Here is a 557,687-nt window from a genome sequence, read left to right on the forward strand (position 1 = left end):
CTTGTCGCTCACGCAGCCTTTCGTTCCTTGGGAAACATTGATTCGTGCCTCCCCTGTGGCAGGCACTGGGAGGGCTTCTGGAGTCGCTGGTGAACAAGACAGACTCCTGGCCCCCACGTAGCACCCCCACAAGGCCCAGGTCAGGGAAGCTGAGCCACGGAGCAGAGCCTAACACAAGTTAGGGGAGCTGTGCACACAAGTTAGCACAATTGCGGGTGCTGGGTGCTGCCCGCAAAGCAGGAGCCGCAGCACCAGGCCATGGGACCAGGGCAGGGATGAGGCCCAGCAGCTAGGGAGGCCTGGTCCCATGACAAGTCAGAGGTGGGCAAAGATATGAAGGTGATGGGGGAAGGAGAAGGCACCTGTCTGGGCAATATTGGGGTGTACCTGGGTGCTTGGGAGGCAGCAGGGAGGTGGGGGAGGGCTGGCAGGTGGCACAGGTGGTGACTGGAACAACTGCAGGGGCATCAGGAGAGCTGGGCCAGTAGCCAGGGCCACTGTTTTGCCGGAGAAAGGTGGTGGCAGGGGTGGCCTGGCCCTGGGGCAGCAGGGACAATGACCAGGGCGAGAGTTCCACTCCTAGTGAAGAGCCTGAGGTTTGCATGTGGACACGGGGTTGTGGAGGGTGATCGAGGCTCGTGTGGTTGCCTTAGTACAGGCACACACGACAACGACACCCAAAGGAGTCTGCTCCTGATCCTCTGGGGAAGGTACTGGTTTCTTGGCACTGCCCAAACAAAGCAGCCCCAGCCCCACAGCTCAGAACCATGGGACACGCTCTCTTCATGGCCTGGAGACAGGATCCTTCCCCCCCCTTCCAGTCTCTCAGCCTCTGCTCAGTCTTCCCCTGGCTTTGTCCTCTGGGTCCCAACGTCCCTTTCTTATTAGGACACTAGTCATGTTAGATTGGGGACCCCCTACTCCATCTTATTACATCTTCCATGATTCTTTTTTTTTTTAATTTTTATGTAAATCCTACACTGAATACGGGGCTCGAACCCACAACCCTGAATCAAGAGTGGACTGTTCCACCAACTGAGCCATCTGGGGGTCCCTCCCATGACCCTGTTTCATAATAGGGTCACCTTCTGAGTCACTGAGGCCTAGGCTTCAACACAGCTCCTATGAGAGGACACAGGTGGCCCATGACCGAGAGCTTTCTCATGATGCCCGGACAGGATTCTCCAGTCCTTGCAGGTGTGCTGCATGAACCTAAGGCAGCTAATAATGTGAAACGTGCTGCCTGTGACACACGCTGAGATCTTGTCCTAATGTGATGCCTTCCCCGGCCTCACAGGGGTGCCCTGCTCTGTCATTTCAGGAAATAGGAGCATTTCAGACAGACTCCAGCTGCTGAATATACTACATGATAAAGAAACACAATATACTAACATCAGGGACACCGTCATGGCAACAGGCAACAAGACATGAAATGTCCAAATGGGCTCCAGTCTGGGAATGTGAACTTGCCAATAGTCTATGCCCCTCTGCTGCTGGAACCCTGTGTGGCTCCTTGCCTGACCCAGAGTAAAAGCCAAGTCCTCTGTAGGCCTTCTAGACACATCGTCCCTCCGCTGTTCCCTGACCACCTATGTCTCTGCCACTCCCCCCCCATCACTCTACCCTTCAGATACCACTGACTTCGCTGTTCCTAGCACACCACACTCACCCCAGGGCCTTGGTACCTGCCACTCCTCCCCTGGGATGGTCAGGCCTAGAGACCCCCAGGCCGCTTCCCTCTCCTCCTCTGACCCCCCTCTTTGAGGCAACCCTGGTCATCTCACTTCAAAGTGCAGCCTCTCCCCAGCACCCCAAATACCCCTTAACCCGCCTGACCTTTCTATGGCATGTGTCCCCTCCCTCACACCATCTAACTTATTTTTTATCTTTTCTTTCTTTGTCTCTCTTTGGTACAAAGTAAACTCCATGAAGACCCAAATTGGGTTCATGACGTATCCTAAAGAGTGTCCCCAGATTTGGGCCGACTCGGTTTCGGCTCAGGTCATGATCTCAGGGTTGTGGGATCGAGCCCCACGTCAGGCTCCACACTCAGTGGGGAGACTGCTTCAGGATTCTCTACCTCCTCCCCCACCTCATGGGCTTCCTCTCTCTCTGCCTGTCTGTCTCTCTCTCTCAAATAAATAAATAGAATAATAAAAAAAAGAGTGTCCTCGGTGTGGGTGAGGGGTGGGTGCATCCCAGGAGCAGATGAAAAAGCTTTCTGAAGATTCCTGGTCAGGTGGGTATCAAGAAGGAGCCTTGAGTCAGGAGATACACATTAGAGTTTAAATGTCTGGGACGTTAGGGCACCTCCCTGGGAGCCTCGAGAAGAGAACTCGGACACAGAGAAGGGACTCAGAGGGGAATTAGGAAGGAGCCCATGCCTACCAGCCTCAGGCACTGGCTCTGCCACCACCCAGCCCCGGCCTGCTTGGTTCTCTCCAGGCCCCAGGTGTTCATCCCTGAAATGGGCCAAATACAATCCAACCAGAAGCACTTTCATGGTAAACGAACGAGATGAAGTGTAACCTGGCACATGCTAAGGACAACAAACCCGGCAGTCACTTCCCAGAGCACGAGGAAGGTGGCCAAAGAAAGCCAGCAGGAAAGCACACCCGAAAACAGAATGCCTTCCCCTTCATCTGGTTCTTGAGGCTAGACATCTCCTTCTGCACCTGCCGTGTGTGCTTTCATGGGGCACATTCAAGTACGTCACACACTTGGCATTTCCCATTCTGTGCGTGTCCTTGTGGAGCTCAAGGTCATGCCAAGAGGAGTACCCCACCACAGAGTTCAGGACTGATCATGAAAAGAATGTCTCCGGCACAAGGAATCCTCCTAGGTCAAAACATTCTGCATCTCGATTAGGGTAAAGGCTCCGAGGTTGTCCCAAGTCATCCCCTGTGACACTCAAAATGTGTGAATTATATTGTATATAAATCACAATTCAATAAAGTTGATTAAATATGTGATTTCTTAAGTAATAAAATATAATATGTCCCTGTCCTCCTCTACATCCCAGGTGATCCTTCTAAGATCTACACGGACAGCCTAACTATGAAGAAATAAGACTATGAAGAAATAAGAAATAACCACATGCAAGCGTGAAACCCAGTTTCATTACTGGGATTGCGGAGTCAAGAGAGGGACAATTTCAGATTGTGTCGTACACAGTCTGTTGCCACAGAAAATTTAGAATTGTATTTGAGGATCATATTTATCCCTTTCACTTAATCTGGAAAAACCACATGTCTCGGTCAGGAAGCATGTGGGAGAAATCAGGTGAAGACATAGATTTCTCTCGATCGCCATGGAGCAGCCGTGTACTCTCATTGGGAGCAAAGTGGAAGGAAAACCTTGAAGATAAGTCCACTTTCCAAAATTCAGACACACGTTTTCTTCCCTAAGAGTTGGTAGGCTGCAGACTTCATACAAAACTCAACTGTCGATCCACTGAGCACAGGAATGCTCCTCTCCAGAAGAGAAATACTTTGCCTTAGGTCTAAAACCACTTTGTAAATCTTTTTCACGGTTGGGGAATATCACTGTTATTTAAATCAAAATAAATGATGTGAAAGGGGCCAAATGTGTAGCTACACTTTAAATTCCTACTGCTTTTGCTCTTTTTACTCCTTTCACTTTAGAGGAAATTATGCTCAGTGGAGTTTCCTTCTCTTAAAATTAGGACATTGGTTAACCAGTTCCATGAACCACGGTGAGAATCTTCCTCGAAGGGCACAAGCAAACTAAAACATGATGCGTGTATGCAGGTGATGCATGTAACTCACTCCCAAATCTACAACTTTTAGCGAAGGGAACAGATCTCAGGTTCCTCACTGGGAGCGGCCCCCAGACTTAGCACCACGTGTGTAGAGGTCTAGGATAGCACCAGCTGCCACCAGCCGCCTTCTTCAGGCACTTGAGGTTCACCTTCTGACATTCAGATCTCTGAAGCTTTGAAATTCATCCTGGGCATACTATGGGGTGTGGATCCAATTCTATCTTTTCCCAAATAATGATCCACTTGTCTCAATGTCATTTAGTCAAGAGCCCGTCTTTTCTCCCACTGATCTGAGATGCTGCATCAACCACTTTAACTTTCCACATGCACTTAGTCCATGTCTTGATTTTCTGTTTTGTCCCAATGATGTATTAATACCACTTTGTTCGACTTACAGACTTTTAATATGTTTTAAATTCTGGAAGCCTTAGTCCTGTCCCCTAAATTTTTTCCTTTTCAAGACTTTCCTGGTTATTCTTGTTAATTTTTTCACATAAACTTTATAATCATTTTGTCTAGCTCCAGGAAAAAAATTGCTGATTTCCACTTGGGATTACGTAATATTTTGAAAATTAACTAGGGACAATTGACATCTCCATGTAAATCTTCCTATACAAGAATCTTGTATATCTTCCCATTTGCATAGGTCTGATCCGGTGTCTTTCAGGAGTGTTTTATAGCATTTCATATACATATTTGCACACAAACCATACATAATTTGTGCATATATAATGTATATATTTACACATGTATAATTTATTCTCTGATTAAACTTTATATTCTGAGATTTTTGTAGGATCACACATGGCTGTAAGAAATGATGCAAAGAGGGATCCCTGTGTGGCTCAGTGGTTTAGCGCCTGCCTTAGGCCCAGGGCGTGATCCTGGAGTCCCAGGATCAAATCCCATATCGGACTCCTTGCATGGAGCCCTGCTTCTCCCTCTGCCTGTGTCTCCGCTTCTCTCCCTCTCTCTGTGTCTCTCATAAATAAATAAATAAATAAATAAATAAATAAATAAATAAATAAATAAATATTTAAAAAAAAGAAATGATGCAGAGATCTGTGTATCCTTTATCTGATTTCACCCAGTGATAGCATCTTTCAAAACTAGAGTCCAATATCACAACCAGGCTATAGACATTGATAAAATCAAGATTCAGAATATTTCCACCTCTACAAGAATTCCTCATGCTTCCCTTTTACAGCTTCACCTATGTTTCACCTGCCCCAACCCCCTCTGTAACCCTTGGCAGCCATAAATCTGTTCTCCATTTCTATCATTTTGTCATTTCAAGAAAGTTGAAGTGGAATCACACAGTATGCAACATCTGTGGGCTTGATTTTTCACACTTAGTGTAATTCTCTGGAGATTCATGCAGATTATTGTGTATATCCGTAGTTCACGGCTTTTCATTGCTGAGAGGTGTTCCCTGATAGTGTTGTTTAACCACTTACCAATAAAGGACAATCCTGCTCGTTTCCATTTGTCAGTGATTATAAAGAAAGCCATGATGAACATTCCTGTACAAATTTTTGTGTGGATAAGTCTTCCTTTCTCTGGGATAAATGCCTGGAGTGCAGGGGCAGGGTCCTGTGGTAGTTGCCTGCACAGCTGTTAGGAAACCACCGAACTGTTTTCAGAGTAATGCACCATTTTAGACACCAAGCAGCAAGATATGTGTAATCCGGTTTCTTCACATCCTCATCAGCATTTGCTGTCGCCACTGTTTTTTTATTTTAGCCATTCTGATTGGTGCGTGGTATGACGTGGTTTTAGCTTGCGTTAACTTAATGGCTAGTAGCATTGAACATCTTCTCATGTACTTACTTGGCATCTGCATATCTTCTTTGGGGAAATGTCTCTTCATGTCTTCTGCTCATGTTCTAATTGGATTCTATGCTTTTTACTGCTGAATTTTGAGACATTTTTAGACATTCTGGAAATTAGTCCTTTGTCGGTAGGGATCTGCAGATACTTTCACTCTGTAGCTTGTCTTTTTATCCTCTTAGTGGGCCTTTTACAGATTAAAGGGTTTTAATTTTGATTAAGTTCAATTTGCTAATTTTTCTCTTCATGGATTGTGTCTTGGTATCAAGCCTAAGAAATCTCTATATTTTGAAATTTTTCTCCCTACGTTTTCTGCTAAAAGTCTACGGTTTTATAGTTTATTCTTAAGTCTGTGTCTATTTGAGTTAATTTTTGTATAAGGGATGAGGCTGAGGTTGAGTTCCACTGATTTTGCCTGTGAGTGTCGTATTTCTTCAGCATCATTGCCATCTTCCTCCATGGAGTTGGTTTTGCACTTTTGTTAAAATCAGCTGGGGAATTTTGTGTGGGTCTATCTCTGAGTTCTTTAGTGTGTACCATTCTAGTGTCCAACCCGCAGAGTCTGGATTACTGTAGTTTTATAGTAAATTTTGAAATCAGGTAGAATGATTTGTCCTCGCTCATTCTTTTTTAAAAAACTTCTTTTAGCTATACTAGTCTCTTTGCCTTTCCATAGAAATTTTAGAATGATCATTTTCTATCCACAAAAAAAATTTTGCTGGAACTTTAATAGAAATTGCACTACACCTGTCTATCAATCTGGGAACTAACACCTAAAATAAGCTAAGTCTTCCAGTCCTTAAACATGGCATGTCTCCCCATTTGTTTACATCTTCTTCAATTTCATGTATTGGCATCATGTAGTTTCAGCACATGGATCCTGTAAGTCTTTCGTTAAAAGTACTTTTTTTTTGGCATGTTTGTAAATGGCAAATAGAGACATTTTTGTTCCTTCCACCCCAATCTGTATACCTTTTATTTCCTCTTCTTGTTTTATTGAACTGGTTATATGCTGAATTAAGAGTGGTGAGGATGGGTGCTCTTCCCTTGTTTCCAGGCTTCAGGAGAAAGCATTCAGTTTTTCACCATAAAGTATAATGCTAATGATGTGGTCCTTGTAGAGATTCTTAGAAGTTCCCTCTATTCCTATTTGACACCTTTTTTTAAGATTTTATTTATTTATTTATTTAGATTTTTATTTATTTGTTCATGAGAGACACACACAGAGAGAGAGAGGCAGAGACATAGGCAGAGGGAGAAGCAGGCTCCACGCAGGGAGCCCGACATGGGACTCGATCCCAGGTCTCCAGGATCATGCCCCGGGTCAAAGGTGGCACTAAACCGCTGAGCCACCTGGGCTGCGCAACACCTTTTTTTTTTTTTAAAGATTTTACTTAAAAAAAAAAAGATTTTACTTATTCATTTTGAGAGGAAGGGGGAAGGGGCAGAGAGGGAGGGAAAGGGACGAGCATGGAACCTGATGTGGGGCTCGATCTCATGACCCTGAGACTATGACCTGAACTGAAATCAAGAGTCAGATCTTCAACCAAGTGAGCCACCCTGGCACCCCTTCTCAGACACCTTTTATCATGAATGGGTGTTGAATGAATGGTGTTTATCTGCATTGATTGATATGATCATTTGAGCTTTAGCTGGCCAACATAGTGGCCATATTTAGGCTATTTATGCTTAATGGAAATAATTGCTATATCAGAGCTGAGGTCTACAATTTTACTTTTGTTTTATCTATGGTTTCCCTGTTTTCTGTTTCTCTGGTTCCTTTTCCCTGCCTTCCTGTGGGTTTATTTGAACCTTTTTAGATTTCCATTTTAAATCTAATGTTGTTGAGTGAATTAATTTACACAGCTTTTTTAGTGGTTGTTCTAGGTCTTACGTTACATATACACAACTGGTCTCTATTCTAGTTCTGAGTGAAGTGTAGACAGCTTACCTCCTTGTCATTTTTCACCATTAAGCATGACATAGTAATCAAGTTAATATTCTTTTATTCCTATTTTATGTAGAGTTTCTTTTAATCAAGGATAAAATTGAATCTTGGTAATTTCCTTTCCAATATCTATTGAAATCATATATGATGTTCTCAATTCAACTAATAATATAATAAATTATAGCTATATTTAATTATATTGAGCTACTTTTTTCCTAAGTAAAAATCCAGTTTGGTCACATATTGCTTTTATGCTCTTTCTATATTTTAAGGGATTTTAATAGAATTTTTAAAGGATTTTTAAATCTATATTCATAAGTAAGATCAGTTCTTTATTTTTGATTTTTAGGTAAACTATCTCTTCCAAAATCAACACTTTTCTAATTTCAAAAAAAAATGGATAGCTTCACTCATTAGAGTTTTCAATTTTAGGAATTTTTTTCCTGTTAATGATAGAATTACTTGGTGAAGTTCAAGGAGGATTAGAGGCTGAAGGGCTGAAATCTCCCTTTTGCATGAAGCTTGCTCTTCCCCACATGGCCCAAATAGGTGACCATCTAAACACAACTTTTCTGTTTCTTTTGGTGCATATATATACATGCCTGTATTCTTACTTCTCACTTGTAATATATGAAATGCAACATTTCCTTTATTCTATTCTGATTCTTGCTTTTTTTCACCCAATGTGATGTTTCAGAACTCTTATGTGTCATGCACAGAGATCCTCCTTCTTTCTGTAGGCTCACCTCAAGCCCTCTACTCAGGGAGACTTCAGGCGCTCCCAGCCTTGTGCTATGCCAGACGAGGCTGCAGTGAGTAATGTTGTGCACAATGATTTTTGTGCTCCTGCAGTTTTTGCCTTTGTGATAGACAGTCAGAAGTGGGGTTGCTGGGCTGATGGTAAATGCAGCTATTTTGTTCCTATTGCTCTTTAGAAAAAAAATAGTGTTGGGGCACCTGCGTGGCTCAGTGATTGAGCATCTGCCTTTGGCTCAGGTTGTGATCTCGGGGTCCTGGGATTGAGTCCCACATCAGGCTCCCCACAGGGAGCCTGCTTCTTCCTCTGCCTGTGTCTCTGCCTCTCTCTCTGTTTCTCATGAAGAAAGGAAGGAAGGAAGGAAGGAAGGAAGGAAGGAAGGAAGGAAGGAAGGAAGGAAGGAAGGAAGGAAGGAAGGAAGGAAAAAAAGAAAGAAAGAAAGAAAGAAAGAAAGAAAGAAAGAAAGAAAGAAAGAAAGTTAGTTTTAATCTGAAAGCAATCTTTGCTGATCTCACTTGTATTCAATGAGGTAATCTCTCAAACCTGTTTGAGTCTATGGATTAGGCCTTTAGTTTTTCCTCCTATGTGAAAAAGTAAATTTGTTTTTTATGATACTATTCATTCTGAAGCCTCAGAATGACTCCCCTGTTCTCTACCACTGAGTCTTTGTTGTGTCTGCTCACTGGTTTTCACTATCTTCTTATTCTTCAAATGTAGATGTGCATGCTCCCGTGTGTATTCTGTATATGTGCCTGTGTGTGTGTGTGCATGCTCCTGTGTATGTGCATGTCTGTGTGTGCCCATGTGTGTCCATGTGCATTCTCGTGCATGTGCATCTGTGTGTGTCCATGTGTCTGTGTACATGCTGGTGCATGTGCATCTGTGAAAGGAAGTTTCATGATTTCACCCTCATGCGGGTGAGGAGTGCATTGTGCTAAAGGGTAGCAGGGCCTATACTTTTTCCAGTATTGATACTTTGGGTTTTTATCTTTTTAAGAAATGAGTGCATCTCCCATGAGTATCCAGTATTGATACTTTGAGTTTTTATCTTTTTAAGAAATGAGTGCCTCTCCCATGAGTATCTCTCAATTTATGAACAAAAATGGGGAAATGTTATTTATTTTGCTTAACTGGGGAGCCAGCTGACTGGAGATTTGGAAAGAATCTATGAATTAGCAGCTTTGCCCAGGCTTCTTTCCAGCTGCTTCAGGTGAGGACAGAGGCGGATGGGCCTGGATTCCGCGGTGTGATTCACTCTGACGGGTCCACCAGCCCCCCCCCCCCCCCCCCCCCCCGGCTGCACTGGCTCCGACATCATCATCATCACCTTCTTCCTCGGCCTTCCCTCCTGGTGGGAGTCAGTGTGCTGAGCGCAGCCACAGCTCTGTTTTATACGGCCTGGGATGTGGGTATGAGTATTAGCCTAACTTAGAGATGTCTAAACCTTAGACAGAAGGAGTTAAGTGATGCCGCTGGGGCCAAACCTTCGCGTTCTAGCTGACCCGCAGCCTCACCTGCGCCTGGCTGCTGCTGGTTCGGATGGTTCGCTTACTTACTCTCTGCAGCAGATTTTTTTCTTTTTAAGATTGTCTTTATTTATTCATGAGAGACACACAGAGAGAGGCAGAGACACAGGCAGAGGGAGAGGCAGGCTCCTCGCAGGAGCCCGATGGTGGGACTTGATCTCGGGACCTCGGGGACCACCTGAGCCGAAGGCAGCCACTCAGCCACTGAGTCACCCAGGTGTCCCTCTGCCACAGATGTTGTGAATGTTCTCAAACTACCCCCACTCCTCCACTGCAGACCCCACCCTTCCTCCGTAAACAACGCGGGAAGCTTTGGGATGGCCTCAAACCCAATCCACCAAATCCTGGGGGCCCAACTGCTGCGCCCTGATGTCCTTCCAGCTCAGGTGGTCGCGAGGGGAGGGTCACTAGAGTCTCCCTCCTCCGGGGTCCTGGCGTCAGAGGACCAGGGTTGGACACAGCTTCTTTTCTCTGCATTCGAGCTTCTCCGCTTTAAATTCGAAGAGTGGACGTAGAGGCCCCCGGAGCGTTGGAACAGGCTGAAATGAATCTGGGGCGCATGTGGGGCCCGCCTGGTTTTCAGGGGAGCGCACCTGCTGGCAGCTGTTGGCACCTGGAGACCCTCGGCCCGCGCCGCTGCCCCTGTCGGCCCCTAGAGGGCGCCGCAGGACAGGAAGCCGCGGGCACCCACCTGCCGGTGCCCAACTCGGGGAGCCGGGGAGCATCTCCCACAGGCCCACCATGTCCTCGGGGTTCCGTGTTATTGGTTGATTTCGATTTGTCGTGTTCTCTTTCGTGATGGACCAAAAGCTGTGCGAATTTGTCATATCCATTATGTAAAAGAAAGTGACCTTTTTCTAAAAGCTTCGTTAGCAACGGCCATGTGATGCCCTCAAAGAAAAGCTTTGATCTTGCCAGACTACAGACTTTTAGGAGAGCTGCACTGTGATGCGTCCCGCCACTGACAGTGGCCCCGTCGTCGGAGTACGAACAGAGGGCACCAGATAGAGAAATAGCAAAGACCACAAATTCAACTTAACACACGTGCAAATAGGTGCAAAGAGTTCCACCAAGCTGTTACATCGCCTTGTCAGCAAGATGACAATGTTTATCGCGGGGCTTCTCTCCAGTAGCTTTTGCAGATGACCTTTGAAGATTTGTGACATCATCTACCTACTTACCTACCTATGTGTGTGTATATATATATTTCTCAGCCATAAAAAATGAGACATTGCCATTTGCAACAGCATGGGTAGAACCAGAGCGAATGCTAAGTGAATTAAGTCAGAGAAAGACAAATACCATATGGTTTCACTCATATGTGCAATTTAAGAAAGAAAAGAAAGAAAAAAAGAGACAAAGGCAGACTTTTTTTTTTTTTAGAGAGAAGGAGAGTGTAAGTAGGCGGGAAGAGCAGAGGGAGAGAACCCCAAGCAGACTCCCCGCTGAGCACAGAGTCAGACATGGGGCTCCATCTCACCGCCCCGATATCATGACCTGAGCCAAAATCCAGAGCTGGACGCTCAACCGACTGAACCATCCAGGCTTCCCCTGGAACAGACTTAATAATAGAGACCAAACAAGGAGACCAGAGGGGAGCTGGGGGGACGGGGATGAAGCCTGCCCTTAGGATGACGCTGTGTCATGTGTAGAACTGTTGAATCACTACATTGTACACCTGAAACTAATATGACATTGTGTGTGTGTGTGTCAGTTACACCTGAATAAAAATAAATAGTAAAAGCCTTTAAGATTTGTGACATCCCAAGTCACACATCTTCTTAAGATGTGCATCATCTGGATGTGGCTTTTACTCCAAGACACGCTTTGCCTTGTGTTTTCCCCACCACTGGCTGGAGAGAGGCCGGGGTCCCGAGTGTGTCTGTGCGCTCCCTCAGGCCTGGGGCACGAACAGGCAGAGAGAAGGCCCAGCAGGTGCGCGCCTGCCCCATGGGGGTCCTGCAAGCAGGGAGCGGCTCTGCGCACGGGCCCCCCTTTCCCGGGCTCCGTGGGCTCCGGCTCAGAACAGGAACAGGACTTGTAGACTTGTATGAGAGAGGAAGGTTGTGTTGAGACAGGGAGTGACGGAGAACCAGGTGAGGGAATCACTGGTCTCCGAGCACGCGGCACCCAGGCTGCTCTGTGCCACCCACAGAAGCCACAAGCCGCACAGGGCCAGTCCTCAGCCACCACAAAGCCCTGGTTCCTCTCTTGGCTTTCCCTCCTTCCTGGATTTGGGAGCCTGGCAACAGGAGGGGGGACGGAGGGGGGCGCAGTGGCGCCCAGGGAGCAGGAGGGAGTCCTGAGCAGGTGGCTGTCCCAGGCAGCCAAGAGCCAAGGGGGTCCAGAGAGCTAAGGAAGACACTTGTTCCTGGATTTTGTCCCTCTTTCTCCCGTCTTTCCCCCACAGAAGCCTGCTTTCATCTCTCCCTAGGGTCCCAGCAGAGTATTGATTTACATGCCCCCCGCCCCACAACGTATGGGGGTTCCATCCTACATATCCTTGTCAGCGCTCTTTATTGTCTTTTTAATTATAGCCATTCTGGCGACGGCAAAGTGATGCCTTGCTGTGGTGACGATATTCTTTTAGGTCAAGAATGGTTAACGTAGGGCAGCCCGGCTGGCTCAGTGGTTTAGCGCCTGCCTTCAGTCCCGGGCATGATCCCAGAGGCCCGGGATCAAGTCCCGCATCGGGCTCCCTGCATGGAGCCTGCTTCTCCCTCTCCCTGTGTCTCTGCCTCTGTGTGTGTGTGTGTGTGTGTGTGTGTGTGTCTCATGAATAAATAAATAAAATCTTAAAAATAAAAGAATGGGTAACGTAGCATAGATTCTTTCCATGCCTCACCTCCCAAGACCTGTCCTTTCACAAACAGCAGAAACATACGCACTGCTTGTGCAGCCCACTACCGAATCCTAGGATTGGTTCGTACCATCCATGTTGGCATCGTTGAACCGTCTAGGCATGCATACGTGTGTGCATGTGCATGTGCGTGTGCATGCGGCTTCTCCCATGTAAAATTTGTCTTAGTCCCCAGCACCTAGAATGTGACCTCACTGGGAGATAGGATCGCTGAGATCGGCTTAATTAGGACGAAGCCATACTGGAGCAGGGTAGGCCTCTGTCTCGATGTCACTAGTGTCCCTAGGAATGGGGAGATTTGGACACAGACATACACAGGGTGGGGGGACGCTTTGTGAAGTGGACACAGAGATGGGGATGATGGTGCTGCAAGCCCAGGAGCGTCAGAGGTGCCAGCAGAGTGGGAGACGCTGGCTGGAGGCCTGGAAACGATTCAGCCTCTGAAGGAACCAACCTGTCCACACCTGGACCTCCGATGTGTGGCCTCCAGAACAGTGAGACGGTGCATTTCTGTCGTTTATGCCTCAGAGTCTAGGGGATGTGGTTATGGCAGCCCCGGGAAACTAATATAATTCCCAGCTTGGAAATACAGGCATTTTTACAATGTCACTGGGGAAAATAATTTAAAATCAAAGAATAGGGACACCTGGGTGGCTCAGCGGTTGAGTGTCTGCCTTTGGCTCAGGGTGTGATCCCGGAGTCCTGGGATCAAATCCCACATCAGGCTCCCAGCATGGAGCCTGCTTCTCCCTCTGCCTGTGTCTCTCCCTTTCTCTCTCTGTGTTTCTCATGAATAAATAAATAAAATCTTTTAAAAAAATAAATAAAAGTATTCTGAGTATTTTCTGTAGCCTGATTAAAGATCTGCCTCATTTGTTTGTTGCTCGTTTCTGTGAGGCTATTATACAGGTCACCGTCCCTTGTGGTGCTTCTTTTATGTAAAAAAAAAAAAAAAATTAGAATCATGTTAAATTTTCTTTGTCTTCTTTGCTATAATATAGGACAAACTTTTTATTAGTGTTTTCTATTCTTTTTTTAAATAATTTTATTTCTTTTTATTTCTTTAAGAACCTCTATGCCCACCACGGGCCTCAATCCCTGACCCCAAGATCAAGAGTCACATATGCTACTGATTGAGCCTGCCAGGCACCCCTAGTGGGTTTTTTAAATCCTCACTTTTTTTTTTTTTAGTTTAAAAAATCTATTTTATTTGAGTGTAGTTGACACACAATGTCACATAAGTTTCGGGTGCACAGTGATTTGACAAGTCCCCACATTCTGCGGTGCTTGACACAAGTGCAGCCACCCTGTCACCACACAGCCCTGTTAAAATGACATTCACTATATTCCCTAGTCTCTCATTCCCGTGACTTGCCCAGAAACATTCTAAGTATTATGCTATGTTTCCATGTAACTGGATACTGAATACTCTCTTTTTTCCTCTAATTATTAACTTCCCTGCGAAAAAAATTTGAGTATGTAGTTTATAAATTTTAAGCTGTAGGAGCTAAGTCTGTGAAATAGTAGAGCCATCTTTTTACAAGAGAAGTTATTGTGCTTGGAAGTGTGTGTGTGTGTGTGTGTGTGACCCTTAAAAGCTGCAATCTAAGAGAGTTTCAGTTCTCACTTCACTACTTTCTCTTCTCAGGCATCTGGCTGTGACTCTGAGTTGGGGGAATGCCACGCACTTGCAAACTCCCTGGGGGTTTCCGTGGCAGCGAGTCCAGAGCTCCGAGTCCAGGGTTTCAGAAACTGAGCTGGGGCTTCGAAGGAGCGCGCATGCAACTCTGTGTGCCAATACCCCACTTTCCAAAAAGCTCTGCAAGGCTCATCTCCTGCACACGGCACTGCCCACGGGACACAAGCCTCCAGCAGGAGGAGACCGCACCACCTAGGCCACTTTGCATCAAAGGACATCACAAACTGCAGATCCGGTTCCTGCCTGCAGCAGGCTATTCTCAAAACTCAGGGAGAGGCGTGGTGCCTTCTGTGTGCATGGGTGTGTGTGTGGGGGGGGGTGTGAGAATGTGCAAGAGCATGTGGGAAAGTGTGTGTGACAGCGAGTGTGTATGAGAGTGTGAGAGTGCATGAGAGTATGTGAATGAGAGTGTGCAAGCGTGTTGTGTGTGTGTGTGTGTGTGTGTGTGTGTGTGTGTGGCAGAGAGAAGAGGGAGAGTGGAGGGCGAAGGGACGAGGACAGGGGACTGCGAGTGCCGTGTGGGGCACATCATGGTGCAGGAGCAGCAGACACTTGTACCCTCTTGCCCTGGGGGATCCTTAGGTGCTGACTTTTCATGACATTCTAGGTTCTCCCGTAGCAGCTGATGACATGACACGTTCTGGGGCAGCCCCATGGCTCTGGGGTTCCAGGGCTCTGTGGCTCCGTTTTAGGCCATGTTCACTTCCCACCAGCGGCGGGCACGGCCAGTTGGCAGGGGGTGTGGCTGGCGGGTGACCTGGGAGGGTCACCTCTCCCTCCTAACCCCCTCACTGAAAAGTGAGGTCAGTGCCATGCAGCTGCTGCTCGACCTCATTGAACAGCCTTGTTCTCCCGAAGAAAGCAGGCATTGTTAGGGATGGTGTGTGCTACACTCATCTTCGCGCTCTTGCGAAGCGGCCCAACCTTCTGTGTTTTCATTTTAAAGGGAATCTTCATAATGATGCCGCCCATCTCGGAGGATTTCTTAGTCTAGGCAGGGAGACGCCAGACCTGCCCAGACAGATGGTCCCCTACCCCTGGCAGGGCATGAGCGCAGAAAGGAGGACAGACACGTGGACGCCCGGCATTTAATCATGTGTCCTATAAGGGACTGAAGAGAGAGGCTTTTGAAATCTGGAATAAATCTTATGCTCTTTTACAACAGTTATGTTTCTTTGCAGAGGTTTTTTTCCCCAGTAAGTAATTATACAGTGGCCGTGGGCCCATCCTAATTCACCATGCTGGGTATTACCTATTACTGACAGCTCAAAAGTCTGTGGCACCAAAGTATAAACATGGAAAAAAAATATTTAAATTCTATAAACTCAGTTTTGAAAACAAAAATAAAGAGAAATTTAAAGGCATTTTGAGAGAAAATTGCTTTTTTTAAAAAGATTGATTTATTTATTTTAGAGACAGAGTGTGAGTGGGGGAGGGGCGGAGAGAGAAGCAGACTCCCCACGGGAGCAGGGAGCCTGACGTGGGACTCGATCCCAGGACCCAGAGATCAGGACCTGAGCTGAAACCAGGATTGACACCCCCCGCTGGGGTGCCCCTAGAGACAAATGTTTCAATGATGTACATAAACTTTCCAAATGGAAAGAAATCATCCTAGAAATTTTTCCAAATTTTGAGGTCAATTGCTTTGGGTTATTCTGAAATCCTATTAACTCTTAGGATTATTAACTCTTATCCCTGAAATGTTTGATTTTTTAAAAAGATTTTATTTATTTATTTATTTATTTATTTATTTATTTATTTATTTATGAGAGACATACAGAGAGAGGTAGAGACATAGGCAGAGGGAGAAGCAGGCTCCACACAGGAAGCCCAACGTGGGACTTGATCCCAGGACCCCGGGATCACAACCTGAGCCAAAGGCAGACGTTCAACCACTGAGCCAACCCAGTTGCCCCATCTGAAATGTATTTTAAACATAAAAGGAAAGGAAGAAAGGGTATTCTAGGGCCATCCCCTATCAGATCCTTTGAGGAGTGACCATGGCCCTTCCGGGTTAACATTACCAACATGGTTTGGAAAGCAAAGTGCTTGCCGGCAGTCGGAGTTGCCTCTGTCCCTCCGTGAGACCAGAAGCTGTGGATGTCAGGACCGACCCAAGCTGGCTGGCTGGGCCCTGCGGACCCCCTCTGTGTCACTGCAGGGACCTTCACGAGTTGGCCCTCTGTGTCCTTACAGACCATGCCTCTGACCATATCTAGACTTACTCCCCAAAACCAGATAGACCCTGCAGACCTGCACTTGGGATTCTCAGGCCTCAGTCAGGAAGCTGGCTGGGGTGATGCAGACCACACAGAGGAAGCAGAGAGACTGAAACCACCCCTTCCCGACAGGCGTGTGGTGATTTGGCCGCGTCTTCCAAACCTTGAGACTGCAACCATTAGTGGTTCGCATATTCAATCTGGTGGGCACGGCCAGCATTTTTTAATGGGGACATAGTCTGTGTAGCATCAGGGAAATAGAGTAGAAGAGATGACATTTCACACAGTGAGGGGAAGAAGGAAGGTTTCGTTAAATGTTTTGTTTCAAATACACACACAAATTGAAGTATGCGTATTTCTCACCTTGGTCACGGTGGGGTCTGAAAGCCACAGTCATAGAGGAAGGAAAAGGAAAAGGAAAAGGAAAGGCACTGGGTCCAGGGTCCAGGGATGAGGGTGAGGGAGGAGGAAGCAGGCCACCAGCCCCAAGAGGTCCAGAGAAGGCTGGGCCCTCCCCTGCCTCGGGGCAGTCTGAGCTCTGTCTCCAGGCTGGCTGCCTGGGCCCTGCAGACCCCCCCCCCCCGTGTCACTGCAGGAAGCCTTCCCTCCCTGCTTGTCAGCCCAGGACCCGGAGCCGGTTCCCCAGGGTGACCAAAGCGGCTCTAGCAATCACCTGGCCGGAAGAAGACGTGCTCTACCAACACAGTGCAGGCCAAATGCAGATGTCACTTTTGTGGCTGAAACCAGGGGCGTGTGCAGAGCCGGCCCCACGCTGAGTCGCTATGGTAACCTGCTAGTGCTTCCACCTGCCACACTTTTGTGGCCCTGCCTGCAAGAACCTGCCACTCAGGGCGCTGTGTGTGCCTCGTCCCTGATGCCACCGAGGCTGGGGAAACAGAAGTGCACTGGGGAGCCCCCCAGGCCTGCCACAGCGCTCACAGCACCCACTCCCCATCCCAGGGTGGGTGCTTCGGTCTCCAGCAGGCAGACCTCAGCACCCGTCTTGTTTGCTGGTATGTGACGCTGCTGCCTGGAGGGAGCAGGACGGGCCAGACAGACAGCTGTTCCTGTTCTCTCCTTGACAGCCAGGACCTCCGCTTCAGGAGTGGGCAGCCGACTTGGGAGTGGCAAGACCCACGGGGCAGCACGCTCACAAAAAAGATGGGGTTTCCATTCAGATCCTGCTTTATCTCCACTGTGTGTCCGGGTGTGATCTCTGGTCACTGAAGGAAGTAAACACTGAAGGAAGAAATCCGTAGGGACAGAGATGGCAAAGGTAGAGCGAAGTCTTTAAAGAAAACCACATCCTACAGCAAAACCTAACCTTCTTTAAATCCATTCTGGTTTTTTTTTTCATCAAATATTTAACCCTTTTTCAGTGAGTTCGGGGGACCCTTTTAGACTAGGATGAGGATAATAATTAGGAAACAACCAATCTTAAAAATGGGCAAAGATGGGGGACACCTGGGTGATTCAGTGGCTGAGTGTCTGTCTTTGGCTCAGGGCATGATCCAGGGACCTGGGATCGAGTCCCACATCGGGCTCCCCACAGGGAGCCTGCTTCTCCTTCTGCCTATGTCTCTGCCTCTCTTTCTGTGTCTCTCATGAATAAACAAATAAAATCTTTATAAAAAATGGGTAAAGACATTCCGCCAGAGGCAGTACAGGGACAAAGATGGTGCTTGACAGTACCCGTCACTGGAGGGAAAAAAGTCAAAACCCCGATGAGATGCTCCCATGGACCTGCAGAAATCGCTCAAATTCAACGCATGACCACATTGAGTGTGGGTCAGGGTGGGGGGCAACTAGACTGCTCCTCTTCTCCTGGTGGTGAGGCTAGGAAACAGCGTGCCCACGTTGGAAGCCACTTTCACAGTTCCTTAAACCATTAAACATGCACTTACCAAAGATCCCCATTTCCATTCCTAGGGCTTTACCCCAGAGCAATTATATGTGCTCACACAGACTTACACAGATGTGTGTACAGCAGCTTCTTTCGTAGTAGCCCGAAGCTGGGTCTACGGAGTGGGGAACGGGCAGTGAAGTGTTGTGGAGGCATCGACGCCACACAGCCCAGCAGCAGAAAGGGGTAAACGCTGGATACACGCTGCACCTGCCACGAAGCTGATTGTCTCAGAGGAAGAGAAAGCAGACATGGGCATGCGTCGTGGAAGACTTGCCTGCAAAGAATTCTAGGAAACACAACCTAACCATCAGTGGTCACTTTCAGATGATGAACGGAGGGAGGCAGGAAAGGGCAGGGGTTGGAGGGGACACATTTCTAAGGGACACAAGGACATTGGGGGCAGATGGCACGTCCGCTATTTTGAACATGGTGTAACACACTTCACAGGTGTGTGCACAGGCCAAACTTACCAACGTCTATGGGTTTGCAGTTGTGCGGTTCATTGTGGGTCAAGGGCGCCTCAGAAAGCTCTAAAGCCAACAGAATCCTCCTTGGCGTCCACAGGCCCCTGGCCACTGTCAACCAACTTATTCTTTCTAAAGATTTCATTTGTCCCCTCCGCCTTGCTGCCGCTGTGACCCGACTTCCACCATCCCAGTTTCATCGAAGCCGCTCCTGTGAGGGTCCCTGATCACCTGCAGAGCGTCAGCCCATTGGCCCCTCGCGAGCCTCATCCCCCCCACCCCCCGTGCCCCTCAGCACCCACCCATGGCCACTCCTCTCCCTTTTTCTCTGCCTACTTATGAGCTGGCCTGTCAGGGCTTGCTGGTGCCCTTTTGTTCCCCTTCCATGCCTTCCTCGGGGGTCGCAGCAACTCCATCCGAAGCTGCCCCGGGATGGCGATGGCTCCGTGTCCCTGTGCCATGAGCTCTGTCTCAACTCTACATCCTATGCACCAAGAGGCCCCCGCAGCCCCCAAAATCCCAGGGCCAAAAATCTGGTCATTCTCTTCTCCCGAGAGTCACCTCCCTACTTGCCGTATCTTGGGCAGTGTCACACCATCCTGCTAACCCCAGAGCCAGGGGGCTGCTAACCCCAGAGTCAGGGGGCCTCTGACACGTCTCCCCTGCATCGACAACCAGTCACCAGGCTTGCAAGGCCAGCCCACAGCCGGTCCTCGACCCTGGCCCTGCCCCACCCTGTGCGGCTGCCTGCACCCCACCGCCCTTGGCCTGTCCACCCGGCCTCCCCCGGCTCCTGCTCCCGCACCTCCACCGGGCAGGCTCTGGCTCTGAAAGATCTGAGATCTCTTCACTCTCCACCCTTCACAGATCCTCCCCAAGGAGCCAGGCCTCACCGGGTATGGGAAGCATCAACCGTCAAACCTCACATGCCAGAGCGCCAGTTGCAGCTGCTTGGACATGCGCTCAGGAAAGGATAATTTAACCAAAGCCTGGGTGCAGATAGTTTTGACTTGGGGATGCCACCCCCTAGGGCATGCTACCCGCAGCTTGCAGGTGGGGGGGGCGCTGCTTAACCCCCTGCCACGCCCAGGACAGCCCACCACAGAGCCTCTCCAGCCAGCGGTGTCTGTATCCTGGGGGATGAGAGGCCCTGCCGGCGGAGGAGGAGGCCCCGTCTCCCTCCAGGATGCACAGAGCCGTGTAGGACTGGCCCTCCCTGCCTCCCAATGTGATGTCCCCAAAGAGAAAACACCCAGTGGGTCCCAAGAGCACGCAGCTCTGCGCACTCACCTGCTCTGGTACCGCCCTGCTGCCTCCCAAACGCTGGGTCCCCAGCAGCTTTCACCTGGTGCAGGACCCACGCTTGCTTCTGCTCAGACACGATTTCTGCGTGGGCGACTGAGAGCACACAGTGGCCTCGACGGGGCTGGGCAGCGAGCCGCCCTGTGGGGCCGCAGTAGTGGCGGCGTTAGGCGGCTCCCCATCCTGACTTTGGCCACACCTGGTCCCTCAATCCTGCTCACCTCTCCACACCCCGCGCTCTAGACCCTTCACGGGGCTGTGTGCTATTTAATATTCTTCCTAGCAGTTTTTTGGATTTGGGTTTTGTTTTGTTTTGCTTTGTTTTGCTTAAGTTATTCACGAGTCTAACTGGCTCCATCTCTACTATGTGGCTAGCAAGAAAGAACTCAAAAAATATTTGTTGGAACAAATATGGTGAGTCAGAGGGAGAGTAAAGAGGACATATGATAACATAAGACCAGGGAAACCAGGGGACAGCCCGGGTGGCTCAGTGGCTCAGTGGTTTGGCACCGCCTTCAGCCCAGGGTGTGATCCTAGAGACCCAAGATCGAGTCCCACATCAGGCTCCTTACAGGGAGCCTGCTTCTCCCTCTGCCTGTGTCTCTGCCTCTCTCTCTCTCTGTGTCTTCCATGAATAAATAAATAAAAATAAAAAACAAAAAACAGGGAAACCTGAATGCTTCAAACAGCCAAGAAGGTATTCACCTTTCCAGAGGACACCACAGTGTCCTGCACGGGCAGGACGTGTGTAGGCAGATAATATACAATATCTGCCTCTGTGCTACCACAGGGCCTTATCCACGAAGGCCCGGATATCTTCCAAAGCAGTCAGAAAACAGGGACGTGACGTCATGAGTGGTAGATGGTGTGGCACTTCCCACCCAGCTCTGGGCCAAAGCCCTCAAGCCCACACTTGTTACACACGTGAACACCTCATCTACCGAGCCAGAGAACACGAGCCAGTGCTATGGAAAGCTAATCATGTTAATCTAAAACAGCAAAGAAGAAAGATGAGTTAGGTTTATTATTTTTAATATAAATTTATTTTTTATTGGTGTTCAATTTGATGAGTTAGGTTTCATGAAAGAAATCAAGCGAAGCCTGGACAGAAGGTTCGGTGAGATATGTGCTGTGCAAGCAGCATCCTTGGGCCGGTTCTCTCTCCCAACCAGTCAGGATGTAAGCCAATCTCCTAATCATTAAAAGGTGAATGTGGAAGATTGTAAGCATCACACGCGTGTGCAAAAACACAGAGACAACCCCTGAAAGGCAAACCTCTGTGTAGAAGCATGACACTCAGCGTGAGCACAAGACCAGGGCAGAACTAGATCCTCATCGGATCTAGAACGTTCATAGCAAAGCGAACAGAGTGACTTAAGACCTGTTGGACCTATTAAGTGAAAAATTTGGCTTGGGTTTTGGATGTCTATTTTATTTCATTGAAAATGTGATTGCAAACAGAAAAAGCAAACAAACATGATCCTTAACTGCAGATCATTTGAGAAGCAAAGAAAATACATAAAATACATAGAATAATGGGCTGGTCTATGGAAGCGATAAGAAGCCCCCTGGGACTTCTACCCCAGATCCAAGGCTTAGAGCCTGGTGGGACTTTGGAGGGTCTCCCTTGGGGAGGGAGGAGTAGATTTTGCATGTGGAAGGAGGAGAGGAGACCCTGTGATCAGAAGGGAAAAACTGTGGGACTGTTGTATTTATTCCAAGTGTTCACTTCCCAGCCTGGCACTTGGGAGACCTGCCCCCCCACCCTCTGGTGTCAGGCCCAGGCTGGGCCAGCAGGTGCCCCACAGAACTGTTAGGAGCCTCCACCTGGTTTCTCCATAGAGCCTTTCCCTCTGCCCTAAGACACAAGGTGAGGGCTGCTCTGCCGGCCTGAGGCCCTGTGTGGAGGGACCCAGACAGGAAACCTGGCCTAGAGCCGACAAGGCATGCAAGCCACGGGATGGGGGAGGGGGGGAGTCCCCGCAGCACAAGCGCACCCCGTGGACACTCTGCACCATGGGAAGAAAGGTCTAATTCTCTTTGCTGTTGCTGTTTGCAGATCTATGCCCACTGAGCCCATCAAAAACAAGAAGGCAAACATTGTGCTACGTTTTGGCTACTATTATGATGTAGAAACAGGAGTAACACGAAAGCCTTGTGTCTGGTACGTCCAAGAGACAGCCTGGCAGTAGAGTTGGGGTTCATTGTTCCAACCAGACTGCCCAGGCCCAGGCTCTCCTGCAGGAGACTGACAACACCATGTCAGGACCCCACACAGGAAGACACCCAAGCTGCCTGGACTGACAGGGACCAAGGTAGAACCAGACGGCAGGAACTAGAGGCTGAGCCAGACGAGAGTCTCCAGCTTCAGTCCACCAGGTAGGCCAAGGTGTGTGGAGGTGGAGAGGGGAGGAGGTGGCGGGCAGCCGCAGGAGGCAAGGGAGGTGTGCAAGGGCACCCGCTCCTACCTGCCAGGCTAGCAATGCACACACTAGGTTGCCAGCTCCAAGGTGGCTTTTCACTCCTGAGCAGAAATGAGTTTGCAGCAGATCCAGGTTATTGCCTGGGTGGGTTCTGAGCCCCAGCCGGAGGGACCGGGTCTCCTGGAACAGAGCGGCCTGGCTGCTGCTGCCTCCACCCCTGCAGCCTCCGGGGCAAGGCTGCAGGTGTGGGCACACTCGTGTGAGTGGAGGGCAGGGGCCAGGTGGCTGGAAGGTTGCCACTCGCACAGGGTCCCCACTCATTGTCAGAGCTGCAGACTCAGGTTGTCCCACTTTCCAGGAATTCATACACACACACACACACACACACACACACACACACAATATAACCTAGCAAGTGCTGTCATGGACACCGCTGGAAGAGCCCTGGAAGCCTGGAGGTACCAGGTCCCCAGCTGCAGCACGCTCACAGACCAGATGTCCCTCTTGCTGGTGATGACTAGGGGAAGGAGGAAGAGAGTGGGAAGGACAAACCAAAGGATTCTGGACTGCATGTTCAGAGCTCTGCTTCAGGGGCGCTGGGGTGGCTCAGTGGGTAAGCATCTGCCTTTGGCTCAGGTCGTGATCCCAGGGTCCTGAGATTGAGTCCTACATCGGGCTCCCCGTAGGGAGCCTGCTTCCCCCTCTGCCAATGTCTCTGCCTCTCTCCCTGTGTCTCTCATGAATAAATAAATAAATCTTTAAAAAAAAAAAGCTTTGCTTCATTGAGAGGAATCCCAGAGGCCCACGATACGTGTCAGTCACTTTCAATGTTGGGATGTGCCATGGGGGACTGGGCTCTGGGTCTGGAGAGAGAGACTGAGCCTCCCAGCTGGCCAGGGAATCTGGCTGACTGCCCTGCACCAGCCTTCCTGCGCGGTCCTGTGGGTCTCCCTGCAAGCAAGAAGGCAGACGGGACGCTGGAGGGCATCCCAAATGGGGCATCCCCAATGGGGCATCCCTGATGGATGGGTATGCGTTTTACTGTGTGAGGCTCCACACAGCTGGGGTTTAATGGGAATGAGGGAGACCAGAGGCTCCCGAAACCCTTTTACTGAAGCACAGTTTCCTCTGCAGGTGTGAGGAGCTGTGTAACGAAGGTGGGGCAATCCTATCCCATGCACCAGAGGTGCCCGTGCGTTGGTGCATGGTTCAGGGCTGTGCCTGGGCCTCGCAGGGAGTTTGTGGGACACATTCCCGACCCCACACCAGCGACTCTGCTTGAGCAGGTTTGGGGTGGCGTCGGTGCTGCTGACATGGAGCAGACTTTGAACAGGATGGAGCACTTGCCATCAGCTCTGGCTGCAGATGGGGAGCACCCAGGAGTGTTATTAAAAACACCCAAGTAAAAAAATAACAAACAAAAACACCCAAGTCAGAGGCCCTGCTTCCCCCCGCTTTCCCCTGCTCCCACTCTCTGAGTTACTTGGTCAAAGTGGGACCCATCCCACCCTAATGATTTTCAAAGCTAACACCTGAGGCTGAGCCACCTGAGCAGGATGGACCAGGCAAGAGCAGGCGTGGGAGCTGACCGAAGCACTGAGGGTGAGACCCTGGGAGGAGGGAAAAATTTGGTAGCAAACTGACAAGAGCATCAACGTGACTCTCTCACCCACAGGAATCAGCACCAAGTGGTCCAGGACCACCACTGGGTTCCAGGTGTAGACACGGAGGGACTGGCCACACAAAGTCACTTATGACACAGGTGGGGTGGGTTTGTGGCTGAAATCGAGGAGTCGTATGTATGCCTTCAGAGTCGCTGCCCCTGCTGGCCTGGGTCCCGGGGTGCCTGTCGCACGACTTCATGGCCTGGCCGAGGAGCCCCCATCCTCGCCCAGAGCCTCGGAACGCATCCCTTCTCCCAGTATGGAACCAGGTCTGGGCTCACATGGCACACGGGACCTGGTTACCCCCTGAACTCCACCTTCCAGGGTTCAAGGCTGGCCTCTCTCCCCTCTTCAAGGGTGAATTCCAACAGGACCAGGACGAGTCTTGCTCATCTTTGGTCACTGGGTCTCAACTCAGCATCAGGTGCACGAGGGCCTCTGCGTCTGTCACATGTTGAAGGCACTGATTCCTGTTTCAAGGGTCTTGGAATCTAAGAGTCACTGAAGCACCAAGGATGGTTAGAAGTTTAAACCAGACGAGGAAGTGATAGATGTGGATCAGGTGCTCAGAGGGAGCAGGCGGGCGAAGGAAAGGAGGCTGAGCTGGCCCTGGACCACCTGGCTGGTGGAGGACAAGAGGAAGAGCTGCTCCAGCCTGGAATATTGGAAGGACAGGAGGCCGAGTGCTCGCTGGGACGAGGAGTGCTGAGGGGCGCTGGCAGGCTGGCCCGGCCAGGGGCTCCAGGGAACAGACACAAGGTCACCTGGGCATGACCTGGGGTAGTGAAAGGGCCTCCGCACCATTGGAGCTTGTCGAGCAAGGCACCAGGCACTTCCTTCCCCTTGCACGCACGGCAGCCTCCAGCTCACCCTGGTGTGATCACCAGCAGCCAAGTGCCAAGTGCTGGGCAGGAGGGGAAGCCCAGTGGGGCCAGCTGCGGCCCAGATACTCGGGACTGGGCCCCTCTGCTCCCTGGGACTGTAAGCATGGCTCCATCTTGCCTCTGTCCCTATCCAGAGATGAACCTTCTTCCCACGGCCTCCCCAACTGGCTCTAGAGGTGGCAGGAACGCAGGCTGGGGGGCCAGCCGACCCCTTCACTGCCATCCTCCCCTCCCCAGAGAAACTGCTCTCTTTCTTGGCTCCAGGTGCAGGCTGAGGGCTCCTGCCCACCCACAGGGCTGACCCTCGCTTGGGGCCTCTGAGGGACCTCCGGTGACCTCCCTGCCCTGGTCTTGTGGCACCTTCCAGGCCATGGGAGCCAATTCCCTCCTGACAGCTGCATCCATGCCCAGCCCTGCCTCTGGCTGCCCACCTTGCACACAGGCCACGGGAGCCGTCACCCAGCAGCTCTGCAGCACAGGGTCTTCAGTCCACCCAGGGCCCCGCTGAGTCTCGCCCCTTGGGTTTTCAGGCAGGAGCTGGGCTGGCAGGGCATCTACCCAGAGGAGCTTGGGAAGCTCCCTCCCCAAACTTATAATCAGGATCAGCTCCATCCTGGAGCTCCAACAACGGGACACCGAGAGGCACCCCCAGTGATCCTCCCAGTCACCACCCGACTCAGCCTTAGACCTTCGTCTTGGGGGGTAGATCAAGAACCACTCAATGGTGTTCAGTCATCCTCCTGGAAAGTTCTGTCTTCCAGAATAGGATAGCTAGTGTCCCTGGGGGGCCTTGGTGGAACTTTATAACTGCCAGCTCACAGGCCAAGGGCAGGCTCTAGGGGGAACCCCGTGCTATGTGACCAGCGGCTCCACAGATCCCAAGCGTCTACACACACTTACACACAAACATTTCAGGTCATCTGGCTTGGGGGTAGGTGGTTCCTGGCCCCCATCCTCAGGAGCACCTACAATCTCCCAGAGGGCTGGGGCCCAGGGTCACGGCGGGAAGGCAGTGAGAGGGTTAGCACTGAAAGGGCTTGAGGTCAACCAGTCTTCCTACAGATTACGAACCTGACCTACCCGAGTTCACAGTTAGGGACACTTAGGTCACTGAGGCCACATCTTCTGACAAGGGCCAATTCCAGGACCCCAAAGACAGCAGTCACTGCTCAAGGGCACTCTTCTATCTTCTCCCCACGCCCCTGACTTTTACACTTCCACGCCCCAACCCTTCATTCTCACCTAATGCCTACTAACTCCCCCACTTATCACCAGCTTGGGAGGGTTGTCACCAAAGTGTCACCGGAGCTCTGGGTTGCTCACTTTGGGCAGGATATTCACAGATTCGCAGGCGCTGCATGGTTACATTCGGTATTTCACAAACACACAAATCATATTTGTAACAAGTGTGGCAGCCGTAATTGTATTAAAATAAACATTAACATTTTATCTCTCTAAGCCCAGCAGCTTGGGAAGCGGAAACCCTCGGATGCACCATCGGGCTTTAGGTCTCCTAGTTCTCATCGACAACTCCTGATGTGCCCTGGACTCCCGTGCACCTGCTTCCCAGCCCACATCTGACCCGATTAGAGACCTGTCATGAAGACAGTCCCCAGCAAACGAAGAGGGAAAGAAAGGTATGAAGTCATTTCCTCTATTGCGGAGCCCCGGTCCGACCTGCTGGTGCAGAGCTACTCGGGACAGAAGGCCCCGTGCTCTTTCCGCGCGGGGGAAGCCAGCGGCCAGGATCCAGAAGAGGCTCGTCACCTGTTGTGGAGACAGAGGGCAAAACCAGGATGGGTGTCTGCCGGGGATGACTCCCAAGAGTGACGACGCTGAGTGCGGGCGGCCACCCCAGCACCCATCGGAAGCCGCCCTGTCCTGTCTTCCTTGCTGCCGTCCAAGCTGAGACCACCTCGGAGGGGGGGGGTGGTCAGAACCCACGTCTTTTATGCTGCAGACCTGGTTCGTCCGTAGGCAGTCTCCTGGAGAGAGGACGTCAGAAAGTCTGATGTGACATCGTGTTTGTCAGAAGGTCTGATGTGACATCGTGTTTGAGTGCTGACTCTTCTCCCGCGTGCCGGGGAAACATCCACAGAGCGCACCTGCCGTTGATACTGCAGGAGACAGCGTGGTCCTGGAGGGACCTGGAGAACGGGGAGCCTATGCAGGTGCTCCTCCAGCGGGGGTGAGGGGGTCCCCTCCTGGTCACACAGCCCAGCCTGCTGGGCCTGCGGCCTTGGAGCCCAATGGGACATGAGCCAAGTGTGGGGTGGTAGGAGGGCCCCTGGCCGTGTCTACCACGGTCCCCACAACTGTGTCACTCTGGGCCTGTGACTCCAGGCTGGTGGCTGAGAAGTAGAAGAGCAAGATCCGCCCACCATGTGTCCACTCTGACCTTGGTCAACAGGCCGCGCTCTTGGGGGGCCGCTCTTGGCCTGGCCCTGGACACCAGGGACCTCACTTGTAAATGGAACCAGGAAGACGTCACCTGCCTGAGGCAGGAGCTCCAGTTAGCAGCTGGGGCCCCTGGCTACAAACTCTTAGGGGCTCCTCCTTTTACACCCGGAACCAGCCGGGGGCACCTTGGCTCTGTCTGGTTCAGTAAAGCGCGGGGTGCTGAATCCCCAGCGTCTGAGAAGTCTCATGTTAGGAGGCAGTCTGCTCGGATATCCGTGTCGGGACTGAACCTGTCCCTGGAGCTCCTGCCATCCCTCCATCCCGGGGAAGATGTGCTGCTCTCTTGGGACCTGTCTTTGCAAGGCTTTTTCCCTATAAACGACAAAGAGGAAAGAAACAAAACTCACGGATTTTAAGTTACTGCACTTGTGATATATTTAAACAACTGGTCCATGAGGCTGGGGGAGGGGGCCGGGGGTGCAGGAAGTAAAGTTTCAGTCAGATGGTCCTGGCTCTAACCGCAGAGCTGTGTGTTGGCTTTGTTTTGTTTTTAACTATTCAGGGGCAGCCAGGGAAGGACACAGGAGGGCTCCTAATTCAGCTGAGAGGGAAAAAACATCATTCAATGGTACTGCTATTTGAAAGCCAATTTCATGACCAAAAAACTCTACTGTTACCAGCAAGAGTATTTAATAATGTAATAAATTTGAGATCCCTGGGTGGCTCAGCGGTTTGGCGCCCGACTTCAGCCCAGGGCATGATCTTGGGGTTCTGGGATCGAGTCCCACGTCGGGCTCCCTGCATGGAGCCTGCTTCTCCCTCTGCCTGTGTCTCTGCCTCTCTCTCTGTCTGTGTCTCTCATGAATAAATGAATAAAATCTTTTTTAAAAATGTAATAAATTTCCTTTCTTCTTGAAAGAAGAAAGTTTCATTTTCATGAAAACTGGAGGGGTCCAACAATCCACTCTTGTTGCTAGCTTTGTTCTTACAAAAAGATAAAAAAAAAAAATCCAAAAGCCACCAAACACTGTAATGTTTGTTTTTATCCCCAGTGGTTTTTAAAATACAGTGGCTTATGGGCCTGCCAGGCCTTTTTAGGTGACTTTAATCTCTGTTAATTCCATAGAGAAACAATCAGGCCTGCGTCCTGCCTGGGCCAAGGCAGAGCCCAGGTGGCCTCACTGTGAGGCTGGTCCTCCCCTCCTCTGGCCCCTCTGCGGCCTCCACTGCCCCAGTGGTCACTGTCTCTACTCACCCCGCCAACCTTGCCCCCCACCACCACCCTCCTCGAGCCCTGGCTCTGGTGCAGCTCCAGCTGGCGGGGGCCTGGGTGCTGGCACGTCAGGCCCAGGACTTACCACTGCCCTGCATCTCCAGCCGGTTGTCACAACAGAAGCAACTGCCCTTGGTGACTGACACACACTCAGTGCCCCATGCCCAGTGCCCTCGTCATTCTCCTTCACCATCCTACTCCACAGCCACCAGGCGCAGGTCGCAGCTGATCGCTGCTGGTCCTTGCTGCCTAATTTTTTCTTGCTCTGTTTTAGGTTGGATTCTTTCCTCCCAGAAAGCTCTAAGTTTTCGGATCCTCACTCTTGGATATTAGTAGGCACTCAGGAGCACCTTATGTGGGTGCTGCACACAATGGGATACTTGGAATTGTACTAAATACATAGGCTGAAAATACCTAATTAGGCTAAATAACTATGGAAATAGGAGTCATCTTCTATGTTTATTATTCAATCCAGTTACAGCATTTCCAACCTTCCATGCTTTTTCCTGGCACCCAGGAGAGTGGGAAGCGTGGCCTGGGCAACCTCAAGAGATATCACACATCACCTCACTCCCTTAGCGGATTAAACCCCTTGACACATCTCTGGGCCAGGCAGAAAATCGAGAGGTGGCCTTTATGAGAGTCCGCCTTTTCCCCAGGTGGTGGCCTCCTGAGTCAAGCTCAATTTCCCTTTCCAATCAGAACTCTTCTCTTCTTTCTGCAAAGGTGGGCAAGGGTTATAAGATGCCCAAGGGGATGTCAGTAATGTCATGCGTCTGACCTGGGAGGTCAGTAACCTCATGTGTGTGACCTTACAAAAGGAAAACATTTTGCTAACAGATTGCTGGGCTGATCAGAAAGCCCAGGCAGCTTCAAACAGGCTTCTGGCCTCTGTGGCCTGGAGATGTTCTGGTCCTTCATTCCTCAAGGTCAGTGGTCTACAAATCTCAAAGAGGGATCCCTGGGTGGCGCAGCGGTTTAGCACCCGCCTTTGGCCCAGGGCGCGATCCTGGAGACCCAGGATTGAATCCCACGTCGGGCTCCCGGTGCATGGAGCCTGCTTCTCCCTCTGCCTGTGTCTCTGCCTCTCTCTCTCTCTCTCATTCTGTGTGACTATCATAAAAAAAAAAAATTTTTTTTAAATTTACAAATCTCAAAGAAAGAAAATTAGTTATGTGAGAGATCAAAGGCCTTAAGTCAGCAAGCAAGGAGCCTGTTACCTTGTAGCACGGTAATGCTTCAGACCAACTGGGCTGCAACAAATCCCCGCTGTTGGTTTCATCATTCCATAACCATAGAATCAGGGGCAAAGATCTGTCTTCTGTAGCCACTTCCTGATGATCAGGGAAGACGTGGGGATTTTGGAGTGGAAGAGTTTTGCAGAGTGAGAGAATCTTGTTTCCAGCATTTGCACCGTGGGCAACCATGAGGGCAACTCCAAATTCCTGTTCTTGAAGTCCCGAAAGTACCCTGACGTTTCCTGCACCTGCCAGAAAGTGACATTCTTTACTAACCAGGTAAGGCTGCCGGGAAGTCTGTAAGCAAGGTATCCAGCCAACACTTCTAAGGAGCTCCATTGGCTTCATGCTTCATAAAATCAACCTTAGTTCCTTAAAGCTGTCTGGTCACATCCAGTGGTGATCTGTCGCTAGATGAGATTCTTAGAGAAGCTAGGAGACAATCATAACTGCTGTGAAAGAAAGAATACTCATTGAGAGCTTCTGAATTTTGAAGGGTTCTGGTAGGGATGAAACTTGAATGTTTCAATTTTTTCATAAAAGAACATCTTATATTTCTATAAAGTCATAGGTATCGTAAGAGAAAGTTCTCTTAAATCTAGAAAAGCAAACATTAGAGAACCAGTAACAAGAGTCATAAAATCTATCATCTTCCTCGATTCATTTGGTCCCATGTTACGAATTCTTGCTCTGTTTGAATGCAGTTGTTCATTAATTCTGGACATTTTTACTCAGCTTATTTTATAATCTTAAAGATATCAGAATTATATTTGTCAATTTTGTCAATTTTGACAAATTATATTTGTCAAAAGCTCTTTTCATGAATCTCCTTTAAGACAAAACGCATTTTACAAGAGCATCAGACCACTTACTATAAATAACCAAAGACTCAGAAATAGCCATGGTTAAAGATCTGAGAGCTCATTCTAATGCAGTGACAAAGAAATCTGATTGGTTCTGTGAAACACAACATTTCAACAATTCAAGTGATGACCTTATACCAGGACATACACTTTCAGAATTTCATGTAATTTCTGAAACAGTTATCATATTTATCCATACAATATAACCCAAGGTTTATCATCACTGGTTTGACAAAGCTTCCCATGGAATTTAACAACCCAAATAAACAAGTTTAATTAGTCAAAAATATGTCATTTACAGTTTGAATCTTGGGGATTTTATTTAAAAAGGCCTCAGAAAAGAAGTGGGGGTGATCTGGCTGCCTTTCTTTAAACAAACAAACAAATAATTAATTAAAACAAAACTCAGTTATAAAACACAAGCATAAGTAGGATTACAGATCATCACAAAACTTAAAACTTAATGATTTATTTAACGGTGGCAATAAGAGATTCCAAAGGCAAAAAGTAGGGTTATATCATTGTTAGCAAAACTTAGCCATGTAATACTGAGCTGTTTAGCTCTCTTTAGTAACAAAAACCCAATTAAAACAAAGTATAGAAACTTTGGTTTCCCAGGCAAAGAAAAGAAAAAACTTTGTTTACAATTTCTTATCAAGTGTGAACCAACAATCCAAGAAAATTTTGTCTTTTTAACAGAGAGAAAAGCAGAATTTCAGTATTATACTAGTGTGCTTTTAAAATCCATTCATTTCAGGGGCACCTGGGTGGCTCAGTTGGTTAAGCTTCCAACTCTTGGTTTCAGCTCAGGTCCTGATCTCAGGGTCGTCATCTCAGGGTGGTGAGATCCAGCCACTTGTCGGGCTCTGCCCTGGGCATGGAGCCGTCTCAGGACTCCTTCTCCCTCTACCCTCCCCCCACAAATTTAACACACCCCACACACACCCCAAGACACATCTGCTCCAATTCTAAGTACAGAGATCATTACTTAAGGCCTTCGTTTCTCCGCAAAGCCATCCCTAAGCCCCCAAGAGCCTCCCAAACGAGACACTTGGGTCGGTGTGCCCTCCCACCCCGTTGGACTTAGCAGGTCCAGAAGCTCATCAGCTTCCCCAAAGGTGCCTTTCATTTCCACTCAGCCCAAAAAGTGAAACGTGGTTGGTGTTGGTTGGGAATCAGCAAGGAGTTTCCACTGAAATGAAAACAGTCTTGGGGCTGCAGGGTTGGGCCCCCCAGGCTCTCCTCCAAGGCCAGTCCCCCTGGAGCAGCTTGTCCCCCATCGCAGTCCCAGTGACCATCCTAGAAGCATGCCGTGGGGCCCCCTGGCTCCCCTGCCCAGGCGTGAGGCTGCCACTCTCCCCACCGCTCCCCAAGTTTGTTATAGAAACCCATGTTCTGTTGCCCAAGCCTCTGGACAGGTCGCTGCTCAGGAGAGAGTTCTGCTTGGAAGGGGATGAGAGCTTGACTCAGGAGGCTGCCACTGGGGAGAAGGCGGACTCTTGTCCAAAGGCCACCTTCCAGTTTTCTGCCCGGCCCCGAGATGTGTCAGGGGTTTAACCCGCTAAGGGGGTGCGGTGATTGGTGACATCTCTTGACGACGTGCAGACTAACCCTTCCAGCTGCAGAGTTCTCTCAGGACTCCCAGGTTGTGCAAGATGTCCTAGTTCCTTGGCACCACTCTTAGTTGACTACCTAATACTTTAGGTAAAGATGAATATAAAAGGTAACTGAAGGGTAAACAGGGCAAAGGTTCCATTATGAACTGGATGGCTAACGTCTCTAGGTGATGGATGATCCCACCCTACTTCGAACTCCACCAGACAAGAGGGATGGTCAGAACAAGTGGGTAGAAAACTGGGTGGCCACCGGAGCACGTTTTCACCCGATTCACCTGAAATCTTTGCTTGCTCATCCCACCTGCCTGTAGATCTCTCCACGTGCTGAGAAAACGGAACCCAAGTCCCCTTTTATGGGCAAGAATAGCTCCCACTCAGGTGGAATATTGCCCAAGTCGGGGAGAGTGGGAAAGGAAGCTGGGGGTGGAGGGTTGGTTCTGGGAAGGAGGTGATGACACCTGAGCTTTCAGGTGTGACAGTGACTTCTGCTTCTATCAAGCCTGTGTACAAACACCAACCAGCAGGGAGGGCCGTTAGTGGCTGCAAGTCTGGAGTTTGTGCAGGATTCGGTAGCTGGAGATGACAATGACCTGGAGGGAGGGGTGAGGACCCTCAGGTGTGGAGCCAGACACTTGTGCGAGCAGACTCCCAGCATGAGTGCCTGGATCGTCGCGTTTCCTTTAAAGTCAGCAGACAACACCAACACTCCAAAGTATGAGTTAACTATGAGTAACAGTGTGAATAAATGATTTTGCAAGAGTGATAAAGCCCCCCCCCCTTCACTGGGGGACGTCAGTAACAGTTCACTGAGTCCTTCCATGACTCGAAGGCCAGGAGGAGCCGAACCGAACTGTTTCATCCTTAGAATTAAGTATCACATCCACATTCAAGTCCTAACCGATATTTAATTCCAGGTGCATAAGACATGAAAAGTACTTTTGAGTAAATCTTCTTTGCCTGTTTAAAGAAACCCAGCGAATGGCAGACAAGAGAAAATCGATCTTTTTTTTTTTTTTTGAAAATTGATCTTTTTGATCACGATTATGGTCAATCACAGGGAGCCTACCCTTTTCATTTGCCCTTAGGTGACCTTTTACTTTTTAAATTTCCATTTAAATGTTAAATAATTCTAAATAGTAATTTAAATTTTACTGTTATACAGCCATGAGGTCGTTAAAATGTCACTAGGGATGTAGTGCTTCTAACTATTATGATTTTTATGAAATTTGTTCTTGATTGTAAGCTTCTATAAGATACTAAGTTTTTTGAGAATGGAAAAATAAATGAGTAATGAGGGATCCCTGGGTGGCGCAGCGGTTTGGCGCCTGCCTTTGGCCCAGGGCGCGATCCTGGAGACCCGGGATCGAATCCCACGTCGGGCTCCCGGTGTATGGAGCCTGCTTCTCCCTCCGCCTGTGTCTCTGCCTCTCTCTCTCTCTGTGACTATCATAAATAAATAAAAAATTTAAAAAAAAAAAATAAATGAGTAATGACTTGCAGCCTAACTAGTAGATATAAAAAATAGAACAGACTCCTTTTTTAAAAAAAGATTTTATTTATTTATTCATGAGAGATAGAGATTGAGAGAGGGGCAGAGACAAGGCAGAGACAGAAGCAGGCTCCATGCAGGGAGCCCGATGTGGGACTCGATCCCGGGCCTTGGGGCAAAGGCAGCGTTAAACTGCTGAGCCACCAGGGCTGCCCCTAGAACAGACTTCTTAAGAATTCAAAAGATGCTGTGGAAGCCATGTGAGAGTTTTCTTATTCATTCATTCATTCATAAGATTTTATTTATTTATTCATGAGAGACATATAGAGAGAGGTAGACAAAAGCAAAGAGAGAAGCAGGCTCCCTGCAGGGAGCCCGATGCAAGACTCAATCCCAGGACCCCGGGATCATGCCCTGAGCCAAAGGCAGATGCTTAACCACTGAGCCACCCAGGTGCCCGGTTTTCTTATTTAGTTAACAGTCTCTCATGTGTTGGTTTTGACAGTGGCCTTAAGCTGGAGAGCAGAGGTGGATACCTTGCCCTGGGCTTATTTTTGTGCGTGGTGTTTTGTTATTTTAAGCAATTATTATTTGGCCAAGAAACAGAGAATTCTGAATAAAGGGGATCACTTTTTCACTTTGGGTTCAGGGTGCACAGAAGCGCCCCTTATTAATTCTAAAGGAGCCGGAAGAGGATATTATGGAAGACCCCAGAAAGGGGCTTTAAATACTTACAGCCGGCCGAGGAGAGCTACCCACCCCAGCCACACACTGCCATGTGTGTGGGATGACCATCTGTTTCCCCCAGCAGGACAATAAAGTCGACATGGGGAAAGAGTCTTAGTGAACCAGAATGTCCCTGGAAAATCCAGAACCCGTAGTTAATGATGAAGGTGTAACTTTGCATTTCCCTCTGTCCAGAAATGAGAGAGATCATCAAGGGATGTTGGGAAGGTGCCTCCAGCCTGGGTGATGCTCCACCTACCGCTGGGTGCAGAGCGGGGTAGGCGGGCATGCCCATCCTAATACTTTGACCCCAGAGGCTGGAAACACAACCCCGAGGCAGGGTGCTCAAACAGCCTGTTGTCAACAACAGTTGTGTCTGCTGTGTCTCCTCAAGGAAACAATGGGCGGGTCCACCTTCGGGGCTCGGGCTTGACAACCACCAGCTTGTTTGTCTCCTCCTTGGTGACCGCTGGGTGTGAGGCCTGGGGCCCCTTTACTCACACTGATAAAGTCAACCTCTTTTGCTGGACAGGTGCACAAGACTTTTGTTTAACATCAGATGAATATTTTCTTAAATAAACTTAAAAAAATAATTTCATTTGTCTTTTTTTTTTTTAATTGCAAGATGCATAGCATAGCATCGCAACCAGCAAGGATATTAGTAAACCTAATGCTGACTGGAGAAGGTTGGAGGAACCCACTCCAGATCTACCTTGCCTATGTAGTGAGGTGGGCCACCCTGGGCACTGGGGACAGCAACTCCTTTTTTTTTTTTTAAGATTTTATTTATTTATTTATGAGAGACACACACAGAGAGAGAGAGGCAGAGACACAGGCAGAGGGAGAAGCAGGCTCCACGCAGGGAGCCCGATGTGGGACTCGATCCCGGGTCTCCAGGATCATGCCCTGGGCCAAAGACAGCCCCAACCCACTGAGCCACCCAGGCTGCCCGCGACTCCTTTTTCTCTGTGTATCTGGTATCTTGGGTCACGCTGAGCATGTGGAATTTTATAATGAAAAAAAAATCTGATAAAGAAAACTTTAACTGAAAAGCATTTTGCTATGTGATGCCTCAGTTCCACATGGCACAATTTTCTGTTTCAGTCTGTTGAGTATCTGGGATTGCAGAAATTACAGGAGACAGCTTCTGGGTGCTTCCAGCACAACTGGTAAACAAACGTGGGCCATGTCAACACCAGCACTTAAAAACACCTCGCTCATTGTTCAGTGATATCAAAGAACGGATCTTGGGAATGCAGCCCATGTGAGGTTCCTGAAGGACATCTGGAGGTGTCCTCCTGGCAGCAGGCACCAGCATCCCGGTCCTGGGACGTGCCTGGGAGGGTGTTCTCCAGACCCAGCACGGGGAAGTCTGGGGCTTTGATTTGCTGAATAAGCCAACACCACCAACACGTCAGACCAGAGACCAGAGTCGGTTAGTCACGTCGTGGAAGCTGGAGGAGCTGAAGCAACAAGTCTCACTCTCTGCAGGTGCTCGTGGAGATAGATGTGAGTGGTTCTATCCGAGCTAAAGACATCGGCGTATCACACATGGTGGGGGCTCCGAGACAGGCTGCACAGAGCGACTCTGGAAGTTTCGAGAAACCCAGTGGGCTCCAGCACACTGCCAGGGATGCCTCTGCTCACACGTCCTGGGAACAGGGGCCAAAATCCATCAAGTGTATATTTGAACAATGATGTGATGATATTGATTTGGGTTTGATTCCTTAAAAAACAGGCTCTGAAAGTGTTTCCCACTTTAAGCTCTGGAGCTTGTTCAGACCTTCAGGACAGGGTGGGGGTTACAGGCGGGGCTGGGCTGTGTCCTGCCACCCGGGAGAGTGAGGCCTGGGAGGGTGAGCCTTGGGCAACCCACCTGGATGGGCCCTCCGCCTCCCTCCCTGCCCTCCCCTTCCCTAGGGCGACAGACAGAACAGTGTCGGTGTGACAGCTGCGCCCCAGCCAATGCTGTCCCTTCCATTCACATCTCCCCTATCTGCTACCACCCCCCACCCTCCACCCCTCCAAATGCCCCATGCCTTCCCCTCTCCCCTGAAAAAAAAAAGAATCCCAACAACTTACTCTGGAGCAAATGGGCCTCTCCAGCTGCCTTGCAGGCCTAAGCTTAGAAACATCTACGCTTTAGGGCAAAGTTAGAGTCTCCAGGCCACTGACTAGTAGGTGCCTGCTGATCTGATGATGATGGGGCGGGGGTGGGGGGGGTGGGCGGGGCGGGAGGTACAGGGATCAGGGAGTCGGGCCATGTCCAGCCCCCTCCCCACTCCCCAGCACAGCTGGAAAACAGCCCTATTCCTGTTCCGAAAGCCCAGGGCTCTTTCTTAGCCAGAAGGTCTTCACAAAATTCAAAATTCAAAGCTCTCCATACCTCCCCCCTCCCTCCCCCCCCCTCCGACCCTGTGCCCTGCTCCTTGCCGCCTATTTTCCTAATGAGGTGTCATGGCAATTCTAGAACACGGAGGCAAGTGTGACTAAAATGCTGCTCAGGGGGAAACATCACCGATGTGCTCAGCTCAGCCTCGCCTGGACGTCATCACCTTTTCCCATTCTTCAGGGGTGGGGTCCCTTCATTCTGTGCCATGTTTATAATATCTTGACATTTTTTTAAAGATTTTATTTATTTGAGAGAGAGCAAGCACGAGAAGAGGGAGGGTCAGGGGGAGAAGCAGGACCCCTGCCCCCACCGCCCGCTGAGCAGGGAGCCCGATGCGGGACTCGATCCCGGCTCCCTGGGACTAGGACCTGAGCCGAAGGCAGATGCTTCACCGACTGAGCCAACCAGGTGCCCTTAACCACATTTTTCTAAAATTCCGGCAAATGTTCCACTGTTTATGGGAGAGTGGGTGTAATTTCTTCTAGGAGTCGTTAGGCCCTTTGCACAGGCAGGTGTCCCTAGAAAAGGTGCGTGGGCTTGGACACACTCGGGTGGGGATGGAAAGCAGAGCCCGCAGGTGAGGTCAGGCCAGCGCCGTGGCCCGGACAGTGGGCCGTGCTTCCCCCAAGGACTGGGGACCTGAGCCACCGTCCCGCTGGCTGGTTGGGGAAGTGTGGGGCTCACGCTCCGGGGCCTGTGGGTCCAGGGTCTGTGCCCCACAGCCCCACGAAAACACACCGGGGATGCCCATGCCACCCACCAGCTGCCACCGCCACCGTGGGCCAGGCTGGCCTCCGCTTGGGCCACCTCAACCGACCTTGGGCAGCGCCCCCTGCCTCCGACCAGAGAGGCCCCCCCAGAACCTGCTAGGCCCCGGGCCCGGGCAGCAGGGGGCACCACCGGGAGTGGACGCCTGGGCCCCACATCTGTCTCTCTGTTTGCATCTGCCAGGTGCTCCGTTTCATCTCAGTGTCTTCTCGGCGACGGCCTGGGATGAGTTTTTCACGCTTTTGTCACAGGGACCACAGGAGCCTGTTCACACCCCTCCATATGTGACAAATTACTAAAACACACGTGGCTTCTGAACTTCCCACATGATCATCTCAGCCTGAAGGGTGCTGGCCCTCTGCTCCCAGCGCTGCAAAGCTACCAGTGCAAGACCAGATGCTGCCCTGCCTAAGTCTACAGACCTGTTGCCCCTGCACATGAATGGCACACAGGACAGGGGAGTGGGGAGGCCGCGTGTCCCCTGCCAACCCAGGACCGCGGGCACTAACCACCAGGCATTGCCTGTGAGTGCTGGCGTCACTTGTACCTGAGTGGTTGGGGACACATCACACAGAGTCTCCCCCTTTATTTACAAAATTGGCCAAGGAGTGTCATCCAAACTGGGGGTGAATGTAAGGCCTCAGAAATGAAGATAAGTCCCCTCACTGATGCGCTGAAAAGGCAAAACAGGGCTGATCCATAGCATAGATCCCCGGGCCACTCAGACCCAGCCCACAGCCGGGCAGGGGAAAGGGGCAAACCTATGGGCCATGGGGGACATGATGGGCTATGGCGGGACACGATGGGCTATTGTGGATGGCACTGGATACTGTGGGGAATTGGGGGCACTGTGGGACATTGGGGATGCCATAAGACATTGGGGACACCATGGGACATTAGGGGACACTGTGGGACATTGAGGGGACACCATGGGATTTCCCAGACACCATGGGACATTGGGAGCACTGTGAGACATTGGGGGACACCATAGGACATTGGGGACACCATGGGACATTAGGGGACTCTGTGGGACATTAAGGGCACCAGCAGTGGGGCTTATGAGACAGACACCTATTCCTCACAGCTCTGGAGGCTGGAAGTCCCCAATCCAGATGCTGGCAGAGTCGGTGTCTGGTGAGAACTTGCTTCCTGACTTGTAGACACAGTCTTCCCTTGTGTCCCCGCATAGGGGAAGAGGTAAGGGGGCTCTCTGGGGTCTCTAAAAGGGCACAAACCTCTCCTAGGAAGACCCCATCCCATGACCTAATCAATTCTCTATAGGTCCTAATACCATTGCATTGGGGGTTAAGTTTCCACACAGGAATTCTGGGGAGACAGACATTCAGCACTCTCTCCACCATTTATCTATCATCTGTGCGTCTACCTATCACCTACCTACAGAGCTGAGCTGTCCGTGTGTCCTCATTCCTGTTCTACTCACTGTTGCTTGTAGGTGTAATGACAGGCTTCTTGGATTTCCTAATATGTCACAGGCAAATCAATTCATAATACGAGTATCAGTCTTCACTCATTTCTTCTACAAACTCTTACCCCTTCATCCTTCAACACATGGGAATTTTAATTCTTTCATGGCTCCAGAGTTTTGAATTTTGACACTTGTCATCTATGACGTAAACACAAAGAAATGAAACCTAGGTGCTTCGCCAACAGCACGGGGGAGCATGTGGGGAACGGACAAGGTTTCCTGTTAAACATCCGGCACCATCCAAGGGAAACCATGCAGGATTTCTCAAGGTGACCACTCGTAGGTGCTCAGCACTCCTAGACACACTGTTGGATGTGATCTGAAATGTGTCTTAGAATTGAGTCCCGGGATCCCTGGGTGGCGCAGCGGTTTAGCGCCTGCCTTTGGCCCAGGGCGCGATCCTGGAGACCCGGGATCGAATCCCACATCGGGCTTCCGGTGCATGGAGCCTGCTTCTCCCTCTGCCTGTGTCTCTGCCTCTCTTTCTCTCATTCTATGTGACTATCATAAATAAATAAAAATTTAAAAAAAAAAAAAGAAAGTAGCTCTTTTTAAAAAAAAAAAAAAAAAAAAGAATTGAGTCCCATCATTGCAAGTGCAACTGCTTCACATAATTGCTTCTGTAGCGGCGTGTGTGTGCGCATGTGTCTGGGCGCATGTCCATGTGCAACCCAAGCCTCTCCCTGTGCACCCCTCCCACCAGCAGGCTCCCACGGCTGAAGACCTCACCAGGGACTTCGGGGCAAGAGTTAACCCTGAAACAAACACAAACAAGGAAAAAAAGAGGGGTGGAGGGCAAAGAAAATCTTTAAAACGTTAGGTTATAGCCCAGCTGGGCAAATCTCTCCACTTCCATGTCCTTGCGTATAGAAATACAAAAGTGGAATGAGTTATTTTTTTTTCAGATTTCAGTAAAAATTTCTTTTCTCACATCTTCATGCTTCCCAAAGTTGTGTGTGTGTGTGTGTGTGTGTGTGTGTGTGCGCGCGTGTGCACCTTGGTAGGAGGGAGCTGATAATCCTATCCTGCTGTAACATATAAATGGATCTTCAAAAGCACCGGAAATCATAGACCATATTACGGACTGAATGATGTCACCCCAATATTCACATGTTGAAGCCCTAACCCCCAGCATGACTGTATTTGGAGCTGAAGCCTGTAGAGAAGTGATCAGGGTGGGTCCTGATGCAGTAGGACTGGTGTCCTTGTAAGAAAGGAGGGGACTCCGGAGCCCTCCCTGCCTGTGCACAGAGGACAGGCCATGTGGGCACACACTGAGGACGCGGCTGTGCACCAGCCCCAAAGGGAGCTGTCACCAGATGCCGAATTTGCTAGTACATTGATTTTGGACTTAGAGCCTCCGGATCTGTGAGAACATAAATATCTGTTGTCTGAGCCCCTTGTCTGTCTACGGCAACCTGAGCTGGCTGACACAGACCCACTGTGGTCCTAAAAAGCAGCTCAGTGGTAAGTGTGGTCCGACCAGTGATTGCTCCTGGCAGGCAGTCTCCTAAATGACACCTTTCAACAGGTGGATTCATTCATTCATTCAGTTCTACAGGGAACGGCGCCTACCTAGTTTTGCATCCCAGGTACCCCTTGTCGAGTAGAAACAGGGTAGAGATGCGCTGATGGATTAATGAATTATTCTGGACCTACTGTAATACTATCCTGCTTAGAGTAAAATATCCTGTAAATGTTTATTGGAGTCAGTACGTAAAATCAGGAAATAGTGAGCAACGTACACCACCTGGAGATGGTTTTCATACCTAAGTTGGGAGGTCTGCAGTCCTCACAGGACACCCCTACGCCTCTGGTAACATCATGGGGTACAGCTGTGGAATGCGATACGTTTTGTAAGCATGTCTCTGGGAAGCATTTGTGATTATGATGACAGAGGTGGGATCAGGGAAGGTCTGGAGCATCAGTCATCGGGGGACGGCAGGGACTCTGGGATAGGAGGTGGGAGCAAGTGGGACGTCCAGCGCGGCCAGTGCCATGGCCCCCATGAACACCCTGAGCCCAGTGGCCACACTGACCTGTGAGAACTTTCATTATTTCGGTGACCATGTTACACTCTCCATGCCATGACTACCATGCAGTCGGGAAAGCGGTTTGGCCCCTAGAAAAGGAGAATCTGTTATTGACATTCGGGGTCTTCTATGACAAAACCCAATTGTAAGACCCTCGAGGACTTCCCTGTATTTCTGGCTTAAGAACACTGGTTCCCGAACCCAGGTGCGCAGCAGCTCCTGCCGGCCTTTCTCAGATCCCCTGAATTAGGGACTCTAGGTCAGGGGGCTGGAACATCTGTATCTTGAAATGTTCCCCCACTATGTCAGACGTAGCCCCCATGACAAAGACGACAGGCACTAGCAACTGACACAAATGGTAAAAATCAGTGTTTCTCACAGTGCGGCCCTAAGATTTTGGGGGTCCCCAGGCCATTTTAGGATCTTGGTTTTTATTTCTAATGCAGGAACTGTTGGAAGACATAATCCACATAAACAAAAGTTATCTTGACCTCCCTCAGTAACTTTTAAGTGTATAAAGGAGGCTTTGAGACCAAAAAGTCCAGGAATTCATATATGATTTTCTAGAGTTTTCAGCCTGTGATCTAAAACTACTTTCTAAAAATTCTCTACCGTTTTTGCAGGTTCCTATATAACCCACATCCACAAGACTGGACGATCCGATGAGGGAGAGGATGCAACTGGATATTTTCCCACTGGCTTTTATCAAGAACAAATATTGATACGAGGGACATCTGTGCATCATCCAAAAACTGCACTCAAGGATTCTGTCCATTGTATTGTATACAAATCTATACATAACACAAAAATAATTTTCTCCAAGAAGAAATTTGTCTCTTATAATGGGTTAGTGTTCTCGTTATAGGATGTTGAACTTATTTTTAATTTTGTGTTTGCTGTCAGCTCAGAGGGAAATTTTACATTCAGGGCATAAATAATAATTTTGAAATAAGAAGGGAAAGCACAATAGACACTTTTATGTTTAAACTCCTCGGGGAAATAAAATTTTAGACCTCACCACAGGTATGCATGAAACTGTGAGGGGGGGACAAAAAACTCAGAATATTGCAGCCAAGATGGGTCTTGATTTTGCACAGTAAGTGCCAGAGAATAATGTTTTATAATGAGTAGTGAGCGTTTTTTTGTTTTTTTGAATTTTTTTTTTTTTTTTTTTTTAGGTAGCAATAATTACAGCTGACTTGGAGCGGGCGACATGCAGGTGCTGTCCCAAATGCTTGACACGCACCTCATCATAATCCTTCCCAGGATCTGCTATATCATCTTATCCTCATTATATGGAAGAGGACATGAAGCAGTTTAATGAGACACAGCTGACTGACACAGGACAGCGTCAGTATGAAAATTCTGTCTTCGACCTGTAGCCACGGTGAGGGACCCTCTCCTGGAACATACTGGGCAGGTACTCAGTCTAATTTGGGAATGAGGCTACATCCCGGACCACGGGAGCAGCAGTCTTTTTTTTTAACATAAATTAATTTTTTATTGGTGTTCAATTTACCAAAATATAGAATAACACCCAGTGCTCATCCCATCAAGTGCCCCCCTCAGTGCCCGTCACCCATTCACCCCCACCCCCCGCCCACCTCCCCTTCCACCACCCCTAGTTCGTTTCCCAGAGTTAGGAGTCTTTCATGTTCTGTCTCCCTTTCTGATATTTCCCACTCATTTTCTCTCCTTTCCCCTTTATTCCCTTTCACTATTTTTATATTCCCCAAATGAATGAGACCATATAATGTTTGTCCTCCAAATGACTTACTTCACTCAGCATAATACCCTCCAGTTCCATCCACGTCGAAGCAAATGGTGGGTATTTGTCGTTTCTAATGGCTGAGTAATATTCCATTGTATACATAAACCACATCTTCTTTATCCATTCATCTGGGAGCAGCAGTCTTTATTTTAATTTTTTTTTTATCTATGATAGTCACACAGAGAGAGAGAGAGAGAGAGGCAGAGACATAGGCAGAGGGAGTAGCAGGCTCCATGCACCGGGAGCCCGACGTGGGATTCGATCCCGGGTCTCCAGGATCGCGCCCTGGGCCAAAGGCAGGCACCAAACCGCTGCGCCACCCAGGGATGCCTGGGAGCAGCAGTCTTAACCAGACAAGGGGACAATGATCTGAACTGGGCCACCCCAATCTCCCCACAGGTTACAAAGACATGTGCGTGCATTACTGGCAATTGCTCTTCTTGCTTATTCTGCAGAGACATCGTTCAGGACTAACCTTGGCTGAAATTTCCAAGCTAAAAAATACAGGTACGAACATATAGTTTCAGAATAAGTTAAATATAAGCAGATCCCACAGATTATTCAACCAGTGGAATTGGGTACTTTCTAGGGGAACCACAAAACTAAAGGTTTTGATTTTTGCCATCTCCTTTTTCCAGAAATAAAGATCAATGTAAAAATCTATCTTGAAGAGCTAGGGTATTCGCTACGTATATGGACTTAGGTCATATATGCTTGGTCTCCCCCACAACACAGAAGGCTTAGCCTCCGGGCAGAGTGGTGATGGGGGAATTTGCTAATAATACCACAACTTCTACAGAGAACACGTTCCCAACTGTCTTACTTCCATGGATAGATAACTTTTAGTACTTTTTTCTCTGTGTCCCCAAATATTCTAAAGACAAACCACATTTATTAGGTGATATCACCCTTTTTAGAAATCAAATAGTCCTCGCTGTCTTTGAAACTGACACTTCAACTTCTGGTTCGTGTGACCTACCAGTGTGAAATTACTTCCAGCAAATAAGAAGTGGCCCAGCAGGTGTGCATAGGGGTTCTCAGTCTGGGGCCCGTGGGCCTCCTTATGTACACGCAGATTTTTGTTGTCATGTGGTACGTCTTGGGAACCTATTTGGAATAGAGCTTGCACGGGGCTTGTGACCTGAAGCAAGGTTAGGAATCACTGCCAAGCAGCTTTATTACAATAATATTTGACCATCATTAGAATTCTTAAAATCTCAGTCATTGCTGGTAGGAACTACAGCCAATGAACCTCTGCCAAGCCCTGGATCCAGGCCCTTGGGTGGGGCAGCCACACAGGGGACCACCTCACTCCAACTCCAAAAACCTCAGGAATCTTTCCTGAACAGTTTTAAAAATCTCCCTCCAAAAGAAAACAAGAGGCATTGAATTTTTCTCTTTTATTTCAACATGAAGAAGCTGCAGCGCAGTGACTCAGAGAAAACTCTCAAAATGTCAGCAACAACACGAAGAGACCTCGTGTGTCGTGCGTAGAACCTTTTTGTTTTTATTGAGGGTCATCCACCCGAGCAACATAAACATTCCACTCATCTGCTTTGACAGTGAGGAACAAGGCACCAAAAACTCCGTTCGACAAATGCCATCGGAGAAAAAAGAGCTCAGTGTCCCAGGGAACCCAGTTAAGACAGATGGGGACGGTGAGAAGGAGACCAAGAAGTGACAAGGACACACAGACCCACGCACTGTGACAGCAACGGGACCAGGGACACACACACACACACACACACACACACACACACACACACGGGCAGGCACAGAAAGAGGTCTGGAAAAGTCGATTACTTTAGGACGGTCTTTACAATGTTACTGGAAGGAGCAGAGGCTCGGTGCCTCTCGGTGGCCGCTGGTCGCTGCTCTGAGTGCACGGAGCGCGTTACCGCCCTGCCCGGCTGAGCTTTCGGTCCGCTCCGAGCCAGGCCCGTCCAGAACCAGCGCTCTGCTCTGCCTCCCGCCAGCATCCACGCAGACTCGCCTCCACCTCACCTGTCACCTCTGTCACCTCGCAAGATCGCACCTGCGCTGGGCCGCCTGCTATCAATACACCCCTCTAACATAAAGGACACCCGAGCTCTTCTTTGCATTCGAACAGGAGTCAAGAAAACACAAGCTATTCAGTGGGTAGGGGTTTTGTTTTGGCAACTCATCTGGTGGCTGACCTAGCTCCTGCTGAATTAAATGCTCCACGTTTGTCTAGATTTGTGCTGAGACAGAGAGAGAGAGAGACAGAGAGAGAGAGGAACTAGAGCAAAGAGCACAAGGAAAATAAAAAATCGGTTTTTTAAAAATGTAAGGTTTCAAAGTAAAATGTAATGAAGACCTACCACAGCAAAGTCCAACAAGATGAACATTCAGCTACTTACTGACTTTTACAAAGTAAGTCAAAGTTGAGGGAATACATTACTCTTCTATGACCGCCTTATCTGATGATGACATTTTTTTTTCCTTCTCAACTAAATATAATCAGATGCATGCAGGAAATATCAAGAGATCAGCCTGGAGTTTAACAGGAAAGGTATGGCTGGCTCCTAGAAGGCCGAGGAGTTTTTACCCTCTATTCAAATGAGTAGAAATTTTGTTCTTTAAAATCACTATACACAACTGAGAGAAGCCACCATGTTACTGATTTTTACACAGTGATTAAAAATGCTGAAAACATACACAGCTACCCCACACCCGCCCAGCAATTCCCACCTCCTCCCTTGCTCCTCTGGCCGGGAACATTTTGTTCTACATCTGCAGACAGCTTTTTGCGTTTTCCCCAAGTCCCTGTGGTTGGCCATTCTTTCTGGAGCACAGAAGTTACTCCGTGAGCAGCGCTTCAAATAAAAACAGTGAATTTTAGCAGAAGCTGACCCCTTGCTCCTGCTCACGTCTTGGCCCAGCCTCTAAAAACGATTCCTGCAGCCGAGCTCCACGGAGACGCACATGTGTCCATGTGTGTGTGCGCGTGTGTGACAGCACTGAGTGTGAGGCTGCGGGAGTGTGCCAGTGTGTGAGTGCAGCGATCAGTGAGAGTGTGAGCCAGAGTGGAAGTGTTCCTGAGCGAGCCCGCCTGTGGCTGCGTGGGCAGGTGTGCGCAGGCTTGCACGGGGTTAGAGGCCCCGACGAGTCCTCCGTGGGCACAGAGCCCCTGCCATTCCAGCCTCACTCACCAGGTGGACGGAGGAGTGACAACAGCTGGAGGTCCTACGCTTCCCATTTGGAGTTGGAGAGTCAGGTTCACGTGAATCGCCAAGCTTTCCAGTCTCCCGACAGGTGTTCCATTTCGGAGAAACAAAATCATAAATGCAGCGCCGGGTCCAGTTCTGCAGCAGACAAGCCACCCCGGTGGCTGCCCTCCTGGCGGCGGCCACCTGCTGCTCAGAGCAGGGCACCCGGTGCCCAGCGCCCTCCCACCGTGACACGGACAACGGCGAGCCAGAGGGTGCCTGGGACCTCCCAGAACCTCCGGGGGGCTTCGTCCTCAACAGCTGAGCCCTTAGGCCTCCCGGGGCGCGAACAGGAGGCAAAGTCGTTGGGGGAGCCCCAGAGGAGTGGGGGGAGGGAGAGGGGGGTGCTGTCTGCGGGTGGGGGTGCAGGGGTCCCAGCAGCCTGGGTCGCAGGCGGGCCCTCAGGCTCCCGGAGCGCGGGAGGTGGGGCGGGAGGTGGGGTGTGCGGTGCCCCTGGGGGCGGCGGGCAGCAGGGGCGCTGGTCCTGCCCCCGCCCCCGCCCCGGGGCTCACAGCGTGCTCAGGTGCGGCAGCGCGTCCAGGGGCCCCGCGCGGTCGCGCGCCCGGGCGGCGGCCTCCACGCCGCGCAGCCACTCGGTGCACCTGCGGACCAGGCCGTCGTCCCGCGGCGGGGCCGCCTCGTCCTCGTCCTCCACGTCGTCGTACCTGTGCAGGGACACGGGCAGCGCGGCGCGCGGCGGCGGGGCCTGCGGGCGGCGGGGGCGGGGGCCGGGGCCGCGTTGGGGGCCGGGTTGGGGGCCGGGGGGCGCGCGGGGCCGGGGGCCGGGCGGGCGCCGGGCCGGGGCGGGGGCGGGGGCCGCGGGCGAGGGCGGGGGCGGGGGCCGCGGGCGGGCGGGCGGCGCCAGCAGCGGCTTCTGCAGGTGGCGCCCCTGGAGCAGCAGGACGGCCTCGGGGGTCAGGCTCAGCGGGAGGCGCAGGGCGGCGGGCGCGGGGGCTCCCGCGGAGCCGGGGGGCGCGCGGCGGGCGGGCGGCCGCCCCAGGCTGCTGGAGGGCCAGGAGCTGGACCGCGGCGCCTCGGGGGGCCTCCTCCGGGCGGCGGGCGCGGGCGGGGGCGCGGGCGCGGGCGGGGCGCGGGGCGGCCTCCGCGACGGGGGGCGCGCGGCGGGGGGCGCGGGGGCGGGCGGCACGGGCGGGAGAGGCATGGGGCCGCCCGAGGCTCACGGCGCGCTGGACGGACTCGCGCGGCGGTCAGTGGGCGCCCCCGCCCCGCCCCCGCCCCGCCCCCGCCCCGCCCCCGCCCCCGCCCCCGCCCCCGCCCCGGCCCCCGCCCCCGCCCCGGCCAGCAGCACCCCCGGGCGGAGCGGGACGCGCCCGCGGGAGGAGGAGCGCGCGGCCGCGGGTGTCCCGGCGGGTGTCGCGGCGGCTGTTGCTGCGACCACACCCGGAGCCCGACCGCGCGGGGCGGGGCGGGGCGGCCGCGGACTCTGCCCGCCTCCCGCCGCCCGCCGCCCGCCTCGGGGCCGGTTTTCATCCGGGGGGGCGGGGAGAGGCCCGGGAGGGCCGGGGGTGTCCTGAGCCCGAGGCGGGTCCTCGCCCGTGGGAGGGAAAGTCCTTGACACCCGCCCGGTGCCCTTAGGATGGTGGGAAGCCCGGGCGGAGGGCGGGGACCGGGGACCGGGGACTGGGAGCTGGGGACGGCGGGGGCCTGGGGACTGGTCCGGGACCGCCCGGTGTCAGGGGACCCTGGTAATCAAGCCGCTGTTTGTCATGTTAACGCCACCGCGGAGAGAGTCATCTGAGATTAAAGACCTAGTTTTATGTATAGGTAAAAAAAAATTGTCCAGTTTCAATTATATCATGATAAGGACAGGAGATAGGACACATTGAGTTCTTGTCATGGGGGATCACTGAGAGCAAAGCAGTGTATTTACTGCTCCAACGAGGGGTTCAGAAAGAATGAAGCATCTTCACTGTCAACTTCTATTCCAGTTGTAGAGACGCAAAAACATCCCTGTGCTCCGCAGGTGAGTAGCTGAAGGGTTACACAGCAGTGCATCAAGTCAGTTTCCGGTGCCTGGTGGCTCAGCCTTTGGCTCAGGTCGTGGTCCCGGGGTCCTGGGATCCAGTTCAGCATCAGGCTCCCAGCAGGGAACCTGCTTCTCCCTCTGCCGGTGTCTCTGCCTTTATGTCTCATGAATGAATAAATAAAGTCTTTTTTTTTTTTTAAGTTTCATAAAGGAAGCTCCTGCATTACTTGAGAATTATCAAATTGTTTAGATCCCCCAAGAAATAGTTTTCCATACATAACACATGCTTTTCAGGCCTAACCCAAACATGACCAGGTTGTACTGGTTATGGTCCCCAGTTAGCTAAAGCCTCCATCCATGTGTGGGTGAACTCCAATGCGCCCTGTGCCAACAGCACCCGCCCCCTCCCACCCCCAGCTGCGGCACCTCCCAGTGTGAGGAGGGCGCAGGCCACTCTCCCCTCCTGCTCCCACATATTCCAGTGGAGGTGGTTGCTGGCTCAGGGTACCAGGGAGATCAGAACTTGATAGGTGGCCAGAAGCATGTCTCACCACAGCTGGGGGCAGAGGCAGGATTAGGTCCCATAATCTCCACCAGCACCCAAACCCACCCCACATCTACATACACATTCTCCATAAAATGTGCAAAAACACTTCAAGACAAGTGTCCCAGCGGTCACTCTCTCACTCTTCTCTTCCCTTGAGGGCCGCAAAGTGGCCTGTCACTGCCCACAGCTCAGGTGCAAAGATGTCTGAGACAGTTCAGCTCATAGAATCTCTGCCGTGGGTACTGAAAGCACATGTGCATTTTCAAATTACTGTGCTTCCGGTGGGTGTGGGGCTGGGTGTGGCAGCGGTGGCAGCAGGTGGGCAGTTTCCTGCTGAGGAGGGCTAGGAGGGGAAGCCAGCACACACTACACCTGTCACCCAGCCCTAGAGGTAAACTACTGCGGGAAACTGACCCCAGGGGGATGCCTTGAGACTTGAGTACGTACAGACCCCAGCCATTCAAATGTGCAGTAGTGTCAGCAATGGGGTTCCCTCCCCCTCTGAGCTCCTAGGGTGCTGCATAAGGTCAGTGGGAGGCGGGGATGGGCTGGCTAGCACACACTGGGTGCAGGGCGCCAGGCACTCTCCGGGGCAGCCTGGGTGGCTCAGCGGTTTAGTGCCGCCTTCCGCCCAGAGCGAAGAGACCCGGGATCAAGTCCCGCGTCGGGCTCCCTGTAGGGAGCCTGCTTCTCCCTCTGCCTGTCTCTGCCTCTCTCTTTCTCTCTGTGTCTCTCATGAATAAAATAAAAATTTTTTAAATGCTATGCCTTAAGTTTATAGTATACCTTTTCCTCCCAAAGCTCAGACTTCGGTATGTGAGGTGGACTCAGCATCTCCCACGCGGCAGGGAGCCCACGTGCTAGGGGACGCTTGTGGAAGTGAGGCCCAGGGCAGGGTGTCAGGCACCCAAGCTGTCGCCCGGCCCTGACCCCCACTGCCCAGATGCCAGCGGCGCACCCAGCCACCTCACGCGGGCCCGAGGCGGCCTGTGGCAGCCACAGTGAGTTCAGCTGGTGAACCCCCATGACACCCCGTTCCCTGCAGTGGGGGTACCTGACCCCATGATACACGACACACAGATGCTGAGCCCCTGTCCGGCGAGTGGCCGCAGCGTGGCTCCCTCACCTTGCAGAAGCATCTTGCCCTCCAGTGAGGTTAGCTGTCCTGGCCTGGGGCCCCTAAGAGCGAGGTGGCCCATGTGGACGGCATAGGTGGCACAGACACCCCACAGGTGCTCGGGCGGGGAGCCCGTATTCAGTGGAGCCCTGAAAATGCAGCCCCCACTTCACAGCAGCTCTGTGAAAGCAGCGTCATGATAAATGACCCCCCAACGTCTCACGGCGGGCTGATATGTCAAGAGGCGACTTAGCGTTTAAAGGCACGAATAGAATGAACTGTGTGCCTTTGCCACGACCTCTGGGGATAGCCCTTTCCCAAGATCCCCAAAGATCCCCCTGGTCACTGTCATTACCTCCAGATGCGCAGTTCTGGGTACACCTGCCACTGCCAGACCCAGGAGGCGATCCTGAGGCCCTGTCCCTCCCACCAGCCTCCCACCGGCCTCCGGGGGCGGCTCACAGACGAACCCTGGCTCGCACCCCGACTCTGGGGGCACTACGGCGGGGCGTCAGCGTGCCCAAGGTCTTGCAGAGCCGTGTGAAGCAGCAGCCGTCCAAACAGATGCCCGGGGCCTCTGCTTGGTCCAGGGACAGTGGCTGGCACCAGGCACACCTCCCTTCACTCCTCCCCCTCCCCCACCTCCCAGAGCAGAGCAGAACCTCATTTTTTACGCTTTTTCTTCAGAGAGAAAGTGGGAGCTTACAGGGGTAAGGACCTCGCCTGAGCGTGATGGTGAGACCGACGCGGAGCCCCCCCCAAGCTCTATCTGGTGACCACGCTGCCAACAGTCCTGGCCGGGGTGACCAGGAGACAGGTGGTGATGTGCACAGTAACAAGACAGGGGGTCGGGTAGGGGCAGACCAGGATGGTCCTGCTAAGGAAGGACCCCCGACGGGCAGGACCTCTCCCACAGACCCCCTCCTGAGGACATAAGTGGGCAGGAACCAGTGTGACCTGAACTCTCTCATGTGATTGGTGAGACTCCCCTGGAACTTCCACACCCCAGCCGGGGCCTGGCACGTGCCCCTGGCTGACCCATTCCCACTCACTTCCACAGGCTCTGAAGCCCACCATGATGTCCCTCCTGCCCCTGCTGAGGGGGATGGTTAGGGCCAGGCTGCTCCCCTCAAGAGACGAGCTCCCTGCTCATCATCTGTGGGCATAATGGGTTGGGCAAGTGGGAAACCTAACCAGGTGCACACACACCACGCCAGGCACAGAACACAAGCTCACCAGTCCTCAGATCTCTCCAAACCGCACCCCCCCCAACCCAAGGCCCCGGCCCGAGAACACTTGCCACTGCTGACACCTGGGCTGGGATGGAGGGCCACCTGGGAAGCAGAGAGCCGCAGGCAAGGCCTGGCCTGTCTCAGGGCTCCTATGCGCCATCTTCGCGGATGTGATGGCTTTCTCCTCTGTCCCAGGGCTGCACCTCCACCCCCGCAGCAGGGAAACACCTTGACCGAGGCTCTGCTCTTGGCCCTGGGATGCCTGGCACTGCTGGAGAGGCAGCGTGCTCCCAGTGAGAGCACGGCTCTACTGCGTCCATCTGTCCCTGCTAAGCTGTCAGGCCGGGTCCCTGGCCGGCTCCTGCTCAGGGCTCGCATGGTGGCGCTGGCCCAGCAGGCCACCGGATGGACCCCACTCTCTGACCCTGAGAGGACCTCACTGTAGTCCCGCTGACCCCTGTGCAGACAGGATGCGGGATGGGGGTAGGCAAGTAACACCAGTCCGCTTCAGAAAACAAAGTCTATGGGGAGCAGAGAAAGCGAAGGGACCTCACTCAGGAAGACCCCATGCTCCTTGACCTCAGGGCCAGGCCTGAGGTGTGATGACAAACATGGAACAAAACGAAGGCTGAGGAGGCAGCCAGTCGGGGCCTGGCCTCCAGGTGAAGACAAGCCCCTCACACAGGCCTCGGCCTCACCGCCTGCCACTTGGGACAGGCATTCGGCCCACCTGGAGGACACCATCCCCGGCTATGCTCATGTACGCACATCTAAGATAACCTTTGTCAAGCTCCACACGACTTCCAGGTCACGCTGCAGCCCCTCGGCGCGTCCCCTGCACATGGTTTCCCTAGTGGTTCGCCCCATGTCCTCATGGCCTGCTTGGCCTCCCCCTCTCGCCAGCTGCTGTGCACACTGCCTCTGCCTGCAGTGCAGGGAGCTGCCCTCTCCACTCCCCCAGGACACCCCAGGGCTCTGCAGCCATGGTCAGGTCGTGACCCCTCCAGGGCGGGGGCGGGGGCAGGTGTGACGCTGGGACCTCTCACTGCCCCCGGCGTGGTGTGCCCATCCTCACTCCCACCGCCCTGCAGGGGTTAGGCCTGGGCCTGCCTTGGCTCTCCAGCACCCCACCCCCACCTTTCCCCAGCTCCTCAGGATGCTGAGATTCTGATGCACCCTGTTCAAGCAACCTCGTCTCCAGGCCGGCCGCTCTGCACAGCCACTGAAGAACGAATTCTCCATTACCTGCCCTGAGCCCACTTCTTTATCAATGCTACGACAGCATGGCCAAGCAGGGGCACCTTCCCTGCACCACGGGGCTGTGGTGGTCCTGTCCCAGCAGAGCACAGTGCTGTTCGCTGCAGATCTGACCAGGGCCAGCCCACGGTGTTGGGGGACCTGAGAGCAGGAGGGGGGCTGGGCTACCCTGCCAGGCACCTCCTCCCCACCACTCCTCCAGCGCAGGGGTGACACTCACCTACCCTCATCTACCTGATTTGGCCCATCGGGGCCTACCTCTAGAGCCAGTTCCCCGCGTCCCACCCCTGTTCCTGCTATTTTTTTGGGTCTACACTCTGAATGACACCCTTCTAAGTGCTTTCACCGTGATACTCCTATGATCTTTTGCAAATGTGTCCTTTAGGAAACATGTGAGCTTTAGGACAAAGACTGTATCTTACCCATTTTTCTACAGAAAAACTGCATACTGCCAGGACTAAATGTGCCACTCACCAAACACATTATAAATTTGACCCAGCAAATCTTATTTTTCCAAGTGTGGGTTTATTTCAAAATTGTAAAGATTTATATATTATTTATTACATATAATAAGCAATTTTTTAGCTTAAAGTAAAAACTTTCACATTTAAAGTTTTTTTTAAAAAAAGTAAAACTTGACATTTTTAAAGAGCCAAAAAAGCCTGCAGCATAGATTTATCCTTAAATATTCACATCTTAAATGCTGTTTAGAAAAGGTTAAAAAACAATCATTTACAGTTGGCAATGATTAAAAACTCCTTATTTTGGGGAAGAACACGTTAATGACACATAATGAATTTCATGTTACAAGTATTTAACAGTTTAATCAAACATGTAGTTTCCACCAGTACACAAAATGGTCTTAACCTGTCACAGCAGTTGTTTGGGGAGTGATTATTACATCAGGAAAACCATATTTCACAAAAAACAGAACGCTGAAGTTCCAATGCTCTTTTCAAAGTTTCTGATTTTCAATTTAAGAGAGAAGAACAGCATTTAATTACTGCATCCCTGGTGGGGGGAAAAAAAGGAGAAAAAACAATGTAATAATCTGCCTCATATACAGTAATGCCAGAGGAAACACTGCTGCCTGCCAAGAGACAAATGCATGATCACTTGTTTATGTCAGAACTCAGATGCAATCACCAAAACACTCCCTAAGGAAACTCTGCTATCACTTGAAATCAAGAACTGAGATTTGGAAATCAGGTTTTAATGCCTGAAATGGCATTTAAGAAATCTTTTCTAGTATGTATGCTAATCTTGAGAAAGAAATGTAAATACCAAAAATAACCTAACGAAAGAATTGTAAAAAAAAAAAAAGTAATTGGATTTTTATTTATTTTTTTTATTTTTTTATTTTTTTAATTTTTATTTATTTATGATAGTCAGAGAGAGAGAAAGAGAGAGAGGCAGAGACATAGGCAGAGGGAGAAGCAGGCTCCATGCACGGGGAGCCCGATGTGGGATTCGATCCAGGGTCTCCAGGATCGCGCTCTGGGCCAAAGGCAGGCGCCAAACCGCTGCGCCACCCAGGGATCCCTGTAATTGGATTTTTAAAAACAAAATGCGGCAGCCCAGTGGCTCAGCAGTTTAGCACCGCCTCCAGCCCAGGCCCTAATCCTGGAGACCCAGGATGGAGTCCCACCAACGGGCTCTCTGCATGGAGCCTGCTTCTCCCTCTGCCTGTGTCTCTGCCTCTCTCCCTCTCTCTGTGTCTCTCATGAATAAAGAGAAATTGTTCTGGAAATAAAATCTTCAAAAAAAATAGTTAAAAAAACACAAAATGTTGGGATGCCTGGGTGGCTCAGTGGTTGAGCATCTGCCTTTGGCTCAGGGCATGATCCCGGAGTATGGGATTGAGTCTCACATTGGGCTCCCTGCAAGGATCCTGCTTCTCCTGCTGCCTATGTCTCTGCCAGTCTCTGTATCTCATGCATAAATAAATAAAATCTTTAAAAAAATAAAAAACAAAAAACTAAATGTTTATAACATTCTCAGAATTCCAAAGAAATATTCACGTGACTTCCTTCGCCTTTCATTTTCTCCACAAGACAGTTTAAACTATTACATAACATTGTTGTGCATTTAAAGTTACTGTTTGTATGTGGATTGTCAGAAGCATGCACCAATGAACTGGAGCATCTGAGCATATCCCTGGCGCCACCCTCAAAGGCAGGGGATGGGCATGGCTTCGAGCTCAGGCTTATGGGGCTGGACATCATTTCAAGGTGCTGAGAAACGGCACGAGACCTCCCTACTAAGGTCCTGAGGACTGGCCGATTACCTGTAGCTCTCTTATTCTACGGCCTGCCCACCTGCAGGTGACCCTGGTCTGCTTTCATGCTCATTAGCACTTGTCAAAAAAGAACCATTCATTTGAAGTGGAATTAAAATAGGATTTCTACAATTTCCTTCACTGTTCACATTAGGCATACAAATTTGCTGTGTTTCATACATAAGCTATGTTTCCAGACTTCACAAAGAAGCAAAGCTGTGCCTAACAGAGTACTCGTCTGAACTGGTTTAAGATTACAACTAGTTTTGGTTTTCCCTCCACAGCTAAATTAGTGCATTTCTCAAAAAAAATAAAAATAAAAATGGCATTTACTCTTTTTTTTTTATTAGTATTTTATTTTTTTTAATTTTTTTTATTTTTTATTTATTTATGATAGTCACAGAGAGAGAGAGAGAGAGGGAGAGGCAGAGACACAGGCAGAGGGAGAAGCAGGCTCCATGCGCCGGGAGCCCGACGTGGGACTCGATCCCGGGTCTCCAGGATCGCGCCCTGGGCCAAAGGCAGGCGCTAAACTGCTGCGCCACCCAGGGATCCCTGGCATTTACTCTTGACATAGAAAATAAACATGTTTCTACTGGCTTCAAAGTAACACTTATGTATTACATGTCACATTTTCACTAACTTGTTTTTTCTTTAATGTAGAACTTCTTTTGCTGGCTTCTCTACATCCCATTTCCTGAATATTTGCAGTCATGGAAGGATCAGGAATCTCCTGTCAAAATTTCTTAACTGCAAACATCCAGGTGGTAAAAGCAGAAGTATGCTCCCAACCTAACTGCTTACATACGTTCAAAATGGCTTCACTTTATATTGGCAGACTCCTACTCATCTTATGTAAAAAATAATTTCTTTGGGGGAAGAAAAAGTCCTCAAAGAACAGCCTTTTATATCACATTTTAATTTGCATATGCTAAAATTCATGTAGTTGTGTAAAGATGATTAGAGGACTGGAAACAAGAGTCTCACCTTGCATATGGGATATATGACAGGCTGTACCTGCAAGAAAAGTTCAAAGATATTGAGACCATCTAAATACTGTTTGTCCGTATGCCAAGTGGCCTTCCATGAACACCACAGAAAATACAGCTGCACGATATTGTACAGTAATCCTCAAAATAAGGCCCCAGACCAGTAATAACAGTATCAGCCAGGAATTGGTTAAAAATGCAGATGACTGTGCCCCACCCCCTACTTCCTGACCAAGAAACTCTGTGTTTTACAAACTCTTTATGTGCCCCTGACATGTGATGAAGTCTAGGCTAGGGATACTAGAAATGACCCTTTGGGTTTTTTAAATAAAAATTGTAAAGTAAAAAAAAAAAAAAAAAAAAAAATTGTAAAGTAACTGAGAATAAATTGCATTCTCTTTTAGCAGGTAAGCCAATCATTAAGTACAGATGATGCAATAGAAAAAGCAACATATTATAGAAAAAAGCCAAGGAATTTGATTCTAATCGCCCCACAGGTCACTGACACAGAGCCAAACAACACGCAGAGGAGCGCACGCAGCACCCAGCAGTGTTCCAGCCATCAGTGGATAGAGAGCCAGGGCCAAGGCAAAGGCTGATCTCTGGACGGGCCACGCCAGAGACAATGGATTGGGGGGTAGGGGGGGTGGGGACTGGGTCTTAGAGGGAGCAAAGCAACTGTAGCTCTGAAGAGAAAAGGAAACACCCCTGAAAATATTGCATGTGCAAAAACAAGGAAGTGTGGGAAGTGGAGCTCATCTAATCCAATCCGATGCCCACTGGGTCTTTCTCGCAGCTGAACTAGATGCAGTCCACAGCAGGAAAGGGCTTCCTGGAGGGGAGCACGTGGTCAGGGAATATTGGGAAGGAGGGACAGGGGAAGTGAGGCAGAGGGAGGGACAGGGGAGCTATTTACATCCACAAGCGGCTGACTCTGGCACAACAGGGCTTTGACTTTCTCTGGTCCACTTAAACGTGGATTTTTTTTAATAAATACTTTGGGAGGTTTTTTGCTGGAGATCTGTGACAATTTGAAAAAATTCACAAATGAACCCCTTGGCCTAGGAATACCAAAAAGAATTAAGAAATGGGTACTATTGTAAGAATACAGTATATACGACGTATCGATCAGCTGTTTATGTAAGTAGTCGGGCTTCTGGTCAACAGCAGGCCTTTAGGAGGTGAGTTTTGGGGCAGTCCAAGGATATACACAGGTGTTCGACTAGGTGGGGGCTAGTGCCCCTAATCCCCGAGGTGTTGAACAGTGAACCACATTCACTGATGATTCAGATGAGGCAGCGCCAGATATCACAGGGCCACACGCAGCAGAAAGAATTCTACTCTGTAATTATCCAGCAATACAGTACAAAGGGAATAGCAAACCAACATTCTCTGGGGCTTCCCCTGTGATATTGCCTCACTTTTATGGCTTCACGGGGTATCACCTATATTTCTCGTCATTTCTCTTTCACGTACCAAGAAAGCAGGAAGTGTGTCACTGAGCTGGCACAGCACCTCCCACTGCCATAACCCCTACCTCCCCGAGCCCTCCCTCTGGTCACCACGGAGCTATGTGCCAGTCTCACGGGACACACTGCAGATCTCACTCCTCTGACCTCCCAGGAGGCCCGGCCCCCTCCAGGGCAGTCTTCATCACGCAGAAGCCTAACGTTGTTCCCAGGCTGCAAACAACACACTTATCACTGCTGAGGGAATTTTAACCTTCTCATCAATGTGAGACTTACCAGGTCATGGACAAGAACTGCAATATGCAGAATAATAAGGCCAGTCCCTTCTTGTGCCACTGACAACAGCAAAAACAGAAATAACAAGTTAAGAATTTTTAAAAATGTTTTTCACAAGTTCCATTTTTTTCCCTTCCAAACATGGACAATGGTTTCATTTACTTTAAGTATGACAGATTCAAGATTCAGTAGATCTGAAGTTTAACTGAAACACTGCTCCATGTACGGCATTGGCTTGGTGGTCCCAAGATATAGAGCCATGCTCCTACAGTCTCATGTCCAAGTCCACATCCTCTCTGCTGCACTCAACACTCAAACCACACTCAGCTGTCCCTGTCTGTCCTCTGTGGGACTCCACTCACTCCTTCTCTCTTGCTCCTTGAGTTAGGTTTTGAAGGAAAACTATTTCTATTGTGATCTTCTAGGATAATGTAAAATGAACAGTTCCTGTTAAAATGGGCTATTTTCAGGATTCCTTGTCCATGTTTATTTATATTTGTTCACTTCCTTTATCATTTTTAGTCTACTACCTACAAATAAATAGGTGGTTAGACCATCCCAGCACCAGAAATCAATATTCCACACAAACATACAGGTACTGTTTAAGAATATTCTTTTTTTTTTTTTTTTTTAAACTATTCTGAGAGTACAGTCCTTATACTTTTGGGGTATTAAAGTTACCTTTTATGAGATAGTTTTCAAATCTTTTTTTTTTAATTTTATTTATTTATGATAGTCAGAGAGAGAGAGAGAGAGAGAGGCAGAGACACAGGCAGAGGGAGAAGCAGGCTCCATGCCCCGGGAGCCTGACGTGGGATTCGATCCCAGGTCTCCAGGATCGCGCCCTGGGCCAAAGGCAGGCGCTAAACCGCTGCGCCACCCAGGGATCCCAAGAATATTCTTTTTAAGTTATCAGTGGGAAATTAGGTTTAAGACCGGTCACATAATTAAAGCTCAATCCTTACATGATCAAAATTAAAAAGACTGGAACTTTTTTGATAGAGTATTTCTAAAACATATTATGTACTACTCTTCCTTTTTCTAAGAGTGCAGTTTTCTTGATAGCTCACATCCCTTTGGAAGCAGATGGTGCAATAAACACATATACTAAAGACTCAGGAGTCCCGAAAAGTGAGCTGAACTGCAATATTATAGTTTCCGGTAGGCGAATGAGCCATTCACCCTCACAGAAGACGTACAAAATTAATTTCTCTTCCCCTTTTTTTTAGTGATTTTACATCTTTTTTACAATTAAAGCAAGTAAGCTCTACACCCAGCATGGAGCTCCAACTCCGACTTTGAGATCCAAATGCCCGGTCTTCCAACTGAGCAAGCCAAGCAGCCCCGTTTGCCTCTTTTGGTTAATTTGTTTTGCTTTGTTTTCTTGCCCTTTCTCCTTATTAGTTTCAACATCCTGTGATTCTCCCATTGCCTGAGGGGACAGCAAAGCAGACAGAGGAAGCAGAGCTGCTGCAGGAGCCTCTTGGAGCTGCAGGAGCCTCTTGGAGCCTGGGAGGTAGGAGGGGGCCGTGAGAGGGGCAGCTCAGTCCACCCTGAGAGCGAGTAAGAACTTACCTCTCTGTTCCAAATGGCAGAGTCTATCACAAGCCTAGACACTAACTTGATGTTCACACACACAATCTTAGGAACACCTGACCTTTGGGGGTTTTAAGAAGCCAGACTTTGAGCTCCTTTGGGATGGCATGTGACACCGGGGATGGGCCACCGTTAGTAGAAAGCAGGCACCGCTGACGTCACTTACCCAAAGAGCAGCACACAAGGTAAATATCAAACACAACTATAGAAAAGGAAAGAAAAAATTGCAAATGTGAGTCTTTCCAAAAGCTTAAAAAAATTCATAAAATCAATGATGCGGCCGACTCTTGATATACTTATGTACTCCAGGCCAAGCTTACCCTAAGCTTACCCTACCTTCACATCTAGGACTGCAGTGTTCCTTGGCAAACTGCAAGCATCTAGTAAACAATCCTCTGATTACATCAACAGGAAAGATGTTTGAGGAAGGATCGTATCAGCTGCTTTTTAAAAAATTCTTATATAAGTAATGCTCAGTGTCCTATCACCCTCAGGTGTACAGTACAGGGATTCAACACCTCCACACACCGCTCATTGCTCATCATGGCACCTGGACGCTTAACCCCCTGACCACAGCTGTTATGAGGGCTCCTGCTAATGTTTCATAACAGAATACTGCAACAGATATTATTAGCAAGACAGGGAACACCCTTACTTGACACAAGGAATCTACTGTCATGATTTTCACACCAAAGAGGACATCATCACTCCATGTCCCGGTGTCCCGGGAGGAGGCAGGGGAGTGATCATGAGGGGCAGGCGACAGCAAAAGTGAGAAGCAGGAGGCTGGCAGGCAGAGCCCTGCATGAGACCCAAGCTCTGACGCCCTGAGTGGTAAGTCAGTTGTCTGCTCTCGCCTTAAGTTCTCTTCTCTTTGAAATGAGGATGGTATCTACTGACCTGCTCTAAAGGGCAATGGTGGCAAATGAATTAGAACTTGTCTGTAATGGGCCTCCGGTAGGGGCTGGCACTCAGAAGACTACGTAAGTGGCAGTACTGCTTCCCTGTCATTATTAGGCATCAATTATGTTAGCAAATCTGACCACGCTCACTCAAATGGAAACATCGTGACTCAAGTCATCACCAGAGTTACATGCTATAAATACTTCATGGTCTCTCCTGGGAAACACATTTCTGAATGTTCTAAATGTTTGATGAACAGCCTTCTCGACTTTACATTTAATGCATAGAGTGCATTAGTAAGATGAGGTCCAGGATATCCTAAGTAAAGTCAATCTACGTAAAATCTTAGAAAAGTATAAAACTTCTCACAGTTTAAGCATAAGCTAACTTTTAGGTAACCCACACAAAGTTGAATATTAATACACTGCCGTACATGCTAATATAGGAAATACAAAATAACTGGAAAAATTAGAAAAATGGCAATAAATTATGATGAAGCTAAATAAGGACATAAATAAAAAGTTAGGCTAAAAAGGGTTTTCTTCTCTGATAAGACTCACACAGATTATGTGGGAACATTTCCTTCCTACAAATCCACCAAGCTTAACTGTGTTAAAAAGCTTCCTAGCATTACAAGGATACACTAGCTGATGCTGGTCCTTAGATTTGACAACATGCTTGAAGGCAAGAGAACTCTGCAAGAGACACAGACAAGCCCACAAGGAACCAGAGACTCCGTGGAGAGAGGGACACTTGAGTTCCTTGGCCCACGACACTCAAAACAGCAGCCAAGAACCCAAAACACACAAAGTACAAACTTTCTAACCACAAGCCCAACCCTGTCTGATTTAAAGATAAAGAGACGGGAAATTTAAGAGTGATGACCTGACAGCCATGCACAAAATCCATAAAGTGATAATAGATGGCACCTGAAAGACATGGCTATAGAAGCCATGCTGCTGGGAGTACAAACAGTCACACAGGGAAGGGACAAAAGCCAGGTGACAGGCTACTTAAATGAAGCCAAGCGTTCCTGAGAAAAGATGCGAACAACCTCAGAGAAGAGACCTGTATTCCAGCCACCACCCCGCTGCCCCCCCCCCCCCCACAAAAAGCACATAGCCATTTGTTACAAGGCGCTCTACAGGGCTGGGAAATGACATATGTCCACTTTAAATACACAGCGCCAACGGTAGGTCTAGACAACAAAAGGCAGGATTTAGCAAGTCAGTCAGTTGAAATAATGCTGTATCATCTAAATTCTCTAAACACACAGCCTTAAGGATATGATTACATGCAGCACAAGATATAATAGCACGTACATAAGAGCGGGCAATTATCTGTAAGATAATAATGCAAAAACACTGCTCTAAGTTTTAATTTTCATTATTTACTTACAAGCATAATAACTGTTGCAAGCAATCTTGTTGTTTCAAACATTTTCTTCAGTTGCTTCATAGGTCCCATTAAAAAGCACGTACTTAAAAAAAAAAGCAAGTACTATTTGAAACAAACAGAAGGAAGAGATGAATCTACTAATTGGCTATCTAAACATAAATGCTTTTACAAAAAAAATCTGATTTACGAATAAAAATCTCTCACTAAATCAGTTCTATTTTTCCTTAATATTAAAAGCAAACTTTTTTTTAAAGACCTTGTTATTTTATTTTTTTTTCTTAACTAAGCTCTAGGCCCAACATGGGGCTTGAACTCATGACCCTGAAATCAAGAGTCAAGTGTTTTACCGACTGAGAGAGCCAGGAGCCCTTAGTGTTCTAGGACACACAAATGCCTTTTCACAAATTATTCATAGTGTTATTTCAAAGCTACAGGTGATCAGGATGGTCGAAGCCGTCCTGAACTCACAGGTGACTCGCTCCCCATCTGTGCCAGTCCAATCACTACCACTCCTCACCTCTGCACGCTACAGACCAGAGCAATGATAAACGACTCCCACGTAACAGTGTGAAGCCCCCAACAGTGACACAACATAAAACTGCCGGGTTGGGCTTTGTTCGGACTGTAGCCCCAAGGAGCAGCACTATAGGGACGAGCACAGAAAAGCCCACTGAGCTTGGCCTTGGCTCACGAAGGTTCACTTGACTACCTTGATCCAGAAAATTCCAGAGACAGAAGGTCACCTCTGAAAGCTCAATGTATACAAATGCAAAACTCATACATATGACAACTACTTAACAGAAACCAACAGGCTCAAATGTGCACCAAGATCCTCAGAGGAATTCCGGGGCACCAACCCAAAATGCTACTGGGCTCACTGGTGCTCCTCACCCCCGACTTCTCTGCTCAGCACCACTACCGTGGGGGCTCCTAGCTGGTGGGCAGCAGTCGACTCCTCTCCCTGAGACGGGCTTCCCAAGTAGGGAGCAGAGCACAGCAGCCATGAGCCATGGCTCCAGAGGACTATCTGGTGGAAAGCCTGCCGGTCACCTAATGGGGCTCATCCCAGGGTAGTGACTCACCCTCTCTGTGCTACTCCGCTCGGCCACAGGGTGGGGGTGATCACAGTGCCCACCTCTTATACTGGAGTGACAGGAGCACTTAGCAACCCCTACCCTCCCCGCGACAGTGCGCCCCAGCACTCAGCGTAAGTCGATGCACACTTACTGAATGAACAGAAATGTGGCTCTAGAAGCCTTGCTATTGGGGAGGTGTTTATGGCAAGGACGGCTGCTGACGGTGCCAGCAAACCTAACACCCCGAGGAGCCAGACTGGTATACACACCTGGCTAATGCAGAGAGATTCCCAAGAGTATAAAACACTGCAAAAAGCTTTATGCCACCAGGAAGCCACAGTAATCCAGTCCCCTGAGTGAAGATATATTTTGAAATAATTTTACCATTGTGATAGCTTAAAATATAAAAATGCTACAAAGGGAATATGATTATATAACAATGTACAGTTTAAGTATCAATATGCTAGTACATAGTCTTTAATTATATCGTTTTGTAAAACAGTTTTCATTGTTATTTGCTAATTGAACTCTTCTGCCTATTCTGTGTATATCTAACTGAGCCATAACACATGTGTAAATCATCTCACTCTCCTTAAATCAATGCTCTTTACAAATGACAAGTTACATAAGGTAGTTAACGTATCTCAGTTCCTGTCTCTGAAGCTTTCTATACACACTGATTTTTCTTAAATATATATATATTTTCACAATCCATAAACTCCCCTCAAATACTAATTTCTGCATCTCTGCATTGATCTCCGTGTTCCATGGAAACAGGGAACAGTCTTGCGGGTGGTCTAGACTGCAGGCTGCTTGTTGTAACTAAATGACGTTAGCCTGGCCTAAAATAAAAATCATTAGGCAGCAGAAACCCGTAACTCACAAGGATGGAGAAGAAAATGCCGCAGACGAAGCAGATGACGAACCACTTCAGCCTGGTGTTGAAGCTGAGGGACGAGGCGTCCAGGACCTTAGGAAGGAAGGGGAAGCAGAACATGTCCTTCGGCTGCTTAGTGCAGCCTGACTCTTCACAGTGAAGGAGGCAAAGCCTCCCCAGACCCTGGACGCGGGGCCCGTTGGCTCGTGCCTGCTGCAGGTCAGTGAGAAGGGCAAGACCCCGGGGACCATGAAGGGAAACTTAAGGCGGGGGGCGGATGGGTGCACCCATGGCACTGTGCGCTTGGTTTTTACAGCCCTTAGCAGGATAGCAGACGTATCCCGACACCCATGAAATGACAGAACATATGTTACACATTATAAAACACTCAATAACTAAAATAAAAAAAAATAGGGGAAAGATGAAACAAGACAAGCAAGATGTGGACCAACGCTGAAGCTGGGTTCTGGGCACAGGAGAGGTCTCCAAGTGCAGAGCCCGAAACAGGGGTTCTGATGCACTTGCTGTTCTCAGCAGAAACCCTGAGGGAAGTGACGGGAGCTGCCAGGGAAGGGAGAGGATGATGTGGTTTCAGCCGGCATTCAGCTTGGGCCTGGGAAGGCCACTGTCTGGAACCCACCTCCCATCGGCTGGCCACAGGCTGTAGGCAAAGTGGGGGTGACCGCAGGACCGCCAAGGTGTGCTGGAGGGCACAGCTGTGAGTCGCTGGGGGACGCATACACCCGCTTCACAGCGGGGACCTGGGCAGCCACCAGTAGTGTCTGCCACTGGATACGTAACTTCCATTCATTATAAAAGGTTCATTTAAAACCAACTCAGGAGAGCCCTAGGTACCTCTCCACCATTATTAAAAACACATTTTTTTAAATGATCATTTATGCTAGAGCAACGGCACTCCTATATGCAAACTGTAACCAACTTAGGTGGGGGAAGAGTGGTAATCACCAGGCATGCCTTACACAGTAACCCAGACTGAGCAATGGACACATGCAGATTCCTAAGGATACTCATTTCCCAACAAAGCTGAAAAAGTATCAACAACGCTATTTTGGGAAACTAGAGATATATATTAGGAATTTATATATCACAATTTAATTTCTAACTTACATTACCATAGATACTTAAAAATAAGTTCACATGCTTATAATGTATTTTCAAGAATAATAAAGCAAAAGCAGAAAATTCCTATGCAAAAGCTCAAAAATACCTCTTGCTACATTCCTTACCTCAACTGATTAACCTGGGAATCCTTATGCGGCATGAAAAGTAGATAAAGACAAGATAAGGTTGTAAATGCAACATATATCACTTAACACATTTTAAATGTTTTAAATTTGCTTTAACTCACATTCTGATTTCCAGCAATGTCACCTGTTTATAGCAAAACCACAGCTCCATTTAAACCAAGAATGGACTTGTCTTTGAAAACACCCAAGTACCATCCTTTCTGAGTAGGAAGTGTGGCCAGGAAGTGTGTTTCAACTACACAGAGCAGCATGAACCCCAAAGACCACTCACTGCATGGGAGATGGGCTACAGAGCAGCATCCACGGAAGCCTCTTCTAACCTGCAGCCAGAGGACACGGGGGTGTGGGGACAGGTCACTTCTGCTTTCCATTCACAAGTTTAAACCACCCCACCATTCCTAAGTTCAGATGCTGGTTTTCAACAGCCAGTTCACTCTTAGCACGATTATTTACATATTAGGTATTTTCCCCTTATTACCATCTTCCAAGTGACGATCTTTAAAATGAAACAAGTTATTTGCATTTGAAAATATAGAATATTCAACCCACAAGCAAATGACTTGTCTTCAGCTTTGCCAACTGTCCAGACTACAGAAACAAATTACGGATTCCCTGGTGCCTTATCTGGAAAACATGCAAGAAAACTTGGCGCTGCATTCCCCACAAAGGAGCCAGAAGGGGCCCTGATCCTCCAGACTCGCTTCAGAAGCACTCAGGTGCTACTTTCTGGTCCAAGCGCGATCAGGAACAAGCCCAGCAGAACCAGCAACCATACTGATTTCTTAAAGATAGTCTCTGAAAAGAAATACACAGGGACATGGGTACCAATTACTTGACATATTTGTTATCAAAGGAAGAGGAACCCGGGCACTTGGCTGGCTCAGTGGATTAAGCATCGGACTCTTGATTTTGGCTCCAGTCATGATCTCGGGATCATGACATCCAGCCCCACATTGGTCTCCATTCAGCAGGGGGCCTGCTTGTGATTCTCTCTCTGCCTCTGCTTCCATCCCTCCCCCAGAGCACTCTCTCTCTCCAAATAAATAAAAATCTGTAAAAATAATTAGAGAAACCAAACAAAGGAAGAGGAAGCAAAGAGAAAGCATCTCATGAGCAGGAGACTCTTCCACCACAGCAAACCACTACCCGGAACCCGGATTTTGCTGATTTAGAGAAAGTAGTCGGAAAACATCTCCCAGCGGCAGCAGCATTACAGGTCAAAGAATGAAGTCGAGGCCCTGGGGACACTCGCCTCTCTCCTAGTGATGGAGAAGCCAGGAGCAGAGCCACACGATCACGAAGGGGCCGGCTGTCTTGGCCTGAGCCCTGCTCCAGGGTGACTACCACCTGAACGAGCACCCTGAGTGCGGGACTCCCACCAGTCCTCCTTCAAATGATGGTGGGCAGGAGGAGGGCCACCAGAGCGACAGCAAGCATGGGGAACAGGTGTCCACAGACGCTCTCAAGGGAGGTCAGCATTGCCTTCTCGGGTCCCGGCTCCTGACTCAGTCTCCTCCGTGACTAGCAGGCCCACCTTACTCCTGGCACCGACAGCTCCCCCTGTCCTTCTCTCTCACTAGGGGCCCCTGACCACAGGTCCTGCATGGGATCCCAGGGGAGCCTTGGATAATCATATATTGCCCGGACTTTCTGTTCCTCAACCCCTAATCTCAGTGGCCCGTGCCCTCCACTCCACCAAGTGACCCAGGACGCTCTCATGGCCCAAAATCTCTCCATATCCAAACTTCAAGTCGCTGCTCTTGAACCCCAAAGTCCTCCAGGTGGCACGCTCGTCCAGCCCACCAGCTCAGTAAGACAGTTAAAATTCCCTTTCTGCTGCTTCCATCTGGCAAAATGCCACCATCAAGCCTGCTTCCTCTTCCTCTGAGCAGTCATGTGGCAAGGCGGGGGGATCGCACCCAGGCCATCAGCACCTCCCAGTGGGCCCCGATGCCGCCCGCCTGGCCACCTGACATGGCGGACTGACAGGCACTGTGAAGTCAATGTGCCTTCGCACTCTACTGACCACAGATGATTTCAACCCTGCAAGTGTTGCTGTGACACTTCTACCGTACAGATAACTTCCCCTCTTTCACAGAGAAAACAGAAACCATCAACATGCCCTCCCTCCACTGCTTGCTGCTACCGAGCCCCCAAGGCTCCCTCAAGAATACCTTCTCTTCCTTCTCAGATGACCACAGAAGGGCTGAGGTCAACCCACTGTGCTTCAGAGCCCCACCCCTCAGCCTTCTCAGGAAACCTGCAGTATCAGCTTCTGACCCTTCTCGAAAGTGACCCATGTTCTGTCCCTGAGACCACTCCCATCAACCTGAACACATGAGTATGCCTCTTTCAGCTTGAAGCAGCAGCTCACTTATTTCACTCTCCAGCCTCTGCTCATTCATTCATTCAGCAAATACTGCTGAGCAATCTTTAATGCCTGTTCTATGTGCTGCCTGAGGCGTCTGGCCCTCCACACACCCTCCTCCCTGACATCAGGCTCTGTAAAACTGCCCAAGCCTCTGGTTTGGGGTTCCCTGGACAAGGAGCAGACCACCAACGAGCGCCCAGTCCATGGCGTGAAAACAGCACAGAGGGAAGCCGGCCCTTCCTGGCTTCCAGCCTCTTGCTGCTACTGCCACAGAAAGTGATTTTTTTTTTTTTTAAAGCCACAGAAAGTGATCTGAGGCACAATTTGCCCTGCCAGTTTGGCCTACTGCCCCTTCCTTTTTTTTTTTAAGATTTTACTTACTTATTTACTTGAAAGAAAGAGAGTGAGCGCACGAGTGGGGGGAAGAGCAGGGATCATTACACAGGGCTCCATCCCAACTTAAGCCAAAGTCAGACGCTTAGTGGACTAGGCCACCTAGGCACCCCAGCCTATTGCTTCAATGGGCCACTCTGACCCTGACTGCTCAGCACCTGAGCTCAATACTGGTGACACAGCTGTCAACGCGATAAGGTGGCTGCCCACAAATCAGTAAATGCCCACATGCTAGAACATCAGGCGTAGGGTGTGCTCTAGGGAGGAATCAAGCAGATCCAAGGATGGAGGGCAAGAAGGGCAGTGCTACTTCAGCTGGGTTGGGAGTCTTGCTAAACGCCTGTGAGGAGGTGCCTCAGAGACCAGGAGAAAATGAGGAGAAACATCAGAGGAAGAAAGCCCCTCTCATCCCCATTACACCAACCTCCCTCCTGATCCACGTCCTCATCTCACGTACCAGAAATGGTCTTGTCACCCTTGCGGGTCCCAGAGAGAAAGGGCCCACGCAGGTTAAGGCTATGTGGGCAAACCCTGGGAGCCAGGTTAGAGCATCCCAGAAAAAAAGAAATGGCAGAGGCAGAGGAAGCTGAGCAGAGCACAGTGGTCCTGGGGGACAGGTGAGGTGGGGAGGTGTGCAGAGAACTGAGGCGCCTGGGGAAGAGTCTGGATCTTACACCAGCCCTACAAGAAGCTGTGTGATTGATCTGGACCCTCTCACACCTGGTTCCATCTTGCCCTCCTTCCATTTTCCCAGACACCTCGCAAGGAGGGACCCTACAACTCTGGCTACTCTGCCTCTTCCCTGGCCTCCAAACCCCCTCAGCAGGGTGACAGAGCAGTCCCGGATCTCAGATGCACCCCCAACACCACCACACTGCTCGTCACCCCCCTGCCCAGGGGGGACAGGAAGTGGGCCAGGTGAAGGCCGCTCCTCACTGCGGTTCCCCATCTTCTCAGCCCCAGAAACACCTGCCTGCAAGATCCTGCCCTCACACTAGGCCACCTGCTGCTCCTCCTCACTGCTGTCACTATCATCTCCTGGGTCACCCCATCACTGCCCCCCGCCCCCACATCACAACTCTTGCTCTTCTAAGGATTGTGCAAGGGGCTCACTATCATGCCTCCACTCCCCTCTTAACTGTTGGGGATTTCATCACTGGAGTAAGCAAGCCTTCCAGAGCTCTATGATTCCTGCTTCTTCATCCTCTCTCCTCCAATGGTCTCTGCACCCTACGTCAGCCACCAAGCCCCTTATCTGCGGTAATAAGGGCACCATAATCTCAATACTCTCCATGGTCTCAATTTTAAGTATCCCCCTTTTCGACCACCCCTTCCTACCCTCCACCATCCCTAGTTACCCATCCCTCTACACCCCCCACTCCTGCCGCCCTCCTACAAGCACTCCTACGTACATCCCCCACTTCTCTGCACTGTGTCCCTCTAATGCATTCACTGGGCAACATCCAAACCCCGCTTAAATCCAGCTCCCAGCCCTGCCCTGCCCTCCTGCTGCTGCTGCTGCTCAGGACTCCCACCTCAAATCCAGGACCATCAGGGCCTTGGTGCTGCCAACAATCCCACTGTTGCCCCCCATCCATTCACTCGCCTGTTCTCTTAAACAACCTCCACATCTTCTTCTGGAACGTCAACACTCACTCCCCCTCCAACTTCCAACTGGCAACCCTATTTCCCATTTCTGTGAGGACGGCTAAGGAGTCATGGGAGAATCCTCCTGTGCTCCAACGGCACCTGGAGCCCACACGAGCTGGCCATCCATGTGCCCAAGCCAGGCTGGTCCCTTCTCTTGTGCACCATATCCCACCTCCTGGGATCTTCCCAACCACGCCTGGATGGCACCCCAGCAATGATCCTGTCTCTTGCCTGTATCATCAGCTTCGCCCTTTTCTGGACTATTCTCAACATCTTTCCCCCCTGTAGTCTGTGGGCTCAAGAAAAGTGACACTATCACCTTCATGTACCCAAGGTTCAGAGAAGCTCAGTACCACTGAACTGCCTGCCATGAAATGTCCCATTCATATACTGTCCTATGCAGCAACCACTAACACCTGCGCCCACCTGGGGTGCCTAGGTGGCTCAATCCGGTCAAGTGTCTACCTTTGGCTCATGTCATGCTGTCCAGATCCTGGGATCAAGCCCCACATCGGGCTTCCAGCTCAGCAGAGAGTCAGCTACTCCCCCTCTCTCTCCCTCTGCCCCTTCCCACCGCTGGTTTCTGTCAAGTAAATAAAATCCTTAAAAACACAACACGTGTGCCTACTAAGCACCTGAAATGTGGCTGGTGTGACTGAGAAACGATTTTTAAATAGTATTTAATTTCTTAAAAAGATTTTGTTTATTTGAAAAGATTTTATTTACTATTTGAGGGAAGGAGGGAGAGAGCATGCACCAGCCGGGGGGAGGGAGAAGCACACTCCCTGCTAAGTGTGGAGCCTGATGGGGGGGAGCTCGATCCCAGGACCCTGAGACCATGATCTGCACTGAAGTCAGCCACTTAACCGACAGCTACCCAGGTGCCCAAATCTTATTTAATTTTTAATACTTTAAATGTAAGTAGCCACATGTGGCTATGAATCCCGCAGGGTACAGCACAGCGCTGGAGCATGGAGTGGAGCACAGCAGAATGACTCTGGGTGGGGGGAGCCTGTACTGCCCTCCTGACATCTCTCACACTCCTCTATTTGTGGATTTTTTTTTTTAAGATTTTATTTATTTATTCATGAGAGGCACAGAGAGAGAAAGGCAGAGGCACAGGCAGAGGGAGAAGCAGGCTCCATGCGGAACGCGATCCTGGGACCCCAGGATCACACCCTGGACCAAAGGCAGGTGCTACACCCCTGAGCCACCCAGGGATCCCCTATTTGTGGATTTCTATATTACGATCTGCCAAACTGCTTATGGCGTCCCCTGAGAGCAGATGCTTGTCTTGTAGACTCTGGATCCTCACACACTAGCCTAGACTCTTGCCCCCAAAAAGGGCCGAACAAACAGAACAAGGGAGGGAGTCAGGTAGAAAAGGGTCAAACAAAAGACCCTTCTGCGGCACTCTGGGCGCTAGGCGCTGCACTCCTGGGCCCGCAGAAAAGAACTAGTCCGCAGGCACACACCGGAAACACCGCAGTTCCCGCGCGGGGGATATTTCTGATTCTTCCACTAGAGAGAGTAACCTTCACCAGGCCTCCGGGTAAAGCACAGAGGCAAAAAGATGCTTTTGTTTGGCTGTGAATCTTTTACCAGGGACTCAATGCCTTAATAGGCGACTTTTAACTCCGTTTCTTTCACTTCCCAGTGACCTGCCCCGCCCCCGCTCCGGTCTCCCTACTTCCAAAGGACCAATGCGCACTCACAGCACCTCGTCCACCTCGGGGGGACAAACCCCTGAACGCGCCTCGTCCGCCTCCCGGGGCAAGCCTCCGCAACCAAGCTAGACCTCGGCCTCGGCTCTCCCCGCAGCTCGCAGGACAGAGCCGCCGCCCACCCCCCGGGCGCTGCCCCCTGCAGGCCTGCCCCCGCCCCACCCCCCTCAGCCCCCGCTGCCCCCTGCAGGCCTGCCCCCGCCCCAGCCCCGGGGCGCCTCCCCCCCTGCAGGCCTGCCCCCGCCCCACCCCCCTCAGCCCCCGCTGCCCCCTGCAGGCCTGCCCCCGCCCCAGCCCCGGGGCGCCTCCCCCCCTGCAGGCCTGCCCCCGCCCCACCCCCCTCAGCCCCCGCTGCCCCCCGCCCGTGTTGCCCCCGCCCCGGGTGCAGAGCCCCGCGCAGAACACCCGGGAGAGCTCGGCGGTCCCCGAGGGTCGGCAGGCCCAAGCGAGCCGTGAGGCGGACTCAAGGCTTCGGAGACCCCACGAAAACCCGGGAAGCTCCTCCAGATTCTCCCCGCGAGGCGGGGAGCCCTCCCTCCGCCCCCGAGGTGACAGGTGGGCGCCCGCCCGGCCCCCGCGGCCCCCCCGGCCCGCCGCGGACCGCTACCTGCGCGGTCAGGCCCTGCTCCTCGTCGTCCTGGCCGCTCAGGACCCGCCGCAGCTTCTCCATGGCCCCGCTTCCCGCCGCACTGGCGGCCCCGCTCGCCGGACCCCCGCGGCCTCCCGGAACCCCGAACCCGGAACCCCACGCGACCGGACATCCGGCCCGCCGCTTCCGGCGCGTCCCCGCAGCTCGCGCCTGCGCGCTGGGCCCCTCGGGCCCGGGTCTGCGCCGGCGGGCGCTGTGCTTCCAGTCCCGGGGCTCCCGCTGCGGCGGGCGCTGCCTCCTGTCTCCTGGAGTCGGGGCTCGGCGGTGGCTCGGCCAGGGACGTCGGATGAATACACCCACCGACCCAGGTCCTCCCGCGTGTACCCCACGCTCTGTGCCGCAGACCCACGGCCGGTGCTCCAGACCCGACCCCACACCGCAGCCCGGGGCCGCCAGGACTGCCGCACCCAGCACCCAGGACTGCAGGTCCGGCACCCAGCACTGCAGACATGAGCCCCTCCCTGCAGCCCCAGCTCCCAGACTGCAGACATGAGCACCTCCCTGCAGCCCCAGCACCCAGACTACAGCCCTGGCATCTGGTACTGCAGATCCAGCACCTAGTACTGCAGACTGGAGCCCCACACTGCAGACCTGAGCCCCTCCCTGCAGCTCCCACACCCAGTGCTGTCAGACCTGAGCCCCTCCCTGCAGCCACAGCACCCAGTGCTGTCAGACCTGAGCCCCTCCCTGCAGCCCCAGCACCCAGACTGCCGCCCTGGCATCTAGTACTGCAGATCCTGCCCCCAGCACTGCAGACCTGAGCCCCACACTGCAGTCCCAGCACCCAGACTACAGCCCTGGCATCTGGTACTGCAGATCCAGCACCTAGTACTGCAGACTGGAGCCCCACACTGCAGACCTGAGCCCCTCCCTGCAGCTCCCACACCCAGTGCTGTCAGACCTGAGCCCCTCCCTGCAGCCACAGCACCCAGTGCTGTCAGACCTGAGCCCCTCCCTGCAGCCCCAGCACCCAGACTGCCGCCCTGGCATCTAGTACTGCAGATCCTGCCCCCAGCACTGCAGACCTGAGCCCCACACTGCAGTCCCAGCACCCAGACTACAGCCCTGGCACCTAGTACTGCAGATCCAGCACCTAGTACTGCAGACCGGAGCCCCACACTGCAGCCCCAGCACCCAGACTACAGCCCTGGCACCTAGTACTGCAGATCCAGCACCTAGTACTGCAGACCTGAGCCCCTCCCTGCAGCCCCAGCACCCAGACTGCAGCCCTGGCATCTAGTACTACAGATCCCGCACCTAGTACTGCAGACCGGAGCCCCACACTGCAGCCCCAGCACCCAGACTACAGCCCTGGCACCTATTACTGCAGATCCAGCACCTAGTACTGCAGACCTGAGCCCCTCCCTGCAGCCCCAGCACCCAGACTGCAGCCCTGGCATCTAGTACTACAGATCCCGCACCTAGTACTGCAGACTGGAGCCCCACACTGCAGCCCCAGCACCCAGACTGCAGCCCTGGCATCTAGTACTGTAGATCCTGCACCCAGCACTGCAGACCAGAGCCCCACACTGCAGCCCCAGCACCCAGACTACAGCCCTGGCATCTGGTACTGCAGATCCAGCACCTAGTACTGCAGATCTGAGCCCCACACTGCAGACCTGAGCCCCTCCCTGCAGCCCCGATACCCAGTACTGCAGACCTGAGCCTCTCCCTGCAGCCCCAGCACCCAGACTGCAGCCCTGGCATCTAGTACTGCAGACCCGGCACCTAGTACTGCAGACCTGAGCCCCACACTGCCTCCCGGACATCTAGTACTGCAGACCCAGGGTCCACTACTTCAGACCAAAAACCAGTGCTACAGCCCTGACATCCAGGGCAACAAATGCATCAGGCCTGTTGCCAGGAGTAGAATACTGGGGCTGATTTAGGAATCTTAACAGGTAGTGAAGGTTTCAGTTCTAAACTGGACATCTCCTTCCTAAGAGTGAAGTTCTCAAAATACCTTCACCTACAAGGAGTCAGGAAAGAGAAGGACAGGCTTTGGGGCAGACAGTTCTGTGCTCTGATTTCAGGCTTGCCACTCACCATGTGGCACTAAGAAACAGCTCTCTCCCAGTCTGATATCATTAAGGCATAACACCTACTTAAATGGTTAAATGAGACTAGATATACCTCAAATGATCTCAAGTGGGATAGCAGAGGCTATTTACTTGTGAGCACACTTATTTACTCAGTTTATCTTCCAACCGAGAATCTGAAAGAGTGAAACCCTACTTACAGGAGGAATAGCTAATCCAACTCATCTTTCCAGTTTTGCATAAACACTGCAAACTTTGAACAACTGTTTACTATTCTCTGGTTGGTTCTTAGTGAATGGATGCTAGCACATGGGGAAGTAGTGTGGGGGTTTTTTGTTATCCACCATGGATCTTTTAAAGAGAGATTAAAAATTAGTGCTACCTATACAATACGAATTTCAGAGTATCTTGGAGCTTTCCATAATCATACTATACTAAGGTCAAGTGATAGGTTTTGCTTTTGAGTTTGGCAAGATCATAATGAAAATGTCTGTTATTTTGCTTCATTATATCACCTGGATTACTAAAATCTGGCAATTAAAAGGTGAATCTCAAGGACTTTTATTATCCGTTGTACTGCCTTTGGTAGAGATTTTATCTAATCTCAGTTAGATAAATACAGATATGATAAGAACCCTTAAAAAGCAAATCATATACTTGCTCAGATAAAACTGTCCAATGCTCAGCATGTTTTGGGCAGAAAATACTTACATTTGGCCTATTTATACTAAGGTGTGAGATCTTTGTGTCCTTAATTTTAAAAGATCAGAAAATAGATGATAAATATCTCCTATAAGATGAATCTCTATGCTTCTATTTAATAACAGAGTAAGTACATCTATACATTCTGTAAAGACTTTCTTTTGAAGTATATAGTACTTTTAGCTTTCCACATGCAAAAAGAGGTAACAGATTGATCTCTCTGGTAATGGACAGAAAGCTTCCCAAGAATATATGAAGCTGAACCATATAAATCTGACAATTTCTAACTACTTTTAACCTAAAAAGGACAATTTCCTATATTTCAGCCTTTACTTAGGTGTAAGAAATTTACTTGGAGGGATGCCTGGGTAGTTCAGCGGTTGAGCATCTGCCTTTGGCTAAGGGCGTGATCCAGGTTCCCAGGATCAAGTCCGCCATCAGCTCCCTGCGGGGAGCCTGCTTTTCCCTCTGCCTGTGTCTCTGCCTCTCTCTCTGTCTCTCATGAATGAATAAATAAAATCTTTTTAAAAATAGAAATTTTACTTGGAAATGTATACCAAACGTTTAAGAATGTGGTTTGGGCTTTTTCACTACTTGTACCTTCTGAGCCAAGCTTAGGTTCTTAAAAAATACTGCACAAAGTGTATTGAAGGTGTGAACCCCCCCACACACAATGCAAAGAGTAAAATGGAATCTAGTAAAATAATGCTATGGTGAATCCTCATTCTTCATGGGTTCTATATTTGCAAATTCATCTACTTGCCAAAGTTCATTTGTAACCCCAAAATTAATACTTTGAAGTGTTTTCATGGTCACTGAATGGCAGGTACAGAACAGTATAAAATTTGACTTATTTGGCGTCATGGTCCCATCTAATAGAGAGCAAGGGGACGCTCTGCCTCCCTGTTTCAGCTTATACCATGAATGAGTACCATTTTTGTGGTCTATTTAGTGCTGTTTCTCATGTTTTTGTGTTTTGTTGATGATTTCTTTTTTTATACTTTTTTATAAAGATATTTATTTATTTATTTATTTATTTATTTATTTATTTATTTATGTGAGAGAGGGCGCGTGCAGAAGGAGAGATGATCTCAGCAGGCTCCACACCCAGCTGGGAGCCCCATGTAGGGCTCCATCCCTCGACCCTGAGATCATGACCTGAGCTGAAATCAAGAGCCGGATGCTCACCAACAGAGCCACCCAGGCACCCCATTGGTTGATGATTTCACTGTATTAGGTGGCCCCCAAGCCTAGTGCTAAGTGCTGTCTGGTGTTCTTGTGCATCAGGAGGCCATGGCTCCCAGGCTGCTTCCCCAGGAACGGTGGTCTCCACACCTGAAGTCAGCCCCTGCCTCCTCCCCCACCTCCTCCTCTTCACCCAACCACAGGAAATTGAAAGTAAATGAAGCAAAGACAGGCCAGAGAGAAGAGCCTGTCTGGGTCAGAGAGACAGAGGTCTCGCTGTCGGGGGAGTGGGCCACAGGAGCTGGAGACTGGTCCTTTCTGCAGGCCCAGCCCACCCTCCAGATGGGACCCTCCATCCCATGCCAGGAACTCTGCCCCCAAGGGAGCCCATGCACAAACCACCACCCCTTTTCCCTGCTGACTTTGGAGAATGCAGCTTGCTTGCCAGAGAGCTTCTTAGGAGAAGAACATCATACAGGGGTGTGGGGGCCCTTCCAGCATTTTAAAAGAAGATACTTTAGAACTTATAAAATGTCCTACTCTGATCTCTAAGATTTCATATAACACTTGGTAGGAAGTATTGAATGTGTCCAACACTCTTAAGTGTTCAGGTAGGAAATGACACTTGAAATTGAAATTCTAAGCCCTCAGCAGTTAGAAGTACCTTGGAGAGAGTGCAGAACCCACATGTTTGGGACAGATGGTGTCATGTTTAATCATTGGTCTTTTACTCTCTCTCATGGCTTGTCTCAACCACTTCTCTGGACATGGTAGCAAGTCTTGATACAAGTAATAACATGGCATCTGCCTTAAGGACTGAGGCCCCAGAATGCTTTGTGAAGGAAGAGAGTCCATTACCAGTCATCCGTCTGTGGCCACAGTTACCGGAGTGCCTCACTGCGAAGGGGTCTGGGTCAGGGGGAGCCCAGGGGGGCCTCTCAAGGTGTGGGTGGGAAAGCAGATATTCCTGTAGTTGCTCAGAAGTTATCGGACTGAGCTGAGAAAGAACAAAACAGGCCTCAGGGAAAACAGCCCAAGTTCCGATCAGGCTTCCTGTTTTGCCAAAGAGAACTTAATTCTCGCTGTCGCATTTCCTGATTCTGTTCTTGACATCCCCCCAGATACAGAGAGAGCTGCTCTGACCACCGCTGCCAGGAAGGCGATCAGAGGAAGGTGACCCTTGACAGCGGAGTATTACCCCCATCCCCACGCTTCTACATGCTTCCACTGAGTCAGCAGCAGTAGTGAGCTGATCCAGAGACACGCCCACCCCCAAAGGAAGGCAGACACAGAGGCGAGAAGTTCCAGGGTTTAAGAAGGCCAGTGATCCCAGTGGATACAAGGCACTCAGGCCACTGTCACCTCTGCTACTTCCAGTCTGGCCCCACCTGCTGTCACCCTCCATGCACTGGCCTGGGAGGCCCTTTTATTTTTTCACTTATTTTTAAATGCTTTTGGTGTGGAAGTCCTTTTAAATCTGTTCATCTCATTCCTCTACTTCCTTCCACTCCCCCGCTCACATGTTTTTAGAATAAAGGCCATGGTGATAACCGTAACAGAGGAAGTTAGCATTATATACAGAGCCGGTCAGTCTTTCCAGCCTCGTGCATTACCATATCCTTTCCACAATGGGTGTCACATGTGTGTCCATGCACACACACACACATACACTGTATACACACTCAGAAGCTCATATGTTTTAGCCAGACCATCCACTCTGAGTCTGTGAGATCCATGCCCCACCTATAAGCCTTTCTCTATTCTCCTTGCAGAAATCTTGCTCCCCCCAAATGCCTTGCCCCCTTCCCCAACTCCTCCAAGCTTCTTTTCTTGTCCAGTTCTACCTTGACCTGTGGGTCTCCTTCTTGGAGAGCCTTCCTGGACTTCCAAAGACATGGCCAGGTGCCCCTCCCTGTGCCCTCACAGCTGCTCTCTCCATCAGAGCAGAGTCAGCAGCTACTCTGCTGCCTGCCTGCCCCTGGTCAGCTGCCCTGCTGGACTGCCCTGGTCATGTCCAGGCGCCACCCCACAGCAAAGAGCCCGGCACTTGATGGAAACTCAGCATATGTTCCTCCAATGAATCAATGAGTAACAGTAACTGGAGCATATTAAAGAATCTGAGGTGTAAATTCCTCCCATATGACATCTAGGGTTGACTATAGGGGAGAAAATAAATCTAGATGTTAATTAATGAACAATCATTCCTTGGGTGTGTCCTGTGGCTGTGCTGCCTGGAGGGGAGGGCAGCATCGGTATGTGGATGAGTGTCCCTGCCTAGTGATGAAACCGACTAGACGAGGAGAGTCTTTAGAAGCCACTATAATGGGTAAACAGGCTGTGGTTCGGCCAGGCATCAGAATGTTCCTCAGCCCTAGAAAGAGATAAACTATCAAGCCATGAAAAGACATGGACGAACCTTAAATGCACATTCCTAAGTGAAAGCAGCCAGCCTAAAAAGGCTACATGCTGTGTGATTCCAAATCTATGACGTTCTGGAAAAGGCAACAGTACAGAGACAGTGAAAAGACCGGTGGCTGCCGGGGGCTGGGGAGAGGGATGAGCAGGTGGCGCCCTAGCGGCCTTCAGGGCAGTGAAACTGTTCTGTGACTGTCGTGGGGGACATGTCATGGTACTTTTGTCAAGACCCATAGAATGTACAACACGAGGAAGGAACCCTGGTAAAGAAGGTGAACTTCGGTTAGTAACCATGTATGGGTTGGCTCATCAATTGCCACAAACCAAGTACAAAGAAGATGTTAACAGTATGGAAACAGGACGGGGAGAAGCAAGAACACACCGGAACACTGTGCTTTCTGCCCATTTTCCAGGAAATCTAAAACTGCTCCAGAAAGGGTGCATTAACCCTGAGTGTGTTGTATCTGTGAGCATGGTTCTGTAAGACCTGCAGGTTTCCTCCCAGAGCGGTGCCCGGAGCTCTGCGGCTCACAGCGCGCAGTGGGGGCACGGACGGTGGGACTGGCTCCTCCCGGAGGAGGGACCCGCTCAGAGGGGAGGGACCCCGGGAGGAGGGACCCGCTCGGAGGGGAGGGACCCCGGGAGGAGGGACCCGCTCGGAGGGGAGGGACCCCGGGAGGAGGGACCCGGGAGGAGGGGAGGGACCCCGGGAGGAGGGACCCGGGAGGAGGGACCCGCTCGGAGGGGAGGGACCCCGGGAGGAGGGACGCGCTCGGAGGGGAGGGACCCCGGGAGGACCCGGGAGGAGGGACCCCGGGAGGGACCCGGAGGGGGAGGGACCCCGGGAGGAGGGACCCGAGAGGAGGGGAGGGACCCCGGAGGAGGACCCGAGAGGAGGGAGGGACCCCGGGAGGAGGGACCCGAGAGGAGGGGAGGGACCCCGGGAGGAGGGACCCGCTCGGAGGGGAGGGACTCCGGGAGGAGGGACCCGGGAGGAGGGGAGGGACCCCGGGAGGAGGGACCCGCTCGGAGGGGAGGGACCCCGGGAGGAGGGACCCGCTCGGAGCGGAGGGACCCCGGGAGGAGGGACCCGCTCGGAAGGGAGGGACCCCGGGAGGAGGGACCCGGGAGGAGGGGAGGGACCCCGGGAGGAGGGACCCCGGAGGGAGGACTCGGGCGAGGGACCCGGGAGGAGGGAGGGACCCCGGGAGAGGGACCCGGAGGAAGGGACCCGGGAGGAGGGGAGGGACCCGCTGGGAGGGCCGGCGGCGGAGGGGTGGCGGGTGGTGGCGGCCGCCGGGAGGAGGGGAGGAGCTCCGCGTATCTGAAACAGGAAGCCAGTGTCAAGAAGTGCCAGTTGTTTGGCTCGACGTGCACCAGAAGAGAGAGGAGCGGGGAGCGGGGGGCTGGCCCGGGAAGCCTCGCAGACCGTTACCTGGTGGGTCGGGGCTACGGCCACAAATACCACCGACCGACCGTGCAGCTTCGCGCAATTCCTCTCCCACAGTCTGCGGGCCTTAGTCCAGGATGCAGGCCGGGATCCTCCGGCCGATCCGCCATCTGGCGAGGCCCACGTCCTGGCCTGCAGGCGGCCACCGCTCCGGGTCCTCGCGCTGCCGAGAAGGGAAGCTCAGAGGCCTCCCTCTCTGGAAGGCCTGGATTCCATCATAAGGGAACCACTCCCGCGGCCTAACCTAACCTGATCTCCCCCCACCAGACCCACTCCAAATACTACCCGTGCTGAAAATTAGGGCTTCAACATCGACAGGCGGATTTGGAGGGACATGAACATCCAGCGCATAGCATTCATGTTAAAGATCTGGGGTTGTCGCCTCTGAAAGATGGGAAACCACTGAATCTGTCACATTGAATGCGAATGTGAATGCGACAGAGCGGATTTGCGTGTTGGAAAGTTTTCACTCCTGCCAGACAAGTGGGTCTCAGGGGGCAGGCGTGGGTGCACATGGTCTCTTAGGGTCTGTGTGCTTCGCCAGAGGAGGGGCGCAGGGCCTTAGACCTGTGTGGTGTGCACATGGGTGGGGAACAGCCCGCTGACCAGAAGTGGGATCCACGGGCCTCGATACAGTGCAGGGGGGTGGGCAAAGGAAGGGGCTCCCGGGGCAGCCACAGAGTGTGGGGCAGGGATGGACCAGAGATAGAAATTCAGAGGGCATCTGGGTGGAGCCCAGGAAACCCCCCAGGAAGAGTGGGGGCAGAAGAGACGTCTGCACAAAGGAGAGGCTGTGAGCAGAGGGCGAGGAAGCAGCCTGATGAGGTCCAGTGCTGCCCTCTGTCTCAGATAAGCAAGGTGATTGGATTCATGTGGGTCACCGCCTGGTTCTGTAGCTCTCCCTTCAGGAGGCCAGTGAGTATTCCAATGGCCCAACTAAACCAGGCATCTCCTCTGCAGTGGGTGTTCCTAGAACATCACCCCATTATGGAGAAAAAAGATCCAGGGTCGTTGTTGAGTGCACATCAAGGATGTCCAGAGATGCCCGACTCACCTTGACACTCAGGTTCTCATTTCCTAAGCCATGTAAATCACCAAATGGTGAACGAGTGGAACATTTCCCCAAGGATCTGCTCTTTGTAGAAAATATCCTGCTCCTACATTTTGCCCATATGTGTTATTATTTTAAAAAAAACCACAAAGGTGACGTTTTTAAGATTTTACTCATTTATTCATGAGAGACACAGAAGCGGCAGAGACACAGGCAGAGGGAGAAGCAGGCTCCATGCAGGGAGCCCGATGTGGGACTCGATTCCCAGACCCAGGATCACGCCCTGAGCTGAAGGCAGACACTCAACCGCTGAGCCACCCAGGCGTCCCCAAAGGTGACTTTTTAATGGCTATCAGGCATTCTGTCTTTCCAAGAGGGAAGTTTTTACAGCTTGACCTCTCATGAGAATAATCTGCCTTCCCCAGATCCTGTCTCCTACAAGGCAGCAGAGGGAACCAGTAGCTTTAGAACAGGACACTGCTCTTCGCTTTATCTTTCTGACAACAGCCGGTGGTGTCAGCCATGGAATCCGTGCTGTGGTCACAACTCTGCTGTAAGTGGAGCTGCAAGTCACTGTGCTAATGTCCTGTGAAGCCTTTGTGAAACTCCTTTGGTAGCCGATGGAAACAAGTCAGCCTTCCATGACCAAGGCTTGGAATTAGCCAGAAATAAACAGGTTTTGGATATGGATTGCTTAAAAGCAAAAGTAAACTTTGCATTTTGATCTTTTACTTCTCCTGATCCGTTTGCTAATATCCTGATTAGTTGATGGTAATGTGACTTTAATATGACACAATGGGGGATAAAACATGTTTCCCTGATGACCGTGCTAATGGCCAGGACGCAATTTATAGAAGAAAAGTGTGTATCAGCACGAGTAAGTTATGGCCTAGTTGAAAATAACCTCATCTTGCCTTTAGGGGATTCACAGATTAACCTGTGGTTTACTGGGTAAACTTGATACTTTATTCAGAGAAGAAAAAGATACCACCTCATTCTCAGAGAAATTTGCAAATTATCTTTTGTGGGAAGATTTAATAGAGGTGAATAAAAACATGATGGCATACAGTGGACTCGAACTCCCACATCAGACCCTTACTACTCAAGTCGTGGTCCCCGACGGCAGCACCAGCCGCACCTGGACGCTTGTGGGAATGCAGAGTCTCGGGCCCCTGGGTGGCCTTATGCGGGAAAGCCTCCTGCTCGCAGGACCCCCAGGTGGGAGATACACCCAGGCGTCTCCACGGAGGCTCACAGAGAGGGAGAGGCAAGGCTGTCTTATTCAGGAAGTGGATTCTTGTACAAAAACAAGAATTTGCTGCCAAATTTCAGAGACTTTACTTTCAAAATCTGTTGAGTTCCCTCTCTGCAGAGCCCAGGCCACATCCCTCTTAGCAGCCAGAGCGTCCTTGCCTCTCGGTGGCCTGGCTCTTCTGCTCTAACCCGTGTCCTATGATGGTGCCCAGGTGATCTGTGGGAGGCAGGCGATGCCCCTCCCTGGCCTTCACACCTGCGTGGATCTCCCTTAAAAACAGGTCAGGCCTTTCCTGCCTGGCCCAGCTGGGCTCCACGGGAAACAGAAAAAGCAGATATCTGCATGTAGGACACAGGACGAACACATAGGGGACATGCCAGGGCAGGATGGGCAGATGGACGCAAGCATACAGATGGTCACATCAGAGTGTTCAAGCCTACAGAGGCAACCTACATGTAGGGGAGGGTCCCAGCCCTCCTCTTTGTAGCCCCCCCACCCCCATCGTGGGCTGGGAGCTGCCTCTGGCAGGCCCCAAGGAGGGACTCAACCCTCACGCAGGTGGCTCATCTGAGATTACAGGTGAAAGGAGTCAGCCTTGTGACCGAGGGGGGCGGTGGGGAGAGAGGCCAGTGCTGAGGTAGAGCCAGAAAGACTTATCCACTGCCTGGGGGACTTGGGAGGGGACCTGGAGGTTCTGCGGCAGGTGCTGAGGACAAGGAGCTCGAGTTATACCAGCAACCCGCACTTTCCTGACGCTGACTTGGCTGATGAGCAGGAAGTTACTTTAGGGACAGCTTGGCTTATCGCAACATTGGCAACTGTCTGTGTTTGAATCCCGACTCTCATTTAGCATGACCAATTCATTTCATGTTTTCCTGTTTTCTTCTCCATAAATTGAGAATCATACTAGAACAGATGTCAAAGGGATGCCGTAAGGATTAAATGAGATTATACAGGTGGGGAACTTAGAATGGCACCTGCTACATGTTACGTGCTTCATCAGTGAATGAGGGATTATAGCATCGTTTGTTTGGGAAAACCATTACTTGTGTTCCAGCTTGGTCACTTATTTGCCATAATCTTGTACAGATTGTTCTGTTTAGGAAAAAAAAACATTATTACATGCACCTTTTTTTTTGTTGATTGCATCTTCTGGAAATGCTATTCTCTGGAGAAGAAAATGAAGTGCAATTTTTTTATATAAATTTATTTTTTATTGGTGTTCAATTTGCCAACATATAGAATAACACCCAGTGCTCATCCCACCAAGTGCCCACCTCAGTGCCTGTCACCCAGTCACCCCCACCCCCACCCACCTCCCTTTCCACCACCCCTAATTCGTTTTCCAGAGTTAGGAGTCTCTCATGTTCTGTCTCCCTTTCTGATATTTCCCACTCATTTTCTCTCCTTTCCCCTTTATTCCCTTTCACTATTTTTTATATTCCCTGAATGAATGAGACCATATAATGTTTGTCCTTCTCCAATTGACTTACTTCACTCAGCATAATACCCTCCAGTTCCATCCACATCGAAGCAAATGGTGGGTATTTGTCGTTTCTAATGGCTGAGGAATATTCCATTGTATACATAGACCACAGCTTCTTTATCCATTCATCTTTCGATGGACACCGAGGCTCCTTCCACAGTTTGGCTATTGTGCACATTGCTGCTAGAAACATCGGGGAGCAGGTGTCCTGCTGTTTCACTGCATCTGTATCTTTGGGGTAAATCCCCAGCAGTGCAATTGCTGGGTCGTAGGGCAGGTCTAGTTTTAACTCTTTGAGGAATCTCCACACAGTTTTCCAGAGTGGCTGCACCAGGTCACATTCCCACCAACAGTGCAAGAGAGTTCCCCTTTCTCCACATGTTCTCCAACATTTGTTGTTTCCTGCCTTGTTAATTTTCCCCATTCTCACGGGTGTGAGGTGGTATCTCATTGTGGTTTATGATTTTGAACTGCAATTTTGTGTTAAACAATCTGTTGGGATCATCACAGAAAAAAAAAAAAGGAAAGAACAGTTTTGTGCTCCTGCAAGGAATATTCTCATGCAACATGCATGGACATGCATGGACTGGGTGGCTCAGTCGGTTAAGGATCTGCCTTGGGCTCAGGTTATGATCTCAGGGTCCTAGGATCGAGCCCCAAGTGGGGCTCCCTGCTTAGTGGGGAATCTGCTTCTCCCTCTCCCTCTGCCTGCCGCTCTGCCTACTTGTGCTCTCTGTCAAATAAATGAATAAAATCTTAAAAAAAAAAAAAGGATGCACGGACTGGGGTCTTACTTTGCATGCAGTGCTCTGTTACATTTGCTGCCATGTTGCAATGCCGTTTTCACTCCAGAACAATTCATATTTGAATGTCAGAAGATATATTGAAATCTATCACAGTTCTCAAGCCTGCTTTGTTTTGTGAGTGTATTTTACAAAATTTCTGACAGGGACTTTCCATTTGCTGGATACAAATCCTGGTCAAGTGCAATCAATATAATTGATGCTGAAAAAATTTCCTGAAAGGCTTAGTGGAAAACTGTTTGTCCTGGGTGCTGATGTGAGTTTCATATTTCTGCTAATATTGATGACATGATTTGTGACAATTATTGCAAAAGCCAGAGTAATCTGAGAATTGTGCACACCAGTTTTCCAACCAGCTCAGCAATGATCCATCTTGAAGCTTTGTAATTGGAGCACAGGTGATGAGTTTACCTGATTCAGTAAGCTCTCCAGCTTCACCTGAGGCTGGTGCATAGCAGTACATAGGGCTCACTTTTCCAAATGCCATATGCTAGTTTGACTGGGTTCAAGGTCTTTCAGCCCTTTACATGGTTTTCCCAGGATCGGAGTCTGGACTTTTCCCTTGGTAATAAGTAATGTTGTGTTATCCCTGCCCTTGTCACAGTCCATTTTCCGGGTGAGAAGGATGAGTATCTCCCTGCAGTATAAGCTTCTCAAATTCAGGTAACAGATCTTTGTTACTCTGGGGTTTTTTTTCTCTCTTTCTTCATGTATTCTCAGAGTGCAACAGAGTCACGTAACAAAGTAGATTCTCCGCTAATATTTTTTTACACGAACGAATGAGCAAAAGTTATAACTCTAAAAGTTCACTTAGTCCGTTAAGCATTTGACTCTTGATTTCAGGTCATGCATGATCCCAGGGTCGCAGATTGAGCCCCACATCAGGCTCTGCATTTGTCTTGGAGCCCGCTTAAGATTCTCTCTGCCCCTTCTCTCTCTCTCTCTCTCTCTCTCTCTAACACAAAACAAATCCCCCACATATTTAAAAGTTCACTTAGAATTTATGCTGTTTTGTTTTTTTCTTTTTGTGTTTTTTTTTGTCTTTTAACTGGTTAGGAGGGCAGCAAATGGCACCCAAATTTACAAACTCTTGGGGTCCAGAGCTCATCTTGTGGACAGGGTGGGAGATGGTGAGGATGAGCTCTCAGGCATCCTCCCCGATGGGGAAAGCCTCCTATGCTCACCAGCCGTCTTTCCCATTCAGACATGTTTATGCAGGCAAAAGTCAGTTAAGGGGTAGACTTTTGTTTTTGCATCAGGGTCACTTGCTAACCAGTCTTGCAGAAGGGCTGGCTACAAACAAAATGTGCAGGTTGTACAATCCAAGCACTTGTGTCAATCTTCACCCCTGCCTCCCTTGGCCCAGATGCCACACCTGATACGTCTGCAAGCACTTTGTCCTAGGTTTACATGTATGTGTTAGCAGGTAGAGGGCATATTCCAATAAGGTGGATGCTTGCATTTGGAGAGGTGTTTTTATATTTCTTACAACAAATATGAGCTGAACAGAATAATCCTAGTGTATCACCCATGACCTCAGCTTTTGAATCTTGTGAGGCCACAAGGTGGCGGAATATTGCCACAAAATAGTCTCAGACCTTGGAGAAAGGGTAAATCTACCCTTTGGGGCGCTGTGGCATTCTGGAGGCAAGTGTTTGCCTGATTCTGGGTTCCCGTCCAAGTGCTGCCTACTGCTCCGAAGGCCACGGAAGTCCCCTTCCGTTTGGCCCAGCGACCGTATCCCTAAGAGACCTCAGCTGACAGAGGGGGGAGCAGTCACCCTTGCACACAGGTGGAGGTGGAAGGCATAGATTTTATCTCTCCCTCCCTCCCTCCCTCCTTCCCTTCCTTCTTCTGCTGCAAGGTCGTGCAGCATGAAGGGCAGGAAAGAATTCCTGAGATGTTTTACGGTGCAACTGAGTAAATTTATTTAAGTAGCAGGAGGACTGGCCCGGAGGGCAGATGGAGCTGCACTTGCGCCGTATGGAGCTCGTGGTTCTCGGTGTCGTGCTCCAGCAGGAGGGCATGTGCAGGGAGCATTAGATCACGGATGTCTTCCAGTTTCTACTCGTAGGACTCCTTTCACGAGATTTTTCAGGTGCTTCTCTTTCATTTCAGTATCAGCTGTTGGTGATACTTACAGGCAGTCACGGGAGGGACCCAGTAAGGATGTAGCAACCTCTCCCTCCCGCTCTTCTCCTCCTCCCTCTCCACTCCCCCTCTCTCCTTCTCCACGCCCCCCTCACATTCAGGAGCTCCCATCTCCCTCCTCACTCCTGGCCTTGACCTTGCAGCTCTGCCTGTGAAGCAGGAGAAAGAGCAGAGAGGGTCCAGAGCCACCCCTGGGAAACAAGTTCTGGGTCTAGGACTTTCTGGAAGGACTCCTCAGTCCTGGCTGTGCTGCTTCCACAGGATGACAACTGTGTGCCTTGACTGGTCATGTGTCCTCTGAGTTCTGGTTGGGGACACCAGCTGGACGACCGAGCTCACACTATTCTCACGAAACTTGAGCTGAGAGCAGGTGAATGAGACAAGCATCACAGCAAGCATGGCTGTGGCCATGACCACATCCCAGATCGTCCTTTTAGGTGAATGGTCCATCATGAACGGGCACTGCTTAGAGGTCAGTGGTGGGTTCTGGTCCTAAAGAGCCGATCCAGACTCTGACCCCTGCTGTGTGATTGATCTGACCGGCTAGTTCACCTCTGTGCATCCAGGCTCTTTATGTGGAAGGGAGATACAGGGCATGGGAAGTGCTTGGAGCATCTGAAAGCGCTTCACACACGCTAGTTAGGATAGTGTCATAATGTTCGCCGTAGCTCATCTTTGTCCTGCAAGATGTCTCCTTTCAAAATAATTTTAGACTCCCAAAAATGTTGCAAACATAAGTAGAGTTTGCTTCTACCCTTCCCCTAATTTCCCAACGTTAACATCTTGCATAACCAGACCACAGGGTCCGAAACCCGGGAGTCAGCCCTGGTGCAATACTGTTCTCTAACCTGCAGACCTCATTCTGTCTCTCCAGCAGCCCCGCCAACGCGCTGCTCCCGGCGCAGGATCCGATTCCACCTTGGGTTTGGATGCTGCGTCTCCAGCCTGCGGCAGCTCTACGCTCTTTGTTTTTCGTGACCTTAACATTTTTGAAGATTAGTAGCCAGTTATTTCATAAATGTCCCTTGCTTTGGGGCTAATCTGGTATTTCCTCATGATTAGATGCAGGTTGGGAGAATTTCTTTTTTAAGGTTTTTATTTCTTGGGGCCACCTGCATGGCTAAGTGGTTTGAGCGTCTGCCTTTGGCTCAGGGTGTGGTCCCGGGGTCCTGGGATCCAGTCTCACATTCAGCTCCCCACAGGGAGCCTGCTTCTCCCTCTGCCTGTATGTCTGCCTCTCTCTGTGTGTCTCTCATGAATAAATAAAATCTTAAAAAAAGATTTGTATTTTTTTATCAGAGAGAGAGAGAGCGCACGCGCGCGCGCACAAGCTGGGGGGAGGGGCAGAGGGGGAGGGAGAAGCAGACTCCCCACTAAGCAGGAGCCCCACTCAGGACTTGATCCCAGGATTCTGGGATCATGACCCGGGCCGAAGGCAGATGCTTCACTGACTGAACCGCCCAGGTGCCCCAAGGTTATGAGAATCCTTACTGCCTCCTCACAGGAAGGGCACGGTGTGTGTGTATCTTCTTACAAACACTGCTAACGTCGAGGCCTTGGGCGGGATGCCACCCGCCAGATGCCTTCACTGTAGAATTGCTGTTTTCCCCTGTGTGATCAGTGTGTACCTGGGAGGAGATATGTTGACCGTGCAACTATCATTTCCCCTTATACTTCCACCCACTGAGTTTAGCATCAGTGACATTCTGGCCCGCACCCACTATTCCTGTGGTGTTGGCCCAAGTGGAACGTTCATCACCCATTCGATATTTAGCGAATTCTATCATATGGCAGAGCTGCCCCTCCTTCCCCGTGAACGCATGTATGTCTGCATGTGTGTATGCACGTGTGCGTGTGTGTATTCATTTATTCCTTCATTCATTTAATTATCCAATTGTATGACTGTGGACATCCGGGTATTTATTTTACCCTTGCTATCATTGTTTGTTTTCTTTTTCTTTTTTTCAAGATTTTATTTATTTATTCATGAGAGACACAGAGAGAGAGGCAGAGACACAGGCAGAGGGAGAAGGAGGCTCCATGCAGGGAGCCCGACATGGGACTCCATCCCTGGTCTCCAGGATCACATCCCAGGCTGAAGGCGGCGCTAACCCGCTGGGCCCCCTGGGCTGCCCCCATTGTTTGTTTTATTGCTTACATTTATCTCTGATCAGAGCTCTGCAAGCTGGCTCTTGTGTCCTTTCAATATGCCCTCGTCATTTCTTGAGCGCTTAATTGCTGGCACCGTACAGTGTGCCAGACTATTGATGTGTTTCCGCAGCCCACCCTGGAGCCCACCATTTCCCAGGGAGCCTGGGTTCCCAGGATCAGAAATCCATATTTATAAACAGGTATCTGGCCTAGCTCTAGGTGTGCGTGTGGCTCCTGGGGGGTCATCAGCCCTCGGCTGCCCGAGCAGACAGTGCTGGGGAATCACTTACACGCACGAGTTCAGTCTTTGGATGCCTGGGAGGCTCAGCGGTTGAGCATCTGCCTTCGTCTCAGGGCGTGATCCTGGGGTCCTGGGATCGAGTCCCACATCGGGCTCCCTGCATGGAGCCTGCCTCTCTCTCTGCCTGTGTCTCTGCCTCTCTGTGTGTGTGTGTCTCTCATGAATAAATAAATAAAATCTTAAAAAAAATGAGTTCCCTCTCATACTGCCTGCTTTGCCTTACTTGTATCATCTGTTTCTGACAGTGAGCAGTCAGGCTGTGGTCACCCACAGTATATTTCTGTATGCGCTCCGTCCTAGACAGAACTAACATGTTGTTCAGAGCTTCTTGCCCACACTGTTGTGGAAAACACATGTCCTAATGAGAGTATAACCTTTGTGTGTCTCCAGCTTCACAATGTGCAGTCGATACACTGTTTTCCAAACCAATACAGATTATTTTCTTCTCCACCCTTCATGTGGTTATGTGTTCATTCAGAATACCTGTAGGGCCATTGCCTGCTGCTGCATTCCATTTGGGCTCCCCCACAGTCCGGCTGGTCTTAAGAACTTATTTTTGGCAGAATTGTCCTAAGAGAACTATGCCCAAACACACTCAGCCTCTTTTCCTCCTTCCCTTATCGTCCTCCTGTCCATCCCCCATCCCCACCCACCCTGTGTTGGCAGGTAACTCATTAATTCCTGGTTTATGCTTCCGATGCTTTTTTTTTTCTAAGATTTTCATTTATTTATTCATGAAGGACACAGAGAGAGGAAGAGACACAGGCAGAGGGAGAAGCAGTTTCCAAGCAGGGAGCCTGATGTGGGACTCAATCCCGACACCGAGATCAAAGGAAGACACTCAACCGCTGAGCCACCCAGGTATCCTTTATTTTGTTTTTAATTTTATTTATGTATTTGAGAGAGAGAGCACGAGCAGGCGTGGAGGGACAGAGGAAGGAGAAATAGGCTCCCCCCTAAGCAGGGAATCCAACACAGGACTACGATCCCAGGACCTCGGGATCATGACCTGAGCTGAAGGCAAATGCTTCACCAGCTGAGCCCCCCAGGTGCACCCCTATGCTTCTTTTGCACAAAAGATCAGATACGTGTGTACTTGCCTCCACCCTTTCTTTCTTACGTGAAATGGTACGCATGAAAAAAAAAAGAAATGGTACGTATGCTTTTTTCACTTTATTCTGAAATCAGTTCGTATCAGTTCTTAGCGCGCTCACGCTCTCTCTGTCTGTTCCAACAGCGTACTACTACATTGTGTTCCATAGTTTTCTCAAGGACTACTTAGGTTCTTTCTATAACTTTCCAGTAGAACACAATGCTGCAATAAGTAACCTAAGGCAGGGTGCCTGGGTGGCTCAGTGGGTGAAGTGTCTGCCTTCAGCTCAGGTCATGATCCCAAGGTCCTGGGATTGAGCCCCACGTCGGGCTCCCTGCTCAGCGGTGAGTCTGCTTCTCCCTCTCCCGCTGCCCCCTCCACACCCCCAGCTCATGCTCTCTTTCTCTATCTCTCAAATAAATAAATAAATCTTAAAAAAAAGTAACCTAATGCATATACAAACATATTTTTTTAAATTGTTGAATTATAAGTTGTGTACTGCTGTATAACAAACTGCTTCTGAGTGTAATAGCTTCAAACGGCAAACATTTATCCCCCCATAGCATCTGTGGGATGGGAGTCTGTGAGTGGCTTGGCTGGGTCTTGGGCTCAGGGGCTCCCCTGCAAGGATGTGATCAGGCTGCAGTCAGGCCAGAGGGCAGGGCTGCAGTCTCACCCGATGGCTCTAATGATGGAGGACCACTCGCAGGCTCATACGTGGTACTGCTGGCAGGAGGTGATCCCTCCAGGTGGTTGGACTACAAGCCGCAGGCCCTTGCCGGCTGGAGGCCAAGGTTCTCTCCTTCCGCTCCTAGGTTGTCTGTCCATAGAGCCGTTGCTGTGTGTACAGTCTGTTTCTACGATGGACTCCCCATGGGTATTTGATCTCCCTGAATTCCGTGATTCTTGTAACAATCCCCAAGATTTGTTTCTCTCCTTATCTGAATCCTTCCTTCAAGAGCATTTCTACTGTGCGACAAATTTTTGAGGCTTTATATGAGTACGAATATTTATATTACATTCTCACATCCAAATGGCAATTTGAATAAAATTTTAACATTCAGGGCACTAGGGTGACTCAGCAATGGAACATCTACCTTTGGCTCAGGTTGTGATCCTGGGTCCTGGGATCAAGTCCTGCATCAGGCTCTCCACAAGGAGCCTGTTTCTCCCTCTATGTCTCTGCCTCTCTCTCTGTATCTCTCATGAATAAATAAATAAATACAATCTTTAAAAAAATTTTTTTAACATTCAGAGTTCTTCTCTTTTAATATATTAAAAACATTCTACCATTATCCTCCCATACCATTTTGCTTTTGAGAAGTCTTTTATCAATCTGTCTTTTATTCCTTGGTAGGTAGGTGAAGAAATAATTTGTCCTTCAACCAGGACAGTTTTGAGAGTGAAAGGGACGCTACTAATAATTAAGCTGGGACCAGGAAGCTGTAAACCAGGAAGGTGGTAGCCAAACAAAGACACATGGTTTATTTATTTATAGGTTGTGTGGTCATCCTATTTATAGGTGATTTATTCTTTTTCTCTGGAATCTTTTAGAATGTTCTTTCTGCATTTGACATTCTTTGGTTTTGCTAGAACACTCCTGCATGTCGTTTTCTGTTGGTCCTGCTTGACCTTCTCTGAATTCTTTATGTTTGAACTTCTCTCTGTCCCTCTTCTCTCCTTCCTCTCCTCATCTATGTTTCCGCGACTTCCGCTTGAATCTCCCTCAGACTTATTGTCGTCAAATGTAGAGATGTACTCATCCTGCCAATAGGAGCTGTTCAATCCATTTGAGATTTAGATTTATTGCTGCAAATTGTGAGAAGTCATTCTCCATTGTGCCTTATACTTCTGTCTCCAGGGCATTTTAATTTTCAAGTGCCTGCAGGGCCTGGTGACAGTGTCCTGGCCTGATCCTCTGGTCTTCCCTAGGAAATCGCTGCATTCTAAAAATTATAGAAGATATTTCCAGATGTACATGGCCTCTCCCGATTTCTCATCAGGAGCTGTGGGCACGAGAACTTAGAAGTCGTGTTCCTGTGTGAGGTCAGTTAGAATCCTTAATTGCCAACAGAATGTACTCTGACCCGTGTAAGCAGAAGAGGCATTTACTACAGGCTGTGAGGTCACTCCCAGGATCTTGCAGGGTGGGAAGAGCTCTGAGCCTGTGCTTCCAGGACCAGCACCCTACCCACGCCGTGGGCCAGGGCAGATGAGCAAGCTGCCACCACTGTGCCACGCCACCGGCTCACTCCTCGCCTCCGCCACCAGAGCCCCTTGGGAGCTGTGGTGCAGGCCAGCAGGACATCTGTTCTGCACAGGGCCTGCCTCCTGGGACGCCCGCCTCCACAGGGAACCGTGGCGTGGGGGCGCCTCGCTGGCACCAGGGCAGGTGCTTTGGGAGTCAAAGCTGATAAACAGGGAGTTTGATCCTCTTCAAACCAAGATGACACTATATGTTAACTTGAATTTATTTATTTATTTATTTATTTATTTATTTATTTATTTATTCATTCATTCATTCATTCATTCATTCATTCATTCATTCATGAGACACACACACACACACAGAGAGAGAGAGAGAGAGAGAGAGAGAGAGAGAGGTGCAGACACAGGTAGAGGGAGAAGCAGGCTCCATGCAGGGAGCCCGACGTGGGACTTGATCCTGGGACTCCAGGATCACACCCCAGGCCAAAGGCTAAACCACTGAGCCACCTGGGCTGCCCTGTTAACTTGAATTTAAATTAAAAAAGAAAAATGAAAAAAAAAAACCCACAGAGTTTGGGGACTTTCTAAAATCCATAACGGCTGTTTAAATCATTATGGGCTGGGCTTACGACACGTGTTCATTCACCACGGATGCCCTAGGGAGCTTGCAGTCTACCGCAGTTTCCAGAACTGCCTGCTGGCCAAGTGACCCAGATCTACCCACGATGCCACGTCTACCCTGACACAGCTGATACCAACACGGAAAACCGGACAATTCCTTTGAGGGCTTGTCTAGGTGTCCTTTCTAGAGGAAAAGGAAGCCTTTTAAGTTTTATTTTTATTTTTTGATTTTTTTTTAAAACATGGGGCTGTACTACCCCTTTATTTTTATTATTAATTCTTAAAAGATTTTATTTATTCATGAGAGAGGCAGAGAGAGAGGCAGAGACATACAGGCAGAGGGAGAAGCAGGCTCCCCTAGGGGATGTGGGACTCGATCCCAGGACACCAGGATCCTGACCTAAGCCAAAGGCAGACACTCAACCACTGAGCCACCCAGGTGCCCGACTTTTAAGTTTTAAATAAAATGTTCAGAGTCCTCCCTCATGTGTCCAGAATTTTTCAGGCCATTTTTACAAACACCGTAAGCTCGTCAATTCGACTGAGACGTTGCCTCATTGATCCAGAGGGCTCTAGAAGCATCTGTCTAGAAGTGGCGGCTAAGATGCCTCCCAGACCCCTCAGCTGGCTGACCTCTCCCAAGTGCTTTTAAAGACTTTGCTCTGTGCTCTGTGTAGCAACTTCTGAACACTTATAACAAAGAAATCATGAAGATTCCATTCTTAATGAGAAAGACTTTTAGGGGTGTCAGGCTGGCTTAATCGGGGAACATGTGACTTTTGATCTCGGTGTTGTGAGTTCGAGTTCCATGTCGGGTGTAGACATTACTTAAAAAAAAATAAGATCTTAAAAAAAAAGGCTTTTGGAAGGAAGCGGAGTGGGGTTGGATTTAAATGCAGTAAAACTTGAAGGACTGGATCTGCTGAGCTCTCTCTGCGTGTGAAGTGCTCCCTCTTCTCTGTTACATGCAAAGCGCACTAGCCACGTGGCGAGGAAGGGGCCTGGGCATGCCCTGGGCGTGCTCCCCGAGTCCCTGTGCTCTCATTTCTCTCTCTGGGCCGATATTGCAGATATTGCAGTGAAGCTCGCTGCTGCACACGAGCCTTCCAGCTGCCCTGCACTGACCCTTGTCCCGACTCACAGCAAAGTCTGGCCATGAGTGGTGTCGCTGTGACTTTTTACAGTCAGAAAGGGAACAGGACAAAACTTCCACATCAGGACAAGATTAAAAAGTCAATAAAGGGGCGCCTGGGTGGCTCAGTTGGTGTCCGCTTCATTCAGCTCAGGTCATGATTGCAGAGTCCTGGGATCGAGTCCTGCGTGGGGCTCCCTGCTTAGTGGGGAGTCTACTTCTCCCTCTCCCTCTCCAGCTTCCCCTGCTCAGTGCTCTCTCTCTCTCTCTCTCTAATCAATAAATAAAATCTAAAAAAAAAAAAAAAGGCCAAACTATGTGGGTACATGACACTACTTAGAAATGAAATAGAAAAATGTAGAATTGGCTAAGGAACTCCTCAGTTCTGAGCTGACGCACCGGCAGAGATGGATTGCTCAGATGAGCATGTCCCCTGGAGGCACATGGGCTCACCAACCCCCAAATTCCTGCACTGAGAAAACTGGCCAAAGCCTCAGTCCTCAGGAAGATCAGCTGCTGGAATGCAAATGTCTTCAGCTCCAAAACAAACAGAAACGATTGTAGTGAACTCTGCACCAAATATGCGCCTACGTAACACACAGTGAGAGATTGTTCTAAGTGGATTTACAACCATTACCTGGCACTTACAGACTGAGGACGTGCGCTCTAAAGACAAACTCTAAGGAAAATTTTGAGCTTCTATATAGTAGTTTCATTGTTTACGGTAATAATGGTGTGACTGTGAGACAATTTTTATCTAGTTGGGTAATGACATGTCCGAGTTGTTAGAAATAGTCCAAGTTGGGAAGCCTGGGTGGCTCAGTGGTTGAGCGTCTGCCTTAGGCCCAGGGTGTGATCCCGGGGTCCTGGGATCTAGTCCTGCATCGGGCTCCCTGCATGGAGCCTGCTTCTCCTCTGCCTGTGTCTCTGCGCCTTTCTCTCTCTCTGTGTGTCTCTCATAAATAAATAAAATCTTAAAAAAAAAAAAAAAAGAACCCTGAAGCCATCCCTTCCTTGTACAACCGGGTGGAAGAGGAAAGAACTGGGTAGGTATCCTGCCTTCCTCTTGGGGCCGCGTCTGTGCACTAAGTGAGCAGCCCTGGTGAGTGGGGGCATCTTCCTCCTCCCAGGGGGCTGGCTGGTCATCGGGGACAGAGATGCCACCGTCCCCACCACTGCTGGTTCCGGCTGGAGGGGCCGATTGGGGCTGCAGTGGGGTCGTGTCTGCTGCAGACAGAGGACCTTCAGGGTTAGGGAAGCAATTAGGGCCGGTTAGTAGGAATATGGTGAGTGTTCTGGGCCTGCTGCCTAATGAATGGGACCCAGGCCGTGCTCTCGATGCTTGCTTCTCCTCTAGACCGACAGAGGTCCTCTGTGAGGCCCGGAGGTGACTTCTAAGCAGTGTGATGTCACGTGGAGGTGGGGGGACCCTTAAACCTGTGGAGGGAGGTCCTCTGAGGCCCTCAGGTGACTTCAAAGCAGTGAGGTCACGTGGAGGTGAGGGGGATCCTCAGACCTGCGGAGGGAGGTCCTCTGAGGCCCTCAGGTGACTTCTAAGTAGTGTGAGGTCACGTGGAGGTGGGGGACCCTCAGACCTGCGGAGGAGGTCCTCTGAGGCCCTCAGGTGACTTCTAAGCAGTGTGAGGTCACGTGAGAGGACAGGTGGTGACGGCGTGCAGGCAGCATGTCCCTCCGGCAGGCGCGTGGACTCGGGGCCTGTGCAGCCGGAGCCGGGAGCAGGCCCGAGGGGAGGATTAGGAAACAGGCCGTTGACTCTCTGGCTTCCCCACTCTGGCCCTTGTGCCAAGGCTCCCGCTGTCCGCGGCCGACAGTCCCCGCTGAGCAGGAAACACTTGCCGATGGTCCCCGCCGCCCCACGGAGCTGGCAGCAGCAGCGGGGCCCTGTGTGGCTGCAACCGCACAGCGGCGTCCCCACCGTGGAAGCTGGCGTCCCCACCATCTCTCTGCGTCTCGTTATCGGAAATGAGCGCTACTTTGAACCCTGCGTGCTATCTTCAGGGAGGGCGTGACAGGCGGGAATGAAACACTTGGAAGAGGTCTTCCTGGCTTCTTGGGGTCACCCAGTTTTGCCTCGACCCCATCCTGTGTCTGCAGCTGGGCTGTGGCGCGAGGACTCCGAGGGCCGACCTTGTCACGGTTCCTGCGTTCGTGTCACCAGCAGGTTGTGAACTGCACACCACAGTGCCAGGGACGCACCCGCTGAGTGCTGATGAACGGCACCGAGCAAACGCCAGCTCGGGTGGCCACACACCGCCAGTGTCCCCAGGGGACCGAGCCGTGCCAGCTCCCAGGACAGCAGCAGTAAGGGCAGGCGGCCCAGGCCCCGGAGTCCGGGGGACCCGCCAGGCTCCCGGTGCAGTGAGGGGCATGCAGCTGACCCCGGCTTCTCTAGACAGGGCTGTCACTTCTGAGCCGAACACCCTGCTGTCAGAAGTGCCCTTTTTGCTAATGAGAAAACTGCACTGAGAAAACTAGCCCAAGGCTCTGTCCTCAGGAAGATCAGCTGAGGGGTCATTTTAAAGCAACCGAGAACCTTTAGAATGAAACCCACAAAGGAATCCCGCCTTGGAGGGACTGTCCCATGGTGGTGTTGACGCCGGGGGAGATGGGGAACCCAATGCCAGCAGCAGAAGGCTTCACACCTTCTGGGGGCTTGCCTTCCTTTGCAAACCCTTCCCACCTTTCCTTGCTGCTTCTCAGGTCACCCGGACCCTGGCCTGCACCCCTGCAAGTTCTTGGCTCTGTGCGGAGAAGGTGGCCTGTTGGGAATTCTGGGCCCTTGGAGGGATCCAGGGACAAGATCAGAGTCCTGTCTGGGCGCCCCTCCTTTCCACAGGGTGTGACCTCCCGGCTCCCACGGGGCACTTGGCGTGCCTTCCTCTGCATGCACCTTCCTTGCAAGCGCTTGTCTGGGTCCCCCTGCAGGTTTCTTGCTCCCGTTGGAAGCACCCACTGGATAAGTGACCTTGCTGGCCTCTCCATATTGTCTGGTGAGGTGTAGGGACAAGGCCCACTGAGGCAGCCTGCAGCCCCGATACCAGAGGGGCCTCTCTTGCTCTAAGGTCAGCAGCACCTGAATCAGGGTTCCTGGGGCTCTGGGGGCTTCTGAGAGGTGGCAAAAGGCCCTGGCTCCTCACCAGCACGCAGACAGGCCAGGTGACACAGAAGGAAGATCCCAAACCACAAAACCTGCGCTGCTGGTGTGGGAGAGGGCACGAGAGCAAAGGCCCGGGAGGTTTCAGCCAGTACTCTGCGCCCCTGCAGCTTGGGTCTCTCACAAGCAATGTTATTTGCGTGATCAGAGTAGAAGGCGCTGGCTAACTTCACGAAGCCCGTCCAGCCTCTCATCACTGGGTCCTCTTGTCCACCCACCCAGCCCTCGGCAGTCTGCACCCTGCTCCCAGCCACGCGCCCACCCACAGAGGGGACGGAACGCCAGTCCTGCTTCCCCAGCCACGGGAAGCTCATAGGAGACAGATGAAAATGGTTTGGGTCTCACACCTTTGAAGTCGCAGCAGAGACAAGATTCAGAGGGCACACTCCCTGCCCGTGTCCATGGCGGCAGTTTCACAGCCTGAACTTCGCTGTACGATGTGAGCTGACCAGCCAGGGAAGCCTGCTGTCCTTGTCGACTCCCCGGAGCCAGTCCTGGTGGATGGGCTTCCCCACCTCCAGACAGGCGCCCCCAGAGCTGGCGACAGGGCCATGACCTCCACAGCCCTTTGCAGGATGCTGCTGGTTCTCATGTCAGCTTCTTGGGGCATGTTTCAGGTGGCACACCTGGGAGGTTGTCTAATGTTTACCCGGAACAAAGAACGCATCCTGAGCAACCGTCTGCGCTTCCCAGAGGCTGGCCTTCTCGCCCATCACCCCTGCAGCCCACCACCACCCCCAGCCCACCAGCCCCCAGTTGTCACAATACTTTTCAGAGCTCCACGTTTTACCCACATCAATCTTTCCAAGGATATGATATCAAATTGTAGTTTCTTTTTTTTTAATTTAATTTTTATTTATGATAGTCACACAGAGAGAGAGAGAGAGAGAGAGAGAGAGAGAGAGAGAGAGAGAGGCAGAGACACAGGCAGAGGGAGAAGCAGGCTCCATGCACTGGGAGCCAGACGTGGGACTCGATCCAGGGTCTCCAAGATCGCGCCCCGGGCCAAAGGCAGGTGCCAAACCGCTGCGCCACCCAGGGATCCCCCAAATTGTAGTTTCTTAATCAAGAAACTTAATCATAATCAGCAAGATAATCATACCCATTTGACAAATATTTAAGTCATTTATTGCCATTTAAGTTACAGCACTTTAATATACACGCTGCATGGAAGCACACTTTCTCTAACACTGGCGATGACAGTGTAAGTATGGCTGGCTGTCGGTGGTCTCATGGTCATTAAAGAGTTAAAGATTCTGAGTATTTAAGTGCTAATAATTACAATTTTTATCCAATTTTTTATTAAGTAAATTCTAGCAAGTAATATACATATTACTGCAGATAAAACCATCATTGGGAATTATTAAATTGATTGCATATTTTGAGCTATCTTTATGAAGAGAAGTAAAATACTTGGTATGTGTAAGGCAGCAGAGAGTTGGCTTAGGGACTCTCAGCTATTTCTAGAAAAATTGGTTAGTAAAAATAGCATTCAGCTTATTTTCCTTAGCAAGACTATTCTGAGGATGGAATCTGTGACTCAGCAGCAGCGCTGACGCTGTCCCTTCAAACACCTGGTTGCTCATTTTCCACTGTTATGCTGATGCCTTTTTACTCATCCTGGAAATAAACACAAAGAAAAATTCAATGAAAAACAAACTTGGATGGCGTTAAGACACCTTTACATTTATTTCAACCTAATAATTTTATTAAAAACAGTAATATCCTATTTCATGTTAATTTGCATGTTTCAGTAAGCAAATCTGTATTGCATTTGCAGACCAATCATTGTTTTAAAATCAGCAACATATTTTTTTCCAACAGCACATTTTTGCTCTGAATCTAGTTTCCCCAACTGCTGACACATTATCTCTGTGCACACACACACACAATCACACCTAGTCCCCCAAGGCCTCCAGATTGGAGCTTCTGTCTCCCCAATTCCTCAAAACAAAAACGATTAAATCAGGATCTGCTTACTCATGTTTGATAAGGCGTCCTCCCTGAATGAGCTGGGCTACTTCATTTGTGGCATGGCATGCAAACAGAAGCCAGTTTCGAGGCTGGACCTTGTAGGCAAATCTCATGAATGTCAAGGAGTAACAACAGAGGGCTGTCGGAAACATCAAAGCAAAGCAATGGCTTATGGTCTAGCAGACTGAGAGCTGGTGTGATCAGAGATCAGCGGCTTGATCGCCTTCATCAGAAAAAGAATCTCTTCTGCTAAAACTTTTCACAGACGATAAAAGTTGTTGCTTAAATTCTCCCACGAATGGGAAGCTCATTCCATATTTTACTCTACTGTTAGGTATTTTTACTTATTAAACATTTCAGGGACGTTTGCTTGCTAGAGTGGGCTATTAGTTCTAGCACTGTCTGAAAGAATTGCTACTTAATCCCCGCAACAAGACTTTTATGGTCAAATATCAGATTTCAAATAAAATTCAAGGCACTTCATCTAAATAAAGTCCAAGAGGACCCATTCTTCACTTGTGTGTACTAGATCTGAAAGGCACACAGGACCTTAACACTTCCTGGGTAAATATTTCAAAACAACCCTGTTTTTTTTTTCCTCCCCGTGGACAAACACCCTTCCATGCCATCATATTTCTTTATGTTACTTTCAAATCGTGACTGTAGTAGCTGGAGCTACAAACCTGAAATGTAAACAGAAGCCATATTATGCTATAATTATATGTATCAAAGTCCTCCCAATTATTCAAATGTGTGTCCTTACCAAATGTCATCCGCCCACTGATAATCTCTGGAGACTTTTTCATGTCATTGATGGCAGCAATGGGAAGACCCCAGTTGGCTACAGGGCCCCAGAAATGCTACAAAAATGAGAGGAAGGGAAAAGGAGAGGAAAGGATAAGGAGGGGCTGTGAAAAGCTGCAGTTTCTTCCTTTAAATGACAATGGAAACATGTGAAAATGAACCTTCATGTTTACATCTTGCAGGTTTACTTGCAGATGGCCGGTTAACATTTAGGCACTGTCTGGTCAAGGTTTGGCCTGTACATCAGTGGCTCTTCCAGGGTGAGCCCCGAGTCGGGAAGAATTTGGCCATTTACCAAGATCCCCACCAACTTCCAGATTACTGCTAGGTAATCTCTGTCCCACTGAGAGAACTTTAAATCAGATTAACTTCTTACCCAATTCCCTCCTGCCGTAACTTAAACCTCATTACAACTATTCTCCAAATGGACTGTTTAAATCTCTCAAAACCTCTTTTTCAAATTTACATTAAGATATTTGTCAGTAACTCTTAGAATGCCTATCCTAAATTGGAGATTTTTTTCTGAAGAAAGCAACTTAAAACAGGAGAACTTGCTTTCTTGCTTTTCAGCTCCTATGAGCTATATTTAGATCAGAGAACATGGAAATCTCTACTCAGAACCCCAGAGATACTAAGAAATTAAGACTGGAAGATACTTTTGAAGTCATAGCAACAACCAATGTTTAAAAAAGGCTCAACAGTTTTTCATCCTAGGACAGGAGCATCCCAGGACAGCAAAATGACATTGTCTGTGTTCAACAGCAGTAATATCCAATTGATTTAGTTTCTGAGGCTGAACGAAGTTCAGTAGCTTTTCCCATCAAATTAAAAATTGTTTATTAATGTACAATTTACAGTAAGGTATGAAAGAAACCACACATCGTTGACTAAACACCCTTTTTCGTTATCAGACTATTAATCAGTGATCAACTTCTGCCTATCAGAGCATTTAAGATAAATTCAGGCTGCTGAGCACATTTCTAACATTGACCAGGAGTCTTTAAAATCCCTAATTCCATTAAGAAGTAGGAAACAAAGGAACTACAAGAAAAGTATGTGGATTATGTTTGGGATGATAGAATATTTTGAAATGCTTACTTAACATGCTTAAGTGGGAGGCCCAGGCCGCCCAGGCCTTAACCAGCTGTAAAGAGCCAGAGCTCCTCTGGGGCCAGCACGCTAGGCATGGGGGCATCTACAGCTGACTTTCAAACCCCGTAATTGGACACAGCTGGTGTAAAGAATCTCAGAGGTTCTGTGGTGGCGGGTTAGTGTTCTCATCTTCAGACTGGATGTTATCTGAGTTACACTCTGCTGGAACTTGAATTTCTTGTACCTGGATGCTGAGTGGCCAATCCTCTCCCCACTACCTACTGGAGCTCTGGAGAGGGAGGGTGGCCAGCCTTCACTTACTGGCTTCCCCCCATCCCCGTCCTTCTCCGGGGGGTGGGGGAGGCACTTCTTTTCTCAGCTCCCTGCCATACTGGTGTCTCCCTTTCCTCATCTACTGACCGGGCCTTTCTCCACCTTAGTTTAGTTTTATCTTTTTCTAGTTAATCTCTTCCCACAGCTCTGCTTTGCATGTTGGTCCCCATGTCTACCTTCTCATACATAGACACGGGGCTGGAATAGAGCCTGGAGAGGTTCTCCACCACCAGGCCCAAAGGCATCTCCCCCTGCGGCTGGGGTCAAGGAACAGGACCCTGGCATAAACCTGACACCTCAAGCAGCCCTGGAGGACTTGCGCTCACATGGTGGCATTACGAGTTCTAGGTTGAGGACTGTCATGCATGAACAGAGTTCTGCAAATTAGCGGCGATCAACACTCTTATGATGATAAACATTAAGATACGCTTACAACCGGTTTCTTAAAAAGAATATGAAAGGTAAAAATGATCTCATCACTAGTTTACTAAAAGATCTAACCTCAGAAGGTTAACAATGCAGCCTTTCTGCCTAGTGCAAGCTTCTAGTTCCACTTCCCTGTTTGTAAACACGTTTGGTCCAGGTTCCTTCTGCTCAGCAGTCAATGCACTGGTCCTGCCTGAAGTTAGTGCCCAGAGCAGATCAGAACCGCCACCAGATGTGGTGGCCAGATCGGCCAGCTCAAGCAGAGGAGGCCAGGGCTGGGCCAAGGCTGCTGTCTGTAACTCTGTTAATGCACAAAGTCTGCAAAGGCCTGAAATAAAGTAGAACAATTTTCTTACCGTACTATTTTGTGAGGAGGCCCCAAGGTTCAGACAGGAGAGATGTAGGGAACAAAAAAAAAAAAAAAAAAAAAAGATCAGATGCTTTGAAAGATTTCAGTTCTATTAGGTGACTTCAACCTCACACGTGTGCTCAAGTTTCAGCGACAGAACTACCAGGTGAGCAGCACATGTTCTTTTCTTAAGAAGATACAGTTTTATTCCTAACAACAACTTTGACCCAATGAAACTAAAATTTCGTAAATCTTACGAAAATAAACTTACGCCTTAGAGTGAAGCTGTCCAACAGAAATATAATGCAAGTCACTACCAGAAGCCACATATGTAATTTAAAAATTTCTAGAAGCCACATTAGAAGTAAAATGAAACTAGGGAATTTTATTAAGTTTATTCTAATGTATCAGAAATATTTCAATTTGAACATGTAATCAACAAAAACTTAACAATGTGACATTTTACATTTTTTTGTACTAAGTTTCTGTGATATTATGTGTGTTGACATTCGTGGCACATGTCATTTGGACTGGCCACAGGTAAAATGCTCCATTGTCATCTGAGGCTCACAGCTGCTGGATGGCATAGTGCAGGCTGAGGGGGCATTTCTCTGGAAATGAAGAGGTGGAGAAACACAGTGCTACAGAATTCCGGCAGTGATGAGCTCACCATTTTTACGAACAGGTTATTACCAGAACAAAAGCACCTAAAAATAGGCATGTAACTTTACATTTTGTTCACTTCTAAAACTCTGGAACCTCAAATGGTGTCAAGCATTTACAAGGCACCCAAAAAAGTCTTTGTTGAATGAACGAATGAATGAATAGTAAAAACTTTCAACATTAAGTGTTTTTCCAAATGTTAAACTTAGTATGGTTTAAAAATACATAAAAAGTTTTAGAACGAATTCCTTTTATTTCTGAAATGGCAATTCTTTTTGCAGGATATAGATTAATCTTCTGTATGGCAAAATCTTAAAGTTTATGTATTGAAAGAGTTAAGGAAGTAAAATGATAAAATCCTTTATAAACACATTGACATCCAAATAGCTCTTCTCACCATTTTGATTTAGAGGTCAAGAAGGTTCTAATTTCCACTGTGAAAGTATTTGTTGACGGTGCTAATAATATTCAAATAGGCTTTATTATGAAATTCAAGAAGCCTAAAAAGAGTCTTTCGACACTAAATGAATTGTTTGAAGAAATTATGTTTCACTATATTTGCCTTACCAAGACTATTTCACAGGAAGTCCAAATTGAGCACAGTGTTTTGCCTCAGAAGGGGTGGGTTTTCTTACCAGGCCAGCCTGACCTAGGAGATTATGGACTATGCTCATCTGCAGTGTCACTATTCTGTTTGTTTCAGAAGTAGAATTTAGGGATTCCTCAGTTGCATATAACACCCAGTGCTCATCTCATCATGTGCCCTCCTTAATGCCATCCCCCAGTTACCCCATCCTCATCCCCTCCAGCAACCCTCAGAGTTCAGTGTCTCTTATGGTTCACCCCCCAGATTCATTGTCTTTTATTTTTCCTTCCCTCCATCTACATTCATCTGTTTTGTTTCTTAAACTCCTCACATGACTGAAATCATACAGCATTTGTCTTTTCTCTGATTGACTCATTTCACTTAGCATAATACACTCTAGTTCTAATCACATTGTTGCAAATAGCAAGATTTCATTCTTTTTGGATGGCTAATAGTCCAACTCTCTCTCTCACACACACACATACTCTCTTTCTCTCTCTCTCTCTCTCTCTCTCTCTCTCTCTCTCACACACACACACACACACACACACACACACAATCTTCTTTATCCATTCGTCTACTGAGGGACATCATCTGGGCTCAATCCACAGTCTGGCAATTGTGGACACAGCCACTATAAACACTGGGGTGCAGGTGCCCCTTCGGATCACCATATTTGTATCCTTTGGATAAATACCTAGTAGCACAATTGCTGGGTCATAGAGTAGTTCTATTTTTAACTTTTTGAGGAACCTCTGTATTGTTTTCCAGAGTGGCTGCACCAGCTTGCATTCCTACCAATACTGTGGGAGGGTTCCCCTTTCTCTGAATCCTCACCAACATCTGTTGTTCCCAGAGTTAATTTTAGACATTCTGACCAGTGTGAGGTGGTATCTCATTGTGGTTTTGATTTATATTTCCCCAATGCTGAATGAAGCTGAGTATATTTTTATGTGTCTGTGGCCATTTGTATGTCTTCTTTGGAGAAATGCCTGTTCATGTCTTCTCCCCATTTCTTGAGTGGATATTTTGTTTTTTGTAGTGTTTACTATTCTTAAAGCACCTTTGTTCAGGATCTGAACAAAGAACCATATTTAATTAGCTGTAAGTTACCAGTGGTACGTTTTCCCATCAAAAATATTTTAAGAGATGTAGTTTTTAAAACCTAAAAGATCAACTTGGGGAGTTTTCAATTCAGGACTCTTCCTGAACCGTACAATAGTTCAAATTCTACCCTATTCTACAGCATGAAAATCATCACACAAAGAATGCTGATCTTCCAACCAAGAATACCCTACCCAGCAAAGTTATTCAGAATTGAAGGAGAGAGAAATAATTTTCCAGAAAGCAAAAGTTAAAAAAGTTCACCGCCATTAAACTTGCCTTACATGAAATGGGGTTAATTAGTAACAAGAGCACACATGAAAGAGTAAATCTCACTGTTAAAGTAAATATATAGTAAAGTTAAGTGGATTAATTACTTATAAAGCTAGTATGAAGGTTAAAAGACAAAGTAGTAAAAATAAAATAATTAGCTAAGGGACAGACAAGATAAAAGGATGTAAAGTATATCAAAAACAAAATAAGGGGAGGAACATTGAAGTTTAGAATGAGATCAAACTTAGAGTTGTTACCAACTGAAAACTATTACAGATACAAGTTGTTATATATAAGCCTCAAGGGAACCACAGAGCAAAAAACTATAATAAATAACAAAAAATAAAGATCATCAAACCACAAGACAGTAAGAGAACAATGTAACAGAGAACTACAAAAACATCCAGAAAATAAACAAAATGGCAGTAAGCACATACCCACCATTGGGCTACCTGTTCAGTTGGTAATCTGCTTCTCCCTCCCCTTCCAGCTCGTGCCCTCTGTCACTATCTCTGTCTCTCTCTCAAATAAATAAAATCTTAAAAAAATGAAAGAGATATTAAAACTGATACCACAGAAATAAAAAGGACTGTAAAATACCATTATGAACAATTTTACACCAATAAACTGGACAACCTAGAAGAATGGACAAATTCCTAGAAACATACAATCTACCAAGACTACATCATGATAAAATAGAAAATCTCAAGAGATTGATTACTAATGAAGTGATTGAATCTGTAATTGAAAACCTGCCAACAAAACGAAGTCCAGGCCCATACAACTTCCCTGTTGAATTCCACAAAACACCCAAAGAAGAATGAATACCAATCCCTCTCAAACACTTCTAAAAGATAGAAGAGGGAAGAATTCTTACCAAAATATTTTACAAGTCCAACATACCAAAACCAAACAAGGATGCCATACAAAAAAGAAAGTTACAGGTCAATATCCCCGATGAAAACAGATGCAAAAATCCTCAATAAAATATTAGCAAACCAAATTCAATAGTACATCGAAAGGATCATACACTATGATCAAGCAAGATTTATTCTAGGGAGTCAAGGATGGTTTAATATCCACAAATCAGGATGCCTGGGTGACTCAGCAGTTGAGTGTCTGCTTTCAGTTCAAGGTCAAGAGATCAAGCCCTGGGTCAGGCTCTGCAATCAGGGAGGATTCTGTTTGAGATTCTCTCTCCCTCTTCCTCTGTCCTGTGCCCTGCTTGTGTACTTGCTCTCTCTCAAATAAATAAATCTTAAAAAAAAAAAAAAAAGAACTTAGGAAAAAAAACCTGTTACTATTTGCAGTTGACATGATATTACATAGAGAGAACACCAAAGACTCCATCAAAAACTGTTAAAAAAAAAAAAAACTGTTAAACAGGGACATCTGAGTGGTTCAGTGGTTGAGTGTCTGCCTTTGGCTCAGGGTGTGATCCCAGAATCCTGGGATCCAGACCCACATCAGGCTCTCTGCATGGAGCCTGCTTCTCCTCCCTCTGCCTATGTTTCTGCCTTTCTCTGTGTCTCTTGCAAATAAATAAATAAAATCTTTAAAAAAAAAAAACCTGGTTAAACAAATTCAGTAAAGTTGCAGATTATAAAATCAGAATACCAAAATCTGTTGTTCTTTATTAATGAGCTATCAGAAAGAAATTAAGAAAACAATCTCATTTACAATTGCATCAAAATAAAGTACGTAGGTATAAATTTAATCAAGGATGTTGTATGTTGAAAACTGTAAGATATGAAAGAAACTAAAGAAGACTAATAAATGGAAAGCTATTTCATGCTTAGGGACCAGAAGAATATTATTAAACTGTTCATACTATCCAAAGCAATATACATATTCAATGAAATCCCTATCAAAATTCCAATGGCATTTTCTTTTCTTTTAAGATTTTATTTATTTATTAGAGACAGAGAGAGAGGCAGAGACACAGCAGAGGGAGAAGCAGGCTCCATGCAGGGAGCCCGACGTGGGACTGGATCCAGGGTCTCCAGGATTAAGCCCTGGGCCCAAGGCGGTGCTAAACCGCTAAGCGCCACCCCACCCCCCCGCCCCGGGCTGCCCCAATGGCATTTTCCATAGAAATACAGCAATCCTAAAATTTGCATGGCATCATAAAAGACCTTGAATAGGCAAGGCAATCTTGGAAAAACAAAACTGGAAGCATTAAGTTCCCTAATTTCAAACTATTACAAAGATGTAGTAATTAAAACTACATCTGTGTGGTATTGACATAAAAGAGATATAGATCAATAGAGCAGAGCCCAGAAATAAACCTACACAGGAGTCAAAAAATTTGACAGAGGAGTCAAGAACATAAAATGGGGAAAAGACAGTCTCTTCAATAAATGATATTGGGAAAATTGCACAGCCACATGCAAAAGAGTGAAACTGGACCATTACCTTACACCAAACACAAAAATAGATTAAAGATGTGAATGTAAGACTTGAAATCATAAAACTCCTAGAAGAAAACTAGGTGGCAAGTGGTTTGACACTGGTTTTGGCAAAGATTTTCTGAATCTGACAGCAAAAGCAAAAATAAGTGGGAGTATGTCAAACTAAAAAGCTTTTGCAAGTAAAAGAAAAATGAAAAGGCAACATATCGAATGGGAGAAAATATTTGCAAACTATATATCTGAAAAAGGGCTAATATTCAAAATACATTAACTCACACAACTCAATAGCAAAACAACAACAACAAAAAAACCAAAAAAACAGTATGATAAAAAAAAAATAGGCAGACCTGAATAGACTTTCCCCAAAAAAGACATACAGATGGCCAACAGGTACATGAAAACATACTTGAAATTGACTAATCAGAAAAATGCAAATCAAAGTCACTAGGTTATCACCTCACACCTCTCAGATTATCATTGGGCATAATGGCACCCAATGGCACCTGAATGGCTGTGGTTGAGTGTCTGCCTTTGACTCAGGTTATGATTCTGGGGTCCTGGGATTGAGTCCAGCATCAGGCTCCCCAGAGGGAGCCTGCTTTCCCCTCTGTCTATGCCTCTGCCTCTCTGTGTGTTTCATGAATGAATGAATGAATGAATGAATAAATAAATAAATAAATAAAATCTTTAAAAAAATTACTGCTATCAAAAATATAAAAAAATAACTTGGCAAAGATGTGGAGAACATACACTGGTTGTGCAGTGTTGGTGGGAATGCAAACTGGTGTGGCCACCATGGAAAACAGTATGGAAGTCCCTCAAAAATTAAAACCAAATTAAATACGATCCAGCAATTCCACTTCTGGGTATTTGAAGAAAACAAAAACACTAATTTGAAAAGACATATACATCCCTATGTTCACTGAAGGATTATTTACAATACCCAAGATATGAAAAAACCTAAGTGTCCACTGATGGATGAATAACCTGTAGTACATATACACAGTGAAATATTACTCAGCCATAACAAAGAATAAGTTTTACCATTTGCTACAACATGGATTGACTTCAAGGGCATTATGCCAAGTGAAATAAGTCAGAGAAAGACAAATACCATGTGACTTCTTATAGGAATGATCTTAAAAAACAAAACCAAAAAACCAAGCTCATAGATACAGAGAACAGATTGGTGACTGCCAGGGGCAGAGGATGAGAAATGGGTGAACTGTTTTGTCTGAGTTTAAGTAAGTTGAATAAAATTCAAAAAAATGTAATAATGTTGATTACTTAAATAATGGTTTAATGATCATAAAACAGAGAATAAAATCATTCTAAACAATACTAGTAAATATAAAAATCCACAACTCAACATTTCTTAATTTTATGTTAGTTATTTAAAACATGAATCATCTACTAAGTCAGAAAATCTGAATGCATATTTTTGCAGAGTCAAGCTAATGGAAAGAAAATCTTTTTAGTGTATGAATATCTGTTTGAAAGAATAAATTTAAAAGCAACACACAAACTTCAATTTGGGGAGAGTAAGGTAAAACTGTGTAGAAAATACCCTTGATTTTGGGGCACCTGGGTGGCTCAGTCTTGATTTCAACTCAGGTCATGATCTCGGGGTTGTGAAACTGAGCCCCAGTCAGGCTCTGTGCTCAGTGCACAGTCTGCCTGAGACTCTCTCCCTCTCCCCTTACCCACAACCCTCCCCACCAGTGCACACTCCCTCGCCCAAGTAATTAAATCTTAAAAAAAAAAAAAAAAAGACCTTGATTTTTCTCTTTATTTGGTATGTTGCCATTATTTCCATTAAGGTAAAAAAAAACAACAACTTTAAAGTCTTTCTTGTGTTCACTTACAATCTGGAACTCTCAGGAGGAAACTCCACCTTCCTGGCTAAGGACGATGTGGAGGTGATGAAGGACAATCACTGTATAGTTGACAACAAAACAAAATGAAACGAAACTCCATAAAACCTTATCTTCTTTTTTTCTTTAATTTGGAAGTGATTGGTGGGTTCATTTCTTCTAAGCTCATTTTTATTTTCATAATGTCTCCTGAACACTGCCAATCTCAGTTTCTTATTTTCCTAAAATTACGGACAGTTAATTGTTAGCTTGCTCTGAAAGCACTGTTAGTTTGCGTAACTGGTAACTCGTTTCGATAGTGCTGAAAGGATCCAACGGTCTTATTTACGCCACTACTTGAAGCGGGTAAGAGTTTAAGCTGCTCTAAGTTGCAGTTCTCTTGCAGCCTGAAAATGCTAACCTACATTTTTTATTTGTCGTCACCAAACTCACCATATTTTCTAACTCAAGTTAAAACGAGGGCATTTTCACAACTAGAATGTGTGATACTCAATTGTATCTAGCTGGTCAAAACTGACTGGACATCAGAAAAGACCTCTGGCAACTGGACTGTACAGACAACGGCTCTCCTGTGGCCAGTTCTGCTTCACCACCATCGGCTTCATGAAACGTTTGAGGATCAGTTGTATGGTACATATACACAGGGAAATATCACTGTGGGCAGGGTACAGGAAGCAGCATGGCGGAGAGGAGAGGCACAAAGTACCTTATGCCTTTTTTTTTTTAAGATTTATTTGGGGGGGGGAGGAGAGGGAACTAGCAGGGGGAGGAGCAGACAGAGACGACAAGCACAAGCAGACTCTGTGCTGAGCACAGAGCCCGACCTGGGGCTCAATCCCAGGACCCTGAGAGCATGACCTGAGCTGAAACCAAGAGTTGAATGCTTACCTGACTGAGCCCCCCGGACGCCCTGACCTTACTTCTTTTTGAAACCATTCTTTTGCATTACTTTCCTCAAATCCTAACCTGGCATACCCACTGTGGCTCTGCAAACCTGTTGTCCGTAGGTCTCAAGTTTAGTCTAGATAAAAGTTTTTCATGTGGCCAGTGAGGCACTGGATCAGACTCTTAAGCCTGTTCCAGCCCCCATAATCTATCTATCATTGGGCAAGGGGTCCCTGTTGTTCTACTGCAACTTCTCACCTGGATAGTAAGTAGAAATCTTTAAAGCTTTCCTGAAAACAAGGAGTTAAAATTAGAATAGCATACCTTTTGAACTAAAGAGTATTCATGGCAAACACTCCATTAATTTCTGATTTGTAAGCGTGCTAGCAGACAAACAGATTTAAAAACTCTCCATGATCTAGGTTCTGCTTAAGAAAACATCTTTTGCACATATATCCAATTATATACACACATATACATATATCCATTCACCTCTCAGGAAGGGGGTAAATCTGTAGAATAAATCTGTATAGACTGCTCCTGATGCAATCATTAAAGCATGTGTCCTACACCTCAGGACATTTTGTTCCATCTCATTTATTCTTTTTAACCAAAATTCATGACAGAGGAATGCAAGGGAACAAGGAATGAGGACACAATGAGCAAGAGCAAAGAAAGCTCTCTTATCTTACTCCATCAACAAGGTATATGAGGAAATAATTAAAAAAAAATATAGGGGTGCCTGGTTGGCTCAGTCAGTTAGTAAAGCACAGGACTCTTGATCTCAGGGTTGTGAGTTCAAGCCCCATGCTGGGAGTGGAGATTACTGAAAAAATAGTAATAATAAATAAAAAAGATAATAGAAACCCAGAAAGTTCTTGATTCAAGATCTTTTTTTAAAAAAAAGATTTTATTTCTTCATGGGAGAGAGAGAGAGAGAGAGAGAGAGAGAGAGAGAGAGGCCGAGACATAGGCAGAGGGAGAAGCAGGCTCCATGCAGGGAGCCCGATGCAGGACTCGATCCCAGGACCCCGGGATCACCACCTGAGCCAAAGGCAGAGGCTCAAACGCTGAGCCACCCAGGCGTCCCTTGATTCAAGATCCTCATTAAGGTAAGAAATTGGTGAGAGGAGAGATGAAAGGTGCCAAGTAGGAGAGTACCAGAACCCAGGGAAGAAACATGCAATATTACTTTCATCAAGCACTATGCTATGCTGTCCAACAGCTACCAAAGCACAATATGTAAGCAATTGCCCAGGACCACACAGCTAAAAATCACCAGGGCTAGGGTTCTAGCTCATCATTTGGTCTTAATAATACTATAAATCAATCAGTTCTAATAAAAATTTTGAGTAATAACTTAATATTATTTAATATTAAGACCCAATTTAAATGTCCCGGGTTGTCCTAGAAATGCCTTTATGGTGGTTCTCTTCCATGCAAGATCCAATCTAAGTCTACACACTACTTATGGTTAGAATCTATTTCCTTAACTCCTGTTTCTCAGTGAAAAAAATCAACATTTTAAAATATACTCGGATGGGCGCCTGGCTAGCTCAGTCCATAGAGCATGCTATTCTTGATCTCCAGGATTATGAATTGGAGCCACACATTGGGTGTAGAGATTATTTGAAAATAAAATCTTTTAAAAGAATACATTTGGAAGCCCACTTTAGCAAGAAAGACATTTCAATCTTACTCATAAAATGTGACTGAGAGAACTTTAAATATCTGTATGAAACACACTCAAGTGTTACTAAATGATTTTTAAAATTCTGGAATAGCATTAGTTTAGAAAAATCTCTGTATCCCTTCAACAGGCTGTAAAAAGAATCCAGATATTCAGTTAATAGGGAGTGCAAAGTAGGTAGAACGGTTATTCTACCTGAGGAGGTGAGAAGGTACAGAACCTCATTTCTGATCGGAAGAGGGAGCCACTAAAATTTTCTTCCTTATGCTTTATTCTCCTTTGCAAAAGCACAGCAGTGGGATATCTGAGTGGCTCAGGTAGTGATTCTGGGCCCAGGGATCGGGTCCCACATCAGTCTCCTTGCGAGGAGCCTGCTTCTCTATGTCTCTGCCTCTGTGTGTGTCTCTCATGAATAAATAAATGAAAATCTAAAAAAAAAAAAAAAAAAAGAAAAGAAAAAGAGAAAGAAAGAAAGAAAGAAAGAAAGAAAGAAAGAAAGAAGAAAGGAAAAAAAGCACAGCAGAGGCTGTGAGCAAGAAGTTTGCAAGAACACAAGGAAAACTTTCCTCTGATCAGTTCTAGGAGGAAGGGTTTCTCTTTCTAGGAGAAAAAGCTTAAATAAAGATCTTCTGGTGAGAATTTGGATACCAGCCCTCAAACAGCCCTCCATAGCTGGCAGTGCTGGCAGGAAATCCCACTGTTCCAAGAATGGCAGGGAAAATAAGCCTGGCATATCACTCTATCGACTCAGTTCATAAAAGTAATTCCAGGTCAAAAAAAAAAATCACAGAAATCACAGAGCTTTTTATGCCTCACACTTAAGATTTTAACTTTTTCCAGACAGTATGCAACGTTTCCACTGGGGGAAAAAAAAAAGGCAGAATATAAGTTGTACAGTGATTTGGAGTTTCTGAGTATTTTCACATCCCTTATCCAGTTTTATGTTCTCAAGAACCCGACCAGATAGGGCATGATCATTAAACCCATCTCATAGAAACCGAGGTCCACTGGGGTTGGACGTCTTGGGATCCCTTGGTTAGAAAGCCTCCTTCTGCTGATGCCCTAGCAGGGCAGCACTCTTCCTGGACACTGCAATTCTCTTCTTTTCCCCATTTAGTCAAAGCTTAACTCAAAGTAACACTGGAAAAAGTATAGGATGCTCATCTTAGGAACAAAGGTTAAGCCGCCGTATATCAAAGTATTTGATGGGAAAGGCTGGCTCTCAGAAACCTATCTACTAAAGAAAAAAGAAATGTAAAATAATAGTAAAAATAAAAATAGAAATAAGAAATAGAAAAGTAGGCTCTCTTCCTGGAAAATCCACTTAACAAACCATTCCTATTACTACATAATGCAATTCCTATTATTACATAATGTAACACTATAATGAACGTTAGGTAATCATCAGTATTTTTAAAAATATGAATGAGTGTAATCGCTTTATTCTTAATTATTCTATAGAATTTTATCTTAGCTGTATCTAAGGATTAGGAAGGCTCGTTATCCAAAGCAGAAAACATTAGTTAAAAAAGGTAACCTTCAAAGCCAGAGAAACTTAACTGCAGGGACTAAGAACAGATCCTCAAATTACTATTTGCTCAGATTTTCCCAACACATTAATCTGATAAGTCAGTCCACATTACTGAACCATCTACTTGATTAATCACAATCCTAGTTAAGTACGAGAAACTTCCTATTTGGAAAAAATCAGGAGCCAAGATTCTTTCCAAATTTACTGTATCACGTGAGAGACTGAATTACATTTCTCACGGTATATTACTCTGTAAAATTAGAAGTAAACAGTATTGGCAACAAAGTCCAGGCCTTAAAAGTCAGTCCTTTTTATACTGGCAAAAACTCAGTTGCCTTCACGCAGTTTCCTTTGGATGGTTAAAGGACTGATTTTCTCCTTAGCTGTCATCACTTTGCCTCTTTTCCACTTTACTGGGGAGGAAAAAACAAACAAACAAACAAACAAACAAACAAACAAAAAACAACAATCGCAGCCCTACACCTATCTAGCCTTTAAACCCGCAACACAGAAAAATTACAAAAAAATTATTGAAAACGGCTTCGAAGTCATACTAAAAAACATTCTGAAATACAAGCAGGCGTCTCAAGATTCGAGGTGAAGAGGAAACACAGGTAGCGTGTCTTCAGGCCTTTCGCCCGCCAACGCTCTTTTGTTTGTAACTGGAAGGGAGGTGGAACAGGAGGCGGTACGGCCCCAGGAACGCACGCCTCTACTCTGGCTGGCAGGATGCTCGTATACTAAAAACATGGGAGGTTTGATGCCCTTCCCGCTGGGGCTGAAGGTCCTCAGCACGAGACCCCCAAAAGGCGAGGGGGCCCGCGCGAGGGGCGGCGAGGGGCAGCGGCGCGCACCTGCAGCGCACCTGCGGCGCACCTGCGCTCCCACAGCGCCTCCCGCTGGCGCCTCCGAGGCCCGCAGCCGGCCCGCCACCGCACAGCTGGGCGCACAGCTGCAGGGCAGGTGCAGCGAGCCCCGCCCGACCCCGCGCACCTGGCGGGGTACAGCCCGGAAGCCCCGCGGGGGCGAGGGTCCTCCCGCCGCCCCGGGGTCCCCCGCCCCGCCGTCCTCTGCCCCGCCGCCCCGGGGTCCCCCGCCCCGCCGTCCGCCCCGCCGTCCTCTGCCCCGCCGCCCCGCGGTCCCCCGCCGCCCCGCGACTCCCCGCCGCGCCCTTGTGGCTCCGCGCCCCGGGCGCACGGCCGCGACCTCCGGGAGCCCTCGGTGGTTCCGGGGGTCCGGCCCGGGGTCTCGTCACCTCATGAGGTAGTCCCGAAAGTCCTTGCTCCGGACATAGTCCGCCGCCTTCCGCACCAGCGCGCCCGCCATGGCCGTGCCCGCCGCCAGGCCGCCCCAGCGCCCTCGCCTCCGCTCCCCGGAACCCAATGACACCCAGCGCAGCGGACGGCGCGGACACCGCTCCCGCCCGCGGGCCCGCCTCACGACAGCCGGCTCCGCCTTACGGCCGCGCCGGCCTTCGGCCTATGGGAGGACGCGGGAGGGCAGGCGGCGGCGCGGATTGGCTGGCGCGAGCCGCACACCTCCTCCCCGCCCCTCTGCGGCGCTCGGGGGCGGGGCCTGCTGCCGTAAACCGTCCGGGGCCCGGCGGGGATTGGCTGGCGGTCTCCCGGCGCGGGTGACGGTCCCGGGCTCGGCGGGCAAGCGGTCGGGTGAGTTCGTGCGGCCCCCGGGGCGCGCGGGAGCGTCCCCGCAAGGGCACCTTGGCCGGGCCGCGAGCGCACCCGCAGTGCCGGCGTGGGCGGCCCGCGGTGCCCCCGGTGCGCACCGGGAGGGCGGCCGGGGGGCTTGGGTGGTCGACGGGCACCGTGCACACTCCCCGACCCGGCCCGTCCTGCTGGGGTAGCCGCAGGTGCCCAGCTCGGGTAGCCGCAGGTGCCCAGCTCGGGTAGCCGCAGGTGCACAGCTCGGGTAGCCGCAGGTGCCCAGCTCGGGTAGCCGCAGGTGCACAGCGCTAACGCGTCCACCCCAGGGAGGGTTAGATCACGCCGCGTGCATCGCACCGGAGCCGGGAGGGGGCCCTGCGTGTGCTGCCGGGGAAAGCTCTTTAGAATGGGGAGGAAGAATCCAGGTGCGGGCCGCCTGCGTGTCCCCGCCGGCTAACCCTCTGACACCGGGAGTTGGGCTCAGGTCACGATGGGGGCTCCTGAGGTCAAGCCCAAGGTGGGGCCTCGCTGCGCAGCTGGACTTGCTGGAGATTCTCGCCCTCTGCCCTTGCGTGTCCGTGCGTTCTCTTGCAAATATAAATAAGCCTTTAAAAAAAGAAAAATTAAGGTGCAGAGTCGTGTGTGCTACTCGTTTGTGCACAGGGACAGGAAAAGTCTATCAGTTTGTTTCCAAAGATAAAAGGGAAGTGTTAGCAGTGGCTGCCTCCAAAGACGGCTAAGTGCAGAGGGGTGGAGGGAAGCGGACCTTTTCACCGTATGCTTTATTTGTTCCCGTTGACATTTGTACAACGAAAATAGGCTATCTATCCGAAATAAATAAAAATGCCTTTGAGAAGTAAAATAGCAAATCTTTGAATCATTTTCTGTTAAGGACCTCCATGGGTCACACCTGACTTGGATCTCATTTGAAAGACTGACTAGGGGACATTGCAATCCCATAGTAACACAGGGAAGTGGGCTGTGTTAACCTGGTGCTTCATGGTGCAGGTAGGAGCTTAGAAAAAACAAGGGGGGGTAGGCATCCCTGGTGGCTCAGCGGTTTTGTGGCTGCCTTTGGCCCAGGGCCTGATCCTAGAGACCTGGGATCCCAGGTCGGGCTCCCTGCATGGAGCCTGCTTCTCTCTCTACCTCTCTCTCTCTATCTCTCATGAATAAGTAAATAAAAAATCTTAAAAAAAAAAAAAAAGAGGGGCAGCCCCCGTGGCTCAGTGGCTTAGCACCGCCTACAGCCTAGGGTGTGATCCTGGAGACCCAGGATCGAGTCCCACGTAGGGCTCCCTGCGTGGAGCCTGCTTCTCCCTCTGCCTGTGTCTCTGCCCCCCCCCCCTGTGTCTCTCATGAATAAATAAATAAAATCTTTAAAAAAATAGAGAGAGAGAAAAAACAAGGGGGTCTTCATGATTAATAGTTTATCATTAATAGTGCTAAAAACCACAAGCTCACGGTGGAGTTACCTGCCTTCAGTCCTGCAAACCAAGACTTAATGGTGGTTTCAAACTTGGCAGGAGCGGAACTTTAAGCCAGTCAATCTGGAATTTTCCAATCTATATCCATGAGGTAATCTGTCACTAGGGCCCTCTCCATCCACCTCCACCCCCAAAGGAGATGAGGTCATCTGCATGATGAGACCCCTTCCCCTTCCTGAAACAAATCTTTTCTTTTGCTGATAACTGCTTGACCCACCATTGTTCCTATCAAAACCTTCCATTTTGTACGACTCCTTGGAGAATCTCTACTTGCTAGGTGGAATGCTACCCCATTCACAAATCCCTCCAATTAGGGCTTTAAAATTTACTGGTTGAATTTTATTTCTTGGGGATAGCTACCATTTGTTAACCAGTAGGCACTTTTTGTACAATAATTCTCATAACCCAGAAGGGGTGTTTTTAAAGAAACTGAATGTCTCCTTGAATAGAACCAAACTGCCTCTGCAAGATTGATGGGGAAGGGAGCCTCCCCAACATCCATTGTGAGAAGGGGCTCCCGGATCTCATGGCGGATCAGCCTTATCCCCTGGTATTTTCCTTTTCCTCATGAACAGTGATCAGAGGAAGTGTCTGCGGATTCCCAGACTGCTAACCTTAGAGCTTCAAGACACTGGAAGCTGGTTAGTGACAGCACTTGGAGAAACTCTCCTGAGGGCTGCCCCCAGTTACTGGTGTCACCACCAGACCAGCTTCTGATGATTCTGCTTTCCACATCTGGCCTTGGTTGGACCTTAAACCTTTCTGTTAGTTCCTACTGCATGGAGAAGTATGAGCTAGAGAAAAGGAACATATAAAGGGAAAATTGTCTGGTTAAGCAGCTAACCTGGGATGTGAATCTGGTTCTCTTTTAATCTGAGAGCCATGCTTTCCCCACTATTTCATGTTAGCACAATTAGAAGGACTTCTTCCATGTTAATATGTATATTTGCTACTTTAAATATGGAGCAGGTGTGCCTGGCTGTCCTCAGCATCTGACTTCAACTCAGGTCATGAGCTCAGGGTCCTGGGATCCTGCCCTGGAGTGTGTGTGTGGGGGGCTTCCTCCTCAGCAGGGAGCCTGCTCCTCCTTCTGCCCTTTCCCCAACTTGTGCTCTTGTTTTTTCTCAAATAAATGAATAAAGCCTTTAAGTATGAAGCAGGCTATGTGATCTCATGTATAAGAGAATATAAAACCTTAGAAAGACCTAAAAACCCAACATGACCCCTATGCGGACAAAGTATAGAAGGTAAAAATGCAAACATTGCTGGCTACCTTGAGTCCCAGGTGTGTGGAAGAAAGAATCTCACACGTCCATCCAAGTTCGGAAATGACAATCACACACAGGGGTGTACTCTGCTTCCCTGTTGACTGTTAGGAGCAGGATCTGTGAGCTCAGATTGCTGAAGTCAGAGTGGGGGAAGCTGGCCCTGCTGCAGAGCACCCATATGCACCAACGTTTTGTAGGCACTGACATACACTGTGTGTCCAGGCAGTGCTTGTGTTTGTAGGATGGTCAGCGATCCACAAGTTGGGTGTCCCGTGGAGGGGCTCATGGCAGGCAGGTCTGTGATGCCTCACATGCATGGCTGAAGAAATCTATGTGGCAGTAAACTAGCTATATTTTTTCACCTATCAAAATAGCAAAAAAAAAAAAAAAAAAAAAAAAAAAAGGAAAAGAGGAAACAGTAGTTGTGCTTATGAACTAACACACTTAATTCCACAGGGTTTCTTCTGAACATGGGGATAATATTGATCATTTTGTCCATGTGGGAGGGCTACTGTGATGAGAAGAGGCAACTTTTGAGGAGTACTTAATGGATGAGGAAGTGTTTTATAGACATAGATGTGTTGTTTTGTCCTGCTACCTACTTTTATTCCAGCCCAACACCTGCCTTTCTTTGGTTCCAGTTAGGTAGGCACATGTTAGTGTGACTGCATTAGTAATTTAAAGAATGTAGTAAATAAGTAAGCTGAGAAACTCTGGAATTTTGTGAGAGGCAGGACACTTGCGGTCAGAGGCCAGGGATATGAATTGTACCATCTTGCCATGGTAGCTAGTTCTTCAGTCCTACTTGTCATTAATCCGTTGTGCTGCTCCCAAGGCTTGGTGAATGCTTTCAGATTGGCAGCCCCTGCCCCCATCTACTTTTTTCCTGGCTTGCTGTTTTCATACAGTTCCCACAGAAGTCACAAAGAAACCGTTTCACAAGCAAGGGCAATTCACTTTGCCTGGCAATTCAGAAATCTCCTAGCAAATTATGGTGAAGGATAAAGGAAACCAAGGCATCACAATTTTGCAAAGGAAACCAAGGCATCAGTATTTTGCATTCCCTGTGGGCTTACCTGCCAGCCTCTTCCTTTTGCTACAGCTCACTTGGTTTGTTTTTTAATCAGGGGGTGTGTAAATGTTGCGCCACCTTTAATCCTCCAAGCATTATTTACTCTGAGGAGGAAGGGCTGAGATGTTATCCTGTTCATCTCTGCCCTTGGAGGAAGGTCAGAGGTATCCCAGCTCTTTCCACGGCCTCATCTCAACTTCTACACAATTTTCTGCTGAAAACCAAGTTGGGAGGGATCCTTGGGTGGCACAGCGGTTTAGCGCCTGCCTTTGGCCCAGGGTGCGATCCTGGAGACCCGGGATCGAATCCCACATCGGGCTCCCTGCATGGAGCCTGCTTCTCCCTCTGCCTATGTCTCTGCCTCTCTCTCTCTCTCTCTCTGTGTGACTATCATGAATAAATAAATAAAATCTTTAAAAAAAAAAAAAAGAAAACCAAGTTGGGGGAGCATATGACAGGGGACTTAGGCTGCCTCCATCTTGACCTCAAACTCTCCAGCTGGGCTCTTCTTTCCAGCTGGTGTCTTGGCTCAGGGGGAAGACCTTATGGGCAAAGCATCCCCTCAAGGGAACAAAACTACCCCCCAAGCAACAAGGATTGCCCTGAGCCAGCAAGACCCCACTGGCGATGGACTCCGAGACAATGATCAGTTTGACCTTTACCGCACACCTGCACACAACCACCTACTTTTGCCCCACATTTTCCTTATATAAACCTGGAAATTTTTTTGAAATATTTTATTTATTTATTCATGAGAGATACACACAGAGAGAGGCAGAGACATAGGCAGAGGGAGAAACAGGCTCCATGCAGGGAGCCCAATGCGGAACTCGATTCTGGGACTCCAGGATCACGCCCTGGGCCGAAGGCAGGCACTCAACCGCTGAGCCACCCAGGAGTCCCTAAACCTGGAAATGTTTTCAGCACTTTGAAGATAGCCTTTGAGACACTAGTTTGCTGTCTTCCAGTGTTGGCCCTCACTGGAATATATTCCTGTCTTCTTCCACAGCCAATTGTGTCTCTGCTTTGGGTTTTGTCAGCAGTGACAGCAGACCTGGTCTGTTTGGGCCCCCCAGAGCCAGGTGCTTGTGCACCCCTGCACCTCAGTGACAACTACATCAACAGAAATGGTAGCTCATATCTCTGACTACAGACTTAGTCCGTGGTGGGAGCCAGACTGTCTTCTCTGCTGCAACAGGACAGAACTGGGATGAGCTCTTGTGACTGCAGGAGCCTAGAAAGCCCTCTGATCTGCCCTGACACTGGCTGAAATTCTACCTTTGTGGGATTAAGGGGTTTGGTAGAAAAGTGAAGCAGGAGAGCCAGGTGCTTGTCTCACAGAGTCGAAGAATGAAATCTCGTAGACAAAGGAGATGAGCAAAGTGGTAGAGTTTTATTAAGCAAGAATACAGAAAAGGCTGTCGGGAGTGAGAGGGGTCCCCACTGGGTTGCCAGTGAGGGCTTTTCATTGGCAGTCTTTTATTTAGAACTGACCAGGAAACTTGCCAGTGGTCAGGTCAGTGGTCTAGAACTAGACATGATGCTTATACGTTATGCAAGAGTCTTCATTTCTTGTGACATCTCTGATCTATAGATATGTCTTCCTAGGTTTGGTTAATCTTTTTTTTTTAAGATTTTATTTATTTATTCATGAGAGACAGAGAGAGGTAGAGACAGAGGCAGAGGGAGAAGCAGGCCTCCCTGTGGGGAGCCTGATGCAGGACTTGATCCCAGAACTCTGGGGTCTCGGCCTGAGCTGAAGGCAGACACTTAAGCACTGAACCACCCAGGCATCCCTAGGCCTGATCACTTTTTGTGGTTATTTTCTATGTTCCATAGCTATAGTGCAATTATTAGAAAAACATTTTAACTCTGGTTTTTCTTCCTTATCTCTATTTTTGTTCTGTCCCAGTTTCTGTATACCTGAAATACCCTCAGAGCTTAGTTGGGGCCGCTATTCTTTCCCTGCCTAAATTCCCATCCATTCCCTATTAAAAAAGGAGTCATGGGGTAAACCCAGGACAATTTGACTATCAGAAAGCACAATGACTGCAAGCAATGGAGACATTTCTTCACCAGGATGCTCAAGGGAGAACAAAAAGATGTAGAGAAAGACCACAGAATGGAAGAACATGTTTGCAAGTCATATCTGATAAGGGACTTGCACCTAAGATATTTAAAGAATGCTTGCAACCTAGTAATACAAAGACAGCCCAATTAAAGAACAAGCAAAGGACTGAATAGAGAATCCTCCAAAGAAGGTACACAAATGGTCACATGCTCATGAAAAGATGCTCAACGTTATCCGCCATCAGAGAGATGATAAAGCCATGGTGAGATACCGGTTCACGCTCTCCAGAACCACAGAAAACGGACAACAGGCGGTGTCAGTAAGGATATAGAGGAGGAGGAACCATCGTACACTGCTGGTAGGGATGCAGAGCTGTGCAGCTGCTCTGGAGAACAGTCTGGCAGTTCTTCCAATGAGTAAAACGCAGGGCTGCCACATGACTCAGCAATCCCACTCCCAGATACCCACCCAGGAGAACTGGAAACATGTTCACACAGCCCTTGTATCCAATGCTCATAGCAGCATTGTAAATAACAGCCAAAACGTGAAAACAACGCAAATGTTGGACCAACTGACAAATAGATAATCAAGACGTGGAATGCTGACAAATAGATAAGCAAGACAATGGGATATTACTCAGTGATAAATAGAAATGAAGTTTTGGTACATGCCATGACATGGATAGATCCCGCAAGCACTATGCTTATGAAGACACCAGGCACATAGGACCACATATAGTATGATCCCTCTCATGAGATGTCCAGAGTAGGCACATCCAGGGAGGTAGTAAATAGACAGGTGGCAGCCTAGGGTAGCAAGGGGTTAGGGCACAGGTACACACTCTCCTTCCAGGTGATGGAAATGGTCCAACACGGGTTGTGGTGGTGCTGGTACAACTCTGAATGTGCTTAAAACCATTGAATTGTACATTTTAAAAGGGGGAATTGCATGATATGCAAATTGTATCCCAGTAAAGTTAATTTTAATTTATTTTTATAGACTTTATTCATTTATTCATGAGAGACACACAGAGAGAGGTGGAGACACAGGCAGAGGGAGAAGCAGGCTCCCTGCGGGAAGCCCCGTGCAGGACTTTGACCCCAGGACCCAGGGATCACTCCCTGAGCTGAAAGCCGACACTCAACCACTGAGCCACCCAGGCTTCCCAAAGTTATTTTTAAAAACAGTAAAACAAACAAACAAACAAAAAACCCCAAAAACTTTAAAAAATGCACAGGAAAAAAAACCAAACACAATAAAAACTTGAAACTCCTTTGTCATAATTAGTGCACCAACTCTTGTGGTTAAAGGGAAAGAAGCATTTACCCCTAGGAACTATTTTAGATAGTCCTAGTGAAGAAGGAAAGCTTTTCTCAGAATAAGTTCAGCTGGGCAGCCCTGGTGGCGCAGCCGTTTGGCACCGCCGCAGCCTGGGGTGTGATCCTGGAGACCCGGGAACAAGTCCCACATCGAGCTCCCTGCATGGAGCCTGCTTCTCCCTCTCCCTGTGTCTCTGCCTCTCTCTCTCTGTGTCTATGAATAAATAAATTTTTAAAAATCTTTAAAAAAAAATAAGTTCAGCTCATAAATATGAAAGAACGGTAGGATTGAAAGAACACCAGTTTGCAATCCCTAGTGAAATGATGGATGAGAAGAAAATCAGCAAAGAATGCTAAAACCATTCTGTAAATAAATGGGAGCTGGATCCTCACAGGGATTATTTGCTGTCTGAAAGGAGAAATGCAAATTTACAAGGAGGGACCTAGGGGATCCTACTTATTAGCATCAGGATCAGAAGGACAGAACTCTAGTACCCCCTGGTGTGATGCTTCAGCAAGGAAACCGCCCCCCGCTGGTGGAGCCCACCCACATCTTGAACCTGAATCCACTCAGGCCTGCGCACAGGAAATGCAAGGATTGGAAGTAACCCAAGGAAACGGTGGGGAAGTAATCAAACCTGTCCCATAAGTGGACCGCTTAATAGGACAGCAGGGCAACTGAACTGTCTCCCACAAGGCCCTGGCAAGAAGAAAAAGGAACTAGAAACAGAACAAGAGCCACATGCAGAACTTTACGTTTTTAGTAACCACATTGACTTAAAAGGAAATAGGTGACTTAAAAGAAATTTTAATGATATTGTCTAGCCCAATATATCCAAAATATTATTTCAATATATAATCAGCATAAAAGTTATTGAAATGTTTTATTTTCTTTTTTCCACGTTAAGTCTTCAAAATTTCGTATTTTACACGTACAATTCATCTCCATTCAGATGCCAGATTTTCTTTTCTTTTTTCTTTTCTTTTTCTTTTCTTCTTTTCTTTTCTTTTTTTCTCTTTTCTTTTCTTTTTTTCTCTTTTCTTTTCTTCTTTTCTTTTCTTTTTTTTTTTAAAGTTGATTTATTATTGGGACACCTGGGTGGCTCAGCGGTTGGGCGTCTGCCTTTGGCTCAGGCGTGATCCCGGAGTCCTGGGATCAAGTCCCACATCCGGCTCCCTGCATGGAGCCTGCTTCTCCCTCTGCCTGTGTCTCCTCCTCTCTCTCTTTCTCTCTCTGTGTGTCTCTCATGAATAAATGAATAAAATCTTTAAAAAAATGAAATTCCGTTGTTCATTTTATACCTGGTTCCACACTGGATTGCACAGGTACGTTTTAGATCAATTCATTAGGTGTCACTTTTTTTTTTTCAATCAAAATGAGGTTTCAAGTAGTGGAAGAATAAATTTGTGTATATTCTGCATGTATAACGTCGGCTTAACATACTTGTCGTGAATATGAATTTTCTGCATCATGAACTGTGGTTCCTCCTCTCTTCCCCACCTGCAGTCAGTTGCGAGTTTCCTCAAGATCCAAGATCCATCACGGGTTCTTTTGTGCTCCATGAAGGTTTCCTCCTGGTTGCGGCAATGGTCACCTCTTATTTTACCTAAATAACCCCTAGCAAGAACCCCCCCTCCCCTGGCTCTCCACCATGGTGCCCCTTGTCAGTATGAAGCCCATGATGAATCTGGAACTTGAATTCTCAGGGCTTTGTCTCGACTTCAGTTACACCTTCGCCAAACATGATTTAAGGGACGGAGATTGGAACAGCCAGGTGAATTGGGGCACCTGTGACGTGAGCACCCTAAGGAGTGTGATGCCGTCGCACAGAACAAGTTTGGTTCCGTGCTTCGGAAATCTTTCCCCCACAAAATGCATTGACCTCTGCCCAGGGGACGTTTGTTTATGTGACCTCGAGGAACTTCCACGTGGGCCGGGGTGCTCAGATTGGGAGCATCGGGAGCGGTGTATCTGAAAGCTAATATTTGGTTGTCCTTGTCTGTTACCCTGGCCTAGTTCTACACTTAAAAAGAGAAGATGCAGCTTTTCCGAACTCCCTGTTGCTCAAGCAAACTCCAGCATCGCCAAATCATTAACCTTGAGGGGACACTGCCTGTGGTGGCAGTAGGTTACTCTGGATGTTTCCGCCAAGGGAGGATGAGGCCTCCTGAGACCCGTGTGCTTGCATGAGTCCCCTCTCAAGGAGCAAGCAGCATGCCCACACGTGAGTGCAGGAGGCCCCTGACACTTCTGTGAGGTCCCCCAATTAAAGGACCGCCTGATAGGCCCTCACACAGCTCGCAGTGGCCCAGGCTAGAATTTGAACACTGCCTTCCAGCAGCTGAAGTATTCGTGCTTCTCTGCTTTCATACACTCCTGGTACCACGTGTTGAAGTTGTTTCCCAGTGACTTTTGGGGTGGCTGGGGAGCCGGAGGATGGGGATGTGTTTTCTACAGGGAAACCCAGCCCAGATCTCCATGGGGTACCGTTCCCCACTTTTGTGCTGTGAGCACTGCTGAGTGCCGACGAGTGTGCCTGGGGTTCAAGTGAAAACAGGCAAAGACTCTGCCATGGTTACAGTCCAGCGAGAGAGAGAGAGAGAGGGAGAGAGAGAGAGAGGAGAGAGAGAGAGAGGGAGAGAGAGAGAGAGAGAGAGAGAGAGAGAGAGAGAGAGAGAGAGAGAGCGAGCATCAATGCAGGTCGTGCTAGGGCCAGGAGGGAGTCCCGTGGGGGGATGAGCCGGAGCAGAACCGCACAGGGCGGGCTGCTCTTCGCGTGGGGCCATCAGACAAAACTCTCATGGAGGCGGTGGACACAGTCTTGCACGGCAGGGGATGGGTGTTCCCAGCAGAGGACACAGCGAAGCAGAGCAGGGCTCCGTCCGTCCGTCTGTCCGAGGAGCAGCTGGGGGTTGGTGTGAGCAGCGTGCTTGGGCACAGGTGTGCTGGCCCAGCCCCCTGCCCCTTCCTTCGTCCTCGGGGCGTCCTCCCTGCCCCGCTGGGTGGGAGCGAGGAGTAAGCACCCTTCCTAGACTGCGTGGTGAGACGGGACCCTCGTCCTGCTCCCGCCTGTGCTACCACGGATGGGCCACCTCCAACCGATGACATCGGAAACTCAGAGCCAAGGAGGCACAGCGGGCTGCGGGTTTGTGTCCTCAGCTTCATACTTGAAGCTCTGCCCCTGCTGTGATGGTGTGTGCAGGGGCCTTTGGGGGTGATCAGGTTGAGGTGAGGTCATGAAGGTGGGGGGCCCCTTACATGATGATACCAGAGCCTCCTGTGAGCCAGGAAGCAGGTCCCCACCGGATCCAGAGGCACCAGCACCCTCATCTCGGACTCCCAGCCTCCTGAACCCGGAGGAATGAAGTCCCCTTGCTTCAGCCCCTGCTCAGCTGTGTTGCCTGCGACCTGAGCTGATCGGGACCGGAGGGAGGGGACCAAGTACCCTGGGGTTCCTGAGTCCTGCCACGTGGTCTTGTTAGGACAAGGTTGTGGGCGACTGAGGAATGGTCGCCTATTGGGGGACCAGGGTGCATCTTGGCCTTGGCAGTGGACACCTCACCAAAAAGCAGCTGGGGGCTTTTCTCTCCTCCACGGCCTGGAGATTGAGCGAGGGGGTAGGAGCCCCCAGAGCTGCTTCTGGTCACACCCTGTGACTCATCAGCAAAGTTTTCCTTTCTCTGGGCTTTTGGGCTTTGCCCAAGGATGTTTCTCAAGAGGACACAAATGTGGCTCCTTCCAGCTGCCTTGTCAGATGCCACGTAGCCCCCAGGCCAGAAGTGTCACCGTCTAGTGGTCTCAGCTCATGAAGGAGGGCTCTTGCTACCTGGGGGCAGGAGGGGGACACCACCCCCCACACATATAACCATCCCCTGGGAGATGTGAGCTAGTGAAGGCACAGACCTCGAGGTATGCAGAACGAGATGAAAATGAAGAGCGAAGCTCCCAGCCAGCTCAGATGCTGCTTAGGGGACAAGGAAGGTGGAATCAGATGTGCAGGAGGTAGCTGGGAATTCTGGGGGTGTCACCAGTACCCTGCCACCTGCCTCAGCGCTGCAGGCCCTAGTGGCTCTGTTGTCTGCATGGGCTGCTGTGACAAACTACCACACCGGGAGGCTTCAACACCAGGCACTTATCTCTCACAGTTCTGGAGGCTGGATGTCCGAAATCGAGGTGTCGGCAGGGTTGGTTTCTCCTGGGGCATCGCTGCTTGGCCACAAGGCGAGCATCTTCTCATACATCCACACGGTCGTCCCCTTGTGTGTGTCTACCTCCAAATCCCCCCCTTAGGTACGCCTGGGTAGCTCAGCGGTTAAGCACCTGACTTCAGCTCAGGGTGTGATCCTGGAGTCCCGGGATCGAGTCCCACATCAGGCTCCCTGCATGGAGCCTGCTCTTCCCTCTGCCTGTGTCTCTGCCTCTCTCTTGGTGTCTCTCGTGAATAAATAAATAAAATCTTAAAAACAAAGTATTAAAAAATCCCCCCCTTAGAAGGACATCTGTCATATTGGATGAAAGACTATCCCAATGGTCTCATCTTGGTTGCCTCCCTCACAGTGTCATGCTCCGAGGTCCTGCGGTTCTCCAACATGAGAATTTGGGGGGGGGGGAGGACACAATTTAGCCCATAACAGTAACTCCCCACAATTTCTCTTGGGTTTTATCATAACTCATTTTCTTGCTCTCCCCTTCCCATTTTCCTGTCACTGAGAATGGTCACCTCGAATAGTGTGGAGGGTCTCTCTGGAGAGAGTGTGTGCCTTCCCATCATTTATGAAGAGCAGCTGCCTGTTAAACGGGCATGTGGCTGCTGCCATGGCTGGCCCCAGGACAGGGAGAAGGCTGCAAGGACGCGCAGTGGCCACGGACTGTGGTGTGGATAATGCAGGGGATTGGCTTTCTTGTGCTGCAGATATTTGAAAACTCGAGAACCTGTACTCCTGAGACTTTCCCACTGCAATAACTTCATCTCTTGACCTGGGCTGAGGTCGGAGCCAGGTGGGAGGGCGTTGTCATTGCGAGGTGTGGAGCAGAGATGAGTCTTGTGCAGGGCAACGGGCTCCAGCAAGCTAAGCTGGGAGGCAGGGGCGTCTCTGCGCCATGGGGACACCATCTCTGGCTACATTATCTCTGGCTTGCTCTCCTGACAGCTTTTTACATTACTTAATATTCTTTAATAATAATCTTTCTGCTTCAACTGGTTAGAGTAGATGCTTTCGTCTCTAAGACTCCTGACATATACACTAGAATGCCAGCATCTAGTAGAACTTTCTGTGATCATGGGAATGTTCTAGAGTTTCTGCTGTCCAACCTGGGAGCCCCGGCCTCGCGTGGCTGTGGGATACTTGCCACAGAACTGAAGCTTGAATTTTATTTAATTCTAAGTTTAAATTTTAATAGCCAAACGTGGGTTAGTGGCCACTCTGTTGGACAGCACAGCATAAACTTCAGGTGGGATGTGCCTGGAGACTGATGGATGAAACACAGTGGCCAAGGTCATGGGGGGAGGGGTGCTCGTGTGCCAGATCAAAGTGCCAGACCTGATCTAGAAGAGTCACCGTGGGGGAATCCCTGGGTGGCTCAGAGGTTTAGCACCTGCCTTCAGCTCAGGGCATGATTCTGGGGTCTGGGGATCGAATCCCACATCGGGCTCCCTGCAGGGACCCTGCTTCTCCCTCTGCCTGTGTCTCTGCCCCCCACCCATGTGTCTCATGAATAAATGAATAAAACCTTTAAAAAAATAGAAGAATCACAGGATTGGAGGTTTTGACACAGTAAAGTGATAGGAGCATAATTGTGTGGTTTTTTTTTTTTTTCATGAGAGACACACACAGAGAGGCAGAGACACAGGCAAAGGGAGAAACAGGCTCCCCATAGGGAGCCCAATGTGGGGATTTGATCCCCAGACCCCAGGATCACGCCCTGAGCTGAAGGCACCCGCTCAACCACTGAGCCACTCAGACGGCCCCCCTCCCCATTAATTGTCTTTTGATGGAATTTTGAGCTGCAGTGTGGATAGTGGGTTTGAGAAGCGATGTTGCAGCAGGGAGGCCAGGCAGGAGGTGACCACAGTGGCTCAGGTGAGAGCAGGGATGAGCGGAAGGTAGCGCAGACTCCAGCACCGTCAGGATGTGATGCCTGCTGACGGTGAGGGGCGGGAGAGGCTTCAGACCAAAGGCTCTCTGGGTATATTCTTTGGAAATGGTGTGTTTCAGGAAGTGTTTCGACTGAGTTCAGGAGTCTGGGAGGAGACGCATGTTTGGTCTGCAGGGAGCTGATATGCACCCTCTGCTGGCGGTCTGTGACCACTGCAAACACACGATGGCCCGTGGCCTGTGCTGGGCTCAGTAGTGAAGTTTTGGGAAGAAGAAAGGAACTTATGTGACCGACCTGCCACGTCACTGAGGCCGCCTAACCCCACCTGAGGATGCCAAAGCCCTATTTAGAATGTCATATGGCCTCCTATTCAATACCTTATCTGGTTATTCATTAACATAATTTTTTTGTGCAAGGCATTGTGCTGAGCTGGGAATAGGAAGAGCGCACTCGGGATCCCTGGGTGGCGCAGCGGTTTGGCGCCTGCCTTTGGCCCAGGGCGCGATCCTGGAGACCCGGGATCAAATCCCACGTCGGGCTCCCGGTGCATGGAGCCTGCTTCTCCCTCTGCCTGTGTCTCTGCCTCTCTCTCTCTCTCTCTGTGTGACTATCATTAAAAAAAAAAAAAAGGTTAAGAGCACATTCTCAGGCATGTCCCAGGCAGGGGGGACATGGGTGCACCAAAGCCAAGTACCCTGCAATGCTTACTGGCTATAGTACAGGCTCTTTGAGGAGCGACAGGGTCTGGAGGAGGTTTTATGGACATATTGCCTGAGCCGGCATGAAAAGGACAGGCTGGAAGTGCCCCGATAATGGTAAGAAACACCTGTGACCAACATCACACCCAAACCTGCCTAGAGCACTTGGCACCAAGGAGCTGAGCAGGAGACGACTGTTTCTCTTTCTGCCTGCGTCTCTGCCTCTCTCTCTCTGTCTCTCATGAATAAATAAATAAGATCTTTGAAAAAAAAATCTCTTCCTCAGTCTGAATATTTACCTTTTCCACTGCATTTAAGACTAACCCCAATACCTGATGGGTGGAGTTTCTTTGTCCATAGTTTGAAATGATAGAGGAGCCAAGTTTGAGCACAGCAGAGGGGAGCGTAAATAGTGCTGGCGGCGCATGTGGTGAGCGCAGCAAAGCAAACACACGTGTCCAGTCACCTGTTGTACACCCGAAACCGACATGACACCGTGTGTCAGCTGCGCTGCAGTAAAACTGAAGCCAAGTTCCAAGCCTGCGGTTTTGACTCAGCTCTGTGTGATCCAGGCCTCCAATTTCACCATCTCAACCTCGGTCCAGAGCAGAACCGCAGGAGAGCTGAGCTCAGGCAGTGAACTGGTGGTGTCCCCATTCCTGCAGGAAAGAAAAATGTATGGATACATTTCACGGGAAAACACTGCAACTAATGGAACGCACTGCCAACAGTGATGCTTCTGAGGTGAAACCACTGTTATCATTGAGAAAATGAGGCTTTCTTGCCAAAGAAGCTCAGGTGTGATTAAAAACAACACATGGGAAATTGTTTCTGTGCCAGATACTTGTTTGATGTTTGTCCTCATCACAGCAAAGTGACAAACATACCCAAATGGGACACATGTCATCTCTGAGTGCTTTTGATTCTAGATCCTGAATTATAGCCATTAATGGGGAATAAATTAAATCAACCTCAAAGTTCATAAGCTCTGCATTGAGAGACTGGTAATACCTGTTGCTGAGAAGAACCAGTAAATCCCTTTTTTTTTTTAACAAAACAAAACAAAAAAAGTAGATTCCATGCCCAGCATAGAGCCCAACATAGAACTCGAACTCATGACCCTGAAATCAAGACCTGAGCTGAGATCAGGAGTCTGACATTTAACATGCTGAGATACCCAGGTGCCCCCCAAACTGGCAAATCTTCAGGATTGGTTTGTGCTTTGACTGCCCTTCCTGAATAGGGCAGCAACTCCCTTGCTGTGCTCTGCTCTTGCACAGTGCTGGTGTGTGGAGCCTACCACGTGTCTTACTGATCTCTCTCCCTCTGCCTGGAGATTGCCTTCACCAGGGGAGGGCTCTGCTTTGCTGCAGCCACATCTCTAACTCCTGGGCGTGGGGTCTGTGCTCAGCAAATGTTTTTTGATTTACTGAATCTTTGCCCTGAGGGATCATCTGATTTGGTCTGATTTTTCATGCATCGACTACGAATTTATGTGACTCTGTAGAAACACTGGCAAACTGAAAACACATGAGGTTGCACTTACGTGAAGGAAGCTCTGGACCTAAGTGAGGCCAAGCAAGGTGAGTGGTGGGATGGGGGAGGTGCGGGAGTGGGGGCGGGGATGGAGACAGGGTGGGAGGTGGGGCGCACATCCACACACCCGAGAGGCAGAGCTGCACCTGACCCAGGGCCTCTGACCCTGGTTCACAAGTCAGAGGTACTTCGGGATCCACTTTTGCAATGAAGTTTGTTCGGTTTACCTAGAAGGTTGCAGGCCAGACAAAACCTCAGGGTTTGCTGGGGCGGAGATGCAGGTGGCCCTGGGGCGACGCTGAGAGCCAGGAGCCAGGCCTGTGGCTCCTGCGTGTCACTTGGTTCCAGCACCTGGGAAGTACATGTGGCTATTGGCCTGGGTTGGCCGAATTTGAGAATATATGCACAGTATTTTGCACAAAAAGTGTCTGGAGGACCATTTTAAGCCCTACAAAAGATGGATATTTATACCCTTAGATGCATTTGTGATTGCGAGGTAGGAGGACGTCCCCAGGAGATAAAAGCAGCAGAAGATACACAAACCTAGCTCTTCCGCCTGTTGGTAGGCTCCTGGATGACCCCTGTTCAGCATTTCAGGGCGACAGGGAATGGAGCCACCAGGGGTGGGAGGTGAATCTCCACAGGACTTGCATTTCTGTGCATGTGTGAGCAGTCACTGGACGGTTTTCTCAAGGACGTTTGCCTGGGTGATGGCCCAGGAAGATAGAGATGGTGTCCCCCTCGGGGGCAAAGGGTGGCCAGCCCTTGTACAAGTGACTGGGGTTTCTCAAGCCGGGTGCCCCACTGTGACCCAGCTGGCTCTACGTGTCAGTCTCTGTCACCAAGGGAGACCTGAGGGCGAGGGGAACCGGCGTGCACCAGGGGCCGTGCTGTTTGCTGCAGGCTCTGACCCCAAGTGTCATGTTTATCTGCACCCACGAGACTGTGCCAGGCTGATTTGTTAGCAAAGCATCTGAATCTTCCTCCACCGAAACACACACGCAAGCTGAAGACTGCCAGTAGATCTAGGCTTGCCCTATGTGGTGTATAGACAGAAGAATGGGCCCTTAAAAGATGCCATGTCCTGGTCCCCAGAACCCGTGAGTGTGTCAGGTGACGTAGAGGCAGAGTTCAGGCTGCTTATCAGCTGACCCCGAAATAGGAAGAGTATCCTGGAGTATCTAGGGGCACCAATGTCACCTCAAGGGTCCTGGAAGTAGGAAAGGAGGAGAGGAGGTGGGTGGGGTGAGAATATGGGGCTCGATCTCCTGTGGCTGACTCTGAGGATGGAGGAAGGGCCAGGAGCTCAGGAATGTAGGGCTCAGACTGTCCTTGAAGCCCCGGAAAAATGCAGTCCTAGTATATGTGCTGCCGAAGCTAGCACACCGAAAAATGCAGTCCTGCTGACACCTTGACTTTAGTCCCCAGACCTACCTGGGACTTCCGACCTCCTGAGCTGTGACTTGAGGGATTGCCATCTCACCACCAGGTGTGTGCCATGGGGTCTGTAACATGGGATGGGGGCGCTGCTGGCTGTAGGCATTCCCCCCTGTAGCTGGAGGCAGCATGCATTTCCTGTTGGCTCTGGGAGCTTTCGACACCCCCACCTGTGCAGTGAGCCTGAAGGGTTTCTGGAAGAAATTTCCCACACTCTGCTGGGGGAGCAGCCCAGAAATTGGTGGCAGAAAGGTGAATGTGTGTCTCTCACTTGTGGCCACTCAGGAACTGACCAAATGGGAAGAAATTAGGTTGGAGAGCTGAAGACCAAGTGTAGCTTCTTGTTTTATTTCTGTATAAAGAGGAGATGGGCATGAGGACGTCAGGTGGCCGTGCACAGAACGAGATACGGCAGGGACAGCCTCCAGCAGCCCACCCTGGGTCACCTGCTTCGCTGCCGACACACCATCCTGTCTCCTGCCAGCGCCCATCCCATCACGTGGCCTGGCTCCATGCAGAGTGCACACACATACACAGGAACATGCATGTACACCACACACACGTGCACATATGGAACCACACATAAGCATACACACATGCGTGTACAAAGCACACACAAACACATAATACACACAGGTGCATGTACACATGTGCACACACACTCTACACAGGCCACATAAGATACACGATATACCACACATACACGTGTACATGTGTAACCACTCACATCCCACACATGCAGGTACACATAGGCACACAACACGCACCACAGAGATGCACGCATATGCTCACACCACTCATGTACACAGGAATATCCACATACTGCACAGGCATGCACATGTGCACACACATGTTCATACGCTACACAGTGCACATGTGCATGCATTCACACGCAAGCCACACATGCATGCAAAGCCCCACCATGCCCACGCACACGCACACAGCTCTCGATGTGGAGTGGAGGCCGTGCTGTCCCAGCTTCCCTATGACGATGCCACCTTCCAGCAGCCCGAGGACAGAGCGAGGGACGGGGGAGGGAAGTAAGATGCTTGTCTGCAGACTATCATTGGCAACAACACAGAAAGTCCAAAAATTATTGTTATCCTAGAAAAATATTACACTTCATAAAACCCATGTTTATTCCAAAAAAATCTATTCAGAAAGTCTGGAAAGCGTAATAAATATCTGTATAGTGGCCGCCCATCTCAAACATAAAATACAAAGCGTGAACATAAGAATGACCTGTAAACACAAATGCGGGCTTGTAAACAAAGTGCTGAGTCGGGGTCTGGGTGGAAAGCGGGCTCCCCGTGGGCGACGGCGGTGGCGAGTTCGAGTCTCCCACGTTCTTCCGAGCTCTGCGAAGCCGCGCTGACGCTCCTCCAGTCTCCTCACCACCCAGGGGCCTGCGGTGTCCTTCTCCATTCTTGAATTTTAAGGACTCTTGGAGAGGTGAAGGGCGACAAAACCATCGGGAAAGAACAACAGAGTGCAAATCAAGTTCGTCATGTGCTTGAGAGGATCAGTCAGGCGTGAGGCAGAAGTCCCAACGTGCGGCTTTAGGGGTAACACCATTTATGAACAATACTGGCTAACATTAAGTACTATTATCACTGAAAATGCTGGACAGTCTTCCAAGCATCAACACACACGGAGTTAAAGTCACGGACAACCTGACCTAAGGACACAGGTGAAGTCTCACTCTTGCCCAAATTTGACTTGGGGGCGGCATGTGTGGGGGGCTCACCCGGATGGGGCGAGCCAGGTGTTTCCATCAAACAGGGGGGCTGGCGGGTGGGGAGGAGACCGCAGGGGGTTCCTTGGGGGGAGCTCCCGGGCTCGGTTTTCTAATGACAAAGTCCGTGGACTATGATCCAGAGGAGGGTGGTTCCCCGTGTTTCCAGGGGCAGCGATCTGACTTTCCGGGTGCTCTGGCTGCTTGTGCGAAGCCCCCGGGGTGCTCCGGGCCGGGGTAAGGGGTTGGGGTGGGGGGCGCCCTGCACTGGGGAAGCGAAACGAGAATAGCCCCTTCCTTCACCCAGGACTGCTGCTGAGGACACACAACCAGGCCGTGCCACTCAGGAATGGGCAGCTCAGTTTCAACTGTGATACTGACTTCTCTAGGCTGACTTTCTGGAAGGGTTTCAAGTATCACTGTGTTCTGGATCAGGTGAGAGAGCAGAGGTATTGTACAGACATTCAAGTAGACTTGGTTCAGCAGGGCAGGTGCCAGCGGTGTCTCTGCCGCCGCCACTGCATGCCGGCCCTTCGCCAAGGGCACAGCGTGGTGCCAGGTGAGCCCCAGGCGGCTCTGTGGCTCTCGGAGTATGCAAGGTGGGGCTGCGTGCATGGGGGCACTGCAAAAGGTGACGAGCAGAAGCCGTGGCGGAGAGCACAGGCTGGCCCCTCTCCCTGCCTGCTCCTGGGCTCCTTCCCTGGGGCCTGCAATACTCTGCACTCAGACTCTCCACAAACAAACCACCTGCCGGGTGGCACACCTGGGCCCCATGAGCGCGGGGCAGAGCAGTGGCCCCATGGCAGACAGAAGGTACAATGACCTCTGTTGGTTCCCAGGAGGGCAAACCCGCGACCTAAGGGCTATCCAGTTTTCCCTAAGCTTCTACTAAGAGATAAAATAATTCAGACCTAAAGCAAAACTATTGTGAACCAAGGCTTTGTGTCTTTGGGGAGAAGCATTTTCTATTGAGAAAGTGTGAGAGATGCCTACGGAAGCTTTGTAGGAAACCGGCTCATGAACCTGCCTCCACCTTTACGTCTGGGGGGAGAAAGGCTCACAGAATAATGAAAGCTTCTGAAATAAGTTTACATTTTAAGGTCTGGAAACAACTGGACCCAGCTAAGGAGTTTTAACAGAATGTGGCATGTTGCTTTTTTGTCTTTTTGAAGTGGTGCGGTTGGTTGAGATGGGGGATGAAGGGAACAAGGACTTATGTCTTCTTAGTGAGACCTGGCTGAGGACCACAGGTGCCCCGCACCCAACCGAGGGCAGTGGGGCATCCTGGGCTGGCTTGGGGGCACCGGCGATGGGGCAGGCAGGAGGACATGGGGGTGGGGGGCACACACACTCTCCCCTCTGGCCTGGGCAGCAGCACTGAGGCTGTCCCGGTTTTATTTAAGGAGGAACGCACAGGCCCCCCCACCTCGGCACTGCACCCACTGCTGTGCACGTGTCCCCTCCCCTATGCACGCACCCCCTCCCGTGGGCACGCGTCCCTCCTGCGTGCACACACGCACCCCAAGGGAAACATTAAATGTCACTGCAACATCAGGTGAAAAACAGAAACACAAATGTAACACAAAAGCACAGCTTCTACAAAGTGCATCCCACCCTGGGGAACCCATCTTTCAGCTCCCCTCTGGGCCCCAGGGGCAGCCGGGCCTCCCGGCCCCCTCCTGGCTCCAGCAGGACCGAGCACGCCTAGAAGGGAGGAACAGAGCTCCGGGTGCCAATGTTCACGGATCTCCCGTGGGACAGAGAGGGAAGGCAAGCACAGCGAATCCACTGCTTTGGGAGAGCACAGAGCCTGACCTGGGGTCGCGGAGCCGGCGTCAGGCCCAGTGCATGTTCTTGCACTTGCTCTCTCTCTCTCTCTCTCTCTCTCTCTCTCTCTCTCTCAGAAGCTGGGGCGACCTTTCTTGGCTGGAGCCAGGGCAGGAGCCTGGACCCCCAGCCCCGCAGCCCCAGCCATGGAGGGACAAGGACACAGGGCGGGGGACACAGGCCGTGGCTGGCTTGTCCCCAGGGGCATGCGGATCTTATGAGAGGTTCCCACGGCAAAGGTGACACCTGCTAGTCCTGGGCTCTTCCCTCATTCGGGTCTGCGACCCTGAGAGAACACCCAGCACCTCAATCAGAGAGGAAGGGCGATGGATGAGGGCTCTTTGGATCATTTGGAGGGGACCTGGCATCTACTCCTGGGTGCCATCCGCAGACCCCATCATTCTGGCCACCCCAGAACCGCAGAGGCCAGCCCCTCCTGGGAGGCTGTGCCATGAAGGGTCAGTGCGCCGCCCACCCTAATAACTAGGACGCGTGTGCGGAAATCTGACCCAGTTACTGGCTTTATCATTGGAAAAAATATCTCTCTATATAAATATAAGCCATGATCGTAAAAGACCTCCAGAGTCTGAAGGAACCCTACAGGCCTTGGGCATGGTGGTGTGCGCTGCAATGAGCCCGTCTGGCTTTGCTCGGGGTAAGGAGGCGGCGAGGTTGGCACAGCGAGGCGTTGGGAGGTCACCGGTCTGGATCCGATCCAGGCTGAACAAGAAAACGTGGAATGAGCGGAGGCAGCCGAGCCTTGCGGTCGGGCAGTGGTCACCCCGGCGGTGCCCGAGACGGGGGCCCAGGCTGGCACCGAGGACCCAGGATGCTCTGCGGGGCCTGCTCCACTATAGCCTGGTGGATGTGAGTCTCTTCATGCCCCTGCGCTGAGCCAGGTTGGACGACAGCACCGGCTCCAGCCGCGGGGCCTGCGGAGTTCTGTTCAGAGCAAAGTAGGTGGCGGCCATGGCACCCTGCAGAGGGAAGGGAGAGGGCAGGTGACCGGGGCGCCCACCCAGTCCTGAGCGGGGACCTCTCCCAGCCATAGTCTCTGGCGCACAGCGGGGAGGTACCTCGTCCTGCAGGCCCCAGGGCGAGGAGTGCCATGAGCTCACCATGTCCAGAATGCTCTGGGGCCTCATAAATGACAGTACTTTCATTCTACTACCGTGTCCCTCTACATCCCACACCAGCCTTCAGTTGTGCTTATAACTTGGGGTATTTCAGATCCGCATGGAGCCTCAGGATGAGGTCGCAGGACCCGTGCCCTATGGTGCGTTGCCACACTAGCTGGATTTTAGAGGACCGGTTTTACCCTCAAAGGACTGACCCTAAGACCTGGGAGTGGTGCAGCTTCAGTCCTTCCACACAAAGCTCCAAGCAGCCTCCACCAAGCATGTGAGGCAAAACCCACTTGTTCCCACGGTGTAGACCCCCCAGTCTGCGGGATGTCTGTCAATCTGTCTGGATTGTATAGTAGGGTGTCAGTGTATCATGACTGAGGTGGCCAGAAACCATCACCTTGCCATCGTTAGGTCTGATGACACCTGGCTTCAGCGACTCTATTAATACTTGTACTGCAAGGTCAGAAATTGCAAAGCTGGGATCACCAGATGGCAAGGGTCTACCCAGAGATCCATTAAGGTAATGAGCAGCTCTTCTGTAGGTTAAGACCTATTGATCCCTGGGATCATCAATGCTGCTGCGTCCTGATCTTTGTTCCCTCTGCAGGGTCCCAGGGTGTCAGGATGCACTAGTTTAAGAGGTGTCGCTGGATGGTACATTGCCTGAGCTCTGGGACACGTCTCAGGAAAACTAAGTAAGGCAGTGGTGGCTTAGGGTAGGGGATGGCAGACCGGAGCCCTCAGCCCAGCCCAGTGCCCCCGCTCCTGGAGATACCCTTTTACTGTGTCACAGCAGCACCTGGCCACTTGCATATTATCTGGAGGTGTTTCTGTGCTACAGGAGGAGATTCAAGGAGCAGTGACCAAGATCACTGCTCGGGAAGCCCGCAGCGTTTACAGTCTGGCTTTTACAGAGACGTCTGTAGACCTCTGCTCTAGAACGGAGGGCTTTGGATCCCTGACACATGCAGGACTCCCTCCACCTCTCTCTCTCTCCCTCTCTCACTGCCTCCCTCTCTGCCACTCTCCAACCCCATCTGTCTGTCTGTCTCTGTCTTCTTCTATGTCTGTCTCTGTTCCACACGCATGCATGTGCGCACACACACACACACACACACACACACAAAGCTTCAATTGTTAACAGATGTTGTAACTCATTCAGGGTTTTGTGTGTGATTGCTTGCATGGGAAGAAATGTGTAAAAGCAAATAAATTAGGGGGATACCCATTCCTGCCTCTTACTGGTTCCCTATCTGGTTCCTACACTGTGATTTCTTTAGGTTAATTGGAAAGAGATCACGGCAACTTTCCTGCCCACCCCCCCCCCCCCGCACCATCTTGCTCTCATGATGACATGTCCGCACCTTCACCAGGTGGACGTCTTGTCGGCTGAGCTGGTTTTGCGACAGGTACTCTCTGTTCACAATCCACGGGTGTTTTAGGACTTGAACTGCCGTCAGTCGCTGATGAGGATCCACATGGAGCATCTTGGACACGACGTCCTATGAGGGAAGACAACAGAAGCTGGTTCAAAGAGTCTCCTGAATAACATTCCTTCATTCCCTCTCATGGCAAAACCTCACCACTCTTCTGACTGATTCTCTGCATTTTGGGGTCAAATGTTTACTTTCAGCTTTAAAAGTAAGTGAATGATTTTTGAATTTTAATTATCATCGCCTTGGTGGCTCACTCCAGGCTTTTATTGTATTAAAGATCTTACATGTAAAGAGAAATTGAATATAGAAATGTTGAATGGTGCATGTAATTTACTGAACTGCTACTTTAGTAAAAATGCTATCCTTCCAAACAGAGAAACTAAGTAACGACTGTCCCACAGACACAAAGCAGTATGACAATGGATGTAGTGACATTTTTGTTAGCACTGCCCACAAACATTTGCTACGTATCATCATCAGCCACAGAGTTGTCCATCTGTAACCACTACGTGGGTCAAATGGCTAACGTCCAACAAGGTGATTTTCTTTTTTTTTTTTTCAAGATTCTTTTTTTTTTTTTTTTTTAGGTTTTATTTATTCATTCATGAGAGACACAACACACACAGAGAGACAGAAACACAGAGGGAGAGGCAGGCTCTTTGGAGGGACCCCATATGGGACTCAATCCCAGGACCCTGGGATCACACCCTGAGCCTAAGGCAGACGCTCAAACACTGAGCCAGCCACCTAGGTGCCCCAGGGTGATTTTCTTATTTGAGTCTAACATAATAACAGTAAAGATTCCTACAACTGGCTCAAAGACAAAGCTCCACCTCACATATTCACACATTGCACTACATGTATTTGCATGTGCGCGCGCACACACACACACACACACATGCGTGATGCACCTGTTTTCAAGAGCCATCGGGCTTGTCCCTGAAGGAAAGAGAGCCAATATCACTGTCCCTGTTTTGCAGAAGACGTTGACATTGATAGTGATCAAACGAGTGGCCAAGGAAGAGCCATGATGAGAATCCATGCCTTCCTGCTCACTTGCTCACCTTTCCCTGGTATTCCCACAACATTTCACAGGGAAATAAGGGAGTTAGTAGTATGACGATGGTGGACTCGACAGAATTTCTGGTCATAAACCACAACAGAGAAATACTATAGACTAATCCAATATCCTTTTTAAAATAAAGAAATCCGGGACGCCTGGGTGGCTCAGCGGTTGAGCATCTGTCTTCAGCTCAGGGTGTGATCCCGGGATCCAGGATCGAGTCCCATGTCGGGCTCCCTGCATGGAGCCTACTCCTCCCTCTGCCTGTGTCTCTGCCTCTCTCTCTGTGCCTCTCAACAATAAATAAATAAAATCTTAAAAAAATAAAATAAAGAAATCCAATGCCTTTTAATGTTTGGTAGCACTGATCTTAGTAACCTCTTGAAACAAATACCCCCTGGAAGCAGTATGGTTCCCATTTTCCCATTTCCAGGTGTAAAGCTGAAAGCAGAGAGACCTGTATTGTTTGCTCAAGATCTCACAGTAAAGCAATGTTTCTAGGCGGCACATGCAGGATGTGCAGTGACAACCCCACTGATCCACAGGCTGTGTCTGATTTTGGAGGACTGGAGGTTTTGTCATATGTTTGGTGAACACAGAGAGGGGAAAAGGCACGGGGCAGGTGAGGCTGAAGATATGGTGCTGACGGGGAAGGAAGAAGTCGTCAAGGTACCAGGAGGCAGTGAAGCCCTCTGCCGGCAGCAGCAATCCTGATACTTGACTACTTTCCTGACACCTTCCTCCTGGCCCCCACTCCCACTTCTAAGGTCACCTCACAAAGAAATGTAGTTTATGACCAGAAAATTGGATGGTGGGTCTCATCCAATCCAGCACCTGAGTCTTGGTCTATACTCATTTGAGACTGAGCGGGTGGATGGCAACACTGGGAGTGTCAGGGTCTGACACATGGGAAGTGCTCACTACATGCCAGCTGTCTTCTCTGCCATCACCTCTGTCATGACCTCCATCATCACCTCTGCACCTCCTTCACCAACCCCTCTGTTATCTCTTCCACCATCTCTTCTACTATCATCTCTATCTTCTCCGTCATGCCCTCTGTCATCTCCTCCATCATTTTCTCCACTATCTCTTCCATATTTCTTCTATCATTTTCTCTACCATACCCTCTGATATCTCCTCCACCATCTTCTCCACCAACACCTCTAACATGATCTCCATTATCACTTCCACCATCACCTCTGCCACCTCCTCCACCATCCCCTGCCTTCTCCTCCATCATCTTCTCCATCATCACTTCCACCATCACCTCCAGGGTCATCTCCACTATCTCTACCATCACCTCAACTATCATGTCTATCATCTTCTCCCTCATTCCCTCTGCCACCTCCTACACCATCTTGTACAGCATCCCCTCCACCATCACCTCCATTAACACTTTTACCATCACCTCCACCATCTCCTCCACCATCTCTTCTACCATCACCTCCACCATCATCTCTATCATCTCCCTTTGCCATCTGCTCCATCATCTTCTCTACCATCTCTTCCACCATCCCCTCTGCTATTTCTGTATGAGGTCACACAGTGATGATGATGGCGGCACTAGATTCAGAACCCTAGATGGTCTACTTCTCTGTCACATTTTATAGTAACACAGGAAATAGACTGTTGATGCTGCTTCATACTAGTGGTTATGTTATCATTTACTATTTAACTAGAGAGGAATTGATGATCTCAACTGAAAAAGATTAAGTCTGATGTTTCTTTAAACAAAGTTTGTCACAAATAGTGAAGCACCCATTGCCAAGTGTTTTTTTTTTTTAAGATTTTACTTATATATTCATGAGAAATGCACACACACAGAGGTAGAGACATAGACAGAGGGAGAAGCATGCTCCTCGCAGGGAGCCCAATGTGGGACTTGATCCCTCGACCCAGGATCATGCCTTGAGCCAAAGGCAGACACTCAACTGCTGAGCCACCTGGGCATCCCACAAAGTGTTTTAAAGTAACATAAATACACCTCTGTTCCAGAGTTCTCCTTGATCCATCTGTGATCATTCAGGGCACTCAGTTTGCAAGATCACTAAAAGTGTGATGGTTAATTTTATGTGTCAACTTGGCGAAGCCACAGTCTCCAGTGTGTGGCCAAACACCAGTCCAGATGTGGCTGTGAAAGTCTTATTTAGAGGAGATTCACGTTGAAATCAGTCAACTTGGAGGAAAGCAGATGACCCTCCATGATGTTGGTGGTCTCATCCAATCAGTTGGAAGCCTTTTTATCTTAAGATAAAAAAGACTGAGGTTTCCCGAGGAAAAGGGAAGTCTGCCAGCAATGGGCTTTGAACTCAAGCTACAATGCCACTCTTCCCTGAGTTTGCCACCCACTGACCTATTCTGTAGATGTTACACTCATCAGCCTCCACAGTCTCGTGAACTGATTCTTTTAGTTTTTTTTTTTTTTTTAGATTTCATTTATTTATTCATGAGAGACACAGAGAGAGAGGGGGGCAGAGACACAGGCAGAGGGAGAAGCAGGCTCCATACAGGGAGCCTGACGTGGGACTCGATCCAGGTCTCCAGGATCAGGCCCTGGGCTGAAGGCGGTGCTAAATCACCAGGCTGCCCTCGTGAACTGATTCTTAAAAATAAATCTTTCTCTCTCTGTATCTATCCACATTCTATTGGTTCTGTTTCTCTGGGGAACCCCAGTATATCAAGACTGTAGAAAATGTGAAAAGTGCTATAAGAATAGTTTTGCAAAAAAAAAATTTTTTTTAAATTGAGAAACTAAAAAAAAAAAAAAATCTATGAGATAAAATACCCGAGTTATTTATATGAAAGGGATCCTCTAGCTTCCTCACAAATACAGTGGTTAATACTGAATCTCCACACCTGAGAAGCAAAAGTGCTTGGAAACACTCACCTTTGCAGCATCGGAGATTGAGTCCCAGTTCCCCCCAGAAAGGGCATACTTCCCACTGCCAATCCGAGCCAAAATCTCCTCAGGAGTATCATCTGGTCCATTTGCAAACGGGGTAAATCTGCACAATGAGAGAATGCATGGTTACGAGCTCTCATTTTATGACCTACAGTAAAGTTTACAGCTTGATATTACCTCTCTTTTTGTTGTTTGTTTTTTTCTTTTAAGTAGGCTCTGTGCTTAATGTGGAGCCCAATGTGGGGCTTGAACTCAAACCTGAGATCAAAACCTGAGCAAGATCAAGAGCTGGACACTCAACCAACCGAGCAACCCAGGTCCCCCTGCCTCTTTGCTGTTAAAAATAATAGTTCTTTCTTTGCCACTGTGCTCCAAATCCAGGATTTATGGGAAAGTGTCACTTATTTCTTATTCTTTGTCCATCTTCTTTACTTGGTCAATGCTGTATGTCAATAAGGCAAGTGTACAAAACTCTGGGGACCCAAACATGAACATCCTTGGACTGTTTCTGGCTTCCCTGGGACAGTGTATGATAGTGGTTTGCCCAGTCATCTGGTTTCCACAGTGAGACTGTGGTATAATGGAGGAGAGCCTAAGATTTGAAGTCTGAGAGACCCACCAATAATTGGTTGATCTATTACCAACTCTGGTTCTCTGACAAATTAATTTTTTAAGACTCAATTGCAAAATGGATGGAATAATGCACCCACAGGGATCTATACGGAGACATATAAGATGCCATCTGCATTTGCCCTACTGTGAGTTATCCTTTCACCTCCCAACATAAACCAGGGCATGTCGATACATGCCTTCCTAGAAAAGGAATTCTATGCGATCCTCACGGCACTTCTTTAGTGGCAAAATTTGTGATCTGAGGTTTCTGCACAGACAACGTGAGTATCAGAAGAATCACAGGGCAATCTAATGGTGTGACGTCCGGAAGGGCCGAGATGCCTTCCTTGCTACTGTGTCCTCAAGGCCCAGCCCCAGGCTCACGTGTCTGTGTTCTTTCACTACAGACACTGATCCTCACTTATTACAAGATGCCTCATTACAGCCATAGAGAAAGCTGGCTTCTCCCATTAATTCTTGTGAGAGCATTTGCCCATTTTGCTCCAGTGAGCAGTACTGGATGGTCTAGAACTCCTTTTTCCTTCTATGCAAGTCCTTAATAAACTTAAAAACATAGGTCCCTGTGGGTTTCATAGGATCCTAGACCTTTAAGGCTGGAAGCCACAAAGTGTCTTCTCCTCCTTCAAAAGTGAGGAAAGTGAGCCAATAAAGGTCAAGAAGTCCAGCCCAGAAGCGGAGCTGGGGAGGAGCAGACCTCAGATTGGGAGCAGATGTGCACACAGCACACCCAACCCTCCAGCTGTGCCACCACTGGCCATCTCGTCTGATGGCCACAGAAGACAGTCACCTGCCTTCACCTGGCTGCCTTCCTTGAGGTGCTGTTTGACCAGGAAGCTTTCATGAGTGCATCTTAACGCAAGAGGATGTTTTTAAGAGATATCTTAAGGGGGTGGCATGATGCCAGGGAGAATGTGGACATGTGCTCAGAGGCTTGGGTTTTTTGTGGATGAGCTAAAGTCTGTGTTCCAGTTTCCTAATTCTGGAGACACATTTTGAAGAAAGCACATGGCCAACTTTCTTAATCCTGGTCCCTAGCTGTCCTGAAAGGGCTAAGGAAGTGTTTACCCAAGACCTGGGGGGGGGGGTCCCCACCCTTGCACCAGGGCAGGGCTGAGATGCCTGTCCGATGATGTCTCGGGCAACCATGCCTTCGTGTGCTGACACCTACGGGACGGTGTGCATTACCCCGCCAGCATGGTGTATAAAAGGGTCCCCAAACTCCAGATGTCACATGCTGCATCGTAGCCTTGCCGCTTCAGGACCTGGAGGGAGGAAAGCAGACAACAGATGAGCAACAGATGAGCACTTGGTGAAGAAAGTTCGAGTTCACCATGTGTTGTTCTGATGAGACCATGAGCCGGGCCAGTGGGAACGGGGGACAATGTTTATTAACACAAAGTCAACTGTGATGCCCTATAGTAGGATTCCCCAAAGATCAGTGCACACGTGGGAACCACAGCTTTTGCTAGATAAGTGACAGATAGCTTGGAATCACTTAATTTTCAAGGCAGAATTTAAAAAAAATTATGGCAAAGTCTACATAGCATAAAATTTACCAACTTAATCAGTTTTAGGAGCACAGTTCAGTTACTCAACCATCCCCACTATCCATCTCCAGAACTCTTTCCTCTTGCAAAATAAAACTGCCCCATTACATGGTCACTCCCCACGTCCCTCCTGCAGCCTCTGGCTTCCACCCCCTCCTTCCATCTCTATGGATTTGACTGCTTTAGGGACCTCACATGAATTAATCATATAGTAATCACGCTTCTCTGTCTTGCTTATCAAACATAACATAATGTTCTCAAGGCTCAACCATGTTGTACGTGGGACATAATTTCTTTCCTTTGTAAGGCTAACTAACACTCCATTGTATGAATGCACCACATTTTGTTCTTCCATTCAGCTGTTGACAGACACGTGGGTTGCTTCCACCTTTTGGCTGTTGTGAATAATGCTGCTTTGCACGTGGGTGGGCAAATGTTTGTTCTTGTCTCTGCTTTCAATTCCATTGGGTATTGGCATTACTGCATCACATGGTAATCCCATGTTTAGCTTTCTGAGGAATAGAAGAATTTTCATGTGTCCCAGGATTACATACTTCAAGGGAGAGCAATCCTCTGATATATTTACAGTTGAATAACAATAAAGAAAGCAGCATAAAGACTCCTGGATACTGGATTTAGCTTTACTGGATTTAGGCAGGAGAGCTGTGTTTAATTTTCTGAGACACAAGGACAAGGATCCCAGCATACTGTCTTTGTATCACTGACGCTGATGCTGTGCACTGTGGTGGCAGCGTGGTAGGTGGTCTGTCAACACAGGAAAATTAGCTGAATGTCCACTGTTGAAGCCCATGTGTCACTAGAGGAGTGACCTTCAAAAGTCACTTGAACACATTGAACCTGTTTGTTTTTGTAAATGATAAAGTAATGTACTGATTTATTTTATAATTGCTAAAATAATATTATTAATATTACTAATGATCAAATAAGGCAATAACAGAGGCCTATAAGCAGCTTATTTTAAAGGGGGCCACAGGTAGCATCTGGGTAACCTAAAAGTGGCCTCACAGCTTACCTGTGTAGGCTCCATGCCCAGCTGTATCTCGTTTCAGCACCCTGCTGTCTTCCTCACGACCACTGGCGGGGGCTACCTCACAGCTTGCAGACCCACCATGCTGTACTAGCGTGCTTTTTTTTCTTCTTTCTTTTCTTTCTTTCTTTTTTTTTTTTTTAAAGCAGGCACAAGAGACGCCTGGGTGGCTCAGTGGTTGAACATCTGCCTTTGGCTCAGGGTGTGATCCTGGATCAAGTCCCACATTGGGCTCCCTGCATGGAGCCTGATTCTCCCTCTGCCTGTGTCTCTGCCTCTATCTCTATGTATCTCATGAATAAATACATAAAATCTTAAAAAAAATAAAGTAGGCTCCATGCTGAGCATGGAGCCCAACGTGGGGCTCGAACTCATGACCCTGAGATCACGATCTAAGCTGAGATCAAGAGTTGAACACCTTTCTCTTAGGACTTGCTGTGTGATTATTGGGCCCTCACCAGGGTGGTTGTGGTCCAGTTACACTAATAGCTAGAAGGATCCACACAGAGTCCAATGTCTGTTTTCCTTTCTGACCCCTCATCTCACCAGCCACGAGCCTGTCCAGTCCTACGAGCCTCTTGGATTTTGTTGCTTACTTAAGACATGAAATTGGGTTTGTCTTCATAAATGTATCAGTGACTTTAGAACCTAACAAAACCATCCCCAGGGAGCCTGGGACAAGTGTACAAGATTCTTGGAGTCTTGGGATGTGGGCTGAGAACCCTCACCTGCAGATCACTATGGGGCTTCTTATTAAATCCCATAGCATTTGGGGAGCCTGGGTGGCTTAGTCAGTGAAGCGTCTGCCTTTGGCTCAGGTCATGATCTCAGGATCCTGGGATGGAGCCCCACATCGGGCTCCCTGCTCAGTGGGGAGTCTGCTTCTCTCACTCTCTCTGCCTTCTGCTCCCCCTGCTTCTCTCTCTCTCTCTCTCTCTCTATCTCTCTCAAATAAATAAATAAATAAATAAATAAATAAATAAATAAATAAATAAAAATCTAAAAAAAATCAATCCCACAGTACTGGCTTGCTTCTACAGTGGAAATCAGTGTGGAGCAGAACTCTGGTACAAGAAGGATCCACAAACACAGTCCCCCCATCTGTGCAACTGTAGGTAGATTTCTAATCACAAGTGACACAGGTAACCTGTTAGCTCCCCTCTGGGTGGCATGAAAGACTACCTGCGTTATTTCTCAGTAACTCCTGGCAAATACGGGGATCTGACCCAAATGGTCTACAATTTTATTTAAAAACATCACCATCAACAATTTTACAAATAGGAAAATAAAATGAGAAAATAACTGTGTTTGAGCAAGTTCAGTGGCTGGTTCTTTTCGGACTCATTTCTATGCGCTAACATCACTGCTGAACTAAATCAAGGCGACTCCAATGAACTAAACAATCCACCCCTTCCCTTGAGGTAGGAGAGGGCTTATCTGCCGCCTCAGACGCTGTCTTACCTCTGGGGCAACAAAGTTTGCCGTGTAGCAGGGTGTCATCAACAGTCCGTTCTCAGCTCGGAGCTGCTTGGCAAACCCAAAGTCACAGATTCGGATGGATTCAGGGTTTCCAGACTCATCCATATACAGTATATTACTCGGCTTCAGGTCTCGATGAACCACCTGGAAAGGCAGCAGGTCCAGGTTGGAGCAGGGAAGGGAGAGGGGGATGCTTTCAGAAGATAAAGGTGGTTTTGTTGGAACAGCGCTTCTGAGCATGTCCTGCAGCTGGAAGCCAGTCAGCCTGGATGCTATATCCTTTAGGGGCCAGTCTTCCCTTCTCTCTTTCTCTCGCACTGACACTCACATAAGTGAGTAAGCAGCTACCCCAAGTGAAATAATTACATACAGGGAAACGGTGCACTGAGTTCAGGTGATGAGCATAAAAAGATTTCTAGAAATGAGTGTTTACGGAGTGCCTACGATGCTCCAGCACGGTGAGGGGCTGGACTCAGCACACAGCGAGGCAGACACGGAGCCTCCATCGTGGGGCATGTGACCAGTGCACAGGGCTCAAGCGATCCCTGGGAGCCCTATAATTGCATGCACCTGGACTGATGGAGGTGCAGGGTGCTCCACGCATGAGGGACAGGGTCAGAGAAAGCTGTCCTGACACCTCAAGGTAAAGCAGCTATTGGGGGCACACAGCAATTTCTTCTGAAGGGGACAGAGGTCGATTGTAAGCACACACATGTGCCCTCCCACATCCTGGAACCTGCTCGTCTCCACTGTCCTGTTAAAACCCACGGAGAGGAGGGAAGGTGAGCGGATGCACGTGGGCACCCAGCTTGGTTTACAGAGGCCTCTAAGGCAGGGGAGCAGGAGAGTTTTGGGGCCAGGTCCATTACCTCTTTCATTAAATAGAAGCCAATCTAGAAAAACCATCATCATCCAAAAGGTTTTCCCTAGGGACGCCTGGGTGATTTAGCAGTTGAGCGTCTGCCTTCAGCCCAGTGCAAGATCCCGGGGTCCTGGGATCGAGTCCCACATGGGGCTCCCTCCATGGAGCCTGCTTCTCCCTCTGCCTGTGTCTCTGCCTCTCTTTGTGTCTCTCATGAATAAATAAATAAAAAACAAAACAGGGATCCCTGGGTGGCGCAGCGGTTTGGCGCCTGCCTTTGGCCCAGGGCGCGATCCTGGAGACCTGGGATCGAATCCCACATCGGGCTCCCGGTGCATGGAGCACGCTTCTCCCACTGCCTGTGTCTCTGCCTCTCTCTCTCTCTCTGTGACTATCATAAATAAATAAATAAATAAATAAATAAATAAATAAATAAATAAATATTAAAAAAAAACAAAACAAAAGGTTTCTCCTAAAGTGACTGTTGTGGGAAGGTACTTCACACTCACAGACCACTGGGTGGCCACAGAAAGGGCCTGTGGTGCGGCCCTGCAGGGACATCGTCCGGTTGGAGCCGACTGCATCTTAACCCTGATGGACCACACATGCAGAGCTGCCCAGGGAAGCACCGCCTGCTTCACAGGAGGTGCTGAGAGACTGGGACCAGAGACACGGCATGGGACCTCATGGCCTGCTCCCTGTGGGCCACCTGGGGCCGAGAGCATCAGGTCTGGGAGCAGAGAGCCAGGCTGGAGCCCGGGCTGTGTCACACACTTGTGTGCAATCAGCCCTGGGCGAGATCCCTAACCTTTCTCGGCTCTAGTCTCCCAGTCTGTAAATGAGTCTCCCAGAGCCTAGGACTACGTAAAGGACGGCACGGAGCAGCACCTGGAACCTGGTGAGGACCGTGGGAAAGCCAGCTCTCTCCGCCACTGCCATCTGCAGCATTCCTCTGTGTTGGTTAAGGAGTTCGGTCTTAAATAGAGCAGGTGCTAAAAACTACAACACTTCCCTTATCGAGCCCAAATATTTTCTCTCTAGACCTGGTCCAGGTAAACCTAATTTCTGTAGCTAGCTCCTGGGCACACTATGGGGGTGATGATCTCAGCCATGGGAGGGGCAGTTGTGATATGGAGGGAAGCCGGGGACAACTGGGGTTCCCGGCTCTGGAGCGCATGAACGCAGCCCGTGGGCCACAGGCTGCTCTGGGGGTGTGGCGGGCTCACCCCCTGGGAGTGGAGGTAGTCCATGGTCTTGGTAATGGTGCGCAGCACGTCGCTGGCCTCCCGCTCCGAGAAGTAGCGCTGCCGGAGGATGCGGTCCAGGAGCTCTCCGCCGCGCATCAGCTCCATCACCAGGTACACGAACTTCCCATCGTCGTAGACCTGGTGGGGGGAGAGGGACACGCAGTCACCGTGGCCGCCCCCCTGCCCGCCGTGGGGGCAGAAGGGCAGCCCTGGGAGGGACACAGGCCGGTGCAGAGGCCTGGGGCTCAGTGCCCCCTCCCGGTGTAAAAACAAGGCTCCGGGTGAAAAGAAGTGAATGAGTGTGGATGGCCGTCCCAGTCACAACCCGACGGGGCTCTTAGGGAAAACCAGCTTGCATAATCTGCTGCAAAGCAGGGGATGAGTCAGCGAGGCCAGGAGCTTGCAAGGGTGGGATTTTAGCTGAAACAAATCATCCCGATTTGGCCCCCTCTTGGCCGTGGAGACACTTAGAGGTGGGGCTGGGCTGTGCGCAGAGCACCGTGCTGCCACCGTGGTTTCTCCAGAGCGGGGCGCTTCAGCCTTCGGCATGCTCCCCCCTGGAGGGGGTCTCGTTAGCAGGCAGTGACCTGTCCAGCAGCCCCCAGGGGCCCTCCCTGCCGTGGCACGGTGGACGAGACTCGGAGCATCCGGAGCCCAGTCCAGGCAGGGAGGGGAGGCAGGGGCAGGCAGGACCTGCCACATTGCAGCCAAGCTTTTGTTTCAGAGAAGCAATGGAACTAAGAGCTTTGTTACACCACCTTCACTCTCATGAACTTAAAAAAAAAAAAACAAAAAACCAACAGCCCCAACCCCTCTGCTCTGGCTCTTTTCATGACATGCTTATGTGGGCACCTGTCACCCTGCCCGCCAGTGCCCAGGCTCCAGAAGGACCTCGTGGACATGGGGCAGAGCACCCAAACACGAGTGATTTTTAGCTTACGAATCGGTGAGTTTCCAGAACAAATCACTAAAATCATTTGTCTGACCCTGAGCTGCAAGATGTAAAGTTGGTTTTGGTGTATTCATTTCCAGTTTATGAACTCAAAAAAAAAAAAAAAAAACCAACGCTCTCTGCTGTTGAGAATGTACGTACGATGGCATCCTTGCCTCAGAACCACTCACCCCAACATGATAAATGTGGTTTGAAAAGCTTAGGAAGTTTTCAAATTAGCTGATTTCTGCTTGTGGATCTTAACATAGAAATCAACACCAAAATGGGCGGAGGTGCCCGAGACCCACGGGGGAAAGCTGGGTTCACTTGATGCACGTTACCCTCGGCACTTGTTTCACATTTTCATTCATGTTGTGCTAGTATTTTGCAGTCCCCTTGCTCCAGAAATGACGAGGCCCAAGGGGAAGTCGAGGTGGCCTCAACATCTTGAGGTTTTGGGTTTGTGACACTGGAGTCATTCTGGAGTGTGAGGGTGAAGTTGCTGAGGTGAAAACTGTCTTCCCTGTGGCCCCGACACCACAGCCCCGTCCTCTGTGCCTCCGATGGGGTGGATTCCTGCTCCCGCCCCTCTCCTAGGCCGGGACCCCTCATTGCCCAGCAGAGAAGAAGGAAGCTGAGAGGACCCCCACGGCCAGAGCCAGGATCTGGGGTCTCAGGTCTGACCCCGCCCCGTCTCATCCACTCCACGCTCTCCATTTCTGTAACGTTTACGAATGGCACCGAAAAATAATAACACATCTGGATTAGAATTTGACCAGCGTTCTCTTCCTCCCTTATATTCCACATTATCTGACTTGGGAGGAGTGGGGGTGGTGCTGTCAGAGGGATGGGGGTGAGCAGTCCCACGACTCGGGTGATTTTGAGATGCACGTGGCCGGAGCCAGAGTTGGGGGGCCCTTGGGGGGCAGCCACCGTGGTGGAACCACGAAGAGAGCCTGCACCAGACCAACGCGAGCTTTGGTGCCAGGTGAAAAACGCGAAGCACAAACAGCATCGCTGCTGCGTGACGACCACTTACGTCTTTGAGGGTGATGATGTTTGGGTGCTGCCCGTACCTCAGGAGAATCTCGATCTCTTCCGAGGGGTCTCTTTTACTCTTATCGATTATCTGGAACAAGCAGAGCATGTGACGTGAGGCTTTGGGACGGTGTCAGCCGGCGCGGACCCCTCCCACCCCTCCTCCCCTCCAGCTCGTGCTCAAGGGGGACCCGGGACAGCGGCCTAGACGTTCACAGCAATCCTCTTGCCCAACTCTTGCATGAGAGAGACATTTATAAAAAGCAGGCATAAGCCTCAGACGTGAATTCTAAGCTATTACAGGGTTGGGTAGAGGAGGGTGGGTTTGAGGAGCTCACATAGGCACTGCCAAATAACACAAGGTGCTCTCAGCCCCCACGGTGGGCTCGGAGTCGGTGGCCTGAGCTCTTTGGTCAAAATGAGCCTCCAGCTGCTGCTTGCATCTCTCCTTGCTCTGTGGCTACACACCAGCAACAGAGGGTGAGCAAGTGCAAGGTTCTCCCCCAAGAGACACCACGGCTGGCAGGGATGCCGAGTTGACTGCTGGGCCTTAGACACACAAACGTTCCCTCCCCTCGGCCACCCAGCGTCTGTATCCCACATTGTAGGATGACACATAAAATCCCTCCACCCATGAAAACAGATGGTTTCCAATGACAGGATGAGGTGTCAGCGAAGAGAAGCCTACTTCGAGCAGGGGGTCATCTGTTGGCTGCTATCTCTGGTTTACTTACGCCCTCGCTGCCACTTTTATGTGGACGGAACTGGTGGTGATAGAGGACCCCATCCAAGAGAATCCCAAGCACATGTGTTAGAAACAACACTCAGAATGGAAGTCCTTCATACTGTTCTTGAATATTAGTTTCCCCTGATTTAAAACTATTTGCTATTTGGAGAATGTGCAAGCATTTGACTACCAGAGTAGGAAGGAGAATTGCTTTTACTTTCTCTCATGTCAAAGACTCTAAGCAGAGCTTGGCGTGAAACTCAGTCTTTTGTTTAGATGAACACAGAGAGTGCTTGGCAGCAACTGACTCACTGTTGGAACACTGCCCCTGGACACCCCTCGTCCCTTCCCTCCCCTGTCAGGAAAGATCACCCCAGTGCCGGTGCCCACGCTCCTCTCCCCATCTCTCCAGCTGAGCTCCAATGACACCGGCGCCCCAAAACCGCAAGCCCAGTGATGCGTGTTGTTAACAGCAAAAAGTAAAGCTCCTTTTCTTGACACATTTTTCTCCTTTTGTTGTATTTAACTCCAATAAAGTTCTCACGTGGGCACCAGGATTGCTAACGGATAATATATTGTTCTAAGGGAGAGACTCTTAAAAATTTTTTTAAAAAAGATTTTGAGGGATCCCTGGGTGGCGCAGCGGTTTGGCGCCTGCCTTTGGCCCAGGGCGCGATCCTGGAGACCCCGGATCGAATCCCATGTCGGGCTCCCGGTGCATGGAGCCTGCTTCTCCCTCTGCCTGTGTCTCTGCCTCTCTCTCTCTGTGTGTGTGTGACTATCATAAATAAATAAACATTTAAAAAAATAAAAAAGATTTTGAGAGACAGAGAGCACATGAACCGGGTGGAGAGGGGCAGAGGGAGAAGCAGAGTCCCCGCTGAGCAGGAAGCCTGACGCAGGACTCGATCCCAGGACTGGGGGCTCATGACCTGAGCCAAAGGCAGATGCTTAACTGACTGAGCCACCCAGATGCCTTTTTGAAGGCTTATTCAGCAGAGTGGGGGTTCCTTAATATCCTGCTTGGACTGAGTGCTGGTCAGTGGGGTTCTAGGACCACTTTTACTCCAATGGCCCATGGGATCGTTTAATCTCTCTGGGCTGTAACTGTCTCTTTGAAATTTGAGAAGGTTAAAATACATTAGTGGATTTAAAAAAATTAGTGGTAGATTCATTGTTTTTTTTCAAATAAAATTTCATGATAAAAAAGGTGTATTCGTAGCATAAATCTGTTTTGTCACCCTCACAATGGAGGTGGAAGTAGGAAGCGTTTCCTCCATTGCCAGTGGCCCAGCAGGCAGTTACGGGGCCAGATGGAGTGGCTGTGCACACAGCGCGTCCAACAGGAGCTGAACCTTCCTCCTTCCTCCTGTGGTGTCTTCCTGTGGCCGAGCTGACCGGAAGCCAGAGAAAAGGCAAGGCAGGGTACTGTGATGAGGTCTCTGGGCACAGGGCAGGGGGGAGGTGGGTGTACAGGGGGGTTGGGGCACCCAGCCTGGCAGGGAAGTCCTCTGGTAGAGCCTCGGCTGGCACAGGTTCCTACAGCTGCCCCCTGGCTTGCCACCCTCCCCCTGGTCTGGGCAGGACGGACAGGGGCCCACACAGCTGCATGCTCTGGGCAGACCCAGAGTTTGGATCCTGACCGTTGTCAGCAAGTGCTGGCTGCTTTTACCCACAAGTCTTTCTGGGAATTCTGTTTTCAAAAGGTAAGAAGAGTCCTCACAGAGATGCTGAGCCATGAGGCATGATTACTGGTCCCCGAGCCCAAGCTGGTCTGTACCAGGGCCCAGACGGCAGGGCCCAGAGAGAGGTCCTGAGCAGACTATTTAGACATGTCAAGGAATGAAGTTCCCCTCCATGGGCTCGGTCTTCTGGGATTGCCATCATTAGACTTGCTTCTAGATCAAGAAAGCACTGGTGGTGGATCAACTTCCTTATTCTGAGAAGAATACTGCATTGTATATAATCTTTCTGCAGCAACATAACCAGGAAAGAAATTCTCAGCAAACGTGTTTCTGAGCAAGGCCGGCTCTCTCCCATGCTGGTGCTCAGATGACCCTGGCGGGCCACAAAGAAGGAGTCGGGAGGAACGGCGTCTGTCCTTCTCACCAGCAGTGGTGGCAGACAGCAGGCAGGATGCTGCCCGGGCTCAGCCCCCAACCACGGCTGGTCAACCAGCCTTCCACGGTGTCGCTCTCCAGCCAGCTGCACATCTACGGGGCTCAGTGAGCACACCTGTGACACAAGGGATGGCACACAGACTGTCTCTGCAGGTGAAGCATATACAGAAGCATCAGGTGCACTTCTTGTGTCGTTTCCCTTCCTTCCTTTTCTTTTTTCTTCCTTTCTTTCTCTTTCTCTCCCTTCCTTTCTATTTAATTATCTATGTGAGCTCTATGCCCAACGTGGGGTTTGAACTCACAACCCTGAGATCAAGAGCCTCATGCTCTACTGACTGAAGCCTCTCATTTTGGAAGAAATTAAGATTTCCATGCTGATCAGTTTTCCTTCTAAAAATAAGCTCTATTCATCACAAACATTTGTCTCCATCCTATTGCATTTTTGGAGAACTTACCTACACATAAAAGAAATGAGCACAGGAACGCTAATGCTATTGTGAACAGTCTGTTGAGAGCACAAGGCGGGCTCCATGTCAGGACAGCCTGCCCAGCTCCCGGAGGACGTGGGTTTGCCCCACGTCCTCCCTAGAATTAAGGACTGGGTGACACAGACTCTCATAGTTGTAAGGATCTTACTTCACTTTCACCTGAGTGTTTTGCTAAAGCAAACTAGAGTTCTTCTAATAACAGAACAAGATGCTCCTGAAGAGGAGACTTGTAGGTCCCTCCAGGAGGAGCTGGCTGTGGCTCACGAGGGGCATCCATCCATCCCTCGAATGCACCTTCCAGCCCGCAGGACTCGGATGAAGAGGTGTCCGCTTGTCTGTCTGCAGATGACAAGGGCCAGCAGGAAACAATGATGCCCAAAGCACATTCGGCTTCAGACTCTTCAGCCACAAGGCACTTTTTATGGCAGCTTCTGGTTCCTTGATCGGTAAAACACCTCAGTGGCCAGGTTGTGAGATCCCTGAGGACAGGTCTGTGTTCTCAACCACAACCTACCCGTGTGTCTGCCGCCAATAAATGGTTAATAACAAAATCATGAAAAGGAATGAATGCAACTGGCTTAGTGAACAAGGGATTCTGTGCAGAATAAAATGTGTTCCATGGACAAGAAATGCTCTACTGAGCACCTGTGTTGTCAACGCTGACAATACAAAAGCCAAAGAAAGGCATGAAATGACTTGGAATGTGAAGGAAAGCTCCTGACTGATATTTCCCTCTTTTTAGTCACCCTGGTCCTTGACACCACCAAGTATCTCAGTGGGGGTGGACAGATGGGAAACAAGGTATGCAGTATGTCAGGTTAAACATGGGGGCCATGGAGCATGGAGTGACAGGACAGGAGCCACAGGGGGTCGGGGTGCAGTGGGGAGGCCCCGATGGAGAGCAGGGACCCCTGGAGATAAGGTGGCTGGCTCTGGGTCTCGGGGAGGAGAGTGCTGGCCCAGGGAAGGCAAGCCTGTCGCCCAGGTGGGAGCGTCAGGTGTTCTGGGAATGGCTTGGGGAGCTGAGTCCAGCTGGAGAGGGGGCTCGAGAGGGGGACAGGTAACAGGCCTTGCTGGTGGCTGCTGCCCGCCTAAACCCCCCGGCAGTGGGATGGAAGACCACAGGAGGGATCTTGAGCAGAGAGAGGAGACGGCATGTACCTTGTGAAGACTGGATTTTGGCCGCTGTGTGGAAGAGGCTGAAGCAGGCAAAGGTGGGCCTGGGGGCTGCAGGGTGTCTTGGGGCCCCAAAGACGTCACGTCCTAACACCTGGAGCTGACAGATAAGTTGCTGTGCTTCCAGGAGGAACCTGACTGAGTAACTGGAGATGCTGGGATCGCCTAGATTACCAGGTGGAATCAACCCCGTCACAAAGGCAGGGGAATGAGAGCCAGCAGGTGGAGAACAGCAGGGAACACACAAGAAAAGGCCCCTGGATCCAGGGTCACGGGGACCCCCACTTTCTCCAGTTCCACCTTCGCTGTAATGTTTAGGGAGCTTAGAGGCTCATTCAAACCATGCAATTTCCTTGCAGACCCCGTGACTTGGGCTTTACATTTACTACCGCTGCACCCCATCTGCCCTGCGTAGCTGTCTCATTCTCTCATGACCTGGGTGACCTCTCATGCTTCCCTGAATTCACGAAAGTGAGCTGGAGTGGAGGCTTCGGGCTTCGCCCCTTGGAAGTGAGAGGCAGCTCGCTTGGATGGACCACGGCTGTGCCCCTTACAGGCTGCGCGTCCCTGCGTGTGCTGTTAGGCTGTCAGCCTCTGTGCCCTCGAGGGGATGTCATCATGGTGCCGTGAACATCGGCTGGCTTAACCCACAGAGCGTCTCGGGTTCAGTGAGTTTGGCACACGGCGAGTGCCATCCCTGTCATCATCATGGTCGCCCTAACAGAACTTGCACTAAGTCTGAATTCTATCGGGCAGCCCCGTGGCTCAGCGGTTTGGCACCTGCCTTCAGCCCAGGGTGTGATCCTGGAGTCCCGGGATTGAGTCCCACGTCGGGCTCCCTGCATGGAGCCTGCTTCTCCCCCTGCCTGTGTCTCTGCCTCTCTCTCTCTCTGTGTCTTTCATAAATAAATAATCTTAAAAAAATCTGAATTTTATCTAGGGCTTGCTGTTCTTGGTCTCACGAACTTGAGGTGTTGCATCATGACTGATGTTTGTATTTCGAAACTGAGGATCCAGGTGGCAGGAGCGGTTCCTCGAGTGTGCGTGTTGGTTCTTTGTCCTGCAATCGGTACACACCCCAGTTGTTCGCAGACACCATCTGGAACTCCCTCTCGGTTGCACCTACGTGGGCTCCTGAGAAGTTGGGACATTGACGGACGCAAGGCAGCTTCTCCACAGTGAATGAGCCCCGATATATTCCCATGGCTCTCCCCACAACACACGGCCAGGAGCCCTTCCTTTTACACAAATTGGCTTCCTAGGCTGTCTAGAACGCAAGCCAGATCATGCTGAGCCACAAAGACTCCAAAACATAAAAACCAGCGACCCTCTTCAGCAATTTGTGTAAGGTGCATACAGCACCTTTGATGGAATGAGAGAACACTAATGATTTTTTTTTTCGATTCAAATAAACCTCTCCCCTTCACCTGCGGCTCAATCCGAGTTACCTTCTGCACATCACAAGTGATTCCCTGTTAACCTCAAATTAAAAGAAAGGTGCACTCGTGCCCGGCCATCTGTGCAGTTTTGTGTCATGTCATTTCAGAGTCCTGTACAAGCGCATCTCCTCTCCTCGCTTTCTGGGGCTGGCTGTGAACGCGAAGGTGAACTTGGATCGTGCATTGGACTGTTGAGCTGCGTGCCCCACGGAAACAGCCCGGGTGCTGAGAAAGTGGGGCACATCTGTTCCCCCATAATGTGCCTGACACAGAGGAGAGGAAGAGAGGATGTAAGGATTTTCCCATCTGCTCCATCAGCATGAGGCGGGTGCACTGGTGGGATGTCCTACGCGTTAGCCCCAGGTGGTGCCCTCGAGCAGGATGAGGGGCAGCACCTGCCTGACCGCCTGAGGCCAGGCTCTCCCACTGGGAGATGCTGGGCAATCCAGCCTTGTCTATCTCGGCAGGGAGGGAGGGACCGAGCCTCGGATTCAGACTCCAAACCAGCATGCACTGAGTCCCTACTGTGCGCATGCTGCGCTAAAGGTTTTGTTAAGTGGTTGCTAGACCTGGCCTCACTAATCCTTTTTTATTTTTTTTAATTTCTTTCTTCATTCAGGAGAGACACACAGAGAGAGGCAGAGACATAGGCAGAGGGAGAAGCAGGCTCCATGCAGGGAGCCCGATGTGGGACTCGATCCCAGGACTCTGGGATCATGCCCCGAGCCAAAGGCAGATGCTCATCCACGGAGCCACCCAGGTGCCCCTGCTCTCACTCATTCTAAGAGCTGCACAGAAAAACAGCTGAGAATAAATGCAAAACCAACAATCTTGTTGACTGGGAATATACTTGGGTAGAGAGGTTGAAATATGGCCTTAAATGTATTTAAAGTGATGACAGAGTAATTACAGTGGCAAAATTAGGCGCCTATAAGACAGAAAAATACGCTTAAAGCAAAACAGGATGATATTTCCGGGAATGTGAGAACGACCATATCCCGCCGGCGCTCCCTGGCTGGAGGCTGCAGGCCTGGTCTCTGCAGCGCTGGCAGTTCCTGCTCCGTCCGCCAGGGGTCCTGCCCTGCCCCTGAGTACAGCTCTTCCAGATTGTCCCCCTGCTACTCGACGCCTGCCAGACAGGCCACCCTCATCTCCCAAATATCAGTCTGCTGGAATTTATCTGCGTGAGATATCCGCCCCACATCCCCGAAGGAGGCTTTAGGTTGAAGGTCTCTATGACATCATGGCTGGGTAACTGGAGGACGGTGGGAGGGAGCCGCCCGGTGTAGGACGCTATAAGCAGCATCCCCGGCCTCTGTCCACCAGGCCCCGGTGGCACCTCCCATCCCAGTGTGAAAACCAGGATGTCGGGAGCAAAACCAGCCCCACCGATTACAACTGCCCCAGACAGAAGCCCCTGCCCTCTGGCTGCATCCCACTGTTCTTCAAAGTTGCTGTTCATTACGTCGTACGTTTTTCTGCTCATTACGCAGAGGGGAGGTTTCTGAATCCCCTATGCAGTGGGGTGTGGGGGCCCCGACTGGCTCTGACTAGGCCGTGTCTCAAAATGAAACACACCCTTTTCCGTGCACGCGAGAACGTGCATGGCTGGGTCTGCCCCTGCTCACGTGCTGGCGGGATGCCAGGGCCCAAGTTCGGCCGCCAAGGCTCAACAGGACGTCTGCGGAGCTGAGGTCCAACTGCACACCAAGCATCAGAGGCCACGCTCTCAGCACTGCGCTGTTGCGAGGCCTACTCAGCTTTGCTGCTAAGTTCCTCCCTCAGTGGGGACACTGCTACTCATCCACCACTCAGCTGACCCAGTAAGAGGCCACAGACTATTTCAATTATGTTCTACCCGGAAAATACTGAAAACGAGACGGAGGAGCGATCTGCAGGATGTGAAAACATTTTGGTAACAAATGGGCCCATCCTGAATGTGGAGCTCTTTGCCTTGAAACTCCTGCCACTTCCTTTGCCCTTGAAGGAGATCCAAACTAAGAGCAATGACGCTGTGATTCCAACCAGGAGCGCGCATGGGCTCCTGACCCAGCTCTGGGTCCCAGGGCCTGTACGGCGGAGGGTTGACGCTCCTGCCTGCGTTTGGCGAATTTAAACACCTTCCAGATGACCCACTGTGGTCTCAGTGCTGATGAGGGAATCCTGCAAGGTCCAGCAGCTCAGTTTGTCCAGGGAACTTCAAGGCTTGGAAAAAAAGCAAGGGAAAGGATGGAGCAGGACCTGGCTTTCTGCTACACGAAGCTGTAGCTACGCATCTGGCTCATGGGCCCCGGGGTGAGATGCCTCGGATGTTCCCAGCACGGTGTGGCCTCAACGAGAGACTCGGGGACCAAGGTAGAGACATGAAACAAAGCCGAATTCAGACGGTGTTTTTATAGGAGAGCTGGATATGGGGACAGTACGGGGAAACACACCACTGCCTCTGTCAATGCGAGGTTTCTTTTCAGAGGCACAAAACATAGCTGATAAGCCTCACAGAGGCAGGCTGTTTTCTAGAAGGGCATCGTGGTCACTGAGCCAGCCGAACAATAGATACATTTCTTCGTGCTCACTGGAAGCGGTGATTGTTTCTGGGATTGCTGCCGGTCACCCGATAAGCTGCCTAAAGGAATTCTGTGAGAAATGACCCAGGCAGAAAAAATTCTTGGAAGCCCACGCAGGCATGTGGAGCATGTGTGACGTAGGTTCTGAAGCACGGATGAGATCCTCTCATCCAGGGCAGAGTGCAGGTGCACGCCCCACATTGGGCTCACCTGCCCACGGGAGTTGCACCTGAGCGGGGAAACAGGGGCGTCCACGCACACACTCCGCTGGACTCTCCCAAGGAAGAGGAGAAATTAAACTCCTCATCACCCCACGCTTGGAAATACATGGAGCCGCACACGCCCGGGCCACAGAGGTGACCGCTGGCGACACCATGCCGCACCTGCTGTAGGACGCTGGGACCTGTCGGCGGTACGTGTGCACTCTGGACCCACTGCTCCCGGGAATCGTGCCGCACTCCTTTCTTTGGCTCCCAGTAACGTGCTCCTGACTCCTGGGCTCCTGGGCAGGTGGGGTGCCAGGAGTCTGTCCGTGCAATGCACAAACTGTTCCCCCGTATTTCAAACATTCTTTCTTGCTTGAGGAATTCAAGATACATTTTTTTTTACAGGTTTTTTTTCTTCTTCTTCTTTTTAAAGATTTTATTTATTTATTCATGAAAGACACAAAAAGAGAGGCAGAGACACAGGCAGAGGGACGAGAAGCAGCCTCCCTGCAAGGAGCCCCATGTGGGACTCGATCTTGGGAATCTGGGATCACGCCCTGAGCCAAAGGCAGACGTTCAATCACTGAGCCACCCAGGTGTCCCTCAAGATACAATTGTCAAAGTCATCAATTTTCAAACCAAACTAGACCAAAGGGCCTAGGTTTTTTGTTTTGTTTTGTTTTATTTTTCCTGTTTTTGGCGGGTGTCTTTTTCTTTTCTTTCTTTTTTTTTGACAGAGTGGAATATTTTCTCAGTGCAAGAAACACAGAGTGTGGGCTACCTGCGAAGGAAGGGGGGTCATCTCCCTGTAGGCAACACTTCGAACAATGTCTTCTGAGCTTAGGAAAATCACGATGGAAGGAATTGCTCCTTTTACACCACTGCCTGCTGGACAGGTTCTGTGTGTCCCCACCTATTTGGTGTAGGCCAGGTGCAGTACCACGAGCTGCAGACACGTTCAGGTCTGGTCATGATGACACCACAGGCTGGACCTGGTGTCTCCAGGGTCTCGAGGTCAGTTCAGTGGGGGAAGCAGTGGTGTTAGAGCATCTCTGGCTCTCTTGTGGAGAGAATGCACGGTGGATGCTTTTTACATAAGTTAGGTTATGCTTTTAGCCGGAAGCTTTAGCTTTCATCCACATTTCACCAACCAGAAAACTCAAGAAACTGGTATTTGGGATTTCCAGATCAAATACCAAATCTAGCAACAATTACAGGGTCTAAAGGTAATATGTAGAGATCGGATTCTAGATAATCTTAGATAATTCTTACTATTTACTTTTCTCGATGGTTGAGAGTAAAAGTACCGGCCCTCTGCTTAAGTTTGCCCAGATATTACCAGTTTATGCCTCTATTCCTTTCTTTGATTTAATTTTTGGTGACTGTAGCTTCCTCCTCTCCCCCCTCCTCTCCCCTCCTCCCTCAAACACTGTGCCCATACCCCAGTTGTATTTTCCAAAACCCTGGGCACCCAAAGCTTTTATTTGAGGGTATTCTGTATACAAAAGTGCTAAAGTTGGTCAGTACTTACATGTTGAAAAAAACTGAAAATATTTATGATTTGCAAAATAAGTTTTGAATGGGTGACCTCATATCAAAGCAAAGCCAACTGTGTAGTGTTAGGGCTCGTGAGATGGTGCAGGGGGCGAGGCTGGCCAGCTCAGCCATGCCAGCTGGGGGCAGGGCAGTGGTGCATGGTGCCCACCCACAGCAAAGCCCACGTGCACACACGGTCTTACCTTCACGGCATACTCTGCCTCAGTAGCTTTGTGCACACAGCGCTTGCACACGGAGTAGGAGCCCACCCCGATGTCCTCTTTGATCTCATAGCCATCGGTGAAGTGGATGTTGTTTCCATGTAGCTGCTGCAGAGAGAGACCCAAGGCAGAGATTGCTGGCAGCACTCTCTCAGGCAAAGACACAACCACAGGCACACAGGGGCAGCCAGGGAGGTTCCAGATGGTCATTCGAGGTCACTGAGGCCAGGGGTTAATGGAATCGTGAAGGTCATGCTGCTGGTCAGCAATGATTCCAGATCTAAATCCCCACTGCCCTCATCTCTCCAGTATGAGCTTAACTTTTTAGACCACAATACTCAGTGTCAGCTGACCGGCCACATTTCCCCCCAAGGATCGAAGAGTATGTGAATCCAGAGTCAGGAGCACAGAAGCCCCTGTGGATAATGGGTGTGTGGTTCTGACACTTGAGGCCAGAGTGGTGTCTGGGTGTCAACATCTAATGGGAACTCACACCCCGGGGTGTCGCAGTCACAGCCCACGTCTGCCCATATGCGCAAGCCTCCCCCCTCTGTACTGAGCACAGACAAAAAGCCACTAATATCAGTATACACCATCACAGCAAGTGTCCCCATTGGAAATCGTCAGTTCCCAGAGGGCCCTGGAGAGAGAAATAGGGAAATCTAATGCTCTCTAATTTTCCCTGACATTGTCCTTAAATAAAACGTAATCACAATTTCTTTTTAGAATTCTCTGTATCTGGTTACTTAAAATGTGGAAAACTCCTTCTAAAAAAATATCCTCCGAATTGATCCCCCAAATAGCACATTTCATAACAGGGAAGTGGCACCTGCAAACCGAACCACTCTCCTAGGGTGCCAGTCCTATCCATACCATGACCCCTGCAGGGCTCCAGCCACAGGCTGACCCCGGGGACATTCTGATCAGAACTCTTCTCCCTTTGTTAGGATGACTGTGGCGCAGGGGTGAGAGCCACAGCTCAGATCACCTTGGGACTCGGTAACACCCAGGAGACTGGGAAGAGTTGGTGGCAGAAAGTACACGTGGCACCAGCACCTCAGCACCCAGGCTGGCTCTCAGTCCACGTGCGACACGGGTGCAGGCATCTCCCCACCCACACCTGCTGGAGGCGGGGGCAGCCGTGCAGGACGGGGTTACCTGCACGATGGGATGGACCGTGGCTTTGTGCAGATCTTGTTGCGAGGGCTCCTGGACCAGACTAGAGGCGACAAAACTGAATCCTCTAAACAGATGATGTGCGTTGGCGCTGGGGGGGACGCCGGGTGAGTCTGCAGGTAACAACGAGAGCATTCAACCTTCCAGGAGGGGCTTACTATTTTGCATTCTCCAATCTCTTTTGCTTAATTTATGACACCATACAGCTTGGGTTGTGCTAGGGAGTAACTGAAGTGCTAAGGACACCGAGAAATCATTCTCTCCGCATTTATGCATTAATAAGAGGTAGAATTTTCTAAGCACATGAGCTCAGCGCATGGTCGTGTTAAAGGGTAGCTATAGCAAGGTGATTCTGAAAGAGTGGCTAATCCACATCCTGTAGGTTAGATTTCTGGATGCAGAGTCGGAACATCTTGTGGTAGGCTTATGGTCTTTTTTTTTTTTTTTTAAACTTAAGCCAACAGGAAAGCTAGTTTGGTCACGCACAAACCAGCTGCCTACTGGATTGCACGGATTGGTGAGAGATGCCAGACCAAGATCTAAAAACCCCTCAAACATACTAGTCAGAAACTAGTCATGAGATCATCAAAGTTTTAAATTTTCTTTTATCCAGCTCATGTGCCTGCATTTTATTAATTAATTAATTAATTAATTAATTTTTGCATTTTAAATACTGTACCAGCATCCCCTGGATGATTCTAAAGCACGCTAAGTTCTACTTATGCCGCCTATGGTTCAGGCACACCAGCCACACCAACCAAATGTTAGGGGTGATGACTTCCACAAGGATCCATCTGAACTTGAGCTGATTGCCCTGAGCCTGCCCGCCAGCTCTGCGGGTCCCTGCAGGGCGAGGCAGCCTTGGCGATAGAAGGTGATAGAAGGTACGGCTGTGTACTTCGTGCCCCACTGCCAGTTCAGAGACAAAGCTTGTTTGATCTGCAAATTCTCCACTTACTAACAAAAGTGCATCAGTGCAAGGTAAACGAGCTGTTCTTCCCCCAAAGCACACACACTCTTCAGCGGCTGTAAATGAGCCTCTTGAGCTATATGCTCTGCCTTTACCATTTGCAGGGCTCTGGCTAATTCTTTGGGCTGAGCTCAAAGTCTTAAATCTAAAGCCTTAAGGAGGACGCCAAAGCGCCCTGGGGGTTGAAGATCATTCAACGTGGATGTATCCGTTGTGCTCTGTAGAGACCTCCAGGGCAGCAGGTGTAGCATGGGGGCTTTTCAGGAGCAGAAAGACCTCAAAGCTGCAATTCTGTGCAGGAGAAAGGCAGAGAGTGGGAAGCAAGCCGGGGAGCCGGAGCCCCGGGTCTGGAGCAGCTTGGCGCCCACCGCGCTTCCGTCTCTGCTGTCTGGAGGCACATGGTTTTCAGATTCTAAAAACTACTCTGTGCTGCAGCCTTCTGGGTTTTAATGAAGCTTTTCCAGTCTAGCATGGTGGGAATTTATCTCCCAGCGCCAACCGCCTAACTTAAAGGGAATAAAGTGGATTCTCTGTTCCAAGTTTCTCCACATAGTATATTGTATTTGACCATCTCTGTTTCACGATTATCCATAAAAATCATAGAAAGTTTCAGATTCAAAAGTTAAGAAGAATCCCCATAGACAAGGGATTTCTTCCTTTTTTTTTTCTTTTCCACGTAACACCATTATGTAACAGATACGCCACTGTGTGGACTGGACCATGTTCCCCCAAAATTCATAGTTTGAAGCCCTAACCTTCCATGTGACTGTCTTTGGAGATGGGGTCTTTCGGGAAGTAATTAAGGTGAAATGAGGTCATGAGATCTGCTCCAAGAGCGTTGGTGTCCTTATAAGAAGAGAGAGCGAGCAGGGATCTCTCTTTTCCTCCTCGTGAGTAGAATGAGGCCGGGTGAGGACACACAGAAGGTGGCCGTCTGCAAGCCACGAAGAAAGCTCTCACCAGGAATCAAAATAAATGTCTGTTGATCAAGGTGCCCATCAGGGCAGCCTGGGCAGACCAAGACAATCCCCATACCTCAAAAAAATTAATATTAACTCATTAATGTCACAAAATGAGAACTTCTAGAGGGACTGACGAGCTCTGACTCTTCAAGTCAAGAGTGACTGTTGATCTTCATGAAAGGGTTGTATACGTGTCGTGTGCTGTGGGGATGTCCAGTAGCTGACACAGCTTTTCTGACAGGTGTGTGGGGTTTGCATGAATAAGATCTATGGTTCACACAGCTATGGGCTTTGCCTTCCTCCTCCCACAGAACCCTCTAGATACATGAGAGATTTTCATTGTCTTGAGGTTCTCTTCTGTGCCTGCCTGAAAGAAGCGGTCCCTGGATTGGCAGCTCAGAATGAGAGGCAGCCGGCGAGGGGGACTCTACGGAACTCCTAGATAATTTCCAAACCAGATGCTGCTGGGGTGGCAGCGAGGGAGGAGGGATGACCGATAACTGGTTCTATCACTTAAACCTCCATGGTGGACCAGAAAACAAGAAAGTCAAACAGAACCAACCAGTTTTCTCCAAGGAAGCTTTCCTGAACCTGAGATCTGCTGGCTCCTAAGTCACTCTCCCTAACTGACCCAGGAGGAGGACCCACAACTGGCCAGCACTCTGGGTCTGCATGCACTCACGAGGGCACACACCTGTGGGCGTCCGTGCTGTGAACTCGGGGTCGAAGTGGAAGGTGTCCTCTGGCCTGCCCACTGCTGGCTTGAACGGCGGCTTGATCTCCTTCCTGTACAGCTTCTGCAGGGAAAGCAGGACGGGACAGTGAGGAGCTATAGACACCTTGAAACATGCCATAGAGCAGCAGACCCTGATGTTGGGGAGGGGAAGACATGCTTCAAACGCTCCGCCCCGGTTTTCACCTGCTGCCAGCCCCTCTGCACACTCTGACGTATACGTGAATACGAGTGGAATCCAGCAAGTCACGTGTTGATATTATGTACAATATATGATATAATTACATCCTATAAGGGCCGCAATTGAAGGTATGAGGGTCTGGACACATGCTAAGTAATCTCCATTTAGGGGAACGTGAAGTTTTAAGCCTTTTTTGGGGGGGCACAACTTTTCTTTTTGAATTTTTCTCTTCAAGTCCAATCTGGCTGGACAGTAATGTCTTAGCCCACCCCAGGTAACAGCAGGGAGGGGCCCCTGCTGCTTGGCACCCTCCCCTGCCCTGGCCACTGTGGGCCTGGCACGTGGGGAACGCTGGGAAAGCCCCCTGCTAGAATCGAACCAGGTCCCTCCTGTGCACACGCATCCCAGAGCCTGTGACCAGGGACCGCGGTACTTTCCTTGGGCACCCCAGATTTGATATCCCCAGATCCCTCTGCTCAAGTGGGCAGAGTTGGGCTTTTGTGTTCCTTTACATGCATTTGTGTGCCTTGATGGGCTGCTGAGAATGCCTGAATCCCGAGGAGGATCGGCCCTTCTCCAGAATGGCCACATCTGGCCCTGACCTTGAGTCACGGAGCCAGAAAATCCACGCCCCTTACTGCTTCACTCTGACGCTGGCTTCCTTGAAAATGTGGTCTAAACCTGATCGCGTGGTCTTCAGTGCTCTCAGGCAAATCAATAATTTGTTTTTTTTGGGAGATTCAACTATGGGAACGATGCAGTCTGGAATCCGGCCTGGGTAAAGCTGCCGATGGGGAAGAAGCAAGCGGGGGGAGGAGGGGAAAGTGGGGCCAGCCTGGGAGGTGAGCCCTGGGATGGAGAGGCATCGGGGGGCTTCAAGGCAGCTGCTCCTGGCTGAGGCTGAGGGGGCATCTGCGGGGTAGACTTCAGAACGTCCCAGTCCTGGTCAGTCGGCGTGCCCTGGGAGCGGAGTCACGGCACTGGCCGGCGTGCTGAGAACCTGGCAGGTCGGCACACCCAGGGCCTGGACACCAGGAGGGGAGTCTGGCTGCAACCATGTAGCACGAGTTTTCCCAGTTTTGCCCAGGCCCTTTCTTGACTCTTCTATGTCTGTAGGTCTGCAGCCAGGGACCCTCGTGGCTCAGAAAACAAACGCAGTGACCTCCGTCCGGATCTGCTCTAAATCTCTCCATGACACAGAAAAGCAGATTTTATCACCTTGACTTTACAGATGAGGGAACCCAGGCAAAGGCAGGTTGGGTGAGTGGTGCAAGGTCAGGAGCGAGTGAGGGTCAGCAGGAAGAGGACCTGCTTTTCCCCTTACAGCAGCACTCACGGGGTGGGAGGGCGCGGTGCCCTATCCCTGCCCAGAGCACACCCTTCCAGAAGCCACGGCAGCCACAGAAACTGCCAGGCGCGGCTGATAGAACAACCACTGTGTCTGGGATCAGGGAGGCGGGGGGCAGAGGCCGGCATGGCTGCTGACCACCAGGCGCCCCCGGTTTGCGAGCAGGAGCTGGGCCAGCACAGGGCAGAGCAGAGCTCGGGATGTGCATCTGGGAGCCGCCGGAGGAAAACGAACGCGTTGACTCCGCCCTGGATTATCTGGTCATTTCCTGCCCTGGGTGAATAGATTTCATTAGGAATTGATTTACTTCGTAAGCTCTTTCCAGAAATAGAAGGATGTTACTTTCCGCGGTGACGCACTCTGGGGTGGGAATAAACTTCCGTGATGTGTGCACTTGTCGGAGGAAATCTAATAAGGCCAAGCAAAGTGTGCTTCCTTATTAAAATGTTAGCGGTTACTGAGACCGATGGCCGAGGCGCAGCCCTGCAGGGCTCAGACCCTTTCTGCTCGCAACAGGGATTCTCCGGCGGTATTTGAGCTGGGTTATTAAATCAATACCTGTCCTGCTCAAGGAAAACTCACATCCTCTCCCTGGTCAGGCATGTGTTCTCTTGCAGGTGGGCGACAGGTTAGGGAGGAAGCTAGTGGGGAGGGGAGGGAGCCGGAGGGAGAGGAGAAGGGGAATCCCAACTAAGCCAGGCTCCTGCTTTAGGAACAGGGGGGTTTATTTACAGGCACACAGAACTGGCTGTCACTTAACCCACATGAGCAGTGAGAGGCGAGCCGTTTGCATGTGGGGCTGGAGGTCATACATTTCAGCTGCTCTTCTCCCTGCAGCTCCCCTGACACAGGGACCCCTGGAAGCAGGAGGCCGAGACCTGCTCCCAGCCTCAAACCTGCAGATAAAACATCCCCAGAACCCAGGGCTTTTCAACAGAAGCGGTTTTGCTCTACGATGGAACACCAAGCAGCACCTGGAGGCGCCTGCGGTCAGGACCGTGTGCATGTGCGGGCCCCCAGGGGGTAGATTCCAGGCTGCTGGGGACACCCTGCAGGCTCACTTCCGACCGACCACCAACAGTGTAACCACACCAGCTCCAATGAGAAGCAGGGCTGTGTCGTCAAGGCCACTGGCACTTTTTCAAACCCCCTTCCCATCCCTGCAGAAACCTGCACAGCTCTGCTGCTCGTCCTGCCATCCCCCCCACCCCCCTGCCATGGTGGGAGGATACCAAGGCTTTTGAGAATCCAAGTGGACCAAGAAAGCACAGGCGCCTCCTCGGACCACACTGACTCTCAGGACCACGTGCTTTACCCCAGTCTTTCGCCTGCCTCACCCCCAATAGCCACACAGCGGCCCAGGCCCGAAGGCTGACCTTGTGGGGAGACAAGGCTCCCATTTTCCAAGTCTTTATACGTAAGGGAAAGGAATTCATCAGAATGGCATCTGTCACCTAGCAGGGGTGCTGCTGTGCACATCATTTGGGTGGAGAGGACTGCCGCCCTTTAGCTCCAGTATTTAGCAATAACTCAGGGAGCAGAGGATGTGGTACCTCCTGGCTTCCTCCACCCCAGGACCCCCAGGCTGGCCTGCCTGGTTCAGATTCCCAATTCCTCCCTCCTAATGCACACCCAGCCCAGTGTGTGCCCCCAAAACTGGTCACAGAACCCAGCCATTGCTCAGCAGCACAATTATAGCATGTATGTCTAGTTTTCCTTAGGCCTTCGAACCTCCTCTGTAAGCCTGTGCTTCATTAAGGAAATCCTAACTGACCAGAAGGGAGAGCATGGGAGAGAGAGCCCACCGAGGGCTGGCTGGTGGGCAGGCTCCCTCGAGGGCACCTCAGCCCCCGGAACACTCATCCCTGTTCTCGGTCCACCTGTGAGCATAGCCTGTGCAAGGGCAGCCCCAGAACACCACCGTTCCTCCCGGTCCCCGAGGAGGCTGTGGTTTCATTCTGGTTCCGAGCAGGTAGCAAAGGGCTGCGTAAGGTCCCAGGTGCCCTCTGTGCTCTGGATGGTTCCTGATGCAGTCTTAAAGGTCGGTCAGTTTCTTCCTATAACTGGGTAAACTTTGGGCTAATGTGTGCTAATATGTGTTACTATTACACATGCTTTTCTTTCCCTGTGTTCAAACCTAGGAGTGGGTTTGGGGTTTCAGGGCAAAGATACTCGTGCTTCTCATTTTGGAATGTAAGCGGCAGTACACAGGGTTAAATTGAGAGTGATTGGCAGCCACGTTCTGTGTAGGTCTTAAGCTTGACGAGATGCATTATAATCCTGACCTAGATTCCCCTCTCTGAACCTCTGGAACAGTCCATCCCACACTGACAGAAAGGGAATGGGGGTCTCATGATCAAATTCACCGGGCATCGCTTTAAATCACCTCAGCCGTCCCGGGATCTTAGGATGACACAACAAGTCGCAGCCACATGGGAATGGATTCGCACGTCATGCCGGGAGGCTCTGGGCAGGTGCACCAGGGCTATTTATACCTAAACGACCTTCCGGTGATGAAGGGGAGAACCGGGGGGCACAGTGAGAGTGGTGACGGGGTAATGTGATAGGAAGCTGCTTCTAGCCTGGGGTCACAGACCTAACATCTGCTTTCTGCAGGCAGCTCTGGCTCCAGGCATCTCAAAATTAACATTCTCCAATTAGGAAAGGGCACACAGCGAGTTATAGATTATTCCTGAAATAGCAACACAGAAATAATGTGGAATTGATGCCAGCCTGGCAGGGGTAACAGGGAGAAATCAAATGGCTCCAGGTTCCCCCACCCCACCCCTGGGGGATCTGATGGGTCCATGGTCCACGCAGCAGGACTCTGTCTACACAGCTTAGCCCTCGCTGAAAGCAGTTCCAGCCAAAGTATCTGTATTTATAAAACTGCTGAACTGAGAGGCGGTTATTCATTGAACAAAGAGTCCTATCGGGCTCCTTGAAAGGAGAAGCTCTGCTGGTGTATTTAATGTGGGAATAAACTGATAGAAATCTTTCTAGCAGGCAGTGGGAGGAGCCCCCTCACCCTCTGACACAGGCCCCGAGATGCTGGCCAGTAGCCAACCGCTCCTGGGAACCGAACCCCTAAACTCCCCTCTGCACAGTCTTGTGGGCGAGAAGACTTCCGTCTGCAACTTCTGGTCACATGTCCGGCAAGGTGGGGACTTTGGGTCACGCTGCCAGTTAGCCCAAGGGCCCTGGGCTCTCTTCTTCCTGCCCCATGCCTTGGTTTCTCACGGGAGACCCTCTCACCGCAGAGTGACCACTGCTGGTACCCTTGGAAGGGTCACAAATGCAAACAAAGCGACACCAGCACAAGCTGCCAGCATTCATAAAAGTAGTCGCGATATCGGGTTCCGAACAGCTACGGTGAGGGCCCCAGGCTCAGCCAGGAAACCGGAGGCTGGTCAGCAGGTGTCGGAGGGCAGTGGGGTGCCAGGCCACGCTGCGTGTCTTCCTCGGGGCCTGCGGTGTGGAACTTCCATGCAGCAATGGGGCAGTTTGCGTGGTGTAGGTGCAGGACTTGGGGGCTGTCATGTTTCATTTGTCTCGTGAGACAGAGCAGCTTTCATGAAGTCCGCTCCGCAGCAGAAGTTCACCTGTTCGGCTTTGCAGACAGGTGAACAGTAGAGCAGGACGGTCTGGGGCAGTGGCCCCACCTGCACCGTGGGTGGACTTCTTCCGCTCCAGCAGGTCACCTGAAAATTGCTTCTGGCAGTTTCAGATCACAGAGAGAAGCAGAAAGTGGAATAAATACCCTTGCACTTTCCAGGGCGGATCCTGAGGCAGGCCCTGGGTTCAGGCGGGTCAGGGAAGTGGCTCCGCGTCGTCCTCACGAGCCTCTGCCGGGCAGAGGGAATGCCTCCTGGTAGTCAGAGTTTTTGCAAACGCTGCCCTGCTGTGGTTTGCTTATCTAAGCTGCCGAAACAGAACGGGCACGTCTGGACACAGACTTAGTAACATTACTCCCCAGATGCCTCGCATGTTCGTGTCTGCTTTCTCAGACTGCCACTTGCCAGGTGGGCGACTGGGAGCCACGCTGGACACCAAGACTCAAGGCTCGAGGGTGGGGAGGGAGGGTGGCGATGGGGGCCGCTCATCTCGCTCCCCGGGAGGCCCCTGGCAGCTGCGAGATGGCTGTGGTCCCCAGGAGGGCTTGGCTAGTTGCATCTCCCCCCCAGATGTCAGGGCCTGCCCGCGTTCTCTGCGGCGGTCCTCTCTCCGACGGGACGCCTCCACGGTACACCTCTTCTGTGGCTGGACGGGACACGATCGTGCAGCCGTCGGATGATGAGCAGCTTGGGGACAACTGTGTCTTTCCATTGCTATAGTGCAGACACCCTGCTCGCTCACCTGGACACGGCCAAGAGCCAAGTATCATTTATGAAATACATGAATTTGCACAAAAGTGGTGACTCAGAGCTCCTCTCCCTTAACGACTGACTGGCTGCTTTCATTCAGGGCCTGGGATGGAGTGCGATCCATCCATCCCTCTGTCCCTCCCTCGTCAGCCTAGGGCAAATACGGAAGTGACAGCACATATGCTTGGTCCCCATGAATCCGAAGGGCCTCGCTCAGAAGCAAAATGAAACAAAATGCTAAAAGCAACAAGAGAAACTTCCCATCCTCCGTTTTAGTCCCAATCACTTTGAAATAAAGCAGAACGCCACATTCTTGGTGCAGAAATCCCACGACCACGTTTGCCCTGCAGGGACCTGGCCCCATGTGTGGAGACAAGATGAGCCGTACGCACCGGGGCCGGTATCGTGGCTGGACTCTCACCGGGCGCGGCTCCTAACGCTGCAGAAAGAAGCCGGCCTCTGCTCAGAGCTCACGCGGACCTGGGCTTTCTGGGATGCACACGAGCTCAACCTGCATAGCACACTCAAGGTCATCATCGTGCTATGAAAGTTCGAGGCGTTTCATAAAGTTGTCTTGGCTCCCCTGTGCACGGCCACTCCTTCAGGGGTGCCCTGTCTTGGCTGAGAGAAGCATCTGTCTGCAGCACTTGCCAGCAGCTCCTCTTGCTCCAGGTGGCTGTGTCGAGAGGTCCCTGGAGCCGTGTGGCCGGGCCTCCCTCCCTCTCAGCTGCAGCCCTCAGATCTCCCACACCACGCGGCCAGCTCCCCTACTCTGCCCCAGCGATGCAGTTCTCCTGTTTTCATGTCGGTGTAGGCAGGGGCTGTGGTGTTCCTGCCTCGAAAGCCTCTCCCGCCTGCTCCCTGCTCCCTCGCTCACCCACTATTCATTGAGTGCCTCCTCTGCCTTGGCCTGTCTCAGAGGCAACATTGGCAGTGACTCCTGAGCTTTTGGGGCTTCCATCCGGGGCGGGAGGGACTGAGCGACATGATGCACTGGGAGGTGATGAGGAGCCAGGGATGGAGGAAGGTCAGGGGGCCAGGGCACTGGGTGAGGAGCGGCAGTATTGGAAGGGTGGCTTGGTGGACAGGCTTTTCAGAGAAGACCTCAGGAGTGCTTAGGGACATGTGGGCCGATGTGCTCCGCAGAAGGGCCCTGAGAGGCTGGCGTGGAGGGCACAGCTCCGGTTCCCTGCCTCCTCCCCTCCGTGGTGCTCTTCACAGTGCAGCCTTCTCTCCATGACTCCGTGCATGTCCTCCCCTTCCTGCCTCTCTCTCTGGACCCCGTGGCAAAGCCCGGGGTGTCACGGCCAGCTCTGTCCCCACATCCTGGGTGTCTGAAACGTGGTCAACAGCGTGGCCAAGTCTGTGCAACAGTGCATAATAAGAGAAGGGGGTATGCAGCTCTGCTCTGGTGCCTGTGCCCGGAAGGGACAACATCTGGCAGAGGGGACTGTGCCCCAGCTTGTGGGGCTCCTGCCCTTGGTGTGGCGCTGGCCTCTGGGGCTAGCACACAGCCTGAAGCCTCATCACCACACACAAACAGCAGAGCTTCTGTGCTGGGTGGGACTCGTGAATGATCCACCGACAAAGATCTTTAGGGGCCTGTGTGCGAGTTGAGGGTGACCGGGCTCCTTATAAGCTCACATCTCAGTAAGCGAAGGGAGAAGAGATTTCACAGGCAGGTCGTGGCTTTGATGTCTTTGTTTCCACTTTTCTAAATGCAAGCTGATGTCGACTGGGCCCTTTAACGAGGACTGTGTACCTGGCGGGGAGGTCACAGGTGTGCCAGCATCTCGAGGGCTTCTCTCGTCTCGCCGTTGAAAAGAAACCAAACCTCATAAAAGCTCCATAATCGGAATGGCAGAAGGGGGTTTTAAGGAAGCTCGTGCTCTCCCTGCTGGTCCACTTTCACAGGAGGAGAAGGGAGGTCGGGAAAGGTCAGAAGGTCCGGGAACAGCTGGTCCCCTACCGCACTGATGTCAGCACCTTCTCGGAGGTAACAACCGCGGGGGGCCGGGGGCGGTTGGCCACGGAGCCACCTGCTGCTGGAACTTGCTCAGGTGACAGAAAATAACAGAAGCCGATGGCCTCTGTTCTGCAGGGGACATTCATATATAAATATATGTATTTCATATACTGTTAAGATCCCCCGAGGTTAATTTGTGAGCTCCAGAAAAGAAACCTCGGAATGTGCCTGCCGAAGGAAAGGACCAGAAGACACTGGCATCCACGGGGGACGCCTTTGTTACACACAAAGCACAGCCGTGGCCGCTCAGAGGCACCGTCCCCAAGCCGACCGGTTAGGAGGCGGCTCCGAGAGGCTGGTCGGGGTGAGGGTCCGGAACTCCTCTGCCAGCATCCAGCTCCAAGCGGCATCGTGGCAACCACCTGGAGAACTGGAGCCAGAGGCCTATGTCTGATGGGCCCCTCCCTCCAGGTGGCATCTGGGCATCAGGCCTGTGTACAGCAGAAGTCCGGGGGGGTCGGTTCAGCCAGAGCCCCTCCCCACTGTGTTTCCTCCCGGTGGCCTTCCATCCATGGCCCCCCATCTGCCCCCTGGCTATAAATCCCACCGCCCCAGCTAGCCAGAGTTGAGCCCCATCTCTCTCCCACTGCAGACCCTGTCCCCATGGTCCCTGAACTCATCCCGACATAAGTCTTCCTTATGTCACTAACAAGTGTCACCAATAACTTTGTCTTTAACAGTTGGATTTTTTTTCTTTAATGACTCTGCAAGAAGGGGTAGCTGTGTGGGCCTGAGCCCCAAAAGAGAGACTGCGAAAGCAGTACGGAATTCGAGATGCCAGAGGTTCAGCACTAAAGAGCACTGTGCAGTGGGGCCCGGTGGCCTGAAGATCCAGTGACCCAGCAGCCTGGTGATCCACAGGGGCCCAGAGACCCAGAGACCCAGCAGCTTGGAGACCCACAGGGACTCAGAGACTCAAAGACCCAGAGACCCAGCAGCTCAGCAGCCTGGAGACTCACAGGGGCCCAGAAGCCCAGAGACCCAGAGACCCAGCAACCTGGAGACCCGCAGGGGCCCAGAGACCCAGAAACCCAGCAGCCTGGACACCCACAGGGGCCCAGGGACTCAGAGATCCAGAGACCCAGCAGCCTGGAGAGCCACAGGGACTCAGAGACCCAGAGACCCAGCAGCTCAGCAGCCTGGAGAACCACAGGGACTCAGAGACCCAGAGACCCAGCAGCTCAGCAGCCTGGAGAGCCAGAGTGGCCCAGGGGCCCAGAGACCCAGAGCCCAGAAACCCAGCAGCCCAGCAGCCTGGAGACCCACAGGGACTCAGAGACCCAGAAACCCAGCAGCCTGGCAACCTGGAGACCCACAGGGACTCAGAGACGCAGAGACCCAGCAGCTTGGAGACCCACAGGGACTCAGAGACCCAGCAGCCCAGCAGCCTGGAGACTCATAGGGCCCAGGAACCTAGAGACCCCAAGACCCAGCAGCTCCCCAGTCTGGAGACCCACAGGGGCCCAAGGGCCCAGAGACCCAGCAGCTCAGCAGCCTGGAGACTCACAGGGGCCCAAGAGCCCAGAGACCCAGCAACCTGTAGACACAGGGGCCCAGGGGCCCAGGGGCCCAGAGACCCAGAGAACCGGCAGCCCAGTGACCCGGTGCCCTGAGGGCTCCTGCAGCCTGTTACTGGGTGGAAGGTGATATCTGCTCTGTCCTCAGCAGGTGGGAGTAGCGGCAGGGTCATCTCAACCTGTCTCCAAAGGGCCAAGTGCTAAAGGGATTTTCGGCCTGGCACTGCAGGAAGGGGGTCCCTGGTCTGTGCCTATAAAATACCAGCCTGTTCAGAGGGCTCCCGAGGCAGGCCCCCACTCCAGGTGACAGGGCTGCGGTCACCTCTGGTCTGTACCAAGCTGGTGCACCCTCCACCTCACGTCCCCATCATGCAGGGCAGTGGGCACTGTGCAACTCACATTCCAGTCTATGGTCACAAAGAAAGGATGCCGCTTGATCTCTTCCACCCCGTCGATGCCAGCACCTGTCAGAGGATGAAGCAGAGGTGAGCATCAGAACAAACTCCTGGTTTCCTGACCTCTGATAGCTTCTGGCACAGCAGTGCGAGGGGCTGGGGGGGGGGTGCCCGGAGCGGCTCCCAATGCTTTCTTCCTGAGGGAAGGGGCCCCTCTTCCCCTGCTTCCCTGCTTCCACAGCTCTGTAGGGCTGTGACAGGGCCAGGGCAGGGGTGGGGGCAGGCTGGAAGCTTCCTGCTGCAGGTGTGGAGGTGCCTGGAAACTCGGAGGGGGAGCTGAGGCCCATCACAGCCTGGCTGCATGTGTGCATGTGTGCATCGGTCTATCTGTCTATGTATGTAGCTATGTATATATCTATGTATCTTTTTTTAAAAAAATTATTTATTCATTTGAGACAGAGAGAAAGTATGAGCAAGAGGAGATGAAGAGGGAGGAGAAGCAGACTCCCCACTGAGCCTGGAGCCAAACATGGGACTCGATTCCAGGACCTGGAGATCATGACCTGAGCTAAAGGCAGATGCCCAACTATCTGAGTCACCCAGGTGCCCTTCCATCTATCTATCTATCTATCTATCTATCTATCTATCTATCTATCTATCTATCCATCCCATCCATCCATCCATCCATCCATCCATCCATCCATCCATCCATCCAAGTAGGCTCCGTGTCTGAACTGGGGCTCAAGCTCACAACCCTGAGATCAAGAGTCACATGCTCTCCCTACTGAGCCCTACAGCTCCTGCCCCCTGGCTGCACTCTTGTACCCACTAATCCTAGCTCAGCCTGGCCTTCCAGAAGGATGAGAACGTGCAGAAGCAGCAGGAGGGCAGGCCGCAGTGCAGAGTGCCGTGTTAGATGGCTCTGGGTTTACAGGGAGAGGAAGAGAGCCAGGACCTGGAGAGGCTGCTTCCAGCGGGACAAAACCCAGAGAGAGACTGGCATCCACCCCCGGGGCCGCCAGGGGCCCTGGAGACTGCTTATAAATAGTTCTGCTGGGTTTGTTAGTTCTCTTTTCACTTTGCTGCTTACATTAAATCCCAAGGCCGGGTGGGGGGGGCGGTTGGGGGGGAGGTCGAATCTGCAGAAAACAGAGGACTCAGGCAGGGAAATGTTTTGCCCCACATGGTGACGTCATTATACATTTGCCTGAAGCACACAGGCCAGTGCTGGTGCATCCATTGTCAAAGTGCACGGCACTGACACCACTTCAGGGCTTGGGGAAACTGTCTAGGGGGTGGGGGGCATACATGGGAACTTGCTGTACTTGCTGTTCTGTTTTCTCTCAATGCTGCTCTAAAAATAAGTCTATTAGTCCAGAGAAACCAAAATCCCGAGGCCCTAAGAGCTCCGTGTTTTCTCCAGGATGGGAGGCTGGAGAGGAGCCTCAGTGGGTGGTGGAGGGCACTGGGGGCTTGGGGAGGTGGGAAGGGGAAGCAGGCTGTGGGGGCTGGGCTGTCTCCAGCCAGCTCTTGTCCCAAGCCTGGGGAAGGGGGTTTTGTGTCACTCGGTTTGTGAGACATAGACTTCCCGATTCTGCACCCCACCCTGAGCTCTGCAGGTCAGTGCCTGGTTCAGGGGTTCCCTGTTCAGCCAGCACCCCAGAAAGGTGGCTGGTGGTGGCTGCTGGCTGCTATGGGAAGGAGCAGGAGCAGGAAGGTGTGTAGAGGACCAGGGAGCCACCCCAAGCTGTGGCCACCCTGGCACTGCCCATCCAGCCACACTGTCAGGGCCTGGGAAGTCGGGTGGAGTCCTCCATCCAGGGTGCTGGGATCCCAGGAGCTGAAGTCTTCCTGGATTGGGCTGGATGCTTTCACATCCTAATCCCCTGACTGCCCTTTCCTGGTCTTTCCGTGGTCGTGGGCACCACTCACGTGAACAGAAGGTGGGACAGATCAGCCCCACCTCTGACCTCCAGGGAGGGGAGACGGCTGGCGGTGGAGCCCATCACCAACCCCCCGTGATTTCATGGAGCACGCCTAAGTAGTGGAACCCTTGTGAAAGCCCCATATATCAGGGTTTGGAGAGTTTCTGAGCTGAAGAACAAAAATGCATCCATGTGTTGCTGGGGTGGTGGTGGCGCATCCCAAATTCCAAGGGGACTCCCCTCAGACCTCACCCTAGGTACCTCTTTATCTGTATCCTTTAAAACATCCTTTGTAATAAACTGGTAATAGAAAGTGAAATGATTTCCTGAGTTCTGTGAGCTGTTTCAGCATATCATCAGACCCACAGAAGGGGTCTCGGAAACTCCTGATGTATAGCTGGTTGGTGGGGAGCACAGGTGACGCCCCGGGCGGGGGACTGGCATCTGAAGTGGGGCATCTTGTGGGACTGTGCCACCTCCGGGTGGTTAGAGCCAGAGCTGAAGTGAATCGTAGGACACGGAGCTGGTGTCTCCTGGGAAGTGAAGACTTCGCTGGTGTGGAAACCCCACAGGTCTGGTGTCACAAGTATTGGCGCGAGTAGAGGGAAATGGGTTCTATATTCGAGGACCTCCCCCTGAAGACCTCTCTGGATTTTCGAGTCTGGCTCCCTTGTTCCCGGATCTGATCCCAGCAGCCAGCAGCCTGTGACGGTACCCAGACGGCTGCTGTAGAAAACCGTGCACAACAAATCAGCGCTCTGACTCCCAGCACTGGCTCCCATCAGCCCATCGCTGATCCCCTTTGATGAAGACCAGAACTCTGAACTCAAAAATCCTCCCGGTCCTGAGGATTAAAGTGGAAGGAAACCCCACCCCGGATCTGCACTGCTTCCCAGCTCTTTCTTTGGTGAGTGCTGCCGGGCTGCCAGAAGCCCTATGGGTCTGTTGGCAGGGGGCACTTCGAGCACACACGTCCGAGCCCAAGGGTGCAGGCACCTGCAGGGGGACTCATCGCTACATTTCTTTGAAGAATCTGCTTTGCATCTTGCACCCGTTGCATTTCACCCTCATCCGTCATTTGCAAATACACGGTCTGCAGGGATTTGAACCAAGTGAGACACAAACGGAAATACAGATTTGGGTGTGACTCCGAGTTCTGTGCTGGGTTTTCTCGGATACCCAATCAGCACATTTTTATCTGCACCTTCTTTCTTCTGCTGCAGTGAGATTTTTATCCCATGTTTGTGCTTTGAAGCCTCAGCAAACAGTCGACAGTGAATTAATTAACACTTGGGTTATTGCTAAAAATTATAGGTGTTCGTTCCAAAAGGAGGAAAATGTGAAACGGAAGGAAAAGTTTTTCTGCACACGGTTCTTCGGGGCTACCTCACCGTCCCCTGTGTGCACACCACGCACGGTCATTGTTTTGGATCTAGTCTTATTTATCCTCTCCCGAGACGTGTCAAGCAGGCCGCTTTGTATCCATGACCCCTTCTTACGTCAACTGAACAGCAGAGCCAGTCGGGCAGGGTTGAGCAGGGTTGGGGGTCGGGAAAGTCAGGAAAGGTTTGTGCAGATGCCTGGGTCACACCTGGGTGCTGTGGGCTCTGACCCGATGCCATGGAGATCTCCCTCTGCCCCACGTGGAGGGCTGCGATTGGTCCCCATCACACAGAGCTGGTGAGGGCACATCCTTACCGGTGGAGATGTTGGGAACAGAGGGGGGTACTTCTCTCTTTTTAGGCAGGTGACTCACACGACGTCCTCCACGCCAGGTAAAGATGAGTTGAGAAGTTCAATGGAGCAGTAGCTCTGGGAGCTCACAGTCGACTCTCGGGAGTAGGAACATGTAGTCACCAGTGGCCTGTCAGCAAATGGGCGTATCACGGAGCGTGTTCACGTGGACCTGAGTCTCAGACTCCTGCATGCAGGGTGAGGGTGTAATCTCTCATCCAGGCGGCCCGTCCTTACGTCCACGGGTCACGGTGAGTGTGCCCTCCTCTAGTGCTCAGTGCCGGGTGCGTCCAGCCCTCCGCTGCTCACAGCGTTGACAAGGCGAACACTTTCACCGTGGGGTTCATCAGCACTGGGCTTCCACCTTCTCAGTAACGTACTCTCAAAAGGTTTCGGTATCTGACCCTAATATTTCTACTGTTTCTTCAGTTCCACAGACAGTGTTGGGAACGTTTCATCCCTGGGGCCCCTGAGATGCCTCTGAAGTAGTCACTCTGTTGTTTTGGTGCCACACGGCATCCATCTAGAATTCTTTTCTTTTTAAATTTTTATTATCATTTGTTTTTTAAATTCTATTTAAAGATTTTATTTATTTATTCATGAGAGACACAAAGAGAGAGGCAGAGACACAGAGGGAGAAGCAGGCTCCCTTTGGGGAGCCCGATGCAGGACTCGATCCCAGGACCCCAGGATTACGACCTGAGCCGAAGGCAGACGCTCAACCACTGAGCCACCCAGGTGCCCCCCTTTTTTTTAATTTTAAATTTTAATTTTTTAAGTGACCTCTACCCCCAACGTGGGGCTCGAACTCACAACCCTGAGATCAAGAGTCACATGCTTCCCCAACTGAGCCGTCCAGGTGACCCTTATGTCCACTTCCCGGCATGTGTTCAGAACACGCTTACTTTTGGTTACTATCCTTGCTTCCTCGAACTCCACCTACTGGCACACCTGTAATATCCAGGCTATCCTGTCGGGCAGGTGAACATGAGGTCTGTTTTTTATGTCTTATTCACTCACATGCAATCTATACATTATTTTTCATAGTCCCGAAACTATTTTGCTGTCCCTTTGAAATTTCATTTGTTCGGTGTTTAAAACATTTGCTGGGCTGTGTCTCGGAGGACACTGGTGTGAACTGACCGCGCCTTGTTCTTGACCAAGCTGTCAGAGGTTGGCCAGCTGCTGATGGGACCCAGGATGGGACCTCGGAGACCAGCCTGTAAAGCATGTCTTGGGGAGACCAACGTTGGGGAGTAGAACAGAAACAAGAAACTCAGAAAATCCCCTGCTAGTGGGCAGCTCCGTGCCGACAGGTGTGCCTGAGATGGGATCTGACGTGGTCTACACAGCTGTGCTATTTTATATGGACCAGTGCACCTCATTCCTTTCTCTGCCACATACTCCTCTGGGCATCTGAGAATCTCGTAGAAGGTCCTCTAGGAAGACACAGAGGCTCACGAGGGATGACGAGGTAGAGAGCTGTCAGCTTTGAAAAACCCTAGAGAATGGGTTTCCTCCCTTTTAGCACCCATCCTAATCTTCCAATCCCTCGGGAAGGTCTGGAAAGCAGGCCAACTTCGCTGGAGAGGCGTTTACTCTCTGCCCTGCTCTGCAAACCCATTCACAAGAACAGCCACCACAGGTGGCCTTCCTGAGCCCAGAGGCGCACCCTGAGGTTCTGGAGGGCTGGCCTGGACCTCACCAGGGCGCCACCCTGGCCTGAGCACACAGATGCCGGTGTGGGGGCGGGGCTTGTCCTTGACCTCCTGGACTTGCGAATCTTTCAGAGTGAGGAGTGTCACACCTGGAAGGCACCTCGAGGGCGGAGATGAGGACACGGAGGCCCAGCCCAGGGACTCATCTCCCCAGGCCTCCCTCTCAGAGCAAGCCTGACCCCCTCCTCCATCTCCCCGTTGGCCCCTGTGGACCAACCAGCCAGTGACACCAGCCCCGAGGGGCTTTCTCTAGAGCACAGTGAGACCGTCCCCTGGCCGCGCCCTTCAGGGGGACCCCTCCAGGGATGCCCTGGCAGCCCCTGCTTGGCCTGCACCACCTCCTTCAGCGCCCCCCTCAGACACAGAGATCACGCATGCCCCTCGCCCGTCTTCTGCAACTTTGCCCTCTGACCCCCTCCCGGGAACAGCAGCTGTTTGGGGGCCACCGACATACTTAGCACAGGGTCGCATCGTACAGTAAGTTGTACCTTCGCCCAATTCAGAGTCGTCAGCTGTCGTGCCTCCGCACAAAGTCACAGTGGGAATGAACACAAGTGGCACTCCAAGACTCCCGAGGTCCGTGAAGTGTGGAAGCTCGCTGCTCACCATGCAGGAAACAGCCTGCTTCCCCCACGCACCCCGCCCTCCGAGACTGCCAGCTCCGATGGCTCTGTCCCTCCTGCCTTCTGCCGGCAGCACCCTGCCCTTGCACACCTGCAGTGACTGGCTTTTCCGGTTTGCAGGTTTGCCTGTTAGGCCCGAGGCTGAGGACCGGAGCTCCCCTTGGAGGCTGCCAGCACCATCTGCCCGCGTCACCGGCACCTGCTCAGGTGTACACAGCTCGGTTGCCAAGCAGGGAATACCTTTAGTCAGCAGCAGGTTAGAGACCTAGATTCAGAGTCTTGAGTGAGGACATTCGGGGGGATACTGAGGCAGAAGTGCCACTGGCTTTAGACCTGGTGGCCGTGGGGATCCCTGGGTGGCGCAGCGGTTTGGCACCTGCCTTTGGCCCAGGGTGCGATCCTGGAGACCCGGGATCGAATCCCACATCGGGCTCCCGGTGCATGGAGCCTGCTTCTCCCTCTGCCTGTGTCTCTGCCTCTCTCTCTCTCTCTCGCTCTCTCTGTGACTATCATAAATAAATAAAAAAAAAATTAAAAAAAAAAAAAGACCTTGTGGCCGTGGCGGGGCCTTCCTGCAAGCCATGGTGGAGGAGGGGCCTCGGCATCTTCATCTGCAAAGTGTCAGAGGTCAAGCAGAGGCACCTTTGCTCTTCCAGGTGTACACTTCTGTGCACCTGCCCTTGGAGGGTGTCCCTCTGAAATTCTTGTACTGGTGTTCTGACCCCTCAGAACCTTAGAACGTGACCTTATCTGTAAGTGGGGACACCGCAGATATGGCTAGTTATGATGAAGGCATCCTGGGCGGGGGAGGAGGGGACCCCCACCCAATCTGACCGGCATCCTTGTGGAAAGGGGGCAACTTGGGATGCAGACACAGACACAGGAGAATGCCAGTGAAGGTAAAGGCAGAGAGGAGGCTGGTGCTTCTGGAAGCCTGTGAGCAGCAAGGATCCTGCAGCCCCCAGGAGCTGGGAGAGAGGCCCGGGATTTTCCTTCCCACCCTGCCCATGCCCTGATGCAGGACTCGGGCCTCCAGAGCTGGAGACATTACGTCCCTGGGGTAAGTGCATGGTCTGTGGCACTTTGTTCTGTGGGCTCAGGAAGCTCATCAGTGGGATGGGACAGCCACTGAGTGTCTCACCCTTCCCTGCAGTCACCCTTATCTGTCTGCCCCTCATTGTTTCCAGCTTATTGTTTTACCCCCAGCATGCAAGTGGGCTTGGCTGAACCCGCTGGGAACTCCACTCCTGCGTGAGGGGCAGAGGCAGTGGGGCAATGGGGACGTGGGGCCGGTGTGAGGCCTGGGAGTGGGCCTCCCGGGGGGGCTCAGTGGGAGGGGAGGCGCCAGGAAGGGTGCAGGGGGACGTGCAGGGGGTTTGTTGTTTCCCAGCACCAACGCGGGCCGGCCATGGGGTGGGGTGCCTGGGGTGGGCTGGGGGCCCAGGTTGCTTCGACAGGGTAGGATTCAAGAGACAGAGGTTCTGGCTTACGTGTGAGGATCAGCAACAGTGGGGGGCGGGAAGGGGGATGCCCTCTGAGCCCCCTGAACGGCCGGGGGCTATTTGATGGCCAAGGGTAAGGTTCTCAGCAAATGGAAAGGACAGAAGGACCTAACTGCCTGTGCAGACCAAGACACATCTATGCAATGTGATTTCCCTCCTTACGGCAGAGGATTTGGGGACAATTAGATTCAGTTACGTCCCCAGGGAAAGTCGTATGACTAATAATAACCCAACTACAGTTTCTTCTTTATGCTGAGTCTGGACATCTTCTGTTGTGTATCTTCCGAGGGCGGGCCAACTGCTCCTGGAGGCTGCAGGACCCCCTTTGGGGATGATCTGAGGGGCAGTTTTTGGCCGCAGATGGGCCGACAGTCATGCCTCCTGGGGGCTCCACTGGGCCAGGCTCTTCTAAGATGACATAAGCCCATACACTTAATGAGAGAAGCCCAGCTTCCTCTCTCATCAGTGATTTAAACTAAATAACAAAATGATACTTTGGGTTGGAGAACTGTGACTTTTGTGACATTAAATTCTAAGACAAAAGAATAAATTATTTAGAAAATCATTTCCTTCTTCCAGGCAGAGGGAGAGGAAACACAGCTCCTCCCCAAGTGCCATTCACCAGGCGGCGCGTGGTGACAAATCCTCTCCAGCTAATGCACCAGTGTTTGAAAGGACAGTGACTTCCAGGCACAAGTCTTCAGCCGCCTCAGGAGACCAGTGTGACTCGCTTCTGGTCTCGTGTGTGTTTCAGCGAACGGATGGGTCCGATGTCTTCATTCCTCCGTTCTGAGTCTGGGTCCCCGTGGGGATGTCTGGTGGGGTAGGACCCACAGCCAGGCTCCCCCGGGCGGGAACGGGTGGCGGCCGGGGCTCTGCTGAGAGGGAACTGGGGAAGGGGAGGAGGTGCCATGTCTGCTCCCCTCGCCAGCCTGTGATTTTCACACGTGCTCGCACAGTCACAATTCACCACGTGCCCAGATCTCCATCCGAGAACGACAGGGCAGGGACTACACAGACCTTTGCAGCACAAACTCGGCACCGAAAGAGAAGTTTCAGCTGTGGGCAAGGTTCCTGGTGGAGCACCCTGGACAGGGCCTCGGAGGGCGACTGCACTGGTGTCCCCCTTCCCCGTGGGTGGAGGGGCCCTGCGCTCCCTCCCGTTGAGTTCAGGACCCGACAGGCCACCTTGATGCTTTCCTGTCAGGGAACGTAGGGCTCTCCAGACACAGGTCAAACACGGACTCTTCTTTTTTGCAATGATCTCAGGAGAAGGTTTAACAATGTCTATTAAAATGCATCCCATAAAACGATAGTCTGTTTCGTTTTTCCCAGAGTCGCAGGGTATCGGTACTTGTGCATCAGATAACTTTTCTCTGTTCTGTCCCACAGCCAAGCAGGAGAGAACGACAATGGTCCAGTTAGTAGGAAGCAGTGCAGCCAAGAGGTGTAGACACGATCCCCCACCACGGATCTTGGGGCTCCGGTGATCTCTGCTTTTCATGGATTTGTCAGACACAGGAAAGCATGTCCTGTGTGTCAGGCACTGTTCTAGCTCTTTAGGTTTTTCCAACCACACTTGAAGGAGGTATTGCCATCACCCTCAATCCACGGATAGGGAAAGTGGCCCAGAGAGGTGCAGACATCTGCTCCAGGTCACTTTAGCAAGTAAGTGCCAGGCGGGATACGGTCCTGGCATTGCAACCCTCTGCCCTCTGCCCGGTGCTGCCACCTGGGGCTCCTCACAAGCTCCCCTTCCCCGGTGCACACTTGCCAGTGTCCACATTCCTGCAAAGCTCTCTCTCCTTCTGGTGAGCTCCACCTTATACCTCTCTCTCTCCATTTGCTGCTTCCTTGGCTAACGCTAGCATCTTCTGCTGTGCTAAAGGCCCTGTGAGAGCGAGGACCATGGTTTTGCTCCACTGTGTCACCAGAGCCAGAGCCTAGGAAGCACTGGGGAGCCCCATATGCATGTGTATTATTTCTAGATTACATACCATATAGTCCCTCTCCTTCCTAACTAATGGGTCCCTAAGATCTGCTGAAAGGAGTGAGAAATAGGGTTTGAGGAGTTGGGGAAAGGTCGGCCAGGCACAGACCCTCCCTCAGGTCGGCTCACCCTTTATCGAATACCTCCCGCAGCCGACCCTGGAGGTTGGCTAATAAGACAACCATTCCCAATCTCCTATTCCTTCTATCCTAATACTTATTTTCCCATGTTCCTTTTAGTTAGAAGTGCCAAGTGACAGTTTCTACTTAGCAAGAAGTAAGGAGAAGTCCCAGCGTTCTGGGAAAGCTTTGCCTTCCTGATAAAAGGGACAGATGCAGCTGTCCTCATCCATTTCCTCCTTTCAACTGAATGTGATGCCTGGAGCTGTGGCAGCCACTTTGTGATCACAAGGCACCACTCATGAAGATGAAAAGGCAATGTACTAAGGGTGGTAATAAAAAGATAAGCAGACCTGGGCTTTTGATAACTATAGTTCGGTTGCCGAGCCAATGCTTACAACCCTCTACGGCCATATGACTTGTTACTGCAAGAAAAATAAACTGCACTTTGAAGAATTAAATCACTGGGTAAAATCATTTTAAGTTGCTTAAGCGTTCTGTACTTTGCAACTACGAGTAATTCTTATGGACACACCTCTCTCATAAGCAAATCTAAGTGTCTCCTTTTCCCTACCTTGAAGCACTGTTGTGCAGATTTCAATGAGATAATGATTTTCTTAGTGCAGTGCTCCATGCACACTACCGTCCTCCCCAGGAGGACCGAGGCCCGGGAAGAGAAGTGAGCTGTTCAGCTGGTTGGTTAAAGAACCGATGGGGCAGAGGAGTGGGAGAGCTGACCTCCCGCCTGCCTCCCGGGCTGTGCAGAGAGGCTGTGCCCATGCTGGCTGGGGGTAGAGCACTTGGGAAGGAGTCACAGAATGAAATACAGGGGCGTCCAGGTGTTGGAACCCGGCATCTGGAAGACTGACAAAACAAGACAGGGACTCTGCCTGTGTGGGCTTGGTGGGGGATGGGGGAGAAGGGGAGGGGTCTCGTAAAGGAGTAGAAATGACCTGCAGTGATGTTTCTGTGCACTCCAGGCTCTGAGGCAGGTGCTCTGTGGGTTAAGACCTGCCAAGCCACGCTACAGGCTGGCCTTGGACAGGGAGGGATTATTTCGGGGCTACTTCCACAGAGATGGAGACATTAATGAAAGGTCATCAATTAATTCATGATGAGAGTCAGATCAGAAATAGAAAAACAGTTATGGTCTTTGTGACTCTTAGAGATAAATTCAAGGGAGGGACGTTGAACACACTGAGCTGAGGGACATGTTTACCGGTTGGTTCCAGATCTTAAAATGCGCTGTAAAAGTTAAGAAGTCTGTGCACCTTGTTCCCAGAAAGCACAGTGACCAAGGAGAGGCCCCCAGGCCAGGTGACAGGGGATTGACAAAATCACAAGACAATTCCAGGATGGGGGTCAGATGTGGGGCCCTTTACTCCCTGTCTGTGTTCCTGGGGTCGAGTGCTCCCACTGTCCCTGTGACCCTCCCCATCGCAGGACAGGTGACATGAGGGCCTTGCCTGTGGGAGCCCCGGGATGAATATGGGGAGGCCACCGATTCGAGGAGGCTCTCCCAAGCTGGTATTTGTGTGTGGAGGTGCACACGGTGTACACGGTGCACAGGGCCAGGGAACATGCAAGCGGCGTTCCTAACGCAGGGGTGTGGTGCAGGCATCTATAGGAACAGTGCCTCTCTGATGGAGCCAGGACAACGAGGGCCCATCATGATTCCTGGCTGGTGTCTTTGGGGCCCATCTGGGACTTCACTCTGGTGCCCAGTGACAACAAGGTGGAGGGAATTCTGTGAGGCCCTCAAGGTTCCTCAAGACTGAGAACCAGACCTATACACCCACCCCAGCCCCTGCATGTCAGCATGGTGTAAACCCAGCTTTGGAGCCTGGCATGCACCCTCTCCCAGACCTCCAGGCTCTCTGCCGTCCCCACTGGCACCTGCCGGCTCAGCAGCCCAGTGACCAGAGCTGCTGTCCTGAGAGGGCCTTTGGCAGAGTGAGGAGTGCCTGCCCTTAGCATCTGACCTCTGGGGCTCTGTTAGGGGCGCCCCTTAAGATGTGTGTAATTATCATGCTGGCGGGTCTTTAATCAAAGTCATTTGATGATGGTCATTTTGGCAGTCACCATCTGGGGGCCTGTGTCAGGGTGTCAGGCGCTGGGTGTCAGGGGCTGGGTCCATGTGGGGCTCCGCACACTTGCTTGCAGACACCTACTGTGTTTTAAAATGGGTACAGGTGCCCCCACAGGATGCGTTTAGACTCTGCAGCGACCCATCTATGCAACTAGATAGATCCTAGGCAACTTTCCAGCCAGGGTTGACAGAGCAGTGGGTCTAGTAGGGGTGAGCGGTGGGGGGGAACTGTTCTCAGGGGCAACTCTAGACATAGCTCGGCTTGCTATGGCTTGGGGAGGGAAGCATCTAGGGAGAGGGCAGGGTTGCTGCCAAACATCCTATGGCATGAGACAGTCTTCTGCAAGAAAGAATTCCCAGCCGAGATGTCCCCTGTGCCCTGGTGGAGACACCTGGTGACAGCTTGTCCCATTTATTTATTTCTATTTCTTAAAATATTTATTTATTTATTTATTTATTTGAGAGAACGTGTATGAGACAGAGTGAGCATGAATGGGCGATTGGGTGGGGAGGAGCAGAGGAAGAAGCAAACTCTCTGCTGAGCAGGGAGCCCGACCTTGGGACTCCATCCCAGGACCCCGGGATCATGACCTGAGCCAAAGGCAGATGCTTCAATGACTAAGCCACCCAGGTGCTCCCGCCCCATTTACCCCCATCTAAATGGCTGCCCTTAGGCCTGGTACGGATGTGCCATATTTTACCTAATGGTGTCCTTACTGATCGACATTTACCTTATTTCCAGGTCTTCGCAAAAAAGAGAGATTATCAATAAGCATTTTTTATACGTGTAACTTATGCACTGGATAGCCTTCTGGAAGTAAAATTTCTTGGTAGAGAGTTGTATACAGTTTAAAGTGTTGATGGGTTTTGCCAAAGTGTTAAAATGTTGCACCATCTGCTCTCTGGAGGACGGCAGGGAATAGGAGGGCCCCCCTATTCCACTCTGCTCTCTAGTGTTTGCTGCCATGTGGGCAGAAGGACAGAGCCTTATCTCATTGCTCTCCAGCTCCGCACACAGCTGGCATCATGTGGGGCACCTGCTCCCGCCCTGAGGGATCTACCTCAGCAGTGGTCTTGCGTCACTACACTGGGCATGCACACCAGCACCCGTGACGATGAGGAATGAAAACCCACGCATGGACAAGGGCGATTCAGCAGCTGTGTGACCTGGAGGAGGTCTATACAACACTTCATTTGTGGGAGAAGCACCACTGAAAAGCATCTAGGGGAAACCTTTTGTAAAGAATTATTCTGAAAATGGGTTAGTACTTAAGTTAACATTCATGTAAATCTTGATTTTAAAACAGGTTGACATTTATTAACTAAAGAGGGATTAAATACGAAGCAGCTTTCAGCTGTTTTGTCCTTAGTTTATGGGGTTCTAAAAGGCAAGTCAAATGAGTAGAAAAAAATGTTACCATTTTGTGTAAAAATAGTGACTTTCAGAAAATAGCTTACAATATCTGCCAGGGACTGTGTTTTGGGGATCCATATATCTGGGACATGGGAGAGTGTTTGCACCCCTGGCAAGACCTTTGCTTTCAGTGAACTTGGACAAACGTGTAGCCAGACAAAAGCATAGCGGGGTGGGGAAGCAGCGCCTGCAGTCCCTGGGGTGTGCGGGCTCTTACCAAGTCGGTTGCACGGGTTCCGTTTGAAGAGGGCTCTCAGCAGACCCTGGGCTTCCATGCTGAGGAACTGCGGCATGCCCAGCTTGGCTCTGAAAAAGCACAGTTGTAGTGTGAAATGACAAGGATGACCAGAGTTTTCTCTGGCATTTGGGGATCCTGCTTGGTCAACATTGACAGACAGATCGAATCAATGTGACCCAGGGCAGCAGCACCCAAGCTTTTTGGTCTTAGGGCTCTTTGGCACTTTAGAAATTATTTAGGCCATCAAAGAGCTTCTGTTTATGTGGGTTATATGGCAGACATTTTTATAATAGCTTTTTAACAATTTGCTAAAAAATAACACAAACATTAAAAATGAATAATAAAAATCCCATTAATAGAAGTAACATTTTTAATGCAACTGAACTCTGTTTTCCAAAATAACAACCAAAGCTTTGGCTTGAAGAGTGCTACTGTTTACATTTTGGGAATCTCTTCTGGGTTAGATGAAAGCCAGCCAGATGTCTTTTTTTTTTTTTTAAGACTGATTTATTTATCAAAGAGAGAGAGAGAGAGAGAGAGAGAGAGAGAGAGAGAGAGAGAGAGAGAGAACACACGCAGGGGTTGGGGAGAGGGAGAGAGAAACTTCAGTATACTCTATGCTGAATGTGGAGCCCAATATGGGACTTGATCCCAGGGCCCTGAGATCATGACCTGAGTTGAAACCAAGAGTCCATCACTCAACTGATGGAGCCACCGGGCACCCCAATAGCCAGATACTCTTACTCACCTCTGTGTTCAATCTGTTGCAATACTATGAAGAAAATATGGGACTTCAGAGAACTAGAACAAATAAGCCTAAATTTGTGTGGAACCACAAAAGACCTCAAATTGCCAAAGCAATCTTGAAAAAGAACAAAGCTGGAGGCATCACAATTCCAGATTTCAAGTTATATTACAAAGTGGTAGTGATCAAGATAGTCTGGTACTGTCACAAAAACAGACACACAGATCAATGTAACAGAATAGAAAACCCACAAATAAACCCGCAATTATATGGTCAATTAATCTTCAACAAAGCAGGAAAGAGTATCCAATGGGAAAAAGACGGTCTCTGCAACAAATGGTGTTGGGAAAACTGGGCAGCCACATGCAGAAGATTGAGGCTGGATCATTTTTTTATACCATATGCAAAAATAAACTCAGAATGGATGAAAGACCTAAATGTGAGACCTGAAACCATCAAAACCCTTGAAGAGAGCATCTATATCAGCCCTAGCAACATTTTTCTAGATACATCTACTCAGGCAAGGAAAATAAAAGCAAAAGTAAACTATTGAGACTTCATCAGAATAAAAGTCTTCTGCACAGTGAAGGAAAAAACCAACAAAACTGAAAGGCAACCTACTGAATTGGAGAAGATATCTGTGACTGACTCTCTGATAAAGGGTTAGTATCCAAAATATATAAAGAACAGATACAAATCACCATCCCCAAACAAATAATCCAATGAAAAAAATGGGCAGAAAACATGAACAGACATGTCTCCAAAGAAGACACCAAGATGTGGACAGACACATAAAAAGATGCTCAACAGCACTCATCATCAAGGAAAGAAACCAAAACTATAATGAGATGTCACCTCACACTTGTCAGAAAGACTAAACCCCAAAACATAAGAAACAACAAGTGTTGGCAAGGATGTGGAGGATGTGTAGAAAGAGGAACCCTTACACTGTTGGTGGGAATGCAAACTGGTGTAGCCACCTTAGTAAACAGTATGGAGTCCTCAGAAAGTTGAAAATAGAGCTACCCTATGATCCAGCAATGATACTAACAGGTATTTGCCCAAAGAATACAAAAACAGTCATTCAAAGGGATATATGCACCCCAATGTTTATAGCAGCAATGTCCACAACAGACAAACTATGGAAGGGGCCCAAGTGTTCATTGACTGATAAATGGCTGACAAAGATGTAGTGTATACATATATGTACATATATAGTGGAATATTATTTAGCCATAAAAAGAATGAAATCTTGTCATTTGCAAAGGCTTGAATGGAGCTAGAGAGTATTATGCTGAGTGAGATAAGTCAATTAGAGAAAGACAAATACTATATGATCTCACTCATACGTAGAATTTAAGAAATGAAACAGATGAGCAAAGAAAAAACAGAGAGAGAGACAAACCAAGAAACGGACTCTTAACTCTAGAGAACAAACTGATGTTGCCAGAGGGGAGGTAGGGAGGGAGATGGGGGAAATAAGCAAAGGGGATTAAAGAGGACACTTATCATGATGAAAAAAAATATCCAGTAATCTAACTTCTTCAAATAACTGCAAAAAAAAAATCTGGTAAAGGAGGAGCTTCCAAGCCCCCAGGAGGGTCTTAGGTCTCCAGGGGTCCTCAGATCATGCTTTAGGATCCATGGGGCAACAGTTTTGTGCTGCTCCTTCAGAAATATTCAGTCACTCCTGGAACAAGTAAAGATCTTGTTCCCCCTTAAAATTAAGAGAAAGAGGGGTAACCAAGGCAAAAATAACAGACTGTAGCCATAGATATGTCACCCACAATGAAGGTAATCTGATACCAGAAGACACTGAGCAAATTCTATGAGGCTTCCTCCACTAATTTCTCTCCTTTCATTTATACAATGGTGTAATCTACAAAAACGTAAGCTTTTTAGAAGACTCTCACTTTCATAAAAGTGACCCGTCCATCTGCAGCATTTGAGAGAGCTGATTGTGAGGACCAGCAGCTTTATGGCTTGTCCTTCAGGTGCAGGAAGTCCATGCCCTCGTCTAGCAGGGGACTTCAATATGGAGCTGGGATCCACCTGTTCCACAGCCACTTCCCCATTCCCAGCAATGCTCCTGCTTTCTCCTCCCAGATGTCTCCCTTCTGACATTGTGCTTAGATGGAGCCTGCTCACATTTAAGGGCTTATAGCAAGATGCTGGGTGTAGACTTATTTCTAGGATCCTAAGAGCAAAATCCATTTGCATGGTAAATGATTCTTCGTGAGAACTGAACAGAAAATTTGTATTCAGTCACATGGGTAACTTTGATTCCTGCCAAGGTCAGGCAGAAGAGCATGGGTACCCACATGAACGGGGGTCAAGAGATAGAAAAAGAAAGGGAACTCCCACTCTAGTGTTCTCTCTGCAGTCCCTCAAATCTGTAGTTTGAAGGTCATCATCAATCATCACATCGAAAATCCCTGTCATTGGACAACATATGCAATTTTCACTGATGGAAAATGTTATCTGTGGTGCAAGACTTGTCAGGATCACCTGGCGATCCCATTCACTCTCCATTGTAATTAAAATGCCCAGAATGTTTATTATGGTTATTGCTAATGCCTACTTAATGATCTAGGTTTCCAGGACTGAAGGTATTGATATCAGAAGGTGCTAACGAGTATTGGATGGATTTCCAAGGGTAGGTGTTTTGTACTCACTTGAGGATGAGGGCCATGGTCTCCTTTCTGTCCTTCCCCTGGAACGGCAGAGATCCCGTGAGCATCTCAAACTGCGGAATAACAAAGAACAGGGAGAGCAAGTGTTCAGACCTACCGGATCTAATAGCAGAGAGTCCCAGATGGGCAAAATGCAACCACAGTTCATTCATCCATTCAAAATCCTGATCCATCAAGCACAGGTGCTGGCCAACATGCTTTGCGTACATCAGTGAGCAGAATGGCCTCATGGAGCTCCAAGTTCACTGGGGAGGTGGACAAGTGATAAACACAGGAAGTATTGGATTGCAGCAAGAGGTGCTGCATTCGTGGACACACAAAGAGGGGCGCGAAGGGAATGGTGATTGGGCTGGACACCTTCTACGAGGTTATTTGAGGACCCCATCCTTCTCTGGGTGGGTGCTATGGAGGGGGCCAGGGCAGAATGACTTCATTCCATCTACAACATCTGGTAAAAACACTGTGGCGCCAATAACATCTCCAATACAGGCTTCCTCACATTGAAATAATAAGTGGACCTTTGCCAGGATGGCCTCTGTGATAAAGACAGGATTGAGTGTCAGCCTTCCCTGAGCATGGATTTCTCTCATGCAAAAGCCCTGAGGACACAGGCTCTGGAGGCAGTGGCCTGAAATCCCAGGGTATTACCACAAAATCATGCACACCCAACCCCTTCTGAAGAAAGGTACTAGGGCAGCAGTGCCACCAAACCCTGTCCTTGAAAATAGGATACTGAATCTAGCTGACATGGGCCATAGCATCGATCCCAGTCTGTGTCTTTGTGTCATTTCAGGTTACTGTTGAACCTTGAACGACACAGGTGTGAACACCATGGGTGTGAAATACCCACTTACATGTGGATCTTTTTCCAATAAATATGGTACTATACTGTAAATGTATTTTCTCTTATGATTTTAACAACACTTTCTTTTCTCTAGCTTACTTTATTGTAAGAATACAGTTTGGAATACATATAATGTACAAAATGTGGGTTAATCTACTGTTTATGATATCCTAAGGCTTCTGGTCGACACCAGGCTATTATTAGTTAATTTTGAGGGGAGTCAAAAGTTATATATGGATTTTTTGATGACCTTCAGGGGTCAGCGCTCCTTATCCCTGTATTGGTCAAGGATCAACTGTCTAAGAAAACAGCCTTGGTGCAGGACTTTGTATGATCTTATTAAATTTGACTTAGTTTTGATTTTGACTTTACTGTCTCTATCCCTTTAAAATTTATCCTACAGTATTTTTCCTCTGCATTATGAAAATATTGGGAAATACATCAAAGTAGAAAGACCAAAATAATGATCCATAATCCCATTATCCAAAGAAAGCCACAATTAACATTTGTGATTTTCTTCTACTATATTCTTGAAGCTGTTTTTTTTTAAAAACACAGATAATGGTTTTATATACTCACCATTCACAGAATAATATAAAAACTTCCCATGCTGATTATAAACTCTTCATAATATCACTTTATATATGGATTTACCAAAATATGTTTATTTGTTGTTGGACACTTAGAACATTTCCAATTTTCTGCTATTATAAGTAATATTGAAATGCACAAAAAAGCTTTCCTAAGAGTGGCTGTACCAGTTCACATTCGCACTAACAGTGCAAGAGGGTTTCCCTTTCTCCACATCCTCTCCAACATTTGTTGTTTCCTGTCTTGTTAATTTTCACCATTCTCACTGGTGTGAGGTGGTATCTCATTGTGGTTTTGATTTGTATTTCCCTGATGGCCAGTGATGCGGAGCATTTTCTCATGTGCTTGTTGGCCATGTCTATGTATTCTTTGGTGAAATTTCTGTTCATGTCTTTTGCTCATTTTATGATTGGATTGTTTGTTTCTTGGGTGTTGAGTTTAATAAGTTCTTTCTAGATCTTGGATACTAGCCCTTTATCTGATATGTAACTTGCAAACATCTTCTCCCATTCTGTAGGTTGTCTTTTAGTTTTGTTGACTGTTTCTTTTGCTGTGCAGAAGCTTTTTATACTATACGTTGGCAAATAGAACTCTAATAAAAATATAAAATATGCAAAAAAAAAAAAGCTTTCCTAAGATTTGGAGTTATCCTTATGATGCACTCACTACCAGGAGTGAAATTACAAACTTAAAGAAATGAATGTAGTTAAGCCTTTATTAATATTCTTGGTTTGCTTTCTGAAAGTAAAATTTTAAAAGGATTTTAACAATTCCAGCCGGTCGAGGTGTTTGAAGGCTGCGCTACTACACTCGCACGGTAAGGGCTCACAGAACAGACTGCCTGTGATCAATTAAGACATGAGTCATAAACACCAGGAGTAAGAGAGTCCCTAAGAGAATCTGAAAGTAGACAAACATAGCTAAATTGAAAAGTAGAATGCTCTGAAATATGAGCTGTTTATCTGACAGAACAAGATGAAAGTTTATAATTATGGAAACTAAAATATCTCTTAAGATAGAATCATATTGGCAAAGACCATTCTCTCCCTATTTTGGTTCTATCCTCTTTACCCTCTCTCCTTTCTTTCTTGAGTCCACTATAAATGAAATTCCATTTCAAGGAAAAACATTTTAGGCCATGTGAAAAAGAAAGCTATTAATCATTGCTATAAAGGTGGTGACCATCCTAAAGTCTGTGCATCATGTAACTATTGATTATGGATCAACCAGCAACTGGCACACATTTGCTTAGTGATTACATCTTAGCCTTGACTATGACTCCCCGGATCCACGTCATTTGTGTTTCTCTCCCTCCAGCCTGCTCTTCTTCCTTCTACATTGTCCTTCTCCATGCAACACAGTAGGAAGAGCTGAACCATTTATGAACACCCAACACTGGCGTACACGAGTGTTCAATAAATGCTGCTTGGTAATGAAGATGATGGTGGTGGTGGTGATGATGGTGAGGCTATGTATTTCCTCAACCCATACGTGTCTCTCCATTTTGTTTGGTTTCACTTCCCGCCCCTTTAAGGGTTCCCTTTCTATCACCCGTGGACAAAGGAGATCATTTTAGCATTACTGTTCTCAAAATGAAATTTCTCAGTACTTAAGTATCTCATTAAATCAGGGCATTACTGGTGAGCTTTCCTGGGACATTATACATAGTAAGAGTTTTGGTCTGGTGTTGAACAATACCGAGACTGACCAAGGTTTCCAGGGAAAACTAATATAAGCCATGGTTTGCCTTGGGTTCTCATACTCTGGCACATGGGCTGGGGGTACCCCAACCGATGCATTCACAAGTCAGCACCAAGGTAGGCTGTGGAAATGTACAGAGGGAACCCAAAGAGACTCAGGTTAGCTTCACTGGGAGCAGTTATGAAATTTCCAGAAAGATAAATATTTTGATGTGTCTAAAGCAGTGGTTCTCAACTGGGGCATCTTTGTCCCCTAGGGGATATCTCCTGATGTCTGGGACAGTTTTGATGGTCAGGAGAGATGGGAAGTGTTGGTGCCAGTGACGTCTACTGAGTAGAGGCCAGTGATGCTACTTCCCACCCTACAATGCACAGGACAACCTCCATCCAAAGAATTGTCCAGCCTCAAACCTCAACAGTGCTGGGGTTGAAAGACCTGTCTGACGGGACATCTAATGAACCCAAAGAGAGTGGCCAGCCCTGGGGCACAGACATGACACCACCACTGAAGGAGCCTGAATGGTGCTGTGAGCAGTGGAACCGGAAGGTTCTCCATAAGGGAGACACTTCACAGCAGGGAACCTACGATTCAGGTTCATCTGGTTGATCAATATTCTTAAAGAAGAACTCAAGAGCAAGTTACTTTTTTTTTTTTTTTAGCAAGTTACATCTTAATCTGAAAAGAGACAAGCACAAATCCTACAATGAAATAGACTATATGACCTGGTAGCAGTACCTGGGGCCGGGCACACAAGGCTGGGTTTTGCTCAGCAGGTGCATGTATGTTTGTGTGTAGGCGTGTCAAGGTGCATGGGGCATGGACCAGTCCACATCTCCCGGTGCACCACCCCTGCTCTGAGCATGTGAAGCTACGCTGATCTGCTTCCCTCAGCAGCCTCAGGGGGAAGGTGTGGGTCTCCCTGTCCTTTCCCAGTGTGGCGACTGGGCCCTGAGCTGGCTACATGTGCTGCAGCAGTGTCTAAGCAATTTACACAGACACCTGCATATGAGCCCCCACACATGCTCAGTGCTGGTGAAGAACAGGAAAAGCATCTCCCATAGTCTCACATATGATACCAGAGCATTCCGAAAATGTTTACAAAGCCCTCAACTTTAACGTCCTCCTAGAGCCTGAGTTCCAGACAAGAGTGGAGATAGCGATCTACCATTGCTATGGAGACCGTCACTACTGAGACCATTCTATTCCCGTGACAAGTGCTTGACTTCAGACACATGACTTTGCTCCAGGACAAGGATCTCCACCATCGGTGTGGGTGTCTTCATCTGAGCTCTCAGGGGGGCCTTCTTGCATCATCAGAGGACACGGGTGTAGTTCCTCGGTGGAGAAATGCCAGGGACGGGCAGTGGCCCCTCCAGTGTGCAGACCGTTTCTCCAGGTGCTCCCTCCACGGACCTACACCCTCTTTAACAAAGCTGGTGGGGGGCACCTTGTAAACACAACATGCCTTCAACTGACCCCTTCCTGAGGCCAAGCTCAGACACGACACTCAATGCCACGGTAGACCTGAATTTCTATTGCAAATGGCAGTTTGGAACGCACTCCTGGGGTTGCCCGTGGAAGTGCCGAATGCAGGAGTCCTGACATCTGGCTGCAAGCTGGTTCGGTGGGCAGGACGAAATGGGAATGTGGTTTTGAGAACAATGGTGTGATCTCAAACCAATCACTGAAGATTCTGGAGCCTTATTTCCACATCTAATACCAGAAAGAATGGTATCTTTGCTGCGTAAAGATTTTTTGGTTCAGGTGAGTTGCGAAGGTGCCTCATGAACGCTGAGAGCCAAGAGACTCACTCTATTATCAAAGTGACCCCCCCCTCCCGCTTCCTGCTGCTGAACAAAACAGAACTGGAACCAGCACCATGTGCTTCTCCAGCTGCTGTCAGACACTGAATGTGGAATCCTTTCGACTAAAGTGATCCCGCCGGTTCAGTAAGAAATGCCCAGCACCCGGGGCCCACGGCTCCTGGTGTGTCAGCGATGCCAGCCAGCGCTGGGACCAGGTCTCCTTTAGAAAAGCCAAGAACCATCCTCTGTGTGATATTCTCCAAACCCCAGAGCATTCCTACAGCTTTGGGACCAGGCAGCGCAGGGGACCCCAGGTGGTTAGACTGGGGAGCCCACAGGCATGTCGTCCCCGGGGGACACAGAGCTCGCTGAGCATGGGGGCGCCTGTCTGTGATGGGAGTCCATGCGGAAGGTCACGGTGGTGCTTAGGAAATGCCTCGTGCTGGGGAGACACCCCGAGGTGGGGATTCACACCATAAGATGACAGATTTATAACAGCAGCTTGTCAAAGTGCCAAGAAGACACAAGACAGAGCCAAGCTACGGTTCCCCAGGCAACGCCTCTGAACCCCGCTGCCGGACACAGCCCAGCGGTCCTGCAGCCAGGAAGCAAGGCACGTGGTGTGGTGTCAAGACAGGTGGCCTGGACGCATGGAAGCCACACAGGCTGAGTGACCCTCCACAGCGTCAGAAGTCCAGTCTGGGCAGAGGGCATGGGGAGCATGGAGGGCCACGGGCACAGAGCCTGCTGGAAGGACGGGCAGAGTGACAGGGCGAGGAAGGAGAGGAAGGACCACATGTCCCCTCTGGGTACAGGTGGAGGGAGCCAACACCACTTCTATAACGACTACAGGATCCCCCGGGCTAGGCGGTGTCTGGGTATGGGTTCGGTCTGTGAACACGCAAGCTAAGAAAATTCAAGTTTCTAGATGTAGATGTAAAAATGTCTCACTCCATGTATATTTTGGCTCATGTTAATTTTTGTGACTAAGTAGAAGGATTTTGTGTTTGACATAAGAAAATGTCTTTAATGTGAAAATCACCACATCCCTTAAACTCTTCATGCCCAGACCGTAGAAATGTTAAGTAGCAAGAGGGTTTGACGCTTAATACATGTGTGTCCTTATCTGAATCCCAGTTCTGTTTCTTGGCGGTGGGAATTTGGGACGGGCGGAGAAGTGGTAGGGTCAGGAATCTGGAGGCTTCCTTGTCCCCGGGGCACACAGGACACTGCCTGCATACACTGCAAGCACAGTTTTCCTTGGCCATTCCCGGACCTCTGAGCCGACGTGGGGATGGGCACGGGTGCTGGGGACCCGCAACAAGGGAGGCTGACGTGGACCGGGGAAGACCATTACCATGAGCACGCCGAAGGACCACCAGTCGGCGCTTTGCGTGTGTCCCCGCCGGTTCACCACCTCGGGGGCCATGTACTCTATCGTCCCGCAGAACGAATATGCTCTCTTGTCGTGGTCGATGGCCTCCTTACTCAGCCCGAAATCTGCAAGTGGAACAACACACAGCACCGCCTCAGTCTGAGGCACCAGAACTGTTTCTATGCTGAGTCCTAACCTGCGAGCTTCTGTGTCACATATGTGCATTGTGCTCGGCTGGGCGTCACTTCTCCCACCCGCTCTGTCCTGGCCACAGAACCCGCCTTGGATGCAAGCGTCATCATGCCCCCGCATGGTCAGTTCCCCAAGTCAAGGCCTCCCAGGGATCTACAGAGCCTGGAGTGCCTGGTAACAGGATCAAGAAGCTGTATTTCTTAGAGATTGACAAGGAGTCCCAGGAGTGTGCCCCCATTGAAGGGGCACAGCAGGTGGACGGGCACTCCGGTGTGCAGGTCCGCAGGCCAGGATGCAGGAGCGTGTGATGCTGTTCGGAGGAGATGGGACGGAAGTGGTAGCTCTGAAAGAAAGGGCTGGAAGGGAGTTAGAGGCAGAAGGCTACCGGGGAAGGAGATCCCTGTGGTGAGGCACGTCTGATAAAGGTTGTGGAGCATTTGCCGTGGGAATGCAGTGAGCGCTTCCCGTCTCCCTCCTCCAAGAAATCCTCAATGTGTTCTATCTTTTTCCAAAGCCTGTGCATTAATGCACTTGGTGGGTGAGGGATACAGGGGACACATTGGCTCCAAGATGATGGCACCCTCAGTTTCAGCATGTTTGGGAAGAAGGATGATATCCATCAGTTCCTTCCAGGACCTCATGAGGGTGGAGTAAGGTCGCATGCTGAGCGAGAACATTAAACACCCACGGGTGGGTTTGCTCACTCACAGCGTAGTGGCTTGCTTTGCACATTAGAGTGTGGGAAGGGTTGTTTGTAAACTGTGCCTGGTCAAAATGTCAAATTATCACATATTATTACCTTGGGGTCATGAATAATAATAATAATAATAATAATAATGATTATTGAACCAGAGAAAGCTGAAATGCTGTAATAGAAAAATTTGACATTATAGCTCAAAATGCCTTCCAGCTACCAGGCACAAGTGTGACTTTTGTATGATATGTGCAATTCGTCGTTTGGCAGAGAAAACTTTGAAAGTATTAACAGAATCTTAAATCTCTACCACATGCTGCAAAACTCCGATGGCATGACATTTTAGGCTCCCTAGGACTCTGTGCCAGGAGTGGGTGGCCTGAAGTTTCGATTAAATGGATAATCAGCTTCTGGTATATAAATTCATGAAACATTTCAAAACTCTAACTTTGAACATTAACAAGCACGTAAAACTATTTAGTCGATGTTTATTGCCGGTTACTACGTGCACTCCACCAAGTACTGGGGATCCGTGAAGACTGGGTAAACCCACCCTTGAGAAGACAGGGTGGGGGGGGTATGCAGGCCAGCAACAGAGGGGCAGTGTGACCTCATGGGGGCCACAGAGCAGGGAAGAGAGGTCTCAGGAAGAAGGGGTGCTCTGAGGAAAGAGCAGGGGTCGACCAGGCCCCCTGAGCAGGGACACGCTTCCAGGGGAAGAGAGGAGAGCGTTAGTTCAGGAACAGCAAATCGGTGGACATGCAGGAGTGGGCATGTTTGCACAGGAGGCAGAACCAGGTCAGCAGGGCAGCTCACGGGAGGATGGCCCCCAGAGAGCACCGCAGCCAAAGCCCCAGAACCTGTGAGCAGGTCACCTCCCAGGAAGTGGGGTCCTGCAGAGCTGCTGACGCCAAGGATCTTGACATGGGCTGGTGATCCTGGGTTATCCAGGTGGGCCCCGTGACACAGGGCCCTTCTGTGGATTTGGGGGCAGGGTCACAGAGATTAGGGGGTGCCGTGCTGCTAGCTGTGAAGAGGGAGGATGAGGCCATAAGCTGAGGAATGTGAGCAGCTCCTAGAAGATGGAGAAGGCAGCAAACAGGCTCCCTGGAGCTTCCAGAAAGGAACGTAGCCCCATTGACACCCTGACGGTAGCCCCTGAGGCCCATTCTGGACTTGTGGCCTCTGGAACAGGAAGATGAGAAGCTGTGTCATTGTAAGCCACCGACTGTATGGAGACCGTGACAGCAGCAAGAGGACATGACTACAACGGGTGTCATGGAACTAGGGAGTGTGTTTTCAGTGTCCCCTAATGTGGTGGCACTGGGAGGGGTGTGAGGTTTCAGTAGGAAGGCAGGCTCACATGTGGATTCATACAGGGCAACTGAAGGTGGGAAGGAGGCTGTGGGGTCGGGACGTGCTACCCAGGAGAGCACCAGTATTGCCCTGGGGTGGGTCCTGTGCATCATCATCCTTGAACAAAACAGCCAGGGATGAGAGTCTGCAGGGAAAGTGATGGAAGGTTCTGTGGTCAGGAGGGAGGAAAGGAAGGGGGCCTGGAAAGTCTGAGTATCTCTACATGCCCAGAGGACACACTCCAACATAGCTAATCCCTATGGAAGAAACTTCAGCCAAAAGTGAGACCCATGTCAGCAGATGCTGGTGGGATGAGGGCTTTGGTTCCAAGCTGCTCCCCACATTTACCAGGGACACTTTACAAACCTGTGATCTTGATGTGTCCCTCTTCGTCCAGCAGGATGCTGAAAGAGAGGGAAGAAAACATGCTTTACAAGAGCCCTGGTCAGCTGAGGGTCATGCTGATCTCAAGGGGGCACAGCAGGACAGCCAGGGCAGCAGTCACCACACAGGTGTCACCTGCTACAGGCAGACGTGGGCTTTGGGATCACTGCTTCCCCAGTCAGCAGCTTCTCTGCTGAGCCACAAGTGGATTCCAATCCAGTATTTGGGGTTAACCCAACAGAAGCAGGGGCCTACCAGTCTGAGACTTTCTGTAGCTCATAGGAAGGTTCAGGAAGCCTTCTGACCATCCTGCATGAAGGACGTGATTGAGAGGGCTCAAAATTGCCTTGGTCTGTGGGGAATCTGGAGCCTCTTGAGTTTTTCCTGATCCAGGCAGGTCCTCAATGGCACTATTTCTTCACATCATCCCTCTCTGAGCCCCACCCTGCTTCTTGGGACTGACCCAGCTCTGCCGGGGAAGCCTGTGATACCTTGGGCCCTGGCTTTGAGGAGGCTTGGGGGTCGGCAGGCTTCACCTTACTGTAGGAGCTATCCCACTGGCTGCAAGCCCTCGTCCCACCAGTGTCTGACATCTAGAGCGTCAGTCTGTAGGGGGTGTCGTCCTCACCCTTCCTAGCTCTCCTGTGGGAGGGTGGTCTTCATTGCAGGGCAGAGGGAGATCCTATAAGGGCAGAGGTTGGCCAACACTGGAGGAAGCCCCTCTTCCAGGCCTTGGGGACCCCAGGGCTCCTAGTCTTCTGTTTCTTTTTTTGCTGTAATTAAATCCTATCCCATCAGCTCCTGGAGGGTACTAGCCCAGCCTTAAAGAGACCAGAAGCAGAATGGAGAAAAAGCAAAGCAAGGCCTTGAGGATTAATATGGGATGCCTTCAACAGTCAGGGAGAGTAGTGACATTCTGGCCCACACCAGCATACAGATGGACCTAAGGACAAGGTGCTGAGTGCAGTAAGCCAGGCACAAAACAGGAAACGTGCCTTCTACTCATACGAGGGACCCAGAACACTCAGATTCATAGAGGCAGAAAGTAGGGGGTGCCAGAGGTTGGGCAGGGGAGGATGCGGGGGTGTGAGAGTCTCACCAGGACAGAGTTTCAGTTTTGCAAGATGAAGAGAGTTTGGAAGAAGGACAGTGCTGGTGGCTGCATGGTACACGATGTGAGTGTGCACACGGCCAGAGCTGCACATTTAATAATGGTTATGGTGCTAATTTTCTATTGTTTTTTTTTTTTTCTTTTTACCGCAATTGAAAAAATCTGCCATGGGATTGAAAAAAAAAGAGACCTACTATTTAATTGAAATGTGAAGGAAAATGTTACAGCACATAATTAAAATGACAATTTATCATGAAAGAGGTGAATGTTTTCATCTTTGCTTTTCAGTTATACTTTGGGACCTACCCAGAAATGAGCAGCTTTCAAGATTAATCCCTTACTAATTCTAATTGACAACAAAATCTTCTTTCTTCGACTCTGCAATTAAATATTACTATTTTTAACTGTAAAGATCCCTTTGACCTTTAAAGAGAGAGAGAACCAGGGTGCACGCCCTAACGAGTGCCTGGGGCTCACAGCTTTGAGACCTGCCTCACGCTACCGCTCTCTGAGGGACGCAGCTGGAGTTAATAGGATACTGTTCTCTCCTCGGAGATGCTGAAGATGAGGCCTTTTGAGATTATTTAAACTTTTATTGACGCGTGCAGCCAGTGATGGCGTACTGTAGCTAACTACTGTAGGTAGTTAAGTCAAAGCCACGTCCTTCTGGTGTTGGACAAGTGTACCATGTATGGACATCACGTTGCCCAGATGTTTCCCATAAACGACCACCACATCTAATAAAAATGGCATCAGAGAAGAGCTGTCTTCTCCTCAGCTCGGTGTAGATGGAGGAAAGGCTGTGGAGCATGGGCTGGAACCCCACGGCCCGAGCCCTTGGTGATGAGTCAGCCCAAGTGTACAGGCTGCCTTATGGCCAAAGCTGGTAGGTCCCGCCAGCCTCTACCTTGTCCACCAGCAGTCATGGACCTCACCCTCCATGCGTGGGATCGAATGGTCTCACAGGACAGTGAATAGTGAGTGAGAACATCAGGGACTTGGCCTTTGGGGCTCTGGTCAAGCAACCCTACTGAACCCAAAATGGCACCCACTTGATCACCTTCTTCACATGGCCCACTCCTATGAGTGTGCTCTACACAGAATATAAGAAAAAAACCTCACATGGAAACTGTGATTTTGGAGGGACTTTAATCTTTTAATTTAGAATAGATTGCTAAAATATCCTAAAACATTATAGATGATCGTTGCCAAAGACACGCAAAATCTTATCAGAAGATCTGGGGAAACAGGTGCCACAATCTTTTAGAAAAGCTCTCTGAGAAGCTCATCTGACTTGCCACCTGGAAATGGCTGGTTGAAGTCGTGGCGAGGGCTTCCTAGCCCTGCAGGTGGACAGCAGAGAAGGGACAGGAGCGGAAGAGGCAAACTAGTATTGAGGTGGCCACGTCTCAGGAGTTCCCCACCGTAGGGGAGGCGGCAGCTGAGAAGCAAGGAGGAGTGGGGGGGCATGCCCCCTACCTGCCCAGCCTTACCCCGAACAGCAGGGACACAGCCCGAGCCTGGCCTTTCCCCGACGTGTTCTTATGAGGATCAGGTGAGAGGCACTGGGAATGGCCTATCCCATAGCAGAAGCCACACCTGTTTGGGCACCTTTTCAGGGGCGGGCAGATGGGACCTGCGTAGGAGGTGCCCGCAGGAGGATGGCCCCAGTCTACACCCTCTTGGGCACCCATCTGGGAATCAAACAGAGAAGCTACCAGCTCGGGCAGCAAGAAGTGGGGTGTGGAGGCGGCGTCCTACTGTGTCCTCACTTACTTCTCGGGCTTCAGGTCTCTGTAGATGATCCCCAGGCCGTGGAGGTGATCTAAAGCCAAAGCCAGCTCAGCCAGGTAGAACTTGACATCCTCCTCGGTGAACATCACCTAGGAAGAGAGAACAAGACCGTTCGGCTTCTTCTGTGGCTGGTTTGTTTTGAAGAACTCTGCCAGAGAATGTCGTGAGTCAGCCCCGCAAATGCACTCGAGTCAGTTCTGCTCTGTGGAAGATCACAGGCTCCCCCCAAGATGCTCTGCTGGCTCTTACAACGGGAAAATGAGTTCTCCTTATGGTCTGGAGAGGAGTGAAGGCAGGAGAGTGGTTCCCTACCAAGATGGCCTAATTAGCTTGCAAGTGGGGCACTTAATTCCCTCCTCCTCCTCCCCCACCCAGGAATCATGTAGCACTTGGGGGGGGGGACGTCTTTCTGGGTTGATATTTTAACATAGGTCGTTGGGATGTGAAGTGACACCCCAACATCCCGAAGGCCTGATGAGGGGCTGCTGAGAATGCATCCCGACTCCCTCCCATCTACCCAAAGTGGGCTGAGTTCTACCAGAGACAACAAGTACGTGGTGTAGAGTCAGTGAGGCACCCTCAGCCAGGGGAGGCTGGCTGAGAGGGACCCATGGGTGTCAGGGTCCACGAGTCGGGCATCCTGGCTCAGGTGAGCTGAGGCATATGCTAGGCCAGGTGCCCAGCACACTTGAAAGCCATCATCCAAGGGACACTTTCGTACCTGTGGTGCTTGTTATAATCAGCGCGTACTGTTTAAAGTCACCTTACTAGGAAGCCAGATTGTCATCACAAACCATTCTTTACATTCACCGTGAGAAATCCGTGTCACAGAGACTAGAAGGGTACGTTATCACTGAGCTCTCTCTGAACGCAGACACATGAGGAATCAACACATAAGCAGCAGGCGGCCTGGTACACAGAGTTAGAACAAGGGCCATTCGGGGAACTGGATGGTGACAACGTCAGGCTGGAACAGGTGGAGCACATCCATTCCACAGAAGGGATACCCCCCATCGGGGCCGGGCCTCATGCCCTTTGGTCCTGGGTGGTGACCTCTGGGGCTGTCAACCCTCATTGCCCTTCTGGCCTTTGGAGCCTCCTGCTCTATCTCCTGCGCTCAATGGGCACCTCTCCTGGCTAGTTTTCTTTTCTAAATCAGTTAACATAGTCCACGGATTTACTTTTAATCTGATTCTGCTAGCAATCATATTCTCTCCAATCCGACTTTTTCTGTCTAGAACCACCACGGGTTGTCTGCGGTTCCGTGCTCAGGCACAACAGTATTTCTCTACTTGTCCAGTTCCCAGGGCTCATCTCAGTATGGTCCCCAAGTATAGATGACAAATAGTGTCTGCATAGGAATGAAACACCCACGGATGTGCGTCCTTGGAGGAAGTCAGTACCGCGGCCCACACATGACAGGATGCCGTCCAGTGGCCTTGTTCCAAGAGAGAGCAGAAAGAGGATACTTTCCCATGTTGTTTCTGAGAATCTGGTGCACCCACATTTAACAACTTTACCTTTATTCTGGAATGAATGGTCTTGTGGGAGACACACGCTCCCCTTGTGAGGTCATACAGGGCTTTTGTGCTAATTATTATTGCCTTTTGGTCAAGAAGCCCAACAACGGGGTGTGTCATGCCACATGCTGGGCAAAGCCAAACCCAAATGGCCTGAGAGGGGAAGGGGAAATCAATACTTATCAGGTGAGAAATGGGCAGATGCCAACCGTTCTGCATCTCTGGGAACATGTGAGCACAACAGGGACAGACACCTGCTCCAGAAGGGCTCTTTGTAGAACTAGGATCTGACTTTACTGCAAGGAGCCCAAAATATCAATGGTGCACTGTCTGAGGGACCCTTAAAAATCGGAGGGAGAGAGCATCTCACGGGCTCTGGGACCCCCATTTCTGCTCCATTTTGATCTGTGGTTCACTTTGGAGGTCCATGCAGGATGGAAGGCTCTCCCGGCCAAAAAGTGGGAGGGAGAGAGAAGGGGAGAGGGCAGTTTGAACGCATTGTCTCAGGCCGATGAGCGCGGCCAGGTAAGACTGCCCAGGGGTGGGGGGGGGGTTGGGGGGGCTCAGGGGGGAAAGATACTGCATGGGGTCGCTGAGATTTGAGCCCAGTGCTACTGCTGCCTGGGGCAGGAGAGAGCTCTTCACACTCTTCACATCAACTAGGGGCCAGAGAGCTTTCGTGTGGCCTTGGGTAACATTCTGGACAATTCCTATAATAGGACTGCGAGGTCAAGGACAAGGCCCTGGGTCCAGAAGTGGCCTGCGGTCATGGAGACCTCCTGCAAGAAGACCCGATGGAAAGTGAGAGACGGGGAGATTTCTTCCTCAGCTGCCACTGTAGGGCCCTCTGCTCCCTCTCCACGTGGGGCCGCACTCAGGGGTCAGGGGTCGGGGGTTGGGGTGCTGCTCGGTGTCCCCGGGAGGGCCGTTTGCTGAAAGTCTTCCTAGGGTAACAGAGGGCTTCTCCGTAGGGCTTGTGCCACTTCTTCAAACAGACACATGCATGCACATACACAATGTTCCCATGCACACGCATCCCACACATACCACATAACCCCCGCAGCACAGCACGCACACCACACACTCACAGCATACACAATGACACACACACTCTCACACGCACAGCACACACGTGACAGACACATTCTCACACATACTGACATGGACACTACGTGCACACACTCACAGCACACACATTGACACACATTCTCACACACTCAGCATATAACACTGACACAGCACACACTCTCACACTTACTGACATGCACACCATTTGCACATAGTCACAGCACACACACCACATACAGCATGCACACTGACACACACATTGTCACACATACTGACAGCATGCACACCACATGCACACACAGCGTGCACACCACACACACACTCTCACATACACAGCATGCACACTGACACACACATTGCGCACATACCATTTGCACATAATCGCAGCACACCCACCACATACAGCATGCACACTGAGGCACACACATTATCACACATGCTGACAGCATGCACACCACATGTACACACAGCACACACTGACACACACTCTCACACTCAGCATACACACTGACATAGTACAGTCTCACACACACGGACAGGCACATCGTTAGCACGTAGTGGCAGCACACACACTGCACCCCCGCAGTGCACACTCAGTACGCACACCACACACACAGACCTCCCCCGAGTGCTCGCCATCCCCCTTTGCCCCCAGTACCTCTTTGGAGAGCCGGCTGAAGAGGTCCCCTCCTCGCAGGAAGTCCAGTATCAGGTAGAGCTTTCCTTCTGTCTGAAAGGCTGTGGAAGGAGAGAGGGTTGGCATCCTGGGGGCCCGGAACACGTGCTGCGGTGCTGGCGCTTTCCAGAAACAGGACTGGAGCCGGGTTGGGGCGAGGGGGGGCACTTGCTGGGGCAGAACTCCAGGAAAGGGCCGGCAGGAGTGAGTCTGTTGTGTTCCCCACCTTTATTGAGAGTCTAGAGGGTCACCTCTCTTCGCTCGTCCCCTCTCCTTTGCTCCCCCTTCCTTTTTAACCCCAGAGGGGCTGGAAGATACATGGAGGCACATATCTGCAGTTCCAACCTGCTCTCCTGTCACCACTGCTGATGCTGGGTTCTGGGCACACGAGGGTTGCACTGGACCAACAGCTTTGCTGTGAGGAGTTTGGTTAGCAGCCGGATGATGGCTCCAACCCGGGGTGGACAAGCCTCCTTTCCCTCATTCTATGCAATGTCATATGTCATATGTCATATATGCAATGTCATATGTTCATATGTCATTCTATGCAACTCCAGGTCAGGAAATCCATCATTTGGAAGCATTGGTGACCGGTTGACCCCATGTATCAGACTAAAAGTGAGTGGAGCCCATGTTCTAGGTTTGATCACCGCAAACTAGGTTTATGTTTCTGGTCTTGTCCACCATTTAGCCAGGTGTACCTTGCCCCAAAGGGGGCTGAACGTGCATGTGAGGGTTGAGAGAAACAAACCACTATTGACTATTGATATTCAGTTCAATGTTATTGATGATCTATCATCTGGTATCTATTTTGTATACACAGAAAGTGCGATGTAGGGGGTCCTGATATCCCAGCTGACTTGAAAACTTTTTATTTTCTAAAAGAAAACACCAGAAACATTCTATGCATTAGGGTTTTAGAAACAGACAGCTTCTAACTAAAAAAATCCTTGTCAGAATCGTATAAAGTGAAGTATGGATTAAATCCTCTCTCCTAAGGCTTGACGGGCAGGACAACAAATGTCGTTTGATCAACCACAGAGCCGACATGGAAGACAGCTTAAAAAATCTTTGAAAGATGCTCAGCTGTTCTTCAGGGAAATCCTCTGGAAACCAGCTGAAATGACACATGGGACTGGATCTGACAGCGGCTAACGAGCAGGGGCTGCACAGGTGGCTGTGTGTGGGGGGTCCACCTCCCGGGGCTGCTATGAGTCAGGTCAGACACCTGCCTGTGGCCACAGCCACCTTCCAGCGACTTCACACCCATATTCACTCTAACTAGCTTTGAAAGGATAAGCCACACACTCTCTATGCAAGACTGAGGTGTTTTCTTAGTAACATCATCAGAAGTTAACCAGCAGAGAGTGACAAGCCTCTACCCTTCCACCTCTGGGCACAGCTTACACCTTTGCTTCCTTCTGATTTGTGAAAATGTCATGGACAATCCCCCACACCTGGAGCTTTGAAACCAACGAAGTGGGTTTTTTTTTGTTGTTGTTGTTTTGGTTTTGTTTTATTTTCTATACTTCCCTCATGCTAATTATTCAGTAGGGGAGTAAGCGTGAATGCAGTCTCGCGCCCCTCATTCATTATTTTTAATCTGAAGATTTCACTTACTGCTTCCCCGAGGAGAGAAATGGAAGAAAGCAAACTCAAAGGAGTTTTGTGGCCACAAGAATCACAATCATTTTATTGTGTCTCATTTCTCTTCCAGGACATGGAAACAATGACCTCCCTTGAAAGAAAGTTTTGAGGGTTCAGTGAGCTACTCTCTTTAAAATGCTTGAAACACAGTATTCACTTGAAATATAGAAGGTGATGCCATTCTGGTTAAAGAAATTATTGGGCATAAAGCATTTTACTTTAAAACAACACAAAAATATGTCATAGATTCACTCCAATCTAGGCCAAGAGTCTTTCTTTTCTTTTCTTTCTTTCTTTCTTTCTTTCTTTCTTTCTTTCTTTCTTTCTTTCTTTCTTTCTTTCTTTCTTCTTCTCTCTTTCTTTCTTTCTTTCTTTCTTTCTTCTTTTCTTTCTCTCTCTCTTTCTCTTTTTCTCTCTTTCCTTCTTTCTTTCACTACTTTATCAATAATGATTTAATCAGTGACAAACTATAGCCCCTCACTTTGGTTTCTGGTTAAAACAGGGCATTTTGCTCCCTCAGAGAGGAAAACCGCAGAAGTAGTAAGTAGGTTATGTTTTACTCTATTTACCATAATGAAGCTTTACAATGAAAGGGTGATTCACTTCTGCCAAAATGTCTCTCTCCATCTTCGAACGGACTCGGTCCCGAACTGCAAGACAGAAAAACACAGCCTTTCAAGAGGCAGGAATGGTGTTCTAGAGAACTCGGAATATGAAACATTAGCTACAAATAACTGACCCCCTTGTTTTGTTGCAATAATTTCCAAGCAGACATGAAAGTTGAAACAGTAGGATAATGATCACCTTTGAGTCATCCACCTGGAATCGACTGCTGTCTGCTCTCTGACACATTTGCTTTCCTTCTGGGTCCTTCTCTGTCTCTGCGTGTGTGTCTCTCTCTCCACACATACACACACTGCAGCCAAAACTAACACTAAATCATGGACCCCGTGACACTTGACTCCTAGGTATGTGTGCAAGCAGCATTTCCTGGGAGTAAGGACAATCTCTTACATAACCCCTGACCCAACTGTCACCTCAAAGAAACTTAACAATCATTTCACAACGTCATCTGATACCCAATCCACGTTCAACACGCCCCTACCATGCCATGTACAGCTGTTAGTTTACCCAATGTGGGATCCAGACAAGGTTCACACATCACATTTGGTTGTTATATTTCTTTATCTCAGAATAGAACTATCCCATGGTTTTGTTTGTTTGTTTTTGTCATGTTTTGTGGATTTTTTGGGAAGGCCAGGCCAGTTTCTTGTAGATTGTTTCATATTCTGGGTTTGTCTGATTGTTGCTCAACTGGTGGCTCTAACTCCTTTATTTCTTGTGAACTGAGGTTAGGGCTGGAGGCTTCATAAGACTAAGGGTCTTTTTCAGCAAAAGTCTCTCCTAGGTGACACTGTGCACCTCTGATTGCAGCAGGAAAGGTGTGCATGTTGCAGTAACCTCTCTATGTGATGCTAAATTTGATCAAAGTGACAAATCACCAGTCTTTTACTGTAAGGACCCATATGTCCCTTTGTAAGTAATGAGTAACCTGCAGGATGATATCTGGTATTAGCCGGGGTCCCTGACACTTCTTCCTCCAAGAGTGTTAGCATATGCATATGAATGATCCTTGCTTGAATCATTTAGGGTCACAAAATCGCCATCTTCTCATTTCTGGCAGAACTGGAAATCAAGAAGAAGATTGCTTCTCTCTGTCCCTGAGGATACGCAGGCACTAGGGATTTTTTCCAACATTAGTGTGTTTTAATCAATTACATTATTAATGGTTTTAGTGCTGACGCTGTCCAAAGTGTAGCCATCTGGGAACGCAGCTGGAATTAATTTTGAGGCAAAAATAAACCGGCCAAAAAGGCCCACCACTTGAGAATAAGAATAACCCCAAGATTCCCATAAGCAAATTGATACACCAGGGGCAGTGACCTTGTGGCGCCCACGTGAGCAGAGGGAGGGAATCTCCTCCAATGTTCCTACGAGTGACCCATTTAAGTGTTGTGTTACTGGACCAGGCATTTAATCCATCTATGTTCTGGCCCTTGTGATGTGCAATTTTAAAGTTTTATTTAAGAAATGCTTCCCAAAGAATGACTGTAATAAAAGAAAAGTGGGGGTGGGGGAATGACAAGCATTGGAGAGGTTGGAGCAAGAACTTGGGACACCTGTGCCTGAGCTGGTCAAATGTGCCACAGCACAGACTCAGTGGAACACACCGTGCCAGCTCCTCAAACAGGTGGACACAGCTCCGCCGCGTGGCCCAGCCATTCCACTCCTAGGTTTACATCCCCAGGAACTGAAGACAGGAACTCAAACGGACAACTTCACACCCCACGCTCATGTTCACAGCAGCATTACTCACACGGCCAAGGGGTGGAAGCAGCCCGAGCGTCTGTCGATGACGAACAGATAAACAAAAAGTGCGCTCTATCTGGGCAGCGGAGTGCGATCGCTCCTTAAAAAGTAATAAAATTCTGATGCACGCCACAGCACGAGGAACCCCAAACACATTACACGGAGTGAAACAAGCCAGACACGGAGGAACAAATACTGTAAGGCTCTATCTCTTTGAGGTCCCTACAGTGGTCAAACAGCAAGGGACGGAGCCAGGTGCTGGGAAGAGCTTCTGTTTGCGATGCTGACACAGTTGTGGGTATAGACAGTGGTGAGGACGGCTATACCAGGTCATACTCGCTGCGAGTGGATCTGATGCCACTTACAAATGGTTAGAATGACCGATATGACGTTATGTGTATTTTACCACAATCAGAGAAAAAAGAAGTCCTGTCTCACTCCTGGTCACAGGACAGCCTCCTACCTTCCCCTTTGTTCACACTGGCTTTGCTTCTGCTTCAGGTCCTCATCCCCTGGAGCCCCCCTGCGCCCCCCCCCCCCGCCCACAGGGGCTGTGTGCTGCCTGCCTGTCTGGGGGGGCAGGGGGGCCTGCTGGGGCACAGTGGCCTCGGAGCATGCATCCTGCATCCCAGCCGTTGCTTATAGGGGGGTTTGGCCTTGGAACCCACCCTACGGGGTCGTCATGGGGACGAGGAGGCAGCCTGTGAATCCCCCACAGCATACGGTGCTTGTGCTCCTTTGCAGGGTGGGCTTTACGGGGGAAAACCTCGGGGCTTTCTTTGACCTTCCTCTTCCGTTCCACTGCTGGTCTGTTCCCTCACCAATACCAGACCCTGGCAACTACAGTGACCTCGGTGTCCCTTGGTCTCTAAAAGGCCCACAAGTCAGTAGAGAGGGCCATGGGCAGAGCTACAGGTCGCCCCATGGCACCTACTGGGCCCGGCCTTCCCTGCACCCCTGCAGCCCCCAGACCCCAGGACCAAAGCACCAGGCAATGGGTGTGGGGTCTGGCTTGTCATCGTCCATGCTCCAGGTGACACACAGTGGGTCCTCTGCTGGCTGGACCAATGGAATGGGACGTCACTGCTCACAGGGCCCTGGGGAGCATGCCATGCAACCCTGCATTTACGGGAGAGCAGACGAGGCTCACTGTGGAGAGAAGCGGTGCTCCAGGCCAGGGCTGGCGCATCCCACAGGGGCGCAGTGCCCTGTCTGTGCTGCAAACAGACTCTAGCCCAGAGACCACAGACCCCCGGGAGATGGAAGGGGAACAGCACTCAGAGTGGAGACAGTCACTGGGCCTTTTACTTATGCAGCCTGTATCGCTGAGCCGTGAACCCCGAGTTCAGACCCTGTTTTCCTCATTGGTCATGGTCATTGCGTGCAAGCTCTTTAGGAGGTCGTGTTGCAGAACTGAGTCTTGCCTTTCCTGTTTATCATTTGTGAGTCACTGTCAAGTGAGCAAGGCCTTAACCAGTGTCCTTTCTCTTTTCTACATAAACAGAAAACAGGCTGTAGGATGGCAGGCGTGGTGGTGGCACCGAAGGCAGAGCATGGGCTCCTGGTAAGGCGAGACAACACTGACCCTGGACAGGGCTGGTCCCCTCACTCCTCGGAAACGGGACAACAGGATGGCAAAGGCACAGTTATCACCGCCTGACCTCGAATTTCTTTCACCTCCGAGCCCTGTCCTCCTGCTCACTCCCCATCTGTGGTTTGTGGGTCTTCTCTATGCCGCATGAGCAAGCAAAGCTGCCCCGTTTGCCCCCAGCAAGTGAGAGTTGGGGGGCTGCAGTGTGGAGATGGCAGTGAAGGGAGCCCCAGAGGGCCTCTCTGTGGTGTGAGAGCCGGGGCCGGTGGCCAGAGGGCAGGGGGACACTTCAGGTGCTCATGACAGCAGAGCCATCAGCTGCAGGCATGTCATGTGAGTGACAGCAGGGCCACAGGACTGTCCTTCTGAATGCTACCTGCCGTGTGGACCCACATGCGTCACCACGCCCCAGGCCTGGGCTGCCTCCTCACAGCGAGGAGCTCATCGATGCATCCAGCCAGCCTCCTGGAGGTGTCCTGTATCTCAGTGGAGTCGGCCAGGCTGACAAGGTGGCAGGCTTCATACCCCCTGGTGCATCTTCTCCCGGGAGAGGTCTCTGTTCCATTCACCACCCCCGAGGAGATCCGGGGAAGCAGAGCAGCTAAGGAAAGGAGCCACTGTGTTCCCACACCCAACTAACCATCTCTTCGAGAAGTTTGGTCTTCCACGCTGGTTCAGAGCATCTAAAAATCATCTAAATAGACCGATCTTACTACTACTGTTTCAGATCTGTTTGGCATGAGGAAAACTGCTTAGCTACATAACCGAATACTGGGTTGGTGACGGAAACCAGAGGCCTTAAGAAGCCTGGTGAAAAAATCAGAAAAAGATCTTACACTTAAATTTCCAAGGAACTGTTAAATTATAGCAGAAAAAAAATTTTCCTCCCTATATTTTACACAAAAATAAATCCCAGATCAATTAAAGAATTAAAGGTTAAAAAAATCAATCCATAAAAATAATAACAAAGAGGAATGCCCATCTGATGTCCAGGTGGGAATCTGTTTAATAAAAGCAATGGGGAAATAATGGAGGGACAAAGGAGAGATGAGCTTCAAATGTCCCCAGACTGGCCATCCAAAAGGTCGTAGCAGCAAAAGGCAGCAAAATGCGTAGAGGTGCATGGAGCAAACAGAAAGAGGGCCAGGAGCCTCCGTGAATGCAGTAGCCCTGAGTGATTGTGAAGACAGAGGGAACAGCTCAGCTGGGACATGTGCACACACACGTGTGCTGTGACCATGACTCCCAGGTGTGCGTGGGTCCTTCCCCGGGGCCGGGAAATAGGCTGTGTTCACACGGGGCTTGGTTTGGTCAGTGCTGAGACTGCATCCCCGACGGTGCCATGTCCGGGGACCTGCACGCTGAGCTAACAAGATGTGGAAGCGCAGTGGTTACACGGAGCAGGGCCCCTCAGCTGCAGACAAGAGGCAGGAGCTGGCATCCTGAGGGGCTGGCCCGTCGATCCCCAGGTCTGCGGATTCCGTTCAGGTGTGCAGAGCCCACGCTCCACCCTCATCAATGCCTCTTCTGGCCCTGCTGGTTGCTCTCGGGTCAGAACCAGGGATGGCGGGAAGGGCCTATACCTCCAGCTTGGCCACCTGGCTCGCAGCACAGAGTATCCCTGCATGAAGAGACACGGGCATGGACAGCAAACGGGTCACTGTCTGTGCTGTCTTCAGGCTGCCTCTGGCACAGCTTAGGGTGCTGAGAGATTTTGATTCCTAATATCTAGATGCATAAAGAAGAAAGCTCAGAGAGGCGCTTCCTCCATCCCTGCATTGCTATGGCGTCAGGGAGTCAGAACCGGGGAGAGATGTCGTGAGCTGAGACAAGAGACATCCCACCTGCTGGAGAGGAACGCCAGCAGTCGTCTTGCTGGGCAGCTCTAGGCTGGTGCAGAATCTGGGGTCAGGCCCCATTATCTCCCTGGGATTTTTTTCCTGGTATTTGACAGGTGAGTCTGGGATTGAGTGGGGCTTGCTACTACGGATATAAAAAGAAGGATGTTCTACGCTATTTTGAGATTCATTAATAAACCGTAGGTATTGGGGGTAAATGTTTTGTTTTTTTTTTTTTTTTTTGTATTTCAAACCAATTCTGTATTGTAGCTGCCCTGCAATGTGGAGGATTAGAGGGATGTGGTTTTCATGACTGGCTTTGCTCTGTAGGCAATCTGCATCCCCCTGGTGCCAGCTGTGACCTTCATGTGTCCTTCAGCCATCATGGCCTGTGGCGGCTCCAAGTGCTAAGATGAATGTGGAGATGAACACAAATTCATCCTACTATGAAGGGCACAGTTTCCTTCCCAGAAACACAGGGGAGGGGGTGCATTGTGGGATTATCCTGGTGGACATGACACATGATACAAAACTAAAGCTACTTTCTGGGAACTCTTTTTTTGGATCAGGCCAACATATCTTCATGTCATCCAAGACTTATTCTCCTTTAAACAACTTTAGAAGTATCTATTCCGTTGTGCTCATGAGGAATTTAAAGTTTAGGACATTCCAACCTGTTAATTTTTTTTTTTTAACTCAACCACTTGGCCTGTGCTGGAGTTTTAGGAGTTAAAAGTTGGCTTATGCCCCTTTCAATGGTAATAAAATATCTCAATATCCATGGTCCTTTGAGATGTCCCATCAAGTGAGAAACCAAAATGCAAGGCTGGCTTTGCTGGCCAGCCTAATGGCTTGGCACATGGGAGCAGAGAGGTTTTGAACCTCGGGCTGCCTCTTGATACATGATCCCTGCCTTCCTACAAGTCACTAGAAGTCTCTGAGAAATGGCCTGTGCAGCATGAGAGAGCCAGTCTGAGATGCTCATGTAGCACTGGAGTCCACGCGCAGGTGGGTGGCAAGCTCAGGCTCCGCTCAGTGAACTGACCGCTGCTCACTGCTTCCTTCCCTTGCTCACAAAATCTCCTGGGTCTGAAATTATACCCCAAGCCATCTCCTGGATGCAGGATTTTAGCCTCACACCATACATTATAATCTTCAGAGGTCAAATTCAAAGCACACCATACATTATACACCATACACCTCACACCATACATTATAATCTTCAGAGGTCAAATTCAAAGCAAAAAGTATGCTCCCATGAAAAGTTGTGTTTCTAAATGTTTGGTGGTCAAAACTCTGTACCATTCTTTAGTCCAGAGAAAATAGAAAGGAAGAAAACCATAAATAATAAAAATTAAAAATGGTGAGGTCTAACTCCCCAAGATTTGTCTTTTTCTCTACACCAGGTTATTTAAAGAGAGAAAGGCATGTTTCTCAAGTCCCTTCTTGACCAAAGAATCTTTTTGTGGATGAATCTTCAGCCTGTTTCTCTTCTGCATTTATACTGCACAGGCATTAAAGATGACAAGGAAGGATGGTCATCTACTTTCTGCTTTTTAACCCATCCACAATCCAAGAAACACAATTCTGGTAGAAAAAAAACAGATAAAGGACCCCAAAGTACACAGGCCCTGTAGGATAACGTGCTTGTTCCCTACGGATGTGCAGGTGCATCCAGGATGCCCAAGAAAGACAAGCCAGGGAGGCTTAAGGGGGAGTCACTCATTTTACCTTTTGTCCCAGACCACGCACTGGGAAAATAGCCCCTGAATAGTGAATGCCCTGAGGACAATTAGCCGGCAGTGGATTCCTGATGCACAGCCTGGGCGTGTGAGGGGATGGGGCTGGGTCCCCGGAGCCTGTTACAGGAGGAGCACCGGGTTCTGACTCCACAGCCTGTGAACCATGGGACGGTCGTGACTGTGGCTTCACTGCTCTGGCCTCAGTGTCCTCATTGGTACAAGGAGCACAGGACTACCAGTAGGGACACTTAAACCCACCCCCACCCCCACTCCCAGAATTTGCAATCATCCAAATGTGAGCCTAATGACGTTAATGACTTTGCCCGGAAATAAAATCAGTGTAAACTAAGGCGCTCACTGAAGCTCAGTTTCTGAGCCAGTCGGTGTCTTGAAATGAAGCTTATCAGCGTCAGAGAAAAGGAATAAACGTCACGGTGCTGGCAATCGCCTTCTGAGGTCTGAGGCTGCCTGGGCTGCGTCGGCCAAGGACTAGCTCCAAGGCCATGATCAGCACGAATGTAAGCCGTGTGTCCGTCCCGGCCACCACGCACTCTGCACCCCCCGTGCCTCTGCTCACAGTCCGAGCGATGTCCTCACAGCTCTACTTCTTATAGAAAACACAGACGATTTGCAGAAACAGCCCCGACCGGTGATCCAACGAGCTCAGAAGGCGGCAGCTGGGTCCACATCTCCATCCTTGTGGTCGGCGGCCCTCCCACCTCTGCTGTGAACCCATCTGCAATAATGTAAGTGGCTCGACAGAGATTTGACCAGAATGATGGATTTTTTCCCCTCAGCCTCAGATGGACAGAGTACGGACTTTCTTCAAAGCCGGGAATGCCTACCTTTGGGCTTAGAAAGTCAACTTCTAATGAAGATGGTTGAAAAATTAGTTTGGCCTGAAAACACAGGTGGAGTCCTACCAGGAAACCATCACTGCAAAGAAACCTTTCACGTACGATGCCCTTCCGCACGGTGGAGGATGGCCCGGTGAAAGGGGACACAGCCACACCCGAGCCCTGCCGGGGCCTCGACACAGGCTCGTCCTTCGTGGCAATGAACGTGGTGGTAGCCGCAGGCCTGGGGCTGGAGGAAGCCGGAACCCTTCCTGAGGAGATGGCAATTGATGTCCCACCTCCCCTTCACTCCCCCACGCCATCAGACCTTCCCAAAACTAGCCAGGAAAAGCCCCAATACCTCTCCTAGGTCCACGGAGAAAAGAAGCAGAGCTGAGGACACCCGACACTGACCTTCGCCAGGCCTGCGACGTCCGAGACACTCGGTGAATTTAATTCTCACGTCAACAACGCCAGGAGGCAGGTACTCTGATGGCATCACCCCTTTCTAAGTAGGAGGACATGAAGACGACACAGCCCACAGGGGGGATGCGAGACGAGCCCAAGGGCCCAGGTTTATGCTCCCAACCACCGTATCGGGGTCCTCTCCCTTGGGGGTGACAAATTCTTGTGTTGACACCCACACAGACCACCCAACTCAGAACTTGGGGGTGGCACCCAGCAGTCGCATCCTACAGAGGTCCCACGGGCGATTCCAGGGGTGGCCCAGCTCAGGAGCCGCTGTTACTGACCTGGGTCACAGTCCCTACATATGGACTCGGTACCCGGGAGATGGACACCAGGCTGTCTGCGTTCCTGGTCGCATGCTGGGGACCGTGGTTACGGCCACCGAGTCCCATTCCCTTACAACACAGAGTGGGGCATCAACCTCTGGACTCCTTATGCTTGGAATACTTGATAAGGAATTGTTACTGTAACAAGGGTGTTGAGTAATGAATACAGAGTTAAGGAAGAAGGGGAACATTTGCAAAGGGTCCGTAAGCCAGCAGAAGGCAGGCAGCACTGCCCTGCGAGGCGCGGAGAAGGTGCTGGAAGACGAGGGCGGGGGACTGCCAGCTTGTCACACCCTCAGCTTCTGAGCAGCTGACATTTCCCTTACAAGTGATGCGCCACCTCCTTAAACGAAAGGGGGCAGGCGCCTGACAGCTCCAAACTTCTTTAAAGATAAAATAGAGCTGTCAGGGACTATTATCCTTCTGTCAAGTTATTTGGAATTCCACTGACAACAATTCTCTCTTCCGCACACATGACAGTCACCCATGTTTTTGAGAAACAATCCGGCGCTTTACAATGACTTCTGCGAGTCCTCCACCCCCTTTCCATGTTTACCTTCTCAACGTGATTTTGCTATTGCAATTCCTTGCCTTTGCGCTCTAGGGGGGCTGTCTGTACTCTCGGTGCCGCTGGCGAGCAGGGAGCATCACTGCCACTGTCACGGTGCAGTCCTTGTTTCTCTCGCACATTCTTCAGAATGACTAATCAGCTTGCAAACCGGTGCCAACGAGAAGGTGGAGAGTATCTGAAGAACTTGGGGCTCATGGAATGCAGAGGTGGTGCAGCTCAAGCTGATTTAAATCATCCTTTGAGGGGATCCCTGGGTGGCTCAGCGGTTTGGCGCCTGCCTTTGGCCCAGGGCGTGGTCCTGGGGTCCTGGGATCGAGTCCCGCGTCGGGCTCCTGGCATGGAGCCTGCTTCTCCCTCTGCCTGTGTCTCTGCACTGCCCCCCTCTCTGTGTGTCTATCATGAATATATAAATTTAAAAAATCTTTAAAAAAATCACCCTTTAAACCAAACCTCTTCCTAGACGAATGAGGAAGGAGGGGGGTTCAGAGAGGGCTGACATCCCCTCCCAGGGGAGGTGGTGAGTGGTGCATGCAGACACCTGGCCTCCTTCTTGCACGTCCTCCTATGATGGGTCCAAGGACCACCTCACCCGAGGCACTGTTTTGTAAATCTTCTCACTTTCTCTTTAGAAAATAAATCCCAATTGCATTTCTGGGGGGAAAAAATCTATTATTTTGTGATGGGCCATTATGGAAAGCCAGAGCAGTCAGAGGGTGTCAAATAATGTCTGGTTTGAAAGACGGCTTTTAAAGGAGCACCAGGGCGTGGGAAATCTCCCTCTTCTTAGATGCTTATATGGCTCATTCTCACTCTGTACTAATGGTTTTCCATAGTCAAGCACGTTGTTCCGAAGTATTTTACTAATAACTTTACATTATAAAAAGTCAAATATGTTTTATTTTTATTGAAAACTTGAAATCTAGAGTATAGGGAAGAAAATGCAACGCTATTGATAATCCTGTGACTGTGTTCATTTTGGCATATTTTCCACAGGCACAGGTATCTCCTACCTGCCCATATGTGCATGGTCTTGTCCTGATGGAGATGCTCAGGTATTTAATGATATTATGATCGTTCTGTGGACACAGCTCTCTATCATGTCTGATCCGTGGAATACTGTGTCCAGGGCACTTTCTCAAGGACGCTGGATTGGATGATAAACAAATGTGGAGACGTGCATCCATGGAAGGTGAATCACCGAGCTGGAGTGTTTGGCACAAGCTGAGAGGTCACGGTTGATGCTGAAGGAGTGCAGGCTTCGCAGCAGGTTCAACAGAGCGAATTCTAGCTCCTTGACTTGACTTCATGCCTCCAGAGTGTGTGCATAGACATGGATTCCCTGACAACGGTTCAGTGTCACCCCTGCATTTCCTCCCTCTCCTTCCAGGACAGGGGACGGTGAGGTCATATTTGAGGGGAAGACAGAACAGTTGTGACTTAAGGGAAAGAACCGTTTAGGGTCACATCTTTGAACAACCTCCTTTGGAAGAACACGAGTTCTCCTTTGAATACCTAGGTTGGGCAAGTCTGTATCTGGTTCACGCACTTCCTGCCCTCTATTGCTGGTTATCTTATCTGCCAGCCAACAGGAAGTGACGTGTGTGCAGAGAATGGCATATCGCTTGAATTGCCCACTGAATGCACTTGCTGACGACATTGTGTCTTAAGACCTAAAAACTCACATGCTGCCTTGACGTCTTTGAGCCTCACGGAGTCCAATGGCCTAACTGGGGGCCCCCGGCCCCTGACAGCTCCCCACCCTGTGAGAAAGGCCACCCACCTTGCAGCTGCACCCCATCTGGTCCTCAGCAGGCTTCAGTTCCCTGCTGGCTTACAGAACGAGTCAAACAGGCCCAGCACATGCTCCACAGGAGCCAGGGGCCACCTTGCCTTCCTGTTACTACAAAGTCGGCCTCCTCAAGCCCGGCCTTGGTGGCTGTGCTCCTGAGCGCAGGCCGGCAGGGCCCAGCATGGCCCTCACGGCCTCCTCCCCAGGGCGTGATGAGTGTGTATGACCAATAGCCTCTGCTGCACCTGCCCAGGGCCTGGTGTGTGTGCCGGGACATCTTACACTGTCACCAACAGAGTGAGTGGGCGGGGATCAGAGAGTAGCACCCGCTCAGCTCCTGGGTGCTGTCGGCTATGAGGCCGGGAGCCAGGAATGGTGATCTTGGATGCAGTTTTCTTTTGGCCTTGTGTTTAGGGTTTATGCTTCACTGGGGGGCGGGATTGAGGAGCACTAGAATCAGGTGTGGGACTGTATTTCTGAAACCCAGCCACAAAAGGGAAGCAACACAGCTGGGAATCGTGGTTTGTTTGAAAACGAGCAATCCAGTCTGGCTGAGGATTCAGGCTGATTTGTGGTCCACATGCAGCCAGACGACCTGCTTCTGCTTTCGCCCTCATTGAGCTTTTTTCCAAATGCCACAGCAGGACATAGGTGGGGGAATGCTATTTGTGCAATACGGCCTCCTCTCTGAAGATCGTGGGAATTTTGCAGGGATATGTTAAATGTTCAGGGAAATGTTTGTACCGCTTATCATCAGAGAATAACGTGTCCGATACACTCCTTTAGAGGCAGCTTCAGAAATCGTGCAATACTAAATAGAAAGTGTATTTATGCAAACAGCAGGCACAGTTCAGGCCGCAGCCGCACATCTCAAACACAGCCAGACCCTTGGCGAGATCCTCACCTTTCAAGGTAGCTTTCTTAAGAACTTTCATTGCGTACAGCTGCCCAGTGTCAGATCCCTTGGTCTTCCTCACCAGGAACACCTGACAAAGAGAACACACAATATCGGAAACTGGGAAGACGTTGAACTCATTTCCCTTATTTGATTTGACAAGGGGATATACAAGGGAGTTTAGGGGAAAATCCAATGAAATAAATATGCTATCAGGAAATTTTATTTTATTTTATTTTATTTTTTATAAAGATTTTATTTATTTATTAGGGACACACAGAGAGAGGCACAGAGACACAGGCAGAGGGAGAAGCAGGCTCCATGCAGGGAGCCCGATGTGGGACTCGATCCCAGGTCTCTAGGATCATGCCCTGGGCTGAAGGCAGCGCTAAACCGCTGAGCCTCCCGGGCTGCCCGAGGAAATTTTAAACACAAAATTTTCTCCAACATCTAGGCTGCCAGGACAGATTTCATCCAGGACGCAAAACAGCATTATGTGTTTTGTGTGAAGAATCGTTTGTTCTTGGTACCACTAAACCTTTTCTAGCATGGGTAATATCACTCTTCTGGGGAGAAAAATAAAGGCCAGGTGATTCGAAAAACAAAAAAATGCTCAGAAATTTTAAGAGAGATCATTTGGTTTATTCTAAATATCCCTTTGTAAATCCCCACTGTGAAGTCTACCTTGATAGTTATTGCCAATCACATGAACAGACGCTGATTCTCAAGATAAGTTGAGTTCTCTTATTTTGAGCTTTTTCACCCAAATTTTAGCTTTGGGCAGAGTTAAATTTATAGATACAGTTAGATTCTTTTTTTTAAAAAATAGAGTTAGTTTTTAAATGGCTCTTAGATATACTTGTGTGGATCCTTAATGACATTTTTGAAACACATTTTGAGATGCCACATTGAGGAAAATCAAAAATAAAACTGAGGGGCTGAGTGAGTTTAGGGTCATAGGCATGATGTTGAACAGAAAGAGTAAGATAAATACACACACACACACACACGCGCGCGCACACACACACCCTCCTGGGGCATTAGAGACCACCACGCTGGTGATGCTTGTTATCCAGTGGAGGCGCCACCACAAGGGTGACAATGACCCACCCACTCCCCAAAATGCCTGCCTCATGGAGCCTCATGAAGCCAGAAAGACCTGCTACTGCACATGTCTCCAGGGGAAGCCAGCTCCACCAGGTGTCGGGTTGGCGGGTGGGGATACAGGGTCACCCGTTGGGACAGAAGACAAACCAGCACATGGGGTTGGGGGTGGGCTGCAGGGTCATGGTGGGGACAGAGGACAAGACCAGCACGTGGGGTTGGCTCCCACAGCTCCCCACTTGGGGAGGAGGGCAAAGGGGAAGAGAACGGCTGAGGATGGGGTCTCCTGAGCAGAATGTCTGCCTTCCTCACCAGACACTCTCGGTGTCTGTCCTGGGTTCACCGTGTGCCCTGGGGACCACACACTACCTCCTGACCCTGAGTGGGTCCTGGCCCCAGGACAGCCCCTGTCCTGCTCCTTCCTGACCGCTGCCGGCATTTGGGTCACAGTTCTCTCCCTAGACCAGGGTCAGTGCCAACAACCCCCTGCCTCCTCTGGCCCAGAGAACAACAGGGGTGGGAGGGACAGGCTGGCCCTGGATGCTGCCTCCAGGAGTGGGGGCCCACGCAACCACAGGCAGAAGTAGGTTACCCCTTTTCTTTTGGATTTGGACTATTCTGTCCCTGTGCATTGATATTCATCTTTGGGGGACACAGGACGTGTCTAGGTGTGTGCATGTGTCCTTGTGGTTGCGCTTATTGGCTGGATGGACCTGGCTGTATTGCAGAGCCCTGGGGACAAGCCTTCTGTGCCGACAGGCCTCCTGCAGCCTTGTGCTTACAACGACGAGGGCTCTGCTGGGGACGGGCCTCCCGATGGGCAGTAGAGCTGCACCAGCTGCGGTCAGAAGGGTGGGTGTGCAGAGAACAACTTAGTGTCTGACATTCTGAGCCCTCTGACTCATGGGAAGTCATAGGCCCTGCAGCATGTCTGGTCACACGGTGGATCCCCTCATGCCTCCAAGGCCTTTCCCCAGGCTGGTGTGGGCACGTGGGGACAGCCAGGATCCAGGTCATGAGCAGCAGCCCAGTGAGCAGCCTGGAGAGGGTGGGGGTCCCACCCAGGACCTGAGCATTGGTGCCCAGCACCCAGGAAAGGAAGCTGTGTCCTGAAGTTGTGAGGGTGAGGGATGGGGTGTCTGGGGCAGGGGAGGGGCTGCTGGCAAAACAGGTGCAACTCTAGCAGCAAAGGCCTGTGACCTCTGGAGCTAGAGGGTCACTGCAGAGCTAGAGCAGGGGGCTCCTGGCTCAAGTCCCCCATGCGCCTCAGCTGGGGGGCACTAACCTACTGACTCTTTACAGTGAAGCCTATTGGTTAGCCCAAGACAGACATTCTTAGAGTCAGACGACCAGTAACAACAATAAAACCTTTCTTTCAAAATGTGCCATATCCAGAAACCACCTTTCCTGCCTGCATGTTCATCCCGCTGTCCGCCTCTCCCCCTGTACTGTCAGGAGGGTGTGCATGATACACACGTGAACATACGTGAGAGCATATGTACGAGCTCGGGGATGAGTGGAAACCCACACTGGAAACCAAGTTCACGGGGGCTGCCGACCACTAAGAGGAGCATAACTGACATCAAATTTTGCGTGGAGAGCCACACATGAAACCGTCTTCTCTGTTGTATTTCAGGCTTTTAAAAATAAGATGATTGACAGTGATGGCTATTTATACGTATATTAAAAGAGTTCTACTTTTATTTTTGAAAAGAACTGGAAGACATTCCATTCTCGCAGTGTTCGCGAAGCCCCCATCAGGCCCCGGGCCCTGGGCGCACCACGGGCACCGCAGCGGGGGAGACCCTGGGGACAGGCAGGGCACCTGATGGAGCCAGTGCTTAGGGCGCAAACTATGGAGCAACCAATGCCACAGGTGAACCTGGTCATGAGTGAAGAGAAGGGCTCACAAGCCACAGGCTGCCACTCCCTACGGCGCCCCGTGCCGCCTCCTCTTAAGCTGGACCCATGTCATTCAGGAACACATTTGGATGCAGTGAACTAAGTTCTGGATAACTCCAGCAGTTTCAGCAAATACAGTCACTGATTTTTCAATTCTAACCTAGCTGGCTTTAACAGGGTCCCCATTTTACTCCTGACCGCTTCTTCAGCAGCTCAGCATGTGACAGCTCAGCATGTGACATGTGTTACGTGGGGACACGTGGAGACGGATGCTTTGTCATCCTAAGTCGCCCCAGATCTTCAGGTGTCACTATAATCAGCAAAACCACTGCCTGACTCTCTCAGCAAACTTTTCAGCTCTTAGAGCTGCGACGTCGCAATCGGTCTGCAGTATCCTCCAACAGAGCAGCCAACTGGGAGGTGCCGGGCGCTTTCAGAGGATGTAGGGTGACAGTGTCCTCAAAAGGAGGCATTTAAAGACCCACTCTTATGTGCTATCAATTAAGCGATAGGAGAGCAAGGGCGTGTATTTATTTGGTTTAATCCCTTCTCAGAGTGTGGGAATTGTATCTGCATATCTTTTCCTTGAATATTTTGAAGAAAAGAATTGAAGAAATTCTTCTATTGAAGAAAAGAATGTTCCCAAGCCGGCCCCTAGTGTTTATCCACTTGAGGGACCTCAAGGAGCAGGTGAGGGGATGGGAAGAGGGCGACGATGTCACTTTCGGACTCTCCTGGTGGCTCCAGCACCTCTCTTGCCTGCAGACTCTCAAGGAACCCCTAGTCTGCATCACACACCTGGACACCTGTGCCGTACCTTCCAGAATTTCACTGCTTTCCCGATTCAATCCTGAAATTGCTTTGTCTGAGGCCAAGGCTGTTCCTCCTGTCCAAGCACCACTGCTCCCTCTGCACTCAGTTACAGCCCTGTGTGGACAAATGTCATTTGTGTCTGTGGCTCTCTAGTGCCTAGTGTTGGTTCCAAGTCATCCCAGGGCACTTCCGAGAGCTTTCCAGAGCTCTGTTCTGTCTGTTGGTCACCTCTCATCCACTGAGAGTCCTGGTCTTCGCTTCTAGGGCCCACCAAATGCCACTCATTATTTCACTAGTTTTCCAAAGAATGGTTTTTCAAAGTTCGAAATTTGGAGGTACTTGCACAAAGCCTTTTCTTCTTTTATCATTAACCCCAGGTATCTGAGGAGGGCATCTTCAAGGGCAGGTTTTGCCCAGTGAAGTTTCTGGACAGACTCCCTAGAGCCCCAGACCTGTGTCTCCATTGAGCTTGGAAACATTGTCCCATCCGTCTGTCACCAAGCACCCGAGATGGGGGCGGTGGGCGGTGGTGACCAGGAGGCCTGAGGGACCCAATCAGAAGGCAGTGGCTGCAGCAGCCCCAGCTGCGCCTTTGCTGCAGACGAGGACCACTTGGTGGATAATGTGCTGCACGTCCAAGTCTATTCTCAGGAAACAACATGTGGCAAGTGTCTGTGAATCTGCTCATCTTTATTCCGAAATCATAGTTCTCAGAGAAAGAATTATGCCTTCTTTTTTCTGACATTTCTAATTAACGGCGGACATTCCATTATCGCATAAATAGGCTTTGCCTTGTGCTCTTAGTAATGCTCCTCACCTGCAAGAGATTGAGATCTTCATTCCCTGCTTCCAAAAATACCTTATGATCCACATTAAGTAGCCATTTTTGTTGGACACAAAATTGTGAATCCTGGAAATTTTGTGCAGTTCAAAACTACTATGTTTGTATGTACATCTATGCAAACATCTCCTTCCCACGTCACTGTAGGAAAGTGGAAAAGAAAACAGAAAAAGTCTACCTCATACACAGGCCAAAAGACAAATTTTGCAAGGAATCAAATTTTCATGGTCTGTAAGAGACTTTCCAGAACATCACGAATGTTCTATTACTCGTGCCTTAAATCAACAGGCAGCAGATTTCATCTTGGCATAAAGTCCTATGGAGAATGTCCACATTCCATATAAAAATTAGTTTTCCAAAGCTCCAGGCCGCCGTTCTGCTTGCAGCCAAGGTAGGCGCTGAACCGTTCTCCTCGGGCCCGGGTGTTGCAGAGATCACGTCGTCAGAGCCTACGGATTCCTGGCAGTCATGCAAGGATGCAGAAGAAGGAGCACCGTGTGCTGGAAAAACTCACACGTCGTCACAACTGGAGAATCCCTGACGTCCTGCTGGGCTTGGATGTGGCCCCAGTGAAGAGCCGACCACTTCTCATTTCCTGGCAGGGGTCGGCCTCCACCGCATGTTATCAGTGACATGGAAAGGGCGTGATTTCCAAGCGCAGATACTGCTTAGGCAACTGCTGGAAGGGATCAGGCCTTCTTCTGTTGTAGCATAATCACATGGGTTATGTCATCCCCGTTGTATAGACGAGGAAACTGAGGCTCAGCGAGAGAGTAAGCGCACTGCCAAGGCAGAGGGCAAGCAGAGAAGCCTGGTGGCGAGGCCCGGCCTCCCTGCCTCCTGAGCACCGTCATGGCCAGTCCTGAAGGATGTCACCTTCTTCCTCCTCACTGGGTGTGTGCTTTCCAAGAGGCCTCGGCTCAAGGTCAAGAACCGTCCTCACGATAGTGATGAGGAGATGCTGAGGGAAGTCTGGGGCAATGTGGGGTACTCGGGCCCGTGCAGCTCTGGTTTGCATAGCTCTCCGAGACAGTCGTAACCATGCCAAGTGCTCATGGGCTGCCAGGAACACAGGAGCCTGTAGACGGGGTGGGCCCATGGGGCTCACTCCCTCAGCCCAGGAGCCAACCTTGCCATCGCTTGCCACCCCAGACACTCAGGTGCTTCCACCTGGGACGGGGACCCACCATAGTGCGTGAGGCCCACTCAGAGGGAATTGGAGCCCCAACTTACCTTCCCGTAGGATCCTTGTCCTAACACCTTCAGCAGTTCAAACTGGGAAGGGTCGGCCTTTTCAAACCCTTCCTTGACATGGTGGCTAATGTCAATCTCCTTGACGGTGCCTTCCTCCTGCAAGAGAGCACAGCACCCAGTGAGTATACCGCCAGCAGCCTCCCCGATCCACCACACTGCCATCCCACGCTCAGGTCACCCCGCACATGGTGATGTTACAGATTCTGAGGACCACAGTGAAAGAGGAAAAACCTCCTCTACCCTCAAGATCTTCCGGCCGGATCAAGGATTAAATTCACATGAGACAGGTTAACAGGAGGAAAGAAATCAAAGTACCATGTGTACCAAGGCCTCATAACAAAGCCGAGACCTAAAGAAATGACCAGAGCAGGCAGTTTTTATTCTTTACAGGCAAAAGGACAATAAATCTGCCAGGAGTTGGCAGGACAAAGAAAGCTCGACTTTGGGAGCCTCCATGAATTAGGAATTGTAGAGAGGGTTTGGGCTGGAGTAGGAAACTGGGGAAAGTAGGAGAGATTCCTGTCTCTGGTGATGGAGGGTACCCTTCCCAGCGGGACGTGCTGGGACACATGCAACATCACAGAGTTTAAACCATCATCCTGATCTGTGCTTCCTTTCTGGAAGCAGGCCAGGGGAGCTGTTACTTGGCTCTTTCCCACATGGATCTTTGTCACTTGGTCTCATCTCAAGGACACGTAAAGGAGCTCTCCATGACATCCAGCCTGCTTCTAACAGTTCGGGCAAACATTGGGATGGGGATGATCATGGAACCCATGGGATGAGCCTCCAAGAACCTGTCCTAATGTCTACGGGGCTGTGCTGAAGAGGGCCATTTACAGACTCCCTACATGGCCACAGTTGGCCAAACGCAAGTGCGTGTCCTCCTCCCCCCTCCTCCTCCACAAGCACAGGGCATCTCACTGGTCTCCCAGAGATTATATTTCAGAAGAATCAGTCAGACGAGATTTTTCCACCAGTCCAGAAGCAAGATTTCCCCGGAGGAGAAAAAAAAAAAGCCCTTGTTCTATAAATTAACACAATGACAGAAATCACTGATTTTTTTTCATCAGAGAACTTCCCGTCCCCAAAGATAACAGCACTTCGCTTACACCTGGGTATGCGATCCGCCCAGTGCCAGCAATCTGGAATCGGACAACTAGGAAGGAGGTGTTCATCCTGACAGTGGAGGCTGACTGCTGCTGAGTCGTTGTCTCTGCTTCCTGGAGACTCGGTTTCCAACCCCTCCATCCGTCTGATGGTTCACCCCCTGCCCTACGGTCTTGGCATCGGGCTAGGTGCTACAGATTAGCAGAACGGGCTGGCTGAAAAGCCCATCTAAAAATAGTGACCGGTAATGACACGCACATTGTGTTCTGGGCCCTCGGGACTTCTCATTGTGTTGAAGTAGAGATCCAGTCTGAGTCAGGCCTCGAGCTATGCGTGTTGGACATGGGTTTCCAATTGCAGGCTGCCAGAACGCCACCACGTCTCCCCGTATGTTAGCGGAATTTTCAAGTGAAATATGTTAGCAGATATTTTCAAGTGAAATCATGATAGCAATAATTTACATGACAGCGGTCTCTCTAAAGGGTACAAAGACTTCATTTCTCAGAAGTTTCGAGTTGTATTATTTTATCTCCACGTCACCTGTACTGGATCAAGATCACACACACTGCAAAGCCTCACTGCAGGTCAGCAGCTGACCCAGGAATCTGTTGCTTTTTCTCCTCTGATGCTTAAGGGAACACTCCAAATTCCACATTCTCGGGGACGATTTGCTCAGGAGACAACCAATTGGAATGTCATACATTTGTGATCACTTCTCGAATAAATAAGTAAGGATCTGGGGGCAAGGGTCACCCGATCGGGGATCACATTTAGACTGCAGTCTGGGGGGGTGGGCGTGGTCGCAGGTAAGGACAGCCCCGCTTTATGCCTCAGGCCTCCAGGAGCTCCAGGCCCTGAAGGTTCAGAAGACCGAGCAGCTTCTGGAGGGGAACCTCTCTCCATCCAGGATGGGAAGGGGAAGGACCATGAGAACCTGGGCTTCAGGGTGTCGCCTGGTTTCCCGCGAGCGCTGCACTCAGTGCGGCTGCTGCAGACTTGAATTTCCCACTCAGACCAAGGTCAAAGCTGAGGTCCGAAACGACTCTCCACGGTACATGCTAGCCTTTCCTGCTGTGGACGTGTCAACTGAAGAACAAATGGAAGATTCTTTGTCCCTTAAGTAAGAACGAAATGGCCCTTTTCTGTTAACAAAGCACCTTCCGGCAATGGGCCCAGTGCCCACCCTCCACCTATAGCACAGCCTCCACCTACAGCACAGCTGGAACCCTGATTTCCTACCTACAGCACAGCCCAGCTCCTGGAACCCTGATTTCCCTCCTACAGTGCAGCCTGGTCCCCAGAAGCCCGATTTCCCGCCTACAGCGCAGCCTGGCCCCCCAAACCCCAATTTCCCTCCTATCGCACAGCCTGGCTCCCAGAACCCCAATTTCCCTCCTACTACACAGCCCAGCCCCCCAGAACCCCGATTTCCCTCCTACAGCACAGCCCAGCCCCAGAATCCCAATTTTCCTCTTACTGCACAGCCTGGTGCCTGGAACCCCTGTTTCCCACCTACAGCCCAGCCTGGCCCCCAGAACCCCGATTTCCCACCTACTGCACAGCCCGGTCTCCAGAACCCCAATTTCTCTCCTATAGCATAACCTGGTCCTTCAGGACCCAATTTCCCACCTACTGCACAGTCTGGTGCCTGGAACCCCTATTTCCCACCTACAGCCCAGCCTGGCCCCCAGAACCCCGATTTCCCACCTACTGCACAGCCTGGCCTCCAGAGCCCCAGTTTCCCTCCTACAGCACAACCCAGTCCCCACGACCTCAATTTCCCTCCTACAGCACAACACAGCCCCCAGAACCCCGATTTCCCTCCTGAATAACTGCTATCATGCAGCCGTGGTAATGCAACACTGACAGTATGTGCCAGGTAATGATTCCCTGAACCACACCGTCGCATGACTTCATTAACAGGCACGGCGCCGAATAGAAATATAAAACTCCACTCTGTCTGCGGGCCCAGGGTGGGCAAGAGAACGCAGTGTCGGGGTGGACGGCCAAGGAGGCCGGGGTTGGCAGGGGCGTGGGCTCTAAGCTTAGCCTGCAGGTCTCCTCCCGGATCATACTTCACAGCACGCTTGTGTTTTATGAATATTCCAGATCATTCCTCCTCTTCAGCCTCTCTTTGTGGAGAGCCACGGGCCTGCAATGGCTGTAAATGAGGCCACTCACCCACTGGGACACTGTCAGCTGGCGTTGGTCTAGTGGGAGCCCATGGTGCCCAGACCCCGGACTCCCACCCCGTCCCTGCTCCTGGCGCACCTGCTCACCTGTGAAGCTGACTTCGTGCCTCTCTAAGGACACAGGGGCCAGTCTCCCAGCGACCTTCCGCCCTCCCATCCACACTCCCTCCCACTTCAATAGTTACCCTCTAACAGTTCAAATCAAAGGTTGACAGACAAGTCTCTCAGAACACTTCAAGTTTTGTGTATTCTTGCTGCCCAAGAATTTACAGCAAACGCACCCAAAGCACGTAGCTAATTTCACCTCCGAGGATGGTGTCAGAAACCTCAGGATGCTCTTCCCTGATCACATTGCAATGCAGTTCATTTCTCACGTAAAATCAGTAAGGTCTTTAAGAGCAAAGAATCTCAATTATCCCTAAGGAATCAAGAGTGTCAACATTTTCGATTTTAGAGTCTTGCATTTGTAGTGACATTCTGGCTTCGATGTGCCTGAGGATACTTGGTTTTTCTCTTTCCAAAAAACTTAGAAGGAAGGGAGGGGAGGGGAGGGGAGGGAGGGGAGGGGAGGCTGATCCAATGCTGACCACAGGAGCCCACGTGCACAGCAAACAGACCCAGGCAGGGAGGGAACATGCCCAGGCATGTCTGCTCTGTTTCCAGATGGAACATCCTATTTTCTGAATGATCATTGCCCTAAAGGGCAACTAGCATTATAATATCACCCAGGTCTCATTTTGAAATAAATGCCTTTTCTTTGTTACCAGGCAGGCTGTTTTATCTAGAACCCTGTGGATTTTAATGTTATTCCCTTAAGAAAATAAACTCTGTCGCTAAAGGCTCTACACATGGCACTAAATATTTGGTTTCTAACGTGACTCCTGTTGATGGGGGAACACAGGGCTAGCTGAGGACAAGGCACGAGTGTGGGGCAGCACATTGACAAGAGGGACCTTCCTCTACGGACTCAACTGCCTCGATGTTCATACTTTGCTAAGGGCAGAAGGCAATCTTAGTCCGACCCCCAGGAGCCTGTAAGTCTACTTTAACATATAAAAATTCCTTTAGAATTTCCCTTTATCGCTACGCCCCCAGATACATGTTGACAATCATCCCCCAAACACATGGCCCACTGATAGACATCTGAAGGGTCTCATGACTCAGGTTTTATTAGACAGTAATAAGTGACCTTATCCCAACAATAGCTGGCCCCCTCAAGGTCCTGGAAACCTTGCTCCCAAGATTCCTTAGAGAATACAGCTATCTCAAACCCCTCCCAACTCCCAGGTGTATAATTAGCTGCCCCTCACAGGGCCGGGGCAGCAGGACTTCCTGCCCATGGGTCCTGTCTCTGTGCTTTAATAAAACCACCATTTTGCACCAAAGACGTCTCAAGAATTCTTTCTTGGTCGTCGGCTCCAGACCTCACCTGTATTCCCCAAATTCATCACTGTGAATGTGCATTTTTTTTTTTTAAATAACTTGAGAAATTTGTTGAGAAGATGGTACAATGGTCAGGTGCCTGCTCCACAAGCAAGAGGGTTTCAAAACAGCTGTAACATAAGAGATAAAAGCTAGAGAAATAAATTGTTTAGGGGATCCTTGGGTGGCTCAGGAGATTCCTGGGTGGCTCAGCGGTTTAGCACCTGCCTTCGGGCCAGGACATGATCCTGGAGTCCCGGGATCAAGTCCCGCATCGGGCTCCCTGCATGGAGCCTGCTTCTCCCTCTGCCTATGTCTCTGCCTCTCCCTCTCCCTCTCTCTGTGTCTCTCATGAATAAAAAAATAAAATTTTAAAAAGTAAATAAATAAATTGTTTAAATGACGTCAATATGTGACAAGGTCATTTGTGACAATGAATTTTTTAAATCCCTGTGGAACTGTGTTTGCACTTCTGATGCATCATCACAGAGCTTCCTGTTGCAGGTGTCCCAGCGGTGGTGGGGAGGGGTTGGTGGGCCTCAGATGGTGATGAAGATGGCCGGGTACGGAACACCTCACCGCCTTCCTCTCCTCCCTTCACCAAGATCACTTCCTCAGAATGTCCTCCTTGCTGAAGCATCAGCTTTTCATGTCATTGTTAAGGGGAGAATATTTATGAAAAGCGCGTGCAAATTAAAAGTTGTGAAATATTAGTGATGAAGACATAGAAAATTAAAATTGGGCAAGTGTTAACTTCACCTCCAGAACAGGGGGAGACTTCATTCTAGAAATCACCAATTCGCACGCAGAATACCAATTCCCATGAAGGGTACACAGTGACTCGTTAAACAGGTGGTTTATAAATGTGTGAAAAGAACGAGGAAAGTATGAAGGCTCTGAGTCACTGTAAGCAAGTCCTGCCCAACAAGCCCCACTAGACTCCTGACGCAGTCAGTGCAACGACAGTAGGTAAGCACTCTCCTGGTTGGTGGAGAGCTCATAGCCCTGCAGGAAGCTCAGGTGGGCAAGAGGCTGACGTCACACGGTGTCTGCACAGCTGAGTACCACCAGCTACTCCTCTGGACAGCAGGCACATCTTGTTCCAGAGGTTCTCAACCTGGCCAGGTGCCTACCTGCATCACCACCCCAGGAGCTAGGAGCTAGTTAAATGGGCAGGTCCCAGGTGGGGGCAGGCCAGCCAGGTGCCCACTTGCATCAGAACCACCCTGGGAGCTAGGAACTAGTTAAATGGGTGGGTTCCAGGAGGGGGCAAGGCCGGTGAGTCCAGGGTCTGTGAAGGATGGGGTCCCAGCTCTGATCACAGAAGTGGGTTTCACTTAGCTTTTCATGTCATTGTTAAAGGGAGAATATTTACGAAAAGCACGTGCAAATTAAAAGTTGTGAAATATAAGTGACAAAGACATAGAAAATTATAATTGGGCAAAAATTAGCTTCACCTCCAGAACAGGGGGGAGACTTCATTCTAGAAATCACCAATTCGCATGGCTCACACCAGCACTCCCTGTCCCCCTTCTGTGCATCCCACCAGCATAAGTGGATACTCAGTGAAAAGAAGTGCTAGTCTCCCCAGCACAGGCACTACCTGCCAGTCTCCACAGGACGGTACGACCCACCAGTCCCCGCAGCACTGGGCACAACCTGCCACTCTGTCTTCCTCTGTCTTCCTCACTGGCGTCTAGGACGTGCTGCTCCGGGTGCCCCTCCTACCCCCCCGCCCCCCACTCTTCTGTCTCCTTTCCTCCTTCCTTATCTCCCTGCTTCCCAACATCCTGCCATGCCTGGCTCCATCCCTGGCCTCCTGCCCTGTGGTCACCCCCTTGGCCCTCACCCTGTCCTGGGGCTTCATGGCAGTCTCCAGACGGCACCTGTCCCCGGGACTCTGATTCTGGAGGCCCATGGCAGGCAGCTGAGAGGCAGTATCGAGAGTCGTCGGATGGGGCGACGTGCCCTCCTTGAGGTTCTCCTTCATGCAGGAGTGGGTAAGAGGCCCAGTGGGACTTGTCACCAGTCCCCTGCCTGTGAGGCCACGAGGTCACCTTAGGTTCACAGCTTTGTCAACTGCCATCAGGACACAGTCCATTTCAACTGTCCTCTAATTCTGGGTTCTCACTCAAACACAAGTTTTGACCTCTGAATATTTGCTCCTAACTTCCCAACTCACGAATGCATTTACATTTTTATTTTATTTTTTATTTTTTAGTATTTTATTATTTATTCATGAGAGACACTCAGAGAGGCAGAGACACAGACAGAGGGAAAAGCAGGCTCCCCAAAGGGAGCCCGATGCAAGACTTGATCCCAGTATCCCGGGATCACGACCTGAGTCAAAGGCAGACACTCAACCACTGAGCCACCCAGGTGTCCCTACATTCACATATTTTAAGAAAGATAGTGTATCCCGTACTATTAATTGTTTTTAGCAGGAGAGTGTGCCACTCGCAGTCTAGGGTACTGCCAGAAAGAGAAGTTCAGGAGTGCTTTCGAGGTGGAGAGAAGAGCTTTCTGTGCCTCTTCTGGAAGGTAAGGACCAGAGGAGATGCCCTAAAGAGCCCGGGTTGTGGGGGGAGCAGGGAGGACGGGAGACAGACAAGGTGAGGTGGGAGGTGGGGGTCCATCCCTCAGGGAGCTCCTGCATCGTCTGTGCAGCTTTGGGGTCTCTGTTCGCCGTAAAGCTTGCTGAACCAACTAACACATGCGGCTCAGTGCAGAAACCCGGGGGGCAGGTGGCTTTGCACGCACCTCTCATATGAAGTGAGAATGACTGGAGTCACAGACTCTACAGAAGAACCCCTCCTTTCAGACAGGTCAGGAGGCTCCTTCAGGGGATCAGGGGCCGGGCCTCCAGCAGGTGCCCCCCTGCCCCTGGGCGCCCACCCCCCACCCCAGCCCCCTGCAGGCGGCCTCGCTGCCCTCACACCAGGCCTGGGCCGTGTGTGAGCTCTGGCTGGCGCATGCTCACAGGCCCGGTTGCACGTGTCTGGCCCATTTCTCGGGAAACGGCTTCTACAAAAAGTTTCCTCTCCATCTCTCAAGGGCTAAAAATAAGCTGAGCCACTCAGTCCAGCCGCACCTCTCCCAGCGAGAGTGGAAACCAAGCTGGTCCAGTGGGCACTTGCTAGAATCCGGACAAAACCCGGACGCCTTTCTTTAGGAAGAAGTCTACAACCGCACAGGCGGGAGCAAGCAGGAAGGATGAGGGCCGGGGAAGATAAGGGAACCCGCTGGGTGAAATGTTGAGACAGCAGGTAGCAGCTCTGAAATTTCAGGAGTGGGACACACGACACCAGAGTAGGGGAAAGATGGGCTCAGCTGCCCGAGATCCGTTTTCCACCCTGGTCATTCCCAGTGCTGGAAGTGCAGGTGCCCTTGGCCCACCGCTTGTGGGATGCACCATTCCCAGAGAGGGGCTCTCCCTCCTTCCGGAATGACAGGCGGCCAGGACGGGGCATCTGCACAGGGTCTCGGGGCAGCACCAAGTGAAGAGACAAGAGGAAGCATGGGAAGCACAGCAGAGGCACTCCCTTTCCCTTACACCCCAAATCCTGCCTTCTACTACCTCCACTCCTACTGGCTTTGGTGGTTGAGATAAGATGAATGCTCCCCTCTGTTTCAGCCTCTTATGGGTCTTTCTTTCCCTGGCTGCCTGTTGTCCCTTCCAATCACTTTCCCTTCCAGCTTCCCGTGAGGCTCTCATCTGATGGCATTTTTATAAATTGCAGTCCACGTAAATCAGACTCCCTGACAGCAATGACTTGAAGACTGACCCCCAGAGTGGCATTTCTGCAGGGCCTCCCTCACCCAGAGGAGGGCTGTGGGCTTGGTGGGCCATGGCATCCTACTGGTGGGTCATGGTGTCCTACTTGTGGGCCATGGCATCCCACTGGCAGGCTATGAGGTCCCACTGGCGGGCCACAGGGTCCCACTTGAGGGCCATGGGGTCCCACTGGAGGTCCATGGCATCTCACTGGAGGTCCATGGCATCCCACTGGCAGGCCACGGGGTCCCATTGGTGGGCCACGGGGTCCCACTGGCAGGCCATGGGGTTCCACTGGCAGGCCACGGGGTCCCACTTGAGGGCCATGGGGTCCCACTGGAGGTCCAAGGCATCCCACTGGTGGGCCATGGGATCCCACTGGAAGGCCACAGCATCCCATTGGCTGGTAGACTGTGGCTCCCACGTCCTGATGGCTCCCCATCCTCCAGGTGAGCCAACGCCAGCAGGCCCCCCACCCCAGCCCCCCAGGAAAGCAGCATCTGTGAGGCCCGAGGCAAGGGGTCCTGGCCTCCGACCACCGTGTTTGAGGGGCAGGCTGTACACCTGGCTCCTGGGTCCTTCCCACCTCATCTTGAAACTTGCCTTCTGTGATGTGTTTTCTAACAAGTCATCTCTAATGACAGATGACAAAGTCGCTATCCATGGATTTATTCAGAGGCACCGAGGAGTCTACAAAGAGCCTCATAACTCGGTGTGTATGGAAAGCGTGTGCCGCTAGGTCCAGCCGCAGGGATGTTTCCTCAAGGAACAGACAGCTCTCTGCGGGGATGCCATGAGCTCTGGGGCAGCAGGATGTGTGTGCAAAGCGGCCGGAGGACCTTATCCCTTACCACAGTGCTAAGTAAAAACCCACAGAGGGTGATAGGGCACCAGGCTGCACACGAGGGGCTCTCCCAACAGATCATTATTGCTACACTGTTTCTCTTCCTCAAAACATTTTTCACTTTGGGTTTGAGATGCGTAGGATGAGAGAGGATGTACTGAGAGATAAAAGGCTTTAAAATCTCAAATGAAAAACCCACATGATGTAACCCAGGCGATCAGTGTAATTAATGCAGTTACGGTCATATCCCAGTGAGATCTACTGGGATCAGCTCCATTCTTTCTTTCCATCAAAGAGAAAACTTCATGCCTATGTATATCACCTTCTCCAAGATGGAATTATTTATATATTTCTTTTTTATTTTTCAAAGTTTATTTATTTATTTTTAGTAATCTCTACACCTGACATGGGGCTAGAACTCAGGACTCCCAGATCAAGAGTCATGTGCTCTTCTGACGGAGCCAGCCAGGCGGCCCCAATTATTTATATATCTCTGACTTGATATGCCAGTTTTATTTTTTCCCCCCAAATCAACATTTTGTAAATGTTTGGTAAATACTTCTATCAGAGCAAGTTGTCAGAAATAGATGTTCCTGGGGCATCTGGTGGTTAAGTGTTTGACTCTTGATTTTGGCTCATGATCTCAGGGTTGTGGGATAGAGCCCTGTGTTAGGCTCACTGCTCAGCAGGGAGTCTGCTTGAGATTCTCTCTCCCTCTGCCCCTCACCCCTGCTTGCATGCTCAATCTCACTCTAAAATAAATAAATCTTTTAAAACAACCAAACATACAAACAAACGTGTTCCTGACTGAGCAGAATAAGGAAATGCTGAATCAGCGAGTAGTTGGCAACTCTCTGTGGGCAGGACTGTTGGGTTCACATGAGGTTGTTTCTGTTTCAAGTCCTCTGTAACTACAGTCAGTGAAAAGCCTGGGTCCCCTGCTCACACCTGGGCGCTAACCCCGCTCAGGATGCAACTGATGGTAGCCCGCTCTCATTCCTTCTCTAGTAAATGAGATAGTCCCAGGGCCAGATACACAGTTAGAGGCAGGAGAAAAATCTATGAGTGTCATTATGGGGGTTCCACCTTTTTTTCTCATCAAAAGAAAATCTGAGGCATGGAACCACAGTTCTCCAGAACCATTAAGGAGAACTTACCACCTACTGAGAACTTAGATTCAAAGCTCCTGGTCAAATGGTAGGTTCAAACCCTCAAAAGGGCAAAAAATATTCTCCAAGATAATGTTAACCAATCAAAGTCTACATGGATTGTTTGTGTCTTTCTTAATACACACTGTAATCATCACTGTAAATTTGTCCTTGGGAACATTTAAGGCAAAGGCACAAACTATACAGTACAGATTCTCTAGCACTCACTGGCAAACCAGTCCTACAAAGTGAGTCAAGGGCGAATAACAAGCTGGTGGACCAAAACTATGGGCTGTATTAGTTCAATAGCTTAGACGTCCATCAGAAGGTGTGTGGCTTGGGGCCACAGACCAGTGCAGCACCTTCTCCCTGGAGCGGGCAGAGGACGGAGTATGGGGATGGCCTGACGGCGTGTTTTTAAGCAAACCTGGATACAGAAAGGTAATTTGGTTTCCACAAAGAAAATGTTCCTTAAGTAACAGTTTTTTGTAATGGTCCAAGAATATGTGGCAATAGTTATTAAAATTGATTGCTCTGATTGGAAAAGCCTCATCCTGGAACGTCTATGTTCCCAGCCCTTCCTCTGAAAGTAGACATGCAGAGAGCACCGTCCCGGCAGGAGGGAGGTGCTGGCCCTGACTGTTTGGGCAGGCAGAGAAGAATCTATAGGGAGCAGGTAGGAATGAATTATTCAAATTGATAACATTATTCACATTCAGATGGGAATACTTTGCCAAAGGATCTTAAAAGGCCACTTGCTTTGGGAAAATAACAGCAGTACCATTGACCACGTGGGCAAGTACCTGGGATGAGGCCATGTTTTGGGGTAAGCAATAATTGTGCCCTGTACAGAATTCTATATTGTGATAGAAAGTAATCAGCCGCAATGCAAGAAATGATCTGAAGAGCCACTAAATCCATGTTTTACAGAAAGTAATGTGAACAGAAAAGAAATGTCCATGAATAGAAAAGCACTGGTCTTGGGTGCAGACTTCTTTTATTCTACACACCAATTCCATGGTCTCTCCGGAGGCACATGCATTCGTACCTTCTGACCCAGGAATCTCAGTTTTCAGGCTCTATAAATAAAATGTGAACATAGCAAGTTGTTTGCTACAATAGTTTTTTTTTTACATAAGAATTAAGAAATGGGGGGATCCCTGGGTGGCGCAGTGGTTTAGCGCCTGCCTTTGGCCCAGGGTGTGATCCTGGAGACCCGGGATCGAATCCCACGTCGGGCTGCCGGTGCATGGAGCCTGCTTCTCCCTCTGCCTATGTCTCTGCCCCTCTCTCTCTGTGTGTGTGACTATCATAAATAAATAAAAATTAAAAAAAAAGAATTAAGAAATGGGAAGCCATTTAAATGTCCAGCAAATACGTGAGCATTAAGTAAACAATGACACAACCACCACATGGAATTTTACGCAGGCATTAAAAGTGATTGTGCCATTTACAATTGCTCCCAGAATGGCACACTCAGGTAAAAACTTACAAAATGTGTAGTCACTGTGTGCCCTTAAACTACAGAATGCTATGAAAGAAATCAAAGAGCTAAATTGAGAGAGATGCTCTGTCCATAGATCAGAAGACTGAACATAGTGAACTGTTTAATCCTCCAAAAATGGATCTGCAAGTATAATGCAATTCTTATCAGAATCCAAGCAAGGCTTTCCATAGGTATAGACAAGCTTATTCTAAAATGGAAATGCAAATGCAAAAAACTGGCAATAGCTAAAAACAATTTTGAAAAAGAGTAACCAAGTGGGAGGAATCACTGAACCACGTGAAGGCTCACAACGTAGCAGAAGTAATCAAGCGAGTGTGGTACTGGGGGTGGGGCAGACTCAGGGGGCCAGTGGAACAGAAGGGGGAACCCTAGAATAGACCCATCCAGTTACACCCAACTGCTCTTGGACAACGATGAAAAGTTAATTTGAGGGATATCTGGGTGACTCAGTGGTTGAGCATCTGCCTTTGGTTCGGGTCGTAATCCGGGGGTCCTGGGATCCAGTCCCACATCGGGTTCCCTGTGGGGAGCCTACTTCTCCCTCTCCCTATGTCTCTGCCTCTCTCTGTGTGTCTCTCATGAATAAATAAATAAAATATTTTTTTTTAAAGAAGAAAAGTTAATTCGATGGAGGAAGGAGAGTCTTTTCAACAAATAATGCTGAAGCAGTGGACCTCCAAGGGAAGAAAGAAAAAAGGCAAGGTGACCTAAATCCCAAAACTTATGCAACAATTAAGTGAAAATGGATCAGGGATGCGAGCGTAAAACATAAAACTATAGGGATCCCTGGGTGGCGCAGCGGTTTAGCGCCTGCCTTTGGCCCAGGGCACGATCCTGGAGACCCGGGATCGAATCTCACGTCGGGCTCCCGGTGCATGGAGCCTGCTTCTCCCTCTGCCTGTGTCTCTGCCTCTCTCTCTCTCTCTCTCTCTCTCTCTCTCTCTCTGTGTGTGTGTGACTATCATAAATTTTTAAAAAAATTAAAAACATAAAACTATAAAATGTTTAGTAGAAAAGCTTCAGGACCTACAGCAAGGGGGAACATTTTTAGACATGACACCAAAAATGTGATCCTTACAAGGGAAAATTGATAAATTGCACTTAATCAAAATTTAAAACTTTTGTTCTCAAAGAGTCTGTGAAGAAGATGAATAGAGATGCTATAGACTAGGAGAAAACATTTGCAAAGCACTCGTCCAACAAAGGCCTGTCTGTGTCTACAACATAAAGAATTCCCAAAACTCAACATGTAAAGAAAACAAACAGTCCAATTAAAAAATAGACAAAGGAGATAAACGGGCGTTTCACAAAAGAAGATATACAGATGGATGGCAAAGGGCCACATGGAAATATATTCAACATCTTTAGCCATCAGAGAAATGTAAAACTGCAATAAGATATCACTACCTACCTATCAATGACTAATATAAAAAACAAACAGTGATAACATCAAATGCTGGCAAGAGTGCAGAGAAACTGGATCTCTCACACATGGCTGGTGGGGATGTAAGGTGGTACGGCCACTGGAAACAGTCTGGTAGTTTCTTACAAAATTAAGCCTGCACTTACTGTAGCAGCCAACAGTGGCATTCTTGGACATTAATCCCAGAGGAATGAAGACTATGTTCATACAAAAACCTCTATTTGCAACACCCAGACTGGAGAGAACCCAGATGTCCTTAGAGGGGTAAATGGCTAAGCAAGCTGAGGTCGGTCATCCCACAGCAACACAACAGAACACATTATTGATATGCACAACTCGAATGAATCACCAGAGAGTTATGCTGAGTAAAGAAAGTCAGTCTCCAAAGATTGTATTTATATGGTTTCGTTTGCATGTCATTCTTGAAATGACAAAATTATAGAGAAAAAGAACATATTAGTGGTTGCCAGAGGTAGGGGATGGTGTACGTGTGTCCACAAAAGGGTTGTAGGGGGATCTTCGTGGAGATGAGACAATTCTGTGTCTTGATTGTGGTGGTGGTGGTTACATGAATCTACAGATGTGACAAAATTGAATAGAACTACACACATGTACATATAAAAGTGGTGATGTCTGAATGAAGTCTGTTGATGTCACCAAATGCCAAATTCCTAGTTTGAAGGTTGCAGTATTGTTATACAAGATCTTACCAGCAGGGGAAATTGGGTAAAGGGCAGATAAGAGTTCTGTACTAGTTTTTGCAACTTCCTGCAACTCTATAATTACTTCAGAATTTAAATTTTTTTTAAAGTGATTCTGAAGTCCATTTGGCAATGCTGAAAGAGCCCAATTATAAGATTGTAAATGAAAGGAGGCAGTCCATAAATTTTACGTACATAATGGTTACCATGACATTTAAAAAATATGTAGGAAAAATATTTATGGGTAATAATTTGAAATATTAATGGTGGCAGTATTGGAGGAATATAAAGGATTAATTTTCTTCCTACTGCTTTTTAAATTTCATTATAAAGAAATAAAAAAATGATCAAGAAGACCCAGGCTTCTATAGAAGGAAATTTAAAAATAGTAAAGTCATCTTACTGTCTACATGAGATTCCCACATCCACCCACTGCTCTCCTATCCAGCAACTCTGAAACACTATGGGAACTTTAGGCAAAATGAACTATGAACTAATTAAGCAAATAAAATCTTGCTGTAAGAAAACAAAAAGACAGAAGCCAGCATTAAGTACTTTGGATACCATTTCTGGATGCAAAGAATTAACTTGCCATTTGGTTGAAAAGAAAGGCTCAATATTTTTAAAGCTATTAATATTTTTATACTCAAACATGCAGGATTCATCTTGTAGATTAACACAAAATTTCCAATCAGGGTACAGATGGTAAACACAAATGTGTACAATACAGAGACCAACACACACTTTCCCGCCTGGCAGATGGCCAGTGGGTTAACAGATCATTTCCCTGGGACACCAGGTATTTGGGGGAGAGTGGTATGAATTTACTGGAAACCAACAAACAAAAAGCTGGTTTAAAAGTGAGATTAGAGGGATCCCTGGGTGGCGCAGCGGTTTCGTGCCTGCCTTTGGCCCAGGGCGCGATCCTGGAGATCCGGGATCGAATCCCACGTCGGGCTCCCGGTGCATGGAGCCTGCTTCTCCCTCTGCCTCTGTCTTTGCCTCTCTCTCTCTCTCTGTGACTATCATAAATAAATAAATTAAAAAAATAAAAAAAATAAAAGTGAGATTAGAGATGAATGTCTGCTATAGCTAATTAAACGACCAAGTTGAGTGAGATAAATTTGTCCTAAATAGGTTTGTAGATAGAAATATGAAGAGTTTACATTTTTTTCCTGAAGTGCCATGGCTAGTAATCCAAGCAAAATCAAGCAGGGTCGGTTTTGTAGTGTGTGTGTGAATGTTGGATTAACCATCCCTACATCTCTGAGGGACGGTTCCACCCGGGTGGCGTCCCCCAATACGAGGCCAAAGCAAGATTCGGTACTTGGGGCAATGGAGGAGCACCATTTCTGCCAATACTCTGGTCCTGGCTATTTTTGTAGTTTCTGGCCAAAAGTAGATCATCCCAAACATCCTTAGAGAAGACTGCTGATTCAGTGATCAGAGTTTCAGAACCCGGTTCATGTAGCTGGTCTGCTGTACACGCTATATTTTCCGATTCCGATGATTCTTATAGGTAGAGTCCAGACAGAAAACAATCATGAGCTTCACAATGAAGTGTAAATAATTTCAGCAGCAATGTGCAGATTACTTTTTATCGGTTTCCAAAACTGTTGAAAAGATTAAACTTTTGGACAAAAACCTGCTTCAAAGAATGACCATCCCTCTTTTGGTTTTTAGACCATCTTAGCTGACATTTTAAATGATTATGAAGCATTCTGCTAGAAAGCCAAACAGATATAGCTTATAGCTTTTGAGTGCTCCACTGGCACACCCACACCCCATTGCCCCCCACCCTGAGCCTGGAATTGAGAGAACCTGTCCCAAAACAATGAAATCAAAGGGAATTAAGCTAACTTGAGATCTACGCAAGCATTAGTTTTTGCCAATTATAAACTATAAGTGACAGACTGCCAACAGTCATGAGCACAGATGAAGTATCTCAATCAAGATGACAAACTGGGTTGGTTTTCGCCACACATCCGTTTCTGTGGTCCCCTACACAGAACAGCTCACTGCTAACAGCACTGCACTAGTGTTCACACAAAACCCAAGAGCGAATCTAACGATCCATCGTAGGGCCAGCCGAGGAATCTGGACAATTAAAATTTAACCCCCCAATAGACAGACTTCACCTGCCTAAAGTTCCTGGTCACCCAGTGACCTGTGATGCTATTTGAAAGAAGCTCAGGGGCCTGGCAAACGCTTCTCAGAGAAATCAGAGGTTCCGTGCAGGTGAACACATTCTCAGCTGACTCCTCCAGTGGCCGGGCACCTTGTGCAAATACCTGTATGTCGTTGGTGGTACCCTCCTACCTAGCAAAGTGCCTGATAGATAGTATTTACTCAATAAGTGTTTGTACAGGAATAAACGAATCCCTCCCGGGTGATTTTAGGAAGCGTAGCAAATGCCCTCCCGTTTGGCTTTCTGCAGGATGCTCTGCTCCAAGCATCCGTCTGCAAAACCACATGTACAGCACAACCACGCCAACCTGACGAGTGTCGATCCTAATTATTAGGGCGTCACACATGGGCTCGGGAACTTTCTGCACATGTGGAATCATTCCTTATGTTATATAGACTTTCTAAATTCAAATAAATCATATCATAAGTGTTAAAAAAGCCTATCCTAGCTTGGGGTTTCACCAAAATGCTTCCACCACGTTCAATAATTCCAGGCTTTATCTTGCTGCCTTTCTAGATCACACACTTTGTCATCGACCTGAGGATGGAGAAAACCCTAAAACTTTTCTGAAGCTCTGGTAGTCAGATGCCAAAAAGCTAACTGCTTACCCCAGAAAAATGATAGGAAAACTCATTTAGAAAACTCTGTTGGTTGAGGTAAATCTTCTGAATCGAGGCGTGAGAGTTGTATCATTTCCTATGCACAGAGAGAACTAGCTCTTCATTGAGGGATATAGCAGGGACGGACCAACCACGACACATAATCCCTGCACTTTGGTTGTGGCAGCGGCCGCAGGCGCTCGGCAGCTCCATCTAATGCTGAGGTCAAACCAGGTCATGAGATCTACTAGGCTCTGCAAACAGCCTAAAATCCAAACGGCCCCACAATCATTAGTCTAGGCGCACACTAACATCATATTGCAGGATTAAATCCTCCCAGTAGAGCACATAGGCTGCAGGTATCAAGGATCCTGGCTACTTACTCATGTTGATTCACACTCCTTTTGTTTCTGTTTAAACTCCTTGATACAAGGAAATGCTTAGAAGGAACAGGATTCATTGGAACCGAGTGGTAACCACTGGTGAAGCCGGTGAGCAGCAAGGTCCCGGGCAGAGTAGGAAGGCGCCTGGGGAGAGCTCCCGGGGCACAGTACCCACCTGTCTCTCCCGTGGCCCGCCCTGACGCAACGGTCCCACAGTCCCACGCCTGGCTCATCTCACTGTTGCTGCCACTATTACTGAGCCAAACGCAGGGTACTGCTCTAAACGGACTTGGCCAACTTCTGCGGCAATTATATTTTCAAAAAGAAAACCAGTCTACTTTTGTCTGTTTTTCAATGTTTCCAAATTGCTCTTCTTTCCCAGAATGACAGCTTTGGAACATTAGTGCAAATCCCCCTGAGATTTGCATGTATTCTTGGCTCTCACCCAGAACTGAGCTCCACTGCAAAATACACAGGGTTAGGTCAAAGTCTTTGTGGGAACTGACTGTGTGTGTGTCTCAGGGTGAGCTCCCGCCAGCAGGCTGCCCCGGAGCCGTGGCTGAAATTGCACCAAGCCGTGTGTGTGTGTGTGTGTGTGTGTGTGTGTGTGTGTGGGTGGCATTGAGGGACCGTACGGGATGATCCAGGGCAGTTCCCGGAGCTGCCACGGTGGGGGCATCCGATACAGTTCTAAGTGGGGCTTTCAGCCGCTCCTTCCCCCAGACGGACATGCTTTTCTTATTATCCTTCAAACCTTCCAAATAACGGTTACCCGGAAATTACAACTGGCTCTCTCCCCAAGTAAGAGTGCTGCAAGTTTTCACGAGTTTGTGCAAATTTCCACTTCTGTTTCAAGCCTGGTGACCACCGTATTCCCAGACTGCAAGGCAGCTCTGCAAAGCGGAGTGTGACAACATGAGCGGTGAGTGTGGAAGCACACGATTAGCTACAGGGCCAGGAGCTACCGAAGGAATAAAAATCCCACGGGGTTTGTTTCATTGATCTGAGGGTGCACACTGTTCCAGGGAGGCGGAAGGATGGGTCCGAGACAAGGAGCAAGGTCTGAGTCACCAGATTTCATCAGATGAGGAGGCAGAGGCAGTGGGGACACTATCTCCTTCGCTGTGGTCCTCAGAGGTCACACCTGCCCCTGGGACAGGAGAGCCAGCCAGCCACCAGGTGTAAGCTCCAATCAGGGCAAAGTTGACCCGTGATGGAACTCTGACGTCCAGCCAAGGAGACTCCCACACCATGACCCTGCCAGCAATTGCACTTCGAGTCTACACACACACACACACACACACACACAAACACACACACAGGGCAGGTGTGCTCGGGGTCCACCAAATGAAGCAGCCCTGGATCTTACAAAAATAAACCAGTAACTCACCAAACCCGATTTTGAAATGAGTTGAGGGAGTTCTCAGTCCTAGAATTTCCCCCTATGTAGCTAAAATCCTGTGCAAGTGACAGCAAGACACAGCTGTTCAGTAAACACCACGCGACTTTCCCCAGCACTTTGGGCTCAAATATACTCCATTGGCTTGAGCCGGGAACATCCCGCCTGAGCATTTTTGTCTCCCCCGTGGGTGTTCAGCAGGTCTTACAGTGGGAATGCGGCGATCTTCTCCAGGATGGAGGCCCTGGGGGATGGGACGGCCGTGCTTCCGCTTGGTCCCTGGGCTCAGCTTGCAGGGAGCAGGACTGAGAGGGCCCACAGCACACCCAGCAAAGCACTGGTGCCTACAGGCTGCTTCTGTCTATCCTGTCCCCTGTCTGATGTGAGGCACCTGCTGTGTGTCCCACACATTCCCTTTCCTGTTTCCATACCGTTTCCAGTTTTTTTGTATTTTATTTTTTTATAGGCATGTAAACTATTAACAGACAGGTCCTACAGATCTATTTCTGCTTCGACGCACCCAAGATGCGATCTTGGATACAAAATCCCAGAAGTGGCATGGCCCTCGGCCCTCTGCGCCTGAATCTTCTTCCAAAGCTCCAGGTCTTCACGGAGTTTGTTGTCTAGACCACTGGCCAGGACCTGGCTATCCTTTCCATCCATCACATCCTTGGTCTGTTTAAAACCCAACCGGGATGGTGTATCAGCTTGGATTCCGTGTACTCATGACCACAGGTATTGCCTCATTCTCGGTGAGCTCTCCTGCCCCCCTGGTGAGACGGGTCTGCTTTCCTCAATGCCACGTGAGCGTACCTTTGCCCTGTGCCCTTAGCAGGGATGGCAAAAGTTGTTTTCCACTGCCCATCGATACTGAGTACTTGCAAAATGTGCTAGAACTTCTCAGTGATCAGCAGAGACATGGCCACGGCCCCAGCAGGTGGTGTGTAGGCCTCCAATTTTTTTTTTTTTTTATGACAGTCACAGAGAGAGAGAGAGAGAGGCAGAGACACAGGCAGAGGGAGAAGCAGGCTCCATGCACCGGGAGCCTGACGTGGGATTCGATCCCGGGTCTCCAGGATCGCGCCCTGGGCCAAAGACCGGCGCTAAACCACTGCGCCACCCAGGGATCCCTAGGCCTCCAATTTTAAAGAGCTTCTGAAGGAAAGGAACACAAGAGTTGACAAATTGCTAGATGACTTTTTCCTTTTGAGGCCTGCTTTTGCAGTGCCTCCCTCACCTCTGTTCTTCAATATGAAGTGTTTTGAGGGCATCTGGGTGGCTCAGTCAGTTAAGCATCCAACTCTTTATCTCAGCTCAGGTCTTGATCTCAGGGTTGTGAGTTCAAGCCCCACCCAGTGTGGAGCCTACTTAAGAAAACTAAAAAATAAAAACCATTGTTTGGGGCACCTGGGTGGCTCATTGGTTGAGTGTCTGCCTTAGGCTCAGGTCCTGATCCCAGGGTCCTGGGATCAAGTCCCACAACAGGCTTCCCACAGGGAACCTGCTTTTTCCTCTGCCTATGTCTCTGCCTCTCTCTCTGTGTCTCTCATGAATAAAAATAAACAAATAAAATCTTTGAAGTGTTTTGAATACTTCCTGTCTGTTGTGGGAGTTCTCACCGTGACACCATAAAAAAATAGGCATTTCTCTGACGCACAGATGACAGTCTAGCTAGATGGAAATGAGGCTCCAGAATGTTCCACTCAGGAAAGTCTTGCATGTTCTCAAAGTCACCTGCTCAGCATGGTCACTAGAGCATCCCTTCACCATGGCCAAGGATTGCCCTTCCTTCCCCTTCAGGTGCCGCCTACCCCAGCAGCCCTGAGAGGCCCGCTCCTGTCTCAACAGACCTAAGTGACAGGAACAAGGGAGAGGCTTTAGGATATGTGATCCCCTTTCCAACTCTGGGCCATCCACGTGTGGACCCTAAAGATGTTTTCAAATATGATCATTTTGATGACTTAATAGGCCACCTATTAAAAGGCTAAAAGCAGGGAACAAAGTAGGTAGACAAAGGGTCCTGGATAAAGTGGGCAACAGCTGCTTTGGGGATAATTCACCCTTTTGCTGGTTAAATCCTGCTAGTGCATGTGAGGTGAGCAGAGCCTCCTTAACCATCAGGACTTCAATATTTATGGGCTTTAAGAAATAGGAAATGCCTCCTGTGTAACCATGGAATAGATTTTATTCATCTCCAAAACTCCTGAAGTCAAACCCCAACATTAAAAAGAAAACCAGGGGATCCCTAGGTGGCTCAGCGATTTGGTGCCTGCCAGGCACCGATCCTGGAGTCCCGGGATCGAGTCCCATGTCAGGCTCCTGGCATGGAGCCTGCTTCTCCCTCTGCCTGTATCTCTGCCTCTGTCTCTCTCTCTCTATGTCTATCATGAATAAATAAATAAAATCTTTATAAAAGAAAAAAGAAAAAGAAAACCAGGAAATTAGTGTTCTAGAATAATCTCACTAATAAGCCACACTTTGTGTTCTATAGTGTAACGATCTGAAACAATGAAGACGTGCTTAAGAGAAGCCAGTTCATTCTGGTGCAGTGACTGTAGGTGCACGGGGTCTCTTATAAAAGCTTAAAAGTCCTAAGATGGTCCCTGCAGGTCTGGGGGATCTGAGAAGAGCAGGTGCTGACCCAGGGGCTCGGCCACCTGCTCAGGGATTCCTGGCTCTCCTCTGTACAAAGGATTCTAAGTCTTTAACCTCCAACCGTGGAGGAGAAGTTCGCTGTTTACGCCGGAAGACAGTCCCTGACATGACAAGACAACGAGAAGGAACCACCTTTAAAACTAAAGTCCTGATGCTCCCTTTTGCCTTGTGCTTCCCTCAGGAGGCATGTGATGTGTGTCTAACTTGGCAAAGCTCCTTGGTCCCCAGGATCCAGACACCTGGCAGCCGCTCTCAGCAACACCAGTGGGGATCCTGCCCTGCTGCCTTTTGGGAGGGCTTCCCTGCGTGACCTTGGTCCTCCAGCAGGCCCCAGGCCCTCCCTGAGCACTCCCCGCCTTACGCTTCTCAGCTGTGCTGGCATTTGCAGGTGGGAACAGCCAGGCCCAGAACTGGTTTAGAGTTCAATCAGCAGATGATGCCGTGAGCCAGTGATCCCCCCGGGGGTCCAGCACCAGATCGGGCCGCTGGTACCACAGCCTCGAGAGAACCTGAGCCCTGAGAAGCTGAGCCCACAGACAGTGTCCCTTCAGGTGGCGTCCTCTGAGCTCTCTTCGAGGACTCAGGATGCCAAATGGATCTAGACCCCCATGGGACTGCTTCGGGGACCTCATCTGTGAGCCCCTGCAGCCAGGATGCCAGGAAGGATGTCACCAGGAGGGACATTTCCCTGTCTCAGTGTAAAACTGCCATGCTGTTCTCCTAACTCCCTCCCAAGAGAGACACACGAAACTTGGGTGCTTGGGAGACGGATAAAAATTGGAAAGGTTTTCACATAAATCCAGACTAGAATTTGGGAATTAACCTGCAACCCCATGTCTGAGATATGTGACAACTTACAACAACATCCGGGGGTCATGGATCAGAACAGACTTATTCTTCTGCTCCTGGAACCCAATGTCCTAAGCCTTATCACCACCTGTTACTGTAGATAAGGCCACCTTCCTTTTCATCATTGTATTACACTGGACAAAGCCTCCATCAGCGTCATTTCCAGAACATTCTCCCTGGAAGTGTTCTCAGGCTGTTTGTTGGCATCTCTGGAGGGACCCTCACGTGAGCACACATACCAGCCTGACGAGCGCCAGCGCCCAGGGCTCAGCCCTGCTCGGTCTTCCTCCCATGCAGTCCTGCTCGCCCTCGCCTGCTGATGGAGGAAACCAGGGCTGCCACGGCCTCCACACCTTGGCAGCTACACTGTGGCCACAGAGATGCCGCCTCCAGATACCGCCAGTGGTTCTGTCTCTGCATGTCTCGGGGATCTCAGGTGAGGCAGGGCACTGGTGGTGACCATGGCATTCTCTGGGCGGCTCTCTACCTCCTGCCCTACATCCTCACTTGCATCCAGTCTCGTCAGTTCTGAGTGTTGCCCAACCCTGTCTGGAACCTCACAAGCCTTTCAAGAAAAGGAGTCTTGCTCCCTTTGGGCTACCAGGCCTGTCAGCAGGGCTCCCTCTCTTGGAGGCTGGAGGGAGAGGGTATGACTGCCTCCTATGTGCACGCTCCCTCCGCACTCCTGCACGCAGTCAGGCCCAGAGACGGAGCGCCAGGCCAAGGTCACTCAGCCCCGCGGAGGCGGTGCAGGGGCAGGAGAGAACCCACGCTCCTTACAACAGCAGACTGAGCCAGCGGGTTATCCCGCTGATTTCAGTGACCCACAGGAGAAAAGTCCTCTTCATCTAACAGATGGCAAATGTAAACGAAGGAACTGGTTAGTCTCAAGAGTTGGGAGCTTCCAGAATGGGTCGGGTGAGTTAATGCTACTGGGGTAAATTATTAAACCATTAGGGGTCCTCTGAACGCTCCTTTACATAACACCTTTTTTGTCGCCTCTAAAAACAAATTCTTACATTGGGTTGACTCCGGCCACATCCATAGTGGCAAATCTGATGTTTTTTTTTCTACAGCAGGATTGGAGAACCACACTCCAGATCCTGCTGGGTCCTCGGCCACTGCCCTCCGGCGCCTCACGTCTGGATGTAATCTCAGCCTCATGGCCCTGGGTACGAATGATTAACAAGGGGCCTGCCACCTGAAGATCCATGCCAGTGACTCAAAAAACCAGAAGGAAAACTGTCTAAGAGATGAGCAAACACCCAGCAGGGAAATAAGGAAAAGGTGACTAATTCTGGTCCATTTCCCAGGACTCTCATTTAATACAAGAGAGTCCACTTGGACCGATTAGCTATGGAGAAATGCTGGTATGTTAATAGAACTAGTCATCCAAGAAGAGGATTTTTGACCAGGAAAATAGCTTGACACAGAGAGTGCCAGACGAGCAGTGGTCAGGGCTGCAGCCACGAAGGACAGCATGCGCGGTCGCTGAACAGAGCCTGGGGGCGGGGGGTACACTGTGGCCGGGGTGTGCCCTGGGTCTGGGCTGGCCTATGTGCACAGAGGGAACCCAGGAGATGCCTGAAGCTCTCAGATCAGCGGTACACAAGAGGTGAACCCCCTCCAGGAAATCTGTGCCCAACTTCAGTTTCTCAAGGATCTGCGAAAATAATGGCTGAGGGATACTTAATTCCCGTGTCTTCATCTGAAACTAACCCATGTGGGGAAGCATAACTACCAAGGTGGCTTGAGCCCCCACTGCAGCATCCACGCCAGCACAGGCACCTGCAGGGGAGCCCAGGGGCAAGGCCACCTCTTGGGTCTGGGAGGCTGGAGGTCAGACTCTGCTGCCCAGGGAGCCCCCACCTACTGGTCCCAGAGTCCCCCCATCACCACTGCCCCCTGCTCTTGGTGCTCCCAAAGGGAGCTAGGTCGCATGCAACAACTTCTCTGAAGGGTTGGAAATCCTTGAGAACATGAGGAAATCGTGGCATCTTCGTCCCAGGAAACTACGCGAGTGCACGTATGCCCAGGATGTGTCTTAGACAGTTGGGAGTTGCAGAAACCCATCCATAGAACCCCGAGGTGAGGACATCTGAGCTAAGAGGGTCACGGTCATTACTGATTATTGACCACCACACAGACCTCAAACCCTTCTCTGAGAGGAGGTGCTGAACTTTTGTGGCAAAATTCAAGATACTAGAAAACAAGCAAGTAAATAAAAAGTGTGTTTTGTGCAAAGACAAGAATTCAAATCAGAAAATCTGGCATTTCAGACTTAAATCCTGCTTCTTCCTGGTTTTGCGATTTTGGACAAGTATGCGTCCCAGCCTCATTTACAAATAATGTATGTTTAAAAGTGTATTAAAAAATTAAACTTTAGTAAACATACGCCAAAACATTAAATTCTGGATTTACTAACAAAGGAATTCATTGGAGGGCGAAAAGCACCCAGGAAAGTCTGTAAGTAAGATCAATGCAAGTTTACTAGAAATAAGAGATCACACAGAGTTATTTTCTCTGGGTTTCTCCCCGAGGGCCGGCACCATCCTCCAGCCACAGGTCCCAGAAGCGCCATCTGAGAAGCACGGGCTGGTCTTGGTCGGAGCACCTCTTCTTGTCCTACGTGGCTATTTCCCTCTAACAGTGACATCCCTTCCCTGCAGGTGTGAGGAGTCTGCGGGTGTCACAGCCTCAGCTATGGGGCTGCCCACAAAGTCTCTCGTCCTTTCTATATCTCGTCTCCTGGTATGTGACGTCCCTTCCCGTGGAAAGAGCTGCATGGACCACCCTTCCACCAGCTGCATCTGCTCTGGGTGGTCAGTGAGGCCTTCCTGAGCCCTTCCATGGGTGCCCCCTTCAGAGCTGCCTGCTGGCCTTCCTGAGGCCACCTGGCCACACAGTGGCAGCTTCATGGACTTACATACCTCGTGGACTGTCATCTGGACAAAGGCCTCTACCTCACCCTCTGGGGCTGTGATTCGGGAAAGGAAAGATGGGTAAAATGTCCCTGAAGAGACATCCCCTTGGAAACGGCACATCTCCCAGTGCTGAGTTGATGCTATTTCCTTGAAGAGCATCTTTGCTTCGTCCCACACAGCTGCTGGGTGCGAGATGCTGCTTATATCTGAATTCTCCATCCCTGGTAGGAAAGTCTTGTTTGCACTCTTACCACTTAACGATGCACCCAGAATGACAGGATTCAACAGAAGAGATTTTCAAATTTTCCTTACTTTGGGGGGTCCTAAAGGTCATGATATAAGTATTGGTTAGACAGTTACCCCTTGGAAGAAAGTTCAGGAAATCAGGTGCTCAGTGACAGGATGACATGAAAACATGTTACGTGCTGTGCAAGCCTAAGCCTCCATGTCTTGTTCGTTTGACACCTACTTGATTCCTTTGCTCTGTGCTGGGCCAACTCCTAGGGACACAGCCGTGGGTGGACCTGGTCTCTGCCCCGAGCGAGGCTCAGTGCAAAGGCGCCGGAGCCCTGGGGGACAGCCGCTGCACAAAGGCAGGGCCTGAGCATTTCAGCACGGGCAGTCCCTGTCCTGTCGATAAGAGGACAAAAGAGTCATTCAGTGTCCTTCCTGCCTGCCTACACGACAGGAAGTTATCTTGACAGCTATACCTCTTCCACGGTCAGAAATTAATGTCACCAATGACAATGTTTAATTTTCATTTCTTGTATCCCATCTGAAAAAACAAAAACAAAAAATCCCCCCAAACTACAGAACTTACAAAGACAGACATAATTTCCATCACTACTTGATACTCCCCTGGAACGTCTAGAAAATGCAATAAGCACAGAAATAGAAATTAGAACTACAAATGTAGTTCTGAGGCTGTACGCATGTATATTTAGCGCACTGAGAACATAAACCAAAATAAATATATTCGATTTAACGATAGAGGGTTTGGATGCAAAACAAAACACACAATTCATTCTTATAAATCAAAATTAGCAAGAGAGGGGATGCAACGGGGAAGCCAGATTACATTCAAAAAAGCAATAAAATATTAAAAATAACTAAAGGGTATTTAGATAGTAGACTAAGACATGGCAGGGACACAAAGTACACCTGAGCGAGTAGAAAGACAAACTGGTAAGACTGGGTATTGCTCATTCTTTCCCACGTAATGGACATTTTACTTAGTTTGAATGCAGATTATAAGGGCTTTCTTTAGGGATTTAAAAATAATAAATTTATCTAAACTATTTATGAAATAATAATGAATACCACAGAAATGTGGGGAAAATAAAAAGCATTCTAATGGGTTTGCTCTCTGGGGCATGAAACTGTTTGGTGAGTCTGCAGCAGTGACAACCGCACAGGGCCGACACAGCCAGTTCACCTCCAGATGACACCAGATACCCAAACACCTTCCAGATAGTCTAGAGCTGAATACATACATACCCAGGATGAAAAATTAGGAAGACTGCAAGACATCACTGTTTGCAGATGAGGAAAGAAGGAAGTCTAAAAGCAATGGCAGAGCAGAAAGAGAAGTATTTAATGACATAAAAAATTCTACAAGCTCATAAACAATGCTAAAAGGCCAGTGACAAGCTGGGAAAAAAATTTGAAACCAAAACAAAAGTGTGTGTGTGTGTGTGTGTGTGTGTGTGTGTGTTGGCACTCAAAGGAAAAAGTAGTCCAAGGACTCAGTAAGAGTCTGCACGTGAGGATGCTAAAAATCCAACAAATGCACTTTTTAAAGTAGTCTCACCAGCTATCACAGACATAAAGAGAGGAGACACTTTCCTCGCGTGTCTATTTAGCCGAGATGCTGAAAATAAAGACGTCCCGTGTTTTCCAGACTGAAGTGGGGCGACCGCCTGCTGGCCACGTGCCGGTCCGCACATTCAACACTCGCGCTGGAGAGCCACGGGGCGCCTCTGCACCAGAACCCTTGATTGGGAAACAGCGGACTTTGCTTTCAGGGTTTTTGGAAATAATCACATATTTGTGGGTAAGGATGCCATTGTAGCATTATTTAGGGTGAAAACCACTAGGAAAAACCCTGAACCGCTCTGCACTGTTTGGGCAAACTGAAGACACCCAGACACCCAGTAGATGTTCTACCTACAAGAAAATTCGTTCGTGATGATACCTGATGACGAGCAGACACCTTTAGACTGTAATATTCTGGTTCTGGTTTTCTTACGGACACAAAATTCTTTTTTTTTTAAGATTTTATTTATTTATTTATGAGAGACACAGAGAGAGGCAGAGACACAGGCAGAGGGGAAGCAGGCTCCATGCAGGGAGCCCGATGCAGGACTCGATCCCAGGACCCCAGGATCACAACCTGGGCCGAAGGCGGGCGCTAAACCGCTGAGCCAACCAGGTGCCCCTGGACACAAACTTCTATGTTCAGACTTAGAACAAATTGAGGGAGAATGAAAATGTCCCCTAGTACTGAATATCTGGGTCTGAGTTGTGGGATGTAGGAGGGCTTCTAGCTTTGCTGATAGTTGTCTGCATTCCGGTGTCACACCTTCCACATATGAGTTATTAAATATTGGTGAAGAGAAAAAAAGTATTTCAAATTTTTTTTTTTTAATTTTTATTTATTTATGATAGGCACACAGTGAGAGAGAGAGAGAGAGAGAGAGAGAGAGGCAGAGACACAGGCAGAGGGAGAAGCAGGCTCCATGCACCGGGAGCCTGACGTGGGATTTGATCCCGGGTCTCCAGGATCGCGCCCTGGGCCAAAGGCAGGCGCTAAACCGCTGCGCCACCCAGGGATCCCAGTATTTCAAATTTCTGACACATATATAAACAAACTGTATATTGAGAAAAGATCCAAAATGTTATGAAACAGAAATTAATTGAAACATTACCGACGCGAAGGGGGATGCTTCCCCCACAAACGGAAGGCTGGTGCTGGTCACCTGGCCTGCATCCTGAGCACAGGGGGGGCCACCGTTGAAGCTTTCACAGAAATGCACAGGTGGCAAGAATGACCTTGGCTCCTTCCTCCGAGCAGTTCTCTGGGGGTTCTGAGTGATCCTCATGGATCACAAGTCAAACAGCTCCCTTCCTGGCACCCGGGGGGGCTGGCCCCTGGGTCGCAGCTCATGGCCTGGCCCCTCATGCCACTGGGTGGTTTCATGCAGGGGACACAGGGTGTGAACCAGGACCTAGTGCTCTTGTCCCTCCCGTCCCCAAGGTCTAGGGGGGCGGCAGTGCTCACACTGGGGCACCCCACTCTCACAAGGGGTGCCAGGCCAGAGCTACCCTGCCCCCGATGCTCCTCAAATCACTTCTTTGGGTCTTGCCATTGCCTCCAGGGGTCAGGGGACTGAGGCCATGGGGGTGGCAGGAAGGGACAGGCAACCTCTGCATGCACAGCCCCCTCTGTCCCCCGGGCACAGCTTGAGTCCCAGGAAACTCGTGCAAGTGCCCCTCCCTCTGTGGGGTGTGGGCAGCCCCAGACACACAGTCCATTTAGGACATAAGGCCATCCTGCAGAGCCCAGCTGCTCATCACCTTTTATGGGAGTCACTCCGTGCTGGATGGGCACCACCTGACTCTCGTTTCTTCCTTTTGAACTGCAAGGTCCATGTATGTGGGGAGAATGCCATTCTGCAGCACCGAGGACCCGGATGGGTGGCAAAGGAGAGTGACAAGCTGGCAGGGGCCCTTCTCCTGTTTTGCTTCAGGACAGCACACTGCGTGCAGCATCTTGCTGCTGACACAGAGTGCTCACTGTTCAAACGTGTGACAACAGAAAAGCCAGGAATAAAGTTCCTGCAGGGAAGGTGTCCAGGTGCCCCTGCGTCACCTGTGTGGTTGGCTGATCCGGAGAGAGCCTGTCTCTGTAAAGCCCACGAGAGTTTTTGTTACATGGACACTGAGGGGCTGCTGATTGACCGTCCTGGTCTAGTGGCCTCCTAGGACACCTGGTCCTTGGGTAAATACTGAAGTTCTCCTGCAGAGCCTGAGATGGTGTGTCCCACTCCAGAATCAACAAGCTGGGTAGGGAAGCAGTCTGGGACATTCCCAATTTTGAAATAATATTAAAGAGAATTAAAAAAAAACACCTTAAAGAATTCAAAGGCAAAAGGTATTCAGTTCTAATAAATTCAAAATAAAACCATTTTTAGTCACCGCAATCCAGAAACCCTGAGGCATGGTGACAGGTTGTTACAGATCTCTGCTACCTGGGCAGGTTATCTGGGCAGGGAGAGCCTAGCTCCTTCCATGCTACACCTGCCAGGGCCGAGCGCAGGAGTGCAGTACAGGTAACCTTGTACAAGTACAAGGGTGAAATGGAAACAGGAACCATACAAATAATTTCTGGAAAACTGTGATCATTCATCAGGAGGCTCGAAAAGCAGGACTTTCTGAAGTAGCAAAATACCTAAAGAGTAGACTTTATAAAACTTTTATCACCGTAAAAGGTAAGAGTCTTAGTAAAACACTGAGAATGAGGAGCTCCGGAGATAAGAAAGATTTTAAACTAACAAATTAAGTCGGAGCGAGTACTTTAACCCCCCCCCCCCCACCGCCTTGTGTGTACCCTGGGGCTGCTTCTGCACCAGCATCTCTGGATGCTGAAAACGGACTCCAGCAGCAACAGGTACTGCCACTCAAAGCCATGAATGCAAAATTCAGGCACCAGAGAGAAGATTTAAAAATATGAAACAGTGAAGTTAAACTTTGGACCATAATAGCTTATGATTTGTTTTGTCTTGACACCTCCTGTGGCCTGCTCTTCCCCATGCTCTCCACCTCATTCCCCAATGATTTCCCACCAAGACAGATGGCAGGGTCAAGGCAGGTGCCTTCCACCCAGGTCCCTGCCCCAATGCCCACCCCCAGCCCCCCAGGACTGGGTGAGGATGGGAAGTCTGCTGGGGAGAAGGAGTGCAGACAGCAAACTTTCATAGCAACGAAAGCGGCCTTACTTGGGTGTACACACTGCCTACATTCTCGATTTGAAAACCCACTCAAACACCAGTCCACATTTGGAGTTCCCTCCTTTGCTCATTACTAAAACTTTGCTGTCCTGTGCCCCACCCGATGTGCCCCCAGGCCTATCTCCACCCGGACTCTGCCCCAGATGCTCCATCATCCCTGCCCTGAGGAGGCCGTGGATGTCCCCTCTCAGCATTTCTCACCCCCAGGGTGGGATTCAGTTATTCCCACACACCCCAGAACAGACACAGCAGATGTCAGGCCACAGCCGAGGCCGGCTTCTCGATGGTGGGGCGTCGGGGGCGTCACTGCGAACTCTTCCTTTCTATTTGAAGCACCCCCAACCCTGCCAGATGCGCACGAAAAGCCCCTAGAAATTGTCACCCGAATCTCAGCTGAGCAGGTGCGGCCCAGATGAAAGGACACAGCACACAGGACACAGGAGGATGCACGTTCAGTGCCTCCAAAGGTTATCTGGATCTATTGGGTTGGCTTCTGGGGGTGCGGGCTTTGTGTTTTTTTTCTAAAGATTTTATTTATTTATGAAAAAGAGAGAGCAAGAGCACCCAAGCAGGGCAGAAGGAGAAGCAGACTCCCCACTGAGCAGGGAGCCCGATGTGGGGCTTGATCCCAGGATTCTGGGATCATGAGTCAAGCTGAAGGTAGACGCCTAACTGACTGAACCACCCAGGTGCCCCTGGGGGTGCAAACTTCATTCAACAAAATCAAACTTCTAGGGAGAGTGAAAGGCTTTGAAACCACCACCCCCTAAGCCATTGTATGGACTGGTCCAGCAGCCCGTTGCCAGGGCCCTCGCTAAGCGGGTGTCCACGCATATGCAGTCCTCTCCCCAGAACAAACTGTATTTCACAACTTCTATGTATCAGTGGGAGTTATTTTTTAGTGCAAGTTTTGTAGTATGCATTTTATTTTTACCATATTCATTGCATAACATAAACATAAAATGTGAAAGGCATTTATATATTCTCTATGGAAAAAAGTGCTAAAAAATATGCAGATGGTAATAAAATATCCATTATTAAAAACATTAGATGTGATTTCCATCTTAACTGAGGAAGCCGGAATATTTGAGAAGACCTTTTAGAGGCTCTTATGTAAGGGATGCCATTAGGCATCCAAGTTACAGGGGAGGAAAAACACTTCTTGAATAATAGGAAAAGCCATAAAATACAGCAATGTAATAATAAGCTGGTTTTAAAACTTAAATATTTTTTTTGTTAATTTGGGGTGGATAATAATTTGAAGGTTTAGGAAAAATGCCTCAGTATATTTTTATCCTCCGTGTTTTCTCCTACTTTGAAATTCATTGACTTTTTTTATTTATAAAAGAAAAATTACTAGGGGAAAACAGAATTACAGGACATACAGACACTTAACTTGGAAAAACATAATGGTTGTTTTAACATCAGTTCTAATTAAGATAAAGCAATTTGATAAATTTTATTCTAAATTTGCATGTTTTTCAAAGTTTCATGTTTATATTACACATAATTAGTTCCTGGAAACTTCCAAATTGCTGTTTGTGGGCTAAAAGCACTAAAATCATGCTTGTCTAGAAAGCACCCAGTCCTCATCTGTGGTCCTGATGTCCAGCGTCCGTCACCAGGGGCCACACACCCACATCTTGGCAAGACTGTCACATTGTCACCTCTGCCCTTCAAAAATGACTCCTTCCGCTTGGTCTCCTGCATAGCTTAGTGACTAAACATCTCATCAGATCCTCGTACAAGTTCAAAGAGCACAGAGGGGAAAACAAGTTGTTAGAAGCTGGTTATGAAAGGCTTGAGTGTCCTGCACATTTTCCTTAGCAAGGTTGGGGCGGCATGACACGTGGGCAAGCCTGCCTACATAGCCTCCCTCCACCACCCAGACAGGGCACCAGAGATGCTCCTGAGAAACATTTGCATGAGTTGATTTGCAATATGTCCAAAAAAAAAAAAAGCACTTAAACCCATCACATTCCTTTGAGATGCTTATTCAAAGCTCTGATAGCCAAGAGAGGCAGCAAATATCACAAGATTCTGGACTTCCTTTCCTGGGACAGTGTGGATGTTTTGTCAGGCTCATCTCTACCCAAGAAGCACCATGCAAAGAGGTGAATGCACAAGAAGAAATGTGCAAATCTGGTGGTTTTCATATTTTTTCTACAGCATTTTGCTTTCATAAATGTACAGGCTCTGTTACTGGTGGTGACAGCTCACCGTGAAAGGCAGTCAATACGTTAGTTCTATTTGTAGTACCTGCGTAAGCTCACCCAGCAGTGACAGAGATACTCCAATTAAGTGCCAATAAAAATTTACATTTTTATGGCCAGGTTATAGAGTTGTGCCAAGAAACACGGTCTGTAAACAAAAAACGCCTGGGCGCTGGGTGGATGTTACACTGATCTCCGGTGTGTGAGGGACACACTGTGTCATATACTGTGCCCGTTTGTTCACCTTCATACCCAAGAAGATGGATGGTGATCCATCTTATTTTATAATATTCCAGCTGAAAGTTTACATGAGACAAGAGAGCTGGCTGCCCTGCCAAGTTTTCCGTAAATAAATGCTTTGAAGAGCTGTGAACACAGAAATTATTCCAATAGGATTCCTTTCTCACTGAGCAGATCATGAATGATCTATTAGAAAGGTGATATTGGTGCAGAAACCTGGAAAGGTGTAGGGGGCGCGGGGGGCTTAGGGGGACCACAACGACCACACACATGGGATCTGGGGTATTTTAGGAGCATCAGAAGGGGTGGCGCATCACAGTGCCTGGAGAGCACACAGCACATCTCTACTACGGCAACTGAGGCGGGGAAACCTGCAGGCTTGTAGGCCCGGGGCTGCCCTCGGGTGCCAGGTGCGCTCATGGGGACCAGTGTGGGCAACCAAGGGGGGCTGAGAGCTGAGGCTCCGAGGGAAGATCGTAGGCAACACAATTCTCTCTTTGCCTGGGGTGTCCTGACAGCTACAGCACTGGGAGCAGGGAGAGGGTGGTGAGCAAGCCTGGAAATCAACCCCCCCCCCCCCCCCGGATGTCATTCCCTTGAGCTGGAGCTGCTTACTTGGGATGTTCTCCTTTGGGCGGTGAGGAGCTGAGCATTGCTCACCCACCTGTGTGGACTTGGTTACAGGCCTCCACCGCGTCCAGCTGTCCATCTAAGCACAGAGCCTAATTCTGAAATTTATCTATAACTACGTGCACCTGCCCAGGCGGGTTTTCTAACGTTCAAGAGAACCAGCGATGCTATCAAAAGGTTTTCTTAATAAGGCCTACGGAACCACTCCACAGAATTACCGAGGGTTATTCTGAAGTCACGCCAGATTTAGTGTAAATCAGTTACACATGGAGTCAAATAGCCTTAGGACCCCCGTGAACAGAGCTGCTCCCCTGGCCACCAGCAGGCAGGAGCGCCTCCCAGCCCGGACTACATTTCCCAGCATCCCTTGTGTCAGGGAAGGTCACGTGCCTGGCTCTGGCCAATCAATGGAAGGAGAGCGGTGGTGTACCTTTAGGCAGCCGCTGACCCCTCCTGTCTCTCCCCTTGCAACCAGAGTACAGGGGCATCCAGGCTCTGCACGGCTGCAGGCTGGAGCCCAGCTCACCATTTGGAAGAAAACTGGCCTCTGTCCAGGAGCACTGACATTGGACAGATGCTGGAGCAAGAAATGAATTTGCCTTTCACCACCTCGCTGCACTACAACACCAACAAAGTCTGGAGCCCCCGAGAGCCGCTGGGTCAGCCTGACCCTGAAGCCTGCAAGCAGCTCTGGCCCAAGGCAAAGCCCCAAAGAAGCAAGAAGGGGATGCATCACCAAAATCAACTCTAATCATGATGTCGGGCAGCTTATTCGACTTCATTCTCCCCTGCGTGTACTATGGGATGACCCTGCCTGGGCTGGTAACCGTGAGCCACATGAAGAACACTCGTTCTGCGGCTCCGGGTAGAGGGACCCTCAACCGGTTACTGTCATAAGAAATATTATCATGATTATTCCTGAAAATTGGACACAATACTATACTAATACTAATATCCTCCTTGGAAAAGTTTGTGCTTCTATAGAAGGGGACCAAGAAAGCAAATCATCATAAATGAATGTGATATATAAGAAGGTCTGAATCTGAAAAAAAAAAAAAAAAAAAAAAAAAAAAAAACTTGAGATGCTAAAACCGGAGGTTTGGTCATACCAGAATTTTCAACTGTCTGACAGTCTCCTGCCTTGAATGGTGGTGATGGTGTCATGTGTGGCACAACTTCACAAATGCTGCAGTGTTGGGAAGAGCCCACTCCCTGTCCTGTGTGAGTGTCCTGAGGAGTCGGAAAACCCTCTGCCTGCTGACTCTCCACTCATTCACGGTGGTTAAAGAATGTTAATCCCATGAACTAAATCTGGACTTCTAAAGAAAGAGGAGGTACTTTCATTTTGCAACCCAATTTAAACCACCCTAAGTCCAACGAGTGCCCCCACTGGAAAAGTCAGGTCCTAGCATCAACCACTCATGCTCCACCCGAGGCTGCTTTTGGGATGAGGTTTGGAAAGAGGGACAGAGACCTCCAAAAGTCTGCCCCACACTCAGGGTGCAGCCTAATCAAATCTACTTATGGAAACATCATATGTGTGTGTACCCGTGTACACATACGTGTCTGTGAGTCCTGGGACCAGGACCCAGAGGTGTTTTCACTCTGGATGAAACCTAGTCTCCAGATCAAATGGTCTGAGCTAAAGACCTTCACCTCTACCATCTATTGGCCATGGGAACTTGAGTAAACTGGCTAGCCTCCCTCGAACTTTCCTCCTCTCCAGGACGATGTGGATGATAATATTTACAGTAAGATAGTTTTGTGGATTAGGTAAAAAAAAATAAATATTGGAATAAAGAAATATTCCAATTGTCATCTATAAGCCTTGTTGCATGGTAGCTGGTCAGAAAAATGAGGGCAGAAAGAGCAAGTCACTGGCCTCCTCTGCAGAGGCTGAGAGCTGTGGACCCTACACACAGCCGAGATGCTCTCAGCTCCAGGGAAGTTCTGCGTGTCTCCTTCCTCTTGTCCGGCCAGGCTGCTGTGCTTAGCATGTGAGTGGTTTTCCATCTGGGGACCCACAGCTCTGCATGCATGTAATTCATATTCCTACAGAAAAACAGTCACCGGCAGACTGGATCCTGAGATCTCCATTCCCACAACTGTCAACTCTGCTGCTGGGGTGACTGAGGAATACCCCGGAGCCTGGGCTTTCCACTGCAGCCCTGGTGATGGAGGTCGGGCCCCGGGAGGGCAGGAGAGGTACCCACACCCTCATAAAAACAAAGCTACACACATTCAGCCCGGGGCTGGGAAACGTGCTTGGTTTGCTGTTAACGTGACTGCTGGGGACCATCTACAGAATCGCGGGGTGACTCCTGGCGCTCCGCTCAAGTCACTGGGAAAGGAATTACAATAGCTTTCTCAGGCCTGTCTCCACTTTGGGAGGGGGAGGCGTGGGCGGTTCAGGGAATCTAGGTGGTGGGTGGCCAGGGAGTGGGCCTTCTGCAGAACAAGAGGAAAAAAGCTCTAAGCCTTTGATGAATCATAGCTGAAATTAGTAACGTACCTCCCGGGATCTCGAGTTGTCACTTTTTCAAAAGCTAGGCGCTTAAAAAAAAAGGGCGGGGGGGGAGCCCAGGCTCAGGCTTTCTGGAAACAGATGGTCAGACCAAACTGAAAATACTGGCCATGGGGCCAGTCGCCTCCCACCACTGGCGAAAGTCCATTACGTTTAACAGCCAGTGTGGAAAGAAGTCAGCCTGACCTCTGAGCAAGGAACGGAGCGCATCCCAGGCCCTTCTGGGCTCTCCTGCCTGCCTCTGCTCATTTTCACATGAAGAAAGGAAAAGGATGGGCGGCAGGAGTCTGTGGAGCTACCCGGCCAAGTATGTGGTTTTGGGAACACATGTTCTAAATTATTACCAGGACCGACTCACCCTGGCACCGAAAACTCAGCCACTTGACTCGGCAGCCCGATGACCTGGCCTCCGGGGGGTAGATACAGAGCCACTCTCTTCCTGACACAGGGGCTGCGCCTTTCCTCTAGAAATCAGTTGAAATGACTCAAGTTTTATGGAAAAGCTGCATTAACAATGCCCTTCTGTCCTTAGTATTTTGTTCTAGCCTTTTTTTCTTTTTTAAAGTCAGGGAATGTAAGTGCCTAAAGGTACATTATGCGACTGGAAACCCTGCAGTTTCAGCTTTTAATCCTGGCTGCAGCAGAAAGGGGTGACAAGTAGTGCTGTGCTGGAGGGACATGTCGCTTGCGCCCCCAGCATCTCTTGGTTAAGGCGGAGCATGTGATCGCGGTCTCGAAGGACCTTCACGGAATGTTTACGCCCATACAAACTGTATCTGTTAGAAACAGTTTCAAAATGTCTAACTCCCTTAGTTTGTATACAGTGTACACTAAACTGTCCTAATGTGACTAGAGTGGAGGGAAACTTGTAGTCTACAGGAGAGATGAGGTCATATATTCCCCCAACGAGACACCCAAGGCCTGGGACATGCTGCGTGGGATGCAGGGGACAATGAGAGCCACAGTGGTCAGAGGAGGAGTGGGGCTGGCCTGAGGAGGGCATGCTTCCAGGAGGCTGTAGGGGCACTTTAGGGAATTCAAAGACTGTGGTGGGGAGAGGGCGTTCAAGGTGGGCCAGAGCAGCTCAGGCCAAAGACTGTGACTGGAGCAAGCCAGCATCATTCGAGCAGCAAAGACCAAGCCTTTGTGATTAGAGCAGGCTTCTTTTCTTGGTTGTTGTTTCGGTTGTTTTTACTTTCTGTATCATGCTTGGAAAGAGTGGGAAATGAGATCAGAAGAGTGTGTTACCTGCTTCCACGCCAATGGACTTGGAGGGGCAAGGACCTCCCAACACTGGTAGGAATGCCATCAAGGTATCCAGCAGGAAAACCCATCAATTTAAGATTATCTTACAGATCCCTGGATGTGACCCCAAATTCCCTCAGATCTGGAAAAGAGAAGACCCTGTTCCAGGGCATGGAGCACCCGAGACTGACCACTTTAATCTTTCATACATGGAGGCCGTGGAAAGAAAGCCAGTGTCAGGGCTTGGCAGAGACACCAACCATGTCTTCTTCTTCCACAGAGTGCGGAAGGCCTCTCTGAGTGATGTCAAGAGGTGGAGCAAAGCTTATTTGGAAATGGGGTCATTGCAAATGTACTGTGAGGTCATGCAGTAGTAGGGTGGCCCTAATCCAATGTGCTGGTGTCCTTATAAGAAGGTCATGGGAAGACAGCACACAGGTGATGGCTCCCTGGAATGGTGAGACAGAGGTCAGAGGGAACAAGCCCAGGAATGGCTGGAGCCCCTAGCAGGTGGAGGGGGTGAGGAAAGACCCCCCCCCCCCGCCATGGGCTCTGAAGACAGCACAGCCTCGTGGACACCCTGATGTCAGACCTCCTGCCTGCAGACTCGGAGGGTGCAGATTTCTGCCGTAAGCCCCGGGTCTGCAGTAGCTGGTTACAGCGGCCACAGGACACTAATCCCACATGAAGCAAACGCGAGCCATCGCTAACCATCACCAGGACGCCAGCACCCACAGTGACCCGTCATGACCACTTCTGGGTTGGCCTATATCATACAATTAAGGCCACTAAGCACAGTTATAATAACCAAACCCAAAGTGAGCTGAACCCACACGACAGTGAATCCTTCGTACCTGCAAGGAACAGACGGCATCTGTGACCCAGAAATAGCTCTGAGCTCAGAGAGCAAAGAGGAAACTATGGAAGATTTGTTTAATAAACAATGACCCCACCGCCCTGCTGCACAACCAGCCAGGATGCAGGGAGGACTGAAAGGTGTGCTGAAATCCTGCAAGGTGGAAAAATGATGGGACCGGCTGGTTGGGGAAGTGGATGTCACAAATCAGCAGAACAGGAGCTGTTTCTTTCTTTTCTTTCTTTTCTTTCTTTCTTTTTAAGATTTTATTTATTTATTCATGAGAGACACAGGGAGAGAGAGAGAGAGGCAGAGACACAGGCAGAGGGAGACGCAGGCTCCACACAGGGAGCCCGATGTGGGACTCGATCCTGGGACTCCAGGATCATGCCCTGGGCCGAAGGCAGGCGCTAAACCGCTGAGCCACACAGGGATCCCCCCGGGAGCTGTTTCCCAATGACCATCACAAGGAGCAAGCACAAGCCACGGGGAGATCCACAGGATACTTTCCTGGCCCCACAGAGAGAGCATCACGGCAGTGTGGCTTCCCCCAGAGGCCAGAAAAGTGCTCCCCAGGGAAAGAAGGAATGTGGTGTGTGGGCCGTGGCACACTCCCTGTAGCGGCTGACCCCCCAGAAGGCCTGTGCTGTGCCTGGTCCCACACCCCGGGCTTTACACGCACCAGCCAATGAACACAACTTTCTACAAGGGAACTGAAGTAACTTACTGTAAGTGAGGAGCTAGAATCTGAACCCAGGACCCAGAGTCAATGTTTCTGAACACTCCCCTATAACGCCTGATAAAGAGGGAAGCAAATCACAACTTGCTGTAGCGTCTGTCACTACATGGGATCTGGAGTGGAGAGAGGCACAGAAAGGAAGGAGGGAGGGGTGAGGGATGGCCTGCAGGTGGTGCAGTGGGAGGGGACTCCACCCAAGCAGCTGCCTTCAAGCGAAGGAGGTTGTCTTACCTGGCTACCTGGGGAGCCCCCACCCACCTGCTGCCTGGCCTTGCCTTCTACAGAAACACTGCCCTTGGACATGTCCTTCCTTATTGAAAGAATAGGTTGGTTGAGAGGACAGGCCATATCAGCACCCTAACCTAATTATATTCATTTATTCATAAGTATGAACCAGTAACAAAGGATCATTACATACCCGAGAGCAAAAACAGCATCTGCACGAAATCCTGAGGGAAAAGTATTTTGAGCCTCCAAGTCAATATCTAGCTGCAATATTAATCACACAAGAGGGCAAAACAAAGATATTTTAGGCATTCGGAATCTGAGGTGATCACTCGTACGGGCCGTATGAAAAGGTCCCAGAGCGGAAGGGCAATCAGATGAGAGGCACAGGGCCGGGGGCCCGAGGGCAGAGCTGCGGATCACGGCCTGGGACAGACAGACAGACAGATAGATGGGAGCTCAGAGGAGAACTCAGGGGGCCTTAACAGCTAATTTTCCTGGATAACTGATGGGTTTATTTTAATTCCAATCACATCCCAAAGTGTAGTTTTGGATCCTGAAAAAAAAAATTGAAGCCTTTGGAAGGGAAGTAGTTTAAAGAAGGCTATCCTAGTGCAGGAAGAGAAGGAAAGAGCAGGAGGGTAGACTGGTAGGGAACAGATTAGAGTAGAAAGTAAAGTAAATCTGAGGCTATTTGGAAAAAGCAAAGGACAAAAAGTAGCTTTTAAAACTGTGGCTGAGCAGCTGTTTCCAATAAAGATGCTGCTGCAACTCGACACAGTCATCTGGAGTCACAGTGATGAAGTACCGAGTGTGAAATTACCGTGTAACCAGATCAACTACAGATGAGCGTCTCTGAATCCCAGAGAGATGCAGATCTTTCTCCTCTAGGTGCAAAAGCAAATGAAGTCACGGTGGAGATGATTTATAAATTTGGCTGCATTAAAATTTGAAACTTACCTATATCAAAACGTTCCATACAAGAAGGAAAAAGGCAAACTGGTTAAAAAAAAAAATTTGCAAAGGCAAGTTGCTGGCATTCTTAATATGTAAAGAGTTCTTACAAATTATTTTTTTTGAGTTCTTACAAATTAATACGAAAAAGACAAATGGTTCAAATAAAAGTGGCAAAGAACCAAACAGAGATTAACACTGATGAATAATAATAAGTGTATGAACAAATTTCAGACTTGCTGGTACTTAAAAACAGACAATTTATCATTTTTAACGTGTCAAATTACCACAAGTAATAAAATAGGACATGAGGATTCTGAGAGAACAGGAAGGTAAAAATCTCAGAAAATACTGTGGTAAATGTGTGGAACAGCTTTTATTGGTACAATTGACCTCACGGTTCCACTGCTCAGAATTTATCCTAAGAAAATAAAAGATGCATGGACAATTCATGGTCACAACTGTTCATCATAGTGTTTTTAATAATATAAAAATAGAAGTAGGGACCTGGATGGTTCAGTTGGCTGAGCGTCTGCTTTCAGCTCAGTTAATGATCCCGGGGTCCTGGGGTGGAGCCCCACATCGGGCTACCTGCTCTGTGGGAGTCTGCTTCTCTCTTTCCCTTTGCCCCTCCCCCTGCTTGTGACGCCCCCCCCTCTGTCAAATAAATAAATAAAATATTTTTAAAAATAGAAATGCATTTAATGTTTAAAAAAAGAAAAATAAAGCCTCTTTTTGATGTATGGCCATTATTTTTTAGTATGTGGGCTGTTTAATGACATAGAAAAAAATGCTGAAAATATACTGGTAAGAGACAAAAGCAGATTGTGAAGCAGTTTCCAGAATGTGATTACATTTTTTAACAGCTGCTCATATGTATACATGGGGCAGGACCAGAGCAGCCACACCAGAAATTAGACAGTTGTTGCTTTGGAGGAGGAGATTTCAGATTATTTTAGTTTTTTTTTTTTAACTTTTATTTATTCTCCTCATAATTCTATTTTTAAAGATTTTAAAAATTTTGTTTGACAGAGAGAACACAAGCATGGGGAGTGGCAGGCAGAGGCAGAGGGAGAAGCAGGCTCCCCACTGAGCAGGGAGCCCAATGCAGGACTTGATCTCAGGACCCTGGGATCATGACCTGAGCTGAAGGCAGATGCTTCACTGACAGAACCACCCAAGTGCCCCTCCTCATAATTTTTTAAAATAATAAATATGTTTTGCTTTAGAAATGAGAAAAAAATCTTATAAAAAATTGTCAAATGTAAAAAAGCAAACAAACCCCAAATCTTTGCCATTTCAGACACAGATTTTTCAACGATCTGTCCTGAAGTATCACTCTCATATCATCTTTCTGTTGCAAGAGTAGCACTTGGCTCCCAGAACACCAAAGTTCCTCCTATTCAATACTTAGAAGAAGTGCACAACTGAAAAGGGCAAAATAATATAATGGAGGGAAATCCCATTGGGTCTGGGATTCAGGCATCGGCTTTAAGTTTGACGACTTCTATGAGCTCAAAGTCCTTGGTCCAGGCTTGCTCACCAGGACATGAAGAGGTTGGCTGAGACGGACTGTCTACTCTACAGCTCTGTGATGCTCTCTCATAATTCCAGAAACCTCGGGTTCAGCTGCAGGCAAGCTGCCTGGGGAGGCAGGTCGCATGCCAGGTCTGCCCAGATGGGCCTGCGCCCTGGACTTCACTCCCCAGCTGGGTGTGCTGCAGACCCCTCTCCCTCACTGAATATATAGGACGCTGGCTCTTCTTTGGCATGGATTTGCAGGCACGTATTTGTATCATTAATAACCTCTAGTCATCCTAATTACTGCACAAAAACCTGTGTGTCTGACTCACCACAGTGAGACCCACACTTATAGGACATTGTGTTCTTGGGAAAACCTGCCCCACGTGCTCCAGGGCACCATCTGGAGAGCCATTCTGTACCATGTGACCTCTTAACTGACTGACGGGGCAGGTAGAAAGATCCACAGGAAGGAAGAAGAACTCACCACTAAGTGGAGGGAATTCCCTTCAGTTAATCATTGCCAAATCAACAAACAGGATCCCTAATTGGCCGGTCTGATGAGGCAAATGAATCCAAGCCAATTGCAGATCGAGACCTCCAGAAGTGGGCTTTCTTGTAGAATTTATGGGAATGCTATTCAATCAATTTTAGAATGCTTTAAAAAGATAAGCCTGCAGGGCACCTGGGTGGCTCAGTGGTTGAGCATCTGCCTTCGGCTCAGGGCGTGATCCCGGAGTCCTGGAATCCAGTCCCGCATTGGGCTCCCTGCATGGAGCCTGCTTCTCCCTCTGTCTGTGTCTCTGCCTCTCTCTCTCTGTCTGTCTCCCTTGAATAAATAAATAAAATCTTTAAAAAAAAAAAAAAAAGCCTGCAAGTACAGACCAGGACCTGGCTACAGAAATCCTTCAACAGTAACCGCATCTGACCTTACAGGGAAAGGCTTTTCAATGGGTTTAGAATTTGTGAACTGACCAGGATGCCAGGGTCATGACTCTGGAATTGGTGTGCAGGATGGTTTGGAAAGCAGAGAAACCTCAAGGCTGGGGTTGCAGGCCATGGGGAAGGTCACAAGGAGAGGACCAGAGAGGGAAGGTGGGGAGCGGAGAGATGCAGGTTTCTTGGTGAAGACTGGGTGAGCACACCTGTATCGGGGGATAGGAGAGAAGTGTGCAGGATTCCCGACGCAGACTCTTCTTCCGACCAGGGAAAGGGCCAGGCCACATACAGACCGAGACGTAAAGGAGGAAGGGGAGACTTTGGGGGAATGTGGAAATTCTCCCTGCGGTGCTGGGTGAAGCCCCAGAGAAGGCTGGATGATGGCACACAGACGTTGTGAGCAAGACCACGGCCACACACGAGCCTGCCCATGCTCACTGAGGGAAGGATGAGCAGGTGGAAAGTAGACAGAGTGAGGGCTCAGGGAGGAAGGACAGGAAGCAAGACGGCGTGCCCACGGCGGGCAAGGCAGGGGGCCGAGAAGTGGGCCTCGGACACATGCTAAGGGAAGCGAGACGTTCAAAGGCCAGGGACTACCTGCCATTCTGGAAGGTGCGGGTTGGGCTGAAGTGGAAGAGGATGACATCAGCAGGTGGATATGCCCTGTCTGAGAAGGGAGGGGGTGCTGAATGCAGGAGACCGACCAATCAACCAAGCAGCAGCTGAGACCATGGGGCAAGCTGGATGCTTCCAGCAAGGCCCCGGAGCCCGGCAAGGAGATGTTGAAGGGACAGCATCCTGGAGTGTCCAGTGGGTGGGGGACACACATGGGCTGCTAGGCCAAGGGGACAGTGACAGGGAGAGAAGAAAGAATTTCTCATCCTCTGGACAGAACACCGAGGGGGAAGATGGTGCACAGAGATATTCAGTACACGAGGGGAAGTCATGTGAAAATGCCAGTGGTCTTGGAGAGGAACTGCGGCGATCTTGCCGATGTGCAAGCCTGTAGCTCAAACAGATGAGGAAGGCATAACCAAAATTTTCATTTCCTTTTCTCTGGATTTAATCAGTAGCATGGAAATGCTGCTTTCAAATTGGGAGACAGAAAAAAAAACAAAAAAAAAACAAAAAACAAAAACAAATTGGGAGTCAGAAAGGGTCAAGAAATGCCCCCCAGGGGCATGGCCCCAGGGCAGGGGAGGAGAGGCAGGTGTCCAGAGCCAGAGGCTGGCGAATCGGCCCGTGTGTTGCGGGCGCTGCTCGTCCCTGGCGGCATCACCCGCTCCTCTCGATGGATCTGGAGCACGTGGCTGCTCCTCATCGAACCACTGCAATCATGCAGCAGACAGAGCTTTTGTGCAAATGGTATTTGTCTTCCTCTATTAAAATGTTCCACTCTGTTCCCATGTAAATGGGTTCGGGCGAGGTCCCGGAGACATCTCCAGCAGCAGTGGGGCCCCGGTTCGCTTTTACACGGGCGCTTGACAACCATAATTGTGGCTATTATCTCCCCTTATTCCTCACCTCGCAGGCAGAAAGTAAACAAGACACTTCTCAGGAGGGAGAGGGAGAGAAGGGGGAGATGAAGGCATCTCGGGCCAAACCAGGTGGAGGAGCTGTGTTTGCTGATGCCTGCCCCCTGCAGCCTGGCTGCTGAGGATCATCCTTGTCCTTGTCCTCCTCCTCCTCCTCGGCCCTGTGTGCAGGGAAGGGTCCCTACAAATGACCACGGGGCAGACGGACCATGTTGTAATTTTCTCACAGGCATCTATGCTCTTACAGGAACAACATAGAGACGCTTAGAGATGGATGAAATGGTTTGCAAAATTAAGACTGGATTCTCAACAATGTTGACAGGCAGGGGCAACAAAAAAATGGGAAGTCAGGCTAGGCGTTCTGAGCTAATGTGATTTCAAAGCTGGTTCTGGATGGAGAACTTGGAATCAGATGACCCTTTGAACTTCAAGACTTTTGGTTAAACAACCTGGAATCTGCTCATCACAAACTAAATCATGGGTGGTTTGTGTGGGTAAAAGCTCTAAACATTTTGGTTCTAAGTGTCTCTGTTTATACAACATTCTTTCCTCTTGCGTCAGGAGAAGGAAGCCTGTTTTCTTTGGAGGAATGGAAGCAGGGGAAAGAAATCCTGTCCTGACTGCAGGATTCTGCAGCAGTCCAGGCAACAGCAGGGCTTTCTCTGGATGAGCACCCAGCGTTTCTCTCTTCTATCTCCCTTCTGAGTTCCCTTCCACCCTATACTCTTCCTGGCAGACTGGACTCAGCCCTGTCGGACCCCACGTCTACCACTGCCTGGTGACACACCGTCCGGCCCAGGCGCTGGCTGGGGCGCAGGTGTACAGGCGTGGCCCAGGTGACCTGCACACCTGTGGCTTGTAACCACTCACGCAGGCTTACCACTGGGTCACAGCGTAGCCACCAGTCCTGGAAGACCCACTCCTGGTGGTTTCTGAAGGATTCTGGAAACAACAGGCGAGGAGACCTGAGGGCATGGGTGGGGAACATGTTAGGAAGGTGGGATCACTGATAACCACAGAGTTGTACTAAATGTAAGCTGAGTTCCTTCTCTTTGGGGGGAGGTTACCAGACAGGTGGATGAGGGAGAAAACGTATCTCTGGTCTTCGGAAAGACACTAAGGTTTTCTCGTTGGTACATGTAATGACTTGGAGAAATAATGACTGGTGGATCACCAGTTATCTGATGGATTCCACCAAAGAAAGGTGATTAATCCACGTCAACCAGGAAGGAGGCTCCTGATGGGTGTGTCCTCAGCCTTCTGCTAGACAGCGCTCTCCCTGGCGCCTGAGTGAAGCACGATGCTTCCTGAAGCTGAAGGGACAGGCAGGATGAGAGAATGCGTGCCTCTAAAGATACTGACAGATTGAACAGCAGAACTTACCAACAAAAACAAGATGAGCGTAAGTTCAAAAAACAAATAAGCTGCAGTATAGAGGAGCCAGATGAACCATGGGTCTTAGCCCAAGTGCAGTTTGGCATCGTGATGACGATGACAATGAGTATTCCATGACGCAGGAAGGTGACCAGTCAAGTCCTCCTGGGCGGGTCAGGTCACATCCAGCAAGTCACTGCTCCTTCCCCTCCCCACACACTCCTTGGCTTTGGGCTTGGGCCCCTCTCTCCTACCACCGACTGTCCACTGCCGCCCACTTGTCAAGACGCGCAGCAGATGCCATCTTCCCCATGGAGACCCCCATTAACCTGTTACATTAGATCCCTCGGCCCCATGTGCCACCACACTCTCTACTCCTCCTTTGTCTGCTCAAGGACCTAAAATTCCTGGCTTAATGTCTGTCTTCCCAAGCAGACCATGGGCTCCAAGGGCAAAGGCTGCTTGCTTCCACCTCATTCTGGAGGTTCCCCCTAGGCAGTGCGTGGCACTTGCAGAAACTCAATAAAGGCTTGTTTGATGAAGAAATGAATGAGTCACTCCAGTCAGATGTGACTTTTCCTATCTGAGTTCATTTAACTTTTCCTCGTTGACACACTGCCTCAGGAATTCGAGGACATCTGTTACTCTTGATGGATGTAAGATCTGTGAGTGCCGGGACCATGCCCAACTGATCTCTGAGCAAGCACCTACTAGAGCATCAAGCCCAAAGGCTGGCTGAATAAATGGGAGAACAAAATGACAATTCTTGTAATGTGAAAGTTGCTGAACTTACCCCATTTTCAGGACTACATCATAAAGCTTCCTAAAGACTTTCAAAGTGAAATGGAATTTCAAATGCGTGGAAATCAATGACAAAAGCAAACGGAATACTCTCGTGCATTTAGCAAACAGTCTTATCAAATCAGTGGGAGATTAAATTTTAAACTTGAAGTCATTTTTATCACATTCTTCCTGTTGAAATCTGTCTTGCTTCTGTCTAGCAGAAAGAGGCATTATTTTATTAAAGACTCTGTGTGTCCAGTACTTCTCAAAAGAAAATAAAAAAAGCAAAAATATCTTGCCCTCACCTCAAAAAGATGGTGATACATGAAGGAAGAGTTAGGAAAAAAACAAAAACAGAAACGTCTAACAGGTCTGCCTTGAGCCTGACCGAGGATTCCACACAGACAAGATTTACTGAGCACCCACAGGCTCTGTGACTTGAGGGAGAGAAAGTAATAAAAAAATCAAGCCATATTTCTTTACTTGTAAGCAAGTTACATACTCGTAGATACATGGAATACATAAAATGCTCTTTAATCCACATAAATCAGAACACTTGCACAATGTGAATATTCACAACTTAAATCTGCATAGCACTCCACTGCTTATAAACCATTTCCATGGAAAACATCACATTTAGGGGCACCTGGGTGGCTCGGTAAAGCATATGACTCTTGATTTCAGCTCAGGTCATGATCTCAGGGTCATGAGACCGAGCTCTGCGCCTGGCTCTGTGTTCAGCATGGAGTCTGCTTGAGATTCTCTCTCTCTCCCTCTCTCTGCCCCTCCCCACCACTTCTCCCTTTCTGTGTGTCTCTCTCTCGAAAAACAAAACCAAAAAACCAAAACCAAAAAACTTCATACTTAATTTGGAAGTGAGTGAATCTAGTTGGCTTAGAGTTGTGTCAATGACCAGCTGTCTCTAAAAGCTTTGGAAGCATAAAGTCAAGGTGATATTGAAGAAAAACAATGTGAAGGTAAGGAAAGACTCATAGAATTTGATACCAAGGCTTATTTTAATTCAATAGCAAATAAGACAGGGTATGTTTTGGCCCAGGTTAGACGAATGGAACAGAAACAGACCCAATCCTTCTAGGAGCTCTTGGCAGTGGGACAGAGTAGCCACGAAGGTGGTGCAGAAAGCATGGACAATTCAGTAAGTTGGGCTGAGAAACTGGCCATCTTAGTTAAAAAAGAGAGAATATGAAATTTAGTTTCATATCTCAGACTTCAAACAATTCACTTGAGCAGTTAAAGGCCAAAATGTTAGCAATAAGACTCTAAAAGTTTTAGATGAAATCAGATTAGCTCATTTTATGACTTCAGAGTAAAGACAACTTCTTATCACTGAAAGCACAAACTAGCAAGGAAAAGCTTGATAAATTCAGGCACATGAAAATTAAAAGCTTCTGCATAAAAAGGTTAAAGATAGGCCACACACTAGATGCTGTTTATAACACACATGACTGATGAATTATTTATCCAGGATACGCAAAGAATTCTCACAAATCAACAGAAAGAGAGAAAAGGAGACTAGGAAAGCTCTACAGACAAGCCGTGCAAGCAGGAGTACACACGTCCAGTGGCAGTGAGTGCCAGGCATGTGGGTCCCAGCAGCGTGAGTCAGGGCTTCAGTGAGATACCACTTCCCACCCAAGCTTCACCTCCGAGACCCTGCTGCAGGTAAGGATGAGGAACCCAGGCTGTCGTCAGCTGGGGAGTAGAGAGTGTGCCCTGTGCATCCATCTGGAGGGGAATTGCTGATGTTGAGTCAAGTTGAAGATCATAGATCTCACAAGCCAGCAGCATCACCCTTCTCCACGTGCACAAGGAACCATGTGCCAGGTCACCAGGGTGGCATTGCTCATAACAGAAATAGAAAAACACAACAGCTCCTTGTCCACGGGAGAACTGCTCAATGTATGGTAGGCAGCCAACCCATACAGAAGCATAGGGAACCAACCTAAAATGATCAACATGGACGTATCTCATCCATATAACACGGAGTGAGCAGTGTTAGAATACGTTCAATGTGACTGCATCCACACAACCCCCTCAAACAATACTCTATAGTGTCGGGATATATGCAGAAAGAACATGAGTAGATAAATTGGGATGATGACATCAAATGCAGGACAAGTGGAACCTTGGGGTGATGGACTGGAAGGAGATGGGGCAGTTGTAAATGGGGGCTCACCTGTATAGATAATGTTTTATTTTTTGAGCTGAATTATGAGGACACGTGTATTTGTTATAATAGTTCTTATTTGTATATACGTGTGAAATATTTTATAATAAAACTTGGAAAAGGAATTAAGTCAATATTTCTGTTGGTTAAATCTGAGTACATTTTCTGCAGAGCAAGGGGCTTACCCAGAGTGTGGAATGTAGGGAGAAGGACATTGTTCAGGGTGATAAAGGCAATCTCCAACCTTTGAAGTCTGTGGGCCCTGCCCCTGGGCTCCCAGGGAAGCTATACTTTAATGCTTCCCAAGGTCAGAATGACTTTACCAAACTTCAAAGCCTGGGCTCTGTTTCTGCCCTGAGCACACATCGTATATCTGCTTTGTTAGCAAATAACCTAAAAGAAACATTTCACGCTAAAGATAAGAGTAAAAATCTCCCTTAGTTCTCACACCTCCAAAGCCTGCAATCTTGCATATACTAAAAGCACAAGGCAAAGTTTGTAATTTTCTGGAATGTGATGATTTGTGAGTCTTGATGTAACAAAAAACACGTACAACCTTGTGTTACGCATTCCCTCTCTCGAGCTCTCTCCTCTTTGTGAAGATTGTGTATCTCGGGCAGCTGTCCTCACTTGGGCCTGAATAAAATTCACTTCCTTTTTTTAAAAAACGAAACTCTAAAAGGTTTATTCATTTTGCATCAGCATAGGGCATCTTGGAATGCATCCGGCTTTCGCTTTCTCGGTGAGTTTGTTCGAAGATAAGAAACCTCGATGTTTATAAACAGAGACATTCAGTGAAACCTACACAGGTTGTTAGTGTTAGGTCCGTCTGACATGATGACACAGCCCTTAGTCTAAGAGGGCAGCCGGATATCAAGAACTGGACATACCACATGCCTGCGAACTACTGTCTCTGAGATCTCTCTACGGGACACACATTATAGCTGCTGAGGCACAGGGAAAGCCATGCTGAGATCCACTGCACCTGTCCTGGTCCCATGTGGGCCATGGCACTTCCAGAAAACACTGTGTTCCCTATGGGTGTTCAGGAACTTGATGCATCCTGAGGGGCAGGGGCGGGGGCGGGGGGCTCCCTCCTCCAGCTCATTGTCCCCAGATGAGGGGGCTGGTATCAGGCATGGGATCTCCAGTGCTTCATTGGCCTCTGAAATGAGATAGGCATTGGGATGGCAACTGTCCAGGTGTCATTTTGGAGTCAGGACACCTGAGAGCTTTACCGTGAGACAGTTGGGTTTCTGAGAGGTTGCGAGGAGGATTTCATCCATGGATTTTCCCAGTGTCCGACACCTGTAATTGGCAGGGTGACGTTCGAAACATGGCAAGTGAGTTCAGGCTTAGCTGAGGTTGCAGTTAGATGTCCAGAGGCATCGCCAAGGATCCTCAACATGGTGGAGCCTTGGGGGTCCCATGCACATGGCCCCGTGAATGGACTCCCTCATCTCGCCACACAGGACGTGATGTCAAGGATGGTGGAGGAGCCGAGGACACCGCCCCCAGCCACCTGTCAATGTGGCAGTCAGTGTGAGAGGCAGAGACGGGGTCACTGCCTGTGGAAGGGGTGAGGGACAGCTAAGCACTTCTCCCAACACACCCCCTTCTCACGGTCACCAGCAAAGTGGGATGAAAAGCCAACATTTACTGGTGAAAAGGAGGGATTTAATAAAAGAAAGCTGCGTTCTCACTAACATTCTGTGACAACATTTCCAGGGGGAGACTGTTCCGATGTGAAGTTTTTAACTAGGAGCAACACTATTTTAAAATACACGTGTACTAACACTTTCCCCTTGCTGACAGCTCTGGCGCGGAGCTGTGATCCGAACAAATGGTCTAGGAAATAATTGCTTTACAATCAGCATGTGGAGGTTTCAAGTTTATTTAAATGGGAAGATCATAGTTCACTAATAAAAAGTAAGAAAAACACCTTACTTTCTTTTAAAACTTTTCCCCTGACACAGGATTGCTCATGTGACCTATTTGGCGGTTTGGAGTGAACACGTGGAAAACCAAAAAAAGAAAGAAAGAGTGAGAAAAAAAAAAGGGAGAAAGAGAAAGGAAAGGAAAGAAAAAAAATAGAAAAAGGCTGGAAGCAAATAAAGGAACGATCACATTTACTACTGTGCAGAGTGGCCCACGGCTCCCTGACAGGGGTGACTGCAATGTCGTGCGCTAATTCCACCAGGTGTTAGACAGCAGACCTGGGTCAGAGAGGAGCGGAGGCCCTTCCACCTGAGCCACGGAGATGGAGATGAGCCTGGGATGGAGGCATCTGGGAGCTTAGGCCCATGGACCTTCAACAAGTGACCTAATCTAACAGTGCCCTGCCTCGTGTGCAAGGCCAAGTTAATAAAAGTACTTCCATCACGGGGCTATTTGTCCTGAGGATCACATATAACATGAGCCTGCTCAGAGAACACTGCACCTGAGGTCCGGGGAAGCAAACCACAACAAAGCACAAATTTTCCACAGCAAAGCAATTATTCACACTACTCAAGACAACCAATAACCCTGCGAGCCTGTGCTGTCCAGAGCATCAGCTAGGGGCTCCATGTGCCAAGTCCCCCCGCCCCAGCCTCTGAGCCCGTGCCCCGTTTCTTCCCTCCATGGGCATCAAGGGCACACCACTCCCCCCTAGATAGCTTTCCAGGCTTGCATTTGTGATGCCACTCCTGCCTCCCCTGGAAGCGCCTCAATCAGACTTTCTCTAAGGATCCTGCCCACACAGAAGCTGTAACTTGCAACAAGTCATCTGCATTTGGGTCCTGGTTCCTAAGGCCACAAGCATGATCTCTCTGGACATTTGTTCACCACATCAATGAAGATAGCTGCCCCCAGACACTCTCTTTCCTTTCTTTCTTTCCATCACTTAGCCTAAAAGATGAGATTAAATATGCGATCCTAAAGTTCTGACCTGGAACTTAAAAATCACTTGTTAAGGTTTGATCCAATTAGAAACTCAGGATTTATATTTATAAATCTCTACGAGATATTCCTATTTAAGTCTTATAATATCATGCTTTTTCTATCTAGGCACTTAAAATTTGATATGACATTATAGCACAAAATTAACACATCGACTATGATTCTAACAGTAAAAGGGCATGTGGGGGTGGCATTTTAAATAGAAGTGCGTGCAGGAACTCTCTCACACTCCCCTTTATGCATTCAACTGGGATGTTTCAGAGGTGACAGAAAAATAAAAATAGCATACAAATTTTATTGAAAAGAACTAAACAAAATGTTGCTTTCTGGGGTGATATGACCTGAGACGAAAACATACGATTAATGATTCAGATACAAAGGTATTAGGCTGCTCAGGACATGGCAACCCAAACAGAAAGCTAGTTACTTCGCCCGTTGAGGTGAACTTAGCTTAAGACACCAAATCACCACCTGTTACCAGATCTCTGGGCTGATTCCCCACCGGAGGTTCAGAACCATGGTTAGGGTCTAGAAAAGCAGAGTCAGCCTGAGATCACCCTCGCCCCCCAATAGATGGGAGCAAGGGGAGCTCCCCATGTTAGATTCTTCAATACATTTTTGTTCTAGCTACAACCCAGGTTTGTGGTTTCAGCAATTCCTGCCCATCTGAAAATAAAATGGTAGACACCAAACTATTAAAATAGATTAGACTTTGGGCATCTGTACACTCTTTCTTTTGAGACCCATGGACCTGAGTGCTTGTAGAGAGTCAAAATTGGTTTCTTTGAAATATGCCTACCTGTTCACCATTGGGGAACCAGGTTAGAGACCCCTTGCCTCCCTTGCTTTACTACATGAAAAAAGCAGGTAGCACGGAGAATTTGGTTCTGCACAAATATATCCTGAACACAACATCCAATGGAAACCTGGCTGCCTAAGAGCTTCAAGGTGACTCAAACCATGGCAGGATGACAGCTAACACAGAAATGAAGGCTCGATGGTTGCAAGTGACACCATCAAGAAAGTGAAGACAATCTATAAAATGGGGTAAATACCTGCAAATAATGTATCTGATAAGGGACTCATATCTAGAATATATAAATAATTTTTACAACTCAGTAATTTAAAAAAACATCACCCAATATGTAAAAATGATCAAGTGATCTGAAGAGACATTTCCCCAAAGAAGACATGACTGATAGGCACATAAAAAGATGCCCAAGACCACTAGTCAGTAGGGAAACACAATTCAACCACCATGAGAGACCACTTCACACCCACTAGGATGGCTGTAACCAAAAAGGTGAGTACCAGATGTTGGTGGGTAAGAGGACCACTCCAGCACTGTGGGAGGGACATAAAATGTGGCAGCCACTCTGGAAGACAGTCTAGAAGTTCCCCAGAAGCTTAAACACAGAGTTACGATCCGACCTAGTAATTCCATTTCAGGTGTATACCCAGGAGATATGAAAACATGCATCCGCTCCAAAAACTTGTACATAAATGCTTGTGGCAGCATTAATCACAGAAGCCAGAAATAGAAACAACCTAGATGTCTATCAGCTGTGTACCGGGTAAACAGTACGTGCTGTGTCCATACAATGAGATGTTTGGCGACGAAGAGAGACACCTGCTGCCGCCTGGATGAACCTTAGGGACATTATGGTAAGAGAATGAAGCCAGTCACAAAAAACCACTGATTCCACTTACAGGAGATGCCCACAATAGGCCAATCTGTAGAGCTAGAAAGTAACTTGTGGCTTACTAGGGCTGCTGGAGGGTCAGCAGGCATCACAGCCATCATCCATGGGTTCCACTTGGGGGGAGGAAAAGTTCTAGATTTGCTGATGGTTGTATACCTCTGTGAAGAGACTGAAAACCTCAGAGTTGTACATCTTATCTGGGTGAACCGTATGGTATATGAATTCGATCTCATAAAGCTGTTTACAAAAACAAGAAAAAAAATCATGCCATCCAAGGGAATTTGGAACTAAACAATCCTGAGGAGATTCAAAGAAGGGCCTTTCTTGGTGACTTTTATGAGACCCCCCACTTAAAAATGGCACATAAGACATTTCTTCTTGCGCGTTTCATTTCAAATTCTGAGTCTGTTCTCAGAAAAAATTGTGGACTTTTTCACAAAGACCCCCAGGAGGCACTGGCTGAAGCTACAATGGGCAATCTCCCCAGGATGTCTGCTCACTGACAATGCCAGAGAATTTAGGATGGAAAGGAGAACACAACTAGGCAATGGAGCCTCCCACCCCCACCAGGCATGAAAGATGCTCCCTTGACCACTATGAGAAAGAGGCGCTCGCAGGTTAGAAGCTGGATACCTCTAGTCATTTGTATGATGGTAGCAAGTCTCCCTATATCCCTGTTAACATTCCAGCTTGGGGCTACAAAAATAAAAACTGCTTGACTCAAAATTCTCACATCTAATTTAACCATCAATTCATATGTGCAAGAAACAAATCCACACCTGAGAATTTCCAGTTACAGACTTGGGATTATTTTCATCTGTGAGGGAGACAAAATCAGGAGTAACATTCAAATCTCAGGGGACATATAACATTTTGACTATTGTTTGGATCTGAGAGGCTTATTGAAGCATATGTCCCTGGACACCACATAGATAGTGGCAATGTTCTGAAATTGGTAAAAGGGTCTAATGAATTTTTCCTCGGAGTCTTATAGAATTTCCCCCTCATTTATTTCTTGCTCCATTTTTCCTCAAGGATAAACTTCTGCAACTGTTAGCCTTTGATCTTGGCCCCTCAGGGATGTGGAATTATTCTTTAGATGTTTATTCTGTTCCTCTACAGTTGGTACACATTTAGACATAAAGCCATGTTTATTCTCAATCCAAACAACCTGGAAGCTAAGGATATTTTTTTAAAAAATAGAAAAAGATGAAACAGGTGTTGGGAAGGATGTGGAGAAAAAGGGAACCCGTATGCACTGTTGGAGGGAATACACGTTGGTGCAGCCACTCTGGAAGACAAGATGGAGGATCCTCGAAAGGTTAAAATAGAACCACCCCGTGATCCAGTAACTACACTAGTAGGTATTAACCCCCAAAATACAGAAACACTAATTTGAAGGGATACATGCACTCTGATGTTTATTACAGCATTATTTATGGGAGCCAAGCCATGGAAGCAGTCCAAGTGTCTAATGACTGACGAATGGATAAAGAAGATGTGGTCTGTGTAGACGATAGTATATTACTCAGCCATCAAAAAGAATGAAATCTTGCCATTTGCAATGACATGGATGGAGCTAGAGGGTATTATGCTAAGTGAAATAAGTCAGCCAGAGAAAAAGAAATATCATATTTGTCATATGTGGAATTTAAGAAACAAACGAGCAAAGGAAAAAATGAGAGAGAGAGAGTGAGAGAAACCAAGAAGCCAACTCTTTAACTGCAGAGAACACACTGCTGGGGGGCAGGAGTTGGGGAAACAGGTGATGGGGACGAAGGAATGCGCTTATCCTGATGAGCACTGAGTAGTGTGTAGAACTGCTGACTCACTATATTGTACACCTGAAACTAATACAACATTGTGTGCTAAATATCCTGGAACTTAACGTTGAAAAATGAAAGACAAAAATGAATTGACCATAATGAACTAGACAATTTAAGGCTGGGGATTTATTCTGAAGCACAACTTCTGGAATATATATGCGGGTCAGCCCAAATGCAACCCAATGTCCACTGACATCTGGAAAATGCTCAGGTGGGGGGCAGTGTCGGGCTCTGTGGTCTCCACTCTAGGACCTATGGGTAGGGACCACAAAGAGAGGGAAGCTCTCTTCCCTTTTGGTTAACAAAATAGACTTGATACTAAAGCTTTTCTGAATAAAATCAAGCTGATAATTTTTAAAATTTAAATTCAATTAGCCAACATATAATACGACATTTTGTGCCTTCTCTTGGATCAAGGTTTGTCTAAACTGGTGGCTTTCACACTGGGGTTCTCTGGGACCTTAGGGTCCTGTGGTCTGGCGGGAGGGAGAAGCCACAGGGGCATGCAGATACCTCTTCCCTCCTCCACCAGCAACCAGAGCGGTTCTTCCTCTAAGTCAGTTTCATACATTGCAGTTCTGTACGTGATGTTTGAAAACAGTGTTGTGGAGTGCGAGACACACAGAGAAACCCGGATTTAAATCTAGTTTCAGGGTCATCACAGAAAGGACTACTGGGCTGCTGGTGATCCCGTCATCCTTCCAAGATATAACATTTTGGTAGCTATGGTGTTGGCCACAATGTCTGAGATATTTGTACTCATGACCTAAGAACACTGAAAACATCCAAAAGTGTATTATAAATTACCAAAAGCAAGTGTATTATAAACTACCAGAAGCATTACCAAATTACCAAAGGAGCACTGGGTGTTATATGCAACTGATAAATGGTTGAACCCTACATCTGAGACTAATGTCATATTATACGTTGGCTAATTGAATTTAAATTTTAAAAATGATCAGCTTGATTTTATTCAGAAAAGCTTTAGTATCAAGTCTATTTTATTAACCAAAAATGATTTGAAAATGGGGAATTCACAAATGGAAATTTTCCTATCATCAGAATATATCTTTCTACATTTATTTCAAGATACAGAGGATTTATTAGCTTTGAATCGCTTGTTCTTTTCTACATATTTTTTTTCTGATTATTCTCACTCTTTTTTTCTTGTTTTGATTTTTGTTCTCTACGCTCATATCCTCATTAGATATTTTGCTATGTACTTCGACACGGTAATAGCTTCCCAAACACAGCAATACTTCATGGTAAATATCATGTAAATAAGTATTCTGACATGGTTATGTGAGCATGCAAGGCATCTAGTGCAATGTGTGGCAGACCAATTTAATAAAAGTATAAAAAGAAAGTTTCTACTCTTGTCATCCTCAAATGGTATGACAAGATCATGAAAGGTAAAAGCAAATGGCTCTTGGTTCTTTCCTGTGAATAAAATAATCCAGTCAACATAGACAATGGCAATAGAGCAGGGGTGAAAATTAAGGTGAATCTTCCAAATTTTGAGAGAATTAGTTGACTATCACCTATAAGCACAAATCGAGGACACAAGTCAAAGGAAAGAACACAGGATGGTAAATAGAGATAAGATCCTAGGAATTAGTTGCCACGTTTCCCGATGCCGAACACTTATGAATGTATTTGGGACAAAGTTTACGGATATCTCTGGGGCTGAAAAGATGGTTTGCCCGTGAGTCTTCATCTCGTATGTCATAGTTTTGTACACTGTTTTATATAACCAATTCCTCCTAGTGATTTACCAATATATGGTCACTACAGTTAAAAGATGGTGCTGGTGAAAATGTGGCCAATAAGAGCATGTGAAAAATAACAGCAAAGAAAACAATGTTATAATGGTCTCATAAAATTTGTTCTATAAACTGAGCATGTGCATATCCAGTTACTGTGTGCAGTTATAACGGAATAATTCTAAGAAGTGGGGAGCTAAGTATGATAAATAAAACAATTTTCCTAGAATCAAGGCCAATTTATATCTTGTTTTGAATGCTTACTGCTTTACATTATTATTTATATATTCTAGGTTTTAGACCAGAAATTACTGTGAGAAAGAAAAGTGGACAGAAAAGGAACAAATATATCCTTAGACCTACTAAACACACTGAAACAACAGAACCATGATTGCAGACATATAATACCTTTGTTTTAATGAATGAAAATAATCTAACTTTCATTTTCCCCACAGTACCACCTCAATTAAACTGGAAAATCTGAAAAAGCATTTCTCCTATGCTTAAAAACATAAATTCAAAAGTATTATTATGTTTTCCAAATGTACATCCTATTAAGACATGTTCCTATTCCATAGAATTCCATCAATATTTCTGAAACGGTTAAATAGTATACCATATGTGTCCATTTATGGTAAAGAACCGGTAACAAAAATGCACCAGCCCCTCCCAGGAAATAATATTGGGCTGTGACCCCTCTGGGGATCTGCTCAGCATGATTTGCTCTGCCCCTCACTGCAGTCTTTACCATAGTGACACAACACACAGGCAAAGGGCAGGGGGTGGGGGACAGGTTTAGTGGCAGACACCTGCTTTCTGTAATTATAAAGGCATCAAAAGCTTTGTGGTTTAGTGGAAAGATCAGTTCTCTGGGGTCTGAAACCCAGGTCTCATGAAGAGCCTGGACCTGCGAACCTCCTGGGTTCCTTCCCTTGGGCCCGGGCTGGGAAGCAGCCATGCATCAGTTCCCTCGCTACCTATTCACTGGGCACCTGTATGTACGGGGCATCTGCTGCGAGGGTCTCTGGAACTCAAACACAATGCACACCTCATAAGGGAGTCCCCTTCTCATTTTTTAGACAGTAAACATCTTTAGGATGGCATTTTCCTGGCCAGTGTAAACAGAACAGGTAACGTGGTCTAAACGTGTTATTTTGGCTCTAATACACATGAGAATGGTTGAGGGCATGTGCTTTGGAAGCAACAGAACCTCATCTGATTTGGGATTCCCCATTTACAGTGCTATCAGCACGACCCCTGGCGAGCTCTCTGACGTTTTAATATTCAGTTCCTCATCTGTAAAAACTGCATCATTCATTTACTTTTTTAGGGCTCTTATAAAAAGCTAATTCAATCATGTGTGGGATCCAGGATGGTTTTATTTGCATTCGTGAAAACTCAAATGAAACCGGCTTGAGCCATAAAGGGAGTTGGCTAGATCACATAACTAAAGGTCCCAAGGTAACACGGACCTCAGGCTCGGGCTGACACAGGGCTCTGATTTCATTTCTGTAGGGTTGGCTCTGCACCCCCCGCCCCCGTGTGTGTTGGCTCCATCCGTAGGCTGGGCTACCTCACGGCCTCACACACGTACACACACATGTACTTACAAACACTTCTACATATAAATATACATTTATAGAGACTGGATTATTTTGCTCTTAATCCCCAGACAAAGAGAATATTTCATACTCTTCTTTGCTGAGAAAGAAAACTCATGTTACTCAATGTTCAAATGACTCTACTCCTTCACAGTAGGAACTAGAAGATGCATGAAGGACCAGTTGACTGGAATCATAGTCATTTTAATCCTGGCTTTGCCGCTCCTTTTTTCCTCCCAGACGGAGGAGTTCTGGGAGTGTGCCGGATCTGCCACTATGTCAGTGACAGACGTTCGTCTGGAAACATGAAAGGCACTCGGACAGTAGTTACAGATAAACCACACTTTTACAGACGCAATGAAGAGCTGCCAGCGATGACACGATACCGTGCAAGAGTGACATTCGCAGAGTACTCTGGTTATGTAGACGAAGGGAAGGACACCAAGATCTTGCAAGCTGCCGTTCTGGAATCTTTCATTGCTGACATTGTATGAACTCCAAGCCCTCCTTGGGCTCCTACAACTCTTTTCCACTGTGCTGTAGGTGACAATACCTTCTTACATTTCCACAAAGCTTTAAATAGTGTCGAAGACTCTCCTGGCCCCAAAAGGGGTTGGGGATGCCCACTGGGTGTGAGGGGAAGGCTCTGGCGTGGACCTTCCTGGGGTCACCTAAACACACGACTGTCCTTGGCTTTCTCTGCCTGCTGCACTCTGTAACTTCAGAAGAATCACTGCCAATTAACTAAGATGTGACGTTCTCACCAAAGTCCCTCTCCAAGTCCCGTTTTGGTTGCTTGTTTTTTTTTCCCCCCTGTGATGTTTCTTTGGTGTTGCCATCCCTCCATGTCAGAGCTCTGCCCACCAGTCTTGGGGTAAGTCCAGGGCAGCAAGAGGGAACTGGGTTGTCCCCACTTAAAAGGGTCTGGGGGTGACTCCTGGGTCCTGTTGGGGAAGCTCACGGCTCAGCACGTCTCCAACCCCATGTCTGCCAAGTGTAAGCAACCAAATAGTGACTCCAGTATTCCTGGCACCTCCACCATCTGCAGACCCTCCTTGCTATGAGTGTGGCATAGATACGAGGAAGAGTTCATGCCATGGAAAAGCAGAAGACACCTGCAGACACGCTGAGTCCACTGCAGGCTCACATCGTGTACGTCTGCTCCGTGTCTCAGCTACGAACCAGGGCGAGGGCCCAGCCATGAGGAGCTCTGTGCCGAGCCCCTGCTCCTGCCACCGTTCTCTCCTCTCGGCTGTGAGCAGTCCTGTGTCTCTAACATAGGATAGAGACGCCTCTGTGGCACCTATGGGGAACTCTCCATCCATTCCCGCCTGCTGCACCGCGTTCACGCTCAGGGAGAGAGGGCAGCAGGGCTCTACAGTTTGGGTGTCAACTTCTTCCCACATTTTGATGGTCTTTCCTAAGTAGCTGCTACCAAATCTTCTCCATCAGTCTCTCGTCTTCCTTTCATGCATCCTTATCCATGTGTTGCCCACCTGCTCCTGTTCCCATCTTTCCCTCCATCATCCCTTCTCTTTGTTCCCTGTCCTTCTCTCTCCTCCATGGCCATCCCTTGATTATTTCTTTTTTAAAATAAGTAGTTGTTTGGTGTTATCAGAAAAGGGTGCCCGGGTGGCTCAGTTGGTTAAGCATCTGACTCTTGATTTTGGCTCAGGTCATGTACTCAGGATCGTGAGATTGAGCCCCATTTAGGGCTCCATGCTCAGTGGGGAGTCTGCTTCAGATTCTCTCCCTCTGTCCCTTCCCCTGCTTGTGCTCAATCTCTCTCTCTAAAATAAATAAATAAAAATTTTAAAAATGATAAAAAAAAAGAACACACAGAGAAGGCTTAGCCTGGGGAAAAGGAGGTGTCCATTCCCATCAGATTTTTAAGATCTTTTATTGAGTTTCAAGTCCGTAATGAAAAGCATGGGTCCAGACCTCCAAAGCTGAAGGGGAAGTGTGATCTAGTAATCAGGAAAAATTGCAGTCCTGACACATGCCTGTCACTTGAAGTGCAATCTTTCACTAGTGCCTCTGACGTGGTGCGTGGTAAGCCAGCAGGTGGCAGAGCCAGTGCTGCCGCAGGTAAGGCTCAACTGCACACCTGTGATCTCCCCACCCGGGCTCAGCACTGCCTCCACGGGGTAGCTCTCACCCTCGGCCTGGGGACTGTCCATGGTTCCCCCCTCAATTATGTCTGGGTCTGGACAAGCCACCCTGCCATCCTGTGGTCCACTTCCCACACCCCATTGGGGAGGGCTTTCCAGGCAGATATGGCCCGGTCACTCCCTGGAAGGAGCGCTCCTGGGGTGTTGCTGCCTTTGGGCTGAGATCTGACCTCTCCAAGCCACAGGGCCTCTCCTGGGCTCTGGTCCTTCTGCTCTGGGTGGGACGGCCTACAGCTGCCCCCTGGGCACCCATGCAACCTGCCTCGCCCTGAGGAACACCCAGAGCTGTGCCCCTGCTTGGTTCCCCAGATAAAAGGACCCCAAGATGTTTTCCTGGGCCACCCTAGCAGAGCTTACTCTCCCCCATCCCCCTGGCTTCCCGCTCCCTCCTTCTGGCTTTTCTCTCCACACTGTCACTACTGATATGTTTTTCTACCCCAATCTGACTTTTTTTTTTCTCCTCCCCATGAGAACACCAGCTCCACGAGCACAGGTTTCACCCCTCGCGTGAGTGCTCCACAGATCTTCACTGCATGAGAGTTGGTTGGGCTGAGCTCCCCGGGTACCCCATAACCTCTGAGAAAGCCATGGTCACCACCAGTGGTGGGTCCTCGGTCTCCAGCTTTGCAGCAAGGGGGACCCTCAGACACACTGCACTGACCCCACCAGGCCCCAAGAATTCGTGCAGGTGCTCAGGCTCTGAGCTGAGGACTGGCCTCATTTCCTGACATGCTGTCCCCCTGGAGGCCAGAGGTCAGCCCCTCCCCTTGTGGTGCCTCTTCCACAACTGGGGGGTCTAACTCAAAACCAAGTGATCCCCTGTGCCAGCCCTTCTGCTGCTGTGACAAATCACAAACTCAGTAGCTGATAAAAACACACACTTATCTGACAGTTCTGGAGGCCAAAAGTCTGAAATTGGTGTCCACAGTGTGGACAGTGCCGGGTCCTCCTAAAATTTCCGAGACAGTGAGTCTTTATTTTCCAACTCCTGGTCGCTTTTCCTCCCTCATCATGTCCCCCGCTCCCTCCTCTCAGTCTCCCCCTACCTTCTTCTTGTAAGGAAAGGTGATGTCAGTGGGGTTCACTTGGATCCTCCAGGACTGTCCATCTCAAGATCCTTCATTTGATCCAATCTGCAAAGTGCCTTTGCCAAATACCGTCATATGCACAGGGATCTGGGGTTAGGACACACGGGGAGCTCTTCTGCTGCCATGATTCAGTCTTCCACGTGGCCGAGGATGCATGGCCTACCCCAATACACCCCCTGACATTCCCCAGGCTGGTGGGGGACTCGACGGGCAGCCCCAAACCAGAGTAAGTCCTGCAGCCTGGGCCCCTCCTCTTCTTGCTGTGTCTCCTGCCACTGGAGCCTCAGAAGGACACACGGCCATGTTCATCACCTGCTGACGGCAGCATTTCAGCTCTCATAACTAAAGGGACCTCGGCCGAGTGTCCCAACCAGAAAGCAAGAGTGTGGAGTCCCCTGGGTGGCAAGCCAGTGGGGTCCTTCTCTGGCACACTGCAAGGGATGTCACCTTTCCACACCCACGGGTGCTTCTCAGGGCATGGTTCACGGGTCATGCGCCACATGTGGGCGTTGGTGCAGGGAAGGGGGAAAACAAGGAGGGAGCGGTTTGGGACGGAGGGAGAGTAAGAAAAGCTTTGTAAGACTTTTGAAGAAATCAGATATGATGGCTTTTTGCTTTCAACTAAGGCAGGTCTTGGATGCAGGCCCCGATGAGACTCCATCATGTCAGAATGAACCGCGGCCCATCTGCAACGTCAGGGAAGCTGCCACCTTCCCGCCTCAACCACGTAGAAGGAAGGACATAAATCGTTCCCGGCCAGTGAGGGCTGAACTGGAGCAGCGAGGGGGGAAGCACAGGGTGGCAGGGGGGCTGCCTGGAGGCGGGGTCCCGAAGGTCGCGGGCCCAGAGGGAGCCCTGGGAAGGACCCGCTCCACGCACCTGCCGGGAAGCCGGCGCGGGCACCGGAGCTTTAAAGTGACATTGTCTGTCACCAAAACACCAGCTTTAGGAGTTGGAGAGCTTTTACATTTGGTGAGAAGCTGCCCTCAGAGATGTCACAAAAGCCGTCTTCCTGGAATTCAATCTGTTTTTCCATAAACACGAGCTTTTAGAGTAAAAAATCCTTATGTTTTCTCAGCTTAAAAAAATTGCTGGTGTTGATAGTTTTCAAAATTTCTGAGATCTTAAAAGGTTGATCATTGTTTCTCAACCTTTTAAGATATTTTACAGCTTTAAAAAAATCTTAAGTGATAAAAATGATTTTTTTTTTTTGAAAAGAGTTTATCTATTCATTCACGAGAGACACAGAGAGAGGCAGAGACACAGGCAGAGGGAGAAGCAGGTTCCCTGCGGGGAGCCCAATGCAGGACTCGATCCCAGGACCCCAGGATCACAACCCAAGCCAAAGACAGACGCTTAACCACTGAGCCACCCAGGCGTTTCAATGATTTTTTTTTTTTTTGCCACAGTATTTATTGCAAGACGACATGATTAGCAGGTACATTGTGAGTATAGATTAGATGCCGCTTCCATGGAAAAGCGTGGCTGACAAACAGTAGCCTTACAGTTGTGCACTGTCCAGTGCCGGGACCATGTCAAGCTGATGTGTGGTTTTATGATGATCTTGTAGTTGTTGCATGGACACAGTGGTTTCATCTCCCCACCACCATCAGTATTATGACCATTTTTTTCCTACACTTTAACTCCCTAAACACAAGCCCTAGAGATAACTTCTAGGCACGGTGAATATTCAGTTAATACCTAAGGCCTCCAAGGACCTCACACATATGCAGCCAGAAGCCATGTCCTACACGGACAGCGTCCATTTAGGACCCAGCAGGACAAGAGTCCTGAGGGCTGCTCACGCTGTCCAAGGACACAGAGTCACGAGAGTGGAGCCTAATGGGTTCCAGATCAGCTGCAGGGTGGCTCAGAAAGGTTTTCTATAAGTTCACACAGGCAGCAACCACTGAGCCAGCACAAGGAGTCTGCCCACACGATGACATCAGGAAGGACAGGTGTGTTCTTCCTCAACAGCTGGGGGAGCTCCCTTGACACAGGCCTGACCAAGCAGGATGATATGTAATTTGGGGGACTTTATAAAAACCTAGAACTAACTAACTAACTAACTAACTAACTAAATAAATAAATAAATAAATAAAATACCCAGAACATCACATGGGCGCCTGGGTGGCTCAGTAGATGAAGTGTCTGCCTTTGGCCCAGGTCATGATTGGAGGGTCCTGGGATGGAGTCCTGCATCAGGCTCCCTGCTCAGTGGGGAGTCTGCTTCTCCCTCTCCCTCTGGCCCTCCCCTCTGCCTGTGTTCTCTCTATCTCTTTCTTTCTCAAATAAATAAGTAAATATTTAAACAAAAAACCCAGGACATCACAGAAGTGGGTGATGGAGCCCACACCACAAGGGAGAAACTACTTCTGTATTCAACACGTGCCTCCACTCTAGGTGTGATTTTGAACACAAACCACCCTCTAGGCAAGGACTCTAGGCAGCATGCTCTACTCCATCCTGGATTGCACAGCAGTGACTATCTCTCTGCACCAAATCCAAGTGCTCCAGACCAGAGTCCTTGGGGTTGGTGGGGGGGCGAAGAGGTGGCCCTGTGCTCACACCCCCAGGGATGAGCTCTGAGCAAAAGGGGAGGCTGGGTGTTGGGGAGGAGCTGAGTGGATAAACATGGGGCCAGGTGACAGCCAGTCAGGGAAGGGGAGAACACAAGAGGCTGAGGGATGGTCTGCAGATGGGTTGGACTGGGTGCAGCCCTAGAAGGGACACTAGAAGGCCCCACTCGCAAACGGCCCAGGGCACTATGTTCCCCTTGCTCTGTGGGTAGGACATGGAGAAAGCAGCAGGAAGCCCAGGTGCTATGCCACAACCCACCACCATCCAGCCGTGCCCATCACCTCTAGTAAGGAGGAGTCCCTTTGGGGTCGAGGTGGCATCTCCCATTTGTACCCATCTCCCTCCCTTGTGCATGTGCAAAATGACAACAGTTCATTCTAACAAGTCACTCTTCTGTTCTTATGTCAACTATGGGAATCCTATTGTCAGGAGCCTCAACACAGGCTGTCAGAGAGAAAAGGAATATGTACTGACAAAAATTTAAGACATTCTGCATATTTACAGTCATTGCAGGGCACCTTGAGCATATACATTTACGCATTAGTTTCAGCATAACCTATCAGGTCAAACGTTTTTATTCACTTCACTGTTGGAGTGGATCCTACAAAGTTTCGATTAAGTCACACATCAAAATTTATGCAAGATCTAGAAACCTAAGATCTGGAAATACAAACGTCATGCCCGACCTCCTGCTGTTTCTTGGGGTTCTCTGTGGTGGAGGCACTCAGCTCTCATCGCCACTGTATTCCAGCAGCACACCTGCCCTGTTTCCTCAGGTAATTACAATCTAAGTGCAACGTGAGAAGGCGAAAGTGTTCTAAAAATAAGGGCTCATTTCTGCTTCGTTCATCTGGTTTTCTTTCCTCTGCTTTATCTTCAAAGTCAACCACAGAGTCAACTTTATTTAGCAAGTCCTAGGACAGGAATGTCTCCAGTGGCACCTCTGTGCATTCATCCTGTGGGGTGTGGCAGTGACACACCTTGGTGGTTCACCAGTGGGCGGCTGTGCGGATTGGGGGGGGGGGTCCCACAGGCACCGCCTTCTGGCCTTGCTGGGGTCCTTCCAGCCTCCCTGACACCTTCCCACACACAGATGCTCTACAGTATCTTCTGGCCTCCTCTTGCGTTTTACTCTCGTTCCTGAGTCAGGTGCTTTCTTCTATGTTCATCTTTAGAAAGGAACTGTCCACACTGTATGTCAGATGTGAAAACACATTTGGAAGTTACTGTAATGTCTAACCTTAGCTCCAGAAAGTTAGTGATCATCTTGGGCCATAAGAGTTAACATGGGGACCCCAATGAGCAACTTCTTAAGTAGTCACTGGAGCATTTCCACCATAGCTGTTCCAAAATAGAGTCTTTCAAAGTAAAATCCCTCCACTCCTTCCCCTTATAAATTCAGCTGCACAGTTTAATGAATAAAAGCTGCAAGCCCGTGGGCCTTGGGCGGGACGCTGTGGCCAGGATGTCTCAATGCAGAGTGTCACAGCTCATGGTAACTTCAGAGACGCGTCAAAGCAGGTCCCAGGCTCGCGTGCTGGCTGATGTCCATCTGAAAATCCCAGGCCTGAAAATCCGGCACACGAATCATTCCAGGGGCGTGAAGCCTACTTCTCTTAGCCTGCCCATCTTATTCAGAGCCCTCTGTCCTCTGGCAACAGAAGAAAACACAATGGCCAATAGTCTAAGACTCAATCTCAGATTCGGTTTTTTGGGTCTTGCTCATTTCATGCGAGTGAACAGAGCAGTGAAAAGAAAGGAACAATTCTTTTCTGTAAGAAGCCAGAGAGCATCTACCGGCCCCTCACCCCCCTTCCAACACGCCCAGTCCCGGCCACTGTGGGTCAGTCCACAGGCTGGAGGGCTGGCCCCAGAACAGCGGGAACCCGCTTCTCTGTTTTACAAGAGCTGCTACTCCACGACGTATATTTAAAACGACAGCGTATAGATCAAACCATCACTCCTGGTAACCTTAACGGAGCTACAACTTTGGAAAAGCTGTTTTGTGGTGATAATACTAACCTAAAGCAGACGTGTACTCGGAAGGGCAAGAAGGGCTGAGGAAACCGGAGAGAACCTTCGTGTTTCCATAATGCAGTGAAAACTCTTTGCAGATAGGGTCCAACCGAAGCCAGCTTTGCGTCACATCACAGAACGCTAAGTGCAAACCCTCCTCTGATGGGCCTATTTCACTTTTCCAGCACTAAACAACTGGAGGATGGCATTAGTATCTTGTTTTCCCCATTTTGTAGCTGAGGAAGTAGGACCTGGAAAGGATGAGGCTCCTGGCAAGGCTGAGGGCAGCGACGAGGGAGGCGCCAGGGGGTCAGGAGAAGGGGCAGCCAGCAAGGTCGGCATATCCAGCGGCAAGCAGGGGGCTCAGGACAGGGTGTGGAGGGACAAGAACACTGCCTGGGGATTTCAAGGACCTTTGCAAGCCAGAGCTCATGGAGGAGTGGCCACTGTGGATTTTCTGGGGAATCAAGTAGGGTTCTCAACCATTGGTGTTCCTAGAACACCCCTTCATGGATCTCAAAATACATACACAAATTACCGTAATAACAAGTCCTGGCCAAGAAAGATTATTCTGACACTTGCTAAAGACAGTGAGGAAGATTTTACTCACTGGAGCACTGCAATGGGGCCTTGAAGTCAGGGAGAGAGATTGAGCTCGACTCAGATATAGGAAGGAAGGGTGGGGATTTATGGGCAGGGAGTAGAGCTGGAGCGTCCACGAGGACAGGGTGAGCCTTTCTAAACTGACCTCATAGGATTCTTGCTGAAGGCAGGGGGTGACCAGACATCACCTGTGGAGTGGTGGGGATAAGGAATTCGGTCAGATATCTGGGGACAGGGGGGTTCCTCTCCAAATTGGCTCAGTGGGATTCTTGCTAACACTGGGCACTGCAGGCCCAACAAGGACGACGCGGGAGCCCAAGGTCGGAGCCTCGTTGCAAAGGGGACCCAGAGGAGCCTGACTACAGTTTGGTGGAGGAGAGTCTTTGTCATGGCACATCTCTGGTGGTTTCAAGCGCAGACTCTCGCCTGCTCGGTGAGAAGTCACAGGTTTGCGGTCACTGCACAGTCGCTGGCCATCCAGAGCGCCAGGCGCAGGTGCCTCGTGGCTAGCTGCACCACCACCACCACGTCTCCTCGCCAGCTCCTAGCAGGGCTTCTGACACAGCTGCAAACCAGACGTGATGAGTCGTATTTTATACTGAATATATTTGTGCCTCATCCATTTGCTTGATTAAATCACACTGCAGCTTAACAGACTATTTGTTGATAATTCCTACTTGAGTTTAATTTAATAGCTTTTACCAGTGAAAATATATCAGCAAACATATAGTGCTGGAGGAAAAATACAACACAACATAACCCAGCGTCACCAGAAATAAATGCAGAGCATCCTAGAGGAAGCCTTCGGTGCCAGCCCATCTGTACTTACTTGAAAATCATAGAACCTTTGGGCCAAAGAGGAAGGTTATTTCTGGCTGAACTACTGGTTGCCAACTCCATACAAAACAGATCTAGCCTCAGCTTCCCCACATTTCAGAGGAGCCCTTTCCACTGGAGCACCCGGAGATACTGAATAACCCACACCACACTGGTTCACATGACTTTCCGCTCAAGCCCCAGAGTCTCTCTCTCTACCTCCCTCCCTGCCTTGGAGCGTTCAGACTTCTCATACCTACTGACTAACTGGCCACATCCAAGAAACTGTCCACCCAGCATACAAGAAGCAGAGTGAAACCCTGGGTGATAAATCAGGTGATGTGTGCTCAGTGCACTTTCATCTCTTTCCTGTGCTTCTGAAAGCATGAAAAACATACTGAAATTGTCTCTGCCATATCAGGGTGTGTGCTGGAAGACAGTCGGCACGGAGGCTCATGGAAAGAAGGCATAGAGGAGGTGAAAAAGACAGATGGGGGAAATCTCAAAATTTTTGGTTGTCTTTTCACATGTTTTTGAACAAGCAACAATATTTTGGGGAGCTTTCTTCGATGTAAGCAGAGCAAGTCTGTAATGAAATTGCAGAGATAAGGCGTATTGCAAAAAGTGACCACAAAGGAATGAATTTTAATGTGTTCAAAATAGAATAAACATGCATAAGCAAAACAGTAAGCAAATTAAATACTTATTAATACGGACTCTTTCTTGTGGTCTTCTCTGATTTTTATTGTTCTTGTTCTCTGAAAGCCCCATAAACATCAGGCTCACCATAGAATTTTTGGGTGCATTTGCTGAAAGTACCTGAAAATTATTTTAATTAGAAATGGTTTTCCGGGAAACCACCCAAGATTTAGAAGAAGAGCTTACCTATCAAGCACCAAGAATAAGCTTTAATGTTTAACTTTCCAGGAAGCTTTCTTTTTCTCTGTGACCAGAGCCAACATCACTCACAGTGTTTGCTACGAGTCCCTTAGCAGTTGCTTTATTAAGACATCATGCTTCCCTTTATTTTTTTTATTTTTTTAAAGATTTTATTTATTTATTCATGAGAGACACAGAGAGGGGGAGAGAGAGAGAGAGAGAGAGAGAGAGAGAGAGAGAGAGAGAGGCAGAGACACAGGCAGAGGGAGAAGCAGGCTCCATGCAGAGAGCCCACGTGGGACTTGATCCCGGGTCTCCAGCATCAGGCCCTGGTCATGCTTCCCTTTAAAAGGGGTAAGCAATTAAAATATATTCAAATGCACACACAGACAACATTTGGTTACCTGCGACCATGGGAAATAGAAAAATTTTTTTAAGATTTTATTTATTTATTTATGAGACACACACACACACAGAGAGAGAGGCAGAGACATAGGCAGAGGGAGAAGCAGGCTCCATGCAGGGAACCCAACGTGGGACTCGATCCTAGGTCTCCAGGATCGCGCCCTGGGCCGAAGGTGGCACTAAACCGCTGAGCCACCCGGGCTGCCCAGGAAATAGAAACTGACAATCGATATAATTAGATTGTTTAAACCAAGGATGCCAGAAATTTCACACAGTAGGCTTCCATTCCCAGGTCTGCCTCTCTCACTAGATGTTAAGCTCACCGAGGGCAGAGACCACATAAAGATCTCATCCTACCTACCAGCTGCTTAGCAGAGTGTACATGGTCTACACTAAAAATTCTTCATGCAAACAATTGAGCAAATACATAAATAAATGAAATTCTTCCCCTCAACAGCTTACCACGAACCATATCCCGGCTAAAGGGCTTTGCCTTTTGTCCTTCTCACTCACCCTCAATTTTCTTTCAGTAAAAATGTCAAAAATGATACATAATCAAAGAGAACCAACTCCCTGGCTTTGGTGACTCCAAACAAAACAACTGTTCCTGAAACCAACAGTCTCTGAGCATTGGTACCTTTAACAAACTGGTAGATAAATCATACTGAGTAAATAATATCAATTTTTATTAACTTAATAACTATTTCCTCCCCCCCACCCCCCATGCCAAGCCCTTCTAAGCCAAGCCCTCCCAACCGAGCCAGGCTTTGGAGCTTGGACGGCAAACCTCTGGAGTCTCTCCTGGGGAACTGAAGGCTGAGCCAGGGAGGATGACTTCCCAAAGCTCCCTAACTTGGGATGCTGGTGCTGGGGCATTTCCTGACTCGAGAAGCCACCTTAGAGCATGATGCCATGGCCTTGGGGCCTGCTTTAGTAATGCATTCATGGATGGGTAGGGCTGACTCACAGAGCGATTGGTAGGATAAGGAAGTGGAATATCGCCATCCCAGTCAGACGACAGGAACTCCATCTTAGCAAATGGGGCCAATCCTAGTGAATGACAGTTTGGAAGGAAGCCTGGGAGAAGTGATCTCTGGCCTTTTCTGCCCCTAAGTACACAGCGAGGTCATCTAAACTATTAATTACCAGGCTGAGATTCATGAAGACAGAACCCCACAGAGGCGATCCCAGGTTCACACAGCACAGAAGGCACTGAACAGTATGGAAAACATCAATAAGCCTGGAAGATTTCTATCAGAATCGATAGCTAACAATTATTGACTAGCAGTGCCACTGTCCAGACTCCACGTTCTTTCCACACGACAGCTCACACGCATCACTTTAACCCTAGGCAGGAAGTACTACCCCAACTCACACTGGAGGGAAATGGGGTGCACAGGGGTTAAGGAGCAGCCAACCTGCCATGAAAGGAATCCAATTCAGGTGAACACGACACAAAGCACAGATTCACCTGGAACTTGCCGACTCCCAAAAAAGGTCCTCTAGAATAATTTGAGGTTGTGGAACATGTTCCAAAACACCCCTGGGAACAATTTCATTTTACTAATTCCAATAGCCTTCTTTCAAGTTCCATCTAATACACACGACACTCCAGAAACCTCACCCCCCAGAATGGCTAAAACCAATAATAGACGGCACAACGCTCTTACAGCAAGACCTTCCTTTAAAACATTCTAGGTGCAGGAGGATAAGCAAGTCCTTTGGCTTCCCTAGGCTCCGTTTCCTCATCTACAAAATGGACTACTGAATCAGGAACTGGTGTACCTCCCATGCAGATCCTGCTGAGGCTCTCAGGCAGTGTTGTCAAATGCCCTGAAACCCGGGTGAAGGTCAGATGGTGAAACCTGGTATCTTCCTCGGATGTGCACGGAGAAGTCTAGGAAACATACCCAATTTCCCTGTAGAAACTCTAAAAATGATTCTCTCCAGAGTCGGTCATCTGGCCACCTCGGTTGGTGCAATGCTGAGGCACTATAAAAGTATTTAAACGGTAATTCATAAACTGTTCCCAAATCTGATTCAGTATTCTGGCTTCTTTGTCGGTTTTATAAATGTTGGATTGTGGATTAAAGTAAAGTCCAAAAAAAAAAAAAAAAACAACAACAAACCTAAAGTCCAATTTAAAAGCAAATATGAAAACACTACAAGGTTAAGTCTCTCCTCAAAGGCCATTTTAATAACGATAATAGTGTTTTAAACTTAAAGCAATTACTGTCACTTTCCTGTTTATGTCACTAGATTCTGAATCCAAAAAACAAAAATTTGCAGTCTCTGTGTATATTTTACAAAAGAAATTACACAGAAACAATGAAAAAAATGTTTACTTTTTTTTTTTTTTTTACAAAATGAGTAATCTTTTTCATCAGTACAGAGGAAATATACATCCACCCTAAGCACTTTATATGTCGTTACTCAACCTCAAACTATTGACAGACCTCCCCTCCAAAATTTTATATTTTTTTTATGAGTGCTTCTTGGCCTACAGTCTGCTGTGGGTATGCAAGCGAATAAACAGGTTTCTCTGGAAAAAGATGGAGAGGCAGCTGGAGAGAAGTATGGAGCTTGCTGGAGTGAAGCACACACAGGTCAGTCGCTTACTAGATCCCCCACTAGGTGGAGGTACCATGAGGCCAGCCAGGACTTCTAGGACTTGTGGTTTGGGGATCTACAGTGCTAAGAAAAGGGCTCAACACATAGCAGGTTTTTTTTTTTTTAAAGCAATTTCAGAACGAATTTGTTGATAAGCTTTCAGCAAAATCCTCTATTGGGTGGGGGGGTCCCCCCAGCTGTAGAATGGAGGACAGTAAAACATGCCTTCCTGAATTTTCACAAGAGACAGGTGAATGCATTTGTAGAGACCAGAGCATTGTATCCAAGCTGACCATTGTTATCAGTACTTCCATCCGGCACCCGGCATCCAGGTTGTACGAACTGCTCATTGATTATTTGCTGACAGCTAACATTCCTCTCTAGTCAACTGACCTTCTGCATACCCGATGGTGTATTTATGGTTTTTTGACATTTTATTTTCACACTGAAGGAACCCCATTTCTAGTCCCTTCTCGGTTTCCCATTATGTTCTTTTCTGAGGCACTTCCCAAACCCGGTTCTCCCTGCAGAACCGTAACACCGAAGGTGAGTATATCATGCATATTGGATTCCTGACCCTCGACCCATTCCGCCCGGGTAGATACTACTGCCGGTCTTCCTGAACAGCACCGGGAGTTTGCTCAGCCGTGTGCCCCCCCTTGGCAAGGACAACAAATGAAAGGAGACAAGGAGCTGTATGATAAACTTGGCATTTTAATGAATAAAAACTTATTGGGCATAAAGGTAAATACTGTTCTGAGTTTCTGTTCTTACCAACTTCAGCTTTTTAAAAAGTGCCTGAGAGCCAGGAAAATGATTTATCTCACTGAACTCGTGTTTCATTTCTGTCAATGTGAGGTTTGAGGCAAGCCCTCCTCCCTTATTTGATTAACAATTGTATTTGTTTAAAAAATATGATTTACGCTCAGAAACCAGCTACAAAGATCCTATCTGGCTCCAACTCTTAGTGATACCATAACAGAAACTTTTTATACAAGTAATTCCTGTTGCATTCATGTCTATTCCTGAGCTTTGCTTAAAGATCTGCTAATCGTAACAACCCATGCCTGTATCGAATATCATGGCAGCCGGGACAAAGAAAAGCAAGATGAAAAATGTGACATTGTTCCAATTGATCGGACTGCCTTAGAAACAAGTCAAAACCCAGATAGGTGCCAGCTGTGGTGGCAAAGCCCAGGGCAATGTCAAGGGGAAAAGCCAGGTTGAGCGGCCAGCCCCTCCCCCCAACATCACAATGTCTCTCTCTTTACTTAAACACGTTCCATCCTTTGGTCATCTATAGATTCAGCAATGTAATTGGGACACCAGGATGAAGAGGACAAGATCTCATTGTTAAAATAAATAATAATAATAATAATAAAACCACACCAGAGAACTGTCCAGAGATGACTTTGGAAACCCAAAGATGACAAGATGAGGGACAAGGGAAAGGACATAATTCTCAGGGTCCTCTGGGTTTCAGAGTGCATCTCTATGAAGCCCGGGGCTGCAGGGATATTACGGCAGGCACCTGGCTGTGAGCCCGGATTCAGATGGCCCGACTACACTGGGTTGTTACCTTCTAACGTGTGTGTATGTGTGTGTGTGTGTGTGTGTGTGTGTGTTAGTCAATGCTCCACGGATTTCAAATACACCAGCATCTGCACGATCCGGCCGCGCGCCACCGTAAGATAAACCCAATCCCCTCCCAACCCACGGCCCGGGGGGAGCCCGCGGAGGTCCTGTTCTGGGCACTTCGGAGCTGCCCCACGGGGCGGCGGTCCGGCTGCGCGGACCCAGACGCCCTCCCTCCCCCGAGCACCTATGTGGGCACGGTGACCGCTCCGCATCCTGAGCCGACCCAGGAACAAATTAGTTAGAAATTCCACAGGGGCAGAGTTTGGTCCCCGACGAGAACCGGAGGACGGGTCCAGTTAGTGCTAAGTCCCAGCAGTAGCGTTCTGTTTTAGAAGAACCGGACCGGCTCTGCGAGAACTTTAACTCCCTGACCTGGGTCTGTGGGTACCGTGCCTGTGACAATAGAAAGGGCTCGGGAGGCGCTGAGACCCACAGCATCCTCCGGGGCGCGGCGGGCACCGGGGGACCCGCGCGCACAGAGGCGACGGCATTTACCTCGAGTCGACTTAGACTGGAGCTCTTGGAGCGCGACTTCTTGCGCAGGTACACGGAGAAGAACCTGCGCACGGTGAACTTCCTCATGCTCAGGTCCATCGCCCCGCGCCCAGCCGGGAGGAGCCGCAGGCCCGGAGGACGCGCATTCCCGGCGCATCCCAGGCGCGCGGGGTCAGGTCTGCGGGCGGGTGCGCACCGCCGGGGAGCCCTGCGCGGCGGCCATCGGCGCGGGGCGCGGGCTGCGGGCACAAAGGGCAGGCCAAGCCGGCCGCCGCGGCCCGGGCTCCGGCGCTCCCTCCTCCCTCCTCCTCCTCCTCCCCCTCCTCCTCCTCCCGCAGCCCGGAGGACCAGCCCCAGACGGCCCCGCCCCCCGCCACTACCGCCAATCCGTGCCCGCCGCCCAGATGCTCCCTCCTCCTCTCCCTCCTCCTTCTCCCTCCCCTCCTCGCCCTCCTCCTTCTCCTCCTCCTTCTCCTTCTCTTGCTGCTGCTGCGGCCACTGCCGGGCTGCGAGGACCAGCCCCGGGCAGCCCCGCCCCGCCTCCAGCCAGTAGCACCAATCAGTGCCCGCCGCCCCAGATGCTCCCTCCTCCTCCTCCTCCTCCTCCTCCTCCTCCTCTCCCCCCACTCCTCCTTCTCCTCCTGCTGTTGCTGCTGCGGCCGCCGCCCCGCTAGGGCCGGCCCAGGCAGCCCCGCCCCGCCCCGCCCACAGCCGCGGCCGCCAATCAGAAGCTCCCTCCTCCTCCTCCTCCTCTTCCTCCTCCTCCTCCTCCTCCTCCTGCTGATGCTGCTGCTGCGGCCGCCCCGCGAGGACCCGCTCGGCCCGCTCAGCCCCGCCCCGCCCCTCCCTGTCCCACCTACAGCCACTGCCGCCAATCAGATGCTCTTCCCCCCCCCTCCTCCTCCTCCTCCCCCTGCTGGTGCTGCTGCTGCGCCTCCCCGCGAGGACCAGCCCCGCCCCGCCCCGCCCCCGCGGCCAATCAGCAACCGCACAACCCAGATGCTCCCTCCTTCTCCTCCTCCTCCTCCCTCTCCTCCTCCCGCCCAGAGAGGACCCCGCCCCGCCCCTGGCCTGGCCCCCGCCCCTACCACCGGTCCTCGCCACCGTCCCACCGCCCCAGGCGGTCCTCCCTCCCCGCCCCCATCCCACCGACTCCCAGCGCGCTCCCCGCCCCCCCGCCCACACCCCCAGGGGGCGCCCGGGGCGGCGCAGGCCTGAGGAGCCCCGCGGAGGCCGGGAGCCCCGCGCGCCGCTGCTCGGCCCCGCCGTCTGGCCGCGGGCGGTGCGGGGCCCCGCGGCTCGGGCGCCTGCCCCCGGTTCCGCTCCGCCGCCCCGCTGCGCTGTGGTCTAGCTCGGGGGTATCGTTCTGGTTTCTTTCCTGAAAGCGGCCACATGCACACGTTGGCACAATGGTCTTCCGTGCCCAACAAAACTTTTGTTCATTAGCGAACATTTTGGGAAAATGAAACAAAACCCGGGCACTCCGTGAGCCCCGGCAGTGCGCGCCGCACCTCTCCCGGCCCCCGCCGCGACCGCGCATCCCGCGCCCCGCATCCCCGCATCCCCGCATCCCCGCGCCCTGACCTGCGGGCCCCTCCCTCACTCCCCCGGGATGAACGGGTCCCCACGCGGTCTGGGGAAACCTCCCTGGGCAGCGCTTGGAAAACAAAGACACATCCGTTCTCCATGACCTCCGACTCCATATATAGAAAATTATCCAAACGGATGACTTTAGGAGGCCCGGCAGACCGAGTCCTGAGGCAGGGCTCCCCAGGCCAGCTGCTGGCTGTGGGGCTGCAGGGGATTGGCCTTAAAGGGGAACACACTTTTTTTTTTTTTTCTAGAAATGCTCCCCAGAGGGCTATACACAGTTCCAGATCTTTGAGCTCAGAGCTCCCTGCAGCCCTTTCTGTTTTACTCTTGTGCGACAAGCGCGTGTTGAGTCAATGCTTAAATTAGGGTCAAATAATGTCAGTAGCATCCTGCCACCATCCCCTGAAAAGTTCAGAAACATTCATGCATACAGTACTGTGTGACAAATACTGCTCTTTCACCAGGTAGATGGTGGAAAAGCCCCAAGTGTCCTGTCACCCCCTTGGCTAAGCCGAAGGGCATGAATACCTGTAAAGGGCTATCTTTGCTAAAGTGAGGAGGGAAGGTGGATGCCCCAAATAAGAACTGGTAATTTTCACCATCTGGGTCAGGAGGTGAGGTCACATAAGCTCTCTGGGGTTGACTGGATGCCACAGGCTCAGTAGTGATGAGCACCGAGTTTAGAGCCGGTGCTGGTGCTGCCACTCCCTTGCTTGGCAAGTGTGAGCACACTCACCTCGTGTGTTCTGTGTTCCGATTGTGCATCTCGAAGATGAAAACATGCACGTCAAAACTGGTTCCCGCTTCCCTCAAGAGTTCTGCTGGAGGGTGACTATCCCTACTGTGCAAAACAACTTCTTACCCCCTAATCTTCCCCTTCTCCCTGGCCACCGCTTGAGGCATGTTGGCCCTGAACAAATGCAGATAGGCCAGGGCTATGCCACATAGCGGCTCTGGTGGAAAGCTGCTGATGGATCACGGACCTGGGGCTGGTCACCAGCCCCCGGGATGAGGAAGGGGCTGGTTCTAACAAGCTTCACTGTGGGGAGCTGTGTAACAGATCAGAGACAGGAGGGCAGTATGCCAACTGTGCCAGCTCAGGGGCATCCTGCTAAGGACAAAGCCTCGGGCAGGCCTAAATCAACGCTTGTGATTTGCCACAAGAGCATTTTGACCCGGTGTAACAGAATTGGAAAGGAAATGTCTTACGGGGTACTCATGATCTCCCCACATTTGAGTGCAGCCAAACTGTTCTTCTATTGAACTTGGATGTCTCAAAAGAGGAAAAAAAAAAGCTTTCATATTTTCAATTACAGAAGTAATTTCATTGCTAGAACATTTCTGTTTGCCTTTATCTTTAACCTGGTAAAGTAAGTATATCAAAATCTCTAAAAATCATTTACTACCACTTCATGTGCTTATATGATGCTTACCTCCAGACCACCACATCTGTAGTAGGTAGGAATCAGGGCCATTTTTAACCTGGGCCTAAATGATCCTCCCCAAATACTGGGGGCAAAGGGTGAGCTTAATTAAGGCTAGTGCCCTAATGGTAGGGAGGAGGAAGCTTGGAGAGAAGACAAAGCTCTTCTGGGGACTTTAAGTCCCCCCTGCCTTAAACACGGGAAGCCTGACACTTCATTCTGTGCTACTGCTGCCTGCAAGAGAGCACGGACTGGCTGTGTGCATTCACCCTGGTTCCACGGGTAATCACGAATCTGGGTGCCTGGGGCTGTTTTCAGCCCTAGGGATACAGAAATGACTGCAGCATGGCTCCTGACCCGCAGAAGTTCCTAGTCCCACAAAGAGAGAATAAGCAGATAAACAAACATGATGCAGTTTTTATGCAGCATGAAAGCAACATGTAAGGAAATACAACGCGGATGGAGATAAATGAGAAGTCAGTCCTAGCTGGAGAAACCAAGGAGGAGGTGGCATTTGGGGTGAGCCCTAGGGATAAGGAGACATTTCCTGGGCAAACAGAGGAGGTGGGGTCCTAGCTTGTAGAAAAGCAGAGTTATTGAGAATTTAGAACAAACAGGGTTTCATGATTGATTAATGAAAATTAAAGCTCTACCGAGTCCCCGAGACACCTTAGGTATACAATTTCAGAATTTCAGAAATAATAACTAAGGTCTGGTCCACCCTGGAGTTCCCTCGTCTTTGAGAACAGAACATGCTCTGGATAGGAAGGAGAGGAAGGCTTTGGGCGGAAGATAACTTTGGCAAAATCTCTACCATCACAGCCTCCTTTCCCTCCACCCAAAGGACCAGGGAGGCAGGAGGCCACCTCCTTTGCTTCGAGCTGCACCTTGACAGCTGTGATTTGCTGGGGATGCAGCAGATCAGAGCTGAGTCCCAGAGACCAGGGATGGTTTCTGTTCTGGGAGGCATGGGATGAGCTGCTAAGTGGACCTTTATTCACAGGGCCTGTGGGCAGAAGGATGCAGGGAGGGTTCCAACAGATCAGGTGCCACCACGTGGGAAAGGGCAAGTTTGAGGGTCTCTGAGCCACTGCGTGGAGCAGAAGCGAGCAGCATCAGGTCCAGGGCTGGCACCAAGAATTCTAAGTGACTTCCAAATCCAGAGGCCTGTGTCCTGGAAGGGCATGCAGACCAGGTGGGGGGGGGGGGTTCAAGCTGCAGTAACCCCAGAAGAAGATAAGACAGCTGTTCATGAGAGAGAGGGTCAGAGTGAGGCCACCTGTGTGCAGACCATTTTTCACTAATTGTGTTCTCTCCCTGTATCCCTTCCCCTCCTGCCCTGACTTGGGCAGGGACACACAGCAGGCTCCTTGCTGAGGCGGCCTCAAGCTAGGCCAACATGCTGTGAGTTTGGCCAGTCCTTAGGACTGGAAATACTGACTTCTTAGCCAAGTATTTAAAACTTTAATCAAACATGGTAGTCTTTTACTCAGGACTGGGAAGAAAAAGCTGTACGAAGTGATGGGGTCCCTGTCATTCACTCTGACAAGTCCTGAAAGGTGTGTTTTGATGCCATCACGAGCCACGTTTGTTCAACAAACCAGTTACAAGTCAAAAATGACGTCCAGGTTTGCTACACTGAGGTTCCATTTACAGCAGCAAGGGTCTCAGAGGACAGAAGCCACCCGCCCAGTGTGGGGATCTTGCGGAGCTGCATCCTCAGTGTGAGGTGGATGGAAATAACCCCCCTTGCAGACAAGGGCTCATGATTGAGCAGTGACACTTCCGCGAAGAGGACCGGGTGAGCGGGCATTGGTGCCCACACAGCCCTCCTCACCCAGGCCTGTGCCTTCATGCACCTGCCCCCCACCCCTGTCCCATCTGAAAACAGCAGCAAAACCTCAAGTGGTCTTGATTACTTCTCACCCAGGGTGCCTAGCAGAAGCACGCAGACCTGCTCTCTAGAGAAAGCCACGTGAAACCCAGGCTTCGGAGAATTCCCTCTGATGCAGTTCCAGGGAGCGAGAGCTCAGTCACTGCACCCACGACTCGGGATGGCGGGCGCCCACAAAGCTGGCAGGACAGCAGCCCGCAGAATTAGACATAACCACTGCCTACAGGGTTTATCAGATGTCGAATGTAAAATGATAGAAAAATGAACAAGAAACTCCTGGAAATGTACCCGTGTGGTACCGGGCACATGTGCTGGTGTCAAGTTGTGGGGAGGTGGGAGGGGGTGGAGCCGGCCCCATGGGATGGTACCAGCACCTACTCTGAGGGAATGCACGTCAGATGTGAAATATCCAAATCATGTTTCTACCCACTGTCCTGATTGTGACTTGACCCTTCCTGAAACTCTGAGCCTCTGGAACAGGGTTCTCAACTGGGGCTATGTCCCCCAGGGGGACATTTGACAGTGTTGTGGAGGCCTGTGTGGTTGTCACTGCTGGGGGTGACGGGAGGGATGCTGCAGAGGCAGAGGCCACAGAGCACAGGATGGCCCCTCCGCGGGGGCTCAGGCGAGTCTGAGAATGGAGGTGTGCAGAAGTGGCCAGCCAGGGGCAGGAACCTGTGCTGCTATTCTCACCAGGTTGTCACCTACAAACGTGGCAGTTCTGAGCAAGTAAAGCAAAATGAGGAAGTGCTCTGAAAATTGTAAACTGCTCACCAAAGTTGTCATTTGTTAAAATCCTTGAGTTTCACACAGAAAGCTAGTGACATGCCTGGGAAAGGAAAAGACCCCCAATTCTAGCATTTTTATCTGAAAACTCCCTGTTAAACTCTATGGAATTCTGTGAGCACAACTGTTTACCCCTTTGCCCAAACCAAGAGGCAGGAATTACATTCACTTCTGGTGTTTCTTTATTCTCAAAGTCCAAGGACATAGAGACTTGTTGTTGAGACTTTCTCAGTATTTTTCACGTCTCTCATCTTTCCAGCCCTGCTCTCAGCATCACAGTTTGGGTCCCCATCAGTTCCTGCCAGAAGACGGTAATTACTGGCCAGACGCCATCCCTCACAACCCATCTGCCATCCTGCTACTACAATGATCTTTCTAGAGGCAAACTGGGTCAAGTTACCCCCACGCACTACAGGTCCCCAGGTCTTCCAGGAGAAGCACAAACTCCAGAGCAGAGAAGGTGTGCAGTTCTTGGTCACCGCTCCCTGTCCTCACCACCTGCCTCTCCTTCCCGCCCCAGAACACAGCTGGGCTACCCTGACATGCTGCGTGAATGAAGGTGGGCTTCCATGTGCACCACACTGTGCGTGCTGTGGCCACTGCTCGGGCTGCCCTTCCTGCCCACCTGCCTCCACTCACTGGCCACGCTCCTCCCCTACTTCACAGTATGGGGCAGTGCTGCTCCCGAGAAGCCAACTCCAACCCCTTCACGCTGCAGGCCCTGTGAGGGAGTCTTCCCTCAGCTCCTCGTGTTACTTAGAGCATCAGATGATGACTCTTGGCTTCTCTACCTCTCCCAACTTGGAAACACTCAGGACCGCCACCTCGGCAGCCCTTCACACGTTTATTTAAAGGGGTTTTATTGTGACTACTTTCAGACATCTGCTGGTTCTCAAGAGCGGGGTCTTTTTTCACCATTTCATCTGTATAACACACTTATGAAATCTGCAAAGTAGACACAATAACTCCATCTTCTGAGGCTCGGGGAGCTGAACCTACTGCGTGAACTTACACGAGGTGAAAGGGTCCAAACAGGACCTGCCCGTCAGTGACTGCACAACAATGTGTCGGGTATTTTACTAGGTGTGTATCAAGAGAAATCAAAGAAGAGAGTGGCAACCAAGAGGGTGACCGTCTAGGATCCTCATTCCCATAGACAGCTACACTTGGTCAGGAAATGCCACAAGGCCAACATCCCGTGGACAGAGCATCTCACAGACAGAAGTCCAGCAGGAGCCTCCACAGGCCTCCTTGAGGCTGTGGGGACAGATGCTGGGAGTGCCTTTGGTGCAGAATGGCCAAGTTTTCTTATTAAAGGCCAGTTTCCTCATGAGACCACACATTTACTTGAGCTTCCAAAGGGAAGCTTGTTAGGTGAGGTAGCATTGAGAAGGAAGGGACCCTAGTGTGTGGCCAAGAGAAGATCTCTGAAAATGTGTTTTGTAGATGCTACCCTATGCTTGGTCTTTTCTAGTCATTGTTAAGGGAGGGGCCAAATGACCATTCTTTTTTGGGTTTGACCTCACTAGTGTTTACACGTTGTTTGTTATGGGTTTCTTTCTCAAAAGATAGGTTGAAGTGCTGACCCTGACCCCTAGAATGTGACCTTATTTGAAAACAGGGTTGTTGCAGATGTCATGAGTTAAGATGATGGCCTGCTGGAGTAGGTGGGCCCTAATCCAACGTGACTGGTGTCCTATAGGAAGGCCATGTGACAACAGAGACAGAACCAGGACTGGAGCAGCCATTAGCCCAGGAGCGTCATGGTGGCCACCAGCAGGGAGAAGAGGTGAGGAAGAAGTCCACTATATCTGCCAGCGGGGCACGGCCCTTGGCACCTCGATCTCACACTTCTGGCTTCTGGAAATGTGAGACAACAAATGCATGCAGTGTCCAGCCACCTGGTCTGCTGTGCTTTGTTCTGCCTCCCAAGGAGACTAACCCACACCTCTCAGTCCATGGATGTGACAGGAGTCTCTGTGATGAAGACGCCGGGAAGCAGGCTTCCTAGAGAACGGAGCATCTGGTCTGACAGTATGTGACAAGACCTGACTGTGAACAGAGTGGCTTTTTCTTGTCAGCCCAGGCCTCTACATAAATTACAGGGGAACGTTAAGAGGAAGGGAGTTAGCAGGAAAGAGGAAACAGGTGAAAACTATAGCAGGAAGGGTTTCTGTAACTTAAAAAGGAAAAAAAATCCTTAAAATAGAAATGTCCCTCAAGACCTGGACTGGGTACAAAGGAGAATGTAAAATCTCTGCCAGAAGTTTTTCTGAGCAAAAAAATGTTCATCTTTTAAACAATATTTCATAGACATCTAGAGCATTCCAAACACTAAATACCGATATTAGAGATGGGAACTAGCTGGACACATAAAAGAAATTCTCAGAGACACTAAAAGCAACAGGGTATAAGCCCCTTGGAATATGGTGCTGTGGTAGGTCTTCCTCATCAAAGAACCACAGGAGGAGCCAAGGGGGTGGCGGGTAGGTGGGGTGGCAGGGTAGGGAATGGCTCCATTCTTGGTAAAATGACGGATTACATAGGCAGAGGCAACCTTCTTGAGACACATAACAGTGCTGGAGAAAACAAGAAGAAAATCCTCTTTTTTTTTAAACTATGGCTGATCCAACAGTAAGCAGGAGAACATAAATGTAGGCAAAATCTGAGGATAAGAAGATAATCCTGAAGAGGAAGCAATGTTTGTTCTGGTCCGATGTCAATCCCTATAATCCAGACCTGAGTTTCAGCAGGGTCTGGAGAATGGGACCTGGAGAGAACCTGGGACAGCGCAGGGTGGAAAGTTGGGTCAGAGCCACTCTGCGGGAAAATAGTGGTCCCCACAGAGCGGATTGTAGGGGGAATGCTGGGAGAGCCTCACTCTGGGAGGAGCCTGGCTTATTCAGGTGTGAGCTCTGGAAATGACAAAGGACAGAGTTCCTCCTGTCAGCCTCCTGCAGCTCATAGGCCAGTTCCAAGCCAAAATGAATACTCCCAGCCTGAAAAACCCCAAGCCAAACATTTACTTTTTAATGGTCTCAGATTGTAGCATCCTGAGGACCAGGCAGAGACAAATACAAGTACTCTGAAGGAACTACTTTAAATATATCTCAAAGCTTAAACAGAGAACATTCTAAGGAACATGACTTGTAATCACAAACTGCTACATACACGAGGAAATAGCTACCATGAGCAAGAGTCAGCAGGGATCACCAGTAGCAGAATCATACTTGCAAATATGGAGAGGTTGAAATTTTTGTATAAATAATATGAAATATGTTTAAAACACAAAAGGATGGAAAGCATTACAAGGCAACTAGAGGTTATAAAAGATCAAACAGATTTGTGAAGATAAGTAGAACATTAAAAATTAAACTGCAATTATTTAAATTAAAAACTCAGTAGATAAATGGCAGTTTGGACAAAGTCCAAGAAATAGTTAATAAAGGAGAAGTTAGATCTGATGATAATTGACAGAGTGCAACTAAGAAAGTAAAAAAGACAAGAAATATGAAAGCCAGTATAAGACACATGGAAGACTGGGGTGGGGAGTGGGGGCAGAGAAAAATCCAGTATGCCTCTGAGAGAGGGAAAGACAAGTAAATACACACTATTCAAAGAGAGCCCACGGCTGAGAATTTTTCAGAGTTGATAAAATATACCAATCCTCAAATTTATGAAGCACCCCCTACAGTCCCAAGGAGGATTAAATAGAAATCCATACCTAAATTCATATTAAACCTGCAGGCCGAGCTTCTTCAAAGCAATGAGAAGAAAAGACAGTTTTTCTACAAATGAATGTTAATTAGAGTTCAACTGACATCTCAGTGGCACTGCTGGAAGCCATAGAAGAGTAAACAGTGCTAAGGGAAAACAATTGTAACTTCAGAGTCTACCTCTTTCAAGAATAAGGGCAAAATGAAGACATTTCCCGATAAACAACCCAAGAAATTTGACTGACACTTACAGGGAAAGCTAAACACTTATGAACTGCATTTAAAAAAAAATCAAAGTATTGCACAATCTGTGGACTTGCATCAAGTTAGAAATGAAATCTTGATTTAAAAAGTAGCATATCCGGCAGGATGGTAATTAGAGTGAACATCTAATGTCTAGTTGAGAGTGCAGCCACCATGGGCCCCAGGTGTCTCTGCATTTTTTATTCATTCTTGCTGAGTATGTGAAAATATAAGGCACTGCCCACTGCCTGGCCGGCCATTTCTCAGGATTGTTTTGGCAGCAAGCATCCTTGACGGATGAAGTAATGTTTCTCTCCAAGACAAAGAGCAGGCTTGCTACTACTTGTTATAAAATACCAGGTCCCCCAAGCTCAGTGTTTCTCAACAGAGATGCAGTTTCACCGTGAGCATGGTATCTATCTGCCAATGTCCCCTTGGAACTTAGGGGCAAAGGAAACCAATGCCAATGTGGCATTCATGTCACTTTCTATTCCTTGCATAGTAAAGTCCCTTCTTTCTGATCACTGAAGCTTATGTGTTCTTCCACAAAACACTAATAGGCTAATTAGGTTTGTAAGTAAAGCAAAAGCAAACTAAACCATACACCATATAAACACTTATATATGTTTATATATAAACATATATAGAAAAATTATAATCAATGTTAATGGGCTAAACTCTCCCATTAAAATACAAAGTGGGTGCTAAACTGGTTTAAAATAAATTTAACTGAGGCGCCTTGGTGGCTCAGTCAGTTGAGCATCCAACTCTTGGTTTTGGTTCAGGTCATGATCTCAGGGTTATGAGATCCCCACCTGCTTACTATAAGCCCTGTGCTCGGTGGGGAGTCTGCTTGAGATTATCTCCCTCTCTCTCTGCCACTCCCCCCACATGCATCCTCTCTCTCTAAAAATAAATAAATCTTTAAAAAACAAATAAAAATAAAATGAAATAAGTTTAGTTATAGAGATATATTTAAAACAAGAGACACAAAAAGTTATAAATCAAAGAATAACAAAAGATATATCACACAAATAGTACTGAAAAAGGTGCTGATAAAGCAACATTAATGACACACAAATTACACAAGCATTTGAAGACATAATATCACTATATGTTGAAGAAAGTTTCAATTTACTAGGAAGATTCAATAACTCTAAACTTGTATGCACCAAATAATATACTTTCAAAATACACTAATCAAAAATTGATAGAAACAAGAGGAGAAATTGACAAATCCATTATTATGTGAGGAAGTTCTTAACATCTCTCTCAATAAATGATAAATCAAGCAGAAAAACAAAATTAGGTATTTAAATAAAACATTTGGGGAAAGTTGACATAAGGAACATATATAGTACTCAACATTCAACAACATTAGACTATGCATTCTCTCCAAATGCACCTGAAATATGCACAGAAATTGACCATATTGTACTCTAGGCCACAAAGCACACAGATCAGTAAATTACCTAAACAATAGTTTCACAATTGTTACCACATAGATTGACTTTTCTTACTACACCATACAGATCACTTTACTTTATCACTTAACGATCCTATATGATTGGAAATTTTACAAATACAATCTCAATAGCTTATTTAATTTGTATAATATTATACCATATTAATCAAATTATAGTAATGTGTATGTGTTATTATACAAATTATAGTAAAGATTGGAGATTATTTGGATTTGAGAGATTTAAAGAAATACTGATTTTCAGTCTCTGTAGGATGCTATTAAGCTAAAGTTTAGAGAGATGTTTATAGCATCATATGCTTCTGTTAGAAAGAAGTCTATAAATTAATGAATTAAGTAAATAATTTAAAGACTTATGGGGGGGGGAATCCCCAGGAGAATAAACCCAAGGAAAGTAGAATCAATGAGAGAGAAAAAAAAAAACAAGATACAATAAAGAAGACAAATAAATTCAAAATTGTACTTTTAAAAACTTAATAAACTGAAACATTTTGGTAAGAATTATCAGTTGAAAAGGAGATGCAACCAATAAATACTTAGGAATGGAAAGAGGCACAGCTACAGGGACACCAGAGATGAATGGGATCATCACAGTTGGTAATAAACAAATTTAGGGCAATAAATTTGAAGGCCTGGGTGAGATGAACAAATGCTAGGAAAACATAAGAAAAGTGACTCAAGGAAAAATGAAAATCTTACAGGTTTTAGAATTAGTTAATAGGCAGCAGTTAATAATCTTTCCACAATGAAAATATGAATCCCAGGGAATTATTTTATAGGTGAGTTCCACCACCTCTTCATCTGTTCATCTATCTCTAAATATAATTACAACCTTGGGAACTCTTTTCCAGAAACCACAGAATGAGAGAAAGCTCTTCAGAGAGGGCCAGTACAAAGCAAGATGGCAACAACTTGCTGGTGAAGCTCATTTGTGAAAAAACATATATTCTAATGCAAAATATTAGCAACTTGAAGCTAACAACATATAAGAAGCACAATTTATCACAATGAATAAAATTTGGAAAGAAAAACTATTTGTAGATTATGTTTGGTTATATGAAAAAAATCTACAAAATCTTGGGCAAATTATTCAAATTAAGGGAATTCAGTAAAGTTGCCATCCATAAGACTAATGAGCAAAACTTACTGTATTTTTATCCACCAGGAAGTTAGAAAATGCAGTTTTATTTATTTATTTATTTATTTATTTATTTATTTATTTATTTATTATCTTATTTATTTGACAGAGAGTGAGAGAGAGAGAGTGAGAGAGAGAATCTGAAGCACACTCCACACTGAGTGCAGAGCCTGATGCAGGGAATTGATCCCACTGCTATGAGACCATGACCTGAGCTGAAACCAAGAGTTGGATGCTTAACCAACAGAGCCACCCAAGTGCCCTGAAAATGCAGTTTTAGAATGATACTATTTAAAATATAACTAGAATAATTTTTTTAAAGATTTTTATTTATTTATTCATGACACAGAGAGAGAGAGAGAGAGAGGCAGAGACACAGGCAGAGAGAGAAGCAGGCTCCACGCAGGGAACTCGACATGGGACTCGATGCTGGGACTCCAGGATCATGCCCTGGGCCGAAGGCAGGTGTCAAACCACTGAGCCACCCAGGGAATCCCTGTAATTTTTGAATTATCATCAAATATTTAATTATAAAAGTATTATAATAACTGAATAATATTTTTTTTATTTTTTAAATTTATTTATGATAGTCACAGAGAGAGAGAGAGAGAGAGAGAGAGAGAGAGAGAGAGAGGCAGAGACACAGGCAGAGGGAGAAGCAGGCTCCATGCACCGGGAGCCCGACGTGGGATTCGATCCCGGGTCTCCAGGATCGCGCCCTGGGCCAAAGGCAGGTGCCAAACCGCTGCGCCACCCAGGGATGCCTAACTGAATAATATTAAAGGACACTTAGAGAAAATGGAAATACAACCAATGTTGAAGAAAAAACCCACAAAGATAAAGGAATCCTCGAAATTCTGAGAAAGTAAATCCTCCTCAAGGTGATTAATAGTTTAACTTGATTCCAAAGAGAACCCTGGGATTATTTGGTGCAATTTGACAAACTACTCATTTTATGGGAGAACAAAAGGTCAAGGATAACCAGCTCAGCCTTGAACAATAACAAGTGGAGAGGTGCTTTCCTGATTAGAGGTCAAGGTTGAGGACAAGGCCTTCATCGGTGATTAATCACTCACCCGAGGAATGGACAGCGTGGCCTCAGTGCAGTAGGAAATGGACCAGAACACGTGCTCCCATGTACAGGAGCTGATGGTGGCAGAGGCTTCATGAAACACTCATGATGTTCTGACACAAATCTTGGACCTATTTCCAGATCAGTGTTTAGGCTGCCTTTCTTGCCTGCAAACCTAAGCAAGGCTGCTGGTCTTCACCCAGCTCTTTACAATCTCGGGCCACCTTCATCTGGTTACCCCATCTGGAGCACACAATACGCCCCACTTTCCTTCACCGAGATTAGAATCATCCTCCAATACCAGTTCTCCAGGGATGCTTTCCATGAACCCCCAGATCAGTCTGCCCCCAGGCAGATGCTCTGAAGGTAAGAGTGATTACTCAGATTGGAATACTTGGGTCTATGTGTAATCATTCGATTAGTGCTTTTATTCTATGGGACTATAGACTCTGTGAGGACAGAGGTGTGTCTATTTTGCAAACCCCATATGATGCCTGGTACATGCAAGACAAGTATTTGGTGAACAGATAGACAAGTGGTAGTTGGGTAGTGGATTGGCGGCCAGACAGCATCATTGCTTTTTGACACAATGTGCTTTGTGATTCAGGACAGAGGGCAGATGAAGATTGATTTATAAAGGCCAGTCCCCTCCCCGTCCCTCCCTCTTCCTCTCTTTCAGCCAGTAACTGGACATCACCTTGGCCAAGTAAGGGGCCAAGTCAGTAACCAGAAATCATATTTTTAGGAATGGAAGGTCATATGCCATACACTATTTTAAAAAAAGAACTCTTTATAGGGAACAGATGTGAGATTACAATGGTACATCCTGAAGCCCGGTGCTGTGACAGCCACCCTGGTGGGCCAACAAGTACCTCATTTTCTGTGCCCCCCCCCCCGTCCCCCACCCACAACATCGCGGCTTCCGGTTATTCTTGTGCTTACACTTCCTGCCCAGGAAGCCTGGCTGGAGCATCTGGGGGGATTCTCAGGAAGCCTGAGACTCCAGCAAACCCCCCACACCATGTTCAGGGAGCGACTGCTTCAGCGAGATCCCAGTCTTCTCACGGAGGATTAGGCTTAGGTTGTGAACATGGAAGTACATTGCAAACACATCTTCGCTGGGAAATATTTTAAGCAACGGACTAAAAATATAAAAAGCCCAAAGGAAGTTATGATCTGGGAATTTGCCACTTTTACATAGTTATCAAGATGACTGGTGTTGTGGTCTGTGTCCCCCCCAAAATATATATTGAAGTCCAGACACCCCAACCTCTGGATGTGACCTTATTTTGAAATAGCCTTTGCCAATGCAATATAATTAAGATGGGGTTATAATTGGGTTTGGGTGGGCCCTAAATCCAATATGTCTGCTATCTTTATAAGAAGAGAAACACACACACAGAGAACACCTCGTGAAGCCAGAGACAGAGACTGGCATGGTGCATCTATAGCAACACACCAGGGATCATTGGCAGCACCAGATGCTGGAGAGGCCTGGGACAGGTTCTGCTCTCATGATACCCTACCCTGCACACGCCTTGATTTTGGAGTTGGGGAGGGAGCAGGGCATTGTGAGAGCCAGAGGTGGGGGTGGGGCTCACAGGGATAACCTCCTTGTGTAAGAAGCCCTTGTAGAAAGAGCAAGTGTCCCTGAGAACAGCACCATGTCCCAGGAGATCTCACCTATGGGGAGGGCCTGGGTGGTACCAGTGAGCCCAAGATGCACATGCTGCGGGGCAGGGGCTCTCCCTCTGTGCCACACAATTCATCCAGAATAAAATCCGACCCCACCCCTGACTGGGTTTTCCTCCCAGCTGGCAGGGGTGTTGAGACTGATGCCTGCAACCTGCGAGCCATGGTGCTGCACTGGGGTCTGCTCTCAGCATGGGAAGTGTGTGGAGAGGTATGGGTGAAGCCATGTGCCTCTGGATTATACCAGAATAGTCTTCCGTGTGCAGTGAGGGCTCTGTAGATGTCTGAGCATGGATGGGCCTATGTTTCTACACATCTCAGATAGCGGCTCTGATGTGTACAATGCACTGTGGGATTATTTCTGCTGCCATTTGGATACATTTTCAAAATTCAAAGCTGGTCCAGCCCCTCTATGTCTACAGAGTCAACGACTGCCCATACTTTTCAGAATAAAGATCAGGTCCCTTGGATGACATCCATGGAGTCTCCAATGCCTCTTCAATACCTTTCTGTTCTACCCATGAACAGAAGCCCTTCAGTACAGCTGTCCTGCCTTACTCTATCCATATGCAGTGGGTTTGTTATTTTTTAAAAATAGCACCTTGATTCAGCCAATTTCCTTCAAAGCTTCATTTAAGGGCCATCATCTCTGATAATTTTTTCTACTTGCACATGCACACTCCGAATACATATATAACTAAATACATATAAATACACATATGTGTGTACACAGATAACACACATATGCATGCACACACACACACACCATCCCTGATTTTCATGCTCTTTCCCTGACAGCCTACAGCATAATGTACACACCTCCATCACATACGCCACAACTACCCTAACTGTCCACTTGCGTTCATGTTGTGACTGGACAAAGAGCCACTTGAAAGTAGAAGCTGTGTCTCATTTGACAAAACAGCAGCTGTGGGAGGGATGTTTAAGTAACGTGTCTTGTTAGAACGAATGAGCAATCATATATTCATGAACAATGGATTCCCATGCAGGAACTCACCACCTAAGTGTTTCTACCCATCAGCTTTCACAGTTAACCTGGAAGTATTTCCATCTCCAACAGCCCTGAATAGCTCGAATTTCATAATTCCAACTGTCTGCTGGGTGGCCATTATGACCGTAACTCCAGTCTTGATTCCCTCAAACACTTGCATCCCATTTAGAGGTCCTTACCTTGGTAATGGCATTGCACCCTCTGTTTCCTGAGCACTTAGGCCTCAGACTTGGAGGCGGGTGCCTGCACTGGAAACATCATTCCCCTTCCTTCTTTACCACCTCCTGGGCATTTCATCAACTGCCAGTTCCTGTAGGATTCACCTGGACCACACCTCCCAGCCCCCTTTCCCTGTACTACCTCTGCCACCAGGTCTCAGCTCTCCTGGTGAGCTCCTTCCTTCCCCCTTCCTCCCATCCAGTCAGCACAGCACGGCAGACCAGTACCCCTACCCCCTGTGCGCTCCCGTCTAACTCAGCTATACTCAAGCTGCCGTTTGCAACGTTCATTGTTTGGGGATGCATGCATGTGCACATGTGCACACACACACAGAGGACTATGACTCAGCCATGAAAAAGAATGAGATTGTGCCATTTGCGACATGGATGGACTTAGAGGGTATTAGGCCAAGGAAATAAGGCAGAGAAAGACAAATGTCATGTGATCTCACTTATACATGGGATCTAAAAATCAAAACGAATGGGCAAATAAAAAGCAGAAAAGGACCCCTAAATACAGAGAATGAACTGATGGTTGCCAGAGGGGTGGAGGATGGGCAACATGGGTGGAGTGGGGAGGGAGACACAGAATCCAGTTGTGGCCTGAATAGGTCATGGGGAGAGAAGGCACAGCCTGGGGAAGTTAGCCAATGATACCGCAGCAGTGTTGTATGGTTATATGGTGACAAGTGGAAGCGACCCTCGTGGTGAGCGCACATAATGCACAGATTTGTTGGGTCACTATGTTGTGCACCCTTAACTCATGTAGTGTCACGTGTCAACTATACTTCAGTAAAACGAACATTACCCATCATTGGTCCCAGCTGCCCTCAAGCTTCAGCGCCCACCACCCCTGGCCTCTGCTCCGCTGCCTACCCCAGGGGGACCAGGCAGATTTAGATGCCATGAGGAAGAGTCCCTCCACATTGTGTCACTTGTCTCCTGGGGAATTACAATCATGCACAACTTACTCACACCCCAAGCTGCTGAGCAAGAGTCCCTTTCTCCCCCGAGGAATGAGATGAGGCTTCCCCGGGATTCTATTTTGGGGTCTCTGCAGGAAATCTTTTATCACCATGTTCTTACTCATAGCCACTGAAACGATACAGAATCCAAACTTGCATCAGGAATGAGGGGGTGGAGAAGAGGGGTATTCTCTGGCTCCCTGGCGGGATGGAAGCAGCCAAGAAAGGATGGCTTCTTTTCAGACCTCTGTCCTACATTCCCTATAGCTGGCCTCACACAAAGGCCAGGGGCATCATATGCCTATGGTGTTGTGTGCAAAGGTACATTAAGTCAGGCATGTGCACACAGACCACATTCTATGGGTTCAGGAAAGCTCAGTTTTTGGCTTCAAGGGTACAATGATGACAATCCCCTCATCATCTCACCCTTATGTCCCAGCCAAAGTTCTAAATGATTTTGACTCTCTGAGCAATCTGTAGAAAGTTGTCTCCCAGGACCACACATAAGACTGCAGGACTGGTGTGTGTCTGCGCAGCTTAGTGAGATTTGCGGTGGATACACAGAGCTCATGTGACTCCAGTTGGCTCAGGTCTGATACCTGGACAGGCCCTTTTGTTTTGTTTCATTTTTAGCACCTAAAATCATGGCCCATACAGACAGCTCCGTGCAAAAATCCCCTGCTTGCTGGTACATGCACCTGATGTGACCACATTACCTACCTCGTCCAGCTCATTTTATAGCCACAGACACTGTCTACCAGAAAACGTCAGCACAGAACACGTCCCCAGCTAAGTGAGGATCACAGTTCAGATTGGAACCAAGATCTCTTGGTTTGACATTGGTACTTTCTCTACCTTATCTCATGGTTACATCTTAATTTTTTTTTTTTTTGGTGAAAAGCAGAACATACCTTCTACTTCCAATTGATGTAACCACTTGTACAACTCAGTGAGTACAAGAAAGTGTTGTATTGTGTGGGCAGCAGTTCAAAGATTTTTTTTAACCAGATTATGCAATTATCTCAATGCACAGCATTATGTAAGTGTGCCTGAAAAACAGGTTATTACAAGCAACAAAACTAGAAACTTGCGGTTGATTCACTTCTTATGTATTTCCGAACTTTGCAGAGGATTGTGGTGTCCGCTAGGCTGTTTTCTCATTTAGCATAACATTTTATCAACAGTAGACAATTTTTCACAGAAAGACAAAGGAAACTCAAGGACAGCTGTGAAGGCTTTCATCTTAAGGAAGAGAGAAAAGAATTTCCTTGAGGCACATTATGCTGTCACTTTGAAACACTGGTGACAGTGATCGAATATTATGGCACCAGTTACTAAGCTCACTTAGAGTCCGTGGAGGTGACAACGGACAATCCCAGGCAGGGGCCTGACCAGCTGGTTAACGATGATGATGACATTCATGTGATGAATGGATTGTGGGGCAGGTGTACAACATGCTGTTGGCTGACTCTTGGGCTTAATACATCCTCAGAGCTTCTCCCTGAGTCCATCCTGAAATATAGCTTCAGAGGGACCAGTGTATCCATAGGAGCTTGTAGTTATTTTGGGTGCCCCCAGGACTGACCCAGGCCAGCCAGTCCCTCACTCAGCACCGCCCCAGATGCTGATGAGCAAAGGTGAACACAGTTGGGATGTTGGGATTCAGGGGCAGGGGGCACACCCTGTCCACACAGGCTCCCATTACAGCTGTGCTCTAGATAGCCCTTTGTTCTTCTCTGCTGTTGGGTTTCTAAAACCACTGAATGGCGGGGGGTGGGGGTGAATGGGTGACGGGCACGGAGGGGGACACTTGACGGGATGAGCACTGGGTGTTATTCTGTATGTTGGTAAATTGAACACCAATAAAAATTAATTTATTAAAAAAATAAAAATAAAACTTTTCTTATAGGAAAAAAAAAACCACTGAATGCTAAAAAACATAAGGATGTGAAGGCATGTTAAAAGAGAGACTCCAGAGGAGTACTGCGCTGTGAATGTGACTGTCCTGCAGAGAGGTGACGTCAGCCGACTGGGGCTTCAGGTGGTCTCAGAAAGAAAACACCTTCAGATCACATGTAGCAAAGGCCACTCTGGGGGAGGACAGCCTCCTATTTCTATTTGCTACTTAAAAAAAAAAAAATCTCACCAGGAACTTATTTCCAGGTGCATTTTCATTCCAATTTTCTTTCCCACTTGAAAAATTTTATTCTGTATCTTCAACTTTTCTTGGGAAATTCACAGCACGTGGTTTTACCCAGGAGACAGTTGAAAACACGTGGCCTTTAGCAGAGAAGGAATCGGCCTGCTTTCCTAGCACAGCTGGACCGTATTCACCGTGTTCCCTCTGAGGAACTGAGCGGAAGGCACACGGAGGTCACTTTCACTTTCGAGGGACTCAACCTTGAATCTGACCCCGTTTCTTGACTTAACCCAGGCGTTTTCTGTTTTGCTCATATCAAGCTTCCTTATGATGTGCAGAAACAACTCACGCTCTGCAGGGTGAGATGATCAGATGCCACGTAATTCCTTGCTGCTCTGGTCCTGGAGCCACCTTCTTGGGTTCCTGGTGCTAGAGGACATCCAGGATCTAATTAGCCCCAGATGGGCTTCTGGAGCTGCACTGGGGTCCTCACACCCGGTCTTGACCCCGTAGAGTATGGGGACCTCTCTTCAGTTGACCAGGTAAGCACCAAGCCAACCTCCCACTGCCTGACCACACTGGAGCACCAGCCGTCCCCGGCTGCTCTGACTCTGCGGGCTCCCTCCATCACCCGGGACTCCTTGCACTGGGCTGCCCCAAACCTCCGAACTTGCCTCCTGTTCATTATTCCACTTATATTGTCCTATGTCTTTTTTGAGGAGGTAAATAATCCCTGGAGGCTTGTGAGGTTGCTTCCTGGTGTGAGCGCCAGTCGAGCCAGGACCCAGAGTTCCAGACACAAGAAAACGGAACCTACACTCTCACCCACATCTAGAAGGACTGGTGAGCCTTTGCCAAATTGCCAGAAATGTATGAATGTTTCCCTAGATTTCTTATCAATAACCCGAAGTACAGAGGGCAGAGCAACCTGAACCTTGCACAGGTTTGGTGTGACTGGATGAAAGCACCCAACAGCATTTTAGTTGTGACTCTTGGTTCATTTTACAAACTGCTTGGATAGAAAGGAGAGAGATACTAAAGTGGACCGGAGACCGAAGAGGCACCATGCCACTCCAACTCGGGCTCCCCAGTTTGCAGGAGGAACTGAAACAAATGGCAAAGGGAACATAACCCAGAGAGGGGCCACTTGCTTCACAAATGTGAATAAAGATGCTCACTTGTATTTTCCGAGGCTTACTGTTGTTGATTACGTGGCTTTGCAAAAATCATGAGCAGTCCCAATCTGTCTCACAGGGAACCTCCTCCCCAGCACCGGGCACCACGCTGAGCAGACCCTGCAGGAAAAGCATCTCCCTCCGGTGCGACCAGGGAAGCTGATGAGAGCCATTATTTTTTTCTAATCGGAGTGATTCTCCAACCCTACTGGTTACGTTTTCAAAGACACTTGCCCGTACTTCAGGGCAAAGGACTCTTAATATCCTCTCATTTGACAAGTGCTTGTCTCTGAACTCCTGGAAAGAAAGAGCACCACAGCTAATTCCAAAGAGTGTTTCCAGTGCCACGTTGTACTTCTCCAAAAATGAGACACCTTTCAGCAGAAATATTACAGAATTACCATAAAGATCATCAGAAGGCTCTGCACTGAATATTGGATGTGGTATTTGGACATGGAACAAGCCACCCCTCACCGACCGTGTTCAGTCAGAAAGGGTGAAGTTTGTTCTGTTGGCACCATTAGTGACAGCATGACTCGGCGTAGGCGCAGGAGGTAGGAGCAGATGCAGGTGTGGGAGCAGGTGCAGGAGCAGGTGCTGGTGCAGAAGGTGGGAACAGGTGTGGGAACAGGTGTGGGTGCAGGCACAGAAGCAGGGGCAGGGCAGAGGCTGAGGGGAGCATGCAGTCTGGAGCTGCCTCTGTACCCGGTTGTATTCTGACTTTGAGAGCTCCCTCACTCTGAGCCTCTCATCCTGGGGGACCTCAGGGTATTTTACTGGATGATCTGACACATAGTTTCCAACATATTATGATTAAAGAATTTTATTTTCTTGAGAGGACATTACCCTGAATCTGTGAAATAGGGTCCACCAGAATGTCCCCTGATCGAGCACCTTCCACATGGTGTTTCCTTTCCACATTCCCTAAGTAAAGGGACTTGGCAAAAGCAGGGGTGGGTGAGCCTCCCTGGCAATAGCCGGCTACGAGCTGTTAAGGCCCTGGGTAGCTCTGCGGCTTTGGAGCACTCTGGGATGCTCTGTCCCTCCTGCTTTCCTTCTTGTTACCACGCGACTTTGATAAGGTGTCAGAGACCCAGCAGACGGAACAAGGCGACAGATGGGCCTGCAGGGTGAGGGACCTCAGGCCCAGAAAGGGAATCCCCACAACTGGAGAAAGGTTTGCTCATCGTCTCCCAATCCCCATGAGTTTTTTTTTTTTTTTTAATCACATCTTATTCAGAATACTTCGTTGTCCTTCAATGGCTGTTTCTCTGCCATTGTATTTTTTCTTTTTTTCCTTCCAACTTTTTGTTTTCAAAAACTTAAAACCAGGATCGAGTCCCACGTCGGGCTCCCTGCGTGGAGGCTGCTTCTCCCTCTGCCTGTGTCTCTGCCTCTCTCTCTCTCTCTCTCTGTGTGTGTGTGTGTGTCTCTATGAATAAATAAATAAATAAAAATCTTTTAAAAAAATAAAAACTTAAAACGTTCAGAAAGCAGGAAAAATAGTTCAGCATGTGGCCACATCGGCTCTATTTCTCTCTTATCCAAATACAGATGCAGGCAAACACCCCAGCATAGGGGTGTGTGTGTGTGTGTGTGTGTCTGTGTGTATGTGTGTGCTGGTGTTTGTTTAGCTTTTTTTAAAATTATTTTTTAACTTTGTATTTAAATTCAGTTTGGGGCAGCCCTGGTGGCTCAGCAGTTTAGTGCTGCCTTCAGCCCAGGGTGTGATCCTGGGGACCTGGGATCAAGTCCCATGTCGGGCTCCCTGCATGGAGCCTGCTTCTCTTTCTGCTTCTCCCTCTCCCTCTCCCTCTGTCTCTCATGAATAAATAAATAAATAAATAAAACTCTTAAAAAAATAAATTTAATTTAGTTAACATATAGTATATGATTAGTTTCAGGGACAGAACTAGTGATTCACCAGTCGCATTTAACACCCAGTGCTCATTATGTTTTGCCCTACACCGTCTTAGGAGGTCTGATGCCAGCATGTGCCATTCTAGAGTGTTCCACCTCAGTCTGGAGCCCCCCCCCCCGGTGCAGACAACCCTTCCCATTGGGGCCAGTGAGAACTTTGAGGTGCGGCAGTTCAGATGGTGCGCAGAGCCTGTGCCCCAGCCTTTCCCCTCCAGGTCTCACCATCTTGAAGGAGATATAGAAGAGAAATTACCAGCAAAAAAAAAAACAAAAAACAAAAAACAAAAACAAAAAAAACATTTTCTTTGCTTCTTTCTCTCCACATAATTCATTAAATCCCCCAAGAAAACAGAGGAGAAAGATGTGTTCGGCTGCGTGCTGAGCAACATCCCCCCAGTCCGGACGTGAAGGTGCAGTTTCCTCTGAATGAAGGTCTCCCCTCTCACTTCTTCCTACAGCGCATTTTAAACCTTGGCCTCAGCACAGCTACGCCTTCTCCCCAGGACCAAATCTCCAGTACAGGCCCCCCCTTCCCCATCCTGCGACCAGAGGTTAGAACCACTGGAGAATGAGAAGACCCCCGTGTTACTTTGGAAGCCTGAGTGACAGTCATTCTGCCTATTTCACTGAATCCTCAGGATTGAGATCCCAGCAGAATTCATGTCCCATTTTATGGAGGAAGACACAGAGGCTTGGTCAAGTTAGCTCCTGGTGCCCAAAGGCACAACTGGAAAGTGGCAAAGGCTGCATTTGCGTCCCCCTGCATTTAAAATGCCATCATCTATTCTTCTTGTGTTTCTTCCTCTTCCTTCTCAACACTCTGCATACCTTGGCTTATTTCTTCATGTTCTCATCCTTCCTACTAGAAAGGAAGCTCCCTGTAGACACAGCCTGGCATGTAGATGACCATCAGTACTCACCTGCTGAAGACATAGATTGATCAAGCCCTCTGCCTCCGGAGCCCAGGGCTCCCCTTTATGCTTGCTGCTTACCCCACATTGCTAAGGAAGAAGGTCTCTCTCTGGGTGACGCTAACTAGCTGATCTGCAGCAGAGTCTCCCTTTATTCCAAGGGGTCAATGCTAAATGGAGTGGGTGAGAGCGACAAGGCCTAGATGAGGATGGAGAGGCCAGGGACCTTCCAGGCCAGGGCAAGAGCTTGGACTTTGCCTCTGAGAGAAGAGGGAGCCATGGGCAGGCTCTGAGCTGGGGAGGTGCAGCCTTGGCCACGGTTCCCAAAGGACCATTGGCTCTTATGGAGAAAACTGCCTACAGCTGAGCTGTCTGATCAGGAACCACCTGCCACATGAGGCTCCTTAAATTTAAACCAACGAAAATTAAATAAGTTGTAAAAGTTAGTTCCATTAAAGGAATAACTGGCGAAATTCAGATAAAGCCTGCAGTTGGGTTAATCACAATAACACACCAATGCTGGTGTCTCAGATTTGACAAATGTCCTGTGGCAGTGCAAGACGTTGATATGGAAACTGGGTGAAGGGCAAACAGGGCCCTTTCTACTATCTTGGCAACTTTTCTGTAAATCTAGAAGTATTCCAAAATAAAAAGTAAAAAAAAAAAAAAAAAGAAAAGAAATAAAGAAAGAAAAAACAAACCCAAAACGTAGTACCTCAGTCACACTACCACACTTCGAGAAGCCATAGACATGGAACATCTGCAACATCAAGGGGAGTTGTGCTGTTCAGTGCTGTCCATGGGCAAGAAAGGGCGGAGGCAAGAACACTGATTTGCGGGCTTGGGTGATAAGGCAGGGACCAGGGCTGGAGTGAAAGTTGTGACAATGTCCTCACATTTGCTTGAAACGATATCTCAAGTACATTTTAGTTAAGCCACCTCGTGCATCTCTGTGCAAATGTACGAGAATGTGTGCTCATGCTCCAGAAGCAGAGTTTGAGAGGTTTTCTGCTTCACGGGGGTCACGGGGGTCAGCACCCTGGGAAGACACCTGGCCCCGTTCCGACAATGCTCCCCACCTGAGTCCACCTGAGCACTCCTGATGCCGCCTTCAGGGGAGCCATGTCTCCCTGACCAGTCACTGCCACAGTGAATCAGGAAATCATGAGAAAACAGACCTCAATTCCCAAAATACTCCATTTTAACTTAAAATACATAAACTCATATTTATTTTGCCAATTGTTTTGGGCAGGGCCCAGGGCTTCTTTGAAAGTGAATCTACTCTCTTGTTAGGTTAAGCCGTGGCTCTGCATACTGGGCTGTATGAAGGTATTTTCAGTTGCAAGTGACTCAACCTGACGTAAGTAATAATGAATTAATTATCTCTCATAACAAGAGCTCCAAGAGATCCTGCTGGCCTCGGAGCTGTTGACCAGCAGAGTCACAGTGCGACTCTACTCTGCAATCTGCAGCATTAGCTTAGTGTGAAGTGCGTCTTTCCTGCGCGTCATAAGGTGAACCAGGACTACATATATTTGGCTGGAAAGTGAGAACTCGCCCCATTATCGAGCCTATACTTCCTCTCATCTAAGATGCACTCCATTTCCAACGGTATGGACACCTGAGAAAATGTGCATCTCCTAGGAGGGAGAGAAACAGGACCTAGCCCATGGTCACAAAGAGTTTCCAGCACCCAACTCCAGTGTGATTCTCAAGGTAGAGGACTGGGGGAGAACTTAAATTAACCTTGCAAAGTGCCCTGGGATCCGACTCCTTCTAGACGATTATACCCCCAAACGTTTACAATTATTTCACCAATGCTTTTCTCATTTATGTTTTTATATACCAGACATTCCCAAAGTATTCAATTTATTTTCTGTAGAAATTTTTTTTCCTTGTCCAAAGTTCATCAATTTATAGTAATTAATTACCATACCCAGTGACTCAAAGGAAACACTTAGAATCTATAAGGTGCACCATTATTTATATGCTACTAAGAAAGAAAACACATGGTCCACTCAAAGTGATAAGCCGTTATTGTGAGAAGGATCCCGATATCAGTGATAGTGTCTGCACCCAGCGTCAGTGGTAAATGATGCCACATGCACAAAGCAGTCCAGACAGGTAAGGAAACCAACACAGGTATTTCTGGTACACCTGGTAACCTCAGTGGTGGAGCTTAGCCCTGTGGAACTGCTGCATGCCCTGTAGGTGGGACCCATAGTGGGTGAGGCTGGTGGGTGGTACCTATAGTTGGGACCCATGGCAGGTGAGACTGGTGGGTGGTGGATGGAGGTCAGACAAGAGTCTACTTGTTATTCATGTCACATAAGGTGGCAAATAAAAAATTAAAACTCTCTGAAAGAACTAAGATCCATATTCCTTTCTGGTTGTAGCCTAAAATATCGCACAGCGCTTTAAGTCCTGCTGGCTATTAAAGGCTGGCCACCACGCAGAGCAATGAGGACTGTGGTGCCCAACTGGTGGGAACGTGAACTGTGCCACCAGTTTGGAAAACGGAAGGCCCCATCAGGAGAGGGGGGAGGTGCAGGGCCAGGGCTCAGGACTGTGCAGTGCAGGTGCTGGGCAGAAAGGTGCACACGAGCTCTCAGGGCCGTACCTGACAGCCTAGAGCCAGGAGCAAGCAGTCTGGTGTAAAGGCAGGGTGCATGGGTGCGAGGGGTTTGGGGGAGAACATTCTGGAGCGCTGAGACAGACAAGCTGCAGGGGCATCCGGCACCACGGCAACTCTCCCAAATGCAGAGATGAGCAAAAGACAGACACAAAAGCAAGCACACAGATGGATCACAAACTTGGAAAAACACACCTCTTGCTTAGGAAATGCTGTGGTTAAACTGTAAGGAAAGCGAGGAAGTCATTTACACAGAAGCCAGGTGACCGTGACCCCAGTGGTCTTCTGATTCTTGGCCCCAGAAGGCTTCCCCATGTGTCTGTCTTGTCATTACTGTTAAGCCAAACACGAACCCTTTGGACACCCTTTGTGGCCATGAACTCCTTTCAAACAACAAGAAAATTCCTGCCTCCCTCTCTGCTCTCAGGTGGAATTTGCTCACCACTGGGCGCTGGCCCTGTCCCGCCTTCCGAGGGGGCTCAGACACAGACCGTCTCCGCACACGACGTGCACACTTCCCGAACCAGCGGCTGGGCTGCCCAAAATAGAGCTGCTCACAAGCCGGGTGAACTTAGCAAATGCATATTGATTGGCACAAATCATAGCAGTTCGATAAACCCTTCTGTGATGCTTCCTCCCCTGCCCGCCTGTTGGGTCTGTGGCTCAGGAAGATCAAAGAACGATACAGTGTGGTTTCTGACTTCAAGGAACTCTCATTTAGGTCAGGAGGGAAACAATGCATGTGCACCTGAGCCCAAGGCTAGTACACTGTGATGCACATGGTAGGAGCAGGAATCTCTGCCAGACACTGGCCAAAACCCAGTGTGAAACAATGCAGAAGGTGCTGGCATAGGCTGGAACATTCCAGAATCCCTGAGTCCCCTTTATCCAAGAGGACAGGGCTCCCAGAGCTGTTGATCAAATACATGACGGTGCAGGTGGATGTCCCGGTAACCAGGGCACAGTTAGCAGAGCCACTCCTGCCAGCATTTGGGTTTTATGGAACCCCATCCGAGAAAAACAGGAATGTACAGCTACTCTGTTCTTGGGGCCCTGGGACTGGGATGTGAGTCGAGAACTGGCCCCATGACCCTTGGGGAGGCCCTTAAACCTTCTGCACTTTGGCTTCCTCACCATCCTCACAGCATGGGAGGAAGGGCCCAGCAGGTGAGGTGATGAGCCCAGGACAGGACAGCAGGAGGCTGGAAGCCGTCAAGCACCGCCTGTGAGAATATGCACAGGGTCCTCACTGGGCCTGGGGTCAGGACCCTCTGGGGAAAATCAGAGCAGCATCATGGGGCGCAAAGCCCAATGCACAGGCAGGGGTGTCGCGTCCACTGGAAACATACACAGCAAGGAGCAAAGCCGGCCAACAGCACAGTTGTTCTCATGCCAGGGGGATGTTAGATGGGACATATGAGTTTGTCCCACTATTGCCGATTTCCTTAAAAAAAAAAAAAGTTCTAGAGGAATTTTAGATACTAGGAGAGGAGAATGATATTTCCACAATAAAACATCTGAATCCACCAAATGATGGCATTGGTGAGGTTCGGATACACCTGATGATAATATCCCTGTGATGACTGACACAAGGCTGTGGGGAACTGCAGGCAGGACCTGCAGGGCTTCTGGCAAATGACCATGGGGACAGGCGGCCGTGGAGCCATGCAATTCCTGACAGACAGTTGTGCACACAGATGCCAGTAGAGAAGAAATGGCAAAGAGCAAGAGCTGATGGCGCATTTGTCTTGGCTGTGTGAGGAGCTCTTGTCCAGTACAGCACGTGAGGAAATGCAAGAAGGCCAGCAGCTTGGAGACGTCTGATGACAGAGATCAGAACTGTGGATGTGGCTCAGCCAAAGACTAGCTGGCATGAATTCACTTGTCTGAAGCAAGGGTTGACTTCTGCCTCGGGCATCATTTCATCTGTCCCCGTGACAGACGGGGAGGGATGACGGACGACGCCTCAGACTAGTCCTGAGCATCTGTACCTGCAGAAAGAGAGTCCCCCCCCCAAGAGACCCACAGTGCACAGGTGACAGGCACAGGTGCCTGGCTGAGAGCTCCACCGCGGGGCTCGCCCACCACACCGCATACTCCTCACTTTGTGCAGATGGCACACAGCAGGGACAGGTCAGCATATGCAGGTCAGAGGGAAGTTTACAATTGCACACGGAAGATTTTTCAGATTCAGTGGCCAAGCTACTACATGAAAGCCGTCACCAATCTGGGGATGCAGCTCAAATACCTTAGGGAACCATCCGAGGGCCCAGGTGGTGTAACAGGCCAGTAACAGTGCAGAAGTCTACAGAGTGGAGCTCCCTGGTTTCCCCAGGCAGTTCAAAAGCAGCTCTGGCTTTTGTTTTGGCAACTCTGACCTCTACCTGTCTCAAAGGAAACTGCTAAGATACCTGGTCCCAAGTAGCTCAAGACCCTAGAGCTTCCTGGTCCCTCAACACCATTCAAGAAGGTGCCGGAGCAGAAAGTTGTGGCTGGAACTTGTCCTTGGGGGGTGGTCAAGTGGACAAGCTCAGGCCAGCCACAACCTTCCAGTGACCTTGGAAATGGGCAAGTGGTGTGGGTTCCTCAACTAGGCAAGCAAGGCCAGTCACACGCATATCCGTCTCCTCACCTGCTGTGCACAAGATGCACGTGTCAGCGTGGGCGCCCATGCCCTCAGGACGAGGAGTAGAACATGCCAGCACCAGGCCCTGTCGCCCCCACATTACAGGCCTGACCCTGGACTGAGTAAATACTATGGATCAAAGGCACCCTAATTCTTCGCCTTGACTAGTACAAGAAGTTTCCACATCCCTCCCAGAATTATATTTGCTTCTCCAGCCAACTCTCTCCATTCACATGACTCATCTGCTCCCTGCCTCACCCCTACCACGTGTGATGATAAAGCACTTTCAGCCACCAAAGGCCTTTTGTGGCCCTTACGCGGGGGCCGCAGAGTCGTCCGCTCAAATACAAATGGGACAGATGTCCCAAGTGCACTAATGAGGCAGGAAGAAAAACTAGTCAAACATGCTAAATATATGAAGACACAAAGTGCCATTTCCCAGTTTCAGCCCTATTAATTAAAAACCAAAATTAAAATTATGTAGGATCACTCATTAAATCTCTCATTTAAACACAGGCTGACAAAACTAATTGCACTAGAAATTTCCCCCAGCTGCTCCCAGTGGCCTCTGCTCGGTCCCGGAAGGACTGGTGATGACGGTACAGGGGACACTCTGTCCTCGGGCTGCTGCAGCCTCTACTCCGTGGATTTTTCTTTCTTTCCAGGGAAAGAAAGTATCGGCTTCCAAATTTTGTTTTCTTCTTTCCTAAACAGGGACCAGACCATAAACATGCATTTTATTAAAGTTCCACTCCGTGCAAGGCCGGTGGCTCCAGAAACCCAGGGGTGAGTTCCAGGGACTCGGGCATAAGGAGAAGCGGTGCTCAGAGCTGGGCTGGGCCCCAGGGGACTCCAGCCCTGCACCTGCTGCCCTGGGGCTCCAGCACCAACCACAGGACCAGGGACTGCGCCCCCTGGACAGCAGCCCCTCAGTGGGAGGATGGGGGAGGCCCGTTCTTATTTCACTGGGTGAACCAAAGGAATCAATGGGAATGAGGAACAGTCACAAATTAATTTTGTCAACTGGGAACACCGGCTAAGTGTACATCGTGAACAATTCACACTAAGAGAACAGAGGGATTTCAGTCGGCTTTCCTTTCCTTGGAGTGCTTATGATGCTCACTGTCCCACGGACTGGGTGGGAACATAATGTCATCCTCCCTCAACAAAGAATCTCATATCATCAGTGCTATTAGTTTAGTCCAATCTCTTCCAATATGTGCCTGTGAGTCTGCTTAGGTCTCACTCTCTTTGTGAGTGTGTGTGTGTGTGTGTGTGTGTGTGAGAGAGAGAGAGAGAGAGAGAGAGAGAGAGAGAGAAAGAGAGAGAGAGAGAGAGAGAGAAAGATTGGGAGAGGGAGGGAGAAGGAGAGAGAGGAAGAGGAGAGGGAAGGAGAGGGAGAAGGGGAGGGAAGGGAGAGGGGGAGGGAGAGATTATTGAAAAAGCATTTTAATGCCTGCCTGACACATCACTAACACAGCATGCCAGGAATGTCCTCATGCCCTAAACCGGGGGTGCAGAAGCAAATAAGATAAACATAGTTCCTATCTCGTGAGCATGAATTCTATTTGGAGAAATATAAACAATCATTTACACAATTAATGGCTTCCTCACAAGAAGGGTGAGTATTACAAAGAATAATTTGAGTGACATGAGAGTAACAGGGGAACACCCACACACTGAGATTGTGCAGTGCACAGGGTTCTTAGGACCAATTTCTTCACTTACCACTGCAGAATGGGCAGTTCTGCAGACTTTTGAAGGTTGCATAATCTCCTCATTATGTGGGGTAATGTAGTTTAGCTGTTCCCTCATTGCTAGATTCTTTTCAGTAAAAAAATAATACTGCAAGGGGTGTTCTTGCACATAAATTCATCAATGTCTTATTAATTGCATAGAACACATCCCTACAAATTAGAATACCAAGTGAAGAGTCCAGAAAACTTTGAGGTTAGTGATACATATGTCAAGTTGTTTTCCAAAAGCTTGAATTAATTCATACTTTCCCAGCAACGTCAAAGCACCTACTTGATTAACTATTGCATTTAAAGATCGCCAACTTGCATGGCCGAAAGCTGTCTACTCTTTTAATTTACATTTATTTGAGTAGTGTTTAAAAATACTTGGTGGTTGTTTGTATTATTTTTCTATTTTGTAAAATACATCCATGTCTGTTGCCCATTTTTTTCCCAGAGTGTTAGTAAGAGTTTTCTAAGAGTTCTTTACATACTAAGCTCTTTAAATTTTTTTTCAATTTTTATTTATTTATGATAGTCACAGAGAGAGAGAGAGAAAGAGAGAGAGAGAGGCAGAGACATAGGCAGAGGGAGAAGCAGGCTCCATGCACCGGGAGCCCGATGTGGGATTCGATCCCGGGTCTCCAGGATCGCGCCCTGGGCTTTCAAAGGCAGGCGCCAAACCGCTGCGCCACCCAGGGATCCCTACATTTTATTTTTTTTAAATTTTTATTTATTTATTTATGATAGTCACAGAGAGAGAGAGAGAGGCAGAGACATAGGCAGAGGGAGAAGCAGGCTCCATGCACCGGGAGCCCGATGTGGGATTCGATCCCAGGTCTCCAGGATCGCGCCCTGGGCCAAAGGCAGGCGTTAAACCGCGGCGCCACCCAGGGATCCCCCACATACTAAGCTCTTGATCAAAGTTTACACATGTATATTTTCTTAGTTTATTGTCTTATCATTTTATTTATAAATTCTGACATATAAACAGTTTTCAGTATTTTAGTAAGTCAGGTCAGATGATCTATTTTGTGAGATTTTTCTTTCCTTTTCACATCTGCTTAAAAAGTGCTTACCCATTCTGAGATAAGTTAAATATTTAATCATATTTTCTTTTACCTCTTTATGATTTATCTTTATTTACCCAATCTATCTGGAGCTCGTTTTGGAGCACAATAGAAAGTGAGGGTCTTCTGGGACGCCTGGGTGGCTCAGTGGTTGAGCATCTGTCTTTGGCTCAGGGCATGATTCTGAGATTCCGGATTGAGTCCCACATCGGGCTCCCTGCGGAGAGCCTGCTTCTCCCTCTACCTATGTCTCTGCCTCTTTCTCTCTCTCTCTCATGAATAAATAAATCTTTTTTAAAAAATAAAGTGAGGATCTTCTTTACCCATATGCAATTTTCCAACATAGTTTATTGAATTGTATATACGTCCCCCAATTTTGATGATTCTGTTAAAACACACTAGTATTGGAAAACTAGTTCAGCCAGTTTTACGCCTCCTCAGTAGTTCAGTAAAAAGATTTCTTTTCACTTGCTTTGTGGGAATCCTTGCTTTGTTCCTGAAGGAACGGGGCTGCATCAAGTGAGTGGCGATAGGTTTTCTTTACATCTCATGAATATCTCTTTATTCCCATCTACTTAACATCTAAGCATCAGAAATGGTCCTAGACTTTGTCAAATTACTTCTTCCTCTTTCAAGATTATCATCTTGAAATGATAGGAATAGAATTCCCTGCCTCACACGAATTTCATTCACTGGTCCTCCTCTTTCTGGGATATTGCTCTTTCAAGAATTGGCTGGAATTGTAAGGTGACAGCTTTTTCGCTAAGGCAATTTAGCTATCAGTTGGCAGGCAAGGGACACATTTGTTGCAGGGGTGGCAAGAGATGGTGAGCACAGGAGACACGGGACTCAGCAGATTCCAAATCACCCACGTGTTAGAGGTCCACTCTTGGGGGATGTAAGATCAGCTCTATGTGCAATCCTGACCCACATGTTCACATCTGGAAGGACTCACTTAGCCCTGTGTGGATCGCTTCTTTATCAACACCCATCAGCACCAGCTGCGGGGTTGTGGGGCTATGAAAAGAGATGGAAAATGCAACACACAGGACAAGACTGATTTCATAATGTGAGCACAACAGGTGAGCAAATATCTCACCTGCAACCAACTCATCCTAATGCACAACCATCTGTGTCTTCCTGGCTCACTGTACTCAGTGTGAGTGTGGAACCAAACTTAAAAATAAGCTTAACACAGTGACATAATTTAGAGCATGGGAATAGAATCAGACGCTGTGTTGGGAGGCATGTAAATGTGATTGAATAGAATATATCTGGACTCTCTGATTTAGCTTATTTATGCAAAGTTTTATCATAGCCCCTTAAGCCAAATTAACTAGAGGAGCTTAATTGTGCCTACCTTTAAAATTCATGCATTGTGGTCCAAATCCCCAGGACCTCAGAATGTGACTGTATTTGGAGACAGGGCCTTCAAAGAGGGGATTAAGTTAAAATGAGGTGGTTGGGGTGGGTCCCCATCCAACCTGACTGCTGCCTTACAGGAAGGGGGCGTTTGGACACAGACACCCCAGGGACACATGTGTACACAAGAGTGGGAGGAGGCCTGGAGATGGCTGTCTGCAGGCAATGAGAGGGGCGTCAGGAGAAACCAAACTGGCCAACATCCTGATCTTGGACGCCTGGCCTCCAGAACTGTCCAGGGTACCTAGTCACAGCAGCCTGAGCAGAATGAAAGGACAACAGGAAATGGAGTATGAATTGTCCCTACTGCCTCTTCACCAGACATCTGCGCTGATGGATAATCCTCCTGCTCCATACTCTGGATATGCAGGAAGGAATCCCCACTCAGAGCAGCTCTGCTTCAACACGGAACCAGTAGGCACAGCGTGAAAAGATGGCTCTGGGGAGGGAGGAAGAGAATGGGATACAGTGCTCCGGAGCTCACCTTGTCCCCCAGGACTCAGCTATCACACCCCGAAGAAGTAGGAAGCATAGTGGCGCTTCACCTCTGATGGTAGCTTCATCACCATGGCTGAGGGGTTCAGGGGGGGATGCACTGAAGAAACTGTGGGGGGCACACAAAGGATCTTCTTCTCTTTGGATCCTTGCTTTTGCCTCTACTCTAAAAGGCATTTCTGGAAAGTTCAATAGTGGTTGAAAATGCTTTGTAGGGGCGCCTGGGTGGCTCAGTGGGTTAAGCATCTGGTTCTTGGTTTTGGCTCAGGTCATGATCTCAAGGGTCATGGGATGGAGCCCTATGTGGGGCTCTGTACTCAGCAGGGAGTCAGCTTGAGATTCACTCTCCCTGTTCCTCCCCCAAGTTGTATGCATGCTCTTTCTCAAATAAATAAATAAATCTTTAAAAAAATACTTGGTAAACTTTAAGTGTATAGGGGGAATCTGTTAGAACCTTAATAACTTATTTATACAGTTGCACACTGCAAGCAGTATAAGCCACTCGTGAGCATTACACACATACCTGATTTAATTTCCCTTGCTCTGTTCAGCTTCCTAGACCACAATAAACATGACCGTGATGCTTCAGTTTTTGTTTCCATCAGCCTTCACTGTGAATAAACCTTGTCAACAAAGACGGCATCATCCTTCTTACAAAGCCCAGTGCACCCACAACTGGACCAGTGCTCCAAACAAATGGGAAATAAACACACTACATGAGAGACAAGTAGTCGGTCATGGCCAATGTTTGGGACATTCACTGGAGAACAAAATGTTCTTAGAACCACTCACCAAAACATATACTCAGTACCAAATGTGAACATCAGAAGATATTTTAAGGGTTATGTCAAAAAGATGAAGTCGTGCCTCTCCTTGGGGTACACTCACAAACACACTCACTTTTGTTTTATTTTGTGTTCTATGAGCTTTTCTAAGAATAGGAATTGCATAACTATAGGGAAAGAATCTTGAATGGTATAATAAACAAATTAGGCTAAGCCACATGAAATTGCAAATTCAATAAAAATTACAAATTTCTACATTATAACTGGCAGAACAAGAGAAAAGTACTAATGATTTTTATAGTGATTATTCTCACAGGAGACAGACCAGAACATGAAAGGGGAGAGTTACAACCAACAGAAAACCTCCCAAACCTGAGATGCAAAGGGCAGGCTTTCCCTTCCCTCAACTCAGACAACTCCTGTGACCCCTCCAAGAAGAAGAAGCAGCTTTGCAGAAACATTTCCGAACCTTAGGGAATAGTTATCTAGCTCTGTGCGCCATCAAAGACAAGAAAGATGCTCAGAGGCCCACAAAGGAGCTCCCCACACCCCACTGCCCAAATCTTTACCTGCCCGGCTCACCACCCTGACCAATGGCACTCACTGGCTCCAACCCAATCAGCATCTCTGTGCACCCTGCACCATCTGCAGCGAACCACCACATCTACTTGCTGAATGCTTCTGGAACCTACCACTTCCCGTGTTCCACTAGCCCTTCCTGAAGGCTGCCTCCACCCCTCTCCTGGGTACAGCCCCACCAACCTAGATCTGGTCCTGCCCCGCCCCCATCTCCACACCTGTCCACAATAAGCCACACTTGAACCCCTGACTGCACTGCCATTTATGGAGCCCTTCCAAGCCTATATTCTCTCTTCCTGCCCAGACTCCTGTATCTTCACATTGTACACTCTGGTGAGTCTGGAATCTCCAAGGTCCTCGAAGCCACCACCTTTCCATAGGCCTAGAGTTCTGCGTGTGGTGTGTTGGGGACAATGTGTCCCTTTGGAAGACCATGCTCCCATGCTTGTCAATGCATGCCCTATGCATGACCATGCATGTGGTCATAACTGCAAGCTCATTTCTCAGCTGGGCTGTGCTGATGCTGATGTGGATCAACATGGCAGACATGGATCCTTAACTCCTCCTTGCTGAGCTCTCACTACATAGGAATGAGAAAGGCACAGGAGATCATGGGAGTGATGCCGTGTACCTCTGAAGGGCAGCAAGGTCCTTGAGCTCCAGGCTGGGTTTGGGTGCCCCAGTGGTCATGGTGTGCAAGGTGGTACCTCGGTTCATCCTGGCATTTCCATATCCTCCAGACCACACACACTAGGTTAGCTATGCTCAAAGAGTAAGGTTAGGGCAAAAAAGTTACCACTTTGTGGCCACCTCCTTGACTAAGTGATGGTGGCAACAGGTCTGAGCAATCAGCCTCATGCAGATCATCAAGGTAAAATGCTTGCCCTGGAATCAGACCTCAAGGGAACCAAAAGGTCCAACACCAGTATTTGGTCAATAAATAAAAACAAAGTAAAGATCAAATAGATGTTACAAAATCTCTTAATAATCACTGGTTGATCAACACCAATTCAAGCAAGCCATGCAAATTTTGAAAATCAGTAATTTACTTAAGCTATAGCCTGGTTCCTTCTGGCTGAAGTGTTCACACCCACAATTAGCAGCTAAAGTTTCCAGGAGACCTTTCCAAGGACCTCCTGATGTCTAGAGCGTGAACTCTGTCCTTCTTTCCAATATCCCTACCATCCACAGTAAAAAAGGCAGCTCTTTAGATTTCTCTGTATCAAAGCGCAGGTGTATGTACTATCAAGAATTAAAAATAAATACAAATTATAACCTGTTACCCAGGCCCAGTCTTGGTTCAGGCACACAGCTATGTGACCTTGGCAAGCTCTGTACTTTTCTGAACGTTCACTTCCTCTTTCGGACAACTGGGGTCATTTCTACCTCACAAACCTATAACATATTTCCCCAAATGTGGCTGTGGAATTCCTCCATCCAGTAGAGAACACATGAAAAGATCTGTCTCCAAAGGAGACATCTAGATGGCCAACAGACAGATGAAAAGATGCTCAACATCACTCATCATCAGGGAAATGCAAATCAAAACCACAATGAGATGTTACCTCACACCTGTCACAATAGCTAAAGTAAAAAACACATGAAACAACAGGTGTTGGTGGGGATGCAGAGAAAGGGGAGCCCTCATGCACTGTTGGTGGGAATGCAAACTGGTGCAGACGCTGTGGAAAATAGTATGAAGGCTCCTCAGAAAGTTAAAATTAGAACTATCCTATGATCCAGTAATTCCACTATTGGGTATTTACCCCCAAAATACAAAAACACTAAGTCAAAATATACATGCACCCCTATACAGCAGCATTATCAATAATAGCCAGATTATGAAAGAACCCAAGTATCCATCAACGGATGAATGGATAAAGAAGATGTGGTATATATATATGCAATGGAATATTACTCAGCCACAAATAAGAATGAAATCTTGCCACTTGCAATGATGTAGATGGAGTTAGAGAGTATGATGCTAATAAAAAAAAGTCAGAGAAAGACAAATACTATGTGATTTCACTTATGTGGAATTTGAGAAATAAAACAAATGAGCAAAGGGAAAAAAAAGAGAGAGAGAGAAACAAAGAAGCAGATTCTTGACTCTAGAGGACACACTACTGGTCACCAGAGGGGAGGTGTGGGAGTTGGGGAAACAGGTGATGAGGATGAAGGAGGGCACCTGTTGTGAAAAGCAACAGGTGATGTAAGGAAGTGTTAAATCACTATACTGCACACCTAACCCTAATATTATAGTGAATGTAACTAACCGGAATTAAATTAAAGATACAAAAAAAGAAAAATGGCTCTATTTTAATCCTTGGTTTAATAAAACCTAAGCCAAATATTTTGATGCCAATAATGTCATGTTAATAATCTTTAAATTTATCCTAAATGATCCATGAATTTCTCAAATTCTTATCCCATTCCACTGCATCTGGACTTGTTCTTCCAAATACTATGATGGCTTCTTTACCATTAATCTGAACATGTCATCGCCTGACCCCACCTCGGTTCTATTTCTGGATCGTGGACTTCTATGTGTATATTCCATCTGGAACTTTGTGGATATTAATTTATCTGACATTCTGCTTTTGCTATCACATCCCCCCCATGACCCCATCTTCAGGTGTAAGGAACAAGTCGTAGCCCTCGCAAAGGGTCATTGTCTGTGCCTCAGGGCCTTTGTTCATGCTCTCATGTCTGCCCATCCTGCCTTTCTCTCCATACCCCCACACAAGATCAGCCCTGGTGCCCCACCCCCAGCCAGTCTCCCAGGAGGAGTAATGTACCTTGTCCCCTACTTTTTTTTTCCTTGTCCCCTACTTGTACAAAGTACTCTGTATATTTTTTTATGATGGCATTAAACGTGAAGCCACCACAATTTGCACCTGTGACAGCATACCCATGTAGCCTGCATGTCCCAACCATGTTGTACTGAGTTTGGAATCTATCAGAATATCTGGCTACCTGACCCACAGCACGTGATTAATAAATGTGAAGAATGGATAAAAGAGCAATGTTGTAGAACTGCGTATTACCAAATTTGGTCTAGTCGTTTATACTTGAAATAGCTACTGGTTTATTTATTTTTTTCAGTAAAGGAGAGGAGTTCTAGATCATCAGCAACATGGGGAGTGTTACATGGGGAGTGTGGAAGTTACGAGAATGATGAAAATAGTCATTTGTTTATGGGACTCTCAAGGAAGGAAAACCAGCACACATCTTAAAATGTGCCTATTTATACTCTACCCAGAAGACTCAGCACTAAGTAAGTCCAGCCTGCAGTCTCCTGGTTGTTGAGGCAGCTTTCCAAGCAGGACAAAATCTACAGGCACATGTTGCAGAGAAATGGTCCCCGATGTGCTAATGCAGGTGAGGAAGGGCCCTGTGGGATTTGTCTTCAGACACTCATGCTCTGGATTAGTTTATGGAGTATCTGAATTGTGCACTAGTCAAAACATCCCTAAATCTGCATTAAAAATACAAAGGCAAGGGTTAACTGACTCAAAATACGCTTATAAAACTCTTGACAATGGCTACTGTGCTTTTGATTGTGTGCCAGCTTTTTCTTTTTATTCTACATCCATTTTTACCAAACCTAAAGAACGTTCAGGTTACAGAAATGTTTTGGACAAGACCTCCAACAAAAACTCCAGAAGCTCAGTCCCGCCCTCTTTTCTGTGAGGACCCCATGAGGTTATGTCCCCACTTGTGCAGAGAATCGTGCAAAGCACACAGGGACGAATACAGGCACAGAAACGAAGCACACCCACAAATTACTTTAAGAATCGTGTTTCCATTGGAAAAATTCTGAAGCTGACACAGTCCTTACATGAGACAAAGTTGGTTGCTAAGATTACCTGGCCAGCTGGAGTTGGTCCCTGAATAAAACCCAAAGTAAATGAAAAATCCCTCCCGCAGGACTTGTTCCAAGTCTTGCTCAGGGGAGGAATTGGGTGTTCTGTCTCCAGGTCCCCAGGAAGGAAGCTGAGTGAGGAAGAGGGAAGCGACTGTCTTGGAGGCAGGACCATGTCAGAGCAGAGCAGATGGCCTTGCTCAGCTCACATTGCCCTGCCAGCCTCAGCAAGAGATTCAGATAAGAAATTCACAGCCTTGAGAGTCTGCCTCACATCACGATGATGAGCCCAATTACACATTTATAACTAAATCAAAGTGGAAGCCATCAAGAGGGCTTGCCAGCTACTTTATCTTCCCTGAGCCTGTGATCTGAAAAGGACAGTGATTAGTGGTCCCAAAATAGAAAAAGTATTGAAAGGCAATTTTCTTCTAGCAGATTGATCCAGAAATGACGAAAGCACAAAGCTGAACCCTCATCAGAAGTCTGTGTCTGAAACTGGAGCCTTGCTCTGCAAGGCACACTTGGGCCGGTTGCTCATGACCATGAGAGCTCCAGCTATTCTCCTGTACATCATGGAGTGCAGACGTCACGGGGCACCTTCCTGGGGGGAACACGGGCCAAGGGCACACTCTGTGAAAGTTGTTGATGGCCTCTAAGCCAATCCATCTTCCTGGTAACATCAACAATGTTCCACTCAGTTAAGTGGTCTGGTTGGTCATGTATCAAATCCTGATGGTTGTTTGTTCTGTAGAAATGCTATAAAGTACCATTTTCAAATGCCAGTATGTTTTGTTTTTTGTTTATAAAACATGACGATAATTTCCCCGCAGGAGATATACAAATGACTAGCAAGCACGTGAAAAGATGCTCGACATCACTCATCATCAGGGAATTGCAAAACCAAGCGGCAATGAGATACCACCTCACACCCGTTAGGATGCCTGTAATAAAGGAAAAAAAAAAACCCATAAAGCAACAAGTGTGAGGATGGGGAGAAATTGGGGTGCTTGTGTGCTGTTGGTGGGAATATATGATGGTATGGCTGTTAGTCAAAAAATTAAATGTAGAATTACCACAGGATCCAGCAATCCTACCTCTGGATACACACTCCAAAGAACTGAAAACATACTCTCAATGAGATACCGGCATGCCCACGTGACAAATGAATGGATAAACAAAATGTGGTGTATAAATACAGGAGAATTTATCCAACCTTAAAAAAGAAGGGAATTCTGACACCTGCTACACCATGGATGAACCTAGAGGACATTACCCTCAGTAAAATAAACCAGCCACAAAAGGACAAATACTGTATGATTCTACTTATATGAAGTTCCTAGAACTGTCAAATTTACAGAGACAGAAGGGTGGTGCCAGGGACTGAGGGATGGGGGAGCAGAGGTGGATGGTGGGGATGGATGTACAACACTATGAATGAACTTAATGTCCCAGCATATACTCCTAAAGATGATTAGGATGGTAATGTTTTTAAGGAGGCTACATGCCCAATGTGAGGCTTAAACTCACAACCCTCAGATCAAGAGTCACATGTTCTACTGACTGAACCAGTCAGGCACCCCAAGAAGGTAACTTTTATGTTATGTGTATTTTACCACAATTAAAACTTCTTTTAATGTATTTTTAAAAACTATAAAAAATAGGCTCTATGAAAATTGTCCGTTTCCTGCCTTTTAAAAAACGTACTTGAATCAGAAATTGAGTTTATAATATACCTATATTGAAACATTTTGGTGATATGTGCATTTTTATAAGATTTAAATCCTTTCTGACATCTCCACAGACACAGAACAGACACAAGAGGCCAGATTTCACATTCTTTAGGCAAAAAGTATGTCACAAAAACATATACTTCTTTATAGATAGCAGCTTTCAAAATTTCCACATCCATGGACCACTTGTATAGGCAAAAAGTGCTCATTGCACATTCTCTGCTGTTTTAAAAATGCAGAACCATATGCCAAAGAAAGTAGCCAGAATAAAGAGCACACATCAAACAGCTCCTGAGTGAGATCATTATCTTTATTATCACTGATGAGGTATTTCAAATGAGACAAAATTCGGAAGATGTGGATGAAGAGACCCAGAGTACTTGGTGTGAATAATCTATAGTCTTCCAAGCTTGCCAAAGTTTCAAACCCAAAGTGTCTGCAAGACTCTGAACCCCTGGGGCCCTGAAGACACAAAGGACAAGTGGATCTTTGGCCCTTGGATAGTGGTGGCAGAGAGGTCCCAGATGTACAGGTGAGGAATCCAGCACTGGGACATGGTAGGAGCCCACAAGGTGTTTGGGGAGGGAACATTAGCTGCTGAACGAGATCTCCCTGATGAAGTGGGCAGTGTGCAAGAATGTGGGTGGGGCTGCTTGGAGAGGCAGACACCAGAGGACTTGGAAAGTCAGGGTGACAAATACCAGTGCCAATGGCCATGTGGCTTGGGACTGCGGCTGGTGAACAGTCACACGGATGCACTGAGAAGCAACTGCCCACCGGTCAAGCCTTCAAGTGAGACCACGGCCCTGGTTCACACCTGGAAGCAACATCCTGAGAGACCCTAGGCCACGGGCACCCAACCATGCTGACCCATGGCCACGGTATCCCAGTAAATGTTTGCTTTTCATGCTGATAAGTTTGGGATAATCTGTCCCACATCAAAGAGTAGTTGATACAGGGGTGAAAAGCTGAAACATGAGATAAAAATCACTCGCGAACTTTGAGATGATTGGTTTCTAATGCTTATTTCTCCTTAAACACAAGCACAATCATATGCTTTAAGAGATCGATTGCCCAAGTAAAGTGTGCCACTTTATATCATTTCAGAGTGTGACCCTCACCCCTAAGAGCACTTTATTCACAATTTTCTTTGTCGCATTTGGGATGTGACAAGTTCTAGTTCCTACAGATGGTAAGAGGAAAAACAATTTCTCCACAGTTCCACTGTGTCTAACATGTGAGTTAAATGCAATTTCCCCATTGCCCTTTTTATCGGAGCCTTGAAGAGCAACCTGTCTGATGCCCTACAGACAAGTAGAATGACACATCTGAGAAATCAGGTGACACGGCTGTTAGAAGTCAGAGAGAGGCAACAATCCCCAGCTTGTCATTCTGGTTCTGGTCTATTTGTAACATATTTAAGAAGGTGTGTCTGGTAACTGTTTCCATTCAAAATTGCTTACAACCCACCAAGCTGGGGCTGCATCAGGTAAAAGCATTGACAGCCCTGATCGCTGGATATGGAAATAAGGAATTCTAAGGCAAATAGTGTCCACTCCCGCCCGGAGCCCCCATGGAATGTCGACAATGGAGGGAGAGCCACCCCAGAATGACCCTGCTTGATACCGACAGATACTCAAATTTGGTCACAGCAGCCCAGCTAGTTGTCAGGATGGGAAAGGCCACCACGCAGTGTCAAGATGCCACAACTGTGTGATCCAACAAGAATGGCTAAAGTCAATTTTTCAGCATCTGCCTTCATCTTTATGCTCTGATATCAAAGGAGATCACAAGCTGAAGGGGGAAACAGGGTAATAGGCCCCAGGAGGGGTGGCCTGGCAAGCCTGAGTCAAGGTCGGAGCTGGACCCTATCATGGAGCAGCTCGGATGGGAGCTCAGGGGTGAGCTGGGGTCTCTAAGCACATCCAGGAATCAGCAGCACTAGAGATCTGAGCCCACTGGGCAAGATTACAACCATGTTCAGATTCATGGCGAGGACAGCACAGACTCAGTGGTGAGCCAGGGGGTCTGAAATCTGGGTTCCTGACAGAGGCAGCCTCGGCCCCCACTTCATCCTGACTTATGAGTTAGAGCCAGTGACACAGCCCCACCACCTCTCTGTGGGGTCCTGCCAGCTGACATGTCACGGGTTGTGTGTCTACTCTAAAGTCAATTTGGGGGAAAAAATTGACAGGAAGAAAAACCTGTTAAAATGTCCTCAGTGGGGAACCCTGGGTAGCGCAGCGGTTTAGCGCCTGCCTTTGGCCCAGGGCACGATCCTGGAGACCCGGGATCAAATCCCACGTCGGGCTCCCGGTGCATGGAGCCTGCTTCTCCCTCTGCCTGTGTCTCTGCCTCTATCTCTCTCTCTGTGTGACTATCATAAATAAGTAAAAATTAAAAAAAAATGTCCTCAGTGGAGATTAAAGAAATACAAAGTGGTATGAGGACATGCGCTCTGCAGGAGGAGGCTGGGGGTGAGGACAGGGTGGGAGAGAGACTAAACGCAGGGTCGAGGCTGCATCGCTGCACAAATCCTGACCCGTTAGTGATATTTCACCCTGAAACCATCAAAATTCAGGGAAGATAAGAAAAGCCAGCTGATGATACCCATCTGTTACTTGAACACCAGATAATAACTGTAATTAATCAGTTAACCCACAGATACTAATAAGACGCTACATCCTATTACTGTCTGAACTCCCCATCTTCAAGTAGGAAGCTATTGTGAGGCAGAAACTTCTCAGATGATTCTCTCGGTTCTGTGAGTGCAATGGGGGCAGGGGAACACTGTTCACCTGCAGACAATGCTAGGTGGATACCTCTAAATCTCTTTCTTAATTTCAGTTCTGAATAACAACAACAACAACAATAATAATATATGCTTATTCCTCTACAAGATCTCCTGTGATTGTGATGGCAGTGCTCATCTCGTGGAGAAGACCAGACTCATTTCTCTGTGGCCAGGAGACCATCTTAGAGAAAAGATGGCTCGCAGACACTGGAGCATCAAAGGGACCACAGTCCCCCTGCCACCTGCCTGGGGAAGATGTGGCCTCAGTGTGCAGAGAGCCAGGAAACTCTTGCCTCCTTCAAACACTTTGCCTTCCAAGAAGGAAGCCTTGTTCTTGGCTGAAAGATACACTTGAGCTGAGCTGAAAGCAGAGGTGGGCTCCAACATTCTCTCATGCCCACAGCTTTAAGAGCATTTCAGAGGCTGCTGGGGTGGGAGCTGTACTGGGCTGCACCCTGGGTAGGCATCCTAAGCCCCCTCCTGTCCTCTCTGGCTGTCCACCCCATCTCCTCCTGTCCTCCCCTTTCCTTTTGTCATTATACTCCCATTGACTCTGAAACTACTTGCCTACTTATATATGCTGGGCTCCCAGGCCTGGGCCACGTGTGTGCATGTGAACAACGAGTACGTGCTGCTGGGCCGGGGCCTGGGTCACATGTGTGCATGTGGACACAGGGTACATGCTGCTGGGCCCTGGGCCATGTGTGTGCACGCTCCTCCACACACACATACACACTCTCCAAAATAAGCCCGAGAGCCGGGCTTTGTGCTGCAGAAACTCTGGTTCAAGGTTCAGAGGAAACTCCTCACCCCACAGCTCAAAGCCAACTGTACCCCAGGGTGGAAGGGCCCACAGCCCAGGCTCTGCTGAGGGCTACCTGGAAGAGATGAGGGGTTCCCAGAGCTTGTTGGCCAACTCCACACAGGCGTGCGGACCCCCCACCTCAGAGCCCCTGGCAGTGCTAGATGGCATGGTGGGGGTGGGAGGTTTGGGGGGGTGGGCAGGGGCCCTCGCTGACCGGGAAGGCACACAATGAGACAAGCAGAAAGGAGTTGGCATAAGACACTGAGGCATTTACCATCTCCTTACCATTGGCTGCTAAAAATAGCCTTGACTTGTCACACACACCTGACGCGCTTGTTCTAAAAAGTTACCATCAAATAAACATCAATAGACAGCAACACTCTTCCCCGTGCAGCTCTCCGTGGAGTGCCAGCGGGCGCTGAGGACAGGTGCATTTGTGGGCAGAGCTCTGGGTGACACTCGGATCCTCTTTCTGATAAAGAAAGCTGAGTAACAGTCCCCTTCCATCCCTGCAGTAGGAAAAACAGGAACCGGCCAGGGTTCCTCACCCGGAAAATTCTTTATAGCCACCCATGTCAATAAACAGGTTATTTTTGTTTAAAAAGAGCAATGTAATGCATTCAGAAAGTTATTTATGGGAAACAGGAAAGCTCTAATGTGAAAGCCTGGTTGACTTTGATTAGGGACAATGGCGCTTTGAACACAGCGGGTGGACACATGGCAGACACTCCCAGGCGGGGACAGGGCCCGCCAGGTACACGTGCAAGTCAGTGGCCGCTGGTTCCAGCTGGTCCCGGATGGGGATGAATGGTTGGGGAGCTGACCCAGGGGAAGGCACAAGATCCCCAGTGGTCACCACGTTGAGCCCAAGGGGACAGCAGGACACGAAGCCCAACAGGCACCCAGAACAATGGGTTGATGTCTTCGGAGGGAGGTTGGGGTGAGGAGAGGATTTAGGAACCAGGAAGCACCAAGTAGGATCTAGGAATACATTCAGGAGTTATTTATGGAAGTAACAGAACTCCTACTTGAAAGAGGCTGGAAGTGAACCAGAAATAAGCATCATGATCACAAAGAAACGTTTTAAAATTCATGCTTCCCCAAAATATTTCTGCATTAATACAGACACTTGCAAATTGAACCAAGGTGAACAAATAAATGATTGCTGAGGTTCTAGGGCTTTCTCCTCTCTCCTTCCAGGCCCATGGCCGAGCTCTTGTTCACCACCTTCCTGAGGGTAGTGTCAGCACACAAGCCTTCACTGGAAAGGATTCAGGGAGAAAGACGAGCAAGCGCCTTAGGCAGGTGCATTGGGCTTGTCACTCACTGGCTCCCGACAGGTGAGGACCCACCCTACCTTTAATCCCACTCCTACCTCCAGCTCTCCCAGCCTACTCCCTGGCCAGTCACTGCCCCATGCTTCTCCCCTTTGTTCATAACTGCCTGTAACAATATTTGTGGAGGTCCCTACATGCAAAAGGTCACCAAGGTAACAGAGCAGAAAGGCTGGATACACAGCAAGTCCCAGGCATCTGCCACTCCCAGAGGCAGGTGGTCTCCCCACAGGTAAGGAGGGTGCTGGTGCCTTCCTTCTTGGTAAGCCCAGAATACAGAGGACTCCCCAACAGGACAGGACACATGGGGAGCTAATGAAGCTTCCTTCTCTTTCTGATCCCATTTTCTGTTTTCCAGTTCTCCCCCAGCATTTTCCCAATTTTTCAGAATCTTTTGAACAGCCTTAGTGTAAATCTGGAAGAATGCTTTCTTCTTCCTGTATCATTGCTGCTTCATTTTACCCTGTTTGATTTATGGCCGTGGGGCTGGATTTTCTCAAATCTCTCCAGGTCCAAAAAGGTCTCATCTGTTCCCTGAGCTACATCTGCTTCTTCTGGGCCACCATTTGTTTGCTTCTCTCTGGAAGGTGAGGAAGCTGCCACGGTCCTCACAGAAAGCCGGGTAAGGGACCTGCTACACTCACATCTTCTCCTCTGGAGTTTTGGAACTTCTCTGGGCTCTCCTGGAAGCACAGTGGACTCACCTCCTGACGGGCAACTCCGTCCTGTCATTTTGCTCCTGGAAACTTCAGTGGCTCTTCACTCCCTATTATGTGTTCTAACTCCTCCCTCCATCGTGTAAAGTCGTTTGCGAGAAATCTCACCTGACCTCGTATATGACAATCCCAGACCCTTCCTGCTCCACCTGTCTGGGTGTCCCCGTGCTAAGCCCACCTGGAGCCAACTTCCCAGAACCCCTCTTTCTAAGACCTTCTGCCTCTTAACTCCATAGTGATCTCTGCTTCATATTCCCATGGCACCCAGCATTTTGCCATATGGACAGCACTCAGAATGTCTACGCGCTTATACTCCACCAGATTCAAATCATCTCCTTCAATTTACACCTTTGTATGTAGCCTGCATGTTAAAGAAGCTAATGATTAGCTTCATGATTGAACTACTTCTCTGGTGGTCTGCACGGTTTGGCTTATCAGTTGCTGAAGCCCCTGGAACTCAAGGAAGGCCCCTTTCATAACCCGACACATCATAAACATTTGCTAGAGGGACTGGTCTTCTCTTCAACCTAGCCTTCCTTAACCAGGGGAGAAATCTCTTGCTACAAATGTACTCAGTTCTACCAAACTCAGGGGCGTTTCCAGATGGTCGTTGGCATACTTTTGAGAATGGATAGCCTGCACAGAAACAACCTCCAGGTGTGTCAACAACTCGCCTCGGAGCGTGGGTAGAGTTGAGGTAGAGATGGTCAGCGCCAGCCGTCCTCCAGGAGCTGAACAAGAGGTCAAGTGCTAATTTTCACACATGGTGCTGAGAGATGGAGAACACCAAGGCAGACACAGAGAAGGAGGTGCAAGGTCTAACCTTAGAGGAAAATAATAAGCTTGTTCATATGGATTTTACCCACCACCAAGTAGGTGTTGATATTGCCCAACTTTTACTCTTTGAAAGGAAGGCAGATACATTATGGATTACATTATGATGATTAGAATTTGCCTCAAAATAATCTGGAATTGGTGTGGGGGGAGGGGAGTGATAGGGGGTAGATGCATAAATAAAACAAGACTGGCCTTTACTTAATAATTTTGAAATTATGTACCTGTGACAGATCCATGGAGATTTATAATATTCTTTTGTTCAGTATGTGCTCACAATTTTTACAATAAAATTCATTTTTTAAGAAGGGATTTAACCTCTCAAGCAAATGAGTATGGTTATAGATCGTTTGTAGAGTTTATATCTTTGAAAAAGCTTCTGATACCAAAAGCATCTCAGAGCAGCATGAAATAATTCACGTCAGAGCTGGTGTGCTCAGATGCAGCCGTGACCCTGGACACATATAACACTAATTTCATACGGAGGGCAATCCATACTTGTGTGGTATATGCCCCGCTGGCCCAGCACCGTGGCACAAAGCAAGTCTGTACCAAGTCACCTGTCCCACCTACGTCCCTCCACTTCCCAGTGATGCCATCTGCTCCTTACAAAGGCTGTTCCTGTGTTCAGGGCATGTCCTATCCCCTTCTGTGTCTCCAGCCCTGCACTCGGGAATCAGATCCATCCAAGCTGCCTTCCTCATAATGTATGGCGAGTCTGGTGACATACGAAGCTGTACCCACAGTAACTTAGCCCCAAGGGTTCCCTTCTTTCCTTTGAATGCAATGGCAAGACTTGACTTTCTGCCTTCGACACTTCTCTCCTTCATTTCATATAAGAAACTTTGGCTTTCCAAAGCATAAACTCTGCAAGGGGGGATAATGTCTTAATGTTTTTCCCAACAGGTGAGAGCATTTGTGAGGACTTTCCAGCTTACATCACCTTGATAGGGAGGAGTTCTTGTGGTTTGTGATTCATCCCTGGGAGTGGGAGGGTGAGGCAATGAATAAGAGATGCTGAGCTTCAGAGAGTCCTGCAGACCTGCAGGCGGAAAGCCACCCAAAGGGGGTCGAAGATTGGCCTTTAATTATACACTCCTTCATCTCGTGCTGCACCTCCAGACCCCCGTGTGTGGCAACGCTCAACACTCCAGCATCCAGTATATAGCTGGTGACGGCAGAGAACTTCTAAAGTTTGACCAAGGGTCACACACTCTAGGAACTGTGTGAATTTAGATGTCAACCCCCAAGTGGATCTTTGGTTATCATCACTAGTAGATGGAACCCTATTCGTTTGCCACAAATATTAATTTTACAGAATTTAGTTCACGTTACAAAACCTGGCCGACCAACCGCCAGCACAAACAGGCAACAAAACACTGGAGAACAAAGCTGCAAACGGAACGACAGTTCGGTGAGAGATGTTGCCTCTTAAGTCACAACACAACAAACAATAAACATTTTCACTTGTGTTTGCCTCCTAAGACAACGCGAACTGAGAAAACACAGGACAGCATGGAGGACAGAGCCCAGGGAGGATGGTAGGGGAAGGCAGACTGTCCCCGACCAGTGAGCAGGGCAGCCAGATGGGAGGGTGTCCCGGCGCCAATGCCACATCCCCTGTCCCCAGTCGTGGTCCCCAGTCTTGCTGGGGGAAGGCCAGCCCAGCTGTGGCGGAACAGCCCCGTCCTTCCCTGTCGGCGCCTCGTCTCCCATCCCCTCCCCTCCTGAGTTCTGCAGCTAACAGCGAAGACAGAAGGAGCCGGGAAGACAGGCAGCCAGAAAGTAAAAGGGGGTAAATATCAGAACAGGAAAGGAAGAACCTATTCTCTTTCTTGTCTATCAACCCGTAACGTAAAGAGTTCGAAAACTGTGCAGACGTCTAAGCACAAGCCCACAGCTTACAACACTGCGTAGGAGGGACCGTGGGGGAACCAGACACCGTGCTCCAGACAAGGAGAAGCAGCGGGCCACACACGGCCCTCGCCATCCCGAGGACAGGTGATCCTCACGTCCCGGGCAAACTGCTGCAGGAGGGCTGGAAACACCCCAAACCCGGCATCGGCCACGGGCAGCTGAACCCAGTGCCCTCTGCGTCCTAACCCAGGCACCGTGTCTCACATCTGCCCCACACTCAGCATCTCCCCATTGGCCTGTCTCCAGCCCCCGCTCAGCTGCCGCCCAGGGCTGGCCACCCCTAGGGAGGCTGAGCCTTTCTCTGCCCTGACACCCGGGGTTCTGGGGACAGCAGGGGAACTGTGCCCCAGTGACCTCAGCCTCTGCCGCACCCTCCTCACACGACTCCAGGCCTCAGCACTGCACATCTTCTTGGTTTCTGCTCCAGAATTTGCTCTCAAAATGATAGGGTGGCCTGTGTCCCAGAGACAAAAGACCTCTCGACTTTCCCACCACGGGCCCCAGGATGCTCATGCGCTGACCCCCCAGCGTCCCTGGCTGGGAGTGCCCATACCTCAGCCCTTTTGCAAGGGGACCCCATACTCAGTCCTCCTGTGCAGATCTCTCGACCCCCATCACACCATTCTGTCCTAGGTGGTGGGCTTAGGTTTAAATCTTACGATGACAAGTAAGAATATTAGAAGAAAAATTATGTACACAGCACATTGTTTGATCGTAAAATTTTGCTCATCCTTAAATAGCATTCTAAGGTTTTCAGATGCCGCTTTTATGCTTAACCTACAGGCAATTTACCCAAGGAACACATTTCAAAACAAACTTCCACTCCAATAATTATAGGCAATAAAATGTACCAGCTTTCTCCTTTTTAATTCATTAATGAATCGAGGAACATAAAAGCTCAATTAAAAACAAAGGCGCATGCATCGCTTGGCTCTTTCAGTCTCGTTAATTTAATAAGACACTGGTGTTGAAATGCTGCTGAAGGAAAATGGAATATCCTTGCTCTTTTTCCTGCTTGGGTTTCACCCTGGGCTCAGATCAGTCAATGAGGTCTGCTCACCGCACTGCACTCAGAGCCCAGAGCCCCCAGTCAGTGCGGCTGGGAGCAGGGGTGAGAGGGAGAGACGTGTGGGCAGGCTGGGGCTTGGGGCTCTGCAGCACCACCCAGAACCCGTCTCAGGGTGAGAATAATGGGATCTGAGGTGAGCTCCAGGGACCCAGACACAAAGGACACAGGGTTTGCACATCTACAGCAAGACCATTGATCAGAGACTCTCATGTGAACCCCACTCTCAGCAGACAGCACCTTGTTTATGTGTCCTCCGTGTTCTCAGACCTCCCTACTTCACGAGGACTCGCACTCCCCCACACCTGCAGCTTCTGGAAGGCTGTTAGTAATGCAAATCCCGACTTTTATGACCCAATCCATCAGCCAATCACTGTAAGTTTCAAAGTGACAAAACAGATGAGGACATTCAATGGGAGATGGACCAAAGGTCCTGTGGTGGGAAGACATCCGGCCCAGTCCTGTTCCTCTGGCTACACTCATGCAGGGTGGCTCCGGTCCGCACCCTGGGAGGCGCCCACGCTGTCTCATCCTGGCACCCACAGCTCAGCACCTCGGAGACCCCGCGCTCCAGGACCGGGCTCACAACCCAAGCACACGCACGTTCGGCGGCCATCAACACCTCCGCGCAGCCGTATGGATACGATGCCTTTCTCAGATGTGTAAGACCTCAAAGCCTTTCACGTTATAAATTATGTGCAATCACGTTCTCCTGATTAGGAGAAAATATTGAAAAGGCAAGAAAGGTGATGATGTACTCCCAATCGAGCGACGAGCAAGTGAGAGACAGAATGTTTCCAGAGCCGGTGCATCATCTACAGACCACATTTCCTCAGTTCCAGAGAGTGAAATGTTTAAAATGATCTCGTTGGTTTAAATGATTAACTTTAAATTTGCCTTATTAATGATGTGGTCAGAGAATGTCAGGTTTCATTTGTAATAAATTAATGATTCACCTAGGAACGTTCAAGGACTATATTACTTCCCTCCATGAATCAGCGCTTAACTGTGGGGATAATCACTGTCCCCTGATCACTACGTATACGCACAAATGCTGCCAGAGCATATCAGACCGAGAACAGAGAAGAGGAATGTGTTCCAGGCTCTTTAAACCTCAGGGACCCAGATCTGCAGCTCAGATGGTGGAGCCAATCTCGCCTCCCTGAACGTGAGATGATGAGGGAACCAGTCGGTGCATGAATGGAAAGCAGCCGGTGGTGGGGGGAGCGGCTTGGGGGGACTAGTCCTTTGGGGCTCCCCGGCCTCTAAGGCACCGGGCCCCAGACTGGGTGAGGCATCCAGCAGCAGACTGTCCCCCGTCTTTCTCCTGAGCTTCTCCTACACGTCGAGGCTGGGAACCCACCATCATGCAGCAAAGGGTGGCATGTGCCCGGGTTCCACCTTGGACTCTGTGTTCCGTGACAAGCTCCTGCCGTCAGGCTGCAGTAGGGCGGAGGTCCTGGGAACCTGGCTCAGTGCCCCTCGGGCAGGGATGGGGTCTCGCGGGCGCTGCCCCCTCTGATCCCCAGCAGGGCCTCTCAGATGCATCCTCATCTGCTAGACTCACTGCTAGAACCAGCCCCCACCTCCCACTTCCTTGCTGCCCCAAGCTCAGGCGGGAGAACTGACAGAGTCATGGGCCCTGCGTCGTTACAAGCTGCTAGGAGCAAACTTCAGATTGGACCAGGGAGGGTTGTGAGTCAAACGAATCACCAGTTTTGTAGCTCCTACTCCGGAGCAGCTTTTGTGAAGATCAGCTCTTGTAGAGCCTCATGTTTCGAGGACTTCATTTCCCACGGCAAAGATGAGCAATCTGGGACTGAGAAACCAGCCAGGGAGCCAGGGGGCTGGAGCAGCAGTGGTGGGGGTCCGGCCTAGGTCCAGGTGCTCTTCCGATGGCCACACCAGACTCCGTGAGTGAGACAGACAAACGCAGTGGCCGTGACACAGGCTGGCTAGTGCATGGCAGGGCGTGAGCACCGTGGTGCCTCCACCCCCTGCACCTCGGGTCCAGGGGCTCAGGGGAACATCTGCTGGAGAGACTTAGGGCCCTTCCAGACACATGGAGGTGGGCTGAACTTCATCAGGCCGAGACACCCACCCTGCTGGAAAAGGATAGGGCCGCGGTCGTTCTCCAGCAGGGACTGGTCACAACAGGCGGGGATGTGTGGGAGCTGCATCAAGCAACCCCCTCCTCCTGCCGTGGGACACCTGGCGAAGGCGGCTATCCTCATTACTGGACGCACCCCTGAGCTCCTTCTGTGGTGCAGGTGGCGAGATGCTTCTGAATGAGCTCTGAGGAGGAAGCAGAGGGTCACTGCTGGACCTGCCGTGCGATGCTGGTGCCCACCAGAGAAACCCAGGCCAGCATGCATTGCGATGGCCACCGAAGCCCATCCCCTGTTTACAGACTTGGTGTCATCCATGGCATTTCACTTGTCCTGGCTTTCACGTGCCCTCCGTTCTGCTCATTTGGCTCATCCTGTTCATTCTGTGAGACCTGTCACTTCCTCCATGAAGATCGCCTTGACTGACAGCAGGATCACACTCCTCTTGTCTGTGTCCTCACAACATCTAGGCCAGGGCCTCCAACTGTACTGTCCTTGTAGCTGGTGCTCATGCACATCCGCTGCCCTGATGGCCCCCGACACTGGGGGCAGGGGAGGCGTGCACACTCGCTGGGACAGCACACCATCTCCTTCATCGGTGGGTAGAAGGAGATAGGAAAGATGAAGAATCTGGTCAAGCAAAGGTACGAAAGGTCCAAGTCAGAGTGACAGAAGCCATGGGCCATGCCTGCCTGGCTTCCAGAAAAGAAACGAGCCCACACTCTGCACCCACTTCGTTCCTGCCCAGCGCTGCTCTGGGCCGTGGAAATGCAGGCACGGCTGCATGACGTCCTCGGCAGCCACTTCCACGGCTCTGATGAGAACACGAGGACAGCACGAGCAGCAGTCCCCGGGGAGGGCCCGACATGCAGGAGCAGCTGGAGATGAGCATCGAGGCAGGGCCAGCGCCAGGCACTGTCATCATGCTCGACGTGAGGAGGAACACGGAGCTCCGAAGCTCCGAGAGCTACATGCCCAAGAGCCCAACGGCGGAAGGCTCCGGAATCCCGAGCGCATGGTGCTGTGTGAGTGCCAGCCGCCAGCACCTTCCGACTTTGGGCACCTGTTGTGTGGCTGTGAAGGGCACCGGATCCGCAGAGGCCAGAGGGATTTCCTGCCAGCGAAGCTAAAGAGGAAGGAGGAGGCAGTGTGAAGGCAAAGGGGTTCGCTAAAAACGTGTGTCGCTCTATTGGTGTCCATCTGCCTTCCCCGTATTTATCTCTCCATTAAGACAGTTTACTGGATTATTCGGATTACATGAATCCAGTACATTTTATTGGCTCAGATTGGCTTGCTAAGCTTTGATTTTCTGTGAAGAGCAAGCAGAGAATGTTCAAACAGAGTTTGCAAACATTTAAAGAAAGGGCAGGATCTCCCTCATGCAGCAGAACCAGCCCATGGACCTGGTGCCACGTGAAAGGTTACGGGGTTTTTGCACTAGTGGTGAGCATGGCCGGAGGGGAATGGGCACTCAGCAGCGTTCCTCTAGGAGGGCGTGAGCTGCTGAGAAAGATCGAAGCCCCGCAAGGTGGGAATGAGACCTGTAAGACTCACTCAGTGACACCAAGGCCACCACCTACCACTGGGCGGGGTGGGGGGGTGGGGTGTGTGTGGTGTGTTCACAGGGCTTCCACACGCGTTCCGATAGCCCATGTGAGCAGAGTAGGATGGGAGGGCGAGGGTGGGAGGGCTCCAAAGTCAGGAGAAATGACACCCAAGGCTTTAGCTGGGGTGCAGCTGGTGGGGGTCTCTGCAGGCAGAAGCCCTGGCAGGGATTCCCGGGTCTCCTGTGACACTTGGTGTCATCACTCTCTTCTGACTGCCTTTCAAACTCTTTGGGCTTGTTGGACCCAGTCACTAAAGCTCGGTGCCAGTGATTTTTTTTTCTGCGGGGGTGGCTGGAGAGGTGCCGAGCTCTGCAGCGGTGCACACCTACTGTGGACACAGGGATACTGGGGCCAGAGACGGGGAGGCTGAGGGGCACAGCTGGAAGTCTCTCTGACCCCCGCCCAGGCCAGCCCCGACTTGGCCGCCCACGTAGCCAGGGGATAACACCCTACTGCGAGAGCCACACGGGCGACGGGGTAACTCCTAAGGGAACCAGTGACGAGGAGCCAACACGAGGTCACTTTGTCCAGGTCCATTTATGGCCACTTAGCAAAGAGCGGAACCAGGAAGCAACATGTCACCACTGGGCTCTGAGGAACAAGAGGAGGCTGAGCAAACGGCATGTAGTGTCCCTTCTGTGTGTGAAATGACACGTGGGCCGACGGAGGAAACAGAATATGGCTGGAATCATGATTCCACCTAGGGTCTAGGACATGCCCAGGTTAGCTACACAGCACAGTGTTGTAGGAGAGGCAGCTTCCGAGCAGTTTCTAGGCACACCTGCGTGTGCACATGGAAACACGTGACCTTCTCATCCCTACTCTCCTCATACGGAACGTGAGGCAACACCTGCACCACCCTCCCAAGAATTATGGGGATCAAGTGGATTTTTGTGTGGAGCACTTAAAACAGAGCCTGGCACATGACAAAGGTCCTCTTTCCAACGGGGAGTCAGAAGCTGGGATCTCAAAGGAACCATGGATCTTACCAGACCTCCTCCTTTCCAGATTTAAAACCAAAGGTCTGAGGAGCTAAACTGACTCTGTCAGCATCACCGGCGTGGTTAATTAGGGAGGCATGTGGGGCGAGAGCACGTTTGTCACGGCTGCTGTGGGAGGAAGGATCAGAACTGGAAGGTGGAGAGGAAATGGATCAGCGCAGGTATCAGGGGGTCCTGGAGCTGGAGACATGAGTCAGCCCCTGTACACACTGGCACACACCTGCACGGACCCACACATCTACACATACCAGCACACCTGCACACACTTGCATGCACACCTGCACACACACACTCCTGCACATCTGTATACATCTGTGTGCACACACCTACACATACCTGCATGCAAACACACCTGAATACATGCATGCCCCCTGCACCTGCATGCACACCAAACATATCTATGTAAACACATGCACACCTGTATAAACACATGTACCTACACACATGCACAACTGCACATACCTACACATGCACCCCTGCATACATGCCTGTACATCTGCACACATCTGTGTGTACACACACCTGCATGCAAACACTCCTGCACACACACATACCTGCACGCAAACACACCTGCACACATGCATACCTGCACACACAATGCACACCTCCACATACCTATACATGCACATCTGCATACATGCCTGTACATCTGCACACGTGTGTGTACACACACCTGCATGCAAACACACCTGCACACATGCATACCTGCACACAAACACACCTGCACACATGGATACCTGCAAACACACATGCACACCTATACATACCTACCCATGCACATCTGCATACATGCTTGCATGTCTGCAAATGTGTTTGCACACACCTGCACAATGCATACTCCACACACACCTGCACGCATACCCACACACATCTGTGTGTACACATGCACACCTGTATAAACACACATGCCTGCATGCACACATGTAGCCCACAGCCCCCAAGAAGTCACAAGCAGCAAGAGAGCTTGGATGTCTCCCCGAGTAAGCAGGTCAGGACTCATGATGCAGAAGGAACATGAGGATGAAGGCAGAGGCTGAAGATAAATGAAGACACTCAAATTCATGGGAATTATAGGGTAAGTGTGACTCTAATGAGAAGAGAAGGCCGAGCCACATGGATCATGCATGGCACCTCCCCGGCACAGGACAGGCCACAGGGAGCCGGGGCCCCTGCACAGCACACTTCCCTTCCAGCCCCAGGCCCTGCACACCGACACTGCCCAGCCTCCCTGGCCTCCTGGGGGGCCCGTCTCCCCTTGCTCAGAGCAGCTCACTCATCCGAGCGGCTGGGACTAGGGTTTCCTGAGAAGGAAACCGTGCATTTCGACAGTGCCTGGTGTCCAAACACGGTCCAGAGGAGCCCTTCCAAATTCTGTGACAACACAGCGTGCTCACCGCTTCACGTGCTCATCTCTCCGTGGAGACCTCCCCTGCCTGCGACATCCATCAGGCCCGGCTCCTCTTGAGGGAAGGGGCTCCTTCTGCCTGCAGGCCTAAAAGGCACAGCTGCCGAATGAGCCTCGCTCCGCTGGCCAGCTTTTCACCCCAGCGCTTCCCTTTCAAATGACCCACATTTCCTGGGAAAAGAGCTGTCCGGCCTTCCTCTCTGCACGCATCAGTGGACGGGGGCACTTTGGAGGAGTAAAGATTCATCTCAGTGTCTTCAGTGAGAACAGCCAGGCCTTCCACCCCAGGCTGACCCCATGGCCACCTCCCTTCCACTGGCGTCTGGGCCAGCGCCACTGCTGGACATGGGCCGCTACTCCAGCAATGTACTCTCACGAAAGACATTTGTTCTCCCAACCCCATGGGCCTCCTGCTTCTACGTGGATTTATGGTGTCTCTTTGCTTCTGTGGAAGGGCGGTTCTCTTCCCTCCAACAGACCTCACATGTGAATTCACACAAAGGAGTCCGGGACCTGCAACAGGATCGCCATGTGCTCCTGCCATGTCTTCAGGGAAATCTCCGACGGCAGCCTCTGTGTGCACCTGCCACGCGTGCCTGTGTGTGTGTCTCCTCAGTATGACAGGGAAAGAGTAAAAACGTGTGCAGGGGATACACACAGTGAACATCTACGTGAATGTGCCAGGAACAGGAACATGGAGGAGACAGGGGGGGAGGTGGGCAGGAGGGGAGGGGAGGCCATCCCACTGTTCAGAGTTCCCAGTGCACACCCTGGGGCCGGTCCTCCCAGCTGTGCCCTCAGACCCGCGGGCCCTGCTGGCCCTCTGCAGGTGACACGCCCGGGGCTGGCCGGCTGGACCCCACAGGACCAGCATGGGGAACTGAGGACAGCCGTGTGAGCTCGCGGCTAGAATGTTGTGGGGTTAAATGCTCCCACACATCATAGGCAAATATTTGGAAACTGAACAAAACTGCCCACCTGTAGCTGTGAGGTGGGCTCGGCGGCAGCACCTTCTCTGTGTAGGGCTGAGCCCAGCGCCCCTGCGCGCTTTGCCAGGACATGGGCGTCCATCTGCTGTCACGCTGCAGAGAGAGGTGTCGGGACAGTGACTCACATGATGCTGAGGTAGGAACTCCAGCTGCTCCGAGGCCGCTGGCCTCACTGGGGGAGCTGGGGAGTCTTGGCTGTGGCCCTCCCCGCAGAGGGGCCTGTCCAGGGAGGGGCGCCGTGAGCCCGGGCAGCGGTGCGTCTCTGCGCCATGGTCGCACCAGGCCCTCACATGGTCACATCGGTCGTTCGCATCCACTGTGGATTCCCAGAAGCCCTCCCCCTGGGCCCGTACATAAATCCGCTCCCACGGGCAGTGTGTCCATGTACCCACAGGCAGCCCACGAGAACAGCGAAGCAGCCCTTGCCATTCTGCAGAATCAGCACACATCTGCCCATTCCTCGACACAGAGCATCCCAGCCGTCAGCTCAGAAAGCCAAGCAGGATTCCCAGCCAACGTCTGTCAGGAAGTCAGACACGCTGTGCCTCTGCTGCCAGAATTATGTCTGGGTGGCCACACACAGCTCCACGCAGTCCTCAGGATCCTTAACAGAGAGAGCACCTGCTAAGTGGTAGGAGACACCCCATGAGCCCCACTCGTCCATCTCCAGGCCAGTGTCCCTCATGCACCACACGGCTGTCCCATCTGTGCGTGAGTGAGGCACATGTTCCCTCCTCATGGAGGGCTGCCCGGGGCCTGGGCTCTGCAACTGGCCTCATGGTCACACCCCCAGCCTCGCCGCCGGCTGGGTAGCTGGGCAACTCACCCCACCCAGGAGGCCTCGGGCTTCTCATCCACAAAATGGACACGGAACTGCCACTGAACAAACAGTGCTGCTCTGGGGTCAGCCCTACCAGGGCCTCATTTTAGACTTGAGTGACCACGTGTACAAGTGACGTGTGTTTGGGCTGAAGACAGTTACCTGTTCTTTCCATTTCATCAGGGAAGTCTCTCCAACAGAGGCCTCCAAGCATTCCTGCCGTGGACGGGTATTCCCTAAGTGTCTTATCTGGCACTTACATCTCTATTACTGTGTTTTATAAAGAACATTAACTAAATGAAGACATTGAATAAATGCTTGGTTAGCTTGGTCATGAACAGTGCATGGCATCTGTGGGTTTTTTTTTTTTTAAGATTTTTACTTATTTATTCACGAGAAACTCAGAGAGGCAGAGACACAGGCAGAGGGAGAAGCAGGCTCCATGCAAGGAGCCTGATGTGGGACTCGAACCTGGATCCTGGGATCACGCCCTGGGCCAAGGGCAGATGCTCAACCGCTGAGCCACCCAGGCGTCCCATCTGTGGGTTTATAGAATATATCCTTCATGGTTTTATGACATGATAACAAAAGTAAAAAATTTAAGGGGCATCTGGGTGGCTCGGTGGTTGAGCATCTGCCTTTGACTCAGGGCATGATCCCAGGGTCCTGGGATTGAGTCCTGCATCGGGCTCCCCCCACAGGGAAACTGCTTCTCCCTCTGCTTGTGTCTGCTTCTCTCTGTGTGTCTCTCATGGATAAATAAATAAAATCTTTTTTTTTAAGTAAAAATTTTAAAAACATTTTAGGCGCTAGCAGATCTGGGTGTCGACAGCTCATTTTGGGAAACCTGCACTCTGTCCTGAGATACACAAATGTCTGTGACACACACAGGTGTGGAAACCAAGCAAAGAGAAAGCAGGTGACACAGGAATCAGGTGCAGGGTGGGCCCAGGCCTCCGAGGCCCTGTCGAATTCCTTCCTTTCTTCCCTTCTGTTTTCATGGCTCCAGCAGCACAGGTCTCCCTCACCTGTGGTTCTGAAAGGACTTCCAGGTGTCAGTCTCTCTGCACAGACCCGTGTGAGGCCCGCCGGACTGGTATTCCCAAATAACTGCTCCTGTGTCCCTCCACACCTAGCAGCCCCCTCTGCACCTGCCTCCACACCTGCACACCTGCTGTCAGTCTGCATCGTTGCAGGGGCCAGGGGGTTAGACCCCCTCCGCGATGCTTCCTTTGCCACTGCGCCCACTCCACCCCACATTTTATCTGTTCCCTGTTAGTACCACACTGTGCATGGCACATCTGGCCCTCCAAAATCGTTTCTCTTCAAAGGGATTGGAGGCCCCACGGGTTTGAGGCAAAGGTGCATTCCAAGTAACCATGCTAAGTATGTTTCTGGCATTTTCTTACCCAGGCATTTACTTGTTTGTCCACAGATTGGAATAGGACATTAAGAATCCCAGAAGGCTAGTAGGAAGCTGGCCAGGGCACAGGCCCCCCGCCCCCGATGAGTAGCCACGGACCAATGAAAAGTCATCCTCCTAAGTGAGACCAGTAACAGGACAGGGAATCATGTGTGGGGAGAGCGAACTACAAATTATTAAAGACACGATTACATCGAAAGGCATCTCAGAGAGGGACTAGAGAGCTGGGCATGAGGGACCTTGCGGCGACATCCCACAGAGCCAGCCTGGACCGTCACCTGCCAGCACCCGCCATCTCAGAGGAGGAGGGGAATGTGGGATAAAGTAAGCAGAGAAAGACCAGGTGAGGACAGAAGTGTGAGAAAAAGGGGAAAGGAGCAAACACGGCTCAGCCTCCTACCTTGCGCCGCCAGCTCTGGTTCAACTAAAATCTCCCCTTGCTGAAAAGCAAGCACGGCAGCCCGAGGCCCGAACGTGGGCTGGGATGCACAGTGCCCGGCGCCAGCCAGCTCAAGGGCGAGATCGAATAACGTCGGGCAGAGAACGGACGCGACGCAGGACGGGCCCCTCGTGCAAGCCAAAGTTTAAAGAAAAACAGAAATAACGGAGAACGCGTTTGCACCTAAACAAAGAAAAACACAAGAAAAGCAAATGCTTCCAGAAAATCACACGCCGTCTCATATCAAATATTAAGCGAGGGTGGGGGAAAGGTTACAAATGTCACGGATGACTTTGAAGCACGAGTCCCTAAGGGGCCGGCCGCCCGGCTCCCGATGCAAAGCGCCCGGTGAAAACAGAACGGAAGCTACTTACTAACAGAGCCCCATAGAACTTCGAGAAGGCTTGCCGGAAGCGAGAAAGCATAGTGCCCGGGTCAGCGACCACGGCCCCCGGCCCGGGAGCCACCGGCTCCTCCTCCTCCTGGTGGAGCGTCGCCCCCTCCACGTGTCAGAGCAAAGCTCCCCGCGCAGAGGCCGATCCTCACCGGGCGGCATCGGAGAGCTGCGGGCAAGACGACGGTGAACCAGAACCGCTTTTAGTGGCTGACCTAATCCGACACCTCGGGGTCATTTACTTAATATAGGGACTGCCGTTTCCACTGGGTGGCAAGTTAGCAAGGTTGGCCACCTGTTCTGCTGCGCGTGTGCCCAGCCCGAGGGGAGCCCGGATCAGACGAGCCGCTAACGCCGTGCCAGTGGCGGTGGGGGCAGGACGCACACAGTCGGCGGGGAGGCGCCGGATCCCAGCTCGGACGGTGCTGCCAAACCCACGTGATGCTCCTTCCACATCCTGGGAGGCCGCGGGGCAGGTGGCCGGGGACGTGATTCTCTTGGTCCTTAGCATTGTTTCCATGCATTCTTTTCCGGACGCTCTATTTTTGTCATTTTCAGACTCTGATCTCCGTGAACCCTTGGTAGGGCCTCTGCTAACGAAACCTAAAACCGGGAGAATGTGAGCCATGCACCAGCGCCACGCGGCTTAATTGCAAAGCCACAAAGATTCCCTGTTCCTGTGTCCGATGGCTGTCCTTGGCCTCCCCACATCAGAACCTCTCTCCAAACCTCCGGCCACAGATATCCAAAGTGGACTCACACTGTTCATGAAGTGGCCTCAGCAGTTTCGTGATGATGGAGTTTTTAAAAAGAAATGTCTATACCATTCGTGTCCACCCCGCGGCTCCTTGGAGGGACGCGGTTGGCTGCTTTAACGTGATGAGCTGCTTTCCCTGTTAACCCGTTTGACACTTCCAGCCGTCCCCACCAGGTCCCTTGTCTGTGCTTTCCCGAATAACTTGGTGTTAGCAATTTTGGAGAGAAAGCCAAGAAAAATAGGAGAAATACACACACAAAAAAGTTCACGGACGCGTGCTCTTGCTTAGACACACCTCTTAGCCCAAAGTGACAGAGCTGGTTTGCTGAGGGAAGGAGGGGTCAGGACCTCAGCCTACATGCCCTTCATTATTAATGTCACTCTGTCCCCCCGCCCCCCGCCCCCCCCCCCCCGCCAAGGGCTTCTGCTCTCGTTTGTGATTCTCACCATTCTGTTGAATGACAAAATTAATAAACATCTCTCTCAGGTGTCATTGCACATTGTTGCTCGTTGGGAATCTGTGTGCCATTTTTAACAAGAAGACAGAGAATATCTTCATGCCCCTGAATCTCCACAAAGAGGTGGCCCGTCCAAAGGCTCTTCGCCCCACACAGCTTATCTGCCACATGGAGACCCAGAAACCAAAGAAGGAATTTCCTTCAGCAAGTCAGGCCTCTGCAGAAACCACCTGCTCAGCCTCGCGTTCAGGTGATCGCCGAGATCAGGAGAACGGGCGTTTCTTCTGGAGGAATTTGCTGAGAATCTCCCCGTTTGGACCCGCCTGTCTGCTCACGGCCTTCCAATGCAATGAAGTCACTGTCACCGCAACCACTGATGTCGCTAACCCGCTCAGCTGGGGAGAGATTTCTAGTAATGTTCCAGCTGAAGACAGGTGCCAAGGGTGGCCTCGCAGGGGTTCCGCTCCCATCTTATGAGTGTGTGCCTGGGGTGGATGACTGTGTAGGTCCTTGGAGTCACAATTCCATGACCCTGGAGGGTAAGGCGTGCTTCAGCCCCGCTGTGGGGACCCCTGACCACCAGGTGGCCTACCTACCATCCACACAGTGCTAAATGCAAACTGTGTCTCTGGCTGCCCAGTGTCCTCGAGCTCCAGAAATCTGCACCAGCCACCTGCTGATGGAGGCCCTGGTGTCTAGCAGGCAGCATGGCCCCCAGGGCCCCACAGTGGTTTTCCCCTCCCCCACTCGCTGCTGTGCCCCGGACTGCCATGGCCATGGCACGTCCTCCACCCCATTACTGAAGCCCAAACAAGGGCCGGCTGTTTGGGGTCTTTCCCTTTCATTCATGCACTGACTCAGTCTCCTTGTTGTGTCCTTAGATCCACCATCCTGTGCACCTGTGTGTCCCCCGATGTCTGCAGCAGTGCACCCCGGGGCCCTCCATGTCCTATCTCCATTTCCTGTCCGGTCATCCGTTCTCCATAGTGTGACCAGATGGACTTAAAAATCTTTCAGGCCTCTGTCATCCTCAGTCCTTCATCCTTACCTCTACCCCCTGTGGCAGGGATTTTCCGACCTGGAACACCTCTTCTCCAGCATCCTTGGTCTAGCCAACTTCCTCCCTGCTTCCAGGTGCAGAGAGAGTTCCAGGGGGTGAGGTCCCAGTCCTTTCTACCTCTGGGGTGCCCTGGGTTACCCTGTATGGCCATAGTTGTCCTGGTCTGTATCCCCACTGGCCTTTAGGGGAGCAGGGGAGTGCCTTACCTGCTCTGCATACAATAGCACCCCCACACACACACCTAGAAAGGAGGGGCCCCTGCCCTGGGCTATGCTTTAGAGAGCCTTGCATTGCAAAAAACATGAAAGAATGTGCATGTGCAGCACAGCCCACAGCCCTGAAGGTTAACTGTCCTGATCAGCTCTGTTCTGGATCCCAGAAATACTGTCCCAAACTCTTATCCCACATCTTCAAGACCCAAGAAGGTGGACGCAGTGGAGAGGAGTTGCCAAGGGACCTTGGACACACGCTGCTCCAGGTCGGGCAGGCTTGGAGACTCGGAAGCACTCAAGTGAGAGCAAGGTAGGTTATCACACCCACCTCTCAGAGGGGAGGCACCAGACTCTTGGGTGTCACTGCCCCTCCGCAATAGTGCCACGTATTTTTGCTTCTCTTCATGCTCCAACTCATGGTGTGTGAAGTACTCAGAAACCACTACAAGATTGCATGAATTGTGTGTGGCAACAGAGTGACATTTACATCATAAAACAATTCACATTACTCTCAAATCTGCACATAGATCTATACGTCTAGGGCTACACATACAAAATCAAGAATAATGAGAACTGTTGAATATAGCAATGTTTTTAAAAGAATTTATTTATTTATTTATTTATTTATTTATTTATTTATTTATGCAAAAGAGAAAGAGAGAGAGCACGCGTGCATGAGTGGGGGAGTGGGTAAGGGCAGAGGCAGAGGGAAAGGGAGACACTCTCTGTTGACTAGGGAGCCAAACACAGGGTTCATTCCCAGGACCCTGAGATCACGACCTGAGCTGAAACTAAGAATCAGACATTCAACCAACTGAGCCACCCAGGCGCCCCAATATTGCAATATTTGTGATATGAGTGAATGAGTTCCTTTCTCTATCGAGACAGAAGATACACTAAGTTAACTCACACTAACGTGCCACGTCTCTCGGAAGATGATAGCTTTGAGGTATGCTTCCCATCCACACTGAGAGCACTCGGTTGCCAGAACACAAGGTTCTGGATGCTGGCTTCATCCCTGGATGTCTTTACCACTCCTCCCAGCACAATGCTAGCTGCCGATGTGATTAGCATGTTATGCATAATTGTCCTTTTGCACATCCATGTATCTGAGAAATGTGCATGAGTCACTTGGGCTGTGAAATAAACTCAGGAAAAGCAGTGGCAAGAGGAAGAGAGCCAGCTTCGTGGAGCTCTCATTCTGGTGCAGGAACATCACTCAACAACCAACCACAGGTTAAATACACAAACTACCGTTGTCAGGAGGCTAAGCCGCCAGTTCCCTGGAGCCTGCAGGGCAGGAAGCCCACACCCCAGGCTGGAGCAAATGTCATCAAAGCTGAAAACCTGTCTACAGGTGAGTCAGGATCATCTAGGCCAAGAAAAGTGAACAGAACCACCTACACAAAGACAAAATATCAGGGATAACACAAACACAACAGAGCCCGGGCCAGCAGTCCCGAGAAGGTGGTGTGGCTGGAACGGGGCCGAGCAATAGGACCACGTGAAGGTTTTAGTTAGGGTGTTTCTCCAGGTGGTAACTGGCTCTGACCAGGGAAAGACTGCAAGAGGAGGAGCCAGACGGGTGGGCGTGAACCAGGGCTGAGTGAACAGCAAGGTTGTCTGGGATCCCGTGGGTGGGAATACCACCTGGATTGGTCATTGACTGCACGCAGGACGAACAAGATTGTGAGGTCAAGAGCTGATCATCAGAGACCTGCCCCGGGAGCTGGAGGCACATGTATATTCAGATGACAGGTCCCTTTCTATGTCCACTCCAGACTTATCGTCCAAGCTTCAGATTCACACGTCCCCTCTCTGCTGGGAACCAACGTTCATTCCACTCTTCCACAGAAACTCGACTAACAAATCCACAGCTGAACGCCTCATGTTTTCCCTGAACCACCTATTAAGATAAACAGCTCCTCCTCCATTTTTCCTCATTATAGCAAATGTTCCTACCATTTGCTAATCATCTGTGATGGTTAATTTTCTGTGTCAACGTGACTGGGCCACTGGGTACTCACATATTTGGTCAAATATTATTCTGGGTGTGTCTCTGAGGATGTTTTTTTTTTTGCATGAGATTAACATTTGAATAGGTTGACAGAGTAAAACAGGTTATCCCCTACCAATGTGGGTGGGCCTTATGCAATCAGTTGAAGTCCTGAATAGGACAAAAGGGCTGATCCTCCCTTAAGTAAGAGGTAACTCCACCTACCTGACTGCTTTCAAGCTTTCAAGCATCAATCTTTTCCTGCCTTTGGACTTGAATTAAAACTTCCTGAGTCTTGAGCCTGCTGGTTTTCAGACTGCAAGTTATATCATGGGCTCTCCTGAGTCTCCAGCTTGCTGAATGTAGGTATCAGGACTTGTCAGCCTCCACAATCACTTGAGCCTCTTCCTCATAATGCCTCTTTCTCTACCTCTCTCTCTCTCTCTCTCTATCTGTATGTATGTATCCTACTGGTTCTGTTTCTCTGGAGAAGCCTGACTAACACATCAGCCAAAGAGGGGAAGATGTTGCCTAGAAAGAAGGTAAAGTAAAGAACAAAACACACCAACCAGCCCTAGAAAAACTAAGATAAGCTACAGGGTACCACATGGTATAAATAAACTCTAGAGTACACAAAGACATAGAAATGAGCAGGATTCACTGAGAAGTCAGATAGGGTGGCACTCAGGCTGGGTTGCACCTGGGCACCCAGCCAGCTAGTGAGAGAGCTGTCCCCCAGATTCCCATCCTGCTGAGTGTGGCTGAGTGGCTGAGCTCAGATCACTGGTACATGCAGGGGACTGATGTGACCCTACAACATCTCATTGAAGATGGAGTCAAGGTCCTACATTTCCCTTTCTGTCTTCTGAAGGGTGGAAACCCTATCTGAGAAGGATTCTGTTTCACCTCCACAGACAAGGGCCACACCTTCAAAGATGGTGCAGTGAGAAGATGGAAGAAATCTGGGTCCCTGAGTGACCTCGTGGAGCTGAGCTTCCACAGCCACCTGGGCCGTCACCTTGGGACCCCCTCCATGACAGATTCAATCCTCCTTGATGTGAATCACAATGTGTTGGAGTCTCCCTGTTGCACTGAAGCACATCCATGGATCCAGCAGCACAGGCCCTGCCACAGTTTCCTCCAAAATAGGGAGAAGGGATGTGGGTATGCACACTCACTGCTATAGCTGCACCCCAAAGAGCATCTCCACATAGCAGGCTCTGGGGAGCCAGGTGACAAGCGGTAGATGGGAAGGCCCAGTTGGAGATGAAAGGAGGGCAAAGAAGTGGGGTTAGAGGGTCTGGTTACAATGATTCACTGTGACATGGAGAAGAGCCTAATTGCAAGTGGCCAAGCTGTGAGATTTCAAGAACCAAGAGGTTTTAAAAGACCTTTTACTCAAGTTGGAGCTTATTCCTCATGATGCTGCAATTGGAGATTTTTGTTCACTCACCTGCTGTGTTTGCTGTCTGCCTTTCACATCTGTCCTTTTCCAAAGTGTCCCTGAAAAGCTACATATGGAATCACACTGGATTTTAAAAAAAATAATAATTTCTCGATTTTCCTTCACATGAGGACCCCAAGAAGTGCACCACCTAAACTGTGCCTTGAGAACACCTCCGCTCCCTTGGGAATCATTTCCCTCAGGCTTTGTCATCATCCCTGTTTCATAAGACCTGCCTCTGCGAAAGCCTCCGCGAAAGACACATCCAAGTGCCTGGCTCTTTGTCCTTGACACATGGCCCCCTCCAGCTCTCCTTCAGACCCTCCCGCTGCAAACCTCTCCCACTTCCTTCCTTGTTGTGTGGGCTTCTGCCTATGACTCAGATTGTCCTACAGCCACAGGCCATTGTTGGGCTGGGGGTGCACACAGCATCATTGTCTTTTGAATACACATGTCTCTGATGGGATGAAACTTTTAGGACTCATTTCACCAAGCAAAACAGGTAAAATCATGTTATTACCTGTCACTATGTTAAGTGTCCCGTTCACAGAATGCCTGTTACAGATGGATGCCGATGGCTAATATATTGATTAAAACATCCTTTCCCAATTATGTCATCATGAGAATGACCAGACACATTTCGGATATGACCTCTCTTTCTTGTCATAGGAGAAGCAAGTTTCTCCGTGGGAGGAGGGGTGACAGCTTTGTTTGGACTGATAATGCATCTTATATACAGGGTTCAACTCACATTAACTGAGACCAGTTTGTAAATCCAAAGAATATACAATTAACTTCATTTGGAGGCCTCCGATGTGGTTTTACCAAGTTGCCACACCTCAAATAGAGACACAGCCATGAAGAGGAGTTAGTTGGTAACCGAAGCCAGAGAGGACCCGTGGCATGCCCCTCAGGCCAGGATGACTCTGGAGGAGTGCCTTGCATCCTTCACACCCATGTCATTAAAAATACATCTTTTTCCTCCTCCAGGCTTCCTCTCGGTGGCTTGACAATTCTTCACGGAAAATATATGACAGAGAAAAACAGTGCTACATAGCATGTGTGATCAAAGGACAAGGGCTTTGTGTGAAAGCACGCAATGCTGCATTTGCTGTGATTACAGTCCAGGAAGGCTGGCCACTCCCAACTTCTTGTCTGCAATTCAATTAACCTAATGTGTACCTTTCTGCTTTAAGGTGTTCATTTTTTCTACATGAGAAAAAAAACCCAAAGAGAATGGAAGAAATGATGAGAGTATAAAATCTGACAAATGGGATTGTTTGGTGTATCTTCCTCATGTGACATCTGTTTTGTGAGTGCACTTCCTAGCTATGGTCTTCAAAAGAACGTAAATTGATTTTGGGTATTATTTTCATGTTTTAGAAGAAATGGGCTCACATTTCTCACAGATGATCAGGTTGGAACTTGACTTCACATAAGAGATGAGGGTTACATCTGGAGAAGAACCGCCCCATCCCTTGAATAACTGGGATTAGTTTACCTGGATAGTAAATAACACACATTTAAATATCCCTCACAGGTATAGCAATCTTAAAATAAGCAATCTTAAAATAATCTTAAGACAGGTGTTGATAACAGACAGTAAGTAGCCAAGGTGATTCAAGGTCAGTTTCTTCTTCTAGAAGCTTCTGCAGATAATCAGCATCTCCCAACCACCTGCCTGACCCTTTACAAAAGCAGTGTCCTGACATTTGCAAGCTACGGATGAAAGGCAGCCTGGTTTGCTACAGGTATGTTCTACAAATGCATTTGTAAGGGACGGAGTTGGGACTGAGTAGGCGTGAACATCATGGTAAGGTCGCAGTGGGCATAGGCAGGCTTTTGTGGCACTTGGAGGGCACCACGCTGAATACCAAGGATGCTAACACAAGTGGCAGCAGCAGGACACAGAAGCTTATACTCCCATGAACGACATCTGCTGAACCACATTTCCTGTCCTGGTCCTGTCTGGCCTCATGATCAGCCTTGAAAGTGTCAGTGTTGCAAGACTCTCTGGGGTCTTCGACGGAAGGACTGAGCACAGATAATGCTCCAGGACATCCACTGTTGGTGTTACTCCATTTTGTGCAAAGCCTGTGACTGTCTCTCTCTGACCTCGCTCCCTGGTCCACCACCCCATCTGTCCTTGCCTGGCCCGTCACCAAGCTGCTTTATTTTTCTCTGTATTATAGCAAAACTCCATGTGTATTGCAGCATGTTTGATTCATTAGGGATCTGAAATATTTTTATCTATGCAAGGATTGTTAATTATTATTATTATTATTATTTTTGGTTAGTGCTCTGGTTGCAAAATTTCTGAGATTTTGAGTGTTCTACTGCAACGCAATATTTCTTCTGGATCTTGCTGTTTTCAGCACATGATTTTGCACAAAGTCATTACCTTTAAGTGGTCCTCGAATTACCTACCCCTCTGTCTCCACCACCACCATCCTGAAGCAAGCTGTGGCCGTCCCAGGCTTGGCCCCCCGCAGCAGCCCCTCATGGGGCCAGAGTGGCCTTACCAAACACAGGACTGAGCACATCACCACCCTTGGCACAAGTGCTTCCAGAAAACAAGGAGTAAAAGAAAACATCTTCAACTTGGTGAAGGTTATATTCCCAAAACATTTAGTAAACATCACATTTAATGAAGAAACTTTAAAATCAGGAAAAATGATGCCCAGTAATAACAAGTGTTTAACCTGGTATCAAAGGTCCTTCCTTACCAAAGTAATGAGAAGGGGGAGTGGAAGGAGGGAGAGGGAGAGGAGGAGGGGGGAGAGGAGGAAGGGGAAGAAGAGAGGATGGGGGAGGAGGAAAGAGAGGAGGATGGGGGGAGAGGAAGAAAAGGAGGAGAGGAGGAGGAGGGGAGAAGAGGAGGGGGAGAGGAGGGGAGGGGAGGAAAAAGGTGAGAAAGGAAGAGGGGAGGAGGAAGGGAAAGAGGAGGCGAGGAGGAGGCTTGAAAAGAGGAAGATCAAAGACCATTCTTGCAGGCAGATGACATAATCCTAGCACAGAAATCCCAACAGAATGAAGACACTTCAAACTAAGGAGTGTTCAAAAATGTTGATGGATATAAAAATTAGCTTGAAAATCAATAGCATTTCTCTATGCCTATAATAACCAATGGAAGTTTTTTTATCAAACGTATGTGATAAAGTTTTTGCCAAATGCCTTTTCTGTATCAATAATTGCATGGCTAATGCGGTGATCAATAAGAAAAGATGGAAGAACCTGATCAGACAATAAGAAAACCATGAATACAGTTTGGAGCAAGAGAAATGCATGTGACTGGCAATATATAATAAAACATAAGTCACTGAACATTATCAGAGAGAAATAAAGTGAGGAGATGCTACTTTACAACCGTCGTGTCTATACGATCCTACAAGTCTGACAGCACCCAGAGTCTGTGAGCGTGGGCAGAAAGAAGGACCCTCACGCAGCTCTTCTGGGAATGTGAGGTACCGTAACTGCTCTGGAGAACATTCCAGCAGTAATCCAGGCTACATGCCAGTGGAATCTGTGACCTGTCCATCCCATGCTGTGTGGCCTGGAGACCCCACCCCAAAGACTGTAAGGCCACATGGCAGAGGACAACTACTGAGGCAGGCTTTAGAAGCAGTCCTGGGAGAGAAATACAACCCTGTGACAACAATCAAAGTAAAATATCACACAGCTACCACTCCAGTCCACACGAGCACAGAGTGGACATAGCAGAGCACGTCCCCAAGGCCGGGAAGAGCCCATTACTACATCCTGTGCCTTCAATAACAATTGTGAAGCTCTGTGTATGAAGTCTTTAAAAATGTTAAAAGGATTTGATAATGATCTTTAGAATTATTGTCAGGGTGCAGATGGTCAAATGGATAAATTCAGTTTAGGGAAAGAGTATTACCAAAATTGAACAAGGCCCAAGATATCTGTAATTAGTCTCCAGGAAAAAGAAGATTATCCAGAAAAGTCGAGAATAAAGAATGCTCACAGAAGTTCATAGGAAAAGGGCAAGAGACTGCATCCAGTAGGCATCTACCTGTGGCAGGGCCTCGATGTAGCTCGCACATGTCAAATGATGGAAGAAGTATGAAATTAAGTGGTTTATGAGACCCAGGACAGTTCTGAATGAACAGTTCCAGAGGCATGGCAAGAATTAGATTGGCAAGTTAACTGCAGAACTGCCTAATTATTTTCTTTATTATTTTTATTGTTTTCTTTAAAGAAGAGAATTTTTCTTGCTGGTATTGTATAACCATGAGAAAAAAAGGAAAATATTCTCTAGTATAATTAAATCTATGTATTTACATTTAAATTCATATTTAATTCATTAAAAAGTTAGTGCTCTCTGCTTGGATCTGGAAAAAAAAACCTAATTGAACTCAGTATATTTTTATCAGTGAGTACTAACTCGGTTGGAGCCACTATAGGATGAAGCTTGATGCCAAATTAGGGTTAAAATCACTTTTAAGAATAGTTACTTGGAGGGGCACCTGAGCAGCTCTGTCTGTTATTGATTTCAGCTCAGGTTATGATCTTGGGGTCCTGGGGTCCAGCCCAACATCAGGCTTCCTGCTCAGTGGGGAGCCTGCTTCAAGATTCTCTCTCTTTCCCTCTACATTCCCCTCCCCTCGTGCTCTCTCAAATGAATAAATATATTTTTTTTAATTTTTAATAATAGTTACTTGCTTTCCACAAAAAAATTTGTATCTCATTGAAAGTTAAGCTACGCTCAATGATTTCCTTTATTGGGATATTGTAAAATGGTCAGATGCTAAAAACAAAAAAACCCCCCACAATTTTGGTGTAAGCAGACATAACCCATTTTTTCTCCCCTGTGATGCTGCCACAAAGCAGGAGGGCAGGAGGTGCCCAGTGACACCACACAGACGAACACGTGCTGCCCTGAGTGGAAGCACACAGAACCACGCAGCATGTGCCGGGGACACGAGCAGGCCTCACTGGTAATTAAGTAACTGACAGGTGTGAACTCACTATAAGGTTTCACCAAAACGGCTTCCTTTCCAAACAATCGAAATCTTTTCATTTTCAACTTTAATTACATTTTCAGAATAGGTGATTTCTCAAACTGGAGTCTCTACCATCGATTACCACGGGCAACAGATGATGGAAACAGGACGTTGTACCACAAAATTAAAGGTTATTCAGCGCTGTGGATTGAGTCGAGCTAATTACGTAGACAACTGGGAGAAGTGAGAAACACAGGTAATGTGCTGCTCAGTATGTCAATATTCAAAGAAGAAAAACAGAATTAGGATCACACACATTCTACAAGCCAGGAGCCTGGATGATGGTTATTCCTCACTCTGTCACCTACCATCGCTTGCCCTTGGGATGTCACTTCTTGTGATGGGGGCTCAGTGACCTCTTACCTAACAAGCAGTTGTTTATGCTGCAGACCTCACTGGGTGTTTGTAAAGGGGTGAGGGGATGACACCTGCAGGGTGCTCTTCACACAGATCTAACACTTCACTACTTTTATTAATGGAGGAACCAGATCCATAGTCCCAGAAGCCAGAAATAAAGATAGAGCATGTACTCAAGGATAACTACGTGCCGGAGAAGAGGAAATTAAGACTAGTTTGGTTTTACTTTGATCTCAGATCACATTCCGCTTCTGATCATCATTATTCTTTACACCACCTCTGTCCCATGAGAGTCAGAATCGCAAATGAGATCGGTGAAGAACAAGATGTGCAGGTGGGTTGGGAGGATTAGCAAATGTCAAATAACAAAAAGAGAAAGAAGGGGAGGAGTGAAATTCGATCCCAGCGCATTCTTTAGCCAGCTGTGTTCAATCTTTCGCTGCCATCGCCTGGATTTATAGGTGCATAAATGTACCTTCTATTCTCCAGGATGGATTTAATTATTGTCAAGAAGCATTTTTCAAATAAACACTTCAGTTTCTGTGTCGTCCTCTGACTCATCACAGCTGAAAACAAATTAGAGGTTGCAAAGGTCCCTGTCGTGTACAGAACAACTGTGATTTTCTAAATGGAAGGACATCTTTAAACATCTGAGAGAGCTTTGATTTTCATACGCGCCATATTCCATATTTAGCCAGAATATGCCATAGAAAGTCATGTGCAAAATCCCGAGGGAATACTAATCACACCAGTGCAGCTCGAGTGTATCATATCCATGTCTTGAGTCATCCGTGTCTTTTTCTCCCTCCCTTATCAATCTCCTGGTTTACTGCTGTAAGGACACTCTTCTGATATCATCTTGGGCATATTAGCTAAAGAACGTGTAACACAAATCTCTGAACATCTGAAAGATTCGGTTCAACTTTTCTGTTATGCCTCATTTCCAATCAGAAGTTCTGAAGGTAAAACTCTAGCCCTGCAGATGCTGGGGCTTTAAATCAGTAGTACCTGATTTAAATGGATACCCAAACGTTGCTCCCAGAACTATTTTCCCAGCACAACACTCTTCATCCTGTAATCCTCAGTCCACTTTCTTATGCAATAATGTGTGCGTGCATGCACCTCATGTGAGTGTGTGTGGTCATACATTGTCTCTTTTTATTACATCCTGGGAGCATATATATTACATATACAGAAGACCGGACATATGCTCTTTTCACTATTCCTCTCATTAAGAACAAGCAAACACTCTGGACATATCATAGGAAACAAACATAAGAAGACTCTGAAATGTGTAGAGAGAAAGGCAGGTCAGCTACAAACTTTGGGACCTGAGGAACAACATGATGGTCAGGCCCTGGGTTTTCTTTTTGCCTTGTGTATCCCACACCTGGAACTGAGGAACCCAGCAGCTCCAAACACCAATGGGCACAGAGGAAGAAAATAAGAAGCCCCAACAAAAGCCTGACCTCTCATGTGGGGGAGCCTAGAGTCCCTCTCACCAGGCCATAATGAGGTGCCCAATAACCCCACAAGGGTGGTGTCCACCACCCAGTGGGCATGAAGGCTCCAACCACTGCTCGGTGGTAATGAAGCCACAGCTTCCTCTGGCAGAAGTGGAGGACATTTGGGAGCCAGAACACCCCCTTCTGTTCAGTAGCAACAGACCCCAACTCAAGAGTCAAGTGGAAAGGGTAGTCTTCCACCCTTCTCTGAAGTAATGGGGTGGCACTCCCACTTCCTCTGCTGGCATGGTGCTTGAGCACACCACTTAAACCCCAGTGTTAGAAAGGATCTGGGGTCTCATATCATAGTAACCAAAAGTGAAGATTTCGACAACAACAACAAAAAAATCACACATCACACCAAGAACCAGGAAGATTTCAATCTGCATGAAAAAAGACAACCAATAGATGCCAAGACAGAATGACAGAGAGGTTAGAATTATCTGACAAAGATTTCAAAGCAGCCATGAAACAATGCTTCCACAAGCAATTGAAAACAGTTGAAACAAATGAAAATAAATACATCAATCCCTCAACTAAGAGACAGGAAATGTTTGGAAGAACTAAGTGGAGATCTGGAATCTGAAAAATAAAGTAATCAAAATAAAAAGTTTGCAGTTTGGGCCTGATAGCAGAATGGAGAGAACAGAAGAAGGTATTGGTACAATGGAGGATAAAACAATAGAAAGCTCTCCCCTCCATATCTAGAGAAAAAACAATATCAACCCAAAGCAAGCACAAAGGACATAAATACATACAAATAAATATGAGGAAATGAATGAATGAATAAATATAAACAAAGAGCAGTAATCAATGACATTAAAAACAGAAAAGCAATAGAGAAAATCAATGAAACAGAGCTGGGTTGTTTTTTTAAAAGATCAATAAAACTGACAAACTTCTAATAAGACTGACAAAGAAGAGAGAAGAAAGAAGAGAGAAGAAAGAAGGAAGAAGAAGAAGAAGAAGAGAGAGAGAAAGCACAAAGTAGTATCAGGAATAGAACAGGGGGCATCACTACAGATCCCAAAGACATCAAAGGTTAATAAGGGATCCAGTTGAGCACAGAGATTTGCCATGGCAAATGAAATGCACCTGGGATGGACACTGCTGGCATGGTCTACCTACAGGTGTATGGACCTTTGTAAGAGGCCCACACAGGCTTGAGAGGGAAGTTCAACATCACCTGGGCAGGAAAGTCTGGATGCCACACCCTTGGAGCATAGTGAGAAGGGAAGCAGGGCAGATTCTGGAGGAGCTCATCCTCTGGTGAGGGACAAGGCCAGACAGGTCTCCTGAGGCTCAGGTCCAGGGACAGGGGCTCCTCTTGTCCAGATCTAGATACTATGCTACTTAAATTTTTTTCTTTGTTTGTTTGTTTTTGCTATTGACAGGAGATGACACTCATAGAAAAATACAGAGGACTACTAGGAACTTGGGACTAAGTTAACACGCATTGTATAGACTTATATAAGGCTCTGCAGCTGCATCATTCACTATTTGACAAATATTTCTGGGGTGCCTGAGCTAAGGCAGGAACTGGGCTAAGGTTACGGGTGGGTGGTAGAAAGACACAAGAGTAGCAGCCTAGGGAGAGAGGTACCAGGCAGGAGCTCCACACACTGAGGTGGTCGCTGCTCTCCTCCCCCCCACCCCATGGTCTCGATACAGCCCCACGAGGTCCACAAATTTGCTGTGTGCCGACGTGTCTAGAAGATGTATTGAAACCAGAGGGCTCTGCTTTCTTAATTCTTCATCACGTATGCTACCATGTGTTTTATGGATAGACATAGTTGACCTGAATCACTACTACCACACAAAGTTTATCCTGAGTTTTCTTATTTTATTGGAAAGGAAGCAAGCCATGCAGTGTGTCAGGCATGTCAATTAGAATATACTAGTACATATTCGAGGGCTGACCCTCTCAGATTCTCCACCTGGTGGGTGTTCTCAAGGAGATTCTCCACTTTGACAGGTATGTTGAATGACTTGCTCGGCTACCCTCAGGTGGGAGGCGAGATCCTGCTGTGAACAGGGGGGGGGTGTGCCTGATGAAGGAGGTCTGCATTCCTGACAGCTCATTTAGAAATTAAGCCAAAAAACACAAGCATAGATCAAGAAAACATAGTCACGCGATCAGAAGGAAGGATCCATATTCCATGGAAGCTGCATCATTGGCTTGCAATCTGTAGGATGGTGTATCTCCCTGACACTGAGGCTCCTGCTCTAGCACCTAACTCCCCGATCCCCAAGTCCTGCTCACTGCCCTAGTCCAAACACCACTCCCACCTCCTTTCTTTTCAGACTGTAGGAATCCTAGCTGTACAGCTCAACTTTGTGGCTGCTGGATTCCTATAGACCAGAACACACAAATCCGTGACTGGATTTCACATGGAGAAAGAGTAACTTTTTTTTTGTTGTTGTTTTGTATTTTAAAAGCATACTTGATTAATAAAATGAGGAGGAAAATAAATCTAAGGGATGCTAAGGGGGATGAAAGAATAGATTTTCATCTGTGCAGGTGGACCCTGCAGGAAAATAGGCAGCAGCCACTGCTTTGTGCTCTGTTCTTTTAAGTGAGATTTGGGTCACAGCCCTGGGCAGAAATGCAAAAACAGTCATGAATGGTATGGAGGGAAGACAAATAATAGGAATATTGAGGACTGGCTGAAAACACAAAAAGGACAGAAGAGTGAATTACAAGTCCTAGAAGTGAACTCATTCCTGTCCTGATGCAGTCATTCGCTCAGATTCACTCTCTTAGCAAGAAAAAAAACCCATAACACTGAGTCTGTGAAACATTCAGTGTGAAACCAGAGGCAAAAACAAATGAGTCTCGCCTGTGATATCCTGGAGGTCAATTTTGGTTGCATCCTTTATAGAGGTGGCAATGTCTTGGCATGATATTCTAGAACTAGAGGAAGTTGGCCAGCTGGTTAGGGCACCCACAAGTCAGCCCATTGCTGTTTTCTACAAAGTCCAGCTGTGGCGTCACCCACGTCAACACCACTGCTGCCACCACACCCAGCCTAAAACCCCACTGCTCATGCCTCAGCTTCCAACGTGGTTTCCTGGTTTCAAGAACCCCGCTGGGCTAGTCTGACACCCTGCTCCAACCGTGTCAGTTCCCTGGTGGACCCTTCCTGCCCATGACCCAGCCTAACCCGAACCCCCCAGTACCATATACAGGTCACCCCCACATCCTGCAGTGGACGAGCTGGGGAGGGGCTCATTTTCCAGTTTTATTTGCATGCTACTAGCTTGAGCCATGGGACACACTCTCACACTGAAGGGACACTTTGGGTCACATTTGGGTTCTTGCAATAAACCACAGAAAAGCCATGTGGCTCAGTGCTGAGGCCTGGCCCTCCAGGCTCATGTCTTGAGAAGACCCATCCATGAGACAGAACACGTAGGGGAGAAAGAAGAAAGTTTATTTATGGGCCTGGGACAGATTGAATTGTGTCCCCACAAAAGATCCGTTGAAGTCCTACCTCCAGAACTGTGAACATGACCTTATCTGCAATAGGGCCTTGGCAGATTCATGGAATGAAGATGAGTCATCAGGGTGGGCCCTGGACCAACAAGACTGGCTCCTTACAAGATAAGAAGACAGAGATGCAGAGAACAGAGGGCCATGGGACGGGGCAGGCAGAGGGGTAGTGCATCTATACGCTGGGTGCACCAAGCATAGCCCCCAGCCCGGTGCTCGGGCCGGTTCTTCTTTGGAGCTCGTGAAAGGAAGCAGCCCTGCCTTCAGGCTTCTGGCCTCCAGACCACGAGAGAATCAGTTTCTTTTTTCTTTTTTTTTTTTAATTTTTTTATTTATTTATGATAGTCACAGAGAGAGAGAGAGACGCAGAGACACAGGCAGAGGGAGAAGCAGGCTCCATGCACCAGGAGCCCGACGTGGGATTTGATCCCGGGTCTCCAGGATCGCGCCCTGGGCCAAAGGCAGGCGCCAAACCGCTGCGCCACCCAGGGATCCCGAGAATCAGTTTCTAAGCTGCCTTGTTCATGGTGCTTTCTAACAGAAGCCACAGGAAACCAATACCACACCTTAGTGAGTTTTTGTCAAAAGGCACAATTTGGCTTCAGCACCCTGTGTTCTAGATTGTTCTCTTCGGCCCGAGGGCCAGGCCTCACTGCCCTTAGCACTTGCACAGTGGCCATGCCAGGCCTGCCTCTCTCCTGCCACGTGCTTCTCTCCTGGATGCAGCCCAGGGACTTGCTGGCACAAGGGGCAGGACACATCAAGCACACAGCTCAGGGGCGCCTGGGGGGCTCAGTAGCTGAAGTGTCTGCCTTCGGCTCAGGTCATGATCCCGGGGTCATGGGATCAAGCCCTGTGTCAGGCTCCCTGCTCAGCGGGGAGTCTGCTTCTCCTTCTCCTTCTGCCCCTCCCCTGCTTGTGCTCTTTCTCGTGTGTCAAATAAATAAACAAAACATTAAGAAAAAAAAATAAAAGCACAGCAGCTCAGTGCCAGTCCTGGACAGCACCTCTGCATCATGACAGTGAGTGAACAGAAGGAGAACAGCTGGGCAGGAGGGCAGGGCACTTCCTCTCGGCCCCTCGGTCAGGCTTAAAGCCAGAAGCAGGAGTCCGGTACCATCCCTCCCCATCACCCCTCTCTGCACATCAGCTCAGGAAGGCAAGGACAGCCCCACCCCAGGAGGAGGTAACTGGTAAGTGCAGCTCTGCTCCTGAACTACAGTTCCAATGTACCACACGTGGGCTCTTGCCATCAGGTCAGGTGGACACATAAATACCAACAAGAAGGCCCCATGCTGCTGCCTCTTAGAAAGGAGTACACCTGGGTGGGGATGGGCAGAGTCAGGGAAGGTGGTCAAAAGATATAAACTTCCAGGGATAAGATACATATGTCCTGGGGTGGAATGTGCAGCATGGTGACTACGGCTAATAATACCGTGCTGCGTACTTGGAAGTTGCTAAGAGAATAGATTTTAAATGTTCCTACCAAAAAAGAGATGGTAATGAGGTGATGCATCAGAGGTGTTAGTGGGAGCTGTGGTGATAATCGCCTTGCAGGAGGATCAACATGAGCTACAGCTCACTTAAACTGCCACAGCATGGGCAGGACAGTTACATCTCAACAAAACCAGAAAAAAGGTAGAAAGAAAAGGCAGACTCCTGAACGAGAAAAATCCAAAAACAGATCCAGATATGTGTAAGGCTTTAGAGCATAAGCGATGTCTGAAGTCAGAACACAAGGAAAAAGTTATAATAACAAAGAATAAGCAGTTTGGAAAAAAAAAGTTAAATCCCTAGGATACATCTTAGAATTCAAAATGCCAGAAAAATTAAGTCTAACTATGAAAAATTAACACTGAAGTATTTAGAATAAAATAAGGCTGAGCGTCTATGTCATCTTTTGATGGATGGGACTTTTCGAAGCATGAAATCAAGACTAAATTTAAAACTTTCGGATGTCAAAATAATATCATCAGAATTTAAACTTCAAAAAAATATTTGTACCATGCATAACAAAGCCTCGATGTGCCCTCGAAAGAGCTGCCACAGATCAGGGAAAGAATAAAGAACCTGTGTCTGAGCAGAGCAGAAGGAGCCAGAGTGGGAGGACCGGAAGCCCAGGGTGGAGAACGAGATCTGGAGGGGAGAGAAGGGGACAGAGGTGGAGTTCAAGAACAGAGTGCTGGGGACGGCTGGGGGCGCCGCACACATACAGCCTATCTGCTTCAGTTCCAGAACGTTCCAACATGACACATTACCACACTGCAAATGCGTGTCTTTCATAATTAACTTATACCTGGGGCAGATATATTAGATATAGATTTTTGCAATCATGATTGTTTTATTATTTGTCATCTCCTTACACAGACAAAAAGAGCGTTGTGAGTCTACCTTCACTTCCTTTAATTAGCTTCTTAGTTGTGCGCACCAGGGAACGGGGGCAGATCTTATCTGTGGCAGGCTGTCACTTGGCCAGGCGGATGGCAAGCGACAGATGCCGGCCCGGGGAGGACATTAATGCCTGGCAGTTCAGCAGGAAACGCTGCTCAGCCTCATGCGTCAGGCGGGACCTCAGTTTCCAAGAGGACGCCTACACCAACTCATCGGGGAAAAAACTAAAAGCCTTTGAAGACAATTCTCCCTTTAAAAAAGGCTAATCGTTCCATGTTCACTTGAATAAAATAATCTTAGGGCCATATCAAAAGGCCAATGTGTATTGCCTTTTTAATCATATAACAGAATACACAGATATCTGAAAATACAAGTCTGTGCACATATTCCCTTTAAAACAGTCAAAAGGGAATCCCTGGGTGGCTCAGCGGTTTAGTGCCTGCCTTTGGCCCAGGGTGTGATCCTGGAGACCCGGGATCGAGTCCCATGTCGGGTTCCCTGCATGGAGCCTGCTTCTCCCTCTGCCTCTGTCTCTGCCTCTCTCTCTCTCTCCTCTGTGTCTTTCATGAATAAATAAATAAAATCTTTAAAAAAAAAATAAAACAGTCAAAATAACTTGACCCCCAAACATGGAGTAACGACGATGTGTTCCCGGAAAGTAAGTAGCAAGTATTTCAAGAGACATATCTCACAATCTCCCCAACTGTTGCAAGATGCCCGCATCCTCACACCCAGGGAGGCCACTGAGACTGGACATTCTGAGACCAAGTATATCTCAGCCACTGACCTTGAGTTCATGAAGAGTGAAATCCCAATTTTTTAAACCCATGAAACAGGTCTCGAGCCTGTTAATACAACAGGGGAGGGGAAAGGTTGAAGGCTACAAATCCAGCCCCTGGCGGTTTCATCCCTGGCCTGTGGTCTGTGTACATCGCGTCCGTGCATGCATGAACAACCGAACATTTGTTATCAAAAATGGCAGGAAGCAAAGATCTTGAGGGCTGTTTACTAACCACATGGGAGAAATCCTCATTTTGACAGTGGTTGATTCTGAAAACAAAGCCAACAGACCATGGTGGCAGTCAGCAAGATGTCCCTGAAGAGGGCCAGCCTCTGTCATACTCAGCCGTGTCACTTCTGAAAATGCCCGTGGACAACAGGTCAATGAATGGGTGTCTGGGGTATAATACTTTATTAGAACATGAAATTTCAATTTCATATCATTTTCATGGATCATGAAATTTTTAAAAAAATTTTTCCCCTAGTTGTTTAAAAAACAGTAAAACTTACTCTTAGCTCATGGACCACACAAAGACAGGCGGTGGGCCCTGGTCTGATGTCACTGATACGGTGACTCCAACCCTCAAGGGCAAACAAGGGGCTACCATTTCAATGGTGAAACCCAGAATGAACCACAGCCAACCTGTGGACATAATTCCAGAGAAACCAAGAGGAGGGGGTTGCTTCTTCCTTGACAGAGGTTTTGGGGCCAGACAGCAGCCCCTCCTAGGCACTTCCAGGTGGGGCTCCAGGTGGGGCTCTCCATGGGGTGCACCCTAGTGCTCTTCCCTTCTGGTCTGTTCTTTTATTTCTACCTGGTCCTTAGCTGCCATTTCCCAAAATGGCCCCAGGCACTCAACATTTTCTTCCTTTTTCACATCTCACAGAACCTGAACATATGCAAGGGTTGGTACCAGTAAGAATGTTAAATGAATTGACACCTGCTTCAAAGTATGCGCACCCCACTCTACCACCTGTCTCGCTTAATACTATCACTTGAACAGCACAAGTTGTCTGTAGTGATTTTTCTGGGTATCCACTTCTATTTTGAATGTTTTTCTCAACCCCCGTGATGGTTATTCCGGATCTGATCAAGAGTTTGATTAGAGATTCAGAAATATAGATCAGAAAATAAGTGTACTTCACATTCTGCCCACTTTTCATCAAAACACTAATCAATGGAGACGCGAGCAATCTCATCATTTTTTTCAGATTGCAAACTACTACTTTCTGCTCAGGAATCGCAAGGGGGCATGATTATTAACCTTGCATTCTTTCTGGTAAACGTCACCCTAGTAATACTGGTTAGAGCACACTGAGGAGATCTTGTAAAGGAATGTTCATATTAAAATTTGCAAATTCTTAAAAAAATTAAAAAAATAAAAAAAAAAAAGGGATCCCTGGGTGGCGCAGCGGTTTGGCGCCTGCCTTTGGCTCAGGGCGCGATCCTGGAGACCCGGGATCGAATCCCATATCGGGTTCCCGGTGCATGGAGCCTGCTTCTCCCTCTGCCTGTGTCTCTGCCTCTCTCTCTCTCTCTGTCACTATCATAAATAAATAAAAATTTAAAAAAAATAAAATTTGCAAATTCTATGTCCCAACATTCAACCATGATCTGCAGAAGGGAAATTCATGTCAAATTTCTCAGAAATGACAACTTTGGGATACGTGGGAGAAAGAACTTCAATCTGAACATTTAGCTGGCTTAAATCCCCAAGTCTTAAGAGCTATTTCTTTCTTTCTCTCTTTTTCTTTTTCTTAGAGAGAGAATGCAAGAGAAGGGAGGGAGGGGCAGAGAGAGACAGAGAATCTCAAGCAGACTCCACGCCCAGTGTGGAGCCCAATGCAGGGCTTGATCTCACGATCCCAAGATCATGACCTGAGCCAAAATTAAGAGTTGGTGGGATGCCTGGGTGGCTTAACGGTTAAGCGCCTGCGTTCGGCCCAGGGCATGATCCTGGAGTCCTGAGATCGAGTTCCACATCAGGCTCCCTGCATGGAGCCTGTTTCTCTCTCTATGTCTCTGCCTCTCTCTCTGTTTTTCTCATGAATAAATAAATAACATTTTTAAAAAATTAAGAGTTGGATGCTTAACCGACTGAGCCACCCAGGTACCTCTTAAGATCTATTTTTTTATTATTATTGACTTTCATTTCTCATCATAATAATTCAATGCATATTTTAAATTAATAGGACACCATAAAATGGACATCTTTTCATTAAACAAATATTCATATTTTAACTAATAAATATTCAATTTTAACTAATATTAACCAAATGTTTGGTGAAACCTATTCAACATAACTACCGTTTAGTGAACTCCTACATGTGCTAAGAACATGGTAGATGCTTTATAAACTCTTGGATAGGAGCATGATATCAATTACAATATTGATCCAAGATCACGGCAAAGAATAGATTTCTAATAGTTGCAATGACAAAATGAATACGTTAACTAAAGGACTAACGTTTCCATGTCAGTGGTTGGCAACGAAAGTTGAAGGCCACCCACGCACTTTTCCCCAAAGTGAGGTTAACCCAGAAGGAAACCCAAGGCTGTGTGACCCAGAAACAGAGCCATCAACCACCCCATAAACAGCTTCTAAGAAAGAAGAGAAAGAAAGAAAGAAAGAAAGAAAGAAAGAAAGAAAGAAAGAAAGAAAGAAAGAAAGAAGAAAGAAAGAAAGAAAAGAAAGAAAGGAAGAAAGAAAGGAAGGAAAGAGTAAGAAAAAGAAAGGTATTATCAAAGGGAATTGAGTAAGACTTGAGTGAGAAACCAGCATTGAATAATTAACTTTTTGAGATGGTTTGAACGTCTTCCTCATTCAAAATGAAAGGAAAGTCTCGGTAATAAGAAACATGGCCTTGATTTATTCAATGTCTAGTTGGTGCTGGATATTTTGCAAACAGCTCACCTCACATTATTAGGGCAGCCCTGTTAGCTCATTATGCGCCTGGGAAGGAAAAGCAGGTGCCAGCCATTGAGGTGCTACAAAGCAGCAGAAGTGAAGCCCGCCTTCTTGCTGTTAAATCCTGGTGCACTGAACACCTCCTACAAAGTGCCGAGTGTCCATGCCATAAACTCCCGTAGCTGACCCAAGATATTTGAGGAGAAGACACTTTCTGAGAAGTTGCATGTTTGGTGTTAAGGGATATTTTCTCTTTTGAAAGTCCTGTAATACACACTTCCCAGAAAACGGAAGTGGCTTGCCTGCTGTATAACACCTGGGCGAGCGTGAGTGCTCTGCTGCTATTTTGGGAGATGAGTAATTACTTACCGATTTCATGAGGATCTCAACTCAAAATCTGTAATTAAAACTGCTGTGACTAATGAAAGGGTTTATGTTGAAACAATCATAGGCCAGGGCAAATTAAATACCAAAAGTGCACATGCTGGGGACATGGATAGTGTCCCTCAGGGTCCCTCTCCTTAAGCAAGTCTTCCAAAATGCTTGCAGCCACCCTGCACTCAGGGAGAGCACCAGAGAGGAAGCGCTATGATGGAGCATACCTAGAAAAGAATCTGCCAGCGGGACCTGGGCATGAAGTCCATCTTCTGGACACTCTTTGTTTCTAGCACACAGAAAGGACATTCAGACTCCCTATTACGGGACTGGCATCAAAGGAGACTGTGTTGCTGGGAAGCCAAACCCACGCCATGGGTGGGGCTAGGTGGGGCCTGGTGGGGCTGCCAGGAGTCATTCTGCTGCCATGGACATAAACAGTCTCTGTCCGAGTCTGTTTCCACATCCTTAAGATGAGGAAGTTAGAGCCGCTGGCTGCAGGGTCGTCCCCGCTCTGAGGTTCTGCTGCTGTAATCTAAGGCTAAGGCAGGGGACCAGTTTGGGCAAGCAGAAGCTGGCGCGAGGAAGGCAGTGGGCAGAACAATGGTCCTGAGATACTCATGCATCATTGTTTACAACACAAAAACACCACAACCCCAAATGCCCATCTCTAAGGAAATGACTTAATACACCAAACAGCAATTTCCTGCTGCTGTTTAAAAGAATAATGGAGATTTACCTCCAAGACAAGCTGTAGAGTGGAAATAAACAAGTTACTGTTGTAATTATATGAACCCTCTCAAAATACTACTGTATCTCTTACATAACCACATATAGGTTTCTAAAAATAAGAGGAAAACCACTCTAAAGACAGGTGTCCTTGAGGGGGGACAGGAATTGGGGTAGGATATACTTTACAGTCTGTGTAGACCCTTGCCTCATCTATAATGCTTATTTTTTCACAAGGTGATCCCATTCTAATAATAATGACAAATAAAAAGCATCTGGGGCGTCTGTCCCTTGATCGTAGCGGCCCTAAGGCAGTAGGTGGCTCAGGTTACTTGGCGAGCCTGGTCCTATGGAACTGGCCTCTCCAGCGGGACCCACAGCACCCTCAGGTCTCTGTAAGCACTTGGCTCTGGAGCAAGCAGATGTGGCATCCAGAAGAAGATGCCAGCCCAGACCCTAGGGCCCAGCCCCAGGACCCCCCTGGTCTAGCTGAAAGCCCCTGGAGATGGACAGATGGTCATGATTAGTTGGCCCCGGGCTCTGGAGGGACCCTGCAAGGAGGGAGAAGAATCCTGGATGGGACCTGGATGGGCCCAGGTGACTCTGGGGCCCAGATACCTCCGACCTTGTGTTTGATGAAGAAGAAAGACCAGAGCGGGCATCCAGGTTGAAGTTAGGACATCTGGAATCTGAGCCCCATGGGCAACTAGTGTGCAAGGCTGAGGTGCAGACTCTGACCTTCACCCTCCTCGCTTGGAAGATAACGATAATCATGAGCACTTCATACCCCAAACAGTGGATTTGGAATCAGGGAGAGGTCGCATGCAGGAAGGTCAGCTGTCAGCTACACCACTCTTTAACCACACATCCGCAGCAAAATACCGACTTCCTGAAAGCCTGTCACATTGTTTAAAGCTACAAGTATTATTGAGGAGTAAAGAGAAGTCAAGGAACAAGAAAGAGTTGGCAGGTACGATGCCAATACCCTCAGAAGACAGGTAGGATTACAAGGAAATGATGGGGACACTGGGCAGTTTATCACAGGATTTGGCAGGTGGCCCTGCAAGAAATGAACGCTCCCACGTCACGATCCCAGCACATAGGCACATCTTTGCAGTGGTTGAGACCAGACTCCGATGCCAAACTGCTCAGTTCAAGTTCCACATCCACCTTTTATGAGCTGTGTGACCCTGGGCAGGTGACTTTCACCCCTCTGATTTTTCAAGCCCTCCTGTATGCTGCCACGATCCTTGGGAGCTAACACAGCACATGTGCAAAAGCCCATGTGCACATGTTAGCACCCAGTCAGCCTTGAGCCTCTCATGGCTTCCTGCTGCCTACCACCTGCTGCATGGGTTGGCGGGTACTTGTTAACTTCATTCATTCATTCAACACTGCAAGGCCTTCTGGGAGCTACAGAGGACAGGATGATGGAAGTTAGTCTCTATGTCCACAGTGCCAATAATTAGGGAAGGAGATATTATTTTAGGACCATGTGTGTCCCCTTTGTCAAATCTCTCCCCTGCTTGCAGAGAATTGGACTTTCTGCAGTTGGGCCCAGCTTCCCACTCGAGTCTCAACCCCTGTCTTTCTTCCATCGTCTGGTGGAGACCACATGAAGGCAGCTGTACCTGCAGGCCTCCTTCCAGGCAGGAGGCGCATGTGGCAATGGCCCTTTGCAGCATCTTGTGAGTCTTGAGTCTCTCCCTCACCAGGAGCATTCCTAGAGGCTTTTTGGTTTAAAAATTTTATATATATATATATATATATATATATATATATATATATATATAAAATATATATAAAATATATATACAGGTATATATATCTGGGATACCTACCTTTTAAGATGGCTTTTTCTTTTTTTTTTTTTAAAGATTTTTTTAATTTTTATTTATTTATGATAGTCACAGAGAGAGAGAGAGGCAGAGACACAGGCAGAGGGAGAAGCAGGCTCCATGCACCGGGAGCCCGACGTGGGATTTGATCCAGGGTCTCCAGGATCACGCCCTGGGCCAAAGGCAGGCGCCAAACCGCTGCGCCACCCAGGGATCCCAAGATGGCTTTTTCTTAAAAGAACAGTTTCCCTAGCAAAATCACCTATGAACATGCTAGAACCTCTTAAGAGCAGAACCGTGGGATGCATCCTCACAATGCAGGTGGATTGCCATCATTTACGATTGGGCCCTTTATTCCTGGGGAGAGCCCCACGCAAAGGCCAACCCCATGCACTGAGCCGCTTTGGTATGTTTCGCAACAGATTAGCAGAACTGGCAGTTTAATGGAAGCCCCTTCCTTGTTTTGCAACCTCTGTCTATCCATTGAGCCATTTGCCCCAGAAACTGCCAACTCAGAGGAGAAAGACGGGAGCCAAAGCTGGGTCAGATCGAGGCCCTTTGGCTCACACACAGCCCTATGTCCGTTACACAGCCCTACATGCCAGACACCATCACCCCCGTGTAACACACACATACCCATTTCACGTGCATTGAGCTATTTTACATGAGTTGATTTTATTCAGAATATCATAAAAGTAAAATACAAAACATAATAGGAAATATAATTAGGATGAAAGTATAATCAGAATATAGTATGGTCAGAAAAAAAAACAAGAAAACAGAAGCAGAATAAATCAGCAATCTCCTGCTAGTCTTCTCAGGACCCAGTTATGACGTGCCCAGGGAAGCAACCTGCATTTTGGGAATTGGTACAACGGATGCAGGGAAATGGTTCAGAAGGCCCACACGGCTTACTGTACTTCCAGTTGTGCATGCCCAGTACCCAGGGATACCGCATCTTCTCAAAGCCACATGAGAACGCGCGTGGAGGCTGGTGTCCCATTCCTCTTTTCCTTCAGGGGAAAGGACAGGCTGGAATGCATCCCAAGTGGAAGGGCGATCTTGAGGCCAGACAGGCCTTCAACATGATGAAGAACCAAAAGATGAGCAGTGTAAACCAGGAGGACATGGATGAGACTCTAAAATACTGTCACCGTGTCCCAAGGAACCAGCAGATCACCAGGCTCACTTCTTTGAGCTCAGCATCACCTGTCAACCACCCAATGGGAGCAACATGAGGTCCTTGTTTGCTCTTATCACCCTTTCTCTGGGGTTCCAGATGAAAAATGCCATGACACCCTTGGTTGGGGCTGCCAGGAGTTTGTCCTAAGTGCAAAGCTTTCTCTTTTCCCTTGGTCTCATCCTCTGAGACATCTGATGCTCTGTGTGTCCCTGAGTGAGGCCACATCATCCCCTCCAGAGAGCTGTCCTTCTTCGGGTGGCTCAGAGTTTACTTCTAGTCATTCTCCAATCCTCATATCTTCAGCTCATGAGTCCTGTACTACTCTCCCATCCTGAAGAAATTCAGCTAGTCTTTTTTGAGCAATTCCAGCTGTGTGTGTCCACCTGATTCATCAGGACTCCAATGATACCAGCAGCATCCATCTCTTAACATGGTGCCTCCTGAACATCACTAAGCCAACTGCAGTGTTTTTGGCCTGTGTTCCCAAGGTGATTACAGAAAGGTCCTGTCAAGGTGAATAGTATAAAGGCCTAGAACAGAGTCTGAGCAGGATCCGGATAAAGTTGCCAGAAAAATCAGAGGTGCCTTGGGGCACATGTGTCTTAAGTTGGACCCAGCCCTGCAAAGTGAGCCTGGGTCCTGGCCAAGCATCCCAGGTTCAAGGCTGCTTCTAGCGCCCGGTAGCTGTGGCCTGGCTCAGGGCAGGATCTCCAAGTTCTGAAAAACAAAAGCACTGACTCCTCAGGGCCAAGTGAGGCACCAGGTGGGAGCCAACATACACATGTAGCACATGCATATACATGCGTGTGATGTGCACAGAAAAAGAGACAGAGAAAGAGCCCCATACCCTGAAAACAGACTCCACCTCCCTACCCAGAATCCACATGCAGACTGCAGCATACGGCAACGGGTGCTCTAACTTTGTCCTCACAGAAAAACACTATCATTTCCTGGGGCACCTAGTGGCTCAGTGGTTGAGCATCTGCCTTGGCTCAGATATGATCCTGGGGTCCTGCGATCAAGTCCTGCATCAGGCTCTCCACAGGGAGCCTGCTTCTCCCTCTGCCTGTGTCTCTGCCTCTCTCTCTGTCTCTCATGAATAAATACATAAAATCTTAAAAAAAAAAAAACACCAAACCTCTATCATTTCCTAAAAGTAGAATTGGTTCAGACTATATGTTCTGACCATAGTGCAACACTTGGGGGAATAACACCTTAATGTTTTCTCCACTGTCCTGTTGGGACTTGAGTCCAGCCCCGGGCCTGCTTGGGTGGTGCGTGGCTCTGATTCTGGGCTGGGCAGTGGTGCAAAGCAAACACAGTCTACTAGAGGCGAGGGGAGGTCTCTTAACTCTGTGGTTCTTTTGCTTGTACATCGTCTGCAGGCTGGCTTCACTGCTGTTTGGTGCATGGCCTTTGGGATGGAGACCTTCAGGCCACAGGGCACTGTCACCATCCCAATAAGCCTGTTTGATGCTTGCTTCTGGAACTTAGCCTGGCTTGATACTCACAATGCCAGCTGCTTCCTTGTTTGAAATCTTTTTACTCCAGACTTGTATAGTCAATCTGTCACAGATACATTATTTAGGATGCAATGTTTTAGATAAATAGGTAGGTTTTGTTTTGTCTTGTTTTGGTTACTTTTATTTGCATTTATTGGATGCAGAATTTACTCCAGGGCCATAGGTTTTTGTTTCTTCTGGAATATCTTTTTCCTCTGTGCAAGCTCCTCTTCTGGTTGAGGAACACTCTGCTCCCTGCTAGTAAGGCCCATCTGGATGTGGCAGGGAGAGCTCTCGTGTGGGTGAATCCGACCAGGAGCCCTGTAAGTTCTGGGCCGCCTGTGCAGAGTGGGGCTTTGTTCACTCTGATGTGCTCAATGATCAGAGAGTCTACACCTAACCCCTTAAGCTCAGTATTACTCTCTGCACTTTTATGCAGGGGCAGCAAAAATTTAGTGCTCTTCTTGGGCTGCCGACCCCAATGTCCAGGCCCTCTGTTTGGCCAAGTCCACCATCGTGCCGACAAGGTGACGCACACTGCTTCTGCAGAGTGACAACCTGCAGAGACTTGGTGGCTCATCAGATGTGTATACCTTTGATGGGCTGGGCAGTTTCACAGGTGTTCTTCGATGATGTGAACCTCACAATTGGCATGATTTTGTACAGTTTTCTGGGTCATACGAAGAGGGAACCATTTTAGGGATCACCCCAGGTTGTCTTGGGGGAAGAGCAGTTTTGGTTTTTGACTCAAATCTGAAAATTACTTTTAATGTGTGTTTACCACATGTATGTTTTTGAAATGATGACCATGCTGTACCTCCACCTTCTTGCCATACTTGCCAGCACTGCGTTTCCAGTGCTCTGGTTTCCTTTGTTTTGCATCTTTTGCCATTTAGCCTGATTTCTTAGTTCTGTGTTCTGTGTGTTTTTATGATGTTGAGCCATCAACGGCTCATTTTAATTAAAGGCTTTATAAATGTGAACTTCTATTCCTTGTCTCATCAACTTCACACGAACTCCCTTAAGAATCATTTACCATAGACAAGCACGTTCGCTTACTTCCCCGCCTCGTTTTGGTTTTGGTTTATTGAATTACGATCTTTAATTTTCTGGGCAATTCAATATCTGTGCACTTGATTTATCATAATGAAATACTCTTTATGGACACCCTGGTGTGGGAGTTGAGGAAATGGACACAGGCTGCCCGCCTTGTCTCTGCAGTCCCACTGTTGATGCTTATCATTTTACCTGCTTACTACTGATGACATTTACACTCCCTTTGGTCACAAAATCCCCTTTGGTTCTACATCTAAATACACTCAGTGTTTTTTTTTTCCCCATGGCTTTTCCAAGTATCCCTGGGCTTGCTGAACTCAATTAAAAAAAAAAAAAACCTCTTGGGGCACCTGGGTGGCTCAGCTGGTGAAGCATCTGCCCTCAACTTAGGTAATGATCCTGGGGTCCTGGGATCGAGTCCCGCATCAGACTCCCTGCTCAGTGGAGTCTATTTCTCCCTCTCCCTCTGCTCACACACACACACACACACACACACACACACACTCTCTCTCTCTCTCTCTCTTTCTCAAATAAACAAATAAAATCTTTTTTTTAAAGACATTTTCAAAAAAACTCCAAAAGATTACTATTGCTCCAGGACCTGACTTCTATATGTAAATGTCTCAGTATACTCATCCTTGAAGATGGACTTTAGCTCCAACAGTAAATACTCTCACCTGTTGGACCTGATTTTTTTCTCTTTTAAATATTACATTGGAAAAACTGCAAGTATTGTAATGTCCCAAATTCTAAAACTGATTTTTAAATCTTTGTTTATAATAGATTAAGATGAACAATTACCTTTTGATGAGAATTATGACTGGACATACCGTGCATTTAATTTTAAAAACAGATGGTGAACACGAGCAACTCTTAGTTTACTTCAATATCCTGCTACTTTGCAAAAATTGTTTTTGCTTTCTTAAGACTTAGATCTTGCTGGGATCCCTGGGTGGCGCAGCGGTTTGGCGCCTGCCTTTGGCCCAGGGCGCGATCCTGGAGACCCGGGATCGAGTCCCACATCAGGCTCCCGATGCATGGAGCCTGCTTCTCCCTCTGCCTGTGTCTCTGCCTCTTTCTCTCTGTGACTATCATAAATAAATAAATAAAAAATTAAAAAAAAAAAAAGACTTAGATCTTGTTAAGATGCTCAGCTGCCTTATATGTCTGTCAGTAAATGAAAACTAGTCGCTATCACTTTTGAAATGTCATCCAAGCAATTGACCTAACAGTGATCGGAAGAGCACAATGAGAGAAGTCAATCGCCTATTAAAGGATGCATTTCCAAAGTCCTGAAAGTAAATCTCTACTTTCTGAGTGAAGAGGTACGATGAGCACACTGAACTCTGTGGGATGAGCTGTGTGCCCCTGTCCAGCTACTTGAGGATCTGCATAGACAACTCAGGTTTGCTTTTATACCAACATCCATTTAGGTGTTAAGCTTTTATTCACCCACAGAATCCAACAGTCCTGCTCTTCTATGGTTGAGGACCTTACATCAAGATGGAAAGTTAAATGGGGCAAAGGGTCTCACAGAGGGAGGGATGGAGGCAGGGCAGGACGGGAGAAGATGGATCCCCAGGGCAAAGTGGTGGAGATGTGGGGTGAGAAGCAGGACCCAGGGGTTTGATCTGTAGATGGCATGGCAGGACGCAGAATCAGGGTACAGACAGCCCCCTCGCCTTTTCCTGGGTCTTACTTATTCAGCTTCAAACATCTCTGAAATGCTTTCAGATGAGCCTCCATTCCTGCTACTGTCCTAGAAGTTGTCACAGATGACCAGAGTAAAACTCTTTATTCTTTTTTCTTTTTAAGATTTATTTTTTAGAGAGGGAGAGAATGTGAGTAGGGAAAGGGCAGAAAGAAATGGAGGATCTCAAACAGGCTCCATGTGGAGCCTGACCTGGGGTTCAGGCTTATGACCCTGACATGACCTGAGATGAAACCAAAAGTTGGGCCCTTAACCGACTGAGCCACCCAGGCGCCCTGTCCAGAATAAAACACTTAACCATCATCTCCAGCTCGCTCTCAATAGACGTGAAATTCCAGGATAGCTCTACTCAACCCCCAAATGCTCAGGAAATGAAAGTCCAGCCCAATTGACTCTTTATAGCAGCTTCCCTGCTGCTTCTCCCCAATGTTTGCCATTCTCAGCTGCCCCCATCACTACAAGACAAACACCCTGAGCACGGATAAGCTGGCAGGCTCACGTTAGATTGCCAGATCTCGTCAAGGAGGACCCACTTTACCTAACAGCAGAGAGAACCATTTCTTTTTTCTTATGCTGGTTCCTCTGGTGCATTTATAAACAAAGACAAGCATTGTTATTATAAAGAAAAAGCTCTCCACTTAAAAAAAAGATGCTAAGTTTTTTATTACAGGCATCAAATACATAAGGATCTGCCTGACTAACTTTATGGAATGCTTCATTCCCTAAATGTTTAATTTGATGGAGCATAACTACAGATTCCTCTTCTTTCTGAAGCTTACCTAGGGGTAGATAAAATAGAATATAAATACAGTATTTGCTTGCTATATGAAATAAGTGTCTTTTTTTTAAAAGACTTTATTTACTTATTCATGAGAGACACAGAGAAAGAGAAGCAGAGACACAGGCAGAGGGAGAAGCAGGCCGCATGCAGGGAGCCCAATGTGGGACTTGATCCCAAGACTCCAGGATCATGCCCTGGGCCAAAGGCAGACACTCAACCACTGCCCACCCAGGCTTCCCTGAAATAAGTGTCCTTTTGAATGTGCCAAATAAAATTAAAAGCAAATTGAAGACCCAATTAGCTCTTCAAGACACAAACAAATGAAAAGAAGAATCTCTTCCACAAATGATGCTGAGACCTCTGGCTATCCACATGCAGAAGGATGAAATCAGACCCCTATCTTCTACCATGAAAATAAAGCAATTTGAAATGGATTAGAGATGTAAATAAGAACTGAATGGAAAAGCTCCTTGACCTTGGTCTTGGGGATGAATTTTTGGATATAACGCTGAAAGCACTGGCAACAAAAACAAAAATTAGTGAGTGGAGCTACATAAAACCAAAAAGTTTTTGCACTGCAAAAGAAATCACTGACACAATGAAAAGGCAACCTATAGAATGGTAGAAAATATGTGTAAAATGTAATAAGAGGCTAATATCCTAATATATTTATACAAATATGTATAAATGTGATGAGATTAATATCCAAACATAAGGAGCTCCTGTCTCCCAGGAACAGTAAAAACTAAACAGTCCAATTAAAAAATGGGCAGAGATGGGATCCCTGGGGGGCTCAGCGGTTTAGCACCTGCCTTTGGCCCAGGGCATGATCCTGAAGACCCAAGGTCGAGTTCTGCATCGGGCTCCCTGCATTGAGCCTGCTTCTCCCTCTGCCTGTGTCTCTGCCTTTCTCTGTGTCTCTCATTAATAAATAAATAAAATCTTTAAAAAAATAGGCAGAGGAACTGAACAGACATTTTTCCAAAGACGACACGCAGATGGCCAGGTATGAAAAGGTGCTCAACATCACTCATCATTAGGGAAATGTATATCAAAACCACAATGAGAGACCACTTCACACCTGTTAAGACAAGAAATCACAAATGCTGGAGAGGATATACAGAAAAGGAAACTCCCATGCACTGTTGGTAGAAATGTAAATAGATCCAGCCACTATGGAAAACAGTATGGAATTTCCTCAAAAAAAAAAAAAAAAGCTTAACTACCATATAATCCACCAATCCTACTTCTGAGTTTGTATCCAGAAGAAATGAATATGGATCCCAAAGACACAGCTGCAGGGATGTCTGGATGGCTCAGTGATTGAGAGTCTGCTTTTGGCTCAGGTCATGATCCCGGGATCCTGGGATCGAGTCCCACATCAGGCTCCCTGTAGGGAGCCTGATTCTCCCTCTTCCTGTGTCTCTGCCTCTCTCTGTGTGTTTCTCATGAATAAAAACATATAATATTTTTTTAAAAAGACATAGCTGCACCCCCATGTTTATGGCAGCATTATCTACAATAGCCAAGACATGGAAACAAATTAAGTGTTCATCAATGGATGAGTGGATAAAAAAGATATGACACACATACAGAATGGAATATTATTCAGCCATTAGAGAAAAGGAAATCCTGTCATTTGTGATGACATGGATGGACTCTGAGGGCATGAAGCGAAATGAAATAAATCAGACAAAGACAAATACTATATGATATCCCTAACCTGTGGACTATTAAAAAAAAAAAAAGCCAAACTCATAGAAACAGAGAACACAATGGTGGTTACCTGGGCTGGGGGTTGGGAAAATGGGGAGATGTTGGTCAGAATACAAACTTCCAGTTATAAGATGAATACGTTCTGGGAATGAAGTGTACATGGTGCTTATAGTTAATAGCATTGTATTATTGTATTATACCTTGAAAGTTGCGTAGAGAGTAGATTTTTTTTTAAGATTTATTTATTTATTCATGAGAGACACAGAGAGAGAGAGGTAAAGACACAGGTAGAGGGAGAAGCAGGCTCCTTGCAGGAACCCGACACAGAACTCAATCCTGGATCTCGGGATCACGACCTGAGCAGAAGGCAGCCGCCCAACCGCTGAGCCACCCAGGGATCCCTCAGAGGGTAGATCTCAAATGTTCTCACACACACACAGGAAAATGGTAATTGTGTGAGGCAATAGAGGCATTAGCTAATACTACGGTGGTGATCATTCTGCAATATATGGGCACCAAAGCAGCACATTCATTGTATACTACACACGATACTACATGTCAACTCTATCTCAATCCTGCTGAGGGAATAAAAAGATCAGCCCTTCACAGACAAACATATGGCATGGGAAATCCCCATATAAACAACTAGCCTAGTCACACATCGCAGACTCTAAGAAACAGTGATGTGTAGAAACCTATCGGGAATGTAGTAAAATCATGTTGAAAGATTGCATTTCAGAAGGAAGTGATCTCTACATTAGTCTGTATATTATCCACTGGGTTTTTAGGGTGTTTTTAAGTGAACTTTTAATTATTTTTAGCAAGAATAAAAGCTGCCGTTTCTGCACAGCAATCTCAGGATTGGAAGGAACACAGAGGCCATCTAGATAGTTTTTAGACGTAAAATTCCCTTATGATAGCCCTTCCCAAGGACCATTCAGTTACCTACTCTTCAGAGAGAGCCAACAGAAGGGAGTGGCTCCAACTGTTGAGCTGAAAGCTTGCTTGGAACCTGACCTGCTTCTCTGCTTCCCTCCTTCCCCTTCTCCACATGTATTCCTATTTTATCCTCTGGACCCACGCAGAACACATTTAATTGTGTTTCATACTAGCACCTCAAACATTTAGCACAGCTAAGTCTTCTAGTTTCCTAACCATGATTTTTACAAAGCCTGGTGTCAGGAACCCTCCTCACCATTCTGGTTTGCCTGTGTGCTCAGGTATCCTTAGACCTTTGTTCACCCTTCCTCATGGCTCAGACCTTCCACTAAGATAGCTTCCAAACAATACATGTTATAGAATTATGAAAAATCATTTAGGCAGAAAGGGAGTGCACAGAAATGAGAAGTTAATAGGTAAATACACCATGCATTTAGCCAGTTATGAAAAGAAAAGCCACCCAAGCTTCCCCATTTTTGCCATGCCATTTTACCAGAATTCGACTAATCCAGCAATTCACCGAGAGCATGTTCTCATTTTGATTAAGAAAGCTTGAGAGTTCTTCTGATTTAATTAAATTTTTTTTAATTATCTTGGTTCTTTGAGCTTTTAAAACTGTTCCTCTCTCAAGCTTGTGGTTCCTTTCTTGGGAGTCAAATATTGGCTGAGCACTGTGCTGAGTCAAGCAATTCAAATGTGCTCTTATCTGACCTTCAAAACAACCGGAGGTCCTCACTCTACAGTTGCAGCCATGGGTTTTGGGAGATGGGCAACGTGCCCTGGGTCATCCAGTCTCTAGTGAGAGCTCTGCTTCTCAGGAGAGCAGAGCCTCTTGCTGACATTTGGGCTTCCAAGGAGCTGACATGACAATATTGTCTATACTACAAATATTTACTTGAATGGCCATTACAAGTTTCAGGCGCTGGAAGCCAGAGGTCCTAACACCACATGCCATGCAAGCTGGGACAGCCAGGTGCTAGGGTTTCTCGTAGGACAACTCTGGTTATCAGCACCGTAGGGTGGGCCAGGGCAGGTAGCAGAGGGACTGCATGGCTGCCACACAGGTTTGTCAGGAAAAAAGCCAGAAATGTCAGAGCTTGAAAAAACAGCAGTGGGAACACTAAAAACAAGAGACCAGATCTCAGCTTCAGAAGTTGACTGTTAGGGGAGGGTCAGGAAAGGGGGCTCATGGGCCAACTTGAGGGTGACACTCTCAAATGTGGCCATTCACCCAAGATTCTGACGCCAGACAGTACAGGTCATGCCAGGATCCTAAAGGCAAGGGCTCCCCACAAGGTCGTAAAGAAACCCCCTGTGGTCCAAACTCACTCCTGCCACAGGAGACTGGAAATCCTTTGTGTGGACTTTACAATAGGATCGGGGGACTGTAGGATCAATACCATGTGCCTCCCTCCTCGTTTCCAAAAGTGCCCTGTCTTGGTTTTCATGGGTCACAGTTCTTCCTCCTACACCAACTATCTAAGCCAGAGAGAGGACAGAGCGTCCTGAGGTGAGCTGCATGCCAGACGAGTGTCCCGGAGCGTGACTGCTAAACGTCCTTAGAACCAATAATCCTGGTGTGCCACATTTGGCATTTCTCAAAATTTCGGGGAACTTGGGCAGGCACCTTCTCCACCTCCAAGCCTCACTAAGGGGATCTGAACAGGCAGGGTGCTCCCGCTGTTTCCAAAATCCACTTGGCACCAATCAATAAATAATGATTTCGGGGCCCAGGAGACAGTTCTAGTAAGAAACATGTGGACAGAGGCTGACACCTAGTAAAACTGAAAATGGCCCTGTGCTGTGACTCAGAGGTTCCTACTCTAGGCACACGGGGAGAGATGAGAAACATTGATTCCTGGGCAGCACTGACGGTGACAGAATCAGAGCCACAGGAAAATCCAGCATCGTGGAGCGTGAAACACACAACCTGCAGGGAAACAGATGCCGCAGTTCCATGTATGTAAAGTTTAAGCTACACAAAACTACTCTGTGTATTATTTTTTAAATATATATATTCTGAACAAAAAGGACACAAATGGATTGGAAGGTATCATCAAATTCCTGTTACCACGGATGTTAAGGAGATGGAGGGGAAGGTCTGGAGAAATAATACAGTCGAAATGTTTTTTGTCAAGACTAATTTTTTTCTTTCCCTTTTTGTCTTATTAGAAAACAAAAAGACACACACACACACACACACAAAACCCACCAAAATATAACAGATCAAACTGCATGCTGGGAATCAGGTTTTTTGTTATATTTTTCCTGAGCTCCTCTATGTTTGTCTTTTTTTAAAGATTTTATTTATTTATTCATGAGAGACAGAGAGAGGCAGAGACACAGGCAGAGGGAGAAGCAGGCTCCATTCAGGGATCCTGACGTGGGACTCCATTCTGGGTCTCCAGGATCACACCCAGGGCTGAAGGTGGTGCTAAACCGCTGAGCCATCCGGGCTGCCCTCCTCTATGGTTTTATGATCTCCCCGCCAAATAACCACATTAAAAAAAATTCTCAGGAATATTTCTCTCCACTGGGATAAAGAAGCTCTCAGGAGGATAAGTTGACTCCAAAGCCGGCTCTGGGGGATCCAGGTCTCAGAGGCCATCAACCATCCGCAAGAGAGGTGATCAGTCACTGGACCTCCCCAACAATGCTTCACCGGAGCTGGCCTCTTGGCAGGATGGGACCCCACCACACACCGCAAGCCCTTGCTCGGTGAACCAGGGATCATTACACCTCGTGTTAGGAGTGCTGGGGGAATTAACGTGGTCTGGACACAGCTCCCTATCCTGATTCCATTTTGCAAACATCACTGTCCCTGTTCCTAGTAATTAAGATCGGTGCCACCTTTGGGGGAACTGCCATCTAGGGTGTGGAAACAGGCAAATCACAGGGCCTCCTTCAAACTGCGTTCAGCGCAAAGAGGACATGCCCTCTGGGAGACCTCAGCAGCCTCTTCCAGGACAGGCAATGGCAGAGGTGGACTCTGAAGGCAGGGCAGTAGTTGGCCAGAACAAAGGCTTGAGGAATCCTGGGGCTGTCTGGAGCATGGTGTGAGGCAGGACACACACAGGTGACATGCCACAGACAGGTGGCATCAGGCCCAAAGGGCACCCTGTGTTCAGATACATGTCCCTGGTTGGGCCCCTCAATGCTCAGGTCAACAGCACCCCAGGGCAGTGGTGACGTGACTACTGCAGTGCTCTACACCTGGCTCTGGTCATGGTGAGTCACTGATGAGTTCTGCTTACCAAGGATGTCCCAGGACACATAATCTCAAACTTAGCCACCCAACTCTCTAAAAAAATTGTTACGGACAGGTAAGCATCACATAAAAGCGTCTATCTTTTCCCCTAGTAATGCACCCCAGGCATTCACCAAATGTCACACCTGTCCCTGCAGGTTCAGGACCTTCCCCAAGGGGGCTTTCATGAGCCTGAGGGCAGGAAAGGGGTTTGCATGCCCTCCTGGCCCAGCCAGACCACCCTGCATCAGTTGGTGCCTTGAGGACTTGACACCAGATTATGCTTGGATGTTATGTTCTCAGCCTATATGGGAAGTCTGCCGACGTCAGGTTGCTGGGGTCCAGGTAACTGTACTGTTCCTAAAGTCTGGATTATCTTCTTTATAGACCCAAGGGAGCAACGGGTACCAGTGTGTTACGTGGATCAATGTGTCGCTAGGAGATTGCAACCTGCCTACTCTTCTCCTGCGTGGTCACGTAGGATATTCAGAGGCAGACAAGGTGCGCACATATCCATTCCTACAAGATGCAGGGGCCTTCTAGCCTCCTGGCTGATCTGGCCCTGCCCTCATCCTCCCGGGCTGCTCATACAGCAATTCTGACATTATCTGCAGCGTGGACTTACATCCTTTATATCATCCCCATGCTGCTTAGGATGGCGGAGGAAGGCAGGCACCAGCAGGAAGGGCACAATCAAAGCAAAGCTCATGGGTTTCCTTGTGATAAAGGACTTGAGTGAGTGTGTAGGCTGAGTCGGGGGCATGAGCACTCGGGCGGGGGAGGGTGTTGGTGAAGTGAACAAAGTAAGACTTCCAGGGGTGCTGTTGGGTCAGGGGTGCAGCTGCCACATGAGGGTGTGTTGGCCCCACTAGGACCTGGTCTCATCCTTGGAGGCTGCAGCAGGCGGGTGAAGGCGGTCCGGGCAAAGACCCACTTGTCGGAGGGAGGCAGGACTTGAGGTCCTCGCTATAACTTTCTCCAGCGTGGGAGCTGCGGTCTGCATTCAGAAGCCTGGAAGGGCCTCAGCCTTTGGGGGTGGCCTCAGCCTGTGGGGGTGGCCAGGGCAGGGGCGGGGGACCGGTGCCCACAGGGGCTCACAGACCAGAGATAACAGCTACTATTTCACAACAGCCCCGGGCAGAGCAAGACCACTCTTGCCACCTAGTTTCTGCTTCCCGTTAGCAGACCTGGACTTTCTAGGGTGTGTTGAAACAGAAAAGGGTGACAAACACGAGGTTTTCTCCCTTCTTGAAGCACCACTCACTCAGGTAGAAGAGAAATACCCAGACTCTCAGAGAAAAATACAAGTCTCCAGCAACGGCATGGACATCTTATGCTTGGTGAGGGTGTAACTGCGTGGCGGGTGAGCAGCGGCCGTCATTGGGAGGTTCCAGCAACTGGTTCCTTTATATGCCAATTAAAACACTCAGCCATTATTCAGTGAGAAATGTAATGAGTTTACACACCGCTACACGAGACCTGACAGCAGCAAGAATTAATGATGCAGGTTTATTGTTCCTGCAGTGCCGCACCTGTCGCCCTGAACGCCTGACGTGGCTGATGCTGAGCCAGTGCAGAGCAAAGCCATGTGTTATTTATAAAGCAATTTCTCCTCCAGGGGCACTTAAATATTTTATAAATTTGTCTCATGAAATATTAAGCAAACCCACCTTCCTCATGACAATCTTCTCATACCCAGAATGATAAAATATCACAGATTTGGAAAGTTCACGTCCCCCTGGCTACCGCCATCAGTAAAACAGTATTCGGACAGAAAGGAGTCTCGGTTTACAAATCATAATATTGGCACCTGTGTCCTTGCACTACTTCAGATCCAATTTCCAAGTCATGATTCACAATAAGACAATCTCGGATAAAATTCCCTGCAAACCTGAAAGGACTTTGAGAACTCGCTGCACTTGTTCACGGGGGAGACGCTTCGGTGGTGTCAGCAAAGCTGGGGACGATGTCTCTTTCTTCTTTGGCAGCCCCGCTTCCAGGCATGTGTCACACGTGCACAAAGGAAATCCATGGAGGGTTATTTGCAAAGCAAAATAACAACAGCACCAAAAAACAGCATGAATGTCTACAGGTAAGAGATCTGATGAAACACTACAGGGGATGAACTCAGTCTGCATCGGAGGGAGCGTTTACAGCTCAGTGCTCCAGAAAGCTCCATAGGAGAAGCTGCAGGATGTGTGATTTATGGGCACACATTGGGTCCAGTTGAACAAGGTACTGACGGCTTTGTTAACACATTATGCAGGCTCTCCAGTGAAAACGTTCATGGTCAAACTCTCTATGCCCATCTGACCCGCCAACAAACGCAGAACAACCGATTTTCCGGTGGTTTATCGCTGAAATAAGACCACACACGTGCAGATAATCTAGGAATTAAATCTATATGTGTGATTTCAGCTCTGTATCTCCGTCAGAAAATTCTTGAGGCACATGGAGGATTTGTGCTTCACATCTTACAAAGCTGAAGCTATTTGCCTCAAAATATATTCAGTCCACTGAGTCGCTGTGTCCTGTCTCTTGAATCTACTTGAAAGTCTCTGATTTTCTCAGGAGTCACATGTGGGAAGAGCGTTGGTAACTGTGCTCTGCTTGCACACTGCTTTCAGGTGATTTCCAAGCTAGGATGTCATTTCTGCCCCCGTGACTCCTGCCACCACTTGCCATTTCCATGGAAGCAGCAGATTGGATTCTGTAATGTGTTTCCTGTTCTTTTCTTTGAATTCCTTTCATTTCCCCAGTAAACTTTTTCCAAACTCAAGAGAGAGGCACAAAACATATAGGTTGCATGTGGTGGGGAATGTCAAGACCATGCAGAAAGCTTTCTTGGCCCCCAAAATCCCACTCCTAAATCTGTAAAGCTCTAGAACCTCTAAAAGCAAAAATCTACCTTTTATCCTGTCAACACAGCAATTTTGTTTCCCTGTGGCTCATGGGACTCATCCCCACCCCACCCGAATCCCTGCACAACTTCTGTGAATCACCAGTCTGATAAGGAAGGGACAGGTGACTGCCTGGGGATGGGAATTTCAGAGGGAAGAGGAGAAGCCTCTTTCTTCCAGGTATGAAGTTTGCAAACTACAATCTAGCTGACAGCATCATAATGGCAAGAGGAAATGAAAAATCTCTCTTGGCAGATTTGATGAAATTGGAAATCCCTAAAGACCTGTCCTCCCAGAACCATGGCTGACTGGAGAGAGAAGACTCAAGTTGGGTAGGGGGAAGGGGATGTGGCAAAGCTTACTGACCTATGTGTGTTCGCAGAGGAGAAAGGGTAAATACACATAAAGGTAGGTTCTATATCAAGGAAGGTTCTAGATGTTGAATTTATCAGAAATCCTCACTATGATACAAAATTTTCATGTCCTTTCTTGCCACTTGCCAACTAGCGACCATGCTGTGCTTAATCTACAGAGAAAGGGGTTGTACTTGTGCAATTATGTAGAAACAAATAGATCTTCACAGCTGTCAAGTTCTCATCACCTAATAAATCATGCTCGGCCATGACCCTTTGCCCCTGCCTGCTGCAGCTTGGTGCAATTATTGGTATGTACCTATGGTTTGCTCTTTACTCCAAAAAGTGCTGAATTAAACCCCATTAGATTCCTAGGTGTGTGTCTCCAGATGCCTTGTGAAATGACTCAGACCTCAGGCCTTATAATCAGCATCACGCAGGCACAGAGGACCCTATAAATGAGAGAGGTGCTATACACACCACAGGTATTAAGGAGAAGTCTAGGCTTCCACTTTGTAAATTATTCATTTAAAAGCAGCAATGGGCTTTCTCACATAAGAAACCTTTACTCCTTCAAAGCTACTGAGACAGACACTAAGTGGGGGGCTCATCCCAGCCATGCTCACCCACACCAGTCTTGTCCCCCCAGGGTTCCTGGTCTTAGTCCTGATGTAAAGGACCCAGTCACAGTTGTGAACTTGAAAGACACTGTATCTGGGCATGGAAAGCTCTCTGGGAATGTCTCAGGGTAGAGAGGTTGTGATCCTATGACTTTAAATGTTCCCAGAAGCTCAGCTTTAGTCCCTTCCTATAATGACCTTGGCATCTGGAAAACGGGCCAAAGAATTGAGAAAATCTGCCACGATCTTCTGAGGAAGGAAAAGCAAAGTACCAAACAGGGATGTGTTTTCTTGGCAAGGAATACGAGGAGGGTCATATTTCTGAAATTAGGATCATGGTTTTACTCACTGTTCCTCACTTTTGCTCAGCTATTCCTGGGTACCTACCCCCACCCCAACATCTACATATACAACTCGCCAGGCAGTAGGTGGTCTTCAAGGAATACACCTCCTGATATCAAGATATCTCCTCAGTCCAAGCCCCCTCAAGTTTGAGCTGGACCTACTATCTTGCTTGAAACCCACGGAATATGGCAATGATGGTGGGTTGTCACTTCTGCAATTAGGTTACAAGAGATTGTAACTTCTATCTTGGTCGCAATCTACGGCTTCTTCCGCTTGCATGCCTTCATAAAGCAAGCTGCTGTGTTGGAGATGCTTGCATGTCAAGGAACTGAGGCCTATGATCTAACAGCTCACAACCAAGTGAGCTTGGAAGAGGGTCTTTACCCAGCTGAATTTTCAGATGAGCCCAGATATGGCCCACACCTACACTGCAGCTCGCGGTGACTCTGAAGATTGGGGATCCACATTCTCGGCCCACAGACACTAGAAATAATAGATGTGTGTCCTTGTAAGCCACTAAGTTTTTAAAAAGTTGGGATGCCTGGGTGGCTGAGCAGGTGAGCATCTGCTTTTGGCTCAGGGCATGATCCTGGGGTCCAGGGTCGACTCTCACATTGGGCTCCTTGCGAGGAGCCTGTTTCTCCCTCTTCCTATGTCTCTGCCTCTCTCTCTGTGTCTCTCATGAATAAATAAATTAAACCTTTAAAAAATTATTAAGAAAAGTTTGTTAACTTACATCAATAAATAATGAATATGCCCACTTTTTATTATGCTGTCCAAATACTACCTTTCTCTGGAAATGTCTTGGTCTACCCACACCCCTTCTAGAAGTAATGATTTTTCCTCTATACTTTCACCCAACTGGATCTGTCCTCTCCTCTTGCCACCCCACACTTACCCTTTTTGCTCTACTGCTAAGTGTTTGGAGCCAATGGCCCTGGCTAGAGGATGAGCTACCTGAGGACATCAATCCTGACATCCTTCTAACTCCAGTGTGGTATGCACACAAGAGTTCAAATACCAGCTGATTTGACTTAGAGACAAATGACATGCATTTACTCTTGGAAAATTTAAGGCAGGAGGCACATGGTAATTAGAACAACCAGAAATATAGTATTTTCCCAGTTTAGATGAACCCCAAATTAACCTCAAATCCCTTTAGATATACCCTTTGTTAATTTTTTTATAAATAGAAAAACCTTATTTTTCTGGTCATGAAGAAAAACACTATTTCTCATTGCAAAAGAATTACAAAATACAAAAAATCACCTGAAGTAAAAGACACGTTGTAAAGTCATCACTCACAGAGAACTCACTTTTGACACTGTCTTTTATATCCTTGAATCTTAGCCATACATACTCATTTTTAATTAAAATACAAATTTTTCTCTATCGCGGTCTCATGCTCTACCCCTGACAGTTTGTACATGTGAAACTTTTTCTTATCAATTAACATTTGAATGCCTATTTTATTGTTGAATATTCCAACTCTACGTTCATGTACATTTAGGTTACTTCCAGTTTATTATTAGTAGCAGTAGCAATAGTAGTTACTTTATAAATAAAATGACAGAAAGGGAAGTTATAACTCAAGAATCCTAAAAGCCACTGTTTGGGGAGGAAGTCCACCCACATTTTAGAAACCCTTCCAGCAAATCGCTTAGCTCAGCCCCTCAGGCACATGTCTTGCATTACTTACTGCTAGAAGGCAGCAGAGCCCAGTGAGTGGGAGCCACGGCTTCGGAGGAAGCCAGAGGAGGGGCAGGTGTGGGAGAATGAAAGGGCCAGATGCCAAGGTCATTTAAGAGCAGAGCCACGAACGTTCCCTTAGACACACCTACCATACAGGCCGTGGTTAGAGAACAGCCCCTGCACCTGCTAACATGTAGTCTTTCATTGTGCCTTTGCGCCAGGGGCTACCTTATAAGTTGGCACATTTTATCATCTTTCAAGCCTGACTAATTCCACGTCCCTATGTCCTAGAAGTACTTACTAGTACTGGTCCCATTTTACAGATGAAGAGAATCTGGCTTTCTTGAGTTAAAAAAAAAAAATCTGTGTAGATGGAGACAATGAGATCTGTCCGGGAGATAGCAAACTTTCACATGGAATGTGGGAGGCACCTCCATGGGGTTTCAAGGGCAGCCCAGGTGGCTCAGAGGTTTAGCACCGCCTTCAGCCCAGGGCGTGATCCTGGAGGCCGGGGATGGAGTCCCACATCGGGCTCCCTACATGGAGCCTACTTCTCCCTCTGCCTGTGTCTATGCCTCTCTGTGTGTGTGTGTGTGTGTCTCTCATGAATAAATAAATAAAATATTTTTTTTAAAAAAGGAAAGTCCTGATTGAGCAATGTTGGATTCCAGCAGTGGGATCCACTACCAAAAAAATACCCAAAGGCATTAGAAGTTATCGTCCCTTCCCTGTTAGTGGTTCTCAGGACACATTTTTGAGCATCACACAACAGGTGTGTGGTTAGAGCCCAGACACATTGATTTGTATATTTGCAAGACAAATGTTTGCAAAAACACACATAGGTTTGGAAATGTGAACAATCTCATACACATACCAGTAATATTGCTTCAATGCAGACTGTTGAAAAAAAATCAGGAGTTATTTTTAAGCAGAGAGAGGGGAAAAAACACCCTAACATCAGAAATAAAATTTACAAGAGTTAGCAGATATTTATAAAATTTGTGACAAGCTTAGCATCTGCAGTGAGTCATTCACATTTAACTTGTCTAAACTCATGTCTTCAACAATTTTAACATTTCCTCTTTTCCTTGATATTTTGCATTCCATTTTTAAACAGATCTAAATCTGCAAGTCACTGAAAGCTATAATGCAAAAGCTTGAAGCAGATAAACTTACAAGTATGAACTCCAAGAAATCCACTAGGTTAAGGATCTCCAAAAGAACTACTTGAATAACACTAAACACGTGTGAAAATGCTCTGGGTCCTGCCATTTGGACCAGACTGGGAGTCCATTGGTTGCATTTGCTTATGGTTTCGCCTGTGCCTGAGTCAGGTAACAGATAGTACACTGCAAATTCCATAAAGGACAGAGGAAGTTTATTGTTACAGAAGCAGGAGCCTCGGGTCAAGAGAGGCCACCATCACAGGAGACAATCACACGTCTACACAGCCCTCTCCCTGGCCACGGCTACCTGACCACCAGTATGCACCTCCACATAAGCCACTACATCCTGGACAGATGTGAATCTGAGAAGAGCAACGTGTGAACTGAACCTGCATCCTGCAGCTTCTGCCTGCTGGCCCCACGACATCTAGAGCCCTTCTCTGCAAGGTGGTCATGTTTGGAAACACACTGTGTTCTTCCCCTCATGTCAGTGGCACCAGCTTCTTCATTGTTTCCTACAGGCCATGCTTTAAAATAATTTATTCACTAAATATTTACAGAACACCTACCAAGGGCAGCTCTGCGCCAAGTACCAGGAGCCATGTCTAGGGACCTTACATCTAGCAGGTGTGGGAAACATGTCCTAAAACATCTTCTATGAACACAGTCCTTGTAGAGCACAAGGTGTGAGATGAACACGTAACCAGGTGTGATCTGAACTCCCTCTGGTCTAGATCCAATGCCTCTCCTGTTACACCCTAAGGAACAATATGCTTGAAGCCCAGCATTGTTGAAAACTAGGATTCAGAATGAATGAGTTGTGTCAGTGCCTATTTCAAAAATAATTTTCAGTTGAATGATCAGTGTACTTGATTCAAGGCTAAAGGGCTCATAGCACCTAAAATGTACATTTAAAACCAATAAAACAGGGGCACCTGGTGGCTCAGTCTGTTAAGCATCTGCCTTTGGCTCAGGTCATGATCTTAGGGTCCTGGGATTGAGCCCCACATCAGGTTCCCTGCTCAGCAGGGAGTCTGCTTCTCTCTCCCTCTACTTCTCTCCTGCTTGTTCTCTTGTTCTCTCTCTCTCTCTCTCTCTCTCTCTCCAATAAATAAATAAATAAAATTTAAAAAAATAATACAGATAAAAAATAAAACCAATACAACATACACACAGAAGCATCAGAGAAGAAGAGCAAACAGCTCAGCTGGCCAAGAGAACAGCTGTCTCTCTACAGGAAAATTAATTTGTTCTTTATATCACCATCTACAAAACCAAATTTAATACTAGAAGGAAATAATCATTCAGTATTAGAAGGAAAAGAGATGGTCTTTATGATTTTAGGTAGGAAGAACTTGTTAAAACAAAAAACCAAAAAAATTTAACAAAAACATCAATTGGTGTGCAAAGCTCGAACATTTCTTACTACAAAAGACCCCACACAGAGAGACAAGAACAACAAGCCGTTTGAAGCTACTTGCAGCTTGTGTGACAAGGGACTAATGTCTAGAATTCATAAAGAACATCAGGAATCATTAAGGAGAACAGATGACCCGCTGGAAAAATACACAAAGGATATAAACAAACAATTCACAAAGAAACCAAAATGACCAAAAAACATGTCAATAGATGCCCGACCTCACCAGTAACGGAGAAACGCTGATTAAAACACTTCACACGTTAGGCTGGCAAAATGTTTACAGAGCCCGAAAACACCAAAGCATCCTCCCACTTGGTCGAAATCGAAATAGCAATTGGCAGTAATCTAGTAAAATTGAAAAGGCACTTTCTGACACAATTCCACGTGGACACGGGAAATGGCAGGAGGCCACAGCAGCCACGTTTAGCCGCCAGGATTCGCAGGGAATGTGAACGTGCGGCGGGAAGGGCACCCAAGGAAGGAACGTCACGAGCCCGAAGGAAGAAGCGAGGGTTGCAGAGATACACACACCCAGTAATTCCACTGACAGCACTTTAAAAGCACATCGAGCCATCCTATATACTGTTCACATGCGTATTCCTTGCACACGTGCTACAGGACGTACAGATGTGGACCACACCCCCAGTGCAAACTGGTGGCAGGCTCAGCGCAGCAGGAGCAGTAGGGGGGGGCCGAGCTTTGCCAAGGGCATTTCAGCTTGATTCCAACGTGATCCGAGGCACACGTGCTGGTGTCCCAGCGTGGTGTGCACGCTCCTGTTGCTTCTAACTGTTGGATGTTGAATATCAAATCATATTTTCTAATTCCTAAACTTATAGTTTTTTTTTTTCTGGCTGGGAAAGGAAAAGCACAAAAATAAATATAAGCTGGCCCTTGAGTGGATGACTTAGCCCCCGATGAGCACCAACCAATTGAATGAGGATAACTGGAAACCTCATCTCATTAATAATGTGCGGGTGGCTCAAAGCAAGCAGGAGAGGGTCAGCCAGATGTGGCCCGCCCTGCCCAGCCCGACCCTTGGGTCCGTGTGCTCACAGGGGACGGCACTTGCCAGCAGCACTTGACCAGGGAGCGTTGCCTCCGTCACTCACCCCTTTCCCCTGCTCCCCACGCTCTGTTCCCTTCACACGATCTCTTTTCCTCTGCAGCATGTATCACGACACTGCACGGAGCATGTTCCCATCACTTATGAGGTGTACTTAACGGTGCAAGAAGTGTAAGTTCCACGCAGACAGGGTTTGACAGGATTGCACTGATTGTTGCACAAGCTCTGGGCAAGGGCATGACAGCACAAGGACAAACCCTGTATCAGGTTGTGGCTGCGCCCAACACAGAGGTGCTGGATGCACACGCTGGTCCCAACACCACCAGCCAGCTCCAGGATGAAGCAGGAGTCACCCTGGCTGAAGGCTCTGGAATAAGACCACGGCATCCACCCGGCAGACAGCTGGAGTTCTCCCCAAGACCTTTATTTTTTTTTAATATTTTTTCTTTATTTATTTATGATAGTCACAGAGAGAGAGAGAGGCAGAGACACAGGCAGAGGGAGAAGCAGGCTCCATCCACCGGGAGCCCGACGTGGGATTCGATCCTGGGTCTCCAGGATCGCGCCCTGGGCCAAAGGCAGGCGCCAAACCGCTGCGCCACCCAGGGATCCCTCCCCAAGACCTTTATTATGGAGCTAAAGTATTTCAAAAGCTAATATATCTCCACCAAAAACTATTCTAAAAAAGGGACAAGAAAGATCTGTTTCCACTGCTACCCAAACGCCTTCCTGTGCCCTATTTCTACGTAGTTCTCTAGCAATGCACACAAGCCCTGGGCGCCGGGCATCTAGACTGCCCCCAACCAGCTGGCGTGAGACTCCTGTGCTGGGTCAGAGCCACCAACCTCAGAAGAGGGGGATCCACCAGGGAAGCCTCCCTTTGTGCTCTCTGTGTGGGGACAGAGCTGCCACCACAAGGGAGGGAGGGGAGCCCATGAAAGCGAACTCTGCAGGGTTGCAGGCTCCCAGGGCCAGGTGCAGGCGAGGACCCTCCCAGCCCAGGGGGGAGGACTTGCTGCAGGACACCTCCCTGGATAAATCACAGACCCAGGTGCCTGACTCCAAGCATCTTCCAAATCCCAGCTGTTTAGCCATGTCCCACTTTTTAATGAGCACGTAAGATGAAATAACAGTTGGGCAAACGTGCAACGCCACACATAGTTGAACATCTAGCAGAGTGCTGTGGCCTTAGCTGCCATAACAACCGGCCACTGACTCTATGGAGAGCTCATTAGGCCCAGCCTGCACCCCAGGGGCACCATTCTGCTCCCTTAGAACCCTTATGATGTCGAGACATGCACAGGATTTTACATTTGCGTTCTCCTGGCTCCTCTGTATGCTGTCCTCTGGATGCTGCAGGGGGTTTCTCTCCATCTCCTCCTTACCTTCTCCACCATGTGGCCCAAATTACAAACCAGCCTCTATCAGGCTGGTCTCGGGTGCCACGTCAGTGCATAGCCCCACCTCCCTTCAAGGAAGAAATAGGGCGGAGAAACGAGCGATTTATAGAGACATTAGAGGTTTGAATATTTTCCTTCTCATGACAGCTGCAGACCCTGCCAATGGACCAGTCCTCCCCACCAAACCTGAGTGTCGGTGCAGGGGCCCAGAGACATCACAGCGATCGCAAGTCTCCACATCTGTTCATCCCCAGAGCACCTGAGTTTCTAGGCAGTTCCACACTCCTCCGTCCGGGAATAAACACCAAAGCACACGGCGTGGCCACTCATGAACTGCTGCCCACTAACCTGCATTCTCCTCTTAAAGTCTCTGAGGACATCCACCCCTGCAGATGCAGTGGCTTCCCGAGGACTGCAACAGGGTCCCTCACCCGCGACCAGGGAAGTGAAGGCCTCAGAGCATGGGCCCGCCCTGGCCCACCACACTGCTGCGTGGTCGTGGGCCACAGCGGCCGCCGATGTGAACGCACAGAAGTTCGACAACACAGCCAGAGCCTGGCCACCAGCCTGGGAGGGAGTGTGCAGCTGGAGAAGGGCCCCTGGGTTCATGAGGATCCCAGGGGGATTTCCTTCCTTTCAAAGCACAGCCTCTATGGCGACAAGCTGGAGAATAAACAGTGCTGGGCCCTCCGCCCCTGTGATCATGGCCAGAGGGCCAGAGGGCAGAGAAGCGCCCACGAGGAGGGACATGGGGCCTCCGGCAGAGAAGCCAAGCCCACAGAGGCTCAGACACGGCTATGCGTCCTCAGGGGCACAGCTGGAAGCCCTGGGGGCACATGGGCAGAGGGGGCACAGCTCTTTATTTACTCTGCATGTCCCTACTGGCCATGCTCTGTCCCCAGTTTCAGAAGGACAAGGAAGCCCTCACCAGATTCAGTGACAAGAGTCTGCATGGCAGCTCCAGTTGGAGACCATGGATGTGGCCCCTCTGAAAGGCCCGGCCAGGCGTCCATCCAGCTGTGGGAAGGCACAGGTTCCCCATCCTCCTCCTCGGTAGCCTCCCCGTGTGAGTCAGCGAGTGCTGCGTAACAAAGAGCACAGACTGGGCAGCTCACAGCCGACCTCCATCCTCCCACAGTTCTGGAGGCGCTCATTTCTTGCCCTGCCGGCCTCTGGCCCTCCAACTTTCCTCTAGATGGTCATTTTGGTAAAGGAGCCAGTGATGTCTGCACAGCACGTCGCTCTGACGCATGCAAGGACTAGAAGGTCCTCGGTCTGGGTGCCAAACGCCTGGGCTCTCCTCGGAGTTTGGGACCAGCCGGGGGTGTGACCAGACACAAGCTGGCCTTCTGAGTGCAATCCCCATGTGGGCCTGGGATGCAGATCCCCGGATGCTGCCCAGCCGAACGACTGCTCAGAGCACCCAGCAGCAGTCACACACGTGGCTGGAGGACCTCTGGAGGCCGTCAGGCTCCTGCCTGCGTGTGTGCCCCGAGAACATCCCACAACAGCCGCGCAGACATCCGTCCCCGGGTCCTCGGGCACGCTTCCACGTGGGAAACCATCTCTTGAAATGACACACCTGCGCCAGCGGAGACGTGCAGGTGGACGCCCAGGTGTGAGCTCACACTGGCTCTGGGGTTAGGGTCCCATGTTGCTGGGGTTCTTTACTTCAAACACAAGTGAGCTCACCAGGGGCTGGGTGGCCGTGCCTCCTCGGGGCGCCCTTGGAGAGAATCAGCACCCTGCAGCCACAAGCAAGACAGAGCCCCTGGTGTCCTGACACAGGGAGCCCCGGAGCACAGACGATGGGATGGGGTGGGGGCAGGCGAGGTGTCGGGGGCTGCCGTGATGTGCAGACGCCCATCAGTGTGTGAAGTGTCCTCCGAGGCGGGAAGGAAACTGGGCGTGTGGCTGTTTGTCCCGGGGAGAGCAAGGCCCCGGTGGGCAGGGTGGGAGCCCTCCCCCAGGGCAGGTGAGCTCTCAGAGGGACAGCCACACTGCAGTGCGGCTCCTTTAAAGGAAGCCTCTGCAGGAAAGCCGAGGGTCCCCGAGCGAGCCAGCGTTCCAACTGTCATCCTCACGGCCCCACACCGGCCCCGTCCCAAGCACAGACAAGGCGAACGGCGAGCTTCTATTTCTGCAGCAGCTCTGCCAGAAACAGCCCAGCTGCTTGCATACATGACCCCCTGATCCTTGCCGCACCCCGGGAGACAGGGACCTGCCCACCCCCACCCCCGCCCAGAGGTGACGAAATGCTCTGGCCGGGCCGTGTCCAGCCCTGAGGCTGGCTTCTTTGTGCTCCCAACTTGCTACCTGTGCAGGTGAAGGCAGGTGAGGCAGGTGGAACGTTAGTGGAAGAAACAGGCAGTTGTAAGAGGTGCAGCTGGTGTTGGGGCAGGGGGCAGAGCTGGGTCCCTCCTGCTTCATGGGGCCCCCTCTCGGCACCATCAGAGGTGCTGGACAGGGGACGTCCCCTTGCCGGCTCTCTTCGGCCGTACATAGGAGTTCCAGCTGCCTCCGGCCGCCCCAGGTTTCTGAGAGCATGTGCTGGGCACACGGGGCTACACGCCCTCTGGCCACCTCCGCCGTCCTGTCCGGCACCGGTGCAACCTCTGTCCTGGCAGCTAAGGTGGGCCCGGGACTTGCCACATCCTTATCGTGGACTTTGAGGCCCCACATCCCCTCCCCATGTGCACGCGTACACACACCTGTGACCTCCCCGCCCACACTCCTCCTCTTCCCCAGACACCAGCTCCTTCCTTTTTGCTTCCCTGGGGCCCTGCCCTCCCAGCAGGGCCTCCCCCAGACCACCTGCCACCCTTCCCTGTCCCTTCATTGTCTCCAGAGCACACAGTCCTCTCCCCAGATGACCTAGCTGTCAGGACCCGAGGGGCAGCCATCCCACTGTGTTCCTGACGTGTCCCTTGGGGACAAAGGACAGCATCGCTCACTGGGGCCGTGCCACAGAGGCCTCACTCCCAGCCACTAGGAGGGAGGGTCATGTGGCCCGTGCCCAGCAGATCCGTGGCTCAATTCGTGAATTGGTACAAAACAACAGAAGCTGGAGATTCACGAACCCAAGCCCTCCCCTTGGAAGGGGGATCTTCGCCAAGAGCTGCATCTCCCTCTTGCTGGGGAGATTATGATCACACATAGGGAGAAAGCCCAACTCTCGGGGGACAGACTCTGTGGGGCCACCGCCAGCTGCACGCAGGTGTGAAATGTCCTTCTGTGAGGGTGGCCCGGCCTTGCATCCCACAGCTCAGCAAGTCACAGAGCACCTCACCGTAAATCGGCCCCAGCTCCAGGGGACGGCAGCCTCTGCAGGTCAGTGGGGCCACAGCAGAAAGAAGATATTACAGCATCATTTCTGCAGATCAGCAGGTTTCACTGACCCATGCCGCGTCCTGGAAACCTCACAGATGTGACTCCGCAGCTGCCTGTCTGTCCTGCGGGAAGGGGTGGGAAGACCGGCACTCTCTGGCCGGGTGATTCTGGTGGGTCTCGCAGGTGAAGAAGGCCTGGGATGAATTCCAGGGGTGGGAACACACTAGTCACAGGGGGCCCCGTCAACATGCTAGTCACAAGGGGTCCCCTGTCAACACGCTAGTCACAGGGGGTCTCCCCCATCAACATGCTAATCACAGGGGGTCCCGCCACCAACACGCTAGTCACAGGGGGTCTCATCATCAACATGTTAGTCATAGGGGGTCTCGCCCTGTCAACACACTAGTCATAGGGGTCCCCCCGTCAACATGCTAGTCACAGGGGGTCTCATCATCAACATGCTAGTCATAGGGGGTCTCGCCCTGTCAACACGCTAGTCACAGGAGGTCCTGCCATCAACATGCTAGTCACAGGGGTTCCCCCCATCAACACACTAGTCACAGGGGGTCCTGCCATCAACACACTAGTCATGAGGAAGATTTCTGCAGGTTCGCTGGGGGGCAATCTGTCCTGCTGTGGGAAACTACTGAGCACCTGCCTGACTCAGGCCCATCTGCAAGGAGAATCCATCCACTCGCCCCTGGGGACAGAGAACACATGACAGGAGGGGTGTGGGGTGCAGGGATCCTCTCTCCTGCTGGACTGGGCATCAGGCCTCCATGTAGGGCCGGGGAAGGACCCTGCCCAGTAAGGAGCCTGGAAGGAAGAGGGTGTGTCTGAGCTCAGAATCACGGTGCTCCTGAGTTTCTCGTTTCCAAGCCCCACAAACGTCCAGATTTTTTTGCTTAAGCCAGTCGGATTGGACTTCGCATCACTAGTGGATTCTAACACTCACAGAATTTGGGATTCTCTGCAAAGCCAAACAGATGCACAGACTCCTGGGACTCTATAGAACAAAGAGCATCTTCTTCATGACTGTTCACAGTCAAAGGCTGGGAAGCAAAGAAAGTCCTGAAAAGTAGAAGCCAATCCTTCCCCCGCGCAGAAGACCGTGAAGCTGAGGATAACAACAAGCTGGGCCTGCGAAGATTATGACTTAGCACTGTTTGCTCATCTAGCCACAAAGGTATTTAATCTGATTAATCTGTATCTGAGTGTTGATATTTTTTTTAAGATTTTATTTATTCATGAGAGACACAGAGAGGCAGAGACACAGGCAGAGGGAGAAGCAGGCTCCATGCAGGAGCCTGATATTGGACTCAGTCTCGGTCTCCAGGATCAGGCCCTGGGCTGAAGATTGCACTAAATAGCTGAGCCACCCGGGCTGCCCTAATGTTTATTATGTTTATTATTTTAAATAAAGATTTTGTTTCTAACAATTTTAATTATAACCTTCCTCATCCAAAAGAGGCCGGCCTAGCAGACCAGGCGGTTGGGCGGCCACCTCCAACCAGCAGCCTCACACAGTGGGAAGCCCACATGGAAGGGACGAGCTCCGAGGGGTGTCTGAGACCCACATGGTCATCAGGAAAGCCTATTCAAGGACTAGGGGATAACTCAGAATGAACTGAAAGAAATCTTCAGAGAGAGAGAGAAAGAGCTTATTTTATGTTAGAAAAACTGTAAGAAGCTGCTGACTTCAAAAGAGGGCCCTGGGCAACAAATTGATGAGCTGTTAAATAGTTCAATTAACTCAAGGATGGTGGATCCACATGCACGAGAAGGTTATCACAGAGCAACTCTACTAGGGGAAGATTCTAGGCCTGGCCAAGCCTTACTTGGGCGTCTCACTTTGTCAGACAGAAAGACAGCCTACAGAGCAGTTACAGCCATAGAGGGGGATGTGGGTTCAAATCCTGATCCACCACATCATCTGCCGTGACCATCTCCCCACCACCACCACCCCAGAGGTTCATGCTGGTGGTGAGATCTGGACCAGGGGGATGGATGCTCTACATGGTCGCCGCAGCTCTACATGGTCGCCGCAGCTCAGGTCCCGACCCTTGTGGTGAGCCTCACACATTCTGCTGGGAGCCAACACTTCCAGCCTTGACTGTGCACGCGGCCTACTTGGTGGGGCCGGCCCGCTCACCGTGAGCGGCTCATGCTGGGGGCGCCTTCTGCAGAAGGCAGAAACACAGGTGCCATTTCCCGGTACGTGGCATTAAATACCAACTCCTCTCTCCGGCCATGCTACCCCTGCCTGGAGCCCATGGTTCCCCAAGGACAGAAGGCTGGCCATCCTGCAGGACTCTAAGTGGGTAGGCCCTTGCTCACAGCGGTAGCCCCCTACCCAGAGCTCTATAAGTAAATATATATTTTTAAAGATTTTATTTACTTATTAGAGAGAGAAAGAGCACAAGCAGGGGGAGCAGGAGAGGGAGAGGGAGAAGCAGACTCTCTGCTGAGCAGGGAGCTGGATGTGTGACTCGATCCCAGGACCCTGAGATCATGGCCTGAGCCAAAGGCAGACGCTTCACCGACTGAGCCACCCAGGCGCCCCCGTAAGTAAATATTTATGGGCTGAACCACCATCCTTAGGGAGAACTAAGAGACACCACCTCTGGTCATCCAGCCGTGCTCACCTGACTTCCTTTATCCACATCAAAATAAGCCTCTTACCAATAAAGGTGTAGTCACAACATCAGAAAACCAATCTCTGTAAAGACTCAATAATACATTTGAAATCCCCGTTACAGTTTCCAACGTGAGCAGCCTTGACATTCACAGGAGGCCATCTCCGTATTTCCTCTCCACCCTGCTCCTAAAAGGCAGCATCGCTCCTCACAGGCACCGTTGTCACAGGCAATGCATGTGTGCCACTGGGGTAGATGCTTTATGAGAAGCAGAGAGATGAAGTCCAGGTCCATGGCTTCACAGATCTGAGACGATCAAGGGTCTGGGGAGCCACGGGATGGCCCGAGTGATGGAGGCAGAGACATCAGGCCAGGGCGTTCCAGGGGCTCCATTCCCGTTTGTTCCCAAGATGCTAGCTGCTTACACTTCACCCAACTGCTTCTCAATGTCTGCGATGCTCACTGTTACGAGTTTCCTTTGAACAGATTATTTTTGTTGATAAAATGAAAAGAGAATCAATAAACGGGCAAATGGTTACTGAACTATACTTTCTAGAACACTCTCTCCTCCCCTTTCCTTCACGTGCGCCATTCTTTTCCTGCAACCGTTTTTTTTTTTTTCTTTATTTATCTAATCATGAGAGAGAGACAGAGGCAGAGACACAGGCAGCAGGAGAAGCAGACTCCATGCAGGGAGCCTGACGTGGGACTCGACCCCGGGACTCCAGGATCACGCCCTGGGCTGAAGGCAGGGGCTAAAATGCTGAGCCACCTGGGCTGCCCCTGCAACTGGTTTTTAACAAACAGTGAATGTTTCCTATCAGCGGTCTTTAAATAATCCTCTATATAAATGGCCTTTAAAAACTCCTCTCCAGGGGATCCCTGGGGGGCTTAGCAGTTTAGTGCCTGCCTTTGGCCCAGGGTGTGATCCTGGAGACCCGGGATCAAGTCCCACGTCGGGCTCCCTGCATGGGGCCTGCTTCTCCCTCTGCCTGTGCCTCTGCCCCTCTCTGTGTCTCTCATGAATAAATACATAAGATCTTTTAAAAAAATAAAAAAAAACAAATAAAAATTCCTCTCCTATCTTTTAAGCATCCCTTAAACGTGGTAGAAATCTTTCCCAAGCTTGTGTTTTTAAAACCACATAATTACATTTCTCCTCCCTCACTCCTAGCAAGTCACAACTTTATTGCTCACACTTTTTATTACAAATTAGCTGTGGATAATGCTGTCGGACGATTTTTTTTTCCCGTCCTATGAACACAAAATGTCCTAATACGTGCACAAAAATCACCATCTCTGCTTTGACCTTGTTACCCACGCTTCCACAACTTTCTCCCGTTACACCACGTGGTAAAAGCAAAAAACAATTCAGATGAGCTTAATAGAAAGAGTCACATGTCACATGGCAGTTTAGAAGCGCATCCAGGGGGAAAGAGACCAACCGCTGTCACTGAAGTTTATCCCCGTGAGAAACACATTTCACGTGCTCTGCCTTTAGGCTGTTCATGCGACGTGTCATGATGAGGTTATTATCATTATTACATGCAATGTGCTCGACAAACAGTCGTGAGTGGCTATGAAACTGGGCAAAGACACAGAACTGAGTTGCCCGTGAGCTCTCTGGGGCCAACCACCAAAGGCCTTGGGATCCGCTACCTGAACACACTCACTTTTCAGATACCCACCAACCCAACAGCATGGCCAGGGACCCAAATTCTGGGAAATGCCTTTGCTGGCGCTGTGAACTTCCTCCGCGGTGCTCTCTTGCGCTGGTCCCCCATCCACCTGCCCAGGCCCCCTCACAGGACACGTGGGGCCCATGGCCTCTGGGTCCAGCCGCCCCAGGTCTGCCTTTCACTTCAGTACAACTACCTGGGCATCGGTGTTGTCACCTGGAGCGCTTTCTCAACTACAGGGACTTGGTCTCACCTGTCTTACTTCGCGCAACAAGTATGCATGTTTCAGAAACAACTGACAGTGTTTTGCAATAGAGGTTTTATTACTCTTCAGGTATGGCAAGGCCAGCAGCCAGGAGTCAGCTGCCACTGGGAAGACAGCTCTTGACTCATGTTCCCAAGAGGCAGGGGCACAGTGTGACATGCAGGGGCTCACGGGGAAGCCTGGTCAGTCACGGGGCAGCAGGGACAGGGGACCTTTACTGAGATTTCCATGGGGAGGACAGGTGAGGTGGGGTCAGCAGGCTCAGGACTGGCTAGTCTGAGAAGTCTTAGTGGGCTCTTGGGTGTCATGATGCCCTAGTTGTCTGGTACCTGCCCTGGGGTCATTAGGGTGGGGGAAGCTCCTTATCTGGTACCTGCCCTGGGGTGATGAGGGTGGGGGGCTGGTTGTCTGGGTCCTGCCCTGGGGTGATGGGGGTGGGGGGCTGGTTGTCTGGGTCCTTTCCTGGGGGTGATGAAGGCAGACAGCTGGTTGTCTGGTACCTGCCCTGGGGTGATGAGGGCGGGGGGGCTGATTATCTGGTGCCTGCCCTGGGGTGATGGGGGTGGGGGGCTGGTTGTCTGGTCCCTGCCCTGGGGGTAATGAGGGTGGGGGCTAGTGGCCCAGAGTGTGGGAGCCCCACAGAGGGGGTCGGCTTACGTGTGAAAGGTGCACCCCGAGTGAGGTGTCTCTAGGAACGGGCTCACCCTGAAGGGGCAGTCTTCCCCAGGTGTCAAAGTGTCAAATACAGAAGGCAAACACCGGCAGGCCGGGGTCACTCTCCCAGTTCTCCGGGGGCGGCTGACCCCTGACACATTCTCCCTCATGGTATAAAGACAAGAGCTGGGAAGGAGCTCAGTACGGCCCCCGCTCTGCCACGCTCCGCCACACTCTCTGTGTGATCTTGGGCATTTCAGCTCCTCGGCCCCTCAGTGTCCTTGTCTAGAAGTGGTGGGTGGGCCGTGTGATGTCGAAGGCCCCTCCAGGGCCCAAATTTTACCAGCCCCTCCTCATAACCCGCAGCACAGAAAATCTGTATTCCTACAGCTGTCAAGGGACCCAAACGCCACTAAATCCTAACAAAACGGACGGTTCCCTCTGCACAAAGACCCGTGTGAGGGTCTGACATCCACGCATGTGTCCCGGGGGCTTCAGACGTCCCTGGGGAGGTCAGATCCTCAGCGCACTGTCCGCCTGGACCACACGGGGCTGGCTCCGGACGGAAGTGCTTTTCTGCTCTGTATGTTGGTCTCCCCTCCTCAGTCTACAATTCAGGGCCTTATAAAAAACGTTATTAAGAAATAACCCTCCACTTGCCACAGGCCACTGTCACTGCTTCTCACAAGGTGCCCCCTCCTGGGAGGCCTGTGGGAGGCACTTCTCTCTGGGCTCAGTGACAAAAAGGGATGTGTTCACCTGACCCACTGGTTTGGGGTTTGGTTTGTCGTAGCCTAGAGCGCATGTGTTCCGCTCCTGGGGGAGCCAGCGGCCTCGGCGTGATGTCCATGGTGCTCGGTCTGTGCACACCCCACGCCTCTGGACCTCAATCTGGGGTACCAACCTCACACCACACTTCAGATCCATGTCTTTACCTTAATTCCTTCCCCTACACGTGCACTCACTTGTTTTTAAATCTCCTATTAGTCATACTTGTTCACTTTATTGATGTCTTTGGGAAAAGGAGGGATATCAATAAGGAAATGCTCCTAGAGATGCAGCGGTCACTGAGATGGAGGGTCGGGTGAGGGACGCAAGTCCAGGGGTGCAACTTCTGCTTGTAGGTAGGTCTACGCTTCCACACGGTGGGCAGGCCCTATGTTTGCCTCACTGCCTCAGTTTACTTAATCCCCAAAGTAGACGGAAACAGCTTGTATTCACCTTTTAAAATTCACCCTTAAAAAATAGTCTTTCTGGGCAGCCCCTGTGGCCCAGCGGTTTAGTGCGCCTTCGGCCTGGGCCTGATCCTGGAGACCTGGGATCGAGTCCCATGTCGGGCTCCCTGCATGTGAGCCTGCTTCTCCCTCTGCCTGTGTCTCTGCCTCTCTCTCTGTGTGTGTGTGTGTGCATCTCATGAATAAATAAAATAAAATATTAAAAAAATAGTATTTTGGAGTGATTTTAAAGTGAAACCTAAGTTTATCTTAAAATTATATTTTTAGCATGAAGATCTACAAAGGACATTTTTATTAACCACAAATCTGCATATGACAAGCATACACACACTTGGAGATATTTACTAAAACAGGAGAATCAGAACATTTCTTGTTTAACGTAAAAAAATATATGAAGTTGGTGGGAAATCACAGATTTCCTCAAAAAAGTATTCAGACTCACAAATCCCATACCCATGTCAGGATGCTGGTGATTTTTAAAACCCTGTATTTCATAACCCTCCTCCCCTGAAAAAGGGATACGACTCAAAGTAATTTCTCTAGCAGATCCCACAGACAGAGTTGCTCTCATGCCTGACCTGCTTGGACGTAATCCGATGCACACTCACTGCCCGGACTATGATGCATCCTGAGTTATCCAACTTACAAACTGGCAAGAGCTGAGGTCAGCAGCAGTGGGGACCACATGTTCCCTGGGCGGAGTCTCAGTCTGGGAAGATGAGAGTGCTCTGGAGATGGGCGGTGGTAGTTGCACAGCTAAGGACACGTACCCAATGACCCTGAGCGGGACACTTGGAAATGCTTAACATGGTAAATGGAAATGGTTAGAATGGAAAATTTTTCTGTTATGACAATGGGATATTCCTCAGGCATTAGAAATGACAAATACCCACCATTTGCTTCAATGTGGATGGACCTGGAGGGTATTATGCTGAGTGAAGTAAGTCAATCAGAGAAGGACAAACATTATATGGTCTCATTCATTTGGGGAATATAAAGAATAGTGAAAGGGAATAAAGGGGAAAGGAGAGAAAATGAGTGGGAAATATCAGAAAGGGAGACAGAACATGAGAGACTCCTAACTCTGGGAAACGAACTAGGGGTGGTGGAAGGGGAGGTGGGTGGGGGTGGGGGTGGCTAGGTGACGGGCACTGAGGGGGGCACTTGATGGGATGAGCACTGGGTGTTTTGCTGTATGTTGGCAAATTGAGCACCAATAAAAAATTTTAAAAAAATTTAAAAATTTTTCTGTTATTTGCATTTTACTATAGTAGAAAAGTTTTTAAAAAAGAAAAATAGTTAAAGGCAATCGGCTCAATCAGAATCTCTTCTAAAATATCAGCTTTCAGTAATGGTTTCAATAAATGTCAACTTTGTCATATTTCGTTCCTTTTCCTTCTAAAAATACAGACCCGTGACTGAGTGACCTGACTTCCTTGATTGTGCAAATGCACACGAGAGCAACCCACCGCATACATCCGGGCTGGGGCACGCCCTCAGAGACAAGGCAAGTGCGAATGTGGACAGCTGGTGTCAATGCTGGGCTTCTCTCTGTGTGCCCCTTGCGACCTGTGACCTTAGCCCTGGCTGCCAAGATCAAGGACACTCATTGCCCAGCAGAACCACCCCCAGGGCCCCCAGTGCAAGTGCCCAGTCTCCCCCTTACCTTCCTAAGAGTTTGTGCAGCATCTTGTGCGGCAACCTGAGCATCATCTACCCCCGGGAGCCCAGGGGCCGCAGGGCGTCTGAGCCATTGTGCACCTGTCTCTGCCCTGTCAGCTCCCAGCAGCTGCCCCTGCTGCTCTTCCCGCCCTCTCTCCGCCTCCACCCTGCACCCTTCCAGCAGCTCGGACCCCCTGCACGGAATGGGGTGGAAGCTCTAGGTCCTGCGTGCTCGCACTCAGGCAAGCTGGGCCCCCAACTGCGAGGGGCAGGCTGTCCATTCTCCTGCTCTCAACGCGAGCTCACGGACTCTGCTGAGTCCTAACAGCCTGTAACAGAACATCTGGCTGATTCCATCAAAGCAGGAGCTTCCCGGGGAACAAGTCAAATGTTCCAAACTGTCAGCCACACCGCAGGGGGCAGGCAAGGAGAGATGCTCCCTGCAGCAGCCCTATCAGCCCGGGAGCACCGTCCCACTAGGTGGACACCCTGGCAGGAGGAAGGTAAATAAAAACAGTTGCTTCTTTCTTTAGGTAGCACCGGGTCTGCTAACGGACACAGATCATGCAAGGATTGTCTTACACTTCGAATAACCCACGCCACAGATACACACATACACATGCATGCTCTCCTGTGCACACACTTTCTGTCTTCAACTAAATCTGTTTTGCCTCCCTGGTGAACACAGAGCACCCAAATTCCCTGCAGAACCACTGGCCTTTTGCAGCCGTCACTTGCAACAAGCCTTATCGGGGCCACACCACTGGTGTGCAAGGTTTCACATGAAACTTATAAGCCAGGAGCAAGGTCAGGGTCAGGCCTATGACACTGATTTCTTTTACAGCTCCCGTGGGTGCATAAGTCAGCTCCTCCTCTGAAGACCTAAAGATGCTGCCCAGAAACCCTACCAACCAATAATCAGCTTTTAGGTGACAGATGCCAGAAGTCATTGTTATGGGTGTGGGTGTGGAAATAAATCGGTATAAAAACATAAGGTATGGGAAGAAGGGATCAAAGAGAAAGAGGACACTGAAGATGAGAGAGAGAAATTGCCTTGACAGACGGTGGCACACGTGACGGAGGGATGGCTGGTCCAGCTCTTTCTCACACCGACACATCAAAGGAGATGTCTTTTCTGGCCAAACGAAACCAGTCGTACAATCGTTCGTTCCCCACCGGTTGCTGTCCCAGGAAATGTGCCCCAACCAAACACCTTTTCACTCATTCTATTGCCTCTGCAGCACAAAGGCTAAATGTTCCCTTCCTGAATGGCGGAATGGACTCACGCACGTTGATCCCTGCACATGTCCTGTGTGCACATGGACACACACGCATGCAAACGTGCACACACACACACAGCTCACACAGAGTGGTTACCACGTCGGCCCTTCGGAGGCACATCCTCAGGCAGAATTTTTATTCATCGTATTTCCTGCTAGAAAGACTTTGCTAGGAACCTAGAATATAAGATTTCAAAAATATGTGCCATCCACCTGCATGTTTTCCATGCATTTTTCCTATTCTGGACTGGTAATTAGCACATTCTGAGCAGAATGATCACACTCCTCAGCTTACGTACTTTGGGAATAAAGCATGGTTTGTTCGTAGGCTGAATTATGGCAGTAGAGAAAATGCCCGTTTTTAAACACCCCTCTATTCCATTTTGCTTACTGACAGCTGGAAGAAAATACTAACATCAGGAAATTCATAGAAACAAGTGCTGTCCCTGCTCTCACAAAAGTTCTTGTCTCTTCCTTCGTTTGGGTCCAGACAGTCCCTGCACCTGTCAGTCTCGAGTTCTCAAAGCAGCAGGAGCTGAAAAGACATTCTAGTGCCATTCTTTTCCCCTAAAATTAATCGGCATCTCACCCCTTTGAAAGTTCTGGATCTTAACACCTGCATGCAGTCTCTCTCAGAAAGCAGCAGTCGCTGTGGGGAGCAGCCTGCCCGCCGCAGGGGGACTCAGCCCACCCTGCACACGTGGCCCTGCAGCCCACGCCTGGGGGCTTCCAGAACATGCCGAGAAACAAGTTCACGCCACCTCAAGCCCTACTCCCCAGTATTTCTGAGTGTTGGAGGAGGACAGTATAAAAATTTTCCTTACAGCCTGGGCTCCTGTGATCCTTCCCGGATATTTCAATTATTTCAATAGTCCTTTGCTTTAGCAAAAGAATATCGTATCCAGATTGGATGGAAACTTTTAATTTTTTTACTGAATTTTTGTTTGGTGGAAGGAGGGTTGTTGATGTTCCAGTATTATCACAACTGCATGGGATACAAACAGAACGTTTTTTTCTCTATCTGTAACAGGGGCAACCCCTTGAAAAAGCAGCTTATCTCCCAAGGGACCGTTCACAGCATCGCTGACATCAGCATCGCCGGGCGGGTGGTTGGGGGGGTGCTCTTTGGAGGAAGAAGGGTGGGCTTGTTTGGGGTGACAAACTGTTTCCTTTATTATTCTCCAGGCAGGATAAAATTAAAGGCTTCAATATCTACTTCGAAGGGCGTAGCTATCTGGTCTCCTATAAAAGAAGAAATCCTGAGAGGTAAACAAGCAGCATCTAGGCAGCAGCACGAACAAGCTCAGCGGAGCTCCCGGCCAATGTGGGGGGCCATGCACCTGCTCCGACGGAGACCTGGAGTCTGCTCTGGCAGCAGAGCATGAGGGGCACAAGTGGACGGTTGCCCCCCACCGCTGGGAGGCTCAGGTTAACATGGGCCACGGAAAATTCAGAAAGGAGCCTAGCCAAAAATGTCATCTTTTCTGCATCACACGTTTTGCCCAAATCATTTGAAACACTGTGCTCACCGACCATTCTTGTTCCCTGTCTTCACCTGGTGACAGTGTGCACGAGCACAGAGGGAGCAGGGTGGGCAGAGAGGGGAGGCAAGAGTCCGGACAACCCTGACCTGAAATCATCAGTCTGGTTGCAACGATGTTCTGAGGTGTCCTAACTGCAATTCAACTCAAACTCCCATAAGGATGAGAAAGTAGTCGCCTAAGACTTACTGCTTTTGAAAATGCATTAGAGACGGATGGGGTCTCCAGTCTCTATCTTCAGCGGTCATGGTGAAACCAGCAGCTTTGTACTAGAGACCTTTCCTTTCTGATGAAATTTAATTGCAGGTATATATGGAAGCATGTGGACTGAATGTTGTCATGGTGACTACGGCAAGAAATTGCCTTTCATGCCCTGGGAAATCTCCATGACAATCCCGGCATATTCATCTTCCAAACACTTTTGAAAGAGACATCATTTTGAAAACCAGCCATCACTGTGTATTGGGCAGTGCTTTAAAGGGACTGCAACTGGTGTCACATGGGGCATCCATCCTCCAGCAGCGGAATGAAGAAGCTTGCACGATATGCCCAAGAAGTACACCACCACCACCACCACAATGGTTTCCTCGGGACCTCGGTGCGGGTCTTCCCCTGTGAAACCTAGCTCAAATGGCCCATTTCTCTGAGTCCCCCAGAATCAGACGGACCAGCCCAGACCTGTAGTGTCCAAGACAACGCTATGTGTTTTCCATGTCTCTCCTCTCCCCGGGGCCAGGAAAGAAGGCAGTGTGTGATTTTTCATTCACCCTTTCTTACAAGAGCAGTTGTGGTGGGACTGAAGGCACCAGACTAGCTCATAATGGGGCAGAGAGGGAAGGAGAGAAGTGGAGGCACACTCCCAGGAGGGGAGCCAGCCCACGACGAGCAGGTGCACGGGTCCACATGGGCCCGCGTGGGAGCCATGAGTTTCCCGAAGCATAGGAGCTAAAGTGCCAGCTTTTTCTCTGAAAAAATGAAATGGGAACCCTTCATCATGAGTGGGCAGCTGCTAATAACGTGAGGGAAAGTGCTTGCAAAAGGAATCTGGAGACCAACAGCAACAAACATCTTTACCTTTATAAACGTGTACAATGTTTACGTAACACACATTTGTATATTTATATGTGCACATCCATGAGTGTCTAAACACACATGAAAGAAAAACAAAGTACTTAAAAGATCTGACTGCGTATCTCTAATTCATGTCCACGCTGGCCCAGAAGGTAACGTGGCCTGGGTCAAGGTCATATTCCTTGGCCTAGTAGCTAAGTCAGGAGAGGATAGGACTCTACCCCAGCTCCATGGGCTTCTGGCCCTTTCTTAACCCCACCCAGCTGCCACGCTGCTGGCCACCGACCCCAAGAGCACGATAAAGGGATAAAGAGTGGCCCCTGTGTGCTGAGGAAGGAAAATATCCAAAAGGAAAACCATATAGAAGAATCACAGTATTGGACTAACAGTACACGTTCTGAGAAAGCAACGTGCACGACTCCTCAAGCGGAGAAACCAGGGGAAGCCGTCGTGGGTGCCGACGTCTCTAGGCCAACAAGCAGTGTTGCTGAAGCTGTGCTCCATGGAAAACTAAGGGCTGGGAGAAGCCCAGTGTTTCAGGGGCGGCCATTCCACAGGTGCCCCCCCCACACCATGGCTGGGCTCCATCAAGCAGTGGATTCACAACTGGCCATGGCTGGTGACCGTCTGCTGCCATGAGCTCACCAACAGCGTGTGCCCCGGCCGCTCCCTCCTCTGACACTCTCCATAGCCCTGGTGTTCATGCAGCCGGGCTCCTCGGTGCACCCACAGCTCACGGGCAGGCTCAGAGACTTGAATAAGCTGCACCGTTGTAAAAAAAAAATAATAGCTTAATTTAACTTTTAGTAGATCATAAAGGATAGCCATAATTTCCTATAGCTCTTTATAGTGTTTCTCCCCCAAGACCATAATTTAGAAGATGATGCCTAAACTGGAGCATAGGAAGTAAGATGTCAAGTTGGCATGTGCAAAAGCACTGAAAGAGCCTCCTACTCCTTTGAAAGACAAGAGTTTGAGCCTCACCCCTCAGCTGCATGACTCAGCAAATTACTTCACTCCTCCTGACCTTCGCTTGCTTCCTCCTCTGTGAAATGCAGGAAGAGTAAAGGAATAGTAGCCACGGAAGGTTGCCGGGACAGTGGCAGGTGCCTGGTGAGGAGTGGTCCTCCTGCTAAGGGAAGGAGCTAGTGTCCTGCTCCTGTCCCGGCCCCGGCTCTGCCCTGACACCGTTAGGAACACCTGCTGCCGCAGAGCGCTTCCTGCTTCTCTGGGTTCACCTGAGGTCAATATCTCAATGGCTAGGATTACAAGAGGAGGAAGTCACAAGGCGAATTACAAATTCAAACAGAAAGTTCCCTTTGGGTTGCTTGGGATGCATAATTATGACAGCAACCTCTTTTACGCTGCCTTAATAAATCCCAATGACTTGTCAGTTCATTGAATTCTTTTGTGCTATTTGTCACTAAGTGTCATGAACTGTCACCTTAAATTGGTGAAATCACCTAAGACATTAGAGTTTTCCATATGTCACTAAACCCAAGGCATCTGTAATATATCACCACCCAAAGATTGGAGTCATTTTAATACTTTTAGGATGAATTGAGCCTTAGCTAATTAAATTTTTTAATATAATTATTGCACAAGTAGTATAGAATTCTTGAAATTTATAGAAAAGTATGACAAAGAAAAAAAAATCATCTGTGATCCTGGAACTTAATAAAAAGCTTTGAGACTTTTTCAGTGTTTTGTGGTTTTTTTTTTTTTCCTATAGATCTTATCTGGAAATGGGTGGGAAGTCGGGTATAGCTGAATATGCTAAAATGTGGGAGTCAACCTTTTTCCCTAAAATTAATGTTTGGTTTTTCTCCAGCTATCTTGAAGGGAAAGGCTGTTCCTAGCACAAAATTGGCCCCTACATGCTTCATTGGGTTTCTGCTGAAGGGTGGCATACACATGGAGGGACTGTCCAGTGATTAAAGTCAATGCGGGAATGAGACTGTGTATCTGTCTCTTTCCTGATGATTCAAGGAGAGAACAAAACACCCACAGAGGTTGCAGACGCCTTCCTTCTTGGTTGCAGTTCCCTCTGCTACCAACCCTGTTCTGGACCCTTCCCTGGGCGCCCTGCCTGCACCATGGAGATAGGCATCCCAGTCCTGTGACCCACCACAGTGCTGATGCACCTTCCCCACCACCCCCACCCCGGGCCCTCCACGCCCTGTCTTCACCCAGGGACTGTGAGGTGAGACTCCAGCAGTGTCCCTAGTGCAACCCCAGATGAGGACGCCTTAACCCGGAGCCCAGCTAGCAAGGAGGAGGCTCAGCTCCCCTGCATGAGGAGCCAGCTCTGGGGTAGGATCTGATCCCTGAGATCAGAGTGAAAACCAGAGTCCCGTGCCTGCTCCCCACGCTTCAGCACCTCGTCTCGTCCCCTCAGCCTCACACTGTCGCCCCATGGAGAAGCACAGCACGCCTGTGCACCTGCTGCCAATGCTTCAGGACTCAGAGGCAAGGAAAGAATTGATAAACAAGACAAACAGGAAAATCCGCCTGATTCAGAGGCTACAAAGGCTCAGAATTAATTCAGTCCAGGATGAGAAAAATTAAAGCTCCGTTCAAAGAAAGCAAAACGGAAAGGAGAACCGTGCACAACTTCCAGTCCAGGGGACCCTAAGTGATCATGCATGTGGGAGCCACGCAGGGACTGCGCAGGAAGCCCCCAGGCCCAGATTCTGCAAGAAGCAGCAGGGTTAGTGTGGGACCAATACTTGCTTGGCGGCCATCAAGTCCCAGGAAAGTCCCTGGGACTCAAACCCTGGTTTAACTCCCTGGTTCCCTTTCAAAGGATTAAGTTTGAGCTACTGTGCTATTTTCTTTGCATATTGAGGTATCTGCCAAAAGAACAGATTTTTTACAAACGATCAAGAAGTAAAACAACACACACACACACACACACACACACACACCCTGGTGTCAGGCAGGCTGTGGACAAGCGCCTATCCGGCACGTCACGTGTTCTCCCGGCCTGGGCACAAGCCTTCAAGTGGCTTCTCGTCCTGAACCCAGGACCGGGCATCTTTGTCCCCCGCCCCCCCCCCGGTCCCACAGCAACCCTGGCCTGCAGCGCTGCACCGTGATGAAGAGGATGAGGATGGCCAGGTTCCTCGGCTCCAAGGAGCAGGAAAGCCAAGGGAACAACCACTTTTTCATGGTTACGGTCACCCCAGGTCATCAGGTCACTGAATGATGCAGCCCCAGGAGGGGGCATGTGTGTGGACCACATGGCAGCAGGAAAAGAGCAAGAGACAGGGAGGCAGCACAGCCTCGATGGGGTAGGAGCCCCCCTCTGCTACGTTTGTGCCCCGGCAAAGGAAAGCATCCCGTGCCTCGGGACCGTAACCTCCTTTGTCTCCTTTTAACATTTCTTTTTATAAAATCAATTCCAGAAAGAGTGAAGCCATAATAGGGAAAGAGGAAATTCAACGAGCCGCTAGACTGGAGACACCTTGCCGGTTTAGCAGGAAAAATACCTAAGGGTCGGCTCATTGCTGTGTTTGCAGGGTGAGCAGCAGGACGCGCCTGGTGAAGTGCCGCAGTAGTTCTCCGCAGGGCCGTGGTGGCAACTACGTGCAGCCAGCAGCCATGTCCCTGTTAGGCTCTCAAACAGGACATCCCAGGCTTCTCAGGCTTCCCGGGTGCTCCCAGCTGGTGCTGCGTGAGCTCTGATCAGTTTATCCTGCACGTGAGAAGGGGCTCCTGAATCTGAGCCTGTGGCCAAGCCCGAGGAGGGTTAGGCCGGCCGTGGGCTGCTCTGACTGTGGCTCCTATTGCGGCAGGCATGTAGGATTGGTCATCTGGGACCATGCACGGATGACACCCGCATGTATACCCATGCCTGGTACGGTTTCCATCCCCCACCAGACATGTCCTTGTCCATTTGCCTACATCTGTGTCTGTGGCCAAGAGAAGAGAACCACCTGCAGTGTGGAAACTCTTCATTCTTGTGTGGGGCCAGTCTACATGTGGAGTGTGGTGACGGGAGAGTAACAGGACTTTTTACCACTGCACGAGACACAGCTCCTCCCTGACCTGGCCATGGAGAACCAAATAAAGCTCTGATAAGAGTCACCAACTAGAGGGATCCCTGGGTGGCACAGTGGTTTGGCGCCTGCCTTTGGCCCAGGGCGCGATCCTGGAGACTCAGGATCGAATCCCACATCGGGCTCCCAGTGCATGGAGCCTCCTTCTGTCTCTGCCTCTCTCTCTCTCTCTCTCTCTCTGTGACTATCATAAATAAATAAAAATTAAAAAAAAAAGAGTCACCAACTAGAGCTGAAATGCTTTTTTTTTTCCTTGAACAGGTTATAGGCTAGACTTAGAAGAGGTTCTAAGAGAAAAGTGCCATTCCCTCCCACACAACATGCCTGGTTTCTGAGCTTCTTTACCTTAGCCTGAGATGCAGGAGAGTATTCACACATCTGTGTAGTCACGTGAAATAACCGGAACCACCTTGAGATGTCACGGAACATAAATCACTACTGCCAACCTGCAATTCCACGCACACAATTTCTATGTCTAAGAAGGAAGATCTAATGGTAGAGAGAACGTTTCTTTCAACCAAGTTGTTAGTGTTGAGCTATTTATAAATGTATATTAGACGCAGACAGGAGTACAATAAGTATGTAAGTAGTACAACAGCAGGATTCAGTGTTAAGTGCCATTATGTGGATGCCAGCGGTCAAATGCAACGGTGACCATTCACAGAAGTGGCTTCTTTTGCTCCAGGAATGTGGGTTCCTCGAATGGGCTGGGACTCTGTTGCTGCCTGGGCCTTGCAGAACCACTGAAGAGCAGCTAAGAAGCCCATCACTTCTCTGCACTGCCTCAACAGCCCAGTGAAGTACAACCCTCAGGAAGCCTCCAGAGGCTTGTGGGGCGGGGGGTAGTACGTATTTTGTTTAGTACAAACCAGGATATAGTCTGATGCATTCATATAAATTAAATAAGCCAGATCAAAACCCCAAAACCCAAGTTTCAAGTGACCTGTTTGGCACCTGTAAGGAACAGGCCCACTGTACCCGCCACGCCTGCTGTGAATACTCAGCCTGACAAATTCAGATGCCGTGGCTTCGCCCAAACGCGTAGCCTTCTTCTTATTTGGCGGTATCGTGGGAGCCAGGAAAAGCCAAACACCCACAAAACCACCTTATAAAACTTCCTATTTATAATGTAACTATTCAAACCACACAGCTGTTCGCGATATTGAAGGAACTCTACCCTCATCTACAATGATCCATTTCAGGCCTAATTCCTAGAAAAGTCTCCGACGAAGATCTGACCTCTGCATGCAGTCAGTAGGCTCCCGCCCGCCAACCGTGCCCGTGGCAGCCCCCCACCCCACTTCACCTCGTTCTCAGGGCTCTCTTGCCATAGTAACTCCGGGCTTATTTTGAAGGCACGTGCCAGAGTTTTAAACAGAAAGATGCATGGGGAATCATGTGTATTCCGTTCCCAGTGATCCACAAATTCAGAACAGACCTCGCAGCCTTCGGAGGATGCAGGACTTTCCAGGCTCAGCGCCCGAGGCCGCCCCCTGCTGCATGGCGACGGTCTTGCATGGGTCAGGGCGGTTCTGCACTTGACCCAGAACCTCAGATGACTGGACCCTCCGCCAAGAGCACGGCGCTGCGGCCTGCTGCATTGGGGGCCCGTGTCAACTAACCCCAGAACCTGGAAAGAACCGCGCGCGCAACACTCTTAAACCATGACTCCTATTCTCACGGAGGGAAGTAAGCCAAGGCGAGCAGTTCTTACCTCTGCGGGCGCAGCTGGCTTTGTCTCAGGCGACGTCGAGTCCCATTTGCCCTGTTGAAGCAGAAAGTGAAGAGAAAGTCCTGTAAGTCAGGGGGCTGGCATTCACGGCGAGCAGCTGTGCTGCTGAGGACAGCTGGACACTCACCACGCCGGGGCGTTTTTTGCTTCTAAACATTAACCTCCACATGGTTCTAGAGAATTTGAGGAGTTTCTCGAGCTTTCAGGAAGCCTTGAAGTGAACAGCACAAGAAGGGAACTTGCAAACTCTTGTGCAAGTTTTACAATTCAGCCAAAGGAAGTGATGATGTTCCCATTACCAACCTCAAAACTCAACCCAAAAAAACAAAGAAAAAAAAAAGTCACAGGTCTCCTCTCTAGATGCATATTTAATTAGATGTGGCTTTCACTAACGGAATGGACAAGCGTCTTAAGGTGACTTGTCAGCCCTCGGTTCCACAGAAAGTGATCATTCCGGCTGCAGGACCGGAGGGCCTGTCGTCTGTGAACGCGCACCCACACTGCTCGTGGCAGTCCAGCCTTGTTCCAGCGTGGGGTTCAAGCCAGAAACGCACCCCAGCACTCCCCTCCACTCCCCTAGCTTCTCTCTGGCTAGCATATAACCCTGAGGAGCCTGCAGGCTTGACAGAAGGAAGGCTCGTCTTGTTTCTGCACGCCCCACGCTGCAGGGCTCGGTTTTCCTTTTCTGTTTTATTCCCTTATCTCCCTTCTGATCCCTGCTCCTACCTGCTAAAAAAATAAATAAATAAGAGATGAGGAAAGAAACCAAATTCTACATGAATCTCTTGCACCTCTTGCTAGCCGTCGTGACTCACGTGTCAGAAAACAGAGGGTGAGAAGGGCCGGGATGCGCTCCCACTTCACGGGCCACAGGAAGGCCCAGGGGCCCCGCTGCAGGAGAAGTCCGCACTACTGGGGATCTTTCTCAACTTCAACCTATCCTCCCTGCCACTGTCTTCCCAGACAGCTGGCAAAGGGCAGCTCATCTTCCATGTCTTTAATTTCTTTACTTTCCCAACCTTCCACACTCGGTGCATGTTAGAAACATCCGGAACATCTGGAGCTTTTTTTTTTTTAAAAGATTTTATTTATTTGAGAGAGAGAGAATGGGGGGAGGGCAAAGGGAATCTCAAGCAGACTCCAACCTCAGCACGGAGCCTGAAGCGGGACTCAATCCCACAACCCTGAGATCATGACCTGAGCTGAAGTTAAGAGTCAATCTCTTAACCCACTGAGCCACCCCGGCACTCAGAAACATCTGGAATTTAACAAACTTCCCAATGAAGTCAATTGCTCTGAGGCTGGGGTCTGTGTTTGTTGGACCGAGGAAACGTGCCTGCATGGGCATGGAGAGAAAGTCAGTGGCCTACCCACAGTTTTAGAACCTTTGCATTCAAACCCACCAGAAGCCAAATCTTTTTCCACCACAGGGGCTGACAGATCACCCGTATTGCTTATGCTGGTTTGACGTGGTTTCCATAACTTGAAAAAGGGTGTGAGGCCTAAAGCAACATAAATGATGTGTTTACAAATAAATGCCTAAAAGCAGAAAATGAAAGCCCCCAAGGTGCCCCAAAATCACACACTCATCCACTGTCTTCTCCAACCCCATGACCAACCCACCCCTGGTCACCTTCTACGGGGGCTACACCACACACGGTGCCCCTAACCTGGCCTGTCTTGACGCCCCTGGACTGTACGTACAGGGTGTTCAGTATTTGGGAAGCTCTCCCTGAAAACTTGAGATGCTTAATTTGCATAACCTCTGATTCACAGTCATGAATCTTCCATCCTTTTCATTTCCTCGGCCCCCACTTTGCCAGTAGGAGTCAGTGAATTAAGCCGGGGCATTGGGCACAACAAAAGTGAAATGCTGGCCCACCAACCATCTGGCAACCATGCTACCTGCAGGCCCTTCCCATCTCCCCATCCTCCTTCCGCCCCCCATTCCCTCTACTTTGTGGTCAGCTGCTGGGCTCAGCTCCTGAGCCAAAAGTGGGGGGGCCAGGAGCAGGGGGTCTTTCAACTCCAGCAGCTCTCACCCCTCCCCTCCCTCCTCCATTCCAATCCAGGGTGCGTGGAGAGGACTTCCTCCTTCAGAGCTCCTGTCATTCTGGCAGGTGGAGGGCAGGGAGTGGGGGACTGGGAGGACGCTGACTTGGGTTTCCATCGCCGTCCCCGTCCTCTCTCTCCATTACATCCCCGTGACCTTGTTCTTGTCCAAATGCACCTGGCATGAGTTCAATAGCATCACGGCCGGCTCCCCAGGGAGAAAGTAAAGTATGGACGGTCTGAAGCACTTCATGTGAGCAGATGGCACTCCAGGTGTATTCCACGAGGAGCAAACTCCTCAGAGTCCTTTGTGGACAATGAGTGAACAGGGGCAAGCAGGTTTGTGCTTTGTTAGCTTGAAAGAAAATATCAGAAATATCTAGACAAAGTATCCATAACCGTTCTGGGGGAAAAAATTGGCTTGAATATTTTTGTAAAGCTCTAGAAAGCAATCATGTGAGACAAGAGAGAGGCACCCACTGTGGTGTTTACGGCATTTGGAATTTCTAGTCTGGATGGCCAAGCTTCATGTGACTCTGTGGGTGTTTGGAGATTGGCCTTTCAGTAGATAAAGCTGACAACCCGACTCCGTAACACAGAGGGTCTGGCTCACTCCCAGCGGCCCTGTTTACTAGACAACGGGGTACCTTGCAGGCTTTGTGCACAGTCCTCAAAAGCCACGTTGGCCAGGTAAGCAGGTGAGAGAATGAATACACACTATTATTTCCTCACCGAAATTAGTACTCGGGATGCTGAAAAAGCTCAACGTTTTAAGCCCTGATTTGCCTGGGAAATTGCAGTTGCTTTAAGTTATTGCACACGCACAGCACTGACCACCGTGGCCCCGGAGCAGGCTGTGGTTCCCGGACACCGTCAGCAGGTGCCAGCAGCAAGGGCGGCGCTCGGGCTCCTGAGCAGCTGGCAGGTTGCTTCCCGCCACCAGACGCAGGGCAAGCGACTTAGCCAAGTGGCCGTGGATTTCCCCATGTGCACAGTTGGGGCAGCACCTGCCTTCTGGGGGAGTTGGGAGAAAGGAGTGACATGCTTCCGACACTCGGCACTCAGCCACCTGTCAGTGTCGACCATGCACATGCAGGAAGGTAAGGTGTTCCTCACGCCCGAGTGGCTCAGCCGGCCTCAGAGACATCTGGCTCCTTCGAGAACACTGTGTCTCTGGCCTGTGATCCCTTAGGATCTGACCTCAGGGGACTCCCACTGGACCTAACTGTTCTTTTTCTGGCTGGGGTACCCCCTCCGGCTCGTGGGGGAGGCGCGGCCACAGACGAACAGCAGATGGCGCCAGAGACTTGTTCTGCAGCCCAGCCCTTTATGGGGCAGGAGGGTGGGGGGCGTGCAGGGCCCTAGCTGGAATCTATTTCTCATAAACAATTAGGCCACAAATCAATGTCGATTCTGCTGTCCTGGAGCCATTTAGAAATTCCCCCAAACAGTTCATTAACGACGTCGGGTTTATCCACCCTCTTCTCTGCAGTATTGATTCTTAAATGTCTGTGGATGGGCGGGAGGCTCCACACACACAGACCCACCCCGACCCCACACGCAGGCCCGCAGGTGGTGGGAGTCTGTGTGTCCTCACTGGCCCCCACGCTCCTCCCCGCCCGCCGGCTTGGGGCCTGCCTCCAGCCTGGCCACCCGGCTGCCTGCCTTGTTCTCCATGATGTCACGGATGTGCTCCCCCAGGAACAGAACCCTAAGGTCACACCAAGACCTAAGTGTCAGGACGGCAGGGCTTGTTCTGCATAAGCCAGCCTCCCCTTGGGCGGCCCTCCTCACCCTCTGCTGGGGACCCAAGGCCCCAGAGATCTTCAGCTGTATCGGGGTCTTTATCCACCCTGAGGGGTTATGGAGGTGATGTTACAGCATCGACCAGGAAATCCGCCCTCGCCCCCCACTGCCGGCTCCTGGACTGTGGCGCTGTCTTTTCCAGATGAAGCAGGACAAGAGGCCGTGACCAGCCCCAGCGGCCGCGGCGCCAGCACTAGAAGAGGAGGTGTTCCAGACTCCATGCTCCTTCCCTGAGGTCCGGGGCTCAGGTCCATGCTAAGATAGATGGGGGGCCGCTCAGAGGGCGTGCGCATCCTGCAAAACCGCAGGTACTGCCAGGGAGAAGGAGGTCACCGTGCACACTTAGAGATGATGGAGAAATGTCCCTCAGTGAACGGCCAACGGGTAAGGAGGAAGGAAGGGGAGCCCACGGGGCTGAGGGGCAGGGAGCACGGGGCTGGACCACCACCAAAGGCTGCCCTGGGGGCCTTCAGTTTCCAACATCTTTGAATTCTTTTTTAAGGTTTTATTTATTTATTCATGAGAGACACAGAGAGAGGCAGAGACACAGGCAGAGGGAGAAGCAGGCTCCCTATGGGGATCCCGATGTGGGACTCAATCCCAGGATCCCAGGATGACGACCTGAGCCGAAGGCAGATGCTCAACCACTGAGCCACCCAGGCGCCCCCATCTCTGAATACTGATTTTGGAAAACATTTTTTTTTAATTGAAGTGAATTTCACATAACATAAAAGTTACCATTTCGAAATGTGTCCTTAAGCACATTGTCACTGCTGTGCAACCACTGTCCGCTTCCGAATGTTTTCATCAGCCCACCAGGGAGCCCTGAGGGGCCCGCACCCACCCCCAGCCCCTGCGGCCAGCGATGTGGCTCTGCCTCTCCGGACTTGGCTGCTCTGGGACGCCACGCACACAGGACCCGACAACGGATATCACGCAGCATCACGCTGCTGAGGGTCATCACGATGTAGCACAGGTTGGTACCTCGTTCCTGTTGGTGGCCGAGTGGTGCTCCGTGTGGCGGGCACAGCACTCCTGCCCATCCGTTCACCTGCTGGTGGGCTCCCGGGCTGCCCGCCGTCTGGCTGCCGTGAGCAGCGCTGTGTAGCCTATTTGAGTGCGTTGTCAACAACCGTGGGCACGTGTCTCGCGGTGGGATTGCTGAGTTATGTTAACACTTTTGAGGAACGGCCAGATTTTTCCACAGCAGGGAAGCCGTTTGACATTCCCACCAGCAATGTAGGTTCCAACTTCTCCACGATCTCATGCAAAACTTGATATTTTGCATTTTCTTTTCTTCTTTTTCTTCTTTTTTTAAAAAATATTTTATTTATTTATTCATGAGAGACAGAGAGAGACGCAGAGACACAGGCAAAGGGAGGAGGCTCCATGCAAGAGCCAGATGCGGGACTTGATCCAGGGACTCCAGGATCACACCCTGAGCCAAAGGCAGACGCTCAACCACAGAGCCACCCAGGGATCCCCTTCTTTTTCTTCTTCTTAATTATCACAGTCATCTTAGTGGGTGCGAAATGGTGGTTCTGATTTGCATTTATATGTGTCCCTTGGAGAAACATCAATTCACACCCTCTGCCCTTTTTCTGTTGGGTCATTTGTCTTTTTGCTGTTCGGGGCAGGTTTTAACACTCATGGACGTAGAGAAAAGGAGAGCCTGGCCCCCGTGAGCTGAGAGGCTGGAACTGAGCTGGCCATGTGAAGCTGGAACACTCTGTCAGTTTGGTGAGGGTGTCAACTGGGACAATAATCTATAGAGCAGCAGAGGAATAAGGAAATTTGGGGTGCTTGGGTGGCTCAGTGGGCGAAGAATCTGCCTTCAGCTCAGGTCATGATCCCGGGGTCCTGGGATCGAGCCCCACGTGGGGCTCCCTGCTCAGCGGGGAGTCTGCTTCTCCTCCTGCCCCTCGCCCCATTCGTGATTGCTCTCTCTCAAATAAATCAATAAAATATTAAAAAAAAAAAAGAGTAAGGGAATTTGCCTAACTTGTCCAGGGCTCAGGTTTAAAATACTTTAAGTCATCCCTGCTGAATGAACATGGTAAACCAGCGCTTTCCATGGGTCTGGGTGAAATCACAGTGTCATCAGGTTCAAGGGAAGCTTAACACAAAGGTTTCCCACCCCTCCACCCCCCCAAACCCCCCCAGGAATACACCTGAGCCCCCCCGAGACACACCCCGGCTCCCAGGGGCTGCACTCGGGCTGGAGCCAGGCCTCAGGGAGTCCGCACAGAAGGGGTGAGGCTCCAAAGTGTGCTCGCTAAGAACCCAAGGAGAGATGTGGCCTCAGGAAAAGACACCCCCCCCCCCAAGAGGCAGAGCTGCCACGAGCACTTCTGACCGCCAGAGGACAGCACTGAGCACCATATAAAATAAATCTTTTTTAAACTCAGAAAAAGATGTAGAAGAAGTAAATGTAGACAAACTCCCATGGTTCAAGGGCAGTAGAATTCTCCATGAAATCTGAGAGAATGTGCTGACGGCTTCTTAATTCTAATCAGAGTATGATGGGTCACCACATATAAGAGTAATTGATATTCAGAAGTTAAGAGGGCTTCTGTACATCAGCAGGAAACCATTTAAAGAGATGACATTCAAAACTGCAGAAAGGAGGAGGAGGAGGGAGAAGGAAAAGAATATCTGTAAAGTATAAAGGAGATATATATATATATATATACATAACGAAAATACGTAAGGACTTTACAGAATATATGAAAAATCTTATTGAAAGAACTAAAAGAAAACCAAAATACACGAAGATAAATATTGCATTACAGAATGGAAATCCTACTATGGTTAAAAAAAAAAAAGGAAAGGAAAAAGTCACTTTTCCCCAAATCAATCTATACATTTAATGCAGTGACAATCACAACTCCAAGCAGAAATATTGTTTCCTGGGATTTAAGTCAAAGGGTGAGGGCTGAAAACTGGCCAACACTATTTTGAAGAAGGCAAGCAGGAGACACGCACCCCGGGCATACATCTGCACCCACTCCAGAGCCACAGGAATCACCTTTGTGCGAGGAGCCCATCAGACCCCAGGAATCCATCTGCATGCCACAGCTCAGAGAAGGGCAGATCTGAGGGATGAGGGGTTCCGGCCAAGTGACCCATCAGCCTCATACCGTGGACAAAAATAAATTCAAGACCAATATGGGAAAAAGCTGAACTATGTAATTCTTAAAAGGACATTCAGGAGATTGTATTTTTACTTAAATGACTAAAGGATTATTCAAACAAGTCAAAAATCCATACATTATACTTTTAAAAAATCAATAGATTTGATTATATTTACATGAGAAATATTTTTGCAGGACACAAGACACTACAAGGTCAAGACAGGCCATAGACCAGAAGAATATACTCATAACCTAGATAACTCGAAAAGAATTAGCATCAGAGAGGTGCTTTTCATCTTCATCAGATAAGCAAATTCTTTACTCCTAAAAGTAGGGTAAGTGGGGCATCTGGGTAGCTCAGTCAGTGAAGCATCCGACTCTGATTTCGGCTCAGGTCTTGATATCAGGATCCTGAGATCGAGCTCCACATCAGGAGGAGAGTCTGCTCAAGATACTCTCTCCTTCTCTGCCCGCCCCTCCCCCCCACTAAAATCAATAAAAATAAATCTTTAAAAAAAGAGCACAAGTGTGCCACACTGTATCCAATGGGAGTTGGTGAGAATCTGGAAAAAGGAACTGTGACAAATTGCTAAAGGGAAGATAAATGAGTTCAACCAGTTTGGAGAAGAATTTCCACATCAAGTTAATTTGAAAATGTATATGTCATATGGCCATCAGTTTCACTTTTAAGTCTCAAAACAGAGGAATAAACTCTATTTTATGTTCATGGGAAGACACACATTGTCCATTGAACACTACTTAAAAGAACAAACTTTGGAAATCACCTGACTTAGTTGCCTGATTGGGGAGTGGAAAAATACACTGGCATGTTCCATACCAGGAAATGCTACACAGCACTCGACGTGAATGAGATAGAACTACATGATCAACATGAATAAACCTCAACAATACCATAGAGTTTTTTGAAAATACGTTTCAATAGGAAACATCGACTATGATTCCAACCACATAAAAATGAAAAACACACCCATCATTGATAGGTAAGGACTGTTCTGGACTGATTGTGCCCTTCGAAAGTTGATGTGTAGAAGCAGTAACACCCAGGACCTCTAAGTATGACGCTCCTAGAGAAGGGTCTTTACAGAGGTGATCAAGTGACATGAAGTCGCGCATGTGGGTGCTGATCCAATAGGACCGGTGTCCTTCTAGGAAAAGGGAATTAGGTAGGACATAGAAACACCCAGAGGGAAGACCACACATGGACACAGAAGATGCCGTCTGCGAGCCGAGCAGAGACGTCTTAGAAGAAAGCAAGCCTGCCCACACCCTGACCTCAGACGTCCAGCCTCCAGGACTGTAAGGAACGCTGCCCAGTCTGTGGTACTTGTCACAGCAGCGCTAGCTTACGAACATGGCCAGATAGGCCACACGCCTTTGTGGGCCAACCCAGAATAACCAGGGAACCGGGGCAAATGTCCAGTGAGCATTTAAACAATTGTAGTAATTGAACTGGAGATAGGAGCCAATTTCAGACACTGAGGAATCTGCTGGGGTTGTTTCAGGTCAGGGGGGCACTTACCATGGCATTTATAGTCTTTGTCTACCCCTGTGGAATACATGTACTCATCTTAGAGACTCAGGCTACATAGGTCATGTAAACCGAGCCAGACATTTTTCTCCGTGTGTGGCTTTCACAGTCCAAGTAATCAAATCATACTCACTCCGGTGTGTTGAGTGACTCTGCTACCATGAAGAGACTATTAACTCCTTGTCATCAAATCCTCCCAGAGCACTGAGATCCTCTCCCAGCATCTGAGGACCAGAAGATCCCTCTAAAGAAACAGTACCACGCGATGGTAGGTCAGAGCTTTCCTCCCACAGAAACACAAGCCATCTCACGTCTTCCTCTCCGGCTCCATTTGTGAGGGCCATGCCTTTAGAAAATAAATCAGTATATGAAAGCTGAAGGCAGAGCACCCATGTGTGGAGAAGACACACATCCATACACCAGACTGTTAAACGAGCGTACATTTAACCCTTGGACGATGCAGATGCTGGGGCACTGACCCCCGTGTTGTTGAAAATCTGTATGTAACTTTTAACTCCCCCAAACTTAGCTACTAATAGCCTACCCTTAACCAGAAGGCTTACCAGCAACATAAACAGTTAACACATTAATTTATATTATAGCATGCCCTGCATTCTTACAAGAAGGGAAGCCAGGCAAAAGAAAATGCTACTAAGAAAAGCACAAGGAAGAGAAAATAAATAACATCTATAGAATATATTTAGGACCAAGTGAGGTCATTATCTCTCTCCCAGAAAAACTAGAAACTGGTTTCATCTTTTTTAATTACAATGCATTTTAGGATTGCCAAGATAATATTAATATGGAGGGCCTCTCCCTGTCACTTGGAGCATGATGTTTGACCTTACGCTGAAGCAAGTGCTCCCAGGAACCCCATGCACTCACTGGGGTTGGGCGGGCACTTGGCAGAGAGGCCTAGGAGCCATCAACCAGCCAAGCAGACCTGGTGTGGACACGGCATTTAGGGATTCAGTGCAGAGCTGAGCCATGAGCCAGAAGATGGACAGGACCACACAGCAGGCAGGTCCTGCAGCAGGCTGGTGCAGGGGCTCAGGGGCAAGCTCTTCCTGGGAGCCAGGGTTCAGGGCCTCAGGTCCCCCCCCCCCGAGTACTACAACCTTTGGGGTGGGTAGCTCTGTCACAGGGGCCTTCCTGTGCACTGTATGATGTTTAGAAGCATCCCTGGTCTCAAATACTAAGAGAAATCTCCTTCCCGGCAATGACAGCACATTGCTAATACTACCCCCCAGGGGTACAAGATCACCCTTGGTTAAGAATGAACCATATTTTTAGGAGCAAGACTCTAACCCATCAGGAGTCCCGGCAGGTTCTGGAGACGGAGGAGCTGGGTGTGGCCAAGACACATATGCACGCACAAGACTGGGAAACGTGGTTATGCTCCAGGAGAAGTTCAGAAGCCCCAGTACTAAACTGAAGCTCAGTTAGAGCCCAAGGAGGAAGCACAACTTCACTCTGAGGCCCAGAGAGCGGGGCCAGCTTCCCTCAGTCCTCCTGAGACCCTCCTTGGACCCCTGTGTGCAGCTGAGATGCAACTAGCTCCAGGGAGAGGGGACCGTCCCCTCCCACCTCAGCCCTGTGACCATGTAAACCAGATGTGTGCAAGGCCGGGAGCACACATTTATTCATAGACATTTTCATCAATTCTAATTAATTTGTGATTTATGCAGCAGAGTGCTTCATCCTCTGCCCCAGATGGAACATGGAGACCCCAGACCCTGGACCCATCTGCTCAGCCCTGACCAATGCCAGGCCTTTGGTTCCTGGGACAGTTAACTTGTGCGTCCACCTGGCCCAGCCATGGGGACCAGGTGCTGGCCACACTGCAGTCTGGATGTTGCTGGAAGGTTTTACACGTGCTTAACCTTTACATCAGTGGCCTTTGAATAAAGCAAATGGCCCTTGCTACTATGCGTGGTCACAGCCTTCAATGGAAGGCCTTAGGGAAATAAGACTGAGGCTCCCCAAGAAGGAAGCACTTCTCCTTCACACTCTCAGACTACGGCACCACCTGCCCTACATGCCTCAGGCTGGCCAGCACCCCCAACCACAGGGACCAGTCCCTCTGTATGTGTACATACACCTGCACGTCTTCATGCACACCCTCACACACATGTGCACGCATGTGTACACACACTCCTTCTGTTGGTCTATGTCTTTGGAAGACCCTTAAAGCACCATCCTTTCATCATAAAGGCAGTTCTCGTCCTGAAATTAGAAGATCCCCCCCCCCGCCCCACTGTCTTTATAATACATCTTCCAACATGATGTAAAAGTCTCTCCCTGACCAGAAAGGAAGGAAGGGACCTGGTGCCTCTCCTGGGCTCCTGTGGGTCACTACTCTTTACACTGCTTGGGCAAGTCACCCCGATTCTGGGAACCTCCATTTCCTCACTGCCAGGTCAGAGGTTGTATGGAAAAACACATCATTTGCTCTTTTGGTCTATGGAGCGATTGCTCTTCAATGTACTAAAGGATTTGTTATTTCCTAAGTATTACTTTCTGTAGAGGATGTGCCAGAAAACAGCTGAGGCCAGCAGAGAGGCCAGCCGTGCATCCGTACCAGGTGCACAATGCACACTGTGTAAGTCATTCTCCCAAAGTCACACGGCTAGAGCTGTGGAGTGGGATTTAATAAACCCAAAGTTTAGTGAATCCCAAAGCCTGTATTCTTGACCACTACCATTTGCTTCCAGCCATTTTACTTCCCAAAGCAGCGCTCCCAGTCTTCCTGCAGCACACTTTGGGCTCACTGCTTCTCAGCGGGGGGCGGGAGAGAGGTGCCCTGGGAGCAGTGCCCAACCAGGAGCTCTCCTTCCCTGTGCGTGTTGCCTGGGGGCGCTTTCCAACACCCGTATAGACACTCAAACCAAGAAGTAAAATGTTCTTCCCAAATGAGGTCTCCAAATGCTGTTTTGCATAAGAGTCACAAGATGTAAACTATTTCTATAAAGAAAAATCTCAAGTCTTTGACCCGATAATAGGAGTCAATGCAATGACAAAGACGTAAGTATGTAGATGTTTACTGTAGTGTTTCTCATAATGGTGAGAAATGGAACACTTGCCCAAATATTCAACAGCAAAGATTTGTACAAATAAAATATGGTACAACTCTAGGACGGAAAATTCTACAGTTAGTAAAAATATTTAAGAATTTTAGGGGAAGGTTATAAAATGTTAAGAAACATCTTAGGGGAAGCTGGATGGCTCAACTGGTTGAGCATCTGACTCTTGATTTCAGCTCAGGTCATGATCTCAGGGTCCTGGGATTGAGCTCCCAACAGGCTTTGTGCCCAGAGGGAAGTCTGCTTGAAAATTCTCCCTCTCCCTCTGCCCCTTCCTCTCACTTGCATTAATTCACATTCTCTCTCTAAAATAAGTGAATAAATCATTTTTTTGAATGACAACATAAAAATGTGTGATTCAATTGTAGTAAGCTGTATAAATGGTGGTGACGTACACATAGAAACATACAGAGATACTGATTCTCAGTGATGTAACAGGTGCAAAGGTGTGCCCCCAGATGGGGAGATAGACTAGGAAGTAAGGTCATGAGATGAAGAAATATACCCTGTGTTAGGAGTGATTATCTCTGCTTCATTACATAAGGTGATTTTAAATGTCCTCTTTACACCTTTCTGTTTCTTCACATTTTTTATAATGCAATAGATTTCTTTTAAATCAGGAAGAAAAGAAATACATGTTACGTGTATTCATTTAAAAAAAACAAACCCATCCCTGTTTGGCCTGTCAATGTCTTAAGAGCACGATGCCAACCCCATTTGGGATGGACTGGCATCTGTATTTCAAATCCCAAACCTGCAAATCCCAAGTGGGCTTCTATTTCTTTGCTGTTCGAGCAAAGATACATTGTCATCACAATAGGGAAAAATAAGGGAAACCTAGTCTTTAAAATAAAAGAACACAAATCATACACACATAGAATTGCTTTTCCTGCAAAACCCAACACCTGCAGGACACTGAAACTGGCCCCCGGGGAGGCTGGATGCAGCCGGGGGGCACCACAGAGCTGCTGCCTGCAGGGCTCCCTCCCTGAACCTTATTTCCCATTAGGGCTGTCAGGGGAACACAGTGGCTTCAAGCCCTGGCTCCTCCTCATGTGTTTTGGGACCCCGTTTCCTTGCACATGGCAGGCAATCATTGCAGACGGAGGCTGTCCTGGTCTCTGCACCCAACTCAGCACCCAGGCTTTGAGGAAGAGCTCAGCATTCACAGATGGATAACAGGCATGAGACGCTGCATGTGCAAGTAGGTGCGGCACATGACACGGCGGCGGGGCTGCACGAGGACACAGGCAATCGGGGAGGTTTCCCACCAGAGCCCATGCTCTACACTGGGTGGCCCGGCAGAGGGAAGAGAGCAGGACAAGGTGGATCCAGGACACAGCCTCGAAATCAAGGAAGGCAGAGGACAGGAACAGTGAGCAGCAGCGTGGAGACCCGCTCGGAGCCCAGGGTTCATACGGAGACTGTTCTAAGCTGAAGACCTTTGACATTCTGCAAATGCAGGAAGAAGCCTTGTCACAGCTTCCCTTGTCTGACCAAAAGCAGAAGCTTCTTAGAAACGAGGTCTGCTGTGAATCTCCTCTATGGGGCATTTCCTTTCCCAGGGGAGGCCAAGCGTAAAGCCACCAAGAATCCCCCCTCTGGGGGCTCCCGTGCCCTGAAGAAGATGGAGAGACCGCTCATCCGCTCATACCTGTGCAGACAAATGCACACAAAACTTGCTCCTGAAAGACTGATTTATCCAGGGTACCTGGGTTGCTCAGTGGTTGAGCACCTCCTTTTGGCCTAGGCTGTGACCCTGGGGTCCTGGGATCGAGTCCCACATCGGGCTCCCTGTGGGGTGCCTGCTTCTCCCTCTGCCTGTGTCTCTGCCTATCTCTGTGTGTCTCTCAAGAATAAATAAATACATTTTTTAAAGACCTATTTATCTTCCCTAAAGAAACACATTTGCTCCCCCTCCTCCCTTTCCTACTAAGTCAGATTTGGAAGCCCCAGATTCTGACCACCCCTGGGAGTTACTCGTCACTGAGCACTGTGTGCTCCTGTGTTCGAATGTAAGCTCTTTCTCTTCTGTTGCCAATATGCCTTCATCAATTTGATTCAAAGGCCCTCAGACATAGAACAAAAGAGGGAAGCTTTTCTGCTCCCAGGCTCAGCTTCCAGGCTGGCTCAGGGTCCCCGTGGAGGGTGTCACCCCCCCCCGACCCCGTCTGTGTATCTTGGAGGTTGTCAGAGGCAGGGTAGAGCTCATGCAAGATGTGGACGCCACTTAATAGACGTGCTTTTAATCAGTGGCATGATATAATTCTTCTATTTTAGAAAAAAATACACACACCAACATGGAGAAGCCCTTGAAGGATTTTAAGCACAGAAATGGTTGACAACGTCCTGGTGAAGGAGGGCAGGTGTCTGCCTCCCAGCTGTGCTGGGGATGCAGCAGGAGAGCCCAGGTCTGCAGAGCAGCCGCGACGAACACCAAGATTGGGTGACCAATTAGATGTTGGGGTAAAACACAGGCAAGCAAGAAAAATGAATCCCTAATTTGTTTGTTGCATAGTGAAAAGAAGCATAAGGAAAACACCATCAGGATCCTCGACCTCCTCATCAAGCAGACGATGGGCACCACGCGAAGATCAAACCACTGGCTAAGCAGAATCCTAGGAGACTGGAAACTTCGAGTCCGCTGCAATGTTTCTGTGTCTCCCGGCAGTGCTGATGGGTGAACGAGCCCACCAGCCTCTGCGGCGCATTATTCTGGCCCGATCGAGTCAAGAATCCTCTGGTGCAATGGAGCTGCACCCCTGGGGTCTCTTCTTCAGGTGCAGGGTAAGGACCACCTCACTCGTGCAGGGTGAGGACCGCCCGCCGGGGGACTGGGTGACACCTCCCCGCCCACTTGCCAATGCTGCCACCACAGCAATGCCTAAAGTATGACACCTGGCACAAAACATCTGGGTGTGTGCATGTGACCTCTCCACCACCAGAAGCACCCAAGTCTGGGACTGTGATTCGGCACCCGAAGGAGTTCATACGGGCAACGCTGAAACCCCGCTGCCAGAGGCGTCCTCACTGGGCCTCTCCCAACAGGCCCCAAATGACCTCTGCCAGATGGAGTGCAGATGGTCACCTACCCGGCTCTCCGGGGGCTGTGCTCACACTCCACCGTCCACGGGCTTTGTGCCCGGCTGGGACCCCACTTCAGTGCTCCCCAGACTGGGTAAGCATGTGTGCAAAGACCTTCCCACCGGCACACAGGCATAAACATTATTAAAGCAATTATTTGTAATTTCCAGGTTCCCCAACTCCTTCCTAAAAAAGTTGGAAGAAGGGACACCTGGGTGGCTCAGCAGTGGAGCATCTGCCTTTGGCTCAGGGCGTGATCCCAGGGTCCTGAGATCTAGTCCTGCATCGGGCTTCCCGCAGGGAACCTGCTTCTCCCTCTGCCTGTGTCTCTGCCTCTCTGTGTCTTTCATGAATAAATAAATAAAATCTTTAAAAAAAAAAAAAAAAAGAACTCCTCCCTCCAATGCTCCACCCCCCCCTCCATGGCCTAGCTTCCCCTTTACACAAGAAGGGCTCACCTGTCACCCTTAAGTCTGTGTGCAGGGCAGTGGGGCGCACACAGCTCCTGGCTGACACCCTAGAAGCTCCTCGCGCTCCGGCTCCTCTAGGAAGCCCCACAGGCTCCAGCTCTTCGCTTTCAGCAAATCCTAAGGGTAACCTATTCACATCTTCAGCTGCTAGAGCTTTCAAAATAATCTATAACAATCACACAGCGCTCTCGGGCATACAGCTCAGAAAAACCAAGTAATGTTATTATAACAAATCCTTCTTCATTTCCACCTTTCTGACCCATTTATGCGAGCAAGTGTCTCCAGCTCAGAAGCACGGTGGGCCGCTCGAGGGCACAGCACCTGGCCCTGCTCACTGCGTGCCCGGCAGTGCAGTGACACCTCGCGCACAACCACGCCGAAGGGGCTGGACCGCTGGGCTCTGAATTCCCCATCACTTGCTGTATTTGATGATTTTCTTTCTTTTTTAAAAAAATTATTTATTTATTTACTCATGAGACACACACACACACACAGAGGATGATTTTCCATTAAAATAAAATGTTTTACCCAACTGTATCCCAATAATAATTGTAACAATAATTCAAGAGAAACTTCACACCTACAGCCTTGTGGTCACAATTAATTTGAAAATCAACTTATGAACAGATGTTTACTGCAAGAATATAGGTGACAAATAATAGACTTTCACAGGGGCACTTGGGTGGTGCAGCGGTTGAGCATCTGCCTTCGGCTCAGATCCTGGAATCGAGTCCCGCATCAAGCTGCCCGCAGGGAGCCTGCTTCTCCCTCTGCCTGTGTCTCTGCCTCTCCCTCTGTGTCTCTCATGAATAAATAAATAAAATCTTTAAAAAAATAAACAAATAAAAGGCTTTCACAAAGATCCACATATATCACATTAGGGTAATATTCTGAAGGATAGGTGGAAGGGATGGAAATCCAAATTCAGCGAGGAAAAGAATTAGAAAAAAATCTGCCTGCGCAGAGAACAGCACTGTCCTGTGTGTTTTTAAAAGGATGATGACGGGTCTCAAGTCACTATGCACTCAGGTGGCAGGGGGAGCCCTTCAGAGCCGGCCCTTCGGCCCTTCGGAGTGGTGGGAACAGTTCTATTCTGTATCATTTGCATTTTTTAAATGCCAGAAGATAGTCCCTTTGTAACTAATATCTCTTACTTTTAGATGCAAATTTGAAAAGGTGTTATCTGGTGATTCTTCCTCCTCACGCCCAGGGAAGGGGACCCCTCAGCCTGTTTGGGGTTGGGGGTGGGGCTTGCTCAGCAGCAGCTTCTGGGAGATAATGGGGTCCCCCTTAAAATTGGGTACTTGGTTCCTAACCATTCTGGCAGTCGCTGACGTCATGAGCTCACTTAGATCCTGGACAATAGATCACTGTTTCAGTTAAGCCCACTCCTTAGTTCTAGAGAATATATTTTAAGTCAATGAGACATTTGAAGCCTAGATGAGAGTTCATCCTGGTGCAATTGGGCCCACACAGCAGGAGTCCTGGTCAAAGGTTTTAGGTGATTTTGACAAATTGGTGGCAGTGTCTGCCCCCAGTTAGTGGACCAGCAGGGACAGAGTCACAGCCAGCTCCCCCCAACCCCCTGCTGGGTGAGTCTGGGTGCACCTGCCTACAATGTTTGAAAGAAATGGGTCGGAGAGGGACATACAAGCTGTAGCAATGAGGTGCTGGCTTTTCCTGTATCTGCGGAGCTGGCGTTTTCTACTTGAGACAATTTCAAATTCCAATCACTGCCCTTCCCTTGATCACCGTCCCAGGAAAATAACATTTCATGAGAGGCGCTGGGAATATGCCTTCGGTTGGCTCTGAAATTGCAGACTATTCATAAAGTAAACAGGAAGACTCTAAAAGGAATAAAATTTGTATTCTACAAAAGTAGTTGGATTAGTGTCAGAGTTTCAGGGACGAAAGAAATGACAGGGAGGCCGAGAAATCCTGGGCTGTCAGGGACCAGTGTCCCTGTGGGCCCCAGAAGCAGCCCAGGGAACCCATTTAGGGGCATTAGCACTTTGGTAAATGGTTTTGTGACAGTGTCGTCAGCAGTTCTGGAACAATTTAGTTGTGTGCCTACTTTTAAAGAAATGTAAAACATCTCATAGGAAAAGGGAAAGGGGGAGATAAAGAGAAGAGAATGGTTTATATGGTTACAATAAATCTAATGTTATTCACCTTACTTTCAGCTTTTAAATACTAAACCTATTATATGTTTATTTACAGTGTTCTGTATATATTTATTCATATAATTTTAAACCAATGAGTATATTTAATTGCAAAAACAATATTTTCAGAAGTCAAATGTATTTTTTTTTCACTTACTAGCTGTGTGAATAGTTTATAACTGGTAACAGAAAAAAGATTTGGGGCAATAATTACTCCATGGCCTCAAAGGTATGTAATCTCAAAAACTCAAGGGTAAATTATGGAAAACATTTCCCCTGGGGTGCCTGGGTGGCTCAGTCAGTAAAGCATCTGCCTTCGGCTCAGGTCATGATCTCAGGGTCCTGGGATCCAGCCCCTAGTTGGGCTCCCTGCTCAGCAGAGAGTTTGCATCTCCCTACCCTCCTCCCTATCCCCCTGCTTATACTCTCTGTCAAATAAATAAAATATTTTTAAAAAAGATAAATAAAGTGCTTCTCCAGACATCAGCAAACAGTAAGAGAGAAGTGAATTACTTTAAATTAGTTGTAGTGACTCTTTATTTTAATGTATTTGTGCAAAATAAATAAATAAATAATAAAAATAAAAAATAAAAAAACTAGAGCACCTAAAACAAGATTTGAAAATAAGATGCAGCTTTAGGATTTTGGAAGGTGTTTTTGTTTTTTGTTTTTTGTTTTGCATTGAGGACAGTAGAGGCATTTTTTCCTTCATGCATCCCCTTGGGAAGGCTGTCCGTGCTCAGAAAAGGGTGACACTTGGACAAAAGGAGATAGGGACTGTCCCACAGCACAGCTGCTGCCTCCACTGGGTGCTGCTCCATGTTGGTGGGCTCTCTTGGTTTTCGGGATGTCCCTCTGAGGAGAATACGTCAGGCACCCCAATTTTCAAATAAGGGAAGTGAGATGGAGAATTGGATGGTCTGTCCAGGTGCAGCCAGTGACAAAATGACATCAGAGTTTAGCCAGTGGGTCCAAGCTCATCATTTATTAAGAAAGAGAGAAAATTAAACAAACCACCTTACTAATAAAGACAAAATAATTTACTCATATATGACCATAATGTTAAACTGTTAGTTATTATCTGTTAAAATGATAATCTCTGTGACCAAGCAATAAACAGCAGATAATACTATATGTAAAAAGATGAAATGAGAGCAATTAGAACACTCTACTTTTCAAGACCTACACTGATTTTATGGCATTCCTTTTAAGCATACTCCTTGAATACTGGGCACTAAATCTGTCCCTTTGGTCCTGAGACTCTGTGCAAAGTAACTGAGGTCTAAAAAAAAAAAAAGAATGTCCAAAAACAGGGAGCGAGAAATTACTATGCACTTGGACTAAATATCCTTCAAACAGAAAATCAGAAGTATTTGAGACATGAAGCTTCCACTGGTGAAGCATCCAAGAAGCAAGCCCATGGGTGTTGCTTTGACAGGAAAAAGTGTTTGGATCTGCAGCGTAAGTGCATCAGGAGCTGATCACTGTGATTTTCATGGTTACTCACAGCTCCTAAATATTCCCCTAACAGGATGCAGAGAAATAAGTGCCCTTCCTACTGCAGGCAGAAGCCGTCCCAGGCTTACAGCCACAGGCCCCAAAGCCCAGCTCACCTGGCCAGCCAGTGAGGGACCCACCCCAGAGGTGTCCCAGCCCTTTGCCCTGGACCTGGCCATACTGGCAGAGAGCTGCAGGGAGACGGGGAGGCAGCCAGCGAAGGAGGAGGGGGTGCAGGTGGAAATCGGCTGAGGGTCCTGACTCCCTGGGTGGGAGGCCTGCAGCCGTTGCAGAAGGACTGGGCCTGGGCACAGGCAGGTTATTCTCTTCCCTCCCAGGGAAGTAGATGCCAAGAGACCCCACAAACTGAGCACCAAACCAGCAGTTAAATGCCCAGGTTCTGAGCACCAAACCAGCAGTTAAATGAAGATTGGGGTCAGGGAAATCCCGGGGCAGGGACCATCCTGACAAGCCCCAGCAACCAGACCACCAAAGACAACTGCTTAGCTGACAGACCCAGATTGCCACCCAACCATGTTCCTCACCTCCAGGATCCACGTTCCTGGATCCTCCAGGACCAGAAGGCCCGAGAGAGGCTCGCAGCCCTCATGTTCCAGGCTGTTCAGCTCCCTTCCAGCAAAGAGCTGGGGACCATGTGATGTTTCAATTTACATAAAATGTAGAAAATTGCCCCTCCATTTTCCATAGCTATATTTCAAAGCCATCTTTTTTTTTTTTAATTCAAAAATGGAAACTCCCTTGGGGATGAACAGAAATGGCTGGAAATTGCTTTTAAGATGTTAGCAGAAGGCTAAATGTAACGCTGCTATGAAATTGCATCCAAAATGTGCTAATGTCATTTTTTAGACTATTCTTGTGGAACTCAGATAATACTGCAAAACCATGAGCCTCTAAAAAATTTTCCACTGGAAATTTCTGTCGAGTGTCTAAAGTCTCTGGTGATTCTGGATGTTGATTACATTTGCTGATTTCCATAAGTGGTTTTTTTTTAATGCTGCGTGAACATAATAAAGTGATGAAAATAATATGTAGACAAAGAGATAAATTAGCTAACAAAGCAGGAATCTACAGTAAAGGTTTTTCTTATAAGATAAATAAGGACCCCAGGCCCAAAAAAAAAATAAAAAATTTCCTTAAAGGTCAGGGCATTACCGATATTTTATATGTCTATCTACATAAATATGTTTGCTTCATCCCTTGTATTGTTACTACCTATTAAGTTTTAAAACTCTATCAAAGATACGAAGCATTCTATGCAGCCTGGGAGTGGGGGGGGCAGAGAGATTACAAGTCACTCCCTTTGGACACGAGTGACCTGTACACTTATCGGAAGCCTGGCCTGAAACTACGAGATAAAACATCCCTAGGTACTTGGATTTTAATCAAAGAGAAAACAATTCTTAGTGATATTGTAATGGAAAACACACTCCCAGGTCCAGCAGCCGGGACAGCAGCTCACCTCTTCCCTTCCTGAGATATTATAATTAAAAAGAAATACTTCCCCACTGCTCCCACTGCAACCTGGCCAATTTACATTCTTGTGCATTCCCAGGCACCCGGTCAGGGGAGCAGAGTCCCCAGCGGCCCTCGGGCCCCCTCTCATGCCTGCACAGTGCAGGCTGAGAAGAGCCTCAGACACGTTGGCTCGTCCCTGAATTTAACCCACATTGCTCAGAACTATTGTTTGATGTGCAAATCTGCACAGGTTGTGGTATAGAAAAATGTGTGGAGACAATTACGTCCAAGAAGCAGCACCTTGGACTGTTTCCTGCAGTTCAAAAATGAGTTTCATCATATTGCTCATGGAAATGTACATAAACCTCATGTAGTAACTTCATTTTTTTTCCTGGTTCCATCCGCAGCTCTTCTTCTGGAAGGACCGATTTAGCTGCGGTCTCAGAGAGCGTGCAGAGGGGGTGCCGCCTCTCCTGCCCCGGCCCACGCTCGACCCCACCGCAGTGACAGGGCCACCTCCCTCCGGCATCAGTGAGTGCACCTAACCCACACCCGTCACCCTCAAAGTGCAGCACCAGCCCCAGGAAGAAAAAACTTTAGAGGAGAGATTGGCTAAACGCTGTGGCACCAGGATTTTAAACTGGGGTGAAGTGATCACTGGTGGACCGAGCACACATCCGGACACAACCGACAGGAGGAGAGTTTGATAGGAGGTCACATCACCTGCTATGATATGACCTTTCATGCAGAAACACCAACGGGCTCACAGACAAATTTCGAGGCCTAATGGTAGGTGTGTAGTACATTTGCCTGGGACAGGTTCAGCTTGCAAGAATCCCTGCAAAACCCGACTAAAACTACCATAAAAAGAATGCATTATTCACGGTGACCAAACCTGCACAAGGTCGCACAGAGCCTTGGGTTGGGCTCAAGGACCCCAACTTCCTGAGGATGGGTCTGGCCACGTGTCCCTGGGCAAGTGACTAACTTCCCGGAGATTCGATCTTCCAGCTGGAGAATCTCAGGCACCCCGAGCAGCCTCCTCTGCTGCCTGCACTCCCTTTCTTTGCCCCCTTTGCCGACCGTGGTCTCCAGCGTCTGTCCTCCCAGCACTCTGGAAGCCACCGCGCTCTGCACTGGTCAATGTGGTGGTCCATCCTCTGGCCCCACCCTGTTCAGCACCGAGGTGCTTCCCTCCTTCGAGAAACCCCCCATCACTCAGGGTTCTGCACCAAACTCCTACAATCACACCCCGTGGTGCAGAAAATCCCGTTGGCTCTAGGTCCACACATGGCCCTATTAAGACCTCTTCTTACCACTTCCCTAGCTGCCTACCTCTCTGGTCCAGAGCAACCACGGCCTCTCGTGTCCAATTATAGACATCTCCCTTCCCAGCACAGCAGCCAGGGTGACCCTGTGAGAATGCGGGTAGGACATCACACCAATCAAGTGGCTTCCATTCACGAGCAGGTGCCCTGACTCTACAGTGATCCAACAGGCCCCATGCAATCTGGTCCCATTATCATTGTAACCTCACCTCAACGTTCTCCCTGGACTCCGTCTCCTCCAGTCACGCTGGCCTTCTCAAGATTTCTCCCTGCCTCAAAGGGGCCAGCGCTCTCCTACCTCTGCCTAGAATGCCCTCCATGGGGGGTGGCAGGGCTCACTTGCTCACCTTCTCCAGTCTTTATTCAGAGGCATCATCATGGGGTCTTCCCTCAATATGTGCTTTAAAATTACATCTGCTCCACTCTCTGCTCTTCTTGCACAGCATGCGTCATCACCTCTCATATCCTGCATAACTTCACTGCAATGGGGCCATATTAATGCAGACTCACATCTCCTGCTGGGGGCCTGGCTGCCCGACTGGCGCTCTCTCCATCTCTCCTCCCAGGAGTCAGACGCACACTGCACTTGGCAAGCTCTCTGAATTCCCTCCAGATATATCACTGTGTGCCTGACCCCACCTTGCTGTCCGCTTTAATCTGATCTCTAGTCTGGTTTTGGGGAAACTGGGTCACTGTGTGAAGAGAGGTACAGAGTCCTGGGCCCCCTGTATGCCGGGAGGAGCCCCAGGAAAGAACCCAACTGGAAAAAAGAAGCTGTTTAACATTCATAGAAGATAGGAATCCATCATTAGCATAAGAGGTGCATATATTTCTGTGACTCGAGAATGAAGAAATTTGTTTACAAGAAAAAAATCCCCAAACCTCAAACCATAAGGCAAAGCAAAAAAAAAAAAAAATGTAGATTTGATAATATCAAATTTAGGCTTTGTATTCACTGCAGGGCAAGGTTACTGCCTGGTAGCTATGTTAAGAGTGATATTTGTAATTTGTAAAATCAGCAAGGGACCAACATGAGGAATAAATAAAGACAGCCTAAGAATCCAAAGAAAAAGACGAGAATTCAAATATAGAAATGGGCAAAGAATATGAATAAGTAATGCTCAGAAGAGAAAACCCAAGTAGATATGAGGAAGCCTATGAAGAGATAAAGTTGCTACTCATTAGAGAATCCAAATTAAAACAACAGGATACCCTGCGCACATGCCAGACTGGCAAAGTCAGAATGCTACTTCGTGCCAGTGGAAATGTGGGACCCAGGACTTCACACATGGCCCTGGGGCGTGGACGGGCACAGCCCCGCTGGACAGTGTTCCAGCAATGTTTATTCACACTAAAATGCAAGGCCACGACCCAGAAATCTCACCACTCCTAAGTGCATACCCACGTAAGGGGCACATGTGGGGACGCTCACTATGGCTTTGTTTGTGGCATTGGTGATCACCAACATACATAATGACCCAAATACAGCACACCAAGTGTCTGCACATAACAGCACGTCAGCTGAGACCACTGAAAACTCCACAGTGGTTTAGGAGGACCCTTCCTCCCTGGGCTAGCTGGACAGAGTGGGCACCCTGACACCCGTGCACCACCCAGCAGCTGAGAGTGTCACACAGAACTGCTTGCTGGGGCCAACACTCTGACAACAGTGAAGTCAGGGAGACAAGGAGCTCCTGCAAATACACATGCCAGGTGAGTGCCCCGGAGAGGAGTTTCAACAGCATATGCTAAGTCAGGTGTTGCTGAACAGACACACAAACAGAGCAAGACTGCGTATCGGTCAGCTGATGAAGACGTCATGACCAGAGGCTCACAGGGACCTCACCCCACATTTCCTTTAGGGCCAATGGTTTCGTATTTGCTAATTCAGCATTTGTGGCAACTTCACAGAACATAATGATCTCGAACAGCAAGAACAGATGGTACCCGCAGCTCCTAGGACTGCCGCACGTTTGCAAACACAGTCAGGGCCGAGCACACATGGTTCAGAGACCTCTGTCAGGGCTCCGCACAGACTCCCAAATACACCTGAACTTGGTGGTGAAGTAAACCAGTCCCTCCTAAACTGTGCAGTGTGAACATGAGCAGTGGGGTTATTTGTGCTGACGGTGGGGATCTCATGCTCTGTGCACCACAAGGACACAGAAATGTCACCATGACTGCTGTCCGACAGCTCTAGTCCACACAAGGGGACACAGCAAGTGGGCCCAGGGGCTCCTGTCCTAGACTGCATCTTCACGGGGTCTCACCTCTGATAATGCACCTCACCACCTGAGTGGGAAGGGTGGCTTCTTGGCCAGCTCTGTGTGCCTACTCCACCACGGTTGGGAGGCCAGACCCACACACCCTGCCCTTGGGGAGTCACGGCCCTTCCTGTGTCCGTGTGCATGGGCATGCCTACTCGCTGGCCAAAGGAGGCTGCTGCTGGGAACAGAGCTCCCATCGTCCAGTGGCTGCTGGACACGGAAGGATCACCTGCATCTATGAAACAATTGTTCTGGGCAGCCTGGGTGGCACAGCGGTTTAGCACCTGCCTTCGGCCCCAGGCGTGATCCTGGAAACCCAGGATCCAATCCCACATCGGGCTCCCTGCATGGAGCCTGCTTCTCCCTCTGCCTGTGTCTCTCCCTCTCTCTGTGTCTCTCATGAATAAATACAATCTTTAAAAAAAAGAAAAGAAACAATTTTTTTGTTGTAAATGGAAACAAACAGCTGATGCTTTATATTCTGCTTGCATTCCGGTGGTACCCACGGGGAGAGCACACAGCCCAGGTCCACGATGAGGCTGGCTGGAGAAGCTGGCTCTCTGTGAAGGCCTCCAAGTCCAAAATGGAAACCCACAGCACTTGACAGATACTGGGGAATATTTACATGAACCTCTGACCCCTTAAAAGCACAACAGTCTTAACATGCTAGAATCAATATTCACTCATTTTTTAGAGTTGTATTTGTCAATCGGAGAAGGACAAACAGTGTATGTTCTCACTTATTTGGGGAATATGAATAATAGTGAAGGGGAATATAAGGGAAGGGAGAAGAAATGTGTGGGAGATATCAGAAAGGGACACAGAACATAAAGACTTCTAACTCTGGGAAATGAACTAGGGGTGGTGGAAGGGGAGGAGGGCGGGGGGTGGGGGTGAATGGGTGACGGGCACGGAGGGGGACACTTGACGGGATGAGCACTGGGTGTTATTCTGTATGTTGGTAAATTGAACACCAATAAAAATTAATTTATAAAAAAAAAAAAAAAAAAAAAAACCCCGACAAAAAAAAAAAAAAAAAAAGAGTTGTATTTGTAGAAAAATTCTTTTTAATCCTCTCATAAAAGGAAGGCATCCTTGACCTTTTAAAAAGTCTAAAGCAGCATTTCTGCAAATGTGAGTACAGTCTGGTTTCTGCTATAGCTGCATGGTCAAGGGATGAAGAGTCCTGGCTAATCACATGTTCTTCTTAATCAAATTACCACATATACTCCTGAAATAATAGCTCTCAAAAATAAAATTTAGTTAACAAGAAAATTACATTGAACATAATGGATTCTTTTTCTAGTGATTCCAGAGTCATTGGTGGATATTTCAGTGTCTTGTTCAGAATGTTAATTATGAAGCTGAACAATAGTTGCTGGTTCACTGCAGAGCCTGGATTCTGTAGAGGAGCTCCTTATACAACCTTGTTATCATCCCATCTTGGAAGATGGAGGGACCACAGCAAGTACCAGGCCTCCCAGATGTTTGCAAGCCATCCCAAGCCCCCTCTTCCCTCCTATCAATTGCCAGTGTAAGCATCACTTCCCTCAGATGGGCTTCCCTGCTACGCAGTGTGGACAGATGTCCCCTTGAGACTCTCGTCCAGAGTGGTGGCATCATCTACCTTCCTGTCCTGGCCCTTGACACAGTGGGATCCTCCTCCTCCTCTTGTGTGCCCCTCCTGACCCACTTGGCCATAAATAAATGGTCTGCTTCTAGCGCCTTTTCAGGCAGGTCCAATGCCCTGTCCCTGCAACTTCACACTTCGTTTCATGAACAATTTTAAGCTAAAAACTTAAAAGACCTCAAAAGATCCTGTTCATTTGCATGTTTTCAAGCCCTAAAATGAGCAGATCGATTTCACAGCTGTGAACTTCCATCAAATTTCCATCTTTGAACTTTACCATCACTTCACAGAGAGATATGCCAGCCACGGGGTGTTTGATGGATTATAAATCCAATAATCCCATTCAAAACTGAACAGTGCCCAGACAAAGAGGGTTTCCTAAAGAAGTCAGAAAACTCTCTCCCTAAGTGAAAATAACTTTAGGGGCAGCTAGCTGCCTTAGTTGGTGGAGCATGCAACTCTTGATCTCAGTGTTATGAGTTTGAGCCCCATTTTGGGTATAGAGATTACCCAAATTTTTTTAAATTAAAAAAAATTTTTAAAGTAACTTTAGGACCATTCAGAGAAAAAAACAGTCTCATCTATTTTACTTTCAAATACCTCCCAGTAAATCATGTGGCCCTCATGCATTTCTGTGTCCTCTTGACCATATTTGTGGGTAAGGGGTGGAAGTGAAGAGGAAGGTCCCATATCAGGAACCAGGGACCAGACTTCCCGACAAAGGGCCCCTCCCCTCTCACACTCCTTCCAGCCAAACCTCAGGTTGCTACCTCATGACAGGCTTCCTAGAACCACCTAAATCTATAAAGTGATTCGGTTCAAACTCTAGATTTGATCATGTTTGACTCTGATATAATTAAAGGGAATTTATCCTATATGTTGTAATTTGTTTTCCAAGTTCATTTAGAACACACTGTGTTAGTATTTGAGGGCTGCCCTAACAAAATACCACAAACCAGGTCACTGAAAACTGGCATTCTTGTCTTACGGTTTTGTGGGAGAGAAGTTCAAAATCAAGGTGCTGGCAGAGCCATGCTCCCTCTGAAACCTGTAGGGGAGAGTCTTTCCTTGTCTCTTCCAGCTCCTGGTGTTGCTGACAATTCACAACAGCCCAGAGCTTGCAGACACATGGCCCCAGGCTCGGCCTCTGCCTCCCTCAGCTCATAGCTGTCTCCCCGTGTGCCCACGCTCCTCTCCTCCTCCTCTCGTAGCATGTCATATTGGATTAAGGCCTACCCTACTGACCTCATCTCAACTTCTTCATAGCTGTCAAGTCTCTATTTCCAAATAGGGTCACAGTCGTAGGACTACAACCTACCTTGAGGGGGAACACAAGTCAACCCACAGCATATGGTATAGCAGCATTTACCTTCCTTGTAAAGAAAACTCTTTGGGCATTACTGGTTTTTTCCTAAAGGGGGTATATTAAAAACATAATGTAATTTAGAATACATGATGGAGTAATACTACTGGAGAGAGACTACACTTGTCCCTCACCTTCCTCCATCCAGCACATGTATGTCAGACAGTTAGGTCAGAGCATCTTCAACCTCAAAGCTTAGTGATGCCTGGTCCCTCATATTCTAACTGGGATGTGGTAGGCATTAAACAGATATTTTTGATTGGTTGATTGTTACTGATTAACCCTATGTGACAGGTGTAATATATCTTGTAATAAACAACATAAAATATATTTAATGCTTTTCAAAGGTATGCATGGTTTTATGCCTAAAGTGTTTTTTTTTAATCAGATCATCTTACTGAGACACCACATAGAAGACATGCTTTTTAAGAAGACTGTCTATAAAACCAATTATGATCAAGAACCCCTTTAAAATGTTGGCTATATTGATCAGGAAAGAACAAAAAGATGATATTTTTAAAATGTAATCTAAAAAATCATATGAGCTCTTTCACGTTAAGGCACAGTAGAGCAAAGATAAACATCTTTCTTTTAAACTGCTCATTATTATTCACCAAAGCTACAGGAGAATGTCTTGGCAATATGTACTAAAGCTTTCTCATGAATCCTCCAAAGCTAGAAATATCTTACCCCAGCATCTATGAGATGCTACTCTGTGGTATAACAAAGGGGAGAAAAAAATCCCAAAGGAAGCACTGTTTCATGTGCATGATTAAAGACATGGATCAAAAATCACATGAAACCTGGGGCACCTGGGTGGCTCAGTCAGTGGAGCATCTGCCTTCAACTCAGGTCATGATCTCGGGGTCCTGGGATGGAGCTCTGTGTCAGGCTCCCTGCTCGGTGGAGAGTCTGATTCTCTGTCTGCTCCTCCCTGCTGCCTATTCTCTCTCTCTCTCTCTCTCAAATAAATACATAACATCTTTTTTTTTAAATCACATGAAATAGGAATTTAAAGAATATTTTGCAGTGACTATTCCATATGATCCAGAAAATCATTTATCTCCATCATTTCCCTCTGACGGATGTGGGGGCCCCAGTAGGGCCTGTGGGTGCACCAGGGCATGGCAGGGCGGCCACCCCCAGGGAGCCCAGCCCCTGCTCCCTGCATGGGAAGACTGCCCATAAATACTTCCTTAGACGTGATGTGGGAAGTGATGAACATGTATTTCTTCAAACTGCTGAGCTACTGGGATACTTTGTTACAGCGTTTAGTCTATTCAGACTTACTGTTGCTAACATACAATAACACCCTTATGATTCAAATACTGTTGAAACCTAAATCCAAGCTAATCCACTCTACCAAAATTGTATCATCCCCTCCATAGCTTCAAATCTGCAGATGCCAATTAGTTGGGGAGAGAGCCCAGGGCAGGAAGGGAGAAATTCTCACGTAGAGTGGCTGTGGGCTTGGATGCTTCACCCCATTCCTTCTCCCTCATTACACGGGGCATTCAGCCAAAGGGATCAGCATTTCAGGAAGGCACTGGGGGCCTGGGATATATCCAAGGCAGCAGAATTGGAGAGGAAAAGATAATAAAGGAGAGAAATTCAAGAAAATTGCTGGCTGACTAGGTAGGAAATGAACACAGAACTTGTGCCTGTGCAAGAAGAGAGGTTTAGTACCATGGACAGAGGTCTGCGTTCGTCTGCTTTTCCTCAGGTTTTCTTTTTCTTTTCCTTTTTTTTTTTTTTTAAGATTTTTATTTATTTATTCATGAGAGACACACGGAGAGAGGCACAGACATAGGCAGAGGGAGAAGCAGGCTCCCTGTGAGGAGCCTGATGTGGGACTCGATCCCAGGACCCTGGGGTCATGCCCTGAGTCGAAGGCAGATGCTCAACCACTGAGCCACCCAGGCGTCCCCCAGGTTTTCATCTGTACTCATTCCTTCCACAAATAAGAGAAGAGACTTCACACAAAAGTGTAGCAGCTGCAATCATTTATTTCTATGTAGCACCGAGTCCAGAAGAGCACTTGCAGTACCTTTCAAAAAATAATGCTGTCGATATGTATGCTTCTTCTGACTATAGATGGCAGGTGATTAAAAGGCTTCTGTTGAGACTTTAAAATAAGGTAAGAATTCTTCTGTAACAGCAGAGTCCGGCTTGACCTCCACAGCACTGCCTCCACCACCACGCACACCACATCATAAGGTTCCTGTTTTCAGAGCAGCCACAGGGTATTTATGTTAAAAAGGACTGGACTGAACTGAGTTGGAAGGTGATGGAAATGCCTTCAAGTGGATGTAAATGGATTTCATCTTACCACGAAATTTTAAACAGAACTCCTTGGGTTACTCCCTGGGAAGCACTCACAAATCAAAGTCAAAGTATGTCTCAGGAGGCTATCCAGCAGTCAGGCGGGGAAAGCAGCAAACTTTGGAATGTCATGCGTGCTCACATGTTGCCTTCCTAAGACAAGAAGTGTTTAAGGAAAAAGCCCCATGAGGCACTGCCTTGCAGGGCAGCAATGTGCTGACAGATGCCTGGCTTGACCATGAAGGATACGCCAGAAACACATATACATGGGCTCTTCCCGAGAGGGTGGTTGTGATCCAAAACCATGATTCCAGTGGAGAAGAAAGATTCTTACTTTGTACAAAAACTGATTTAAGAAATAGGAGAGCACTCTCTCCTAAGATTGAATGTGCACACTCTCTGTGTGAATTCCACTCAACATCTCAGGTAGGGGTGTGTGTGTGTGTGTGCACAGGTAGGTACATGTATGCCTGATTTCCGTGTACACGCACAGGCATATATACACACACACACACACACACACACACACACGTCAACAGAGCCACAAGAAACTCTTGCACATATATTGCAGGTGTGGTAAGAATGTTTACTGAAAACGAATGAATAAACAAGTCAAGAAGAGCAGTGCGTGGGCAGCCCGGGTGGCTCAGCGGTTTAGCGCCGTCTTCAGCCCAGGGTGTGATCCTGGAGACCAGGGATCAAGTCCCACGTCAGGCCCATGCATGGAGCCTGCTTCTCCCTCTGCCTATGTCTCTGCCTCCCTCTGTGTGTCTCTCATGAATAAATAAATAAAATCTTTAAAAAAGAAAAGGAAGAAGAAGAAGAAGAAGAAGAAGAAGAAGAAGAAGAAGAAAGAAGAAGAAGGAAGAAGAAGAAGGAAGAAGAAGGAAGAAGAAGAGCAGCAGCAGCAGTGCGTGGACTAATGATTAGCCCCTGGTGAACTCAACCCAAAGCAACATGAGAACTATTTCAGTTCTCTGCAACCTCGACCACTGAGTTCAGAACCCACTTTGCAGGGTGACCCAGACCAGCCTGGGAGCCCTGTGCTATGTCAACAGGTAGACCTTGGGATTTTTCACTTTATAAGATGCTCCAGGGACATATTTCTCCATGCCTCTCGAAATGAAATTGAATATTAAATCTGGCTCCAAGTCAATTCATTCTGTGTGACCTGTCCCATTAAGACAGTTGAAAGCCAAAGTGTCATGCATTAGGGTCATGTGCCACCTGGTCCCTGCGAGCCTGCTGACTACAGCTTCATAGCCCAGTGGGCCATAGGGCTTCTCGGACTGCAAGCCTCCCTCCCTGTGTGGCCTTGGATGGGAAGCGAACATGCTTCAAGTTCCACCCACATGGCTGCATTTCAGGTGGTGTTTTCCCACATTAAATAAAAAGAGCCTTTAAAATCCCTTTAAGAGCTCATTTGACTTCATGGTCAGGAATCCATTTCAAAGTGAGAACAGCCGCAGGTTCTCCAAATGAATGGAGAGGTCAGTCTGGGGGTTCCAGTGGGACTGGGACATGCTTCTGGGCAGCGAGGGACAGCTGGGTCCAGGGAGCTGGGTCTGCGCAAGAGCCACCACTTCTAACAAGCAATAACTCTAAAACTCTTGTTTTAGAGGCCTGGAGTTAGGCTGGGCTTCACCCTGGGGTGGGGGTGGAAGAAGACTCTGGATCCTGCAAATGAGATCTCCCTGTAGGAATGACCAGGTCCCTGGTGTGACTGTCACCCGACTGTCCTTTCTCATCAATAATCTTGAGTAGAAACTAAAGAAAATGGGATTAACCTAAAAGAATGAATCAAGACAAATATAACAATGAGTCATTAAATAACACTTAGGACATAAATAAATGTTCTTTTTTGGCAAATTTTCTAGGTTGGAGGGTATTTTAAGTTTTACTGAGGAAAACAGATGTAAATTTTACGAACTGGCTGGAATAACTAGAGCATAGAAAACATTTTTTCCACAGCTTTCTCTTCTTCCTCCAAATCAACTCTCAGTCGGTATGCACTTTATATTTTTAATCTAAAAATTGATATAAAGTTCTCTCTATGTTCCAAGAAAAGTAGTAGGGCATGAGGACTACTTCCACATCTTCATTATGTTTGAGATGTTAAGTCCTATGATGTAAAATGAGGCCAGAGAACAGGTGTTTGGACCCTACTGTGTCCTCAGCACTGTACTAACACCATGGGGACTCTAAGCCCTTGTCCTTGGAAGGAAGATCAAGGATTTTTTTAAAGATTTATTTATTTATTCATGAGAGACACAGAGAGAGACATAGGCAAAGGGAGAAGCATGCTCTCCATGGGGAACCCGATGTGAGACTTGATCCCAGCACTGTGGGATCACGTCCTGAGCCAAAAGCAGATGCTCAACCACTGAGTCACCCAGGTGCCCCAGAAGATCAAGGATTTAAGTCACATGCAAAAGGAAGAAGTTGGAGCCTTACTTTTCTCCATATACAAACACTGACTTAAAACAGAACAAAAACTTAAACATAAAACCTCAAAGTATAAAAACCCTTAGAAGAAAACAGGAAAAAAGCTTTATAACATTAGATTTGGCAATGATTTCTTGGATAGGACATGAAAAGAACAGAAATGAAGGAAAAATACATCTATGGGACTACATCTAAATGGAAAATGTCTGAGGACCAAAGGCCACAACCAACAGAGTGAAAAGGCAACCTACTGGATGGGACAAAATATCTGCAAACCCTGCAACAGATAAGAGGTTAAGATCTAGAATGTTTAAAGAACTCCCACAACTCAGCAACAGCAAAAATAATTTGATCAAAAAGACTTGCATAGACATTTATCCAAAAAAGATACCTGAATGGCCAATAAGCAAATGAAAAGATTCTCAACATCACCAACCATTATGGGAATGCTGACCAAACCCTATGTGATACCACTCTATTCCCATCAGAAAAGCTACTGTCAAAAAAATCCCCCAGAATATAACAAATGTCAGCAAGAGTATAGAGATATGGCAATCTTTGGTGGGAATGTAAAATAGGGCAGCTGCTATGAAGTTTCCTCAGAAAATGAAACATAGAAATATCATATAGTCCAGCAATTCAACTTCAAAAAAAGTGAAGGCAGAAATTTGAACACGTATTTGTACACTCATGTTCAAAGATGCATTATTCACAATAGCCAAAACATGTGAGCCACAAGTGTCCATCAACAGATTAATAAACAAAATGTGGTTTAGACATACAATAGAACCTTATTCAGTCTTATAAAGAAAGGACACTCTGTCACCTGCTACAACCTGGTTGGACCTTGAGGACATTACACTCTGTGAAATAGCCAGTCACAGAAGTCAAATCCTGTATGATCCCACTTATAGAGGCACCTAGAGTAGTCAAAATCAGAGACAGAAAGTAGAAGCGTGTCTATTTCTGTGGGTGGGTGGGCAGGGAATGAAGGAACGGGACATGGAGAGTTATTGCTCATGGGTACAGAGCTTCAGTTTCACAAAACAAAAAAAATGTTTTCTGGATGATTAGTGGTGATGGCTGCACAACAGTGTGAATGTACTTAAAGCCACTGAACTGTACAGTTAACAATGGTTAAGATGGTAAATCTTATGCGTATTTTACTACAAATTTTGAAATATCCCCCCCCCCACCAAAAGAATAATGTCACTGGTCCAAAGTATAAAACAAGTCTCTCTATATGTGCACATGGAAGAAGCTGTACCAAGCTCACAGGCATCTTTCTGCAAGGCAGTGCAACAAGGATTGTTGTCTTAGAGACACATTGTAGTGAGCTCACACCAGGTGTGAATTCTGTTGTGAGATCTGATTCGTTCCCTCCGCCTGGTATTGGCTCCTTCACTTCTCAATCCTTGTGCTGATGCCTTAACCCCCTTCCCCAGGCCAGAGGTAGGATCCCACATGCCTGACCTTCCCATCCTGCCTCCCATGTTGATTTTTACAACCTTTTATTTGAAATTTGGGACATTCTTTCTTCTTCCCCCCTCCAGTCTAGACTAAAACCTTTTCTTGGCTCTTTCCATCACACTAGAGCCCTGACCACTGAACACCTCTGGCCAGATGCTCTCTCTTCCTTGGACCTGTACCATGCCATGAAGTTGGGGTGCTACTTCTTTGATGAAAGGTCCCCTTAGAACCAAGCATCATCAAGAGCCTGAGTGCAGACACTGAGGTATGCCTCCCAGCTCTTTAGCCCCACTCCTGCAAGATAGGAGCACACATCCTTCCAGTGGCTGGGGTATCAAATCCCCAGGTACTATGAAGTAGACACAAACCTTATCCACAATGAGAGATGATGAAGCAGAGGCCACAGAGCTAAGAAGGTGAAATAAATTCACAGAGGAGCACAGAGGATTTTTAGGGCAGTGAAACCATGTATAAGACATCACAGTGATGGATAGATGTCATCATGCCTCATCCAGATACACCACACATGAACCTTCATGCAAACTTTGGCCTTGGATGACTGTGACAATGTATGTTCATCGATTGTAACAAATGTACCATTCTGATGGGAGACAGTGATAGTGGGGGAGGCTGTGCATGTGTGGGGACAGGGAGAATTTGGGAAATCTCTGTGCTTTCTGCTCAATTTTCTGAGGTCCTAAAACTGCTCTAAAAAATAAAAGGGGAAAAAATCTACTGGGGTTTCTGTTGGCATCACATTGACTCACAAAATCAGTTTGGAAATGAACACCTTAATAATATTGAGTCTTCCTATCCATGAATATAGTATGTCTCTATTAATTTAAGTCTTCTTTAATCTTTCAGCAATCTTTCAGCAGTGTTCCCCCCCCCCCAGGAAGTGCTTTATCCTTTTAAGTATGCAAACTTTGCACAGATTTTGTTAGATTTATCCCTATGTCTGACAGTCTTTGTCTGCTATTGTATATAACTTTAATTTCAATTTCAAATTGTTATTGGTAATATATAGAAGTACAAAGAGCAGGGAGGGATTCCTCTCACAGCAGCTAGCTTTTAGCTGCCCCACAGGCAGAGTCTCTCCAGGGTCTCAAGCATTGGAGGGGTCATGAGGTTCCTCCCAGTGGCTTAGGCCTTTGCATCCTGTGAGAGAGGTGCTAGGAGCGGGGTCAGATCTCCCTCAAGTCATGTCCTGGCCCTAATCTTTCTCACATATCTCCAAGGAAGGCCCATGGAGAGGAGATGTGAGGGAGTGTGGGCTCCCCTATGCCTGGGTCCCCCAGATTCTAAACTGATACAGAAGCCCACGCTTAACTGTTTTATTTGTATCCACACCCATGTTGGCTGTGCCTTCCACCTGCTCACTGCCACAGGTGAACTAGATCATGTCCCAGCTTTCCTTGAAGGGGCTTTCATCCTCGAGGATAAAGCCCCCTGATAGCTCTGCTCAAGGAAAGTTACGACTTTGTAGATCACCTGGCTTTTTCTCATTCCTGAGAACATTTTCTTTTTTTTTTTTTTTAATTTTTTATTTATTTATGATAGTCACAGAGAGAGAGAGAGGCAGAGACACAGGCAGAGGGAGAAGCAGGCTCCATGCACCGGGAGCCCGACATGGGATTCGATCCTGGGTCTCCAGGATCGCGCCTTGGGCCAAAGGCAGGCGCCAAACCGCTGCGCCACCCAGGGATCCCGAACATTTTCTTTATGATTTTCTGCATCCTAAGCAGAACTAGAGCACCAAAGTCTTTTGTTGATGTTGTTTGCTTGCTTGCTTGCTTGCTTTTAACTAATAATTTATCCAAGTATTTTTCCCTTCAACAGTAAATAAAGCTTTCACATGAGAAAAAAACAACCAAGAAGCAGAATTTGTCCCAATTCATAATTATCTTAAGACCTCTTTTTACCTCCTGCTTTCAAGGCACACAAAAATTATGTTGACTCTGTTCATGATCAAGTACTCATTGACCATAGCTCTAGGTCACAAACCCCAAATCCCTGTGTGGTAAACAAGGTATGCCTGAGTCATGAACGGAGTACTTTGGTCTTTAAAAGCTTTGTATAAGGAGGTCAGCAGCTAATGCTCTTTGTTAAAATTAACAGCTAGAAATCAATGCCCTGTCCAACAGACATATGATTTGGCTGTAATTGATTTTATTTTCAAGGAAGTAAAATAACATAGACAGAAAGGTAGGTAGCTCTTAACTAATAAAGTCAGATGCTTTTGACCTTCCTAATCTAATGGTTTGGGGGAAGGCAGAATGAAAGCATCCACCCGTCAGTCATAATGGGCATTATGCTTATGTAGAAGATGTGTTTTTCCTGGCCTTTTGCCTCAGACTTGTTGAGGCAAAGACCAGACCAGCTGTCCCATAAACATGACCACTGTGAATATCAGCATCCAGAGACCTCCACTCAGTGAGCCCTGGAGCCTGTGAATGTGTACCTTCCATGTTAACGTTAAGGATCTTGAGATGGGGAGACTATCCTGAATTACATGGATGGGTTTAGTGTCATCAAAGGGTCCCTGTGAGGGGAGGCAGGAGGGTCAGAGTCAGAAAGCAGACGTGAAGGTGGAAGCAGAGGGCTTTCCTCAGCAGGTGATGAGCTATGGAAATCAGACATCTCTAGAGGCTGGAAACAGGAAGGAAATTCATTCTGGGATGGAACGCAGCCCTGCCAACACCTAGATTCTAGCACGTCTGATCTCCAGAACTCTAAGTCTTTGTTGCTTTGAATCATCATGTGTGTGGTCATTTGTTATAGCAGCGATCAGAGACTAATACAACCACTGCCTGGGCTCCCGGAGCTGATCACAGTGTTCTTTGCCTTGTTTCTTTCTTTGTGTTTTCACTAAAAACTTGGTAGCTCTGTTTAAAATAACTTTCTGGGATACCTGGGTGGCTCAGTGGTTGAGCGTCTGCCTTCAGCTCAGGGCGTGATCCCAGAGTCCTGGGATCGAGTCCTGCATTGGGCTCCCGGCAGGGAGCCTGCTTCTCCCTCTGCCTGTGTCTCTGCCTCTCTCTATCTCTCTCGTGATTAAATAAATAAAATATTCTTTTTTAAAAAAAGTAACCTTCTGCATCGTTCTTATGAACTTATCTCTGTGTGCCTTGTACTGTAGTTACCAGATCTTCTATCCAACAAAACCCCTGAAGCCAGGGGACATGTTTCATTCATCACTATGTCTTCCAAACTGCCCTTTGCAGGACAGGTGCTGAAGAAATATTTCCTAGATAAATAAATAAATAAATAAATATTTACTATTCACATAGCAACTTTGAAGGAAGGTAAAAGAAGACGGGGTAAGGAGGAATGGGGAAATGTGCCATATCTGGGGGTTAGTTACTTTATTTTCTAAATGTAAAACTAAATATTGACTTGCTTCCTGCCTTATAATGGAGACTTTAGAGTAGTTCAGTTTACCAATTTAAAAACAGCTGCCAATCACAAGGGTCCTCACAAGAGGGAGGTAGCAGGACCACAATCAGAGGGCGATATGAGGGCCGAAGCGGATGTCAGAGCAGAGGCGTAATGTCATGCTGTCAGCTTTGAAGGCAGGCAGGGCCAGCAACCCAGGATGTGGGGAGAGATAAGAGAGCGGGATCTCCCCTGGAGTTTCCACAAGGAGCGCAGGCCTGCCGATGCCTGAGCTGAGCCCATCAAGTGTGGAGACTGTGGGTATCTGCTCTCCAGAACCATAAGATAATGAACTCACGCTACTTTGAAATAGGAATATTTAAAATAGAAAAGGACAAATATCTACCTTCCCAATAGATCGTGAGTTGAGCTATTGGATAAAATGAGTATTACTCATATATATAGCAAAATATTGGTGACAGAGCAATGCCTGTAGATACTAGCAAAAAGACAAATTGATGACACACTGCCAGTTACTTGGAGAAAAAAATGGATTTGGAAGTCAATGCCAGTGTTGTCAAAGACTGCCCAGTCTACCCCTGTGCTCCTAGAAAAGATTTGTCTAACTGCGCATATCATGCCCTTGTTCTGAGGGTTCCCCGCTGCTGAGACTCAAGATGTGGCCCAAGCATGGACCAGAAGCGCCACACCCCTGGGGAAAAGGCTGATTCAAAATGCAGAGTTTCAGGTCCACTGAGACTGACTGGCCAGACTGTGGCTTCACCAGAGTCCCGGGTGGCTGTGGAGCAAAGAGAAGCCGACTTCCAAATGACTGCCCGCCACCGGGGAGCAGGCCGGCTCCCACCCTCTCTGCCTTCTGAGCACAGTGGGGGCTGCTTGGGGAGCCTCTGTGCTGCAGCCCAGACCCACGAAACACAGAGAGCTGCTCAGCACAGCCTAGGCCAGGGCCGGGCAAATGGTGGATCTGGATGGGCTTGCAAATGCTCCGTGACCACCCAACAGTAATACAAAGGTGCATCCCAGTTCCTGAGCTTGGCACTCGTGATGCATATGCTACCCAATGTGTTCCAGTCTTCCTCAGTGGCCACACTGGCTTTCCATAAATACGCCAGGGAGCCCCTTCCCAAATGCCAGCTTCACTAATCACAATCGTCCCATCTTATTTAAAAAGAAAGTGGGGGGATCCCTGGGTGGCTCAGCGGTTTAGCGGTTTCGGCCCAGGGTGTGATCCTGGAGACCCGGGATCAAGTCCCACATCGGACTCCCTGCGTGGAGCCTGCTTCTCCCTCTGCCTGTGTCTCTGCCTCTCTCTCTCTCTCTCTCTCTCTCTCTCTCTCTCTCTCTCTCTCCCTCTCTCTGTCTCTCATGAATAAATAAATAAAATCTTAAAAAAAAAAAAGAGTGGAATACTGCTACCCCTCCCTGCCTTGTTCAAGATATGTGAAGCCCAAGCACCTGACTCGTGCTTCTGGGGCAGAGGACGAGGCCCTAGGCCTACAGGAAGACAAGATGAAAGCCCAAGAATAGAGTGTCATTGCCGAGCAAGAAGACATAAAATGAGACAAGTGTAGGCTGACCACGCTGGCTGGCACCTGGCCCCACAGGGGCACACCAAGGTCAAATCAGGAGGGGCCCGGGATGGGGGCCTTGCCCCTGAGAAGAGGTATGCGTTTCCGCAGCACATGTCATGACGTGTGTTTTATTCCCTCCTTCTGCCACCACGTAAGTGTCATACCCCCAGCCACTCTCTAAGAGGGATGGGGACTGACCAAGGGCAAGGGCAGTACCGGCAGAGGCTGAGGGTCAGAGGAAAATTCACCCCCAAAACATTCTCTCGTCCCAACCCCAGCAACCCCCACACCAGGACTCGGGTCGCCCAAAGCCAGAGGGAGCCGCACACGGTGCTTGGCTGGCATGAAAGGACCACGCTGACTAGGCTACAGACCTAGTCAGCATCCACTCATGGCTTTTAGTTCGTGCCCTGAGAAGCAGGGTCTGTGGCAAAGACCTTGAGCCCCAGACACACGATACCAAGAAAACAGAGTTTCCCCAACACTCTATTCGTTATGGGGTTGAACTCTGCCCTCGAAAGTCCTAAACCCAGGACCCCAGAACGTGACCTCATTCAAAAAGATGGTCACTGTAGATGTAACTGAGTTAGGATGAAGGTCATCCCAGTTGGGTAGGCCCTAGTCCAACACGACCCCGTGGGAAGACGGGGAGAAAGTCCATGAGGATGGAGGCCTGGACCAGGCCATGCGTGCACAGGCCTCAGGATGTGCCCTGGGCAGGTTCTCCCTCTTAGCTCCAGAAGGAAGCCATGGCCTGCACCCCCAGGTCAGCCGTCAGCCCCAGCACCACAGGCGTAACTGTCAGTGGGACGGTCCCAGAAGCCTGGGTGAGGCCGACGATGGCCCAGAGGCCATGCGAGGGGCCAACAGGAACACCTGCCAGCCTCCCATAGCGCCCACCACCCTCCTGGGCCTCCCCACGGCCCCTAACCAGCCCAAGTCCTCTCCTCTCACATGAGCTCCTGCTTGGCAGTCCCCGTGGCTTCCCCGAAAACCCAGAGCCTGGTCCCCACGGCCCTGCGTCCCGCTCCTCCACCCCGCGCCTGGAACGGTCTTCTCCAGGTCTCCTAGCTGCTCTGTCCCCTCATTCAAGTCCCAGCTTGGTCCCCGCCTGCTCGGAGGGGACTTGTGCACCAGCACTCTGTTGGCATGCCCCCCGCCCCCTCACTCCATCCCCACTGCTCCCCATCATCCCTCGCCTCTGCACAGTCTCATGGAGTTGCCTTTTTGCAAGGACACTAAAATGGAAGGTCCACGCAACAGAGACTTTTGTCTCTCTTCTGTGAGTCACTGAGTCCCCAGAGCCTGGCACAGTGCCAGGCACACAGCGCTCACTGAGACATTTGCCTGGAGAATTGAGGGGGAGGACGGGGGGGGCAGGAGAAGGGGGAAGGAGAGGCTGGATCCCGCCAGGCCTGCACCCTGGGCCTGCGATCCAACGCCACACACACCGCCGGAGACCCTCGTCATCTCGAGAAGCAGCTAGAAATCACCCTCTGGTATTTATCCTATTACTTGGGAAACAGGCGTGTATGTGTCTGAATCCTCAAGGAGTATGATTTCCTGAAGAACAGGAGGTCTTACTCATGATTCTGTTAAGCCCAAAATAGACAGTAGATGCTCCCAAAACGATGTCTTCACCGAGACTTTGAGTTCTTTGTACATGAGTCGCACACGCCGTTGGCTCCGTTCGTCGTGGGGCCAGGTGGGGATCCGCCGTGGGGCCGAGGGACCCGGGCCCCCCTTTGGGCGGCCGGGGGGATCTGGCCAGGGCACAGATGGGGGCAGACGCTGCCGATGCCCGGCCGGCTGCCTACTCAACATGCGTTTGGCACCGCGGGGTGTTTTGGTACTACATCTTGGAGAAAAATATGTCTTAATGATTCCCTAGAGAGGTTTATGACTCACATAAATTGCAAAGTCTATGTCTCCACACCCAGCTCGCAGCTGCATCTCTGTCACAAGAGTACCGTCTTGTTGTTTTACTCTTAATTACCTCCAAAATATCTGAAGGGTCGCAAACCACATGACCTTCTACCTGTTATGGTGAATTCCTACCCACACACCTACGGCATGACTAGGGAGGATACATATAACCTCTGTTGCCGTGATCATTCAAATCATCCATTTGAGATTAATAGAATATAAGGAACTTGTGTAATTCTTGGGGGGTTTTGTACACATAAAAAACAATTCCATATTTTCCCACTTTGGTGAGAATGGGAAAGAGAAGCCCAGTGTGACAGTGTCGAGCCGGTGAGTCCCGCAAGGCCACACGAAGTGCAGATGCGGGCCATGGGGACACTGCCCGAGGCCTCTGGGGTGGGGACAGAAAGGAGCCAGTGGGGCGGCAGAGGCACCTGTCACCTGGCTGCAATCCCAGAGGAGAAGACCAAACCACCACATCTGGCCCCAGGCCCGGATCCCATCAGCCAAGAAGCCGTCAGCCCCCATCAGCGACCCTGGGGGATGGGTGACTCTAGGAAAGCACGCTGCCAGCATGAATAGCTTTGGTTTGAATTTCCCTTATTTGTTGGTTCTGGGTTATACTTAGCAAATCACAGCATATTCGATGCCTCAGTTTCACCCGTGAGAAACAGAGGGAAAGTGACGGACCTCCCTCTCACTTCTTAGGGGCTTAGCAAGGCTGGGAGGTGAGGGAAATCACATGCAGTGTTCTTATTTCATCGAGTCTTTGGGTTTCCTCTCTGGTGGGACTGGTGTACTGTCATTCCCGGGGGTTCAAACACAGGAGGCCCCAGAGGACACCCCAACCTTGATCTTAGTGCTTTTCCCATCCCGCTGCTCTGAGTTGAAGCGCAGCTTTCATTGGGTGTTCGCTGCACTATTTAGCAGCCACCCCAATATCAGTCCTTGGCAATGATGGGATTGGTCAGGATCCCCTCGTCCCCGGGAGAACCAGCATTTCCTGCATGTGACCATCCACAGAGTCACTGTGCCGGCAGGGTGGCCTAGGCCACGTCTGCTGCTGTCCTGTCCCCGAGGCCGCTTGCTTGTTCACACAGGCTCCAGCCAGGACACAGAATGATGAGAGTAATCTGCTCTGCCTGTCCAAGGATGGGACCCACGGCCTCCTGATGGGGTGATCTAAGGCAGCAGGATGGGGTCCCTAGTGGGTGCCTGGGGGTTTAGAGAGCGTCCCTGTTAGCACTGACTGAGCAGTCCTTCTATCATTGGAGAGACAGCATCCTCACATGCACTCGCTGCTGGCTTTGTTACAGAAGCAGAAAGATGAAGAGATCAGACACGACACCAGCTGAGGCCACCCTGCCACGTCCAGCGGAGATGAATGTGAACGCCTACGAGACAACGAGATGGCCATGACGCAGAGATGGAGAGATAGAAGAGCCCGGCTGCCTGTCTGCTGTGGATGCTCGCAGAGCCACCACTGACACATCAAATAACACGCTGCACAGTTTTCATCACGAAATGGCACATTTTCCTTCACTTCTGCCTCAGTCGATGCTAATGCTTCGTGAAGTCAGCGTTCCTGCGGCCCACCCTGCCGTGCGTTTAAATACAGATGGGTTGCACCTGCTGAGCCACACAACCCTTCCTCCAAACTACATTGTGTTTACAGCACTTTCTCCAGAGTCTCTGTAAGGATTGCAAGGAGGCCTGTGTTTTGCTGGACCGAAAAACAGGAAGAAACACGAATGTAAACGGGCTGACACGGTGGGTGTGATGGGGATGACACCAGCTCCCAGAGACGTGACAGGCACTTGACAGGCAGTGAGATAATGAGCAGGGCTCCGAAGACCATCAATCTCTGTTCCAAACTACTAACTATCGCTTTAAACTGTAATTGCTTTGCTCTTAATTGCTTTATTACTTCTGAGGCTTCATTATTCTTCTTGTCTCATTTCTATTCAAACCAGTTTGGGTTGTTTTTTCTTTCTTTTTTTAAAGGAACAATGTAACTGTCTAGCTCCCCAGGACGGGACAGGTAAGAGATGATATGCTGGAATCTACAGGTGATCTGGGGGCAGGTGGCTCAGCCCCAACCAGGGTGACATCCCACTGTTACCATGAGTTTAGCCCAGAGGGTTCTTCTTCTTCTTCTTCTTTTTTTTTAAGATTCATTTATTCATGAGAGATACACAGAAAGGCAGAGGGAGAAGCAGGCTCCCTCTGGGAGCAGAGGACTCGATCCCAGGACCCCAGGATCACAACCTGAGCCAAAGGCAGACACTCAACCACTGAGCCACCCAGAGATCCCAGCCCAGAGGGTTCTGATAACACTTTGGAGCTGTACTTTCCTTCAAGCATAAAGGGTTCTCCATGATCCCCCAAATCTCTTCCCTGGCCTCGCTCTGAGCCTCCCTCCCCTGGGCAGAGAAATCAAGGAGTCCAAGATGTAGCTGCTTGGAAGTCAGGCTGCTGGTCACTGAAGGAGGTCACACTGACAGATGCTCAGAATCACAGGATGTCCTGCCTCAAATAAGCGCCCACAGGTCCACCTGACCCCTGAGAAGAGGCCAGTGGCCAAGCAGCGGGGACCCCATCTTCAAGTGTCCTCAGAGGGGCCACCTCAGAGGCATCGTCCATCTCACCGTGAGCCCTCCCACCCCGGTTCCACCGCAGAGCTCCCCACCAAGTGGTAGCTGCCCTCAGCAGGTGCCACCACCCTCGCCATGCTCTGCTCTGCCTTCGGATGCCACAGTCTCTACTGTCAAAACTGAGAGTGGAAATTCAGGGGGGAGAGGGAAACACCCTTGTCATCACATGGAAATAAAGTAAAACGATGCTAATGTTGACAAGAACTTATCTGGACCTGGTTTCTAAAGTTGACCAGGCAAGACAATGATCTTTATTAATAAATGTAACCCTGATATCTAAGCACTTTAAAAAAACACATACAACAAATTCCAATATTTTTCACAGGTTGTTCTGTGAAATTAGAAACTTGTCTTTAAAAAACACCTGAGTCTATACTACAGGGATGGAAGGGTAAAAGATGGGGTAGGGACATGGAGTCTGGGGCTGAGCAGTGCTTAGAGGCCTGGCTTCCACGTCCTGGAAGGGGCCCTCCCCACACCACACCATCTCCCCCAGGGACCAGGGACCGGGGCCCTCGGTGGCGTGCCCAGGTGAAGCATGTGACTCTGCAGTCACCCATGAACACTGGTAGGGCCCTAAGTCCCCACCTTCCACCTGGCTTTGCAGCACGTAACCTGCAAAAGGAAGCAGGAAGCAGGAGTGCAAACCTCACAGGGCAGGTGCCTCTGACACAGTCATGGGTCAGCTCTCTGCTCCCAGATTTCCCTTCCACGACCATGGGCTGCCTCTCTCCCACATCCCTCCCAATAATAACCATTTCAAGACACAGCTGAAATGTTCCCTAATGTGATCTGGTGAGGGTTTTTTGTTTGTTTGTTTGGAGTTTGTTGCGTTTTTCAGACTCTCAAGGGTGCCCACTTCTGATGTGTCAGGTGAAATTCAACCAACAGCCATCCTCCCGGACTTAGGACACCACCTCCCTGTCCCAGCACTGGTGTTCCAGGGGAGGAAGCCTTTCCCTCCACAGCGGTGAAGAAGAGGCACATGGCTCCAACACCAACTTCCTGTCTCACTTGCAGTCTTTATTCTAGAACCTTCTTTCATGGACAGAGCCCTGACGTGAAATACAACTGGACAAGAACCCCACATGGAGATATTCGTACATCAGATGTCCCAGTGTGTTCTATGCTTTAAAATATACCCATATGAAGATGATCCCCACAGAGACACCGTGTCAGACGATGGCCAGGCTGCAGTGGCTGCTGTGTCCTCTCCCGTGTGCCCTCGGGGACACACCCATGTTCCTTTGTCATCATTCCATGGTGGCACCATGTGCCACCCACAGGTCATCAACAAATATTCTTGCTCGAATGAATGAACTGTTGTTAATGTGAATTACTTTTTTTTTCCTAAATACAATTTTTCATCATCACCATACATGTCAGACTGGCCAAAGGTATGAAACTTTTCCACTCTGACTTCCTCCATGGGTCTGAGCCACAGATCCTCCAGTTACAGGTAACGGCACAGTCCCCCTCTGAAGGCCAGAGAGGATGCACAGAGACGCACTGGCTTCTAACCCACCCTTAGATGGTTGTGTAAGCATCGTGTGCTGCTGGCTGGACCTGCCTGTTGCTTCCAGCATCATCTATCAGAAACCTCAGTGAGCAGCTTGTTGTCCCATTATTTCTCAGTGTACCCACCAACACCACGAACCTATCACAAATCAACATTATATCCCACAAAATACTCCCAAAATTTGTTTGGAACTTTCTTCCTTAGTTTGTTAAGAGGTAAAATTAAATTGCTTTCCTACCACGAAGAAATAGTAATGATTTGCTGTGTCTCCCCTCCTGTTATCAAAATCAACCTTAAAGCGGTCAAATGATTTTACTGCAATAAATCAGCATCTGCATTTCCATCCAAAATGTTAAGGATAAGACACTTTGAGACAAGGAAATCTTAGGAAATAAATATTGTTAATGAATTTAAAGATTCTCTGTTAGGGGCGCTTGGGTGGCTCAGTTGGTTAAGTGTCTCCCTTCCGTTCAAGTCATGAGCTTGGGGTCCTGGGACTGAGTCCTGAATCGGACTCCCTGCTCGGTGGGAGTCTGCTTCTCCCTCTGATCCTCCTCCTGTTCATGCTAAGAACTCAGTCACATTCTCTCTCTCAAATAAATAAATAAATAAATAAATAATCTTTAAGAAAATTCTCTGTTAATTGCATAAGCGCTTTTGAGCGTATCTTGTGACATAATCATGGTGCTCAGTTTGGCCTACGAGAAGGAACAGTCGGCACCCCTCTACGAGCTGGCCTCCTGAACCTAACTGCTCATGTACCACATTAATCTGCCTGCAAGAAACATCCAGAAGTTTTCTGGTGATCAAAATTCCCACAAATGCCCAGCAAAGTGCAAATAAAAGTGGCAGGCCAGGCGTGGTGTGGTTTCTCTAAGACCCCGGGCCTTTGACTTTCTTTGTTCATTTGCAAGGAGGCCCTTGACCTCCCTGGAACTGACAAGAACAGGGCCACACCTACTCTCCCAGAGAATGCAAGCCTACACCGTGGCCAGAAGTTTTGTTCAAGAATGCTGGAAGCTCCTTGTAAAGCCGGGAGCAGAGCCGGGCTGCACACTTCCAGGGCAGTAACAAAAGTGCAGGACTGAAAGGCTGCCAGCTAAAGATGAAGCAGCTTTGCACCCTTTTACTTTATTTAACCAACATATTACGTCATGTGATCATGAGATCCAGTGGCACCGGGCTTAAAATGCAGATTGGTGTGCACGCATTTAGACAGACGTGAAAGACGGTTCTTAGCATCCGAACAGACCATTTTGCAACGCCAGCAGTGCTCACTGATCCACCCTTCCAGCTACAGTACCTTCCCAGCTATTTTAAAAAGTCAACAGAATTGCAAATTTTACAACTTTTATGGTTCCAAGCAGCGCCTGGCTGAGCAACTCAGGAAGTGAAAGCTTCTTAATTGCCTTGTCACCCTTCCCGGCTGCAGCTGCCTTGGAGGGCACTTCTTTGCAAGCGGTAGAAATGCGGCTGCTTCAACAGAATCCCTTCCTCCAGGCGGGTGTTGATTCAACTTTGGAAGGTAGCACTTCCCTACCCAAGGCCCCTGGAGCATGCTTGCTGGCACCACACCCTCCCCCACGTTGCGTTGTCTGGGCTTGTCTGCTCCCTTAAAGGCCAACCCCCTTTCCTGCCCCCTGGGGTCAGGCTTGTGCCCCCACGACACTGTGTGGAAACCAGGCTGATGCAGCCAGTGACAGCCAGTGCTTGGGCGCCTTTCCACCCCATGGCCCCTGCAGGGTGTGCTCCTCCCAGCCTCACCCTCCCATCCCCCTCAGCTGCTGGCCTCTGCCACCACTGACCTGCTCCTGGGGGCAGGGGCGCGTCCCCCCTCTGCTCGCAGGTCTCCAAGAGCACGGCCCCACGCACGTTCGGAGGCCGGAGTGCCTACCTTCCAGCAGGTGCAGCCATTTAGCACTTCCGTGCCCCAGCTGGTTATCCTACACACCTGTCTTTATTGATGACCATTCCTCATCTCCCCTCTGAAAAGCCCCTGCCCAAGGACTCTGTCTTTTACCCTGGTTTGTGATTTTTCTTCCCATGTTTCACGTATTCCTCTGGAGGGAAATTTATTGGCTATCATCGACACACGGCACACACATGTGCATATATGTGTCTGTGTCGGTGTGTGTTTGCGTACAGATATTTCACTAAAATAACCGCTCATGGGCTGTTGATTTCAAACTTCCACGTCTCCCTCCACCCCACCTTCCTCCCCAAAGAATCAGGCTGTAATAAAACATGTATAGTTACTTCTTCCACGGTATCTTCTGCGACGGGCTCTGCGTCCAGGTTAAGATCCTCCTCGGTGGTCTGACAACAGAGATACACATTGAAGAGAGTTAGCATGACAACACTCTTGTCAAGAGCATCCTACGGGTAAGCAGCACAAGGGCGAACAAGGTATTCCCTACTAGCGCAGCAGCGGAATAGGGCAAGTGCGCTGAGGGACCGTCCCACCTGAATCTGCATGTGACCCTGTGAAGCTTCATGCAGGAAATGGATCTTTCTACAGCAGGTGGTGAGCAGAGCACGGAGCGTTCACAGCCACGGTTGGAAATTGCCCCGTCAGCCAAGCGTGTATTACTCATGGCACAAGTGAAGCGGGGAAGCAGGTGATTTACGTAAGTCCCTGACCTGTGGATCCACGTGGGGCTCAGACTAAAGGGGTTAAGACAGAAGTGACAAAGGGAGGGCATCTGCAACCATTCTTGTTTGAATGGAATAAAATCACGGTCTCAGCTGATGCTTTGAGAATGACTGAGCTCGGGGAGGGTCAAGTTCCTGGCCCATAGACAGGTACAGCAGAGTGTTTCCATAAGGATAAGGCTTCACCGGGAGGGTCTGTGTCTGAGTCTTGCTTCCTACATCATGACCGAAAGCAAACTGCTTAACCTGGGCCTCAGTTTCCCTGTTTAAGTCTGGAACGTAATAGCATCTACCGCCGAGGGATGTGGAGAGAGCTCCGGGGAGGAGCCCCAGACGGCTGGCAGTGGGGACACCATCGCCCGCCACACGCCTTCACACATGGCTATCTGCTTCTTCCAGGCCCACGAAAACCTCTGTCTCCAGTCTGCTCCCATGGAGCAGCCCAAGCCGGCTGGCTCACTACCTTCCAGGCGGTCGGCTCACCCAGCAGCCATAAGACAACTGGCACTGAACATTCTAGACCGTGAGATGTCGGGGAGTCCTGTTGGATCTGCATTGTTTAAAAACAGGGACTTTTCCTTTCTTTAACACATGGTGACATCCCAGAAAGGACGGTCCTGCTGACTCCTTCAAAAGAACATGGAAAGGGGATGAATGGGCCCACCAGCCCCTATGGATGGGTTTCTGCACCCCCTGACTCACTCTGTCTCCCACTTTCCCGCCTTGCCCCACACCCCTTCCGGGCATGCCCTGGGCCACCTTACACCTGCTGGAAGCAGTGACTGAGGGTCCGGCTAAAACATCATACACACAACTCTGCACGCTTCTATTTAAGGCCAGATTCTTCAGGGATTTTATGGAGGGCCCAGTTTCTAATTAGCACACATTTCCTTGTCAATATACCTCATTAAGTGGTCAAATATACCACCCAAATATTTCAAAACAATTCATAAAACCGCAAATGCTTTTCCTCGATAGTCAAACGAATTTCCCCTGGTCTGTGGGCCGAGGCAAAGCTGGTTCACGTACAGAGAACAGTGTCCCCAGTACAGTGAGCCTCAAGCCTGACCCAGGGCAGTCCGAGAAAACAAGGCAAGGCCAGAGTGACTCCTAGGTTAGGATAAAACTGGTCCCTAGCACTGGAAAACCAGTCATCAGTTGTGTTAAATTTGTGCAAAAGCCAGTGACGGAACAACTGGCACCGTACAGCAGACTCTCTCCTAAGAAGAAGCACACAAAGCTCCTCATGCAAAGATTTTATGATATTTAATCTGCAGTCCGGAGGCCAAATGTACTCCATTTGTTTTGCCCAATGTCTTGATATGTGAGATATCTTGATATCATATAACATAAAACATGCGCAAAATTGGAAAATACAATGAGCCTCTGAGTTCCAGGGCAGAGAGATTTCACATCTGTGTGGATTCAGGTTTCCCCTGGACCCAAAGGACCTCAGGACCAATGCTTCACGTTTACTCTTTCCAGGAAAAGCTCTGATTTTCTGGGTTCCAAAGAAATAGGATTGGATGCTCTATCTTCATAAGGCATACTGCAGAGGGTATACTATCCTAAAACATTTACCCAGGAAGCCTGAAGAAAATTTCTTTTGCTCCAGGACCATCTACTTTATCAATTTTCGTGATTTGCTGTTGCATATACATCAATCTCAAAAAGTTTTAAAATTCGCCCTCTAAATGGAGTGGCAAGGCAGTGCTGTCTATGACTTATTTCTGAAATGATGTGAATATACACATTGCTGGTCCATTTTCAATCGATTTTGGATATATTTACAACACAAGCTGCTCCTTAGAGCTCCGGTCAGTGGCAGTGATGGAAAGTCTGGAGCCCCACGAGAAATTCTGCAAGGCCCTCCACATCCACAGTGCTGCCCCCACCCAAATCCTCCCCCACCCCAGCAGAAGGGCTACCTTCAGGGGGCCCAGCTGGGTCTCCACCACAGACAAACATAGTTACGAGAGGGCTTCAGAAAACACCAGCAAGTAAGAAAAAAACTTCTGACTAGTCATTATTAATTCAATTCATTCATTCATTCAGTTTTTTAAAACCTCAAATCTCCCTCCAAAGGAAAAAAATGAACCCCGAATTAGCCACCCTTGTAAGTGAGAGGCTCTTTCAAAGGCCTGGTGTTGGCTGCCAGGAATGACATCATGGGCACACAGAATAGTCAATGACAGTGAAGAGCTGGGGTGTCACCTCTCTAGATTTAGGTGCTTGTCACCGGCATCAACAGCACGTTGTCCCACAAAAAAATAGGCTTGATATCTATGCTGTGCTCAGCCACCTCTGTTGAACAGCAACATATAGCCCAAGCATTAAGTTAGTTTGGCTCCCCTCAACATACTAAGTGGATAATATTAAATAAATTCTCTTTTAAAACAGAATCTCAAAAAAATTAAAAATAAAAATAAATAAATAAAACAGAATCTCCTGTTCAGCTTAAAATTGTTACATGAGGGACGCCTGGGTGGCTCAGTGGTTGAACATCTGCCTTTGGCTCAGGGTATGATCCCGGTCCCGGGATCAAGTCCTACATCAGGCTCCCTGGGGGGAGCCTGCTTCTTCCTCTGCCTGTGTCTCTGCCTCTCTCTGTGTGTCTCTCATGAATAAATAAATAAAATCTTAAAAAAAAAAATAAGTGTTACATGAATGTCTAAACATATAGTCTGTACATATAAAAATAAGTAACATTTAAAAGAAATCATTTATAGGCATGAGGCTGGGATAGGAGATAAGACAAAAATTAAAGCTTGGATTTTGTAAACATTCAGTAAGTTATTAGAATTTGTCATTTGGGAAAGCAATTTCAGTTGCTAGAGACACAGCACAGGTATGTCTAACGATTCAGTAGGTAGTCTAATAATGGACCAAGGGTGCTCTAATAATGCATAACTTTGAGGAACCTATTCTTCACAGAAAAACGTATGTTGATCACCTGTAATTCAAATTAAGCAAATCAAATTCCATGGACCAGACTTCCAGAGAGTTCCATGTCCCTAGGGAAGCATGTAGTGAAACAGTATCAGAGGGGACTCCCAGCAGCCAGCCCCCAGGGAGGGGCCACTGACACTTTCATTTCATTAGCTTTTCTCTTTATTTGTAACGGCTCCTCTTTATGTGTGGACGCGCAAGCCATTAAGACCGCATTATCTTCATGCCTTCTGTTTCCTAAGAAGTCACCATTGTTTTGCCTCCTGGTTTCATCCTCCACTCTAGCAAATGGAGTTCTTATCATGTAAAGCCACTTGTTGAAGGAAAATCAAACTGATGCAGATTAGTTTGGAAGCTGTGATGACTTCAAGATACACACATACCTCAGGAAGCATCCTGAAGTTTTGTTTAAGGGCAACAGTTTTTTTTCCTTCAAGGGTTTGGGTTCATTCATATAGTTTACACCCCACTCAGCGCCCTGCGTGTGGGCACCTATAGACACAATGCATACACACGCTTGCATACATAGACCGCAACACACACAGCTCGGCACACACTAGATATTCCCACAATCATCCCCAGCACGCAGGAATCCATTCTGTGAGACCTCCCGCGTGCCACCGTTAGGCTGTTGAGCGCGCATCCTTCTCTCCTGGGCACTCACCTCTATCTCCATGGGCTCCACCTCGATCTTCTTCCATAGCTCCAGCAACTGTGCGATCGGCATTTTTTAAAACTTTCCTTTCCTTCTGTTCAAGTACTGGTGGTAAGGGAGAAAAGAAGAGAGGCACGGAAGAGTGCAGAGCGCCTGGGCAGGCAGGGGGTCAGCGCCCGGGCAGGGGGTTCCCGGGGGCGGGCGGGGGCCGGGGGTCTGCAGTGTGGCTGCGGGCCAGGCCCGGGGCTGCGCGCCCTCCGGCCGCTCCTGCCGCTGCTGCCGCTGCGCTGGGCCGACCAGCAGAGCCAGACCCGACCTCGAACCTGCACTTGCAGCCTCGCAGCGGATTCCCGGCCTCGCCCCTCCCCCTTCCATTGCCACTCCCTCCTTCCCTCCCCCCACTATTTTACCTTAATTGGCTCTAAATGATGGGTGCAAGTTGGGTCTGAGGATGCTGCTGCCATAGAAACTGCATAGCAACCAAGGGCTGGGAAGAGGGGGGGCGAGGAGGGGCCTGCGGCAGACTCTGCCCTTCTCCCTCCCTGCACGGCACGCGCGCGCACACACACACGCGCACACACACGCACACGCACACTTTCCTTCGCCAACCACTCCCTAAACCCCACCAGACCGCCTTAGCCCCACACGAGGGGATGAGCCAGGAAGTCAGGTGCAGGGAACCTGCTCTTCCTGCAGGGAACTGCTGCCAAGGGGCTGCAGAAGCAGAGCCCCCCCGCTTGCTCCCTGGCGCCCAGCCCATCCTGGGCGCGGGGACCCCCGCCGCTCCACCGAGGACAGCGGGGGACCCGGCCCGCAGGACCCCGGGCGGGGCCCCCGGAGGTGGCGCGGCCTCGCTTGCCTGCGCCCCCGCGGTCCGCTCCTGCCCGCGCGCCCGGGCGCACCACCCCGCCCCGCGCCCCGGGGAACGCGGCCTGCGAGCCTCCCGGGAGGGAAGGGAAGCAAGGGGGCTGTTTCAACGGTCAGCGGCAGCACCTGTCCAATTTCTGGGATTGGGAGGAAAACACTAATTCAAGCAATGCAGGGTCAATCGTTTACCAAGTTCCAGGAGGAATACTGCGCACATCGTGCACATTTCCCGATTTAACTTCCATCTAGTGTGGATTTGATAATCCAGTTTCACAGGGAAAATCCTGAGGCTGCCGGAGAAGGAACTTGCCCGAAGGCACCCAACAACAGGGCACGCCAAAAATGAAGCACAGTGATCCCAGTTTCTAGAAGAGGGATCCAGGCTTGTGCATGTGTTTCTTTTTTTTTTTTCTTTCTTTCTTTTTTTTTTTTTTTTTTTGTGCATGTGTTTCAAGGGGACTTTTCCATCCTTCCTGCCTTCTCTGTCTGTCTTCTGCCTTATACATTTCCCTCTCAGAATAAAAGGTTCATCTCCCAGACTTCTAAGTGCTAATCTAGTGTTTGGTCCTCTCTTTTGGGAAATGGTGTTAAAATCGAATGCATCTATTCATTTCTACAGCAACTTCCTTTATCTTTGAGAAAAATATCTTAGAAAATGGCTTACTGCTTCCAAAAATTATCAATCCCTGTCTTTTTCATCTTTATAAAATCGCTAAGAAATCCATTGATTAAAAGGAAAAAAAAAAAAAAACCTAGCCCAAATCCCAGATACCTCATATGTCAGAGTTAACTGGAGAGGCTCCATCCCATTCTTACTGTTGATTTATATATCTATAAAATCAGGCCAGTAAGATCTTGAAAATTAATCTCACTCAAAATAAAAATGATGACAATTTTGTTTTCAAATTGGACATTCCTGGATAGAGGAGAGTGAAGGGTTTTGTTGTGTTCACTATAGTAAGGTAATTTGGGGCATAATGTGAGAGGTCATAGATTAATAACATAAAATGAAAAGATGTTTATGTAATAAAGATAGGAAAATCATTGACATAAGAAATAGTGCTGGTGAGACATCAACATCGTTTCATCTGAACCACTTAGAACATGGAGCCCCTAAAGGTAAGCAGTGGGGAGGGAAGTGATGTTGAATTCCTTACTAGGTGTTTATAAAACTTTCACTTTCTGGAATTTTCCACAAGCACTCTGAGGTAGGCAGACTGACAGGAAACATTCATCCTTTCATTTGGGGAAGGAATATGGAGGAGAAGAATGTGGGCCAAGCCCCCTGCCTCCCTTTGAAGAGGTCAACCCACGCGGAGGAGCCCAGCCTCTGGCTGATGTGCTGCAACATTCCCAGAATCAGCTGTCATCAGGCACAAAAGAACTATTATTAAAGGCATAATTTGGGAATTGCTGAAAATACGGTTCACGAGCAGGACGTCTCTTTTTAAACTTTGCAAATGTGGCACTCACAGAGGGGCTGAACATCATTCAGACATTGCACAGGTGAAGCGGAGGAGTCAGGAGTGCTGAAGTGATCCATGGTGACAGCCGGAGGAGATGTGATGTAATCCCAGAGCGCTGGAATCACCTTCCCATGCTTAATCACTCTGCTTGGCTGCTTTTTGAAGCGTCCAAGAGGATTATTTACAAACAATCAACCATCCTGGGTGGTGAGTTACCTCTGTATCCATTTTGAAGCATGTTGCACTGCCCTGGGGATAAACTACCCGGTGCCAGGTGTGCTGGACAGAGAAAGAAAAAGACCATGAAAACAGACTACCTACAAGACCAAAAAATAAAGTAAAATAATAATAAAAAAAAAAAGACAACGTTAAAAAAAACCCACATTGACCCAGGAAAGCATTACCCCATCTGGAAAGCTCACTTCGAGTTAGGAGCACGTATAATCAGACAAGAGAGAGGCAATTTTTTGGAAAGGAGCTAATGGTTGTAATCTGAATACCTGAAAGGATAAAGCTTCAAATAAAGGACTCAAGAAATCATGTGCGATGGGGAAAGAGTATTTAGTTTAAATCCCAAGAAAACTTGAAAAACTTTTTCAACAGGAACAGCACCTCAGAAAGTTGATTTCCAGGAACCCCACTCACAAGCATTGACTCCAAGAAGAAACAGGAGCCGGAACACACTTGGCAAAATGCAAAATGGGTCTTTAGTGAAGCAAGCCCTACAGACTAAAAGGAGTGGGAACTATTTCAAGAGTCCCTGGACACAAAATCCTCGTGAAATTGTAGTGGAGGGACAGGGGTGCACGAGCACCCAGCTGGGGGGTTGGTGGTCCCAAACAGACCAGCTCTGGCCCCTCACCGCTGACAAAATCCAAATACTGAGGGACAAGTGGTGGTGAAACAGGAAAGGAATTTATTTCAGGGAGGCCAGTGCCAAGAAGACGGTGGTCTAGCGTCTTGAAGACTGTCTCCAAAATATGGAAAACATTTCCAGATTTATATAAGGAAACTGTGGGTTAAGAGTCATGAAGGTCCATGGATCACTGTCATGGAGCAAATCACAGGCTGGTCCTGCTGGCTCAGGACAATCCTAAAGCTCAAGATGTAGTTTCAGTTCCCATCAGGGGCTGCTTTGCCCACAGGGCCTTCCCCCTGAGCCACGAGACCAGCTGGAAAGAAGAACCCAACTAGAAGGTTTAAGGTCAAAATGAAGGCAGGGCAAGTCCTCTTTCAAAATGAGACATGTGAACGGGCACCAGCTCTTGAAACCTGGCCCCCAGTAAAAATTAGTCTCCTGAGTGAATGAAAACAGCAGAGCTCCATGTATCCCCTGCCCTGGAAGGAAGGAGAGGAGGGTGGGAGAGACCCTCTTCACCCTGTGGGTCTTACATAACCAAAATCCTGAGAACGGAAGTGGGAATCAGGAATCTGATTCTGGCCCCTTTCTGCCACGAACACCCAGCTGGTCTGACGTTCTCAGCCACAGCAGCGCGTGTAAGCGTGTGTCAGGATCTGAGGGCGGGGACCCTCTGCTACCTCTGAGGGCTCCGGTGCTTGAGATGATAAGTTCTCCACACTGTGATGGGCATGTTTAAGTGACCCGCAAGGCTTATCTCAGGCTGTTGCATTTTGCAAGTTGCTTATGTTTGAAGGATTTGGTAAAGAGAGGAGAATTACTGATTTCTAGGGACCTTAGTATTTCCAATCCTTAGTTTCACAAAATCCTCCAAAACCCTCAAAACCAACTCAATTTTAACAAAAGGCGTGTTATCCATCGTTGTGGGCTGAGCTGTATTTTCCCCTATCCCCATCCCCAAATTCACATGTTGAAGTCCTAACCCCTAGCACCTCAGAATGTGCCTTCATTTGGAAATAGAGTCTGTAATGGTAATCTTAAAAAGAAATCTAACCTATTATTTCACCAGCAAAAGATGGGTTTATTTGGGAATAAAAGAGGATTGCAAACTGGGGCAAACAAGCTGTGGCAAAAGCATAGGGAGGTCTGGAGGACAAAGGAGAGGAATGATGCTTTCTAAGGAGCAAAGAGGTAGAGGGAGGGCTGTCATATGCGGGAAGTCCACCGGGAGTTGGAAGCCTGGTGGCTTCTCAATGGCTGAGCTGTCACAGGATGGGGAAAGAGTCTCTTCCTTCGGCTGGGGTAGAAGTGTCCACGTGCAAGGTCAAGTGCATGCTGGGTCTAGTCTGGCTCTTCCTGCTGGGGCTGCAGCGGACTCCCAGGTGTGAATCATTGGTTGTGAGAGCACCCCCACCCAACCTCCCCACTCTGTTTTCCTGAGGTTTTCCATTACTGATGTTCACAGTCGTGGTAATTAGTTAGGTTGGGGTCATCCTGGAGAGATGGGCCCTCATCCACCACCACTGGTGTCCCCAGAGAAGGGAAACCTGGGCACAGATGCACACAAGGGATAACATCATGGAAGACCGGAGTTCTGCTGCCACGAGCCAGGAAACTGTCAGGAGCCGAGAGGGAGGGAGGCTGGGATCCTTCCAGCTCCTTCAGAGGGAGCCTGGCCCTGGCAATGCCTGGATCCCACACCTGCAGCCTCCAGGACGCCAGGCAGTAGGTTTCTGTGCCGTAAGCCAGTCTGTGATCCTTTGTTACTGTAGCCCGAGCAAATTTGCACCGGGGAATGAAGGTGAGTTATAACTATAAATCAGAAAGCACTAGGATGCTACGGTTCTAGGATGACCAGGAACCAGAGGCCCAAATAAAACTGGTGTGTAAAGACCCTCGTTTGCATCTTCCTTCCCCGGGGACTAGCCAGGGACATCCTTTTAGTTGGCAACTAAGTGGCTTCCAGAAACCACTTAACGAACATTCTGCAGTTGTCCAGAAAGACACCAAAGGTGATTGGAATCCAAATCGGCCCCTTTTGTGGGAAGAATCCAAAACCCCATTTCTAACACAACAAAGTCGTGACACTCTGAATCCTAACAACAGCTTTTTTTTTTCCAAAAGGAATTATTCACGTGGAAGAAAAGAAAGTTTGAGTACAGGGTAAACAGCATCTCTTCACCATGAGAAGAATTCTAAGCTAGGAAAAAATTTTAAAGGAGCTTTTATCTGCAATCCTCCCAATGAATTTTTCATCTCGGTTGTGAGGAAGGGAAGGTTGATGTGACCTGGCCCTGTGATTACTGGGACACCAGCAGCTGGTCCTGGTGGTGTGTCACTCAGGGACGCAGCCCTGGCAAAGACCATCCCATTCCAGTCATAGGCGTCTCACACCTAAGCTAAGAAACAACACACATACGCAGGATGGGAGGAAGCAAAAATGATAGAATATCTATGTTTACTTTTCCAGCTCACTCATCTTTTTGCCCACAAATAATACTTCCCAGAAGCTAGCACAATCCTGCAAGAAAAAAAGAAAAAAAAGGCCTGCGTGGGTTCACCAGCCTTCCTGGTTGGGAGTCTTCTAACTTGCCAGTCCTGCAGAGATGCTAACACAAAAGCTGTACACTCCTAATTCGGTGTACTCTGCAGTAATCGCCAATTAAGTAATTCCCAGGGATTTATTCAAATTAAATTAATGTGGCTTCAAGCCAAGCATATTTGATCCAAAATTTATTTCAACTCTCAGAAGGCGAATCATATAGCCCTTCAATGAGCAAACATGATCAAAACATCATCTGGAAGAGTCTGCATTCGCCGTCTTCCCAAAGCTCCACCTCACCAGAAAGACCTATAGGACTTTCCGTGGGAATTCACATGAGGAACCATGCCCTCAAGAAAGATTCTTAATGGAAAATAAGTATATTCCTAGATTTTTACTTTAAAGCACTCCTCATTGGACCAACTCAAATTCCTTTTGGAAACACAAACAGTTACGTTAATATCTGTAAGTTGAACACATACAATGCCTTTTAAAGGAAGCAGTGTGAACTCAGGGGAAAGTGTGGACACAGAATCTGGCTTTGAAGGCAGGGGAGGGTGTTGGGAGCCCAGCCCAGGTCAATGAGTAGGGAAACATTTCCAGAGATGTACCCCGATTTCCCTTCCTTCCCGGGGCTGATAGCATACAGTTCATTTATTACTATTACCATTATTTACTGAGGTTTTTATAATGATTGGGTCTCTGTACTAAGAAAAAAAATGACCATCGCTTAACAGGTTAAGGGAAAAAGCGACAAACTTAACCATTAAAATGATGGAAGACTCTAAATAGTCAAATGTAGAAGACCGTTGTGTCCTCTGCTCAGTACACTAGGCTTTGGAAGGAATTGGAACAAGTTGTAATTTGTACCAATCTTAGAAAATTAAGCATATGTATGAATAGTACTTGGCGAATTCTTAAAACCATGCTAGTTACTTTCTTAGAATATAAATAATCACTAAAAACGTGGTATTTATGGGAATCTTCCAAATAACCTATGGAATCAAATTTGCACTTCTGGTGACAGTATTTGAAGAATATGATATAATATTCACAATTATTGAACAATAACCACGGTGGTGTGGGATTCCCTCTCACCCTTGGTGAGCGGTGCTGTGTTTACTGACATAAAGCAAAGCACTAGCAGTCCTAGAAGACAAGTAATGCTGCATTCACCAAAGCACCCAACGCAGAGTTGAACAAGCTTAGTGTTTAATGAATAATCATTGATTCATTGCTAAGGGAATTTCACAAGGTACCCCCAAAATTGTGTGTATGTGCACATGTGTGTGTGTGCATGTGCACACTAACATGGTGATTTCCTGGGAAGAGTGAAGGTTGCAGAATTGTCCAGTGCTCTTTACCCCTTTGACCTGGTTCCGTGACCATACAAGCAGGACAGCTTGCCAGCAGGTGACTCCTCCGTCCTTCAGTCCACGAGGGTAGGGACAAGAAGCCCTACACTTGACATCCGCAGTCAAGCAAAGCACTTGGTTCACATTTAGTCTTCGGTCAAGTCTTTGCTAAACCAAAGAATATTTGAGGCTGCAGAGGGTTAGGAGTGGTAGAGGGAGATAAAAAACATGTGTAGGACCAGCAGCATCTGTGCATTGACTTGAGTGCTTTGATTTTTGATTTTGCCAAAGTGGCATAAGAATGATGATTTTTTTGCCCTAGTTTTAACCATAAATCTGTAAGATAAATATTGACTGTATTAATGATAATACTGGTAAAGGAATCATCATAGCAAGGTGTTTTTTTTTTAAAAGCAAATTGCTTTTTTGTATTACTGGGCTATTTCTTAAGAATAATTTAACCTGGGGCACCTGAGTGGCTCAATCAGTTATGCATATACTCTTGGTTTTGGCTCAGGTCATGGACTCAGGGTTGTGAAATCAAGCCCCCCCAAAGGCTCTATGCTAAGCAGGGAGTCTATCTGAGATTCTCTCTCCCTCTCCCTCCCCCTCAGCCCCTTACCCATGAAAGTGTGCTCGCGCTCTCCCTCTCTCAAATAAATAAATACATATCTTAAAAAAATAATTTAACCTAACCTTGAATTCTCAGACTAATTTTGGGAATGAAGTAGTGTGTATTTCTCGTAAGGATAAAAAGTCTTGGGAAGGGACACCTAGGTGGCTCAGCAGCTGAGCTTCTGCCTCTGGCTCAGGACGTGATCCTGGGATACAGGATCGGGTCCCACATTGGGCTCTCCTTGCAGACAGCCTGCTTCTCCCTCTGCCTGTGTCTCTACCTCTCTCTATCTCTCATGAATAAATACATAAAATCTTAAAAAAAAATTCTTGGGAAAAGCCCATTCTGTTCTTTCTTCCAAGCCCCTAAGGGACCCATCCTCTTTTAGAGTTCCTGGACCCAATCCCTGCCCCCACACACCCACATATACACATAACGTCCCGATAGCAGTAGGGTGTCTGAGAATTCCAGCCAAGAGACAGCATCTGATCCCACAGGTGAAGGCTCAGTCCTACAAGACCCCCCCCCCCCCCATTGCAGACCAGGGTCGTCAGGTGCAAGGCCAAGCTGACACACAGGATACAGACTGTAGGTTTTCAGGACTTCCTCCTTTGGTTCAGCAAGTTCGCTAGAGCGGTTCACAGAACTCAGGGAAACTCAGGTCGCCCTCAGGGATGTGATAAAGGATACAAACCAGCAGCCAGATGAAGAGCTATGTGGTGTGAGGACCTGCACAAAGGGGCCTCTGTCCTTCTAGGGCCCATGGAAGGGTTCTGGTCCCCCAAGCATGGAAGCTTCCCAGGACGAAGAACCCAAAGGCTGTCCTCCCGAGTTTCTAGGGAGGACTCATGACACAGTTATGATGGACTAAATCGCTGATGGAAGCTCCAGCTCTGCTCCCCTCTCAGAGTGAGGCTGGGGGTAGGGCGGGAGGGACCTGCCAGCTTTGACCCTCTAGTCACAGGATTGCTCTTTCAGGCACCAGCCTCACTCTGGGTGGGTCTGAAAGTCACCTTCATTAATAACAAGACACCCATTTTGCCTCAGGGCTCTGAGTGTTTTCAGGAACCGTGGACAAAGACTAAATACACCTGAGAAATACATATTTAGTCATGGGAGTGACCCAGTGCATTTTTATCAAAAATGATCACACTCCACCTCCTCACCTGTGATGGGAAGCCTGTAGCCTGTGACCCCAGATAGGGCAGATTGGCCCCCCTGTGCCTCCTGCCTCCACGCAGGTTCCCTGGGATGGACACAGATTCCCAGAATAGCAGCTGGGCCCAGAAGGAGCAGGTGGATGGGAGAGTGGGTGCCCAGAGTGGACCCCAGCAGGGTGATACAGTCACTGCCCAACTAGGGATCTGCAGTGATGGGGAGTCGGTCTCAGAATTCTCTCTATTCAAAGAAATCTGACAGTTCTTGCACAACTGTGTTCATGGGCTGAGTTTTCTACCTACGAGGGAGTCAGAGTGAGGTTTTCCTCGTGATCCACGGGAGGTCAGCCGTGCAGTGGGCATGAGCTCACAGTGCCCAGGTTTTGCAGACTTGCTGACTGAGAAAATTACCTGTGGAGCTGAGCGGGCTCGAATGCCCTTGATAATGAAGGAAAATTAGCTTGTGCAGTTCTTTCGTTCTTTCCAGCTCTTCTATTCAGCCCTCCCCCTACAGTGTCCACAATGTGGCTAAAACCAATGTGACAATTCAAATCAACATCCCCTCTCTTTGTAGGCCTGCTCCTCTCAGCTGACCCACCGGAGCCCCTTATGGTGGCACAAGAACGTCCCCAATTTCTGCCAGCGACTTCACGTCATTATGTTTCCACAGACCTGGATTCTTCTTGTATAAAAACACTGACATCTTCGCTATTTAAAACGAGCAAATAGCCTCCTGATTTGTTAATTTCATCCAGCATTTTTGTTATCTGGCTTGATTTTCTTTAAAAACAGCCTTTTGTCTTGTGTTTGGAATATGTTTTTCTTCCAGGCAGCTGATTACGGCAGTTTTTAGGTGGCACTTCCGTCAGCTGAGAAAGCTCGGCTAGACTTTTTTCTTCTCCAGTAAAAATAGATGTTTTCTGATTGGAGCTTGTGTCCTCTGCATTGCCGCGTGCTGGTCCCTCATGCATGTAAATCTTTGCTCTCCCCTAGTAATATTTTCTAAATGAACTTGAAAAGCCGGGAGGGAGGGAAGATCACTTCTCCTGACCTCTGCATCATGTGTCCCTGATCATCTGGCAGGCCATCTGGGGGACAGAGAATGAAGGCACGTCCCACGCCTTCCTTGGGGAAGTGGTGCGGGTGAGGGAATGGAGCTGTTGGCTGGAGGCCGGCCAGGACGTTTCCACTGAGGCCGGTGTGACCCATGTGAACAGAGGGCTTGGGGGCCTAGCCTCTCTCTGTGTGTGCCTTCTCCCTCCTCGACAACCACAAAGTCATGGGGCCCCCGGGGGGCAGACGTATGGTCGACGGGGACCAGTCTCACAGCTCTCTGGCACCCAGGGGCCCCACACTCACCGAAACAGCAGAGCTTTCCATCCCAGTGCAGAGTGAGGGCAGGGAGGGATGCCCAGCAGAATCCAGTGCCCTCCAGAAACTTTCCATCAGCCCCTGTCCCTCCACCCAACTTTTTTCTTATCGAGTAAGGATCGGTAGGCAAAGCTGCTCTGAGCAGGAGGCAAGATAGGCCTTTTTCATCGTTGCCAACAGGATAAATGTTAATCAAAGAATGTCTCTAGACCCTCTATGATTTTAAAATTTGTTGACTGCACTTGTTTATGTACCCAGGTACCTTTCCAGATGGCCCAGGGTCCTGGAATCAAGTCCTGCATTGGACTCCATGCTCCGTGCTGAGTCTCTTCTCTCTCACTCTCAGTTTCTCTCAAATAAATAAATAAAAATCTTTAAATAAAATAAAACATCATATTAATGTTTTCCAACATTGTTACACCCTCAAAATCATTTTAAATTTGTATATAACATTCCATTATGCTGACGTACCTCGATCATCCCCCACAAATGAATGTTTTTGGTTCAGTGGAGGTTTTGTGCTGCACTTAGGGAAATTCCCAAATGCAGCCTTGCTAGGAACTGGATAGGAACATTTCTGTGTCTTGTTATATACTACAGTAAAACAACTTAATACATGGTTCATCTTACAAATAGGAAAAGTGGGTGATTTTGTAAGTGGCCCCAAAAGATCTTCGTGACTCAAACATACTTTCCATGTTGGCCTATTTTCATGAAAGCAGATATGGGAGGAGTTCCCCAGGTGGCTCAGTGGTTGAGCATCTGTCTTCACTGTCCTGGGATCGAGTCCTGCATCAGGCTCCCTACTCATCAGGGAGACTGCTTCTCCCTCTGCCTATGTCTCTGCCTCTCTCTCTGTGTCTCTCATGAATAAAAAAAATATTTTTTTTAAAATAACCAAAGAAAGAATAAAAAGAATCACAGGAACAAATCTGTTATCACGTATAACATATACTTGAAAGGCACATTGATTAAAGCAGAGCCGCCGTGGGACGAGAATATGCACATAAATCAGTGGGCAAGAGCCCTCCAAGGAATAACTGCAGAAAACACACACGGACTTAAAATACAGCAGAAAAATACTGAACAGCAGTTACAAAGAGATAGATTAGTTAATGACTGTTGTGGGGAAACCAGCCCTTTGGGGGAAAACGCAGTTTAAAGCCTCACTTCCCAAGTACACAAAGTTAATTAGGGATAATTAAAATTTTCATTGTAAAAAATGAAGTCATAACAACAAAAAGAAAATAAAGCTAAATATTTATTTGACTTGCTTAGGAAATAACTTTTTAAACATAAAAAAATGCAATAAATCACAAAAAGGAACAAATAGATTTATCTCCATAAAATTTAGGATTGTTCTTAATATCCTGAGGGGAACACTAAACGTTTGCAATAATCACTTTTACATAACTCAGGTTATTTTAAGATCTGAAATACATGGACAAACCAAAAAGTTAATCACCATGAACATAATTATGAAATCTTCCCTTTCATTTTTGCTTAGAAACAAACACTTCTGCCTTTTTCCCTAACTGGGGGAAGGAATTCTCTCCAAACATGACATCAAAGCATTATCTATATGTTTCATTATGTGTCTGTAACACTTTTGATGTTTTCTACTACATTTTAATGAACCATCTGTCCAAAAATTATTTTCAAAACTCAAGAAGTTTGTAACTGGGTAAATTATAGACTTGTTTAGGCTTACATTATTGGTGGTGATTTAATGGTTGCCATCTGAGCTAAATGTTCCAGGAAATGAGAAGGCGTAGAAAAGGACCCCAGACAGGCAGCTCAAGATGATCAGGGTAACTCTACAAGTGTGTCCTAACTTCCACAGCTCTTCCAGAGGACAGAAATGTACATTGCTGTGTAGCCTTTAGGAAAATTTTCAAGTGGATTCCAAACAAAACAAAACGCAAAAGCTAGATGCACTGGGGCCAGATCACGGGAAGAGCAGGATGGTGCAAGATACTCACAAAATACAGAATCAAGAAGATGGGGAAAACCCATGACCAGCGTTCAAGCAGGTGACTCAGCAGGTGTTACATGACCTGTGTGTGAATAAAAAGAAGGCATTAAATCCACTTATGGCAAGAACATGGGGGGAGGGTAGAAAGGCCACAAAGCCCAAGCTCAAGATCCAAAGTCCATACCCCAACTCCATGATTTAATTATCCTGTGGCCTGGGTTCATGGAATCCCTTCTCTGAGCTTTAGTTTCCACCCAGAAGTAAGAGTATCAGTATTGTAATCAGCAGCACTAGCAGCCTCATGTGTCTGGATGCCACAGCCCCATGGTGGTGATGGAGCCTCCTGAGCTCCCGAACTGGTGGAAGAAGCATCTCCCTCTTGTGCTACTAGTAGCCCAAACCATGGATGGTGTGAGCCTAAAACCTAGGAAGGGCAGCCAAACTGAAGGAGTCAAAAGATCCCCCAAAGCTGGTCTGTGGGTCAGAAAGTGAGTGAACTGAGCGCATGGAATGAATGCGGGGAACAAGGGGGAATGAGTTTTCCTGGGTTGAAAGAGCGGAGTCCTCCAGAACACGAGAGACTCCTAACTCTGGGAAACGAACAAGGGGTGGTGGAAAGGGAGGTGAACAGGGGGTGGGGGTGACTGGGTGATGGGCACTGAGGGGGGCACTTGATGGGATGAGCACTGGGTGTTATGCTATATGTTGGCAAAATTGAACTCCAAAAAAAAAAAAAAGACCATTAAAAAAAAAAGAAAGAAAGAAAGAGCGGAGTCCTCAGGCACCAGCCCTCATGTGCTGGGAGCTGCCTCGTGAATGGGCGTGCCAGCTGTGTGTGGAGGCACAGCGTTTGATACATCACAATCAGCCACCCAAATATTAATTTATTCTATCATTGTAGGCAAATGAGTATTCATACTTCAAGTCTTTCTTCAAAATTAGCTTCTCTTGAGGCTTTTCTGTATTCCAAGGCTATGGTGGACCCTTGTGCAGGTTCTGTCATCCTGGGGGGAGCTGTAACATCAGCGGTGCCAACAGCATTGTCCCGTGCCTTAACAGCTAAATGCAGTGCTCCCCTAGGCCGGTTTGTACAATGTTTCCCCTAAATCCATACTGGATTTAGGCGCTTTATAACAATTACCTAAGTGTGTTATACTTTCTTTCACACGTGTTCCCTGATGCTTTATGCCACCTGTTCACTCTTCTGACCTAGAATCAAATGATTGGAGAACAGAAGCCTTGATTTTCAAATTTAACACCTACAAAATGCCTGGGAACTTACTTACTGAGTTAATAATATGAATCATTGTTGTATTATATCTTAAAAGCTGCTTCCATCACAGAATCATCAAAGCTCCTTTCAGGTGGGCCTATGTGCCAAATGGTCTACGGGCAAGCAAAGGTCTGGAAACAGATATGTAACTGACCAGCTGGTGGGGAGGAAGGTGTCATGATGTACTTACTGAGAAAGTTCGCAAGCTAGACATAGATCGGGACCAGCCTAGGAAGAACCAGACTGTGAACCAAAGGATGAGAAGATATTTTCACACTGGTTGGCAGCATGGATTAGAGTATATTAAGGATTAAGTAAATTGCATTTTAAAAGAAAAGTTAAAGTTTGGTTTCACCTCTCAACAGACCAACCTCTTGATTATAATAATCATTGACTAAATACAAAAACAATTACCCACAGACTCTGAGAGTAAACTAAAATAAGCATATTTTGGAAGGGAGACACAATTTGGGAGAAAAAAATGCCACATGGTGAGTTTCTTGTTTTACGACTTTTAGTCGTAGAAACAGTATGGTATGGCTGAAAACTGTGATCAAAACCCACAGAGACTTCTGTTCAGCCAGGATGGAGTAATAGAGGCTGGATTTACCCTCCAGTCTGAAACAAAAAGATACATAAACAAATATATTTTTCAAATTATGTGGAACAATGGGTATGAGTCATATTTTCCTGTTTCTTTGCGTGGTTGACAATTTTGATTAGATGCTGGACATTTTCAATTTCAGCTCAGGACACAGATACCATCAACCACTTATTTGAGAGAAGGGAATTGGATAAAGTGAACCTTAAGACTTCCCCACACTATTGCCTGGAAAGTTTCCAGGTGACAGAGCAGGAAGCAAAGTCCAAACAGAGCTTAGTGGTTCCCCCTGAATTTAGGAGACACAATTTGGGAAGATTAAAATTTCTGGTTTTAAAACCAATGAAGATGAAGCCCCAGAAATACGAAGAGATGCGCCCTTGAAAATGTGGCTGATACTTATCTGTGCATGTATATGGGGAGAGTACCAGGGGCCAGAGAAAGAGTCATTGTGAAGGAGCAGCCTGAGTAGAAAGACCACCTAATACATGTGCATCAGTAAAGTCCTCAAAAGAATACCGCCTTAGTAATACGAATAAATTAGCCCTAAACTCAAGGCTATCCTGAACCCATGTAACAGAGTTTTCAAGCAAGCTTTGAAGAGATTAAACTAAATATAAGTAACTAAACTGCATCCCCAAACAATGTTCAACAATACTGAAACAACAAAATTCAGCACCCAACAATGGCAAATTTAAAATGTCCAACATTTGGCGCACCTGGGTGGTACATTTGGTTAAGCAACCAACTGAATTTCAGCTCAGGTCATGATCTTAACATCCTGGGATTGAGTCCCAGGTCAGACTCCCTGCTCAGCAGAGAATTTGCTTCAGGATTCTCTCTCTTCCTCTTCCTGACCCCCGCTTGCTCACATACTCGCTTTCTCTAAAATAAATAAATAAATCTTAATAAATTAATAAAATAAAATGTCTAACATCCAATCAAAAATTTTTAGCTATGCGAAGAAACAAAAAAATACAAATAACAATAACAACAGAAACAGACTCATAGGGCAGCCTGGGTGGCTCAGTGGTTTAGTGCTGCCTTCAGCCCAGGGCCTGATCCTGGAGACCCGGGATCGAGTCCCATGTCAGGCTCCCTGTATGGAGCCTGCTTCTCCCTCTGCCTGTGTCTCTGCCTCTCTCTCCCTCTGTGTCTCTCATGAAGAAATAAACAAAATCTTAAAAAAAAAAAAAGAAAAACAGACTCATAAATACAGAAAACTCATAAACACAGAGAATATATTGGAGAGAAAGCTGGGAAGATGGGCAAAATAGGTAAAAGGGATAAAGAGGTACAAACTTCCAGTTTTAAAATAAATGAGTTATAGGAATGAAAAGTATACCATAGAGAATATAGTCAACAATATTATAATCACATGTGGTGACAGATGGTAATGATACTTACTGTGGTGAGCATTTCATGATGTATAGAATTGTTAGTTAAATCACTATGTTGTACACCTGAAATTATGCTCAGGTCATAATCTCAGGGTCATGAGATCGAGCCCTGCATCAGACTCTGCACTGGGCCTGGAGCCTGATTAATATTCTCTCTCTCCCTCCCCATCCATGTCCCTCTCTTAAAAAAAAAAAAGAAAGAAAGAAAAGAGAAATAACAGATACAATAGAAATATAGAAAAAGATATTAAAACTGCAATTATAAGTATGTACCATATGTTTAAGAAAGTAGAAGTAACCATGAGTGCTATACAGAGAAAACCCAAAGTTATGAAAAAAAAAAGATTCAATGGAATTTCTGTAGATGAAAAACTATAAAACTGTCAAAATTGGCACAGATCACCAAAAAAAAATCTAAATAATCCTATGTTTATTAAAGTCATTGAATTAACATCAAAAAGACTTTTGATATTTGGCCCAGATAGTTTTATTTTTTTTTAATTTTTTTATTTATTTATGATAGTCACAGAGAGAGAGAGAGAGAGAGAGAGAGAGAGAGAGGCAGAGACACAGGCAGAGGGAGAAGCAGGCTCCATTCACCGGGAGCCCAACATGGGATTCGATCCCGGGTCTCCAGGATCACGCCCTGGGCCAAAGGCAGGCGCTAAACTGCTGCACCACCCAGGGATCCCTGGCCCAGATAGTTTTAGTGTTGAATTCAAAAACTGTATAAAAAAAAGTAGTATAAATATCACCTAAATTCTTCCAGAAAACAAAGAATGGCTAAACACTTCAATTACTTCATGAGTCCAATCTAAGATTAATATGAAAATGTGGGGAATCCCTGAATGGCTCAGCAGCTTGATGCCTGCCTTTGGCCCAGGGCATGATCCTGGAGTCCTGGGATCGAGCCGAGTCCCATGTCAGGCTCCCTGCATGGAGCCTGCTTCTCCCTCTGCCTGTGTCTCTGCCTCTCTCTCTTTCTCTTTCTCTCTCTCTCTCTGCTCTCATGAATAAATAGATAAAATCTTAAAAAAAATGTGACCAAAAACATTAACAAAAACAGAAAATAGGATGAAAAGTACTAATTAATAACCCTCATAAACACAAATTCTTAACAAAATACTAGCAAATATAAATTAAATATCATACATATTTAATAGTATATATTTAAGAATATATATTTAAGTTGGGTTTATCTAAGAAATTCAAGACTGGTTCAACCTTGATCAAATAAATTCCCCTGTTAGTAAACAAAAACTAAAAAAAAATAATTTCCAATTAATAGAAAAAAAATAAGAATACCCACACAATTGTTTTAATAAGTTCTGAAGAAGCATTTGACATAGTTCAATATCCATTCATAATTAAAGAAAAAAACCCGTCAGAAATTAATGAGACTCTCTTCCCTCCGATGAAAGATCTGTAGTTAATGTCATCCTTAATGGTAAATTACTAATACTTTTTCCTTAGGAGCAAAAAATAAGACAAAGATACCTATCTCATCAGTTTTATTAAACATTGTCCTGGTGATTCTAGACAGTGCAGTGAGCAAGATAAAGAAATAAAAGACATAATGGTCATAATGTCATTTGCAGATGATATAACTATGAGTATAAAAAATCGTAAAGAATCTATGAAATAACTGTAACTAACTGAGGCACCTGGGTGGCTCAGTGGTTGAACATCTGCCTTTGGCTCAGGTTGTGATCCCGGGGTCCCGGGATTGAGTCCCACATCAGGCTCCCCGCAGGGAGCCTGCTTCTCCCTCTGCCTATATCTCTGCCTCTCTGTGTCTCTCATGAATAAATAAATAAAATCTTAAAATAAAGAGAAATAATTGTAATTAATAAATGAATTTAAAGTAGTGCTAGATTATTACATTAATAAACCAAATTCATATTCATAGCAAATAATTGGAAAATTAAATTTAAAACAAGTCCATTTATAATATCATCAAAAGTATTTAAGAAAATACTTAGCAAAAGATGTATAAGACTTCTACACTGAAAACTATAAAACAGTGTAATGAAAAAATTTTAAAAACCTAATGGTGAGATATGTCATCCTCATTGATTGGAAGATAGTATTGTTTAAGATGTCAATTCTTCTAAAATTGATCTGTATATTTAGCACAGTAACTCAATCAAAATCTCAGCAGATTTCTTTTAAAGATTTATTTATTTATTCATGAGAGACACAGAGAGAAAGAGAGGCAGAGGGAGAAACAGGCTCCTCGCAGGGAGCCCAATAGGGGACCCGATCCTAGATCCTGGGATCATGCCCTGAGCCGAAGGCAGACACTCAACCGCTGAGCCACCCAGGCATCCCTCTCAGCAGATTTTTAAAATAAAAATTGGTAAGTAGCTTCTAAAATTTATATAGAAATTCAAAGAACCTAGAATACCTAAAGAAATCCCTTAAGAAAAAAACCAACTAGGAGAACTTTAACTTCCTGATTTAAGGATTTGCCATAAAGCTCCAGTAATCAAGACTTTATGATAGTGGCATAAGGACTGACAAGTGGATGGAATAGAATGGAGACCCCAATAACAGACCTTTATTCATATAGTCTCTCAATTTTCAATAAAAGTGTCAAAGCAATCCCCTGAGGAAGAGATAATCCTGTCAACGAATGGTGTTGAAATAACTGGATTTCCATTTTGTAGGAAAAGGAAACTTGATTCCTTGTCATACCATATACAAAAAGTGATTTATAATAGATCACAGTTAAAACCATAAAACTTTTAGAAGAAAATATATGAGAAAGTCTTTGTGACTTAAAAGCAGTCAGATGTTTTTTAAGTAGGTCACAGAAGGAAATAACCACAGAAGAAAAAAATTAGATTATATTCAAATAGAAACTTTTCATCAAAACACACCATTAAGGAAACTACTAGGCAAACTACAACTTTTTTAAAAAATTGCAAAACAAATATCTAAGAATTAGTTTGCAGAATATGTGAACTACCACAACTCAATAATCAAAACATAATCCTCTAAAAATGGGCAAAAGACTTGATTAGCTCCTTCATAAAATAAGATACAGGAATAGCTAATAAGCACAAGAGAAAGTGCCTAACATTATTAGTCATCAGGGAAATGCAAAGCAAAACCACATGAATGCTACCACCAACTTACTGGAATTCTTACAATTAAAAAGATCAATACTGCCAAATGTTTGCGAGGATGCAGAGCAATGAAAACTCTTACACATTATTGTTGGGAGAATAAATGACGTAACCACTTTGGGGAAAAGGTCTGCAGATTTTTTTAAAAAATGAAATACACTCTCTGATTCAGCAATTCCATTCCTACGTATTTACTCGAGAGAAATAATACATATCTCCTCAAAGGACTTGATCAACAATTTTCAAAACAGCTTTATTCATAATAGCCCAAATGGGGAGAATCCCAGCTGTCCAGAGACAGAGTGGATAAGCAAACTGGTAATTTCATACAGTAGAATACTCGCCATCCTCAAGACGAAGAATCTCGGGATTGCTGGGAAGACGTGGGTAGATAAGATAAGGCCCTCCTAAAGACTTGCAAGGACTGATCCCTGGAACCCTGACTGTGTTAGCTTACACAGTGAGGAGGAAGCATTGGGGTGCTCATCAGCTCACCTGCAATAGGGAAGTTATCCCAAATCACCCAGGTGGGCCACTGTCATCAACTTTCCTTAAAAGTTGAAGAGGGAGGAAAAGAAGTCAGAGCAGTGCCCTGTGAGGCCAGAGAGGTGATGGCTGGCTTTGGAGATGGAAGACAAGGGTGTAATTGTGATATGATGAATATAAATTTTGGTCTTCGGTTCCAGCCTCATAGCTCCCCAAACCCTTGTGATTTCCTCAGTGATTGATTAGAGCCATAGGGGGGCAGCTTTTGAATTATATTTGATTTCTGTCTTTGGTTTGAAATATTTTCAGAACGATAAAGGTGAAATGTGTGTCTTTCGTTGTTCATAACAAACTCTGAGCATATGTAATGAGGCGACTTTTGGAAAGCCTCCGGATGACCTAAGTCACCAGGGAACCAATCATGGGATTAGAGCGCTGGAACTTTCAGCGCCATCCCCAAGCTTGGGGAGGGAAGAGGCTGGAGGTTCAGTTCATCCCCAGTGGCCAGTGATTTAATCACTTGTGCCTGTGCGATTAAGCCTCCATAAAATACAAAAACGATGGGGTTCAGAGAGCCCTTGGGTTCATGAACAAGAGCACATCCCTGTGCGGGGAGGCTGGTTCACCCCAGATGCCACGGGGACAGACACTCCCGCGCTTGGGACCTCCTAGACCTCACCTTCTGTATCTCTTCACCTGGCTATTCTTCTGTGTTATTCAATACCATTTTTAATAAATCAGTGACTTAGGAAGTAACTTTTCCTGGGCCCTGTGAGCCACTCCAGCAGTCATTAAACCCAGCAGGGGAACTATCAGAAGCTGCCATTAGCAGGTCATCAGCCTGGACTTGGTCTTGGCGTCTTAAGCAAGGGGCCATCTTGAGGGGCTGTGGGGTCTGTCCTGCCTCCAGGCAGACGCTGTCACAACTGAATTGAATTGTAGGAGACACCCCTACCCCCACCCCACCCCGCCCCCAGCTGGTATCCCAGAATTGCTTGCTGTGGGGAGGACCCCACCCACATCTGACCACACACGGAGTACAAAGTACCCTGTGAGCCTTAAGGGAAAATAGGAGTTGGGTTTTGTTTTGTTTTCTATGGGCAGAGAGGGGTGGAGGATGAACCAAAAACTGCAGGAAGCCTCTACAAACTGTTAAAAGGCATGAAAACTCTCCCCCCCTACAGCCACCAGATAAGAACCAGTCCTGCCTTACCTTGATTTTAGCCTGGGGAGGCCCAGGTCAGCCTTTAATCCCAGGGAGGGTGAGAAGGTAACGTTGCATTGTTCAAGTTGCTCACTTTGTGATCATTTGTTACAGCAGCCACAGAAATCCAATACAACTAAGTGGAAGGATTCTGATGTGAAATGGCAAATACTGTATGGCTCCAATCTTGCAAAGTTGTAGAATAGGCCCATCTCGTGTGTGATGGGAGAAAAATCAGCAGAGTAATGGGGATGGGGATTAACCATTGTGTCTCTATCTCGATAGGGTCAAGGTTACGAAAGTGTGTGTGTCGGCTAAGCCAGTTAGTGGACACTTAAGATCTGCATTTCACTGCATGCAAATATTACACCTAAAGTGAAAACCTGTAAACAAATGTTAATCTAGGTAAAGATCTGTATGATGAAGTATTTATGGGGAAGTATTGAGATGTCAGTAGTTTATTCTGAAATGGGTCAAAAATAAGATAGCTCAGTGGATGGACAGAGGGTTGGCTAAGTGGACAGAAGGCACAATGAATGTAGTAAGACGTCAGTAGTAGAATCTAAGTGATGACTACACAGGTGTTCACTGAGGTATTTCTTCAACTTTGCTGTTTGTTTGAAATTTTTTTTTAAAAAGGTAACGGGTTGGGGCAGCTGCAGTGGCTTAGCGGTTTAGTGCCGCCCTCGGCCCAGGGTGTGATCCTGGAGACCCAGGATCGAGTCTTGTGTCGGGCTCCCTGCATGGAGCCTGCTTCTCCCTCTGCCTGTGTCTCTGCCTCTCTCTCTCTCTGTGTCGCTCATGAATAAATAAATAAAATCTTTAAAAAAAAAAGGTAACGGGTTGGATCTGTATAAAGAATGTGAACAAAACTTTGAAACAGAAAATTCAAAGCTGTAGGTCATTGGTTAAACCATTGGGAAAACTTAAAAAAAAAAAAAAAGAAAAAAGCCTTGATGTCTGAGGCTCCCAAGGATTTGAGAATAATTGGCCTAGGCATGAATGATTTTTTAAAAATAATCAGATTCCATTTTGTAACCAGCATTGAAAATCCCTTTGATGTGCAGCAGAGGAGAGAGGCAAGAAGAGAAATTTTTTAGATGATTTCCTTTATATTATGGGACACAGCTACATTTTATTTCCCTCCTTAGGTCTGTTTGGATCTTCCAAGTTTTCTTCAATAATCCTGTATTCTATAATAATTAAAACGTTAGTCTTTAAAGACCAAGGTCAATGCCATGGTGATGACAGCTGGACCCTGCACAACCCACACAAGGACCAGTCCAAAGTAAAGCCAGAATTGCCGGGGTTGAAGAAAATAAACCAATTTGTTGGTATATTGCCCCAACAAGTTTTCGACCAATGCTGTCTTGTTTTTACCAGTTTTATAAAAACACAGGCAATAAGACACTGGAATTTAACAGCTTTTCATCTGAAGAATTGCAAGGGGTCTCTGGGGAGGAAAATACAGTGACAAAAGAACAATGGAGTCCAGAAAGGGGAGTGGGAGGAGGGTTTGCTTGTGTGCATGCCTGTCTGCACCGGTGCCTACGAACCCTTCGAGGGGGTGGGGAGCACGTGCTCCATGCCCGGGGAAGGACAGCTCAGCAGGTCCTCAGAAACGTCCACAGACTGAAGGCACCTGCCGCGTCTAGCCTGGCCGCAGACCCTGCTGCGCCTGACAAAGTCCTCCCACCCTCAGCATGTAGTTTGAGACCCAGTTGTTCACCTGGTCGCCCCACTTCACAGATTTAACTCTGAGATCCAGCATGGTGGAGTGACCTGCCCAGAGTCACTCAAATTTTTTTTAAAGATTTTATTTATTTATTCATGAGAGACACAGAGTAAGGGGGGGAGCAGGGACACAGGCAGAGGGAGAAGCAGGCTCCATGCAGGGGAGCCCGATGTGGGACTCTATCCCCGGTCTCCAGGATCACACCCTGGGCTGAAGGCGGCGCTAAACCGCTGAGCCACCCGGGCTGCCCAAGTCACTCAAATTTGTGGTAGAACAAAAACTTACATGGATTTGTCATCCAGAATATTTCTTCCTGCCTGTGGTCCTGGCTGAAGATAATCGGGTCTCATCAGTTGAGACTCCTTGTGTTCTACTTTCCAACAAACACCCTCCTGGGAAAAAAAAAATTAGTCCTTACAGAGCGTCAGCCAAAGGCCTATTGGGCCTGAAATAACAGGGACGCACGACTGTTCACATAGCGTCCTCGCATTACCATCACGATTGCTCATTTTCCTCTCGAAGGAGGACAGACGCCGGCTTTGAGGAGGACCTGGGACACTGAGGCAGGCCCCGGAAGGACTAAAGAACATGTTTTTATCCTTTTCCAGCCTTGAGCAGGTAAAGCTGGGCCAGGAGGAGAGAGCAGAGCGCACACGCGGGGTAACTAGACCTGGAGTGGGTGCTGCGTCCTGTGGGGGGGCCTACCTGGAAGCCGCAGGTGTGACCTTATCGGGATGTAAGGAGACGCAGCCATGCCAGATCGGGGTGGCCCTCATCAATCACCGGTGTCTGATAAGAGGAGAGACCTCAGGCCCGGATGAGGCCACGCGTAGGTGGAGGCCAAGGCTGGGGGTGCGCCGCCACAGCCAAGAAACGCCCGGAGCCTCCATCAGAAAGAGCACACAGGCCTGCTGACCCCTTGACCTCGGGCTGCTGGTCCCCAGCACCGGGGGAGAGCAGGCCCTGGTGTGGTAATGTGCTCCGACAGCCCCAGCGAAGCAGCACACGCCAGACCTGGCGTTGGAGCTACAGCTCGGTTCTCCAGGCTGACATGCAGACGGGCTGTCCCAGCGTGGGTGGCCGGCCAGGAGTGACAGCTGAGCACATTCCTGGGGCTCCGCATCCCCTCTGCTCTGACAAGAGCCTCTCTCTCAGGGTGGGCAGAGCTCACAAAGGCCACGGGGGTGGGGAGGATGGCCGGGTGCCCGGAGGACCAGCCTGACTGTCCTGAGATTCCTACCGTGATGGGGGAGGGAGCACAGAGGAGCTGCGGTTGCCTCCTGTCCCCCGAGGCCACGGGTCCCTGTTTCAGGACCACGTCTTGGTCTGTGTCTCCAGAGCCGAGGAGATAGATGCCCAGCCTGTTTCCCTTCCAGCAGCATCTCCACCTGGAGTCCCACCCAGAATCCGGGGGGACTGCTGCCAGGTGTTGCTCATTGAGAACAAATGAATTTTTTTTATCTTACATTATTATATACATATATGTATATGTTTTATGTACAATAATTGGTTCTATCAAATAATCATACCAAGGCCTTCTCCTGGTAATCTTCCTCAAGATAGATTCAGGTGAGATCAGGTATTTGCGCACTTCACGGACTAACCACACTTGAGACTTCGTGATTGATTTCAGTTTTGAAGCCATGCACACAATTCAAAATATACACAAACTGGAATAAAGCGATAAAGTGGGCTGAAAGAAAGCACAGGACTTGGAACGAATAAACTGTATTTTGCTAGCATTGGTGCCACCATGTGACCAGCAAATGCTTGGTGCGTCTCAGAGCTGTTTCACTGTAGTGTGAGGGGCTCCTGAACACCTACAGTGTGGGTTGTCATGAGCAGACCCCTGAATCTAAGTATTCATCCCGGGGCTCAGAAAGAAGGTGCTCAGTCCACCAGCACACTTCAGGGCTTGGGGACGCGGCGGACAAGAGACGCTGAGAGCAGAGACGTGGCCTGAGATAGAGACCAGGCTGTCGGCTGCGGGGCTGAGCCTGGGGTTACAATTTGGGGTCAGGGGATGGAGGGAGGTCTGTGAACTCAAGTCAGGGAGAGCTTTCACTGACCTCCGTGATGGTCCGTATTTCCCCTGGTTAGGAGCATAGGCAAGAAAACCCAGGTGCTGCCTCAGGACCGGTGATCTTGCTGTTAACAGAAATCGCATTTTCACGTCACATTCTTTGTTATCCTGGTGCTTTATTTTATTTTATTTTTTCATTTTTTTAGATTTTATTCATTTATTCATGAGAGAGAAAGATAGAGAGAGAGAGACACACACACACACACACACACAGGCAGAGGGAGAAGCAGGCTCCATGCAGAGAGCCTGATGTGGGACTCGATCCCGGGGCCCCAGGATCAGGCCTGGGCTGAAGGCAGCGCCAAACCGCTGAGCCACCCAGGTTGCCCATTATGTGTGTTTACAGACATTACTCTGAGAAAAGCCCATTCATCAGGCCACAAAAAGGGGTCCATGGCAACTAAAAAAATAAAGCCCAGCAGTAAGGGGAAAGGGTTGGGCAGGGCCACTGGCCACAGGAGCCCAGGGCCCCCGAGTCATTGTGTGCAATGCTGCCCACCCGCCAAAACACTGGAATCAGCTCCACAGGGAGAAATAGGCCGGGGTGTATTTACTATAGCAACTCGCACCACCCCAGCTAGTGCAGAGACTCACAAGCAATGAACGGGGCTGGCCACACGAGCCTGGCCCCAAGCCCCGTTCTTGATCGCCTCTTCTGTAGCACAAGGGCCTCCTGGGTGGGTGGGTGCAGGGCATCTGGCCCAGCAGCCTGAGTCAGGATGCTGCTCCGCCCATAGGTCTGCAAAACCCCTTCCTCAGCCCCACTGATGAGACTCACTGCCGATGGTGTCGGGTCATCATCATTCTGCTGTGGAAATGAGGCCACGGGGCATGTTGCCTGCTGGCCCAGCCGTGGTGCGAACAGCTTGACACAGGCGCAGAGCAGAGCCCTTTCATGCAGAGATCCCAGCGCTGTGTGATCGGTGACTCTCTTCCCACCCCAGCTGATGGGCAGCCAGGCCCACACTGGGACACAGCCAGGGATGGGAAGGGGGAGTGGGTGAGAATCGGGCCTCCGCCAGCAGGGGCATGAGCTGTGTCCCGACCGGTGCCCACTGCCTCTCACCTGCCCCAAGAGGCTTCTCGGGGAGTGATGGTTGCTACAGCTTTGAAGATTTTATTTATTTGAGAGAGAGGGAGCAGGAAGCGGGTGGGGGATGGGGAGAGGGAGAAGCAGGCTCCCTGACGCGGGGCTCAATCCCAGGACCCCGACATCACGACCTGAGCCAAAGGCAGATGCTCAACTAACTGAGCCACCCGGGCGCCCAGTCGTTACACCTTTGAAATCTTAATGCGCGGCAGACTCAGCTGTAAGCTGGTCTAGGGGCCTCCTCACCTGCTACTGCCTAATGCAGCCTGCATTTCACAGGGAAGTGAGGCAGAGTCAGGACCCAGAGCACTGCCAAACTGGGATTTAAACCCAGGACTCTACATTCTCTCCTGACCCCTCATACCCTGGTGCCCCTGCCTGTAGGTTTTGCTGCCACTCTCACCCACCCCTCCCTGCCTGTCCTCGCTGGTTTGACTCAGCCTCCCAGTTGTGGCTTCAGGAGCTGTGTATCTATCTGGTTCTGCATCTGGGATCTAGACACTACTCCTGAGTTACCTCACTGGGAGACAACGTGGAGCTCAGGAAACGCTGAACTGTCCATCGGAAGGACAGGGTGGTTGGGGGGGGCCATGAGGAGTCCCGGCTCTGGGCCCCCGAAGCCACACATCTCAGACGGCTTCAAGTCCTGCAATCACCAGGGTCCCCACTAAAATGCAGACTGAGACACAGGTCAAGGAAGAGCCCAAGACTGCATTCCTAAGCAACCCCGGGTGATTCCAACGTGGGAGGCGCAGGGCTCACGCTGGAGGAGCATGGACCTATCAGAGGCTTTTGGGGAACCTTTCAAATGAGTGTGAGCATGCCTGCTCCGTCGACCTCCCCAGGCTCGAGGGGAGGACCCTTGGGAAGTCGCAGAGGAAACACCAAAATCATAATGCACAGCTCCCCCTGAGGTGGCTTGCTACCGTGCTGACCTTTTGGGTTCCTGCCGCCAGTCCTGGTGGAACAGACGGGAGATCTTGGCCCAGGAGTGCCGACAAAAGGCTGCACAGAGGAGAAGGACGGACAGTGGGAGCCCAGCAAGGCCTCAGGCCCCAGCAGGACCTGCCCCCTACCCCTCTGACAGCTCCCGACATGGGGAGATCCACCCAAGCGCGTGCAGGATGCTGGGTGAATCCCGCCGGGGAGCTCAGCGCAAATGTAATTCAGGTTGCAAAAGGTGTGATCTCTTCCTTGCTCCTGGATGGTTATAACTGTATGAATGTTGGAGCCTCTGAACACCTGCCACGAATTCCCAGCTGAAGCAGCCAACTCTAGAGCCACCCCGGCCTCTGGTCCAGCCCTCAAGGGGCTCTGTGCCAACCACACAGCTGGCAAATAAACAACCAAGGGAGCAGGACCGCGAAGGGAATAGCAGGAACATAGGGGCATTCTAGTTTCCATCTGGGGAGCCACGGGCCAGAATTCGAGCCTGATCCTAACTGGACGTGGGCGTTAGATCCCAAGGTCACAGTTGCCCGCGCTGAGATGCAGAAGTACAGCCTGTGGCTCTCTGTGCTTTATGTCACAATACATCATTTTCGCTTTCATTGGCTGCCTCCTCCCTCCCCTGGCTCGCAGCCTTGACTGCAGTGGGGGGGGGGGCCTCGCCGAGCGAGCCCGTTTCCATGGAGGTGCTGCACGCCGCGTGGGCCCCGCACGCTCACAGCCCTGCTCTGGACGCACGTAGAAGCACCTGTGTCACATCCGCCGCGGGAGAGCAAGGCCTGCTGTGGGTCTTGACCTTCTGAGAGTCTCTGGGAGGTTTTGTGTGCAGAGATTTATGTTTTTCCTGTTCTGGAGACCAGGGAGACTGGGAGAGGTAGATTCTGTGCTCAAGATGTGACATAGAACTTGTTGCAAGGAAAGCAGAGACATGCTGGGAAGCCCAGCAGAGAGCATGACCCATGATGTCTCCAGGTGCCCCTGTGCCCCCTAGCGCCACGCACGACCCGGCCTCATGCTCACTGTCCCTTTCGGGTGGGTCAGTTCAGGGTACGGGGGCCCCAGCAGGAGGATGAGGGAGGTCGGGGATGGTCCCCCAGCCCTCAGCTCACTGCTCCGTCAGCACCCAGAGGAGGCACTCTGAGAGTAGTTGTTGAAGAAACGAATGAATAAATAATGGTAAAAATGAATGAGAAGTAGAGTGCAGGGTGCAGGGGACAGCCAGAGAAGGGACAGTCACTAGGAAATCTATCTCCATAAATAACACACCCTTAACCCAACATATGTGTTTCTTCGCATCACAGAAACCCAGAACCGAGCTCTGGACCTGTCTGGTGCCCATGCCACCCAATGGCACATAGACTTTCCTGCAGGACCCGTAGGACCCTCTGGCAAAATAATCCCCCCCTGGGGTCTCGAGGCCTCTTCACCTCTCCCCTGCCCTTCCTTCATTCCCAGCAGAAACTTGCCATGGCCACAGCCACGGCCACACTGTCACCTCCCGTGCTGCCAGCCCCTAGAACAAGTTCCGATCTTCCGTGGAGGACAGCCGTCCCCCCAGCATAGGGCCCACCTTCGTCCTTGCCTGTGCCGCCCCCGCACTCCTCCCCATCGGCCAGAGTCCCCTGTGCTTCTTGCTTCTTTCTTCACCCTGCCCCCTCCAGGTCACCTGCCTCCTCCAGGTCACCTGCCCCTTCCAGGTCACCGCCCCCCTCCACAGTCACCCCCCCCTCCAGGTCACTTGCCTCCTCCATGGTCACCTGCCCCCTTCAGGTCACCTGCCTCCTCCACGGTCACCTGCCCCCTCCACGGTCACCTGCCCCCTCCACAGTCACCTGCTTCCCTCCAGGTCACCTGCCTCCTCCACGGTCACCTCGCCTCTCCAGGTCACCTGCCCCCTTCAGGTCACCTGCCCCCTTCAGGTCACCTGCCCCCTCCACAATCACCTGCTCCCCTCCAGGTCACCTGCCCCCTCCACGGTCACCTCGCCTCTCCAGGTCACCTGCCCCCTCCAGGTCACCTGCCCCCTTCAGATCACCTGCCTCCTCCACGATCACCTGCCCCCTTCAGGTCACCTGCTCCCCTCCAGGTCACCTGCTCCCCTTCAGGTCACCTGCCTCCTCCAGTCACCGCTCCCATTTCCCAGTGAGTAACACCTGTACTGAGTAGCGCAGACACCAGAGGTCAGATGCGGTCATGTGTGTTTGGGATGTGCTCTGCTTCATTTTGGCCTCTCGATCGACAGGCATCAAGACAGAGCCCAAAGCAGACTCACTGAAGCAGAACAAAGCACGTCCTGGGACCCTGGGGGGTGAAGCGGCTGTCACTGGCGTCAGCTCTCGGAGTCTGCCCTGGGCTCCCGGGCAGCAGACGGGCCTGCCCTCCAGGGCCCTGGGCCGGCCATGTCCACGGCCTGGGGCTGAGCCTCAGGACTCACGGGGATGACTGTCCCCCCTCAGAGTCATCTCGGTGGGGGGGGGGGGTTGGAACCAACAGAAAGTGGCACGTAAGCTGCAGAGATTCTGCTTCCCTGGTCTGCTTGCGGGGCTTTCTGCGATGAACAGGAGAGGGCTTGAAAGGGGCTGTCTTTAGAATAAAGGCTTCGTGCTGCACTGCATCTGCTAGTGAGCTCGGCGACGAGTGGGCCCCAGGGCAGTGCTCCGGGCAGCAGGGACGCTGAGTGTGCCTTTGGTCCCGGGCCAAGCGCAGAGCTGCACTGGGCAGCATGCAAGGCCCTGCTGCGCCGGAGCCCCGAGCAGCGCTGTGCGAGCGGGGATGTGCTCTCCCCGGAGCTCTTCAGGAAGGAGCGTCAGCTGCTTCTGCAACCTTCCCCGAACCGTTCGTCCCCAGCTTCCTCCGGGTGACAGGCTCTCCGTCTGCTCTGCTCGGCGGCCCCACGGGCTTCCCACGGACACGTGCTCTCCCACCGGAGGCGCACACATCCTGTGCAAGGGCCCTGCTTCTCCCTGCTGCCGGCAGCTCAGGGAGATAATAATTTGTGGCCAAACAAATTATTTTTAAAAGAGTGTTAGCACAGCATCACAAAAATCCCGCATAAAGGGATCTAGAAATGCCCCTGACTCCGCCTCAGAGGCCCGCCTGCTGGACTTTATTACTAAACATCCATCATGCTCTTTGGTCTCGTGGCTTCCATCGTACAGTTCCTGTAAGAATTTCAGTTCGCAAGTGTGCGCTGCATAGACTTGATGGATGGTAAAAACGCAAACCCCATAAAGAGCGCGACAGAGGGTAAAGCTCACTTCCTCCCTTGGCCCCTCTGGGAGTGTCTGGTGGGATGAGGCCCCGTAGGGATGCGGGAGGACAGGGGCCTGGCATGGGTGTCAGAGCGTGTGCATGGGGCACAGACAGGGGACTGGTGCACAGCCAGGTGTGCTGACGTCAGAGAAAGTCACAGACGCGGGAAGGGAGCAGAGCAATGATCCCCGCAGCGTTTGCCTGGACCCAGCAGCACCTGTGTGCAGCCAGCAGTGCAGTCCATGTGGGCCGGTATAGAAATAAACGGAGATGCCTGGTGTAGAAAGGCATTTTTCTGTGCCAGAAAGTAAGGAAATGCTCAGGCAATGACAGGGCCATGGGAGCAGACAAAGACTCCAGCCCCAAGGGCTCCCACTGGCTGAACTGAGGGCTACTGGAGCACCAAATTATGCAAGTGATGGGTTATAACTCATGGAATAAAACAGGAAGCCCGAGTCCACACTGACTTCAGTTACTAAATTAACAGATCAAAAGCGCCACGAGGAACAGGATATTTATTAACTGCAGAGTCCGTGCATGCATACTACAATCCCGAATGATGAAGTAGAAGGCAACGCAAATGGTGGAGAGGCTGTCAGAGAGCAGCTCACTGCAACGTGTGGAAATCAGGCGCCCTGGAGGGATGCAGGAGGATTCCCAGGCCCGCTTCTCCAGCAGACTCAATAGAGAACACGCCCTGAGGAAACCTTGGATGAAGTCCACAAAGTAGTCTGCCCCTGTGCCAAGGACACAGGGTCACACGAGCTCCGAGGAACATTCCAGGTTGAGGGCCATGAAAGGGCATGGCCACTAAATGCAAGGAGGGGTCCTGGGTAGATGCTTCTCCCTAACGGTGGTGTTGGAACAGTAGGTGGACATGGAGTGAGGTCTACGGACTGGGTGGCAGTGCAGTGTCAGGCCAGCTTCTTCATCCAGATAGCAGTTGAGCGTGTAAGAGGATGCCCTTTGTTGTAGAAAACACATGCAGAATGTTTGGGGGTGATGGGCATTGTGGCAGCAATTTACCCCCAAAGGCCTCAGAGGAGCAGTGTTTGCACCATTCTTACAAGTTTCCTGTAAACCTAAAGCTCTTTAGAAGGAAGAAAACATACAGAACCCTGCGGCCGAGTGTCTCTGAGTAGCTAAAGGATGGGACGGGGTGGGAGTAGTTCACTGGTCACCACATTTTCGGTTCTACATTTTTTCTCTTTTTTTTTTTTTTTTTGAAGATTTTATTTATTTTAGATAGAGAGCTCGAGCTCCTGTGAGCACAGGGAGGGGCAGAAGCAGAGAGAAAGAATCTCAAGCAGACTCAATGCTGAGCGCAGAGCCCGATGCGGGGCTCGATCTCACAACCTGATCATGACCTGAGGTGAGATCAAGACTTGGACACTCGACTGACTGTGCCATCCAGGCCCCTCTCAGCTCCACGCTTGACTATTTTCACCAAATCCGTAGATATTGGTAGTATACATGTGTTAAAGCGGGAGGCTTATGGGATAGATACAGAGACATATATGAGGGGACCTGTTCCAAGATTTGGCTCACAAGGCCTCTGCCATCTACAGCTGAAGCACAAGGAAAGCCATGGTGTCATTCAGTCCGAGCCTGAGCCTGAGAACCTTCCTCTCATGTCCGGGGGGCAGGAAAAGAAAGATGTTTCAGCTCAGGAATACAGACAGATTGGTCTCCATTTGCCTTCTTGCCCTGACGGGGTCCCCAGAGGGTGGGATGGTGTCCCGCATGGTGGTGAGGGTGGGTCTCTACTAGGTGTCAAATCTCATCCCTCCTGCAGACACCCTCACAGACCCACCCAGCGATGATGTTCACCAGCCCTCAGCCCAGCCCAAGCAACACCTGCAATCACCCAGCATGGTCTGTACCTGCGCATCCGCATCCTTTCTTGGCAGTGGAGACCTTGTAGGGAGCCCTGCATGGAATCCTAGCACCGACCCTTCATTCACCCCCAGCCCCCAGGAAGCAGAAGAGCACAAATCATCCAGCTCAGGGAGACCCCAGGAGCTCAACTGGCTGGGTGCCTTGCATGTGCCAACGCTACCTTCACTCAAAGTCTACCCATCAGAGTCTCCAGAGGAACAGAACCAGTAGGATGTGTGTGGGAGAGATTGAGGGAGGGAGTGTAAGGGCTTGCTTCCATGATTGTGCAGGCTGTCAAGTCTGAAATCTGCCGGAGAATTCCTTCTTGCTCAGGGGATGTCAGTCTTTTGTTCTATTCAGGCCTTCAACTGATTGGATGAGGCCCACCCACATCAGGGAGAGCAATCTGTATTACTCAGAGTCTACCCATTTAAAAGTTACTCTCCTCCAGACATGCCCTCACAGAAACATCCAGAATAATGTTTGGTCCATATATCTGGACACGGTGGTCCAGCCAGCTTGACACATACAATTAACCATCACAGTGGATCAAGATGTTGAATGGAAGAACCAAAAAGAAAGCATAACAACTTTTCGATCCTTTGGGGCCATATTTTCACATTATAGTCTAATTATTTTAATGCAAAAGTGGCAAACGGCCTGGATGTCATAGCTGTGGTCCAACATAAGTGCAGCAACATACTCCAAATATGTATCACTGTTCTCTGCTTTAGACGTATGACCGTGGTTGCCTTACAGCCCTACAGGTAACGCAGAAGCAGAGCCGTCTTGAGCTCAGCTGAAAAGTCAGTGGCCGGTCTGGGGCACCTCGGTGGCTCAGTCTGTTGACTGTCGAACTTTTGATTTCAGCTCAGATCATGATCTCAGGGTGGTGGGATTGAGCCCCATGTCAGGCTCCACGTGGATCCTGCTTGGGATTCTCTCTCCCTCTGCCCCCCTCCTCCTGCTCTTTCTCTTTCAAATAAATAAAATCTTTTTTTAAAAAAAATATTTTAGGGATCCCTGGGTGGCTCAGTGGTTTAGCGCCTGCCTTTGGCCTGAGCGTGATCCTGGAGTCCCGGGATCGAGTCCCATATCAGGCTCCCGGCATGGAGCCTGCTTCTCCCTCCTCCTGTGTCTCTGCCTCTCTCTCTCTCTATGTCTATCATAAATAAATAAATAAATAAATCTTTTAAAAAATTATTTAAAAAAATTCAGTGACCAGTCTGGAAATTAAATGGAAGAGGTACCACATTCTTGAGAGTTGGCCCTCCTAGAGAGATTGTTGACTACAGAAAATCACTGATAAAGGAACAAGACCCCATCGGGCAAGGAAGGCACAGACATGATCACCAAGGCAGAGGGGAGCTTCACAACACGAACCTGTTTGCCACTAGTATGTTGACAACTTGTCCTTTTGTGAACAAACTAACACAGAAGTAACAGCAGCCCCACAGTCCAGCTTAGTGCAGAGGGGTTAAGAAGTCCTACTTTTTGTTTGTTTGTTTTACATTTTTTTATTTATTTACTTGACATAAAAGAGAGCACAAGCAGGGAGAGAAGTAGGGGCAGAGGGAGAAGCAGGCTCCCCGCTGAGCAGGGAACCAGATGTGGGGCTTGATCCCAGGACCCTGAGATCATGACCTGAGCCAAAGGCAGACGCTTGACCAGTTGAGCCATCCAGGTGCCCCATGAAGTCCTAATGTCAACATTCAACAAGCCTGACCCACCTGAGTGAGAGCTAACTGCCACCTGCCTCCTTGTGGTCACCCTAGACCCTGTCGTCTCCACACAGGCACGGCCATCGTCGGTGGGTAATCAGCTCTGAACGGTGGCATAAACAGTGGAGACCTGAGGATGGCCTTGAACTCCACATACCATCCTCTGGCTCTAGGCAGCTTGCTGGGGTCAGGTTCCCCTCACCAAACGCACCGTACTTGGCAGACCCCAGATGCATGAAAGCCAGACGTGACAATTTAGCTTCCAGGAGGCCTCAGATGGTCTTGGGGCCCCAGCACACACATCAGTGGGCCCTTCCTAGCACCAGTGTCAACCCCGCCCCCAGGGGACTTAGTGACCACACGGCCACACCGGTGCTTGGGAGGCGCTGGGCTCCCAGGACGTGGCCTGAGTCACCGCTGGCCCTCCGGCTCTCGGCAAGAACGAGGGAGGAAGAGGCCTGGCATGGAGCCAGGTCGTCCTCGTGTAAGAGCACGTGCTCGGTAATTAAATGTGTCCCGGGTACAGCAGGTCCCCAGAGGGAGCCCGAGCATGGGCAGGAAGGGACTGCCTGGCTCGCTGCGTCCTCTGGCCCTTGGTGGCCCACCTGGGGATTGCGCGGTGTCCTGCACCCAACACCCTGCTGGATCTTGGGCCCCCTGGGTTGGCTCCTCAGGCAAAGAGCCACTGTGTCCCTCAGACCACACCTGTCACACTGTTTGAGGAGGTGCCTGGGGTCTGAGGCCCTCTGCACTTTGGGGACATGGCCCGTGGGCCCAGTGTGTCCCCCCGAGTGGCAGCAGGCCAAGTTCGGCTCACCCAGGATGGCCCTGCCTGTGCCGGCCTGCCTCCACTGTCAGAGCCACCCACCCCCGACCCCGGGGCTTGACGGCCTCAGCCCTGTCATTCTCGGAGGGCCCCCAGGGGAGGTGACAGAGTGGCACACAGAGCCCCACCACAAGCCTCACCTCCAGGTGAAGAAGGTTGGAGGACGCTAGGCGTCCGCAGCGGTCTACACTGGCTAGACCGTTGTGACGTCCTCAGGGGGGCAAGTGCCAGGTGGCGCCCACCGCTCACTGGGAGCACAGATGGGTGTGGTGAGGCCACGCGGCAAGACATAGCGCTGTTTGCCAGAGGCCAGGACGCCTCTCACAGCAGGTGCCTGTCGAGGGAGGAGGCTCTTGTGAATGTCCGCCCCCGCTCGGTGCCCCCAGGCCAGTCCGCTAGCTTAGCCACTGGTGGCCAGGGTTAGGCCCCGCGGGGCTGTCTGCACAATGAAACAGGAACATACATGGAGGGGCACCTGGGTGACTCAGTTGAGCATCTGCCTTCAGCTCAGGTCATGATCCTGGAGTCCTGGGATCGAGCCCCGTGTCGGGCTCCCTGCTCAGCTGGGAGTCTGCTTCTCCCTCTCCTACTGCTGCCTCTGCCTGCTTATCCCCCTGCTGTTGCTCACTCTCACTCACTCGCTCTCTCTCACAAACAAGTTTTAAAAAACCTTTAGAAAATAAGGACACACACATAAAAAACCCAGTATGACCTGAGGTACGTATCATCTGTCATAATTAGGCACAAAGCATAAAACGCAGCCTTTCCTACCATCCTGCAGCTCCAAGTAGCACCTGCAGAAGGGGACCGCTTGTCCTTCTATGTCCCATGGAGGAAAAAAATAGCAAAGGCAAGGGCAGCCCCGGTGGCTCAGCGGTTTAGCACCGCCTTCAGCCCAGGGCGTGATCCTGGAGTCCCGGGATCGAGTCCCACATTGGACTCCCTGCATGGAGCCTGCTTCTCCCTCTGCCTGTGCCTCTGCCTCTCTCTCTGTCTCTATGAATAAATACATAAAATCTTTTTTTAAAAAATGAAAGTGAATACAGTTTCAGGAGACTCGGTTTAGGGGAGAGTTGCTTTGGTTTCAAAGGAAACGACTTGGAACGTCCCCCCAGATGGAGGCTTGGCACAGTGGCTGCCATTCTGTCCCCGGTGGAGACGGGGCGGAGGGAAAACCACCGTGTGGAGGACAGAGCCCAGCCGACTGCGCAGTAATTGAGCCGTAGCCCTGATCAAACGACACCTGAAGGCAGGGTTTCCAAGTACTTGAGGCCAACTAATTCCCTTATTTTTGAAGACAGCTTTCATTTCTAGTTATTTGTAACTGTCAGGGCCCTAAGGGATAGGCATGAATGTGTTTATATCTATGTTGGTGATTTATATTACAATGTGAAAGAAATATCTACACATGAGCTCAAGGATCACTAACTCACACACTCAAACGGCAAGACTCTCCCAGAGCTAGTGGCCCGTCCTTCCTTGGTGCTGGCCCATACCTCGGGGTGTCACTCCAGCAGGGGGAACCCCACTGCACCCATATCACCGATGAGACCTTCAGCTGCAGCAACATTAAATCATATCCATCATCGATGTGCAGGGATAGCCCACCTGTGGGAGGCTCCCAGCATCCCGGGTGGGACCACTCCAGTCCCAGTTGCCCTGCTTGTTCCTGTCGTGCTCTAACACAGACAAGGCCTGCAGGTGACCTTCAAGGTCCTCTTTGGGCCACCGTCGACTGTCTTTCCATAATTCTGGTGAGATGTTACGGAGCACCTGCTTGTTCAAGGCAGGAGGCGCTCACGGCTCGCGGTGGAGCCCAGCAGGCCCCGGTACCTGGGAGAGCGGGGACAGTGGGGACTGGACCACCCACGCTGGACAAGCCGGGGCCAACGGCTTTGCGGGCCAAGAGGGGCCGTGCAGCTCTGCAGACTTCTCCACATCCAAGAATGAACGGGCGTTACTGCACGATTCTTGCTTTCTGAAGGCACCGAAGCCACGCAGGTCTGGAAGGGTCCGGGCAAGTCCACATGAAGTCGCTGGAACCTAGGGGCTCTGACCCTGTGCGTTTCCAACCCTCCGGCAATCTAGCGTCACCCGAACCTGAAACTCCATCCTGTCTACAGTTGGTGGAGGGCTGCTTGCAGCTCTCACAAACACAGAGTTCCCATCGCAGCCTTTCTCCCTGTTGCTCAGCATAAGGAATCCCTATACCGCCCGTCCACGTAAATGCGGCTCACCCCATAAAACAATGCAGGGACTGACCCTACAGAAGTAGAGATGCTGCTGGGAAATGTGGCGGGTGGGGTGGGGGGGGGTCCTGGCCTCCCAGTCCACAAGCCAGGTCTCAGGAAGAGCAGCTTCTCGAGGCACACGAGGGTTTTCCCGGCCCTCTGCAGCGAGGAGTACGGATTATTCCATATTCAACCATCAAGGTGAATTTTGGAAAAGATATTTGCACATTGCCTTGTGACCTGAATTAAATTCTCTGTATCCCTGATTCAAAATGTACAAAACCATGGCAGAAAGAGAAAACATAATTAGACAATCCCTGCACCTTCCTCCTCTGGGCAGGGTGTGAGGCTGACAGCTGCTTTCCCGGCCCAACCACGGTCCTTAAACCCTAGCCTCTCCTCTACCCCCAAACTCCTCACCATTGAATGAACCACCGAAGTCCTCATTTTACTCATTGTTCGTGGCCCCCTCTACCAGGGCACAGGCTCCAGGAGGAAGGGTTTTGTCTATCTGCTCACCGCGGCGTCCCAGTGCCTGGTTCACAGAAGTGCTAAAATGTTTGTTGACTGAATAAAGAAGCCCCTGGTCTCATAGCACTTGAGGTGTGGCCCATGTCTACATTCAGCAAGAGCTCTCACAAAGGCAAGACTCCAGACACCCAGGCTCAGGGGCTGAGTGGGGTCCAGGAGGGGGGCACAAAGCAGGAATAGTGCAGGCCATGGGGGCCTGCTGGCCAGACTCCTCCAGAGCCCTGGGGAGCGCTGATGGGGCTGATGGGCTGCAGTGGAGGGGAATGAGGCGTCCCTGGTCCCTCCTGAGCTCTGGGGAGCACCGGTGTGGCTGACAGGTTGTAGAGGAGGTGACTGTGGGGTCCCTGGTCCCCATGCTAAGGACTGCAGGCCTGACCCCATGGCCCAGGGCCTTGGCTGTGATTCAGAGTGACAGGAACACAGTGCTGAGGAGCCTTTTGTGGAAAGACTGGCATGGAGTCAGCAGTGGCCTACGTAAGGAGTGACGAGGCTCTGAACTAAGACTCATGAAAAGAAGAAAATGAATATAATTCAGAAAAACTTTTTCTTAAAGATTATTTATTCATGAGAGACACAGAGAGGCAGAGATACAGGCAGAGGGAGAAGCAGCCTCCCTGTTGGGAGCTGGATGCGGGACTCGATCCCACGACCCCGGGATCATGACCTGAGCTGAAGGCAGATGCTCCACCACTGAACCCCCCAGGTGTCCCTCAGAAATACTTTTGGACAGAGGGGACTAGAACATAGGAAAACAAAGCTCCAAGTTAACACTGGAGGTCAAGGAGAGGGGACACATTCACTGGGGGGGGGGGGGGAGGGGAATGGGACATACCAGGCTTCCATGGGAGGAAGTGTCCTCACGAATGAGGACAAGTCACTAGCGGGCAGAGGCAGTGCTTTCCCACCGCCCACAGGTCAGGTGGGCAGGTCGGGGCACTGGGAGGCGGGGAGGAGCAGCCAAGGTCATCCCTGGGCTTCACCACTGGCCCTGCTCCTCTGGGTTTATTCAAGGGCCCTCATTCCCTGGCACTCCAGGCAAAGGGGTCTGCCCACACTGGGCCCTCAGCTCTGGGGGGGTGGAGGGGGGGCTCCCTTGGAACCATAGGAGACCCATGCCCCGACCCCAGCTGCTCCTGCCCACCTGCTGGGCGCCGACTCCCCAGAGACCCACCCTTGGCTCTGTGGGAGACCTCCGTCCCCCTCCCCATCCTCCACCCTCCCTACTTCCCCCTGCCCCACTCCCAGCTGCCCCTGCCAAGCCACTGAGCACTGACTCCCGGGCACCCTTGGGCCCTGTCCCTGAGTGTCTGCAGTGAGAAAGGGCCGTGAGCAGAACCGGACCCAGTGAGTGATGCACACAACCAGGCTTCCAAGTGTCTCCGGGGCGGACTGGGCCTTTGGGGCACAATTTCTACTGTTTCCTCCTTGCTCCAGGTCAAAACAAGTCCGGGTAAACAGTCCCAGGGCCGCCTGGGTGGTGTCCCGCTGTGAGTCGAGCCTCCCTGGCAGTTTGCCCTGGTTAGCCACAGCTCTGAAGCCAGCCTGCACGCGCCCCCAGCTTTCACCTCCCCAGCTTGGCTGGCAGCTCACCCCTCCCGAGGAGCCATCCCTGGTCTGTCCACCTGCAGGAGTGCGCAGGCTAGCATAATCATAAATACGCCCTATTTTAAAAGATAATGGCTTATGGGAACAAAGGTAAGGCAGGCTTTAGAGGGACGGGTGTCTGAGAAGCCTCACCAGACCTCTGCTTTCTCCAGCCCCCTGGGCTATAAAATGCAATTCAAAGGTGAAGTTTGTTTAAATTCACTGACTAGCCTGGACGTAATGAGGTTGAAACCCTAGCCTTGAGCCATGTATTTGCAGAACGGCTCAAAGAAACAATAGCATTCTTTTAAATGACTCTGGGCTATAGTTTCTTTATTGAGTGAGGACCTGCTGGAGGCGGCCAAGGTGAGGAGGGACATCAGCCAGTCTAGACACAGATCAAATCCCTGTTTCTGTCTCCCCCTCTTGCTTCTTCAGACAGGGGATGCAAATGGTCCCATGTAGAAGAGAAGCCACAGATGAACAGGAAATGGGGGTGGGGGGCAGGGGGTGCAGAAGTGGGGAGGGGGGTCGGTGTGCACATCTCTCCTAGGATGCTGAGCCTGGACCCCAGAGCAGGGCCCTGTCCTCTCCCATGCGGAGTAGACAACATGATGGTGCTGCTTTTGATCAAACTCCTGACACGGCCACTTTAAGATCTGTCCGAGGAAAGCAATCATTTAGCATCTTTGTCTCAGGAAACCAGTTCTTAGCATCGTGTTTATTTTTATACATTACCAAGTACCCTTCTGCAGCCCCTGGAATGCTCTGGGGAGACAAATTTCTCTGCGTCGGCAACACCTGCTGTCCTTCCGTCTCTATCTGCCCGGTCAGTCTCTGTCCCTCTCTGCTGGCTGCCTTTTAGAGCACTGCATTTTGGGTGTGTCTCTTTTATACCAGGGAGTTTGGTTTTGCTTTTGGACCATTTGAAAAAGTTTTTTTCAGTGGGTAAGAGATGTGCATTCGCGTGTCTGCTGTGTTTGGTCTCCACTCTGTCATTTATATTATATGGCAGTTACTCTGTGTTCTGTTACACTTCATGTTTCCTCATTGGGTGTGTTGTTTTGTGAATAATTGATTTTGGTACCTGGGAAGGTCTGTGTTCTCACTCTAGTGGTTACTGATGGGAAATGTTGGGGTTTGGGAAGAATTCTTGAGACCCCTTCAGTGCATAGAGGGTGGTTTTATGAAAGCCCGGGGCCTGACCCTGGGCAGAAAGCACTTGCTGGTCGGGGAGGAGTGGCTGATACATACTTTCCGGTAGGTAGGGGGGTTGGGAGAGCCTCTAAGGAATCTGGAAGGTTTCCAGGACCTCGAGGGGTCATTTACTAGTCTACTAAAGCCTTAGTCAGGAGACCCTTCAGATGCCTTTCAGTGGGCGATATGCTTGGGGGATCATCACCAACATGTGTCTGAAGGGGCAGGGGTGTAGAGAAAAAGGAAGTTTCCAGAGGGACTGTCATATGTTAAAGCCGACTCGCAGGGTCCTGGGGGTCAGGCTAAGATCGCTGTTGGCCCTCAGCAGAAGGCCCACCTGCCTGTCTCAAGTAGTGTCAGTGTGATGTGGGGAACAGTGGCGGAAGGAAATGGAGATACAATTAAATGTGCTCAACACTGACAGCGCAATGGCAGATACTTGAGGTGGAGAGCATATAGTTCCTCCGGGAAGCTTTGGAAGCTCTGGAAGCTCCCAACTGTCTTCCCATTCCTGCCTTGCTAGAGAGAGAACCACCTCAGCCCGACAATAGCCTGAGGGTCTGCTTCAGCACATCTAAGTCCTCTTGGAAATCAAAGTTGGTCTTTACTTCCCCCAACCCCAAAGTCTACAATCACTTACACCTCACAACCCTGGGGCAGCAGCTCCTTCTGCCCTCTGGGTCCTGGCCCCAGGCTTTCATGAAACCACCTTTTTGCACCCAAGATGCTTCATGAATTCTTACTTGGCCATCGGCTCCAGATCCCAACACCTCTCCAAACCACAGCAAGTGGGCTATAAGTTACAAGGAAGCTTAAGACTTTACAGTATATAAATGGCCTTGAAAAAGAAAATTAAAACAATGTAACAAAACAAAACTAACCTTTAAAATTATAACCCTTGATGGGGCGGCTCGGTCAGTCGGGTGTCTGACTCTTGATTCCACCTTCGGTCCTGATTCCCGAGATCCAGCCCTGAGTCCAGCTCCTCACTGGACATGGAGTCTGCTTGAGATTCTCAGTCTCCCCCGGCCCCTCCCCCGTTCACACACCCTCTCCATCTCTCTCTCCCTCAAAAAAATAAAAATAAAAATAAAAATTTAAAAATAAAATTATAACCCTTGAAGACATTCCAGAGATAAAAGATGCTAATCTACATTACTTAAAGGACCCACGGTGTACCAAGAGAAATCGATCCGGAATGATCCGCTGGGACATGTCTTAGCAAACCCCCTCTACCCCACTGTGCCCAGGGTCTGGCTGTTTGTGCCCTTCACCATCTCCTAGTAGTTCATTTATGTATCTGTCAGCTGTCTGTCTGGAAGCAGGACTCCCCATCCCCTTCACAGGTCCTTCGAATCAAATTGACAAGAGACAGATTCACAAGAGAAAATCAAATTTAATAGTGTATGTGCGGGGAATCCACAGACCTAGAAACTCCAGACACCAGCAAAGTGAGGGGTGTGTGTCGTCCTGAACTCAGGAGCTGGGGGGCAGGGTGTGGGACTTCCAGGAAAGGAATGCAATTCACAGGAAGGGGAAAACGAGTAAATGTTTGGTAGACAACTGTCTGCTGGGCCATATGGGCCCATTGTGACTGAGGACTTGATCAAAGAGGTGCCAGGTTCCTCCTCCCTATGGGCCGCCCCTACCTCATGGCATAACATCCCAATCTATGGGGACAGCGCCCTTCCTGGAACAGGGCCCTTGTCTACATTCTTTTTGTGGCCCTTGAGCAGAAGATAAAGAGCTTTCCCCAAATCTCCTGGGTTTTGATCCCTTTATAACTCAAAATAATCTTCACGTCAAAATGCCCTATTGGGGGGTGACCTGGTCTTGGCCCCCAACACAGCGCTCACCCCAAGCTCCCACTGGCTGTGACTACCCCCAGCCTGGATGGACCTGCGGAGAGCCCGTTCAGTGTTTTCTCATTGTTGGCTTCAGGGTCCACCAGAAAGGCTCAGGTGACAACAGATAAGCTCACTTTCGTTTTAGAAATCCCTTCAGGGATTTTTATTTTTATTTTTTATTTTATTTTTTTTTTTTTATTTATTTATGATAGTCACAGAGAGAGAGAAGCAGAGACACAGGCAGAGGGAGAAGCAGGCTCCATGCACCGGGAGCCCGACGTGGGATTCGATCCGGAGTCTCCAGGATCCCGCCCTGGGCCAAAGGCAGGCGCCAAACCGCTGGGCCACCCAGGGATCCCCCTTCAGGGATTTTTAAACCACCAGTGGCCCAGTGGTTTAGCGCCGCCTTCATCCCAGGGTGTGATCCTGGAGTCCCGGGATTGAGTCCCACTTCGGGCTCCCTGCATGGAGCCTGCTTCTCCCTCTGCCTGTGTCTCTGCCTCTCTCTCTCTGCGTCTCTCATGAATAAATAAATAAAATCTTAAAAAAAAAAATCTCTTCAGTCCCAGTCAAGTGAGACACCTTTACCGTGTGGGTTCTGAGCGTGTTAAGATCCTTCAGAGATCTCTCCAGCAATTCCCACGTTCCTCATTTATTGTAGGAGGAGAATTTGCCAGTGGTTTCCTCCTTGCGCTGCTGGCATCACATTGCCAGGCCCTCCCGTACAGGACACAAGGACCAGCGGTCAGGCCGCTTTGGTCTGTTGGTAGGTGCTGTGGGTTCTAATCCCCAGGACCCGAGAATAGGGCCTTATTTGGGAACAGGTCTTGGCAGATGTAATCATGTTAAAATGAGCAATATGACCGGTGTCCTTCTAAGCGAAAGAAGAGGGAAATCTGACATGCAGACAGGCGCATTCTGGGAGGACCCAGAGGAAGGGAGACACAGACGCAGAAAGGAAACCTCCTGGGGCTGCTAGGAGCTGGAGGGACAAGGTTCTCCCCATGAGAGGAGAGAGGTCTGGCCTCAATCAGATTGTGGTGCTTTATCAGGGCAGCCCCGGGAACACGCACAGCCTTACAGACTCACCCTGCGGGGAAGGAGCATTAGGACTTGCTCTGAGGAGAAACCCAGTACCTTTTACAAAATCGTTGTGCTACTGGAATCAATCACACCTACCTCATCGCTGACATTGACCCTAAGACATGAAAGGAAACATCAGTGATCCCGAACAGCGTGACCTTTCATAGCCATCCAATTCCATAGGTTTTTTGGTTAAAGATAGGGTTATTTTGGACATGTGGTTGTTCTTGGGATCAGGTCAGTGAATGTTCTGAAGTGCTTACTAAGATGTCCGGCACATTCTCAAGTGTTTGATCAAAAAAAGAACGTGGACAGCATCAACCTGGTAAGACACACAGATGGGTCCTACTTTAACTTTAACCCCTGCCACCAAATGCCTTTGAGGAGGACAAAGACCAGGAGCAATAGTGTTAAGAGGGGGCTTCGTGGAGGGGGCAGTCCATCGCACAGGCCATCCGCTGTCCTCATCCTATGGGCGAAGCTGCAGCCCAGCAGGTGGAGGGCCTGGCTCGGAGTGGGGGGGCGGCTCTGACCCCCCAAGAGGAGCCAGGTCATCCAGTGGCTGCACTGTCCTCATTACGAACTTCTCAGTGGCCCCACATGGTGGCTGGGGCCCCTCCTCACAGAAAGGACCCGAAACAGTCTGAGCAGATCTTTAGTAGCACCTGGCTGGGTGGGGATGCTTGTGGCCGGGCCAGGACCCGCAGATATCCCCCGCTGCCCCTCAGAGCATCTCGGCTGCCAGCACCAGGCACTCAGGAGCCATGCTCGTGCCAGGCCACCGAGGGGATGCGGGTGAACGTGTTCTCTCACTTCTGGCCTCCAGGAACAAGACGTGTCCAGCGGAGGTAGGAGGTGGAGGCGCCCGCCTGGTGCCGGCCTGATCCCGGCTGGAGGACGGGCCCTCACGCGACCCCTATGCGACCCCCATGGCAGGAAGGCTGCCCACTCGGAGGCATAGGCCAGAGCTGCCCTGAATCCCAGCTCCCAGGCTGCCTGCCATGTCTAAGACGCCGGAGAGCTTAATAAAGGGAAAGAAAAGCAAATCTGCGTCCTTTATTCCAACCACAAAGCATCTACCAAGGCGTGGGAGATCGCCTTTCTTCCAACGTACCCACATGCAACCCAGATTCACAGGAACCACGACGTCAGCTCGCGGGTGTGAAGGGAAATGGAAGACAACAGAACAGCCTCCTTTACAGTCGTAAACAGAACGTTCCACTTGGCAGCTGCTTTCTGACCAGCAGCGATTCCTCATCCCCAGGGCGTTGGGCATCAGGGCACGGCCCCCGGCGGCGGGGGGTAGAAGGCGGGGCCATCCTCGCACACCTCCAGCCCGGTGTCCCCCGACACCCCCGTTCTGGGCCTGCGGGGCGCCGGCCCCCCAGGCCCGCCAGGCTCCCCGGGCTCCGTGCAGTTGCGCAGCCGCAGCTCCTTGGTGAAGCACAGCTCTATCTGCCCGATCGTCTGTACCTCCTCACCCTAAACATTGGGAATGAGAGACGTTTGAGAACTTGCACCCTGGAGGATCATCTGTCATACGGTCACAAGTCTCAGAACCTGAAGAGACAAGAGGGTGACTGCAGGCCCGGGCCTCCAGGTGCTGGCCACAAGCTGCTTTCTCCAGCAGTGCCTGGGGCCAGGGACCCGGGTGACTGGCAGGGGGCCGCAGGACTCGCCACCTCGGTCACCACCCAGATGTCCCTGGGCCCACCTGGCAGCCCTGTGTGAAGGGACACCGCCCGAAGCTTAGAAATGTGCACCTCTGTGCACACGGCATATGCAGCACGGCCTCGGGAGAAGTGATTTCAAAGAATAGATGGGGCAAAAGTACCCTACTACTGAAAGATTTTAAGTCTTTATCACAGCTGACAAAAGAAACCACAGATAAACCACCCATAAACCCATAAACTAGACAAACACCTACAACTACAATTGCTAAGCCTAACAGTATAAATAAACCCTGAGAAGATTTCTAACCCAGAAATGTTTCATAGACCCGCCTCCCTGCTCCTGCTCCACCTTCCTTCCAGAACAGGTGTGTTCCTTTTGGGGAAAAGTCTCAAAAAAACAAACCCTATCGAACACAGCATCAAAGGGCAATCTGTATGCATCTCTATATAATTTTTTTGAATTCCAGTATAATTACCATGCAACATCATAGTAGTGTCAGGTGTATGATACAGTGATTCATCACTTCCAATCATCACCTGGTGCTCATCACAAGTGCCTTCCTTTATCCCCACCCCCTATTTCCCCCATCTCCCATCTACCTCCTCTCTGTAACCATCAGTTTGTTCTCTCGAGTTAAGAGTCTGTTTCCTGGTTTGTTCTATTTTCCCTTTGCTCATTTGCTTTGTTTCTTAAATTCCACATATGAGTGAGATCCCACAGTATTTGTCTTTCTCTGCCTTTCTTCCCTCAGCCTCATACTCTCTAGATGTGCCCATGTCATTGCAAATGGCAAGATTTCATTCTTTTTTGTGGCTGAGTAATATTTCATTCTGTATTTATACCACACTGTCTTTATCCATTCATCTGTTGATGGACACTTAGGCTGCTTCCATAATTTGGCTACGGTAAATAATGCTGGAATAAACATCGGAGTGCATGTCTCCTCTGAATCAGTGTTTAACCACCTGTGATTTTCAGGCACACACACCCACGCACAGACGCACGTCTCTGCCCCAGGGAACTCTATAGTGAGCACACAGATGTCAAAAAGCTGAATATGTCTTCTTGATAAAGACAGAAAGAGCAACAAAACAAAGCATTACACATCTGACCTGTTGTGGTGGAAGACACTGGATTTTAGGTATGACTCCGTATATGCCAGCAAGGGCATCTTTAATATCTGAAACCTGAAATTAAATAAGATGCATTAGAAACACTTGGAAGGAGGCGGGCTAAGGGCTCTGCCCCATGCATATGTGAAACTCCAGCTTACACACTCACAAACACGCACAGCTGACAATGGGGCACAGTCCTCCGGGCACTTGGGGCTCGCAGACGAGGCTCAGAGGCAGCCCGAGGAGAGGCTGTCACCTGCTTGGGCTCTACCCTCAGACCACAGTGGCTCCCACACGTGCTCCACACGGTGTCCGTTCCCCCACTCTGCTCTTCCATTCAAACCCAGAGCCTGGGCACTGTGCACAAAAGCAGAGCATCTCCTTCCAGTAAGTCAGAGCAACTTTCAGAGGCCAGGACTTCCGTCTGAGCTCACATCTTGCTGCATCTGAACCTAACAGAGTGCTTGCAGCACGGACAGGAAGCCCAAAACACTGGTCCTTGGTGCTTTACTCTAACGGAAATCAGTTCTCAAATAAGCACATCCTGGGTAAAGATGGAAACACAGGCCCCCTATGTCCTTGAACATGGACCCCAAGGACGGAGGGGGCCCTGCAAACCCCCCTGTCATGAGGGAGCTGAGAGAGCTTGTCTCCCCAGGACCACCGTCCCCTCTCAGTCTCAGTTTCACTGCAGAAAGGAAACCAGATTAACCAGAAACCAGCTGCACAGTGGAGTCTGGACACACAGAGTGCAACAAAAATGCCGACTGACTTCACAGTCAAGAGACCTGTGTGATGGTTCGGTGTGCAGCCAGGACACTGGAAGCAAGGGGCTGCTAAAATCAGGAACTTTAACTCCTTGTTTAATGCCTGGAGATTAAATCAGAGGAACTAGAGAACATAGGGTTCTCTAAGGCAGGAGTCAGAAGGCTCGCTCTGTAAAGGGCCAGAGGAAGTACTCCAGGCTCCGAGGGTCTCTCACCTGTGGGACACCTGGCTGGGGACGGTGACCACAGGGGACAGTAAAAGAACCGGCCTGGCCCTGAGCCAGGAAGACTACGTTTATGAAAACAGGCTGCCCTGGGTGGATTACCGGAGAGTAAGATCGGGTCTGTCTGGATTTCTATAGTTTGATCATGAAAATAAAAACACACCTTATGCTCTTCCTCAAGCAAAATACTATAAAACTGACTATGATTTTCAAACTGCCCTCCTGCTGGCTCCCCTGCTCTGGACGAGACTGGAACACATTTCTCACCAAGGGACCATGAATCTGGGCTTCCAAATCATCAGTTTATACAGCTGTCAGTTCACACTCAATAGGCACAAAACAGAGAACAAAATTTAAATAAAAGCTATTTGGAAACATAACAGCCAAATAGGAATGGGGCTTGTTTGAGTCACTTCAAAACCCGTGTGTAGCCAGCCCACAGGCTGAAGGGACAGTACCACGGCTGGGTGTCCCCGGGTAGCAGATACACGTTGGGTTGAGAGGCTGAAAGCAAGACTTACCTGGTAGTAGTTGATAGACGGCTTTATTCCCAATTTTTGGAGCATGCTAAAATTTAAAAATGAAAAAAAATTAGCTGTATAGCAAGGTACATTTTCCTTCCTTGTTCTTTATTTTTTTTAAAGATTTTATTTATTTATTCATGACAGAGAGAGAGAGGGAGAAGCAGGCTCCGTGCAGGGAGCCCAAAGTGGGATTCGATCCCAGGTCTCCAGGATCACGCCCTGGGCTGAAGGTGGCCTTAACCGCTGTGCCACTGGGGCTGCCCCTTTCTTATTCTTTTAAAATGTTGTATTTCATTTAAAAAAAGTAAGACACACTTAAAAGAAAGCACTTGTTTTCTATTACTTTGGGCAATAAGTCTGTGAGCAAGGACAACAGATAAATGGTGCTCGGGCTTCCCCGACTATCCCTGACCAGAATGCACACCCTACTACTGATCTGGTTCTCTTTCCAGCACCCAGGCCCTCAACAGTGGCCAGATGGCTAGTAGTCGCTGAGTTGGCACACACGTTACCACCTATTCAGCACGCCTGCTTCAAAAGAGTTAGTAACTGACTTTGGATGCAGGCTTATCCTAGAAAACCATGCTTGGTCAAATCTTTAAATATATTCAACACCCACAGACTTGAATCATTTCCTAAAGCACATGGTTTTGACCAGCTATCCCGTCAAAACACCATATGACTAACTTACTTGTTAAATTATGGAGCACAATATAAACAATTCTCAGATTAACAGCCCCAAAACAACATTCCAGCCCCCATCACGCCTCTCTGGATTATCCGGGCTCTGACTCCTAGGAGCAGACACAGAGTCCTGGGCTGCCTCTCCGGATATGGACATTATCATATGAGTGTGCCCGGGGAAAACCAGACTGACCAGGGCACACCTCATCTGACCTTGACTTCTGTCTGGCAACAGTATAAACTGTTAATAAGACAGTGTTTGTAAAGACTGCACCACCACCAAGTGTCTGGATCTACGCTGCAGTGCTCCTGGCACAGGAAGTGGATGGTGGGCAAGGGTCGTCAAAGCCCTAGAAATAAATGTGCCCGCTGCCTGCCCTTACAACGTCTGCGTGGGGTAAATACCAGATTTCAAAGGCTCTGGCTCTGGAAATGCAAAACTTTGCAAATTTTTACATAATTATTTCAAGTTGCAATAATAATGTTTTGGATTAAATAATATAACATCAATTTCATTGGTTCCGTTTTGCTCTTTTATTTTATTTATTTATTTTTTAAAGATTTTATTTATTCATGAGAGACAGAGAGAGAGGCAGAGACACAGGCAGAGGGAGAAGCAGGCTCCATGCACGGAGCCCAACATGGGACTCAATCCCAGGACTCTGGGATCAGGCCCCGAGTCAAAGGCAGATGCTCAACTACTGAGCCACCCAGGCATCCCTGTTTTGCTCTTTGTAATGAGGCTACTAGGAAATTTTAAGTTACATATGTGACTTGCATTCTATTCCTACTGGGCAGCCCGAGTCAGGTTACCAAGGAAGTCAGGCAGAGAGAGATATATATTTGGGGAAGCCTGGCATTCAACCCAAATTAGCCTATATTTTCTACAGCATCAAGATTAGTTTGGCATTAATCCTTGGCCCGTTATTTGTGGGTTACCCAAGATTTGGTTCAAGATTTTTGCATTTTTTTCAGGTTTGCTACTTTCATGTGATAAAGTAAATAAAACACTGCTAGTTTATGATAATATGACAAGCTGCCCCCTGAGAAAAAGATAACCTGTGGTAGTGGTTTATAATATAGATAAAAATACAAGGGGTTTTATGTTTTAACTTCTTAATTTTGTGAGTACTGAGATTTTAGATTTTCCTTGGAGGAACTGGGAAAAAACATAATTTCTTTATAACGGTCCCATATAGTCTAAAAGACACTATCTCTCTAGCAGTGCATTACGTGCAACAGGCCCCGAGTGCATATTTCCACAAGATGAATAAGAGATGGCAATGGCCTTCCTGATGCTCCCAGGACTGGGAATCCTGCACATGCCAGTACACATGTAACGCTACAGAGATTCAAAAAGTTTAAACAGGAAGAACTTAATAAACAGTTGTTGAGGGGCACCTGGGTGGCTCAGTGGTTAAGCGTCTGCCTTTAGCTCAGGGTGTGATCCCAGGGACCTCGGATCTAGTCCCACATCGGGCTCCCTGCGTGGAGCCTGCTTCTCCCTCTGCCTGTGTCTCTGCCTCTCTCTGTGTCTCTCATGAATAAATAAATAAAATCTTTAAAAAATAAGAATAAAAAAAATAAAGTCATCGGACGAAGGGATGAATTACCTAGATGTTTTATATAAAGCCTTTCAGCAGTCCCCATTTATTCTCATTTGTCCGCCTGATTCAGCAGGACTGGGCCTGGGGAGCAAGCAGGGCCTGGTGCTGCACAGGTGTCAGGGAGACACAAGGCCACCTGCTGTCTGCAGGGCCCCTAGTCCAAGTGCATCCTGCCCTGCCTGCCTGCATCGCGCCTCTCCTGTGCTCGGAGGCCGTACCACATCATGAACTCTCCCAGTTAACTCTCTACCAGGATGTCTGAACTGCAGTATCACCCAGACTTCTGGGTGAGGAAATATTCCCAAAGGTCTTGCTCTGGCTGCGAGAAAAGCCTGGAGCAGAGCACATGGCACACGGGAGCTGGGGTGTGCGGCTGTGGGGGTGGCCTCCCAAGCAGTGGTCCTCGGGTCTGCACATCTAAGAGCAGGGTGGCTTCTGAATCTCCTGTGACCCAGCCATCATCTTACGGCCTAACAGTGAGGTCCAAAGATGCAGAAACTGTGCAGGTTGCACAACTGGTCAGTGCCAGCCGCAGGATCAGAGGCACACTGAAAACCACGAGCTTGGAGGCCTCCTTTGCGGGGTGTACGTCCTGTAATCTTGCTTATCCTCCTGTCCCGGCACCGGACACCCTCCACCCAGATCTCAGGGATCCTGTCTGCCACAGGAGCAGAGTGCACGTGCACAGAACTCACGGGGTGCACATGTCTTCTAGGCAGATGTGATTCACAGAACTAACCACAGTGGAACAGCAAAGGCACTTGATAGGATGCTGGCCTGTTCTGTCTAAAGCAAACGGTATCATTTCCTGTCCTGGTCTTTATTTTTTTTCTTTTTTTTTTTTTTCTGTCCTGGTCTTTAAAACAAGGTCACAAGTTTACTATACGACCACTTGGATGTGGAAAAGCAAGAATTCCTCACACAGCTGGTCACCAGAAATCCTCAGTGGATGGCCAGCCTGGCCCCCAGTCCCGGGTGATGGGCCAGGCCCTGGAGAACACATCGGCCCCCAGCATGACCATCCAGAGTTGGTGTTTACAAGTTCGGTGGCTCGTGAGCCTTAACAGGTTCCCCTTTTGTCCAGAGCTGAGGCGAGGGACAGGCAGTGGCAGGATTCCACGGGCCTGGGTGATTTCTGGCTCTGGGGACCCTTGCCCAACACCCCCTCCTACTTGTCCCAGAAGCACTGGAGCAGAGATGCAAACACGCAGGGACGTGCAGTTTTTACAAAACCTCGTGTTAACTCAAGGTACTTTCATCAGAAATCATGGTCGAGAGGCACAGGCCCTGGTCAGTCCTGTGTCCTCAGGCCAACATACCGTCCAATGATGTCAGAGACCAGAGAGGAGACCCACGTCTCTGAGGCTGCTCCAGCTGGCCACAGCCCAGACTGATTTGAAAGGTTGGCTAGATGTTGGGCTTCCTCAGGACTGTTTGGCTGGCCAGGTCCCCAAGGTCCACAGACAGACATGAGGCAGTATGGCCAGAGAGCAGGGGTGCGGTAGGCAGAGCTGCCGTGAGGACCAGGCCCCAGAGGGTCCCTTACCTGTTAAGGTCAAGGTCCCGGTACAGGTCCAGGCTTCCACCAAAGTATTTCTTCTGGGAGTTGAGGGCATCTAGCTGGGCAGCACAGGTGCCGTGCTTCTCCCACTCGTGCTTCCTGTGAGAGAATTTTAATAAACAATCTCTAGTTAGAAGTCATGAAACAAATTCACAATGGAAAGTTCACACCTAGGAAGGGATATTCGCAGGCATGTTGTTTTTTTTACCAAGAAAGAGGGTAAGATCTCTTAGGTGCAACAGGCACAATTTGTGCATCCCCTGCGCAGGAATGAGGCCCTGGTGGACTCAGTACAATCCCCAGAGAGCACCCTGCCTCCCTGTAGGCTTTCTGCTGCCAATCAGGGACGACTCACTTCTTTTTTTTTTTTTAAGATTTTATTTATTTATTCATGAGAGACACACACAGAGAGAGAGAGAGAGAGAGAGAGAGAGAGAGAGGGAGGCAGAAACACAGGCAGAGGGAGAAGCAGGCTCCATGCAGGGAGCCCAACGTGGGACTTGATCCCCGGTCTCCAGGATCACGCCTTGGGCTGAAGGTGGCACTAAACCACTGAGGCACCTGGGCTGCCCGAGACAACTCACTTCTGCATGTCACCACAAGTCACAGCTGAGTAAATACTGAGCACTGCCACCCAGGCACCCACCCATCACATGGCACTGGGTGCTCTGCAGGAGGCTACCGCTTCACACTCCAGGAGCTTCACAGGGACGTCCAACGGTCCTTCCTAAGCAGCCAGCAGAGAAGAGGCAGCAGCACTACCTCTGGAGAAACGCCTCAGAACCACTCCCCATCTCAGCCTCTACCCAGCACGACTGTGTCCTCACCCGCCCCTGGACAAAACTCCAACAGAACACACAAACCTAATGCTGCCAACGCACAGCACTACATATTCAAGGAAACTATGACTGTTGATAACAATTCCCCATGGCTTTTTTTTTTAAGATTTTTTTATTTATTCATGAGAGACACAGAGAAAGAGGCAGAGACACAGGCAGAGGGAGAGGCAGGCTCCATGCAGGGAGCCCAACGTGGGACTTGATCCCAGGTCTCCAGGATCATGCCCTGGGCTAAAGGCGGCGCTAAACCGCTGAGCCACCCAGGCTGCCCTTCTCCACAGCTTATTGCAGACGGACTATGAAATGTTTTCACATTCTTTTGAAAGGCAAAGAGACTGCTGGCTTAGAAGTGGGGAAACTGAGGCAGGGGGCCCAGCTAGGCACCCTGCTGAGGCCACTCAGCCAGGATGTCCCAGAGTCTGCACCCGAATGGCACTGTGGACTCCACAGCTGGTGCCAACAACCCACTGCCGCTCCCCTGCGCCACCGTCCCAACCACCCCCAACGGAGGGCATGCTGCCTGCAGAATCACTGACGATCGTTGAGGCGGACGTTAGCCATCATTAGTGCAGGAAACTGGAAGGGACATCAGGTATCCTCCATTTTATCCATGATCAATTTTCCTAAAGTTCAGCTAAATTACATTTGTGCTGGCACTCCTGAGGGGTCAGGTGCTGTCTGACAAAAATATGATCTAAACATGCACAGATCTACTGGTCCAGTTCACCACAGTGCCAGCGCCCAGCGACAAGCTGCTCCAGCCTAAGGATAAGAGTGTGTGAACACCTACTTTCTTCATCTACAACTGTTTTCAGAGCTAATGATTTCACTGAGTGGAAAAAGGAGTTTCTTTCCCACTAAAGGAGGCTGGAACCGTGTTCCAGACGCCTTAGTTTCCATGCAGCTGGAGTCACCAGAGTCTGTCGTCTATGGTGCCGGAGGAGGGTGCGCCTTGTGCAAAGCATCTTCGCACCAGCCCAAATGGTCCTAGTGCATAAGAAATATTCAATAAATGTCAATTATTATTATGTTTGGGTCAAGCTTAACTTAAAGATCAGGATCTATTTATTAAAGTGCCATTAGCGTACTTCCAACATTTAATCCCACATCATCTGGAATTGGACATTTTTCATTTAACACGAAACGATCAGTTCCCAAGCAGAAGTGACCATCGAGTGGCCCTCTCAGTGGCCGGCAGGGCCTACGAGCAGATCTGGGGGTCCCCCTCTGGGATGAGAGAGGTTAAGGGCTCCTATGGCACATGAAGGCCCAGGGACACGTTTCACAGTGAAGCTGCTCACCAAACCGGGCCTCACCCAACTCTCCTCCTTTTTCATACAAGCATCAGCAAACAAATAAAGATCTTACTTTGCAGAGGGTTGTGTACATGGTATTTTTCAATACACCTAATTTTGTGACTGGATTTAATCTTAGAGAATGACCTCAAGCATGATGCAGTATCAAGACTGTGTACTCTGCGTACTTGATTCCTATTTGGGATGAAAGAGGGCGGCTTTCTGACAGGAGCCCTCCTCTGTATCCGGCCCCCAACGACAAAGCCGAGGTGGACAGCCTTGGGGTGCCTCCGTGACCTTCCAGAAATGCACACAGCAAAGGGAATCTGGGCACCAGTGAAGCATGACCCAAACGCCACATACAGGGCAGGGGTGGGCAGTGACGGCAGCTGCCCCTGTACTCGGGGGCTCGAGGAGCAGAAATGCTATGGAGGGTGGGTTGTTCACCCCTGCATTCAGCACAAAAGCTTTCAAATGTGCCATTTACTATCCAACCTGAAAAGTATCATTTTGCCTTTATGAGAGCACAAACACACATGTGCACTCCACCCGCAAAATTTGGATTAAATGTGCGAGGACCAGTTCAGACAGCCTTCTCTTTTGATGTTTGTTGATTTATTTGTAAGTCACCCGGCAAAAACAATCTGATTGATTGTACCACGGAACATTGTAACAAGTGGGAAAACTGTATTTTGCACACTTTGCACAGATCCATCATTTTTATGCACACTGAAGTGCCGTAGAGGGCTTCCCACTGCTTCCCCCATTCCAACTCAGGCCATCAAGTATCGTTAGAGCACTCTCTGGGGTGCAGCTGTGCAACATGTGCCAGGGACCAGGCCCTTCGTCTCCCTAAGTCAGAGTGGTTCTCCTGTCAAAGAGATGATCTCACCAACAGACCCAGGGCACGCGAACCCCAGAGCCACGTCCCTGCCTCAGGCCTGGACTGACATGTTGACTTGACCACCGGCACCAGTGCTGTTCCATTGTCGCAGAAAGCTTCCATCTAAACTCAGTTCTCTTCCTGAATTTTCTATGCAAAGATATTTTCAAATTGGATTAATCATTTTGGACAAGATCTGAATAACTGCAATGTGAATCATAAACTGCCGCGTTGGCGTGAGGCATGGATAATTCTTTTCGGTTCATATAATGTAAATAAAAGGAGTTTTTACCTTCTTCATAAGCAATGATGTAAAAAGCTACTTTGAATCAAATACAGCATTTCTCTCCTTGGCTCAGTTCCTGCTACACCTAAAGATGTTGTGGAACAGGCTGCCGACTAAGCTGCGGGTGGGACCTCACCCTGTCCTAAGTCAGAGCACAAGACGGTGGTGTTCTGAAGCGCCTCTTCGTTTTTCTTGATGTATGTCGGGGCAAGAGCACAAAGTCTTTAAAAAACCTTCTCTCCTGCCAGTGTTGGAGCCCCTTAGATACGCATGCATTTGGCTTAGTGAAAACTCAGGAGAGGAGAGTCTAAAACAAAGTGATGAATGAAATAGTGGATTAAGAGCAAGTCTAGGGATGCCTGGGTGGCTCAGCGATTGGGCATCCGCCTTCGGCTTAGGGCGTGATCCCAGGGTCCTGGGATCAAGTCCCACATCATGCTCCTCACAGGAAGCCTGCTTCTCCCTCTGCCTGTGTCTCTGCCTCTCTCTGTTATCTCTCATGAATAAATAAATAAAATCTTAAAAAAAAAAAAGAGCAAGTCTATAAATTCCACTTGCTCACATTTTATTTTTTTTAAGTAGGCTCCATGCTCAGCACGGAGCCCAAGGCAGGGCTCGAACTCACAACCCTAAGATCAACACCTGAGCCGAGATCAAGAGTCAGATGCTAACTGACTGGGGCACCCAAGCACCCCTCGTCCACATTTTTTTTATCTATTGGAGAAAGGCCCTGAAAATGGCATCCCAAATAAAAAATGGTTCATACTTCCACACCTCAGAAGGGAGGCCCTGTGGTCCGTCCTCATCCCCCAGTCCAGCTGGGTGCCCCTTGAAGCTGTCACGCTGCTGCACTCACCAGAAATGGCTGTGATTGAGTGGATGGATCACATCAGGCCAGTACATCTTCATTTCAGGCATAAGGTCCTGTGCATTAAAAAAAAAAAATCTGTGTAGGATCTAACAACTCAAAACCTAGAAGGCAAATTTGATAAACCAATACATCAAAAGAATTGATCTCTGTTCATTAATGACACTCAGGTGAGTAAAAATGATTCTGTCCTTACTCTGAAGTATTTCTTTTTTTTATTTCTTTATTTATTCATTTGAGAGAGAGTGAGTAGAGGGAGAGCACAAGCAGGAGGAGAGAGGCAGAGGGAGAAACAGGCTCCCCGCTGAGCAGGGAGCCCGATGTGGGACTCGATCCCAGGACCCTGAGATCATGACCTGAGCTGAAGGCAGACGCTCAACCAGCTGAGCCACCCAGGCACCACTGCATGAAGCGTTTCTTAAAACATAGGTAAAAGTGAAATCTGACTCAGCATGAAATGCATTTGAAAATCTGAGCGCTGGTAGCAGCATGGGTGCACAGATGTGGTCCATCTAGACCAGGAAGTTAGCTCTAAGGACAAACGAGCCATCAAGCCATGAAAAGACATGGAGGGAGCCTTCCAGGCACATGACCGAGTAAGAGGCCAATCTGGAAAGGCCGTATGAGTCCCAGTGTGTGCTGCTCTGGAAAAGACAGACGTGTGGAGATGGGAAGGGTCAGTGGTGTCGGGGGCTGGGGGAGGGAGGGGGATAGGAGAAGAGATTTTAGGGCAGTGAGACTCCTCTGGGTAATATAATGGGGGATGCACATCGTGATGTATTTACGTACAAGTAAACAAGCTCTGTTCTGCAGAGTGGAGTGTGGCCCCCTCCCCACCTTGACCCATAGGCCGCTCATCGCACAGGGCCCTTTCAGCCTTCCTCTCATGAACCCTGCCAGGGCTCCTTCACAAATCCCCCTTTCTCCTGGCTTCCCTCCTCTGCTCCCCTCCTCCGGCTGCTGCTTCTCACACCCCCATCTCTGCTTCAGGTTTGTGGGTGCTTCCACCCCATCCATGTTCACCCCAAGTGCTTATACCACCTTTGTACTGATCACACCTGAAATTCTTCTCTAACGTAGGCCACTTTAGTGACAGACACATGTTAACCCACCCGGACATGTCCAAAGCTGACTGTCAACCACAGGTGCTCCAAAGCCCGGTCCCCTGCCAATGCCCCCAGGTCAGGAAGGCCACCCCCAGCAAAGCCCAAATCCAGAGCCCCACCTGAAGCTTCTCTCCCAGCTAGGGACTGAGCCGTCTTCCCTCTCCTTCTGGGACCCCCTCTTGCTCTCCGTTCCCACAGCCTCTGCCCCTTAGTTCCTCACCCCCGGCCCGAGCCCCAGCAGCTCTCCCTAACACGGCAGTCGGGCCAGCCGCTGAAAGGACACGTGGGGCTCCTTCCTTTCCTGGCGTGAATGCTGGGGGCACTCAGTACACCATTCTACCATCAGACAATCTGTAATTCCACTTTCGGGTCACAATCAGGAACATCCTCGTGGTACTAGGCGAGCTGAAGGGAGTCCCAAAAAGGGGAAGCACGTCTGAGGAACGAGACGGGTGCACTAATATCCTTACACACAGTTCTCAGACTCTCAGGCCTCTAGACTTATGCCAGCAAAGGTCCTTACATGAAGGAAAGAGGAGAAAAGAACACCATGTGGACTAGAATGTGTGAAGGGTTTGGAACTTACCGCCTTGTCCTTCGAGGGGCCGTGTATTCATGGGAAGGACCCTAGTTCTGGCAATCCTGATGCTACCTCATGTTTTCGGGGAGGCCCTAGTCATCTGACCCTGCCCTGTAAATCCAGGTACTAGTTACCTGACAGACGACCAACTACACGCAAGGGGTTGTTCACACCCCCGAGGAAAGGTAAGGACCCACATGTGGGTGTGGATGCACAACAAAGTGCCTCAGAAGAGGACATCTGCTAACAGTGCCCATAAAAGCCACTCCCTGGGCTCTTCTGCGATGCAGGCCTCTGTGCTGGAAAGGCCCCTCCCTTCCTTCCTGCTCACAGGCCCTACCTGGAAACCCATCGGCCCACAGCCAGAAAGGACAGGCGGGTTCCATGCACCTGTCCTCCAAGCCAGAGCTCTAGATATGCTAGGCACATGCCAAGCTGGCCTAGAGCCACAGGGGACTAAGGCAGGCCTGCAGGGGACAGCCAGAGTTGGCTTCACTCTCGTCTGCCTTCACCTCACACAGTTCACCTGCAGTGGTTTGGGCCCCAGGTAGAGGAGAAAGGTTGGCTTGGATTTAACATGTGGATTGTTTTAGAGATCCAGAAATCCAAAAAAAGCACCAGGGTTTCAATTCTGGTGAATGCGACTGTGAGTCCCATTTTAAGACATGACATGGAGGATACACTTAGGAAGACTGAACTGAGTGCAGTATCTGCAGGAGCCACATCATGAACATTTCCTACCTTAATCTCTTCTAAGTGAAAGTGCCATGATCCATTACATTCTTCTGCTTTATCAGGCCTTAAATTAAAATGAAAAACAATAGAAGTTAGTCTTGGTTGAGATGAGCTCCAAATGACAGGAGGAAACACTTCCATTAAGATCTGTGGGGAGCAAAGGCAGAGACATTCTACTGCCACCTGAGCCATTTAACAAAAACCCCCCCGGGGTAGGAGGGTCACAGCCCAGCTCCTTCCAAAGAAACCATCCAGGAGTAAGGCCAACCCATGACTTTCTCACCAAAGAAGCAAGTTACACAGGCTGGTAGGGGGAGCTCGGGAGTCAGGCCCTCTCCCGAGGGCACCAGCAGAGTGACCTCTCTTCACTACATGAGGATGAGGATTAGTGACACAGCATGAAGACTTGCTCACCCAGTGCCTTCCACTCACTGACCCCAGCTTAGCCAGTACAACTTCTTAAAGTCCCAAGCACGGATACCCTCCCTACTTCTACATGTTGATTCTAGACATGTCAGGTGCAGCTGACTGAGTTCACGAGGCCACCAAACCTCCTTCCAGACCCCCGACGTGTCTCCAGAGTTAACAGGCTGGCCCGGCACCCGGAAATCAGTGCTGCTCCCCACCGGGATGAAAGCGGCACTGTGCACTGTCCTTCCAGCTACAAGTGAAGCATCAGGAGCATCTGTACAGCCCAGGAGAGCCAAGCTCCCGGAGGCTATAGCATTAGGGTCACTGAGGTGACGAAGGAGGGGCTGGAGCTGGTCCCCAGGCCCGCAGGACCCACTCCTGAGCAATAAGACATGCCGGCAAAGCCTAGAATGGCCCTCCTCCCACGGAAGCAGCAGGACAAGAGGCATCGCTTTGACGGGCAGACTCGCGTGCACAGTTAAACATTACAAATGCATGCACGAAAAAGGAAGGAGTAAATAAACTACATAAACTGCAGGCAGACCCCAAAAGGTGAATCTGGGTACCTGTGATGCACATACAATGCAGACACATATGAGATGCATGCACAAGGCACGCTCGCTTACTGATGTGTACGCATCTCCTTATTGGCCTGACAAGAAGGATAAAATGAGAGTAGTACACTTAGCCTGTCCAGCCTGCACCCAGGGTCCCCACAGGTGCCTGTAATCCAGACTGTCACTGTTCTCCCAACACAGAAGTAAACAGCTACAGAATCAGGGTCACTGTCCAAATGGCAAAGATATTCTAAAAAAGGATTCGGCCTACTGAATAAACATCTAACAAAAGTCAATAGTGTAACTCTTAGGACCAGCCCCAAGCTACTTGCAGATGAGCTATTTTTTTTCCTGTTTGTTTGTTTATTAAGATTTTATTTATTTATGAGAGACACAGAGAGAGAGAGAGGCAGAGACACAGGCAGAGGGAGAAGCAGGCTCCATGCAGGGAGCCTGATGTGGAACTAGAACCGCGGGTCCCCAGGATCAGGCCCTGGGCTCAAGGTGGTGCTAAACCGCTGAGCCACCCGGGCTGCCCTTTTTTCCTGTTTAAATGTGACCCATGCCCGGACTTGCCATAATCCATGTATCGTCCAGTAATCTGGAGGGTCCCTGCAGTCGTTCTCAACCTCCTGCAAAGAAAACACACAACAGAGAACATCACCATTTATTTCATTGTTCATTTATTGCGGCTTCCAGTGCGCGTCCCTGAGGAGCTACACGGGGGCGGGCGTCCCTTCTGGAAGGAGTGGCCCAATCCTCAATGACGTAAGATAATTAATTAATTACATTGAATTTTGCTTTTTAAAAACGTGTTCTCAAATTAAGCCAATCTGATGGAAACACTCCTATTTGCCCATTAATCTTCTGATGGTATAACCAAAAATAAGTGTTTGAGGATGATAGTACAGAGGAATGAGTTGGTCCAGATGTGTTAGTGATATAATAAGTGTGAACATTACAGAATATAAAATGTGAATGTTCTGGAGCAGAAATGAGAAGGCGAGGAGAGGACAAGAAAGATAAACTAACAGGGGTAAAAGCTCAGTCGCATACCCTTCAGGGACCTCCAAATTGTGTAGCTCAATTGGAAGTTTTCCCAAAAGAACCAACTATCAAGAAATGGATCATCCACTGGACCAGGTGAGACAGAACTCATGCCCAAAGCCCCCGTAGGGAATAAGCACGTGAAAAGTATCTGTGGCTGTCTGGTGAGGAACAGGTGAGGCACCATGTAGGGATCACCTTTCTGCCCCCAGTTGCTCTGGAGATGAGGGAGGCTCTGGGTTAGGAGACTGCCAGGCTGACAGGGCAGGAGAGCAGGACCAGAGTAGGGGGCTACGCTTACCCTGTCCTGACACCCCGGTTTCATCCCTCAGGAAATCACAATCCAGGCAGGTGGCCCATTTCCCACAGGTGCCCGGCTGGTGAAGAGCAAGGTCAGGACCCAGGGCCAGAGCGTGGGTCTTCGGGCAGCCCTATGACGAGCCCATAAGTGGGGGACGGGGGCCCAGGGGCAGCTTTCGTTCATCATCAGCAGGCACCTGTTGGCCCAGCATGAGCCCGAGGGCCTGGGCGGAGAACCGAGGGTCATGGAGAGGGACATGGTGGTCACTGCACCTGTAATGCCTAAGTCACTCACACAGGGAAGGAAGCCAGAGACAGCCCCACTGCCCAGGACAACACTCAGACCAGAGTGACAGGTGACAGGACCCCCCGTCATGCCCACCCTGGATTGAAATTAATTCCCTAACAATGACATTTCACTAACAGATTTTTTAAAATCTGATTTCTAACGCATCAAGGTAGGAATGCACTTCCACGCATATTTATAGTCACTACATAGGAATATACCCCACATTTTGTCACAGAAATGCCTCACCTACCAAATGACCTTGTTCCCTGCCCTGAAGGCAAATCTTCCAGTGTCACCCAGACAGGAGCTCTCCACACACAGTCCTGCCCACAGAACCTAGGGCTCCCTCAATGCTGGCCACCAGGGTAGAGAGCTAGGTCTCTAGCAAAACTGAAGCTGGTGGCTCCCTCCTTCCAACACTCCTCTACCCAGAGCACGGCTACAGCTCTAAGGCAGAAAGGGACAAGAAGTTGAGAAGTTTAGGAAACTCAAACCAGGGCCGCCTGGGTAGCTCAGTGGCTGAGCGCCTCCCTTTGGCCAGGGTATGATCCTGGAGTCCCAGGATCGAGTCCCACATCAGGCTCCCTGCATGGTGCCTGCTTCTCCCTCTGCCTATGTCTCTGCCTCTCTCTGTGTCTCTCATAAATAAATAAATAAAATCTTTAAAAAAAAAAAAAAAGGAAACTCAAACCAGAGACCGCAGCCTCCAGCCTGGAGTGTAAGCATTACACTGCTGCAAATGACACATCAGCCCACAAGGAAACCTGCGCACAGAGACCCACTCCCCAGAGGGTCCCCCAGATGAAAGGGGCTGGTCACATCAGGAAAACTCACCTTGCACACTGTTACAGGCCAGTGGTGAACCATAATTAGTTTTTTCCACTCATGGTTGTCACTATTAAAAGACAAGGAGCCTATATTTCAAGAGCTGTTTCAAAGTTAAAGAAAAATTAATTCATGCATCCATTTATACCATCATGCATTCAACAAACATCGGGGGATTGTTATGGGCCAGGCACTGCCGCGGGACATGGGCACTGCCTCGAGTGAGGGACCCAATCCCTAGGCACTACTAGGCCAGGGGTGCTGCCCTGAGTGAGGGACCCAGGCCCCAGGCACTATCGTGGGCCAGGGACACTGCCCTGAGCAAGGGACTCAGTTCCCAGGCACTACTGTGGGCTGGGGGCACTGCCCTGAGCAAGGAACGCAGTCTTCAGGCATATCGTGGGGTAGGGGTGCTGCCCAGAGCAAGGGACCCAACCCCTACCCTCTTGAAGCACACATGCCAGTGAGGGAAACGGTTACCACAGTAGCTAAGAAAACACACATGGTGCCCCACTGTGACACATGATAAAGAACATAAGTAAGCAAGAGGACAGGCATGTCAGCAATGGGTCAGGAGCTGAAATTTTGGGCCAGAACGCCCAGGAAGTCCTCACTGACAGGAGGGAGAGGGGGAAGGAACCCCGAAGTGCCTGTCTCCAAGGGCTGGTCTCGAGTGTAGAAACAAAAGCATCATCATCCCTTAACCACACATGTGAAATCCATAAGGCTCTGCAACCTGAAATTTTTTGTGGTTCACGTGGCAACAAAGCCAGACCTGAACAGGCATGAGCTGCTCAGTGCACTACACCTCCCCTCCTCCATGTGCGGATGCAGTTGCTAGATCCCATGGTGCTCACTCCAACACGGTCCAGAGCAACAGAGCAGGACCTGCACACCGAAAGACCCCACGCTCCAAAACCGCCCCCGGCCCAAGCCTTCCAGATGAGGGGTGCGGAGTGGTGTCTGCAAGGCCCAGCCAGCAACCAGGTGGAAGCAGGGAGACAGCTGGTGAAGAGACCCTACAGCAGCCACACAAGGACATCACTCAGACACTGAATCCAGGATAAATTAGATTTTAGAAAGAATGATTCAAAAGTAAAACAGGACTAAGTCCTCACACACCAGCTTCTATCAAGAGGGGAGTCCTGCTGAGTAAGCATAGAAGCACACTTCAGACGTCACAAAACCTTAGTTATAAATGGCGCTTGGCATCAAAGAAAGGACAAGCTGTAGCATGAGCATTGGAGCTGGGACAAATGTTAGAAGTTGCTTTTTTCTGCGTGCGCAAACCCTTGTTTAGGTGGAAACTGAGGCTACATGATGAAGCTATGGCCAGGGAGGGGGACCACCAGTACCCTGCTTATGATGAATCGATCGAGATTCAGAACGTCTACACCACAATGTCCACACACAATCCAGGCAAGAGTGGTGGGAGTGCACAGGAAGCGCCCCCCACCCACCCGCCAGGACGCAGGGCGGAAGCGAAGATTCTGTAAGGAGAAAGGCCACTGGGCAGAGGAAGAGAGGAGAGTCACCAAGCTGTCAACCCAGCCAGTGCTTGGACAAACACCCGCTAACCCCTCACATCCCGGAGGGTATGAATCAGCTGAGTTTTCTCCAAACCATGCCTCGGTCACCACGGTTGTCCAGCTCCATCAGCGCACGAATTAGGAGCGCGGATGCGGGGTGGGGACCACATACTACAGCGTAAGGTCTTTATCTGACATTTACTGACTGCTACGCTCTTAACCTGATGGCAAGAGCTCATCCATTCATTAACGTAGCTCTTTTTCAGAAAATAAACTTTCCGGGAATGCTGCAATATAATGTCGCCTTTTCAGATAGATGATAACACAGCAATGACCCTTAATTAAAAAGTAAAACTCACCTTTTCCCACACCTACTATGTAAGTATGAAGGCCTGTATCAAATATGAAATCATTGCCCAAGATAAATAGAAGGAAACATTAATATCTGGGGCTCAAAATGGTGGGTTCCTTTACAGAAGTGCGCAGAGGATCCCCGACAACAGGGCCTGTTTACTCCCCCCCCCCATCAGCTGCAACACGGAATAGAGGAGGAAGGGGAAGGCAGAGGGATGAAGAGCCAGCGCTAAGAGACTTTTAAAAGAGGAAGCAGCACCCTATCCCCGACGGTGCCCTGGAACCTCACGCAAATGTCAGGGCACCCGCCCCGCCCCGCCCCGCCCCGCCCCTCCCAGGGTCCCGGGCTCACCTCCTCCGGGACCCGCGCGCCCCGCCCAGGCAGCACAGCGCCAGGCAGAGGGAGCTCAGGAGCAGGCGGTGCGGGGCTGCGGGCCTCATGGCGCCCCCGCCCCACGGCCACTCCGCGCACACTCCGGGCACACTCCGGCAAGGGGCTCAGCTCCGAAAGGACGCGAGGCACAGTGTCCGGCGCCAGGCCCTGCGGTCCCTGAAAACAGACAGAATTCCTGAAGCCGGCTCTGACCCGCCTGCGTCCGAGGGCCGCCCCCACGCCAGCCCGCGGTCCCGAGTGGGCCCGGCCCCTCCCCCAGCCCGCGGGCCTCAGTGGGCCCCGGCCCCGCCCCCAGGCCGCCGCCCCGAGCCTCCACTCGGGACCCCTGGCCAGGGCCGCCGCCTCCCCCGGGCCCCCCAGGTGCTCACGCGTCCCCGCCGGTGCCGCACCGCGACGCCCGCCGCGACCTCACAGTCTGCACCGCCCAGCAGCCCCGACCGCCGCGTTTCCGCCCCGGCCTCTGGCCCCGACCGCCCCCGGCACCCGGGACAGGCCCCCGTAGGAGGACACGCCCCCTGTAGGACTCGCCCCCCGGCACCCGAAGACACGCCCCGTAGGCGGACACGCCCCCTGTAGGAGGACACGCCCCCTGTAGGACTCGCCCCCCCGGCACCCGAAGACCCGCCCCTGTAGGACACGCCCCCGTATGTGGACACGCCCCGTAGGCGGACACGCCCCCTGTAGGACTCGCCCCCCGGCACCCGAAGACCCGCCCCGTAGGCGGACACGCCCCCTGTAGGACACGCCCCCTGTAGGACACGCCCCCTGTAGGACTCGCCCCCCCGGCACCCGAAGACCCGCCCCTGTAGGACACGCCCCCGTATGTGGACACGCCCCGTAGGCGGACACGCCCCCTGTAGGACTCGCCCCCCGGCACCCGAAGACACGCCCCGTAGGCGGACACGCCCCCTGTAGGACACGCCCCCTGTAGGAGGACACGCCCCGGCACCCGAGGACACGCCCCGTAGGAGGACCCGCCCCCAATCCCGGCCCTTGGCCCCGCTCCAGCTTCTCCGAGGAGGCTTCTGTTTCAGTCTAGCTCCCGCCCCGGACTCACGCAGTCAACCTCACCCCGCCTTTTGCGAGGCTTCCCGTGTCCCCTGGGCCTTCCTCCCGTAGCTGAACTGCCTCGGGCAGGGCCGAGGACAGGTGTGCCCTGCACGGTCAACCACTGAGCCACCCAGGCGTCCCTTCCACTTACATCCTTTTGGCCCAAACGAGTCACATGGTCAAGCTTGGCATGGAGGAAAGCCTGGCATAGAGGAGGAAAGTATCCTCCTCCTAAAAGTGGAGGCCTTGGGACGTCTGGGTGGCTCAGTGGTTGAGGGTCTGCCTTCAACTCAGGGGGTGATCCCGGGGTCCTGGGATGGAGTCCTGCATCGGGCTCCCCGCAGGGACCCTGCTTCTCCCTCTGCCTGTGTCTCTGCCTCTCTCTCTGTGTGTCTCTTATGAATAAATACATAAAATCTTTTAATAAATAAATATAAATAAATACATACATACATACATACATTTTAAAAAGCCGGGGCCTGGCAGTCCCAGGGCAAATGTCTGGGACATACTGGGAACAGAACAGATAGCTGGGAAGAGTAATATGGTCCTACCAGACCCAGGACCTTCAACAAACCAGGTGGGACAGTAAAGGTGAGGAGTATAGACAGCACCCGGCCGAGAGGGCCAGGTAGTAGGGCCCTATGCTGCTCCCAGAAAGGGCGGCCTGGGGGGCAGGGGGTTGAGGTAACAAGAAGCGCAGGAGAAGCCAGAATTCACAGAGCAGCTCCACCTGGGTGAGCAGCATCTGTCAAGGGAGTTTGTCAGGGGTGCTCAGCTGTGGGACAGTGGAGTGTGCCAAACGTCAGGGGCAAAGTCTTAAAAAGTGCTCCCCAATATCTGTGTGTGCTCAAGGAAAGAAACTCCAGGAGCTTGCAGGGTCCAAGCTGGCCAAGGGAGGACTTTTGCTCCTTGGGTTCAAAGCTCACATTTACTGGGTGTCTTCCAAACATACAGGTCCGACCTTGGCCAGGAGGCTCGGGGTGCTCAGAGCAGAAGGGGTACAGTGGCCAGGAGCATATGCCCCACCTGTGGGTCATCCAGTGTACATGGGGTTCTCCCACTTGTTACCTGTGTAAACTTGATAAGCTAACTGGCTCTTGTAAGCTTCTGTTACCTCATCTGTAAAATGGGAAAGCAATCCTCTAACAGCATCGGGGTGATTAAAAGAGATGTCATTTGTGGCTTAGCTTGAGCTCACTGAGCCTGGGGCAGCGGGGAGCTCAGGGCTGCTGCGTCCTATCTTATTTCAGACCCTCCCGACCCTCAGCTGGAGGGAAGACCAGCAAGGGGCTCCCAGTTTTGCCATATTAGCCTCGAGCGTGGCTTTGGGGGGCCAGTTGTTAATCTTATGTGTTAAAGGTGTGAGGGCGACCATGGCTGCATCTCTGCTGTGTCCACTTAGGGTTTTTAAGCCCTAAATAACTTTGTCACCCTTAGGGGAATCTTTTCATAACTTCTTTGTAGTCTAAATTATTTGTATGCTGAGAAAGGACACTATCTAAATGTTTTCCCTCTGACTTTTCTCCTCTTCTTTTTTCTTTTTTTTTTTTAAGATTTTATTTATTTATGAGAGAGAGAGAGAGAGGACAGGAGCTGGGGGAGGGGCAGAGGGAGAGGGAGAAGCAGACTCCCCACTGAGCAAGGAGCCCCAGGCAGGACTCCATCCCAGGACCCCAGGATCATGACCTGAGCCACCCAGGCACCCTGACCTTTCTCTTCTTTTACTACCAGTATTTGTGGCCTCCCCATACAATGTGGCTCCTGTGGCACCTGTTCTGTAGACCCATTTTATCGTGGGCTGTTACTACAATGAAACAGAGACAGGAGAGGATCAAGGAGACCAGACAAGGCTTTCTTAGGGAAATATTTCTTGAAGATGTCACTTTAATAGTTGGAATCACAGGGCAGAAACTTTCTGGAACAGAACATGACTAAATCAAATCAGACAGCATGAGATTCTGAAATGCGAAATAAAAGAATATACAGTTGGCCCCTTGGACAACTTAGGGGTTCAGGGCACGGATCCACTATAGTTAGAAATTTGTGTATAACTTTTGACTCCCTGAAACCTCAACTACTAGTAGCCTACTGTTGACCAGATGCCTTACCAGTGATATGGTCGATTAATACATATTTTGCATGTTGTATGTGTTATATACTGGAGTCTTAAACCAAAGAAAAGAAAATTCCATTAAGAAAATCTTAATGGGGGATCCCTGGGTGGCGCAGCAGTTTGGCGCCTGCCTTTGGCCCAGGGTGCGATCCTGGAGACCCGGGATCAAATCCCACATCGGGCTCCCAGTGCATGGAGCCTGCTTCTCCCTCTGCCTGTGTCTCTGCCTCTCTCTCTCTCTCTCTCTGTGTGTGTGACTATCATAAATAAATAAAAATTAAAAAAAAAAAAGAAAATCTTAATGGAATGGAGAGGGACACCTGGGTGGCTCAGCAGTTGGGTGCCTGCCTTCGGCTCAGGTCATGAGCCCAGGATCCAGAATCGAGTCCCACGTTGGGCTCCCTGCAAAGAGCCTGCTTCTGCCTCTGCCTCTGTCTCTGCCTCTCTCTCTCAATCTGTGTCTATCATGAATAAATAAATAAATCTTTTAAAAAAAAAGTCATGAGAGAAAATACATCTATAGTACTATACTGTCCATTGAAAAAACCCACAACTAAGTGGACCCAAGCAGTTCAAGCCATGTTGTTCCAGTGTCAACTGTATTAACTTTATTCTTTGATAAGAAATTTTAGATTTCAAGGCCAAGAAGTCATTCAAATGTTTACCTAAAAAGTCTATTACTCATGATATTTCTGACTGCTCTCATAAAAGACTCTGAAAAAGGAACAGTTAAAAAGATGAGCTCACTCATGTATAGAGGCACACGTGTGCACACGCCCGCACACCCATCCATAGATATTAGAACAGACTGTTTCCTTGGACTGTTTTGAACAATTATCTATCTTGGAAGAACTAAGCGAGCTACTGCAGACTTCTGAGGGAGTCCTACATAACTGAGTTGCTCTCCATCAGAGAAACATTCTGCATTATGAATAATACTTGAATATTGCATTAGCAGTTCATGTAGTGGATATTTGCAAAATTTTAATCTTGACTTAGGTTTTTAGTAGCTGAGAGAATGGCCAAACATACTGGAGACAGCCTGAGCTAAGCCAGCCATTGAGTGGCATAAAGCTGTCTTCGTGGCCTGCTACACGGCTCGGGATGTGCCCATCAGCCTCTGGGGGGCCCTGGCGCACAGCACTCATCCCACCCACCCCTCACCTCCTCCCTAGAAAGACCTGTGTCTGTGTGCACAGGGCAGAGGGGCCTGTGTGCATTATCCAGCAGGCTGCCCCCACACAGAGGCTTGAGCTGTCTTTGAATACAATCCCATAATAATAGCTATCCCTTATATGGAAGTGTTTACAAGTCAATGAGAAAAATCTCAACTCATGGGAACAGGAATCAGAATCCTCCTCCCCCACAGTAGAAGGAGAACAGAGGGCCCTTATCGGTGGGCCTTACAGCCCAGCCCACACTCTGCTCTGCCCCTTTTGCTCATTCTCTCTCCGGGGCCTGCCCCTCCTCAGCACAGCACCACCCCTCCTCCAGCTTTCCAAGCCACCCCCCCTCCTCTCCCCACCCCACCATGTCCACTGTGCCGTGGAATGCTACTACATAGCTCTTCCCATCTTCTCCTGTCTTTAAGAGTTTACAATGGAAAGATAGACTCAAACCTAACTAAAATGTGATGGCACTTTGTATCCAAAAGTGGCTTTGCATTCTTCCCAGCCCAGAGACTCTTCCAGAATCTTGCCCTGCTCTATTGAAATTGAAAACCTCTCGTCCCCATGAACCTGGATGGGATCGCTGACCCCTGACAGGCAGAAGGCTGCAGAAGGGATGCCGGGTGGCTTCTGAGGCCACATGGTGGCTGTGGCTTTGTCCCCTGTGTTAGGATGCTCCTGTCGAGGCAGCCCCCTCCTGCCCCCAGGCTGTGGGGGAAGCACCGCCTGCCCAGACCAAGGGACGCCTGTCTGCACAGCTGCTGAGAGCCAGCTCGGCGCCGCCTACCCACGACCCAGCCCCAACTTGGTCTCCTCCCGCTGAGGCCGCGTCTGTTGTGGGCCTGTGTTAATGGATGACCCACAAAATTAGTGAGTCTAATAAGTAGTTGTGCACACCACAAAGCTTTCTGTCCTGTGTCCCACAGCCTTATGGACAGAACAATTGGTTTTCAGCAGAGGGACCTAGGAAAGGGGACGAGCATGAAGCCAACGTGCTTTGAAGGGATTGTTGTGTAGATTCCACTTTGGAACAGCGTGTGATGTCATTGTGCAACACAACTTAATTTTGAGAAAGGCAGCCCCTAATAATTGAAAGCAAAGTGGAAGACGTGAGTAGGTATTGAATGGGTGGCATAACCGCACAGTGAAGAATTATTCGAAGTCCCTTTAAACACTAATTTGGCTGTACTTCCCAGCAGGACACATCCTAAGGCAGAAAGAACTGCAAGGGGACCAAAATGTGCAGCGTCCACTTTGTCAGTAAGTGCACAGCCCTGTCCCTTCGAAGCTAAGAAAACAAATTCACAATACAAATAGGGAATGATATGAAAGCCACTAGGGATGTTTTAAGAATGAGAGAAAGTACAAACATAAAAATGGAAGAAAATGAAGAAATGTGCTAAATTTGAACTGAGAACCTCATCACAAAATTGTGATATAACTTCTGTAAAGAGAAAACACAAAGCCAGCCAAACAAAACCCTTGTTACTTACCCACTGGAACGTTCTGGTAGCAGTGACCAACTCAGTCCCAACAAGCACCAGGCCTATGGTGTGGACATGCAGAGTTTCACCGAGGGGAACCAGGGCTCCTGGAGAAGGAAGGGCTACTTCTGGGCTAGAGAGGGGCACCCCACAAGCCCTGAGTTCAAAGCACCGGGTACAGCAGGAGGTAGGGGGGGACACAGACCAGCATGGCCAGGACCTGCCAAGCCACCTCAGTAGTGCACCTGTGGGGCCCCTGTTGGCAAAATCACATTTTTCTGAAATCACTACTACCTCCAAAAAGATAACTGCAATGGGTTGAAAACATCAAATACATTAAAACCTGTGAATGCTCAATGACATTCCCCCCAGAGAACGAGCCTCAGGGGTCCTTTGGGGACGGTGAGGATGCCATCTCATTACTTCTGAACACTTGAGAGTAATCAGGAAGCAACATTCGTTCACTCTTCCCTGATGAAGCGCATGTCAGGTTAATCAAATCATTGATCAGGAAAGTTCTCCTTTACAGAGTTCCAGCTAAAATGGGAAGAAGGAATAATGGTAATACAATATTGCCATTTTGCAACCCCAAATAAAATAATGGATCTGGGTGATGATCGTCGCCAGAAGCCAAACTATTAGAGGGAGAAGCAGACGCCAGGGAGGTTGGGGGAATGGCCCCCACAGCCATGATCAACGCTAGCAACACGAGATGAACACACAAGGTGTCCTCTGGGTTCGAGGTGACAAGGTGCACCCCACACCGCCTGCACCATATCCTTGCCATAATCTTGTGTTTTTGTGTACTTTGCTTTTGAGTTGTCTGGTGCTACAGTTTCACGTTTTCTTTACAAAATTCCCTTTTATCATTCAGAGACGTTTCCCTCTTTCTGTTGTATTTGCCCCAAATTCCACATCAGACAAGATGCAGGTTGCTGCTCCCTTCTTTCTTAAAGGGTACCCTGGGGCCTTCTGGGTGGAATCTGGGTGGAGTCTGTACTCAGAGACCACAGTCCTGGAGCTTTCTGCCCCGGGGCAGCCACTGTTTCCAGGCCTTGCAAAGATGCAGGAGTAGGAAGGAAGTGTTGTTTGTCCGTTTGTTTGGGCTTTGTTTCGAAGAAAATACATCGCGGGTCCATTTGGGAGTCAAGTCTAGGATGGAAGGGCTGATTTTCTTATCTTTGTGTTTTCCTTTCATCTCTTTCAAGCATTTACTTGGCCCCGGATAAAAAAGGGGACTGTGTTTCCCTGCCATCTCATTCCTCCTTCGTTGAAGAGCCAGTCATTAATGCAATTTGCGGTTCTTTGGGGGCTGGTTTGGCCTGCAGGTTGGCTAACCTGCACAGTAGTTACCCTGGACCAGATTAAGATGGTGACTCCTATTTTGTCCCACTAGCTTAAAGAAAACAAGAGCTCACCATAATTTGGCTTTCATCACTGTCTTAAAAAGTCTGTGTTGTGGGGGAGTCATTTGGCTCATCATCAATTAACCCTCTGTACCTGTGGGTAAAGCAGCGTGGGAAGCGGGAGGGGAAACAGGGAGTTAGGCTGGGAGGAGTGGAGGCTGCCTCCCACCAGGCCAGCAGCACATATGTGGGCTCAGAAGCCAGAATCATGCTCTTCCCCCTTGGGCTGAACTGTTTTTAATTTCAGTGTCTCTACTGGGAGCTGCTCCCCTTCTGCTTCAAATCCTGTCCATTCAAAATGTATGGCACAGAGGCCACAGGTAGTAATTCCCTACTGCATACTTGAAAGTTGCTAAGAATGTAGATCCTAAAAGTTCTCATCCTGAGAAAAAGAACCGTGTTACTCTGTGTGGTCCCAGATGTTAACCAGACTCACAGGCAAACGTCACGGCATTACCTCGTACGCTGGAAGCTAACATAATGTTAGAGGTCAATGATTGCCCAGTAAAAAAAAAGGGAACAAATCTATCCATTCATAAAAACTCAAATCGGGGCACATCTTTTCCTTGCAACTTGATCTCTTCAACTAAATCCTCCGATTCCCGATCTGAATTCTAATTTCTCTGCAGCCGAAAGCCACTGAAAATATAGTCTCAGATATGGATGTTATCACTCACTCTCTAACACAAAATTATGAACGTTCAGGACAGAGCTGTGTCTGTTGATTCTTGTGTGCTGCTGCTGTGCTGTGGCTAAGGGTAGGCGATTAACAGACACTTGGCTAATTAATAAATTTAGCCCTGCTTCATCCACTCAGCCAAAAGCTATTGTTCCCCTGTATACGTTTATAAAAAAAACGCAATTTACCTAGCAACTTCTGAGTTAGAAATAATTATAGTGAAAAATTTACTATAATTATTTAGTCTCTGACACTCCAACAGGTAGACAAAGCAGGTGTTTGTGTCCATTTCTCAGAGGAGGAACCAGGAGCCGTGAGAAGTTCAGCAGGTGTAGAAGGAGAGATGGGTCCTCGCTGGGTGAGCTCAGTGTCCTGAGTCTTCAGAGACTTCTCTCCCTCCTATACCACAGAAGTTCAAGAAAATATTCAAGAAATGTTACCTAGGACTTGGAAATAATGTGAAAAAGTTCATCTCAGGCGCTTTCAGGGTCATCCTGGAACATCATTTCACAGGTTCACCCTAGGATACTTTATTCTCTAAGATAGCAGTTTTTAGACTTTGTGGTCTCAGGCTCTCTGACATCCTTAAAATTTTTGAGGACTCCAAAGGACTTTTGTTTATATGGGTTAGATTTCATAATAGTTACCTTATTTGAAGTTAAAACCTCAAATTAATTAAATTAATAAAATATTAATTTAAAATTTATTGTAAATTAATTTTTAAATAATGATGTATTAATTTAAAAATAATGATAAGCCCCTTATGCACTCATATAAAGAACATATTTTCTTTTTTTTTAATTTTTATTTATTTATGATAGTCACACAGAGAGAGAGAGAGGCAGAGACACAGGCAGAGGGAGAAGCAGGCTCCATGCACCGGGAGCCCGACGTGGGATTCGATCCCGGGTCTCCAGGATCGCGCCCTGGGCCAAAGGCAGGCGCCAAACCGCTGCGCCACCCAGGGATCCCTAAAGAACATATTTTCAACAAAAATTACAATGTTTTTCCAAACAAAAGCAATTTGGTGAGAAGAGTTGCGTTGTTCTCACATATTTTCAAATATCCTCAATGTCTATTTTGTTTTTTTAAAGATTTTATTCATTTTTTCATGCTTTCTACACAGAGAGAGAAAGGAAGAGATACAGGCAGAGGGAGAAGCTGCTCCATATAAGGAGCCCGATGTGGGACTCGATCCCAGGTCTCCAGGATCACGCCCTGAGCCAAAGGCAGATGCTCAACCGCTGAGCCACCCAGGCATCCCTCAATGTCTGGTTTAATGAAAGAAAATCAGATTCTTCTATTTTGTTTCTGCATTCACTCTGTTGCAAATAGGTTGCATGGTTAAAGTTTATAAAGAACATCCATCCCCACTCATATTTGTAGCTGTAAAGCGTGGGAGTATTTTAATAACCGTTCAGGTACTAGACAAAAACTCTAGAATCTAAAATTTCAAAAAGATCAGCTGCAGTGAAGAATCTGAAACTACATCAATGAACTTGGTGCTCCGTTACATTAGAGTCCATCGCTCTATCTGGAATTCGGAATGCATCATTCATCATGTGTGGCAGGCAAAATAATAGCCCGTGAAGGCATCCACGTCCTATTTCCCTGAACCTGGAAATATGTTACCTTACTTTGCAAAAGGGAAAGGGTTGTTTGCTGATGTGGTTGTTGGGGATGTTGAGAGAGGAAGGTGAGGATGGAAGAGTCAAGGGATGCTCATGGGAAAGACTCCACCCGCTGCTGCTAGCTTGGAGGACGGAAGAGGAATTCCAGGAGCCTGAAACATGCTCCTGGAGAGGCTGGAAAGACACAGGACTAGATCCTCCCCAGGGGCCTCCAGAAAGGACCTCTCAGTCTGATGGGTACCTTGGCCTTGGCCAGGGAGACTCAGCCACGCTACAGCCGTGTTGTTCCCGATCCGACTTTGCCATAGGCTGTCAGGGCAGCGATGGCAAAGCCCTGTTCCACTCGGGACTCTGGAGTGTCAATGACCAGGAATCTGGAAAGGGGTGGCTCACCGGGTGATACGCAGATTTCCCCAGTGTGGACGTGTTTCATGATACGGTATCAAAGGATCATCTTCATTAATATCACACTGACCTCGGGGAAGCACGATAACCCCTAGGAAGCTTTGGAGCATCCAGGGCAGACACTAGCTTTCCAAAGGGGTCACCTGGAAACTCCAATGGTATCACTGAGGACAAACGTTGTCAGCTGTTTGGCTTGAAGTAACAGCCTGAACTTCATTCATTTTGGGGGAAAAAAATGTCTTCTCAATACTGAAGTCTGAATAAGCGGCGTCTGTTGGTTGTTCTCAAATAAAAGTACACTTGGGCCGGCAGCTCAGCCCCCCATGCTTTGCAGGAAGGCGGCACACCACTGGGGGACTGAGGGGTGCTCTGCCCTCTCCCCGGTTTATGCCACAGAATCCTAAAGCACCATGCACACCACCGTCAGGAGTTAATAAAATGAATACTCTACATTACCACTGAGGTCACTAATAGGTGAACTGACTTTTCCTGAAATTTGTTGTTGTAGCTTGAATTTTAATTCTATTTCGTAAAATTGCTTTTTGTTGAATTTTAAAATGATACTTTAAGCAGGTTGATATTGAATAAACTTGACCTTTGGGGTCAGGGTTCATTCTTAGCACTATTGACACTGGCTCAGATAATCCTTTGATGTGCGGGGTGGAGGGGGGCTGGAGGCTGTCCTGTGTGCTGGAGGAGGTTGAGAACACAGCTGCTTCCCCCCTGCCACCCCCCAGATGCTGGGAGCACCTCCTCAGCTGTGGCAACCCAGTGTATTTCCAGACATTTCAAATGTCCCCAAGGGCAAAATCACCCCCAGTTGAGAACCAGAGCTCTAGATCCTCTGACTTCAAACACCTCTGACACTTACCTCTGACCCAATTTAAGAAGCCAACCCAACCAGGGCTGGCATTTCACTGTGATGTAGGGACTTCAAAGGGTTTCGCTCTCAAACTTCTGAAATAGTCTTGAAAGCCTACAAACCCACTTGCAAGTTTATAGGTAAACATTCTCATAAATTCAAATAATTATAAAAAACATATTTTCTGGGGGTATTATAGATTTTGTATACTGTATATATGCTGTATGTTTTAAAATATATTATATTCAGAAACTTCAACCTACAAAGGACGTATTAAATGTGTGGAGAATGTCAGCCAGAAACTCAATCCTGTCCCCAAAGTCAAACCTGTCAACTCAGGCTTACTCTGGATTCAAGAAAAATCTTACCTTTCTAACTCAAGAGAGCATGTTGGGCTCTCACTGTCTATTCTAGTTCTGAGGAGCAGGTCAGGAACCTCAGAAGGAAGATCCTTTGCCCTCTAGGAAAAGAGAGAAAAATTCCCATCTCTTGCGCTAGAGGGTTTGATGCCCCAAGGCTTGAGTGTCTCACAGCGCGTGGGCCCAGCGAACATCTTTTTCTCTAGAGCAGGAGAAGCCTTCCACTTCCGAAGACTCCCTTTCAAGAAGCTCAGTAAAGGAAGAAGAATCCTCCAAAATTGGGCATGCAAGAAATCAGTCTTAAATCTCTGCCACCCCTGGCAAGGTGTCCATATCCCCAAGGCTGTGAGCTCATCCGTGTGACCATGGCTGGGACAGAGGCTTTGCTTCACAGATGGAGCATCCCTGGAGGATGACCTCACACTATGTGATTTTAGCAACTTCTATTATTTATTAAGTCACTTACTAATTTTGTTATTAAGAGGTCTGTGGTGGAAAACGAGGGCTTGGTGTCAGCATGGCGGTAGCAGTGGCAGTATGACTGGGAATAGTCTCTGTCCACAGTCACGAATGTCCCTTTGATAAAGGAAGCCACTCACCACTGGAACGGTTGTGTTCTCTGGGCCCTAATTCACTCAAGTTCCCACGCCAGCAGCCTTGACCTACTCCTTTGAAATATGGATAATACAGAGCGTGAACCTAGGAAGTGTTAGGAGAAGCATGCTTTTGGATCAAAGGCAAGTACTTATTTCCTTTCTTTTCGGAGGTGCTGTGCATGGAAGGCTGACCACCAGTTAGTTCTTAGTGAGAAAAACTGACTAAATGTGGCTCCAGGCCATGATGCTCATCATTTGGATCCAGCTACAAAGGGCAGCTGGGGGTTCCCATTCCAGGAGTCCTGCAGAGAACCTGCAGCTGTCCTGGGGGAGGCGGGTAGGGGTAGGGTATGGGGGGCTTAGGAACTTGCAGCTGAAATCAGAGGCTGCCCTGAACCTTTTCCTGCTTCTCCAGCAGGAGGGATCCATTTTCGGAAATAATGAATGGTTATTTACTGTCATCAAATACAGATCCCTGTGTGTCGCAGGAATTGTATGCAAACCTAAGAGCAAGGAGTGTTGTGGTTGGAGAAACAGGGAAAAGTTGTGCACCCAGCTTTGCCCCATAGTAGCCCTGGGCTCTGGAGCAGGTGGCTTAGTCCAGGGATGTAGTCCCCTTGCTTGCAGCCTGCCCTGTGGCTCTCGTCCAGCCCTGGGTATATGCAAATGAAGGCATGCATGGAAAAGTACTGGGCAAACGCAAGTTAGAAGAAAAAGATGGTCTTAGGCACCACTGTTTTCCTAAGCCAAAATCTATAAATTGGACTAACCCCCTCACTCACACCTGCACTGCAACTGCCATTTCTAAGAAATACCTTTCATTCTGTCTTTTCCTCTCCAGGCTCAGGACCATGTCCCAGTGTTTCTGTTACTCTGCTGTGTAGGAAACGAGCCTATGCTTTGTAGCATGAAGCAACAATGATATTATCATGCCCACAGACCATGTGGGAAGGACCCTTTGGGATGGCTGTCCCTGAGGCCTCTGGCTGGAGGACTCAAACTGGCTTCAGTTTGCTCCCATGGCTGGGTGCTGACTGGGCTGGCGCTGGAGGGTGTACTAATAATGGGTTATTGTTCAGCCATCAGAAAGAATGAAATCTTGCCAATTGTGGGCACATGGATGGAGCTAGAGAGAATTATACCAAGCAAATCAGTCAGAAAAAGACAGATACCTTAGCATCTCACTTATATGTGGAATTTTTTTAAGACTTTTTTTTTAATCTATTCGAGAGAGAGAGAGAGAGAGAGAGAGAGAGAGAGGCAGAGGGAGAAGCAGGCTCCATGCAGGGAGCCCAACGTGGGACTCGATCCCGGGTCTCCAGGATCAGGCCCTGGGCTGAAGGCGGCGCTAAACCGCTGAGCCACCCAGGCTGCCCTTATATGTGGAATTTAATAAACAAAACAAATGAGCAAAGGGGAAAAAAGAGAGGCAAACCAAGAAACAGACCCTTACCTACAAAGAACATACTGCTGGTCACCAGAGGGGAGGTGAGTGGGGGGATAGGGAAAACAGGAGATGGGGATGAAGGACCACAACCGTCGTGATGAGCAGTGGGCGATGTATGAAATGTTGAATCACTATATTGTACACCTGACACTAACACAACACTTTATGTTCACTAACTAGAATTTAAATAAAAACTCAAAAAAATGCTTGTTTTGTTTATGTGTGCATATGATGTGTGTTTATTAACAAAGCCCTGAAAACATTTTCCTTGTATTTATCTTATTTTCACATGTTTTTTTTTTTTTTTAATTATTTATTTATTTATTTATTTATGACAGAGAGAGAGAGAGAGAGAGAGGCAGAGACACAGGCAGAGGGAGAAGCAGGCTCCATGCACCGGGAGCCCGATGTGGGATTCGATTCCGGGTCTCCAGGATCGCGCCCTGGGCCAAAGGCAGGCGCCAAACCGCTGTGCCACCCAGGGATCCCTTTTCACATGTTTTTAATGACTATATGCTACTTTTGTAAACAGGAATCTCATTAAAAAAAAATAAAATCTAAAAAAAATAAAATTAAAAATTAAAATCTAAACATACAAATCTGTATTTTCTGGTTTCTTCATGTCCTTCCAGGTAAGGTCACACATCTTAGTTATTCTGTAATATCAGACATATTAAGGGATAAGATTTGGTTACTGATCAAAAATCAGTTGAGGAGTGCCTGGGTGATTCAGTCTGTTGGGCATCTGACTTGGGTTCAGTTCAGGTCATGATCTCAGGGGTCATAGGATGGAGCCCAGAGTTGGTCTCTACACTCAGTGGGGAGTCTGCTTGAGAGTGTCTCCATCTGCCCTTCCCCCTATTCACGCCCACACACAGGCACACACACACACACACACACACACACACACTCACACTCTCTCTCTCTCAAATAAATAAATAAATCTTTAAAAAAAAATCAAGCTTAGAATTCTGACCCAAAGTAGGACAAAGTATATAGAAAAAGTTAACCCCCAAGTTAAAATCTTTCTAGCTGCATGAAATGACTGATTATCAGAATAATTTAGTGTCTGTTATGATGTTTCCAAGTCAGTGACCTTGCCACATGAAAATTACCATAATATATATATTAAACATCAGAAGTTAGCAAATTGAAAAGTGCAACTATAATATTATTTCACTTGTTACAATATTTTCAGCTAATGAAAGTATTTTTCTAGGGGCACCTGGGTGGCTCAGTCAGTTAAGTGTCTGACTCTTGATCTCAGCTCAGGTCTTGATCTCAAGGTCATGAATTCAAGCCCTGCATTGGGCTCCACACTGGACATGAGGCCTACTTAAAAAAATAATAATTTGGGACGCCTGGATGGCTCACTGGTTGAGCATCAGCCTTCAGCTTAGGTTGTGATCCTTGGGTCCTGGGATCGAGTCCCACATCAGGCTTCTCCCTCTGCCTATGTTTCTGCCTCTCTCTGTGTGTCTCTCCTGAATAAATAAATAAAATCTTTTTTAAAATTTTTAAAAATAAAATAAATAATAAAATACCTATTTTTAAAGGAAAACAAAAATTCTATATGGAGAGATAAAAGTGGTGCACATTTTGTATCTAATATTTAAAATATTAATTTATTTTATAATTTCATTTATTTAAATGTTTACTCAAGTGATTCCTAGGCACACACTACTGCTCCCAGAAGCAGCCTCTGCCCGCCCCTTCTGCTGTTGCTGCACATTTTCCTCCATCATTATGACTTTGAGGGATCCTCCGTGGTCTTCCAGTGATGGAAGGTAAGGGTTTAATGGCATATTTAAATTATCTCCCCTGATTCTCCTCTTTCCAGGCAGTAAGATTTAAAACAGTATTAATTATTTACCTTATGTGAAAATGCAAGTAGCTTTTCCTGTTGAGACTTAGTTGAATGCTATGATTATATTTATTACTCTCTTGTATAATTTCTGCTTTTCCTAGAGGTAATAATTGTTAACTCTATGATATTCTTCTATCACTTCTTAGGCTCTCCAAAAGAATATGTAAGAAAAAAAGAATCTAATTGCTATCTTCCAAATGGCCAAGTATATCATCTGAGCAGCTGGTTACTATTCCTTTAGGCT

General features: G+C 49.0%; 5 protein-coding genes across 10 annotated transcripts; all 5 read right to left on the reverse strand.

Moving 5' to 3' along the window:
* Nucleotides 1-44,703: 44,703 nt before the first annotated feature.
* Nucleotides 44,704-48,039, reverse strand: PRR18 (proline rich 18). Its single transcript, XM_055309737.1, has 3 exons — nt 47,858-48,039; nt 47,398-47,552; nt 44,704-47,268 (listed from the first exon to the last, which is right to left on the reverse strand). The coding sequence occupies exons 1-3, from the start codon at nt 48,037-48,039 to the stop codon at nt 47,057-47,059; spliced, it is 549 nt and encodes a 182-aa protein (XP_055165712.1). The 3' UTR covers nt 44,704-47,056.
* Nucleotides 48,040-53,485: 5,446 nt separating this feature from the next.
* Nucleotides 53,486-71,699, reverse strand: SFT2D1 (SFT2 domain containing 1). 2 transcript variants are annotated; one of them, XM_055310279.1, is made up of 8 exons: nt 71,564-71,699; nt 63,557-63,643; nt 62,943-63,025; nt 61,598-61,679; nt 59,463-59,498; nt 57,701-57,759; nt 55,954-55,983; nt 53,486-53,699 (listed from the first exon to the last, which is right to left on the reverse strand). In XM_055310279.1, exons 1-8 carry the CDS (start codon nt 71,624-71,626, stop codon nt 53,660-53,662), a joined length of 480 nt encoding a protein of 159 aa, XP_055166254.1. In that variant the 5' UTR covers nt 71,627-71,699; the 3' UTR covers nt 53,486-53,659. The 2 variants fall into 2 exon arrangements, with proteins under 2 accessions (XP_055166254.1, XP_055166255.1); XM_055310280.1 differs by lacking the exon at nt 59,463-59,498.
* Nucleotides 71,700-97,928: 26,229 nt separating this feature from the next.
* Nucleotides 97,929-114,144, reverse strand: MPC1 (mitochondrial pyruvate carrier 1). The gene is made up of 5 exons (XM_055310947.1): nt 114,074-114,144; nt 102,919-102,922; nt 99,561-99,657; nt 98,804-98,936; nt 97,929-98,443 (listed from the first exon to the last, which is right to left on the reverse strand). Exons 1-5 carry the CDS (start codon nt 114,142-114,144, stop codon nt 98,419-98,421), a joined length of 330 nt encoding a protein of 109 aa, XP_055166922.1. The 3' UTR covers nt 97,929-98,418.
* Nucleotides 114,145-131,855: 17,711 nt separating this feature from the next.
* On the reverse strand, nt 131,856-429,340 carry RPS6KA2 (ribosomal protein S6 kinase A2). 3 transcript variants are annotated; one of them, XM_055310838.1, is made up of 22 exons: nt 429,277-429,340; nt 429,132-429,182; nt 226,356-226,472; nt 220,472-220,553; nt 208,606-208,686; nt 206,372-206,451; nt 203,108-203,214; nt 200,203-200,240; nt 197,577-197,719; nt 191,261-191,331; nt 187,820-187,908; nt 174,493-174,557; nt 164,619-164,721; nt 161,975-162,105; nt 160,799-160,924; nt 150,341-150,430; nt 148,350-148,508; nt 146,244-146,405; nt 143,373-143,449; nt 141,540-141,657; nt 137,518-137,655; nt 131,856-136,003 (listed from the first exon to the last, which is right to left on the reverse strand). In XM_055310838.1, the coding sequence occupies exons 1-22, from the start codon at nt 429,316-429,318 to the stop codon at nt 135,878-135,880; spliced, it is 2,196 nt and encodes a 731-aa protein (XP_055166813.1). In that variant the 5' UTR covers nt 429,319-429,340; the 3' UTR covers nt 131,856-135,877. The 3 variants fall into 3 exon arrangements, with proteins under 3 accessions (XP_055166813.1, XP_055166814.1, XP_055166812.1); XM_055310839.1 differs by lacking the exons at nt 429,132-429,182; nt 429,277-429,340 and adding an exon at nt 359,559-359,704 and having other exon boundaries at nt 131,857-136,003; XM_055310837.1 differs by lacking the exons at nt 429,132-429,182; nt 429,277-429,340 and adding an exon at nt 299,602-299,886 and having other exon boundaries at nt 131,857-136,003.
* A 93,619-nt stretch (nt 429,341-522,959) lies between these two features.
* Nucleotides 522,960-542,846, reverse strand: RNASET2 (ribonuclease T2). 3 transcript variants are annotated; one of them, XM_055311237.1, is made up of 10 exons: nt 542,741-542,846; nt 542,331-542,528; nt 540,105-540,165; nt 538,211-538,266; nt 536,673-536,730; nt 534,234-534,301; nt 530,060-530,173; nt 526,220-526,265; nt 524,705-524,779; nt 522,960-523,400 (listed from the first exon to the last, which is right to left on the reverse strand). In XM_055311237.1, the coding sequence occupies exons 2-10, from the start codon at nt 542,417-542,419 to the stop codon at nt 523,194-523,196; spliced, it is 774 nt and encodes a 257-aa protein (XP_055167212.1). In that variant the 5' UTR covers nt 542,420-542,528; nt 542,741-542,846; the 3' UTR covers nt 522,960-523,193. The 3 variants fall into 3 exon arrangements, with proteins under 3 accessions (XP_055167212.1, XP_055167213.1, XP_055167214.1); XM_055311238.1 differs by having other exon boundaries at nt 542,762-542,842; XM_055311239.1 differs by lacking the exon at nt 542,741-542,846 and having other exon boundaries at nt 540,105-540,198; nt 542,331-542,450.
* Nucleotides 542,847-557,687: the final 14,841 nt, after the last annotated feature.

This window comes from Nyctereutes procyonoides, unplaced genomic scaffold (assembly GCF_905146905.1).
Source record: "Nyctereutes procyonoides isolate TBG_1078 unplaced genomic scaffold, NYPRO_anot_genome, whole genome shotgun sequence".
Classification (NCBI taxonomy): domain Eukaryota; kingdom Metazoa; phylum Chordata; class Mammalia; order Carnivora; family Canidae; genus Nyctereutes; species Nyctereutes procyonoides.

What these genes read in the sequence shown, in the direction of transcription:
- PRR18 (XM_055309737.1), bottom strand. Translation starts at nt 48,039, where the DNA reads ATGAAAACCGGCCCCGAGGCGGGCGGCGGGCGGCGGGAGGCGGGCAGA. An exon ending in GCGTCCCGCTCCGCCCGGGG is followed by an intron (nt 47,553 to 47,857) that starts GTGCTGCTGGCC and finishes CTGGCCCTCCAG; the next exon opens with CAGCCTGGGGCGGCCGCCCG. An exon ending in GCTGCTGGCGCCGCCCGCCC is followed by an intron (nt 47,269 to 47,397) that starts GCCCGCGGCCCC and finishes CCGGCCCCCGCC; the next exon opens with CCCGCCGCCCGCAGGCCCCG.
- RPS6KA2 (XM_055310837.1), bottom strand. Translation starts at nt 299,700, where the DNA reads ATGGACCTGAGCATGAGGAAGTTCACCGTGCGCAGGTTCTTCTCCGTG. An exon ending in GAACCCGTGCAACCGACTTG is followed by an intron (nt 174,558 to 187,819) that starts GTAAGAGCCCGC and finishes ATCCTCTGACAG; the next exon opens with GTGCTGGCATCGACGGGGTG. An exon ending in CGGTCCATCCCATCGTGCAG is followed by an intron (nt 160,925 to 161,974) that starts GTAACCCCGTCC and finishes CTCTCTCTGCAG; the next exon opens with CAGCTACATGGAAACAACAT.
- MPC1 (XM_055310947.1), bottom strand. Translation starts at nt 114,144, where the DNA reads ATGGCGGGCGCGCTGGTGCGGAAGGCGGCGGACTATGTCCGGAGCAAG. An exon ending in CAGTGGGCGGATGACATTTG is followed by an intron (nt 98,937 to 99,560) that starts GTAAGGACACAC and finishes TGTTTCCGACAG; the next exon opens with CCCTCTGTTGTTACTCCTTG. An exon ending in GGACGCCTTATCAAACATGA is followed by an intron (nt 98,444 to 98,803) that starts GTAAGCAGATCC and finishes GTTTATTTCCAG; the next exon opens with GATGAGTAAAAAGGCATCAG.
- RNASET2 (XM_055311237.1), bottom strand. Translation starts at nt 542,419, where the DNA reads ATGAGGCCCGCAGCCCCGCACCGCCTGCTCCTGAGCTCCCTCTGCCTG. An exon ending in GCGCGCGGGTCCCGGAGGAG is followed by an intron (nt 540,166 to 542,330) that starts GTGAGCCCGGGA and finishes GTCTTTTAATAG; the next exon opens with TGACAACCATGAGTGGAAAA. An exon ending in TGGACGATACATGGATTATG is followed by an intron (nt 536,731 to 538,210) that starts GCAAGTCCGGGC and finishes TTTTAATTTAAG; the next exon opens with GCCTGATAAAGCAGAAGAAT.
- SFT2D1 (XM_055310279.1), bottom strand. Translation starts at nt 71,626, where the DNA reads ATGGAGAAGCTGCGGCGGGTCCTGAGCGGCCAGGACGACGAGGAGCAG. An exon ending in AGCAGGGCCTGACCGCGCAG is followed by an intron (nt 63,644 to 71,563) that starts GTAGCGGTCCGC and finishes TTCCTTCCTAAG; the next exon opens with GTCCTGGACGCCTCGTCCCT. An exon ending in CAGTTCTTGTCCATGACCTG is followed by an intron (nt 55,984 to 57,700) that starts GTAAGTCTCACA and finishes CTTTTCTTGCAG; the next exon opens with GTACAGCCTGTCATATATCC.